Source organism: Genypterus blacodes, unplaced genomic scaffold, assembly GCF_046128005.1.
Source record: "Genypterus blacodes isolate CSIRO-AG114 ecotype Tasmania unplaced genomic scaffold, CSIRO-AGI_Gbla_v1 ptg000214l_1, whole genome shotgun sequence".
In the NCBI taxonomy this organism is placed as follows: domain Eukaryota; kingdom Metazoa; phylum Chordata; class Actinopteri; order Ophidiiformes; family Ophidiidae; genus Genypterus; species Genypterus blacodes.
In genome coordinates, this window is record NW_027467013.1 from 1,660,724 (window position 1) to 2,227,014 (window position 566,291).

General features: G+C 42.9%; 43 protein-coding genes and 1 long non-coding RNA gene across 63 annotated transcripts; 15 read left to right on the plus strand and 29 right to left on the minus strand.

Annotated features, from left to right (window-relative positions):
• Positions 1-371: 371 nt before the first annotated feature.
• hat1 (histone acetyltransferase 1) lies at positions 372-11,604 on the minus strand. Its single transcript, XM_076170102.1, has 11 exons — positions 11,513-11,604; positions 10,997-11,068; positions 10,382-10,457; positions 9,347-9,467; positions 4,514-4,690; positions 4,252-4,373; positions 3,583-3,687; positions 3,123-3,229; positions 2,330-2,481; positions 2,103-2,219; positions 372-953 (listed from the first exon to the last, which is right to left on the minus strand). Exons 1-11 carry the CDS (start codon positions 11,517-11,519, stop codon positions 783-785), a joined length of 1,227 nt encoding a protein of 408 aa, XP_076026217.1. The 5' UTR covers positions 11,520-11,604; the 3' UTR covers positions 372-782.
• A 1,286-nt stretch (positions 11,605-12,890) lies between these two features.
• Positions 12,891-29,537, plus strand: LOC143015775 (electrogenic aspartate/glutamate antiporter SLC25A12, mitochondrial-like). The gene is made up of 18 exons (XM_076169840.1): positions 12,891-13,348; positions 13,814-13,867; positions 15,618-15,760; positions 16,451-16,566; positions 17,362-17,501; positions 19,271-19,417; positions 19,613-19,751; positions 21,034-21,127; positions 21,662-21,746; positions 22,936-23,017; positions 24,040-24,198; positions 25,147-25,199; positions 25,364-25,444; positions 27,128-27,268; positions 28,007-28,145; positions 28,464-28,622; positions 28,751-28,841; positions 28,932-29,537. Exons 1-18 carry the CDS (start codon positions 13,337-13,339, stop codon positions 29,137-29,139), a joined length of 2,043 nt encoding a protein of 680 aa, XP_076025955.1. The 5' UTR covers positions 12,891-13,336; the 3' UTR covers positions 29,140-29,537.
• On the minus strand, positions 29,488-45,190 carry dync1i2a (dynein, cytoplasmic 1, intermediate chain 2a). The gene is made up of 16 exons (XM_076169841.1): positions 45,089-45,190; positions 44,151-44,295; positions 43,606-43,717; positions 42,746-42,833; positions 41,218-41,333; positions 36,092-36,181; positions 35,740-35,902; positions 35,548-35,647; positions 34,632-34,757; positions 33,453-33,599; positions 33,262-33,375; positions 32,690-32,823; positions 31,247-31,391; positions 30,968-31,108; positions 30,705-30,830; positions 29,488-30,516 (listed from the first exon to the last, which is right to left on the minus strand). Exons 2-16 carry the CDS (start codon positions 44,283-44,285, stop codon positions 30,403-30,405), a joined length of 1,851 nt encoding a protein of 616 aa, XP_076025956.1. The 5' UTR covers positions 44,286-44,295; positions 45,089-45,190; the 3' UTR covers positions 29,488-30,402.
• A 325-nt stretch (positions 45,191-45,515) lies between these two features.
• cybrd1 (cytochrome b reductase 1) lies at positions 45,516-48,040 on the minus strand. Its single transcript, XM_076169822.1, has 4 exons — positions 47,757-48,040; positions 47,072-47,280; positions 46,440-46,594; positions 45,516-46,346 (listed from the first exon to the last, which is right to left on the minus strand). Exons 1-4 carry the CDS (start codon positions 47,941-47,943, stop codon positions 46,067-46,069), a joined length of 831 nt encoding a protein of 276 aa, XP_076025937.1. The 5' UTR covers positions 47,944-48,040; the 3' UTR covers positions 45,516-46,066.
• Positions 48,041-48,524: 484 nt separating this feature from the next.
• Positions 48,525-52,372, minus strand: dcaf17 (ddb1 and cul4 associated factor 17). Of its 2 annotated transcripts, none has more exons than XM_076169818.1 (14): positions 51,831-52,372; positions 51,640-51,743; positions 51,394-51,446; positions 51,172-51,308; positions 50,986-51,064; positions 50,806-50,895; positions 50,614-50,721; positions 50,431-50,533; positions 50,181-50,323; positions 49,671-49,780; positions 49,497-49,581; positions 49,265-49,348; positions 48,916-49,071; positions 48,525-48,819 (listed from the first exon to the last, which is right to left on the minus strand). In XM_076169818.1, exons 2-14 carry the CDS (start codon positions 51,680-51,682, stop codon positions 48,691-48,693), a joined length of 1,320 nt encoding a protein of 439 aa, XP_076025933.1. In that variant the 5' UTR covers positions 51,683-51,743; positions 51,831-52,372; the 3' UTR covers positions 48,525-48,690. The 2 variants fall into 2 exon arrangements, with proteins under 2 accessions (XP_076025933.1, XP_076025932.1); XM_076169817.1 differs by having other exon boundaries at positions 51,394-51,484.
• mettl8 (methyltransferase 8, methylcytidine) lies at positions 51,966-56,265 on the plus strand. The gene is made up of 10 exons (XM_076169821.1): positions 51,966-52,017; positions 52,828-52,989; positions 53,222-53,313; positions 53,408-53,727; positions 53,928-53,977; positions 54,482-54,542; positions 54,798-54,937; positions 55,345-55,451; positions 55,533-55,598; positions 55,678-56,265. The coding sequence occupies exons 2-10, from the start codon at positions 52,841-52,843 to the stop codon at positions 55,827-55,829; spliced, it is 1,137 nt and encodes a 378-aa protein (XP_076025936.1). The 5' UTR covers positions 51,966-52,017; positions 52,828-52,840; the 3' UTR covers positions 55,830-56,265.
• Positions 56,266-56,786: 521 nt separating this feature from the next.
• Positions 56,787-66,266, plus strand: tlk1a (tousled-like kinase 1a). The gene is given in 24 exon segments (XM_076169816.1): positions 56,787-56,843; positions 56,845-56,871; positions 56,873-56,921; positions 60,658-60,779; positions 60,873-60,944; positions 61,108-61,146; positions 61,396-61,471; positions 61,579-61,622; positions 61,836-61,931; positions 62,032-62,118; positions 62,224-62,316; positions 62,533-62,643; positions 62,755-62,891; positions 63,256-63,444; positions 63,581-63,647; positions 63,957-64,054; positions 64,254-64,335; positions 64,426-64,517; positions 64,749-64,838; positions 64,938-65,107; positions 65,219-65,354; positions 65,442-65,553; positions 65,683-65,790; positions 65,871-66,266. Coding segments are annotated over 24 exon segments (2,310 nt in total). The 5' UTR covers positions 56,787-56,801; the 3' UTR covers positions 66,042-66,266.
• A 268-nt stretch (positions 66,267-66,534) lies between these two features.
• On the minus strand, positions 66,535-70,988 carry LOC143015762 (Golgi reassembly-stacking protein 2-like). The gene is made up of 10 exons (XM_076169819.1): positions 70,818-70,988; positions 69,612-69,692; positions 69,322-69,525; positions 69,115-69,201; positions 68,886-69,016; positions 68,666-68,798; positions 68,423-68,540; positions 68,194-68,277; positions 67,977-68,093; positions 66,535-67,837 (listed from the first exon to the last, which is right to left on the minus strand). Exons 1-10 carry the CDS (start codon positions 70,878-70,880, stop codon positions 67,641-67,643), a joined length of 1,215 nt encoding a protein of 404 aa, XP_076025934.1. The 5' UTR covers positions 70,881-70,988; the 3' UTR covers positions 66,535-67,640.
• A 7,085-nt stretch (positions 70,989-78,073) lies between these two features.
• Positions 78,074-88,209, minus strand: LOC143015818 (glutamate decarboxylase 1-like). The gene is made up of 16 exons (XM_076169920.1): positions 88,107-88,209; positions 86,467-86,529; positions 85,344-85,505; positions 84,191-84,433; positions 83,929-84,019; positions 80,954-81,066; positions 80,762-80,877; positions 80,560-80,639; positions 80,419-80,473; positions 79,894-80,010; positions 79,728-79,792; positions 79,303-79,381; positions 79,042-79,191; positions 78,828-78,935; positions 78,459-78,548; positions 78,074-78,254 (listed from the first exon to the last, which is right to left on the minus strand). The coding sequence occupies exons 1-16, from the start codon at positions 88,174-88,176 to the stop codon at positions 78,081-78,083; spliced, it is 1,776 nt and encodes a 591-aa protein (XP_076026035.1). The 5' UTR covers positions 88,177-88,209; the 3' UTR covers positions 78,074-78,080.
• A 4,583-nt stretch (positions 88,210-92,792) lies between these two features.
• LOC143015766 (uncharacterized) lies at positions 92,793-95,394 on the minus strand. Of its 2 annotated transcripts, none has more exons than XM_076169825.1 (2): positions 94,606-95,394; positions 92,793-94,329 (listed from the first exon to the last, which is right to left on the minus strand). In XM_076169825.1, exons 1-2 carry the CDS (start codon positions 94,784-94,786, stop codon positions 93,467-93,469), a joined length of 1,044 nt encoding a protein of 347 aa, XP_076025940.1. In that variant the 5' UTR covers positions 94,787-95,394; the 3' UTR covers positions 92,793-93,466. The 2 variants fall into 2 exon arrangements, with proteins under 2 accessions (XP_076025940.1, XP_076025939.1); XM_076169824.1 differs by having other exon boundaries at positions 92,793-94,350.
• A 70-nt stretch (positions 95,395-95,464) lies between these two features.
• On the minus strand, positions 95,465-108,337 carry sp5a (Sp5 transcription factor a). The gene is made up of 6 exons (XM_076169805.1): positions 108,167-108,337; positions 106,727-107,802; positions 101,369-101,574; positions 99,556-100,803; positions 97,962-98,195; positions 95,465-97,786 (listed from the first exon to the last, which is right to left on the minus strand). Exons 1-6 carry the CDS (start codon positions 108,215-108,217, stop codon positions 96,357-96,359), a joined length of 4,245 nt encoding a protein of 1,414 aa, XP_076025920.1. The 5' UTR covers positions 108,218-108,337; the 3' UTR covers positions 95,465-96,356.
• Positions 108,338-111,001: 2,664 nt separating this feature from the next.
• myo3b (myosin IIIB) lies at positions 111,002-165,632 on the minus strand. Its single transcript, XM_076169937.1, has 37 exons — positions 165,566-165,632; positions 165,233-165,269; positions 160,635-160,818; positions 159,654-159,788; positions 158,855-158,959; positions 158,508-158,607; positions 157,811-157,887; positions 157,079-157,224; positions 151,226-151,291; positions 149,152-149,307; positions 147,377-147,461; positions 147,171-147,287; positions 146,951-147,055; positions 146,648-146,731; positions 146,357-146,559; positions 146,184-146,282; positions 145,979-146,093; positions 145,768-145,894; positions 145,402-145,612; positions 144,490-144,637; positions 142,738-142,891; positions 142,363-142,451; positions 141,922-142,051; positions 135,668-135,747; positions 134,900-134,920; positions 133,930-134,007; positions 133,581-133,786; positions 131,364-131,475; positions 131,100-131,262; positions 130,604-130,684; positions 129,096-129,192; positions 127,437-127,491; positions 126,421-126,544; positions 118,137-118,237; positions 117,713-117,759; positions 117,141-117,293; positions 111,002-111,590 (listed from the first exon to the last, which is right to left on the minus strand). Exons 1-36 carry the CDS (start codon positions 165,630-165,632, stop codon positions 117,176-117,178), a joined length of 4,023 nt encoding a protein of 1,340 aa, XP_076026052.1. The 3' UTR covers positions 111,002-111,590; positions 117,141-117,175.
• Positions 165,633-167,556: 1,924 nt separating this feature from the next.
• ubr3 (ubiquitin protein ligase E3 component n-recognin 3) lies at positions 167,557-199,290 on the minus strand. The gene is made up of 39 exons (XM_076169849.1): positions 198,808-199,290; positions 197,307-197,446; positions 196,737-196,889; positions 196,244-196,390; positions 195,741-195,781; positions 195,524-195,590; positions 195,304-195,434; positions 194,974-195,202; positions 194,595-194,774; positions 194,009-194,142; positions 193,820-193,906; positions 193,658-193,723; positions 193,478-193,567; positions 193,251-193,379; positions 193,096-193,148; positions 192,868-193,001; positions 192,465-192,550; positions 192,229-192,370; positions 191,434-191,530; positions 190,121-190,262; positions 189,606-189,710; positions 189,341-189,511; positions 187,278-187,723; positions 185,685-185,773; positions 183,223-183,372; positions 182,412-182,545; positions 181,205-181,315; positions 180,841-181,041; positions 180,588-180,724; positions 178,666-178,751; positions 176,145-176,250; positions 174,681-174,781; positions 173,257-173,381; positions 171,664-171,771; positions 171,304-171,429; positions 170,904-171,083; positions 169,874-170,083; positions 169,604-169,743; positions 167,557-169,379 (listed from the first exon to the last, which is right to left on the minus strand). Exons 1-39 carry the CDS (start codon positions 199,239-199,241, stop codon positions 169,262-169,264), a joined length of 5,526 nt encoding a protein of 1,841 aa, XP_076025964.1. The 5' UTR covers positions 199,242-199,290; the 3' UTR covers positions 167,557-169,261.
• Positions 199,291-201,695: 2,405 nt separating this feature from the next.
• Positions 201,696-203,582, plus strand: mettl5 (methyltransferase 5, N6-adenosine). Its single transcript, XM_076169946.1, has 7 exons — positions 201,696-201,918; positions 201,994-202,108; positions 202,467-202,651; positions 202,728-202,810; positions 202,931-202,982; positions 203,069-203,118; positions 203,481-203,582. The coding sequence occupies exons 1-7, from the start codon at positions 201,819-201,821 to the stop codon at positions 203,520-203,522; spliced, it is 627 nt and encodes a 208-aa protein (XP_076026061.1). The 5' UTR covers positions 201,696-201,818; the 3' UTR covers positions 203,523-203,582.
• ssb (small RNA binding exonuclease protection factor La) lies at positions 203,228-206,774 on the minus strand. Its single transcript, XM_076169945.1, has 12 exons — positions 206,650-206,774; positions 206,001-206,067; positions 205,819-205,922; positions 205,360-205,534; positions 205,049-205,156; positions 204,855-204,958; positions 204,625-204,696; positions 204,500-204,542; positions 204,278-204,418; positions 204,001-204,187; positions 203,799-203,924; positions 203,228-203,706 (listed from the first exon to the last, which is right to left on the minus strand). Exons 2-12 carry the CDS (start codon positions 206,058-206,060, stop codon positions 203,621-203,623), a joined length of 1,206 nt encoding a protein of 401 aa, XP_076026060.1. The 5' UTR covers positions 206,061-206,067; positions 206,650-206,774; the 3' UTR covers positions 203,228-203,620.
• A 198-nt stretch (positions 206,775-206,972) lies between these two features.
• Positions 206,973-209,627, minus strand: klhl23 (kelch-like family member 23). The gene is made up of 4 exons (XM_076169965.1): positions 209,480-209,627; positions 207,914-209,140; positions 207,592-207,744; positions 206,973-207,495 (listed from the first exon to the last, which is right to left on the minus strand). The coding sequence occupies exons 2-4, from the start codon at positions 209,133-209,135 to the stop codon at positions 207,185-207,187; spliced, it is 1,686 nt and encodes a 561-aa protein (XP_076026080.1). The 5' UTR covers positions 209,136-209,140; positions 209,480-209,627; the 3' UTR covers positions 206,973-207,184.
• A 1,030-nt stretch (positions 209,628-210,657) lies between these two features.
• Positions 210,658-216,057, minus strand: phgdh (phosphoglycerate dehydrogenase). Its single transcript, XM_076170029.1, has 12 exons — positions 215,850-216,057; positions 215,010-215,161; positions 214,851-214,916; positions 214,682-214,736; positions 214,405-214,503; positions 214,194-214,326; positions 213,824-213,972; positions 213,520-213,672; positions 212,186-212,324; positions 211,954-212,081; positions 211,634-211,856; positions 210,658-211,028 (listed from the first exon to the last, which is right to left on the minus strand). The coding sequence occupies exons 1-12, from the start codon at positions 215,985-215,987 to the stop codon at positions 210,874-210,876; spliced, it is 1,590 nt and encodes a 529-aa protein (XP_076026144.1). The 5' UTR covers positions 215,988-216,057; the 3' UTR covers positions 210,658-210,873.
• A 1,205-nt stretch (positions 216,058-217,262) lies between these two features.
• LOC143015847 (cilia- and flagella- associated protein 210-like) lies at positions 217,263-220,718 on the plus strand. Its single transcript, XM_076169955.1, has 9 exons — positions 217,263-218,112; positions 218,276-218,475; positions 218,576-218,749; positions 218,833-219,038; positions 219,121-219,280; positions 219,360-219,499; positions 219,630-219,822; positions 219,891-220,055; positions 220,133-220,718. The coding sequence occupies exons 1-9, from the start codon at positions 218,076-218,078 to the stop codon at positions 220,499-220,501; spliced, it is 1,644 nt and encodes a 547-aa protein (XP_076026070.1). The 5' UTR covers positions 217,263-218,075; the 3' UTR covers positions 220,502-220,718.
• A 379-nt stretch (positions 220,719-221,097) lies between these two features.
• Positions 221,098-223,706, plus strand: LOC143015797 (cilia- and flagella- associated protein 210-like). The gene is made up of 9 exons (XM_076169884.1): positions 221,098-221,149; positions 221,360-221,568; positions 221,657-221,830; positions 221,915-222,120; positions 222,199-222,355; positions 222,444-222,583; positions 222,696-222,888; positions 223,044-223,208; positions 223,292-223,706. The coding sequence occupies exons 1-9, from the start codon at positions 221,098-221,100 to the stop codon at positions 223,643-223,645; spliced, it is 1,650 nt and encodes a 549-aa protein (XP_076025999.1). The 3' UTR covers positions 223,646-223,706.
• A 383-nt stretch (positions 223,707-224,089) lies between these two features.
• Positions 224,090-229,552, minus strand: ppig (peptidylprolyl isomerase G (cyclophilin G)). Its single transcript, XM_076169886.1, has 13 exons — positions 229,417-229,552; positions 228,739-228,828; positions 228,567-228,641; positions 228,369-228,476; positions 228,163-228,207; positions 227,986-228,073; positions 227,844-227,873; positions 227,595-227,734; positions 227,317-227,494; positions 227,046-227,234; positions 226,875-226,956; positions 226,589-226,728; positions 224,090-225,969 (listed from the first exon to the last, which is right to left on the minus strand). The coding sequence occupies exons 2-13, from the start codon at positions 228,797-228,799 to the stop codon at positions 225,045-225,047; spliced, it is 2,061 nt and encodes a 686-aa protein (XP_076026001.1). The 5' UTR covers positions 228,800-228,828; positions 229,417-229,552; the 3' UTR covers positions 224,090-225,044.
• Positions 229,553-229,855: 303 nt separating this feature from the next.
• On the plus strand, positions 229,856-234,454 carry fastkd1 (FAST kinase domains 1). Its single transcript, XM_076169885.1, has 15 exons — positions 229,856-230,156; positions 230,241-230,720; positions 230,808-230,876; positions 230,961-231,086; positions 231,174-231,572; positions 231,670-231,780; positions 231,869-232,000; positions 232,176-232,662; positions 232,815-232,929; positions 233,011-233,139; positions 233,225-233,356; positions 233,461-233,574; positions 233,650-233,797; positions 233,886-234,000; positions 234,134-234,454. Exons 2-15 carry the CDS (start codon positions 230,386-230,388, stop codon positions 234,227-234,229), a joined length of 2,508 nt encoding a protein of 835 aa, XP_076026000.1. The 5' UTR covers positions 229,856-230,156; positions 230,241-230,385; the 3' UTR covers positions 234,230-234,454.
• Positions 234,455-234,912: 458 nt separating this feature from the next.
• Positions 234,913-237,505, minus strand: klhl41a (kelch-like family member 41a). Its single transcript, XM_076169953.1, has 6 exons — positions 236,408-237,505; positions 236,153-236,310; positions 235,950-236,057; positions 235,662-235,847; positions 235,325-235,471; positions 234,913-235,232 (listed from the first exon to the last, which is right to left on the minus strand). The coding sequence occupies exons 1-6, from the start codon at positions 237,488-237,490 to the stop codon at positions 235,121-235,123; spliced, it is 1,794 nt and encodes a 597-aa protein (XP_076026068.1). The 5' UTR covers positions 237,491-237,505; the 3' UTR covers positions 234,913-235,120.
• A 712-nt stretch (positions 237,506-238,217) lies between these two features.
• Positions 238,218-240,922, minus strand: bbs5 (Bardet-Biedl syndrome 5). Its single transcript, XM_076169947.1, has 12 exons — positions 240,801-240,922; positions 240,610-240,692; positions 240,437-240,502; positions 240,217-240,266; positions 239,806-239,933; positions 239,579-239,714; positions 239,408-239,503; positions 239,229-239,291; positions 239,005-239,139; positions 238,810-238,893; positions 238,530-238,553; positions 238,218-238,436 (listed from the first exon to the last, which is right to left on the minus strand). Exons 1-12 carry the CDS (start codon positions 240,857-240,859, stop codon positions 238,335-238,337), a joined length of 1,026 nt encoding a protein of 341 aa, XP_076026062.1. The 5' UTR covers positions 240,860-240,922; the 3' UTR covers positions 238,218-238,334.
• Positions 240,923-242,066: 1,144 nt separating this feature from the next.
• Positions 242,067-254,878, minus strand: col28a2a (collagen, type XXVIII, alpha 2a). Its single transcript, XM_076169806.1, has 35 exons — positions 254,743-254,878; positions 253,892-254,466; positions 253,649-253,669; positions 253,477-253,536; positions 252,319-252,372; positions 252,134-252,178; positions 252,020-252,046; positions 251,890-251,934; positions 251,724-251,768; positions 251,481-251,534; positions 250,059-250,127; positions 249,909-249,977; positions 249,537-249,605; positions 248,140-248,208; positions 247,223-247,291; positions 246,874-246,942; positions 246,568-246,636; positions 246,287-246,358; positions 246,107-246,175; positions 245,941-246,012; positions 245,748-245,816; positions 245,525-245,593; positions 245,355-245,423; positions 245,180-245,248; positions 245,023-245,091; positions 244,765-244,833; positions 244,514-244,582; positions 244,351-244,431; positions 243,984-244,019; positions 243,863-243,899; positions 243,146-243,703; positions 242,770-243,065; positions 242,432-242,669; positions 242,155-242,346; positions 242,067-242,074 (listed from the first exon to the last, which is right to left on the minus strand). Exons 1-35 carry the CDS (start codon positions 254,876-254,878, stop codon positions 242,067-242,069), a joined length of 3,687 nt encoding a protein of 1,228 aa, XP_076025921.1.
• Positions 254,879-258,771: 3,893 nt separating this feature from the next.
• Positions 258,772-297,371, plus strand: lrp2a (low density lipoprotein receptor-related protein 2a). The gene is given in 82 exon segments (XM_076169874.1): positions 258,772-258,877; positions 258,880-258,947; positions 258,949-259,033; positions 263,490-263,597; positions 263,745-263,867; positions 263,991-264,107; positions 264,473-264,583; positions 264,667-264,780; positions 264,914-265,030; positions 265,588-265,731; positions 265,851-265,970; positions 266,199-266,327; positions 266,744-266,913; positions 267,836-268,059; positions 268,465-268,671; positions 268,788-268,990; positions 269,200-269,340; positions 269,579-269,782; positions 270,328-270,520; positions 270,813-270,938; positions 271,081-271,211; positions 271,394-271,531; positions 271,638-271,919; positions 272,065-272,304; positions 272,382-272,501; positions 272,636-272,752; positions 272,841-273,221; positions 273,517-273,531; positions 273,855-274,103; positions 274,753-274,964; positions 275,070-275,254; positions 275,348-275,576; positions 275,744-275,921; positions 276,155-276,283; positions 277,035-277,201; positions 277,496-277,639; positions 277,804-277,913; positions 278,362-278,539; positions 278,638-278,851; positions 278,952-279,191; positions 279,335-279,523; positions 279,785-280,705; positions 280,816-280,981; positions 281,057-281,215; positions 281,305-281,594; positions 281,692-281,907; positions 282,168-282,230; positions 282,342-282,584; positions 282,699-282,824; positions 283,010-283,129; positions 283,723-283,854; positions 284,453-284,654; positions 284,751-285,046; positions 285,166-285,832; positions 285,920-286,090; positions 286,179-286,402; positions 286,577-286,754; positions 286,871-287,067; positions 287,183-287,428; positions 287,532-287,660; positions 290,162-290,281; positions 291,182-291,298; positions 291,583-291,699; positions 291,793-291,930; positions 292,066-292,188; positions 292,333-292,461; positions 292,577-292,708; positions 292,803-292,934; positions 293,032-293,175; positions 293,268-293,433; positions 293,521-293,649; positions 293,755-293,975; positions 294,072-294,251; positions 294,364-294,483; positions 294,636-294,726; positions 294,882-294,949; positions 295,515-295,632; positions 295,732-295,852; positions 296,039-296,149; positions 296,302-296,421; positions 296,515-296,586; positions 296,685-297,371. Coding segments are annotated over 82 exon segments (14,244 nt in total). The 3' UTR covers positions 296,856-297,371.
• A 445-nt stretch (positions 297,372-297,816) lies between these two features.
• Positions 297,817-301,566, minus strand: rdh1 (retinol dehydrogenase 1). The gene is made up of 6 exons (XM_076169875.1): positions 301,476-301,566; positions 300,833-300,868; positions 299,741-300,071; positions 298,599-298,857; positions 298,308-298,471; positions 297,817-298,178 (listed from the first exon to the last, which is right to left on the minus strand). Exons 1-6 carry the CDS (start codon positions 301,476-301,478, stop codon positions 297,964-297,966), a joined length of 1,008 nt encoding a protein of 335 aa, XP_076025990.1. The 5' UTR covers positions 301,479-301,566; the 3' UTR covers positions 297,817-297,963.
• LOC143015792 (retinol dehydrogenase 7-like) lies at positions 299,878-304,633 on the minus strand. Of its 2 annotated transcripts, XM_076169876.1 has the most exons (7): positions 304,477-304,633; positions 303,084-303,403; positions 302,620-302,878; positions 302,375-302,538; positions 301,476-302,070; positions 300,833-300,868; positions 299,878-299,997 (listed from the first exon to the last, which is right to left on the minus strand). In XM_076169876.1, the coding sequence occupies exons 2-5, from the start codon at positions 303,394-303,396 to the stop codon at positions 301,853-301,855; spliced, it is 954 nt and encodes a 317-aa protein (XP_076025991.1). In that variant the 5' UTR covers positions 303,397-303,403; positions 304,477-304,633; the 3' UTR covers positions 299,878-299,997; positions 300,833-300,868; positions 301,476-301,852. The 2 variants fall into 2 exon arrangements, with proteins under 2 accessions (XP_076025991.1, XP_076025992.1); XM_076169877.1 differs by lacking the exons at positions 299,878-299,997; positions 300,833-300,868; positions 304,477-304,633 and adding an exon at positions 303,876-304,029 and having other exon boundaries at positions 301,853-302,070.
• Positions 304,634-305,022: 389 nt separating this feature from the next.
• On the minus strand, positions 305,023-308,544 carry LOC143015903 (retinol dehydrogenase 7-like). 3 transcript variants are annotated; one of them, XM_076170043.1, is made up of 5 exons: positions 308,509-308,544; positions 307,062-307,381; positions 306,415-306,673; positions 306,170-306,333; positions 305,023-305,921 (listed from the first exon to the last, which is right to left on the minus strand). In XM_076170043.1, exons 2-5 carry the CDS (start codon positions 307,372-307,374, stop codon positions 305,698-305,700), a joined length of 960 nt encoding a protein of 319 aa, XP_076026158.1. In that variant the 5' UTR covers positions 307,375-307,381; positions 308,509-308,544; the 3' UTR covers positions 305,023-305,697. The 3 variants fall into 3 exon arrangements, with proteins under 3 accessions (XP_076026158.1, XP_076026159.1, XP_076026157.1); XM_076170044.1 differs by lacking the exon at positions 308,509-308,544 and adding an exon at positions 308,475-308,493; XM_076170042.1 differs by lacking the exon at positions 308,509-308,544 and adding an exon at positions 307,740-307,864.
• A 1,107-nt stretch (positions 308,545-309,651) lies between these two features.
• Positions 309,652-312,919, minus strand: LOC143015920 (retinol dehydrogenase 16-like). 2 transcript variants are annotated; one of them, XM_076170072.1, is made up of 6 exons: positions 312,797-312,919; positions 312,012-312,055; positions 311,597-311,916; positions 310,941-311,199; positions 310,696-310,859; positions 309,652-310,515 (listed from the first exon to the last, which is right to left on the minus strand). In XM_076170072.1, the coding sequence occupies exons 2-6, from the start codon at positions 312,041-312,043 to the stop codon at positions 310,292-310,294; spliced, it is 999 nt and encodes a 332-aa protein (XP_076026187.1). In that variant the 5' UTR covers positions 312,044-312,055; positions 312,797-312,919; the 3' UTR covers positions 309,652-310,291. The 2 variants fall into 2 exon arrangements, with proteins under 2 accessions (XP_076026187.1, XP_076026188.1); XM_076170073.1 differs by having other exon boundaries at positions 312,012-312,300; positions 312,797-312,903.
• A 1,739-nt stretch (positions 312,920-314,658) lies between these two features.
• abcb11a (ATP-binding cassette, sub-family B (MDR/TAP), member 11a) lies at positions 314,659-320,875 on the plus strand. Its single transcript, XM_076169807.1, has 24 exons — positions 314,659-314,841; positions 314,979-315,044; positions 315,150-315,283; positions 315,381-315,552; positions 315,664-315,788; positions 315,871-316,045; positions 316,145-316,258; positions 316,398-316,508; positions 316,588-316,713; positions 316,799-317,002; positions 317,098-317,268; positions 317,349-317,538; positions 317,701-317,788; positions 317,880-317,988; positions 318,086-318,250; positions 318,337-318,441; positions 318,549-318,710; positions 318,803-319,006; positions 319,103-319,344; positions 319,462-319,618; positions 319,727-319,924; positions 320,028-320,234; positions 320,388-320,534; positions 320,675-320,875. The coding sequence occupies exons 1-24, from the start codon at positions 314,659-314,661 to the stop codon at positions 320,873-320,875; spliced, it is 3,756 nt and encodes a 1,251-aa protein (XP_076025922.1).
• A 786-nt stretch (positions 320,876-321,661) lies between these two features.
• spc25 (SPC25 component of NDC80 kinetochore complex) lies at positions 321,662-323,710 on the plus strand. The gene is made up of 7 exons (XM_076170127.1): positions 321,662-321,761; positions 321,891-322,059; positions 322,488-322,553; positions 322,652-322,783; positions 322,874-322,978; positions 323,123-323,221; positions 323,391-323,710. Exons 2-7 carry the CDS (start codon positions 321,909-321,911, stop codon positions 323,519-323,521), a joined length of 684 nt encoding a protein of 227 aa, XP_076026242.1. The 5' UTR covers positions 321,662-321,761; positions 321,891-321,908; the 3' UTR covers positions 323,522-323,710.
• Positions 323,711-323,746: 36 nt separating this feature from the next.
• Positions 323,747-329,165, minus strand: nostrin (nitric oxide synthase trafficking). Its single transcript, XM_076170126.1, has 16 exons — positions 329,086-329,165; positions 328,791-328,876; positions 328,467-328,550; positions 328,208-328,270; positions 328,023-328,104; positions 327,878-327,940; positions 326,881-326,979; positions 326,614-326,739; positions 326,173-326,271; positions 325,945-326,070; positions 325,563-325,671; positions 325,355-325,443; positions 325,135-325,260; positions 324,704-324,971; positions 324,509-324,598; positions 323,747-324,430 (listed from the first exon to the last, which is right to left on the minus strand). Exons 1-16 carry the CDS (start codon positions 329,110-329,112, stop codon positions 324,291-324,293), a joined length of 1,677 nt encoding a protein of 558 aa, XP_076026241.1. The 5' UTR covers positions 329,113-329,165; the 3' UTR covers positions 323,747-324,290.
• Positions 329,166-329,406: 241 nt separating this feature from the next.
• On the minus strand, positions 329,407-341,760 carry cers6 (ceramide synthase 6). The gene is made up of 11 exons (XM_076170103.1): positions 341,366-341,760; positions 340,648-340,753; positions 340,316-340,446; positions 336,615-336,672; positions 335,561-335,611; positions 335,355-335,447; positions 332,899-333,027; positions 332,584-332,690; positions 331,087-331,243; positions 330,889-330,912; positions 329,407-330,419 (listed from the first exon to the last, which is right to left on the minus strand). The coding sequence occupies exons 1-11, from the start codon at positions 341,533-341,535 to the stop codon at positions 330,261-330,263; spliced, it is 1,185 nt and encodes a 394-aa protein (XP_076026218.1). The 5' UTR covers positions 341,536-341,760; the 3' UTR covers positions 329,407-330,260.
• Positions 341,761-342,928: 1,168 nt separating this feature from the next.
• On the plus strand, positions 342,929-360,210 carry stk39 (serine threonine kinase 39). Of its 4 annotated transcripts, none has more exons than XM_076169972.1 (19): positions 342,929-343,269; positions 344,757-344,869; positions 345,168-345,276; positions 345,622-345,760; positions 346,134-346,189; positions 346,996-347,105; positions 347,515-347,616; positions 347,759-347,892; positions 348,036-348,084; positions 348,489-348,554; positions 350,582-350,653; positions 351,352-351,474; positions 352,116-352,145; positions 352,492-352,548; positions 353,142-353,203; positions 357,988-358,040; positions 358,201-358,269; positions 358,400-358,464; positions 359,885-360,210. In XM_076169972.1, exons 1-19 carry the CDS (start codon positions 343,164-343,166, stop codon positions 359,957-359,959), a joined length of 1,590 nt encoding a protein of 529 aa, XP_076026087.1. In that variant the 5' UTR covers positions 342,929-343,163; the 3' UTR covers positions 359,960-360,210. The 4 variants fall into 4 exon arrangements, with proteins under 4 accessions (XP_076026087.1, XP_076026088.1, XP_076026089.1 ...); XM_076169975.1 differs by lacking the exon at positions 342,929-343,269 and adding an exon at positions 343,450-343,548 and having other exon boundaries at positions 344,761-344,869; XM_076169973.1 differs by lacking the exon at positions 352,492-352,548 and having other exon boundaries at positions 342,930-343,269.
• A 9,347-nt stretch (positions 360,211-369,557) lies between these two features.
• Positions 369,558-370,544, minus strand: b3galt1b (UDP-Gal:betaGlcNAc beta 1,3-galactosyltransferase, polypeptide 1b). Its single transcript, XM_076170036.1, has one exon. The coding sequence runs from the start codon at positions 370,542-370,544 to the stop codon at positions 369,558-369,560; it is 987 nt and encodes a 328-aa protein (XP_076026151.1).
• A 31,833-nt stretch (positions 370,545-402,377) lies between these two features.
• xirp2b (xin actin binding repeat containing 2b) lies at positions 402,378-415,347 on the minus strand. The gene is made up of 8 exons (XM_076170051.1): positions 415,297-415,347; positions 414,252-414,380; positions 413,577-413,666; positions 413,414-413,471; positions 413,095-413,183; positions 406,447-412,862; positions 403,250-406,386; positions 402,378-402,469 (listed from the first exon to the last, which is right to left on the minus strand). Exons 1-8 carry the CDS (start codon positions 415,345-415,347, stop codon positions 402,378-402,380), a joined length of 10,062 nt encoding a protein of 3,353 aa, XP_076026166.1.
• Positions 415,348-448,302: 32,955 nt separating this feature from the next.
• Positions 448,303-453,148, plus strand: csrnp3 (cysteine-serine-rich nuclear protein 3). Its single transcript, XM_076170050.1, has 4 exons — positions 448,303-448,465; positions 451,142-451,401; positions 451,581-451,877; positions 452,042-453,148. Exons 1-4 carry the CDS (start codon positions 448,303-448,305, stop codon positions 453,146-453,148), a joined length of 1,827 nt encoding a protein of 608 aa, XP_076026165.1.
• Positions 453,149-455,663: 2,515 nt separating this feature from the next.
• On the minus strand, positions 455,664-464,544 carry galnt3 (UDP-N-acetyl-alpha-D-galactosamine:polypeptide N-acetylgalactosaminyltransferase 3 (GalNAc-T3)). Of its 3 annotated transcripts, none has more exons than XM_076170068.1 (12): positions 464,358-464,544; positions 463,492-463,795; positions 462,683-463,206; positions 460,859-461,031; positions 460,301-460,450; positions 459,916-460,147; positions 459,478-459,595; positions 459,185-459,385; positions 458,100-458,231; positions 457,740-457,841; positions 457,499-457,651; positions 455,664-457,387 (listed from the first exon to the last, which is right to left on the minus strand). In XM_076170068.1, the coding sequence occupies exons 2-12, from the start codon at positions 463,492-463,494 to the stop codon at positions 457,274-457,276; spliced, it is 1,902 nt and encodes a 633-aa protein (XP_076026183.1). In that variant the 5' UTR covers positions 463,495-463,795; positions 464,358-464,544; the 3' UTR covers positions 455,664-457,273. The 3 variants fall into 3 exon arrangements, with proteins under 3 accessions (XP_076026183.1, XP_076026182.1, XP_076026186.1); XM_076170067.1 differs by having other exon boundaries at positions 462,683-463,209; XM_076170071.1 differs by lacking the exons at positions 463,492-463,795; positions 464,358-464,544 and having other exon boundaries at positions 462,683-462,970; positions 463,117-463,206.
• Positions 464,545-464,728: 184 nt separating this feature from the next.
• ttc21b (tetratricopeptide repeat domain 21B) lies at positions 464,729-474,150 on the minus strand. The gene is made up of 29 exons (XM_076169915.1): positions 473,957-474,150; positions 473,589-473,718; positions 473,394-473,504; positions 473,138-473,304; positions 472,901-473,023; positions 472,503-472,660; positions 472,117-472,201; positions 471,925-472,023; positions 471,625-471,817; positions 471,439-471,536; positions 471,144-471,344; positions 470,765-470,894; positions 470,499-470,656; positions 469,902-470,126; positions 469,583-469,821; positions 469,281-469,353; positions 468,922-469,032; positions 468,701-468,839; positions 468,385-468,491; positions 468,058-468,246; positions 467,677-467,787; positions 467,507-467,588; positions 467,230-467,380; positions 466,979-467,140; positions 466,694-466,889; positions 465,728-465,952; positions 465,446-465,566; positions 465,290-465,357; positions 464,729-465,200 (listed from the first exon to the last, which is right to left on the minus strand). Exons 1-29 carry the CDS (start codon positions 473,978-473,980, stop codon positions 465,123-465,125), a joined length of 3,954 nt encoding a protein of 1,317 aa, XP_076026030.1. The 5' UTR covers positions 473,981-474,150; the 3' UTR covers positions 464,729-465,122.
• Positions 474,151-480,762: 6,612 nt separating this feature from the next.
• Positions 480,763-496,560, minus strand: scn1laa (sodium channel, voltage-gated, type I-like, alpha). Of its 4 annotated transcripts, none has more exons than XM_076169914.1 (26): positions 496,270-496,560; positions 495,507-495,625; positions 495,186-495,275; positions 494,966-495,094; positions 494,409-494,500; positions 493,838-494,071; positions 493,521-493,584; positions 493,291-493,432; positions 492,254-492,460; positions 491,662-491,925; positions 490,621-490,992; positions 490,272-490,404; positions 489,924-490,162; positions 489,662-489,835; positions 489,207-489,563; positions 488,630-489,106; positions 485,417-485,549; positions 484,933-485,087; positions 484,650-484,823; positions 484,386-484,508; positions 483,231-483,497; positions 483,055-483,120; positions 482,697-482,826; positions 482,421-482,521; positions 482,040-482,310; positions 480,763-481,949 (listed from the first exon to the last, which is right to left on the minus strand). In XM_076169914.1, the coding sequence occupies exons 1-26, from the start codon at positions 496,531-496,533 to the stop codon at positions 480,763-480,765; spliced, it is 5,964 nt and encodes a 1,987-aa protein (XP_076026029.1). In that variant the 5' UTR covers positions 496,534-496,560. The 4 variants fall into 4 exon arrangements, with proteins under 4 accessions (XP_076026029.1, XP_076026028.1, XP_076026027.1 ...); XM_076169913.1 differs by having other exon boundaries at positions 490,272-490,403; positions 490,704-490,992; positions 496,270-496,533; XM_076169912.1 differs by having other exon boundaries at positions 490,654-490,992; positions 496,270-496,533.
• Positions 496,561-500,961: 4,401 nt separating this feature from the next.
• slc38a11 (solute carrier family 38 member 11) lies at positions 500,962-505,432 on the plus strand. The gene is made up of 12 exons (XM_076169808.1): positions 500,962-500,973; positions 501,051-501,171; positions 502,229-502,303; positions 502,392-502,526; positions 502,692-502,757; positions 502,879-502,985; positions 503,062-503,141; positions 503,241-503,311; positions 504,339-504,500; positions 504,604-504,716; positions 504,913-505,044; positions 505,193-505,432. Exons 1-12 carry the CDS (start codon positions 500,962-500,964, stop codon positions 505,430-505,432), a joined length of 1,314 nt encoding a protein of 437 aa, XP_076025923.1.
• An 800-nt stretch (positions 505,433-506,232) lies between these two features.
• On the plus strand, positions 506,233-525,054 carry cobll1b (cordon-bleu WH2 repeat protein-like 1b). Of its 4 annotated transcripts, XM_076169832.1 has the most exons (14): positions 506,233-506,457; positions 506,691-506,771; positions 517,951-518,139; positions 519,138-519,342; positions 519,431-519,656; positions 519,753-519,797; positions 519,887-519,981; positions 520,188-520,430; positions 520,512-520,641; positions 521,798-522,047; positions 522,168-522,256; positions 522,552-524,008; positions 524,306-524,449; positions 524,567-525,054. In XM_076169832.1, the coding sequence occupies exons 2-13, from the start codon at positions 506,713-506,715 to the stop codon at positions 524,411-524,413; spliced, it is 3,096 nt and encodes a 1,031-aa protein (XP_076025947.1). In that variant the 5' UTR covers positions 506,233-506,457; positions 506,691-506,712; the 3' UTR covers positions 524,414-524,449; positions 524,567-525,054. The 4 variants fall into 4 exon arrangements, with proteins under 4 accessions (XP_076025947.1, XP_076025946.1, XP_076025948.1 ...); XM_076169831.1 differs by lacking the exon at positions 506,233-506,457 and having other exon boundaries at positions 506,626-506,771; XM_076169833.1 differs by lacking the exons at positions 506,233-506,457; positions 506,691-506,771 and adding an exon at positions 513,074-513,218.
• On the minus strand, positions 508,782-512,869 carry LOC143015771 (uncharacterized). The gene is made up of 3 exons (XR_012965471.1): positions 512,450-512,869; positions 510,196-510,282; positions 508,782-509,771 (listed from the first exon to the last, which is right to left on the minus strand). It is a non-coding gene; the product is annotated as an uncharacterized LOC143015771 (long non-coding RNA).
• A 198-nt stretch (positions 525,055-525,252) lies between the features above and the next one.
• Positions 525,253-546,717, plus strand: grb14 (growth factor receptor-bound protein 14). 3 transcript variants are annotated; one of them, XM_076169979.1, is made up of 15 exons: positions 525,253-525,554; positions 528,428-528,642; positions 530,358-530,487; positions 539,455-539,611; positions 540,490-540,611; positions 540,694-540,768; positions 540,866-541,003; positions 542,619-542,729; positions 542,840-542,935; positions 543,515-543,577; positions 544,585-544,701; positions 545,084-545,153; positions 545,251-545,338; positions 545,868-545,961; positions 546,078-546,717. In XM_076169979.1, the coding sequence occupies exons 2-15, from the start codon at positions 528,455-528,457 to the stop codon at positions 546,222-546,224; spliced, it is 1,596 nt and encodes a 531-aa protein (XP_076026094.1). In that variant the 5' UTR covers positions 525,253-525,554; positions 528,428-528,454; the 3' UTR covers positions 546,225-546,717. The 3 variants fall into 3 exon arrangements, with proteins under 3 accessions (XP_076026094.1, XP_076026096.1, XP_076026095.1); XM_076169981.1 differs by lacking the exons at positions 525,253-525,554; positions 528,428-528,642; positions 530,358-530,487 and adding an exon at positions 535,911-535,988; XM_076169980.1 differs by lacking the exons at positions 525,253-525,554; positions 528,428-528,642; positions 530,358-530,487 and adding an exon at positions 539,030-539,217.
• The last annotated feature ends 19,574 nt before the right edge of the window (positions 546,718-566,291 follow it).

Genomic DNA, 566,291 nt, shown 5'->3' on the forward strand with positions numbered 1-566,291 from the left:
ATGCTCATTAGGCCGACACTCCACATGGATGGCAATCAAAAGTTGCATTAGCCAGCAGAGTGCCTGGACAAAATTGCATATCTAAAATGGCTATTACAGTAACACACACACACACACACACACACAGAGAGAGAGATGCAGGAGTCAGACTATGAGCTCTATATGCAGCATGAAGCACGACAACCTACACAAGCGTTCCATCCAAACTGCACTGGGGAGCAAAGACACACTGGGGAGCAACGACACACTGCTGAACACACACACACACAGACTATGGGGAGAGTTTGAAGTCGATTAAAAAGCTCTAATTTAAAGATTCTGTCCGGCTCTGTAATGTTTTGTACATGAATGAACATTACCACAGTTTCAGGAATGTACAAATCTTTTTTTTATTTTCAATACGAAGTGCTTCAAAACAGACATCCATCATTTGTTTTCTGACAAAATATCTTAAAAAATGTCTACAATGGAGAAGAAGCGTTTTCTCTGCGGGGTGGCCGAGCTCACGCCACCCCTGATCCTCGTCATAACACTGAATCTCACACACCATGAAATTAACACGAGACAAACGGGACGTCCCTGTCCCCGGCCGTGACCTTCTCGCCCTCTTACCTGCTGGTAAACCTGACTTAGCTACTAGAGACGCCGACAATACTCCTCACTTTAAACCGTGACTAGATACATCAGAGGTTCGTGGTTGAAACCGAAGCCTGCGGCCGCGTGGGCTTTGAGCAGACGCACCACCTCTCCGTGGGGCCGGCGGCCTCTCAGGGGGGCTTTGATCAGGCTTGAGCCGCCAGCCTCTCGATGATCCTCCTGTACTCCCCCACCACCACCTGGTAGCTCTTCTCCAGCTCCTCATGCTGCATCTGAGTGTCCAGCTGACTGATGTGGGACACCAGCTCCTCCGGCCGCAAGCACTTCCTCATCTTCGTCATCTCCCTCTGATTCTTCTGCACGGGGGAAAAGCACAATAGGACAAAAAAAACAGTGAGTTTAGTTTCAATCTAAAAGTAAAGACACCTGCTGTCTAACAGAGATGAGGGATCAGAACACTTTACAATTAACAGTGTGATCAGTGTGTGGAGGCTCAAAGATGCTGGAGGTGGACAAAGTAAACAACCATACAGTCCAGGCCAATCATGGTCACTGGGGGGTTGGGGGTTGAGCAGACATGTTTAATCCCCCAAACTTTCACAGAGCAGCGGCCTCTCCTCAGGGAAGGAGAAATGGTCTCCATCTGGCCACCAGATCTTTCCCCGCTCGCTCTCTCTCTCTCTCTCTCTCTCCCTCCCTCTCTCTCTCTCTCTCCCAGGCCATTCCTGCTTCCTCTTTCGGCCCGTTCCCCGTCACATACTGCTTTCTCTGAGACGTCACACTGCTGACAGCTAATTCTCTAATGGTACACAGAGTTTTAGCTGTGGCTCAAATGTAAAAATGGCAGAAGCAAACAGGATATAGGGCACCAATCTTCCCACAATGCACCACTCACATCTGGTGAACCTCAATCAATGAAAGAAACGGTTATGAGAACGATTCTTCTTCAAGTTTCTTTTACAAAAAAAAAACATGAAATATGAGGAAATAACTTCCACCCGAAAAGTAATTGAAGTGTTTTCTTGATTAAAAAGCGGCGACGTCGACACAACACAGGTGCCAAAAGTACCAACTTTGACAAAATGCAAACACTCAATTCAAACTTACTTCTGACAAAGAAATGCTAATCCAGACTAATGACATTTGGCTGAATGGAGAAAGCTCCGGCAGCAGCAGACACCTGGTGTGTCCCATTGTGGCTCCATCAATAAAGCCTTGGTATTCTACCAGTGTTCCGGCTGAAGATAACATTTTTTTTCTGACTGTTTTGATCCGTAACACAATAAACCGAGACAATAAAGAGCTGTAAGCAGATTAAGTGTTTCACACGAGCCGTTTAGCTTCCTACACGGCAGAGCTGCGACACCGCGCCGGCACAAAAGGTGGAACGCTGTGAGACGGTTTATTGTTAGGCAGCAGCACACAGACGTGGTGTTGTATTAGAGAGTGCGTCGAGAAATCACGTTCGCCTCACGTGTCGGCGGTAAACTCAGAGCGACAAGCACCTTGTACGGGCCGAAAAGTCTCCTCTTCACCTCCAGGCGGTACTGGCGTGATTGTTCTTCGTTGCTCATGTCCGTCGCTCTCAGACGCAGGATTTCGTAAACTCGCCTGGCGTGTTTCTGCAGAGGGAAGAGAGATTTTGGTTAAACTGGAGGAAAACACTGGTTGGTGTGTCTGATGTGTCATGGAGTGACATGACAGTGAGGTTCACATGTTGGCTGTGAGGCACCTTGTTGATTTTCAGCGTCTCCTGAGCTTCTGTGACCATGTCGGGGGAGAAGCCCAGGCTCAGCTTGTCTTTAGCGAAGGATGCCAGGCCTTGACAAAGCTTGACCAGCACATAATCCCTCAGCTTCACGTAGTTCTCTGAGGGGTCTTCAGCTGAAAGCAAACGGCACGACACACAATTACAATCAGGTTATAAAGTAACGACGCTGTTGAGCTTCTGCTTATCAAATGAGTCACAAAGCTTTGAGTCTCTGTGAAGTTGTGTCGGCGTGTGTGAGGAGATCAAAGAGAGGAGGGGTGCATGTGTGGGTGAGTAAGGAAAGATTCCTCAGCCTACAAATATGGGAAAAGTCGACTTCTTGTCCGTCTACGTTCTTTAAAAAGATTTCTCTTCTAAACAACAACGAGGCAAACTTAATGAAGGTCACAGAGCCGTCATAGCAGGAGCTCATTTCACATTCAACTGCTAAATGCAAAGTGGAACCCGAGCGTAGAAAGGGGCTCCTCTGTGAAAAGGAAAAACCGGGATGCCTCTTTAGTATTCAGCGCCGCCTCTGTGCAGAGCAACTTTTTGATCCAACTAGTTTCAATAGAGCATTAGCACATTCTGGTATACATGCCAGTCTTGCAAATTAATTCCCCCTAGGAGGCAGCAATTACAGCATAAAGGCTGCGGGCTGTTAAAAAATAAGAAACAACCAGGAAACATGTTAATGGATCACAGAGAGAACTTGGATGGAATGTTTACACTGGCGGCACATGCAATTAAAAGAAAATCAAAGCCTGGCGTTCACCTGTAATGTCTTGCACTTTGGGCAGCGTGCAGTAGAACCTGTGCACCGCCTCCAGAAGCTGAGCTCCGTGTCCCTCGCCCTGGAACGGCGGCAGGATCAGCATTTGGCTGGCGAGTTAAAGGGCAGAGACACGCGTGCATGAATACACAACCCGTGGGAATCAAAAAGGGAGTCTGTGTGTAGGATCTGCACAGAAACGCACTTTCTTTAAGCCAAAGCCCTGAAATAAAATAAGGGATCGGTCGCACAGATCCCGTCAATGCAACAAATCAAATTAAACCAAAGTTGTTTTCGGCTACAAATCACTTTGGTTTGGTAATGAAACGGCGTCTGGTTGAATGGTTGGTTATATAAGCCGGTAATTTGGGCTCTTTTGGAAGAGGATAAAGAAATGTATAATTTTCCTCTCTTTTTTTTCCACACAAAAGAATGGGAAGGCACGTGCTGCCCCAGCAATTACCTTACACGTGGTCGGGTTTTGTCTGGATACACGTAGTAATTATAAACTGTCATGTAGCCAACAGTTGCGTAGAGAGTCTCCCCATCTTTATTGTACTTTTCAAATCTGCGGAGAAAACACAAAGGCAAACAGGTCAATTACAGGCACACTCCCATGCAGTGTCCATTTTGAGCCCCTCTCTTTCGCCCTCCAACCCCCCCCTCCATGTCAGCATGCTAGAGCAGCCAGGCCTGATTGGTACACCTGCTGCAACCTGAATACATTATGCACTTAATTGGAGTACTGCAACTTAGAGCAGGAGAAGGGGTTTGAGGAGGGACTGAGCTCCTCACAATCACTTCAGCCCATTTTGCCCATTGTCCGTATTAATAGGTGCCACAGTAAAGAAAACACTGGCAGAGGCTCTTTTTACTGTTTAGACATTGTTCAGTGTTTCAAAAGACAACAGTATTCAATTCAGCTCTTGCCCCTGGAAAAAATGAAAAGGGCTCCGGGGCACAAAGGAAGCTCTTGCCTGATCAACAATTCTCCTATGGGGGGAAATATAATCAAACTGGCTCGGTAATTGGCCACAAGAGCCTCAAAGGGGGCTTTGTTTTTCAATGACACAATAAAGGCTTTAGGCTATATGTGTGGGGGGGTATGATGTCAATTAAGGAGGGCACTCACACATGAAAGAAGTCCCAACGATCGTCGTCTGCGTCTATGAAGCTGGCCGTCTCTATGAACCACATGAGGAAGGTCTGCAGGCGCTCGTGGTACTCTTGGAATCCCGGGCAAGTCATGTCCACCTTCGGGGAGAGGCGGACAAAACAGACGTGAGGTGACGCTCCGGGTTAGTTAAGTTTAGCGCTCGTCTCTTTCTTTTGCTTATCAACAAGTACAAAAGATTTTAAAAGGCAGCGCCGAAACACAGACAAACGTGTTCTACCTTGTGAATTTGGTAGGTGAGCTCTCCCGCCTCTTCGTTGTGGACGCTGTACGTGTGAAGCAGCGTGCCAAAGGGCTTGAAATTAGCCTCCTTCTCCAGCAGTGAGATGAAGTCATCTGTGTTGCAGGTGAAGCCAGCAGGAATGATTTCTCGGAGCTTTCCCTCCACGTCGTCAGGCTACAGAATAAAATGTAGAGTTCAGTCATCTGGCTAGAATACAACATGAAGGCTGCAAAGAGTCGCTTTCAAAAACAGAAACATTACAATGAAGATAGCCTCCTTGGTTCTCAGAGCTCTTAAACTGGGCTCATGTTCAGTCACATCGTTCTGTCCACCATCCTACTTAAACAAAGGTCATTCAGTTTTTATTGAATCTTGCAGTTTGACAGTTTTTAACCCATCATCTTCAGTCATGGTTAGGGGGTTTAGGTTTATGCAGTGTGGGAGGTTAGAACATCACAGCTGACCAAGACGTCACCAATCCAACAATGTGTTCCTCTGTAGCTTGATTCTTTCATAGTTCTAACTGGTAAACGTCATGAAACACAACTCTGAGCTATAATACAAGATGAAGCAAGAATAGAAATCTTAATATATGGTTGAGAGCTCAGAATGAAAGGTGGAGAATAACATTAAAGAAGAAGAATCAATGAAAACAGCTCATAAATGTTTCCAATTCCCTGTTATAGATTCAGGTTCAGTCAGGAGCATCCATCTGAAACTCAAACACTAAGGTGGACGCACACACGGTTTTGTGCGTCGGCTTTAAAAAGAAAAACCATTAGGCTGTTCAGACTGTCAGCTGAGCGCCCCTCCCCCTGGCTGAAAGAACACTTAAATCAGTACATTTACTACTTATGTTAAACCATGAATATGTGATGAAGTTGCCACAATGATGCATTTCTGCTTCACACTGGGCAATAAAATCTTATGAATTGATCTCAAGTTAACAAACCCTGGGCATCTATAATGGAGGCCTCTCCTCTAATCCTGCCAAGTGAACCCAATCAAATGAATTTGGCCCCAGCGTTTTCAAAGGGCCGGGGAGACAAAAAGGCCCGATCCTTGGGACTTTTTACTCGGTGCGACGTGTGGTTAGTTCAGCTGTAATGTTTGCATTGTATCCATTTCCACAAGGATTGACATGAGAACACTTTGCTAAGCAGCCCTTTCACACCATTTACATGTGTGATGGGCATTATTTCTGTATAGAGACCCTTGCTGCTCGCCATTGAGAACTGGGAAATGAAGAAGGTCTGACTAAAATGCACTACAAAAGGCTAATACAACATACTGCTAATTCCCCCCTTTCAGACATCAGCTAATATCCAACTGGAAGTAATGCACCTGCAGCTGAATACCACTTAACTATTATAATTGTTCAACCACATTTCTAAGGAACGAGGACCGTACTTAAAAGGCCACGGACAAACGAGTCCCATTGTCCCGGCCACTCTCCCGCATACTAGATACTAAATTGCACAACCCCCGGAGAATAGACGCCTCAGTTCCGTATGAATATAACTTAACAATATACCTTTGGAACATTTGGCTAATGTCTTTGATTTCTAACAATTCACACAAAGGGAGCAGAAACTATCTAATTTGTTGCGTCGGCGAGGTTTAGGAAGGAAAAATCTCCTGCATCCACGGCAAAAAAAGCGCTGCTGGATTTAAAGAGAAGGGGGAGAGGAGAGGAGGAAAAAGGCAAATATTTTACCAACAATTACTTGTAATGCGATCATAACGTCAATTTTGACAGCTCTGACAGTGTATTATAAATAATTACACGTTATAACTACTACGGGCATTCAGACAGTCAACAGCAGCTCGTAGGCAAACCGGGCCTGGCACCAAATCAGCGGCGCCGCCTGCGAGGGGTCCGGCAGCAGCGGCGGTGACGTTTTCGGGGGCTGATTTAAAGGCGAAAGGTGGGTTTTTGATGAGTCTCGTGTCCAAGTGGCAGCTGCATGAACTCTATCTCTCCCGCCCCTCCTCTCGTCTCTCACCAGCTGCACTGCACCCCGGCGGCACCGCGCGCACTCAGAGACAAACAACTCTTCAGATGCGGCCTGAACTCTCGCCGCTCGCCTCGCCCTCTACCTCTACACCAGCTGCACTCAAACCCTTAACGAGGTGAACACTCAGGGGTCAACGCCGAGCGCTAAAGTAGCGACGCACGCACGCACGCACACACACACACACACAGAGACAGTGTAAGCCAGCCATCACGTTAGCAGGCTGAATGTCGGGCCGTCGGGTGACTCTTCAAGCTATGTCCCTGAAAAAAAAAAAGTGTAATGGCTGCCTTTTATTTTCAAATATGGGGGAATCGGTTGCCATGGCATTTCTCAGTTTGTGGAAGTAATGGCTCCCCGCTGTATGGGGTTATTTAGAATTGGAGTACTTCCACAGAAACACCCATGTTGTGACCCGCTACTGCCACTCCGGCGTCACGTCGACCCTGCCCCTCCAGATTGGACAGATGTCCCATATAAGGTCACGACACACACATGTTTGTCTGCAGAAGAAGTCGTTTACATGGATGGAAACATTTAGACTCGTTTGCTGCATTGACACGACTTGTTCACCGCTCTTAGAAGAACCGTGATGTGTTGCGTAATGAAAATCTTGATCTTATTGTTGTGACATTTGAAAAGTGTTTGTTTGTTTACCGTCCAACACTCTGATTCTTTCATCTGTCCTGCCTGTTTGCAGCACTGACACCTACAAGAACATTTGTTATTGCTGTCTGAAGGAAGAAGAGACGAGGACAAGCCGTTTGATGTTAGATGAATAACAAACATCACCAATTAAGCAAAGTTTAGAGTTCTGCAGTGTCAGAATAAAATCAAAGCTCTTTCTCAGAGACAATAACTGAGTAACAGACTGATGAAGAAATGAGTCACCATCATCAAACGGTCGCCGCCTTTGATATTTCCAACGCACACTCACCGGGGATCAGTTTACAGATATTCAACTGAGAAACACACGACTGTCGATTACTTTTTAAATCATTTCACTCCTAGAAATGTATTTACCAGACACCCAACAGGGTCACATTCCACTTCCTGCTGATTCAATCACAGAAAAAGAAAAACCCAAATCAATGCATGATGTTAGACCCCTGGTACAGACCTTTAAAATCCCTCTCTCCTGACAGGGAGGAGCAGGATTAGTGTACTAGCACAGGGGCCCTCAGCAGGCTGAGATTAGTCAAACAAAACAGGAGATCTCTTACTGCAATAAGGTCACCACCCAGAGAGTGGCTCACACTCACTCCAGTCAGTCAGGAAAATCATCAAGGCACAAAGAAACAGCCCACAGAGCAGGCGGCCCTTTGTCGCCATACAAGCTTGGATTAAGTTGTAATAAATATTAGAGTTTTAGGTCGTTTGGCTCAAACCTTTTCAAGTCAGATGATGAGAAAGCTACACAAGGCCCTGAAGCTTTAGTTGCACTGATGTAAAAGTAGAAGGTCCCTCATAAGGAAAGTCTTTGCTGTCTGGCTCAGAGTCGTTGGTTTGGTCATACATTCAGTTATTAATGCTAGGTGTATATCTGTTGTGTGCAAATGACCTTTTGATTGACCTATTTGGCCACAGCCTGACCAGTATTAGTAGTAAACACAGAGTAAAACATACAGTATACTTGGACAGATGTCAAGCCTGTAAGAGCAGACACAGTGAAGTGAACCAACCCACACAGATTGAACAAATAGCTTCCAAAAGCAGGAAGAGGAAGGAAACACAGTGAGCTACTATAGTACAAGGAACACTGGGAAATATACAGCATCAACAACAACGATTCTGTAAGTTGTCTTTTAAATCATTTGCTACACATCTAAACTTCAGTTTCTCCTTGGTTTCTGTCCGTTTAGCCTTTACGCTTGGGATTCTATTCAACATTTGGTACAAAACATCTGGCGGAGTGGCTCACACGCAAAATCCTCACCCCGCTGAACCGCAGGCAGACTCAATTTCAGACCAATAGGATAGTTTGCAAAACTGCGGTAACATCACCGCTGTCTGAACAGACCTGCAATAACCAATGACAGAAAAATGAACTGGGAGGAGGAAAGGAGGGGAGCTGTTGAAAAGGCAACCGCCAAGAGACAACAGGCTGGAGCACGCTAGCGGTTTGACTGACAGCCGTGCTGGAGGAAAGGCTGGTGAGAATGTGGCCAGAAGTGCCTGCGTCAACATCTCTTCAAGCGCATATCATAACCATATGGATAAACAGAGGAGATGAAGAGAAGGCGCTCATCGAAGAAGACACAGAAAGACAAAGAAGAACATAATCTGATCCCGTCCATAGCCGACAGCGTCTCACGTTTCTATTTACGACGACGCAGACAAACACCCGTCTTGAAGGGTTTCTACGCCTCTATCAACATGTAATCAATCAAGCGCTTCAATCTGAGCGTTCGCAGCTTCGTGTCAGATGCAGTCATCTCATTACCAATCCCAGTCACCGTGTTCCAATGTGTTTGGTATAAACATTGGGCAGCTGATTGGACAGCTGGGCTAATCAAGATGCGCCGGGCGAGTTACGGCCCAAACATCCTGTGACGGGCTGCAGATGATCAGAAGCATGCAAAGAAAACGGACCGTTGTGTTCCGTCTAAATCAACACTTAAGACATATGGACATTTATCCAACAGGTGTGTAAAATTGCCATTTATAGTAAAAGCTACTTTGGGTAATAATGAATCAATAAATCAATCAATAGAGGAAGACGGTATTCCAACACATCAGATCAACCCACAAAATCCTATTCAAGACCCAGCTTCTGTATCTCTTCTACATCAAAGCACAAGAATGTCAATCTTACCTCCACACAATCAAATTTCTCATTGACTTTTGAAGAATATTTCACTTTGAAGAGGGTGCTTAGGTTTCCAGCCGTGTAGAAGAGCTGCATCTGTAGGCCCATGTATCCAAACGCCACCTCGCTGGGGACACAAGACGGAGAATTGACAATTTTAAGAAAGAAATAGAGAAAATATCTGTGTGTGTTGTTGAGCTCTGATTCCCAAAAAGGGGCCTTGATATGAATCAGATATTAGCAAATCGACTCTTCAATCTTCGATAGTTGAAATGTCTTAATTGGCAAGTGTAGCTTGTGACAAACTTGATTTTATCATTATGCAACTGTGTGATGGAGCTGCACTGGCAATTAGACTCAGTGAAATAATTAATGTGCCTATTACTGAGTTCCCTTTGAGCTGATTGCTGCCAGCGCAAAAATAACTAATCCAAGTTCTGAATTTTGGAAATGCAATTACGAGCGAGAGATACTGTAATCTGTATGTTAGATAACTAACACACACACACACACACACACACACACACACACACACACACACACACACACACACACACACACACACACACACGCGTCACTGTAACATGATCTAGCTCAAGTCAAACATCACACAGAATCTTGTGAGCCTAAATTCTACAATGTTCTCCAATAGACTGGTTGTGTATGGCAGCTTGGAGGTCTGAACATAAAGATCTACATGCATGTGTGTGTGTGAAGCTTGCACTTCTTAAGTACAGACCTGCTGAGCAAACATTCTATAAAATATATAGATAATTCATTTATCTATATAGGCAGTGGCTCAGTGGGTAGAGCTTCCGCTTTGGAACCGGAGGGTTGCCGGTTCGAGCCCCTGCCAAGGTGCCCCTGAGCAAGGCACCGAACCCTCAATTGCTCCCCCCGCTGCGAAGGGTGGTAACTGTAATGTAAGTCGCTTTGGATAAAAGCGTCTGCCAAATGATCGTAATGTAATGTAATGTAATTTAGTGGTAGGCACATTCTTGTAACATGCACTGCAAAATAACAGCAGGAAATTGGACTCACTCGTCTCCAAATACTTGGTGGCTGTACTCGGGGTGAAACGTGGTGCCGTCATCTTCAAAGTCCTCTGGAAAGCGAACTGGAACAAAGAGGACAGGGTGGAAACATAAAAAAACTGAAATCAGCAACCAAGTTCATGAAACAGCACTATATTAATATGACCTCTGCTTGTGTGTCTGCTTGGTTTTGTGAAAGTAAACCCTCTCAACTCCATCTCTACAGCCCTGTATCACACACACAATGACTCACAAGGCTTTACAGGCACACATTTCATCCACATCATCACATCAAGAACATTTCAACTTAGCAACTGTAACTCCATTTAAATGTGCAAATATCAAGTTTGAATGCAACATTAAAATTTGATAGCTTTATCCAATAAAAGGTGGAAATGTGGCACACAGTGGATACAAATGTTCTCACTTCATCTGTGAATTAAAAACGTCTATGATTTTAAATGAGCTCGCTACATGGCCACAATTCCTTTTATGTATATAGATCCAGAATCAGTGAGAGGTTGAACTTTATTTCATCGTGTGTAAACTTCCTCAGTGCTTTGTAGTTACTTAATAGTTCTCATTGCACACCCACAAGACAAACGTGACAAAGTGAACATACCGAGCTTCAAACATATCGCTTCGTTGGTGTCGCACTTGTACTCGGCCAATTTCTTCTCCATGGTATTCACAGCTACACAAAGACAGAAACGACAAACAAACATTATTGAAAACGTACAGCTGCTGATTCCATTATCTGAATCTTTAGGCCCAGTTTGTTCATTATCATTCCTCGCTTTGACACAAGGGTGAGCCGCTCCAGTTGCCTAGTAACTAACTGTCCAAGGCTCTGCTGTATAGCTTGAGGAGACATGAAACATCACCTGGATACGAGGACAACACAGCCTAGCACGCAACAGGCCTGGTTCTGCTGTATTGTTAGCTCGTGTTGCTAGTTAGCTTAGCTCGTGCTAGCTGTGTTTTGGAACAGAGTTAGCAGCAGCAGTTTGGCCGCGCGCTCTTTCCGCTAGCGTCACCGCTGTAACGACGCCATTAAAACACGACAAAACGACGAAACGAGTCAGCAGCGAGTAAACGTCAGGACGAACGCGTTGACCGAGCGTGTTGAGCCGCTTACCCGCCATGTCTGCACACTGTCTGTGTTGTTGTTGCGGTGCCAAAGAGCAAAAGACCCGCGGAAATTAGGAGAACTTCCGGGTCCGTCTTCTTCCGCCCAAAAGCGGAAATAGTTATTTTTTTAACTACGAAAAACGCTTCTTAGTTTAATATGACAACATTTACGTTTCCAATTTACTACCTGTTTACGCCGTAATGTCTGTAAAATTGGATGAACAGTTGATGAATGCTCAGGGGGAATTCAGCCGTGAAAGGAAGGCCGCTGAGCTTGTTTACGTTTTAAACACGAAAAGGAAAAATAATGATTTCACGTTGCTCGCGTGGATTTGTTGGGATAGAGACGTGATGATTTGTTGTTTTTTCTGAGACTTTTTATTTTTCAAAACTCTGCGTTGTACCTATAAACATGGGTTTAAAAGATTAGTAACTACACACGCGTTAAATTGCCATCATCACAAATGTAATGAAAATGTGCGTTGAATATTGGACAAGTCAGTCAAACCAAATGTGTTTTTACTCCAGTGATTGTCATTCGCAAAGCAATGTCATTTACAATAGTGACATCACGGTGAAATAAACTGAAATTGGCTCTCCAGGGGGAAAATGTAATATCTGAGCATCCCATGATCTGGTGTGATGCTGCTGTGCTATCATCCCAGCCTCAGCTATTCTGTCCTGCAGGTGCACCAATGAATGACCTGCCCAGTCATGTTTAAAGCATTATATATTTCACCGCCTCTACACTGTCAGCACTAGATTATCCCTTTCCTCAACAATACCATAGTTTTTACAAGCCTTAGGTGGCAAATTGTGTCTGCATGGAGGCAATACACACTGCTTGATCTCTGAACTTCAATCTACAGTAGTTGAGGCATCTAACATTGCAGTATTGAACTGTAGTGGTATACAGCCCATTCTAGATAGAAATGTTCAACCAATTACAACAATGTTTCTCCAAATAATGAATACTACAGGCATGTAAGCAGGATAAGGAAGTGAGTCAGTGATGTGCAGGGCAATCAAGTGTTGCAAACTTCTCTTTTTATCTGTCTTGTGTATTTACGATGTGGACTGTATGTTAGATAATGTTTGCATTTTATACATTTTAGTTTAGTTAGACAGGTTGCTTTGCAGACAAACTCAGGACAAACAAAGTCACAGACAGTAATAACATTTATGAAATAATATTTATTCAACCTTAGTATGGACACATGAGGCACTTCTAAAGGAGAAACAAAGGAGAAAGTACTATCTTATTTTGATTGAAACCATTCTAGTCCCAAATACATTGGATGTAAATGGTAAGATTGAGTATTTACTCTGAAATTAGATTGGAGGGTACTCCTACTAATAATAAGGATAATAATAATCATAATTTTTTTAAATGTAGCTCTCCTATGCGAATATGTGGTATTTTAAGGGTTAATAGAGCATACACTAAGCTAACGGTTTCCTTATTAAACACGCATTCATGTTTTAGCTTGTTTGCTTTACAGTGAACCACCTGAGTATCCCTCGTTTCGAAGGATAAATAAACCCACAGCAGAGCTCCGTGTCCTCGTATGACCCACAGAGACAGGAAACGCTGAGGTCTGCTGACCAGGATTGTCCCGCACGGAACCCGTCCGCCCGCAGCCCGTCCGCCAGCCTCCCCTTGCACCCTGTACGTCCGTCCCGCCACATCGACCACGACGTCTGACGGGATCAACAACATCCCCCACGTGAACGCATCTCAAGACGCTGTCAGCTCCGTCCTGTCATGCCCGCTGTCATCCCGATGCCCAGCGCCTGCGCCGGTCTACTGTAGCTGACGTCACACCCCAGCATGGCGGTCAAGGTGACTCCGGCAACATTTCTTTATCAAGATATTAATTTTTAAGGCCGTGTCGTGGATGTGGGTTACCATTATCGGACGCGGATGACAGCGTGCGGGCGCGGACGTGTAGAAAGCAGCGGAATGTCCCTTTATCTCTGCATCTTTGCATTGGCGCATCTCCCCCGGCCTCAGACAGGGGAAGTGTCAATGTGTCTCCCCCGTACACAGAGAGGACGTCCCGGGCGGTTTGCTCGGGGCTCTGTTCGGGGTCTGGATCGCGGTTATTTTTCACATGCATGGAGACTTTTGGAATTGCTCGTTACAGTCGCCTGCGATCGATCCTGTTGAGAGAGAGAGAAAGAAACAAATCAAAGCTTAACAGTGACAGAACAAACTTCACTTTAATTGCTCCGCTGATTGGAAAGAGTCAAACCCTCAACTTGTGTTATTATAACTCTCTCATCGCTTCACTTTTGTGTGTTATAGGTGCAAACCACAAAAAGAGCCGATCCCCATGACTTGAAGAGCATTTTCCTGCAGGTAAGACACAATCCACATTCACCTGCTGTGGAATGGTCACAAACACACTAAACAACACAACAATACTACTGAGACATTGTTACAACAAGTTAACCAATGTGTGGGAGTTAGTGTGTAGTATGTGTGAGAGCTGTTCAGTGCGATACATAGTTCAGAAAAGGTCACACAAATGCTTCGACTAATTTTGGATTTGCTTCAAGAGAGAATGTCGCCTTGTTTGACTTCATGGGCTTCGATCTTCACAGTATGTCGTTACATTTACACTTACACTCCCTCCTCTGCCCTTCAAATCCACAAATCTCTGCGTTTGCCGTGTATGTTTGTTTAGTCGACACGTCCTGTTTGGAGTATAAACCTGTGACACAGTACACAGTCTGTGTGTGTGTGTGTGTGTGTGTGTGTGGCTGTATGGCTCCTTTGATGGCTCATGCCTGCTGTGTTATATGTGCTGCAAATTCAGGTGGAAAGCTTCATTACTGGAGACAAGTTCTGACCTGATCGGTCTTATTTGATTAAGCTGCTCGATGCCTACTGTGAGGGCAAATGGACGCATTATAACACCGTGGACACATGCGGAAACTGAGTGGATACTTTCACTTTAAACCACAGAACAGGAGAGTTCACTGAGTTATGGTGTTAACACTCTGCGTGAAGGTCTCCTCCTTCTCTCTCTCCCTCTCTCTCTGTTTATCTCCGGCTCTGTTTAGCTGTCCTATCTGAGCTTGGCAGCCTCCATGAGCCTGGCCTTTCTGTTGCCAGTTCATGCAGTGCTTGTGTTTCCAGATCTATCTCTGTTCCAAGTTGAAACCCAATCCAAACTCTAAAAATGACCTTACATCTTAAAGCCTGGAGCAGTGCAGCACAGCACGCTGACCGTGTGTGTATTCTGTTTCATCAGCTGGAGTAAAACACAGTCAGTGGTGTTTGTAAAGAGAATGATATATAATATAATAGATGTTTATATACACACAGGCTATTTTATTTAGCTATTATAATGCATCAATACTTTTCTACAGGGGCACTAAAGCAATTTTCACATCAGAACCTCTGTATTGTTTCTGGGAAGAACTATGAGAAAACAAACATAAAGGCTTTCTTTGGCTGTAGAGGGCATTCTGCAAATTTAGGGCTGCTTCCTGTTGATGCTGTAGAGCTTTGTAACCAGACTACAGACTAAGTCTCTCCTAGACTCTCCTTTAATGAATTAAATGTACTCTAGTTTTACAAGTAGCTATTAGTCTATAGAAAGGTCATTAGGTCATCTCCTGCCACAAAAGCCTTATTGTCTTTATAGATGCTGAATAGTGCTCACACACAATTAGGTATGTGTGAGAGGCGTTGGAGAGGGAGAAGAAGAGGAGGAATTTGGTGTGAGAGGAGTGCTGTGACTTGAAAAGCGCCTCAGAGTATTGCATTAATAGAAAACGTGATGTTGGACCAGGAAATCAAAAATCAATTGTGCAGACGGGTATAGAAAAGTCTGCATCAGGTTGTCAGAGCAAATCCCACATTGTCACAAACAAAAGAGGCACAAACGGAGCGACCTGCAGCCGAGACTGACTTGTTGATTGCTGTCAACACATGCTTGTTTTGTTTTGCTTTGGGGGGAGGGGGGGAGGGGGGTGACATTGGACTAGAAATCATTTTTCCCTTTGTACAAAATGGAGTTTCTGTGGTATTGATTCTTAATATAAATCCTCAGGACGTGTTGTTCGGCTTTTGTTGTCCATGTTTTGTGTTTCCTCTGCAGTTTGCCAGCGTGTTGGAGGATGGGGAGCATTACATGACTCCCAGGGACTTTGTCCAGAGTTACCTGGGTCTACAAACACAACCTCAGTTCAATCCAAAAACTGTGGAGCTCATTGCAGGAGTCGCTGACACCACTAAAGACGGGTGAGCAACGGAAGCTTTACTGCTGATACGTGTTCATAGACTGAAAGATAATGCCTGGGTGTGCTTCCAGCGTGTGTCAACTTATTTATCCTTCCTTTAAGTTTTGTGTCACAATTTTTGCTATTGTCTTCGCACTTCTGTAGCAGTAGTGTGAGCTTTGTTGAGGGCTGTGAGTGTTGCTATAGGAAGGAAGGGGGAATCGTGCTTTTCATAGTTTGTCGCCCTCAGTCAGCCCAGTGTCAGAGTCAGAGTCAGAGTCAGAGTCAGAGTCTAAGTCAGAGTCAGGTGAAACTGGAATATGCTGAAAATGTGTCCTTTTGACTCAAATCCATTACCGACCTCACAAATGTAGCTTTTACATGTAGAAAGTATGAAGCGACTGTTAATGATTCATCTCAGTGATGTTTACAGAGTCAATAGTCGTTTTTTATCAGGCAGTTTTACACCCTTGGCTGATTTGGTGAAAAACGGACGATAAGATAAGGTGAGGTAAAGCTGCAGCAGCCTGTTGGAGCTGCATGTCATCACCTCTCACATCAGCTGTGAACAGAGTAGTAAAGTCAGAGATGCAGAATTACCTTAATTACAAGCAGAGTATTTGCTATGTAATCGTTTTGAGTAAGAATAAAGTGAGGATTGTGTCTTTTTAAGATTCGGCAATTTGACGTTCTTTCTCTCTCGTCCAAACAGACTGATCTCTTTCCAGGAGTTTTTGGCCTTTGAATCAGTTCTATGCGCCCCGGACGCCCTGTTCATTGTTGCCTTTCAGTTGTTTGACAAGACTGGGACAGGGGACATCTCGTTCGGTATGTACACATGGAATTCAGATGTATGACAAGCACGCTGGTGTGGGAGTGGACCGTCTGCTTTGTACAGGAGACAGAGACAATGTTAATGTTCTATACATGCATCACAATATCTTAATATTAGATAATGTTGAATGTTTGTAGGTCATAAAGACATCAAGGGGCTTCTACTTTAACTTTACTTGTAGTATGGAATTGATGAAGATGATGGTGGCCAAAAACTATGGCAAAACTACTAAAGGCACGCTCAAGGTGTGTGTGTGTGTTTGAGTGAGTATAACATTGAAAAATTGAGGGCGTCAGGTGCTAGTTCTACTGAAGCATGTGCAGTCAATGAACGCTGCAGTAGCCGTGTTTCTCTTTGCCGGGCTTCTGCAGCTTTGTGGAGTATTACAGATGCCAGCTGCTTGTATTCTTAAGGTCTCATCTCAGGGCAGCGCAGCCGGCGAGCTGTGGCGAACTCACATTATAACCGCTTCCATCTGACAAGAAGCGAAATGAATCCAGTATGTCACGAAGCAAAGGATGCAGAGTCTTACAAAGAGCTGCGTCCGTGCTCTTTATGTGGAATGGGCCTCCATAAAAGAGACTGAAATTGAAAGCAGTGCTTATACAGAGAATTTCCTGCATTGACTCACAACCCTGACAAAAGAAAAAGAGTGGGTCTGTCAAACAGTCTATTCAGCCTCTCAGACCAGATTATTTCTGTTAAAGTTTCTGACAAATGAGTGCATCTCTGCATGTTTTCCTCTTCTGCCTGTTGTTGTCGCTCACTGCCTGTCTCACTTTACCAAGAGAATGTACGCGACATCTTCAGCCAGACCACCGTCCATCACCACATCCCCTTCAACTGGGAGTGTGAGTTTATCAGGCTACACTTTGGCCACGAGAGGAGCAAGCGCCTCAGCTACACGGAGTTCACCCAGTTCCTGCAGGTATCTGCACACGCACACCTACATTTATATTTCCCTCTATCCAGCACCATCTCCCTCTTACAGTTACAGCAGAAACAGGGCCCATTGTTGCGTAATAAACTTCCGCCCAGTGACACAATCTTGAAGCACAATTGTCACCATTATGTGTTTGACTGTGAAAATGTGTTTTCCAGGCATGAAATGTTTTTCCAAAGCGATGTACATTTTGTAAAAGTCATGGAAACATTTAATAATGGTTGTACCTGTGGAAATGTTTGTTTTTTTAGGTTTTCTGCAAGTTCGTCTTAGGACATCTTAGGAACTCAGCCACTGATGGTTGCTATGAGACGCTGTCTCGTGATTTCCTGTTCTGGCAGGATTACTGATATTGCCAATGTTTGCTAGACCAGAGCCAGTTGGCAGCGACTCCTGTCAGTGTTACACAATGCCAGACGATTGTGGTGGTGGTGGTTTTAATAACTCCTGGTTCTCTGCTGAAAAATACAAAATATGAAATCAGTTGATGTGCTTTGTGTATGTTGATTTGAACAGATTTTTACACACATTACACTCAAGACAAGAGTTTTGTTTTACTGTCATGGAAAAGTGTCGTAATTTATTGGCAAATAAGTGTAGGATCCCTTTATATGAACCCTCTAAAGTCAGATGTGTTCCAACAAAGGCCTACACATAACCACTAAGAGAGAAAACTATGCTGAGAGTATGTGAAACACATTTGTCTGTGTTTTCCAGATGATTGTACCATGAAGCGATCATGTTAAGTACATCATCAGTATCATCAGTGTTTTGTCACATTTGAAGGACGGCTTTCAGACTCTTTGTGGTCTCCCAGTATGACACTTCCTGTATTGGTTGTTTCCTGTGTGTTCCTTAGATTCCTTTGCTGTTAAAGCAGCAGCAGCAGCAGTGAGGCCATGGAGGGACCTGCTGTGGAGCTGGGTGGTCCGAGTGTCAGACAGGCTGTAGCTCCACAGCAGTGTGTGATTCCTCACAGCACTTAGCGGTTTATCATGCTTGACTCGGAGCTTCCCAATTCTGCACTACAGACCCTGACATTTGCAGGATTTAATTTACTTCTGTTTCTTTGTTATTGTTGTCTTGTGTCTCTGTCACGGCCAAGCACATTTACTTTTTTTTAACCTTTTATGACTGAAGTGATTGTTACTGAAACAGACTTTGCTCTGCCACCTAGTGGTTGTTGCTTTATGTGGGCGGGATTTGTGTGAATCCCGAGTGTGTACAGACAAGGAAGAACATCTGTAAACAAGGAAGTATAACGTTATGTGACAGGGATAAAGTATCTATATTGCGAGAGTTAATCATCTGCAACAACTGGGTGATGAAGTTGATAAAGACGGAGACACTGACGATGGTCTCTGCCCCTCAGGTTAAATGTGATGGGCCCTGACAGCAGGTCTGACCCGGGTCAGTCTCCCCTGTATCCCCCCTGATTGCATGGTTGTCACAGTGAATCATCTTCCTGTGGACACACCTGCCGGCCCGGGCTCTGCTCTGCTCTAGGATCAGGCTTCATTGGACCTGGTTTCCATTAGTCTCCAGAGAGACACTGGTGATTACAAAAGCCAGTGTCTAACACTGTCACGTCTGATGACTTTCACATCTGCAAACCGATGTCCAACACTGATATCATTATGCTCCGTTCCTCCAAACCTCTATTTCAGCACTGACTTGTAATGCGATGCTCCTCATCACAGGAACCCTCTCTTCTTTTGTCAGCTAACAGCTTGACCTTTTCTCTCTTGCTGCAGGAGCTGCAGTTGGAGCATGCCCGCCAGGCTTTCGCACAAAAAGACAAGAACAAAAGTGGCACCATTACTGCCTTGGACTTCAGCGACATCATGGCCACCATCAGACACCACATGCTGACCCCATTTGTAGAGGAGAACTTAGTCTCAGTGAGTTTTGGAAAGAGGTCTATGCCCATTGTTAAAGTTTAGGACAAGAAAGGCATTTTGTCTAAAGATAGTGTTAAGCTCCGCAGCTACCTGGGACGTCAATGTGAGTCATTTGCATTTGAAGAATGAGGGGAGAAAGAAACATATTAAGATCCAGTTCTAGGCAAAGAAGTGACGGTTTGATTGTTTCTCCAGGCTGCGGGCGGCAGCACCTCCCACATGGTGAGCTTCTCCTACTTCAATGCCTTCAACTCCCTCCTCAACAACATGGAGCTGGTCCGCAAGATCTACAGCACCCTGGCCGGCACGTACAAAGACACGCTGGTCACCAAAGGTACTACAGAGCGTCGCCACGGCTCAAACCAACCACGTGTACATTTCATATAACATATGAAATGTATTTGTTCGATCATCTATCAACTTTCTTGGCAGAATGCCGTCAGGGATCACACAGGGAACATTTACCGTAGCACTAAATTACTAAGGTAAATGAAATTATTAACATGGTAATCAGTTCACTCCCTACATGTAGAGCTGTGTAATTGGTCGTCACGTCAGTCACATCTGCTCCTAATTGTGCTTCCCATTTAGATGCATACTGTAGGCTTTTCCTGTACTGTGTCTCCATGCTTGTCCTCCTGTAGAAAAAAAAAAGCTTCAGTGGAAAAGTAGCCCAAAGCTTTTTTTTGTCAGAATAGCAAGTGGGTGGGTTTGACTTTCTCACACCAGGTGTCAGAGACGTAAAGGTGCAGGGCTGCAGCACACAGGAATACATTTACTCTGCAGGTATCCATGCTCACTGATGATTTTTTGTGCTTTTGTTTACTTTCTGCGGAAATAGTGAGTAGATTAAGTTGTTTATGAGATACAGCGCTTTTTGAAGAATTAGCCACGCCCACTTCAAGTCTATATCTTATGGTGCAAAAGCTGTAAGAGGAAACGTAAGTTTGTGTGGTGTTTACGGCGCCACCATCAGGCTGGGTTCTTATGTATTATGTCCAGCCTGCCCAACAAATTTCCTGAAAATCAGTTTTTTGATCCCTATCAGGTTTGTTTCTGTATATGACTGTGGGCCAAAATGAATCCTGAGTGTGTGTGTGTGTGTGTGTGTGTGTGTGTGTGTGTGTGTGTGTGTGTGTGTGTGTGAGCGAACAATCATCAGAATGGGCTGGCTTGTACCTGCAGGTGTAAATGTAGAGACAGAAATCAGGCCTGTGAAAGCTGCGATCCTGTGTGTGGAAAGTGAATCTCTGCCTCTCTTTGCTTCCTCCTAAACTACCACTGGGTTGACTTTGAGCAAGGCAGCCCAAAGTTAATAGAGCTCCAGCAGCCAACAGCAGAGGCCTGTTGTACCAGGCCGAGGTGAATATGAAATGCATGTACAAAAGCCAAGCAGGTTATTAAAGAGTAAAAGAGTAAAAACAAATTAAGACATATTTGACATTGAATGACTTGCTTTGACATCAGACATCAACAATAAGCAGTAAACGTACGAGCTGACACGCCTGAGCCGCACGCTGCCTCCTGTTGGTGCAGAGATGAAAGCACCGAGGCCTCCGCTGGGCGATGTTGCCGTTTGCATGATTCCATTTCCTCTTCTCTCTCCCTTTCTTCAGAGGAGTTTGTTCACGCCGCCAATAAATTTGGCCAGATCACTCCGATGGAGATCGACATCCTGTACCAGCTGTCTGGCCTCCACTCTCACTCTGGGTAAGACTCAGCACACGTTAAGTCACGGCGCTGTGTGTTCTCCCTTACGTTCACCCACGCGGTCGTCCAGGTAAGACGAGCTGCCCTCTCCCACCTCTGCACCCATTCATATAAAACACTGTTATTTTGGATCGCACCAGGAGTGGAATGAAAAATGTTACAGCCTTGTTTATTGGATGTTAAAATTCAAGTTATTGCTCATTCAGTTAAACAACAATGGCTCCACCGCTTGATTAAGCAGACAAACATAAAACAGGGATGCAGACTTTATGATGCATCAGGCCAGTGGGAAATATTTGTGTCTCACCCATTTACTAACAAAATAGTTTCCTTTCCTTGTAGAGTGCTGGGCACTTATCCAGCCCTGTTTGTCTGTTGTTTATATAAGCTTGAATTAAAGTTGCAGTAAGTAGAAGTTATAAGCCAGTAAAAACCCTGTGGAAAATCTTACATCACTTTCTGCTGCTTTGGATGGATGCAGGTCTGTTTTTTTCCTGGCCTAACTCCCTCTCTCCCCTGCTGTTGTGTGTTAAGGCGGCTGAACCATGCAGACATCGAGAGGATAGCCCCCTTGGAGGAAGGAGCCATGCCATTCCACCTAGCTGAGGCCCAGAGACAGGTAGTCTGATTTGACTCCTCTAATGCCCCTCACATCCTGCTGCCTTTTATCAAAGCCTTTTCCCCTTTTCCCTCTACTTCCTTCTCAGAAAGGAGTGAAAAGGGAAAATGTTCAGCGACTGAATTAGCAGAGTGCTCGTGTTTTTCTTCCCTTGTGAAGTGCATTACTAAAAGTCCCAGATAAAAGTACACCAATTATAGTTATAGAAGAGGAATGGATTGTTGCGTTGCAAGTCTCCATGAAAGGCTCACCCCCATTTTATTCAGTCTAGCTGCACATACACATCAGGTGCAATCACACATCTGAGAAGCTAATAGCAGGCTTTTATCAGTGTGGTTCTTGAGGATTTAGGGAGCCTTTAGCAAAGTCTGTTAATAGTGGAACAGTGGGGGTTGAGGTGGATTTGGGTGAAAGATATGGTTTCTGCCTTTACCGGATAACACGGCTCTATATCAGGCTGTGGTCAGAGCTTTCAGGCCACTCATGCTCCTGGGACTTCTGCTCAGAGGTCTGGAATTTGATTCCGTGGGGGGAATGCTGCAATTCTCAGGCCTGCCCTTAGTGGAAGTAGGCTAATTGTTTAAACCCTTTGATCAAGACCTCGATCTTGTTAGCATGCAACCCTCAGTGAAAGCATCTGGGACCGGGGGAAAAGTCTGATCTGCTCTCCTCCCTCCCCGTCTGATCTGGGAGAAGTTACTCACGGCCTCAGACTCAGATCTCACTTGGACTGTGTGATATTCATGTAGATGCTTATCTGTACATGGAAAAGGCTTGTGGGGCTAATCTGTTCGCCTGCAACGGAGTGAAAACAAAGGGGCTCCGCTTTCAAACATCAAGCACCAACACAGAGATCCAGCAGATAAAGAGAGAAGTTACACTTTGTTGCAAAAATAAAGGACGGACCTTTCACAAGTTGCCTCCCACTGGTGACATCTTGTGGAAAACTGCGTCTCACAGTGTCTCAGTGACATACAGTATAATCCTGGGTGATGAATCGGACGTTATACCCTGACATGTCCACATTCCACCGCCTTCCTCTGTCGTTGTGCACTCCTTGGCATTTTTCTTTCCTCAATGTATCTGGTTCGCTGTAGTTTAATAGCCCGACGACTCATGCTCACTGTTCCGATCCCCCGTCTTTCTCCAGATTCATTTGACCGCTGGTGTCTTTTCCCCCCTTGTACAGCACGCTCACGAAGCGTCTCGGCCCATCTGGCTCCAGGCTGCAGAGTCTGCCTACAGGTTTGCTCTGGGCTCAATCGCTGGAGGTGAGTGACATGTCTGCGGCCCGGGGAGGGGTAACCTTAGCCGGGCAGACTGCCGAGCCGAGGCCCCCGAGGCTGGCCATTGTGCTGTGGGGAGAGGGGCTCTGATGTGAGGCTCCGGCATTGTGCTGCTGTGCCACTGGTGGCTCCAGGCTGTCTTTGGAGTCGGAGCTTTGGAATGACACAAATCTTCCGGAACCGCACTCTCTGGAATCTCCGTCTAATTACACTGGAAGGAACTGATACAAGGAACCTCTGACATAACTGCCCCTGAGATAGGAACAGACCGACTCTGTGTGTGCAGGCGTGCGTGTCTATGTGTGCGTGCATGTGTGTGTGTGTACACGTGTGCTGTCCCCATGCATTCCCTGACCATGCACACATACAGACAAATAGGTGTCCTTCCTTATACACCAGTGGCCAACTCCTGCAGGTATGGAGAGATATCATGAGGCACAGACGAGCCACCACGTCTTTGCGGCGATAATGAGCCATTTCTCACCCTCTGTGCTGATGAAGGCAGCCAGAGGTGTTTTCCTGTTTGAGAGCGGAGCCATTACAGCATCCTTTGATGTCGGGCAAGACATGGCAAGCTTCGCTCAGAGCAAGATTTAGTGAAACTTGCTGCAAACAAACTACCAAAAGCATTTTCCCACAGTTACCAGACATCCTATACTCTGTTTGAGATTAATAATTGGCTCCTTCTAGTTTATGTGCACACACACGGACACACACACGCGCACACACACACACACATGCACACACACAACCCCCACCTTACATATTTGCTGAGTGACTGTTATGGTACAAATCAAGACACTTACAGAGCTTTGGGGCCCATATGTGTCTGCTACTCTCTTTATGTTTGGATGATGTATATAAGATCTTCAGTGTTGTGCATGAATGTTAGGAAGTAAATACAAATTTATAGGTGTTAAATTATTTGAAATGCCATGTAATTGTTCTGATGTGGATTTTGGGCCATTATCTGTTGTCTGATACGAGACAAATGTGTGTGTTTGCAGCCACGGGTGCGACGGCTGTGTACCCCATCGACCTGGTGAAGACGCGCATGCAGAACCAGCGCTCCACAGGTTCCTTCGTAGGGGAGCTGATGTACAAGAGCAGTTTTGACTGTGCCAAGAAAGTGCTCCGTTATGAGGGCTTCTTTGGATTCTACAGAGGTAACACTCTACAGCTTACGTAAAAGGAACAGAAATCTGTGTCTGTGCGTGTGTGTGTGTGTGTGTGTCTGTGTGTGTGTAGGTCTCTTGTGTAAAACAAAATGATGGGAACGCATCAGGAGGTGCCAGATTGCTAATAACAGCAGCACGGTTTGCTAATTGACAACAGAAACCTTTGGTCTTTCACTGAATGAGGCGTTTTCATTATCTTGATATGTGGGAGAGCTCCCAGAGGAAAATGGCCAGCAGATTTCAGGTTGTAGCTGCGTCTGATCTACCCCTGCCTGTGCACTGATAGCAACGCTGAAGGCTACGTGATATCCCAACGCTCCCACCCTGAGGAAGTCAAGACTGCCATCTACTGCTGCCTCCACCACTGCAGCTCTTTGTTGCTCTGCTCTGCTCTGCTCTGCTCTGCGCCCCACCCCTCCGTGTCTCTTCCACGCGATGAGACGGTGATTGACTCGGAGACAGACACGCTCGGCTGTTTTCTGGCCGCATACCAGCAGCGGTCACTCAGCGGCTCCTTCAGAAGTTTATCTGGCTCGATGAAGGACAGACGGGGGAAACAGTACGGTGGTTATCGCCCGCCGTAGCGCCCAGACTCCCCCGGCTCTTGTCCGTGACCACACAGCTCTCTCTGTTCCCCGCCACACTAGGATCAGGCCTCCGCCGTGCTGATCCCATACACACCAGCAGTGTCATATTTTGTACTTTTGTTCATTATTGAATGGGACCTTTGTGTCTGGGTGCATCAGTCAGTATCAGCCACATCTGTAAATATTTATGGGTTTGTTTTACATGAGGGGGATCCCTGCAGCTTGTGTTGCCGTGTCTGTCCATAGATGGATTTATCCAACAAAAATAAAAAATGTGCCTTCAAATTCAAGCCAGAGTTTATCTCCCTGGCTGAGGTATTCTAATAGTATCTATGAATAATATTTGCAGGTCTGGTCCCGCAGCTCATCGGCGTTGCCCCGGAGAAAGCTATCAAACTCACGGCAAGTCATTCCACCGCTGCAGCTCACAGTGTGCGAGAAGTTGTGCTGTTTGTGATTGAGTCTGAATGAGGATCATACATAGTGATGTGTAAGACGTGGCTGCATGTTAACACGGACGTATAGGCTGTGTCTCATCTGCCTTCTTCCTGATGTCTTTGTTTCAGATGAATGATTTTGTCAGGGACAAGTTCACCACAGAAGACGGCACCCTCCCTCTGCCCGCTGAGATTGTAGCTGGTGCCTGTGTAAGCATTACGTAGGCTTTACATTCAGTATGAACAACGGGGAAACAAGAGTATATAATAGGATGTAATATCATAAAATATATTGTTATTAATGTGGGGAACGATTTTATTCAGGGAAAGTTTGTTTGAAATTTGTACCTACACACTGAATATTGGTACAATCTGAGTGCCACACACATAAATACACACACACACACACATTACACACACACACACACACACACATTCAAATGATATTTAAAGTCTCAGGTACATTGTGCTGAGTTATGATTTATCGGTCACATTACATTTTACCTGCATTTAAGGAGATTTGATGACCTGCAGAAAATGTATTTCGTCCATTATGTTTAAATTTCATTCATTGCTCTCATTTAAAGTTTATCAATTAATTTATCAGTTTGAGCTTTTCACCCTAACAACCATTTACTTTCTGACTTTGCTACCTGAATACCAGCTAACTTGCCCCCCCTGCAACATTTTCTGACTCAAAAGCAGCATTATTGTCACATCCATTCATCTAAGAAATATATGTTACAAATATTCAAGACGTAAAGGTAAGAAAATGAAAAATGTTGAAGTTGTGAGTGGTTTGTGCACAAAGTGGATTAAAGCTTTACTTCCTTGGCTGCGGTGTGATGGAGTGAAGCAGGCAGGCCATGGAGCAGAGCCTGCAGGTTGCTCACAGAGGAGCAAGGCCAGCGGGGTCGTGACCCCTGTCAGGGTGTAATTGGAGGAAGAGGCCCTGGAGGGTCCTGGGTGAAGCTGGATGTAGCTCAGTGTGATTGAGTTTGACAGTGCTGTGCATACCTGAGGTCCTGTCAGCTACGAGCTCACAGATTCACGACAATACAACTACAGGAACAATATGCAGGCGAGAGGAAAAGGGATCCGTCCCGTCTGCGGTCGGCCCCGTTTGCCCCGTGTGACCCCTACAAAGGTCACTATTCTCTCTGAGTGCATCATCATCAAAATCTGCTTAATCTGATGGGGACGACCTGTTAGATTATCTCCCCCAAACAAATCAAGATAAAGGAGTGGAGGCATGCATCAGTCTTCAGAGGAGCGGATATTCCCCCTCCTCTCTGAAATTGACTGAACGTGCTGCAGCTTTTTTTAGCCCTTTGCTCGGATGTTTACAGATAAGACCCCTGCCCCTGAGTGTCACCAGCAGCCATCCTGGGGCCGGATTAGACTGGGGCGGGTGATAAATGCGCCCGAGTCAGAGGGTGCCATGCCTCGGGGAGGGCGTCACTCGCCTGGACCCCGAGCCGCCCGGGTGATTCAGCGGCGCTCCCCTGGGAACGCTGGTGAATTGGGGAAGTGTGTGGGGTGACGCCGGGCTGGGCTCCACAGGAGATGCCTCAGGGGAAGGGAGGGGGGCAGAGGGCCGGTGCCAGGGTCAGAGCCTCCCAACCATGAGCCAGGGCCTCTGCTCACCCGACGCCTGCACTCGCCTGACCTCTGTTGTTCTTCTATCAATGCCTGCTTTTTCCTCCTCCTGTCAAGGCCATTTTCTGACTAAACGAGGGGAGAAAAGACTCCATTATGCTGCGGGTGAAATGCTTACACATCACATTACCGTCTTCACCCAAAGTGCACTCATCAGAAACTCACTTAATTGCCAGAATCCCAACTGTTAGCAGTGGCTCACAAACGTCTCCTCTGTCGTTTCCTTTTTCTCAGGCCGGAGCTTCCCAAGTGATTTTCACCAACCCTCTGGAGATTGTAAAGATTCGCCTGCAGGTGGCTGGAGAGATCACCACAGGCCCCCGGGTCAGCGCCCTGAATGTTGTGAGAGACCTGGGCTTCTTTGGCCTCTACAAGGTAGGTCAGCACCTCCATGCACTCTATTAACTCTCAAGGGCAGTGAAAGGTGCCCCACCTAAAACAACAGGAGTTTATTGTCCATTTGAGTGTGTGGCAAACGCCAAGTAAACAATATGATTTAGGCTTTTTATACCCAGCACAGATTAGAATGTTTTTCTACGTGAACAAACATGCAAATTAGATCCGATTCAGATTTCTTCCCCCTAAAGCAGCGTTTCAAAATATATGAAAGGAGCTGCGGCCAAAAAACCAACTGCAAATTAGTGAAGGATTATGCTTTGCTACTGCTCCTTTCCAGGTCCTTGTGGGTTTACTTACATGTCGAGTCATGTGTTCATCGTCCATATTTTAATGAGTAGCAGACATTGTGTGGCTTGTTAAAAAAGCTAAAGGAAGCCAGCATGCCGGGCCCGTGGCCATACTCTCTGTCTGTGTGTGTGTTTGTGTGTGATGGATCTGTCTCTGGAGGCGCTACCGTCACCATTACTGCCTCTGGTAGGTTATCTAAGGCAGCTCTGGGTCAGGACACATAATCCTCGGGGCAAACCGCTCCAGCTCTGTCCTCGTGTACATTTATATAGATTTCTTATTTTAAGCGAGATACAGAGAAGTCATTACCACTCTACGACTCATATTCCCTCTCCCCCGTACAGTGTGTGGGAGTGCTGTTTTTACTTTAATTGTACCGTATGTGGTTGCACAACACAAAGGATCTTGTTTTCTTCCCCCCGTTAGGGAGCGAAAGCCTGCTTCCTGCGTGACATCCCTTTCTCCGCCATCTACTTCCCTGTATATGCCCACACCAAGCTGATGCTGACAGATGAGGACGGAAGGCTGGGAGCACTGCAATTACTCTCTGCTGGAGCCATCGCAGGTAAATAGAACATCTGGACAGCTCAGGGTCTATGGACATCGATATTTATACGGCTTGACTTTGGGAGCTTATCTCACGACGGATCAAACACCTTGAGATTTACTTCTCCAAGAAATGCATTTTGCCTTTTTGTTTGTGTTCTATATCCATCTGATCCGGCATTATCCTGGCTGTATATACGGTGCTTGTGTGGGATCATACTATATAGCTATAATCATTTCAAGCCCGGCGTGATACTGCAGCAGGGATGTCAGAATCCGAGGCCATCTGTGCATAGTGAAAGCGATTCATTATGTCTGTTGTCGAACGTCTCCTAAGGTGTGCCGGCTGCTTCTCTGGTGACCCCTGCTGATGTCATCAAGACCAGGCTCCAGGTGGCGGCCCGAGCAGGCCAGACGTCATACAACGGCGTCATCGACTGCTTCAGGAAGATCCTCAAGGAGGAAGGCTTCAGGGCATTTTGGAAGGGCGCAGGAGGTACACGCACACAAAGTCCCACACGTGGTTTCATGCCTGGAGAATGAGGCTCATTGTGATCACTGTGAATGTGCAGAAGCAACCAGAGAAAGATCAATTGTTGTTTTTCTACTCTCATCGTCCTTTAGCTCGTGTCTTCAGATCTTCACCACAGTTCGCCGTCACCCTGCTAACCTATGAGCTCTTACAGAGATGGTTCTACGTTGACTTTGGAGGACAGTAAGTTCACCGACCTTCACGCCGTTACACAAGTGTCACATACATCAGATCCACCTGCCTGTGTTAACCCTGATCTGAACTTCTCCTCAGTCGCCCTACTGGTTCTGAACCGACCCCCAAGTCCAGGATCGCAGACCTTCCTTCTGTGACCGCAGACCACATGGGCGGCTATCGTCTGGCTGCTGCCACCTTTGCCGGTGTGGAGAGCAAGTTCGGTCTACACCTGCCAAAGTTCAAGCCTTCTGGAGAGGCGACAATCAAACTAGCCGAGCCCAAAAAGGAGTCGCCGCCCTCGTAAAGAGCCACTCCTCATCAGGACTGTGAGGGCTGCATGCCCCTCCAGTCCCAAATGCTTCTTTCCTCCCCTCATCATTTGAAGATGATTGTATCGGGGAGGGACACAGTTGTCTTACTTTAAATGCTGCATGCGTGTGGCTTTTGGCTATTTCTTTGCGTAGCTTGCACATTTTTCTCGTACACATTGCACTTCTCCAAAGAGGGACATTATGGCTTTGTGGAGGATTGTTATTGCATTCTAGTGTACTAAAGCTTTGGTGTGCATGTGTGGCAGTTACATTTGGACAAGAGGATGTACAGACGTTTTCAAAGTGTTTATTTTGAAATCAGAGCCGGGGGTCTATGGAAATAATTTAAATGTATTTGTTGTATTTTATTGAAATAAATAATTCAAACTGTTTTGTTTCTACCATGTGAAAAGTACATTCTCAAATTTGACACAGGATTGAGAGATTCTGAAAAACAGCAATCGTTTCTATTCACATACTGTAGCTGTCACACACCTGACAGCTCGGGACATCACTGAGTAGATACAGCAGAATTATCATTTCTTTAGGTATTAAAGATCTTCCCCCTATCTAAAATCTATCCAGCAGCCCTGATTATAAAGAAAACAAAACAACAAACAAAAGTACAAAGATGTTTCATTTCAGGAGCCTGTAGTATTTTACCAACAGGAGGGTGTTTGGATCATCTAGACTAAAGAAACAGAAAGGAAATAAGGCGAGCAGCGCTGCAGTTATGAGATGTTTTCATTCCAGGATATATCAAGAACATGATTGCTTTCCTACAACTTGGGAAATGGAGTACAGCTACGAGTGTTGTTCATGGACTGCAAATGAATGTGAAGTGGAGCACTTGACAAAATGGCTGGAAAAACAACTTTGAATTAATCCTCATGGAGAGACTTAGAGAGGATTTCTTCATCAGGTTTCAAAATGAACCTTTAAGGCATCTGGTTAAACAAAGAACAACTGTTTTTTATTTGCGAGTATGGCTTCATACTTAGTGTTTGGCGTCGGTAGCTCTGTCGCTCGTCTTAACCGAAGGGAAGGCTGGTGTCGGTCCATCGGAGAAGGCAGATTTGTCCAAATAAGACAGGCGTAAGAAATCAAGTGTCCGTATTTCTAATCATTGGTGCAAAATCTCATTCTTTCCTACTGTCATCACGTAACAAGATCTTTTCCTTCACCCAGAAGGGGGCTGATATTTACAGGCACGCACGCCTCTGGTCCCTAAAAATGTCAAATCCATGGCAACTACATCAGGCAGCCAGACGCTGAGCCGCCAGCTCCTCTGCGTCGTCCCGGTTCTCGTTGATCTCGGCAAGCGTGCGAACGAAGCGCGTCCACTCGTCGTTCTTAGGGACGGCGATTTGCTAGAAGGAGAAGAAGAAATAAAGATATAACACTCAGATTCCCAAATAAAGCTTCAGGGGCTCACAATAGAACCCATTACAAAATCTCACTGATCAGAACATTACAAACCACAGTCCAGGTGAATAAAATAACATTTTGTAACAACATGAATATTAAACAAGAGACTGAAAGGTAAAAAGTTTCCTACCTCTCCAACCTCGTACACAAGAACCTGTCCGTCAGAATCTCCCACTGCGATCTCTCTGCCAGAATGAGCCCACCTGACCCTGTTGAGCGCTGGGTTGCCCTCTACAGTGGCGCTGGCAGTCGGGACCTAACACATTAACACAATAACACAGGGATTTAAATGACGGTGATCTTCAATGAACTCAGTAAACTCCTCTGTGTCTCCTTGGCATTTTAATGTGATTCTCGAGACTTATTTCTACAAGATGTTTGCCTGTGTTGTACCTCGGTGTCATTGTTGAGGTTCCACAGGTCCAGATGACCGACTCCATCCACACAAGCAAACAGAGCAGGGTGGGTGGGAGACCACATGACATCATAGACGTAGTCCGAGTTATCTTCAAATGAGTACAGCGGCTTGTTGTTCTGTAGAAGAAATCGGGTCAAAAAGAGATGAAGAAGATGTTTGACATCAGAATCCACTCAAGAGAGCCGACCTCTTCTATGTACAAACACTGGATACAAACTCCATCATGTCACCTCTGATAGGCTGCTAGTTCTTACCTTGGTGCTCCACAGCTTGACGGTCCAGTCGAAGGAGGAGGTGACAAACAGGTGGGAGAAGTCCAGCGGCCCTGGAGACGTGTGGCAGTGGATCCCTGTGATGGGCCCATGGTGGCCCTCAAACATCTCACTGATGCCTGCTTTGCTGTGGAGCACAGATGGCCAAGACAACGTGTTATCATCATGTAAATATGGGAGGAGGATTTTTGTCATACATATTGAGCATAGGGACATTTAAAATACAGTATATCAACAAACAATACGTTATAAAATAGTTAATTTAGTCAAGTACAGGCGATACTGTCCATGGAAGAGATTACCCAGAAGACACCCTGAGATCACCCTGAACCGGACACCAGAGTCCTGAATGTGACACTAACCAGATTGGACCGTTCATGAACCAGACGGCAGCACAGAGGCAGGAATTGCACTACGACCTTTAATTAGATTTACACTACATCTTAGCAGTTTTCACAAAATTGTGTGTGTGTGTGTGTGTGTGTGCGCCTATGCCCTCATTTAGACCGCCCCTAAAATAAAATAAAATATAAATTAAAAAATCATACTAATAATAGTCTATAGGCGTCAGAAGGAGCCTGAGATGAGCCTGAATGGAAGCTCCAGGCATTAACAGACCTCTGCTGAACGCGTTCACATTCATCATTTACTTATATAATGTGATTATCAGCAGGGTGGGAAAAGTGCAGCAGCCCCTCAGCCACATGTTGCAGAGCTGTTACCCGACTAAAGCACTGATAATTAACACAGAGAGGTAAATACTCAGCATGAGTGACGCTTATGCGTTATTAACTGCGATGAGAGTATCATACCATTGTAAATGAGGTGGAAAATTATTCCCCCAATTACAGAGGTGATTCGGCTATGCAAAACCTCCACAACTATGCCCTCTCTGCGGCGCCGGGGCACACTGAGGGACATTAGCATTTAGTCTTAGAGCTGCCAGCCGGTAGCAGGTTTAGCTTGACTGCAGCCATTTCTCTCTGCTGCCTTGCCCGTGGACCCTGGGCCCACATGTTACAGTCGAGCCCCCGGTCTGTAAAATGAGAACATTGTGCGACCGGCATCAGTTTGAATTCTCCCCGGGACAACTGGCTGTAAACAAACTCGCTCAACCAGAGAAACATACTAAGGAGAGAAAAAAAAAGTTGGGGAAAAAATGATTTGTTTCCCCTGCATGTGTGCCCTGTTTATGTTGAGCGACCTTTACAAACACAACTGACAAGCGGAAAAGAAAAACAGGATGACTGGGCAGGAGTGAAACCTCAAACAGCAGGAGATCAAGTGTTGGATTTGCGTTGCACTGGGAAGTGAGTGGGCTATATTTATTTGACACACAGTCCTAGGTGGGCCGAACCAGCCGCCTCAGTTTCCTGGCAGCGGCCGGTGTGGACTCTGGGGACTGCGGTCGCTTTATGAACACACCTTCCATGACGACATGACATGTAGACAGAGCCGTCCTCGCTGCCCACCACAAAGTTGTTGACATCGCCGAGGGGGAAAGACATGGAGGTGACGGCTACGGCTTTGGACTGTTTGAACACCAGCTCCATGCTGTCCTGTGGAGGGGCGGCAACATGGAACAACATGCATAACAAGCTCCCTTTAAAGCTTCACACACACGGCCACCATGCCGGGTGAGGCCTCATAAAAAAATCACATGACAGTTTATTAATGTGTAATCTAAATTCAACCAGCACTTTATAAAATGTGATTGTTCGGTGCTGAGGTCAGATGAAATGGCGCAGCTAGCAAAGTCAATTACCTCGAAATTGAAAACTGAGCTGTGCCAAAAAAATAAAAGGATGTTGCTTAGGAAACCAAATTGGAAACTGAAACTACAATCGGGTCAAAATGGTGGATTAAGCATGAATGAGAGAAACAGGAAGTGAAGAGACTTTCAAAGTAACAAGGAAACTAAAGGCTTTTAGACACTAAGACAGATTATATAACCATAACTCTTCAAATTATTATATATTTATTTATCCTTATGTTACCTGTGGTTGAGAGAGCATGTCCAGGCTCCAGGAGCACATCTTGCCATCGGTGGAGATGCTGATCAGGTTGTGTGCGTTCTGGGTGCCGACCACATTGACGCAGTAGACCGGGTGCTGTAGAGAGAGCGAGCAGACATTTAACCTCTGTGCTACGTCACTACTCAGACGCCGTGCGGTGCAGTTTACTGTACCGTGTGTGCGGCTGCAGACAGGGGGGTCCTCTGCACCGGGGTCCTCTTGTTGCTCCGGTTGTCCCACAGCACGATCTGCCCGGAGTACGTTCCCCCCACCACCACGTTGGGGTGGAATTTGGCGAAGGCGGCGGACATAACAGCAGACTGTGGGGCAGAGGGGACGAGAAGAAGAAGCGACGTCGTGATGAAAACACACATTTAGAGTGAGACAGACGGGCGACAGGCCTCTTCTAACGTGCCACCGTGTCATTTCCAATCAAAGGACGCTGCAGGCAGGAGCCCACCATTTCCAGCTCGCCGCAAACAGCCAAGTGTACAGAGGGGTCGCCATGACGATGCAGCTATATGCCAGGCTGCGCTGTTTTCGTTTAGCTTTAACAATCTGGTGTTTTCCATGACTCATGCCTGAGTGCTAACCGTGTAAGCAGAACAAGTTTGGATGCTCGACAAAATATAGATAGAGATGAAGCTTAGGCTGTCAGAAATCATTTCATTTATTTTTACTATTATTATTGGGGGGGTTTTCTTTATGTGTCCACTCCCGCTGCTTCACTCATCTCAGTCTGGGCTAGACTTGGGCTTTCAGTCATCTTTTCCTCGCCAACAATTATGATACGCCGATGAGGAAAATCTCATTCCCAGTCCACTTGGAGGCATTGGAGAAAATTGCGTTCACACTTCTGTTCAGTTGCATTCATGTGAGCAATATGCCTGCGACTACATCCGCTCGGGAGGCAACGACATGTGGTTTTACTCAACTTGTCCCGGTCCCGGACCCTCAGCCTGGGGGCAGGCAGCGTAACGAGGCTGGGCCAGCGGAGGAGCTCTACTGCTCTCTCTGCTAGTTTGTCTTAACACAGAGCCCTTGTTTAGATGCACACGATAACCATCCCCGGCGCTGCACACTTAATCCTCGCCGAGTGCTCGGATTCCAGTCAACTGCTGCGCCACAGGTCATCTCCGGCGCCTGACTAACATGTGTTTGTGGATAGATGTGGTAGCGGCGGATGCCAGCCCACTGAACTCGCAATGTGGGCTGAAGGCAGCAGGCGGAGGTGTTTGGGAGGGAGGGAGGGAGGGAAGGTTGGCGGCGTTCCGTGCTCGTCATGAATAAAGCGGCGCATGAGGACCAGGGTGAGAGAAGTGTGAAGGGGCTCTGCTTTGCTTTGGACGTACCTGACAGTGGAAGACGTACTCCGGCGTGGACTTCTTGTACTTCATGTTCCACACTAAGGCCACGCCGTCTGGCTCGTGCGGCGCTTCCTCATTGTTGTTGTATGAGGCAAGCAGCAGTTCAGGATACTGGTGACAGAAAAATCAGCTCAAATGAATGTCAAGTGGAGGCAGACATGCCCCCCAGGCCTGGCTCCATGGGAACAAGCCAGGCCTTCACTGTGTGGTGGGGCTGAATACCTTGCAGAGCGAGTAAGCACCCAAGATTTATGGCTGGTTAAGTTCCCCTAAGAACCTTTAGCAATTTTTACAGCTCTAAAAACACACAGTAGGAGAGTTAAACAAAGCGAGCCATTGAGCGGTGTTTTAAAGTGAATACATGAAACCAGAGAATGAGCAGAGAAGCCCGACACGGCAGATATAAATAAACCATTAACCCCTGCTGCTTCTAATATTTGATCCGAGATTTACACTTAGTAAATGTACGATTCCTAATCAACCAGCGTCCGGGTTTCGCTCCAAGCAAGCAAATATTGTAAACAAAAGGGTTGGTGTTCAATCACTGTCAAAAGTCATTGTCCAATCATGCATTAAATGACCTTGGACACCGGAGGAAACAAATCATTACGGCCTGGACTAAGTGACAATTTGTGTGTGACATAAGCTACTTTTTCCTGAGGGACTTGTGGCCAAAAGTAAATCCTGTCAAAGTCAAGCTATGTAATCATAAAGCATTACGGCTGGGTGAGAGTAAGTTATTTCAACAGCCAATTAGCAGCACTTATACACACGCTGCAGCAATATTTGCAGGAAATGGCGACAGGAATACGCTTGGCTTTAGCAACGAGGGTTCCGTTAATAGCGGAAACATTCCTCCCTGCTGCTCTGCTGCTCGGTGTGATAGATGGGGGATGTGTACCTGTGTGGACCAGTCCAGGCAGGTAACAACACGATGCTTGGACCAGCGTTCGTCTAGGAACTGCCTGTTGAGGGACAACTTTGCTCCGGCCTGGATCTCACTGGAGGAACACAAGGCACCGGCAATCATTAAGGGCAATTCTCCATATATATCGCTTTGCAAATTCCGTCGAGACAGATTTTTCCGCATTACCCCTCCTTCTCCTCCAGGTCGCGGCCGCTGTAGTCGAAGAAGATGTTGACGTGCTCCGATATGGCCCGCTCAATGATGCGAGTGCTGTGGTCGAAGAAGGTCATGAACTCCTCAGAGTGCAGGACCTGGAGCTTCTCCTCCTCGGTCAGCTCGTGAGGGGGAGCTACGCAGACAAACACACACACACACACACACCGAGGTCTGAATGTTAACGACCCTGCAGTGCAACAGAAATCCTCAAACCAAGCATAACATTTCAGTGGGAATATTTGCTCTTTTCATGTTTATTGTTGTTGGACTGGAGGTGAACTGAAGCCTTCAGTCTGCCATAAATCTACATCACCACTGGTACCTTCCTCCTCCTCTTTCTGGTCTGGTTTCTCTGGTGGAGTCTCCACTGCAACCTCAGGTGGAGCAATTTCTTCCTCCTCTTCTTCCTCGGCTGATGAAAAAGAGACTTTTATTCATTAATACAGAAAAAATTGTTGTTCACAATAGATTGTGTCTGATAATCCCCCTTATCCCCAGTCTGCATGTAATGATAAATAAATATATAAATCCCATTCTGCTGGGTTAAATGTCACATGTAGACATGGATTAAAATCAAATCCTGTCTTCCACAGAGAAGGACGTTGACAAAAGGACCAGACGTTTCGCACTTTTTGGTCAATGTCTCTTTAAAAAACAAAAAAGCAACGCTCCCCAGTGACCACCGCTGCGGTAATAGATTGATTTTGTTTGGTTTGTCAGCACAATGTCGCCTTTCAAAAGGAACCTGCACCTCTACAGTGTGGAACTTTGTCATTTGTGTTAAAAGGGAGAGGGAGCAGCGGGTGTCTTCTTGTTGCAGGCACCCCTGTTTTCCCAAACGTTTAATGAGACTCCAGCCATTGAAAAGACTGTGAAGCTGTCAGTGTGTCCGTCTCTTCCGTGTCCTACTAACAAGTTGCCCCCTTTTAGGCCAGGGGGCAACAGATCAGAGGGTGCGGAGCAGCTGCCCGGCTCAATCCCATTGGTCCGGCCAGATGACGGCACGGTGCAAAAGCAGATGGCGGTGCTGGGGATTGTCTTGCTCTCTTCAGCGGTGGCATGGGGATGGCACAGGGGTTTTCCGCCTGGCTACCCCCAGACAAGCCTCCCCCCCTGAATGGCAAGCCCGTGCAATTACCATCTCAGCAGGAGGTCCTTCCACTGCTATTCAACTTCAGAGAATGTACAACAAAATACAGCTTGTAGGCAAGACCAGCTGGCAAACAGCACACTGCGTCCACCTAAAGGAGGATGAACACGCTCCTTTTTTTCAAAACATATATCCTCACCACCACTTACACGCTAGGCTTTCAGATGTAACAATATAAGCTGTGCAGGGACTAAACAGATTCACAAGTAGAAGGGAAATATTTGCCTGGTTCCTTCCGGCGTTGGATCTCTGCATGAGCCTTATAGTTAATCTACGACGACAGCACTGCATGCCAGCGTTTCCTTCCTACTGAGATAATCTAAATGATAATGTCATCTGTCACTTTGTCCATAAAGTGTTTCATCCTCTCTTTCAGACGGTGGTTTGGGGAGGAAGGTTAGCGGGTGCACTGATGAGTTTACAGAACTGTGCTGACGACACGAGCCATTTCAATGTACGGCCATACTCTGCAACCAACAGGAGAAGGTTAAAATCTTTCCTTTCAAGGGCCTCAATCAGGCTTAAAGGAAAACAGTAATCACTGTCTTTCAGCAAGTCCCAACCGTGCTCGTCAGCCTTCTCCCTGGTGAGGCAGCCAGAGCAATCAACCTGCCAGGCATTAGGAGCGGATAGACAATCTGAAAATAAAGGGTATAATGCACCTGCCAGCCAAAATGGCCATTTGGAGAAAAGCTAGTGATCCTGGTGACCCTGCTGGGGAAGTGTGTGTGTGCGGGGCTCGTGGCGCGTAAGGTGGGTGGGTGGAGGTGGGGGTGCATTTAACAGAATTCACCCGGATCACCGATGTCCCATACACTGACACCTCCTCTCAAAGCAGCCCCAATTATGGCTTTTGTACCACTTAAGAAATAAAAGCTTTTTTGGGGGGGTGGGGTGAGCCAGGATGGGGAGCGGGTGTGTGTCTGTGTGTGTGTCTGTGTGTGGTGGTGGTGGTGGGGGGGTTGGTAATCACAGGTCTTTGTCTGTGGACAATATATTAACGCAAACACGACGTGCGGCCGGCGATGCAAAAGTCTCAAACTAAATGACCTCTGACTGCTGCAGGTGTCTTCCCTCACACACACACACACACACACACACATCCAGACTGGACACGGGTGTGAGCTGCATCCACACACAGACACAACAGCCTTCTTCGCTACCATATGTCAGCCAATATAGAAACACACACACAAGATTTATACCACATTTATACCAGTTTGTTGTTCCTTCAAATTGTACAAAACAGACGATATCTACAATTCATAATAACTCATCTCTGTTATGATGATTTAAATGTGCAGTTCTGTGTTTCTTCATTGGCGTGAATGTATAGGTGAAGAGGAAGCATGTGGCAGTCCAGCGACGCACAAAACTAAGAGATTTAGTGCACGAATGAAAGGTGGTGACAATATAATGTAAGCCCTTCACAACAAGAATTTATTTTCCTCACTTTTAAGCTCAAATGGTTCAACGTCAACATTTGAGGTCGGGGTAAATATTTGTACTTTAACGCAAACTTTTTTTCAGATTCATAGCATACGCAAGGCAAAAGCACACACACACACACACCTCAGTGGCCTGTGTGTCAGGTTTGGTCATCTGTAGCCAGCAGCTGTTAACATGGTCAGACGCCTGTGCTGCCTTCATTTACATCAATATATCATTTACACACACCGCACAGAGTCACGGGTGAGAAACAGGGGACCAGATTATAAAAGTGTAATTGTGGAAATGGTCCGCACGTCCGTGACGCGAAGGAAAGGTTGAGAACGGTCCATGGATTTCTCAGCTCGGCGTGTTGAGCTACTGTATGACAGACGGGATACAATAGATATTTAACAGTCCTAATCAAGTGCAGGAAATGTGACCACAATTACAAGTGGCACTTCAAACGGGGGGGGGGGGGGGGGGGGGGGGATCCGGGCATTAAGGGCTTTTGTGATTAAAAGTTTTGACCTGCCTTTGAATTCGGAGTGATTAAAACAATCAGATTTAATTGAATATTGGATTTACTAAACTGCTCTACATACTCTCAGATTCCCCACGAGCCTTTTTCAAATAAATGCTACAGCGGGCCGAGCACTCTACACCCCCGCCCTCCATCAATATCTTACTCCATAATTACTGCCGCTTGTTGAGGAGTGCATACTGACGCTGCACATTACCTACTAGTGCAGCCCGGAGCGGTGCATGTCGTGCTGCTGAGGCTGAGGCTGAGGCTGAGGCTGAGGCTGAAACGCACCAATCTGCTGATGCATGAGGAACATCAGTGCCTTGGTGTCGTGATCGCCCCGTGGAGGTTTATTTTAAGTGACAATACTTCCATTCCGATTATTCCATGACCACTTACTAAAGAGCTGAATAAGTCCCTCTGTATAATTATTTAAAAATGACTTTATTTTCCATTTACATCTGAGCTCCCGCTTAGCCTGGCCTAGCGACGCCATCGCTACGTAAGCACAGGCGGGAGAGTGGCGAGAGAGAGAGAGAGAAAGAGAGAGAGGTTTCTCTTTGGGTCAGTAGGGCAGCTGACATCAAATCCCAAATCTACGAGACACCCCGGAAACCCTGCGGGGGTCTGTGGCAACCGCGAGGGGCACAGCGGCGGCTCCCTCGCACGCCCAGCCGCCCGCTGACCTTGAGAGTGCTGCGCCGCCGCTTCCTCTTGACAACATGATAAATCGCTCAATCAGAGAACGGGGGCCCCGACGCCACCCTACACATCAAATATGCGCTGAGGGGGAGCCGAACCGGGGAAGGGGATGCCGTCTCATCGAGTGCCAGACGTGATGGTGTGAAAATGCACAATGTCACTGAGTGTGTTTTGTTATGTGTCTGTTCGGTGAAGGGAGAAGACAGGGAAGCGAGCAAGTTGATGAAATGATTACATAGTGGCAGAGAGGGGAAGGGGGCCTAGTGTTGAACAGCCGGCAGAAACCACCGTTGTTTAACACAGTTTTTACAATGCCCAGTAGAGTCTGTGTGCGCCTCCGGGAGCAGAGGAGAGGAGAGGCATGCTCTTCATCCTTCAATAGTTCTGCTCAGAGTTTTCCACAAAATCACACAATTTCCTCATACTCAACTCAACAAGCAACCCTAGAAATGTCTCCGCATTACGCAGGTACTTCCCACAGCACCACTGCTGCTGTGTATTGTGTCAAATGTTTAGAAACGAGTGCCAATATGATTGATTTATAGGGACAGGTATCAAAATAATATTAAGTTGGAAATATTACAAAAAGAAAGAAAAAAAGGTCTTTATGCTGTCTGAGATGAATGAAATCTGTCGGTTCTTTAGTCTGAACTTCAAAAAATATATTTGTTTGCTTTGATCCGCAGTCCAACAGAGGACAAAAACTAATTTCCTGTATGCTGCTGCGTTCAGGACTCTAACCAGGCTTTCAAGGACACTTAAGAGGATGTGATAGCTGATGCACATAAACCGAGCAACTCAAGCTGAAAAGACCAGGAAAGACAGACAGACGTGACACACTGGGAGGTAACGCACTGTGGCTAAAAGTAAAAAAAGGTGAATTCCTATCACGACGTCTGTCTGCCACACGCAAACCCACTGAGAACAAGCAGCAGCAGCAGCAACAACAACAACAACAACAACAACTAGGCGCTGGAGAAGGCTGCATGTTTTAGCCAACATGTGCTGGACATGTGGATGTTGGTAGCAGCCCAAACACTCTCTCTGGTCCACCACATGAAAGCGGCGGTTGCAGCAATTACATACATATCGTCATGCCTCAGATGCGGGAGGCAGTCGTACGGACGTGCGGCGCTCGCTATCTTGCCTCCTCATCTCCTTTCTCCTTCCTGTCACTGTTTTTCTCATCCCGCTCATTAATTACACCAAAGTGCAGTCGGTGTGGAGCCGCATGTGGGGCTCAGGAGCGGAGTATGTGTGTGTGTGCGTGTGTGGGGTGGGGGTGGGGTCAGGGCTTGTCTGAATTTAATCTCTCCTCTGACTTCTTATGTTTCCCCGGCCTCTGCAATTTTCCTTTACTTTCATCTCAGCGCTCGCACAAAAAAAAAAATCAGATTTATTCCACTTGTTCACCTCTGGGTAAGTAGGCGTACACACAGTTACAACAACCAATGTGTGCAAACACATCGCCCAACTTCATCTGCCAGCACATGGAGGTATTATTGAAATTAGGGGGGGCAAATAAATTTAACTACAATGCACAGAAATGCTTCTAAATATTATATTTGGGAGCAAAGAGCTGCCGGATTATTGAGCACTTTATATATGTTTACACTGTATTTCAACATTACAGGAGCATCACCTTCTTTCTGCAGGGTCACCGTGGGCGTCTGGGTCTCTTTGGTGTAGGACACAGTTTCACGTGGAGGGAAGTCCACATGGAAGACTTTGGCCATTCCCAGTTTAGGAGCCGGGCGCCTAAAAGCACAAATGGACTCAGACGATGCACAAACGACTCAACAAAGAGATTCTAACAGGACGGTAAAAAACAAAACAGAGGAAACAGTCCTGCATTAAGCACTCTCACCTTCTTGCAACTTGAATGGAGACAGTGATAATAGATTAATTATGTAGTAAATATGTTTTTCATGGGATGACACGCATGCATGACTTAATCTTACTGGACTGCATTAAATCAACAATGACTGTGAAAGCCATAACCATGCCTTAGATTGAGAGAAGGGAAAATGACCAGGAAAGGAGAGAAGAGAGTGTCCAGTACCCCAGCTCAGAATCAGAATGAAGTTGAAGAGTGGACGGGTCAGAGTCCCAGTGCAGAGTCCTGGTTAGTGTCACGGCAACAAGGCGGCATTAGTGAGAGAGACAGGCGAGCAAAAATGAGCAGAGGAAAGGAGTTAGCATTTTTGGCAGCCAACATGCTGATTGGCTCCTAGGTCACAAAGCACTTGATCTCACACGTAATCAACACACGCTCAGACGGGATCATTTGATATTTTGCATTTCAAACCCAGCCTGTATCTGCTTACACAACACCCACTGTTGTAAGGAAAGTGTCTGCTTGAAATGCATGGACACACAGAGCCAGTGAGCAGGATGACACAGGGGTGCAATGTGCCGCCTGAGGGGCTGATACAGCCTGAACTGTGTCACACCAAAGGCTGCCAGTGTTGTGTAGACAGGGAGGGAGGGAGAGCCAGAACCCTCGGGGAGAAAACATGACCTCCATGTGTGTAGGAAATGGCCATGCTGGTGAGGGAAATGAGTCAACACGTAGGGGGAAGAGCTCCCTGAGCCTGATGGGACACTGGGGGAGCTTGAGTTTCAGCCCAGGGAAGGGGCTCTAATTAGGGGTTAAGAAGTCCCCCAGGCATCACAGCAGCCTGCTCTTTTATACTTAATTTAAGATCCTCCTAATTCAACGGCACACAGATTAAATAAACATGTACGCAGTTGGGAAACACTTGTCATCATTCACTGTAACATATAAGACTTTGTTAAACGTTCGCTCGCTCGTACTGCAGTGCTGATTAGAACATTTGTGGCCTTCGTCCATGCTGAAGGATGATGCAAAGCACACAATGCTTAAGTGATTAAAGCAGCTGGAACAAAGCCCTGACAGCATTCACTTTCTTACTGCTTAGTCTTACTGTTGCTGCTGAGACCTTTTTGAGAATAAAGTGTTAAACTAAACATTTAAACTCAGCAAGACATTTAGCCTCAGGTGTAGAAACAATCCTTAATTCTTACAACAAATTAAAACCTGGGTATGGTTTCCACACTTACAGCGACATGCTGCTGTGCTGTGCTGTTTACCTTTTCTGGCAGCAGAAGAAGCTGATTAAGACGTTTGCTAAGAGGTGTGAGTGTACCTGGGTCCCGCGGCGCCATCAGAGTCCTGGCTTCCGGCCTCGCTTGGTGTGCCCACCGATTTTGAAGTTGGAGACAGGGGAGCAGGGACTACACGGAGAGACAGACAGTAATCGTCGGTTACAGTGTGAAGATGCTCTGCTGTTTACATTGGATGGCATGGATGCAACAGTGCTTCAGATGTTACAAGAGTCCAAAATAAGAAGGGGACTTTCTAACAGCTTCAACATCAAGGAGCATAGTATACAAGACAAACCATGGATATTAATCACTGCTGATAGTATAAACTAATTACTGAGAAAATTAGCATTAAAATAAGTGATGAGCTTGAAAAACAACTTCGATAACTCTCAGAGCAGAGAGAACATTAGTGTAAGATGTAAGATAAACATTCAGAAATTATTTTCAGTCTAGCAGCAATCCTGTGTCTTGTTTACATTGGGTGAGACATAAAAAACTGTTTTATGGATCTCTTCTGCCACCTGCTGGTGAAAAGTAGACAATGCTCTAACAGACTGATCCCACAAAACAACTGTTACTCTAAAAGGAATAAACATTTGATTGATTAGGCATTTCTACAAGTCAGCTGATTCTGCACAACCAAACTCATTTCAGTGTCTATTGACATAATTTACAACTATTTCATTACTTTATAAATTATTTAACTTGTAGGTGTCACAATGAATCAACTAGTCAACTGGAAACACTGTGACTCATCTTTATCCAAACTCAGTGACACAACTTGCGATGACAAATTAAAGACATCCCATCATGTGTCACTCTATCAGGACATTACCTCACACCTCTCTTTTGTCTTCCAGAGAATATGAAACAAATCTTTATGAAGAAGGATGAAACATACCAGCAGGAGCTTCTGAGGTGATACCCATGCTTTGTAGGAGGGCCTCAGCTTCACGCCTCTTTTTCTCCAGGTCATCATCTTGGTGAGGCGCTGCATCATTCAGCTGGTCCACCTGGAAACATCAACATTTGTCACATATTACATCCACATCCAAACATCTCAAAACACCTACAAGTGGACCCAGAAATTGTCAAAATTAACAATTGTTATTAAGAAACAAAACTCGGTAAAAACACACTTTAATGTATGTGCTTTTTGCAATAACAGTAAAAGTGGAAAAATAAACTTAACTTTCAAAATCGCCCGCGCTATATTTAAATGACAGCAATACAAACTTTTAAATACGATTTAAATAGAATCTATTCTATTCTACATGTCTATTGGTGCCGCTATTTCTCTCTTTCACCAGTAGATGGCAGCAGAAACTAAGAAACTTAACACGCAACCTCCAAACCAAAGAGTCCAATTATAATATTACATATAAGCAGATATGCATGTTTCAGAGGTCATCTTTGTTGTTTTCGGAAAGAAATGTTACACATTACATCTTTCTTCTTGCGCTCCTCCTCCTTCTTTTTCCTCTCTCGCTCCTCTTCCTTCCTCCTCTTCTCCTCTCGGATCTGAGCCAGTCGCTGCTTCTTCCTCTCCAGCTCCGCTTTCAGTTCACTTTTGTCAGACATGATGCCAAAGCTGCGTAAAAATAAAACATTTTTATTTACCTCCATGCCTCACTTAAACCAAATCAAGAAAAGAAAATCAAAAAAACGGGAAAGTAGCGTTTGTCTATGTAGCGTAACACCTGACAGCACCACGACAACAACCGTCACAAGCCACGCAGACATTAACTCTCGGCCACCATAGCAACAGTAAAGAATTACTCTCTAAACTGTTACTTTGTAGAAAGATTTATTAATGTTTTATAACTCATTTAGCTGAATGTGCAGCTCGATAAGCTAACGGTGCCCCACCCTGAAGTTCATACATGTTAACTTAACATTATGTCACTGTTTTAGTGCACATTAATGTCCACTGTCATTTAAATATCGTCAACTTTATGTACACTTTACAATAATAACACAACAAGAACACAGCTTTCATTTAGTTTCATAGAAAACACTATTAGCATCAAGCCGGCCTGTGCTAGATAGCTAAACTGTTAGCTTAGCCATCCTTCGTGTTAGATGTGATTTGGAGGGTTTGAGCATTTTCAGATCACAAAACACTGATTTATTTCAGTTCAATGTAGCATTTCTAGCGAGAGATGCACTGGTTGACATCGCTAATTAAAGTTCTATCTTATCTCCTCTCTTATCTAATGATGTCATTTAGCGGAACAGTCAGTAGAGCTGTCAGGCGCCTTCATTTGTACTCAGCGTAACCGATTCTAAGCCAGTTGGACCAGAACAACACAGCGGTTAATGCACAAAATGTCACCAATGCACCATCCCGGCGTCAACAATACAACGATCTGAAGTGAACAAACCTTAAAATAAGTTTCAGACCTGCTACAAAACGTCTATGGCCGACACACAGCCAAAACAACAAACGAGCTAACAGCGCTAGAAGCTACTACAGGTGCTGAGGGGGGTCAAAAAGGAGTGAATGAGCTCGGACGTGGCTGCGCGCTGCTGGGCTTTGAGGTTTTACTGCCATCTAGGGGCAGAAACACGCAATTCCCAATTTAGTGCAAAATATTTCGATGTAATTCAGACTCCATAGATTTAGGGATAATAACTTTCCCTGCCCCACTCAGTATAACTGTCTCAATGATTAGCCTTTAATCCACATCAATAACTGGTGTGCATTCTGCTCCATAGATCTCAGACTGATAAAACTAATCCTGTGCAATGATTGCGGAAACAGCAAGTCCCTTGAAGTTTCTGCTGAAAAAATAACCAGGAATAGAGCAATTTTCAAAATTGCTTATTTATTTACCAGGTAACCTTCAGCAGCTTATTACAACATAGTCAGTCACAGGAACAAAGGACAAAGGGGTAAGTTCACCCCTACACACCTTCTTGCTAAGGAAGTAATCCTACCTAATAAGGCCACAGAGAGTTGTGGGGGAGACTCTGTTCAGAGTCAACTCAAATAAAGAATGATCAAGCTACTCTTCCTTTGATACTGACTTGTCCAAATCAGACAGTAATGACCCTTCTGGGGACTATAGGATCAATCCTTGACTATTCATGTGCGAGAGGTTTAGAGCAGAAAGATAGCATTTGCTACTGGGTGAATGAGTTTAATGCTCATCATTGTAGAACTGTGATAATGCTAAGCATGAGACCATGAGAAACAAGTAAATCACATAAGGTTATCTTGATGTCCTTACAATGCCAGAGTTAAGAAACTCATGAAAGTGCAAGAGAGAAAGTCATACATGGAAAGATCAGCATGATTAGACTTCCTCTGAACAGTGTAATCTGAATATACAAGCATTGAAGACTGAAGACAGAATCAGTCAGTTGGGCTCTTCCTCCAATTTAAAACTCCTCTTTCTGAAATCCCCAGAGGTGCCGGTGTCCATTCCATCAGATCGCTGAGGCACGTTTGGGCCAACTTTGCTGTTGTCCTCACCTCCCCCGTTGGTATGCAGAGAGAGCGAGGCATGGTCACTGGGGCGACGCCAAGATGTTCGAGTGGCAATCCAGAGGATCAGACCTCCGAAAACCACAAGAAGAACTCCAAGAATGTTGACAAAAATTGCCTCTGGAGGTGAGTCCTTATACTTTGGGTTGTTCCTTGGTGATAAAGTACAAGAAAACCTTTTAGTCAAATGAACCAAACAAAAAACCCATTTACACTTCATATAATGTCCTACTTTACATACTCACAGGCCAAAAATTAGTTTCTCAGTGATGCCCATGAGTGCCACGGCTATAACACTGCCAAAGAGTAAAAGACCACTGTAGACATGGATGGGCATGAACATTCCTCTCCAGGATGGAGGTGTAACAGGTATCAAGTACATACCAACCCCCACAACAAACTGCTCATTGAGGGAGAAAAGAAAAAAGATTCATTAGAAAAATAACGTAATACAATCTACTATCTAGTGTCTGCCAAATACATGTAATGAGAATCTGTCTCATCATCCACAATCTCTGACGTCACAACTCTATGAAAGATTAGAAAAGGTGCAGATTGATGTGTATTTTTCAACATAATCTCATTTCAACATAACACACTTCTTCCAGTGATGCTGACAGGAATTGATCATTTTCTTGGCTGACCCCAAAAAACCACCCCCTGCAACTGATATGACATAATTATCTGAGAAAGGCTGACTTCCTTTTGCATTGGGCTTAGAATTTATCAATCACCATCTATTATTACCCTGGCATTAAAACAATTCAGAATGAACCTGATCAGGTGGGTGTAGCTCGCTTCTGTGTAAATTAGTACTAGTTAACACCTCAATCTTTGTCTGTCATTGTAAATTAGTGTTAGAGAATAGAGCTTGTACCTGTAAAGCATACAATATTACAGCTGCCAGGCCCAGCCAGCTGTGCAGGCTGTACATGTTGGGGATTTTGGCAGCATTGTGGAAGTCAAAAACTGCCACCATGGCGATAACGGCAAAAATGAAGGCCAGTAAGTTAAGTCCTGCGTGGGCAAACTTCATCACCAACTTGCTGCACCGCCACGTCCAAGGGAGTCTGTACACAATAATGGCTGGAAGAGGAAAACATTCAGTGTCACTCCACCGTCTCTTTGTACAACGGTGATGTAGTGGTAAAGGTTCATTCAACAAGTTTGTTACTTTAACACACAAAGCACGTTTTAGGGTTGATATGCATGAAAGTAGGTTTAATTTAAATCAGATTGAGGTCATCATTTTTTTCAGACCTTTATATATTCTTATCCAACTTTATTATTATTAATTTCTGTTGTTTTCCTGTTCGACGCCATTGTTACCCAACGATACAACTGTAACTCTACGGTTGGGAAATCTTCCATTGATCTGCAGCGTCACACTTTAATGACAAAGTTTGCCACTCTGGCCGTTGGTTGACCGCAGAGTGACTACTTTATTCTAACTACAGCTGAGTCCTCACGGGTGAGCAGAGGAGTAACTTGGTCTTAAGTATTATTTTATCTCAAGATTATAAAACTACACACCAAACAACACAGAGCGCAGTTTCTCTCACCGAATCCTTGCAAGAAAATAAACCCGCAGACGACTAGAACCGGATGCCAGTTAAACTCCGCCGGTCCTCCTTCCCAGTCTAAGCCTTCTTTAAAGTGCAGCACCCAGACCAGCACCAGTGTGATGCAGGCGAGGCCGACCACGGCGGCCGCAGAGAGAGCCAACACGAACGGCTTCTGCCTCTCCATCGCCGTCGGTGTGCAGCTCCGGGCAGAGCGGGACTCGAGTGCAGAAGCAGCAGCTGTTGACAAACTAAAAGAATGTCGAGTAGAGGGGAAGGATCGGAGTCACGTGACCACCAGAGCCGAGGAACTGGGGATGTTTACAACTGTTTGGTGACTTTGGCCTGATGCAGGAATGAGTCAGGACAACTGACGTGAAGCATGACACATTCAGACGGAAGTGTAGTAGGAGGTTTGTAATGGACATGCAGCACGATTCTCGATTTTGATGGTTGAAAAACGTTTAATTCAATGATTTTATTGGGCAACAGAGAGGATTTAGTGCAGAAAATGACGTGTAGGCTGTAGTTTCCTGATGAAGCCAAGTAAGATTCTGTGAATTGACAAAGGCCTCATCCAGGAACTGAAGCTACATTTGTTTACGCACTTATTTTCAATACAAAATCCTCTGTGTTACACTTGGAGCACCGTGTGTCAGAACTGTCATGTCCATGGATTTCCTCCAAAAGTCTGAAAGTTATGTTCTGTAGATTAGAGTAATGGTACACTTTAAAGTTAGCTGCACTAGATGAATAACAGGAGAAAAATAAGGTTTTATTTTCTTTAAAAACCACTAATCAAACATATTAACAATTATAATTTAGTACAAAAACTTACAGAAAAATCAAGACATAAGAAACGAGCTCAATACTGTATATCAAAGTTCAACTTGATTGAATTTGAAATGTCCTTTAAATCACAGTTGAGCTGGATTCACTCAGGAGCCTCTTCTTCTTCTTCTCTGACAGCCTGGAGTTTGTACACATGGCAGCAGAAGTGATTGTTCTTTTGTTCAATATGAACCATTGTCTCTTTGTCAAAGCACAACTCGTGTCGATACGTCTGAAACGAGACAGAAGAGCACACGTGAAACCACACACACAACACACACACACACGCTTAAGCTTAACTGTTGGCACGCTGCCGTCAGTCACTCACCTCATCCCAAGGTTCCGCCAGCTCAACTGTCCGTAGTAACTCTCCGCTCTGGTTGTCGTGCAGCTGGACGTGAACGCTTCCTTCGCCTTCCTCACCATTTGTCACAACTACTGCCAGGAGGTCCAGCTCGTCTTCATACTCCACCATACGGAAAGTCTGGTAAATTACAGAGTGATCATTCAGATGTTTTTCCATCTAAATGGGGCTTTTGAATTTGAAGATGACATGATTATAGGCAACGAATAGCTTGTGTCAACATTAAATAATAACTTCCATTAGAGCAGCACATACACAGTATCTCGTTTGTGGAGCTACAGAATGAACAATGTAAAATTGAACATTTCAGTACCTCATGATCTGGGTCATCGTCCAGATTATGAAATCTTTTCTTCACTGTGCGGCCTGAAGATGTGACACTGACTTGGGACGCAGCCTACAGCAAATGAAGAGCAGAAGCATGAATGGAAATAGAAATGACACGTCCACAGGTCAGAGATAAGTGTGATTCTGTCAGATGCATAATAAGGTATTCCTTGAGATTTCCCATTAATGTCTGTAAAGTAAGTATGAACTACACTCACGTTGTTTCGATGCGTTGTCATTGTGAAATCCTGATCTACCTGAGATGGTAAATTGGTGTTCAGGTCACTGCGGATTCTGAGGATACTGTGGGAAAAATATAGCAAAAACATCCTATAGTAACGTCTTTAGAATCTTTGTTTGCCACATTGTCTTGAGTGTTGTGTTGTGCTCACTTTATGGTGGTTGGTCCCACATGAATGATTCTTCCTGAGTCATCGGGGTGGAAGGAGAGCCAATCAGTCTCCAGAGAGCAGCAGTTCATATTTTGTATTCCATTTGTGGCCTAAATCCAAAGAATGTAGAATTTATTTAGTTTGAATATAACTGCGGATTTTATCTGTGATATTTAAGTGGATTTGTCACTCCACTTAACAGAGAAAGAATATTGAAATGCGGCTGATTTCATTTAAGCAGATTCAGATCTACACAGAGCTCGTCAGGCCCTTTTGAGGGATCTACTTTGGTTTCCTGCTGCTCAGCCCAGCAGCTGAACACAAAGACTGTCACATCCATCTGTGGCCTGGCTTATCCTGACATGTTCAATAGGCTCTAAACAGCGTACAGGCTCTACATGCTATCTTACAACAGCATAGCTGGCGTTTAGTATTAATGCGACACATTCTAGATGTTATACTCGATATTAAACCAGTCTTCATCATGGTAGAGTGTGTAGTAACAGATACCATAGTGCTGTCCTTGAGTGAGCAGATGTGGTGAGTCCCTTTGTGTCGTTTATGAGGAGGTGTGTAGATGTAATGCCATGGGTAACCTCCGATCTGGACACTGTTGTCAGAACACGACACCTCGAACAGCACCGGAGGGCAATCTGGGCATGAGAGAGGATAGAAGCACAGAGGGGCCAATGTGGTCTTAGACTCAAATCAGAAGTTATACTGCTAATATGCTACTTTACTGATTCAATTATTGTCCCACCTGTGATGTGGATATTGACCGGGATACCAAAAGGACTTTCTCCCACTGTCATGCCCCCATGGGCTGAACTCTGCTTTCCGAGTGATAATTTCTCTGTCATGTACTAAACACAAAAGCAGTTGAAATACTCAGCAAAGACCACATTAGATATAAAAAGGAAAAAAGGACTCATCCCTTTTTTACCTCATTCACAATGTGCTCAAAGCTGTACAGCTTCACCAGCTTTGTGCTGTAGGAGACAGCGAGGACACCTTGAGACAGAACCACATCAGCAACACTGTTCCCAAACACCTGAAACATTGAGTTGAATACTTTAAATGTCACATAAGCCTCATGAACCCAGTAACAATGTGCCACATACAGGAAGCTGCAAACCTCTTTGTTAATCTCAAGGATGCCCACGATTTGCAGCGGGAAAACATGAAAGATGGCAAGATGCATGAGTGTGTTCTGACTGATGCCTGCCTGTGGAGGGACAAACACAGATGGTTGAGTATTTAAACTAGATGTTCCATGCTTTATGAATTTAAGAGCTTTACCTTAAATGTCCCTTACCTGCCGTGCTAAAGGTGTTCCTTTGTTTTGTGTTGATTTAATAAAAAATGTCTCTTGAGAAACGTCCCAGCCAAGGTACCTAACAGAAACGATAACAGGAACGCATGATTACAATGTTTATACGATAAATATATAATGAATAATTAATATTTAAGATACGCTCAGGAAACTCAAAGCCTCAGATACCTGAACTTGTGTCGTGGAGAGAGATAAACCCTCTGCAGCTCCTCTCCTGTCTCAGCTGAGAGGCGATACAGCCAGTTATTGGCCGTCAAAGCCAAGAGGCAAGATTTCTGATCCGGGCCAGAGGCCAGAGCTTTGTCCTGTCAGCACAAACGCACCAAACATCAGCCTGATACACTCCTGATCACATGGAGTAATTTAAGATATTGATTTAATTTCACTTACAAGTGGGCTCTGACACAGCAAGGCATCTTCAATTTTCTCCAATTTGGTCCGATCTGGAAGTTTGTAGAGAATTTGAGGTAGAGCATGAAGGCTGAAAGCAGAAAGTAAATCCATTCATTTTGTTTTATTAACTTTTATCAGCTTCACTCGAGGTTAAGGTCAGGATTAAGGTCAGTGCATTCTCCTGTATGGTGTGTGTGATGCAGCATGGCACACACACACTCCTGATGGCTCCTTCATACTCACCAGCTGTAGCAGCTCTGGTAATTGTCAAAGTAGACCTTTCCATTCTCGTATGTTATTGAGGATTTTGAGGTTTTGCTCCACACTTTGAGGAAATGTCTGTTATCCTACATTTACAACAATAAAGGGAGATATTATTATATCTAATGAAACATTACATCACCCCGGTGACAGTAAAGGCTTCGTCCCGTCACCTGCAGGATGATCCCCCGCAGCAGCTTCAGGTTCTGTCTGATCAGCGTTCCTGCATCTCGGACGCCTCTGCTCCTCCGGCTCAGAAGCTCGGCGGCGTTGCGGTTTCTCCGGGACAGCGCCATCTACAGGCGGCTCCTGGATCAGACAGCGTTACAAGCCGCAACAACTCGGAGCGACCGCAGACCGGTGAGGCCTCTTAGTTCTTCTCCCAGACTGAAGCAGCGATGACGCTCGCGCCGTCTGCAACCTTCACCGAACCGCATCTCTCCTCCGCCATTACGGCTCAAAAAGTTCACGAGTAAACTTGACGTTGCTAAGCTAATTTAGCGGACATTGATGTCGCCAAAGGTTGTTCCTCACTGGTTACAATCATTGACAGGAACGTCGCGTAGTTTGCTAGCCGATGATGAGTTATCGGTAGTTAAACCTTTGTGTTAAGCTTTGTTTTTTAATCGGTCCAATGTTTGTAGCAAGTAGCTGTTAGCCACTGTCCCGCTCCAACGTTTGTAGTATTAATTGTTGTTTCCGGGTCCGTGGGAGATTTCCGGTTGTAATATAGAAGAAGTCCAGCGGAAATATTAATGAATTAAAGTGGTGTTTTTAATGTCTATACCAATATTTGATATCTTGTAAGTTTTTTTTAACCAAGGATAACCGTATAATTTTAACAATTATCTTTCTATTTTGATTAATTTTTAATTAAGGGTATAAAATGTGAAGGGGTTACTAGAATTACTTTTATTTCAATTTATTGTCGTGTAGTTATTTTCACGTATTTGGGCAAATCTGAAAATGTGCAAGTTTATGGCTTTTTATTGATTGTTGAGATCCAACAATGAATTCATGAAATACATAAAACATACAAGATGTGTCTGGAATTGACCTTAAAGAAAAGACTCCATGTTGTACAATCAGTCTGTCTGTCAGCCGTTTGTCATTATTTGGAGAATAATTTGCTGTATATTATATCTGGACTCATTTCATCCCTTCATGCAGTTTCACAGAGTAAATGCAGACGTCATGGATCCTGTGTTTCACCAGCGTGGCTAAAGTTCTCAGCAGATTGTCCATGAGACTAAAGAGCACTGGAAGACCTTCAGCTCCTTTGGGATCAAGAATTCTGACTGACCGTGATGACGTCTTTAAGCATAACATGTGGTCAGTGTTGTAGCTGAATATTGCAGCAAATATATTATTCTAATTCTGTTTCCAGTCATCCAGAGTTTCTGTGCATTCTGTATAGACATACAGTATGCTGTATATTATGTATAAATGCAACCTATTTAGATGTGACATCTCTAATTCGCACATTGCAGAGTTATTAAGCCTGATTAGTATGAGATGCATGTACAGTTGTGCACGTTACCACCTGATGTGCTTTTTGTTTTAGGGATCATGTACAATGGACAGAAGAAGACAAAGAAAATGCTCGTCAGAAGGCTGAAGATAACTCCTGTGTACGAATTCCTGTTACTGAACAAGGCAAGAGAGTATTTATTACAATTATTGGAAGTTCCCAGATTGGGACTACATTGCAAAAAAATACTGAAAATGTTCTAAAATCCATTCTGTACAGGGAAATATAACACAGGAGCCGGCCAATACTGGGATTCATTTTACGAGACGCACCAGGATAAGTTCTTCAAAAATCGCACATGGCTGTTCCTAGAATTCCCAGAGCTGCTTCCTTTGGGAGCACACAGCTCAGATGCAAATGGGCGTCAGAGTGGCGAGCCTCCATCTTGTGGCTTCAGCAGTGATGCAGAAACCAGAGGCCATCAACACAGCAGCATCACTGAACAGCACAGAAATGGAGACACAGCTGACTGCCAACAGGAAGATTCCACACAGACTGTAACCTTCCCCGGACAACATGCACCTTTCAGGATCTTGGAGGTTTAAGAAAAATAAATGAGATCACTTACATTTGAATTGATTTCATACTAACTGTCATAATTGGCCACTGAACCATTGAGATCATGTAGGTTGTAATGTGCACAGCTGCTTTGGTTCAGCACGTCTCTACCTGAAATGAGAGCTCATGTTCCTTTGTTCAGTAGGTAGAATTATCAATGAATTATATTTTGTCTTCATAGGTTGGATGTGGGGTGGGGAACAGCGTATTTCCCATTGTTAAGTCAATCAAGTGAGTAAATGTTTTTACATATTGCATATACAGTATGTATAAGACGGCGTCCCGGGTGCTATTTTGGACATTGTGTCAGTGTGTCAGTTATAGCTATGCATTAGTGTATATTCATGCTCAGAACCCTGCTTGAGTAGATTGGTTGGACTTCTCTGAGTCATAATTGGCATGGTATTATTAGAAAACATAATAATTAGTCGCTTAATTCATCAATTAATCATTTAAGCTCAATTAATGATGCTTAATTCATTTCCTTATTTGGACAGCTGGCAAGATGCTGGCACTCAAATCTGTGCAGGTTGAGAAATTACTCAATTTGTTCTTTTTGTTAATTGGTACTTACTGTGTATTTGTTTCTCCAGCCTGGCAGTCACTGTCTGAGTGGAACAGTAAATGTATACCCAGCATAATTGTAGCAATGAGCAAACCCAATTTATGTTATTGCCACAGTTTACCTCTGCATTGCTGGTTTGTGTTGATTGTGTCGGTTGTTTTGTTTCACAGAGAAACAGGCACGTATCTGTACTGTTGTGACTTTTCCCCTCGTGCCATTCAGATGGTCAAGGTAAGCATCAAAGTAGTCATTCTTCCTATTGTAAAGTTATAATTCATTTAAACCAGTGATACATTCAGCAAATGTCATAATTTCTTCTTTTTGAGCTACGACTCTAACATGATTCATTTTAATTGTAGATTCTTGGTCGTTCTCTCAAATGGACACATAAAGCAGACCTGTGTTGAATGCTGAATTATTGTATAACTACATTGTGTCAATGAAATAGTTTTGAGTTTAGTTGACAACATGTTTTGCCTCACACAGGAGCATCCAGACTACGATCGCTCTGTGTGTCACGCCTTTGTCCATGATCTCTGTGAGGAGATGGCTTCCTTCCCCTTTCCTCCTCAGAGCCTGGATGTTATTCTGGCAGTCTTTGTGCTCTCCTCCATTCATCCGGAGCGGTAGGTGGATGTTACAAGCTAAAAATAGGGGAACCCGACGTCGTTCATCACCTGCCTCCCCATCCCCCAAAACCTACCTTCACTTTCCCAGAAGGCTTTGTCATTACTAAACCCAGCCCTGTATAAGAAAATACATACTGCACTGCGTCTGAGTAAAGGTCTGAGCGTCAATGTTGTACAAGGCTACAATGCATTTACATTGGCACATTAATGGGAAGTGGATATTGTTCTTGATATTAATTTAATCTTGGAATCATTTGCTTATCCTCAAGAATTGTGTTTTGTGGCCTATGTATATATATTTTCATCAGTACAATATTGTCCATAGTTGTCCTGTATTTCTGCTCGTATAAGTATTTCAATTCTATCATGGAACGTCACTGTGACTTTAAAACTATTATTGACAGAATGCAAGAAGTTGTGAACCGACTATCTGCATACCTGAAACACGGAGGAACATTGCTCTTTCGTGATTATGGCAGATATGACTTCTCGCAACTGAGATTTAAGAAAGGTGAGTCTTTATGACCCTAGAGTAATTGTTTTTACATTGTTGAATATTTTCTGATAATGACTTTCCGACGTTTCCTATCAGGTCGGTGCTTATCAGAAAACTTCTACGCACGAGGAGATGGAACTTGTGTTTATTTTTTCACTAAAGGTATTTCTTAACTTTAAGGTTTGCAATGTTTGTGCTTGGAGTAAAACTGTTGGTTTCTGACTATGTTTTCTTTTTGCAGAGGAGGTTCATACTTTATTTACAAATGCTGGATTGGAAGAAATTCAGAATTTGGAGGACAGACGACTACAAGTGAACAGAGGGAAGAAAGTTGCAATGCAGCGGGTGTGGATGCAGAGCAAATACAGGAAACCATGTCCACTTCCATCGTAACAGCTGATGCAACTGGCACAGCCCCCATCACTTCTGTGCCATTTGGAACTACTGTATATTCAGTCGTGGACTCTTAGATTAGACGTGAACTTGAGTTACATATTTGCTAATTTGAGACTCAACAAAGACTTGCAACTCAAATTTGACATCACTGACGTATCTGAAAACGCATTTTCAAAAGCAAATTTTGTAAATACAGATTAACCTGGTTAACTTTTGTATATAATGCTTGGTGACTTGTTTAGTACTCAAAACTCTGGACTTTGGGACTTGACTTGGACTGGTCAGTTTTTGCTTTTGCCTGTCTTGGGGATAAATTGTGGCTTGTTGCTGTTCTTGTTGTGGTTCTGTTTTGCTTTTTAACATTGAAGTTGATTTTCATATGATGTATATTTATACTCAATGTCATTACATTAAAGTGGTCTCTGGTTTTATCTAGGTCATTATAATCCTGGGTCATGACTGAAAGTAACGGGAGAACACAGTAAACAAAAGAAATAGGGTTTAATGGTGGAAAATGACACTGAACACCTTTTACTTATATGTCTCTGCACAATACGTTTCCTCTTATTTTAGACTACAATCTGAAACATGTGACGCAATAATGCACATATGAAGCGTGTGTTGTGTTTGCTGTGTGTGTGTGTAAGTGAGGATTGGAGCAGCTGATCGTTCTCCGGGTCTTGATTGACTTGTGAGAAGAAGAATCCATCACCTCGCGATACTAAAATGTTTGCACACGCCGCGTGACGTTTCGTGCCACTTGAAGACAGAAGGTGGCCCAGGAGCCGGGACGCGCTGCCGAGGTGTGAAGAGGTTTGTGCCCGAAAAACACTCACAAGTCTCATTTCCACACAACCGCAGTCGCCGTACTCGTGTCAACGCGTCCGTGTCGCGTCACTCAACGAAATTCACAGTCCGTGGACATATTTATCACGCGCGCCGCTCTACACAAACACGAAAAGTAGCTTGATGAGTGTCCAAAGTAGTGGAAGTTTGGAGGGGACGCCATCTTTGGTCCCAGCTCTCCACGTCCCCAACACGGATTGTGTTTTCAGCAACATATCGCAGCGGAGGTGGAGGCTCGGGAAGGTAACCGTGGAACATTTTTGAAGCGAGTGTTTTCGTCTCGTTCGCCCGGGGTGTTGGTGTTTGCGCCCGGCGAGAGAGAGGGGGGAATTGTGTCGGAATTGACGGAGCGAGGCTACTGGGTGAAATCTGCCAGCTAGCTAACGATACAGTAACTAGTCTGCTCCAAAGTCCATGGAGGTTGTTTGGCTAGCTAGTAGCGCCGAAGACACGGGCTCGTCTTATGTGCTCAGGCCGGGGCAATAACCTAAACACAATTACGGCCATTATGGCGACATATAAACCTTTACGAACGCGGCGGAGAGGCTGCCGCTATACGCCGTGTGCATCCTCCGCCATGCCCTCCGCGGGGCTCTAACATTAGATGGAGAAACTGTTAGAAAACACGAAGTATCTAATTAAACCGTATCTGGTGATGGTTGACGTTATTTCGCAGTATTTGGTGGCTAGCGACCTGAACGACATGGCTTTGCTTTGCGTTACGTGGCTTGTTATAGTCGTTACGTTTGCGACCTGATGTGGTGTTGCCCTGCCAACTACGTTCGGAATCGGGTTTGTAGCTGACGTTTGATCACGAACAGCATGAACGTTTCTCTGGTTGGGGTCGCGACTGTAAACACGACATAGTGACCCTCACGTCATGTTATGTGGGCATTAGCCATCTTTGAAATGGCCTGTTTGCCGGTGCTGTCGTTAATGGAAAAGTAGCCGTCCGGCGTATCGATTTTGGACTTTCTGTAGTGACAATGAATGAAGAGCAAATCGGAGTGTACATGCTCCGTAAAACGTATAAAAAGTGAAGTGAAACACCCGGGACACGCGGTGATCAGTGTGTGTAGTGTCTTTGTGTAGCTTGTATGCATACCGTCACTATCCATACATCCATATTGCTCAATGGATCGCCTCCCTCCATATCTATATTGTTTTTTGATGGTATTATTGTGCCGGTTAAAACAGTTGATTGACGTTGAGGAACAGATAAAGTCCTTCCATTTCTTGGAATTGTTACACTCATGTATTGATTGAGATTTATGCTTATTTGTGTACATCAGAATTAAGCTTAAATGAATACCAGATGTGTCTAAATTGGGAGCGTGGTGGGGGTTTTTTTAGTATGCAAAGTCAGTGAGATGAGTATTGTGCAGTCGAGTAAAGCTGGAGTGTGAATGTGCTGACTTATGCCTGGGATTGTAATGACTAAGTGTCTGCCATAAACAGGTGGTCACTCTGCTGAGCAGCATGGAGTTAAAATGACATCCACAGCAAGAGTGCTAAGGGTTCAACCGCATGCTTCTGCAGGGGCTTTGAATATAGATAATAGTTGTGCACTGAGGCCTTCATGCCTGAAACAAAGGCAGATCCTCGCAGGAGCTCTGGACCTGATTCATGTGTTCACGTGAAGCTGACTAACAGAGATGTGCTTGGCTCCAGTCCCAACTGTACTGAATACAGCCACAGACAAGTTAAGAGTGTAGACTTTCATAAAGATGAAGGTGTTATACTGTAACTTAACCCGCCTGGACCCTTCTCTGATTCTGCTGTGCTTATTTTAAAGGAAAGCGCTGAATACACACCTCCTTCAATCATCATGTGTGCTGTGACTGTCTGTCAGACTAAAAGCTTTGTGACGTATAATCATTTTCACATATTTGCTTGGTCTGGAAGTTAAGTTGTAAACCTGCCACTGCATGTCTTGGCCTTACAGGAGTTATTGATTTGTATATATTGTTTGCCAATAGGTGTGGCAGATATCGGGGAAAATGTAAATATAAAGTTTTTTCACATTTTTCATCACGTTAATGTCTATCAAACTATATTTTTTTAGCCCCTAAAATGTAACATTTGGCTTAAATGTAATATAGATGTAATGACTTTGAACAGCAAATCTAACAATATGCTGGTCCTTTATAAATGTAAGCAGAAAACGGACATCGTCAGTCGTATCAACATTAATGCTTTGCTTTTAAGCTGGTTATACATTCACTTAAATAAATAAGCAAAGGAAGGTTGTGCTTTCACAAAAACTATTCAGTATTTATAAATGCACAATATTCCAGTTTCAATGGATGACATGACGACTAAACTAGAGCAGCAGCAGGAAACGTGAATGTATGTAGTAGGGAAACCCTACATTCATGTTGTTGCATGTTTCTGAGCATACAGTACATAGATATGATGGAACTCATGAATATATTTAAGTGAGTAGTCTTGCTGGTTATACAAATTCCATTGAAGCCCTGTCAGCACCACGCATGTTTTATGTTGACTCGTCTGCAACGGCGTTGTCTCCTCTGGGTGTGTTGTCCCTCTCTTATGTCATAAGTGCGTCTCGGTCACACACCGCACACACGCGTAAAAGACCTTAAGTAAATGTGATTCCTCTTATTGTCGTCGGCTGACCTGCCTAAGTAGCTAATTGTCAAATGTATAAATGAGTTGTTGGTGCGTTGGTCTGCAGATTCAGGGCAGATGGGCCGTCTAACCTCTGTAGCAGACATCAGTGTATGTTCATCTTGGCTGCATCCATATGATCATATTGGGTGGATTATTAAGTGAATGGTATACTGCATATTTGATTAGAAGTAAGATGCCTGTATGAATGTTAGTGACCACAGCTGACACCTGAAATGGAAGCACTGTTTAGTAAGTTACTGGTCATTGTGTAAGAGGAGCAGTCGTCCAGTGAGCGATGCCAGTGTGACACACCGGGGTGAAGTCTCACTCCAGATATAACTTTGAAACAGACATGTGATCGTGGAAGTTTACATCACCAAAGCGTTCAGACGAACCTGTTCTCCATTTTAAATTCTCTTCTTAGTCTTTCTGTCCTTATCTGGTGCGTCAGTGTCCCCCAGAGCTGCTGGACTGCATTGACAACCCCCCACCTCCCCCATTAGCTACAGTCACATTCATCTTTGCGGTATGAGATGGTGTCCTCTCGTCCTCGCCTGCATTTTCCAACTGGCGGGGTTGTTTTGGTCTGTAGTCGTCTGATTCAGCAGGAAAAGTTTGGCAGGAATAAATAGCTGCGTCTGCTGCCGTCACAGTCGACGGGTTTGTGGTCCAAAACGAAGCGGCTGTTAACTGAAATAGGTTTGTCAGTAAGAGTTGTGTGCAGAGGCGTTGTTTAAATTTGTCCCGTATTGCGTCTTCCTGATTTTTATTCTTTCTTGGGTGATTGTGCTCCACCCTGAAGCAGAGGGAGTCGCTGTAACTCTCCCATAGGAGCACGGCGCTGATCATTGCCGAGCAGTTGAGGCGTTGCTCCTGGCATCAGTCTCCATGATAATCCGGTGTTTGTGGCACTGAGATGACTTTTACTTATCAACTCAACTTCTCCCTCTCGCCTTTGGAATTTCAACATCATATTTCGGTCAATATCTATAGAGTTTCTAGAGAGACGGGTGTTTACATTCTGCACATTCATCTCCTCACCCGCTGTTCGTCTTTGTCCATGTGTGGAGGAGGCGATGTGTACATACAGCAGCATACTCCTTATTCTTGCATCACAGTACAGCAAAAATATCATAAATATTTGACTGTGCTGGTACGGAGGTGGTAACAGGACTAAACTGAAGCCCTGTAATGATTGGAGATTGTATTTAAAGAGTCTCTTTATATAACGCTGTAGTTACTGCCGTGCCAGCTGCTCTCAAGTGGACAAACGCTGCAGCTAAGCTAGGCCGTCTAACACTCACACATAACGGGATTTTTCTGTGTTTTTCTCTGACCCACCCAGGCGCCATGGAAGAGCTGCACAGTCTGGACCCCCGGAGACAGGAACTGTTGGAGGCCCGTTTCATGGGTGGGGTCTGCAGCAGCACAGGGGGCAGCACTGGCAGTGCGAGCGGGGGAACCAAAGTGAGTGATTGAGTGCACATTAACTGGCCCCAAGAACAGATTTTGGTCTCCACGTTAAGGTTTGACTAAAGCTCCCGCTCTCTTCTTTTACAGGGATTGGTCAATAACGAATGTTCAAATCACAGTTTTGGAAGCCTAGGATCCTCAAGCGACAAGGAATCGGAGGTACACGTCCAAATGTTCGGCTTCACTTAGAAACCGCAGACGCTCTGATCTAATGCAGCTCGGTGTTCAATGTACAGGCCTGTAAACAGACAATGTAGCTCCACCAGAATGTAGCTTGGTCATGTGTTTAGACTAAAACCTTGTCCCGTCTCTCCCTTCATAGGGGTCAGATGTGAAGAGAGGCAGCTCTCCGGCTTATTCGGTCAGTATCTCCCGCTCTGGAGATGGTTGGGCTGTGGAATAATCACAAGCTTAGGCGTCTTTATTATGATTTGAAAATATTGTGGTAGTGGAGTTTTATTGTAGTTTAGCTCTATATTGTAAATATAGTGCAGTGGATAGAAATAATTTGGTTTCCATTGTATAAGAGCAGTAGGCCTCTGCTGGCATTACACTTCAAATATGACTGTAGAATAGTATGGATTAATATTTTATTACGCTTTTCTTTCAGACACCAGAGAAGAAACAGTCAGAAACGACCCGAGGCCGAAAGAGGAAACCTGACAACCAATCAGAGAGCAGCCAAGGTACGCCTGTGTTTGAATGTTAAGATGGTTGAACTTTGACATTTCTCTGATTGCAAACACTTTCTAGAGGATCTATAGTGACCAATGCTCTTTGTTTCTCTTTGCAGGAAAGTCAATCGTGCGAGGACCCAAAATTAGTGATTATTTTGATGTAAGTGTTCCATGTTGTGTCAAATGTTTTGTATATTTAAAGGAAGCAGTAGGTTGTTGTTGTCATTTTCGGTGCACTCCGTCGCCTCAAAGCAACATAGTGGAGAAGCTCTGTAAACTAACAGCTCTGCCAAGTGGAAAGAGCCGATGATGTTTGTGTCGTTGCCAAGCGGTAGCCAGCGATGTCACTCATCTCCCTTTCTATCCTTCTTAGTTCCAGGGAGGAAATGGCTCCAGTCCTGTGAGAGGTCTCCCCCCTGTGATCCGCTCACCTCAGAACTCACATTCCCACTCTGCTCAGGGCACCACTGTAAGTCTCACCCTCGCCTCTTAGACTCTCAATGTGTTTTGCTGCTACTGCATTCACTTCAACCTCACACACACCCCCCTCACCCACCCCTCTGTTGCAGATCAGTCAAAATAGCTCATCTCCTACTAGTCTGTCTTTTGGGGACCACATGACGCAGCCAAAGCAACTAGCAGTCAGATGTGTTCAGGTGAGGCTCAGCACTCAGGAACGCTGTCATCTGCCATTCCATGCATTTGACATATCTGAGGACGTTTTTTTTATGTTGCAAACTTTTTGTCTTTTTCCCCACCAGACTGACCTTACTGTGTTGAAACTGGCTGCCCTTGAAAGCACCAAGAATCTAGACCTTGAGAAGAAGGAGGGCAGGATAGATGATTTGCTAAGGGTAAGAACGAATGTCTCAACCTGTTCACCGCCCGCTCAGCTGCCAGGTGCCGCTGTGGCGTAGAGTGGAGTGTATAAGATTAATTCGTGTAATTAGTGATAATACAGTTTCTATGTGCTCTCTGTCTGTGTGTGTGTGTGTGTGACTGTGACATTGATTGGATATTGTTATGATGAGCTTTCTGTGGTTGACGTGTTTATTTTCTCTGGTTTACAGACAAACTGTGATCTCAGGAGACAGATAGACGAACAACAAAAATTACTTGAAAAGTACAAGGAACGCTTGAATAAATGCATCACCATGAGCAAGAAGCTGCTCATAGAGAAGGTAAAAGGAATTTGATTCTTAATACACACATTCACAAAAAGCGTTTTGTTTTAACGTTCTGTAACGTAGCGACACAATGCTGAACGAGATTTTGCGCCTCGTGTCCCTCAGAGCACCCAGGAGAAGCAGGCGTGCCGGGAGAAGAGCATGCAGGACAGACTCCGCTTAGGCCACTTCACTACTGTCAGACACGGAGCCTCGTTCACAGAGCAGTGGACCGACGGCTTTGCCTTCCAGAACCTCGTCAAGTGAGTAGCTTTGATGCCATCGAGTAGGTTTCCTGGTTGTTATTGATAAAAGTGATTTCAAATGTTTGACCGTTTTTGCAAGTTCAATTTACTGACAAAGACTTGAGTGACCTGATGAAGGGAACCAGACTCCACAGGCAGGTCGTCTCACACTATAAATAGTTCGTAATGGAGAATCCTCTGTGGTGCTAATGTTTCTGTCTCCTCTCCAGCTTCTCAAAATTGCAAAACATCTTAAACAGTTTGAGATTGAATGCCTGAGCGCTGACCACAGGGGGGGAAACACACACACACACACACACACACACACACACACACACACACACAGACATAATGACCCAAACACCTTTTGTGTCGTGTGCAGACAGCAGGAGTGGATAAACCAGCAGAGGGAGGAAATGGAGAGGCAGAGGAAACTTCTAGCCAAGAGGAAACCGCCATCGTCCAGCAACGCCCAATCACCAAACACCAACCCTGAGCCAAAGCAACGTAAAACCAAGGCAGTGAACGGAGCAGAAAGTGATCCTTTTCTAAAACCCAGCCTACCTCAGCTGTAAGTGCACCGAGGCAAAACACTCCGGATCTCCTTCACCAAAGTCTCGACCCTTCACCTGTCCGCTCACCCGTCGTGATGACGATAGAAGAATAAGAGCGATTGATTTGTTTTTGTTTCCTCTCTCTGTGGACAGGCTAACACTAGCAGAGTACCACGAACAGGAAGAGATCTTCAAACTGCGACTTGGACATCTCAAGAAGGTTGGTCAAGCTCTCCTAGATGGCACCGAAGACATATAACCTGATTTATCCTGTTTGCTTAGCTGAACCAGTGTGTGGTTGTGCGATTCACTCTCAGGATTGTGTTTGTGTAGAAAGTATTCATTGTTTTCCCAGTGAATAAGCAACCCCAGCAGCCTTTGACACGTCGTACCAAGTCAACTGTTAATATTTAATACTTGTGTGCTGCGTAGAGGTTTGATCTCCACGAGCCCCCCACTCTCCTTGTAGCCGCCGATCTGATATTCCGTCTGTGCTTCTGTGTTTGCCGTGTTCCTGAATCATTTATAGGAAGAAGCTGAGATCCAGGCGGAGCTGGAGCGTCTGGAGAGGGTGCGCAACCTTCACATTCGGGAACTGAAGAGAATAAATAACGAAGACAGTTCACAGTGAGTGTCAGCGTCTTTTGAAGGTGGTTGGATGTCACAGGAGGCCAGTGTCCGTCGCCCCGTAGGGATCATGTCCAGCAACGCAAATCTTACAGGATTTGTCCTTGGTTAACTTGCAAAAGTAGAAAAAGTAATCGTTAACTTTTTGTTAGTTTGTTTTCTGGGCTCATTTTGCTTCTCCTTCCTTTTTCATCCACAGATTTAAAGATCACCCAACGTTGAATGAGCGATATCTGCTTCTACACCTTCTGGGGAGAGGCGGCTTTAGTGAAGTTTACAAGGTGTGTGTGAGAGAGAGAGAGAGAGAGAAACGCTTCACTGGGCAAGAACTGCTCTCTGAGGCTCACTCCGTTTCTGTTTGTGCTCCACAGGCGTTTGACTTGATCGAGCAACGATACGCTGCCGTGAAAATCCACCAGCTGAACAAGAACTGGAGAGAAGAGAAAAAGGAGAACTATCACAAGTATGTGGACCCATAACTTGAGCCGTTTAGCCTCACCTGTTCATTAACTGTGCTTAATCGGTGTCTGTGTAGTGTTGTGATGTAAGCAGACACACTAGGCTGTGCTGTATTCCCGACACACTCTTCCTCTGCTGCATTGTTATTCCTCCCATCAGTGCTCCTTGGCACACAGCACCTGAAGGTTCCTGCTGTGGTTGCTAATGGAAGCATAATTAACCCTCTTCCCCACAGACATGCATGTCGAGAGTACAGAATACACAAGGAGCTGGACCATCCCAGAATCGTGAAACTTTATGACTACTTCTCACTGGACACAGACACGTGAGTCCCCTCCTGCCTTCTTCTTCCTGCCTTCACACTCTTCAGTTGTTCTTGTGTCGGCTGCTTTGCTTACTAAGTCCTCCTCTCCCCCCTCCATAGGTTTTGCACCGTTATGGAGTACTGCGAAGGCAATGACTTGGATTTTTACTTGAAACAGCACAAGCTAATGTCTGAGAAGGAAGCACGATCCATAGTCATGCAGATTGTGAACGCACTGAAATACCTGAACGACATCAAGCCGCCCATCATTCATTACGACCTCAAGCCTGGTAAACGCCATCATCACATCCCCCGATTCGTTTTCGAGTCTTAGATTATCCCAAATCAGTGCCACTAATGTTTGTACTGCGGTGCTGACTGATCCTTCTTTGATTTGAAAGGTAACATTTTGTTGGTGGATGGAACCGCCTGTGGGGAAATCAAAATCACCGACTTTGGTTTGTCCAAAATCATGGACGATGACAACTATGACGTAGATGGAATGGACCTGACATCACAGGGTGCAGGGACCTACTGGTGAGAGGAAATTTATAATGCCGTCTTGTCACAAACGAGGGCACAAACATGCAGCTAGATAGGTAACAAAATGTCTCCCCTCATCAGGTACTTGCCCCCTGAATGTTTTGTGGTGGGCAAAGAACCACCAAAGATCTCCAACAAGGTGGACGTTTGGTCTGTGGGAGTCATCTTCTTCCAGTGTTTGTACGGTCGTAAGGTAAGGAGGGCCTGTCGTCAATTTAAAGGTGCTAATGGCCAAATATAGGCATGACGTTGGAGGTCATTGTGCAAAGCTGCAGAAATTTCCATTTTTGATTTATAGAAAACCCTTTCCTCTATTTTGCAGCCTTTTGGCCACAATCAGTCACAACAGGACATCCTGCAGGAGAACACCATCCTCAAAGCCACTGATGTTCAGTTCCCTGTCAAGCCCGTTTCCAGCAATGAAGCGAAGGTGAGTGAACGTGTGCAGGTAAAGGCTGCAGAACGATTCATCTGACTGTTCTAGATGGTTAATTCTTCCTCTTCCTCCAGGCCTTCATCAGGAGGTGTCTAGCATACAGGAAGGAGGACCGGATTGGCGTTCACCAGTTGGGAAGCGACCCCTACCTGCTTCCTCACATTCGGAGGTCAAGCTCCTCTGGAAATCTGCAGATGAGTGCTGCCGTCTCAGGACCAGCCTCCTCCAGCATCATCTCATACTGACAGACTTGACAGGCTGTGACAGAATGGCAAACTGACCAAGTTGCTCCTCATGCCTGCGGAGCTCATCAGCGGCTCAGGCATGCGGAACAAAGGAACGGCCATCGTGTGGCGACTGGTGTGTGTGTGTGGGGCGGGGGGGCAGCAGGCCGGATGTGCCATCTCACCTGGCCTCTGCCGGCCCGTGCCACGATTCTGCTTGTTTACCAGGGCTCGGCCATTTGAAGGTCCGGCTAAAAAAAGCACTGAAACTGACGACGTACTCTTGAAGAAAAATGTGACTGGACACTGTTTGCTTGATTTGCAGATAAAAGCCTTAAAGGGCCGAAGGGAAACCTGGCAGCCCACTGTGTAGAGTAATTAACATGGTCCTGCTAGGGTGCAAATGATTCAGCTGCTAGAAGTTAGTTTACTGTACGGAGAAGACGGTCATCGTTTGTGTAGAACGATCATGATTTCACGATTTGGCTGTGTTCTTATTTCGGAGATTTTAGGCTTTAATTTTGAGCTCTTCTTAGCCATGAGAATGTATTGTGTAGCATACAAGTGGCATCTAGTGACACGTAGGTCCAGGCAGCATAATGTTAATGCACAAAGTAACCAAATGTAGAAAAATGAAAATGTACAAAATCCTATGCAGGAAAATTAACAGAAATGGATAAGTGTATATGCTGTACAGGAGAATTTACAAACTTTGAATTGCAGCAGTAACATAATGTACAAAAGGTAAAATTTCCCCTTATAAAGTGAGTTTCCTGGAGTGTTGAATTTTGCTGCTTTAATGTTGCTCTTGTTGAAGGGCTGTAAAATCCACTTTGGGTAGAAACTGTACAGTTCTGCTGAGAGTGAATAATAAACACCTGGAATAATTGTTTTTTTTTTTCTTTCAATGAATGTTATTGTACAATAAATTATCTTGATCATTCTTAAGTTTTCTATCACCTGGTAACGCACACTCACATTCAAGGTCGCAGCCAGATTCACATTCTTGAGCTTATACTGTCCCCTTGTGGCTGCGTTGGGTATTACATTGTTACAGACCGTCAACAAGTTGCCGTTTGGACATTTGAGGGGCAGATTAGAGAAAATACACATTTAATCACAACAGTGTTTGACTTTACAAGATCATTTCTGTACAAAACAAAGTCCAACAGATTTAAAGTCTACAGTGCACCAGCAAGCAAACCTGCTGTTCTAAAATAACCGTGACTGCGGATCTGGACCCCCACAATGAGAGATGTTATGCTATTATTACATACTTCTGTTTGACAGCCAGTCCAACAGACACACCCGCAGATGGGTTTAAGATGACAGGAAAAACTTGAGTATGAAGCATAAAACAGGTTATTCTGTTTCCCGGCACACTCCCGTGATCCACATACCTCATCCTGCCATGTGTCTGTGAAGGCAGAGACACTGAACAGGCGTTACATTGATTATGGATCAAGGTGACGGGTTCATTGTGGCTCAGTTGCATTTTTTGACAATCAGTCAGCGTAGTAGCTTCTAAAGAACAAGTATAACTTGCCAACTATGGGCTGAATTACTTAAGAGCAAGGTGTGTCTAGTAGACTGGCTATACTGTGTGTAGGCGGTGTTCCCCTAGGATGACTCTAAAGACACCACCACTTCTGCTGATTGAGGCGTGACCACAGACGACGGGGTGGGACTTTGTGTCAGTGCGCTGTTAATCTGGATAGTGGTGTCCCGCGTGGTTTTGATTGGTGGAAGAACAAAGTCAGCTGGAGGCAGAGTAACACCAGGGATCCCTCTGGGCAGGTTTAGAGGAGGAAGAGCACCTGCAGAGCAGAACAGAGCACTGTGATGACATAGCTGCTCTTTCAACTGTTTCTATGTTGCCCTTTAACCAAGTTGCTCCAGGCTTTTAGTAATGAAGAAGGAAAATCTACATTACTTTGAACAATACATAGAGCGTACCTGTGGCTTGTAATCCTCCAGCTTCAGATGGTAATACTTGTCCGACGCCAGGCAGGGTGATATTTAAATAGGGTAGATTAGGTAAAGGTGGAAGACCTCTAGGTAAGGGCATCATGCCTGTGCAGGAAATTACATCAATGTGATCATGTAGCAAAGGAACGACTCGCAAGTTTGAATGGAATAGAGACTCGACTCGGAAACTCTCAGTTCTACCAACCTGGCAACGTGGCAGCAGGGTTGATGTGCGGTGGGGCCGTCTGTGAGGGGGCGACCTGGTCAGGCACCGGGGCAATCGGAGCTCCTGAAACGGTCACAGAACAGTTCTGATCAATGCTACATGGGCTCTCGTCACAGTCCTGTCAAACCTTCAATCACAAACTAATTTCCCTGCTTTCTCCACCTCATCAGTGCAGACTGTATGTATATTGTGTTTCAGGGTTGTGTACCTTTCTGCAGTGTGTTGAGAGCAGGGGGAGGGTTTGCGCTGATTGACAAGTCAGAGAGACTGTGTTCTAATTCAGCAGGAGGAACTGGAACGGTGGGAACGACGGCAGAGAGGTGGACCTGGCAACCAGAATGACTTTAACTCAGTACAATGTAAACAGGATGTCTTCCAGGTGACACATGAGAAGGGAAGCTACTTACTGCTCTTCTCATAGAGACGCATAGAGAGAATATGTTGCGTTTACCTCTGTGAAGCCGTCTGTGGGGGGAGGAGCCTGTTCGCTGGGAGTGTGTGCGGGGAAGCTGAGCTTCTTGCCCTCTGCAAACGTGAGTGTAGGGATCCTGTGCAGGTAGCCAAAGCCAATGCCACACCCTAGACTGAGGAGCAGAGTACATCTGTATTTACACATTCTAAATGTATTGACGGCCCTGATTAGACTTCTAAAACGAAGATTTATGTCCTACCTGCCCTCTCCGCCCCAGTCAGAGTTGGGAGTGATGATGACCTCTCGGCAGTTGTCCGTGTCAGTGTTGTACACATACAGCTTCAGCTCCTTTCCTTCATACGTCTCAACCAGCGAGAAGAGATCTTCACTCTGTGGATCAAAGGCACAAACACAGACGTTAGTTTAGACCGAGTAGCACATTTTATGCCAAACTAACAACAACAACAACAACATGAACAAGAGGGCACCTCATTCATGGCGGTGTCGGCTCCTATAATGTAGTCGTTGTGCGCTCTCAAACCCCCAAGAGCAGCTGGAGAGTTCGGTTCAACTTCCTGGACAACAGCAAAAACATTTCAGGTTATAGTTGGAGTCTTTCTTCCTAACTGACTCGGGAGCCATTAGATCTCTGTAACATTCGAGTAAAATGTCAACACAAATTGCAGATCACTCACCAGTACGTGCCAGACATTTTCATTGGCTCCCTCAAAGCTGCAGAAGCGAATGCTGACACCCAGAAGCCCCTGGCCGCCCCACATGTTACTGGGCGTGACCGTGGCCTCCCTCACGGTCAGCGTCTTACTGCTGTAGAGCTCCATGATGACGGGCTTCTCCACGTTCAGCTTCAGCATCTCCTTCAAGGTGTCATTGTCTTTGTTCTATCAGAGATCAACATCAACATTAGCATACATTTCCTCTCAAAATAACACACGGATGAATCCACAGTTATTGAATCAGCACCTACCAATCGAGTGTCACCGATGGAAATGATGAAATCAAAGAACGGCTCCAGTCCGGCCCGGTGACCGGGAGAATTCTCCTGCACCTGCGAAACCAAATCATACAGAGACGAATAAGGAAAATGGAGAGAAACTCAGAAGAGAAGCTACAAACAGATGAACTCACGAGGCAGCAATTTATGCCAAAGGGACATCATGTCCACTCCACCATGTACACACATCAACATGACAGAGGGAGCGTGGATTTCCTTTATTTAACTCAAATGTTCATATAAACCGTATGATGGGAAAGCCAGAGTTATTTTACTAAATGGAGACGGTTGATTCAACTCTAAGATCAAGTAACAATGGTGTTAGACTGGTTTATATTTACACAATGCTAATGTCTGGTCCTTATACTGGAGGGCCAATAAGACCTGGGGGGCCTGAACAAAAGAGTACGTGGCCTTTCCTCTAACAAAAGACGGTGTTGGTATTCAAGGCAAATGGCCACACATCAGCCCTGAATGCAACACAACACCACTGCTGCAGCCTGAGACACAGACACACACACCTAAATCAACATGTGCATGACATCTGCAATAAACATAAACATGATCATCTACATCATCATACATAATGTGATGAAGATCAGCTGAAGACCACTGCAGCATTCTATACAGGTTTGGTCTGACGCCAACACTAGGATGTACCACACCCCTCTACACAAAGCAGAAGTGTACCGTACACTCACTGCCTACACACACTGCCTCGAGTGGGAGTGTGCGTGTCCTTAGTAGCCACACCGGTTAGTTTTGTAGAGCCTCAACATCACCATCATGCCAACCTGTGGAGCTGATGGAGACGCTAGTGCGCATGCTCACACGATTCACTTCCACAGTCATGCAGCTCCATCGTTCCCATGAATATGACAAATAGAAATGACACGACAGCGAACACACAACACGGACGCGAGCGCACACACACACACACACACACAAACGGACACGCGCGCGCAGGTGCTCCACTAGCCTTTAAGCTATCAAACAAACGTATTGGAAGCACCTCACTTGTCCTCTCCTCTATCGAATAAATCGTGTATAAATATGAATATTCAGACATTTGAAACCTCCGCTGTGCGTCTCTGTACGATTCTACTTGTGTCGTCACCTGCAGCAGCACAAACACAAACACTGCGCTGCGGGGCTCCGGTACGTGAACGCGTCTCTTACTCTGAGGACGTGGTATCCTTCGGTTCCTCCGCCGGGTATCTCGACGCTCTGGAATCCCCCCATGCTTCCCGGGATGTCAGACGCAGGCTGGCCGGGCTGGGCTGCGTGTCAGGCGGCTCTCACGCAGTTCATGTCCGCGCACATCAGCCCCTTCCTGCTCCGCTTCCTGGTTCGCGGGACTTCCGGGATGGAGCAGCCTCACCTGGCACACGGATGGATCCATGACGAGGATTATGTGGAGTAATTTATCCATTTGTATTATTTTTGTAGTCATTTTACAAAGCAGTTTTATTGATACAATGTAACACTGGTAATACACTGACCAGATTAGACATTATGCATAAGACAACCGAAAGAAAGAGAGTAAAGGTGCAACAAAAAAGGGCCATGAAATTAAAAAGGCTATCACGTAAACCTGATGTATTATTGATATATTTATTTTTATTTGACCTGTCCTTCCTTTAATCACTGGGTTTCCCTAACACAGCCTTCCTCTCTACCCTATTTGTTGTTTTTGTTGTTTTTGCTGCCCAACAGCCCCATCCCCCACACACATACACACACACTAGTACTAATAATATTTGCTCAAGGGACAGGTTTTACAATCGAGTACAGGCATTTACAATTCTCCCTTCTTGCTGTTGAATTTATTACAGAATATTTTGCAGATCAGCTGATTGAGGCTCCCTACGCCAAAGGAATGCCAATGAGGTATTTTGCAGCATACAAACACAATGCCTTACTTGTTTGAAGGTGAGTAATGAGCCTCTTAACCACAACTGGGCAACGTGAGTGAAAACACTGCATATTTATTTGTCTTTCATTTACGTCTCAGGTTTTGGTTTGACTTAATAATCCGGTTTGAGCAGGAATGAGAGCTTTGGTCGATGGGAGACAATGAAGTCATTCGTGTGATAAAATGGTGATAATGCAGGATATCATCAAAGTTATAAGGAACACAGACTCAAAGAGTAGATTAGCGTACAGGTAACTGGGTATCTTTGTAGTGCAGCAGGTCTTATCAAATAATTTGAAACACACATGCTCAGGATTGTGATTGTCCTCATCAATCATCAGCCGTCCTGTCAGTCTGCGTGTCTGTCCACTGCTGCTGTTGAACGCTGGGATATGGAATACAAGAGTGTGGTGAGATGGAAGTGTTTACGTTTTGATATTGTGGTCAAATCCAGATTACTGTTTTATGTGAAGAACCCGGGTCCGGACCCAGAAGCCGTCCCATATGGACCCGAACCTACAGCAAATTAGCATCCAGGCTGCAATGGCATCAATTGGTGTGAATTTGGGGCAAATCTGAGAATATTGACAAAATTCTGAAAAAGTTGACCCCACGGTCATCGTTTTGTAAAACTAGAGAAAACCAGAAAAGCCCATATCTTGGACATGGAAGGAGTGAGAGAGCTAAAATTTCAGACGCAGCATCCAGGCTGCAATGGCATCAATTTGTGTGAATTTGGGGCAAATTGGGGAATATTGACAAAATTCGGGAAAAGTTGACCCCGCCATCATCGCTTTGTAAACCTCGAAAACCTGAAAAGCCTATATGAAATTGGTATAACTAAATAATAATTTAAAATTAAAAAAATATTTAAAAAATATCTTATCAACCACAAATTTCGCGACCCCCCGCAGTACCTCCGCGGACGCCCTAGGGGTTGCGGACCCCCTGTTTAAGACCTCTGGTCTATGGTTTAAAAGATGGTGCTCTTCTATTATGACCGGCTCCGCCGGACCTCTTTAGATATTAGTTAAATACCCCTGTGATAGGGCCTCCATCTACAACATAATGGGAACACAAAATGAAAAGAATTCAAATTGTGTGGTAAGTTTCAATGGAAGCCGTACAACAGAAACTCCTATATAAGTGTCAGTCAATTAGAAAACATTAGAAAAAATACATATCAATGTTCAAACTCACTTAGTTTCAAAGTGAACAAATTCAAAATAGTCTGTAAATTAAAGCTACAGTGTGAAGGTTTTGTCTCTGTAGCGCCCCCTACTGTCCTTATCTGATTTGAGACAAATAATTCCTTATTTAGAGAAATTTTAAAGGGTTTAAGGGGTTAATACATTTGCAGTACATCCTGTATTTTGCCAAAGGTTCTCAACTTAAATAATTTACAATATATTTGTAGTACATAAACTAAAGAGGATCTCTGTTATTGTCACATAGGATGGATGACATGAACCCTGCTTGAGTTAGCTTTATGTTTCTTCATTCCTGTGATGGATCATGATATACCGTATATACCACACAGTTGTTCAAGAGTGAAATCATTCATTGTTTCTCAGCTCTTATCAGATCTTCTTTGCTGTTTTTTATGATCAGGGAGAAATATACTTTCTGTGTTGACTCCTGCTCCTCCGTGGAGCAAATAAATAAACTCAGCAGCTTGCTGACGCCTTAAAACTCTACGATTGCTACTTCTCTCCTCTCAGCCCAATACTAGATAGCTCTCTCAGATTTATACTCCACTTCTCAAAGGAATTTACAGCTGAGGCCTCAAAGAAATGCTGTCTATACTTTGTATGAGCACATTTAAATCTGTAGCACAGATATTTAGTCTAGTAGAGGAGGCGAAGAAGATATCAACAAGGAATATTCGGGAATTAGATGCTGCATAATTTGATAAATATCAAAGCCCTTTAGCCTTCTGAACCTCACTCACTTGCTCGCCCGCCTGCTTGACAGTAAACAGCCACGTTTAGAACTGTAATGAGTTGTTATTGTCAGGGTTAGTGACTTAACGCCACGGGCCCTGTGTGAGGTCATTTGTTGCGAGATGAAAGGCTTGTGTAATAAATACAGCCTGTGTGCTGACATAGTGCCGCGCTGGGAGGCAGAGATAAAAACGCTGAAAGAATGAATGAATGTGAAAGGCCTGTGTTAAGATGACAGCACAGCAGGGCCAAACACTGGTACCAGCGCTTATCGTGCCATTATTGTTGTTTATCATTTTAATTTCTTCAACAACAGACACATGTTCCCTTTCCTGCCCTGCCCTACAATTTCCTACCCAGGAAACAAAACATGACTGTCACTCATGTAGAATAACAGTAGCCCATACTCCACTGCTTTAACAGGCCGTATTACGGTCATGTTCTGGGGCTTGCTTGTTCATTTAGCATGCATGATAGCAATCTCCACGCTCAGGATTGGTTAGCAGCAGCGTAATTGCCTCTGGCTTAATGTTTATTCCTTTAGAAAATGTCTGTGTTGGACATTTTCTCGCAACTTTAACAAGCATCGCATTAGGCTTACACACCCGTGTGTTGGAGACGGGCAAGTTGCACCACCTGGACCATTAATCTCCTGTGTAAAATGTACTTTCTGTCAAGATTAATCAAGCTCTGGATGCGCAGTCAATAAGAGGAGGCTATTTAGATAATTGTAAGCCATTATAATTACTTTAGGAGTCAGAGCCCTTAAGGTGTAACAACTGATGCTTTTATTGCATTGTTTACATCAGGCCAGCTTGCCGTCTGGGATTGTAGGGAAGAATAAATCACAGAAGACGTAATTATCGACTATAGGCGCTAATACGATACCTGTGGTGAAGTTATATTAAAAAGATTAAATGTTAAAATAATTGTTTGTGGGCCGTATTGTGCCGAGAGCTGCAGCGTGTGGGTATGTGCTTTGTGTGTGTCTGCCCATGCGTGATGCAGGCGGGGGCGGGGGCGGGGGGGGAGGGTGGGAGGGGTGGCAAGCAGCCCGCAGTCAATATCATCATCATCATCATCATCATCACCATCATCATCATCATTTCATTAGACTTGCCTTACACAATGGGAATGTCAGTATCTATCAGGAAGCTAATGTGGCAGTGATTCCCAGGGGTGGGAGATATATTCGGCACATCAGGGAAGCAATGATAAGATTCCAAGATACATAGGAGAGAGGAGTAGCACAGCTGAGTGGGGGTGGATGGGCGGATGGGTGAGCGGCTATTGTGTGTGAAGAGCCTGGGAGCTGTCAGTGCAGAGAGAGAGAGAGGGAGAGAGGCTGAATAGAAAGTTTGGCACCACGTTTGCAAATAAAGTGTGTCTGTCGTGTGAGGATGATGGATGCAAAGTGGAAAGGCAATGAAGGTTTCTGTCACATTTGCATATTAAAGTGAGCTCTGAATTCTCCCCCTCTCCCTCTCTCTCTCTCTCTTCGTGAATGTGTGTGTGAGTGCAGGTGTGCAATGGAGGGAGTCCAGACTAGCTCAGAGACAGACATTAGGTATTTCACAGTCTGCTGTTCAGCGGCCGGCCCACCCCCAGAGACAGAGGCTAATGCAGAGACAGAACTGCTCCTGCTTTATTATTTTTTCCTCTTCTGGCCTCGCCTCTGCTGTTTAATTATGCTTGTAATTAGAATTAATGAAGATCCTGATTGCTGAGTAAAGCCACGAACCCCATGAAATACCAGCAAATATTGATTTTTATCATCTATATCAGGCAGCAGGGTCAGACTACAAATCTCATACGGACACACACACACAATATGAATCACTGCATGAAGCGTTTTGCATTACAACCCACACACACGCACCCACACGCGCGCACACACACACGCACACGCACCCGCACACACACACACACACACCCTAATGACTAATATTTGTGTCACTGCTGAAGTCATGATGTAACTCACCTTCATTCATGTACTGAGTTACCAGACTGTGACAAACTACAGCAGCTGATCCATTAGCATTCAATCTCTGTAAGCTTCTGCTACACCTGCTTCCAAATTAGCCACGTGATTACGCTTTGGCACATTTAACTTTTGATGAAACGTCCTTACAGCGACAAACACAAACAAAAAGACACTCTCAGGGTTATGATTTCTACCCGCCCATTAAAAAGAGGTTATTTCTGTAATCTTCTGTTCCCTGTAACTTTGCAAAGCAGCCGGCGACATCAGATCTGTAATGACTGCTGCACTGAAGCATGAAACAAAGAAGCAGCGTCTGGTGGAGGATGGGAGGGGGAGCCGCTGAGAGTCCCTGCACGGCCGTGTTGAAATAAAATGCAGCCAGGCAGAGCGTTGGAATTGGCCCTTTAGAAAAAAAAGTGTTAAGAGAGCACAGTCTGATGCTTTTTATGATAAATATCTTAAAAGTGTGAGTAATGAGAGGAGTGGAGGTGTGGCTGGGTGGGGGGTTGGGGGGTGGGGGGGCTCGTGAAATCTCAGCGATGCGATGATCAGCTAATAAAATGTCCCTCTAGGGTGATTAATCTGAGCAGTGGTTAGTGACAGCCAGGTGGACTGCAAAGATTTAACCAGAATAAAAAGAGAGAGGACATAGAAAAACCCCAAACCACTCCTTGTCTTTCACTGGAACGTTGCCAGTAAATACCACATGTATAAGGTTCTCAGGTCTTCAGGTAAATGAGCCGAGATCCATTCATGTCGGTGCTATGTCTGTCTGTTACTCATGTTTCATGGAGGAATGTTGGGCCGTGACGCAGGATTCTGCAGATGCTTTGAAATGCATTTTGCTATATCATCGTCAAAACTAATACACAAATCTTAATGAAGGTGACATCTGATTGTTGGTGTGTAGAGTTTCTCCATGTTCTCCTGATGCTCACAGCTAAGATGCATCAAAGCAGAGGAAGCGTCTCACCGCAGGAGAGTGGGATCAATGATCAATGGGGGGGGGTGGCTCTAAAAAATGTTCTGCAGTCTCATTTGATCACATTTGAAAGTGGCAGCATATCATATTTGCTCACATCTTGTATAACTCCAACAAATAATGTATCTTCATTTATTACACATGAAAGACAAAACTGTGTACTGTGATGAAGTAAAAGATAAGTAGATGATCCCGAGTCAGAAACGTGTTAAAGCTCATGTCTTTATTAGCACTGGATACAACAGTAACACTTTGCAAACGATGGCATGAGGTTAAAGTGCCAACACTATATTTGGACGTTTTCTCCCACTCATTCAGGAATGTACAGTAGGTCCAATAAATCTTATTGTGGTAGCAAACAGTGTGCATTGCATTGTTCTGATAACTAATGTTGGTTCATCACATTATGCTGTTTCTCAAGATAAAAGTGTGCATATACTGAGCGAGAAGAAAGTTCTGCATATTATACTTTTAGCACATATAATACAAACAATCATACGTCCATAGAGTAAAAGCTGCCCCAGTCCAGGGTTTAGCATTGTGCTTTTTATCATTAACAATAGACCAGCAGTTAGTCCCGCCCTCCTCTATCTATATACTGTATTTGTCTCTACAACATTCAGTCAGTGATTCACGAGTACAGAGCACAGTTACACGACATAGATTGCACTAAGGTTAAGGGCGATAACGTGTACGTATTCTTATATAAATATCTTATTCCATCCATAAATTTGAATAAGGGCACAAAAAAAATCTAACTCAACCCTTCTTTGGTTCACAAATACACGAAAAGACTTCAATGTCCGTCAAAACATTTGGTTAATGTACAGCAGAGGTCCCAGATATGGTGACGAGGTTTTTACGCTACAAATGGAACAGAGTAGAAGTTGACCTATTCACAATTATAATCTCTTGATATGATAAATAAAGTGATTACATATGATTGGCTTTACATATAGGATTTGCTTACACGTTTGGCACAGAGGCAAGGTAACAATACTATACACACTCTACACCAATTTCCTTTTATGTCTAAAAACACAGCCATCGTGTACAGGACCTGTTTCATGTTCCCACCTAGCTAATTTCAAAGGGAAACCACAGCTATAGGATACAATGTGATGGTGCAATCATTACATAGACGACATGGAGCACCAACAGTCAATACATCATCATATATGTTTACATTAATATTATGTTGTGTCAATGCTGGAGGGGTTTTTCTTCCATTGTGCTCTTACTTCTGACAAAAAATATCTTTATTGTTCTGGTTGTAATTACTTTCTTCATATTGTACAAGCTTTCTTTGTTATCCACATATTCTTATTCTAAATGATATGTGTGTGTGTGAAAAGGTGATTCACTCAGTGTGCTTTGCCTCAATTCTCTCATCTTTGACTTTTGTGGTTTTTCCTCAGACATCCAGGATGAAAGGAAGGTGCACGGACATGTAAAGTTAAATATACGCTGCCACTGCTAAAGACAGAACGGACAGAGAGACACTGACGGGACGGACAACTGTGCGTTTGCCAGAAAAGACCTGCAAGCTAAAATCTATACGTCTGTGTGAGATAGCGAGGACGTGTGTGTGTCACATTTTGGGCGGGGGGGGTTGGTCTTACAAGTCGTGCCCCAGTCGCTCGATCTCGTCGATCAGGAAGTCGATGTCTGACCTGGTAGCCGCAGGGTTAGAGATGACCATGCGGAAGAAGTTGACCTTGTTTCCTTGCGGCTGGTAACCAACCATCGTAGTCCCAGACTCCATCATCATCGCTTTGATCTTCGGGGCCACCTGTTAAAGGGGGGGAACACACACAGACATGTATACACACATGTAGTATGAACCCAGCTATGTAGGGCTTTACTGCCTGCATGCGTCTCTAAAAGCACAGGAGCCAATCTGAGAGGGAGTGAAAATGGAAGCCGAGGAGGAGAATGGTGGAAATTGGAAACTGGAAATGAAGCATAGAGAGCCTGCGGGCTGATGGGTCGTTACCTTGTGCAGCCTCTCCCTCCTCTCCTCGCCCTCAGGCAGGCAGAGGATGCTCGGTGGAATGTACCAGAAGCAGACGTTAGTGTGCTGTGGCTGAAAACAGAGAGAAGGAGAGAGACGATGAGCTGCGAGACAAGACAATCCTAAAAAGATGATGAATGTTGATTTATCATAAAAGATAGAGAAAAGGTTGTTAAAGCAGCAAATGTTTAGGGACGGAACAGATGCTTTTCAATTGGCTGCTGCAGCTGGTCACTCTGATTGGCTGGTTAATGAGTTCTGATTTATATTCATACGATGATTCGATGCTTTGACATTTCATTACCTCGCTCATTTGAAAAGAGATTTGCCGTCTGTAAGTGTTAATCTCACCTCTCCGTCAAACACCATCTGGTAGCCCTCTCGGTTTTTTATCTTATCGTAGAGATACGCAGACAGATCCAGGCACCTGTCAATATGCTGTTCAAAGCCCACGGTTCCCTGTTGGGTGGATTTTAAAAAAGACAACATGGTGCAAAGGCAAGAAGTCAGTTTACAGAGCAATCTAGAAATGGCAGCAGACGAGCGGAAGAAGCCGCATCATCACCTTCGCCTTCCACATGAGCCAGAACTTGAAGATGTCCACGTGTCTCCCGCACTGGATGGCCTTGTCGCCCGTGTCATAGGTCACGTCATACTGTTTGTCCGGTTGGAAGAGGTAACCGGCACACATGGAGTTGCAGCCTTGTAATAATCCCTGAAACGGACAAAATCACAGGTCAATGCACACAAGCAAACAGCGTGCATGTTATTTTTGTATATGGATGCATGTGTTTGTGTGTGTGCAGTAAAACACAGACACACTCACCCGCTCTCTGACCAGAATTGCAGAGCACTGCAGTGGGACTCCCATCATCTTATGAGGGTTCCAGGTGACTGAGTTAGCCCTGCACAGATATTGAAACAGTAAACACAGCTCTCCCCCTCTCTCTCTCTCTCTCTCTCTCTCGCCCTAGTCGAGGGGATGGGGGTTGGCAGGTGGGGTGTGTGTGTGTGTGTAAAAGCACAACCCATTAAACTTCTTTGATCCAGATCCTGAGTTGCAGCAGACGTGGGGAACATGTAACTTGTCCATTTTCACCAAAACCAATCCAACATTCCAAACCAAATTCAGAAAATAAGGCCTGTGTATCCCCTGATAGATATCAATATGTATAATTCACAAACATACAGATCTAGGTTCTTATCTTCTTTTCATCATCTCTCTTATTTTCATTTGTTGCATCGTTTTACCTCTCGATTCCACTCAGCTTGTGCCTGTGTTTCCTGGACATCAGCAGTCCACCTCCCCATGCTCCCTGCACCGCACAGAAAGCACAACAAGTATGTAAGAAAGCTCAGGGCCATCACAGCTCAGGCTGCCGTCTGTTGTGCTGTAGCTGATCAAGCGTTCTCTTACATCCACGTGAAGCCACATGTTGTACTTCTCACAGATGTCTGCAATCTCGTTGATGGGATCGAAGGCTCCGTAGACCGTGGAGCCGGCGGTGGCGCTCACAAACATCGGGACGTAGCCCTGCAAATGGAAAGCGTCAGAGACAGAAGCTGGCTACAGTTCTGGGCAGGATTCAAGCTGAGCTGTTGTGTTTCTCCCTGTGATTGCCGACATCATAGGGAAGGGCGAGAACACATCACAGCTAATGCTCTGTGTCTGTTTGCAGCCATTGTGGGGCAAAATTGCATTCCTGTTTCTTCCCGTGTCAACATCATTTTGCCTTCAGAGAATCACATCTTGAAAATGTGTTTTCGTATAGAGCAGGGCAACATCACGTGTGAGCAAACATTAGCCTTATTGAAATGACCTCACTGCCCTTGCACACATGACGGCTACAAGAAGACTCAGTGGTTCATATGGAAGGTTTCCACTGTATGGATTCTGACAGCAAAACAGAAATTTTGATATCATATTGTGATAGAAATTCACCTTATTCTTGACTTCTATTACTTTGGCTTCCAAATCCGCAGGAATGACTCTCCCTCTGCAGGAGAGGACGACACAGTAAGTCACACACACTTGATATTCATGTGTTTTAACAGCTCGTCTGCACGTCTTTACAAAGCAAACCTCTCATCCGTTTTCAGAAGGATCAGGTTCTCGGTTCCAAAGCCCAGGGTTGCGCTGGCTTTCTTAATGGAATAGTGACTCTGAAAGGGCACATATGGATTATTGGTCATCATTCAGTGGGTGAGACACCGATTCTTAATTCTTATTGAAAAGCTCCAAGCAGTGTAACAACAAACAGTGAGGTGAGGCCGTGTGGACTAACGTGCTCTGAGGTGAAGAGGATCAGTCTGGGCGCCGCCGTCATGCCTTTGGTCTTTACTTCAGGGAAGAATTTGTATCTGGCGATCATCACGCTGTACATGTTGGATATCGCTCCTCCTGCAAAAATCAAACACTATCCTTCAGAATCAGAAGCTAGAAGTCAAAGCACCAACAGCATCGTTTGTGTTCTTACCGGGAGAAAATATCCCATCGCCCTCTGTTTCCGGCCAGCCAATGATCTCTCTCATCTTTTTCAGTGTTAGCTGCTCCATGAGGACGAAGACAGGGGCAATCTCGTAGGTGAACCTGCAAATCATTCAGTAAAAGTCAGGTTAACCCCAAAGGGCTTTACTAATGAATGATTAGTAAAGCGGCTCTGCTTTCATAATAAGAATGGAAGCCCGCTTGTGTACAGTCACGCTCGAATGACATCACTGTCCTGTGTGAGTAATTGGCTTTTTCTCTACAATGAAAGAACCTGAATAGAAATGCAGATGCTGTTCACCATATGAAAAGTCAATTTGTTTTACATTTGCATTTATAAAGGACCTCAGGTGAAGGTGAAGGATTTGGCAAGTAACTGTCACCAATCAGAGGCACATAGTGTGGCTTAGACACAGTGTAGTGGTCTCCTCCTTCATTAGCAGAGCATGAATGGGAGAAGGAACGTAGACCTGAAGGAGAGATTTCAGGAAGGTGCATCTACTTCTTGCCTTTGTAGTGTTGCATCACATCAAATTCTACTGGAGACCAATGGAGAGAGATGAGAACCGTGTGCTCTTTTGGCTCATTGAAGACCCAATGAGCTGACAAGTTCTGGATCATTTGTTGATGTTTCAGTGCACATGCCGGCAGACCTGCTACTAAGGCATCGTGGTAGTCAAGGCATGAAATAAGTGCCTGTACAAGGAGACAGGCAGCACACACAGATAGGTGAGGTCTAATCATCCCGATGCTCTGTAGAGCAAATCGACATGATAGAGAAACAGATGAAGCGTGATCAGTGGAGTTGGATGTGTCTTGCATGCTTTGTTAGAAGGAGCAGAGAGGAACGAAGCTTGACACTGATTGGATGTTGTATTGTATGGCTGACCTGAATGACAAGGAGCTCATTGTAAGAATTGATGGTTGCATTTGCTCATGGAACGATAAGTAAAGTTGAGTATCATCAGCATAGCAATATTTGAGAAGCCATGTCAGGAATGTCACCTAATGAGGAGGAGCTATACAGTATATTGGGAGGAGACGGGGTCCAAGCATGGACCCTTGAGGTACCCCACAGGCCAAGCAGTGCCTCTGAGAGACATGTGGGGACAATCTGAATGGTTGCCTTGAGAGGTAGTAGTGAAAGAGGCAAAGAGAGCTTAGTTCAGTGAGTGTGGATGAGAGGATTTGGTCGTTTACTGTGTTACAGTCTACTGACAAGTCCAGCAAAATGAGCACCAATCACTGAACAGCAGCTCTTGCTGACTGCAGCATTTCCACTCCAGACAAGAGGGCAGCTTCAATGGAATGACAACTCCTAAAGCCAGACTATATGTCAACCAGATAATTCTCTGTGGGAAAATCAGCAACTTGTTTGTGGGCTCAGAGAAAAACAAGCGATGCCCGTCTGCAGCTTTTGAGCAGACCTTAATCTGCACCTGCTAAAATGTGGTTTATGTGTAAGTGATGAAATGATTCCATCTGTGGCTTTGCAGATTAGAGTGTGTGTGATGACTGGTTGGAGGGTATGGGGAACTAGAGGACTGGTTGTGGCTCAGTGGTTCAGCAAAAGGATATGATTATTGATTGACTGGAGTTTGGAGGAATATCTTATGTCCTTTGTCTCTGTGTTACCAACCAGAACAAGCAGGTTCATCTATCTTCTATTCTAATTATATAACCTTCTGCGCATCCATGCAGTGAAACTAAGTGAAGCGCTGCATCCTTACAGTACGTTGGGTTGTGCCCCACAGCGCCAACGCTTTAAGTGCTCTTCCTTATTATACACAGTAAGTACACAGAAGGACAAAAATAAACAAGTCAGATGCCAGATCGCAGATGTCGCATGTTAATTTGTCCCTATTCACTGATCCTGACAGCACTCACACATTATGTAAGACCTCGGAGTGATTGTCAGTGTATTAGTGTCAGTCAATATCTGCCAGGGGTAATTAGAGTTGATGGTGTAATTAATAAAGGTAATTTACAAGTATGTAAGCAACCTCCACTCTCTGGTCCAAGTCACAAGACACAAGCCAACTACTGTAATTGCATCTGGAAGTCAGATTGTAAGCAGCGACAAAAAACAGAACATGGAAATCCTGTCTGAAGACTTTAATGTAAATGTTTAGGTTTGTGTAAAACCTAATGTAGCTTAGTTACAACATCCTGTTCGGAATTTTAAAAATCTGAAGGTCGTAACACGAGGAGGGAAATTTGCACTTAGAGCAATTTTGAAATCTCTAAAGCCTTTTAACGTCTCTGCACATGAAATCATCGGAGAGATATGAATGTTGCCAGGAACATAATTGTGCCTCTACATGTTGTTTACTGTACAAGTTGGTTAGATCGAACAGGCCTCTGATTGTTCTGACCCATAATTATCTCTTTTCTTCATCCTTCTTCTTTCTCTCTGGCTTCACAAAGTAACATCAATGCCTAATCCCTGTGATGGTTGTTCATATTGTTCCACGGTCTCAGGGCAGGTGCTCTTTTCTTTCCCCCAGCATTGTTATGTCACAGGGACCCGCACTGCATGAAACAAAGACGCCATGTAAACTCTGAATGTGAATCAATACGCAATTTAGCCTGCCTGTGGGCTGTATTATGTAGCTACAGCCACGGCGCCGGTCAACATTGACAGTATTGGGGCGGGGGTGGGCGGGGCGGAGGCTGGAGAAATCTCTTCTTTTGTGCTTTTGCCATTTCGTGATTTTCTCACTTGATTGGCAGCCTGCATGTAACAGCCTTATTTAGATAGAAAAAAAGATCCTATTTAAGCTCCTTTTCTCCACTGGCCATTTACAAAATAAAGTTAGAATAATGGACCCAATCATTTTCCAAACTGTATCACATTTGGTTCACATTTTTCATCATTATCTGCCTGATTATATTTAGGAGCTGCAGGGATAATGTTCAGATGATTTTATTGCACTTATATTGTCAATGGATCACGTCACTCACATATTGGTGTTGGCTGTAGATGTGAGCCACTCTCCTGCCAACCCAACGATGTCTAATCCAGTGGACAGTTGGTTAAAGAACCTGGGGTGACCTGGGAATGATGAAGAGACAAAGCAATGCACATTACAGAGAACGATTAATCATACGAGAAACAGAATGAAAGAGGCTTATCTGTAATCATTAACACTGGCATGTCAGATAATGAGAGTTATTGATCTCGTCATCTGCCCCATTGCCATGTCTTCAGCGTCTTTGTTCTCACCTGTTCTCACACCATATTTCAGAGTGTCCCTGCAGTCCACCAGGATCTGCTCCAGGGACTCCGGCTGGTCAGCCAGCTCCAGGTTGAAGCCCTCCATGCCCTCCAGCAGCTGGTGGGGGTGGTGGAAGTCCAGGACCTTGGTTGATCTGTCAAAGGTCTTCCGGACATAGTTTGTGAGAATGTCCACAAGCTCCAGTAAAAACTGCAGAGTCGCTTCCTCTCCATTTTTGGCAGGCAATAAATCTACAGGGACAAATGAAGTCCAGTGAGTTGATGTTTGTATCTAACCTGCTTTGTTGATTTTCTTAAAACAAAAATACAAACTCTGCCATTCCAATGCTGGAATGTTGGGATTTTTTACAGCTAATTTTCACAATAAAGCGTTGAATTTCCCAGCCAGTTGTTAAAGACTCAATTGGTTGAGTGAAAATCTTCCATGAGTTTCAACAAATTGTGAATCATGTTTATAGCAGACAACATCAGAGCTTCAAGTATAAACACACTGTAAGCACACATATAAGGTTTATCAGAAATTTGCTAAATGTTGTTCTAAATTGAATTTATGTTGAATGTGAGCTATACAGCAAACACAACTGTACACTGCCATTATATTCAATTGATATAAATAATATGGCTGTTCTCTGCATTTTCCTTCAGAATACATCCACAAACATTCTGGTTTTGCAAGCATTTTTATGACTAATATCAATATATCAATGGCTCTTGACTTTCTGCAGCAGCAAATACAAACTGATCGAAGTGACTGACATGACCCTTGAGCCATGCAGTCAAAGGTACTGTGTGAAATATTATTTGTGTGAGGGTGGGGGGTTAAAGGTGAAATTACTGAGAGGACAAAGAGAAGTGATGGTGATCAAACCTGCAGGGGTTTCAAAAGAGGTTCAAAGCTGAGAATACATGTTTGCATTGTAACACACAAAAAGGCTCTATTCTTATTTACATCATAGGTTCAGTTGGTGTGTCTCATCAACCCTGCTGTATAGTGTGTACGGTTAATATGTAGAAGTAACTGTATCAAAAGTTACTCTTGTGCTTGTGTCAGAATATATTGACTAACATTTTCCTCATTATTACCAACAAATAATATAAAATATTTTCCACAGCAGAGCTCGGAGTCATGTGGAGCTCTTACCTCTGGCGAACAGGTTGGAGAAGTCGGTCTCGGTGCGTGTGAATCGAGCGTCTTTGCTGTCGCTGTTATCGCAGGAGAGGTGAAGGTTCTTGGCTGCTCGCTCCTTCAGGGAGCTCATGGCCCTGCTGCGCTCCTCCAGGCTGTTGTTCTTCTGCAGGAACCCTGCGAGGTGACACGAGGCGGACGAGTTCTGTGGGAGACTGCACTTCCCGAACATGTTGTGACAGCAGCAGGTCCACTATAATTTTATAACCACTCCACTGTGTTGACTTTGATCTCTCTCTCTCTCTCTCTCTCTCTCTCTCTCTCTCTCTCTCTCTCTCTCTCATTTCCCTTTTTCCTCCCCTGATGAGTGAAGCGTCCCAATCTCGTCCAGGAATGAGGGAGGGAGGGAGGCTGAGATCGGTGACATCAGCACCGAACTCCATGCAGCCAAGCAAATACAAATCGCTGTCATGTAGTGGCTGTAAATTCTTATTAAGCTCCTTCGACACACTGCACTCCAGTAGGCAGGGAGCCGATAACATTAGAGCCCAGAGGGACATTTAATAGTCAGATAATGATATATGGCGATCTATCAATAATCCACAACTATCTCTTAGAAATCCCATTATTCTCTATAGAGAGAATTAAATTATTTAAATTCCCCAGAGTCTGATCTGCTGTATCACTCCGTCTGGGATTATTTCGAAAAGCATTTTTGGTTTTTATCTTTTTTTTTAATGCACATAGATTATTCTGGGTAATTAAATAGCATAATGAAACCAGTAGAACGTGTCGGTCAAAAATACCAGAAATTTGTCCTGAGCGTTGGTGCGTGACGTTCACCATAATAGTAGATGTCACTCCGACCTTGGTTCATATATTACGGGATTATAAAAAATACCGATATCAAAAAGAATCAATCTGTCAATCTATCCTGCGTGATTCTCTCTTTAATTTCATTTATCCCAGCTGTTAAATAAATTGGTTTGTTTTTACAGTTTAAATAATTTAGTTCCAGGATTCTGCTTTGTTTCTAATGGCTCCGTTGATAATCCAGGCCACATTAGGTGAGCATTTATATGCTAAACTAATAATTTTTTTATATATATATACAGAATTCTATTAAATGCCGACTTACCACATATCTTCATTCCTAATTTTCTGGTACAGCCGTGAGCAACTCCACACCATGCGTCATAACCTGGAACCGTTTTTAGATTTAGAAAAAAGCAACAATTAGAGGCCCCAGCAGATGATGTCAGCATGACTTTCTTATCAACGATACCAAGGGAAAGAACATGGAGCAATGGAGCTGGGATGGTTTCATGCGTGTGAGTCTATTTTCAGTGTGTGTTACCCCTCATGACCCAGGCGAGGACTTCAAAATTAATTAGCCGTTTGGATCCACGCCAGCCTTAAGATCTAATTGAGTGAAAATATGCTGGTTTCAATCTGCGCGTCAGTGGCTAGGAGGCGGCTGGACGGTGACAGATACAGAATTAGGCTGTTATCAAGGGCTCCCAGCCACACAGGGAGGGGGCAGCCCGGAGAGGCCAAATCCTCAAAAGCAGCACACTTGAAGGTGTGTGTGTGTGTGTGTGTGTGTGTGTGTGTGTGTGGAGGGGGGGGGGGGGGGGGGTCCAGTCCCATTCCATGCCAATTTAACCCCTTGCTTTGGATCATTAGATAAATCATTGCCCTGCTCAGCTCATTGGCCGCACTTTAACTCAGCCCTCTCTGTGATTCTTCTTCTTTTCCTCCAGCCAGGGGAAATGAGATGAGCAACAAAGGAACGACCAAAAAAAAAAAAACAGAGAAGGGGAGAAAAGAAAGGATCGGCTGTGCTGACAAATAGGATCCAGGGCGGACTTGATAGGCTTCAGTTTGCCTGTATGCAGCAGAGTGGAGCCGGAGCTTATTGCTGCATCGGCCTGACAATGTAATCACTGCTTTAGGCGTTTCACAGGGACAAATGAACGTAATGATGTAACAACAGAATCGATTTGAAGGATTCATATTTGTAGTATTTAAAAATATAAATATGTCTCGCCTTATTTATAAACCAAACAGGTGAAGAACACATAAAGGCTGTAAGGTTGTGTGTGTTTGTTCTATTCAGGGGGAGAATATTGCTTCTTTTATCCTCAGCAGCTGACAGGGAGAGGCTGTGCAGTTGTGTTTCTAAGAGCCCCTGCACAATACAATTCTTAAGCAAGCCATTAGGAGCCATTTAAAATGCCTGAATTAACAGCCACTCCGGGGGTCATTTCCATTTTTCCACACAAGCACTTTGTTGAAACAGTATAGACAATAATAGCTACACCAGCCCCCCCACAACAAAACAAGAATCAGTATATACACGGATAAAATTAAATAAAATTAAATAAAATTAAATACAATTAAATAAAATTAAATAAAATAAATATATATTTATTATTAATATTTATTTATTATAATTATTATGATAATAGTTATACTAAGGCTGTTGGAGTTTGCCTCAGGCTTGCTGCTGTCTGGGCTAATTGTCTGGCTGTAGCGTTGGAGGATCATGTGGTGACAGCAGGCTTTGGTGCCGGGAGGTCCGTGTATGTATGCTGGCTGAAATGCAGCGGTGATTTGTGGCAGAGGAAGCCTCCTCAAATGGCAGCGGACCCCCCACCCATCCACCCCCACCCCCCTCTACCCCCCCCCCCCTCGATGAAAATGATTAATGGCGTTGCCCACAAAGTAAATAGCACAAGTGAAATAGCATTTTATCTGCAATGGACCTACTTGAGCCCGGGGGTCGTAAATTAGTCGAGTTGGGATCCGGATCGCCGGCAGAGGAGGAGGGTGCAGACGCCGCCATCACTCCAGAGACCCTGTGCCCAAGTGCCTTAAAGCTCGGTCACTTACCCCCCCACCCAAAAAAAGATACATTATCCTTAACATTCACACTCAGTATGCAGAGATAATCAGTCCAGGAGAGCGCAGCAGCATGTGTCATTTAAATACGTCCTTCTCTGTCTCATACAGTGATACAGATGCTCAACTTGGTGACACGGACCTGTAGAGGACAAGGACAGACTGTCTCATAAATTGAGATTCACTTAGCCAATGTAAGATCAAGCCAAAGGAAAAGACATCGGAGACAAGTTGTAACTTCAGCCCTCCCTTCCTAATGTCGTCCTGAGGCGTCTATCAGAGCAGCACAGGTGGATCAACACCGAATCACTGTGACGAATTTACAATATACACCCGTAATTAATTCAATCAATGCTGTGGAAAAAGCCCAGGCAGACAGTCTGGAGTCTGGACTTCAGCTTTTATCAAACATCTTTGACACGTGAAAATATTTAGTGAAGGTGAATCCGGCTCAGTAAATATGTAAATAAAACCCCCATAAAACAGCTGATTGATTGATGGTCAGATGGTCTAAATCACCGGGAAGCACAATTGTCTGACACACAACAGTCCAAGGTGATTATTTGAACCATCATCGCGGCGCTGCTCAATGTCACCTAATGACAAAGAGGACAATTAAATTCTTAAACAAAGCCACAGCAATTCATCTGCAAGACATTTTCAATCAAATCTGAATCCCCCCTCCCTCCCTCCCTCCCCTAAAAACAAACAAACATCGGTGCAAAAAAAGCTTAAAACACCTGTTAGAGCATCTCCAATGACTTCGAGGGGATTCGATCGAGCCATTAAATCCTTTAAAGAAGAAATCACTTACGGTGCTGGTGAGGTTCTCCAGGTGAACAGGTGCAGTCCCCCAAAAAATGAAAGTGGATTTTCTGGAGGAGAGACTGCTGGGGGGTGTAAACACTCCCAGGAATAAAACCAAAAAAAACAGAGAGCCGAGCTTCCGATTCCCGCTGGTTCTCCACGAAAAACAGGAGGACGTTGGTTTTTATTGGAGTATTTACTGATATTTAAAGCCTGTAACGCTCATCCTGCACGCAAATGACTCACGGCGAAGACCTCCACCGGCGCTGCATGCTTCTCCCAATATTGAGCAAAACCCGTCCGCAGTCCGCAGATTTGCCCACTGAATGAATGGCGTCGCTTTCTAGGTCCTCAAGTGGGACTTTATCTCTTTTTTTTGGGAAGTGGTTGATTGTCTATTCGGGTCCGTATCGCGCCGTTTTTGGACCCTGATCACGAACGAGGACTTGGAAGTTTGATGCTGTGAGCAACACATGACGTGAGGAGCGGAGAGGATGGAGGGGGAGGGAGGGGGGAGTCGGGGGAGAGAGGGGCGGGAGGGGGGGGGGGGGGGGGGGTCGATGTGTGTTTTTTTTGTTCGTGCGTGGACAGAAATCTGGAGGACAACAGTGATGGAAGAAAGATCCACAATCACAAGTGTACACGTCCGATTGATTTCTTATATTTATCTTTTATCTTCACAAATAATTCCAGGGATCATTTTGTCAAGTGGGGATAAGTAACACATCCTTTCATATATTCATATTAAAGAGAGATAAGTAGCTACCATAAACATTTATATCACAATCTCCGCACAGATACAATGGGCAAGGATGAAAACGCAGTGTGGTAATTGTCACACTGAGGGCGAACATGGAGGCCACAAGGTGGCAGTGAGAAACCAAGAATGACTCAAGCAGCAGCAGCAGGAAACAAATGGGCCACTACAGAAATACTTCACGGAGCTAATTATAAGCCGAGCTATAAATCTGGAACACGTAACGACAACGACACGAATGCAGTGACACGAGTGGACAAAGTGGACAGACAAATGGAGATCACACACTGTTAGAGTCACGTGGAGATGGATGAGCGTGGATGGGACTGAAGTTGGTGTCGTGAGATTGTCGTCACATTGTTAATGGTCACAAACGTGAAAAGTGTACTGGTTTCAGCACCGGACAGCTCCTGGTGTACTGACGTGCTTTGACCTTCAAAATAAAATGCTGCTCAGGCTCCTGTCAACACACTCATCATAACACACCTGCTTTTATTCTCATCCTGACCACAATCGAGGTCTCGCTTGACTTCTGCATCGTCCTGTTTCTCACACACTATACAAATGAGTGATAGGGTTAAAATAAAAGAAAGAAGGATGGAAAATGGAGGAAAGGGAGAAGAGAGGCTAGGGTTTGATTTACAGAGGTAGCTGTGTCCACAAGGTGGGGCAGTATCCAAATGCAGAGGGTGTGTGTGTGTGACAGAGGGACAGAATTGAAATATGTGCATGATAAGCTTGTGTAATCACAAACAACAAGCAACTTAAAATATCTGGTTGTCTGAAAATAAGCCAGTAAAAGTGTCCACAATGGGCGATGAAGCTGTCACGGAATTCCCCTCTGATTCCTTTTTTTGTATTCTTTATAATGTGCTTTAGAGTAAAGAAGCAGCCAGTAGACCAAATAGTCCCATTTAAGGATGTGCTTATATAATTTAGTTAAAGTAATGATTCACACGGCACAGATGAATTAGTTTGCACCACTCAAACAATGTAAGCCTGATTAAAGTTGTAATCCAAAATCAACACACAACCCTGACCCTCCATGCAGACAGCAGGCACCTGCTGAGAGAGGATCTGTGCTGGTGTCATTCAAATGTTCACCTCAGAGCTCAGCACTGAAGATGAGGGATCAAATGGATTCACATCCCGCCGTGTGAGAACCTGTTTGAGCCTGTTAACGCAGGCCAAGCAGTGATGACATCAATCATCTGATCGGGAGGACACGTTAATAGTCTGGGCTGTTATGATGTAAGAATAATGTTTGATTTTATAGAAATAAGGATTGTTTTGTTCTGTTTTTAACGTAAATTGTCTGTTTTATGTAGGCTTCATGTATTTGGAATAAGGGTTGTGCTACAAAACAGCAAAGCTGTAAAGCTATGCAAGTAGTTATCTGCATCTATACATAGTATTTGATAAGGAAACAGAAATCTGCTTCGAAGGAAATCCCATGCTTTAATTACATTTTCATCATGTACTGATGTATCAGCGGGACTCTGCTGACCCCTCCAAAGACATTTCTGTTCAAGAGCCCTCATTTTCACTAAAACTGGCATGAAATTTCCTCTTTATCATAACACTTTTATATGTCCAAGATAGAACAAGTCAAAGTTAAAATCCAATTTACCAATTTTTCATGCTTAAAATACCCAATACCCTTTTTCCTTAAAAGGCAATTAACATATGCAAAAGCTCAGTCATTTAATCTTCTCATAAAAATGTAAATTACTCAAAGTGGTGAACAAAAATCAGTGGAGTTATTAAAAAACTGTATAATAAATTTGAATTTCTCAATGAAGCTATAGAGCAAAGACGCCCTTAAGAACAGGACAGTGCTGCGACACCATCATAATGGATGTTAAATCTCGTATGTTATGCCTTTTTACTATTAAATACACAATGTTTTCATGCCACGGTTTCTCAAAGCATCTTTACAACCACACTCAACATTTCAGACACTTGTCTTTGTAAATTAACCCATGTCAATACTTGACAAACATGTTCTTGTTTTCTTTTTCATTCCATTGTGCTTTGAAGCTAGGACCAGAGGGGATATGAGGTCATCTTGATTACACAGCAATACAAGCTTTAAGCAAGGTTTTAGACCCAGCATCGTCCAAACCACTGGGTGTAGTTTTTAGTTGTAGATCTCCAGTGAGCCCTGCAGACTTCCATCACCCTCTCACAGCGCTGAGCTCGTCTGTGATAAACACACAAGAGACGAGCTTCAGTCTGTGCTATATGGTGCACTTTAAGAGTATCTGTGCTGTCGTAGAACAGCCGTCTTATTGATTCCTGCCCAGGTAAGTCCAGTCATTGGCAGAAGGCCACTCTCCCAATTAATAGGCCCCTACTGAACCAGCAAAAAAAAAAGACTTATCCCATAAAAGCACAATCCAACATGCTGTATCCAACATGTTTCCGCTTGTTTACCACAATCCACTGAGACTAACTCAACACAAACAAACCCAGCCGGCAGAGGGAAACCCAAAACTTGATCTGACTTGAGTTCTGAACAAGTAAATCCATAATTATTCGTGACCAAGTGACAATGATTTATTGTATTTGTTTTGATTTGTAAATTCACATAAATGCATCAGGAAAGGCCGTATGTAAAGACTGAAATGATGCACAGATAAAAGGGGCGCAAAGATGCCACTCAGCCATAGACTGGCCTCTGAACATAAATCAATATTAATTTATCAAATGCCCAACCAAACTACTTTCACCTCACTGAACGTAGCATCAGCTGCAAAATCAGTCATATTATTTTCAAACACCACCACTGGACTGAAGTAGGATCATGTCAGGTGAAAGAGTCTGGAGTCTGATACAGATGACTGAACCTTAGCTTCACTGTGAAAAATGTAATCTTGGATTTGTGGGTCCACACCTCTGAAATGAAAGCACTGATTCATACAATCAATGTACAGTAGCGCTACATAAGTCTGTTTTGCTGTGAAATATATTTTATTGAAGACAGCGTTGGGTGGCATAACAATCAGCAAGAAAATAAACAAAGGATAATACCTAATATGTGGTCATGAACACATGGAGAAGGAAGAAAACGTAAACAAAATAAAAGCCTTTGCAAGTTCTTTTGAAATGATAACAACCCTAGTTAGTGCTAGGTTAGGGGACATCAACAATATCAGCCTTTTTGTTTTTGCGTGTGCATAGCTTTGGCAGGGACTCTGGAAATAAACAGAGATGCTACAGTTCATGAGGGAAAGAGGTTGATCATCACCAGGCTTAGATCAGGTAATTCAAAACTCAACCAACATTTCATGAAGGCTTAACACTTTATGTCAGTTCCCGAAGCATCGCCACTATCGACATTTCAGACCCGTCTTTGTCTCATATCAATACTCTTGACAAACATGTTCATATTTTTGATAAACTCATAACTTCACTGTGGCAATCACTGTTGTTGATATCATTACTGTAAGTTTGCTAGACGACATCATGATCCATTCAGTATATTCATTAAAGCAAGTGTAAGGTGGCCCGGAAAGGAGCATGCAGTTCTACACATCATGAGTCTCCTCCTCCCCAACAACAGGAGACAACATCGACAAAACACAACATGCACACAACAAGCACCAGCAGGCATGAAAAACAAATTCAGATAATGTTTTGTGTAAAGGTTTTCTAGGATTCTGAACAACTACAGATTCTCCCTAGTGTGGATTCTCATGTGTTTCTTCATGTTTCCATTTAAGGTGAACTTTTTCCTACAAACTGTGCAACCAAATGGCTTCTCTCCTGTGTGATTTCTCGTGTGTTTCCTCAGGTGTGAATTTGTACAAACATGTTTACCACAAACTGAGCATCTAAATGGTTTCTCACCTGTGTGGATTCTCATGTGGACCTTCAGGTCTCCCTTTTGAGTGAAGTTCTTAGCACAAACTGAGCAACCAAATGGCTTCTCTCCTGTGTGGATTCTGATGTGTCTCTTCAGGTTTCCTTTTATGGTGAAGATTTTACCACAGACTGAGCAACTGAAAGGCTTCTCTCCTGTGTGGATTCTCCTATGGACCTTCAGGCTTTCAAGTCGAGTGAAAGTTTTACGACAAACTGAGCAATGATGCGACTTCCCTCCTGTATGGATTCTCATGTGCGTCTTTAGATTGCTATTTTGACTGAAGTTTTGTCCACAAACTGAGCAAACAAATGGCTTCTCTCCTGAATGGACTGTAATATGTCTCTTCAGGTGTGCAGGTCGAGCAAAGTCTTTACCACAGAAAGTGCAACTATATGGCGTCTTTCCTGTGTGGATTCTCTTGTGGATCTTCGGGTCTGCATAATTAGTTGAGATGCTGGATGGAGGTTCTACCTCTATGTTCTCATCACTTTGACTTTGATGAAGCTGTGAGGACTGAACTTTCACTTCATCCTCTTCATTCTTCACAGACTCCATCAGACCATGAAGCTGCTCTACCTCCTGACTGATCCACAGTGCCTCCTGTTCCTCTTTAATATGTGGGTGATCTGGTTCCTCCTGGTCCAGACTGGGACTCCACCTTTGTTCTATAAACAGCTGCTGGATGGCTGGAGGCAATGTGGAAACACACACATTTTAAAAAGGAAAGTTTTTGTTGTGTTCTTTTTTTGTTTGTCTACATGTGTACTGTCTGAGAGTTATGTATTACTTAATAATTTCATCTATAACTTCTTTAACTGTGTTTTTTAAAATACATGACTACACGCTCATTGTTATGTCAAAAAATAACGGTAAGAAAATAAGTGTCGTATATGTTATATACAATGTTATATATGTAATAAAATATTCAAAAGTGAACAAACCTATCCTGTGTAACTGAACTTCCGGGTTGAGGGCGTCAATCAGTCGTTTTCGTAGTCCGTCGTTCTCCTGCCGTGCCTTGGACAATTCCACCTCTAAAGCTTTTATCTCTCCTAGGAGCTCTTCCGCAGCCGCAGTTTGTCGCTGTCCCCCCAGTGATCTCAGCATTTGGACTCTAGACATTTTTTGAACCTTTTCTTCACACAAACTCAATAAAACTCAGTCCCTTGTCCTCCGTTCACTCAGCGTTGTGCTACCAGGCTAACATAACTTCATTTTGTGTCAGCTTAGCTTAAATAGAAGTTAGCTAAACTTTAACAGGCTACCGGGGGACGAAAAGGTGGACAAATGTGAGCAGGAGCATCCACTCACACACGTTTGACACATGTACGAACTCATTATAACAGACAGTTTGGTATGTCTTATCCTGACTCGCTCTGTGTTGTGTCACTCTTTGTTTATATCTACACAGCGAGCGGTGAAGTGGTCGTAGCTCTGATAGCAGTTAACCGAGCTTAGACAAACTATCGCGAGATGAGATGCTGCTAAACATGAAACCCTCCCGTGTATTAATACACATTTATCCGCAAACACGGAGGATCTAACGCTTCTTACTGTCGCATGAGGAGAGGAACGAGATTCACTAGAGAGACATCGAGTTTCAAAACAACGACACGTTAGCCGCAATTCGGAATCTCACTTCCGGGTCTTCATCTTCTACTTCTCTTTATTACCTCCATCTACTGAACTGGAGGGTGAGCTCAGATTCCAGAAATCTTCAATCATCACTAACGCCCTGACTATGGAAAACAGCAAGTGTTGACCTCAATCTTCACCAGAAAATAAACACAACAAAATGGATGATAATTGATCCTCTTAGTTTATTACTGGACTTGTTTATATTATCAGTCTAACATTTTATGTCAGATCCCAATGCATCTGCACTATCAACATTTCAACCCCGCCTTTGTCTTTGTAAAGTAACTGACGTCAATGCTCTTCACAAACATGTTCACCTTATTTTGAAGGGCCACCGCAGGACCGAAGTAGGATCATGTCAGATGAAAGAGTCTGGAGTCTGATACGGATGACTGAACCTTAGCTCCACTGTGAAAAATGTAATCTCCCATACAATCAATGTACAGGAAGACTACATACATCTGTTTTACTATGAAATCTATTTGATTAAAGACTGCACTAGGTGGCATAAATATTAGCATGGGGTATTGAATATATTTGATATAATATTTTGTTTGTTTATTTTCTAAACAAATGATAATAAGTAATATGTAGTCATATACATGGCAAAGGAAGTAATGTAAACAAGATAAAAGCCTTTGCCAATAGTGTGACCATGCTAGTTTAGGTGACATCACTGTTTGTTACATGATATCATTACTGTAAATTTGCTAGAAGATATTATTATCCAGTGCAGAGTATATTCATTGAATATTAATCATTGAAACAACAACATCAACAAAAGACAACATGCACACAACAAGCACCAGCAAACACGAAGAAAAAATTCAAATAATGGTTTGTGTAAATGTTTTCCCAGGATTCTGAACAACTACAGTTTCAGCCCACTACAGCCATCGAGTAGGCATCATTCTGTTGGTTGCGAATGTAGTCCCGACTCCGGAGCCACAATTATTACTGGCTATCAAAGTTGTATGATAAGTTTTGAAACATTTAGTAGGAGATCATGATTTGTACATTTCCTTTGAAAAGGAGATTGTGGATATCTTCAAGATCAATCACATCGCCCATCCGGTGAGCAACAATGCAGGGTTTCTTCAGTGTGATTTCTCATGTGTTTCTTCAGGTGTGAATTTGTTGAAAGTTTTTTACCACAAACTGAGCATCTAAATGGTTTCTCACCTGTGTGGATTCTCATGTGTTTCTTCAGGTCGCTGTTTTGAGTGAAATTATTTCCACAAACTGAGCATCTAAATGGTTTTTTTCCTGTGTGGATTCTCATGTGGACCTTCAGGGATCCACGTTGAGTGAAGTTTTTACCACAAACTGAGCATCCAAATGGCTTCTCTCCAGTGTGGATTCTCATGTGTGTCTTCAAATTTCCATTTATGATGAAGGTTTTACCACATATTGAGCAACTATGTGGCTTCTCTCCTGTGTGTATCCTCATGTGAATCTTTAGGTCTCCATGTTGAGTGAAATTTTTTCCACAGAACGTGCAACTAAATGGTTTCTCTCCTGTGTGGATCCTCACGTGAACCTTCAGGTCTCCATGTTCAGAGAAACTTTTACCACAAAATGAGCAACTGAATGGCTTCTCCCCTGTATGAATTCTCATGTGTCTTTTCAGCTTTGCATTTACGGTGAAGATTTTACCACAAATTGAACAACTATACGACTTCTCTTCTTTATGAGTTTTAATGTGACCCTTCAGATCTTCATGTTGAGCAAAGATTTCACAACAAAAAGAGCAAGTAAATAGTTTTTTCTCTGAGAGGGTTCTCATGTGTTTTTTCAGGTGTGAATTTGTAGAGAAGTTTTTACCACAAACTGAGCATGGAAATGGCTTCTCTCCTGTATGGACCCTCATGTGTTTTTTCAGGTCTCCATTTGTAGAGAAGTTTTTACCACAAACTGAGCAACCACATGGCTTCTCTCCTGTGTGGATTCTCATGTGGACCTTCAGGTTTCCATTTATGATAAAGCTTTTACCACAAACTGGGCAACTATGTGGCTTCTCTCCTGTGTGGATGTTCATGTGTTGCTTCATGGTGCAACTTTGAGTGAATTTTTTTCCGCAAACTGAGCAACAAAATGGCTTCTCTCCTGTATGGGTTTTCAGGTGTCTCTTCAGGTTTTTATTCTGTCTGAAGACTTTTCCACAAACTGAGCAACTATGCAGCTTCTTTCCTGTGTGGATTTCCATGTGGATCTTCAAGTCTCCATTCCTAGTTGAGCTGCTGGATGGAGGCTCTGCCTCTGTGTCTGCATCACTTTGACTTTGATGAAGCTGTGACGACTGAACTTTCACTTCATTGTCTTCATTCTTCACAGACTCCTTCAGACCATGAAGATGCTCTCCCTCCTGACTGATCCACAGTGCCTCCTGTTCCTCTTTCATATGTGGGTGATCTGGATCCTCCTGGTCCAGACTGGGACTCCACTTCTGCTGCACAAACAGCTGCTGGATGTCTGGAGGCAATGCTGAAAAACAAAAGAAAAAGACAAAAGAAAAGCTATGACATTATTTTTGTTTGTGTTTATTTTCTGCCTTATTGTAGACTGTTTGAGGATTACGAATGACTTCTTAATATTATTCACATCTCTTTCTATGTTTACTTTGCTATGTGTGTAATAAAATATTAAAAAGTGGACAAACCTATTCTGTGTAACTGAACTTCCGGGTTAAGGGCGTCAATCAGTTGTTTTCGTAGTCCGTCGTTCTCCTGCTGTGTCTGGGACAATTCCTCTTTTAAAGCTTCTATCTCTCCTAGGAGCACTTCCACAGCCGCAGTTGGTCGCTGTCCCTCCAGTGATCTCAGCATTTGGACTCTAGACATTTTTTGAACCTCTTCTCGACACACAATAAAACTCAGACCCCTGTCGTCCGTTCACTCAGCGTTGTGCTACCAGGCTAACATAACTTCACTGGTGTCAGCTTAGCTTAAATAGAAGTTAGCTTGACTTGGCTACCAGCGGGTGAAAAGGTGGAAAATGTGAGCAGCAGCGCCCAGTCACACACATGTATGACACACGTATGATGTCCTTACAAGAGATAGTTTTGTGTCTCTTATCCTGACTCGCCCTGTGTTTGTCACTCTGTTTATATCGACACAGCGAGCGAAGAAGTGACGTAGCTCTGATAACAGTTAGCCGAGCTTAGACAACCTACCGCGAGCTGAGATGCTGATAAACATGAAACCCTCCCGTTTGAACGCACACATTTATCCGCAAACACGGAGGATCTAACGCTTCTTACTGTCGCATGAGGAGAGGAACGGGACTTAGGTGAGAGACACAGAGAATCAAAACAACGACACGTAAGTAGAAACTCGGAAACTCACTTCCGGGTCTTCTTCTTCTTCTACTTTGGCTTCATCACCATCATTCACCTCCATCTACTGAACTGGAGGGCGAGTTTGGATTATAGAATTGTTTTCTCCCACTAAATGCGACTCTCACATGGAGAAATTAAAAGTAAAGAAGGTGAACACCATCCTTTGCATTTGATGACACGAAGCAGACACTTATATATAATAAAGTTCCTGAAATAAGGAAGTTATCATCACCAGGCTTAGATCAGCTCATTCAATATAATTTATTAAAGGCAGCATTGAGTGGCGTAACAATGAGCACATGATTATTGAAGATTTTCAATATTATTTTTACAGCTGAAGAAAATAAATAATTATAACTAATATGTTGTCATACACAAGTAGAAATGTAAACAAAATAAAAGCCTTTTCCAATTCTGGTGACATTGCTGTATCCGTGCTAGTTTAGGTGACATCCCTGTTGTTTGTTACATTATATCTTTACTGTGAGTTTGATAGATGACATCATCACCCATTCTAGAGTATATTCACTGAAACAAGTGTCAGGTGGCTACAGGAGTATGCAGTTCTACACATCATGAGACTCCTTCTCCCCAACAATGGAGAGGGAAGGAAAACAACAACAACAAAACACGACATCACACAACAAGCACCAGCAGGCATGAAGAACAAATTCAAATAATGTTTAGTGTAAATGTTTTCCAGGATTCTGAACACCTACAGTTTCCACAGACATCAAGAAGGAAATTATTCAGTTAGTTTGTGAACGTAGCCTGCATGCACAATTGTGATTGACCATTTTTTATTAGTTTTATATTAAGTTTGGAAACATTTAGTAGAACACAAAAGCCCACGATTTAAACAATTCCTTTAAAATGTAGATTGTGGACATCTTCAAGATCGGTCATGATATAAAATCTTCAGATTGTCCACCAGGTGAGCAACTGTGTAATTTTTCTGCTGTGTGGTTTCTCATGTGTTTCTTCAAGTGTGAATTTGTAGAGAATTTTTTGCTACAAACTGAGCATCTAAACGGTTTCTCTCCTGTGTGGCTTCTCATGTGTTTCTTCAGGTCACCTTTTTGAGTGAAATTATTTCCACAAACTGAGCATCTAAATGGTTTTTCACCTGTATGGATTCTCATGTGGACCTTCAGGGCTCCACGTTGAGTGAATTTTTTACTACAAACTGAGCAACCAAATGGCTTCTCTCCTGTGTGGATTCTCATGTGTCTCTTCAGATTTCCATTTATGGTGAAGATTTTACCACATATTGAGCAACTATGTGGCTTCTCTCCTGTGTGGATTCTCATGTGAACCTTCAGATCTCCCGGTTGAGTGAAGCTTTTTCCACAGAATGAGCAACTATGCGGCTTCTCTCCTCTGTGGAATCTCATGTGAACCTTCAGGTCTCCAGGTTGAGTGAAGCTTTTTCCGCAGACTGAGCAACTATGTGGCTTCTCTGCTGTGTGGATTCTCATGTGAACCTTCAGGTCTTGATGTTGAGTGAACTTTTTACCACAAACTGAGCAACTAAATGGCTTCTCTCCTGTATGGATTCTCATGTGTCTCTTCAGCTTTCCATTTAAGGTGAATTTTTTGCCACAAACTGAGCAATGATGCGACTTCTCTCCTGTGTGGATTCTCATGTGGACCTTCAGGTCTCCCTTTTGAGTGAAGTTCTTATCACAAACTGAGCAACCAAATGGCTTCTCTCCAGTGTGGATTCTGATGTGTCTCTTCAGGTTTCCACTTATGGTGAAGATTTTATTACAAACTGAGCAACTAAATGGCTTTTCTCCTGTATGGATTTTCACGTGTCTCTTCAGCTTTCCATTTTGAGTGAAGTTTTTTCCACAGATTGAGCAAGTAAATGGCTTTTCTTCTGTGTGGATTCTCATGTGGATCTTCAGGTCATCATTTGCAGTTGAGCTGCTGGATGAAGGCTCTGCCTCTCTATTCTCATCACTTTGACTTTGATGAAGCTGTGAGAACTGAACTTTCACTTCATCCTCTTCATTCTTCACAGACTCCTTCAGACCATGAAGGTGCTCTCTCTCCTGACTGATCCACAGTGCCTCCTGTTCCTCTTTAATATGTGGGTGATCTGGCTCCTCCTGGTCCAGGCTGGGACTCCACTTCTGCTGCACATCCAGCTGCTGGATGTCTGGAGGCAATGTTGAAAGAAAGAAAAATATACTTTTTTTGTGTTTCATTTGTTTTGTCTCGTCACATGTACTGTCAGAGTGTTACATAATACTTAATATTTACTCTCTCTATTTACCATATAAGCAGAACCGCAAGCTCATTGTTATGTCATCTGATACTGTGTTCAATATAGACAGTTGAAAAAAGATGATATTTGACCAAGCTTGTAGGGGTAAAATAGTTGAGAGAGGTTAGAGTTCAGTATGGGATCACGGTTAGAGTCACGGTGTTGTGATAAAAAGTTTTTTTTTATTGAGGTAGAGAAAATAAAATGCGCAATATGGGAACTCATGATAAGTTCTAGCATAAATGGTAACCATTATTATCTTACTTTACAAATCTCCAGGTTGTGCCTGACTTAAGTTTTTGTTTGTTTTTTCTCAACACAATATAAGTGATAGTGGAAGTGTTAATACTTAATAACCTGGAGCAATCAATGTTTGTTATAATGGAGTTAGTCAGAAGTTAAATTGCAGTGTATATGTTATTTATATATGTAATAAAATATTCAAAAGTGAACAAACCTATCCTGTGTAACTGAACTTCCGGGTTGAGGGCGTCAATCAGTCGTTTTCGTAGTCCGTCGTTCTCCTGCTGTGTCTGGGACAATTCCTCTTCTAAAGCTTCTATCGCTCCTAGGAGCTTTTCCACAGCCGCAGTTGGTCGCTGTCCCTCAGGCGCTCTCAGCATTTGGACTCTAGACATTTTTTTAACCTTTTCTTCACACAAACTCAATAGAATTCAGTCCCCTGTCCTCCGTTCACTCAGCGTTGTGCTACCAGGCTGACAGTTCACTGGATGTCAACTTAGCTCCAGGAGAAGTTAGCTTGACTTTAACAGGCTACCGGGGGACGAAAAGGTGGAAAATGTGAGCAGCAGCATCCAGTCACACACATCTATGACACATGTATGATCTCCTTATAAGAGATAGTATGGTGTCTCTTATCCTGACTCGCTCTGTGTTGTGTCACTCTTTATTTATATCGACACAGCGAGCGGAGACGTGATCGTAGCTTCGATAGCAGTTAGCCGAGCTTAGACAAACTATCGCGAGATGTAAGGCTGATAAACATGAAACGCTCTAACCGTCTAGTCGCACTCATTTATCCGCACACACGGAGGATCTGGCGCGTCTTACTGTTACAAGAGGAGAGGAACGGGACTCCCGAAGGAGTGGGACACCTTATTTCAAAGCAACGACACGTTAGGAGCGAGTATTCTTCTTCTTCTTTTTCTTGTTTTACGACGGACTGCATTCGTTGGCTCTTGCGCCATCTACTGTACTGGAGAATGCAGACACGTTTCCTACGCTCTATTAACCTACAATGTGTGGAAACTATTGTTGTAACTACCTCGACATATAACCCGAATATTGACAGTAAACATTTGTAATTCCTCAGATTCGATCACATCACTGTGTATGTTGGTTATGAACCAGTGAGTGCTGAAGGTCATGGTCTGAGGAAGCCAACAGGACCACATCATCTGCAAAAAGCAGAGAAGCGATTATGGGGTCCCCAAACGGACCCTCGCCTTACTTCAGTTGCACCTTGATATCCTGTCAATGACTTAAACTGGACCGGTGCACCCACTGAAAACGTGTTCGAATTTATGCTGAGGATGCGGACTCAGCTCTCATTTAGGTTAGGCTTGTATCACCGGCCCCAGTATGTCATAATCCCGCAATGTCCCCCACAAGATTATCTAGGGAACACGGTTGAAAGCCTCCTCCAAGTCTACAAAACACATGTAGACTGGATGGGCAAACTGCCATGACCCCTCCAACAACCTTGCAAGGGTAACGAGCTGGTCTACTGTTTCACACACAGGGCAGAATGTGCATCTGAATCTGCCCTCTTCCAGGTTTCTCTATTGTCGGCCATGTGAGCATTGAGGCCCCCCAGTAAAACTATGGAGTCCCCAGACAAAACCCTTTTCAGGATGCCACCCAGGGACTCCAAGAAGGCACGACACTCCAAACTGCTGTTTGGTGCATAGGCATACACAAAAGTCAGGGTCTTACCCCAGTGACTTTAAGAGACATAGTGGCGACCCTCTTGTTCCCCTGGGAGAACCTTTGTTGTTCTGTCTTCCAGGAGTTTTCCTGATTAAGAATATACGTCTGCACTCAGCCCTCCCCTCTCACCCTGGGCAACTTCAGAAGTTTGATTCCAGAGCCACTGCTGTGTGTAGAGGTGAGCCTAACCATGAAGTTGGTACCACTCCATCTCCCGCACAGGCTCAGGTTCCTGCCCCGCCAGAAAGGTCACATTTCACATCCCAAGAACCAGTGTGCGATGCCAGGAATCAGTATTCCCAGGTCCTACCTTTGCCTGCTACTCGGTCTGCATAGCACCCAACTAGTAAGGCTGCAGGATCCTTGGTAAGGGTAACAATTTGGTTCTTATACTAAATGTCTATCTTACATGGAGACAGCATATTGACGAAACTAAAAGGAAATGCACAAGCAGCATCCTTTGCTGAATAATAATGGGGAGCAAGAAGATACTTGCTGTTTAAAATATACTGGGCCTTTGGTAGAACAGTTCTAGACTGGGTGTTAAGCATATATTTTAACAGCCAGAACCAACCTCAAACAACTTAATGTAGAAGCACAGGTATTGTGAATATGCAGCGACTTTTTCCAGATGGCAGCTCCCATCCCACCACAAGCTTCCAAAGACCTAACTTTATTTTCTGCTGCTGTTATGGTTTGTAATCTGTGATTGACAATTTTTGAAAATTATTTGTAATGTAAATCTTTTCCCACATTCTGGAAAACTAAAATTTCTCTCCAGAATGGATCTCATTTCATCACACACACATCCTCAAAGCATCTCTGCCATCACACTCAACATTTCAGAACCTTGTCATGAAAACTCATTGACAAACATGTTCACTATGAATAATCTTCAGAACAACAGAGGTTTTTGTGTTGCTTTTATTTCCATTGTGCTTTGCAACTAGGACGAGATGGGATATGATGTCATCATGATTACACAGCAATACAAGGTTTATTGTCTTTGACTGAATGAGACCCAGCATTGTCCGAACCATTGGGTGAAGCTTGAACATGAAACCCCCTCACAGCTCTGAGCCTGTCTGTGACAAACATGAGACGAGCTTCAGTCTCTGGTATATGGTGCACTTTAAGAGTGTCTGTGCTGTCGCGGAACATCGTCTTATTGATTCCTGCCCAGGTAAGTCCAGTCTTTGGCAGAAGGCCACTCTCCCAATAAATAGGCCCCTACTGAACCAGCAAACAGATGGTTTTCTGCACATAAGCAAGTCCTTATTAGTGACAAAGTGACATCATGACCAATTGTACTTGGTTTGAACTGAAAGTTGACTCAGAAATTGACTCTTGAATTTATACTTGAATCTATCTATCTATCTCTATCTCGCTCTCGCTCTCTCTCTAATTATGTCATGTACTGTATATGGACACTAGTTTAAATCTTAATCTTTCTAAACCCTTGGTTCAACTTGGGAAACTATTATGAATTGTTAATGATGCCCATCTATTGTCCTAAAGCACAGTGACTCTTTCATAATGAAGCCAAATCAAAATGTAAATTGGTTTTGTAAGGAGCCAGTATAGTTCATTGAGCATATTCATCCTTAAAAATCATTATATGGAAGATCATGAAATTCGGACAAAGACCTTATATCTAATCTTACAGCTCTTTCTTTCTGGTCGCCCTTTTTATGATGAATACGTGGTACTATTCATAACGATGGCTGGTTTTTAGTAAAACTGGGTACAACTCTGCTGGTACCAGTTTAACACATTAAGGACATTCTATTCAAACTTTCATTAAGGTAGATGCCAAAGCCACAGTAGACCTGATAGAATATCGATATTTTGTTTTTTTTCAAGTTCCAGAGAAAAATATTGAGGTGATTATGCATAGAAAATGTCGAAGCACATGAAAGGAATACAAATGAAAATATTATATTTATTATTCTTCTGCCCATATCAGTTGGTATTTCTCCAACGCTGGGTCCAGTTACAAAAGAGGGCGCTGTTGAGGCAGAAACCTGACAGTTGCAAATCCCAATGAATGGCAGCAGTTGTTCTCCATCTACTGGCATGTTCAGTGATCCCACACTGTGCTGCATTTGACAGACAGGACAGCCTCTCATTCATTCACACTTACATCCTTTAACTCACATTAATGACTTAAAAGGTCAGAGAATCAACCAGAGGGTCGACATTTAAAATCCTCAATCTGCACGGTAGTGATTGGCAGAGGTCAACACTCTGCTCCCCAAAACTGTTCTGAATAAGTTAAAACTAAGCAACCTGGGCTACAAATGCAAGAATCTACCCACTGTGCTCAGTGTAACAAAGACGATTTGTCTGGTGCCGCGAACTTGACTTTCAACAGTTGTCCATTAAGGTACTAAGTAAGTAGGTTAGTCACCATCAGAAAGGTAAGACAGAAGTACTCAAGTAAGAATATACTCACGGAACATCTCTGTGTCATGTGAATCCAATGATATTCAAGCTAAAAGGCCGAGTGTTTCTCTTAATGGATCTCATTTGAGGATATGGGTCTTGCCGAAATCACCTCTGAGGTAAATGTTACGCGTAGCAGGTAAAACAGAAACCCAAGCACCCTGGCACAGGAATAAAACCTCTGTTAGGGGTCATGAAACCCAATGTCGAAAAGTAGACCAGCTGTTAGTGTGCAGAGTATTTAATTGTATCTGTTCTTCTCTGAAAAGTACCAACAATTTGCCAGCTCCTCAAAAAAAATCCTCATCACATCATTTGCTTCAGTCACGACCACGAAATGAAAATACACTTTGCAAAGTATCCGAAAGTTGCCGGACATTGTGTTTCAAATTACTAGACAGTATCATCACCTGTGCAGCGTTAACAGTTTTGAGGTGCTGTAGTTTACTGAACCCCTCAGCTACTTCACAGCTGATTCTACTGAGCTGGCGGCCAATATCTTGTGAATTACAGAACTCGCTCAGGTAGATTTCACATTTGCTTAACATTCTTAATCCATTTTAGACAGACAGTGTGTGCATATTTCCCCTTTTGACAATGGGAATTTTTTTAAACACATTTCTTATTGTAATAAAATAGGACAGGAATTTTACTTAAGGTTAAACTGATGACATTAGAAGAGTGATTGTGGATTTTAAAAACAGCAATGAAACTATTTCCAAGTTATAATTCCTTCCTGATCGGCTCAAATCACTTGATCTTAAGATTTCTCTAAGCAAAAGAATGAGGCGAACCGCTGGGATTTACTGTTCTTCAACTCTGACCTGTTACTCAGATTGATGTGAACAAAGTGCAGCTGGGCAGCAGCAGAGAGCTGAGCACTGAGGCACAAACACACCATTCCACCTACATAACACACACACACACAACCTCGGGCTGTCTGCTCGCCAAAATCACTAAAAGTTTCAATGAATTCTGCTGAGATGAGGGAAAATGTTATAATCTTTATTCTCACACAGTTTTTTGGGTCATATCAACAATAGTGTATCTTTTCAAGAGCATGCTAAGAACGCCCCATATGGAGCAAAGAACGGACACTTTCATTCAACAAAAGCTATTAAATATAATTTACAAGGGAGTGAAATCTTCCACCGAAGACAATGATCAAAGCACAAGCTGAAACCTTGTCTTCCTTGATATGATATAGACAGTGTGTTCAAACTCATGAGCTGTAAATTCTCCACAGGCCCAGATTAATTTATGAAACTGCGTATATACAGAAATGTGCTACACATACCGGCAATGTTAGAAACTACTTCAACCCAGGAAATCAACTAAATATCCAAGTGCACCTTGTTGACTGTATTGCACTAGTAATGAATCCTTCCTTCCAAACTCACTGTAGGCTTGTGTGTGTTACAACATAGTCCTGGTGTCCTCCCTCTTCACATGATCAAGTGTCTTTTCCTGGCACTTGCTCTTTTTGTTCTGGTGAGTTTTGACATGTTTGGCCAAATGGTCACTCCTCATGAACCTCTTGCAGCAGTCCGGGCAAACAAATCTTTTCTCCCCTGTGTGAGTCCTCAGGTGTCTCTGCAGCTCATCCGACCTGGTGAAACTCTTGCCACAAAACAGCCAGTTGCACACAAAGGGTCTCTCCCCCGAGTGCCACCTCAGGTGAGCTTTGAGGTGAGAAGTTTTCCCGTAAACTTTCCCGCATCCCGGTATGTGACAGATGTGCTGCTTCTTCTTCCCGGGCTCGTCGCTGGAGTTGGAGGACTGGCAGTTGGGACACCTGCACCTCCGGCACCGCCGCGCTGTGGCGAGGGGGGACTTGGTGTGCAGCAGAGCGGCGATCTGCGTCTGATACTGCGCGAAGTCCGTGTGTCCTAAAACCAAACTCCTCTGCAGCTGGAAGCGATGGGGGCCGAGGGAGGAAGTGTGGCTGACGTGGTGGTTCCCCTGTTGGAGGCTCCACCACGGGATCTCTTCTCCGGGGTTCGGGGACAACTGTCTCTGCTGCTGGTGCACAAGGCCGGAGGGTCCCGTGACAAACCCGGGCATAGCGGGCGGGATGGGGGTCTGGGCTTGGTAGCTGACGGCGGGGACGTAGGTGGGAGGGCAGGTGGACTGCAGGGACTGCATGGAGCAAGGCAGCATCTTAACGGGGGAGAAGTCATAAGGGTACGAGGGGTCCGCCGGTGGAGTGAGGGGCAGTTCGTGGTGGGAGCTGAAGGAGCCCGGGAGGTGCGCGGACAGCTGGGGCTTGGAGGATAGTCCGAAAGAAGAGTTCCCGACCAGGGAGCTCTGAGGGGTCCCTTCGCTAGTCCACGGGTGGAACAACCGCGAAGGGGAGCTGAGGCTCGGGTCGTATTGGACCTGGAGGAAATCTGTGTGGTTCGATCCGTGGTGATGCCCGATCCGGTTACAAGTGGCCGCCAGGAGAGCCAGCGGAGAGTGTTTGCAGTTCTCTGGAGAGGAGTTCGGAGTGCGATCCTGAATAACCGAGACACAGAGTTTTAATATATTTAACATCATTTACGCTTCAGTCTGATCCAGCTTTGCCTCCGAGAAAGAAACAAGGAGTTTGCGTGAGTATAACTTTTAATTCCACCTGCACCAAAAATAAACACCACAAAAAAAATTCATAACGATAAAAGTTCAGTCATAAACGCGCAATTAACATCAGCCATTAAATTCTACGAGCGCCATCGATCAAAGTAGCAGGACGTTCATATGCGTTACACGTCACGCAGATAGGCGCTTTATCGCTTTGCGTTAAAAAAGCCCCAAAATCCACAAAAGTGAACGCGGCGGAGTTCATAAAGTCATCAGAGTGAAGAGAAACTTTGGCACAAACCTGCAGAAAAGCCTGGAGTGTTTCATTCCGCAGTACGGCCACTGCTGCCATGGCAAACGTCCTCCTCCCTCTCGACGCAAAACTAATCAAAAATAAAATAAAAAACGCGCTTATGTGGATGAAAAACGTGTGACTTTGGTGGTGAAACGTGCGGTGCGGTGCGGTGCGGTGGCTCCTCTCCCGCCGATATCCCCAGACTATCTGAAGAGTGAAGGATCACTTCTTAGAATTTGATAAGGACTTTGGTGGGCCGCCAGCCAGTCAGAAATAAGATTTATTACTTTGAAGTTTGCCGCTGCCCAATCATCAAAGAATAGCGGCTCTTTGAGAGGGAAAGCAAATCCTTTGAATCCACAAAGCTCCTATGGTGTGTTTGTTGGTCTGGATAAAGGAGCTGATTATTAGGGGGGATGGGAAGGGAGGAGATAAAGGCGGGACAATTAATGAAGTAATCACTATGTGGGAAATGTATATACACAAATAATTGGATTTTCTTGATCAAAGACCCCCATGCCGCCTGGAGACCCCGGTATTGGATGCTGTAGTCATCTGATCCTCTTTTTGTAATTAAGGATTTGTAGCAGAAACCCTATGTGACAATGTGACTTTGTTATCTCTGGAGATCTGCAAGCACGTTCGCCCCATTTTGATGGAGGAGAGACTGAAGCAAGTGACTCAACACAAAGTTCCTCATCTATGAAGAATTGTCGTCTTTTTTACATTTCTAATTTAAATTAAATGTCTTTGTTGTGCCTTTGAACCGCATCGCTGCATTAAACACTTCATTATGCCATCTCTGAATTATTTAACACGTCCCTCCCTCCTCTTTGGTTCATCCAGACTCTTGCTCGGAATTTAGATTTGTGTTTCTTTTTGATTAGAGTTTAAAATTTACACACTTTTACAAAAATCTGTCAAAAATCCGTCTCCTTCTACGGCAGCTTCATCTAATCTAACATGGCACCTTTTCATTTAAGGGGGCAAAGGCAGGACTTGACATAGCTGATGTGTCAATTAGAATTCCTTCAAAAGTTGTCATGTTAGGTGAGGAAGAGCTGACAAACAGGATCTGCAACCTGTGCACGTCGCTGAGATTGTGACTTTTGTTCTCCGCCGTTATGATGAACTCGTTTCAAAGAACAAAATTCAGATTTCATCATAATTTCCTGTAACTTCTGCAGCCCAAGTGGCGTTGCAGTTCTTGTTGTCGTTCTCTGTATCGACTGTATGATCTTTATCTGCTTTCCCCCTGCAGAAACAATCACTGTCCTCTCAGCTAGTTTGGAGCGGTAGATTCTGAATTAGATCTGTTCCTTTGAAGGGATTAATGTTCCCAGTCCTCTCCCACGGCTTTACACACAGTCATGAGGGAAAGGGAGAGGAGGGGGGGGGGGGGTCCTGCTGGGCTGCACTGGAGCCATGGTGAACTACAAAACACTTGGCTGGAGGAGCAGTTGTAGTCACACCGCTGTCAGATAGAGAAGCAGAGCAGATTAACCTTGTTTACAGACAGTTATGGCAGAGGTGGGTGACGAGGGAAGTAAACATACAGAGCTTATACACGCAACAGACAGATTTGAATCCTGAGCCAAACTGTAATAAATTGTTGCACTCCTACTGTGATGTGTACATGTGTGTGTGTGTAGTAACTCATGCCTGAGCCGGAAAATCGACTTACAGCAGAGGTCACCTTCCAAAATTTGTGGTGACCTTTGAGTGTGGATGGAGACGTTTCATGAAGGAACATGTGACCCTACAGCTTTATAATGTATAACAGTTCATTAGTGTATAAATGAAACCAGAACAGGTGGAAAGATCATTTTAAAGCTCAGTTTTAAGTATTACCAGCAGTTCTTATCACTCCGTCATAGAGCCTATAGGGGGAAGAGGAGGTGTATAGATTCTTTACATTTACAGCAAACTGGTGTCAGTATTATAGTATCAGAGATTTGAGCTCGTAGGTTTACGTGTCAGATGAGTTTCAACTGTGTGTCATCTTTGTCTCTGATGATTCATGAAGATTCAAAGACAACAAGAGACAGATGGGAGACTAAATATAGACACAAACCAATTGTACAGATGTGGTTTCTGTCTCCCTAACTCTAGAACTGATTTGGTATTTTTATAGAAAACATAGATTCTCGGTGCTTTAAACCTCAGCAGATATTCATTCTGATTTGAGTTTGATTTTCACTTTAAATGAGCTTTCATGCCGTTCACGGTGAATCTGGGCCATAATTGACCGCTGCATGAATTTCGTGAACTATCAGCATCGCTAAATTATCGCTATCTGCCTTTGAGAAATGTGATTCGTCCTCAAACTCAACTTCCTACATTTTAATGCATCTCAGTAGGACTCCGGCTCAGAGATGGATTTAGCTGTGCAGGACTTTAATATATTGTAGTTTGTACGAAATTCACCACTGTGTGCTTGACACCAAGTCCAGTCATTTACTTTCACCAAACCTTTGCCTTCTTACAGCCATGCCTCAGGTTTACAGGGACGTCTGGGCAGTGGTGTTGCTAAGGGACATTTTCCGCAGCACTTGATGGGAAAGTTAACTTTAAGAATCTCCACTGCAAACAGCTTTATGTATTGAAAGCCAAAGGTTAGAATGTGTATTTCATAAATAACATTACCAAAGCAATAAGAGGAGAAGTCCATCATGCAGCTGCAGTAACATGAGAACACACACAGTCTCTACAGAGTGAGGCTGTATTTAGAGATTTGCAGAGTGACATAAAGGAAGTCTGGCTACAAAACACACACAGCAGTTTTTATGTAAGTTGTTAGAAAATGACATAACATGACGAGCTGATGTGAACTTATCAAACCAAGAGACTGAGCAGATATCTTTCTAATCTTCCTTGCATCCATGGAAGTAAAAGAAAACAAGTCCGTATCCGGAGTTTAACCTCAAACAGGGTTTACATTCACAAATCTGACTTTTGAGAGTTTATAACAGAATGAACCAGATTGTTAAACTTCAACAGGTCACTCAGTCCATACAAAGGTATTCAGAAAGTTTCATTCTCAAAGATTTGTCATTTTCATGTATTTATGTCAATGTGCATGTAAGCATGTGCTCACACAGAAATATAGTTTTGTCCCTCTGTTGACACACACATTAAGCTAACACACCAAATGTTGAACAAATCTAAAACGGAACTAAAAATATATCAAAAACATTCAGAGCATTCAGCAGGATGCATTACATGACATGTTTCAGTCTGGAGTATTTTTGGAATGGATGTGAGGAGTAAATAACTTCAAAAACTAAAATGATATTAAAACTCTGCATTAGAAGCACATTTATTTTACTTATTTAAACAAAAATTCATTAGAAATACAGAACATTTGAAGTGTTTGACTGAGGTGCAGTGCATTTGGGTTCAGGTCTGGTTCAAAGTTGAAGAAGGCGATCTGTAAAAAAGAGGAGACAAGAGTCATGAAGACATTTGGCATCATCCTCATTATACCAGATTAGTCAAATTTCAACATTGATCCGACAATTTGAAATTATTTTCAATTACCAGCCCATCATGTGAGACAGTGGAGCTGCACACACTTCTGATCTGGAAAGTTTCAGAGGCGACAGTGAAAATTGTAGATTTGACAGTGTGTGTGTGTGTGTGTGTGTGTTTGAGGGGGGGGGGCAACTCCACAGCATGAAGTCTTTTTAACTTTTTCATATTCTCTGGATAGTTGGAAAGAAAACAGGTTCCACATCTGTCTCATACAAGACATATCAGAGACTGGGGAGCCGGGGAGAGGGGAGGAGGGGGGGCTACATGTGTGAGCCTGAGAGCGAGAGTGTGTGGGAGAAAGAGAGAGAGGTGCTCGAGGCTACTGGGTACTTGAGCCGCTATAATGGTGTCTCGTATGAGAAAACATCTGTGAATTTCCTCAGTGATCTACAACAAAGTATAACTCAGAGCAGTCACTCAGTAGACCTTTTGAAGTTGCTTTCTGACAGAAAGCTGCCATTGTTCACAGCCCCCAACACACAGAAACTCCAACTTTGCTCCCACTAATTTCCCCTGCAATGCGATACAATTCTTTTTTTCTTCCAAGCCTATGAAGCAGGGGATCTCTGCATATTCAAGAGCAAAGAGCAAAGCTTTGGCAATGTGCGCGTTGGCCCGGGGTCACGTAGGGCGGGACAGGTCATCTTACCTTCCCTCAGCCCACCCTGGATGTGTTAATCCCGCCTTTTAGGGGAACCCCCCCCCCTCATAATAACACACAGAGTTACAGCCTGCAGTGCTTCATCATCTCTAAATATAATAGCTGCAATACAAAGGAAACAACATCACACATTCATATGATGTCACATATCATCACGTTAACAGCTTCATTCATCCTAAACGGCAATAAGTCTTCTGTTTACTCAGACTAACAAATCGAGATCTTGCAAATGTGAGTCAATGTACTGAAGCTTGAAAGTGATCCACAAGTTTACAACCTACAAGCCCAAATAAACAAAGAGTCATCGCATATTTAGCAAATTATGTTCACTAACTATTGACGGCCTTTCTACACTCAATAACCCATTTCCAAAACTTTGCCAAGACTGTTTTACATGGTGAACAGTAACAATTACAACCACTGAAAACTATTGTTAACTCAAATCATTGAAACTTTGCAACAGTCAGGTTTTCTTACCTAAAACTTTTCCTGTTGGATCTCTTCCCTCTCCTCTCTAAGATCAATTCATCAAAGCTGTGATCATTATTTAACATTTCTTCCATTACTTTTCCAAAACCATAGAGATATTTTTCTAACTCTTTCCCCGGACTGTAGAAGCCTGGTATTCACTCCGTCCTAGCATGCGTCTTAAAATAGATGTGTGACCTCAATCTAAAGGTGATTGTGTTGAACACCAGGTGATTCGTCCCCGTTGCTCCTGGCGGTGAGCGAAAAGACAAAAGCTTTGTGTAATACATCCCAAACTGAAACAAGGCCGTGCCGACTGTCACACTGTTACCCGTCCAGCGATTATTCAACGGCAGCTGGTCCCTCCATCTGGGGAAGCGGAGTCGGGGGCAAAACAGAACAGGTTACACCTTTTGGCCGTGCCAAGTCTGCTTGTGCCCCGCTCAGTCTACAAACTGAGAGAGGCTAATCACAATTTCACGCTCTGATTTGTCAAATCCTATTCCAGCACCGGAGGCACCAGGAAAAAGTTTTAAGTAAACAAATTTCATGGCACACAGGATAACAGCTTTTTCGTAGTGTGTCTATTGTTTCTATGTGAGCCCTTTGCTCGCTTTATCCCCTTTTTACACGGGTAAGGCTAAATGAATGGTGTCGCGCTTCCTTTGCAGTTGAAGAGGGAGCTGTGTTTGGTCACTGTTAACATTAGAGGGAGGAAACTCTATCCCCTCATGCATGCGTGTTATATTCATGCAAATGTGAACAACTCAACAGCGCATAAAACGCCCTCAACAAACTGCAGGTGTGAGGAAGCTGAAACAAAAGCCACTGTAAGCCTAATGGCATCCCCTGTCATTAAGAGACCTTTGATGTATGTACTCAACAGACTCTTTTATCTCCTTCTTCCTCCATGCCTCTCTTGCTCTCTCTGTCTCCCCGCCCGGCTCGACCGGTTTCTTTATTACGGCAATCTTTTGGGGGGGGAAACGCTCTTTTGCTCAGAGCCCTCAACACATCTGACATCTGGCTGACGCTCATGCATGTCCTTTTCTTTGACATCCATCATTAGCTGGCAAAGAGCCCCACGATTGCTAAGGTTGAAGTTATTCTAGGCATCTGTTTGCCCACCCCTCCTCTTCCTCCTCCTCGTCCCGTCTACAAACATGTGACAAAGACACAAAGTTGCAAAACACAAACTACTACCTCCAATTAAAACATGCAGTAATTCTTCACCTATGGAAAGACTTTGCTATGCTGTCCTGGTATATTCTGGTGAGACATCCGATATCAAAAGCATGTAAACTGCACTAAAACAGAGTTTGAAAAGGCTGCACATGAAATACTGGTATTCAAACTCTCTCTTTGAACTCGGAGGATATAGAAACAGGACAATGTTGGCCTAATCACGCTCTCCCTTTGAAGTTAGACATCACTATTAGGTGAAAAGGTAAGCATGCTTCTTTAGAAAATAAAAGCTTTTCATCATTTGTTAAGGCTGCAGCTAGAGCGATTTTCATAAAGGTGGTTTGAAACTTTGGATAAGAATGTCTCAGGCTGCCACGGACGTCGCTGTAATGAAAGCGAGGCGCGCGAAGCAAACAGCTAAAACGGCAAGAATAACACCGGCAGCAATGCAAACCACATTAAAGGAGTCGTCTCTCTCTCTCTCCCACCAGATGTAGGGGAGTTTAATGAGGAAAAACATTGACAGAGTTGGATTTACGGAGAGGTATTAAAGAAAACACAGGTGTCGGGCCTCCAAAGACGACTTCACGCCGTCTCTGCTCGGACAGCGTGAGAGGAAAACAGAAGCCTCAGTTCATTAGGTCGCCACGTCTCGTAAGCGACTGATGACAGTATTTCGTAACGTTTTCCATCCCGACGCATAATCAGCTAACCAAGCCAATTACACGTACACCTCCACTCACCTCCTCTCATATGCCAGAGCAGGCAATCAGCCAGGGAGTTAATTTGGCAGAGAAAAACAAGGAAAAGAAACACCCACTCTGGCACCATATGTCACCACAGTCCAACCTTGTTATTCAAACTAGCGAGCCTATTTGAAATTCCTCTCCGTGGTAAAACAGGGCCAAAATAATCAAGGGAGCATGATCACACTTAATTGATTCAGTGTACTTTTAAGATGCACTACAGGGTGCTGGGGTGACCTATTTCAGACTGCTCTTCAGAGGAACCAACTATCCCAGCAAGGGAGTAATGCACAACCAGTATTCTAATTACTGCAGGGTCTGTGGATACAAGCAGAGGTGAAAAGCTTTTGAACTAAGTGTGACGCCACATTATAACAGCGCCAGCAGTCTTGGGTATTTAATATGATGATAAACGCACGCATCTATACATGACAGGAGCTTTGTTATTAATGCACTTTAATTATGTGAGCTAATTATATAACAGAAACCAAGAGGGCCGGACCCTGATGATCAAGGAGTCAAACACTCCTTAGACTGAGACTACAAAATTATTATTCAGGTTTGTTTTTAATTATATTATGGACAACACACTCATTTAATATTGTGTAACCTATTCTTGTTAATGCAAACATTATTACTAGAATATTGGAATACTTGTGGAAGAACTACAAATACTCAAAGCCTTAAAATTGTACAACAAACCACACACACTTGAATACTGTAGTTATGAATTTGGCATAAAACAAAGAAATGCAAGTAACAGACCTAGATTTTGTGTGATTTTATGTTTCATGTATATTAGGAGACCCGCATCCTATCAAATCCCTTCCCTTACGCAGTACAAACTAATAACTTTATAACCAAAGTTACACAAATGTCTTCACTTTCACTTCTTAGACCGTTTTTCATAAGAGGTAAGTACAATTCAGAGAAGGAGGCTTTTACAGAAATGGAAATAGAATAACATTCCGTATGATGAAAGGAGAGGGGCGCTCATTAGTGCAAAGTGTTGTGACTAAATGTGTAACGAGTCCATTCTAAGTGTCTTAATCGGACTCCCAGCACTACCCCGGGTCTCTTTAAAACCACCAGGATTCCAGTGAACCTGAACCCAACGGAAACTGGTCTCACTATCAAGGCAGACTTCTAATGTTTTTCCCCGCTGAGTATAAGGAGGATGAGCTCTTCAGTCATACCACCCTACTCTTCCTATTAAGATCAAAATCTTCTCTCGGGCCCTGGGGTGTCAACAAAGGGAGATGCAGTAAATGATATGCAAATTGAACAGGAAAAAAAAACCCCTTGCAAATCAACTCGCCGGCCCCACATTTCCGACATTTCCCATCTTAAAAGAAAATTCCAGTATTTAGGGTGAAATTCAAAGTGAGTCTCGGCTTTTTCCACCCTGTGTGTGCGGAGACGCCGACACACAGACGGCACAAAGCCTCTCTAACCACAGACAGCTCTCTGCGGGGGGAACTCGTAGGGATAGACGTTGGGCTTTCAGAAGGATTTGTTTCTGGATCCATCTTAGACAACAGACATAATGCTCCAAAACAGGTAGATGTTTTCAAGTCAAGTTAACACCACTGAGCTCAGAGACTGAACTGACAGCGAGATAAGCCCGTCAGTGGTAAGGTGATTAAATTATTGCAAAATCAATCAATGGGTTGATTATTAGTGAAATCACCAATGAAAGTTTCAATAGCCAAAGTAAAACTACATTTAAAAAGAAGCCTACTTTAATTTCACTTCATCATCGTCAGAAACTACTATTATAACATCAATTTCAACAGGAATGTTTCATAATTTTTTTAAACATAATATTGACAAATACGTATTATTATTAAACATATTTATTGATATAACAATATGAATGTGTTTCGCTGCTAATTCTGAAAAGGTTCTTTGTTAATCTAATTACGCCCCCCCATCCAAGCACACCACACGATGTAAAGCAATTGATGTGTGTGTGTAATGTGTACATTGTCAGTCATTTTATTTATTGATACAACATCTGTTCCATCAATTTGTAAAACATCCACTGTTCTTTGTCATAGTGTAGCAGTCACTCACTATGTAATGTCATGTAAACATCACCATTTGATTGAAATGGACATAAATTAAAGCAATCATACTGAAGACTTCTTGAAGATCTTCCCACAGAATCTACAGAAGCATAAAGGACTATAAGGAAAAATGTTGATGAATGGTTGATGAGTAAGTTGTGATCTGATGCATCCTACTCATGTCTGATTGAACAGTAGAGGGTTTGCTCTGTACGGGATGCTTATTCTATATACTTCTGTACAGTAATGTTATTCTGCAGGATATTCTTGGATATTCTTTGGAGTGTCTGTCTTTGTGTCTGGTGCATCTGTCTTACCGGTTGACATGCTTGTGAGGCTCAGCTCTGATTGACTAGAGGCCCACTGGAAAGGGCGGGAGGGGGGCAGTCTGATACTCTTCCTCTGGGATCGACTCCACGGTTGACAGTAATTTGTAGTACTCGTCTTCTCCGTCCAGCACTTTGATTTGACTGTTGTGTGGAGGGAGTCGGGGAAAGTGGTGAGAGAGTTTCACAGCCATACAAAGTTTTCTTCAGAGAATAATGCGGATATTCATAATACAAAGCAATATTTGCACATAAGTAAGGAGGAGTAGTAGAAGTAGTAGAAGTAGGAAGGGATTCAGGCTTTCTCCAGCAAGTTTGCTGAGCCAGGTTGTCATTTATAGTACAAATACAAGTCAGACCTTCAACAATTAAAACTAGCATGCTGACAAAGCCTTAATATGTGACTTCCTCTCTAATGACGCGGAGCTACTGCTCCTATAAAGCCGTTATTTTTGGAAATCCATTTACATTATAAGAAAACAACTCCATTTCTGGATCCTCTTCTATTCCACAAAGGACCTGCTCTGTTTAGAGTTGCTGTAAGTAGGAAAGCAGTTATTTACCCAAGTTTTCTCGGCTTCCTCTTGCTCCCCTGGTAATCCAGAGTTCTCTGAGGAAAGGGCCAAGAGCACACAGTCAAAAGATGAGCTGAGAGTCATTAATTTTTAATTCAAAGTGATTTTGTGTTGAATGCGAGCAGATGCTGATAATATCAGAAGTCACAGCATAATTTTTTCTGATCAAAGGGCTCAAGTGAGTCTGATGAAGCATGCATCTTGCTCAGCTTTGATAAACCACATCAATTATTCACCGTGAAGGCAGACATCCTGACATGAAAGCAACAGATAAAGAGCATAAGCACATGTTCAAGACAAGAGGCAGAGAAGCGTGGGGGTGGGGCTCCAGGGTCTGGCACAGGTAGGTTTAATTGTATTATCATGTGGAACCAAAGTCAGACAAAGGCCTTTATCGGCACTTTGAACTCACATTTAGCTGGTTGTAGTACAGGCTGTCTTCAGGGCTGTTTAGCAGCTTGGGCTGCTGGCCCCTGCGGCGAGGTGTCCTCTGCTGCAGCTTCATCACTGGACCTGCAACAGAGGAAAACCAGGGCGGTGGTCCAAGTGAGAAAAACAAAAACAAAGTACCATCACCAACACCATACTGACGGCGACAAAAGCAGGAAATGGGATTCTGCTGTCGACTTATTACATCTTCATCCTTCATGTGCACAAAGTGAGGGGGTGGGTAACAGAAAGATGCTTTAAATTCTCTGAGGTATGATTCAGTAATTTTATGATCTTATGCAATAATGTTACATTTACATAAACATATCAAGATTAATAACATGGTTTACATTTCTCTTAAGACATAAAGAGCAGGCTTTGTTCAATCTGATGAACAACAGAAATGAATGCTGGTAAATGCTAAATTGGCAAAATTGTGGCAACACCTCATATTTAGGATTTTTACTGCCTGTGCCTAAAGGTTATTTCACAGAAAATTTGAAAGTAATTCCTTAATTCTACTGTGTGAGGCAATAAACAGATTCATTAATGCCAATAAACACCATAATTAGATTGAAAAAAATACATTAATTGATATTGTATCTTCGATTACACATTTTAAATCAATTTAGCCAAGTATGTAAACATACCGTTTCCTCACCTGCTTCCTTCCTAAGCAATTAGTTTTATTTCATTGAAGAACTGACTCTGATAACTTCCTGTGTATATATTTATTGCGTAACATTTTTTGTATTAATCACAGCATTTGTTTTTATTTTAATCTTGCATCCCATGGTCAAAAGATTTGATGAGGTAACAAATTTAGGCAATCAGATAAGACTTGAACTTCCTCTGCTTTGATTGATAACAGATCTATCTACTGGATGTGTTTTTAATCTATATTAGCAAAACATTTTGATAAAGATGCTTAGTTTGACACATGGGTGAAAAATGCATGTGTCATGGAGGCTAGAGAAGCTTCAGGTTCTCCTCCTTCTGAGAGGAGGAGTCAGGCGGTGGATTCAGCTGTAGGAGGGCTTGTTTGGAATGAAAGCCCTCCGTGGCACATGCTCTGACACCTGTGCTGATTATGCCCCACCTGTGTTACAACATGGAGGATGTGGCCTTATACTGTAGCTGTAAGTTCAGGCTAAGCAGCCCTACAGCCTAATCCTAATGATAACCCTAACCCAAAAAATATACACATGCTAAGGACTTCTTTTCCTCCAATTTATTTGATCTGACTAGACTTTGTTCTTCAGTGTTCTTCCATATTGCCAATAGACTAAAGCTTGGGTGGAAGCTTCTCCATATACATGTAATGGATTTACCATCTCCTGGTCTCTGCACTGAGGCCTGCTGTAGCTGCTCTCAATGTAGATTTTTTTTTTTACCAGGCTGCGGTGCTGACACTGAATGATGAGGTCGGTGTGTTTCCATTAGCCTGTGTTTGCCGCAATTCCAAGTTGGAAATTGAAAACTGTGTAATGGGGGAAAAAAAACTAAAATATTGCAAAAAGTGCTTGCTTCAGGTGGATTTTGTGGCAAGACGTTAAAGAATGTTACAAAGGCCATGACATCAAGTGTTTTAGTTTCCAGTGGGGTGTGGCGGATGTTTGCAGAAGCACGACATGTTTGGAGTGATTCATTGTTGTCTGACTGGTGTCACCCTAAACCTAACAAATGTCGTTTGTTAGGTTGGCTAACAGCCCAAGTGTTTGGTCAGGGAGATGCACTAATATTGCGGAACTCTTTTTCAAAATTCGCAAAACTGCCAATGATACTGATAAACACCTGATATCAGATAGTAGTCAGATCTAGGACCAAATGTGTGTGTATGTAGTCACACATGGTGTACTTTAACATGAACACGGTAAGTAGCTCGTAAACATCACAGCATTCCACGCACACCTCCAAACAATCATAAAAATCAGGCTATACGATCGACAGGGCTCTGGATAAAGATGTTCACTCTCTTGGTCATATAATTTGAGTGGAGGATAATCTGGCAAACGCGTTAAGAAGCAATTAGCACACTCACAGCCACCCATAAAACAACAAACCCTCACTTTCTCCCTCCTCTCTCTCTGCTGCTGCTGCTGCTCTCCGGGCAGATGATGCTATCTTTGACAGCCCAAACTTGTTTTCCCTGATTGTTCAAAGCAATGAGGGTGCGGAACAATGAATTATTCATCACGCCACAGAAAGTGAAACATTATTGACGGCTTTCACTAAAGATGAGCTTTGTGTAAACCTGATTACTCAAACATAAGACAATTACAGAGGCTTGGTACATTATTCACCAACACAGTGTCTCTGGGCTCCAAACATAAGGGTTAAAATGTGTTTGAATGTCTGAATTTAATGACAGATAACGTTTCATCTTCTTTGCCCGCGTTAAGGGTGAGACAGGACATTTCTTCATCATCTCTTGCTACTCCCGCATCTCTACCTTGACTAAAGCTGCATTTGCTTTCCTCATCTTAACGCTACTTTGTGCTCACTTTGAACAGACCTCATCACATCTCAATCCCATACATCAAAGAGCAGACCCCCTTACTCTAACATTCTCCCTTCACCTTTCTTAATGTTATTCAAGCCAGCAAAGATTTACAGAATTCCCACTTTCTAAATGTTCAGAAAGCTCCTGTCAGGTCTTAGCTAACTCATTTCTTGCCACAGAGGTGCTACCATCTGCTTTAACATTCCTTGTTAGGCCTTAAAAGAAATTATGTAAGATATGATTAATTGTGAAAAATAATCACACTGAAATAACATCATTGTCCTCAAACCCAGTGGATATAGCTAGTTAGCCAACTAGCACATGCTGTTGCTGGCTAGCATTAATGCTCTCTAGCTGGCTGATTTGAGTGAATGATACTGAGACTCATTGCAAGCATACAGCTGATTGTATATTTGTCATTTGTAAGAGCTCCTAAATCTCTACAGCATGCTAAAACAAAGACACAACACCTGAAATAAAGCAGTTATCAATACAAATAGTTGTGCCCTGAGAAATTTGAGTAATGTAAATATGTAGGACATTGTTCAGCTAATGATGCCTGAAATGGTTTTAATAAGCAAATTTCATATTCCCCAGAAACTGCATCAAAGCCTGGATCACTGATAATGAATTCTGAAGACCCTGACCTAAGTTTTAAATGGGATCACATTGTAAAATAGAATAAGCACAGAACGGCAGTTGCTGTTTATGTATGTTGGATAAACCTTGAGGTATTGTTCTTTAATCCATTCAAAGTGTATTCAAGTTACTATGTAACATACCAACTAAAAAATAACAACAATAACGGCATTACAAGCTATACCATCGAAGCTTCCTGTTTGGTTCCGAGGCTCCAGTAAGGCTAAAAGAGGACTTCTAAGTTGGCACCACCACAAACCAACACAACACATGGGCTCCAACATCACCATTTATTCATCCTGACCTGCAGCTATTAGAGTGTGTAGCAGATCAGAGGATGGGTCAGGCTTCCCATCTCTGAGCCTCTGTTTGGGAAATCACTGCCATTTGATCCAGGCCTGCCCCAGAGGAATGCTGCTCCTGCAGATATATTACAACGTTGCCAAAGTAGCTTCTGGCAAGGGAGCCCTGCTTGGACGTGGACTGGAAGATCTGGGAAGAGGTCAGACAGTGGCTCACACTGGGGCTGCTAAATGATCGCGGGTAATGTCTGCTGTTTAGGGTGGGGAGGAATAATGGTCAGGTGGGAATACAGATGCAGAGGAGTTCATACAATATTGATTCCTCCATATCAAAAGAAAGCCCAGCAGAGTTTGCTCTTTACGGCGAGAGACTTACATATTGTACATGTTTGCTTCTTGAGATAAAAGGCTTGGGAATTCTTTTTGAGATACGTATTTCTTTCATTTTCAAAGAGCGGCATATGACTCGTATTACATCTCTAAATACCACTTTGAAATCCCTTGAAAATCAGAATGCTACACAGAAACAACATAAAAGAGCTGCTAAAAGGGATTTTAGTGGAATAAATTAGAGATGTATTGATTTACTTTCTAAATCAAGTGTGGTGATCACCTGACTTCTCCCAGACCACAGCAAACCACTTGGGCTTTGTTTATTCAGATGGAGGGACCAGAGGCACCAAAAGGCATGGATTATAAGGAAAAATCATCAGCAGGGGCCTTTGATGTCTAAATGAGGCATGTGCAATCCAGACCCCTCTCTTTACCTCACAACCCCCACTGCTCTCACACACACACACTCACACACACGCACGCACGCGAGCGCACATAAACTCAAGCACATGCGCAAAAACACGCATGCACGTGCACACATGAGAGCACACACAGAGTTCGCCGGTTACAAACAAAGACCCCAAAGAAAAATCTGAAGTCAAGGTTAAAGAGAATTTCCAGAGCATTGCAGGACTCCTGAGATTTATTACCACTGTCTTCATTTGGGACATCATAGTTAAATGCTAACTCATGTGCTTTGAATTATAGGACACACTGGTCAAATCACAAAGCTGTGCCGATAATTCTCCAATGGGAAGTTCCTGCATCTGTTTTCACTAATGCACATAGAGGATGTTGTTACTTACAACCAATTCTTCACACTGAAATCAATCATTTCTGACAGCAGATTGGGATCTTTGACTTCAAAACAAAAAAAATCGGCAACAATATCTACATCCATCTTCCCATCTGAAGTGTTTCAAATCTGATGTTCCTTCCACAGTGAAGAATCCAAATCTGACCTTTCCCTATCATAGGTTATTTTATTCATACCCAATCTTAAAGAGCACTAAGTGACAGGTTAACGAGTTTCCCAAAGCAAAGAGCCATAACCATCACTGTAAAGCATTAAGGCTTTGTGCATGAAAAACCTCTTCTTGACTCTTGAAGTTCACACATGCAATAAGACAGAGAATTTACAGCATCTTCCCCTACCTTGACTTTTTACGTGTGGGGAGATTATTCTGTTGAAACTGTGATGATGAGCAGTTGGGAAATACATCCTGTTAACTACTCCCACTGACATTAAGAGGATTACGTAGGTAGCGTCAGACAGAGGCAACTCCTTCCGTAAAGTTGAGTCCTTCCTATCCCTTTCAAATCTCTGCTGCCGCTACGCAGAGCCTGTAATTTGCCTTAAAAATGAAGGCATCCGGTTGAGACAGACATAAATCAAAAGGCATGGGAGACAGCGAGAGGGAGGGAGAGTATTTGTCTAGAGAACACGAAGAGGGTGGATCATTTGTCTGGCAGATGTAGTGTATGTTGATATGGTGTTGTTGCTTCTGTTGATGGTGGTGGTGGTAGTGGAAGTGGAGGTTGGCTAAGCAGCGCCTGGTGGCTTCAAAACTCTTGTGGGAGGACATGTGGGAAGACATGTCAGAGCTGTTGGTAATGATGGAAAGTGAGATATATTGGTGTGTGCGGTTTGACCTCAGACTGGTAAATTCTGTGCTCTACATCCACTTTTCCAGTGAACTCTCCCAGATGTAGCTGTACAGCACACAAACACATACAATCCACCACGTTACACTCTTAAGTAATAAATAAATCAACATTAACACAAAACTATTTTCCCCCCCTTTCATCCTCCTCTTCTTGCCTTTGCCTCGTGTCTTCAGAGGAGCAGGTTAACGACGGCATGTATCCTCCGAGTCGCAGAGGTAATTGGACTCTGTGTTGCAGCTCCACTTTATCACTGTCTCTCTCTCTCTCTCTTGACATGTATGTTTACCACAACTATAATCTTCAAAAAGCCTGTTAACATAAGTAGCTCAGCTTTCATAAACCATAAAGTCAGCTCTGACTGATCCTCGGCACCATCCTGTTTACCACGCTGAGCGGCATAAGCGGCGCTCTGATCATATCGCGGGCTTTCTTTCTGCACATGCCTCTCTGACACGTCCTCACAAACATATTCATATTGTATTAATATTCAGCCTCGGAAGACAGGTGAGGAGAGGTGACAGCGTCTGAGTGCGCGGCTTACACAACTATGCTGTGTAAATCTAACTTTTTCAGTGACAAAACACGGGAAATCAAAGGTTGGCACTGCAGACATCTGAGAGCGCCTGGAGTACAAAGTGCTTTAATGCTGTCTTCCCAGCATAAAATGCAGCACTGCGGGTATTCAGCTACAGAGTGAGAATAGTCCCACAGCCTGGTGTCAAATATAGAAGTGAAACAGAAACCTTGCCAACTGTAGGACAGCTCTCACTGGTGTGTTTGTTTCATACATGAAAGGGGGGAAAAAAGGACCCAGCGTCCATCAGACACCGAGAAAGGTTCCAGGTCACGCCCCAGTGTTTTGCCATTAATGGGAGAAGGGTGTAGAGTGTGTGTGCGAGTGTGTGTCTTGGGGGATGTGGGGTAATTCAATTTCCACGGCTAATTTTCTAGTTTTTCTCCACTGGTGTCCTAAAACACTCCAGGTTGAGCTCCAGCCCAAGAAGCGAAGCCATCACCAGAGGCGACAGCAGGATGAGACACAGGAAGCAGCCTGGTCTCCAAACATCTGGCAGGGCAAAGGCTTCCATGACTTGCTCAACCTCAGGATAAAAAAAGGCTCTTAGATCTGCAGGGATCAAAGTGTGCCCTGGGTGCCTGGGCCACTGTGGCCTCCCTCATATTCAAATGGGGTTTCCTGAAAGCATTCGGAGCCACAAGCAGACCTCTGAACATAAACGAGGAAGAGGGGCAATGATGAATGCCTGGCAATCTGTGTGCTCTCCACGGCAAATAACCTAAGCATTAAACCCCACGGAGGAAGGAGAAGAAGATATTTTAGTGCTTTTAAGTGGAGTATCACTGAACTGTCAGATAGGAAATGTTATTCATACATCCAGCCAGCCTTTCTGTTCATCTTATAGTCAAATCAGTTATGCACTTACTATGTTATGGTTCAAGTACTCAGATTTTCCTGTCTGTACTGTGATTACAGGTAAGATGAGAGAGGACGTATACATGCACAGAATTCTTGGATCCTGGCATACATGATATGTTGCGCAATGTATGAGGAGAGTCCACTAGGTGAGGAAATGCATGGAGAGGTGGCTTACTCCAACTTTAATGTTCATGTACCTGAGAATCGCTTTATAATCCTATAATGAAGGTCTTTAACTCTGGGTGAGCATATAAAGATTTATGCATATTTCAGTCCATATATGGTGTTAACATGATGCTTAAATAAAATTGATTCATTTAACTTATTTAAGTTTTAACGTATATGGAATCAGTAATTTCCTGAAGCATAAGGATTGACGATTCCTTGAGTTAATAAATGTGGCTTTCAATTATCAGGACGATAAACCCTAATATACTGAATTTGGGAGCGAGTAGATAGATGGCAAGCAGCATAACAGTAACAAATACAAAAGAATATGTTAAGTCAATGATTTCAAAGCTGTGTGAGCTCCAGTGACAAACACATTGGAGCAAAATACCCCCGGACCAGTATTGATTGTAATATTTCCTTCGATAATCACACTGGTATTATAAATTCATCAAACACTGCCTCCCGTCAGTAATGCCTGGGAGTGGCAGGTCACCTGTATGCAGCATTACCGAATTAGCCGCTATCTAACTCAGACCTGCTGTGGCGTGCTGACACTAATCCCAGGCCCGGTGAAGAGCCCTGTCTGTGTTACATTATCATGTCTAATCCCAGTAATCTCCCAGCCGTACTGCTAAACGCCATTCCACCTCTGTCTCTTACCTCATACCCTTTTAAAACATTAATGAAGGGCCAGGCCCCCCATTACCAAGGCTACCCAAGTGGTGGGCTGGGTGACGGCCATAATCTGAGGCCCCCTGCACAGCCACCCACTCAGCCTTCCAGGCAGCCAGAATTAATGTAATTCATCGCCTGGGGCAAAAAGTAAACCAAACATATGTTCAACAAATCGGAGTTTGTGTATTTTCTTGTCACCATTACTATGCGGGTCTATTTGAGTCATTGATGAGATCCTTAGTGAAGGGCTCACCGTGTGGGAGAATGAAAGCTTTGAAGTGCTCGTGCCACTTCCAAAAGCCCCCCTACTTGCCACCAAACGTTTATGATGAGCTGACCTGGGTTATTAAAATACCACAGAAATGAGCACTCATAATGCTCCCTCTTTTTGTTGTCAACAAAGAATGGCAGGAGAGGATTGGCTGGGATGAAAGGTTGAAAAGGGCCCTGTATTAAAAATGGCACTTGATCCATTAAAGCAGGATTCCTCCTGTCTCTTTGTGTAATTACCTGCACCCGCCAGCTCTGTGCCCGGGCTTACCTTGTTTACACTGCACGTCTCGCAGTCTGGCTGTCTCCCTGCGAGGCTTCGTTACACTGTCTTCTGCTCTGCCTTTGTCTCTCCTTGAGTCTTTCACTTGTCTGTCTTGGCTGCTGGGGCAAACCTTGAAAGAGGAGGCACCCAGAAGAGCAATGTGAATGAGAGCACACAGGATAAATAGACACAAGTAATGCGAGCTGCATAATGTTTTCTGTTTTTATTTAGTCATGTAGAGGCTGTATTCATTTATTTACAATTTACAATTTGGCACTCGTGTAACGCAAACCCATTAATGTGCTTTGCAATGTTAATCAAATGCTAATGCAATTGCATATCTCCCTTTAGAAACCCTACCTCCTAGCAAACAGCACCACACTGACTTAATTGTGATGGTAAAAAAACAGCACATACAGACTTCCTCTCATATTTAATTTTATCTTTGAATAAAAGAGCTATAGGAAAGTATTAATCTGCTTAACATTCCTAAGTACATCCTCCAAAGGATTTTGCTTTTTTAATCTTACATATGCTCAGCAGAGTTACTGGCAAAAACTGTACATTTTCCTCATTTCATCCTTTCAACATCAAATGGTGAGCAGCAAAAATTGGATCAGACTTCAAAGACTGTGATGTGCTCCAAGTCACGGAGTGGCTCTTCTATTTCACATATTGAATCCGAGCAGGATATCAAAGTGCTACCAAAGAACCTCAGGTCTTTACTAAAAAAGGGGTCTAACATCTGTAGAAAGAGAAGCGCAAAGACAAATCACCTCGGGGAAGAGCGAGCATTTATTCTCAGACGTGAATTTCCAGCCTTTTGATTCTCTAGTTCCTGTACCACCCTGTCTCTCCGCTGAGATGGAGGTTGGAGCAAGAGAACTCTTTTGTCTCAAGGACTCAGAAATTTCCCAGTGAATAATCTGCATTAAAGCCCCTCTGTAGCGGTGTAGCATTACAAATACATAACAGAATTCAGGCACAAAAAATGCTAATTTCTTTGATATTCTGTTACTTACATTTCCTCTACATATCTCATCTGCTTGTTCCTGCCTGTCCGTTGGGCTATTAGACCTGTGGAAATATAAAGCATTTATTAATCTACATGAATATGCAGCACAAAGTGTTATACATTAATGTCAATAACTTATTATACATAAGAGAAGTGTAATGGGAAAAAAACAGCTCTGATTCATGGTTTTCGCAATTTGTGGACGTTTCATGGTTGCATTATTGCAAAGTAACACCTGCAAACATAATGCATGTGTCAATCCTAGTCTAGAGAAAAAGAACAAACGGTGATGCAACTGGAGGTTTAGGCGTTGGACACAAACCCAGAGAGGATGGAAAACCAAAAAGGAAAATAACAGCATAAAGGTGAGAACATAGATGTACAGGAGGAAAATGGGCCAGATCATGTCAAAATAAATCTATATGGAGAGAATCCAACGCTGATTAAACAGAATTGTTAAGTGGAGGTTTGAAGTTTCTTCTCACCAAGGAATATGATTGTAAACACAGAGAGAAAAATCCCAGATGAGGCTCTGCGCCGGCTGAGTACACAACAAGCATAACACTTTCAGATGTGTGGTGGAGTTTCTGAGCGTGGTGAGAGAGATTCACAACCTTGATCAGGAGTCAACCAAGGTCTAACTGAGTAACGGCTCTCATGCAGGTGTGGACTGGTGAACAGGACAGTCAGTATGTTTACATGCACACACACTATAGTCTGATACTGTGATTAAGGCACAAATGCAGAGTGAGCCATATACAGGGAATTCATTTATGGAATTCCCTCGTTTTGCTGAATATGAGCGACTTGTAAAATGGGGAAGAGGGAAAGTACACAATTGCATAATCTGGGTCTGTTACTTGAAGTACATGTCAATTTATGCAGATTGTTCTTCTGTTTATTGCCTCAACAGAATAGAAGTTTACACACACAAAATGTACTGACTAACGTGCATTAGCAGGCAAACTAGTTGTAAATCACACTTGCCATTTACAAATCTTCTCCGTATATTACAAATTATATAAGGAGAGGCCTTTTTCGTTTAAGTTTTTTGTTGTTTACCAGCTGGGCAAAATGTGCAACTTCTTATTAACAGCAGGAGCTTTAGTCCAGATGAGAAATGTGTGAATTGCAGTGAGTCTAGAGCTAAACGCTGCCATCGGCCCAACACCATGCTTGCTGCTGTTCTGTCGGTGGCTGCTCTCCCGCTTAGCGCATACTTTCTTAATGACTGGCCTGCCCATATGCTGAATAAACACAAACACTTTAGCTCATACATCTGGAGACCAGCGCAGCACCCAACCCCATTTGTGGTCAGACAAGTGTGCTATCTTGGTGGAAAGATATTTATTACGTTTCCAGAACTTAAAGAGGCGGTGCGCAGGGCGGAGCTTTATCTTGTGGTGGAAGCATTACAGGGGAAAGAAAGTCTGTCCAACAGAGCAGAAGATGAGTGACAGGTATGTGAGTCCTCTTGCTGAATAACACCTCTCTGATGGTGGTCTCTTTTTCTGTCATATTCAACCAGGAAGGAGTTTCAAATCAAATCTTGTTGAAGCATTTAGATATTTTCAACAATAAAGAGGCAATAATAATCATGCAGCATAAGACAGTGTTGTTCCTGTTCAACCGATATATGGACTCTGAAGAACAAAGAGGCTCTCACCCTGCATGCTCCTCCTTGGTGGTCTTCCCCAGAGCTTCAAGGTCAGAGCTGCGCCTCTGGGATGCATGTTCCTGACGCACCCGATGACCTCTGTAAACTGCAGAGAGAACAAATGATGAACATTATGTAGGTCATCAAACCAAATAACATACATGGTGTCATTAACAGCATTGGGGCAGATATCACATTTAATTGTGACCATTTGAATTCAATTTAGAAGCACTGAAATGGAAGACTAAAACTAAAAACATTGATTTTGGCAGAAAGTAAAATGTGTTTCATAGAATTCTGCAGTGGTACGACACTGTGTCATTATAGACCCATACTGGGCTCAGATGGATGGTAAACGAAGCCTGCTGCGTTACTCCATCAACGGGCTTTGTGTTTTTCTTGTAAGATTATATGCAGAGGAAAAGAAGGCTCAAGTACATTGTTGAGCCATGGTTCTATTTTGCATGGTCTAATCTGATCGATGGTGAGCATGTCCCTCAGGCCCTGCTGAGATCTGAGAAGCCACCAGGCTCATGCATTTGAAAGGCATCTGTTTATTTTCAGAATGCAAATGCGGCCCACCTCAAAGGCTATAAGCTGCAGAGAACACACAATGTGAATGTGCTGGAGTGCTCCGCCGGGGGGCTGAGGCCCCACTTATGTCAGGTTCAGGTTCCTGCTGAACCCCGGTGCCCACACACAAACACACTTCCCTGAAGAGAAAGGCAGGGGCCGCAGAGAGGCTTTTCTCACACCGAAACTCTGTTTACCCATTCTGCAGCAGTATTTACAAGGGTTTTAATGGAGGACATTTACACAAGGTGTGCAGGCGACTGAGATGCTCCATGTGCCAGATGAGGGCAGCCCTTAGGAGCGCCAAGGGAAACAATGCCAAATCTCCTCCCCCTGCCCTCCTCTCTCCTGCCCCTTTTGGCACCCTCTCTTGTCCTCCAGTGAGAGGCGCAGAGGAGGGGGCCGGAGGGTGGAGGGGGGGGATTGGTGGGGGACCCGGGAAGGTTAATGTGCCCACTTTGATCTTCGTCAAGGCACACTGAGTAAGAATTAATTTACATTTCAGATGAAAAGGTTGACAGTATAAAAAGGCATCTTGTTTCTGGTATGTGGGAGCTGTGTAATAGGCCAGGAATTTGAGAGAGGAAGTTGTGAGGAAACAGAAGGGATAAGCCCCTCTCTTGCCTTTACTGGGAAAGAGATGAAAGGAAAAGAGCGATCTCTGTATGCACTGTTCTTCTGAAACATGGGGACCAAATGCTGCCCAAACTTTCAAAAGCCCTTCCTTTATGCATTATTAATTAATTATTACTGTTTCGTAGGCCACTCCTTGAGATCAAAAAGGTGTTTCACAAAGATTCAAAGTTTTCAGGCCTTTATCCATTTTGCTCTTGAAAAGGTATGAAAAAGTGCAAGGGCGATTTCCACTGCACTTTATGGAAATACCAAAGATCTGCACTCGAGTGTGTGAGGAACTTCAGAGGAAAACGTGAACAATTCTTCACCTGACTGTATGCGGACTGCAGCCTCTTCCCGCTCCTTCTTTATTTGCTTGAGGTTTTGTCGAGCAACGTGGCCCCTCCAGGCTAGAGAAAGACAGAGACATTAAAGACGGAAATAAGAATCACTCCTGCCGACCTACCTCTGTGAAACAAATAGACTGCACACACTACACAGGATCCCACTTCAAAACACCGCTAAACCAGGTGGCGGTGGGATGGATCCCTTTGAACTCTCTGAGGTCTTATTGTCTGCTCTGAAGCATTGCTCTTAACCCCCGTAGGTCAAGCTGTGGTTATCAAACTCATCTCTTTTATGAAGACTTGTCAGTGCATAATGGACTAGAGGTCATTAAGGACTCAGAGGTTAGATCCTCCACGTATTTGCACCTGTTTCATCAATGCACTTCAAAAGAATCCGCCACGATTCGGCCTTCATTTGCATTTTACCTTAAAGTTTGTATAGTTCTTTCCCTGTGTGTTCTGTGTAACATCGCCGTACCTGACTGGATGATAACGGCCCCACGGTTTCTTCTGTCTTTCTCTTTTCGGTAACGTCGGGCCCCGAGCCAGCCTTTGGTGTAAGCCTGTATCACCACCACCCTCGCTATCACCTCCCTCAGCAGCAGGTTCAGCTGCTCCATATGGTAATATTTGAGAAAAACCTGATGGGAGGTTTATTTAAATTAAACACTACAAACACTACAACACATACATTACAATTTTGGGTCTTGCATTGGCTTCTTTTATGAAATAATCACAACACCTTAGTCCTCCCTATCACCCACTTCTCCAGTTTGGCTCGCTCCAATATGGCAACAGCATTCTCTTTGGTAGTTTCAGGCATCTGATGAGCCCGAAATGCAAGATAGTAATATCTACAAGAGAAGGAAGAAGAAAAAAATGGATTGAATTGATTTATTAGCTGTTGCAGAATCTGATTTTAGCTTTGAAAAAGATTTTCTAATGTGATCATCAAAACACTTATTGCAATCAGCCCATTTGAAATGACCTTTTTGTTCATCCTGACATTTGTAAATGTACATATTTGAGTTATCAGTTTCAATTTTGTATGGATGGTTTATAATAAATAAACGATCAATTTAATCTTTTCTTTCTCCACACAACTACTGAAAATCATTTCAAAGCCTCATATTAGACTTGGAAAAAAAGTCTGGGCAGAAAAAATAAACCTGACTTGAGACCTCAGTCTAACAGAGCTCTTTTGTTTGAGCTCTTTTGTATGGACGTCGGTCTCTTATTTCAGTGACCACAGAAGATGCCCATCAGCCAGGGCCTATCAGTGTGCATCAGCTCCACGGCATGTTGAGCCCTCATACTCTGGGACGTTCACTCGCTATAGTTTACAAAATACCAGCATAGGACAAAGTGGCTCTAACTGTTTGCACAGGGACATCAAGGCTCCACAACTACTGGTTCATCTCTTGTGTTCTGGCATTGGTCATAAAGACGAACAACAACAGGAAGAAAAACTTCTTTGAACTCCCCTCCCCACCTCAGTCTACAGCCTTTCATTCTAATTCCTGTTGATACCTGTTATTTCTTTGATGGTAAATACAAAGCACTGCTTGGCAACATCAGACGAGCCTTTGATATGAAAGCACAAATTTAAATCAGTTTTCACTAAAGGTGGGGTTTAGCCATTCGGTCCCAGTAATTATTACTGCCTGGCTCAGGTAGGATGCACAAGTTAACATGTGGTGAGAAGTTGAAACGCATTAAGAGACCCTCTAGATCTCACACAATGCCCCCGTGCTGCTGACATAACAGTGAATCAGGTCATGTGATTTATTCATTTCCAATTGTAGAATATAATCAACACAGTGATTGTATTCTGATTAAAGCAATAAATAGATTTTGTTTTAAATATCATGTATACAGAATAATATGACTGAAAGCTGAATTAATTTATACTCACAGAATCTTATTAATTATGTCTGTGCACATACACACATTTGACCTTAATCACAGACAAATAATATAGTATTGAGTCCATGTAAGGAAACACCATGCGTCATTCAGAGGTTTACTTGACCAGAATCAATGGCAATTATAAAAGCTTCCATTACATTACATTACGATCATTTGGCAGACGCTTTTATCCAAAGCGACTTACATTACATTACCACCCTTCGCAGAGGGGGGAGCACTTGAGGGTTCGGTGCCTTGCTCAGAGGCACCTCGGCAGAGGCTCGAGCCGGCGACCCTCCGGTTCCCAAGCGGAAGCACTACCCACTGAGCCACTGCTTCCCTACAGCAAAGCGACTAACCAGCCATCGAAAAGTTCACATCAGAAGTAAAAGCTAATTAAATATTTTTATCTTAAAGCCTCCACATTAGAGGTGGGTAGATTATTTTTCAAAAGAAATTTGATCAAAAAGTTTCTGTGTTCTGTGTTTTGTTTGCCTCTATTTGAATAAAATGCTGTTGGGTGATCAGGTGGGCATTGTACTGTTGTTCTGCACCTTTAAAGAGTTACACATCTTGTCCTGCATTTTAAAAACAAAAATAAAAACAAAAATAATATCCTCAACTATAGAACTCCCTGTGATGAAATCTTGTTGTTAACTGTGGTCTATGTGATGCTAATGGGACAAGGAGACGACTAGTTGTGCTTTTCCAGGTCACAGAGTACGAGAACAAACTCTTAATGAACAGTAAGAGCAAATCCATTAAAATGCATCACCCTCATAAGCACAGATCCTCCCTGTTTGAATTTAGTCTCATTTTCCATACTGAAGTATCCCCTCAGTAAGAGGAGCGGTACGATTTTAGTCTCGCACTATCACTAATGACTGCCAATTAGTCAGCCTCTTGCTCTGTTCACGTTTTACCCTGATCTAATTAACAAAGCCGTGTTTTTGTGTGATGAGGGGCATGCCTCACTTGTTCCAGACCGTCTCTCGGGTTGTGCCGGCGCTCAACACTGCTGAGTGGAAGTGGTGCCTGGCTGTGCTCTCACCTGTTGACAAACTCTTCAAACAGGATGCGGTGGGAGTATCCTTGTCTACGGATGTTCACCGTCTCCAGGATTCCGGTGTAGCGTAGCTGCACCATCACTCTCTCCTTGAAGAAGCAAAGTGCCTTCCTGTCATCATTGGGTTTGATGCAGCGCACAAAGTGTGGCTGACCCACCACCATCTTGGACAACAGGTCCATCAGGGAGTACTACACACATACAAAAACACAACAGCAACCAGTTAACCCATTGTTGTTATTCTGCAGTGGCCTTGTTTAAGTAGCACATTTACATTATTATGAAATGTGACAAAGTGTATGGGATGTCATTGGGGTTGATGTAGAACACCTACACGGAAGTAAGAGGCCACAGTCTGTCTCCTCATGTTGGTGGTTTCCTCGGGGTGACGCATCATCTCCAGGGTGTCAACCTGAACACAAGCATTAACAAGTGAAACACAAATAGGCCGCAGTGATTCCGGGAGCATTAGTGCAAATGCCACAGATTCAATTTAGCTGCTGTTTTTTGCAACCCCATGTCCTCAGTGAGCTCCGTAGAGATAAAGGTATTATTACAGCATGCCTACTTCCTTTAAATGGGCCAGTTGGGAATACACAGCTGTACTAACTGAGCCGTCTGTATAACATAGCACTATAAACACTTAAAGCTAACAATCTAGCGAATAATTCTGCACTGCTGTGGGGCATGGGAAAATTGCAGAGCACTCTGAATAATGAGACTAGCCGTCACCGAGCAGATAGTCGTCCCAACGAAGGATTAATGAGGACACAATATAAGCTTTCTAATGGCCCTCGCAGTTCATGGCTTCATCAAAATTAATGATGCAACTGATATTTTATGGTAAATCTACGTAGCAAAGTGCATATGTTAATACTTTATGTTGTCCTGAAACACTGAGAAAAGTACGTCAGACGTGTTCTAAGGAGCTTGGCACTTTGTTATTCTTTGAGCAGATCACTTGTTCACCAGTCACTTGTTCTGTTGTATCAACGATGTTCACAGCACTTTAATCTGTTTGAACTGGTAACTTTTCGTTAGCGTCAGTTTCTGTTAACTTTTCCCCATCTTGACGGTATACATATTACATCAGTCAGACTACCAGGTGATTGATGAAATACGTAAGGAAATCTCTATGTGGATGTTAAACAATCACAAGTCTGTATACTTCATAAAGTGAATCAATACTATATTGATTGATTTGGATGCAAAAAGATCAACACAAGTTCACAGTTATGAGCTGATCTGTGATTTTGAAATGATACTTAAGTTCATAAACATGTGTTAGTTAATAGAAGTCTTACCTTCAAAAGGTATTTGGGAGACTGAGTACAACGCATGCCGGCCAATAACGTGGAGATAAAGGAAGAGAGAAGTGGAAAGAGAGGAAAGAGAATCGGAAATTAACTTTTAAGGGGTTTAACACTGTAAATCATAATGTGAGACACAGACCAACATAAATCTGCGGTTACAAGAGCAGCTTATGGACATTATGATTTCACCAAATGCTTCCCCTTAAATGAGGTCAAAGTACAGAGGGTGACTATTTTCTTAAGTGAGAGGGTTTAAGAGATGTTTGACTGATGCTGTGTAATGTGTGTGATCCACCTACAAAATGCTACGACAAGGGATTCTGGAAGATATCAAAGTGATAAATTGACATTAATGTATAATGACAATGTCAATGTCTTCCTCCCTGAGTTCTCTGACAGTGAAGAAGAATCATTATGGGATGTCATGAAAGTATCTTAATATAGTTTGACTGAAAGGATCTGAAGATGTGAAAGGAAAAGAACAAACTACATTTCACAATTCTTTTATGTGCACTAACAATGGAAAACAACAATGTCAGTGATCTACTTTTATGCAGCAGACACCAAAATGCCAGATGGCAAAGTTTCATCACCACAAGCAAGAGAACAACGATAACAGGCTAGTCAATTAAGGTTTCTATGCTCTGCAGCACACATTTTTTCTACTCTGCTGCTTATGGTGTGATGCCTGTGAGCAACAAATAAAAAGCATTATGCTCATGGATGCTGCGATACGCACTAGAGGAGAACACAGCCCACCTTTGTGCGCCCTGAACCAAGCTGTGGTGGCAGGGATCTGGAGGCAGCAGTGACCCTGGCCCTGGAAGTTGCCAGATTTCCTGTTGAAAACAGAAAACCACACCATCCGTAAAGAGCAAGTCATACTTGACGCATGAAATGGCAGAAGGTAAAGGAGGTACAGTAAATACTTTGGGCTGATATTATTTTTCTTAACACAAAATATAAAGGTGAAATACACCGGAGTTCAACAGCACGTTCATAGTGCAGCCCAGTCTAACAACAGTTCAGAAGAGCCTGAGCCGAGTCTCATGGATTTAGGAGTACAGCTGCCTGAAAAGCAGTCCAACAGCCCCCACACACACATACACACGCACATACGCACACACACACAGAGCGGAAAGGATATGAACACAGCATATGCAAGACAGTCTGAACATTTCAAAGTTTCAGCACAAGATGTCCAAATGTTTTCTCTGGCTATATCTTCAGAGGCTAAACTGTGATTAATAGCAGTGAAAGAAGCCTTTGAAGCAGGATTGGTGACATCAAAGTCCTAATCCATGGGTGGCAGGATTTTTATAATGAGTGGGAAGTATCTTAACACATTTCAAAGGGTTTACTCCATGAATAAACAATAGCTGCACAGATGTGCCACACACACCTTTAGAAAAATACGTCTGCAGACACAGGAGGCAGCCTTACCCGAGCAGTCGCGTACAGCGAGGAGGAAAACCTTTGTAATTTTTTAAAGATTAAACCGAATTGACAGGCCAGCAATTGTTCTATATTTTCTGTCGCACACAGCTGAACTTCTAAAATGCAAATAGGTAGTCAGCTTTTGCACAATAATCTCCAGAGTTGAGTCATTTGTGTAGACACGGTCTGACGAGCCAAAAACTTAAAGACAGGATCAGTTTTTCCTCCGCTCAAAGATTTTGGATGACCAAGTATGTATTACGTTTCTGCCTCTGCAGAGATCAATATCGCATTATGATGGATTAATTAAAAGCCCGACGACTTCAAGCCAGACTTCAGATCAAGAGCATTCAACTTGTGCCAAAGTTGAGCAAAGGAAATGTCTTGTCTCATGGCACAAACAGACACACACCAACATTAACGCATATACATACACGCACGCATGCGCACGCACACAGACACACACTCTGTTGTAGTCAAAACAACCCACAACATATGATGTGAGACACATCAAAAGGATTCAGTCCTTCAAGCCAGCCATCATCACACTGCTTTTAACGTCTGAGATGTCTGTTTACTTATCTCATCGCTCATTCTGCCATGCATTATAATATTAATCCATTTTCGCATTTAGAGCGCCGAGAACTAACAAAACTGAGATACCATGTTGCCTTAAATACCACACTTCTTATTCTTATTGATAGTGTAATCAAAGAAAGCTGAGGGAGAAGAAAAAATGTAAAACATCATAACATGGACACATGAGCAGTTCAATGATTATTTTGCAGGAGAGAATCAGAGAGACACATTCTGTAACCCCAGGCTCCCCTTCTGCAGAGTCTACACAAACCCCACAAAAGTACGATGTTTGAGAACAGGAGCCATTAAAGTGTGTCGGGTATATTACCAGCGCACAGGCAGGGAGGGCCCCGCTCCAATTAGCCCAGAGTAAAGCTGGATGGATTAATTGGAGTGGGTCTTGTGCAAATGAAGTGCGCGCTCTCCTCTCCCCATTAGTGCTGCTGGGCCAGATCATCTGAGCACATTTGTCATGATGAATTAGAGGCTGCGAGTGGAACGGGCTCGTGGAGTGTCACTGCGCTTTCACGCCTCTCACTTCCGTGACACCATCAAGGAGAGATGAAGGCGCTGCGCCGCGACGGGGAGAAACTCTGACAGTTGTACCTAAGCCTCGCAAACGGACACTCGCTGCTTTCTTCATCTATTCCTTGGCGGGTTGTGTTAATTCATTCTCCTTGCAGTTTCATATTCCCTCCAGACTAGATGATTAGAGTAGGGGTTAATAGTCAGTATCCTCAAAGATTTCCCCCTCCTGAGACATGAAACTAACTGAACACCTGTGATGTCCGGCCTGAAAGAAATCCCTCTAATTTAGATACAGCATGGGACTTGTCTAATGATGTGGCTGATAATTATTCAAATAGAGAAATGAGCGAGAATAAGGCAGGTTTGTTCTTTGACAGCAGATTCTGTGTTTTTCCTCACTACTGGGAGCAGCTCCTCTTATTCTCGGCGCTCTCAACTTTGTCAGATGATCAAAATAAAGTCGGGAAGAGCAAGAATATTCATACAAACGGTTAATAATTAAAAGGCTAATGCGATGAGGAGGGCAGGTGGGGGGAGCATTTCCCATCAGGCCGTTCTGTGTTGAGGAACAGGCGGTGGAGGTGCGTCCTACTGATCTCTTGTGCTTCACGCGCATTGCTCTTTGAGGACAAACGCGGGGAGAAGCTGGGTTAGGGGGGTGGGGGTGATGGAGAAACAGGCTTCCTTGGCATCTGTGCGTTCACTTTGAAAATTAAGCCCAGCAAGAATCCTGCAGCAAAAAAAAAAAAAAAAATTCAAGCTGGCAGTTGTATTGGGGTTCTATTGACAAGAATAGTCAATGTGCTCGGGATTATAAAGCAATCCCACGTTCAATATGACACCTCCCTACACGCTTTCATGAGTGCCAGTGTGCGCCTTGTACTTCAGAAGCTGCGGATCGAGCTGTCGACATGGGGTGACAATCAAAGTTGTAAGGGAGAGCAGCCTCGCCGAGCTGAGTGAGCAGAGGCTCGCTGGATATCTCTGCCGCTCGCCCCGCTCTCTTTTTTGAAGCGCGCGTGATCTAGAAACTCAACTCAGCAACCAAGCAAATGAGATTAAAGCACCCATAACCCTCCCCACCCTCCCATAACCACCGTTTATGCCTAGAGATGGCTCCAGGGGCTGTTGATTTAAATGCCATCCACTACTGTCAGAGCAGATCAATCATAAAAAGCATGGTGTAATTGGCTTTTAGTGACACAACACTGTGTTGCATTTATCAAAGGATGTTGTACCATGTGACTTAGGGGAGCCCGCTTCTTGGTGTTGAAGCACAGAGCTGTCAAAATCCTGCTGCTGACTCAAAACATTCTCCAATACCACGATTAGGGGAGAAACTGAACCAAAGTATTACTGGGTAAGTGTGTCTGGGTTAGACAGTGCACGGACGCCCCGGTGAAGAACTGCTGGTGTCTGCTCGCTACAATGAAAAGCTTTCTACTGGGGGAGAACAAAAGGCCAAACGTGTCATATCTCTGCACCAAACCTGTCATTTCTATACAGGAGAGGGAGAGAGAGGGAGAGGGGGGGAGAGAGAGATGGTAAATACAGAGATAGAATGAAAGAAAGATGCAAAAGTGTCTATATGTAAGATTTGAATTTAGAATATATAACTCACAATTATTGGCTTTAACGGAAACTCAAGCCTACTTCAGGTGGAAAAGATCAAACAAATAAATACAGAATAAATCCATACATCTATTGGCAAGTTTCCTTCCTTGATGAGAAAGATTGAAGTCTTGGTTATCAGCTTTCTGTAGATTCTAAGTCATTTTAAACACTGATCAATTAGAATCTGATAACATTTAGAATTCTGAATTGCTTCATAAGATGTTAAAAGAAGTCATCACAAAGAGCCAAAAATCTGAATTATGTGTACATTGCGTTGAATCCTGCACAATTCTTACATGTGTAGTAAATAATATATTTCTGTATCTGCAGCTTTACATATATTTTGTGAGTGCCTAAGTTAAACCACATGAATATTTTAAATGTTTAGCCAGCCTGCTCACTTTGCATATCTTCACCAGTAAACCTGGGTTGACTAAAATTTTACAATGACAACAAATTACACCAGAGCATCGCAGGTCTCACTGGTGTTGTTGGCTTTTCCTACAGCAGCGTAGATGACATAGTGATAACCCTGACAAAGATAAACAGCACGACAACAATCAGAGAGCACGCAGGAAAAAATGTGTCTGTATAGTTCACTGTCTGTAAATTGTAACGCCTGACAGAGGAACACACACACACACACACACACACACACACACACACACACACACACACACACACACACACACACACACACACACACACACACACACACACACACACACACACACACACACACACACACACTGTGGAGGGCCTTCATTTGCATTGTGCTCTGACAACGGGCTGGCAGTCTGGATGTGCCGCGTGTGTGTGCGTGCAGATGTGCTGTGTTTAAAGCAGCGAGACCAGGCGGCCCAAGGCAACACACAAAGAGCACACACGCACGCTCGCACACACAATACTGTTCAAGCCCTGGTCAACCCAATACTGAGCCGAGCCAATTCAAACAGAGTGCTCGCCTGATGTGGGAAAGGCCGAGGCTTGGAGGAATTTGTCCATGCAAATTCATCCCATTTCCTCTGACAAAACACCACCACATGTCCACCAAGCCTCAAGGACCCACATTCTGCAGGGCTGAAGTAGCCTCGGTATTCATCCTCTGGGAGCTTTCTAGGGCCTTGTTTCATACAGTCCCTCAGACACAAACTGCAACAATTCCCAGACCAATAAATTCCCAACACGAGATCTGATATGAACGTCAAGTTTCCTGAAATATCACATATTTTGACTTCATAGAAAATATTCAGTGATCAGAGATTTAGAGGAAATGTTTGTCTTTGAACATTTGGCGTGTTTATCTAAGTCACAGCCAGAAACATTGATATTCTGTGCATGCATGTGTTGTTTGACATCCTACATGCTGTACTTTGCCTGCCTCAAAATGTCAAGCTGCAGGTCGCCAAGAGTGTCCCCTAGTGGTGACATTGTGTGCCTTTAAGTGAGGAGGAGGCAGCGGATGTGAAACCACCCTGGTTAAACAGATTTCCATCAGATCTCCCAGATAATGGTAATTTCACAGATAACAGCAAATCTATGACGTTGGAGCAAAATGCAAATTAAATCCCCCCGCAAAATTTCACCCTGAAGAAGAGATTTATAATTCTCTTATGTTACATTCCATCTTTTCCAGATTGATAAGCTGGAGCAAAGTGTTTCATAGCTTTTTATCTGATGAGATGATCCTCACTTTCACAAACTGGAACACGGAAGAAGAAGAAAAAAAGTGACTGTGAAAACTGAGCTTTCCCTTTAGATGATAAATAATTTTTGCATTTAATGGGAACTACTTTAAGATTCGTGAAAGATTTTAGGAGAAGGAAGTAAAAAATAAATAACAAAGCAACAGTTTGTTTTTATGACTCATCACATTAAATTGATCCGGCAGTCTAAATGGCAGGGCAGCAAAAAGTGCAGTGAAACAAAGGAAATAAAGAGGCTTTTAGATTTAATTGACAGTGTCAGCAGCAGTAAACATTACGGCACATCTTCGTTTCTGTTCAGTGCTTTTGTGCACTAAAGCGCAGTGTTCACTGGATGTGCTTTTATGGAGTGTATTCCTCTGAAGCCATTAATAGCAGAAATGAAGTGGCTGAAGGCTCCCTGTGCACAACCTGCAATTTAAGTTTACAGACACATCACATGGGCTCCTACTGGAGACTCAGCTGAGGTGTCTATTGTGAGCTGAAGCTCCTCTAATGCTGCTGGAAGCGACAGGAGGCATTTACAGGTTCCCAGAAAGGAAGTCAATCACATAATATGGCTTAACTTAAATCAAGAAGGAAGTGGGGATCTGATAATTGAACACATCCATTAGCATTTCGGCTAAGTCAAGTGACCAGGCAGGCCTCAGCCATGGCTAATGATGAGCACATTACTACCTTCATTTAACCAGCAGAAAAGAGGTGGGAAGAGTTGCTTTTGTGTTCTCTAAATACTGTTTCTTCATCCCCTGGGTATTTAGAAACCTTATCATAAAAATATCCCACTGCACCCACAATCTGTAGATAGCATTGAGCAGAGGGTACCCAAGAGGGACAGCTTAGTGAAAATAAAAACAGAGCGCCGCCATGCAGAGAGCTGAGCCTCTCAGCAGATAATGGGGACTGCAGACTTATGCGAGCAGGGCGCATAAAGGCTCAGAGTGAAGGGGGGGCCAAGAGATGCCTGGAAAGCCGCGTCTTTGAGAAACCCACTTACCTGAACACACACAACATGAGACACAAGCGCGATTCAAAGAGTACTACAGAAAGAACCCTGGATGGTTAACAATAGTTTGCCTCATGGAAAACTTTCCATAAATTATGGCTCGGCAGTGAAATAATGTTCCCATTATTCCCGGCTGTGGTTACCTGTTTTAGTTAAAGGGTTTGAAAACAGCTGCTGCAAAAGTTTGTTCTCTGATGTTCTCAGCACGACAACGATGTCTGCAGGAAGAGTGTCTCTGTTTTTCTCCAAAAATCCATTCACACTGTACATGACCTGCAAGCGTGACACAAAAACATGGCTTCATTACACCAGTGTCAGACAATCAGAGTTTTCATTAGTAGTGCTGACAGGTGACATCTGTTTAAGCATTGAGACAACTTATGCTGTAAAAACAAACCACATGACAATTTTGTAAATGTTCAATCATCTCAAATGTTACATATATTTAAGTGTTAGCCTCCAATCATCCAATCACCATGAGTGGCATGTGTGACACACTTTAACAGGTTGAATTATTTAGTTTAGACATAATCCACACTAATCAGCAGTAATACTGATCATAGATACAATAACACACCTCATACCTTTCCTGCATAATGCTGGATTCCAAAACAAAGCTCCACACGCTTTGGTATCCAGAAATACTTGCAGCGCAAATTGTCCTGAAATTTATCTGTAGGAGGAAAAAAAACAACTTAAAACTCAAAAACAAAACTGACAATTTCCTAAACTAATACACCAACCCTTTATCTCATGACAGATTATCAATATGTGCAATGATCCATATCAAGACACATTTATTTAAACTGCAACAAATAAAGCAAATCCTATTGTTATCCCTCCACTTGTATATTTCTCTTTAGGCCATGTTACTGTATGATTAGCATGAGATACATTTTGGTGGAGGTATAAGCGTGGGCATCCATACAGAACACTGCGCTGTGGTGTCAGTGTCTTACCCACTAAGGTCTGGTCTGTGGCCTGAGGGAAGCGGCTCTCCTCGTCCAGCAGGGAGAGCAGACCCATGGGTTTCTGCAGGAACATGTCCAGGATGGGCCTGTTGTCCTCATACTCCACCAGGCTTGCATCCACTCCCTCGCTCTGGTACTCCATCTAATTAGAGACAGTGAATGTAGCACAATCTAGTTACTGGTTTCTCTAAATGACCCAATTAAACAATCTGGGATAAATATGATTTGTGTATGTTTGGGGGGAGAAAGAGTTTCTCATCAACAACACCAAACAACCATGCTCTGTTTTTGTGAAGTCTTTGACTGAATGCATAAAACAGAGCAGCTCTGACTGAACAAATGCAGTCACTTACTAATTCATAATTTTGTTCAATTAGCAAATAACCCAGAGTCATATCATATTGTGGCATCTATTTAATTTAGATCAAAAACTTATTTCAAACAATATTTTACTAATAAAATACAACCAATGGATCTCAATGATACTCATGTTTAAGTCATTAACTTTGAATAATTAGTTTCTGTGAACTGTTAGATTAAAGACACACTGTATAAAAAAACATTAGCTTCTCCATGAACACACCGGGCCTACACCAGTGGCGTCTCATGTTTCTTTATACTATAAATAACTTTTCAGGACCAAGAACTCATCACAGCTGCTTCAGAACAGCCCAATGTTCTACTCATTCAATCTTGGGTTTTTGGGGGTGTAAATATGACATCATTATCCTACTGCAGGTCCCATGATCAACAAAGGAGACACAATTGTCACTGAGCTGTACGTTTTACTCTAAAATAACATGCTAGTCTTCTGATTTCACGGTGGCTTGTACAGATTCAAGGTACAGATTCAGTGCCAGGGGCAGCAAAGCAACGCCAAAACATCACTGAGCCCCCTCCAGATATGGAGTGTGTGTGTTTGTTCTTCTTCTTAACAGCAAGGTTTTGTGGGGGTTTTCTTCTGCCATTTTCATTCAGAGAGGGAAAGATGTTGTGATTTGAAACTGTGGACCAATGAGCTTTAAATTTAGCTTTTTTGTTTCCTATGTTTTTTCTTAACCCTATGATCAATCCTTCCCTTCAATCTTGGGTCATTTCCCCTCTTGCGGTCCATAGATGTTGGGTACAGTCTAATAAGCTTCTTGATATTACAGTGTACATTATATTGTAATTATTTCTTATACCTTCTAAAATGTTGTATAGGCAATATTAGAATATACCTGATTAAAAGTTCTATTGACCAAGTCTAAAAATATTCTTGTTATTAATGTGTTCTGGCTAAATGGACCTGGAGAGAGTCCTGTGAAATGTAAATAAATGTGCAGCGACTGTTATCTTATGCTGACAGGAATGCAGCATCCATAAATGATTACACTTTTATTATTCCTTTCAGAAGGACCGCTGCAAAGTAAACACATATTAAATGGCATTATGGCAAAACACTTCTTGATTAATGTCTATTCATTGCCATCAAGGAAAATAAAGACTTCTCCCACTTCGGGTAAACAATTTCATTAAATCAATTAAGAGAGTAATTTGGTAGTACACCACAGAATAAACAATCCTTTACACATCACAGCCTTGCCACAAGCACACAGGACATCTCTGCTCAGATGGATGTGTATGTATGTAAATATTATTACAATTACTCATTTCCATAACTAGGAATCTATTCTGTGCAATATGGTTTGTTGCAGACGCTATAGTGTAAGCCGTGTCAATTACAGCAAAAAATCTCACCTGTTCAAGAGCAAATATGTGCTGGTTGAAGTAAAACTGGATCTGCTCATTTGCAATGTTGATGCACAATTGTTCAAAAGAGTTCCGCTTGAAGTTTTCAAATCCAAAGATGTCCAGGATTCCAACGTTCATGCCGCTCTCTGCAGCACTTCAAAGGAGAAAAGGGGGACAAACAAAGTTATTCTTCTATGCAACGGAACCAGCAAATCCCCTGCAACCACATTAACTGATAAAACTTTAATGATTATCCAAGTTCAACCCAAATACTAAAAACTGGTCTGGGTGCTCTGATGAGAAACGATAAACATCAGTCAGAACATGTGAAATGGTTTTACCTCAGCCTTCAGCGATTTCACCTTGAGTCATTTCCAAGACGAGCACAACAAAACAAATTTCTACAGTACAGCATCAAGAGTGAACACTGTGAAATTCATATTCAACGCGTGCAGCTACTTTCCCTGATCGGTCATTACCCGCTGCATGTGGAGGTCACCTTTAGTCTGTGCTGCCCAGTTATTAATGGCAATAAGGAAAAAAACCAAAGATGACTGAGGTGCAGACAGGAAGTTGTGCTTTTGTACATCTCTGAGCCATGACAGGACTCATATTTATGAAGGAACTCTTCTGGATCAATGAATAGCCCCGTCTCAGTCTCTCTGAAGTCTTTTTAATCATCAGAATATTATTTTCTCTGCACGCAACTCTGTATCAAAAATTTATTAAAACATTTTTTTGCTCCCCTTTTGGTTGTCTTGTGCTTGCACATTGATATTCTCCTCTACGTGTTTGGATCTATCTCTATAGCTCCGTAAAGGTCACTAGAGCTTTTATAGAAACTGTGTGAGATTATCAGAGACAGGAGAGAAGGAGAGAAGACGTCCGGACAGATGCGCATCACTAACGCACACTCACCAGATATTCATGTCAGGCTGCAGCAGGGAGTTGATGCGGTTGACTATCCAGCTGAAGAGACGTCCGTACAAGGCTTTGGACATGGCATCTCGGACATCGGCCGCTTTGTCCACAGTGTTGGTGCGGATGATAGTCTCGCCCCTGGTTACCACACAGTGGGAGGTCAGCGCCTCCTGGAGCTCCTCGGGTCCAATGCTGAGAAGTGCTGCAGCTGAGAGACAGGTTTTTGCAGTCCAATCAGTGCAGTGACGAATTTACTGAACAATCCTTTACTGTGGATGACTGCATATTACCGGTTTACTGCCTCTTGTGTTTTCCAGGTAACAAGGTGAAATAACAGGAACATTTTTGCAGAATGCATCTCACCATTTTCTAAGGCCTCCGGGTTCGGCACTTCACTCTTATCAGTCTGGTGCTGAGTTGTGATGGAAGCAAATTCAATATTGCCGGTGTTCAAAATGGCAGAAAGGATTCTGTAAACAGAAGTAACCTCCTACAAGCAGAGGAGAAAAGGGGGGAAATATTACAGCACAGATCTGCTTTGAGACAGAATATTCTCCACTCGGGGAAGCGTTACCTCTTCAGTAAAGCCGATGTTTCGGAAACATTCCTGAATGGCGTCAAACTGCTCTTTGTACAGTTTGCTGGAGACGATGTCTTGCATCACTTTGTTGTGGTGACTATCAATGTATCTACAGAAACAAAGTATAACTATTCATGTTAGATGCAAGATTAATAAACAACACATGGGGCTGCTGTTCAAAACGAGCTCCACAGCTAACCTGGGGGGTTTCCTGTCTGGTAACCTGTAGGTCTTCAGCTTATCTTCGTGATAAAGCCCAGCATATATGTAATAGAATATGTGGAAGTTTTTCTCTCCCCTACAGGAAAACAAACACAAGTCAGTCACACAGCAAATACATGACTAATGAAACCAAGTATGAGCTGCACATACACGGCCTGTTTGATGACCCTCGACTTCTCCAGGAGATACTCTGATATCTTGGCCCCAATGACAGCTCCTGTAGGTGTGAACTTCATCTCCAGGTACTTTCCAAAGCGACTGGAGTTGTCGTTGATTGCTGTACACGCATTTCCAAAGGCCTCCACAAGAGGGTTGACCTGCAAGATCTTCTCTCGCAGTGTCCGATTGTTTGCCTAAGAGAACGACATGTATCTTGAGAAATCTTCTAGAGATGTTTGCAAAGAACAGATCTACATCAGACTGGCTGCACTGCTACTATACCTTTCCCAAAAAGGTAAGATGTTGAACAATCAAGTGAGCGCTCTCTGTTTTGCCAGCACCGCTCTCCCCGCTGATGATGATGCACTACAACAAAAGAAATAGGTTACACAATTAATTTCTTTTGAAGCATGAAATACCTGTAACAGTAATCATTTATGATTCCTAGCATCATGTTTACGGCCCAAAAAGCCTGCTCTGATTGGCCAGTCTGGCTAGCTACCCTCGTAATGCATGGGTAGATGACATGACCGTGATTTACTGTACACATCCAGAATGCAAGGCTGGGTATTTCCACTATAATACCTGGTCTTTGCAGAAGGTCACCATGCCTTGGTAAGCTGCGTCTGCAGTAGCAAAGATGTGGGGTGGGTTGTCAGCACGCTTTGCGCCATGATACAGCTTTGAGAACTGCGAAGGGAAGCACACATATAGTGACTATGACAGCATCGATGGGATCATTGATATGCAATCATTCATCATACCAATTATGTCTGGAGCAACCACTTGGAAAACATAAACTGACCTGGGGAGAGTAGATGCTGAGATTCTGGAAAGGATTGAGAGCGATGAGGATGTCGCCCACATACGTGTAGATCTGTAACTCATCATAGCGCTTCTGCAGACGGCTGATGATTATCTCCTGCAGGGAAAGCAAACGGCCTGGATGCAGCAAATGCATTGCACCGCAAAGCAATCAATGCACGATGAGGTAAACGTGTTAAATCTTACCTCATCTAAGAACTCCAGGTTTACCAGATCATCATCAGGACAGCGTGCTATTATGAGGGTTTTACGAGTATTGATCCGCTCGTGCCTGTATGAAGCCAAGGACATGATAATGCCTCAGAAAGCTTTAACGTGACCATCAAATGAATAACTAGAGTTTGATGCAAGACTGTATGTGTGTGTGTGTGTGTGTGTGTGTGTGTGTGTGTGTGTGTGTGTGTGTGTGTGTGTATGAGGCCCTGAAGGTCTTCCCTGGGGAGGCCACTCCCATTATCACAGGCTATGATTGCTCTTCATCTGTGTTTTGACCTATCACTTTGGAAAGAGACCCAGTGGGCAGGGGTCAACACAGACACAGCTGGCTCAATGCAAGTATAGCAAACCTCAGGGGACACAGCAGAGTGTGAAAGAGACAAGCAGAGACAGAAAGAATGGGGGCAAATATTTGTAAAATAAATATAAATAAAATAATAAGATGAGAGATGAGAAATGAATAGATAAAATAAAATTGCATGTATTCCTATACATACGTGACTGTAGAGTGCAGTTGAAAAGCAGCAATTTCCGTCAAAGTTGATCACACAACACCGAGATCACTTCCCTTTGTTCCAAATGCAAAAATTAATTATCAAAAGGTATCTGTAATTTATAATAGATATACCATCTATATATCTATTAAAATAAATAATCAATCTTATCTTGGGGATGGAAATATTCAAGTTTAGTTTAAGAATAATTTCCTCATCTGCATTTCTATTTATTTTGAATATAGTCTCAATGCAGCAGAAAAGTGCATTGTATGCAGTGACATATGTTTGTCTTCTAGAGCCCTTCAGACTTGTAGGCTTTACCTTGATTGCTTAAAAAGGAGCTGCAAGCAGTTACTTTCAAGTCGTCTACGACTTTATTTTTTATCTGAAGTCATTGTGTGGTGCTGAACTGTGGCATGACAGACTGGGCGAACCCGGTTCTCGCCCTACAAGCTCCTAATCCCATTATCCACTTTCACTGTGGACGGAATTCAGGATCAGGCTCAGGCACAGACTACAAACACACACACACCCACACGCACACACACACACACACACACACACACACCCACACACCCACACAAGCTCTCTCTCTCTCTCTCAGGGGTAAACAGAGCTGGCACAACATCAAGAGTCTCTGTCAAGGGCAGGTTCAGCAAACTCCTTTATAATGAAGATCAAGCATTTCTTAAGTCTGAATTTCTTTAGCAAAAAACAGGATAATGCCCTTTTTTTCCCTTTAATTATCACAATCCTGGGTGACAAACGTGCCTCATTCACAATCCTCATTAGCTCATTCACAAAGAAGACGGTACAGGGGAAACAGCAGTCAATCATGGAAATAATATTTACCTCCTCATTAGTTTAATCACACGGGTGCTTTAAGCTAAAGACGCCTCAGCATAGTTTCATCTTCTGGCCCAAATGTCATTTATTAAGCTAAGGTTAGCACAATCGATCCTGCTGAATTAGTCACAGTCCCCTAACTACTCTTTAATCACACACTGTAATGTCCATTCCACTGGCTCATCTTCATTTGATGCTGGTGTATAAACAGATGAGACCCTGCCCCCTACTGGACAGGAAAAATATCTCCGCTCCTCTGCTGCCACAATGATCACCAGTAACAACAGTAACAACGCATGAATGAATGAATGATTGAAGCCAAGATCTGCACATCTCAGCTAACTATTTTTGCCTACAATGATACATTTAGCACAAAAAGTCAAATTCTGTGTGGAGACTCACCTAGTTTTGGTTCTGCAGCCCAAATCGTGTTGCTCCTGGGTGAGTGCAGCCACCTGCTGACTGAGTGCAACGTCCTTCCCATGGGCCTGATGGATGAAGGGATGCTCCAGGAGGTGGGTCACAGATGGACGGGCCTCAAAATCCTTTATCAGACACCTTACAAGCACAAATCACGCACAGTTACCGAAAGTACAGAGAACATTTGCGACACTTCAGAAAGGTGAGGCGTATAGATAACCTGCAAAAAAAACAAGCAATCACCTGAGCATCTCGACCAGATACACACACACGCCAGCCGAGAATGTTTCTGTCTGTGTCACCGAGCTGTCTGCACTTTCAGAGAACCGCACGGCCGCTATCACCATGGCCCCCGCGAGTCCAAACAAGCCTTGCCTTGACACAGCAGTGAGTCCTATCTGTGATTTGCAGTGTTTGCAAGTGGGTGATGCCATTATATGATACTGGCCAGTGGCAACACATCGGCATTAATTAGAGGACACACTTTCAAAACAACACACACTACCTGAGCTCAAGAACACATCTGAGCATCAATCAACACTGTTCATCTGTTAAAGACTAAACTGTCTGAATGTGTGTAAGCACTACAACACGGACAGTCGAGATAGGGGGAGAAGAAAAACAAGAATCTAATTCCTACTGTCTAATCTACACTGAAATACTGTTTGTGTTATCAGTTTGTTCAGCTCCTGAGTTAATTCCATGAATTCATTAGCGTCAGGACATAAAGCAGAGGTTGCTGCTATTAGTGGGTCTGTGCTGCCGTGATGCTGTGCTTCAGGCCACTCTGTCACCAAACTCTGTGGCGGCACAAGTGCAGAGACCGGTGACGCATTTAGTATTCTGAAAAACACCCCCACGTTTAAACACACACAGTGTGAAAGGGGAAAAGGACAGAGGGGATAGGGAATGGTAAAATAGCAAAGGCACGACAGAGGGGAAAGAGGAAGGAGCAAAAACTAAATCAAAGGGGAAAATGTAAAGGAGAAGGAAAAAAGGGAAACACAGTGAAAAGGATAAAGTGATGGAAAAAAGAACACACACACACACACATACGCACGCACGCACAGAGGCAGCCGAGCCAGTAAAGGCTTCACAAACAGCCTGCAAAGCTTGATAACATTGTCCAGCCTCCTCACATTGCACCCTGCTGGGCTTTGTTTGGGGAGATTAATTCTGATATCATATCAAACAATCCATTAATTCAAATTATAAAGAGCGCAATGCAAAAAGTATGCAATGAGCGACAGCCATATTAACACTATAAAGCAGTGTGTTGGCTGCTCCAGGGGCGGATGTGCCTGGAGTATACAGTAGGTTTTACTGTTTTGACCCATCACAGTAGGTTAGGTGAAAGCTTCTGGATGGACTATTTATTTTCCAAATGGCTCCTTTTCATTTATTCAATGCAAACATCCAGGCTAACATAAATGTAAACTGGAAACCATGTCCCCACAAACAATTCAGCAAACAAATTGAATGTTATTTTCTCATTATTGTTGAGGCCCACACATCTCGTGTTGTAGATATTAAGGTTGTATATTGTGAGCAGCCATTACAGGCCACCGCTGATGTTATTAGCTGTGCACGCTGCAGGAAATGATAAATGATCCGGACCACAGATAGAGCTGATAATTCAGGTGAATTAGTTTGTTCCTCTGTGGCAGATTTACACAAATGAACACAAACACAAGAGGGGTTGATAGAATCGGGCCATAAAATATCAATTTCGATCCCTCTCTGCGTTTAAACACATGTTCCTGCTTTATGACAGGGTGCTGTTGTGTTGTATTGTCCAGCTGATCCTGCTGATCCTGATTATAAAGAGCATTATTGCCATTTAAGTACTGTTTCTTCCCATTCTTGCGCTTTTACAGTTGGAGGGGCTGCATGTCCTCTGTAGTAAACAGTAGGACAGCTTTGATGTGAAAAAAACATTCAAAGGCAGTAGGAAAATTAAAGGGTTCCTGTACAACTATGGTTCATATTGTAAACACAACTTGTGTACCACTAAAATGCTTTTGGGAAACTGTAGAAAAAGCAGCAGGGCACTTACTGGCCAATGAAGTGGATGAAACTTCTGCTCCATTGTTCTGGATTTCGTAACGTGGGGGAAGGATTTCTGCAACAAAAAGCACAAACACAGGTGCAGAGGACAGGATCAATATCTTAGAAAAAAAAAGTGATTAATAAACTGCCTTCTAATGACATCATCATGGCTGGAAGCTGAAGCGCATGTCGTGGATCAGCTGATGAACGATACCGAGCAGAGTGCGAGCATCATCACACTCCTGTGAGAGTTGCACAGGGAGTTTTTCGGTCCGGGGGATTGAGCTGGTAGGGGGCCAGGACCGTGGCAGCCCGGGAAAAAAGTGACAAATGATTACAGCTCCACCAGTGTCTGGCAGGAGGCATCTGCTATTGATAGCCAAAAGTTATGGGATCTACTTATCCCTCTGTCAGCAGCATTTATGGAGGCCATCCATAATGAGGCTAACACTTTTCAAGCGCTCTTGTGTGCACGGTGACAGGTAGCAGGACTGTACGAAGAACCCGGGCAGTCTTCTTCACCGGCAGCCGCAAGCCACTTGTTCGTGTGCTGCCGCTTCTCTTGTTGTCACCCTTCGCTTTGTTGGTGTTGTATCCATGTAACCATGTGATTTGTAAGCGTCCACACTAAGGACACTTAATGCAGCCTGGGACAATCAGATCTCCCAAAACATTACACATCCAGCCTTTGACAGCTGGAGTACACTGGCATTAATTAGTTCCCACATTATGTCAGACAGTTGGAATCTCAGTAAAAAGACAAAATTTGTTGGAATGAATTTGGTTTACTACTACTAACAAAACACACCCAGAGTTAAGCTACATGTATTTACGTCACACTTATTTACCATTTTTTGGGGAGGAGCGTGGTTTTGGGTACAAAATCTGTTATTGTCTGCATGAGTAAGTTAGTGGAGTCTTTGATGAGCATTCAGACAGGCAATCCCTCTCAAAGTGCAGATCAAAGGCAGCGACTGAATGCTTGAATGCGACCTCTAATATGAGCCTGGAGACACGTTCCTGCCTTGCCTTGATGTTGTACCATACACATGCTTATACGATACAAAGTCAATACAGCGCCACATTGCAGATAACACTGTCAAGTGTGCTCATTGTGCTCAGCCGATTCAGGCAATTTTTTTTCTTTTGGTATTTGCACAAGTGCTGGTTCATATTGTAAACACAAACGGCTTATTCAAATGTAGGTCCAGGCGGCGCTCACACTGTCACATGTTCCTCAGAGCGGATTTGAAGGCTGTAACTAAGCCATGATGACAGACAAAAATCAGACCAATGCAATATCTGAATATGTAATGCAGAATTTAGAATTCCTCCATTTCCCGTAAGACTTAACAAAGTCATATTTTTTTAAGCTTTAGGTTGACTGCACTCAATTTAACATCATCACTGCTAACTGAGGAGTTACACACAGCTCTGTGATTTTAATGGACCTTAGATAATTCAGACCAATAACACTTTAAGACAACATAGCTTCCCCTTAGTTATTAAAGTCAGAAGTGTGAAGTGGGTGGAATCATGGAGTACTTTCACCCCCGCCTTGTATTTACACAACTCCTCCCATCAGACATGATTGACAACTGAGGTAGCGCTTCCCCTTGTGGTAGCTTGTGGTATATTTTGGTTTTCCTAAAAGATACAGATTCTTATCAGGATTTTCGCAAATTCTACCAAAAAGTTAGTGTTGCTTTAATGAGTCACCATAAAAAAAGAAAACCACGATCCTTTGCCAGGTTTCTGCAATTACAGACCACTAGACCAAATGACACAAAGTCCTTGGAGATGTGTGTGTGTGTTTATGACTCACAAAATGGCCAAACCACAGACGTCAATGTTGAGTCATTCCACTTCAGCAACGTTACGCAGGCTAAAAATAACAGATATAAGCAGTGTAAATACGAGGTCACTAAAGCAGCACATAGATCTACAAACACGCGCACACAAAACGCTTCATGTCCTAATAAGACATGTTGTTTCTGTATCTGGCTTGAAGATAACAGAACAACTACAATAAACACAAAAGCAACAATGTCCAAGCTCATCCAGTATGTTTAGTCCACCAATAGTATTTATGCTGTATTGTATACTATCATAATATTGAGATTGGTGTTTTACCTTAGAAGAAACTGGCAAAATATCCTGTCTCATAATGTTACAAAATCATTTTTAAAATGAAGAGGTGGCGACTGGAATAAAGACTTTTTCAGCGAATGGTCCATCCACTTAAAAATTTCAGCTCATCCATCAATGTAGCCGGAGCACTAGCAGTTCCTTGTGCACACATGAATGAACACGGAGAACTCCTACTACATTTATCATGTCCTCAAACTCTGCGACTACATCACCAAACACTACAGCGCCCGGATACCACACACAAATCCCTATAAGAAATGCAGCGCACACACCCACACAGACTTTCAACCTATGATTGCAAAAGTCACCCAAGCAGTCGTCGATCTCCTGCCAGGGGTCGAAACCAAAACCATCTCTAATAAAGAGCAGTCAGTGACATTAAGATATACCTTTGCTTCAGTCTACACACTAGATACCGAATGCAAAAAAGAATATTCTGGTGCTCTCTTCTCATGGAACAAAAATTTTAAATTGCAGTACTAACAACCGATGACCTGTTATGGTAATGGTAATAGTCTATAATAAGTATACATTCACAAGAGAGCAGCAAATGAATGCTCAGTGTTAAATCCATCATATTCTTGGAAGGCACTCAGCAGTAAAACAATAATTCTAATTACACTTAATGCTTTCCCCGATTTTAGATGAGGGTCATTAAAGAGAAATATCCGAAAACCTTGTGAAATGTAGAATTTTAAGTTAGTGATGCTGTTCATCGTGTGTGGCTGTCAAATTATTGACTTTTAGCAGGAGCGCTTCTGGAAAAACAGAACCCCTATTGTTAATCATGTCTCATGTTCTCAGGTGGAAGCTGTATACTTGTGTGTAAAAGCGTCCTTTAATGCTGTAGGACCCCAATAGTCCTGCCCTACATTCATATTCATATACAGTATGAAGTATGCACTCAGCATTATTCATATTCAGATGTGTTTCTAGTTCACTCAGCCAGTAGAATCTGTGTTTACGTCCCTCTCCCTTGGTTGTTCTGTGCCACAGACTTTAATTGGAGCTTTTCACAGAAACGCTGCTGTCACTCAGCAGCACACCGGTCTGGGTTTCTCTCCCCGAGCCCAGGATTTGATTATCCTTTGTTGCTTCTGACAAGCCATCATTTACTTCTATCATCCCGCTCGTTCTACTCTGCGCTCAGACAGACACAAGTACTGTTAAATATGTGCCTGATATCTGCAGGGATCTGCTCGAATAAACGCAACCTTGGACGTCTTTGCCAATTGTCTCTAACCTTTACAACAAATTTTACACCAGCTTTGGTTTGACTTTACATCTAAGGTTATACAGTGCAGAGAGCATCGCCTCAACTAATAAACCTTTCCACGTATTGAACATTAGAGACCATCTTTGTCTTGAGTTTCCGTAATTAATTTTGCAGTTGATGATTTTACAACTTTACCCTCTGACATGCTCCATTACCTCCATGGTTACCGTGGTCGTCACATATCTGTCATGCACACTGTAAAACACTCAATTACTTTTAATCATGTGACAGGGCACACGCTGGTGGAAAACCTTGTAGAAATATACGGTCTAGGATTGAAATGAAAGAGGAGATGGACAAAACAGCACAATAGTATCTGCTACTATTTGGGATTAAGTGTATTTAACCAAGACCACATAGAAATATGAAATCTGTCTCAGCTCATTAACTATCAAATACGTCGGAAGCACAAACAGATGAAGCAGCAAGGTGACCCTTACTCAGGGAGCTCATCAGCGTCCTCTCTGACAGATATACCCTTATCATTTACAGCCTGCGGGGAATAGAATAATGTTCACCTGTGCAGGTTCCTTAGCACAATGAAAACAGTTACATAATGGCTGTGATACCCTTGTGCCGCCAGTCCCTGATGTCAAACGTAGTGATAGCAGCAGATTATTATTCGATCCTCACACCGAGTCACTAAATCTCCCGGTTGATCGAAAAGATTGTCCAGTGTGTGCTAACAAGTGTTAACTCAGATATGTTCGACCTGAAGCAAGCCTGCGCTGTGTTTTCAAGTGTTTGGTCATGCAGATGTGTTCCGAAGAGGACTGCCGATGATTCTTGCAAGATATACTGTGTGCCGGCGAATCCTGTGGGCTGGGAATACATAACTGCATGCATCTGTAAAATATCATAATGACAAAAATGCCTACTGCATGTCTGAGAGCCTGTATGGATTTCATAAGCCGTTATACTACCCAAGGACAATACACTGGCAGCAGCTTGTGACATATTCAAATGAAAAAGCACAACAGGAAAAAACCAAATCGAGAACTTTGAATCGTCAAAACCTCTAAGATGAATCTGTCTCATTTCTGTGTCCGTCACCGTGCATCACTCTTACTGTCGCTGATGGCTCACACACACACACACACACACACACACACACACACACACACACATACACACACACACACACACACACACACACACACACACACACACACACACACACACACACACACACACACACACACACACACACACACACACACACACACACACAGGTGAATCACATTTCCCTATTTAGAAAAGTAATTCGTAGGGGAGGAAATAATTCACAGCACCTGTCCCTGTGATTTTGTCTGCTGGCTGCATTGATGAGAAAATATATTTGAGATAAATGACATGTTAACAGAATCATTTCATGGCTCAACACATTTACTGTGATTGATACAGGAACCGGTACAGCAGAGGTTCTGACTCATACCAGGGCCAGATATCAATTTTGATTTGAAAAGGGGACAGAGGAATATCCGTTCATGATATGTGTGTAAATCTACTTAAACATGTATGCCATTCTCCCCCTTAGTCCTTAAAGTAAAGGTGGTGAAATAAACTGGGTAAAATGGGATAAATCGGCAAAAATGCATGTTTTTTTCACATTTCTATTGTATTCTGTTCTCCCACACATAAATGCGACACCGCTGCTGTATCTACTCTATTTGAAAAGGAGGTGAGAATAACCTTATTTAAGATCCTTTGAATTGGTAACATCCATTTTACCAAGGAATCTCCATCTCAGCCTTCTCCCCATCTTGTAATTGTTGTGATCTATTTTCCTGTTCTGATTGAATTTGTGGTGACGGTGTCTCCCATAATTCCTCTCCAGACGAGGCACGCATGTTACTCCTTTGGCTTGGTGGGGAGGAGATAACATTGTGATGGGGAGGTGGTGACAGCCTCATCTCAATGTGAATGGAGCTAATCGCCGATGCAAATTGCAATCAGAAGGGCGCATCTTTATCTAACTGGGAGATAATTGCGTGATTGTGCCGATAACAAAAGGTCAACTGCACCAAAGCCTCAGACGATCATCAGACATAAACCATCTCCAGCAGAGAGCATTTTCAGACCAAATCAGAGAATTAATTTCAATACTACCATATTTTGGATGATGCAGATTCCAATTTCTGATTATTCAGCAGATGTTGCCTTCAGATGGGAACCATGAAATGCATATTCAATGCATTTCATGAATATTGGAAAGAAGACACTGATCCTTATATACATTTGATTTCAGAATTTTAAAATAAACTGCATTGATATATTGAATGAATATTTCTTTTCCTCTTCACTGCCTCCATGTTGCCATTGTCAAATTCACATTGTTATTGTCCTGACAGAATGAATATCAGTGCAGAGCATGAGTGTCCCTGTGCGAGCTGCCTCCATCTGTGTAGTAGGAGCGCCCTCCAGTGGTCTTACCGAGGGATCTTGAAGAGGGCTTTAACTGGATGCATCTCTGATAGTGGGGGGTCTCCGTCTGCCAGCTCGATGGCTGTGATGCCAAGAGACCAAACATCACAGCGGGCATCGTACGAGTAGTCGTACTGCTGTTCACAAGCTATGACCTGAAGCCACAGAGAGCAGAATGAGAACACGGTGACCATCTGAACAACTCTGTCAGCCTGAAAGCTACTCTGAGAATCCAGATTATACCAAAGTACAACATAAGTGAATCTAGCACTTGTTTACAGAGCCTGCCAATTTCGCCTGTCCTGGAAATAAATCAAAACTAAATTAAAGATAAATGTCCCTTGCTTGTTATGGCACTCTTACATACTGAATATCTGTCAGCCTCACAGACAGTTCCATTCCCTGAACATGGAGAGGCAGGTCAGCTCTCTTCTCCACAGTCAATAATTATTACTGACACTACATTTTACTGCCGAGTTTATTCTAATTGCCCCAGAGGTCCTTTCCTAACAGCCCAATCACTACACCTCATTTCTGCCACAGAGTAAGGCTGGGGGGCCACGGACTCGCAGCTATTAACCTTGAGGCGACCTCAAGCGCCTGGCCCATGGAGAGGAATACACAATGACACCGGAGAGAGTCACAGAGTCTCTATCTCTCCCTGTAACACACTCACAGATTTCTGACTTTGCTGGTTTTCAGTAAGCACGTTATTGTGAGTTAAATTAAGGTGTTGCTGACCTCAGGAGCCATCCAGAACGGAGTCCCAACTGATGTGTTTCTCCTCAAACGTGCACTTGTCAACTGAGCTGAGACACCTTAAAAAAAACAGAAAACAAATCAAATTCAAAGTCTATTTATAAAAGCTAATCTCACAGTGTTTATGAATGTGAATGAAAATCAAATTTATAACACAGACAACGTGTCGGAATTAATCTGTAAATTCTGCTGTATAATTTAGTGTGGCAACCTGCCAAGCAGCAATAACAGAGGGCCGTAATCATTTCAAATTATGTAGGACAGATTTTTATCAGCATGAGTCCACTTCATCTCTGCGACACAGAGGACATAAACATGCCTGGGGGTGGCTCAAAGTCATTTGCCATAACAGCTTTCTTTTAATATGCAAAGGATCAAATAATGCAATTTAAATGAGCAATAATAGCCTTGGGTTAAGGCTCCGCTCCATGAAATAAAAATATGTTATGGTGAGCATGGGACTTAAGTGTGCGGCCCTTTCAATGATTTATCCCCAGTTTGTGTTCCTCTTTTTTTTTAACAAACACACACTTCCCATTCATCAGTCAACATCCAAAATGAGTCATTTATCTAAAAAACACACTTTGGAGAAAAGACAATGGTGATCATTGGGGACATTGATGCATGATTCTCTCTCTGCAGCCCATAAACCTCCTCAATTGCGAACAAAGCTTGTTACCAAAGTCAACCAGTTTGACTCCTCCCTCGTTTGTCAGGAGGATGTTGTTGCCCTTGACGTCACGATGGATAATCCGATTGTTGTGTAAATGCTGGAGACCCTGGTAAATCAGAAGACAGGAAACACAATGTTCCCACCATTAGTCATGTATGAGCAGTATGTTTATTAGAATACAAACTGGCAAAGCCCCAACCGTACTGCATGGAAGAACCCCTCCAGACATTCACGAGGAAATCCATTACGCCTGCTACATCACGCCTGCCTAAACAAGTCCTTAGCGCACACTGTGCATGTTCACATCCCACCTACTCCCTGCCATTTAGCCACGTTGCAGAGGGCCACCTTACCAAGAGGGCGCTGTACAAGATGTATGCGATAACGGGCTCCTGCAGACGCTGGCCCCGCATGAGCAGGCCTTTGATGAGCTCTGTGACGGAGCCGCCATTGCACAGCTGGCGACGGAGAGAGAGGGCGACAGAGACACAGAGAGAGAAAGAGAGAGAGAAACAACAGTGACTCCTCCATCACTCACAGCACTAGATCATGATTCACGTAGAGAGAGAGAGAGAGAGCCCACACACAGTGTCGGTACATCCACATGGGGTTTGCTGTGACAAAGTAAGATCTATCTTAATATGCAATGTTTTACACTTAGTTAGTGGTTTGGCTCATATGTACAAACGTGTGTGTAAATTGTGCTTCTGTTGAAAACCCCTGTATGATCAGAGTTATGAGTTCTTTATCATTGTACTGTTCTGTTAAAACATTCATTGTATTCTATATTGCATAGCAGCCTACTTGTTGCCTATATAGATATTTTCTATGATACATAATACTACTCTACTACTCTATTAGCTCAAACAGTGATACGTGTACCAGCTGTAGCACTTATAGTCGCAATATGTAGTTGCCTCGCTCCCACTAAGAAAACAGACTGTCTAGTTGAATGTGTGTAGCGTTCATACAGTTATAATGAATAAGCGTTAAGATGTTGATGTTTTTCTTATGGATAATTGACTTATTTATATTTGTGCTTTTTGCTGGCATTGTTTCCGCGTCTGACTTTATGTCAAACTCATTATGGACCTTTAATAACAACAGGAAGTGTGACCCTGACCCTGACAGTAGACGTTAGGATGAGCTCACCTCCAGCACCAGCCAAAGCTGCCCGCCTGATAAGTTGTCCGTCTTGTAGAACATTCCATAATACTTGACCACGTTCGGATGGTTGGACAGGGACCTCAGGATGTTGTATTCTGCCTCTATCTCCTCATCCACGTCCTATCAGAGATATCGGAAAACAAATAAAAAAAATGCATCACAGATTGGTTTCACTCAGACTGAGAAAAAGCTCCAGTTCATCCCAAACATTGAATAAGACTGATTGTTTAATTTTAAAGGCAATTCATAATAAAAGACAGCAGAAAAGCTAATAAGAAAGCTCAAATTAGAAGCTGGGCTGGGGCTGTAAACTTGATAAAAGGAGCTGAGGAAGAGGTTTTCTATCAAAGTAAATCTCAGAGGGAAGGAAGAGCAACAGTCAGGGAGTGAAAATTTCTCTTCCTGGATGTCTGAGTGATAGTGTCAGCAGTCTAATCAGGGAGAGGGATGGGAGAGGAGGCAGCTTCATCTTCCCGGCCATCAGGGGGGCGTCACGCTGCCAGGACGGGGATTGTTCCATTGACACAATCACAAGTACGCCTCAGACCAAGTCTCACTGGCACTCAACCAAAAAGCAGGATCTACACATTGTCCTTATCGCACACACAGACCAATGAATGGAAAATCAGAAAGGATACAGTCAATGCAGGAGCGAGGCTTTCTTCTGAGAGCGCGTGAGACTTAACATGACAGGAAGTAAATGAGTAGGACCAGACGTTGATGTATATTGTCACGAGAACGTACGACGGGGGGGGGGGGGGGGGGGGTACTGGCAACTTACTCTGTTTGAGTGGTGGGAATGCTGTGACAAGACCCAGAGCAGAGAAGACAAACAAAATCGTTTTAATCTGTTTTTGTCTTTGCAGTCAAGAGAGCAAGTGTCAAAAAAACCAAATGGTTCCGCGCCAATATTCACAACAAATACCTACAGCTGGGAGAGGGGGAGGCACACACACTCTGACTTACGTTGATGGGGTCCAGCACCTTCACCGCGGCCTGACTCCCGTCCTTCTTGTTGGTCACTCGGTACACTTTGCCATAGGTCCCTTTCCCGATGGTTTCCACTATGTCCCAGTTGCTTGATGGATCCCCCAGGTTCTCAAGTCCAATCATGCTGGACTTGCAGGTGTAGAGTCCATACAGGGACCTCCTACGGGATAAACACAATCCCCGATCAATACATCGGCGGATATTCAGCCTTCACACAAAACGTTAATCCTTTCTAACGCTTGATAGTTTGTCCCACGATCTGAAAGCCTCATGTGATGTTACACTGTTACAAAAAGGCAGCAGAACACGGTGATACATTGCCTCCTGGTTTAATATCGCAGCCTGACGTGTTACTGTATCTGTGCAGGTATGCAACAGAAGAGTGCATTTGTTCCCAAAGGACAAACGTTCAGCTGAGTGGATTGATCATATACGCCAAGGGAGCCATTTAAGGGGTTTAAAGCGGGAGAAATGGGAAGTAAAATCAAAGCAGATGGCTGTAGGTGGAGACAGCAGCACTCTACTTACATGTCGAGCGTTATTTTCTTCTCACTCATCAGGGCTGGGGAAAAATTACAACTAAAGAGCCTCAAGTGATCATGATAAAACAACACCAACGGCAAACTGGAAAGGCTTTCCCAAGAGGACGGCTAAACGAGTGGCTTTTCTCACAGAGACACTGAGTTAGATCTGTCCACAGGGAGCGTCCCTGCCCACTAAGCAGGGCAATCTGCTCAAGATCAATTGGATTGTACAGGGATTAGGTTGATGAGTGCAGGCGTAAAGTGAGCGGCGAATGATGACCTGAGGGGAGCCGGAGATGTTGACATTTTAAAACGCAAGCTTAAAACCTACACAGTGTACACTTCAGGCAACTTGTACATGCATTTTTTTCTACATCCTTATTTCTTATTTTCCTATTATTTTCCTATTTTTCTGTCTGCTATTTTATTTTTGTAATTAATTTACTGACTCATTCAATGTTTTTACCAAATTAAACTTCTTATTTCCCAGGCTTTTATTGAATTGGCCTATTATTTTCATTATATTCCCTGATTTCTTCCAATTTCTTTTAATTAATTCTATCCATTATTCATGTCTTCATTATTCTTAACCAAAATGAAATTACTTGCCACATTTCATTAATTTTAGGTTGGTTTATTTTATTAAATATTTTCTACTCCTGCACTTTGAGGGAAATGTGCTACACAAACAGAACTTGACTGACTGAACGATTGATTGATTGACTGATCGATATAACTTGTCGCCAGCCTATGCAAGACCAAGATGCATCTCATGAAGAACTAATGACCAGCAATGAAGCCATCAATCATGTGTAGGTCTACCAGTGATGTCACCGTGATCAAACTCACCTAAGATCAACCATCCAAAGCACAAAGTGTCAAAACAACCGAGAGCTGTAGTTTGAAAAATCGGATGGTTTGGGGAAATGATGATTCTGCGGCGGGATACATGCATCCCACTTTTGGAATGTGACATATCTCCCTAATAAACATGATAGAGTGGAATGTTTGTGTATAATCTCACAGCTGCCCCGCTTGTCATAAATGTGTTATGCATCACAGAGGCCGTGTGACCCTGAGGGGTGAGGGGGAAAGTCATTTAGGAGAGAGTTAGGCAGACTGATGGGAGATACATGAATGATGTTTAACCGCGGATGGGCTGAGGGAACTCGCACGTGCGGAGAGATTTATGAAATGTTGTACATGTAGGGTTGAGCGATGTCATCAGAGTAGATACGAGATGGATATACAGCTATTCTATGGAGACTTTCACGCGTGCGGCGCCAAGATACAACTGATATCCTTCACTGTGTCCTTCAACAGGCAGCACGCCGTATCAGAAGTTATAAATGCACATTTATAACTGTGTGTTGGTGTGACACACTGTTAAATAAGGATTATGAAATTGTACATGAGGTTGACTGGAAATGACAATCAATTAAAATTCTGTTACTGAAGCAAATAAGTCACAGATAAAGCAGGTTTCATTAAGGATTTGATTAATGCCAAGCTTAATTATTATTGTTTTGTTTTAATAAAGAATTAGCTGTTTGTTGCAAAGAGCCCAGCTCATCATACATGAACATGCACATGATGCATTACTCTTACATGTGGGCGTAACACGCTCAGACACACACAGCAGCTTTTTATCTACGATGACACAAGCATAAAAGACACAAACTATACAACACACAACCTCAGAAACAAAGGTTTACACCACAAAATGGAGCTGAAGATGGATCACCGCACACTTCTTATCAGTTATCAGCCACACAACCCTCTCATTCCACAATACTGATCTCAATAATAAAGCAAAAACTAGACCATTTTTCCACATTTTCATCTTTCATTCTTAATTTGAGGCGATCACAGAGCCAATAATCTCACATCCCAGCCAGCAACTCCATCAACGTCCACCATTACATGCATTTACACGTTGTTACCCATCATTATTCATCCCTCAGCATATTTTAAAACATGACTGAAGCGAGGAAGTCCTTACATACCTGTTTCCCACTGCTGATATTTTGCCTAACCGTCCCTGAAAGTGTTTGCGTGTCTCTTGATTACACCAAAACGCCCCAGGCAAAATCATGCAAATGTGTGTGAATGAATAATTCAGGAGTAATCTGCAACTTGATCGTGTTTTAAATATTCAGGCGGCAGATGTATCCACTCATAATGGTGGCTGATATGAAGCGTCTCAGGTTGCACACAGGTCACCAGGAAGTGGGTGATGGTTGCTAAGTCACATGACGTGTGTGGGTGTCCCCTCTGTAAATAACACACACACACACACACACACACACACACACACACACACACACACACACACACACACACACACACACACACACACACACACACACACACACACACACAGAGAGGTAACTTTTGATGTCTCAGTCTCTGCTGTGTTGTTAAGATGTTGTCCGAGGCACGACTGCACGTTATCATGAAACTCATTGTAAACACAGCTCAGAGTAAAACTGCATTCCGCCGATGTGTCTCACTGTGCAAGCTTATAACTTAGCCTGTGGAGGAGTCCAAACATAAGCAACATGCTGAGTGACACCAGTTAAAAACAAGGCGTTGTTCCACATGAGAAGCCACAACACGAGCTATTAGGTTGCCATGAAGTCAAAACCCCGGGGAGTGAAAGAGCGCAAGTGGAAAGGAACATCAGTGTAACGTATTTCCTTATGGACACATATAAACACCAATTGCTGCCCGACGCGTTCGCCTTATCAAACACCCAAAGGCTGCAGTTTTAAATGGAGAGGAGATAACAGCGTTACTGCCATAGAAACAGGACACCGCCGCGGCCAGATAGCAACGCTCAGGTTTCCCCTTTGTCTGCCAAAAAAAAAAGGCATGATCTGTTTGGTGCTCAAGATGCTTGACAGAGCCGGTCTGAGAACATACAGGAGACGGATGGACACAGAACAAAGAAGTTTCCGAGGAGGCATCAGTGTTGCTCAAAAACTGGCCCCGAAACAATGAAACTACACAAGCGGAGTCCACACCGCTAGTAAATAAACACTTCCAATATCATATCATACAACAGATGATACACAAGACCTTCTACAGCTTTCTGTGGAGAATCTGGCTTTCTTTAACGAATCGCTCCATGCGTTTGGAAGTCAGTTTTGTAGACAAATACAATTAATAACAATAAAATATGGACATGATTACATGCTGCCTATATTGCTAATAAATATTAAATATCATCCTTTATGATCAAAGACATATGTCACTCTTTCTGCAGTCTTCGTCACCAGCAGCAACAGTGCAAAGCAAAAGTGAGTAATCCCTGTGTTTTCTTCAATCTCAAACACACACACACCCACACACACACACACTATCCCAGCCTCTGTGTTAAGCCTTACGTGAACTCTGGTGTGTAAACCCTATGGTAAGTCTGTGGAGGAAAAATAACTCTAATCTCTTTATGTGGGGATACGGAGGAGCTTAGCAGTGAACCACCATGAGCCTGGAGCCAAAGCCTGAAGCATCTCGCCTTTGCTGACTAACCAAACCTTTCTTCAGACTTTAAAGCCCCAAATTTGACCAATAAACAAGATCGATCAATAACCTCATCCCCAACGTCTCATACACAGATCTACTCTAAGTGACAAAGAGCCCCATACACACAGCTTTGATGGAAAGTATTAGAAATCAACTTGAATGTATTTTTAATGCAGTTCATTTATATTCATAAATGAATTAACCACTATTAACCACAGTCACTATTAATGAGCCCCTCATTACCTGTTGATATCTAGTTAAGATAATGAGGTAGAGTTACCATTTTGTTAGGTACACCTACATAATCTATTCCAATACATCCAAGTCAGGTCTACATTCATTTATGAAGAGAGAGTAGTTGTGGTTTTGTTAAACTGGACAGTAGAATCTAACACAAAGGCCCTGCACACGTTTGTACCTAATAATGTGGTCACTGCAACGACCACAGCAGAGCCAGCAGGATAAGATGGATGTAAACATGTCACCTACACACACATTAAGGTGAGTCAACAGGTCTCCTACCTTAACTTCGACGCCTCCATGCTTTCATCTCCAGCGTCTACAAAATAGGGAATAGAGACATCAGTTCATTCTTTGCCACGGAGCCTCGTTCAGCTAACTTCAGCACAGCATAGCGTCCATAGCAACATATGAGAAGTGATTTCCTGTTTCCTAGTTAAGGCTTTGAATTATTAACAGTAAGCTGACAGACACTTTAGCTGTGAAGCATCCGCTCTTCAACTGAGCAAACAGGCTGTGATGTGGGAGCTATAACTGCCCATTATCACTTTATAGAAGTTGAAATGGTCTATTCATCAGTCTGATAAGAGGCTGTATGTGTGTGTGTGTGCTTACCTGAGCTGTGAGCCATCGAGGAAATGCTCAGTGATGCTTGTTGCTGCTCAGCCTGCAACAGCAACATCGCAGCTGAATCTCAGTGTTGTGCCCCGGACACAATCCCTCCACCCGTATTTACAGCCGATTTTTGTCTTAATTGGCACGAGACAGAGGCTCTGTGTGTGTGTGTGCCGTGGTCATTACCCAGAGGGCCTCACTTCTTTTCGAAACTTCAACCTAATTATGCTCCAATGCACAGTCACACAGCACAGTCACATCTCTGTCAGAGCACCAAGCTGCAGCAGCTAAAGCACAGCAAACGTATTGCTTTATCAAACAACCAAATCAGTTTTACACCAAATTTAGTTATAAAATAATAAGACTCCACTGTGACACCACATGGCACGTTTGAGTGACCTACTTGTCTCAGGTTAGGTTGGATTCCCGCACTGCCCTGTCTGATACAAATTTGCATCTGAGTAAATAACTGATTCCACTGAAATAAATACAATAAAATTCAACAGTCATAAATGTGGATGCATTTTTAATCTCTTTGGAAAGCAAATCACCCATACAGTAGTTAAGCTCTGCACACTGTGAGTCCTATTTCCAACAGTGTGTTAATGTATTTGGAGTAAGACCAAGAATTGGAATGGACCACATGCTTAAATATTTAAGCCGTTATTAGCTGCAAAACCAGTTAAATCTATTTAGCAACTAAAACAATAAAATAATTTTGGACGGATGCCCCCTCAGAGGTTAAACCTGTTAAAGCTCTATGAAGGTGGTTTTCTAGTCACTGCATGTAGGGAGAATGTTAATTTTAATACATCAAATTAATCCCAATCGCAAATCCGTTTAAATAAATTGAAGGTCGTTCATTCTTAGAGCACTTTCCCCTCAAAATCTTACAGCTAAAAAGTTAACCTTGACGGGGAGACTCAATAATAATTCTGTTCTTTTAATTTAAATGCTCTGCGTCTATGAGGAGCGCCATCACTCCCATATGACTGAACAGCGCCCCACAGAGGTTGCAGTTGGAAGTGGAACACAAATTTCATGCGTGCATGTTTTGCTGCGGTTTCCCAACTCCGCAGCCCGTTTAAGTTGATTTAACTTAATAAAAAGTTGTGTTACAACCTTTGTCAGGTACAAAGTCACAGGGGGAAGCAGCTGGTAAGCAAGTTTGAAACAGACAACAAGAGACGCACTGCTCAGCTAAGTTAGCAAGAGACACATAGTAAAGATAGGCGCACTGCCAGTCAAGCTAGCACATCAACGAATGAAACATCAAACTAAGAGCGAAAACAACTTTACCTGACTATTGTTCCCATAATTCACTCTCGTCGTGTTTTTTTTTCCTCTTTTGGTGACCGGAAGCATAGTTCGGCTTCATCCTCTCATGGAAGTTGTTAACATTGATAGCCGCTCGTGCAGGAGAGGGGGGCGGGGCCCTTGCGAATTTTGCGGGGACCTACGCAACTGGCGTAACCTGCATAAATATGCGCAGGGAATAGGAAACATTACATCACATTACGATCATTTGGCAGACGCTTTTATCCAAAGCGACTTACATTACATTATATTACCACCCTTCGCAGAGGGGGGAGCAATTGAGGATTCGGTGCCTTGCACAGGGGCACCTCGGCAGGGATTCGAACCGGCAACCCTCCGGGTCTCAAGCGGAAGCTCTACCCACTCGACTACTGCATCACACACCGAAACCGATCTTGCTCAATGGTTCTCAAAGTTAACAACAATAATAAAAATAATAATTCATAGCGCTCAAAAAATAAAAAGGAAGACACAAACCGGTGTGTTTATATTTTATTCACATATGTTACATTTTGCATTAAATGTCAAAGTCATACTTCCTGGTCAAACTCAGAAAGTTTGAGTCAGCACCTACAGTAATGTACTGTATTCTCTCTTAATTCAAACAGGAGAACACACAAGAGCTTTCAGTTACATTTACACCCAGTACTCATTGGCTATTTTGGTTGCGGTCATTTACAAAGTGGGTACTGCAAAAGAAAAGAGATGGGAACTCAGTAAACAGATAAGCAGCATGCATGAGGAGGTTATTCAAGTGTTAACGTGTTCCTCATTGATTCCTCAGAGGAGCACGGTGTGGCCCAGCAATTCAAAACCACAGATGATGGATGTCAGGTAGAGTGATTAAAAAAAATGAGCAGGCACAAATGGATAAAACTCCTCTCTCCCAGAAAGATGGTAATCAGAAAGTTAAGCAGCTAGGACACTAAAATAATGGTGACTAAAGGATGTCATACACAGTGTACAGGTGGTGCTGTCTGATAAGGTGGTAGTATTGGAACGCAACAATCACTCACAACTAGATTAATCATACAACTAAGGGGTGTATGTGAATGTTCTGCAGTCGTGATTCAACCGTTGAAACATAAAGGGAACATTCTCTAGCATAGTTGCCTCAATCACATCACACAGACTTGTAGCACTGCAACAGAAAACCTCATCAGTGTGTTTACATGCACATTAAACTTTGATTATACTGCGATTAAGAAAATTCGTCAAGTTTTACATGTAGACACCAGAATGCGATTGATATTTGCATAAAATGTATCAGACCTACATTTTGCGATTGGAAATCAATTCATTCAGGTATGTAAGTATAATACCTGGAGGAAGCATCTGCACATCCTTTTTCTCACCTGATGTTTGTTTTGATGGCAGAATGCAATCAATTCGGCCCTCTTAGTGGTACTATTGCCTTTATCGCAGTATAGACAAATAAACGGAGTACTGAGTGCATGTAAACCTACCGACTGTCAAACATAAGGTCTTCTTTGCCTGGACCATAGCTTAGTCTGATTCTGACCTGGTGATACATTAGCTGTGTTGCGTTAAACATCCGAGTCGAACCAAAGGGTGCACACTGAGGGGGGACAGGAGTCATATAGACGTGACCGCAAACCTGCTTAAACATTGAAGTGAAACATTCCCAGCCATCTATCATAAAGTCAAAGCACATCCTTAGAAAAAAAAAAATCTTCACAAAAGTTAAAATTACTTGAACAATGAGCAGCAGCATTTATTTAAATATCTAAAAATGTATTTAAACAGCAAAAAGAAAAAATTCCTGAGGATGGATTGCAACTAGACCCATGAAAAGAGTCTCCGCTTGTTTGCAAAAGAAAACTCTAGTGTTGATCGGTTGACTTGTCCTGCCCGACGTCACGTCAGCAGACACCGAGCGCACATTGCAATAACATCGCCACACTCATCGAGAACTTGAAACTCATGCCAGCACAGCAGAGCAACATTTTGATAAATAAAAAGGGATATGCATCAAGAAACGGCGCAACAAATAATCAAACTCTGTGGGGACATTCAGCAGGTGACATCTTAACCCAAATAAATATAACTGGCTTCAAAAGCCGATTCCAAATCCGTTAATTTCTGGGCAGAGTTGTGCTTTCACTTATCAATCCAAATTCTGCTTTTGTGCTATTGAAAACCACACAATGAACCACTTAAACACTCACACACACGCACACACACACGTGTTAGTCTTGAGGGATGATTGTACACCAAACTTCATATAAACCAAGGCTGTGGCAGCAGTACCCTCACTGCATGTCTGTGTATATCACATAAAGAGTCCCCAAATATGTTAAGCCAATAAAAACTCTTCTCCATCGGGGGCCTGTGGTTTTCGCTGGACTTTGGAGGAGCTTAGAGTCCATTGTAATGAGGCCCCCAGCGCTTATTGATGTGGTCGAAGGTGTGTGAGACCCACTGCTGCTCCAACACTCGATACCTCTCTTCACATAAGAAGAGAGGTTTACCCCGGCTGGAGAGAGGACAGAGAGATTAAAGATATGAGCTTTGTTTCGTCTTTGCAGAGCACGTTGCAGAAGGTGAAGATGTGTGTGCAGAGGACATTGGTACTGGGAAATGCTCACATGAAACTCAGACTAAGGGGCAATAGAAACTGTTAACTGTTGACCGTATAAAGCTCGTTGAGAAATAATCATGCGTCCCTTAGTGTGCTTCCATGTGTGTGATGCATCATACCGCAGGTCACGGTCCTCCTCTCCGTGGGCGTCCAGGTAAACAGAACCCCACAGGCAGAAACGATGTCCACGGATAATGATGATGACGGAGGCATTTATCAGCAGAAAGATGCCTGTAGCTGCACCACAGTGTTGGGAGTGCTAGTGGGGACAGACGACAAGTAAACAACCCCGTCTGACCCCGACGCTGTTAAACGGCTACATATTCTGCATTAGTCACAAACTAGCGCTGACCTTCACGCCAACAGACAAGACACTTGGGGAAACTTACCAAAACACACTCGCAGATACCCTGCTGTTTGCAGCACTGCCCTTTGAGACAAACAAAAGCTCCACACACGAGGCAGAGTGCAGGGTCCTTTGGCACCTTTTTGCAGACAGTGCAGGCCTTCCTGTGATAGTATTGGAAGATGATATTGTAGTTGCCGGGTAGCTGGAGCAGGCGGGGAGCAGCCCACTGAGGCTCCCGAACAAGCAAGGTCTGTAGAGGGCAGAGGAGACGGAACTACTTTAACAACACATTCAGGACACAGGTTTATTGTGGGCAATGAAATGAAATGTACATATTGAACTCTAGAAGTAATACACATCGATGTTTAAGTCATCCTTCAATTCTAGGATGAAAGACGAGCACTGCACTATGATGAGGATTATGTATAAACTGCTTAACGGCATAGAAGGCACTGAGGTTTTCATGAAATGATGTACACCATCCGAGATTAACATAGTGCCGAAAGACGAGGGGAAGAGACACAAGGCTCGCTGTGCAATCACTCTCCTGAGACACGGAGACACCAACAGCCATGGTCCTTGTCAACCAAGGTTGAAACTCATTTCAAAATGTCAGCAGCACTTTAGTTTGATGAATCACGTGCGGGACAAGTTCGAAATATCTGGTTGAAACTTTTCATTTCAGAGACAGAATTGAGCCTGTCCTCGGAAACTTGGCTCCAAAGGCTCCAATGGCAATTACAAGAGAAACAATCGATGTTTTCTGCTGCTTTCTGACTTTGAATCTATCCTGCGGCAAACAATCCAGTGTGACTGCAAGCTTTGACATCTGTTTAGACCTAGAGGCAACTTTGAAACAACCTCAATTGGAAGTTGTATGCCTGCTGCCTGTGTATTTCACTCTTAATCTCCCCGGTCAATGTCAAAAATACTTTCATTGCAGAGACAGAACTGAAACTTTTAAGTATATTTCAAACACCTATCCTCCTCCATGAGCCCATCAAGAGATGATAATGTTTTTTTTTGTGACTGTGAATAGTGTGCATATAGACATGAGTGCACACACGCACCAGTGATTGGTCAGGCTGTGTGACTGATAGCTCTGTGACCTCTGTGCACCACTGTGACACCAAGTCAAACGCGTTGGCCGCCCACTCCAGACACGAGGCGCTGTGCACGGAGCTGGGAGGCTGGGCCGCTGAGGGAAAGAGCCCCAGACACACCGCCAAGGATGAGAACTCCTCCTCCTCCTGAAAAACACACACACAGACACACAATACATAAGCGAAGAGTTCAGCAGCAGTGTGTAATAGAGTCTAAACTTCACTTTGGGGCCAGAATGAGCCGCCAGCTGTGAATATGAACATAAACTTCAGCGAGATGAGCAGATTGACCTCCTGCTTTGTACTGCAATGATCTGATGTGATATGAGGAAGAGGATGACAGTCGTGATAGCGTGTGGTGTCTTACCGTGCAGCCTGACAAGTTATCGCCGTAGAGATGATGCTGCAGAAGACAGGAGAGTCGAAGGAAGGGCAGGCAGAACTGCTGGAGGCTGAACTCTATGGACTGTGGGGACCACACACTGGAGCTCAGCTGGCAGGGGGAAATCACATTAACACCTGATCAATAAGCGACCATAAGCTCGCTGGTAAATGCTGTGATGTATATCCCGCTTGGAGATTAGTGGAGGTATGAGACCACTCTTTGTCAGGGTAATGGTCAATTCATTGTTGAGCAGAAAATGAAACAGAGCGGAACAAAGTAGTCACAGCAGCGAGGGGCACATCCTGTCTGCAGTAATGTTCCAAAGTTATTTTGGCGCCTCACCATTGACGTTTCTTCACTTTTCACCTTGTAGATACTGTTGTCCTTGGAGAGTTTACCGATGACGTGACTGAGTAGAGCTTCAAAGGACTTTTCAGCATTTGCAGCATTCTGTAACAGAGGAAAGATTTCAAACACGTAAGCAAATACTAAAAGGTCAGTGTATGATTTACTATTTATTTATTTTTACATTTTTTGGGGCAATTTTGACGTCATTGGGACAAATATAATGTCTTATATCAGCTAGACTTTGCCTGCGTCATTCCAATTCTTGTCCTTTGTCTGGAGTGTGTGCCGCAGAGAGGAATATGGTGGCTTATGCAGAGTGAGCAGAGAACAATAATTCTTTTCTTACAATAAAATATCTGATAAACGGTGCGGACATTACTGAATGTGTGTTCTGATAAAAATTCAACGGCTCGGGCTAATACTTTATATAGAGGAAAAGCTGGGAGCATTTATCAAGCTGAAGGTGGTGGAATATAAAGTAGTGGCTGTCTTATCTCGTCTGCTGTCCTCTGTCGTGGATTTATAGGGGAGGAATATCAAGCCCATGGATTTCTTCCCCCCCTGGGTTCTCATCTTTGTTTGGACTGCATCCTTCTTTATCAACTTCCATTTAATTACCATCGCACTCGAATGCGGATGTCTTTCTTGTTAAATATTTGAAATGTGTCATGGAGGTAGCTTGTGTGTGTGTGCGTGTGTGTGTGTGATCACTGCGCGGCTGGAAAGGGGAGGGGTTCTGCTGTTTATCTATTGACATTCAAGCCAGCCACTCACTAATACAGATTTAATAGACTGAAGACGGACAGATAATTAATGATGCAGTCTCCAGGAACCAGCTTTCCAGATAATGAAGATCAATAATGTCCACAAGTGGAAACCAAATGAGTGAAATCGGAACGGGCTTAATTTATCTCAATACTGGCTCATACGCAATGATTTACAATCAATGTAAATTGGCTCTAAGGAACAATCAACTAATGCAAAAGGCAGTAGACGCATTTGGTCTTCAGGCGTTTCTAAAAAAGCCTTCAAAGACGTTTCCTTGCCAAGGCCAAAATAGCCTGGACGAATATAAACACAGTGAGGGTGATCACATGGAACGGCAGAGCCCAGAACAAATTTGCTCGTGGGGACAAATGAAACGCATCTCTTCTTCTTCTTCTTCTTCTTCTATCTTAATACAATGCAATTGACTACACAGCCGTTCCACTGGCAGAGCTGCGAGTCGCTCAATGAGGGCAAGAGCCATTTCTGTCAAATTAATAAGCAATAGTATCATATTCCATTTCATACTGCTACCCATCCGAAGCTTTACGCAAACTTAATGCAACACTAAACATTTCATTGGCAGTGTTCATCTCCCTTTCCCTGCCACACACACAGACAGAGGCACACATACACTGAAATGGGGTCTTTATTATCCAATTGATCGGGTTAAAGCTGCTGACACGCCAGCATTTAGTCATATAATGTGTCTGAATGTGACAAAGTCGCTCTGCATCCATTTTGATCTTTGGCATTGTTTTAAAAGGAGGAGTTGAGCCGAGGTTGTGTCTGTAAATCAGATTTTTCCCCTTTAATCTTTACCTTCTTGATTGCGCCGGATGTGTTCCAGGCCTGCCGTTCCTCCGGGCTGAACTTGGTTGAGAGTGCGGCCAGAGCTTGGGTGTACTGCAGGTTGTACAGCATCTTCACTAGACAGCTGAAGTGCTCTAGACGGCGGCAAAACATTACACAAATTAGACACAGTCGCAACAGCTGTACCTTAGAGGTGATTCAATGAGTGCATTCAGCACATTACATGAGTGAGTCTGGACTGAAAGTAAAGGGCCAAACTAATGAGGTTTCTAGGTAGTCACATGGTTTTGCTCCTCATTTCTGCTCAGGGAGCCTGGGTGGATAATTAGCAGAGAGTTTCAGGTGGACAATGCAATTTAAAGGACATCTGATATTAGAACTAACCTCACAGTCACCTGGGCAGTAGAGCGAAGGGTATTTATCTACACGTAGAATATATATTATACTTTTTACAGCAAACATGAGATTCATCACGCCCATTACACTGCTGTGTGGCTAGAACAGATGAAAAGGTAACAAAAGTGAGAGAATTGTACTGAAATCTTTAAAACCAAACTGGTGCTTTTCCTACGTAGTATTAGAGGTGCTGATGGAAGGCCAACTTGACGCTCTTGTGACTAAAGGCAGCCTGAGATGAAATTTGATTCCAGGGTGACACATCTCTCTCTGCATCGCGCTACAATTCACCCGACACCGTACAGATTAACACAGATGCACATCTCAGAGAGTGTGACATGGAAGGAATTTGTCAGATTGGCGTCACTGCAGATGAAGTGTTAGTTAAAGTTTCTCTTCCTGCTGTTATAAAAAAAAATATTTATGGTCTCTGTGATTGGTTTTGGCTTTTATCACTTTGGAATTAAAAAGACACAAAAAGAGCCTCTAAAAGTTAATCAGAAAATGAGTGTTATTTCCTCCAAGGCAAAGTGTGCTTGGAGGAGGCGTCACTGATAGTAAAAATTAACTCCTATACATTAAGTTTGCATTTTAACTGTTACAACTACATTTCTCACTACGTTCTACTTTTCCATGTTCCAAATGTCCTGTCTGTGTGTGTGTGTAAGCACTCGACCTAGTTCATCCTGTGACATTACTCCCATTATACACGAGTGCAGCCTGCAGCGGGGAGGAGGGGGTGGGGGGGGTCCAGGTCTTTAGATGCCTCCCTCAAACCCCCCCTCCTTCACCTCCTGTGACAAGCTCGAGATGAAGGGCAAACGAAGGAGGCGCGGCCCCCCCAATCACCCGGGCTGTACCTTTCTGGTCCTCGCAGCCAAACAACAGCAACGGGAGCAAAGATAAGTGCCTCTTCCCAGCACTCAGGCCTGATTACCACTGATAATGGAGTCGTCCGCGTCAGGCAGCCACCCTGAAACCCCCCACCCACCCCAGGCTCTCTTGTAGCCCCCGTGATGCAGACGCAGGAGTGGTACCTTTCCGCAGAGGCTGGGGCATGGTCAAGACGAAGATAATCAGCAGGGACGGCACATCTCGAAAGAGCATGGGCACCTCTGGTCTCCCCTCATCAAAGCCACTGCAAGACAAGTAGAGAGGCTTTGATCAGACGTTACGTTTCAGGCCCAAAGTTACTGGGATGAAAAGAAATGCAGAAGAAAAACATTTCACATCAAGATGTCCATGCAAAGATAGGAATTAAATTACCATTACAAACAAGGTAGATATGCCTATGTTCCACTAAAAGGATGAGAACAAAGCCGGTGTTGCATCATTCTGCTTTTATAAATCCTCCACTTGGACGGGAAAAGGCTCATTTCTTTGTTTTCGCAGACCTAGCATCCTACACCCTAGTTACATATTTGTATTGTCTGCCGTCTCCATTTAAATGTCTTCCTTTCTGTTACCAATTCATTGAAGTCCCAGTGTGCTCTCTGGAAAGGCCTTAGGGGATTTGGAATGAAAGGAGCTGCACTTACGAATAATACCTTCCATTATCAAAGCACTCACCAGTTAATTCTTGCTGTGCACTGGAGGAAAACCTTACAGGATGGTACCTTCAACTCTCTCTGTAAGTCCACAGTGTATAAGCTACACTGGCATAAGGCGAGATCTTAATATGTTCCTCTGTATTTAGCCAATATAAGGAATGTCACGGGAAGAACAATGTTTTTGCGTGGAGGTAAAAACATCTCTGTCCTACTTAAACAGTCTAGTTCAGGTTGAGCGCCTAAGGGTGTCAATGACAGTGCTGCCTCCTGAATCTCTAACAAAGTATTTTTAAACTCCAAATGGCTCCTGTGAGGATACGGCGCGGCTGCCAGCACTTCAACAGCAACAGATGTAAAAGCTGTCTTACAACACTAACAGGGAGGAAAGGTTATTAAAGCTCATTGTCTATTGTTAAGTGCTGGGTGAGGGATTTCTGTGACTGCCCATCCCTGACAACCATACTCATTTGATGATCAAACGGTATGTTCTGACAGCGATTTAAGACAGGAAAACAGTGCGTAAAATAGTGTTTTCTTGTATTAAATACGGGTTTCTGTTGAGGCTAGTGGGACGGCGGACGATTGAGACGCTGTGCTGCTCCACTGTGCTGCTCCGCTACGGCGTCGGTGTGGCTCAGTCGTTGTCAGTACAGTCATTTTGACAGGGTCATTCTGCTCTCTGTAGAGTGCCCAGTAATTTGCCAGATGCAGCAATTATTGGTATCTATGGCAACCACTGGTGGTCCCTTTTCTGTTTTTAGCTCTTCTTTGTGTGGAGCGAAAAACTGGTGGGGGCAGGAGGGCGGCGAGCGTGACGTTTGAAGAAAAAAACAGGACAAAGTGGTGCTTTGAGTATATGCTTATAAATATGACAGCGTGGGGTCAAAGCCAGGCTGTATAGATAAATGTATAGGTTTACCAGAGGAAAATGTACTTAAGAAAGTCACTTACTCCTCCTCTCCGCTTTGCACGACGTCCGTCAGCTTAGTCCAGGGGTTGTAGGCTGAATCGATGCTGTACAAGCGCATGTGCATGGCCAACACGTGAAACAGCTGGTCTGAAAGAGAAAACACACACACCGGCACCACTGTTAGGGTCGCAGAGAACAAAAACACCACTTAGGGAGGAACAAAGGCAAGTTGGGTAAGTGTTCAGTTCGCCCTCACTGTCCATTGTCCAGACCCCGGCAGCAAATCGGTGTGAATCAAGTAATAAAAGCACTTGACTTGAAATAACTACAGAGCAGTGGTTTGGTCAGAGCAGATGGATACATGGCGGCGCTCGTTAGCCCCGGGCAACTGTTTGGTGAGGTCACACCTGCTCACTGTGGAGCTAATGGAACATGAAGCCAGGCCGTTCTCTCTCCCTCTCACACAAACACATACACATGCTTTTAATACTCATACTAATACTTTTACTACCATTTCTTCAACTAATATTAATTTACCCGTCATGAATTAATATGTGTAGGCAAGAGCAACAGATTCAGCACATGTATGAAGCATTACTGAGGAATACACAGTTCTGTCTGGCGTTAAAGGTGGAGGCAAACACCTTCAGAGAGAAACACACACGCCTGATTTGGGCAACAAGCAACACTGATCCCATCTGATTTTTGTTTCCAGATAATTGGAACGCTGTAATGCAGCTTCACATCGTACTTAATGCAACAAACACCTGCAATTCCATGTGTGTGAACTGTCCATACCTAGACCAACACTGCCCTCCGCAGGTGAGGACAGACAAAGCATGGGTACGATCTACAGTACAGCTCGTTTCCTCTCCTTTCTCATTACCACTTGCCTCTTAGCAGGAAGTGAGTTCATTGTGTTATGTTGGAGATCTAAATCTTCTCCTGCTACCGTCATTAAATCTTAAGTTGATCACAAATCAACTGACCATAATACAAAATTCAAGTCCTATTAGCCACAGTTCATTACTCCATCTTTCTCACCCAGAGGATGTATCACAAACATAAAGCTGTGTTCTGTTCAACAGCAGAAACCCTCGCGTAGTTACTGGTAATAAAATGCGACCTTTGGCTTTGGTAGATTAACAATAACTTCCATTAAGATGTTATTTCCCAAATAATCAGGCATCAGATATTTGAAGATCAATTATATAATTATTAAACAAAAGGTTAAATGCTGAAGTTCCATTTAACACAGCAAATGTTGTGAATCCCCTTAAAAAGAAGAGTTTTTAATACACACGACTGGGTTTAAAACACATTTCAGAGCATTTGCTTCATTCTAGGACATACCCTAACACAATAGACTACTTGGAACAACAGTCATCTATCTGCTGTTAAGAAGCTGGGGGACACAACTTTCCACATAACTGCACATAATTAAGGTCAACCTAATTTACCTGCAAATGCAGCGTGGCAGCAATGTAGACACCTACACTTAAACCATTACTACTTCAAACATTACCAATTAAATAAAACAAGGACAATCAACTTGGGAGGACTATTGACGTAAATCAGCCTATCGTAACGGAACTCCGTTAAAGTCAGGAAGTGCCTTGTGGTGTAGACTAGGCTTAGGAAACCCCCGGGAACTGGCTGTTAGCACATGCCTGGCATGTTCCATCAAATCCATTTCCCTAAGAAGAGTGAACGCTAATGTACTACAGCCGAGTAAATGTGGCTGTCAGCGCGGCTATACGCTTAATGTAACTCCAAAATGGCAAACCTCCAGAGTGAAATCTCTTTTCAGCAACTCAAGGTTGACAGGCCTTTTATTGCTACAGCCAGTAGCCACAACTTTGAGCTCATGTTACTTAACAAACTAATTAGACAGAGAGAAGACAGGAGGTAGCCAGCTGTAGCATTTTAAATGAGTTGTATTTGTCTTACAGTTTTGATTTCGTAGACCTGCACAGACATGAGGCCTCCAATCTTAGATCTGGATGCATCGTGACAAAGGCTTTACATCTGAGACTGAGCTTAGACCACAGGGTTCATCCTCCTCACACCAATGCCCTCGTCAGTTCTGACACAATCAATTAAAACAGCACTTGAGCGATTGTCTGCTTCATTAACTGGATTGTTGGAGCCCACATCAGCTCACCTGAGAGAGATCTGTCCTTGCTTGCCATTGCTAATCAACCTTTTCTAATGAATCAACAGTTACATTGACCAATGGCTTTGATCTCACTTCATACACACACATAGACCTCCCCAAACCCCACCAGCAACAGCATTCATATCGCAGTAAAGACCTTCATGTATAACCAACAAAACACCCAATTAGGCACCGCCGTTTTAGTCAAAGATTAGTGCCATTTTTCAAAAATAGTAGTATGTATATTTGTACTTTTTCATCCATCTCCTGTAAGGCAATAAACATGAATATTTTCCCAATTATAACACATGCAGAGTTGGCGGTCTTGTGAAGGTTGCTGATTGCATTTGCCTGAGAAATCACAAAGCACATGTAAAGCAGCAGATATAGGCGTAACTACTCACTGAGACAGGAGCGTTTGGCAGCTGCACTGGCCCCTCCAGAACACAGGTTTCCTCCCCGGTGAACAAGTTCCAACTCCAGATTGGACCTAAAGAGACATTCAACATTAATGTTTACTAATGTGCAGCAGGTACATGCATGAATGGTCCGTGTTCTCCATAGCTGTACACACACACAATCATACACAAAGACCACAACATATCCTAAACCTAGCAGTTAAGGATTGCTCTTTAATAGTTCTACACCAAACAAATGAACATTGGTCTATTACTCGATCAAATATCCCCAGATTACAATCAATATCAGAATGTGTCCATAAATAGAATAGATACTAGGCAGTTAAGCAGTGTGAGAGGTTTCACCATTCATCCAAAAGGCTTCCTCAGTTAGATCAATGAGGGAAATGGATTTGGTATTTCACCGGGCCGACCCACCCATCACTGAGACAGATCCACCCACTGTGAAAGTGATTGAGAACCAATTTCCACAACGTCTGCATCATCACCGCCCTCACCCGCCCAGACAGGGGGCGTGTTGGGTTGTTGTCGCCAGCGGTCAGATACCAGAGCGCAATTGTAAACGTCAGACAAATAGTGCCTCAATCCACCTCCCCCGTTAAGAGAAGGTTTCTCCAATTTCAAATAAACGGCCCCTTTGACTCCTCCCTCATATTACAGCATAGATTTTTATAACTGCTATAACGCGATGTCAGAATGTGTCTAAACAACTAATGGGAAACACGCGGTGCGTAATCAGCACTGACATTTACCTTGTGGATCCAGCACTGCTTTGTACCCGTGTGTGTGTGTGAGAGAGGTTGTAGCTGTATAAACTGTTGAGTATACTGATTTTGATAAGGTGGGCTGCTTTTTTTAAAAATCCATTTTGATTAGCGAGATGAAAGATGCTGCCTAGTCAAATCATTTCCTATTAAATGCTCCTGTTTTGCATCAGCAGTTTCGTATCAAATAAATGACAGCGTTCTAAGACAGATTTTGCATAAGCAAATCCATTACCATAAAAGCTCTGCCAACCACAGTTTGCATGCATAATGTGCATTTTCTATGCATAGCCAAACAAAATTCTCTCTGAATTATAATTCCCTTTACCAAAAATCTGTGGAACAAACCCTTAAACCTTACAAAGAAAGTACATAGATGGTGAAACAGATAGGCGTTGCTAAAATAACACTGAGCCGAGCGTGTTCTCATCCTGCACTGGCCATTTCTTTCTTCGGGCCAATGAGGTGAAGGCAAATCCTTGGGTTTCCTGGGAGAAAAAGCAATTTCACATAGATAATGCAACCACGGTGAAGCTCCATCTGGCTTCTGCTGATAAGAGTGCCCCTGTGACAGAGGAATTTTCCACTCCTCAGGCAATTTGCGCTGTTCATTGAACTTCAGAGAGCTAACAGGCACCCAGACACACTCAGGGGATCTTTCTTTATAGGGTGGAGGGCTGAGGGGAGCAGGACTGGGTGAGAGAAAGGTCTGGAGGGTTAAGGCCTAGGGAGGGCATTTTGTACATTTTTTTGGAATGGGAATGGTGAGGAGCTGCAGACCCTGAGATGAACTGAAGCCAGTTATTTCTATGACCTGTGACCAGCCCATTGAGATCACACCTCATTTTAGATTTCCACCCTTCACTAAGATCACAGTAACATTTACCGTGTGATGAAGGGAATCAAAGGGGCTGGCTATAAACTGTACTCATACTATGGGACAGGTGGTGAAACAACTCCATATACATCCATTCAGTGAAATGAAACCCTAACATAGAACAACATCCATACCATCCTGTTATCAGGTCCAACAATAATTATTTCACAGTGAATTTCATGGGTGTGTGTGGGATTTGGGTAGGTGAATATTCGCTGTGAAGTAGGACAGACCGACATCCTTTCCCAGCATGCATCTGCTCTCACCTAGCCACCGAGTACATGAAGAGGAAATCATTATCAGGGGAGCCGGGGTTCTTTCCGTAGTCCATGTATTTCTTCTGCGTGGTGTTCTTGATGTCCTTGATAACCAATTCCATCTCTTTACTCAAGTTGGATTCCATCTTGAGGATATAAGAAGACAGTGAAATCTTTCAGTATATCTTGCAGTATAGGTATGCAGACCTGTACGTACAGTGCTTCACTTGTGGGTTTAAGGTGAACTTATGTTGAAACTTACAGGGAAAAGGCCAAGTTTCTCCTGAAGATCTTCCACCTCCTTCACCAGTACACACGTCTTCTTGTTTGTGGACGAGTACCAGGCACCCGCCTCTGTGCCCCGCCCGGGGCGACAGGGAAGGACACTATTGGCGAATTGTCGACACAGTGGACAGGTAAATTCACCCTTATCTACAGAGAAACCCTGTAGGACCTGGTCGTTCTGAGAAATACAGACCAAATGTCAAAAGATCGCAAGAAACAAAAACACATCTCAGCAGAATATCTTTGAACATGACATGTAATCTACATTAACATAAACACTGTTGCTTAACTTTTCACAAATATAATTGTATAGGATGCAGGGCAGAACTAGAGTGTCTTACCCTCAGAGATTCCATGTATGACTTGTGGCAATCTATATGCAAAGTGTGTCCACAGGTCTGCACGTAGACGCCTCCATCCCATCCTATAGACACGGACTGCAGACAAGAGCTCTGCACAATTTAGAAAAAACAGAAGGCATAGTAAGACCATGATAAGATCCCATCCATACAAAGTCTCCAGACGGCGTTCCATTTCATGAATGTTCTCTTGCGATAAGACAGCATGAGTTTTATTGAGTGATACTAGTCAAGTTAGTAAACTAGTAAACTGGATTTTACTAGGAAACCGGCCCATTTCTGCCCATGTATGCATTTTTACAGTGCCGTTTGTCAAACCTCATTATGTCTTAAAAGTTGTCTTCCATGACAACCACTAGCTGGCTGATGAATGCCAGTACCACAAATATTTAAGACCTGCAGAGTTCAACAAGGGCCTTGTAAAATCCTCTAGTCTCTCAGTGTTTTACGATTTCCGCAGACTTTGATGCTTACGTGGCTGTCCTAAAGACAAAACGTCTTATAAATGGAAAGAGATTGGTTTGTAAGAAAGTGGGGCAAAGTAAATATAATGAGCTGCACGAGTCGGCTGTGTGGGAAATATACTGTCGACCAACCATCAGTTCTCTGAGCCAAGGCCAATATGCCAACATTCACTTCACAGATTTGGTAACTTGTGATGGTGAAACTGCACACATTTATCAGGTTGATGAATTTGTAACAATACACTAAAACTGTTCATATTAATCTACAATCTTATGTCATTCCTCTGTTGCCGTGTAAGGACTTTAACTTCACATGGTGGCTGTATAATTTGGGGAAGGACCGTTTTATCTCTATAAGCGTTTCATCCTGGCTTTTTATTGCACTTTATGTCGCCATCACACTCTGTGCTTCCGATATAGACATTCTCAAAATAAAGGAGAAGATGTTTGTTTTCAGCACTATAAAGTTACACGCTGTCAGCAGAATATTCTTAACACACCCACATCAGAGAGCGACAGACACACTCACACACACGCCCGCAGCATTATCGATTGTTTGCACTGGTTTGCTGCCATTTATCCAGGAGGGTATTTGATTTGCTGAAGCGGTTATTTTTTACACAGGCAAATACAAATCCCTTCTGGTGCTTAAAAATGAATACACCGTTCTCTCTTCCATGCAGAGCATTTATTCCCCCCCCCCCCGCCCCCCCAGGGAGGCTTACATCTTTGAAGAACTGTTGCATGAGGGTGAGTCTGACATCATGAGCCGCCCCACATGTGTCTGCAGGGTAGATGTGCTCCTCGTCAGTTGTTGGCAACTTCTTGGCCTCTTTGTTTTTGCACCGATGTCCGAGCACTGAAAGACATTCAGAGCAGAAAACCGGTTAGTGACAATCATGAATTTTTCATGCTGATCCCATTTTTAGCTGCATAATTATGCTTCGCGAACAATGGCAGTTAACTTCTGGTACATATTCTTGGAAATCGACTGCAATGAAATCACAGCAGATAGAGTTTATGGTCATTAAAAAGGGCAGTGTGGTTTACAGACACAGTCTTCCGAGGAAAAAGGTTTTATGAGACGCTCCTTTGACCTTGGGGGCGGGGTTTCTGTCAGCCATATTACAATGTGACTAATTACTAATCAAACATGTAATTTATTGGGATGACAGTGAATGATCCTCCTCTGTCCAAACACGACGCACTATGTGAAAGTAAGCAAAGATCAACATCGATGACAAATGAGCCAATTAAAACAACAGCGACCCCAGCTATTACTACCAGATTTCCAATATGGTGGAGCCGAGCCGTCATGAATAACTGTTTTGGTTTAAAGAGACAAGGCTGGTTATATGGCAGCAGAATGTCAGCTTTGTGAAATACACCTCCAGTTAATCCGAACTATTCAGGCTGCAATTCCATTCGCAGGATGTTTAAAATTGTACTACAAATCAAGTCGGCCATGAAACAAATCAGTGCTGTATAGGCTATTAATTTCAGAGGGGAGGGGTTGGTTGCCGGGTAACGTGGTACCTGAGGACGCCTGGAGCAGAACTACCAGGCCTATGGGTCTGTCCTCGGTGGAAGGTCCGCTCTGGCCACAGATCACACAGTCGTAAAGAACTTCAGACTCCATCACCTCAGATGCTCCCAGATCCATGGCTGCCTCCGTGTCTGGAGATTCTGTCAGGACAAATGCGACAAAACACAATGATGAGGAAATGACCTCAGGCAAACCAAAATTACATTTCTGCTTCGCTTCAGTATCTACACTCGGACAATGGACTCCTTCTAATTGTGCGCATTGTACTTAATCACATTTTTGCTTTGAAATGCAGTAATCAGTGCGTGTCATCGTGCTGAATGAGAAGAGCAATGACATTCTCTTAAATCAGATTGTACCAAGTAATAAATGAACTCAAGTTAGGTTAGGAGTACTTGTAACATCATTCTGAAAAGAAAGAAAATATGTCATTGCACTCTGATGCAATACATTTGCAATTAAGCAATAGACTGTAACAGATTTATATCAATACTTGAAACAAGTAAATCCGTTCTGTGACCTCTACGCGATGGGTGTAGCAGTAAATACTAATTACTGATATGAAATTAGTTTTAAATGTTACGGGCCATGTTCAATCTGAACATTAAATATTGCGAAGAAATGTCAAGCTGTGTTAGAAATTGATTTATTTCTTTTTGGAGGAATATGTTCTCAGGAGAGGTCAGCGTGTTCCTGGGGAAATGAAAGCGGTTTGCATTAGATGTCAATGGCACAGCGTAGCCCCGGGCCATCTATGTACATCGAGTCGACGCTGTACGTGCACACACACACACACAAAAGGTAACATGCCAAGGACAAATAAGATGTCGTTCTCCTGCTGCTATATGCTTCATGCTGCATAAGTGTATTGAACTGTGTGCGCATAACAGATTAAGACATTTTCAAATGTTAACGGCTAGTCCCAACAATAAATGTTTAAACCATAAGGCAAAAGCTACAGCACAAGATGATTACAATCGGCAATTTAGGCAATAAATAGATGTTTTAAATTGTCTAGTATACACCATAAGACCATTGAAACTGGCTTGAAAGGAAGAATGTTCACTCTGAGTAACACACTTGGGTTATGTGACTGTAAATGGATTTATTCTGGTATGTCAATCAGAGTGAGCCATCTCCCCAAGCGTTTCCTCAACAGACACTTTCATTCCGACGACCACGGAGCAATCCTGCTTCTTCCTTCCAAATATACATCTCACTCACATATTTGCCAGTGTAGAAAAAGCAGTGTGAGAAGTGAGTGCATGTAAATGGAGCCACTGTATTGTACAGCAGGTGATGCAAAGCCTGCATCAGTGATCTTGAGGGAAAACAACAAGAGTTGCTGCTCAGCAGGACATCTGCAGAGGGAGGTCAGAACATCGGCCTGAAAGCTCCATCTGATCACAAACGCCATTATTCATCCTCTAACCATGCTGTGTCAGGGTGAGCCCTGGGAATCTGGCCCACTATTAGTGCTTTGATCCTGCGTGCCCTCGACCAGCACCCGTCCACCCTCCCAGAGGAGCACTCTCCTCTCAATTTATCCTAAATGGCCTGCAGAGACCACAGTGCCGACAAGGCCCACTGTCACCTTGCCCCAGTGCAAAAGGCATTACAGTGATGGCTTTATTTCAGGCAGGAAGAAAGCTAGCAAGATGTCCTTCAAACTAACAAGCACAAATATGTTGCAGGCTGTTATGAGTTCTAACCATGTCAGAACAGACCACATTACATCACGTTGGCTGGATCAACCCTGAACATGAAGCAGTGCCTATGCATAATGCAAACCCATAATGTTCCCCAGAGACAGTCACTCTGATAACAATGTGAATTTATATTTCTGGAATACAGTCAATTCCAATCTGCCTTTGCGAACACAAAAAAGTTTAGAACGTGTGTAGAATGAAGAAGGAGAGACAGAATCTGATGAGAATTATGTTGTAAAGTAACCCTGCAGGCTCAGCAAGAAACGGAGTGCAACTGTTACAAAACAGATTGAAAAGGCACTGAAAAGGCAAAGAACCGAGAGGGAAAAGAAACAAATTTGGGGGAAATAGTTGTGAGATGGATTTGGGAAACAACTGTAAACTCTGCTGAGCTGAAGGAACGGAGCTGAAAAGCAGCCAACAGTGAAACAGGGACGGTCTGCACTAAAACCTGATTCTGGCTGGACCGTTTAGCTGTCCAGCTGAAAAGATTAGAGTTAGGGTAGATCAAACAACATTCTGATTTACAGCTATTTCTCAGTGGATAAGCCAATCAAAGTGTTTTGGCAAAGGTTCCACCCCAGACCGCTGCTGAGTTTCTGATGCTGTATTCTTGCCTATTTGACAGTTTCAGCACATCGCCTGCAACTTACAGCGTCCAGCTTTGAGCAACCAACTCAGCAGTCTTCCCACGTTATATTGAGGGCACATATTAGTCTTCAGTAAACATAGTGTCTTCTTACCAACATCCATGGCTGTTTCCATGAAGCTCTTCTGCCTGGAGGCAAATTCAGCAAGGAGCTTCTGCTGTCTCTCTCTGGCTCTCTGTCGCCTGAAACAAGGAACAAGTGAAATAAAGCCCAGTGTACAATGAGCCAGTGTTCAACTTGACTGAAAAAAACAATTCTTAGTGTGTGTATGTAGGAAACAATGGATGATAATCTATAGTATGTGTGACAGATTTCACACCCGAAAGTGTTATGAGCGCAGCAGGTGTCTCATTTCCAAGTTTTGTTGTGGGAGTTGAAAGGGTTGGTTACTATGGAGGGCTGAGTCCCCATCCTCCAGCCTCACAGGGTGCAGAGCTGACTGTAAATTAGGTCCCTAATAAGAGGACATAAACAAATGCTGACAGGAATCTCACAGCTCAATAATTTTCAGTGATGGCTTCAGGGGCGCCGACAACCAGCCTGAGGAATGGGCAACAGCTTCTCACTGCTCACTGCCACTGACCGCACTGCTGCCTGACGGTTGTCTTGGAAACAGCCCTAGTTCACATGAATGGGCGAGGTGCTACCTCTGTCTTTGTGGGGTAAAGCCAGCCCCAAACGCAGGCCATTATCAAGTGGTTATAGTCCATTCCATCATCATTACAGGTGGGAAATGGGAGACATGAACTAGTGGGGGAATGTGAGGTAAAAGCCAAATTCCACATGACATGACTTTAATTTAGTGGCGGCCCAGGCAGTGCAACAGCGCCACTACCTTCCTGACCTTTATGTGAGCCACATGATCACTGGCTTTTAAGTACAAATGGGGAAAGAGGTGCAGCTAGTTGGATGTTTGGAGCAAATAAAGTAACAAAGTGTGATGTGGCTTTTTCTTTCGTTTTCATTCCCAAGTTAATGTTGATAACTTTGTTTCTACCAGCCAGCACAAATTAACTGCACAATGGAAACGTTTGACAATTACACAATCATTTAAACAAACAAACATTCGGCACTGGGCTATACAGTATATTGACTGATGGCAGCATCTTCCATCCACAGCAGTGTGTAGTTTCTACGATTGCCTTTCCTTCACTTAATTTAATCCTTACAACCGTCTACAGGCAGCAGCATGTTTGTGTTCCATCTGCAGGCTCTAATTTGGAGAAAGTGCTGCATGCATATTAAAAGCTAATATGCACACTGATCCATTGTGGATACATGGACTGAGCAGTGTGCAGCCAGCACCAGGCTGTATCTGACAGAGCTACACGCATCAGTGCAAATCATTGCAGGGGGACGATTGTGACGCTGTGTGCCATTTCCACACATGTAAATTTAATGTTAAGAGGCAACATATGCATTTGGCTGCATGTGTGAAGCTGTTTGTCTTGTGAGCATCCAGACAACAGCACTACTTAGCTACTTCATACCTCCTTCTGCTTCATCTGTGAGTTGCTTGCTGATATTATAGCTCATTCATTCATTGCAAAATTTGTCAAACGTGTATGTACTGTATGTGCTACCACTGCAGATGAAATGTTGAACATGCTGTATATGGGGCACTGCAAATGAAAATACCTGATGGCCAACATGATAAAGAAGACAAACTGTGCACTGGTATGTTACCTCTCTTCTTTATCCATGGCTTTCTTATCAGTGGGGGTGTTCTTCTTTGGTGGCACTGGGGGAGACACTCGTCCACAGATCTCCTGGATGCTCCGCTTGATTTGGCAGCTGCGTGTGGCTGCTTTGGTGAGGATCCTCTCAATGGCGGTGATGCCGTCTCCGTGAGCGTGTCGGCTCGTGTCCATGTCCTCCAGAAAAGAAGCCGACAACGAATTCTGCTTGGACGACAGCTTCTGGTGGAGCTTGATGAGGAGGGACAGCATGCTCTCCCGGATCTCCAGGATCTCCGTCACCAGCTGGGGAGGGGTTCCTGGTGGGACCCAGCGTGCCGAGGAGCCCTTTGGCCTGACAACTTGTGTGGCTTCAGTGTTGCTGCGGTTGATTATCTCCTGGAACTTGCGCCTTCGCTCGGCCACAAGGCTAAACACCTGAGCTTCACGCAGATTCTAAGACAATAAAGAAAAGGAAACAAGTTGCATATTTACAAGTTGATCCACACGGCAATGACAGTTTGAAACAAGTGTTGATGTCATAGTCTAAGAATTCAGCTTTACAGAGCCAATGTGAACACACATTAACACGGGTGTGCAGGTAGAGGAAAAACAAAACGGGAAAAGCTCTTAGGCCAATATTCCATCAAACTCCACAGCATCTTGCAAGAAACACTATCTGTTTGAAATGTCAACATCACTGACAGCCTGGCGGAGTGTGATGGATTGGCAGGTTGCTGCACAGCACCAATAAAAATCTGATTAAATGGCCAATATAAAATTCCAGCTGACGTTTCAAGAAAACCTTTTCGGACCATGTTCCTGAGGAAAATTCTAATCATCCTTAAAAAAAAACAAACACGGGCCATCTGAAGGATTGCCATGACCTGCCCTGACAAAAAGGACCTGAGCTGCACCGTTAAATAAACATACATCATACAGCCCAGTCACGGCAACATCAATCATACTGACGTGCGGTTAAAAAGCGTTTACCCAAACCTGCATTACACACGTAATTAGTTTCAGCAGACCGGAGGGAGGAAACTACTGAAGCACAGCATTACACAAACACACACTCACACACATAACATATCACACCAAGGCAGACCTACTTTGAAATATACAAAAAACAAACAAGCACAAAAGTTTTTTCCTTTAGACAAACTGACAAATGCAGTTGCTAATGACAGTGAAGGCCGTCAGTCCGTTAATGGATCGAAGCGGCGCAAACAGCTACCTCTCTCCAATTCCCTGAAAGACGCCTTGAATTCTGTGGAGCAAGTAAAGCAACATGAAATAGCAAAAATAACGAAAGATGAAATATTAAAAAAGATGTTTCTGTTAGAGCAAACTTAAGTGTTATCATAATTAGTTGCAGTATAGTGAGACTCTAGGTCAGGGGGATCATTACTGTTGCTCTTGTAGATTTTAGAGTAGAAGTAGAAACTAACCAAACCAGTGTGAATTTGAGATGTGATTGTCAACAGGATCCTTGTGAAAAGGACATACGGGTGTTGTTAAGGGAAAGCTCTAGCTTCAGCACTAGTTGCCATAGCCTACATAACATTAATCTGATATTTGGATCAGAAAATCTCTGATAGATACAAACAATTAACAGGATCCTGACCAGCTACATCTCTGTGCTATGGCAGCTGCAATTTCCATGAGCACATGATGAATACAGTCCATCGCTGGCAAAGACCTACTGGCAGCGACCACCCCAGCCCTCCTGTATAAACTGGTCAGCCTGCAGCACTCTGGCATGGGGCACCAGAGCACCAAAGCACAGACTATTAAACTCTACTAAATATTGCTGCTGATATTTTACAATCTCAATTGTGCATAGTGTTTTTAGTGCTTGTTCATAGCTGAACAAGCCGGCAACAATTTCACTATAAAAGCACCCAAGCTTCATCATGTGTAGTGAAGACATCAGAGAGTAAATGAGACCTTTCACACCAGAACCCCATCTTTTCTTAATACTGCTCATCTTTTAAATGTATGCCTTTGTGTTTCCCTTAAGCAACACACGTAGCAGTAAGCAAACCAGCCTTTAGCAGAGCAATCCTGTACCTGGCCAAAGTTGGAGGCTTCAGCGCTGGTGCTAGGAGGGGGCTCCCGCTTCACTTCAGGTGCAGTCTCAGGAACCCGGACCCTCACAAAGTTGATAACATGGTGCAGATTGGAGAGGAGGTTGGTGCCAGGGAACCAGCTGTCGTGGCAGTGCTCCTCAATGCAAGGCTCCTGCAGGCATCAGATACACACTCTGTCAGAGTCTGTCAGGCAGTCTACACAGGGAGCAGATGGCCCTGCTTAAGAGATGACCCTCATATCTCACCTCATCCTGCTTGTTGTCTTGAACCTGGTTGTCCAATCCCAGCTCAATGAGGTACAGCACCATGCACAGCACGTGCTCAGACATGTTCTGATGATCCATCCATATCTGTAACAAATCATACCAAATTAACTGTGAATTGCATATTTAGTAGCCTGTTACAGTTGAATGATGTGGATTGTGACGTTATAATACCAAAGTAACAAACATCCAATACCTCCAATCATTACTAATGATGACCAAACATACCACTGCTTCCATACTAGAAGACTGATATCAATGCATTTCTTAGATTTAGTCGGTAGTTCTTTGCGTGTTCATCATCTACGTTATACAGTATTAGCTGTGAAGGACCGACTTTCATTCATCAACAGATTATTGTCTCATTATCTTGCAAACGGTCAATCGATCTACAAGTCATAATCCCTGAGCAACAAAAGGGTTTCTAAATGAATCCAATGAATAAATGGAGATGCATGGGCAGCATTATAGAGCGTGGATGCTGTTGAAAGGCTCACCTTGTACAGGAGGGTGAATATCACAATGTGCAATGTCTTGCAGTGCAAAAGCTTGACAAGGCCTTTATAACACGGGTGCAGGGGAGTCCTCTCTTTGTAAGGAGGCCAGGGATTCCCAGTGTGGATGCCAGACTGTTTCAAACTAGGAAACACAATCATTCAAGAACAAAGGGAAACAATGATTTAGAACACGGTATTTGACTATAAGGATGTTCTAGCTAAAGGCAATAACAGCTGAGTCACCAGTCAAAGCAAGACAATAAGAGAAATGTGTGTTTGATGATGTGATGGTTACTGTGAAAATTCACCAAACAGAAATCTTATATCTATGCAACAGAACAGCCGGCTACAAAGTCTGACTCTATTAATGATGAAGGGATCACAGTTATATTACACTGGGGCCCGTCTGACAGGCAATCCATCATATTCAAACAGAGCGAATGAGGAACATAAGCTTGGTACCACAGACTGAAGGTGGGCGATGGCAGATTCAATATGCTTCAAGGAGAAATACACACGGCGGCGACTTCATTAGATACAGCACAACCCAATAGAGCATCCCTGCTAAATCCCGTACCTTTGTGAAGCTGATAATGTTCAGTTTTTGTAGACATTGTTCTCTTTTATACCTTGCAATGTCTGACTATCATCTGGGTTTAAACAGTAAAAACTGGCAAATGCTGTAGGAGTCTTTCTGGAAGGTTAACTGACTCACACACACACACACACACAATAAAATACATTGTGATGTAATGTCATGGACAACAAAGGTATGGCAATGCCACCCAGAAATCTCAGTATTAACACCTTCCCTACCACTCTTTCAAGCAAGGAGGCACAGATATCAGCACCCCTTAGTATAATTGGTAACTTCTAGTGATCTGAAAAATTACTATCTCCAGAGTATCACCTTCAACTCTACACACACATTTGTCCTCTGTATCGCAATCAAACAAGACAGATTTGCTCAATTCTATTACCGTTTGGCTTGAATTATTGATTTTCCTCGACGGCTACTCTAATTGCAAGTTAGTCTAGCACTGTGTTGTCCTGACCCTTCTTATCATGTACCTCCATGAGCAGGTGGAAGAGGTTACACTACAACACTGAACACAGCATGATGCAGGTCAGGGGTTCAAGGTGATTTAACATGTACAACCCGCCCAAAAACAATGGAGTCATGTCAAGTAATCAGTAATAAATGTGATAAGTGACAGAAGACGTGGAAATGAGCATCACTGTTGTTTCCATACCTAGATGACGTGCACATTTAAGACATTTATTTTGGAAAAACTGAAGCAGTGTTAACTTACAAGGCAGAGTATCTGTCCAATGCTGACTGGATATCACGCCGATAGACTGTTCTGAGAACAACCATGATGGGGTCAAACTCCTTCTCCCACACGTCCACTGGGGAGGAAGTGAGAGAGATCAGCTTTCTAAGAGCTCCCACAAAGTGACATTGACTTTCCCAGTCTCTCTGTTAGTGGTATAAGCCTGCCCCCAAGTGGCCAGTTGAGGAAAGACTCAGACGTACTACTCCACAGACTTGCCACACTTTTGTGGAGCAGAGCCTTTTCAAGCTTTGAATCAACCTCTTTCCTCCATTTCCACAAACAAATAACAATTTAAATTACTGGGCTAGCCTGAAAATCAAGGCTCTAGATAAAATGACACAAGAAAAGCTTAAAAAGGATGACATTTTGCCTTTCTCAGCAGGTTTGTTTGTAGATATGCATGACTAAGCATTAAGCAAAATATGATCAATAACAAAATAAATGTAATGTAATTTAGGGTTCAAGTGATGTGTAGATTCTTGTCCATTGCCAAAAACGCTAAATGCTTGTATGATTCCTCTACCGGAGACAATGTCCTATATTTAGAAACAGGGACAAAGGGCTTGACGCAACTGCCCTATTTCATACATGATGATGGTATAAATCTCCAAAGAGCTCCTTTTTAATCTAAAACGATTCATGTATCAAGGTTAGAGTGTGGGTTCCATTTAAAAAGGCACAACAACTTTGATCAAATTAGACACAATGATGCCCGGTACTTTCCCATATCCTGTTGTAAGGTAGGTTAGTTTTGACAGTGCTCTGCCTTACTTTTAGTTGTGTACATGCCCTGCTGCATGGAGCCTCCAGGCTCAAACACTGGCGCTTTGAAGTCAGCCACAGCCGAGAGCATTTCCTCAAAGCTGCAGGCCCCTGGTACAATGCCACTCTTTGGGTTGGGATTCTCGGGAATCTGAAAATGCATTCTTAAGGAAAAAAATTGCCATGGATGACTTGATATACTTGCTGGGTTATACATCCTTTGTTGGATAAGTAGTGAAGGATACAAGGTCTAATAGCGCACTGTGTGTACGGTCATTCATGCACAACTGAGAGACCATCTCAGCTCGTAGGATCTCATCGTCTGTCATGCCTGTACATGAGCAGAAGAGAAGGTGGGGACATACACAACATACGTGAATTTATGCAACAGGAATTAGGCAAAGCAACAGAAACCAAAAGACTATTCATGGTGATATTGTTACATACAGTAATGGGCTACCATCTTTATTTGCATGGGGATTCATTCAAATATTTTTGTTTGCTTAACTCATCTGTGTCCTTTGTGTTACTTGTCACAGTCATATGTTTTATCAGTCTAGTGGATATTTATTTTACTGTAATATAGGGTGACTGGTCTTTTGCACACTCTCCCAGTAAGAAGTATGAAACTTGACTTTGCCACCTTACCCAAATGAATGCGAAGACTTGTTAGTATGACCAAGAAACTCAGTGCTCCTTCCAGCATTGGTCTCTCCTGCTCAGAGTCCAGTACAGCGTTCTGGTGCCGAGACGCCATGGTCAACAGGTCGACCACTTTGAACCTGTGAGGGAGAGAAGACCAGATATGGAATGAGCTGAGTGACACTACTTTGGCTGAAATTAAAAATGTGATGTAAACAATATCAATGTGCTTACCTCTCAAAAACACTAGAGATAAAGTAGTCTGGATCTAACCTTGATGCACAAACCTGTTTAAAAAAATAGATGCAGGAGGAACGGAATATAAATAAGGACGATTATAACAAATACATGTAAATGAACCAAAGCCTGGTCTGTGAGTCAGTTGTAACCTGGAGCAGATAGATGTCTGGGTCAATCATGGAGTTGCAAAAGTGAGACTGCACGTAGGTCATGGCCTGTCCTTTGATCTGCAGGCCATTCCGGACCCACATGTTGCTGTGGATCTCCGACAGACTCGCCTGTAGTCACACAGAGAAATGTTGGAATTAACACAGGACTCAAGGACAGAAGATTGGCGGGTGAAAGAGAGAATGTGTTGGTGGTGGGCGTCCAGTACTTGGATTTGGAGAGGATGCACCATGATCTTCATCAGCATCTCCTGGTCAGGGAGGAGGCTGTCGAGGTCCAGCCCCTGGCATTTCACAGCCTAAGAGTGAGAACCAAACCATGACATGTCCACAAACACTGTGCATGTGGAATAGTAATAATTTCGTCCTCTGAAGATCTTCTTACGTACCTTACTGAGGAACATGGCATAGTAGCGGTGGAGTGGCAGATGAAAAGTGACTTGGTTTGGAGCAGGCTATGAGAGAAATGAATTGTTAATAATAGAAATGGAGATCTACAAGCACATCATGCAGCCTGTGTGTCAACATTCAAGTGTGCTTTGTGATCTTACCTCATCAATAAATCCAATGGCATCAAACCAGATCTGGAGCGTCTCCAAGCAGTAGCGTACCACAGTTTTAGTATATTCCTGTGTCTCCTGGGCACAGACAGAACAGCGTCATCAACATACACGTTGCATCAATATATAATGCTCACCAAGAATGCACCTGAAGCTGTAAGAAACAGTGATGGGACTTACTTTGACTTTACAGTGAGTCAAGAGACCCCACATTGGTTGTGCGCAGGCCTCAAGCTCTGCTGCAAATGCTGCATAGTATGTCTGAGACTCGAATTCCACATGTTCATTCAACTCCCGCTTATTCAGGTTCATACCTATCAGAGAAGGAAGCAGTTTCAGTGTCACTTACCATGTTACATGGAATCTAAAGCCTTATACACAAAGAAAAAAAGCAAGATGCAAGGCACTGTACTGTCTACATGCACTGTATGTGTATATAGTAAAGTATAGTAACACTTGTAACTTTGGAAAAGTCACATGAATGTCAAGGAAGAAGATTACAACCAAGAGAAGTGCAGCAGACTTGGTTACAAAGTTAATGACACTTTGCACATAACATCAGTAAGAGGATACTGAAGCCCACTGTGCAAGGGTTAGCTTTATTTTTAGGTTTGTGGCAGAGTCCACGAGACAAGTGAGCAGTAAATCTACAATTCTAAGACAAATAGTCACACACATCATACTACTTACTTTTAATCATTCACTGTGAAAATGCTTCACAATCAATATGTCAATTCAGTGATCATCAATGAGAAGGCAACTTTACCTTGGAAAAATGAGACGAAGCTCATCCACAGCATCAACAGCGAGTGGTCCTCAAGGAACTTTTTTGCAACACTTTGGTGTGAGAGGATGTTAATGAAGTCACTCACTAAAGGCCAGTAAGTGTTGTTCTTCAACAGAGCCTCGCCACAGTTCACCACAACATGGCGACTGTTTTCTTCATCTACAAGACAACCAGGACACAGAGGAATCACATGCAAATTGTTTCAAATGTATATTGGAGAGTAAGACACCAAATCCAACTTGTTTCTAAAGCAATTGAGGTAACGCTCTACGAGTCTTTTGAGAGGTCATCACATCAATTAAAGTCTCTTAAACACTGCTTTACCATCAGGTGAGTTCATATATATTGGATTTCTTACCCTGAAGTTCACTTTTGATAAGGCAACTCTCCATCATATAGAGGAGGACGGTGACCATGATGTCCAGCAGCTGGCACTCCTCAGTGACGTGACGTGCCAACTCCTCGTTGCTGAACAGCTGCACACTGATATGTACAATGCGGTTGGACATGGTATCCGACTCGTGGCTCTTCATCAGTGTTTTCATGATGAATGCATAATGCTGAACGAACGTTTTTGTGAAAGTGATCTGTCAGAGCGGACAGAGGGAGAGAGAGAGAGAGAATCCTGTCATACAAACAATGTTAAAAATGCATCTGGAAACAGTCAACAGCTGGAAAAGGAAAATACCTTGTAGTCTTGATCTGGCAACATGTTTAGTAAGAAGGTGACCATCTTCTGAGGGAACTCATATTTGATAGTCCAAAACAGCAACTCCTCCAAGAAGCATTTATGTTTCAGAGATTCTATAATACATGGGTCTGAGAGAGGAGGAGGCATGAGATAAGATCAGCAGTTCATAAATATATTCCATTCAATTTGTATTAGGGTGTTAAAGAATGACATTTACCTTTGGTGCTGCTGCTCAACTTTACACGCTTTCTCTGGCCGACAGACTGCCCTCCATCTTGATCCTCCTGGATGAGGAAAGGAGGGAAAAAAAGGGGGGGGGGTTGACAATGTTGAAATGGCTGAAATGGATTAATTTAATAAATCATTAGATTAATATATAATGAAATTTATTTTTATATCTGAGTATTATGCTACAGGCCAGGCAAGTGCTGTACCTCTTTAACAGACTCATCTGGGCTTCCTGGTGCAGCAGTTCCTGGGGAAAAAGACAAAAAAAACACAAGAAATCCATAAGTATCAATTAGTAGAATAGGCCATTAGCAGCATGGTGAATGGCTCAAACACATAAATCACAGAGCTGTAACAGTCAGCAAATTTACCAAATGTTCCCATGACAGTATTAGATAGCACAGCCAAATGTGATAGCATTTTAGATGTTTAATATGCCAAGCAATAAGTATTTGGATCGGCATTGTTTTTGATATCAAACGTGTGTGTCTTACTCAACATGAGATACTCAGCAACATTGCCTGGGCAAAGCAGAGTCAGCGTGCCAATGTCATTGTTTTAGTATGAATAATTAAGGATTCTGCCCTACAATATGTTCACAAGTTATAGCAGAGAAGCCAAAGACATTGTTCTGAATTCTGTGTGGCTTGGACCTCTTAAGAAACGGGTGCAGATAATCATTTGAGCCTAAGTGTACAGATGATCTTACCTAATAAGGCCAGTGCCTGCGCACCACCTTCAGCTCCATCAGCAGAAGCACCTTGGGCTTTCTCCTCCACAGACACCAGACCAGAATTCTTCAGTGCTGATAAATATTTGTCATAGTTTTTTTTCGCAAACGCGTTCTCTTCTTGACCTGCAACGGAAGCGAAAATGCGAAATGACAAGACAATCAGAAGTAAATGGGTTCCGGGGGGAAACTTATATTAGGTTTTCTGATGCAGACTGCACGGGTCCGCAGGCCAAAAAGATATCAATATTTAACTCAATAGAAGATTTATTTATCCCCTCCGAGTTTTGTTCATTTCTACAGGTGCTGCAGAAAATGAGGGGAAATGCGATCCTATGAAGAGCTGCAATCACACTGCCACTGCTAAATTAAATACAACACTACAGTTTATTCATATTATCGATAACGTCCAGGACAAAAATCCCCTAAAACATTCTAACAGAAGCTCTCGGGGCCCAGTGTAGATAGTTACCCATGCTCAAGTCTTTATATTTCTGCTGATTGGTCAGGATCTTTGTCAGCACAGTGCGCATTGCCCCTCCCATCTTTGTGAGCTCCTCCAAGAAGGAGATCTGAGGCTCCAGCTGCTGCAGGACTTTCTGTAGATCTCGTTCAGTCGAGGTGTCTGTCAGAGTCAGATAAGAGATATAAGCATGATATAGGGCGAGTTGGAAACATGTTCTGTGAGGTAGAAAGCATACAAACACTGACATCCAGCTAGAAGCACACAGACAGTTACTTAGCCAGTCTGACATTGGACTTTAAAAGGCAACAAGAGAGTTCATGATCACACCAGATCATTAGAGGATGTGATATGTGGACTGAATGGGAAAATGTGTTTAATTTGACAATGCCAACTTGGTATTCCTTTGAGGGTTGCTGCTCTATAACGTTTACACATCTGAGCAATTCTAAAATTGTGCTATGCCTCGTTCCTTAGGAGAATACGTCAGCACTTAATGTAATTTCCTATTGTTCAACTTTTGTTAAACCTGGCAAGTGGAACAAAGAATAAAAAAACTGTTATCATTTGTGTTTTCACCTGGTTCAGTGTAGCCATCCCTCAGGTACTGTATGACACAAAGGATAAAGCGAGGAAGAATCATCTCAGACATCACCAGAAGATCCTGAGGTACTGAGGGAATATTTTCCCCTGTTCTTAACCGGTGCCGTCTGCAAAACCTGTAATGGAAACCACATTGACTTTAACAGTTCACAGAAATACAAGCAAATATTTCTCTGGTGGTTTCTAATTGACCTCTGACTAAATGTTTGATTTGTATTTTTTCCAAAATGTTAACGATTAAGGCAAACCGGTTGAACCAGAAACTATGCTTGATACAGAAGTTCAGAAGCTATGAATGACTGTCAAAATGTCAGGCTGGGATTGGGCATAAGAATAAAACAGTTATGATTAGATCTCGAGACATTAACGATCAGCATATAGTGGAAAATGGTAATTGAAATAGTAATTTTGCCTCAACTATTGTGGGCACACCATCTTGTTCATATTACTTAAACATCAATTTTACTGATATGGAAAAGGTTGGCAACAAATTGAAAGCAGCAACAACAGCTAAGGAGAGATGAAATCCTGTCTTTTCGGAAATAATGAACAAATTAATAGATGGGGACAATAAGAAATCCCCACCACAAGATAAATAATGTGTGGCCTTGACATGTAAAAGCAAATGTAATAAAGCTGCACCAGTTGCCCCCCAGACTGGACTCCCAGACAGGCAGCGTCCTGGCACTACTAGAGTACGTGCATCAGTCTGTAGGTCTCTGTCTCTGGCTTACAGGTGTTACGTCAATGATTACTTGTCCAAGCCACCTTTAACATGAGATGGAAACTTGTCGTTGTTGTTCCCTAAGCCAATATGAGCTCAGTGATTTCATTACTGTAATAGACAGGAGGAGGAAACCCTGCCCTTGGGTCAGGTGCAGCCATTAGCTGTGCATGAAGACCACACCTTACTGCAAGTTGTTTGTGGCCAAAACTCACAACTAGTGTTTTATTAGAGCAGAATGATGCTTCAGATAATGAGATGATGAAGATGATGTGTGAGCTGTGGCTTGGGAGGGGTGCAGTCAGGTGGTCGGCAGAGGTCTGATCATTCATCTACTCAAAACATGAACCACCTGCATGTACTGCAGGCGTCCACACGTTGAAAAAAAACTACTGGTGTTACACAATTACATACACGGCAATGATAAATTAATAATTGATGTATTCTTGTATCAGGATATCGACTTCGAACAGCTTTAACTGCCGTCTCTGCTGGCTAACTACTTGCTAACCCTCCAAGCAGAGCTGCTATGTCCATGATTTCGTGAGAAATTAGAGCGGCGTCGAAGTATTTCTCCGTGTATCCGAGTAACAGACTACAGGCGGGCTGGGCTGAAGCTCACACTGACTCTGCAGATTAGAAAGGGTAGCTAAGCACAGTGAGTCATGTTAGCTCACTTCCAAAAGAGACCTGTCAAAACGAAGCGTTAGCATTAGCGTAGCATAGCTGGGCTAGCGGCTAGCTTGGACTTACCCACTCTCTCGCATGACATTACCGTCTCCACAGTCACAGGCCCCACCAGCTTGGCTCCGGAACATGTTGAAGTCATGGCCTGTGTGGTCTCCGTTATTAAAACACTCCGCACACAATGACATGCACGGAGAAATGCCACAGGTCCGGCATCGATACGCCACGAAATTCGCTGTCCAAACCAAGCCGCACAGAGTCGCGTTATCATAGGAGCGGACCGTTTTGCAGAACTCCTCGAATCCCTCCCCACCTGCAATCAGGCATTTACACCAGTCAAGAGCGTCTGTGTCCGCCGCTGGTTTTTCTGGATCCAGCACAGCATCGAGCAGCTCCTGTAGATGCCGGACTCCGGAGCTATTGTCAGTCCGGTTTACGTCTGCTTTTAGGTGAGCAGCAGTTGCTTTCTTGTCCAGGCGCAGCAGCGACGCCGCCATCATGCACTCTGGCTTGTTGTTCACAATTTATTTTTGTTGTCTTGTTTCCATGTTCTCGGGCCTTCTCGCGATACTATTCCAGTGCGTCGTTGTCGTAGGCTGATGGGATTCTAGAAGTAAGTTACGCTACTTACGCTATAATACTTAGTCAAATGACCAACGAACGAAACACAGTTGTGTACACTTTATGTGGTCGTTGAAATAATAATAATAATAATAATAATAATAATAATAATAATAATATAATAATAATAATAATAATAATAATAATAATAATAATAATAATAATAATAATATATTTTCTTCACTGTGTTAATCTAATTAATTAGGAGGCATCAGTGTATTTAGGGCTGTATTGTCTTTCTCCGTTTATTATAAGCAGTGACTATATGCAAAATATTTCTAAACCCGTAAAGATGATGCAGTGTACTGAAACGTTGAAAGTCTGGACGTAGACGCGAGTTTGCGCATATGTGGTCCAAATCCAGTCTGACGCCATAGTGCGGCGCGTGGTCCAAATCGGCTCGCCACAAGGTTGCGCTCACTTCTACTGAAGTTAAACTGACATCCAGGGAAGTTATGCGGGTGAACGGAGGACAAGGAACAGAGTTTAAATGAGTTTGTGTGGAGAAAAGATCCAAAAAATGTCTAAAGTCCAAAAGCTGAGCTCACTGGAGGGACAGCGACCAACTGCGGCTGTGGAAAAGCTCCTAGGAGAGATAGAAGCTTTAGAAGAGGAATTTTCCCAGTCACAGCAGGAGAACGACAGACTACGAAAACGACTGATTGACCCTCTCAACCCAGAAGTTCAGTTACACAGGATAGGTTTGTTCACTTTTGAATATGTTCTTACAAAAAATAAATACCACATGCACTAATGTCACACCCGGGCATCAGTGCACACACACATCTCCATGACAACAGGATTTCCACCCCACCATCCATTTTGAGGAGGAGGAGACTTTGTTAATTCCTCAACAATTTGTCAGGGCTGTGCCAGATGAACCACACCACTGCCTTTTTAGATTTTAGATTTAAAAGACTATCCTCTTTCTCCAGCACTCCTCCTGACTAACGACTTCTCTACTATTGTACCCCTACACGCATGTGCAGATAAATTCTTCATATCTTCTTCATGTTTTATTTGTGTTTCTACATTGCCTCCAGACATTCAGCAGCTGTTTGTGCAGCAGAAGTGTAGTCCGTAGTCTGGACCAGGAGGAGCCAGATCACCCACATATTAAAGAGGAACAGGAGTCACTGTGTATCAGTCTGAAGGATTCTGTGAAGAGTGATGGGGAACTGATGCAACACATGACAATACACACAGGAGAGAAGCCTTTTAATGTCTCAGTTTGTGAGACAAACTTAACTACAAATGGTGAAATGGAGGGTCAACCCACACAAACACACAAACCCACACAGAAGAGAAGCCATTGAGTTGCTCTATTTGTGGAAAGAAATTCTACAGAAAGTCTAACCTGAGGAAACACACAAAAATCCACACAGGAGAGAAGCCGTTTGGTTGCTCAGTTTGTGGTAATAAATTTGTCAGGAGTACCTGAAGATTCACATGAGAAGCCACACAGGAGAGAGGCCGTATAGTTGCTCAGTTTGTGGGAGAACATTCATCAGAAGTGGACACGTGAGCAGCCACATGAAAGTCCACACGAGAGAGAAGTTATTTAACTGCTCCGTTTGTGGGAAAGACTTCAGTAGAAACTACACCCTGAAGAAACACATGAAGATCCACACGAGAGAGAAGCCTTTTAGCTGCTGTGTGTGTGGGAAACATTCATAGGCAACGAAGCCCTGAAGAGCCACATGAGAGTCAGCACTGTGGGCCCCTGAGCACAGGGCTTCAGTTGGCAGTAATGTTCTAGAAGCTATCCTGGAAGTGAGATAGATGTACAATGTATCCGCTTACCAAAAGTTTGCAATTGAATAGAATAAACAGATAAGAATGAATGGAAATTGTATTCTTTTGATCTTGGATATGCGGAGGAGAGATGTTGATATGAAGATTTGTTGTGCCAGATCAAGATAAGGAATCTCCATACTTCAAATAACAAATGATTGTACATCAAATAATAAAAAGGCAAAGAACGCAGATGTCAAATAAGTCAATCATATAATAAGAAAACTCCAGGTCAATTAAACCACACACATTTTATATCCCTCCCAAGGATGAGGGAGACGGGAAGAGAATGGAACCTAGAGGGAATACTGTGAACAAATGGAGATGAAGTAAGGAAGCTCTAGCAGCGTTTTAAAAGGATACACAGCGATTTGACAGAATCTAGTATATTATATTTATGTTTGGTGTCAATATACGGGTTATATGTCCAGGTTATTATCATTTTCCACACATTAATTGAATCTAAGTAACATGTCTGCATACTCCGGTACAGCAGGGGGCGGTATGCAACTTCTAAGACAAAGATCGGAACTCTTGAAACGAAAAGAAGAAGGTGGAGGAGGAGGAAGTGTTTACAGCAATGTGTTCAGCAACGCGATGGGCGACTCCTTCGTCTTGTAACAGAAATAAATAAGAAACGTGTTAAGGTCATTGTCGTAGTAATGAAACTTAAAAAACTTGAGAGTGTTCTTCAGCAAGTGGACGGGTTTGAGAAGCCCAAACTCCTCCTGGAGCAGTATCCAACCAGCCCTCACATAGCAGGTAAGGAAGGGACATGTTTATGTTTGGATCCACTCATGACACACACACGGTTCTCATCGAGCTTCTCCTCCCCAGCGTGCATGCTGTACACAATCCACAACACGTTTGGTGACATTGAGGGGAAACTCGTCGCAGATCTCGGATGTGGTTGTGGAGTTCTTAGTATCGGGGCAGCGATGCTCGACGCAGGGTGAGAACCTTAAAGACCAACCAAGCATTATGTTGCATGTTGACAAATCTAATGTACATATGGGGGACGCATTCATTATGAGAGCAACATACAGTGTCTTAGTGAAGTGTTGGACCAGTACGAGCCTGCAGATCAGCCTCAGTATAGCGGTGAACATGTCTCTGGATCGAATCCTCACTTGTTTTGGTGCTGATGGAGACAGAGTGTTGTGTTGGGTTGAATGACTGTGAACGTCACACCAGGATAGCAAGAACAAGGGTCCATCTGGTCCAAGACCCTACCTAAGACACTAGATGGTGGCTTTTGCTTTGTTGTGAAACTTGAGTTCTCATTATCTCACACTTCATTCTCTGTTTAGATTGTGTGTTGGCTTTGATATAGACGATGATGCGTTGGACATATTCAGAAGGAACGCAGAGGAGTTTGAGATCCCTAACATTGACCTGGTCCAGTGTGACCTCTGTGCTCTGGAAGCAGAAGCTTACGCCAAAAAGTTCGACACCGTTATTATGAATCCACCATTTGGGACGAAACATAATCAAGGTCAGTATAGTTTACATCAATAAGACAGGCGTGTGTTCAGTCTGCTTTTAATAATTTTGCTCGTGTTGTGTTCAAGGCATGGACATGAAGTTCCTGAAAGCTGCGTTAACAATGGCAAAGACAGCAGTGTATTCACTTCATAAAACATCAACAAGAGAGGTAAAGTTTAGTGTCATCTGCTGCATTACAATCCAGGTGTTTACATCAACATGTGTACAGCTGTGAAGGTACAGAGGCAGAATAGAGGGTTGTGTTCACGATGTAATTCTTCATTCACAGCACATACAAAAGAAAGCCAATGACTGGGGTGTGAAGATTGAAGTCATTGCAGGTGAGAAAGAAACCATGTTTAGAAAAAATGCAGGTTTGAAACATGGAGTCCATCCCCAACCTGACTGACCTTTAATTTTTTCACAGAGTTAAGATACGACTTGCCGGCATCTTACAAGTTCCACAAAAAGAAATCGGTAAGGTTCTGTGAGATCAGAGCAGAATACAGTACGTGTTTAAGTCTCAATATTAAAGGAAGCAGAATCTTCTTCCTTGTTTTTGCCTCCATTGACAACAATCACATCCTCGGTTTTTGTTTCTTTTATTTACATATGCAAACTTAAAAAGAATGAGCAAAGCAAACATTTTCAGCGAGTATACACTCGTCGGAAATCGACAAAAAGATCATGCGAGCCTTACAAAACCAACTAAAATGTTCTGGGGTAGTTAAATGACAGAACAAATTTAAATACAATGAAATCTAAAGAGAAGAAACAAAGAAACATGTAGGAGGCACGTTATCGAATGTGGAAACTGATGTCGTTCATTTGCTCTCTAGGTCGACATCCAAGTGGACTTCCTACGATTTTCCCAAGTGTGAAGGTTTTTACTGGAATGATGGATTCACGTTGTCTTTGAATTTCCTGGGTTTCTAATAAATGTTTCTCAAAAAAAAAATCTCTGCCTTGGCATTGTGTCTTAAGATCCGTTTTCGGTTTTGATGGCCTTTGCAGCCGGAGCGTCGCCGGCGTCTTCTGCTTCTCGTTTGATTTTGGGTGCAGGTTCTGCAGATAAAGGAGTGAAAGAGATGTGATGAGTGTGTGTGTTGTCGTAATAGCCAAAGCGCCAAAGAGTGTGTGACGGCACGCAGACTCACTTTCATCCTCATCGTCGCTGTCGAATTTTGTCTTCTTGCCTTGGTAATGACTTCTGCTGTGATCTCTGCCACCCCTTCCTCCTCTACGGCCTCCTCTTCCTCTGCCGCCTCCTCGTCCTCTGCCCCCTTTTTCAACCAGACAATCTCGATGAGCGCCTGAACTAAACCATTTCAAATCTGCGTGGTGTTAAACTAAACTGACCTCTGCCTCTGGATCTGCTCAAGGTTTCCTGTTGGGCGTCGATCATCTTCTTCATCACCTCTTTCTCCACGTCGCCCTCCAGCACCTCCCACGTAACAACGTTCTCCTTCAGTTTCAACTCCCCTCCGCTCGCCTCTGTCACCTTATCCAACGCCTCCTTTGCGTTCCCGGAGAAGAGGAGGGTGCCCTGGTTTGGAAGTTGATGACACCAGCTTAGCGAAACCTCAACGCTTCATTGACCGTCATGAGTGGTGGCGTGATTGCAGGGCGTCTTTACCTCTTTGGCGCCTCTCGTGAAGTCCACCCACTTAATTTTGCCGTGCCCGGAGAACAACTGATGGAAGTCCTCCCTGGAAACGTCTTTGAGCTCTCCGGAGAACTTCAGCAAGCAACCCGTCTGCTCGTCCAGGAGCAGACCCTGCGAGACAAAGCACCAGCGTCAACACTCCCTCCACGGATGAGCTCATCACACTGGCAGACTAGTTTGTAATCATCTCACCATTTCTTTGTCTTCTGTATGTTTCTGTTTGTCTTCCTTATCCCTGTAAGACATTACAGCAAGAGGGGTCAGACATTTCTTACGCACACACTCTACAGTAGTGGGACAAAGACGAGTGTACTCACTGTCTGGCTTTTGCTTTCGTCTCTGCTTTTGAATGTTTTCTCTCCTCTGATTTCTTGGCGTGGTAGTCTACCCTGGGATCAAAACAACAAAGACATCAACATCATACATCTGACCTTTTACTCCTTTATCCTAACCTGCATCCCCATAAACATGTACATGCATAGTGCCAATCTAATCGTTTAGAAATGTGTTGTCTTTAACATGATGAGCTTGTGGTTCCTGCCCATACCTGGATAACACCAGCAGCTCGTTGTTTTTGTATGATTTTATGTCTGTCAGTTGTAGAAACTTCTTCGATGTTTCTTCCGAGTCGAAACAGATGAACACCGATCCCTAGAAGAATAATAAGAATAAGAAATAATTGGTAAAGTATCCAACAAACGTTAATATATCACCGTAACATACTAAATACAAAAGCATTACCTTGAATTCCCTTTGCATGGTTTTCCTCATTTGAATGTTTTCGATGGGGCCTTTCCCTTTCAACCATTCCTCGATCTCATCCAGGGTCGTTTCGAGAGGAAAGCCTTTCTGGTTGAGAAATTGACATACGACTCATCAGCGCTCCTTATGGGTACATTATAAATGTTGAGGCATCAGAACAAAGTAGCATAAATCCACAAACGCAAAACAAATGAAACAGCAAACCATTAATATTTCATGATCAGATAAAAGTACATCTACTAATCCATAGATCCTGATTCTTAACCGGTGTGGGGAATTATAAAACTTACAATGTACACAGATTTATGTACAAGGGCCTCTTTGTAGTCCTCTCTCATTTCAGGTAAAGGTTTCTCTGCACATCTCCTGATCTTAGTCTTGTCTTCGCTCATTTCCAAGAGGCCCGATTTGGATTTCTGCAGGGCCGCGACGATGACCTCAGCGTCTGTTGTTAGGGACTTCAATCTGCAAAAGGAAGTCATGAGGTCATGAGATACGTTGGAGGGTAAGACAAAGCACAGGTCGACTCTCAGGGCATGTACACAGCACTGATCTAAAGGCAGATAGTGTAACTGTCTGCAAACACTGTCATACCAGGTCATAACCACTAGGGGGAAGACTTAGTTCTTGTTTTGAGTTTGATGATTTTAAGTTGACGTTATTCATTGTGGAAACCACTTAATTCATCAATGACATGAGGTCTAAAACTATACTTAACTACTCTATAAAGTTGAGTTTAACATACAAACCTGTTGAACTTCAGCATGGTCTCCAAAGTCACCCAGCCATCATCCAGCTGGAGCTGCTCTTTGAGGAACTTGTCTCTGGGTAGATTGTGATCGCCGAAGTAGTACTGAAGACACAGGGGAAGATGTTAAGAGATTTATATTCAAACATTGACGATATTAAGATGCATCAAAATGGCACTTACCTCTACTTGCTGTGCCACTTTCTTTTCCACTGGAGACATTTCTACTTTAATTTCTGCCATGATTGTTCTGTCATGATGAAGATAAACACAAAGTACGATTGAAGTGGATTGCAAATGAGGTCAACAACACGAATCTGTGTTTCTGTAGGCGTGACACAGCTGCTGCCTGATTGATTTCATACAAAGTTAAGAGACAACATGGTAACACAGGCCTTCACGTGTAAAACAGCTCAAACCAGGACGGACCAGTGTGTTGTGGAAGTCTCACTCACACCAAAGTGTGTGAGAGGTGGTTTCACTAATGAGTAGTTAAGTTTCGTCATGTATCCGGGTGCCGTGCTGCTGCAGCTAACCTAGCCTAGCATACAAACGCCGGCCATGCTGTTTGTAACGATTACAGCCCAACCACGACAGTTACACTGCTACGAGAAACAACAAATAATCTAATTTACTATTCTACCAAAACAGTTTAATTGTACAGGAAGAGTCTTTATGTTCTCTGACTTAAGTAGTTAGTGGATTCCTTTAAAGCATGCTAGCTGAAGGCGGCGTTGTGCCCTTTCAAGACGACATGGATAACTTTACTTCACTGGCGGCGACAATAAAGAACTACAAAGACTATTTTACACCACTATTAAAGTATACTTACGCTGTGTGTCGCCTAGAATAAGCTTGAGCTCTACAAATCAAACCCTTCGCCTCTTTGCTGACTGGCACGTTGTGGAAGTTGCAACTGCGTGTTACGGGTCACGGTGAGGATCATCCAGAAACTGAAACGAGATTTTCCGTCTCGGCACTAGCGCCCCCCAACGGCGACCAGCGGTACATGCAGGGTCAAGGAAGTCACAGCTGCTCGGCGCTAATATTGTGCTGATCTAAACAGAGATGTTACCAAATAATATGTAATAATGTAACTGTTTTGGATTTATTTTTATTTTTTATCATGGCACATCATCAAATCTGTAATGAGACATGAAGAATTAGACACACTGTATCAGTAAATACAAGCATACATTTAAAAGCTTTCAAAAAAATAACAATAATTAAAAACATAAATAATTAATTTATAATGATAAAGAGTCTAAAAATGATAGTCAAGAAGCCCTGAGGTATTTGTCACTTGGGTTATCTTCTAATTTCTTTGTGATATCATACTGTGATTGGCAAAAAGGTATTGATTGACATTAAACACTGTAAACACAAACACATCCATGTGATCTTGATGGGCCAGGAAGAGTCCCTACAATCTCCCAGGAGTCCAACTCGGGGTCGTATTTCTCAATGCTCTCCAGATACGCCCCTTTTGCGTGGGAGTAGCCCCCGGTTACGTAGATGCATCCATTTACGGCCACAGCCCCACACTCCATTCTCATCTCCTTCAACATTGATATCGGTCCCCATTCATTTCTCTCTGAGTCATAGCAGACTGCAGTGGTCGTCTGTCCACCAACTACATACAGCTTGTTGTGGAGAGACACAGAAACCAGCCCGTACTCTGAAAACAGAATATTTTACATTAGAAAACATAATATGATTCAACATACTGTATACCCATGTAGCTATTCTATCCTGTATGGATCTGTGCTTCTACCTGGATGAGGACTTGTTGTAATAATAGTCCATTCATTGACATCTGGACTGTATTGCTGGATGTTTTCATAGGAGATGGTTCCTTTATACCCGTAGTGATCTCCAGTCACATAGATCTTACCTCTCATTCCACAAGCCGTGGCATTTCCTACACCTTCAAAGAAAACAGAAGACAGATTTGACATAGTTAGAAAGGAACAATCTCAGTTCTATGGTATTTCTCGCAAACCGATTGGATAAAAGTATGTATAAAGAACAAACTGTAGGTAAAGGTTGACCTCCAATTACTATTATTACTATTATTCACCTGCTCATTTGCATACCTTGTATCATGTCGGCCACAGGAAACCATTTCTTCTTCAGAGGATCATAAAATTCAGCTTCTTTCTCTGGAGTTGTTTTTCGATAGCCTCCCATAGCGTAAACACAGCCGTGCAACGTAACAGAGCAATGGTAGTACCTGGCTGTAATCATGGGGCAACCCTCTGTCCATTCATCAGAGTCACAGTTATAAATAGAAACCGTATCTAAAGCCTCAACAGTGTTTGTACTGAACCCTCCAGTCACATAGATATCTGCCCCCAGTACAGTGACACAGTAGCTCTCTCTTGTATTGTCTGGCATATCTTTCCCCTGCACCCACGTGTTGCTTGTCAGATCCCATATGTGAACTTCACAAAGTGGGTGCCAGTAGTATCCTCCAATGATGTAGATGCTTGAAGACTGTTTTCTATTTGCCGGCATCTCCCTGCAGCTTGGCTTCACTGCCTGAATGATCACAGATTTCAATGTCCCTTCCCTGTCCAATAAGCACTCTCTATGCCCCTCCAAAGCAGCTTTGAAGTAGTTCCCATCCAGGTCGAGGTGGATGGAATGCAGCAGGTCTGTAGCATAGTAAATGCGATTATCCAAGTCATGAGTTATCCATTTGGCCACAGCATCTATTAGTACTTCATCCCTCAGTACGCTGAGGAAGTGTGCAGCCAAAACACATCTCATTCTATCATGATCCAGCTCTAAGAACTCTTCCTGCTCAATGAGCCCTGTGAAATTATTCAACATCATCCTGCGGGCTTCCCTCTCCAGACGGGGGCAGAGGTGCAGCTGTGCAAAAGCCTGCATACCGAGGCAGTTGTCTACGTCCAGGAGGCGAACGAGAAACTCCTCGCACGCTTGTTTCACCGTGGAGAACTGCAGAAGGTCAGCAGCCTCCAGCAGGCTTTGGACGTTTCTCTCATCGATGCAGACCTGAGCCGTGTACACGTAGTTCACCAGAGCACCCAGAACAGAGCCGTCAATCCCTGTCATGTTAATAACGCTGGTCGACTTCTCCCTCATGTCAGCTGTAAACATGACTTTGAAGTAGGAACTCCGGGCGGACAGCACCGCCTTGTGACAGTGGAACTCCTGTCCGGACTGGGCGCATTGTAGGGTTACATCTGTAAACACACCGCTGATGTAGAAGTGTCTCAAAGCATCCAGCAGCTCTGATGGATGCTCTGTATCACAGAAGTCATATGTGTAGATCTCTTCTTTATGTGACATGGTATCTGTGGGAAAATGTGGATAAGTCAAACCTTCAAATGGATCAGGGCTCTCTGATCCGGTCCGACCAGAGCCAGAATCCAGCAGGTTATCTATCCTGCCTTTACATTAATTGCCTGTTCATGGTATACCAAGTACCTGGGAACACACCTGAGAATTTGGAATACAAGGCGCAGGCAATTAATGTAACGGCAGGATAGAAAGCCTGCTCTGGGTAGCAGCCCTGTGCCAGACTGGGTTAGAGAGTCCTAGAATAGATGCATTAACCCAGCACATTTGTTGTCATATTCATCTGTGTACCCTAACACCAAATCCATAATGTAACAATTTAACAAGACGTTTACCTCCCACTCGTCTCTCCGGTTGTTCCACACAGACGCCTGCCAGTGTCCTTTGTGCGGCAGACAACGTTCCACTCCCGAATGAACCTCTATTTAGCTCCTCTCAGGACGGTCGCAGGCAGCTCTATCCTATTTTGGTATGTGTATAGAGCTTGAGAGGCGCCATCCCCCTCCTCCTCCTCTTCCCCCTCCTCCCCCTCCTCTGCTGCACCACAATCAACACTCCAACATGCAGCTCCTCCATAAAAGCCAAGGAGCCAGTCAGAGGAATCATCCAGTGTGTTTCTCTGCTGGTAGACAAACTGTACCTCAGCGGAGCCATGAGGCTTAGAGGCATCAGGAAAGGAATACAAATCTTATACAAATCAGACTGTGACATCGCCCCCACTGCCTCAGAAGAAGCCATCACCCTGTTCAACCACTCATGCTTTCCCCCCCTCTTGCGTTGCCATGGCACTTTGAACCCATTTCCCGTGTAGACAAAAGCTTTGCCTCACACACACACACACACACACAGCACTCACCCTCTCAGTCCCACTTTGCACTGATTTGAGAGAAAAAGTCTTTCAATACAGCACAGCAGTTCAATGCTTGTGGTAAAAGCATTATTCTTATACTGACATACTCAACTCAAGCAATCAAAGTTCCCTTCATAGTTGATTACATCTTAAGTATTAAAGCTCATTAATTAGCTGTGTATATATTATTACTATTTTAATGTTGTTTGTGTTCCATTAGGGTAAAACAAATTCTCAACAAGTTTTCAAGCTGTGGTACTTGTTTCACTGGTGGTACATGAAGTGCTTCCTGTTCTGTTCTATTAATGACACAAATTATGACCTATAAAAGAGTCCAGCAGCCATTTGTTCGTTCCGTAGTTTCAGTAGTGAAGAAGCTGCTTCCTTTTCAGTTTTGTTTCATGTAGAAACGACACACACACACACACACACACACACACACACACACACACACACACACACACACACACACACACACACACACACACACACACACACACACACACACACACACACACACACACACACACACACACACACACACACACACACACACACACACACACACACACACACACACACACACACACACACACACACACACACACACACACACACACACACACACACACACACACACACACACACACACAGTCTCATTGACATTGACAGTTTTATTTAGTTTTACTTCGAAAACATATGTAAACATCTACACATTGATCATATGTCACTCAGTGAACATACTCGGCATTCAACTTCTAATCAGGTTGTCAGTTGTAAAAAGCAAACACTAAGACTGAGATGAACGTATCCATTTATATTTGACTCCCTTGAAATTACTTTTAGATGTTGGGTGTTACTCTTCTGTGCTGCTGTCATTTAGACGGTGAGCTGTGCTGCCTCCTTGACCAGAGGCTTCAAGGCAGCGAGGCTTCCCAGGGGAGCGGACACGCCCACATAGTACCACTGGTCGCCCTCTCCGCCTGCAGGAGCGATGAAGGACTCGATCTCCACTCCCTCTGTGGCCAGACATCCTGCAGGAACGACAATGGAGAAGAGATGAGCCAAACAATGCAAACACGCAGGGTCGCAATTTATATGCCTGTGATTGTAACGTTTAGCTCTGCCAGAAACATTCCAACCATAGCTCCCTCATTATTCCCCACCGTTTACCACCTAAACCATAATTACTCGCACATTCACCTTTGTGTAGCTCCAAAACACTGTACAACGGTTTAAATCACACTCTATACATTCTGCGTCTCCTTCTTCCACTGTGGCTATATCACACATTACACAGTCTGTCGCCAAATGTGTGTTAACCCCTTCCATTCACATTTCTTTGCGTTGTAGTCCATGGAAACATCAATAAAACTCAACTCTGCAGGTTTTCCAGCACTTTTTTCCACACAGCGTTAGTTTGTTCCTAAGGGTTTAAGGTTAATGACATCATGTGGCTCCTCTTAGCAGCTGTGAGGCGAGCCAGAGTAGATTAGAGTAGAAGTACGGGGTCGACCCTGTTCTCCCAGACTACTGTTAACTCCAATCTCCAACACTTGAGATCGGTATTAACCATCAGAATTAAAATTTGTCTTATTTGTGTTTTTGTGCTCCTTCTTTCTCATCTGATCCTTCTTACCTGCTACAGAGGTCAAGAGCTGGGGACTGGCTGAGGCCTTGAAGAAGAGCAGATTCCCGGTGAGAGAGACCGGCTGTCTGAACACACTGCCGTCCAGCTCCATCAAAATCGGCACGCCACCTAGAACTGAACTGCTGGCTTTGTACCTTGCGCCGTTAGCAAAGACCTCCACGTTGCACACACCTTGAGCGTCTCCGTCAGACGGGCTGTGGCTTTGGTTGACCTGCAGAGGCATTATACATGTAAGACTACACCGTTTTGGAAGACAACTTATTATTGTTGTCGTCATGTGTCATTGTCAGACTGTATTGATTTGTTACCGTGATTCCAGACTCCTTGGCTAGGCTCAATACATTGATTAGGTTTGGGCAACCGTTGGATTTGTGACTGAGCAGTCCAATCAATACAGCTGAAGGCATGTAGCCAGTGGAGGACTTCATGCAATCCCCTGTTTGAAGGACATACATGCAGTGTTAAGCTAATAGGGTAGCATGTGAATGTTGTTAATATGCTGGTAACAGAGGAACTCTTATTGGTCTATGTTCCTGTTACCTTGCATGGTGATGTGGACCTGGTTGAACGCTTGCTTCGAGGCGGTGCATGACTGCAGCACAGCTCCAACTGCCTGCCCAAGTTTAATCCACTGTTGAGATTCCTGGGAAAACGTGCTGGACAGAACCTGAGCGTTTACCTGCACGGAGGGAACAAGACAACCAAATATAGTCACAATGTTTATTTGTCTCTAACACACACACACACACACACTCACACACCAACAAACAATCCCAACTTGACCTTTAGAAGACTTTTTTTTCCCCAGATGAGTTTTTTTCAACTACATTAACATTTCATTCTGCCACTTACACCTTTATTGGATGCTGTTCCTCACTTATGCGATTAAGAGTATATTCCAAGCTTGTTCTAATGTTTAACTCCTCCAATGACAGCGGCATCCACTGCAAGGAGCTCCAAGCTGAGGCTCATTTCCCTGACAAATATGCTACTGCACCAAACAAATACACCAGTTTGTGTCCTTTTAAAAAGGAATCTCCTAAAGAATGAAATGCAGAGGCAATACAGACTTGAACTCCAACTAATGACACCTGGTTCCTTTAACCGCCTCAGGAGGAGCCCGACACATTCAGGTATTTGGTTTGAACTTGCAGTAACGTGTTGCGTTTTGCCAACACATAACCCCGGCCATTGCACCACATGGTTACCTGCTCCCAAATGATGGGGCAATGCAGACAACAGGATTTGATGTTGGACTCCAATCAAAGCGTACAGCTAAAAGACTTTCAACTAGATGTGGATACACAGCGACTAAAGCAAATACAAAACAGATGCATTACTCTTCCTCCAAGTCCATGGCTGTTGTCTTGTTTACCAGAAAGCATGTAAAACCTGTTTTACTAGCTTCGGTTGCGAGTCCTGTGCACACTTATTGTGCATGCGGGTGTATCCTAGGAGAGCTGAACCTTCCTTTGCATTTGTTTATATTAGCTTGAGTTACTTGAATTAATTATCCAGCATTTGCAGCTCTTGCCTGGTTTTGATACAAACACTATGGACTGCTATGATGTAATATGGTCTTATTTTCGTCTTCTACTCAAATATGTAGATATATCTCAGGTTTTGGCGCTCAATCACAGCATTGTCATATCTTTGGCATCATAGATAACAGGTTAACTGATGGTTTCCCTGTATAAACTTTGGCACATGTGCAGCTGATGCTTTTCAAGGATACAAACCAATGCAAACTATTAAATGAGTGTAAACAGGACAGGCAAATAATCCTGAAGCTCATACAACAGGTTTTGCACAATGTCTGGTAAATTTAAAGATAAGTATTTAGAAAAGGTATTAGTCCATTGAGTAGAACGTACTGTTCCAACCAGGTTCTTGCCCTTCACCATGTCCACCATCTGCAGGGCGATGTCCTGTGCACAGCGCACCTGTGCCTCCTTGGTACTGGCACCCTGGTGAGGACAGCTGATGACATTGGGGTGGTTCACCAGAGAGCGATCTGTAGGTGGCTCCTGTGGAAATACAGCAACGTCAATGTTGATACTGAGCTCAAAGGACATAGTATAAAGAAATAAATGACCCTTGCGAAAGGTAATTTATTTATTTTTATCCCTGAGGGGAGCTACACACAGTAACTGCAATTTGCATATCTGCACCTCTAACCTCAACAAAAACATCAAGTCCAGCTCCTCCACACTGGCCAGACTCCAGAGCTCTGAGGAGAGCCGACTCATCAATGATGCCTCCTCGTGCACAGTTCACAACCCTCACTCCTTTCTTGCATTTAGCAAATGTTTCATCATTAAGAAGACCTTGGGGAAAATAATGCAAACACATGAAAGTCAAGTTGATAAGCTTATCTGATGCAACAGTGAAAACAGTTTCGGATTTTTTTTCTACGTTGGAGCATAATGTCTGTCTGTGGGCTTAGAAAAAGTGCCAGTCTAAAGTCCTGCGTCACACTGAGCCAAAGCAGAATGTGTGTTTTATTAGTAATGTAGTTGTGTAAGGAGGAGCCCTCAGTAACACTCACCAACAGTAGAGGGCATTAGGGGAGTGTGGACAGTAATGAAGTCGCATTGGGGCCAGAGTGCTTCCAGATCCATCTGATCCACTCCCCAGCTGGCTGAAACCTCCCTGGGAGTGATTGGATCATAGCCAATAGTCTGATGAAACAATAAGAATAAATAAATATTACGAAGAAACTGAGCAGTGAGCCATGTGCTGACGGTCTCCTCACCTACCTTCATACCAAATGACTGCATTCTAGAAGCAACTTCCTTTCCTATTCTTCCAAGTCCAACTATTCCAAGTGTTTTGCCATAAAGCTCCGATCCCATGAACTGCAAAAAAAACATAGTGACCCTGATTAGGAAACTGTAGACTCAAGTGTCACATGCAATTAGTGATGAGTGGACGAACAAAAGGGAGCAGACCATGCAGCAGTAAGCAGTCTGTGTGCCGACTGCACGGCCATTCAAAGAGCTCACTGGGCCGGAACTGGGCCAGAACTGGGCTTACCTTCTTACGATCCCAGTTACCGGCTTTCATAGACATCACTGCTTGAGGCACGTTTCTGAACACGAGTAAGATATGAGTAGAGTAAGATATGAATCAGACTCCTTCTCCAAGAACATTTAATACACTGTAGATTATGTTGCCAACTGCACTTTAAAATCAATGATCTTACCTGGAGAGGCTGATCACCAGAGCACAGGTCAGCTCTGCAGCACTAATAGTGTTACCGCTTGGAGTGCTGGATAGAGACAATAGATAGTTACTGACAGGCCAGAGAAACTACAGATAGGGCTTCATACACACTTGCACAGACCACAGCCCACACACTTACTTCATAACAATAATGCCCTTCTTGGTGGCAGCGTCAACATCCACATTGTCAACACCAGTCCCCGCTCTTCCAATGATTTTCAGATTAGTCCCAGCATTGATCACATCAGCTGTCACCTTCGTTGCAGATCGAACCACCAAACCATCATAATCCTAAAACAAAACAAAAAATGTGCATGATAAGCATAATGTTTGTTAGTGTTGTTTACATTGGTAAGTATGGACGGATCATATTAGAATAAGCCTATAAATCTTGGAGAATCCCCTTTAACCTGTATGCACAATGTCATGTACAATATCTGCTTCAATAAAAACAAATTGCAAAAAAATAATAATAATCTTGGAGAATATTGAGATTTAAAGCATCTGTCGTCTTTGTGTGCATTAGTGAGGCGTTACAGCAAGGTTACTGTTCCGTGGCGGCACATAGTTTGCGCAGCATGTGGCAGTGAGGCAGACTGATGGAAGACACAGGCTCAGTGAGTTGCATCAGCTTCTAGGGTGGGCGGAAGTACACCGGTGAACAATTGCCACAACTCCGCCTGCCGGCCACCAAACCGCCCAACTCACACACGGGGATCAGTCACAGCGAGGCCGGGCACCACGCAGCAAACACCGCCGTATTAAACTCATCTTATTGGGGAAACGTATAGAAGAAGAGGACATCAGCGGCGTAGTTTACTTCCTGCACCGCCCCATCACGCGTTTGTTTCATCGGCATCATCACGACATCGGTGATGATGCCGATGAAACAAACGCACCTTCCGCCTAAACCGGTGAATAAACTGTCAACAAAATGAGACATAAAGCTGCAGTGTTCCGTATCCGCTCCTTTCCGTACCTTGATCTCCGCGATCAAATCCTCCTTTTTCATATTCTGTTTCTCTGTGACCTGGATTCCATTTTCCTCCAGGATCTCCCGGCAGCGAGGATTCACACTTTCGCTGATTAAAACACTCTTAATAGTCACAGGAGCCATCTTGGAGCCTTTTTGGCGAGCGGTGCTGGTGGATGATGAAGCCTGGATGGCGTGATGGACACGAGGGCAGCGGCGGTGGTTCCCTCAGCCGGTTTTGAATGGTTGTCCCGGACTAGAGACGCCCCCCTTTACCGCACTAACCCGCCCATCCTACGTGTCATACGGTCGCAGCCACCTATTACTCACACAACTCTAATCATAACTGTTTAGATTAGGATATGAGACATAGACGGGAATCCCCCAGAAAGCAGTGGCAGGAAGATGATGGCGGTGAGAAGATAAGAGGTGGTGTGGACGAAGGTGTGACGTAATCGCTTCAAATATAGACAATTGGAGTTATGATTATATATGTAATAGTAAGTTTCTTTGAGGGAGAACGCGGATCATTTTAATTTCCAACATTGCAGTATTTTTGCGCTCTTCTACTTAACAATTAGGAAAGTAATCGTTTGAGCGTGATTTTCTTTTTTAATTGATCAGACACTGTCGATCATCTGACTCAGCAGACTGCACATGACATGGGTTTTTGCAAATCTCAGTGCGGTGCAGTGATGATGTAATTTCTGTTGTGTAAAGCAGTTTGTGGATTTGAAGTCACTGACCACAGTGAGGGTTTGTCAATATGAATCAATGAGCATGAGGCTTACAGAGTGTTTCCTAACCTGCTATCTGTCTGACATTACCACACTAAGAACTGCCTAATGAGTGTTATTGAACAGGTCTGTGTGGTAAAGAGGAGATGTTAGATCAAGGTCTCTGTAGAAGGAAGAATACCTCAGTCATTGTGACAAAACACAACAAATACAGAAAGTGAAAGAGTGAAAAAACATAAAACATCAAGAAGCATCGCCATTTAAATCCTGATGAGACATGACAATTGTTCCAAGGCATTAAACTGAGCAATGACAGAGAAAAGAAATGTCCATGATGTAGAGACTTGGGTGGGGTCGGTGGCAGTGAATCAGCCTTCTGGCCTGGGGTGTAGAAACTGTAACCTGGAAGTTGTTGAGCCTTGGAGTCATGCATTTCACACTCCTGTGCAGGCAAGAGTGTGTAGACGTGGTGTGTGTGTGTTCTGTGTGTGTTCTGTGTGTGTGGATGGGGGGGGGGGGGGGGGGCTTGATGGTGCTGTGGGCCCCTCTGAGGAATGAGGCCCATTCCTGCAGACATGGGGGGGCGTTCCGGGGATGTTCTGGGCTGACCTGATCACTCACCACTTATTGTCATTATCAAATAATGACACTGAAAATATAAAATACAAGACAAATCTGTGTGTGTGTGTGTGTGTGTTTGTGTGTCAGGGCTTTGGATGTTTTATGGCAAAGGAAAAGTAAGTTTCTGTCTGCGTGTGTGTGTGTAAAACGGTGTAATCTTGCATCATTCAGTGGTACACTAACAGCAATTTAACGACGGCGCCCCCTGCTGTGGAGAAAACAGCAGTTCTCCGTTGAGCCATGTGGCCGTTCTTACAGCAAACCTTTAAAGTTTAAACTGTAGGGGGACACCTGGTGGTACAATGACGTATTGCAGCTCGAGCCACAGACACCCGGCGGCTCCGTCCTGCTTTACACTGTATGATGACATAATTCCTGCCTAGCGTTCACTCGGAACCGTGATGTCATATCCTCCGCATGGTATCATATCCGGTCAGACTGCACATAATCCAAGAGCAAATAGATGGCTGGTACTAACAAAAAGTATCTCAATATGCTTCAGAGAAAAAAAGCCAGAGTCAACAGTAATTAATATTAATTGATAACAGGGTTTCCATGTTGAAAAAAAGGCAGAGTCATCTTCTTTCTCTTCTTCTGTGCCTGAACAGCATGGCGGTGTACAGAAGCAGTAACATCCTGCAGCTCCGGTTCAGCGGCCTAACTGAGTTCTTCATGGTTTCATGCACGACAGGCTCTCCTCCACATAGACTCCAGGGACCCTAGTTATATTCTGATGCCATGATGATGACATCATTCCTGCCAGGTTTCCTTTCAGGACCAAGATGTCATATCGTCCGTGTCCTCACACATCTCCAAGCGCTCGGATCAAGTCTATATTAATGAAATCATTATTGGACTTCACCAGTAGAAAGAAATGGAGGTGCAGCACGGACAAGATAGGAGTAAGAAAGGTCAGAGAGCAAAGGTCACGGATTTGGGTCAAACTAGAGTCTCTCAAAAACGTCACATCACTTAATAATGCTGGTTGTGTAACGAAATCCCACCTTGTTTACAATGATCTTGTATGAGTTTATACATTCGTTGACTCCATGACATGAATCGTTTGCTTTTCAGTTGCAGAAGCGAGCAGGAGGAACCAATCGGCAGGTCTCAAAGATGTGGCTGTCCTACCCAAGAGCAAGTGGCTCAGGATCCAGGATGAAGTAAACCACATCAATAGAGATGCGGAGAGAATTCGAGAGGCAACAAATCGGAGAAAGGCCCTACATCAGCTATCAAAGGACATGGTGAAGCTGTGGCCCGACACTATAGTTGTAAGTGAAGCATACGGGGCGATTATGTGCTGTAATTACATCGTGTATGATTGTAAGGTTGCAAAACTCTTAATTAACTTGTGCATCCTACATTTTTGAGGCGCAAAGGAAAAAGAGGTTGGAAGCAAAGACGTTACGGGAGGAGAATGAAGAGGAGGAGAAGAGATTAATTGATCTTGAAGAGGCCAACTATCAGGAACAAAAGAGGAGGGAGCTCATGGAGAGGGCCAAGACTCAACTCAGTTATCAGACTGATCGTGTCAGAGGTTTACACGTATGTATCCCTTATGAAAGCAGACGCCATCGTGGGAGCTGTGTGTTGTTTGTAGGTCACTCATGGCTGTGACTCTTTCACAGAGAGCGCTGATGATGACCGAGGTGCTGAAGGAGAGGGAGGAACAGATTGAAGTCAAGAAAAAAATGCAGAGTTCCTGTAAAAATGCGGAAAAAGAATTATTGGAAATGATGAAGTGCAGACACGAAGAAGCTTTGAGGAAAGACAAAGAGAAAGAAATGAAGAAGAAGCTGAAGACGCTGGCTGTTGCAGAGGAGCTGAAAAAGCAGTAAGTCACACACACTGAACAGCCTCCAGTCTCAACATCTCAAAGGCAAATTTGCTGCAAATATGTAATCGATTTTCTTCAGGATAGACGACAATGAGCTGAAAAGGTTGCAGCTGAAACGAGATAAGAGGAAAGAGGGAGAAGAACTCCAGCATTGGCTGGTGGACGACACGCAGCAGCAGAGACAAATGGAGTACGAGAAAGTAGTGCACAGGAGAAGACTTCTTATGCAAGATCACATGGTAGGATGTTTAAAGGACAGATTATGAAGTATTGGTCAGCACTTGTATAATGTGAACTAATCTACACTCACATTTACAGGAGGATCTTGCCAATATAGACAACATGAGAGAGGCCGTAATGGATAAACTGGAGGAAGAGGAGGAGAGACGAGAGCTTTTTGTTGCTGCAAAAGACCAATCGGTAAAATCATGGAAAGAAAGAAAAGCGGACTTGTTTATGTGAGTAACATTGCAAGAATGAATGTTGAATGTCAAAGCACAGGGCAGGAACATGAGAACATCAGAATCTCCTTCCTCTTACGATAGATTGGTTATCATGCTCATAGTTGTGTGTGATGTCATTCTTCAGGGAGGGTCAGCTGATCAGAGAAGTTGTCGCGGACAAACTATCCCTCACGCAAAATGGGACACTGGCCCTTGAGGAGGAGAGACATGTCCGGGCCATAGCCGAAGCAGACGCAAAAGAGGCACAGCGGCAGAAGCTGAAAGAGGAGAAGAAGGCCGCTGAGCTGAAGTCTATCGCTGCACACAGAGAAGCTGTGGTAACATGTCGACTAGTCTCACAACAGCATGATAACCTTTCACACCTGTAACAGCTTTGTCTCAACAGATTCAGGAGAAGAAGCGGAGGGAACGGATGGCGCATCAGAGCGAGCTGGAGGTCGGTGAGGCGGACAAAGAGGCGAACAGAATGTATACTGTGGACGAGAAAGGCAAAGCTGACAAGAGCAGACAGAAGAGAATCGCTTCATTAGACTACTGTGCTAATCTACGGGTAAAGTTAAACCAATTATGTTGGTTATGTTATTAGATGAGCTTGTTTGACGGTCATCCTCTGTCTTTCACGAACAGGCGGAAAAATCTGCAGGACGCGAGCACCTGAGGAAAACGGACCGTGACTTAAGCATGCAGCATGCAGAGCTCCTTGTGTTCGAGGAGAACGCCTTCGACAAGTATTCGAGGCAGATCATCAAAACAGCCGAAGATGCCGAGCAGAACGTATTTCCACTTTGCAAAGCTGCGTTTGAGGGGACGGGAGGAGGTCTGGGTCCTCTCATTGGAGGCGTGAGGCCCAGCTACCTTGAGCAGGATGATATTGGTGCTCAGCTCCTCAGAGATGCTCGTGAAACATCCCAGAATATAAAAGAGCCGGATGAGGTTGAAGATATTGAAAAAACAAGGAAACAAGTTAGATTTATACTTGATAACAAACCTCTGTAGATGAGACAAATTCAATCACACTGAGAGCAACAAAAGGTAAATCTGTATAAACAAGAAGAAATGGGAGTTTGTTGTCATGGTGACCAGTTGGCATCACACGAAAACAACAGATTGAGCTTAAAAGGCTGTGGTAATTCCTTAATGAATTGCCATAGCAACCCCCTACCTCTGATGTAGCAACAGCAGCGCTTTCATGTCAAATGCACTCTAAATAAAGCTGGATATGATTTCACTTCATCTGCAACATCCAAGTTGTGTTCAGGGTCATACTGTATCTTGTTGATCAGATATCTACAAATATCTCTATCAAACACATCTTATCAGTGTTTATCTACCCAAAGGTCCCTCGTCCTTTTATTCTAAGTCATGCAGCCACATTTTCCTCACGGTCTTTTCTACTTTTCAACGGAGACGTCGCCCCCTGCTGTCCAGCCGCGGAAACGCATCTGATTGAATGGAGGCGATGCGTTGCTAGGATTCGATACAACAAATGGCGGAGCTGGGATACGGGAGAAGTTTCCGTGCGACCGCGGTTGTTTGACGGTTTACTGGGGTCAAACTTGAAAGTAACTCATTATTGAACATATCCAGGAGAAATGGCAGAGATGGAGGTGAAGTACGGACGACGGAGGGGATCCAGCAAGAAAGGTCAGAGAGCAAAGGGCATGGAATTGGGTTAAATGTTTGTGATTATTGGTAATAATAATAATTCCCACCTTCCAAACAATGATAAAGCATGTGAAACACTGTTCTCAAGTATCACTGCAGCAGTTTATACATTCTAGAACTCTCAAAAGACTCCATTACCTGAATTATGTGCAGCAGCAGTGTGTGAGCTCAGCCATTTGCTTCTTACAGACTCCTCAGCTGAAGAAGCCAGCAGGAGGATCCAGTCAGCAGCTCTCAGACAGGTGGCTGTCCTACCCAAGGCCAAGTGGCTCAGGATCCAGGAGGAATTAAACCACGTCAATAAAGATGAGGAGAGAATTCGAGAGGCAGCAAATCAGAGAAAGGCCCTGCATCAGCAATCAAAGGACATGGTGAAGCTGTGGTCCAACACTTTAGCTGTAAGTGAAGCACACAGGGAGACAATGTGCTTTAATAACATAAGGTAAGGTTGCAAAGAAGACAATTTCTCCTTTATTTTCGTCAAAGGGGCAAAGGCAAAAGAGGCTGGAGGCAAAGAAGATACGGGAGGAGATTGAAGAGGAGGAGAGGAAACAAACTGATATAGAAGAGGCCAAGTATCGGGAACAAAAGAGGAAGGAGGCCATCGGGCGAGCCAAGGCTCAGCTGTATTATCAGACTGACCGTGTCAGAGGTTTACACGTATGTATCCCTTATGGAAGCAGACTCCAGTGTGGGAGCTGTGTGTTGTTTGTGTGTTCACTCATGGCTGTAACACTTTCCCAGAGTGCACTGCTGCTGACCGAAGTGCTGAAGGAGAGAGAGGCACAGATTGACCTGAAGCAACAAATGCAAACTTCTTCTAAAGATGTGGACAAGGAATTTGTGGATTTGATGAAGTGCAGACACGAAGAAGCTTTGAGGAAAGACAAAGAGAAAGGAGTGCAGAAGAAGCTGGAGACACTGGCTGTTGCAGAGGAGCAGAGGAAGCAGTGAGTCACACTGAACAGCCTCCAGTCTCAACATCTCACACGCCAGTTTGCTGCTAATTTATCATCCATTCTCTTCAGGATAGACGACAATGAGCTGAAAAAGGTGCAGCTGAAAATAGAAGACAAGAAAGAGGGAGAAGAGATCCAGCAGTGTCTGGAGATTTACCTGCAACAGCAAAGACTGGAAGAGGAAAGACAAGTTAACCAGAGGAGACTACTGATGCACGATCACTTGGTAGGATGGTTAAAGGACAGATGATGAAGTATTGGTTTTATGACACAGCTATTGTATAATGTAAACTAATCTTTAGTTATATTTGCAGGAGAATCTGGCCAAGAGAGACGCGATTAGAGCAGCAGGCGTACAAAAGCAGGAACAGGAGGAGGAGCAACGAAAACGCTTTCTTGCTGCGAAACAGAAAATGTTGAAGTTAAGGAAAGAAAAAGAAACTGAGTTGTTTATGTGAGTAACACTGAGAGAATAACTGTTGAATGTAAAAGCACATCAGAATCTCCTACCTCTTGCAGATTAAGTCACAAAAATATCATGCTTGTCGGTTATCATGCTTCCTTAGGGAGGGTCAGAGGATCAGAGACAGGATCGCAGACAAACTAACAGTCAAGCAGCAGACGCAGACGGTTCGAGAGGAGGAGAGGATCGCTCAGGCCGTGGCTGAACGAGACGCAAAAGAGGCACATGAGCAGAGAGTTAAAGAGGAGAAGATGGCTGCAGAGCTGAAGTCTATCACTGCACACAGAGAAGCTGTGGTAACATGTTCACATATTACACATGATCCATTCAAAGATCTCATTGGCGCTTTAAATGTTTGTGATTAAACTTATGAACACTTAAATCCTTTCATCTGCAGTGAAATCAACTTCCTGAAAGTATCACAATTGTAACCGCAGCTGTGTTTCTTCAGATGCAGGAGAAGAAGCAGAGGGATAAGATTGCGCAACAGGCTGAGCAGGACACGGCTCAGGCCAGGAAAGAGGCTGACGGGATATTCTCTGAGAAACAGAAACTCAAGGCTGAGAAGATCAGACAGGATGGAAAAGCTTCACTTGACTACTGCGTCACACAAATGGTAACGTTGGAGCAACTCTCTGGAATCTCTATCAAGAAGTAGACCAGCTTGTTTGACTTTCATCTTCCCTATTTCATATGCAGGTTGCGAAATTAGCCCGAAGTGATGGTTTGAAAAGAGAGGATCGTGAGCTGAAAGCAATGAACGCAGAGCTCCTGGCTGAGGAGGAGACGGAGTTCCAACAGTATTCAAGGCAGGTGATCAACGCAGCCTTGGACGCTGAGAGAAACATAGTCCCGCTGTTCAAAGCTGCAAAGGAGGGGATGGGAGGAGGCGCGGGTCCCATCTGTGGAGGAGTGAGGCCCAGCTACCTGGTGCAGGACGGCAGCGGGGCTCAGATGCCCAGGTACGTCTCTGATCTGACACAGAATGTGAAGGAGCTGAACGAGACGGCAGATATTCAGAAAGCAAAGAGGCGGCTTGGGTTCACATGGTGATGAGAAAGGTGTGTTTATATACCAAACAAAAAGGTTTAAAAGATTTGATTTTTACGGTGATTTTATCAACATCTACTTTGATCAATATCCTCAAAATCTAATGACATCATTGGGAACTGAACAAATAAAAGGAAAATTGATCAGTTAAACATTATTTTAAATTTGTTCTGTTTTCAAAGAAGTCAGTTATAGAGAATTTCCAAATCAGCTTTCTGTTCTGTGGCGTTTTGAACAGATTCTAAACGTTAGATAATGTGGACACCAACTGTATGGAACTTTATGTAATGTTACCTCAATCAATGAATAATAAAGTGTTTGTCAGTGTGTAATCTGATCTCTGATGCCTCACTATGTCTAACATCCTGCATTTAAAATCAAACCATTGAACCTCTAAGACAGAAACATCATGAACATGTAGCTGAATCACAAACACAGACCCAAACCTCTGATATCACTGTTTATTATTGTAAAGTTTGGCGCTAATGATGGTCGGTCAGTTTAAAAAAATAATGCAGTTTGACAAAAACAAAAAAAACTAGTCGAAACAAAACGTTATACAAACTTGATATGGTACCTACAGGATACAGCGTGACCTTTAACCTCACATGTAAACTATAGGTGACGCAATATGGTTTATAGAAAAAAGCATTAGGTCAACAGGAATCAGCTCGGGATCGCTCGTTTTTTTTTTTGTTTTTTTTTTTGATATCAGGGAAAACATGCAAGAAAAGAAAAAGACAACTGTTCCTCACTGACGCACTAAAAGGTCCGACTCCAGCTGAACCAAATCACTTGTTCATCCCATAACCGACTGGAAATGCATTAAATAACATGAAATCATAGTACAGTAGAAAAGAACACTTTAAAAATGATCTGTTTACCTTTCTTTTCTTTTCTTTTTTTTTTTTAAAACAAATTTTAAATGCGATTTCAACTATTGAAGCAAAAACGTTTGCAGGAGAACTTGGGAGACGCTCTCGACTGTAAACCGTCAGAGCGTCCTTCGCTGTTCATGGACGATTGAGTAGTTTTGTCATTTCCTAAGTCGCATGTCGAGTCTATTTCATACTCGCCGTCTTCGTCTTCATCTATTTACCGTTTTCTCTACTGGGCATGAAACTTCAGCGAGCTACTCTGCAGTCAAATCATCTGTCTGAATGATTCACTAGTAAATCTGTATTTCTATTAGGTTGCTAAATTAAAATGGACCTGATTGTAATTCCTCACATATGTCTTCTGCTTTCCAACAGTCAGGTGTTTGTGATGTGTATTTGCTCTGAGGGGCTTTAGCAGCTGAAGCAACATGTCCAGTATGAAGAAACCTCACCTCCACCGTGTGCGGCGAGTACAAAATAGACGCAGGAAACGCCTCTCTACTGCTTCAGGACTCTAAAGGGGCTCAGTCGCTGTCGGAGCTGGAGCTGGAGCTGGACTCATACCTCTTGCTGTCGTTCCTTTTCTTGTTTTTCGTGCTATCTGCTCTCGGGCTCCTTCTGTCTTTGGATCTGGAGGTACTGCGCGCTCGTCTCCGTCTGGAATCGGGGCTCCTTTGTCTGCGTTTCCCGTCTCTGTCGCTGGAGGAGCTGCTGTCGCGCCTGCTCTTGGACCTCTTCCTGTGCCTGGAGTCTCGGTCTTCGTCTTTTCTGTGGTCCCTAGCGCTCTTGCTTCTGGAGCGCCTGCTTCGCTGCGACTCTCTAGTCTTGTTTCTATCGGGGCTCCTGGTGTCGTGGCCTTTACTCTTGGACGTCCCTCGCTTCTTATCCTCCCTTTCACTGTGGTGCCGTCGGTCTGGACTCCTACTGTGTCCCCGGGCCCTGTCCCTGTCTTTTTCTCGTCTCTCCTCTTTGTCCCGGTCCTGTCTGTCCCTGTTCCTACTATTCGATCTGTGCCCGTCCTTCCTTTCCTTGCTTGGTGACTTTGTGACTCCCTCACCGTTTCGTCCTTTAGCGTCGTCTTTAATCTTCTCGTTGGAATCACTGCGCTTACTTTTTTCTTTGCCTTGATCAGATTGTTCCTTTTCCTTTTCTTTCTTATTGGTGTCTCTGTCTTTGCTCTTTGAGCGACCTCGTTTGTCCTCGCCTGTGGACTTGTGTTCCTTCCCTCTGCTTTTGGACCTGCTCTTCTCCTTGCTCTGTGATCGGGCTCGTTTCTTGGCCTTGTGTTTGCTATGCTTCTCCTCTTTCTCTGACGCGTCCTTGTCTTTGCTCTTGGATCTGCGAGACGGAGTTTTCTTGTCTCTTTTGCTCTCGGCTGTGTGTTCATGCTTTGATTTGGAGGCCAGTTTCTCTCTTCCTGCCGCTTTGTTGTCGTCATCCACATCACCTCTGCAAAACAAGGCAGAGAAAATGTCTACAGACGACCGACATCACAGATGGGGAGAGAACGTTTACATACAGGGAGTCGTCGATTACATCAGCAACTGTATTCAATTATTTAAATAATGCTCTCCTTCCTGTTCACACACACACACACACACACACACACACACACACACACACACACACACACACACACACACACACACACACACACACACACACACACACACACACACACACACACACACACACACACACACACACACACACACACACACACACACAGCGTTCAAATGTTCTTGTTTAACCAACATTACTGTGCTCTGCGTTCCACACAAATCAGTCATCACACGTGTGGCCTCTTTGAATGACAGAGCGTCAGCTACAAATAACCAAGGCCGCAGTCCAGCAGGTGTGTGTGTGTGTGTGTGTGTGTGTGTGTGTGTGGGGAGTGGAAACTATTTGCAACCCAACAGGTTTGCTTTAATGCTACCAGGGGATGATGAGTGATGACATAAAGGTGGATCTGAACCAACAGAGTGCTTTGGTAGGTGACTGTATGTCTGACACAGGATTCAGTTAGAAGCATTCACATTATCTTTAAAAAAGGAGAAACATCTCCTACCTGTCTCCTTTAATCCACCGCTCTCCAGTGATGGCCCTCATCCTCTGACGCTGCATCTCCTGACGCCAGTGTGGCGGCGTGTCGCTGCGCCTGAAGCGATCTCTGGACCGTGAGCGAGACCGCGATGGGGTCCGATAGCGCTGGAGGAGAGAAATGACCCAAGATTACTCAGTGACTCGCTTCTTTTCTTTGCTTTACACACACACACACACGCACGCACGCACGCACGCACGCACGCACGCACGCACGCACGCACGCACGCACGCACGCCAAGAGTTCCACTCACCCTTGGTCCTCTGCCTTTGATCTTCCTGCCTGATCTCGTCATTTCTGGCCTCCTGTAATATCTGGACTGTGAGTTATATTTCCTGGGTGGGGCAGAAACAAAAGATGACATTTGAAAAACTAAGAAGAAAAAGGAGAAATGAGGTAATAGACAGTATTTCACCAGACTGACCTCTCCCGGGGTTTGTCCTCTCTGCTCCTCTGATCCTTCCCGGCGTCCTCTTTGGGAGTGTCGGCCAGCTGAGGACTTCTCCTCATGAGGAAACGATTCTCAGGGATGGGGGGAATCTCCTCAGGACGTACCAGAGGTTTACCCAACTCCTCGTCTTCTTCCTTTTCCTCCACGCTCTCAGCCTCTGACCTAAGGAGACATCGTGGCTCAGCATGGAGACACTCGTGGCTGTTTACATAACAGATTATATGTTTATGAGAGAACATGTCACCTTTTCTTCTCCTTCTTCTTCTGTTTCTTCTTTTGCTTTTTCATCTTCTTTTTCTGCTTCTTTGATTCTTTATCTGACTCTTCTGAATCGGAGGAGGATTCTGTCGAGCTCTCAGACTCGCTGGAGTTGCTGCTGGATCCAGAGGACGCACGTTCCTTCTTCTTTTCAATTTTCTTTGCTGCAAACATTTGATTTGGTTACTGGCTCAGCTTTGAACGGCAGCAAATGAAGCAGATCGAAGCCTGAAATTCATGTAGGAAATAATAAAAAAAACAAACCTTTAGACTTTGGGATGAGCTCGCCACAGTTCAGAACCTTCACGTCCGCATACGGTTTACTGTTATGATCCGTTTTCTGGTTCTCCATGGTTTGAACGTACTCTTGGCCGGAGATCACGTGACCAAACACAACATGGGCACTGGAAAGGTACAGTGGAGATGAGCGACACACACACACAACACACACAAGGCCAGCAAGCAAACAGAATGAGTGAATCAGAGGTGTAGGTGTAGTGGAGCGATACGTACCCGTCCAGATGGGGCGAAGGCTTTGTTGTTCTGAAGCATCAGAGCGAAAGGTTCAAGAAAAAGAAGACAAAATGCAATTTAACAGAAAGCTTAAGACACAACAGAGCCAATGATTCATATACCAAAGAGACCACACACTTACATGAAAAACTGTGATCCGTTTGTATCTTTGCCCCTGTTTGCCATGGACAGCAGATACTCCTTGTTGTGTTTGACAGCAAAGCTTTCATCTGGGGGGAAAGGAGAAGAGTGTACTGCCATCTTGAAGCCAACGTTGGCGCGGATTTACAACTGACAGCTCTGACGGTCGCCTCTTTACCTTCAAAAAAGCCTCCATAGATGGATTCACCTCCTCGTCCATTTCCTGTCATAGAACAGAGCGGATTTAAGCATGCCACACTTAGAAATCAGTGATTATACTGTGCCACGGTCGTTATGTTGTTCTAAAAACAAAGACATCCACAGACTAGAGAGTCCAAACAATAAAGAAAAGTTAATCATCAACCTTTACACACACACACACACCTTCACTGAAGTCTCCTCCCTGGATCATGAAATCCTTTACAATCCGATGGAAGAGGCATCCTTTGTAATGCAGAGGCTTCATTGTTCCCTTCCCCATGCCTCTCTCACCTGGTTAACACAACAACAGCACTTTAGAACAAACACAACATAACATGGCAGCAGTCTTTAGGTCACAGGTGAAGGCTCTTCTCATCTCACCTGTACAGAGGCAGCGGAAGTTCTCACAGGTTTTGGGACAAACATCTGTAAACAACTCCACCACAACCCGGCCAACTGTGAAGACAAACGGAAGTGTTTTGGTTAGACAGTTGGACTCGGATCGCATAGTGATCGTCCACAGCAATAATAGAGTTTTAGGTTTCATTCTTACCAAGAACATTACTGATCCCAATGTCAAGGAAGCACCGAGGGCGCGGAGCCTTGATCCCCATGATCTGAGCTGAGTCGGCGGACCACTTGACTGAAGAGAGAGAGACAATATGAAGTTAACCGAGAGGTGTTCACATCCAGTAACCGCGTCATTCGTCAGTGAGCTGCGCGTTTTGGCGGAATATTGGCTAACAGCCCCGCGTGGCAGAGCGCGTGCCTCTCTACATTAAAACTGAGCGCTCATAACGAAACACTGATATTGAATAGAGAAAGCTGGTATCAGCTCTGGTTCCCTGCTGCACACTGAGAGACAACACGGAAACTTCACCGACAAGGTTAACGCCGCCACGGCTAAGAGGCGGCGGCTAGTTAGCTTAGTTTGTTGTTGACTCAAAACCAAACACCCGGGTTGGCTAGGTCGCGACAACAATATAGTTCCACGTGTTTAGCTCGATATCTCCCACGATAAAAACAACAAATACACTAACAAATGCGCTTTATTATCGTATTTTCCTGCGCCTCCAGTCTCCATCTGAGCCTCACACTCGGCCTGATGTTGGCGCTAGCATGGTCACGTTAGCATACATTTACACGGATTCTCCCAACAACACGTGAACACAACGTCGGTATATTAGCTACACGCTCGTCGCCACGAGATAAGACTATGTAATGAACTCACCCGTAGAACGAAATGGTTAAACCCACGCAGCGAACAGATCTCACAAACAACAAATATGAAGTTTCATTCAGGCTCCAGATGTATTTTCTAAAGATGGCGCGGCAGGGACGTCGACGTATGTGAAGTCGCGTGCGTGCGTACGCAAGGGAACGAGGCACGCCGGCAAGTACCCGGAAGTTGTCCTGCCCTGAGTTTTGTCTTTTAGGGTGTATCTACTCAAGTTATGGCTGTTATAGCGTTTGTGTCTGTTTAGTAGCTCATCGCCACATAAATAAAGACATTATTACCCGAATATTTAAGTCAAGTTGACACACGATTGGCGTTACTAATGTTACAGTTTATTACAGTTGTTTACTGTGTATTACCAATATATATATTTATATACCAATATATATCTAATTTCCATTTATTATTATTATGAACACTGGCAATGTCATAACTTTTTGACGCCAATTTAACATATTTTTCCATCAAACTTAATATAGAACATATCGTGTTTAAATCAAAAGCAGTAGAACGTGCTCCTTATAGACTTACACGGGGGCAAATAACCCTCATTCTACGTGACCGCTTAGGGAAGTCAATGTTGTAAGCGCACATGCTAGGTAGCGCCGACTTTACAAGAGTGGTTTTACTGTCATCTTATATGTAATGGCGAGATATGAACTCAACAAATGTATGATAGATTAAATGAAAGAAGTTGTCTGCAAGCGGAGTGTGTTGCTGTCAGCGTGTCTGAGGTAACTGCTCTGCTCATCCACGTGAGTACACACACATTTAACCTGAACTCAGCTGTGACATCACTGTTTGTCTTCATTCATCAGAGATCCAAAAGGAATCTGCTCCCTCTCAGCTCTGGATGTGATCCAAGTTGGTTGAGCTTGATTGCTGGTGTGACTTTGAGAGGTCAGTGACCAGAATGAGGACCTCAGTGAGCACTTGAAGGAGCTCACAGGAGATCTTGTGGTGATGTTTCGGCTTCGCTGTGCCAACTCCTGCATCCGGAGGCTGTTTCATGGCACGGCCGTGAACCGAGACCAGGTCCTGGAGCAGCTGCAGGTCTGCTCAGCTGAAGATCAGGTGTTTGAGCTGGTGGGCAGGAACAAGGCCAAGCTGACAGTGGAGCATGTGGGCTGTGCTGTCAAGATGCTGTGGCACTTTCAGAAATACAAACCACAGATACTCCGGACTGTTGACTTCACCAGGAGCCACCCAGAGTTCCTGACCCTCCGTGTGTTGGCAGAGAACAAAATCGGCAACATGGATGATTCTGTGTTGGTCGACACACTGTACAACTTCCTCAGGTACACTAAAACACAATGTTTTTAAATGATATATTTTAAATAATGAGATATATATATGAAATATGAAAATGCATTATTGTGGTTTAGGCTTCACATGGAGCCTCACGACTCTCTTGTTCAGCAGTTGGTTTCAGAAGCCTGGCAAAGATTGGACAGGTATGACAGATGACTGGATGATGTTTGTTTGTGTGTGACTTTCCTGGTTGCTATGGAGACGTTACAGACTCATGTGTTTTGCAGATTCTCCATGGCGTCCTTATCAAAGTTTGCCGTCTGTATCCACGATCAATACCTCCAGTTCAGTCCTCTCATGGGCCAGATCACCAATATCCTGTCTCGAAAACTATCTACTATTGATGACGCAATGTAGGTGATCAGATTAATGCCATCAAATATCCGACAAAGCTTGAATCTATTACGTTGACGATTTCTCCTCTGTCTTTGTGGGAACAGGATCCTAACTGTACTGATGGTTAACGTGGCACCCCTGGTTTCTCTTCGTCTACGGGACGCCCTCCTCAGCAGAGTCGGCCATCTTTTGGACACCATGGAGCCCTCGGATTACAACAACGCTCGGCGGGTGGTCCAGTTCCTGTGCAGCATGAAGTTCAGCCACTGGCCTCTGCTGGAGAAATGCAACCAAATCCTGGTCTGCAACGTTCCCAGAATGGATGCAGAAACCATTAACTTGGTCCTCAGTCTCTCTCAGTCTCTGCAATTCAACAGATGCGACTTCAGACTGGCTGCCAAGCGAAGGCTAACAGAACTGATCGATTCGTCCACTGATTGTATTTCCTTCACTAAACTGTTTGCCGCACTGGCTCCCATGGCCAGCGTGGAAACGAGAGAAGGGTTTGTTCTCTTAGTTGCGTCTATACGTTGTGGAAATCAAAACTAATCCAATTCTTGAAAGTCTCACGAATCTACCATGTGGTTTCATTCCTCTTAGGTTGGAGAACACAGCTCTCCTGCTGGCAGATGAGTTAAACGCACAGCAGGCCCTGGCTGTAGCCGAAATACTGGAGGAGATAAAGTGTAGGAATCTTATTTTAATTCGCAAGTGAGTTCTTGTCTCTTTTCATTGGCGTGTGGAAGCTAGAACGCTCAAATATTGTATGAATTGTCACCATCTTTAAATTGCTTTCTAGAATTTCATCAGTCGTCCAAAGAAACATCCATGTCTACAGGCCAGTGGAGGTGGCCAGAATCACCCAGGCCTTCACTCTCCTGCACTACCAGGTCCCTGAACTCCTCACGGAACTCAGACACATTTTGGTCAAGTAAGTGTTTACATTTGAGCCACCAAAGGTTCTCTGAATGCTTTGTTTTGAGTTGCTCCTAGAAAGACTGTGTGTGTGTGTGTGTGTGTGTGTGTGTGTGTGTGTGTGTGTGTGTGTGTGTGTGTGTGTGTGTGTGTGTGTGTGTGTGTGCGCGTGTGCGTGTGCGTGTGTGTAGGTTTTTGCAAGGCAGTTTCATCCCCTACGAAGTGACCATGCTGACCCGCGTCCTCTCCATGCTGCCGTGTCCCCGGCTGGACGAGAAGGCGACCTCTCGGTTAGATGCGGTGGTGCCCCAGTGCAATCTCAACGACCTGAGCGCCATCGCCTTGGTCGTCGCCAAGGGGGTGCGCAACGACCCCTCCTACCGCCACAGCACCCCCAGCAAGTATGTGCATCTGCTGCAGGCTCTGAACCGAAGCGGGCACGACAGACTGCAGAAAGCCGACCGGCTGGACTTTGTGCTGGACGAGGTGAAGTTTATCGCCGGGGAGTGGTTTGATGAAATGCTGGTGGAAGAGGTGATCATCACACTGCAGAGGTTGATGGACCAAATAAACTGGACCAACGTCTCTGAGTTGGCCCTCTTCCTAACCAAGATCAACCACCTCTGCCCTCCTTTGATGGACCGAATAGCAAGTGTTGCCATCCAGGACATTGACAAGGTGCTGAAAGAGACGGCGCAACACGTTCAGTCTCAAACAACACACACACACACACACACACACACACACACACACACACACACACACACACACACACACAAATACATGCATCATATGTATATCAATTGCATTTTTCTTTCATCATGGGTCAGATTCACCACTCGGCGACTTATAATACCCTGCTGCCGTTTGCTATCCTGAATTATGACGCTCCAAGTGCAGATGAGATGTTTGATGTTTTCATTGACCGCCTCACTCCTCAGATCAGTAAGTCAAAAGGCAGTTTCTGTGTGTGTATATGTGTGTGTTAAAGGTCACACTAACTCCTTTCTCTCTCTGTATTTGCAGGTTCCTCTGACCCTCATCTGCTCGTGTTCCTGGCGTACACCTTTGCAGTGGTCGACCGCTTTCCTGAGGAATTAGTCAGAGAAATTTTCAGCATAGACTTTTTGGGAAAGCTGGATACCCAATTAGAAAGTATGTCATCAAACAGCATAGAAGTGTATCCAAAGATTCAAAAGTTTCTTATTATGCATCACTGCTTTCACTCTATACTTTACAGCCGTATCTGATAGCCTCAACATGCGAATCCGGCTGCGTCTTATGGAGCTCAATCGCGCCGTTTGTCTGGAGTGTCCCGAGTTTCAGATCCCCTGGTTCCATGACCAATACTGCCTGCAACTGCAGAAAAAAGGTAAACGTCCGAGTCCCAACATTCCCAGTACTTAAAGACGTACTGGTTTAGGGAAGAATTCAAATGAATGCAGGAATTAACTCCTTGTTGGAAACATTCTCCAGGGAACGGCTCCATCAATCCTGTACTGCAGCAAATCCACAAAATGCTGGGGGAGATTCTGGGCGGTATGAAATTCGTCCGAGCAGCAGTCGTCACTCCATATTTTTATACTATAGGTGAGTAAGATCTGGTTCATTTCATAGTAAAGAAAACGGAGCACAGACCTGAAGCATCTTTCTTTGTCCTTCCAGACTTTGAATGCATATTGGACAAACACCATCAACCAGTGGCCTACAGCGAACTGAGCACACTCAAGATCCAGAACAGAGGAAAGGTTGAGTGGACAAGCAGCTCACCGGAAAACGACCAGGATGAGCCGCCGCCGCCTGGAGCACAGCGGTAGGGATCCACCAAAACAAAACATCAATAACCAGGCCACATGGAAGTGAATGACGTTTTCCCAATTGTGTTTCTGCTTCAATCTCAGCGTTGCGGTGGATTTCCTCGATTTCAAGTCCTTCTGCAAACATTCTCATCACGTAAGAGGCGAACCCGTGATGCAAAAGAGACACCTTGAAATTCTGGGATATCGTGTTGTGCAGGTGAGGGTTTAGACACCAAGGTGACACGATCTGAGTATCTACATGTCTTCTACTGGATTGCAGCAAAAGTCTGTGATTTAAAAAACAAACAAACCCAAAGAACTGCACTCAAACATGAATTCATTTTTTCCAGATCCCTCATTTTGAGCTGAACTCCATGGAGCTTTCCACTCAAGATGCCTGGAAGGAATATCTGAAGAAGAAAATATTTGGAGAGCTTTCATCTTGAGGGCTGTTATTTATTGACCTTAATATGTAATAATTATTGTTGTTACATTTCAGTCTTGAGCTCTGCGCTCAGTTCTTGGAATTATGCGATGTCCTCATATACTTAATCATATTAAGTGCTCTTTTTTATCCAAAGAGCTTAAAGTCTCATTCATGTTCATGTGGAACCGTCTTATGCTTTTGTATTAAGATAACTTTCTAAATAAATGAACTTTTCTGCTTTCTACATTCTGGTATTCTTTATAAAGTCACTTTTCAGCAGGCTCAAGCTAAACTAGTGTGGAATTTCTTTGTTTTGGGCCTCTAATGACCTCCAAATACACATTTAATGTTGGCAGGTAAGGATAGAGGTCGTCCACTGGTGAAAGGATGTATGGTTTGGTGTTGAATGAGATAATGTGGGATTGCTGGTTATGTGTGAACATTGGTTGCAGTCAGATGAGTCTCAGCTCAGGCTAAGGTTCAGAGTCGGTACCACCATGTCACTGTTCAGGTATTGAACAAACGTACTCGCTGCCCTTCAACCAGTGTGACTGTGAATATTACCAGACATTCTGCCAAGAGTAACTGTTGGCCTCACTTGTTTTAAATCTGACATATGACTAATGAATGGAAAAATGACCAAACTGACAAAAGGAAAACTGAATTTCTTTACAAACCTTTTTACTCGTTCCAGTTATAATCTCACATTTAAGGGGAGGAAGTGCAGATCCTTAACAGAGGTGTGTGTGACAGCAAATCAGAAGCAATAGAAAAAGTCACTGTTCTATTTTAGGTCCTGATGACCCAAAACTAAGCCAGTTAAAAATATGATTTAAAAAACCCACAACTACTAATGAGCACATGTCCGATATAACTGTGAGCCATCAGTCAAACCAATGGGACTGAGCCGTTACAGTTTGGGCATCCTGGCAGCATTCAGGCGCATGGACACACACGACGCTCCGGCTGCGTAGCGCATCTCTTTGATCATCCCACTCCACTGCTTTTTGTCATCTTCATACCTGGTGAGAGAGTTGTAATAGGGTTGAGAACCACTGCCCGATTTAGAACTGACCGCTTCTGTTATAAAAAGTCAATACAAATCATCACTTACTGCCAGATGTCAATCATTTCACTGGGTGCACACTCCTTGTCCTCATTCTCCATCAGAGCAAAGCCTCCCACTGCATACAGCAGCCCCCCACAGCTCACCAAGCTGATTGAACTCCTCTCCTGGGGAAAATCTGTGAACTGTGACCACCTGGAACAAACGAGAGGGGACATTATTCATTTATATATTCAATGTATCACTTCATGTTTTTGTTTTCTAGCCCTACAAAATCACTTTCATCGAACATCTGGACCGTTTTGACATTGAAGGTGAATACGGCCATGTTGTGTATGTAACTCTGTAACTAATGTGCTCAAAGATAGATGATAGAAGTTCATACTTGTTGGTTCCAAAGTCGTAGGCCTCACATGCAGCTGTGAGTCCGTCTTCATTCACTCCTCCTGCCACAATAATCTTCCCGTTGTGAATAACGGCTCCAAACATGGACCTGGGCGTCTTCATGGAAGCCACCTCCTTCCACTCTGACTTCTTGTGGTTGTATGTGAACATCTTATTGGTTGTTTTGCTTTTAATGAAAACAACAGACAACAGAATGTCCAAATAGGTTCATCCAATGATAAGAACATTGACTTAAGAAACACATCTATGTTCTAGCTTGTGTTCTTACTCATCATCCATTTTTCCTCCGATGGAATACACCAGCCCGTTCTCAGAGACGACGCAGTGGCCGTGGATTTTCAGAGGCAACTTCTTTGCTTCACTCCACTTCATTTTTCTAGAGGGCAGATGAGGAAGCAGAGAAACCTCCTGAAGCTTCTGATAGCAATACAATGACCCAACATCAGCAAAGGGTTGATGCAGGGAACTTACTCTGTGTCATAGCACAAAACAGAGTCATGAGACTCATCGGACTGTAAATCCTTTCCGGCCACAGCAAAGATGAGTTTGTCAAATTCCCCCATAGCAAACAGACATCTAGGCGAGGGCAAGGGTGGCAGAGCGAACCACGTGCTGGTCAGGCTGTCCAGCTGAAAAACAGAAGGTTAGATCAGTCTGTCGTGTGAGGAACTGAGGACATCTGAAACTTAAAAGAAAGAATGAGTGAGCATGAACAAGCTCCTCTACCTGATAGAAGTAACACTGCAGGGGACTTTCCTTCTCCTCTTCATCTATGAACAATCCTCCCAAAACATACATCTTATTGGACTTTGAAATCATACTGACGTGGTTTCGGGGAATCTGCTCCGTTATGGCGGCGAGAAAGCATTCGTTTTCCTCGCCATCATAAGCCACAGCAGCTTTGTCGTTAATCATCAGCAGCATGTCTCTGGCGTACATGCCAAATCTGCGGTTATCGTTCAGGTAACCAGGCAACGGGCTCTCCTCTCCCTCGCCATCTTCTTCCTTCTTCCTCTCAGGGAGTTTCCCTGCAAAAGCTTCCTTGATGGCTTTGATTTTCTTGAGGATCTCAGGATCAGACTTGGTGAGCTCGTCCTTCTCTACCTTTTCCTTGAAATACTTCTCTGGGAGTAAACGGAAACGAATGCAGTCAAAGGCCTCGTTTAAGGTTTTCCCGCGGTTCTCCTTGTCTTTCCTGATCCATTTCATGAGGGACTCGAACACAACCTCCTCTTTTTCTATATTCAGTGCATCCGCTCCGATAATAGCAAAGACTTCGTGTGGGGAGAGATCTAAGAAATCCTCCTCCTTGGCTAGGGTTTCAAACCGATCTGCGATGTAATCTCGAGCTGCGACCGCCAGTCTGTGGCAGTTGGTCGTCACCCCCAGTCTGTAGAGGGCAAGGCAGTTCTTCTGCGACAGCTTCTTCTGGAGATAATTCACACAAACCGTGAAGACCGAGGGGATCTGGAGGCGATTAGCCACAGCCAAAACCTCCTGCACGTTATCATCTGTGATCTCCATCTCTGCTGTGTACATGTACTTAATAATCATCTCCATAACGCTGGGATCCATATTCTCCAGAACCACTTCCTTCTTGTCCTCTTCCTTGCCATCGTCAAAGAAGAAAAGCTCACGGAAATAAGGGCTGCATGCTGCCAGGATGAGTTTATGGCAGGGGAAGCTTCTGTCTCCAACCTTCAGTATACTGTCAATGAACTTGTTCTCATTCAGAAGCTCCTTCAGGCCGTCCTGTAGCAAAGTGGTCTGAAATAGACGGAAATCTTCTCTCAAACTTTGGGGATCCATTCTGAGCGGCAGGGAACGAAGAGGCTCCAGATCACAATTGTCTGTCCCGACGGGTGAAGAGAGAGAACTATAGGCAGGCAGGTCTGAGGCCACTTCAATATAACCAAGCCCCTCTAAAAATAGCAAACCACCCAATCCGTGAAGCATTCCGGATGTCCAAAGCGGAGAGCTGCCGGCATCACCCAGCTGTCATCCTACAAAAACAACTGTGGCGCTTGGTAACCCTGGTGATTAGTAACAATATTGTTAGATAATCACACAGGAATAACCGGTGATGATTTCCTCTGCTCATATATTAGGATTATAAAGAAAACCGGCTAACAAGACGTCTAATTTAATCTTTTAAAATGATCAAATCCACCTGTTTGCCCCTTGTCTGACCTCATACGTTCAGAGCTCTGGTTGACATTTACTACTACAAGCGCGTGTATTCTAGAGACTTCTGCATGTAAAGTGAGTAAGGCACTGACACACAGACCGGATCCAACAGTGTGGCTCATTGAGATGATTTAAGTGTGTGAGTACGGTTCATCCTCAGGGGAATGACCTCAGTAGCAGACCGGATCAGTGAACAGCTGGGGTGGTGACACTTTGTTCTCTTTGGCCATTTTTAAAATACTACAGCTCCTCTTGCTGTTGTGTGTTGACCCTGAGATCAGTGTGTTCCCTCAATATGAGACTAACTAAAGAAACAATGCAGTCGGTATGTAGGTTAATCTATTTATTCAACTTTAAACAATTCAAAATGCATTATATTTCACATGTTTTAGTACAAATAAAATCTATGAATGCACAGATTATGGTCTATGAATAAATACTATATGTACAGTATATACATGTTTCTTCAGCCCATAACCTCCCACAGGCCTTGAAGTGTGAAGCCATCCTTCAGCTTTTCCACAGCGAGGCCGAGTTCCTCTGAGAAAACCGGCTCACGGTCTTGTTGCTTTGGGACGACAGTAAGAGACAAGAAAGTCACCATAAGCCTTCCAGTATCACCGCTGCACGTAAAAAACAAAGCTGAGTGGTGAGATTTTACCTTATTTCCATCAGCAAAGTAGGCCTGTAAGCAAGAAAACACAAAAAGACACAAGTCAGACATTTGAGCAAAGCAATCTGAGTATTCTCTGTAGTAGTTCTCTGTAATAACTGTCGATTGTTGCGTAACTCTCTACACAAACTCAGCACCAGGCAACATCAAATAATGTTTGTTCCTTATTTTGTTGAAGGGCATTAGTAAGCAGCTATTCTGAGAGTGTGAAAACCAAACTGTAGCCCCCCCCAGAGGAAAGCCTGAGTGCGTCAGTGGCCCCACTCACAGTGAAGGCGTCCGTCTGCTCGTCAGGCTCGATCTCCACATCATCCAAGGGCTGATCCACCGTGATCTCCTCCAACGCCTGAGGCTGCAATCAGTGTTAGGAGAAACAAAGCTATGACAACAACATCGACAACACAGAGGAGTCACAGGTGTGTTTCAGGGTCGGCTCGTCTAATCCGGAGTATGTGTTCCCAACCTTTTCCTCCATCTCATAGTCCACTCCAAAAATGGGATTGGCAGAATAGACCTTATGGAGCGAGTTGATCTCTTTGAGGGCATCTTGGAGTTTGTCCACCGGGTCGATTTTGAACCCGAGCACGTAGCCTCCAGTCTAAAACCAGGAACACAATGCGTGTGTGTGAGTATCATATTGGAGCAACAGCTTGCTGTAATATGGCCTCTTGGTTGTTGGTCAGTTACCTGCTGTGAGCTCTCTATTACCAAAGCCAAGCCGAACTTTGAGTCTCTTATTCTGATGGAACGCTTTGGGGAAAAAAGATAGAAAATTAGAAACATATATAAAATTCTAACTTCACATGTGATATTAGGATGTACAAATCGGTTTAAACAAGCAGGATGGATCACACAATGGGACTTACGATCTGGAGATAAGGAATGCTGACGTTGAAGCTTTCGTTCATGTTGGCGTGCCACACAATCCGAACATTTGTGATGAAGAACGTTCCAAGATTACCCTAAAGGAGAGAGAAAGGCCAAACAGGGTTAACGCACACACTCAGCACATACCTCAGTGATAGAACTTCCATTACCTGATCACTGGATAAGTTCCAAACTCCATTAATCTTATCGAACACTTGCTCCCGAGGCAACAGTCTGAGCTGCTTGTTTTGAATGAGAGCAGCACGCAATTTCAGGTCCCGGTACATTTTTGAGGTCTCATAAGCTCTGTAACAAAACAACAGACGATTTAATCAGGAATGTGTTCTATATGGCATGAAATCAAAGATAAGTATGTGTTCCATCAGCGTTGTCACACCTGTGCACAGAGATGACAGAGGTAAAAAGTCGAGGACTTCCTGGAACCACATTTGTGAAGATGAACTCGAATCGTGTGTTGTTGGACTTTGTCAAGATGTAAAGTGCTTCTGTTTGTCCTCTTAGTTTCTGGAAGAGAGCGTTCAATTCTTCATTTAACGTCTATTTCAATTCATTCATTTTAATTTGCACATATGAAGAAATGGATCCTCGTAAAAAGCGACAGACTGAGCTGCAGATACAAAGACGACACGTGAGAACTAAACTAGTTTTAGACCGAAATGTGAGATCATTAACATCTTATTCCCATAAAAGCTGTATTCTGTAAGTGATGCATATAAAAAGATGTAGATTTCATTACAAATACCGTAGATTTTTTGGAGAAATACAAATAAAATAAAGGTTTACTTACTGAGTTAGCGATCCTTGTTGTGATATTAATGATGGAATTGTAACCCACAGCTGAAAAGAAAAGACATCAATATAATTCAGGCGTCTTCTGTATGTTTCTCCCCACATTGCTCCTTTCATAAAGATGGTAAACGCAGTACATAAGACAAGAAAATGGTAATAATAAAACATCTGTAACCGCCAAATTCTGCCCATTAGCGATGCACAGAAAACACACTCACACAGGTTGACTCTCGGCAGGGCCAGAGAATGCCAGATGATCCGCAGGTTTGTGACCAATAATCTTCCTGCAACATAAAGCGGACAGAGATCATCAGCTAGTCACTGGTGAGCAGGCGGGGATGAAGATGATGATGATGTTGTCCAGGTAGGACTAAATTGTAAAACAGCTCACCCCGATCTCCGTTGTTCCCCTTCGTGTCCTCTATAGAGTCCAGACAGTCAATCAAGACCTCACCTGGGCGAGTCTTCACCTGTCTGTGTGCGGGGCAGATCGAGAGGATCAGCGTCAATGTTAGTGATTATAACAGTTAGGATTATTGTTTAGATTTAGCTAAGCGAAGTGGATGCAGCGAGGTAACTTACTGTGCTGTTATGTCGAATCTAACATCTCTGTCCTCCCACAAAGCGTCTAAAACCGACATTTCTTCTTAACCGTAGCCAGCTAACAGCGGCGTAGTGGCTAATCGAGCTGCTAATCTGCCAGAGTGCTTTACAGTCACTATGGAAACCGACGGAAAGCCAGCAGGACAAACAGCACGTGGTTAGCAGGATACGACTACGCGATGGTCAAGGCGTTTATTTTACTTTATTTCTTTATTTGTTTTTAGCTTTAGCCAGCAGTGTAAGAATATAAATAAATAATTCAGTTAATGGATCAATTACAGATATTGAACCTACACGAGAAGTCTTTATTTGAGTTTGGCAAGGAGTGTTTACCTTTAATAGTTCACTTCTCCTTCACGCTTCAGGGGTTTGATGCTGTGATGATGGTGGATTTGTTTGTGTTAAAAGAGAAACAGACACAAATCTTTATTTTTTATATTTTTTTATTAAAAAACACTCGGATTTACGCACAATTCCTGAAAAGGCCGTAATAGAGGTATAGAAAGCATTAATGATCATTCACCACTAGAGGGCGTTGTTACCCACACAGATCCGGCCCTCTGTTACAGCTGCTCGTTATGACTCAAATGGACACAGTGGCATAAAAATGAAACATAAACACAAACAAAAATATTCAGAGCATATCATTCATATTTCATCAAATCATCCATGAACACAAGGTAAACACAGATCTCACTCCTGCTGTCTTGCTAGAAATATTCAGTGTATGAGCACATGGCACAGAAACATATATGAACAGATACAATATAAGAATTATTATATTTTCTAAGGTTATTGCGTGTCTGCTCATAGGTCAGTCATGTCCCGTGTCTAAAGCAACCCAAAGAATGTCAATTTATCATGGGCCATTTAAATTCAACACAGCCAAACCATTAATATATCATTTCTCCAGAAGCGTTGAGTGCAATACAGTTCACTTTCAGTCATAAAGTAAGTAAGTAAGTCAGTCATCTACGCAGTGGGATGGAGAAACAATACATCAGCATTCAATGTGATTAATAATGGGTTTCTGTACCGTTGTTTAAACAAAACTGTTTATGCATGACCTAAATGAATACAAACAGAGAGGTGTTAAGATGCCTGGAAGGTTCCCTGGTATTTTCTGAACACATCTGACAGAATCAAGATAACCAACTGAACGCAGTCAGGACAGAGATCAAAGAGTCCACTTCATTTTGGCTGTTTTCAAAATCTTGCTCAGTTGACAGCCAACATTGTTCTTGTTTAAGCAGCTGGAGACAAGAAAACATGAAATTTATTCAGAAACAAATGTAAAAAGCTGTATTTTCTGTCAGTCATGTGTGAAATGTACCTGTTCTTGAGTGAACACAAGTCTTCTTGCATTCATCTTCTGTCTCATAACGGTTGTCATTTCCACCACAGCCTCCATACCAGAACTGTGCACAGGCATTTGCTTGCTTGTCATAGTACCAACGGATGATATAGGTTCGACATGTGCCTTGGTCCAAGGCAAGGTTACAGCGGGGATCAACCAGATAGGGTTCTGACAAAGACATGGTGTGTAAGACGCATGACTTCAAAAGAGTATTCACTTAGACACTACAAAAGAACACAACTGCATTACTCACCTTCAGTGATGGCAGGAAAAACTGCAGTCTCCACCTGATTCAAGGTTGAAGATGAATCTGAATCCAGTGTTGACGACAGTGTGACAGATGAGGATGAAGCTGGCAGGTCAGGCTCACTGGAGTACGAGCTTTCTCTCACAGGCAATGAAGATGATGTTTGGTTAATGACAGCCACAGAGTTTCCTCCCCGCACATGGGTACTGAAGTCTAAATCTTCACCTTCATCCTCTTCTTCCTCCTAGGGTAAAACAAACATGTCAGTGTTGACAGAAATTTTGTAATTTGCATGGCATTGTAATAACTAAGTACTAAACTAAGTAGAAAAAAAGATTTCAAACCAGAAAAGGGAGGGGATCAGCACTGATGGGCAGAGCAAAAGTGTCTCCACGGCCTCGGCTGCTGGTTCTTCTCTGATTGGTCTCCTCTTGGTAGACCACATAATCATTGTTTCCATGACTATTACTTCCATACCCAGTATTTCCGAGATTATTGTATGCGTTGTCCTTCCCTCCGTATCCATTGTTACCGTGCCCATGGCCATTGTTGCCGTTCCGATGTCCGTTGGTAATGTGGTTGTAGATGAGGGCGCCATTTTCATCTTCACAAAATTGGCTGACCAGTTTAGATTCCAGAGCTGGAAAAAAAATTATAATTAGGCCAACCTCTACATTATAACTACATATTGATCTCACAAAATATGAATAGAATGATCACCTGGTAAAGTGTTAAAGTCATCAATAAGGTACATGTGTTCACTGTCTGGGTCAGATGCAATGAGATTGAGTTCTCGTAGGAACTCGGCCTGTGTAGGATCAGTAGAATTCACAATCCCCAGAGCGTACATCTCAATGTTTGCTGCGTGAGCTTCCCGAACAGCCATGTCAAGTTTGACCGGTTCTCGTTTGTCGGTCTGACCATCAGTAATGACGATGGCTACTTTTCTGACTCCAGTGCGGGCGCTGAAGAAAGCCTCCTGAGTCGCCTTCCTGATGGCCGTGCCGGTGTAGGTGCCCTCACCCATGTAAAGCATTTTCCTGATTGCCTGTTTCACATCTTGTTTGGTCATGTAGCGAGCCAAATTGAACTCTAATTGGACATCCAGACTGTAGAGGACCAGTCCAATTCTCGTGGCGTTGCGTCCAACTGTAGTCCGGTCCACCAACCTTGTGACAAAGTCCTTTATGATTTCAAAGTTCTCTGGACCAACACTCTCTGAGCTGTCGATGACAAATACAAGTTCCATTGGCCTTTCCTTGCATTTGATGCCACAGCCTGAGAACAACAAAATGGCCCAGGTTAAGCATTTTTATTGCACATTTGTATTGTTGAGACTGATTGTTGTCTGATTGTTGTCTGACCCCTGGAGGAGAGCTGCTTATGTAAGGGTTGTACTAATAAACTAGATTTGATAGATCGTGTTTGTCGTCTTACCACAGATTTCTTTGATCAGCTTAATGATGTCTTCTCTCTGTGAAAGATGTCAGCAGTCACATTAGTAGAACAAACACACTTTGACTGAATGGTCATAATTTAGTTGAACTGATGAATTTACCGTGAGGCCTTGATCTCCTTTTGTTCCTGGCCTGCCCTGGAATTTGAGAAACAGTTCAAAACAAAATTACATTTTCTTGAGTTATGAAGGTCAGTTGCTGATTCTCAGTCTCATAGGATGCTCATGTTATTATCCTCCAAACTGATAATGTAATACACTCAACCCAATCACATTGGTGTCCTAAGTTAGATCATATTCCTGCTGTATTAATGATGACTTGCTGTTTAACACTGAACTTATGTCGGTAATATGTGCATCCAATATTTAAGTAAAAACAGCTGTATGATCATGTATATTTATTTGACCCAGAATTTGATAGTTTGATTATTTCCACAAAGAATTGAAAAATAAGGTTTACTTTACTTACAGCTTCACCTGGAATTCCAGTGTCCCCAATGTCTCCTTTAAAACCTTTCATGCCCCTCTCACCCTGTAATCCACGGTCACCCTGAATTGAGAGCACAGTAAGTCAACAGTCAGAGAGAAGTTAATCATGAAAACATGTTTAACTCATACAACTACACTTTTACCTTAGCCCCAGCAAATCCCTCTCCAGCAAGCCCTCTAGGTCCGGTCATACCCTGAGATCCTGGCTCACCCTGTAATTACAATAGGAGTCATACAGTTACATTTTAAACTTGTGGTAGATACAAAAGCAGGAATCAGATATGTGTAGTTCAGCACCAATGACAATAAGATGATGAAACACTTGCTAACTGCTTGACAAACTATCTAAGTGTGAATCCAACAGGCATTTAAGAAGTAGAGTGGTAATGTGTACCTTTGAGCCTTGAATACCTTCTCCTGAAGGTCCAGCTGGACCAGTAGGTCCGGATCTCCCCACGTTACCCTTAAAAAATGATTAAAATAATGACAAGCAATCTACAAACTCATGAGTAATTGCTCATATATATTAATGTATGTTGTATAACCACTAACCCTAGACATTGCCTAATATTGATGTTATTTACTGACTATTATTGAAATTGGATCATTAAATAGATCCTTGTATATAGATCACACAGGTTGTCTTTCTTACAGGTGGTCCTTGTAGACCCTCTCCAGGTGGGCCAGGCAAACCTGGCAGTCCTCTGAAGCCAACGTCACCCTAGAATAGGAACATTATCAAATAACTGTAAGCATCCCCATGTACACACTCACACGTGTTAAAAATTATAATGCATGTAAATTCAAACCTTTGGACCAGGAATTCCTATCCCTTCTTGGCCTTGCTCTCCCGGCAGGCCTGGCAGGCCAGGAGGACCCTGTAAGAATGACACTCATTCATTGAAACAGTCAGCCTGCACATGGCTTAGAATCAGGGATTTGCAAAACCTAGAGATGTCTGATTTGTGGATTGATAATACAAACCAGAGGGCCTGTAGTGCCTTCGCCTTTTGGACCAACTGGACCATGTAAACCAGGATGGCCACGATCACCCTGTTAAGACAATAATCGGCATTGAGGTTTCAAGACATAATGACATCAGGGCCTGATGTTCACCAAAAACACTAAAATCATTCAAACATGCTAATGTTTACCTTTGGCCCAGGTAGCCCATGACCTGTTTCCCCAATGGGCCCAGAAGGACCGGGAGGGCCTCCATCACCCTGGAAACCAAGGAGACCAAATCAGTGATGTAATACAAAGCTTATCAGCAACAATGGTGTGATGTATTACATTGCAGCAGTCTCTATCTGTCTGCTTGCTACTTGTTGACCTGTCAAGACACAGAGTGATAATAAATAATAGACATATTTTTACCTTTGCACCTGCTACAGCTCGTCCTGGGTGCCCTGGCATGCCCAGTCGGCCGGGTATCCCAGGTTCTCCCTGGAAGGCAAGAGGTGGCGGAAGAGTTAAAATCCAATTTCTGCTCCTTTTGGCAGGAATGTCGAATCATAAAATACATGGTACAGAGTAAAATAAAATGTTCCACTGTTGTAATAAGTCTTACCTTTGATCCTGAGGGTCCTGATATACCGGAGGGCCCATGTAGGCCACGGATGCCCCTGGGACCCTGGTCACCCTGCGAGGGTTTGGAGCACACATCATCCCATTTACATTTTCTGTGATTTAAAATGGAATAAACAATTGTGCAGCATATATAATATGTACTATACCTTCTCCCCTTGGATGCCAATTCCTGGAGCTCCCTCTGAACCTCTTGAACCAGCTAAACCAGACTCACCCTAAACAAGGAATGCCAGACGAGATACAAAAAGCTCATTCTAATCACACTCTTAATAAAATCAGCATAAGCCAAACGTTATTTTAGAAGGGAGAGAGCAAATAAGCTGTACCTTCTGTCCTGGAGCCCCATCCTCTCCAGGAAGTCCAGGCAGGCCACCCAAACCAGCTGCTCCTGGATCACCCTGTAAACATTAATTAATTGGTATAAGTTAATGGCACCCATAAGTTCAAAAGTTAAGGATTCCTTGGCTCCATCTGCATCCATTCATACACACCACACCCTTTTGCACATAACTATATTTGACATTACTAGATCAATTGTCACAAAACTTAATATGTAGAATATTCTTCATGTATTTGAATATGATTGGGAACAGTGAGAGCAGCTTACCTTTGGACCTGGCTCACCAATGCCTCTATCTCCTGTAGCTCCTTGCTCACCTGGTAAACCTTGATCTCCCTACGTATCCAAAAAGACAGATGTCGTCATGGTGTTTTATTTGTCATGATTATGTTTATTGAATTGCACATTCAAAATTACACCTGCACCTCTTGACTTGGCCATCCTCATCGAGGGTGAGAGTGTAAGAGTGCAGCCCCGTAAGGGCCTGAAATCTTTCTCAGAACCGAGAAGTGTTTGTGTAAGCTTGTAGCACTAAACACACAGCCAGTGCATTTCATAGTTGGTTAAACAAACCTTGGGTCCATGAAGGCCTTCTCCTTGAACTCCTCTGATTCCTGGTGGACCTCTTGGACCTTCAACACCCTAAATAACAGAAAGAATTAGAAGGCTGTGTACACTGAACAGTATAGTGCCCATTATTAACCAGAGCCGGGCAGCCCAATTCTCTCACTACTCGAGTTGCTTTGCAGACAGCAAACAGTTTTAAAGGAGGGAGGATTGAAGTGGGAGCACTGGAGTGCCAGGTGTGACTGTGTGGAAATGACAACAGGTAAGAGGGCCCCGTAGCAGAATTTAGCTTGGAGCCCCAGGAAGGTGAACACTGGCTCTTTTACTAACTTTTACATTAAGATATTCAGCTGACCTTCTCTCCCTGTATTCCCGCTCCTGTTTGTCCAGTTGGTCCAGGAAAACCTAGAGGTCCAAGTTCACCCTGGAAATAACAGTAGGGTTAGGATAAATCACTTCATGTTCCTTCATATCTTCAACTGGGTAGATTAAAGAACAGAAATAGACAAGTGTGGCTTTGTCAGGTGTAACCAATCTGTGTGTGTGTTTCTTCCTGCTGAAACCAAGAGAACGTACACAACAAAACTGCTTATTTAACTAATGGTACAAGACAGATTCTTAAAAATGTTGTAGACGGTCATGAGTTATGAAAAATCACAAGGTCTCCAAAATCAAAATGCTTCATCCTGCTTGGGGCTTACATTTTCCCAGCCAATGCATGCTTTACTTCAGTACATTAGTTTTTTCACTCCGGTTCTCTACCAATGACTGCTTGCATTCAATTTGAACTACTATTTCTAACTTCAAAATGGTCTTGAACCCTAAAATCTTCCCTCTCCCTCTCAGGTCCTCTGACACTGGCCTACTTTCTGTTCCCCACACCTCCCTGTCCTCTATGGGAGCCAGGTCATTTCGTGCTGCTGCTCCCAAACTGTGGAATGCACTACCCACTCAACTCAAGCGAGCGACTCAATGAAAATGAAAATTCCACTCACCTTTTCATTCAACAATTTCATACTCCCCACCCACTGTGCCTGACTTTACTTCTTGTGAAAGAGAAGCTAAGCGGAACCCCAATTTACATAGTTTCTTAAGCCCCCATTAGTAAATAGAGCTTTGACTGTGTCTCTACCTTCACTTATGCACACTGTATGTGATATACATGACCTTGATGCCCAATCATGCATTGGCTTCTTTATTGATTTCATCAGTTCATTGTGAGTGTGTATGTGTTGCTATGCAGTACAATAGCTAACAAATCTTCAAACACACCTTTTCTCCTTTGATTCCTAAACCAGTCTGTCCCCTTGATCCTCTCAGTCCTGGGAGCCCCCGATCCCCCTGTGGAACAAAAATAAGGTTTTCTCTATATATCACAACACAGCCTACTCCATTTGGGTCCCAGCCAAATCTGTGTTGTTCTCAGTCAGGAGATTGTGGAAGAAGAGCATGTTGGCTCTTGTTACCCTCTTGTGATTGATACAAAATGAGCCCATGCTCTAGGAATGGCATTGCACTCTTCACTACATCATCCCATCCTGAGAGGGTTCTTTACCCATAACTCGTACTTTGAAGTGAGGGGGCTGCTGGATTAGGAGCAATCAGTGTAATGAAATGCAGAAATGTGGACTGATAATATTATGTTGCCTGTTTATGTGTACATCCTTTAAAACAAGTACTCTGATCCTGTTTTGCCGGAGGTAGACCTAGTGGAGGAGGAAGAGAGCCAGTAATTCCCTCACAGGTCAAACAGATGTGTGCTTGCTTGAGGATATTTTCAGCGTTCTTCTTCCAACTGTCATTAACAAATAAAAGTGTGCTTAGATCAAACAGAGAAACTCCTACAACCACATAAATATTCTCCTCCACCTGTCAGATTTACCCACATGTTCCGTCTTGAATTGCAATAGATGCTGCTTATACCTAGAACATCTAGAATCTTAGTTATTAGATGTGTCTGTTGCAGTAAATCTTAGGTCTAAAATGTGCTCAAGTACATGAGCATCAACATGTATATTTTGTACTCTATTGCTCCCGTTGCCTCATAACCCCTGCATGCCCTATTTGAATGGCAGATTGGCAAAACCTGTGCAGATATTTTACAATACATGTCAAATAGTACAACATGTTGCTGCATGGGGCGAACATTGTTTTTACAAGCTCATCCTTCTACAACAGAGTAGGTAGGACACTTGAGTGAGCACTTGAATTGTGAGTCAATGAGTTGGAACAGAGCACAATCTGGTTTTGACACATGTAGTCCATGTGTTGAAGAATGGCCCAGTGACATAAAATAAGATGAGATTCACTCTCAAAAATCACAATGAACATCAAGAAGGAAACTATGTGTGTTAGCAATAGCTGCCATAGACATTCTGTTGATGGTATTTCATAACATTTTAGTACTCAAAGGATGTGGAGTGGAGGTGATTATTATGGACAGCAAAATCTGTCCCACATTTCATAAATGTTAAACAATATTCCCACCTAACTGCACATACAATCATCTAATCGAATCTAAACACTAGTCAATAATGTACAAATGATGCAATAATAAAACAATCTCCTTTTTCTTTTTTGTGCTCTATCTTTTGCGAACAATCTTTGACACATTTTTTTTTAACCTTGACAATTCTAATGCTGGTTAGATGACTTTATCCATGACAGACCTTTGATCCAGGGAATCCCTCGCCATGGGGTCCTTTTTCCCCTTGAACGCCTTGTGGTCCTTGAGGCCCCTGTAAACAAAGTCAAAGGGCACTTTAAACAGTGCTCAGATAAAAGGGTCTTGGGTTTCCTCAACACCTCACACTTCCGATCAGTGTCTGCTAGTCAATAAAGGCCTCCCCTCCAGGGAAGCTGTAGAAACTTGAAGAAGAAACTCAAATGAGTGACATGTGTGCTAAATGGATGCTTCAAAGGTTGTGTGTGTATAATATTGCCCATCAGCTGCCACTGTTCTACTTTAAATTGTCAAAGAGTACAGATGCGTTCATTGCAGACACAAACAATGTAATATTTAACAGTTGACGAGGTCTTACTGTGAGGCCATGTTCACCCAAACCAGGAGGGCCTGGAGGACCTGCTCGTCCCTGGAATCCCATATCACCCTGCAGAGTAATAAAAACGTTGGTCAAGAAATGAAAGGACACGAAAAAACAACCACGTTTCAGAATTAATTATGTATTTACCTTTGGTCCAGCAAGTCCAAGTCCAGTTTCTCCCTGAATTCCTGAAGGGCCAGCTGGACCACGTTCACCCTGTAAACACAAACATTACATAATCAATACGCCAATACTAAGACTCCTGAGCAAGTGGGGACTTAAACTTGAGATGTTAATTTGTCATTTATTTCGTTCAGGCCAAAAATGATTCATAATTGCTGAGGTTTATACTGATGTATACGATTCATCTACCAACCTGCAACTGCTTCTTTGTAGCTGTGTGTGTGCAATGGGTTTAAATGACACAACACACTGAAGCACTGGAGCATTACTGGACTAATTAGGTTAATCAGAATCTGTGATATAAAAGCAGGTTTAGTGTCATTGTTAACTTATCTTTCTTTCTGCAATACTTTAATCGCCTCATTATAACTTGAGCTGACATCATGTTGCACTATACTGACACTAAATACTTAAAAATTAAAGCATTCATTCGATTGTTTATAATAATGTGCACACACACGGATGGTGCTTTGTGACACAAAATCCTGCTGCAAATTCTAAACTGCATGTACTCTAAATGGAGTAGTGGGCTTGATATTTGATCTCTTCCTGCAAGTCAGGACAAATTCAGACTAAAGTCTTTTCATCCCCAGTGCTTTGACAAAGAAACAAACCTTCAGATTGAAAGGTTTTAAGACAATTGAGTCTTTCCTGTTCGGTTTTTTTTGCATTTCTTTCTGCATACAAAATTGTAAAATCCACCCAAGTGACTCATTGAAGTTCATAATTCAGGAAGATGAGACATTGATAAGCTTGTTCATATAATTATACACATTAGTAGTAATAGTAATAGTGGTTTCCTTTATGCAATTAGTCTGGCTTGTGAAACTCTTTAGAGGACATGTAATTGTATAAAAATAGATCAAACGCTACATTTTCAAATATAGTGTAATAAAGGTTGTACTGGTGTCAGTTTCAAAGAAAGAAGGTACATTTCACTACAATGAGACCGCCGTCACATTGATTGATCCTTTAAATTCTGCCTGCAGGTCCTCACATGATGAGACAGACAATATAAGGCATCTTACTTTCCATATATGTTATTTACAACGGGCCTGCGTGGGGAAACTGACAATGCTGTAGACACTTCCCAGTCTGTATTTAGAAACAGGATACAAGCCATTAAGAGAAGCTCTAGTGCAACTTTCTTTGCTTATGGCAAAACCCTATGCTGGTGGATTATAGTAATGATAGGGAAGACACTGGCTCATTGCCAACTGTTCACACAGGTGTATATTATTATAGACAAACAGGCCCCTGTGCTTCATGGTTAAGACTGGGGTGGTGAAGCTCCAACCCCTGTTTATGGAAATAATAAAAGGATATGTAAAGGTCACAGCAGATGTGCATGATGACGTGACCAGGACTTGTTGAAAAGGCACTAACCTGCTTTCCCTGAGGGCCCTCTGGTCCTATGTCTCCATGTGGTCCTGGCATCCCCTGGAAAAGAAGAGTATACATTAATAATATGCTGTGTGTGTGGCTGTGTGTGCATGTGCGCTTGTGTGTCATGAGGGGAAAATGCCATGACATTAGCACATTTGTTATAGCTCTATTTTATCTTTCGTGGAACACACAAAATGTCTTTCAAATCGGAACAGCAAGTTTAATTTGTGCACTGTTGCTGACCTGCAGACCTCTAGTTCCTCTTGTACCAACTGGACCCTCAGGACCCTGATACACAGAGGAGAAGTAGCATACTATTAAACAGTACGCATGCATGCACAAGAAATGAAAACAATAAAACTGGAATCATTAAAATGAAATAAACATGTTGTGGATAGTGCTGCCATACCTTGTCTCCTTTGATTCCTGGCGTGCCGCACTCACCCCTCTCCCCCTGTTAAGGTTAGAAAGATGTACTGCACAGGTTCAACTGTTTCCAAAACAAGCCTTCGTAATTGCAATTTTTCTGAATTAAATACCTTTTCTCCTTTGTAACCTGGTTTTCCCTGAAAGTAAAAATAATAAGATGCTGCGTTTCATTAAGGAGTAACAAATAGATTTTCTTTGTATTGCTCATAAATATTAGCAATTACCTCAGCACCCTCCCGCCCAGGAAATCCACTGAGTCCTGCTTCTCCCTAAAAATGACAGGATTGCATGGGTTCATTACTAAACTTAGAAACACAAATACCGAAGTAAAGAAATGACATCAAGTATTACATAACTTTACAAAAAAGGCCTGAAATTTCAGTTCATAAATCCATCAAAAGGCAAGCACCTTATGACCTTTAGACCCTGTGGCTCCGTCGTCTCCAGGGCGACCTTTCTTTCCCTGTAGAATGAAACAAAAGCACATATGTTTTTCTCTGGGTTTGTTACTTATGGCTGAATAAAAGCTATAATTTTGACCATGTAAAATGTTTAAAGTGAAAGTCTAAGTTTTTTCCTCCAGGCAAACATTGTTTGAATAGCGAGACAAGCAAAGTGGGAAAAGGTCACCAGGTTGATGGATGTGTGTGTCTGTAAGGTTGAAGCCAGCTACAGGTAGGCATGAAATGTCTTGTCTACAAGGTCAGAGGTCACTGTCTTGAGCAGCACCTGGATAGCATTTCTAAGTTGCTATCCACCAGAAATTGCTGGTGTATACCCATTAAACTAATGAGAGCACTCATGAGAGTCTTTCCGTCTATCTGTAAGAATGTGAAGAATCCCTCTGAGGAGAAAGCACCTGGGTAATGATCATGCAGCTGTCTGTCAGCAGCAGGACTATAAGTCAGTTTGCTTAAGACCTTTACAGTACCTGAGCTGCCAGCTGTGTGGTTAGGTGAGGGGGTTGTCTCTGTATGTGTGAGTGGGGGTGTTGGTCCATCACCTGGTATCACACACTAATGACACACAGTCTAGCACTAAACTCTGTGATCGACATCACTCCCTTTATCCTTGTGTAACTGAGGCTGGCAGTAGTATGTGCGATTTATGATGGACAAAGGTCCAGTTTTATTGAAAGTAGAGCACTAAGCGTGGTGCCTCTGGTTTCCATGGTGGGCATCTTATGCTGGACAAGAAATGCACAATAACTTGCTGAGACGGGTCTCACACAGTAGCACCAAATATACTTCTCTAGGGTTAGCAGACAACAGTCTCTGTTTTCCTTCTTTTTGTTGCCATAGGATAAGTTTCAGAATGTGGGACAGGACCACCTATCCTCTCACATTGTTTGTACAAAAGCCTGCAAGCTACAGCTAGAAAAAGCAAACAATTATCCTGATTATTCAAAACTGAACAATTAACATTCCTGAAATATCAAGGCCATGTCAGACGTCCCTATGTAAGCTTTTAGGACTCCATCGTTTTGACAACCAAACCTGTGACACATCAAAGGAACACCGTTCTTAGCTTTGAGGGTATTTTGAAATGTCAGAGGATAAATACTCACTGCCGGCCCACTTGGTCCTCTCTCCCCTTTGTCACAAGCACATCTCTGAGCCAGGGGGCACTGCAACAGAAGAGACATGTTGTCTGAGCTGTCAGGAATGTAATTCTATATCACACTTACATTATTATGTCACAAGAGTAAATATGTGTAATGTAATTACAACAATACCTACCCCTTCATCTGCCAGTTCAGCCTGTTAAAAGGAAAGAAAGCATAAAAAAAATAATAAATATCTGACTGAATGAAAGCTGCAGAAAAGCCACAGCTGTCATAGACATTGTTTCATTTGTTTCTTCAGAGCATTGACATCATTCCATTGCCATTAACTATTACCCTACAAAAGATCAGTTGGTCAAAAATCAGTTGTTTAAAACAAGTACAGCACTTAAGCATAGTATTATAGTTGTATACTCACAATTTCCTTTATGATTGTTTTAACTATGTCCTCATCCTGTAAATTATGCAGGAAGCGAGAGGCGGGGGAGCTGGCAAGCACACGCAGTTGGGCCACATTGGCTTGCTCATTAGCTGCCCGGGTGATTCCCAGACTGAAGAATTTGATACCCTGGTTCTTAGCATCAGCAACAGCAGAGAAAATGTCTGGGTTCCTGGGGTGTGAAACCCCATCTGTAAGCAGCACAGCTATTCTGATGCTGCCAGGGTTGGATTCGTCCAGGTAGATCTTGGTCATGTTGGTGATGGCGTAGGTGGTGTATGTACCATGGCCAATGTAGACGATGGGTGCGATGCGGGTCTTGAAGTGCTCGGTGCCCCTCCAGTCTTTGAAGGTTTGCTCTGTGATAACATGACTGCTGTACTGCAACAGAGCCACCTTCCAGCTAAAGCTGCGGCCGGTCTGCAGGCGTACACCCTGAAGTCCATCCACCACATTCATAGCAAACTGCTTTTCCTGCTCATGATTGTCCTTGGCACTCTCAGAGCTGTCCAACAGGAAGGAGAGCTCCAAGCTACAGTCCTCATCTAGGATAGCTGTGTGCACACATAACATGAGGGGACTCATTGCCAGTATCACAGTTTAGATGGTTCAGAGATTTCACATGTTAATCCACTGTAAATCGTACTGCAATCTTATTTTCCCAAAAGTCACAACTTTGTCTGTATTGCAATTTGAGTATATAACATATTTAATTAAATTATGAAAATTTGAAGTGTGTCATGATTGCAATGCACTGTTATTGTAACTTTAAACACTAATGCTGACCATCTTTCTAATACGTAGAACATTTTCATTAGTTATTTTCTTACCTTGTCCATCATGAATGTTTGCAGCCACAGGTTTGGCCCTGAATTTCCTGTTGTTTTTTCTGTCCACATATTGTTCTTGGGCCCAGACACTGGTAAGTGCTGTAAGCAACAGCGCCAACCTAATGGAGGGCAACATCCTCACCCCACCTACAGCGATTAAAAAGGCAACAACAGTTCAAAATGAATCAGTGGTAACAGAGTAAAGATTTTCAAAAATAGAACGACATCAGAATGGAAAAAATGTGTATCCATATTACATTTCAAGGCAGTTTGAGGTTAAAAACATCAATGACAATATTTGAATAATATTTGCTCTGCAATTAGACTGAATATTAAAATGACTCACAATCCAGTGTCCTTTGGAAATGCTGTTAATTTTAGTATTTCAAAATCCTATTCCGAATGAAGTTCAGAATGCAGAGTGTCCAGTGGGATCCGGTCATTGGTTCTGGAAAGGCAGCAGTGTCTGCTTTTCTGGGGAGCAAAAGACAGTGAGACCCTGAAACCTCCACGCCTCCTTTATAAGCAAGGAGGAACCAATACATCAAGTTCCGTGGAGCCTTGTCAAGACTCCTGTTCTGCCCTCAGGGAAGGGGAAGGTGGGCACATTTCTAGACTTAAGCAATGATACAGATTTGTGTTTTTGCTGAAATTACTATAAAAGAACAGAACTACAGTACAATATTTTCTTTTTCTCATTTTATGAACTAATTTACATAATTTGCAAATAGTAATAAATGATAATGTACACTATTTGACATAACTTCTAACATAACTGTAACTTGTAGCAATTGGATTTTTGTGACCTTGGCACAGACCCTGACACATATCAATTTATTTTTAGAGTAACATGCACTGTGAATGGTAAGAGGTTGTTACAAGAAAAAACAGTCAATAAAGTAAACAAAGCTGGCAGTAAAAACATCACATATGAATTATAGTAAAGGTACAAAAGCATTGTTTACCAATTCCATATAAAGTGTTTTAAGATGTGATTTAAAAGTAATGTTGACTTTGCCGGCACACTACATTCCTCAGGTAGGGGGCTTTAAAATTTAGGGCCCCTATGAAAAAAAGACCAGTCACCTTTGCTCTCTAGCGTAACCTCGCAATGGACAGACACAATTACCCTGCCTGAGGAGAATAGCTGCAAAGATCTGAGATAAACCAAATTAATTCAAAGATGACCAATCAACAAAGAACTGCAATATGATCCTATTTCTTGGAGAATAAATGATCACTGATCAATTAAATATAAAAATGGCAAAATATACCAAATGAAAAATGAATGAAATCCTGAGTAGAAGTCTGATGAAACACTCAAAGCAACTACTAAATACACAAGTGCTACTTTACACTACTGTCATACACATTCAACAAAGTGACTGGACTAGGAGCTGATAATTGAATGTATTGTGCTCTATCAAAGGATTGAGGTAATTAGGAGAACACTTCATTGTCTAGCTGTCCCAGACACAAGGCACCAGAGTCACTTCAAAAGATTTGGATGTGAAGGTGCACAAAGCTTACAAATGGGACAAAGAAAATTACTTTGTACATTGTTGTGAACTGACAAATGATCCTTTTTCAGAGGAAGACTTAGAAGTAAGGTATGTGGTGTGCAATATTTCCAAATAAATCAATAACTTAGGGCTGCAGGTGGTACTTCACCTTCCAGACCCCTGTGGCTGACCATCTGACCATCCACTAGCGGGGGTGACCTTCCGGCATACTCCTGCTATGATTAGAATTACGGGGGCAAGTCATGTGCAGACTGGCTGAGGATTCATAGAGCTTTTTGTCTGCTGTGCTGAAGGTGAGGAGGCTTTGTATTCCAAAGCTCCAGGCAAGGAATAATGAGAGGAGAATTTCTGACACAAAGGAATGTTGCACTGAATGATGGCCTGGCAAAATCTGCTCTATAGCTTCTTTGCTTTGTGTTGAATGACATCTTCTGCACATATATACACTATATACTAGCCCCACATTTTTATGTTGCATAAGAAAGTGCAAATGTGGATACTCCTTTGTTACAACAAGTAAGTTATTATAACAAAATTAGCTGCAGTAATTATAGTACTTAATAATAATCATTGAGTTTATGAGACTTAGAAAGATATAAACAAACCAACCAAGAAGGGAATGCTATGGTGTCGACTTATCTTCATTACAGTTGTGGCAGCAGCAGTAGCAGGGTGGTTGAATAGTTAAATCACAGTCATACTAAATTGAAATAAGTGCAACATCTCGCAAGATAACAACAGACCTTAGCAGCAGTAATAGCGTGTTGTTCTGATAGGGCTTGCTTGCTTGCACTGCCCTCCTGTGGTAACTGACCTGTTAGGATCACCGATTCCTGCATGCCAGGTGGGTCAGGCCTCAATTCCTCCATCAAGTGTTTTCATTAATTTGGGATTAAGCCTTTCACCAGTACATCTGAAATTGAATCTCTGCCATGGCTTTGTATTTTCAAGGTCAATGATCTTTCCTGAAGAAGCACAGAAGATACATCACTGTTCAAATGTTATCAGTTGTAAGTGTGCAACACAATATGGGCAAGCCTATCACGAAATCTCTTTACCAAGCTGACTTTGACTTAAGGTCTATATCAGTTACTTAAAATAATCTTCCCTCCATCTTAAGAAAACTTTACTTTTGAAATATAGTTACTGTTGTCATAGGAGCAGTCTGTCAATGTTATTACTATTGCGTTTTTGGCTGAAAATAAAACACTTTATGTAGCATTCCCTTCGCCAGCAGCTGCAATTCCTCATCTTTACTCTAATTGTAACTTACTTCATTCTGTTGTGAGTTGTCATTTAGAGAGGAAAACTAATACTAACCTGCATTACCTTTCATCTGTCGATGGAGCAGATTCTTATACAATATCATATTCTCACTTGATTCCATTATGTTGTCCCTGTGTTTTGGGCATCACTTTAACAATGAACCGGCGACTAGCAACTAACAAGCTCTAAATTCGAAAAGTTATATATTGGAACCATCTGCATTTGCAAGCCACTTAGGGTGTACGTAACTTGGAAGGATTTAATAGTTCTTAAATATATTAATTGGGGGGTCTTTAACATATTAATTAGAAGATCATTTAAGTAAAAGCAAAATTAAAAACAAAGTCACGAGACAACCAAGTTAAGCTAACTAGCTACCAGTCAGTAATGAACGTACAGTGCTCACAAATATTAAACCACTTAATCTCCTAATGTTTGTCAGAAAACATAGTTTATCCTTAATTAGTCTGTGGTGATGTGCACAAATAAAATAACTTAAACGGAAGACGTCGTCATTTCTTTGCCGCCGGCTGTCAGCCATTGCTTGATTGTTAATGGCAAACGTCTCGCGCTGTCCACCTGAGTTCAGCAGCAGGTCGGGATGTTAGTATCGTTGTGTGCCCACGTGGTGGCGGTGTTGTGCCTCTTATCGGCACAGATAAAGCTGTGGCATGGTCCTGTTATGCGTGTGATGCAGCCCTGTCTTTCTGCTGTTGGGCCTTGAATTCATTTTTATCCATCTTGATATCGTGTTTGACTGCAGCCTTTCGCTGCTTTTAATTTGGAGAGAAAATAGTAACACATTGAGCTTTAAGAATGAATGCACTCAAGGCTGTGATAGTATTCCTTTGTTATTATTAGTTAAAGCTTTTTAACAGCTTTTGGTTCTCTTATTTGAATCAATATCTTCCCATTACTCTGTATCTTGTCCCCAAATTTTCGATTGACTTCATGTTTTACACTTGTAGTTAATGTCATGTTTACCGCTGTCTTATTGAATCGTTATTGATGTTCTCTTGTTTTTTAATTCCTGCCTAAGCTGTTATTATCATTATCATTATCATTATCATTATTCTATATATTTTTACTATCGCCAGTAATAGTAGTAGTAGTAGTAGTAGTAGTAGTAGTAGTAGTAATGTCAGCCTGGCCCCTTGTTTTTCTCCAAAGTGTCTGAGGGTGTCAGTGAGTGAGTGAAACGAGTCTGTGGGTGTAAAAAAACAAAAAGCAGTTGGGCAGCATGGCATTATCCAGGTTCCAGGGCAGCAGGGATTTCGCTCTGGGTTGGGGGAGCGGCTGTTCCGACTTTTGTTCACGCCCCTTTTCATCAACTAGCGGGACAAGAAAGCCGGAGGGGGGAAAGCAACAGCATCCCACAGCTCCTCCATCTGCAGAGCGGAGCTGGACGGACCGGCCGGGATCCAGCAGCACCATGTGCAGAGCACTGCTAGTTCAGCTCTTTCTCCTGCTTATATACTGTGTTAGTTGGTGCCACTCTGAAGGTAAGGAGTGAGATATTTTCCCAAACTCTTTTCATGGTCCTCAGGCTGTCAGATGAATGATTTATTAAGGAGCGGCAGAGTTGTTGTGCTGCTACTGACCAGGGCACTTGTTGCTCATCAAAACAAACCAACTCATGTGGAGGGAAATTGGAATTCTGGCTTTATTGGTTAAAATACTGATATATATTTGTAAGAGACCAATACATTTTCAGTGAAACAAGTAACTGTGAGGTGGATAACTGATTGTAGATCAAACCAAATAACCTAATTGTGGCTTTATTAGAATTGCACTAGCTGTGCCAAGTGTTCTTTGGGAAAAATAATGTCTCCGGAGCAAATTGTTTTCCAGAGTATTACATTAAATGTTGAGCACAAAGCCGTCCTCAGACAGATTGGAAGTTCTCTTGAGGAACTTTTGCCTGAGCTTTACTGTTGCTAGGTAACAGAAAAGAGCATGTGACTTACAGGCAATCTGTGGACTGAGAGCTACTGGTACAAATCTCATTGAGTCGAGCAGGTCTTTCGCTGCAAATCTTTGATTCCAACTTGAATTCGGCACGTTGAGGGAATTTATTTTTCAAAAGTCATAGTTAGGAGGAAAATGGCTGAGGCATTGCTGCATGTACTGTACGTGTCAGTCCTGTGTTTGTCTCATATGGTTGTAACCCTGCTAGATCCTACTTCTCAAATTGTAATCTGCTTTCTTTTTGCTCAACACTTAGTACGTAAGCTCCTTAGTGTGAATCAAGCAACTAATTACACTGCAGCTGCTATAGAAAGGGGCCATTGCTACACAAGGAGCAGTTTTGACATAAGGAAAAGGGTTCTTACAGCAAGGGGAAAGTTTTGGAAACCTGTTTGAATACAACATCGTCGTATGTTTACATCCCAGCCATACTCATATATATCAGTTCATACTGTACAAGCTTACATGACGCCATAACATTTTGATTTTGCATTTCCTTTGAAATACAACAGCCACAATGCTTTAACCCGGGATTTATAACTGTTGGCTTGATCGATAACAATACAATCTGAGAAGTGGTCCTTCTTTTAGCAAGTTAATAGTATACTAGAGATCAGTAATGATGAGAAAATGTAAAGATCCCTTGCTTGATCCTCCCCAGAAGCTGCCTGTTTTCCTGCAAGTGCTTCATTCTTGACCTTATGTGAAACATTATCTTGTTGGTGTTGCAGAATGCTGACGTTGTCATTAATAGCTAATATGGCCGTTTGAAGTGGTAGTGCTGGTTTGATAATTATCTCTTGTTATTTGTTGTTAAAAGCGTTTGTAAGTTTGTTTCTCCGTTAATCATTTGCCAGTGAAATGTGTGATAACTCATTAGGTGCACACTCCCGAACTTTTCTGGTGTTATTAGTGGTGGGCAAGGCAGTTTTGATTTACTCAAACCAATTTCTAGTTTGTATTTAAAGGCATTGTTCAAAGGGTTATTTGTGTTCAAACTAGTCAAGATTCAGAAACCTGGCCAGCACGTGCACGTTAAACCTCACTTATGTGAGGTCTTTTCCGGTGTAGAAGCCTAAATCCTTGTGCAACAGTAACACTGCGGTAGAAATGGGAACACAGTTGGCACAAATACAGGGTAAATCCTTTCTTTTCCTGTAGCTCCCTCAGTCTAGGTTACAGAAACAGTGGATAAAGCTCAGTCTCCATCCAAGAGCTTGTGTGCTCTGACTCAATGTAGAGGAATATAAGAAATGCACTGGCTGTCCAATCACAGTGTGACAACTTAATTTATGATTCTTTTGACACTTGCTTTTTCAAGGCATGTGCAGAAATTTCAATTCTTTCAATGGACAAATTCCCACTGGTGCAAGTCTTTATTCATCTCTCCATTCCGCTGCTCTTTCTATGCCTGCGATCACTAGCAGAGCCCCTTGGGTTTCTCTGTTTTATGTGAGCAGCAAGAGCCAAAGTCACTTGTTTTGCAATTGACTGCGTTCGGTCGCATTGATTTCCATATGAAATAGGCAGCAGCACTTCGCTGTGACAGCATGGACAGGTCCAGCGCTTCATGCTGCCAGCAGCCGCTTTCTCAACACACATTCACTGAGTGAGGAGGGCTGCACCAAAACAAGACTATTGATGAAAGAGTGAAGACATCTTTCAGGGGCCCCACGTGACGAGCGAGAGATGTTTTTGCGGGTTGTGGACAGGTGTTTTTCTTAAAGTGTGGGTGTGAGAGGGGCCCTGAGTTTGACTTTTGCTTCTCCTTCTCACAGGAAATCATTCCGACTGTACTCTGCTTTCTCTTTTCTGTCTCCTCATTGACTTGTTTTTGGGGTGATACTCCCAGTTATGAGTTTGATTCCCTACTGGCTCCTCTTTTGTGCCATTGTAATTTCACAGTGGGGTTTAAGGCACTGGGGGGCTTCATTCTAATGAAAATTCCTCTCTTGTGCGTCTTTGTTTGGCAGTAGTAGGGTGTCCTTATCTTCTTCCATGGATAGTGCAGTCCTCTCGCCTGCTGTGGGTTTAAGTTCTCTAATTAGAAAAGACAAGACCAGAGAGAAGCGTAAAAGAAAACACAGAATTACACAAAACACACCCAACAAAGACACTAACTTACTCCGTCTTCACATTCTTAATAGCAGATTTGCACTATTCAAGTCACCCTTCCCTTTACATGTTCCTAATATTGACTGACAGCCAAATTGCACCTTTGTCAGGACGAAGACATGGACATCTCAGGATTAAGGAAGTTACAAAGAAGACTTTTCAGAATGTAAGAAGAGCCCACACATAAAGTAGTGTTGTTCAGGTTCAGCCTCAGTGTGCCTGTCACCTTTCGCGGGGTTACGCTGTCAGGAAACACTTATTGCATTTGAGACCTGAGCGAATAGGATTAAATTTTACTTAAATGCTTATTTAGTTGTTAACGTCCTGCAGGTCTCTGTTTATATCATCTATGAATGAAATAGTAAATGAAATAACAAATAATATTTCAGGAGTTTTTAATCAATTATAGCATTGTTTTCACAGAAGAATAACATGATAACATATGATTATTTATTTTATATTTATAGTTTCGCAGTTTTAAAGGGTTAGGGTTAAGACTGTTTTAAAACTTAATTATCCACTCTATTCACAAATTAGTTTTGTCTAGACATTCAATACTTTAATGTGTTCAAGTGATTTTCATTAAGTGGAAGAAGACGGAAGATTTCTTATTTGTGTAACTGAGCACATCCATGTGCCTCTGGTATACTGTATGCTGTATCTCTTGTCCTACCTGCCATGGCACAGATGATGCTGGAACGCCTGGGATGACTGCCCTGTAACAAAGGCTCCCTTTGAGCAGATCTAGAGCAATTTTATCATTAGTAAACTGAGCAGGAAAAAAGGTTTGCCTCCCAGATAGCAGCTGAAAGGGTTAATATATGCAGCCAGTTTGGCTCCGGTGATGGTGAAGCTGTGTGGTTCGCTGGCTAATTAATCTGAGGCAGCAAGAAGTCGTGATATGAGCATATGCTTCAAGGCTTTGAGTGCAGTAACACTGGCACTGACCCTGCAACTGTAGTGGAAGTGATCTATCTTAAAAAGAGTAGGCAGCATTACAGAAAGGCGATGATAAATCTCTGACACTAAATACAGTCATCACACACACAGCATCGATCAAGAAATCTTATTTGTCTGTTTTCACTAGTTTTCTTGTCACATTTAAAGTTTTTACACATGAAATAAGTACTTTGACCTTATACCTACTGTTTCTAATAATTCCTTACGCTTGCAGATGTTCATTTTGTTTGCTGCACAGAAGTTATAATTTTATTTTTATTGACCAACAATATTTGGAGGAGTCCTCGTATTTCAGTGATGTAGAAGGAGAATGGGAAATTGTTGATTAAGAGAGTGTAGGCATAGACCCCCCCCAACCCCTTACCTCTCTTCTCAGTGAAGAATTTGGGTTGAAAGGGTTGCGGTACCACCCAGTACCACTATTTATCCCAATTACATTTCAGACCAGGAGCAGCATGCACCATAAATCAGGTTGTCAGAGAGACAATCAGAATGGAACATTCCAATTTGGACGGGCCTGATGGAGTACGCTGCCACTGAACTATGCTGCCCGAGTCAATCTCTCCTGGAAAATGTCAGGGAAGGTAGAGTGGTGGTACCTTATCTCCACAGATGCCACTCAGTTAGAACATCAAAAGGAGGCTCAGGATGAGTGCAGTGAAGGTTGTGTAACTGTCTCGGGGGTTGGCTGGCACGCTTGTCTCCAAGGCTTGTCAATGTTGTTAACAGCATGCTTCATCAATGGAAGTCACATTCTCTTCTTTGATTTATAATTTGACGATGTTATTTTAGAATCAATTTAGGAATAAGTCACCAAAATCAAAGAGTTAAAGCTGAAATACATACAATATAGAAGAAGCTTGAAATCAATCAGTGATCTATGAACAATTATAATCCTAGTTTTGTTGTGTGCAGGATGTGAATTTGGGCAGTTCCAGTGTGGGACAGGCCGATGTATCCCAGGGGACTGGCACTGTGATGGGACATCGGATTGTGTAGATGACTCTGATGAACAGGACTGCCGTGAGTAACTAACTATGTATAGACTACTGTATAATGGTCTGAATAATATGTGGCACATAGTTCTTGTATTTATGTTATACAAGTCCAATATCAGAATCACTCCATCCTCTGACGGTGATGCATTGTGTGTGTTCTCACTTTCTACAGCTCAAATATCATGTGATGATAGTCATTTCCAGTGTTTGAGTGATGGTGAGTGTATCCCAGATGTGTGGGTGTGTGACGATGAGGAAGACTGTGAAGATGGCTCTGATGAGAGACAACACTGTCGTAAGTTTTTACCCAAAATACCCACAACAGATGCTTTCTCATATTTTCCCAAAATCTAGCAGCACTTAAAAATGTAAGTAAAATCTTTCTGCCTTTTATTCATTTTTCCTAATTTGTTCTTAGCTGGGAGGACGTGCAGCAGTGGCCAGTTTAGCTGCAGTAACGGGGCCTGCATCCCTCAAGAATACCGATGTGACCGTCTAGCAGACTGCTCAGATGGCTCTGATGAGAGAAGCTGCCGTAAGTTTCCAAAAAAAATTAAACCTCAGGCTCCTGTGGCATTTTAATCAATTTGTCAAGATTAAGAGGCTCGCTGACTGACAGAAAAAGGCCACAATATACTTCTTGTTGTCAGAAGTTGATTGCAGATTCTTTGGTGGATTAGTCAAGCTGAAGTTCAGCTGCTGTTCCATTATTGTACTGACATGGTAGACTCACCGCACTACACACTGTGGTAATCTCACAACTGCATAATGAATGCTATGGCTGTTTGTGGTGTTATGGTGGCGGTGTTACAGTTTTGTCTCTTATCCTTCTCATTAGTGTCTCACATTTCTAAACAGAGAAGAAGCCAGTGGTCACTCAATGATGATTTACTTTTCCAGATTACCCCGAGTGTACTCAGCTGAGGTGTGCTAATGGAGCCTGCTACAACCGGACCCAGCGATGTGACCAGATACTCGATTGCCGTGACGGCTCTGATGAGTCAAATTGCAGTAAGAAGACAATCAATTTTAGTCACAAACATTTGAAGTGGTTATGGAAGTGGAAGTAGTTTCATGTGCAATACCATCCACAGCACAGCGCTGCAACACAGGCCTGTTCCCATGTCGGAACGGAGAGTGTGTTCCTCAACGCTACGTCTGCGACCATGATGATGACTGTGGAGACCGAAGTGATGAGCTCAACTGCAGTATGTACCCTCTCTGTTTCTCCTGCTTGTTCTCCCGTCTCTTCTCTTTTACCTTCACTCAGTTAAAAAGCATTCCTAACTTGATCTCTCCCTGATCTTTTCTGTCTGTTAATTTTCTCTCCTTCTCCTGCAGCGTATCCTACTTGTAGAGGGAACTACTTCACCTGCCCCAGTGGCCGTTGCATCCACCAAGTTTGGCTTTGTGACGGAGAGGATGACTGTGAAGACAATGCAGATGAAAAAGGCTGTGGTATGGATATCCAAATCACTTAAATACATTTATCCGGTTAATTTTTCACTATTAGGCCAAGGGGCCTTAGACATTTGGCTGGATCTGGGGAGGAACACTAGAAGTGGCAACAACTTGAGCTTTCAGCGCGAACCTGATTCCTCTGCAGTCTCCATGGTTGGTAGGGCTAGCAAGACGCAATGCCTGTGCTCCTTAAAGTGTGTTATTCAAATGCCTCTTTGTGGCACAAGACTGCACAGCCTGCCAAAGGGCTTTAGAATTCCTCCACACTGCTGTGAAGAGTGTGTTTTTAGAGGATGGGCTGCAGAAGCCCTCTGAGCCCCCATGTGACCCCCTCAAAGCTCCGCTCGCCTGCATCGATTTAAAGTGACAGTAATGTTTTAGACAATGAGGAGTAAGACACAGTTCTCTAATGTTCAGCACTATATTCCCTTAGAGACAGAGGCCCCCTCACATCCACCAGGGCGACTTGTAAAACTGTGTTCCCGGCTCATTTTCTGTTTTTATGTATCGTTGCGGCCTTCCAGACTCTTATGATTGTTTTGTTTTCTCTATAGAAAATGTACCACGGGAGTGTTACCCAGGAGAGTGGCCATGTCCATCCTCTGGGCTTTGTATCCCTATGGATCAGCTGTGTGATGGGATAGCTCACTGTCCCGAAGGAGAGGATGAAACTAACAGCACTGCTGGGCGCAATTGCAGTTAATAGCAACACAAATCATATTCAGTTCACATTAGGACATTTCTTTATGTCCTATTACAGTTATTTGATGCTTAACCTGTATTCATTCACTTCTCCTGTGGTTTCCTTGTTGGTCAGGTATTTGGAGATGTGCCTCACTGAGTTGTGAACATCGCTGTCATGCTTCCCCAGAGGGAGGAACCTGTTCCTGTCCGTCTGGATACATCGTCAACACCAACAATAGTCGCTCATGCATAGGTACACACACTTAATTAAGAAACAGCTTAATCCAAACAATAAATAATGCATTCAGGTAGTACAACCAGGTACTAATTATAAAAGCATTAGTCATATCCAAACTATAGTATGTCAGCATGATGTAGGGATGCAGAGAAACTAATGGTGTGGACCCAGAAGTTCAATATGTCCTCGTATAACGAATCAGTAGTTGATCCTTGTCTGCTGTGTTTTCATTTTTATTTCAAGACTTCGATGACTGTTCAATGTGGGGCGTCTGTGACCAACTGTGTGAGGACCGGATAGGCAGTCATCGCTGTGGCTGTCGGGAGGGCTACACCTTGGAGCAGCACAGATATTGCAGAGCTAACGTCTCCAGTGAGTGTCGGCCCTCCTTCGGATTGAAGGGATTGTCTCAGATGTGAACGGTGTGATTGACCCAACCAAAGTCAGTCCATTAGCAGAGCCGTCTGTCCCGTCTGCCAACCTCTCTTGCTGCCCCGCCTTCCGTCTGATGCAGTGTTCAGAGTTGTTTTAGCTCAGTCTCTTGCCTTTGTGGAGCCACTGAGAGAGGCTTGGCAGAAAGGCTGAGCCGCGCTGCCTTTAGTGTCTTGCCCAGAAATCTGAAAAAAATGCTTCCCAAAAGAGAAAAAGAAAATTTCAAACCAACCAAACAGATCTGTTTGGTTGAGTATGTGGATCCATTGCTTGTTTACAGCATATGCTTACACACTGGGGGGGAAAGAATTTTTCATGTGTGTTTTGTAACTCAGTGTAGATTCTGTCCCCTGTAGCTGGAGCTCCTTCTTTGGTGTTCTCCAATGGCAGAGACCTGCTCATAGGTGACATCCATGGCAACAGCGTACAAACTTTGGTCCATTCACAGAACAGAGGGGTGGCAGTGGGAGTTGACTTTCACTACAGTCTCCATAGGATCTTTTGGACAGATACCATTCAAAATAAGGTAATTTTTGCTCTTTTCTTTGCCAATTTACTGCCGCATTTGGAGCATTTTCTACTATTGTCTTACATATGTTTAAGCCTTTCCAACTATAATGGGCTCTGTATTATCTCGTTAACAACTGAATAGAGTAGAAGACCAGTTTCTTCTTTGAAAAAAGGAAAAATTGAGTTGTAAAGCTGGCCAAGGCAGAGTTATCCTTTAAATTATCAGCACTGTTGATACTATAATGAAGGGATAGATGTGGCTCACTCATAATGAAGGGGAAGTAGACATGGAAAGGAATCCAAATGGCCTAATCTTGAAACCTGTCTGATATACTGGTATGATGTTCACATACCGGTGTGTAATTTTGGCTACTTGATCTTGTCCAGAGTAATCATGCCGTATTTGTTTTCAGTGGGACCATCCTATTATATACATTCTTTGGCCAGCTAAGATACTTTGTTCAGCTTAATAGTTTGAACTGCAGCCACTGAGTTGAAATGCTAGGATGCAGCTCTGACTGGGCATCTGTGCATATCTGCCACCTCAATGGCGGCATGTCAGCAGATTAAAACTAGAGCGAGCACAAACAGGGCATGTGAATGGACCCAGAAAGGTTAAACTACCAGGCTTTTTCCACATCTACAGTTTCTCTTTAAACAGGTCAGTTGAATATCCTGCCTTTTAGACGTCTGGATTGTGTTTCAAAAGAACAGCATAACCTTATCTAGCTACACGGTGCCAAAGCTTCCACTCTGAGAAAACAGTGCCATCTTAGTATCCGTACAGTTTTAGTTATCCGTACTTTTACATTCATGCCTATCAATGTGTATTAGAATCTCTTAAGCCATCCTCTATCTTAATGTCTTCCTATTATCTCTGTTCACACTTACCACCAAACGGATAATTTCCTGACAACAATGCTTGCTTTTGTGGACAGGTGTTTTCTGTGGATATGGACGGTTCCAACATGCAGGTGGTTTTAAACGTATCAGTTGACTACCCTGAGAACTTGGCAGTCGACTGGGTGAACAATAAACTGTATGTGGTGGAGGCCAGCGTCAACCGGATTGATATGGTGGACTTTGATGGAAATAACCGGGTCACGCTCATCACTGAAAACCTGGGAAACCCTAGAGGAATGGCAGTAGACCCCACTGTCGGGTAAGCACGTCTCCCAATATCTACCAGTCCATCCACCCATTCCCAATCCCCGCAATAGGCTATCTGTGCTGTGCTTCGTTGGAGTGGAATAATGGGTGTGTGTGTGTGAGATTAGCAGATTGTCCTGGGTGGATTAGTGAGGAGTAATGTAAGTGATGACCGTCATTGTAATCCAATAGTGTAGTTCAAGGGGGTAGGAGTGCCAGGTGGCCACAGATAAATTACTCAGTGGCAATTAATGTTCCGTTTTTTGGTAAAATGCACAGTGCGGTCGTGGATTGTAGACTTAATTAAAAAAGTTGCCCACTTGTGTCTTATCTGCTGCACAGGCTATCATGTTATTTCTATAGTCTCATCTAACATAATGAGCCTCACTTATAGAGACATTGTCCCTTTCTTGTACAGCTTTATGTTCTTCTCAGATTGGGAGGCTCTGAATGGTGAGCCAGGTCTGGAGCGGGCCTTTATGGACGGCACCAACCGGTATGGGATCGTTAAAAGCAAACTAGGCTGGCCGGCTGGTATCACACTGGACATCGAGGCCAAGCGTGTTTACTGGGTTGATAGTCGCTATGACTACATTGAAACGGCAACATACGACGGCCTTCATAGGTAAACAGAGCGCAATGTGTTCTGTAGAATTTGTAGAAAAGCAAAACCCCCTAAAATTCTGAGGGACACATGCATTATATCTGTGTTCTAAAGCAATGTTCTCACCATTTCCTAAGAAAAACAGTGGTTCATGGGGGCAACGTGATCCCACACCCATTTGGGATCAGTCTCTTTGAGCACAACGTCTATTTCACGGACTGGACCAAGATGGCGGTGATGAAAGCAAACAAGTTCACTGACAGAAATCCTCAGGTGGTTTACACGACATCCCAGACCCCACATGGTGTCGCAGTGATACATCAGCTAAAGCAGCCATATGGTAAGACCTGAATGAGGCACGTTCCTGCTCAGACTGGTGTTATGCTAATGCAGCTCAGCTTTATATACATGTGGACGAGGTCACAGAGTTTGGATTTAATAGTCAACTATGATGACTTTAGATGGCTATACTCATTTAAACTGTATGGAATGAATTAACCGCTAATTTATTTTGATTTGACCATTACTTTCTGTTGTTGTTGTCTCTAGTCTCAAACCCTTGTGGTGTAGACAGGGGGGGTTGTGAGCAGATCTGTGTTCTGAGTCACAGGAGTGACAATGGAGGACTGGGTTACCGCTGCAAATGTCGAATGGGCTATGACTTACATAGTGATGGCAAACGATGCGTGGGTAAGACAATCTAAGCAACAATTGACCTTTAAATTGTTGGAATTTATCAATTCCACACACCTTATTGTGTGACCTGGTTAAAAGTTACGTAACAGCCTGAGATTCATGGATCAACCCAAGCTCACTAAGTGGTTTCATGTTTTCTACCTGATTCTTTGTATTGCAGTCTTAGCATTAGTGTTTTGTGTGGTATGAGAGACTGTCCTGATTCTTATTGTCTTCTGTTTCCTGTCCTCAGCTGTAAGGAAGTTCTTGCTGTTCTCCAGCCAGCTCGCAGTGAGAGGAATCCCCTTTAACCTCTCCTCCCAGGAAGACATCATCTTGCCCGTCACTGGATCGCCGTCTTATTTTGTCGGGGTGGATTTCAGCGCTGAGGACGACTCCATCTTTTTCTCAGACACGGCCAAAGACATAATCTATAAGCAGAAAGTAGACGGGACTGGTGAGAATCTATATTGTTTCAGCTCAAGCGATACGTCTACAAGATCTAAATTTATAGTATGTATTTCCAGCGTCTCTCCCATGTGTACATCCTTGGGTAATTTCCCACCCAGCCGAGCTCTACCATGTGATCCAGCCAGGCTTATAGAGGGAGTTAAGGGAGTGCCTGATGGGGCCGACTGGTACTATGGGGGAGGGAGTGGACAGGAGTATGGACAGCAGAAAATGGATCACGTAATCAGCCAAGAGCTCAAAATAATGCCTTAGAAATGACGAGAACAAACTAATCACAAATGTTTGACCAGGGAGTTTTAGGTGATAGCTTGTAACATCCCACTTAATCGTGTTGTGAAATCCGTTGTGAATGTGATAATCAATGATCACACGGTAAGAAACACCACTGTTCTGATCTTAGATGTTGTTTTTGGAGAGACTTTGGCTTTTTCTCCCTCTGCTTCGCGTTGTGAAAATGTCAGCTTGTTATTTAAACGTGTTCCTCTTTCATCTCTGAGTTAAACGGTGGTCTGACTGCTTTGATCTGCACAGGCAGGGAGGTACTGGCAGCCAATAGGGTGGACGGAGTGGAGGACCTGGCTTATGACTGGATTTCAAAGAACCTCTATTGGACTGACCCACGCTACAGGAGCATATCTGTCATGAAGCTAGCTGATAAGTCCAGGAGGGCCATCATACGTAACCTCAACAACCCCAGATCCGTTGTGGTGCATCCTGTCATCGGGTAAATTGACATAAGATCATTATAGAACATATTTCAGCATATTTCCTTTATATCATATTAGTTTGTCAGCCCTAAGTGTGCACTGATGTGATTAATTCAGTGTAACGGCCTCTATGATGGCCGACAGTAAGACGCTGGCTTAAACGGAAAAGCTCCATAATCCGGAAATTTCTAAAATAGAATGTAAATATTTTGCATAGTTTTTAACAGGTTTGTCACCCATATCCATGTATCAAAGGTCAAGTGTTTGATTGAAATATGTCCATGAAACTTATTTGTGTTGCTTTCATAGGTATATCTTCTGGACTGACTGGTACCGGCCAGCAAAGATCATGAGGGCTTGGGGTGACGGGTCACATGCCCTGTCTATTGTAAACACCACCCTTGGGTGGCCAAATGGACTCGCTATTGACTGGAGGTGAGCCAAGGATCTTAAGCAATATACCAAGACCTCAAATCACAACATGACATTAGATTTGCAACATTTAAAAGCTTAAGGATTGACATATTTGATGTGTATATCCTGTGTTTGCCTGACTGTATTTATTTTGAACTCCCAGCTCGATGCGTCTGTATTGGGTGGATGCATTCTTTGATAAAATCGAGTACAGCAATTTTGATGGACAGAACAGGATTTCTTTGGACCGCATCACTCAGATCTCTCATCCATTTGGCCTCACTATTTTTGAAGGTAATAAATAGCTTTTCGTTATTTATTCCCTTGTCAGGTGCTGGATGTTTTATAGCCAGAGACTTTCTGATGAGCTTTGTCTTGCTTCATGGCGACCATGTCAGAAGAGCGATTTTTTTTACGAGGAGGTGATGAGAGATGAAGGTACTGAGGTTGTTCCCTGTTGCTCCTGTTTCATACAGGCTATGCGTATTTCACTGACTGGCGTCTGGGTGGCATTGTACGTGTGCGGAAGACTGATGGAGGGGAGATGGTCATTATCAGGAGAGGAATAAGCCACATCATGCATGTCAAGTCTTTCAACTCTAACTCGCAGACTGGTCAGTAGCTTCATTCAATGCTCTCCGCACTGCACTATTCACACATAGCTGCAGCTCTCACTTGTCCATCATGTTCCTTGTAATTACAGTCCACTCCCCCTCTCAGGTTCCAACCTCTGCAACAGGCAGGCCAATCCTAATGCGGACTGCAGCCATTTCTGCTTCCCAGTCCCAGACTCTCAGAGGGTATGTGGATGTCCTTACGGCATGAAGCTGTCACCCAACCAGCAGACGTGTGTGGCGGATCCTTCCAACGAGCCCCCCACGCTGCAGTGTGGCATCAACTCCTTCTCCTGCAGCAATGGCAAATGTATCCCCAACAGCTACAGATGTGACGGCCAGGATGATTGCCATGACAACAGCGACGAAGTCAACTGTGGAATTAACAGTAATGCATTTGGTTTTTGTCAATCTGGTTGATTAGAGTGATTACATCTGAGCAGAACAGGGTACTTCAACAAAATGCAAGTTGTGAATTTAAACAAAATCTGTATTAAAATGTGAATTGAAAACATAATTTCCACTTTTTTCAGACACCACCTGCTCCCCCTCTGCATTCACCTGTGCCAATCAGCACTGTATACCTGCCAGATGGCGCTGTGACGGGCATAATGACTGTTTCGATAGCAGTGATGAGTCCAACTGCCCTACCCAGGTGCCTGGAACATGCCCTGCCAATCAGTTTACCTGTGCCAACCAGCGCTGCATCCCGCATACGTGGCGTTGTGACACCGATAATGACTGCGGCGATGGTTCAGATGAAGCTGACTGCCGTGAGTTTCAGCTTTGGTTGGGCTGGCAGATTTTGTCGGGCTCCTGTTGTCTGACTTTAGGCTGTTTGTGTTGACAGATCTGACCAGCACATGCCATCCGGGCCAGTTCCAGTGCCCAGACCACCGCTGTATAGACCCCAGCTATGTGTGTGACGGGGACAGGGACTGTGCAAACGGAGCAGATGAGCAGAGCTGCAGTGAGTGTCTTCCTTCATTACAGTTTCTTTAAGCCTCTTTGATCATCGATCGCATTACCTGTGTTGCACAACAATATATCTCATTATTGATAACTGCAGACTGTAACCTTGTCATGCTGAATTGACTCTTCCAGTCTACAACTGCACTGCGACTGAATTCAAGTGTTCAAACCGTCATCAGTGTATCAACTCTTACTACCGATGCGATGGCGTCTTTGACTGCAATGATCGGTCAGATGAGCGCGGGTGTCGTAAGTATTTAACGAGGATTGTTTATTTGAGTAATCTATGTTTTCCTGCTCAGCTAACATATTTGTGTTGTTTGCTAATGTGTCCCAGCTACCAGGCCCCCCGGGATGTGCCACCACGAGACTGAGTTCCAGTGCCAGTCCGACGGTAACTGTGTCCCTGCCACCTGGGAGTGTGACGGACATCCGGATTGTGAAGATGGCTCTGATGAACACCACGCCTGTCCACCCCGCACGTGCCCGTCCGCTCTATTCCGCTGTGACAATGGAAACTGCGTGGTTCGTGGTTGGCTGTGTGATGGGGACAACGACTGCAGGGACATGAGTGATGAACGAGATTGTCCCACACCACCCTTCCGGTGTCCAAGCTGGCAGTGGCAATGCCCAGGACACAGTGTGTGCATCAATCTCACCAGGGTTTGTGACAACACCCCCGACTGCCCCAATGGTGCTGACGAGTCTCCGCTCTGCAGTAAGTCTGTTCTATAGTTTTTAACATTGAGGATACAGTATGTTACTTGGCTTGTAGAACAAAATGATTGTTTAACAATTGCCAAGTCTGCTGGCCTCTTCAAATTAAATCAGTTTTAACATCAACAAACATGATCAAACTCTGTGATTGTATTATAATTCTATGTTTAATTTCACAAAAATCTGTGTTGAATGTTTGTGTCTTTGTGTTTAGATCATGCATGTGTGTGATTTGACCTGCATTAATCTGAAAATGATTTGTGATTTTCCTTTCTTGCTTTCCTCACAACTTTCAGATGAGCCTTTGCCAGGTATGAACAGATTCTCAATCATTGGTAGAACTACAGCAAGTAGTCGATTAATTTCTACAAAAACAGCGTAACTGTTGTCTGTTTTGATGCTCGGATTTTGTTTCTAAACATAATTGGAGGAATCGTGTCCCATAAAAATACAGGGAAATAGTTTGACACAGATGAAGAACTCTGAAGACATTTTTTCGCATACTGTTTGTCGCGATTATGATATGCGTATGATTCATTTGCTACACTTCTTACTTCTCTAATTTATCATTTACACATATAAAAGATTGTTATTATTATTTTTGTATCAGCATTTTTATATGTTCTTAACCCAGATCAGGAGAGCTGCTCAGACAACAACGCTGGTTGTACCCATGGTTGCATCCAAGGGCCATTTGGGGCCCAGTGCTCATGTCCTATGGGTTATCAACTGAGCAATGACTCCAAGACATGTGAGGACATTGATGAGTGTAATCCCCCTGGACTGTGTAGCCAGCACTGCTTTAATGAGAGAGGCTCTTTCCGCTGTCATTGCCAGGACGGTTACACTCTTGAAGCAGACCAACGAACATGCAAGGCCTCAGGTAAGGAAGGATACTTACAATATTTAAGAGAGCTCCATAAAGAGATATACAGTATACAGTTTCACATCCAGAACATCATTTTGTTTTAGACTTGGAACCTAGTTTTGGGTTGCAAAATGGCCATTTGTTACCAGTTAATTAGATTATATTCATTAAATTAGAAAGTAGGCATATTATTAATGTAATATGAATGCTGCTGCTGCCAATGTAATTGGCCTTATTGGCCTCAGTTTGCTTCTCGTGCCGGCCAGTGGGCAGGAATGCGCTGTCATTTCGGGGGAGCTTGGCCCCCACACAGCACGACTGACTCATTATCTTTCTTCTCCCCTCTCTCTCCTAGCTGCTCTGATTTCTATAGATAAGACAAATAACATATATGTCACTCACTGGCCATCACGGGGGTAATTAGGACATAATCACCAACAAGGGGGTATTTATGGGGAGCGTGCCTGACATGAAGCCCTCTTCCACACAGATAACCTGCTGAAAGGCTTTGTAACACAATAGGCCTTTATTTGGACAGAAGTACATTCCCCAAGCAGTGCAATTTGAGTAGGGTCTGTTTATCAGTCCGGTTGTATAGTTTTGCCAGACAGTGAAACCTGATGAGTGCTCTCATAGGTGACGGAGAATTAATGTCTCTTCACAGATTCTCGGGAGGCCTTCTTGTTTGTTGCCAGTCGAAATCAGATTGTGCAAGATGAGATAACCGCTCAGCCCAACGTGATCCGCTCGCTGGTTCGAGATGGACGCAACATTGTGGCCCTTGACTTTGATTCTGTCACTGACCGTGTGTACTGGTCTGATACCAGCCAGGACAGAATCTGGAGCGTCCACAAGAATGGCAGTGACAGGACTGTGGTGAGTTTGGTTTGTGTCATTGTCTTCACAGAAAATAATTATTGATTCATGCAAACTGTTCATCATCAGTTCATCATTTTACTAAGAATACTTTTTCATGGGCAGATATTTGACAGTGGAGTGACTGTGACAGAGAGTCTTGCTGTGGACTGGGTGGGCAGGAATCTGTACTGGACTGACTACGTCCTGGAGACTGTTGAAGTGTCTAAGCTGGATGGCACCCACCGCACTGTATTAGTCAGTGTTAATGTCACTAATCCTCGAGCCCTGGTTCTGGACCCAAGGGACAGGTCGGTGACGTTATGTGTAGGAATGTAATGAACGTCATTTTTTCTACTTTCAGTTGTTTCTAGTTGTTAAAATGCGAGGAATTGTTTTTGCAGTGTTCATCTGATGTTCTGGACTGACTGGGGGAGGAACCCTCGCATTGAGAGGGCCAGCATGGATGGGAATTTGAGGACAACCATCATAAGCAATAAGCTGTACTGGCCTAATGGTCTTACCATAGACTATCCCAACAATCTGTTGTACTTTGCTGATGCCTACCTGGACTTTATTGACTACTGTGATTATAATGGCAACAACAGGAAACAAGTTCTGGCCAGCGATCTGGTGAGTGCATTAGAATGCAGACTCTTCTTGTTTTGACTTATCTGTAAAGATCATTATATTCTGTATGTGTGTGACTGCATATTAACATCTAAAAGTGAACGCTGCACCATTTGTATTGATAGTATGTGTAAGATACACTTTTTTCTTTTGCTATTCTCTGTGAAAAGGTACTGCAACATCCGCACGCAATTACCATTTTTGAGGATTTTGTGTATTGGACTGACAGATACATCAACCGTGTGATCCGAGCTCATAAGTGGCATGGGCAGAACCAGACAGTGATGTTATACAACCTCCCTCAGCCAATGGGTCTGGTGGCAGTGCACCCAGCCAGACAGCCAGCAGGTATGAGACAATATCAATAAAACAGTCTGGGTTGCATTAATGTTGTTTCATGTTTCCTGTTCAGACTGATCAGACCAGCTTGTTGGTCGTCTTGACAGTGATGTTGTGTCACTATGCAGCAGTTATATAGGTTTTGACATTTCATAGTAATTCCAGATAACGATTGACTCTTCTGTATGAATGTGTGCATCTGCATTTGTTCACTCATGTATATGTGCTTTGACAATGTGTAGGTGAAAATCACTGCTTGAGGAGCACATGTAGCCATATCTGCCTACTTTCAGCCGTGGGGCCGAGTTTCTACTCCTGTGCTTGCCCCTCAGGCTGGATGCTGGCAAATGATCATATCACCTGCACCAGAGGTATGCATCCTGCCAGATAGAGGGAAACTTTCATCACTTAGCTTGATGAGAAAGGAAGTGAGGTCAGATGCAGTTGATAAATTGATGAATGTGTCATTTATGTACCTTAGCAGTGGATCTTAGTGTAATGTAATGTTATAATAGTTTTAATAATGGCAATACATAACGTAAAAGTGTTAGTTCTTGTGTGGTTTATTTGTGGCCACCCCTGTGTTAATACGTCTCATATTTTAAAGAGATCCAAGGACTTGTCAACAGTCTCCCATTTAGATACTCTTGTACAATCCTGTTATACTCGTAAATATGAAGAATCATATGAGCGTATCTTCCAAGGTCTTATGGAGACAAGGGACCTTTAATTCAAAGTCCAAGGAATCCTCTTCGGGTCGGCAGCTTAACTCATCTCAGGTTTCAGCCAATTCAAGTCAAGCAGAACGCATTCAACCCCTGAGGCCAACGATTATCCAAGAATGAAAATGCCCCACAACCATTCACTGATGTTAATCTCTGATGACAAAGCAAATCAGATCGTGGAACAAACTTTCACCAGTCAATCCTCTTTGTAGATAAGGGCTGCTTTCCAGTAATCAGTTAATTTGAGAAGCAAGGCAACTTTTTGTTTTATATTGCTGTCGGCCAACTTCACAGTCTGGAAATCTTAGATGTTGTGTTTCATTATAGACACGGGTGAATGCATTTATATGTTTTGTTGTCTTTTCTTCACCGTCTATCTTTTCTCTTGTACCCGCAGTTGAGGATCCTTTCCTGGTGGTTGTCAGGGACAGTATAATCTATGGCATTTCCCTGAACCCAGAGGACAAGACTAATGATGCTATGGTCCCTGTTGCTGGACTGCAGAACGGCTATGATGTTGACTTTGATGACAGTGAACAGACCATCTACTGGGTGGAGCATCCTGTATGTATAACCACTGTGCCATGTGCATGTGTTCTGAGTCTGAACCTGGCCTGTGTTTCCCTGAGAGTTAAGACGTGGTTACATAACAGCATTTTGGAAGATCACTCACAAGAAATTTAAGTCAGCAAACACTTTGATTGACAATAACAATGAACGATCACATTGCTCATTTCAAGTACTGGTGGCTTTAAGAGCTCTTTGTAATCACAGTAATAGTTCACAGGAAAACACAAGAGATACCAAACTGAACATGACTGAATGGCTGAGATTGTGCTGCTTCCCTTTGTTCCCCAGGGTGAGATCCACAGGGTGAAGTCGGATGGGACCAACAGAACAGAGTTTGCCCCTGCGGCCATCTTGGGCTCTCCTGTTGGCCTGGCTCTCGATTGGATGACAGAGAATCTGTACTATACCAACCCAGCTACACAGTCTATAGAGGTGAGATCAATAATTATCTCTCCTATTGTTGTTTTGCCTTCATAATGGCTCTATGTGTCTGATTTTTGTCATAATTGGATGTAAGCTAAACAATTCCTGTGTCACAATAAAACCATTCAGTCCTTCAATCACTTTATTTCCTGTTTGTGTTTGTGCTTGACCAGGTTTTGAAGCTGAGAGGGGAGGTACAGTACCGTAAAACTCTGATCACAAATAACGGCTCCCCAACTGGCGCTGGCAGCCCTGTTGGCATTGCAGTAGACCCAGCACGTGGGTAAGCCCCATTTAACACAGTCCTGGCACAGACACTCATCCCCACAGTCACTGAGCCCTATCAGCCGCCTCATTGCCATCTGCTCGGCCCCCAGAGAGATCAACCCGTGTTACTGAATACAACGCCACACACTCCAACTCTAGTACAAAAGTGTAGAATCCATTTCCATGCCGTTATTCCTCACCCTGCTGAGACAGGTTGCAATATTGAATTTGGTGAGATGCTTGATAACGATACTGCAGGTGTTGCCGTAGGTCTCTGTGGGTTGAGATCATACTGAATACCTTTGAAACCCACCAGATATAAACAGAAAGTCGGCTGACAAATAAGGTTCCTTTTTACAACAGCAAAAACTGATGTATTCTGTTGCCTATTATGCAACAGAGGGAAAACTACAAATGCCTGAAACACAAACTATGACGACTACATGCTTCTTTGTTTTGTTAAGGAAACTGTACTGGACAGACCAGGGCACAGAGAGCGGCATCCCTGCCAAGGTGGCTTCTGCAGACATGGATGGCCAAAACCCTGTCACCCTGTTTACCAACAACTTGGACCATATTGAGTTTCTCACTGTGGACATCAGAGAAAACAAGTTGTACTGGGCTGTTACAAGCACCGGCATGGTCTGTGCTACATTTTGAGTTCACACAAATGTTTCTAATTCTACAAAAAGCAAATGCAGAGCTACATGCATCTTTGTCTGCATTTCTTTGGAACTCAGATTGAGCGAGGGGATCCAGATGGGAGTAACCGTATCACCATAGTGACAGGCCTGTCTCACCCCTGGGGTGTGGCTGTCCATGAAAACTTCCTCTACTTCACCGATCGCGACTTTGAGGTTATAGAACGTGTGGATAAAGCCACCGGAGCCAACAGGATTGTTCTGCGAGACAATGTGTCTGGTCTCAGAGTACTCAAAGTTCACCACAGACAGAGTGAGTGTTGCACTGAGGCACTGCACATATTTGACCTTCATTCTTTGTGATGTGGAGTGTTTCTTCCGTTTGTCACATTGTGTTCTCTTCTCAAATGTAGCATCTGCAGGTACCTCTACTGGCTGCAGTAACAATCCGGGGGCGTGCGAGCAGCTCTGCTTCCCTCGGCCCGGGGGTCTGTTCACGTGTGCGTGTGCCACAGGCTTTAAGCTCAATGCTGACAACAGGACCTGCGCTCCCTATCAGTCCTTTGTGGTCATCTCCACTCTGTCTGCTATCAAAGGCTTCAGTCTGGAAGGGACGGACCACTCTGAGGCCATGGTGCCTGTGGCAGGGAGAGGTCAGAGATTCTCATATATTTCTAATTACACTTTATGTGGTACATTTCTGTCATGTCTAAAATACTCCACAAGTGAAAACTGGGTGAGTTGAGTTGAGCCATTTGATGTAGTAGCAGCTAATCACTTTGTTTTGTTCTTGCAGGCCGTAATGCTTTACACATTGACGTACATATGGCTTCTGGGTTTATCTACTGGTGTGACTTCAGTAGCACTGTGGCGTCACAGAATGCGGTTAAACGGATCAAGCCAGACGGATCTGCATTACGTAGCATAGTTACATCTGGGATAGGACGTAATGGGATCCGAGGGATTGCTGTGGACTGGGCTGCAGGTATGTGTTTGCTTCAGATACGTCCTTTGTGTATATTTTTTACATTAACGAAATACTGCAAAAGGAACTGTCACTGCTTATCAATTTCACTGCTGTTTTTGTGATTTTTAAGTGAACCCAGAAAATAGAACCTAAGTAATTAAGTTAAGAGGATTTTAAGTAAAACAGCAGCTTACAGAAAAGTAGTAGTACCACTTCTTGTATGACTCTCAATGTGCATATACAGGATATGATGTCAACCTTACTGCTTTCTACCCTCAGGCAACCTGTATTTCACCAACGCCTTCCTGGCTGAGACATACGTGGAGGTGCTTCGCCTAAATACCTCTTTCCGCAGGGTACTGCTGAAAACTGAAGTAGACATGCCACGCCACATTGTGGTGGACCCCAGAAACAGATACTTGTTTTGGGCCGATTATGGTCAGAACCCCAAAATTGAGCGATCTCTCTTGGATGGAACGAACAGAACAGTTCTGGTGTCATCAGGAATTATTACTCCACGAGGTCTAGCTCTGGACTGGGAGACTGGCTATGTCTACTGGGTAGATGACTCTCTGGATATGATTGCCAGGGTAAACCCTAATGGAGGGGAGACTGAGATAATCAGGTATGGCACCCGCTACCCAACTCCCTATGGGATCACTGTGTTTGAGAACAGTATTATTTGGGTAGACAGGAACCTCAAAAAGGTGTTTCAAGCCAGTAAAGAGCCGAGCAACACGGAACAGCCTACTGTCATTAGAGACAACATCAACATGCTGAGGGATGTCGCCGTCTTTGACCAGCATACACAACCCAGCACTGCTCAGGAGCTTAACAACAACCCATGCATGGAAAGCAATGGAGGCTGTGCCCACTTTTGCTTTGCCGTCCCAGGCACTCAGAATAAGAAATGCAGCTGCGCATTTGGGAATCTTGCAGCAGACGGGGAGAGCTGCTTGGTGTCAAGGGACGATTATCTCATCTACACTACTGAGAGCACGGTGCGGAGCTTGCGCCTGGATCCAGAGGACCACGCTCTGCCTTTCCCTGTGGTGAATGTACCACGTACCTCTGTGGCATTGGATTTTGACCACAGTGACAGGAGGATCTACTTCACACAGAGCACAGGCGCAGGAGTGAGCAAGATCAGCTACATCAGCCTGTCCGCCCCCACCTCGCCTCCGGTGGTGGTCGCGTCAGGCAAGTGTTGTGCTCACACTACAACATGGACGTTTTGTGTTACTGTCATTGATAAGAGTTCTCTCTTAAACAGACATCTTACAGTTGTATTTGTGCTTGTGTTTGAACAGATTTAGGGGCTCCTGATGGTATCGCTTTTGACTGGATAAACAGGAGAATTTATTACAGCGACTATGTCAACCAGAGTATCAGCTCCATGGCAGTGGACGGCTCTCAGAGGACAATTGTTGCCCAGGTGGCCAGGCCAAGGGCCATCATGCTGGATCCGTGCAGAGGGTAAGACAAACGCAACACACTCTTTTTCACTATGCTAAACTGGCATCTGGATATGAATCCTTCCTTGCTCCACAGATACATGTACTGGACAGACTGGGGAACCAATGCAAAGATTGAACGGGCCACTGTAGGCGGTAACTTCAGGACCGAGATTGTGAACAGCAGTCTTGTTTGGCCCAACGGACTCACGCTGGACTATGAAGAACAGAGGCTTTACTGGGCAGACGCCAGCTTGTAAGATCATAAAAAGACTCTTTAACATCATTTTGTCCACCGCACAGTCCCGTTCATCTGCTGGCGTCTTGGTTTTGCTCTGCTTTCAGACAGAAGATTGAGCGATCCTCCCTCACAGGGAACAATCGGGAGGTCATCGTCAGCACGGCCATCTACCCCTTTGCCATGGCCATGTTCGGTCAGTTCATCTATTGGACCGACTGGAACACACGCAGCATCTACCGGGCCAACAAACACGACGGTTCCGATCAGACGGTGATGATTCAAAACCTTCCATCCCGGCCCATGGACGTGCATGTTCTGGCGAGCAGGAAGCAGCAGCAGTGTGACAGCCCCTGCCAGCAGTTTAATGGAGGCTGCAGCCACATCTGCTCTGCTGGTACACTAAAGCTTTCACAACACCATTGCTTTGTTGCAGTTATGACAGATCGTTGTTGTGAAAAATGCGTTTGTTCCGTGCAATTTGATCTTTTCAGGACCAAATGGTGTTGAGTGTCAGTGTCCATCAGAGGGACGCTGGTACCTGGCAGACAACAAGCACTGCATCCCTGACAATGGAACGCGGTGCCAGGCCGGACAGTTCACCTGTATGAACGGTCGCTGTATCCGTGCCCAATGGAAATGCGATAATGACAACGACTGTGGAGACGGCAGTGATGAGCTGGAGAGAGTGTGTGGTAGGCTGTCCTCACACACTACAAGGACCTTTCTGTCCATTCTACTGCTGATTTACTTTTCACCTTCTGCTTTTCCTTCATGAAGCTTTGCATGATCTTTTCTCTAACCCTAACCCTAATACTAACAACTTCTCTCTATGTCGCAACAATCATTTTTCTCAGGGAACAAGACTGAATCCCCCCCTCCCGGTGTGTAAGCTTGCACATGATGACTCAAATTCTGTTTACATGCTCCTGTTCTTTGACTAATAACACAAATTAACTCTAAAAACTGAATCAGTTTCTTTATATCTTGCATGCAGTCCCTCAATTGCTGTCATCCTTTATTGCCTTGTCAGGTAACATCAACTTCCACTGTGTTTGTGTGTGTGTTCGGTGTGTGTGTGTGTGTGTGTGTATCTCAGTCACCTGTGTTCACTTCCTATCTTGTCCTTTACTGTAATCGGCAGCTTTCCACACGTGTGAACCTACAGTGTTTACCTGTGGGAATGGGCGATGTGTGCCCTACCACTACCGCTGCGATCACTACGACGACTGTGGGGACAACAGTGACGAGGTGGGCTGCCTGTTCAGACCCTGTGACCTCAGCACAGAGTTCACCTGCAACAACGGCCGCTGTATTAGCAAGGACTACCTTTGCAATGGCATCAACAACTGCTATGACAACGGAACCTCTGATGAGCAAAACTGCCGTAAGACAAAATCCCCCAGAATCTTTGACAGAACTTAAACAGAGACAAATATATATAACATTTATATTCAAGTATTTGTGCTTATTGTAATTATGTTCTTCCTTTTAATCTCAGCGGAGAGAACTTGCCAGCCAGAACAAACAAAGTGCCAGTCTACTAACATTTGCATTCCACGTTCCTACCTGTGTGATGGAGACAATGACTGTGGGGATATGAGCGATGAGAGCCCGACACATTGTGGTGAGTTTATCAAGCAAGGACTGAAGAACGTTTCCCATTCCAATACTATTTCAACTAGAGTCAAGACAGAGCAAAGTTGATAGCTGCATCATTTTCCCACACCCTCGTCAGCACGTTGTCACTCACACCCTCACACCCTCACAAGTGATTTCACGGCTTTCTCCACGTCTTCCCCCTACGCACAGCCACGTCCACATGTTCCCAGACTGAGTTCCGTTGCTCTAGCGGTCGCTGCATCCCCTCTCACTGGTACTGTGATGGAGGGGCCGACTGTGCCGACGGCTCTGATGAACCCTTCTCCTGCAGTGAGTGCCACACCATCACCCACCCCCTATTATGGGCCTTTTTTGGCTTTGTGTGTGTGTGTGTGTGTGCCTCCCCTTTATCAGCTGCTTGGCTTTTTTGTGTTGGTGTCTGTCGGCCAGTCTGTGTCTGTGTGCATGTGTGAGAGAGTGACTTGAGTGATGCGGCAGAGAGTGTGAGTCACTGGTGTATTTCTTTGTCAGGGATGTGGTCAGTCAGGCCTCCTATTGTCTGCTGCATTCCTCTGTGGTGACGCCCCTCAGTGTCCTCTGACAAACAGCACCTCCCCCTCCTTTTGTCCACCAGGGGTTACTGAGCCTCACTTTGGCTTTTGTTTAGATAGCTCACCATGCATGGGAATGTGGAGTTGCCATGACTATTTGGAAAGCCTGGCTAGTGTTGTATTGTGCCTCTCTTATTAGCTGATAACCACTGAAGGAAACACCTACAGTATATAATAACAGTTCATTAAAAATTAACAAAAGTGCATAAAAATGTGTTTTATACCTCTATAGTTGATCTCATAAGACCTTAAGTCACACTGATATATTTATTCTATGTGTTTCAATGTTATGAAAAGCTTTGTGTCCCTCAGCCACACAGGTCAGAACCTGCAACACCGATCAGTTCCGCTGTGATGACGGCAGGTGCATCGCCTCATCCTGGATCTGCGATGGTGACAACGACTGCGGTGACATGAGCGACGAAGATCAGAGGCACAACTGCGGTATGCATCCTTCCACCCTCCGTTTCTCCTCTCTTCATCCTTGTCACAGCTCTTTCTTATCTCCTCCCCTTCTTGGACATCACCTCGTTCCCTACCTCTTCTCCACTCTGCTCCCTACTGTTTGCCCTATTCCTCTCCTCATTCAGGACACTGATGGATTAGGGTGTATACTGGTGGGGGAGACACTGAGGGCTGTCAGTGCCAAACATCTAAGGCTCCTGTTGAAGTTCTCCAGTCTTAGGATATGACATTCCTGATTTCTCCTGCCTCACTAGTTACTTTGTGCACGTCTCCTTCCCCTGGCTTCCTGGCTCAGGGTGGATCAAGACGCTTATGTCATGTCTCACCAATGTGGCATCCAACAATAAGATGCCTTGAGCTAAAGACATCTGCGCTCCCTGAGTCTCTGCGGGAGACTCACTTCCAACAATGTGGATCAATCACAGCAGAAAGATAAAGAAGCAAGCAGTGTTTCTTGTTGAAAAACAGTTTGGAATGTCTGGATTGCCAAAAATCCATTGTGACATCAGCTCATCATAATTGTCAGTATTTAAGTTAAGTTAATAATAAATCCCTCAACTCTCTTTTGTTTTTGCAGGCAATCGCTCATGTTCAGGTACAGAGTTCACCTGTGTTAACAACCAGCCACCTCAGAGGAAATGCATCCCTCATGACTGGGTGTGTGATGGAGACGCAGATTGTGCAGATGCATTAGACGAGCATCAAAACTGCACCCGGAGATCGTGTGGCGTCAATGAGTTCGGCTGTAGCAACGGCCTTTGCGTACGCAGCTCTTACAGGTGAGAAAGTCTCAACAGTATAAAAGTCTATAAAAGAATAATAAATCACAGAAAGGTTGTTGTTAATCTTTTTACTCGCTTATCCTTCAAAATTAGATGCGATCGCCGTAACGACTGTGGAGACAGCAGTGACGAGCAGGGCTGCACTTACCAGCCGTGCCAGCAGCACCAGTTCACCTGCCAGAATGGACGCTGTGTGTCGCATGACTTTGTCTGCGACGGGGACAACGACTGTGGGGACGAGTCAGATGAGCTGGAGCACATGTGTCACACACCACCATCCACCTGCCCCCCGGGACAGTTCAGGTGTGACAACGGACACTGTATCTCCCTGACCATGGTGTGTGACAGGAACGACGACTGCTCTGACAACAGCGACGAGAAAGGATGCGGTGAGTGTGTCGTCACTGTCTTGTTGGAGAAAATGTTTGTCCCATTTTATGCAGGCGTAAACGGAGACACTCAGTATGTTTGTAACCTTTTGTAATCGTTGCCTCTTCTATGACTGCAGGCGTTAATGAATGCACAGATCCGTCCATCCACCACTGCGATCACAATTGCACCGACACACCCACCAGCTTCATCTGCACCTGTCGCCCCGGTTACCGCCTCATGTCCGACAACAAAACGTGCGACGACATAAACGAGTGCGCGGAGACGCCGAGCGTGTGCAGCCAGGTGTGTGAGAACATTGTTGGCTCCTACGTGTGTAAGTGCGCCCCGGGATTCCTTCGAGAGCCGGACGGACACAGCTGCCGTCAAAACAGCAACATCTCACCCTACCTCATCTTCAGCAACCGATATTACCTAAGAAACCTGTCAACAGACGGCCAGGCCTACTCTCTGATCCTGCAGGGGCTCAGCAGCGTGGTAGCCATGGACTTTGATCGAGTCGACAAGCGTTTTTACTGGATTGACGTGAGCCGCAGGGTGATAGAGAGGATGTCCTTCAACGGCAGCAACAAGGAGGTGGTGGTGAATGGAGTGCTGCACGGCGAGGGTCTCGCTGTTGACTGGATAGGCAGGAAGCTCTACTGGGTGGACAGCTTCTTGGATTGTCTCAAAGTGTGTGAACTGGACGGTCGATTTATGAAGAAGCTGGCTGAACACTGCGTGGATGCCAATAACACCTACTGCTTTGAGAATCCCAGAGGCATCGTGTTGCATCCAAAATACGGGTGAGTTGGAGGCATTTGGGCCCACACGGGAGTAAATCCAGTTTCAACTCTTGTATATCTAACATGTTACTGTTTTATCCCTGTTAGATATGTATACTGGACAGACTGGGGAGACAAAGCTTTTATAGGCCGTGTTGGAATGGATGGAACAAACAAAACAGCCATCATCACCACTAAGTTAGAGTGGCCCAATGGGATCACCATCGACTACACTAACGACATGCTGTACTGGTCTGACGCACACCTCAATTACATCGAGTGAGTACATTTGTCGGAGGATGACGTCATTCCTACAGATGAACAACGAGACACTAAACCTTTCGCCCTTTTGTGTTTGTTTTCCCAGGTACTCAGACTTGGACGGTCGACACAGGCACACGGTGTATGACGGCACGTTGCCTCATCCCTTCGCCCTGACTGTGTTTGAGGACACCGTGTACTGGACCGACTGGAACACACGCACGGTGGAGAAGGGGAACAAATACGACGGCTCCGGTCGACAGGCGCTGGTTAACACCACGCACAGGCCCTTTGATATCCACGTGTGCCATCCTTACAGGCAGCCCATCGGTGAGCCGCAAATCACGCAATCCCCCTCTGTAACCAGACTCTTGTTTACACTTCATGCCTTTTAAGTCAGTTTAAGGGGCGGTATTAACTGTCATCCAAACAATACCTGGCCTGTATTCAGCCAGCTGCGCTTCATTTACATTGTTTGACCCTGGGTGGCGTTTCCTCTCGCAGTGACTAATCCCTGTGCGGTGAACAATGGAGGCTGCTCTCACCTATGCCTGATCCGTCACGGAGGGCGGGAACACACCTGCGAGTGCCCCGATCACTTCCTGACTGCCCAAATAGGAGGTGTGACCAGATGCCTTCCCATGTGCACCAGCACCCAGTACAGATGTGCGAACAATGAACGGTGTGTGAAGAAGCCTTGTGATGCTATTATGGGATGTGGAGCAGTTTTAATGAGCAGTATATCATCTGCAAATTAACTGTGATATATTCCTTGTATACACTTTGTTAAATCCTCAGTTGCATTCCTATCTGGTGGAAGTGCGATGGTCAGAGGGACTGCAGAGACGGCTCGGACGAGGCCTCCACCTGCCCACTTCGCCACTGTAGACTCGGACAGTTTCAGTGCAACGACGGAAACTGCACCAGTCCTCATTTCCTATGCAACAGCCACCAGGACTGCCCTGATGGCTCTGACGAAGACCCCGTCCTGTGTGGTAAGTTATTGTGTAAAGTGTTATTAATTTCTCTCAGACCTCATCCTTTGTTTGTCACATATTTGCCCGTCCTTCTTCTTTTGAAATCTCTGGACGATCTTGCCTTCACATTTAGCTACACACCAGTGCGAAACCCATCAGTGGCAGTGTGCAAATAAGCGCTGCATCCCTGAGTCGTGGCAGTGCGACGGTGAAGACGACTGCGGCGATGGCTCCGATGAAGACGCCACCCACTGCTCCAGCAGGACCTGCCGCCCCGGACAGTTCAAGTGTGGCAACGGACGCTGCATCCCGCAAAGCTGGAAATGCGACGTTGACGATGACTGTGGCGACAACACGGATGAACCCCTAGAGGAGTGCAGTAAGTAACACACACTTCACTGCAGGGCTTAACCACCCACAGAATTTGATCTATAACAAGCGTTTCTATGATTGACTCATCATTCACGTTGTGTTCTCCACAGTGGGCCCGGCCTATCGATGTGACAACCACACAGAATTCGACTGCAAGACCAACTACCGCTGTGTGCCGCTGTGGTCCGTATGTAACGGCCAGAATGACTGCAGGGACAACAGTGACGAGCAGGGCTGCGGTGAGTCTTCAACAAACCGAGCTCCACACAGAAACGAGGCCCTGCCAAGTGAAATGAAAATGAATTTATGTGAGGAAGTCGTAATTTTAAATCTTGGCTGTTGGTTAGACAGCGGTGGTGCTAAACGTTATCAGGAAGCACAACTCTGTGTTGTAGGGTGGAGCTCATTAAAAGGAATGTGTGGGTCGTCCAGGTAGCAGAAATAGACACAATGCCCCTCCCACCCCAGGATTCCAAATACTCCATATCAATTTAAATGAAGTCAGGTGGTATGAGTGCCTTATCTAATGGGATGAGGTATGAGATGACTTACCAGAACTCATATTTATCAAAAACTGGTACCGGTAAGATCTAGTTTACATCTTATTTGGTTTTGCAAAAGCTGATATCAGGCCTGAGTCACATGTGTGTGTTTCCGGATCCAGTGATAGTACGAATAACATATAACATTATAAGACTAATTACACGGAACAGCCAAGGCCAATATGTTTGATTTCACTTCAGCAGTCAATACAGCAAGGTGACAATCTACAATCTAATAATAAAGACATTTCTCTGTTATGCTTTCTGTTCACAGAGGCTGAATTCACTTGTCACAAATTTGATTATACTCCAATTTAGGCAATTTACTTACATTTTTCAGACTTATTTATTAACATTTAGCTTTAATTACAATACAGATCAAAACGGTGTAAACTTAGTGAGGAAAAGTTCAATTCCACTGCAAATAAGGAAGTAATGACATCATTGTAAATTGATTTATCCAGGCCTGAAACATCTTAATCGTTTCTATACCTACTGCGTTTACTCAACCTGTCAGAGTGAAAGACTCCTCCTGATTCCATGCATGTATACAGCTTAATCGCATTTTGTTTGCGTTTTTCCTTTCTATACACACACTCCTCAAATAATGGGAGTTTGGCAGGTGGCTGAGACAGGTGGTAACTGCTCAAAGTTGCTCACTCTCAACAGAATGTTGCAGAGTCACAGTGTGAACTACTGCCTGCCTGGGAAATCCTACAGAAACAATGTTATTGGCTGATTCTGATCAGTCGCCACCATCAAACTAGCAGCCTTAATGTGAAAACAAGGGTTATTCACTATTATTGAGACTTAAGAGGAATCTAGTGATCTTGGAAGATGATGAAAACAAGTCTGTGTTTTTGTGGAGTGAGTGAAGGGCAATTAGCCAACACCTCTACCTCCTGTGGAACATTACAGAGTGAGGTGGTGGGAGGTGCTGATGGAGAGGGTCTCATCGCTCTCCCTCCCCCACCACTCGCCTCTCCCTGAGAGTACTACAGATTTATTAGCTGTCTGGTTGTATGGGCCTACGTGTGTGTGTGTGTGTGTGTGTGTGTGTGTAGGCTGCTCTGTCCTTGCGTGGGGGCAGGGTTCACACAAGTCTCTTTGTACTTTGCTACGATCCAAACACGCTCGCCATGGCCCTCCCGTCTCTTATCAGGGGCCCTCACTCCATTAGTGCCATGCCCGCGCAGGAGGGGAGATCCGTGCTAATCTGCCTGTAAGAATGCAGCAGATGGGCCAGGTGGAGGGCTAGGAGGGCAGGACTGGCTAACACGGCGCTATCTCTGACCCCCAGCACTGTGTGGTAGAGATGGCTCAGACCAGCTCTCCTCCTCTCCGCTCCCTTCCTCGCTTCTCATCTGCTACAATCTTATCCTCCAAAGACACAGACTGGCATGGAGAGAGCTCGCCCATCTGTCTGACTGCATTCCTCCCTGTGCGTTGTTTGCAGTTTTAATTAAAAAATGGAAATAGATGCTTACCATTTCCAAGTGACATCCTCAGAAAGGCCTGAAGAAGAGTTGTAAATCTAACGATCTTGTGTAATTGCTGCACTTTTGGAATATCTTCATTTCACCATCCTGTCTCTTCATCGGAGATCTTCATCACAGCATCATGAGGCCTCCCACCTACTTTTACTTTGTCCTAACATCTCAATGTCGATGTGCTTCTGCACCCAATGCTCTGCTTGTCTGTACTGTGATTAAGGGAAAAATGGAAGTGAAAGTATGGATGGATGCAATAAATAGGGCTCTGCTATTCTCAGATGTTATAACACATTACATCATCTGAGTATGAGAGCTGTTGTGTACCTGTCCTGGCATATGAGCAGAATAATTCATGTTGTGTGTGTGTGTGACACACATCGTACCCCGACGGCAACGTTGATGAGTCCCACTTGATCTTAAAATTGAAGCTGTGTTCTAGTCAAGTGGTGATTTGCGTAAGGAAAGGCCCACAAAAAAATCCATTAAAGGCAGCACATTTTAAGGCGGTATGCAAAATAACAAGTTGAAGTGAAGCAGTTATTGAGAGTGGATGGATGATAAAGTCAAGTTGCCAAGTCAAGAAGAACTTAACACTAACACTAAACACAGGGTAATTTAGATATTCAGGTATTCAGGTAGACTCCTAAAAGGATCCTGTTAGACTCTATCTGGTTTACAGATTCCTCTCCATTCTTCTTTCCCCAGATGAATTGACCTGTGATCCAAGCGGAGACTTCCGCTGCGACAACCACAAGTGCGTCCCGCTGAGATGGAAGTGTGACGGCGATGACGACTGTGGGGACAACTCGGACGAACACACCTGCAGTGAGTGTTTCCTCCCGCTGTCGCTTACAAATCAACAGAGATACGTCAAAGGTTTTATGAGCGCCGGCGCCGAGAGTGTGAGGATGAAGATTTCATCATAATTTGCGTGCCAGTGGCCCTTCATCCTTAGAGATTACTGTAATCTTTGTAATAGCACAACAGTCGAAAGCAGACAACATTGTTTTAATATCAACTAAGTATCTGCTAAGTAGATTTAGTGTGGGATTTTATCAGGCTCAATGAAACGTCCAGATGAGGTAGGGGTGTTGATGTCCTTCTATCAGTTTATCAGATAACAGGGAGTTTTTGTAAGAGGCTCGGCACTTCTGTCCACAGTGGAGCGCTGAGAGAGTCCGTCTTATCAGCCGCCGGAGAAACAGGCTGTCCTCAATGTGTCAGAGAGAGGGAGTGAGGGAGGCCGTCACCCTTTGACCCGGGGAATTTAAACATGTCTGAGAACATCCAAGCTAACGAGGATAATGGAGCTTCTCAAAGGAGAAACTGTGTCTGCGCTTAAATCGCTGTGTTGCGCGATGAAACAGCCGCGCCGTGCCTCTTTGTGGCCGCGCTGCTCGTGCCAAGAGTGTGACTCCTGTGGATTGTTGGGAGTCTGCGTGGTGCTTTGGTGTTTTATGTCGCATAAAGGAAATAAATAATGTAAAGTAATTGAAATCTGGTGTACATATTACCTAGAATTAAATTAGTTGTGTATCAGATGAATCCATGTAATGAGGTTTAGAGTACAACATCTATCCCCTCCTGTGGCAAAGTTACCAGAGTGTGTTCACCGTGTCCCATCTGGTAAACCTCTCCATATCGGTGAAGCTTGCCACAACAAAACAAAAATCTCTAACAATTCGATTCTCCTCTGTGAAATCTCTTCTCCGTGTTCTCCTCCAGCTCCACGTGTGTGCACAGAGAGCGAGTTTCGTTGTGATAATCTGCGCTGCATTCCCGACCGTTGGGTCTGTGACCATGACAACGACTGCGAGGACAGCTCGGATGAAAGGGACTGTGGTAAGTGGAGGCTCTTTGTTTTGGCCCGGGGTCTGGCTATTTGTGAGTAACTGAGGGCTGCACTAAACAAAGAATCAATAAAACTTCAACTTCTGATGCTCACTATGGACAGAAAGGACCACCAACAGTCATTTGTTCAACTTGGCAAATTACGAAGAGCTGTCTGACCATGTGTCCACACTGTGTAGTCATCAAGGCTAAGATGGTGGCCCCTGTTCGGATGAATGCAGTACATTTTAATGTGAGGTAATAGTGCATTGTGCGCTGGTTTGTTTATGTTGCAGAGTTGCGGACTTGTCACCCCGGCAACTTCCAGTGTGGCAGCGGACACTGTATTGCTGAGCGTTTCAAATGTGATGGCAATGCTGACTGCCTGGACTACACAGATGAGATGTCCTGTCGTGAGTGTCCTGCTAATGATCGTCTCTGTCGCGAAAGAAGCTACTTCGAGTGTGTCAGAGACTTTTTACAGGTTGTGTTCTTCTTCATTTCAGCAACACGTTTTCCCAACGGCACATACTGCCCCCCCTTCCTGTTTGAGTGCAAGAACCACGTTTGTGTCCAGCCTCACTGGAAATGTGATGGAGACAATGACTGCGGAGACAATTCAGATGAAGAGCTTCACCTCTGCTGTAAGAAGACACCAAAGTCCAAGACAGATCACATTTCTTGCCACATTTTCCCACACAGAACAATTGTACTGAAATAACCTCCCATTAGCTCACTATTGGTTTGTGAATTTGTACATTGTCCTCCCTTCCACATAGTGGATGTCCAGTGTGAGCCTCCATTCCGTTTCCGTTGTGACAACAACCGCTGCATCTACAGCCATGAACTGTGTAACTCAGTTGATGACTGTGGCGATGGCACCGATGAGAAACAGGAAAACTGTAAGCATGAAACTTTAACTCACTCCTTCATTATATAGCAAATGCAGAAAGGCGTAAGTTTGAAATAACTGTCATAGTCTTCTCTCGCCAAAAATTTTTAATAACCTAATACAATTTTAATACTCTCTTCATATTCATATTCAGGTCAAAGCCCCACACATGGACCGTGTACAGACGATGAGTACAAATGCAGTAATGGACAGTGTATCCCTCTGCAGTATGCCTGTGATGAGTATGATGACTGTGGAGACCAATCAGACGAGCTGGGCTGCCGTAAGTTCACTAACGATATAGAATCCTAAATTGAATATATCATAAAACTGAGCGCATTTGTCTTCATGAGTGTCGACTTTGACATTGAGTGTGTTGTTGTATGTGCTTGGGTCAGACCAAAGCAGCAGCCACTCCTGCAGTGCCAACATCTGTGAACACAACTGTACTGACCTGACGGGCGGAGGCTTCCTCTGCTCCTGTAGGTCGGGCTACAAACCCAAATCCACAGAGAAGCACACCTGTGAAGGTAAAGGACAAACCCCTTTATTAACTATTATCTTCTTTCTGGATTTTCTAATTGTTCAGTACTTCTGATCTGGCTGCCTTTGCTTTTGAAACAGATGTGAATGAGTGTGAAGTCTATGGTTCGTGTCACCAGGAGTGTCAGAACACAAAGGGCAGCTATGAGTGTTTCTGCGCTCAGGGCTTTGTCCCGTTCGGTGAGCCACGTGGCTCTGAGTGTGCTGCCCAGGGTGAGAACTTGACAATCCCTCACATTCCTCATCAATGTTTGTTTTAATTTTGCATTGTAATCGTAACAATATTCAACACAACCCTTTTCCCTTAAAGGAAACCCACCGGTGCTGCTTCTGCCTGACAATGTTCGCATCCGTCGTTTCAACATGTCCTCTGAGCAATATTCAGATTATGTGGACAACGCCGAGCACATCCAGGCTTTGGACTACCTGTGGGATCCGGAGGGAGTCGGCCTCAGTAAGATCGCCATTCCAGAGCTTTTAATGATGTGTGACCATGGTGATAATAACAGCACCATGACCGATAACCTTTTCCCCGTTGTGCCTTAGGTATTGTGTACTGGACAGTTCTGAGTCGTGGATCTCAGTTTGGCTCTATCAAACGGGCCTATATGACCACATTCAACGATCATGGCAACAACCCAGTAAAAGATGTGGACCTGAACTTACGATATATCTCTAATCCTGATGGCATCGCTGTGGACTGGGTTGGAGGGTAATTTGGCAAGCACAGCACTTGACCTTTGCAGAGGCTGCTGGAAACATTATTCACTCACCTCAGTGTTCCCTTGTCACCTTTCAGGCATATTTACTGGACAGATTCAGGCACCAATCGCATTGAAGTGGCCAAACTAGACGGACGGTACAGGAGGTGGTTGATCCACACTCAGCTTGACCAGCCTGCAGCTATTGTTGTCAATCCAGCACTTGGGTATGAGCCTCCTGCGCTTTAGTTTAGTTGTTTTTAAGGCCTTCATGCAGCAAAATGATTTATATTCCACAGTATTTGAGTGTTTCTGTAATCTCATTTTGACAGAATGATGTACTGGTCAGACTGGGGGAGGAAACCCAAAATAGAATCAGCGTGGATGGATGGTCAGCACAGGCAGGTTCTATTGGAGGAGGACCTGGGCTGGCCCACTGGTCTGTCTCTGGACTATCTGAATGGAAATAGAATCTACTGGTGTGACTCGAAAGAAAACATCATTGAGTCCATGAAGCCTGATGGCACAGACAGGAAAGTCCTCATCTCAGGAGGTCAGAACATACTGTATCTATCAAATGCTGGATTCAGACAATAATAGAAGTGATGAGAGAATGAGTGTGTTGATGGTGTATTTATCCTTGTTGCAGACATCGGTAATCCATACAGTCTGGATGTGTTTGAGGGACATGTGTACTGGACCACAAAGGAGAGAGGGGAAGTGTGGAAGGCTGATAAGTTTGGGAAAGGACATAAAGTCAAGGTTCTAACCATCAACCCCTGGCTCACTCAAGTACGGATCTACCAGGAGCACCGACACAACCAGTCAGGTCAGAATGTAAAGTGATCAGTCTGAACAAACAGATCATTAGTTTCCCTGATAAAAACTATTTTGCATGTTTATCAACAATATCTAACAGTATTCCCTGTTCTCTTCTCCAGTGCCTAACCCCTGTAAAAACGTGTGCAGTCATCTCTGTCTGCTCCGGCCGGGTGGATATTCCTGCGCCTGCCCACAAGGCTCCTCTGTGATGGATTTCAACACCAACCAATGTGATGCAGGTACACTCAGTGACATCATCAGCCCTGACTGTTTTGTTTGGCTGTAATGTTGGAATTGCATTCTCCATACATGCCTGGCTGCTCCTGTGTGGATTTGTGGATTTTGTGGTGTTGTTGTTGATTCTGTGTATGCCTGGCTTTTGCTCCTGCAGCCATTGAGTCACCAGTTGCAATGCCCCTTGCATGTAGATGCATGAATGGTGGAACCTGCTACACTGATGAGGGGGGTCTGCCCAAGTGCAAGTGAGTTTAGCAGCAGGTGCTATTTACACCAGCCAAGGATCTGCCTGTCAGTCATATCATATCAGTTTTTGGCATTAATGTTGGCAATACTTGTTATATAAACCATATGCACTCAGATTTAAAGAGGAAATTATGTTTTTCATGACTTTGTGTAGATGTCCATCTGGCTATGCAGGCAGTTACTGTGAGATGGGGAAGTCACGTGGTGCTCCAGCAGGAACAGGTACTGCAACTCACCCATGATCTCACCTTTTATTGATTTAACAAACACGTTTTCCTTCTTATTTGCATGGTTTTAAATCGTGAGTTGGGTATTTGCTTCTTTTTCTATTGGAATATTCGGTCACCAACAAACAACAAATCATAGTATGTTGTAATCACTGCAGTTTCCCATATGTCCATCCTTTCCTGTGTAGAATTGGATTTTATACAGCAATATTCAAACAGTAGGGGTCAATAGGTATGAACATACTGCATGTGTCCCAGCTTGCACCTACAATCTGATGGCACAGCGGTCTGAATCTGTTACTGAACAACTTCACAACAAACACAGTGGAGTCATGCTTAGTAATCACTTAGAAAACAGTCGGCTCAGCAAATAATGAAGATGTTTTCCAGTACAAATTACTAGTGTCCTTAATAAATAGCCCAGTCATATTACTCCCCATTACTGTGTAACTTCTCCTAATGGACTTGTCAGCAAGATAAGCATCTTTTTCAGTAAACACTTCACTGAAAACAACAACATAACAGACAAATGCATATTTTCTGTGTTCTGTGTTCTAAAGCTGTGGCCATTCTTCTGGTGGTCATAATCATCCTGGTTTCTGGGGCTTTGGCTACTGGGGTTTTCCTCAACTACAAAAGAACAGGGACCCTCCTCCCCTCCATGCCCAAGCTGCCCAGGTACTTGGTGCACATGTGCTGATAAATTATATACGGTGTGGGGCACAACAGCAGCTTTGGATCACAGTTCAAGCTGGAGTGTTTTTGTGTTTTTGTCAGCCTGAGCAGCCTGGTGAAGTCGGGTGACACTGGGAACGGGGTAACGTTTCGCTCCGGTGATAATGTGGATCTTGGACCTTCGCACATTGGCGTGTCATTCATTGACACGGCAATGCAGATGGTGAGTTTTGAAAGGATCTCTTTGAGTGCTTAATAGGGTCACAAGTTGCTGAATGTCTCCCATCAGCATTTTTGACAAACAAGAAGTCATATGCGGTTAATATTAACTATTTTACTTAACATCACAGTTCATGCTGGGTCACTATGGGTCCTATTCAGAGTTGTTTTTAAATTGTTTTCATTATAGGATGATAATTTTGCCTTGGAAGCTGGGAGGCAGCCAATCACATTTGAGAACCCTCTATACGCCACAGCTGCTGGAATGTCCACTGACCCTGCTGTCATTCACGCCACTCAGGTACACGTTTACTTCCTTTAGAGAGTATAGGAACTTTTTCCCATATAAACAGTAAACTTAACGAATTTGTCAGATTTCAGTGATTTTTAGTGAAGCCACTTGAGGTTATCTACATGAACGTTTACAATTATTTCCTTGTTTTTACTTTTCAGGTTACTGTTAATGTGAGTGGTGAACAGATAGAAAACAACTTTGTGAATCCAGCGTATCGAGTAGAGCAGCAGGGCGTGGGCGTCATGAACACGTCGTCTGTCAACACAACACCTATGCAGGTGAGACTCTTACTCACTTTAAAGCCACATAAAGCTCAGTAATATGAATGAATTTATTGTGAGACCATCTCATTGTTTGTTGCTTATTTTCAGGAGTCAAAGTGGAGCTTATTCAAACGGAAACTAAAGCCCAGTACCACGTTTGAAAACCCTTCATACTCAGAGGTAAGTTTGGTGAAGTAACACTTTTAGGAAATCAGAAAACAGAAAGAAAGCACATTCGCACCGTTCTTCCTTTATTTACCTTCTGAACTGTTTTTCAGATGAAGGATGACAAAGCGGCAGGAAACGGTGGAGACGCTTCAACCGCTGAGCCCTCTCCATTTGTTCCCCCCGCCAAATCTCAGAAGAGGGATCGTCCCAGCACCTTTTCGCCAACCGAGGACAGTTTCCAAGACACGGCCAACCTCGTTAAAGAGGACAGTGACGTATAACCCTTCTCTCACGGGCGGGAAATGAAAAAAAAGAAACACGCTTTGCACAGAATATATTTTTTTATGCAGCCTGTGGACAAAACTCAAATTGATATACATTTCTATAGAATGATGAAAAACGTCTCCTGTGACTATGCCTTCTGACATTTCTTATGCCAATTCTTGCGTCAATGATTTTGTTTTTTTTCCTTTATTCTGATGTACAATATGTATATCTTTGCACTGAAGCTGCTCATAGAAATGTTAATATGTTGTATATTTGTAAATTTGAACAGTAAAATTTTGTCGAAAATACGTTCAGGCTGTTTGAAATAGATTGTATGAATAGTGCGACATAAACACAATAACACATTTAAAAGATGAGCGGCACTGTGAATGTGCTGCTGTCATCATCATCAGAAGTGATTAGAGAAACGTGTTTGTTCTATTTTTGCCACTGAACAAAACAGAAGATGTATTTACTTCATCTTTTATGTTTATATACCTCATTTCAGGGCTGGAAAATAAACAAAAAAGCAAGACCGAATCAATTGGATAAAAATTCATGACATCAATGTGCTTCAGTCTGAATGAACACGAACACGTCAACACTATCAAAGTCATCTCTACTTTACGTTCCCTGACTTTGTGCTATTTGAATCAATATGATCACGTTTGAATAATGACAATGTAACAATGGCCTCTTTTTGAAATTGTGTGGAAAAATACTTGAATGCGCCGTGTTTGCTGCATGGAAATGAGTTGATGTAGTCGATTAGAGCAACATATCTGACATACATGTGTGACCTGAGAATGAAGGTGGACATTTTCTAAACACAGACAGTAAATTCTTTACTTACAGAATGATTGGTTGTTGTTTTTTTTATCATAATGAGGATAAATAAAAACTGTATTGGTGATCATCTCAAACATGCCCATATGTTTTTATATATGGAAAGAAATTGATGCTGCTGAGACATGAATGAATAAATTTCTTATTTTGTAACACAGATGTGGCATTTGTTTTATTTGATCACTTCCCTTTCATGTGCAGACATATTGTACAGTACATTGCTGGCATCACTGCTGTGTGAGGGCATGTGTTGTTTCTGTCCACCTGCTTGTTCCTTTAAGCTTTAGGCGAAGGAAGGAGCGCGTTGACCACAAAGTCGGAAACAAATGAAGGGAGGTAGGACAGAGGAATCCAGAGTAACTTGGCATCCCAACCAGCTCCATAGCGAGTGCGTGGGAAACGAGCTGTCAGCGCGTGCTCCATGCACCAGGTCACCTTGGAGATATCTGGACTGCACAAGATGCCCATGGAGAAGCTCTGAGCTTTCACATCTGCGGGTCAATGTGTAAATAAAACAGATACTAATTAAGGGGAAAGGGGCAGTTTTCCCTAATTACAGCACTGTTTAGGGGGAACACATGCTCAGTTCCCTCTACCACTGAACAAATCCCTTTACTCACATTCATCAAAGAATGAAGGTCCATACGAGTCTCTAGTATCTTGAGGGAGTCGGTTCCACAGCCTCCTCAGATCAGCTTCAATAAGGTCGAGCCTGGTCACGGCTGTCTTGAAGAATCCTGGTTCAATGATGCTCACTCTGATACCAAAGTGCTGCATGTCCCTCCTGGGCAGAAGATGCACAGATTTAACTTATAAACCTTATAAACTTAGACATAATAAGTCTACATCTCTATACAATTTCTAAAGTTTTAATCTATTCTCATCTAGATATGTGAGTGAGTTTCCACTACCTGAAGCTGTCAGAGAAGGCCTCCACTCCCCATTTGGAAATGCAGTAGCCTCCACCAGTAAGAGAGAGTCGACCCAGGATGCTGGCCACATTTACCACCCTGCCCTGAGATTTCTTCAGCAGTGGCAGGAAGTGGAGGGTCACATCAATGACACCAGTCAGATTCACATCCAAAACCTTTTTGAAATCCTCCAACTGCATCCATTCTGGGGGGCCGATAGGCACAGACCTCCCTGCGTTATTCACTAACCCCCAAAGACCTGCAGACAAACACACACAGGTATCCATGTGTCCTTTATGTATTTTATGACAGAGGTGAATTATTTGCACAGTAGCTGCTGTGATCTACTCATAAGGGCATTGTGACTCTTCTTTGATGTTTGGAGATGGACTTGTGTTCTGTGATTTTATTAGATGGATGGATGAGACATTAATGTGTGACTGACAAAAGGAAGTTTTACATCACAGGACTCGAGTAGGGATATGGAAAAGGGAATGGATGAAAGTGCCGGGGGATCTACTTTACACTCTACTCTCCCTTGCTGCTGAATTGCTGTGCACACTGAGTGGAAACAGCAAAGCTTCTCTGGTTAGCTTCATGTTACATGTTGTTGTTACATGTTGAATGTTGACATAAAGGAGCATAAGTCAGTTCAAGATCTACTGATGTGCTTACTGCATTCCTATAGACATGAAAGTAACTAATGCTCCCTCTAATGCTACTATAGTATAAAAAATAAGTAAAACAACAAAACCATACATGTCCTCTTTAAAGAAAGCCTCTGGGCCTCTTGGTTACCAGCCTCCTTAGTTCTGTATGAAGTTGCTTTAAAAGACCATAATTGAACTGACAGCTGAAATAAATTTAAATGTCTGCATGAAATCTCTTCAAGGATTTAAGGATTGAAGAAGCTTTACTTTGTTCCTAAATAGAGCTGTTAAACTGTAACCTACCGGCATAAAGACTTTCTTCCTCCTTTTTCAGAAAAAAGGGTTAAATATATATATATATATATATATATATATATATATATATATCAGTAGGAGGAGGATGTGGTTTTCCAGGTTGCCTTTATCTCTTCCAGTGCTTCACTCTGACTGGCACCCTATCTGTCGGTACCCGCCGCTGTCCGCCCAGCTCACCTCGATCTCCGACCTCTGCGCTTACAAACTCCACCGCCCTCTTGATGCTTGCGCTGTCTGTAACATTGAGCAGGAGGGTTCTGAGTCTGGGGGAGGCCACAGATGTCAAATCCTCAGCACCTTTTTCCGTGAGACACGCAGCTATTACATGGAAACCTTTTCGATCCAGCTGCCGGGCGAGCAGATTGCCAAAGCCGCTGTCACAGCCTGTGATGAACACATGCTTCAGGTTGAAGCGGTCAACTTTGTAAGAATCTCTGATGTACCAGGCGATGGCAGAGAAGGTGGCAAAAAGGAAAGCACAGGTCAAGGCCAGATGTGCCAGGAGGACCTAAAACATACAATTCACAGCTAAAATTAGCCTTAGAAACAACAATTTATTATTGATTACTGATAAAGCATCACTGATTTCTGATTTACTCTTTGTAACGCAGCACCGCAATCAAGATACAACAGCTTTGTCACCTGGGACCATCACAAAAAACAGAAATGCCTGAGTGACCATTAGACGTCTAATGGTCCCCCGAAAATATGCACATTCATCATGTTCAAGAGCTCATTGTCACTATATCGCTTGCAACTGTTCAGTACATGAATAAAAGTACACAAAACATGGATACATAGAACTTCATTATTTCATTCATTACATAAATTCAGGATGCACTGACTCATCCTCAACCTCCTGAGTTCCACCAGTCACACCATGGTATTGTGCTTATATACAAAGACCAGTGTTCTCTTTATGCTGTCTTTGAAACTGTTGGGTTTCCACATTGTTTCCACCATGCAGACCACATTAGGCACTGTATGTGTTTCCCTCATCTGACTGACTGTTCTTCTGCTTGTGGTTTCCCGTGGCTCTTTCTCGCTCCCTAACGGGCGTCAATAGCACGTACAGGAAACAAGAAACAATTCCTTCAAAGTAATGTTAATCATAAGGAGCCAAACTAATGCTGACAAGTAGTCCAGCAGCCAGAACATGAAAATGTCAGTGATGTCAGCAAACTAATTATAATTATTTTTTCCACAATTTACCTTATGGTTGAATTCAATATCAGGAATACAAATTTAATATATTTTGTCTAATCTTACCTCTGAAAAACCGATCAACAGGTTATCGGTGGACACCTGAGTGAAAAAAGGGAGATTTCAGCAGATTTAATAATTTGGTTATTTTTAATGGGGGACGCATTACCCACAGTTCTGAAGTTGCTCTCTTTCTCTTGGCTCCAATGGTAAAAGCTCCGGGCGTTACACGGAGGCTAGGACACAAATTTTAGCTGGCGAAATTTAGAGCTTTTTCAAATTCGGTGTATAAGCTACATATTTGAGAATGTAAAACTCACAACCATAATACATGAAAATGAAAATGTTCATTTCCGTATAATGTTGTGTCAAAGCCGCAGAGGAGCCGCAGGTTGCCGCCCCCTGATCAAGGTGAACGCACGCGCTGAATGATTAGGAGTATTGTTGTGTTACACTGCCACCTACAGGCATAAAGTGTCATTGGAAGGAAGAGAATAAATCCAAGCTTTCATGTCCAGATTCAAAACAACAAAAAGAGTCGTAAAGTCATTGAAATGAAATGTACCATACATTTACATGCACTGTAAAATGAAATGGAGCAACTTGATTTTTTTTTTAAATCAAATGTTTTTATATATCCATACTACGTGAGTATCATATCCTAAGCAGTACATATATACGGTATATCATGCATACAATTCAGACATACCATTCCTACAGTGCAGAGAGTTTGGTTATATCCTCCTCAATATAGAAATCCTTGTTATATCCTTGCTCCTTCAAACGAGGTAAGTTTGTTACCGAGGCTTCAGTTTGATTGTGGAGTCAAGGTCCAAACATTTCACAAACTGGAATTGTGTAACACACTGCCGCCGTTTATATGACCCATGGATTCCCCTTTTACCTCAAATGCATTTGACCTCAACCCTTTTACTCCTATTACCTCAAAGGCTTACAGCGCAAAAGTTTCAGACTACAGAATATTTGTTTTTCAAACTGATTACAAACCAATGTTAAAGTCAACCACTGATAACTAAAAAAACATCAACGAAACACATGCGGCAAAGTCCACAGAGGACAATGGGTTTACAAGTTGAAAGAGGTGATGGCATCTTTGAGGAGAATCCTTTCTGAGATGCAGGTTGGCAAGTAGGACAAAGGCAACCAGAAGAGCTTTGCATCCCATCCAGCAGAGTATCTGGTTCGAGGATGAACAGCTGAGATGGCGTGCTCCATGCAGCTGACGACCTTCATCAGGTCTGTGTCCACCAACTTCACCATCCTCTCATTCAGAGCTTCCAGGGCTGAAAGGGGAACAAAGGAAACAGATGCGGGGAATAATCAGCAAAAAATTACTATTAAAAATATAGTTTTTGGAACGTATGTTGCATTATAATTATCACATTATTGTATTGTTCAATATCAAAGTAATACAAATCACTATCCAGAATTCTGGAATTTTGTGCCTAGTTTTCCCTTCAAGTTCAATTTTGCCAACTAGCTGCAACAACAAAAACACAACACTGAGGAGCTTAAAAGGTCACCTAGTGCTGGTTTAATTATAAAACATTTTTTTGGCATCAACTGGCATTAGAAATGGAAACATACACTTGTCCAAGAATGTGGGTCCATATTGGTCTTTCACATCCTGAGGTAATCTGTCCCACAGTATCTTCAGGTTTTTTGTCAACATTTGTGTATTGGTCACATTTGTCTTGAAGAAACCAGGTTCAATGCACAAGACCTTCACTCCAAATGGTGCCATGTTTAAGCTGCAACACAAGAGGGTTGTTGTAAGTGAAGAAGATCATCATTGGAGTAACATATATGCACAGATGTCAACTCTGTCTCACCGCAGACTGTCATTGAAGGATTCCACTCCATACTTGGACACACAGTAGGGTCCACCAATTGGACTGATTCGTCCAAATACGCTGGAAACATTCACCACTCTGCCTTTGGCCTTCTTGATTAGAGGAAGAACACTCAGGGTTACATCAATCACCCCGAGCAGATTGACGGCTAACATAGACTTGTAATCTTCTATGGTGAGCCAGTCAGTGGGACCAGACGGCACAGAGACCCCAGCGTTGTTCACAACAGCCCACAGCCCTGAAACGTCACAAACACACAGAGGTTCATGTGTATTTTGTTAATGAGCATTGGAAGGGAATGCATGCATGGACGTACTTAGTTGGAGTCTTAATATATTAATACATTTTAATGCATCAATCAAACTTATTTGTGGCATGTTAGTGATCAACCCTGATATGAACATGGAAGTTATTAAACTTATAATGTGACCCAGTATACTTACCCTTCTCTCCCACCTGGGCTTTGATGAAAGCAGCAGTGTTGGTCACATTTTCATGGTCGGTGACATCCAGGTGAAGGGTGGTCAGTCTGTCAGAGCAGCTCTTCCTCAGCTCATCCTCACCCTTCTCACTGTAGCAGCCTGCTATCACACTGAAGCCCAGCTTGTCCAGGTGTCTCGCAAGGAGATTCCCAAACCCAGAGTCACAGCCAGTGATGTAAACATGTTTATCCCCCTTGTTGGAAACTCTTTGGCTTTCTCTGTACCAGTGATAGACGTACAGCAGAACTGCCACACCAAACAAATACAGGAACATGTCTACTCTAAGAAGAAAAGAAGAAAGCAGCCATGATGAAGATCACACACTCATAACTTAATGGATTGATGAGTATGAAAAACTGTTATCATCAAAGCTGTAACAAATATCACCTTATACGTATACAAGATGCTCAGAATAAATAAAAAATGATCTTGCTCAATTATATGATAATCCTCATCTGTACCTGTACCTGCATAGCAGACTGCTGCAGTGAGAAAGTTCACATAGTTTTGTATACATGAATGAACCTGCCCAAAGATGCAGCAAAGCTCTTTAACAGGGCACAAAGCAGCTCACAGCAATTCTAACATACTTACATTTATACTTCTAACATTTTGCACTGACCCTATTACCATATTACATTATTTACATAAGGTGTGACCCAGCTGCAGACTTGTGAGCTTTGTGTGCTGGTTGACTGCACTGAAGTTCACAGCTGTTAAACACTTGAAAGCATAAAACACAGAAACACTTACTTTTAAATAATACCAACGAAAAAAGCAGTTCCACCTTTTAGTATCACTATTACAGACTTGCTGGTCGTGCAACGCACAGCTGTGGTGATGTGGCAACAAGATATACATTTTTGTCTTATGACTGTTTCCTCTAACTTCCGGGGGGCCGGCAATCGTCCCTATCTGACCGATCATGTACACACAAACGGTGTATGTGGCAGGGCGACATCTGTTGGTCAGTATGTCTTTGTATAAATGCAAAATATAGCACACAAAATGGAAACACCATGCAAAGTACCTCAAAGTAGGACTTACTGTATGTATAGTGCTAAGATTACATACTTTCATGGTCAGTGTTGTAGGGAAAACTAAATTAGAAATAGTTTCTTGTGGCAAGTTGTAGAGAATACATTTTCATCACTCAATAAAGTAATTTGTCCAGAGATAAATTGATAAGTCAGTATACAAACTCCAGGAGAGAAACATCCCTTAGTGTCTCACACTAACATGAAGGTGTGACCCAGCTGCAGCCCTGTGAGCCTTCTGTGCTCTTTAACAGACCAAACTACACTGAATTCACAGCTGATAAACACTTTGAAAGCATAGAAATAGAAACACTTACTTGTAAATAACACCAGCATGAAAAGAAGTTCCACTTTTTGAGTTCACTGTTGCAGACTGGCTGGTTGTGTGGTGATGTGGCAACAAGATAGTTTGTTTTCCTGTATCGTCCGGAGGCTGGCAGTTGTCCTTATCTAACCCTACCGTCTACACACGAATGGTGTATGAGGGAGGGCGATATCTGCTGGCCTGTTCATCATAGTTGAATTGCGAAATTAAGATGATTTCTTTGTAAAAATGTAGCTCAATCAAAATCATTTTCTTGGGGCATGATTTATATAATACATTTTCATAACATAAAGGCCAAAGATGTGAGCAGAAATCACAGAACAATTTCCCCTTCAGATATTTATTCACAGACACTCAACACTATAACTACTCATCTCATCGACATTAACACAGAACAGTAACAGAAGATGACTGGAGAAACACACACACACACACACACACACACACACACACACTGGTTATAATGCATTGAAGGCATAAGTGACGAGGAATTAGGAATCAAATAACTGAGTCCATTTACAGCCAAGTTATAGCTTGCAGAGCTAGAAGAGGTCATTGTCATTTATTAATTGAGTGGTGTTAAATCCCAAGCCTCCTTAATTGGATCTAATATTGTTTTCCAGAATATGTACAGACTTTAATTGAGCCTCCTGGGAAAGCCACTCCCAGGGAGTTACATCAACTACACCCAGATGCTGTGTCAGATCCCTTCCTACATGCCTTGCCCCAAACACAGCGTCACCACAGACAAAGAAACCAAGAAAGAGATAAGCAAGCAGGTTTATAGATTCTTTAGTGACTTAAATTTTACTTCATTTGTTTAATGTTTAAGACCTTTAAGTACTTCACCGACTGATTTATTGTATTTTATAATAGAGCTTCTGAGTTACTTCCCTTTGTCAATCTCATGGATGCATTCATTGAAGTAAGAATAATTACCTGATTTTCCTTTCTGATCACATCCTTGTTAACAATTAGTGGCATGATCTGTAACACTTTGATATTTTTCATGTTTGTACAGATAGAATCATCCATATCTTTTGTTTAAACGCTTCAAAGTCTCTGAACAGCACTGGGATCATTATGTTTTAATGTGCATCCCATCTCAGATGTCCTATGAATCTACAGCTAACATGAGAGTTTTTTCAACCTCATTAGCGCTGATTGATTAACAAATTAAAAGCGTTTCATCAACTGACTTGACATAGAGAAATCAGAGCATGGATACCTTTGGCCTGACACTATCATTGAGGAAGAGCTTGTCTGAGATACAGGTTGGCATGTAGGACAAAGGCAACCAGAAGAACTTTGCGTCCCATCCAGGAGAGTATCGAGTACGAGGATGGACAGCTGAGACGGCGTGCTCCATGCAGCCGACCACCTTCATCAGGTCTGCGTCCACCAAGCCATTAAACCTCTCATTAAGTTTGTCAGTGGCTGAAAGAGAAACGAGATCACAAGAAAACAGCCAAAGATGAAAATATTGTTTTTGAAAACAGAATGAGAAATAACAATAATAATTAAATATGGAAAAAATAAGAAACACTCATGTCATCTCATGATAGATGTTATAAGGTTAAAAGTTCTATTTGAATTCAGAATTCAATGATTCATTAGCTTTAGATACTGTATAGAGCTGCACACTGTTTAAAAATGACAGCATGGCAACAGATATCGAAACGTACCCTTCTTCAGGAAATCGCGTCCGTAATCTTCTTGCACATCCTGAGGTAATCTGTCCCACAGCATCTTCAGGTTATTTCTCAGTAATTGTGTATTGGTCACATTTGTCTTGAAAAAACCAGGTTCAATGCACAAGACCTTCACTCCAAATGGTGCCATGTTTATGCTGCAACACAAAAGGGTTGTTGTAAGTGAAGAAGATGCTTAATGAAGTAACATGTATGCACAGATGTCATCTCTGTCTCACCGCAGACTGTCATTGAAGGATTCCACTCCATACTTGGACACACAGTAGGGTCCGCCGAAAGGACTGATTCGTCCAAACACGCTGGCCACATTCACCACTCTGCCTTTGGCCTTCTTGATTAGAGGAAGAACACTCAGGGTTACATCAATCACCCCGAGCAGATTGACATCTAACATAGACTTGTAATCGTCTATGTTTAGCCAGTCAGTGGGAGCAGACGGCACAGAGACCCCAGCGTTGTTCACAACAGCCCACAGCCCTGAAAGGTCACAAACACACAGAGGCTCATGTGTATTTTGTTGATGAGCTTGTTGATTAGAAGTGATTACATGCATGGACGTACTTAGTTTGGAGTCTGAATATATAAATCTATAAACCTCTGCAAAACTTGCTAATAATTAACAGCACTATCTGCTTATTTACCAACCAGTTGGACAGGAAACACTCAAATCCTGTACTAAAGTAAAAGCTCTCATACAGATTAACTGTAACAATAATGGGAAAATCCTCTTAACTCTACAAGTAAGTAAAGTTTACATCTACCTCATTCATCTGTGCCAGATACATTTTAATGCATCAATCAAACCTACAGTATTTGTGCCATGTTAGTGAGCAACCCTGATCCTTTTGTGACCCAGTAGACTCACCATTTGCTCCCACGTGGGCATTGATGAAAGCAGCAGCATTGGTCACATTATCATGGTCAGTGACATCCAGGTGAAGGGTGGTCAGTCTGTCAGAGCAGCTCTTCCTCAGCTCATCTGCACCCTTCTCACTGTAGCAGCCTGCTATCACACTGAAGCCCAGCTTGTCCAGATATGTTGCAAGGAGATTCCCAAACCCAGAGTCACAGCCAGTGATGTAAACATGTTTATCCTCCTTGTTGGAAACTCTTTGGCTTTCTCTGTACCAGTGATAGACGTACAGGAGAACCGCCACACCAAACAAATACAGGAACATTTCTGCTCTAAAAGGAAAAGAAGACAGATGAATATCACACACTCATAACTTAATAGTTTGATGCGTATGAAAAGCTGTTATCATCAAAGCCATGACAAATATCACCTTATATATAAGATAAATAAAATAAATAAATCTGATTTGATCTTGGTCAGTTAGTTTGGTTTGAAACTTTAACAACTTCATCCTCATCTGTCACATAGTTATGTCAACATGAACCAACCTGCCCAAAGCTGCAGCAAACATCTTTAACGGAGCACGCCTCACATTTATAACACTATATTACATAACACTTTGCACTGACCTCAGAACTCAAAGCTACACTGAAGTTCGCATTTAGAAAGCATAAATATAGAAAGACTAACTTTTAAATAACACCAACGTGAAATGTAGGTCCACCTTTCGATTGCACTGTTATAGACTCGCTGGTCGTGCAAAGTACAACAACGGGTATGTATGTGGCAACGAGATTAACCCTTTTTTGCCTGAATGTCTGTGTTCCTCTAACTTCCGGGGGCAGACCGTTGTCCTTATGTGCCTCACTGTACACACAGATATTGCATGTGTGAGGGCGACATCTGCTGGTTTAAGTATGTGACTTACATTCGTTTTTCTTGAATCGCAAAATTAATAGTATTTCTATGTAAAACAAACTTGATTATAGCACAAAATGGAAGCGCCCGTGTACCTTAAAGTAGCACTTATGTTTAGTACTTAAATAAACATACTTGTGTCATGTTTGTGGCCATCCCTGATACATGCAGACATGAAAGCCATCAGCACGACTGACTCTTCCCTGCCTGGGTTTTAGTGAGCAGCAGCTTTGTAGACACTTTCAAGGTCAGTGATGTAGAAAAAAACTCAATAAAAAATAGTTTCTTGTTACATAATGTAGAGAATAAAATTTCACAACTCAATAAAATAATTTGTCCAGTGAGATAAAGTGTCAAAACCTAGTGTACAAACTAGTGACTCACACTAACATGAAGGTGTGACCCAGCTGCAGACCTGTGAGCCTTCTGTGCTCTTTAACAGACCAAACTACACTGAAGTTCACGGCTGTTAAACCCCTTTAAAAGCATAAAAAGAGAAACGCTTACTTTGAAATAACACCAGCGTGAAATGTAGTTGCACCTTTTGAGTTCCCTGTTGCAGACTGGTTGGTTCTGTGGTGATGTCGCAGCGAGAAAATATTTTTTTTGGCTTAATGTTTGATTTCCTCAGGCTGTTTATACATCATACATTCATTCATCATGTGTTCACCTGATGTGTCATGTACACACAAATGATGCTTGAGGGAGGATGATATCTGCTCGCCAATATTTGATTACTGTTCATAATAGTTAAATTAATAAATGAAGACTATTTCTTTGTAAAAATGTTGCTTAGTTACATTTTTTTTCGGGACAACGTCATTGGATCGGACCATGAAGTGCTTTGTGTTGTTTCTGTTCCTCTGCCCTCTAATGTTGTTTATATGCTGATTCCTTTGGTATACTCCTTGAAGGATGCTACAACCTGACTGAAATGTATTGGTCTTGTTTTTAGATCTTCTCTGTTGTATTGAGAATCTTTGTATCTAATACAGTATATTTATGTGTTCAGGGAGAGATTCCCCCTTGAGGATAGCTAACTTCTTCAGCACACACCAGCCACGCCCTCATTATTTCAAAAGTACATGTTATTTTGTGGTTTCCTTGATTGTTTGATCTCCACTTGTGTGCAGTGTGTGTTAACTTAACCTGACAATCTAAAAAAACATTGATTAAGTTTGAAGTAACAGTAAGACCAATTTATCTGTGTAAGAGTGAAATTGTATTTGCTACGTTCTGTTGTAAGTCTTTTAAGGTCATATTATAAGGACAGTTCTTAATTCCCCGGCCCAGTTCCTGTTTTGTCCCTGGTGTTTATCGTTGTTGGACTGGACAAACACAACAGTATTGCATGAGTCTTCTGCTTTATTAGAATTACATTTTTATATCAATTGCTATACTTCACATAGTACTGGACTAGAGCCTCTTGAAGAACACATGCCTCATATCAGTAACAATTTCCAAGCAAATTGACCAATCACACGCATCAGAATCCTAACATATAACACATGTGGATATTTTTTGCAGATTATCCTCAGTATGACATCATGAAGGGCATCATCATCCCTAATATGACTATTATTACTCAATGCAATAATTTAAAACTTCACAAGATGGCATCTTCGCACATACAATGAGTACAAAAAATATGGGTCAACTCTATTTTGTTACATTTTTAGAAAAAATCTGATAAAAGTCAATCGCCTTAAGCCAGGTGTTAATTCTGCCCTTAATGAAAATCAAACAAATAGACATTATCTCACACGAAATACAGATCATATCACAGAACACAATTCAAACATACCATGGATAGTTTCCCTTAAGTTTGTTACTGCGGCTTCAGTTTGAATATCTGGTCCTTACTGGAGACAAGCATTTCACAGGAGTGGCGTCCTTTTTTTTATTTCTTTTACCTTTTAATAAACTGAAAATATGCTCCAATTCTGCATTATCAGCCATCAGCACAAAGGTTTCAGACTAGAGTGTTTTCATACTGATTACAGATCAACAACTGTACTGCAAATGTAAAAAACAACAACATTTCAGTAACACATTATCAAATCCACTGAGGACAAAGGGCTTCTAAGCTGAAACAAGTAAAGCCAAGAAATGGGTGACTTGCCAAATATAAACTTATCTTTCACTTGGGCAAGGCTGAGGTCAAAGGTCACTGTCTGAACGATACCGTCATGGGTGAAAATGTGGAAACATGGACAAGACGTGTTCACGTTTAGTCCATACCAACAGTGAAATTAAGTGGCACTGACTTGATCATCATATAAAAGCATCATTTCCACAGATTAGTTAACTGAATTGACAACAAATCAGAGCACGGATGCTTCAGGCCTGACACTATCTATGAGGAGAAGCCAGTCAGCAATGCAGCTTGGCAAGTAGGACAAAGGCAACCAGATGAGCATTGCGTCCCATCCAGCAGAGTATCGAGTGTGAGGGTGAACAGCGGAGATGGCGTGTTCCATAGAGCCGACCACCTTCATCAGGTCTGAATCCACCAAGCCACTAAATCTTGTGTTAAGTTTTTCAATGGCTGAAAGAGAGACAACGGTCACAAGAAGCAGATTCACATTTGATACCAACAAAAACAAACAGACAAGAGCCAACAAAATTTAAATACCCTTTTTGGAAAACAGAGCAGTATTATGGAAAAGTATATAGACCAATTTTTTCACCATTATAAAAACGACTGGCATCAGATATAGAAACATACCCCTCTTCATGTAACTAGGTCCATAATCTTCTTTCATATCCTTAGGTAGTCTATCCCACAGCATCTGCAGGTTATTAGACAAAATGTGTGTATTGGTCACATTTGTCTTGAAGAAACCAGGTTCAATGCATGAGACCTTCACTCCAAAGTGCGCCATGGCTAAGCTGAAACACAAAAGGGTTGTTGTTAGTGAAGAAGATGCTTAATGGAGTAACATGTATGCACAGATGTCATCTCTGTCTTACCGCAGACTGTCACTGAAGGATTCCACTCCATACTTGGACACACAGTAGGGTCCACCGAAAGGACTGATTCGTCCAAATACGCTGGCCACATTCACCACTCTGCCTTTGGCCTTCTTGATTAGAGGAAGAACACTCAGGGTTACATCAATCACCCCGAGCAGATTGACAGCTAACATAGGCTTGTAATCATCTATGGTGAGCCAGTCAGTGGGACAAGATGGTAAAGAGACGCCAGCGTTGTTCACAACAGCCCACAGCCCTGAAACGCCACACACACACAGATTCAAGAGTTTAATATATAAACTTCCTATTCAGTCAATCAATCAATCAATCAATCAATCAATGGTTCGGGGCTTACAGGTGAAACTTTTTTAGTCAAAATGTCTGGATTTTTGCACTTAAGTGTGCGTGTGTGTGTGTGTAAGTAAATCTGGATTTACATGCCAATGTACACTTGAATAGATTCTCCCAAAACATTTTTCTTTATAAAACTCTTGGGATAATGTCTGAATGTCTTTATGCCACCGAGCTACAACAAGGCTGAGATACAAGGATTTCAAAGGACAAAAGCAATATTTCATAGCCGTGTCTCATGACATCATCCCTGATACATGCCAACATTGAAGACAATAAATTTATAATGTCCGTATACTTACCCTTCTCTCCCACCCGGGTGCTGATGAGAGCGGCAGCATTGGCCACAATATCATGGTCGGTGACATCCAGGTGAAGGGTGGTCAGTCTGTCAGAGCAGCTCTTCCTCAGCTCATCCTCACCCTTCTCACTGTAGCAGCCTGCTATCACACTGAAGCCCAGCTTGTCCAGGTGTCTCGCAAGGAGATTCCCAAACCCAGTGTCACAGCCAGTGATGTAAACATGTTTATCCCCCTTGTTGGAAACTCTTCGGCTTTCTTTGTAGCAGCGATAGACGTACCAGAGAGCCATGGGACCAAACGTATACAGAAGCATTTCTGCTCTAAAAAGAAAGAAAGATCACACACTCATAAATTAATCATACAGTGATATTGGTCAGTCAGATTTGATATGAAATGATCAAAAGGAACTGCAAACCTGTGATTCCACATGTGCCACAGCCTGGACATCTCTCCTGCAGCCTACTGTGGGGAATGTCAGAGATTCAGAGAGAATCAAGCATGAACTTTTCTGCTTTTGCTCTGTAGAGGTTTGTGTAGGTTATGTCAGCCCACCAGAGCAGTTCCGGTTAACTTTGGCGTAGTCTAACAAGTCTAACACCATTCCTCGAAAAGATGATCTCCTCTGTCATGCGTGAATGAGGCTGTCCACCACTTTACCTCCCATCAGTGTTCACATTTGCTGAGATCTGGTGATTGCAAAGGCCCTGGTACATAAACTACATTGTTTACAAACTCAAATATTACTTTGAGCATATACTACTCAGAAAAATAAATTAAACTTTAATTTAACTAGGTCAGCCAAACACCTATCCTGTTCGAAAAATGTTCTTAAATGTGTGATTTAGTAACAGGCTAGTGATCTAGCAGGAGTCCTCCGCCCCTTTATCAGGTTCATCACCTGGTGGACCTGCTTATCCTGTCTCGAAGTTTCGTTAAAGAATGAAAGACCCGCCGAAAGTGACAGGAAAGAAGCTCAGAGGCGAACATAAAGTACCCGACACCAATTCAAACAAAGCCGCATTTTACTTTTTTCTGCTTAAATTAAATTTCTATACTTAAACGTTTTATATTATCACAAAATAAAGGTCCGAGTCAGATTACAGACGGGTGAACCTTGAGCACTGATTGGCAGACGGACAAACTGAAGTGTACAACAACATTAAACACATTAAAAACGGCATAAAAGTAACGAAACAGTACCTTTTTGAGCTAAATCTTTCGGGCTTGCAGGTCGCGAAACGCCCTTAGACATGCGGCGGTGCGGCGACGTGAAACTCTACAGGAATATAACCGGTTTTCTAATTTCCGGGGAAGTCAGCTGTTCGGACACGGAATCTCAATTTCACCCACTACACACGAATCGGATTGTTTATGTCAGAGGGCGACATCTACCGGTAGTTTTTGGTAATGTTAGAGATAGACCAACAGATGGACAAAGATGAATCTACACAACTGCGTTATACTGTACAGCTTTAGAGCTTTAAATCAAGAAAATGTTTGTAACTCACTTCGAAATACAGAAAAACGGCAAGAAACATATGAATATACATCATAAAAATATATGTTTAGTCATTCTTCATTTGATTTACACACTGTACTTCCAGTGGCACGTTATTGCCTCACTCGCCACACCCTTTGTATCGTGGGTGAGTCTCTCCCTCACAGGACTTGCAGGATGTTTTCATTGACAGAGGCCCCCGCCCTCCTGTGGAATTATCAATCACCTCTATGGTGTCTAATAACCGGCTGTAAAGAAGGAACTCCTAATCTAGGCCTCAAATGCCCCAGGGGTCATCAACCCCACAGTATTGTTTATCTAAACACCTTAGTATCCTACTATGATTTGCATAAATGTGCTGAAAATAAAAGTCACAGAACAGTTTTAGACAATTCTACGTTCAATAACTGTTATTATATAAACAAACTAATAATAATAATTCTAATTTAATAACTGACAGCTAAGCATGGGGAGAAAGAGATTGATCATTACATGTATTTTTCTTGACAGACAGTAGTTTCATTCTATTATATATCTTACTACTTAGACTTAGTCCAAGAGATATCATTCCCATTTTGAGTAAAGCAATATGATCAATACTTAGCTTTAACTGGGTTTAGTGAGAGTTAGCTGCTTTATGATATAGGATCTAGGCATGTGTAGAATGCTGACACAATCCTTATCAGTCTAATGGAAACGTAGATAATGGGAGAAGAGAGGCAGAGGTTAGCTGAATATAAGATAGGATTCCATACAAAGAGCCTCAGTAGTGTTGGTGGATTTGAAGGAAAGCAGAGATTCAGAGAGGAGTGTGGTGTGTGTGTGTGTGTGTGTGTTCTAGGTACAGTATGTCTGACTTTTCTTCTTCCACAAATTCATTTTCCTAAGCGTTTGCTCTTGTCATCTCTTATATAATCGAATGATGAGTTGTCCAAAGCGAGGGAGGAGTTGCTTTTGCATTTTTTAAACCTTAAATTGAATTACATCTGACATCCATGCCTCTTGAATCATGTCAATTATGCTGATGATTAAATGCTTTATTTTATAATTTATTTTTGAACAGTGACAGATGAAAAGTTGTGTTCTGTTATTGACAGACCTGTGAGTCAGGCTGAGAAACATGAAGAAACCTTCAACACCAGATGAAGATAAAGGAAGTGAGTGATCGTTCTCTAATACACAAGACTCACACAGTTAATAATGACAGCTAACTTTAAATATAATTGTCCTTTTTAATCTTCTTTTTTACTAGGCAAGGGGGATGGGTAAGTTTGTTAGGCATGACTGAAAATACATTCAGTTCTTTGCCCGAAATGGGATGCAGTTTTATTTCGAATGATCTGTTTTCCAGAGATGGGGAGAAAAAGGAGAACACTCTGAGGGTTGGATACTTTCAGCTGGTAAATATGTCTTTGTTAATGTTCTTCATGGCGTTCTCTCAACTTCCACACGCTGAAACTGTACTTTTCTTTTCATGATAGGAAAGGGTGCAATTAAAAGTCAAACCTCTTCCGTTCCCTTCTCGTTCCAGTTCAGATTTGCCACCTGTAAAGATGTGGTAATGATGGTGGTAGGGGGTCTGTGTGCTCTCATAAACGGCGCTGCTTCTCCTCTCATGCTTTTGGTGTACAGCATGATGACTGACACATTTGTAGCGTTTGAGCTTGAGATCCAAGAGCTGAAGAATCCAAATAAGACCTGCATCAACAACACCATCTTTTGGAAAAATGAATCTATACATGAAACTGCAGAAAACACCACCATCCGCTGTGGGTGAGTCATTGTTTATTGTCAATGTGTTTTTATTATTGTGATGAGACTTTGAGTCTATTAGTAACTGTTGACCCCAATTTCTTCCTTGGCAGTGTGGATATTGAAGCTCAGATGACCATGTTTGCATATTATTATATTGGAATTGGATTAGGAGTTTTGTTTGTTAGTTACTTTCAAGTAAGTAGACTTATATCTTATATTGTATGTAATCAGAGTTGAAATCAGTGTTTTGGTTATCAAAGTGAATCATGTGTTATCATTCATTATGTCCATATTGTGTAGATTGTCTTCTGGGTGACATCGGCTGCCAGACAGATTCAGAGAATCCGGCAGACTTATTTTCGAAAAGTCATGCGAATGGAGATCGGATGGTTTGACTGCAACTCTGTTGGCGAACTGAACACCAGGATATCTGAGTGAGTTGCTTCTCTATCTGCAGATCAGGCTGTTATCAGTGTGTGACTGAGACAATGTTTGACACGGTGTATCTGCTGTGTTCCATCCCCCTCGCAGTGATATCAACAAGATTAACAATGCGATTGCTGACCAGGTGTCTATCTTCATTGAGAGGCTCTCCACTTTTGTGTTTGGCTTCATGGTTGGATTCATAGGGGGGTGGAAGCTGACTTTGGTGGTCATAGCAGTGAGTCCACTGATTGGTATGGCTGCTGGACTGATGGCTATGGTGAGACGCAACTTGATTTGTTTGTGGTTTGTGCCCATTACATACCCGTCAATTCATTTGACTGCTATATTTCAGCACCCATAAAATGATGTCATGTTTGTGTTGCTGCAGGCTGTGGGCAGGCTGACAGGACAGGAGCTGCAGGCCTATGCAAAGGCAGGGGCGGTGGCTGATGAGGTCCTGTCAGCCATCAGAACAGTAGCAGCCTTTGGCGGGGAGGATAAAGAAGCTGAAAGGTAGTTTGTTTGTCTTTCAAATGATGAGGTGGCTGAAATTATTCGTACTGACACTAATGCTGGGATGTAAATATTTGATCAGGTATGACAGAAACCTTGTGGAAGCTCAGAACTGGGGTGTGAAAAAGGGCACCATCATCGGAGTGTTTCAGGGTTACCTGTGGTGCATCATCTTCCTCTGTTACGCTTTGGCCTTTTGGTACGGATCTCAAATGGTCATTGACACCAAAGAGTTGTCTCCTGGTAGTCTTATTCAGGTATGCAGAAACATTAAAAGCATTCAGCTCCTGTCTTAATAAGGTGTTTGGAAGAGGTTCACCTTTGCTTGTCGGTGTGGCTGCTGTGTTTGTCTGCAGGTGTTCTTTGGTGTGCTCATGGCAGCTTTTAACCTCGGCCAGGCCTCGCCGTGCCTGGAGGCCTTTGTATCAGGCCGTGCAGCAGCAAAGAGCATCTTTGACACTATTGACAGGGTAAAAAAAGCATGCAACTAAAGGCTGAACAATAACATTTACTCCAGAGATGTTCTTTAGATGTACTGTTTACTCTCAACAGACTCAATAAGAATCTATCCTGTACAGAGTATAAGGTTCTTTCTTGTTACTTCCACAGAAATCAGAAATTGATTGTTTCTCTGAAGAGGGTCACAAATTAGACAAAGTAAAAGGTGATATTGAATTCCATAATGTCACATTTTACTACCCATCTCGGCCTGAAGTCAAGGTATCGTTCTTCACCCTTTAAGCCACTTTAAGCATTTTTCTTATTTCCTGAATGAATAACAGTTAATTTGTGTTTTCAGATTTTAGATGATTTGAGTGTGCAGATCAAACCTGGACAAACCACGGCTTTTGTTGGACCAAGTGGATCTGGAAAGAGTACAACGGTCCAGCTCATCCAGAGGTTTTATGACCCAGAGGAAGGAAAGGTACTGGAACAGCATCTTTACAGACTCATATGACATCATCTTGGGCTTCATGTACTCTGGTTTCACACCGTAATCCCTCTCTCAGGTCACTTTGGACGGCCATGACATCCGCAGTCTGAACATCCAGTGGCTCCGCTCGCTCATTGGCATTGTGGAGCAGGAGCCTGTGCTGTTCGCCACAACCATCGCAGAGAACATCCGATATGGCCGACCCGGTGTGAGCATTGAAGACATTATCCAAGCGACAAAAGCAGCAAACGCCTACAACTTTATCATGGAGCTGCCACAGGTATATTTAAATGGATGAAGCTGTCTGGTATTTAACGGTGAAACTGCTTTGATTACACAAACGATCACAGGAGTATTTTGCAATCTTTTCTCGAGAAATTTGATACCATGGTGGGCGAAGGTGGGGGCCAGATGAGTGGAGGACAGAAGCAGAGGATTGCTATTGCCAGAGCTCTGATCCGAAATCCCAAAATCCTGCTGCTGGATATGGCAACATCTGCCCTCGACAACGAGAGTGAGGCTGTTGTTCAAGAGGCACTTGATAAGGTGGGACTCTCTCTGTCATTACATGGCCATTAGATGTACTACAATGTAAAATGACACACTAATATCTGCTTCATCTGCAGGTGCGTGTGGGAAGGACAACCATCTCCATCGCCCACCGCCTTTCCACCATTAGAAATGCGGATGTGATTGTTGGTTTTGAACACGGACAGGCTGTGGAAAGAGGAACACACAGTGAGCTGCTCCAGAGGCAGGGGATCTACTTCACCCTGGTGACCCTTCAGAACCAAAGCACACCCAAAACAATAAATGGTAGGAGTATGAAAACACTTGTGGTTCTAATTTGCTCAGATTGTCTAACAAACTCTGTGGGCTTGTCTGTTTAGTTTGCAATCGCTTCTACTTCCTCCTACTCATAAATGGCTGCCATGTGAAACCATATGTGTTATTGATTTTTCTCTTTTTTTCTGTAAGATGCTGATATTGACACAATTGAAGAGGATATAGATCCACAACTGAGGATCTTTAGTCAGGGAAGCACCAGATCCAGATCCGGTAAAAGGTCAGCTACCGGACATTTCTTCTGATAATACAAACTGAATATCATCAATACCATGGGATTAATGTGATGTTTCCCCCTATGACCTCTGTAGGAGTTCTCGTCGACTGCGATCTCAGAGCCATTTATCAAATGACTTTGTCCCTGACGCAATATCTGGCAGTCTCAGAATCCGTTCGGATAATAAGATGACATCAGTAAATGTACTGAGGTTCTTCTTTGCCTGTACCTTCAACCAGGCAGAATCTTATTCCTGACAAGCTCTGTTAAATAGCTCTAACGTTACATATCTCTCAACAGGACTACGAGGACGATCCAGATGAACATGTAGAACCTGCTCCTGTGGCACGGATCTTAAAGTACAACAAGCCAGAATGGCCCCACATGCTGGTTGGCTCTGTTGGAGCTGCTGTAAACGGCTCCTTCAATCCCATTTATGCAATCCTTTTCAGCCAAATTCTTGGGGTGAGAGCTACTGTATGTGTTACTTACTGTATTACTGCGTGACTTGGTTTCAACTGAATGCTTTACACGTTGTTTCCATTTTGCAGACGTTTGCCATTCAAGACTTGGACAAACAGAGGAAGGAGATCAATGGGATCTGTGTTCTGTTTTGCATCGTGGCTGTGACCAGTTTCTTTTCACAGTTTTTACAGGTTTGCATCAACAGTTAGTACGTAAATTCCCCGTTCATATAGGACTGCGTGCCATCTCATTAGCCAAGACTGACGTGTAAAATGTAGTTTCACTTGAACTTTTACAGGGCTATGCTTTTGCTAAGTCTGGGGAGCTTCTGACCCGCCGCCTGAGGAAAGTAGGCTTCCAGGCCATGATGAAGCAGGAGATCGGCTGGTTTGATGAGCCCAGAAACAGCCCGGGAGCTCTGACTACTAGACTGGCTACTGATGCATCCATGGTCAAAGGGGTGAGTGACGGTTGCTCCAACTATAAATCACCCGGCTGTATGTGAAGCTGTGTTATTAAAATGTTTAAATGTGGCCGGTGTCACCTCTGCAGGCAACAGGATCTCAGATTGGCATGATTGTTAACTCGCTGACCAACATCGGAGCGTCTTTCATCATTGCCTTCTACTTTAGCTGGAAGTTAAGTTTGGTAATAATGTGCTTCTTGCCACTCATTGGGTTGTCTGGAGTCTTCCAAGCCAAAATGCTGACAGGCTTTGCAAATGAGGACAACAAGGCCATGGAAGCAGCAGGTCAGGTAAGATCCACTCCTCTGACATCATTCTAAAACAGGATATTATAGCATTCCCTCATATTTCCTTAACGCCCATTCACTTCCTGTGTCCTCCCACAGGTCTCCAGCGAGGCTCTGGCTAACATCAGGACCATTGCAGGCCTGGCTAAAGAGAAAACATTTGTGGAATCATATGAAGAGAAACTTGTGTCTCCATATAAATCTGCTAAGAAGAAAGCCAACATCTACGGCCTTTGTTTTGGCTTTTCCCAATGTGTCATCTTCATGGCGTATGCTGCTTCGTTTAGATACGGAGGCTACCTAGTTAGCTCTGAGGGGCTTCCATACATGCTAGTGTTCAGGTTTGTCTGATATAGATTCATGCTTAATGTCTTACTCGTCGTATTTTAAATATATTGTTTTGAGTTCTGCGTGATTACAAGGCAGCAGTCTCCTGCTCCTGTGTGTTGTTCCTGCAGAGTGATTTCAGCCATAGTCATCAGTGGCACAGCACTCGGCCGAGCTTCCTCCTACACTCCAGATTACGCCAAAGCCAAGACCGCTGCTGCTCGGTTTTTCAAACTACTGGATCGAATCCCTAAAATCAGCATGAGCCACACAGATGGAGAGAAATGGGTCGGTGCACTGAAAAGACAAATAATGACTGAATCAATACTAAAAATATCTTACTTTGGCTTTACATTAAGTACATTTATATCTTTAAACATTGTCGCTCATCTTTAGGACAAGTTCAGAGGTGAAATAGAGTTCCAGAATTGCAAGTTCACCTATCCAACAAGGCCGGATACGCAAGTGTTGAAGGGCCTGGAAGTGTCGGTGAAGCCCGGTCAGACTTTGGCCTTTGTGGGGAGCAGCGGCTGTGGGAAGAGCACCAGTGTTCAACTGTTGGAAAGGTTCTATGACCCTGATGAAGGATACGTGGTGTGTAGTCTTGTCCACATTCATTAAGCCAAATGTAGAATTTTGTGTCTCTGTGCCAAAACTCCATCAACCTGATCGTAATGACATCATCTTTCTTTTTCAGTTGATTGATGGCCACAGGTCTCACAGGGTGAATGTTCCGTTCCTAAGAGCTCAGATTGGCATCGTGTCCCAGGAGCCGGTTCTGTTTGACTGCAGCGTAGCAGAGAATATACAGTATGGAGATAACACACGGCTTGTCACCATGGAGGAGGTGGTTGAAGCTGCAAAGAAAGCCTTCCTTCATGACTTTGTGATGTCCCTGCCTGATGTAAGTTGGCATTCAAGAGAAATAAATTACAAAATAACCTTCAAAGGCTCTGTTATTTCCAGTTTTTATCCAGTGCAAGAATATAATTAAATGACAAGCAATTTTTGACCTCATGACCTTTTACTCTCTCCCCTTGCACTCTTGTACTGGTAGAAATATGAGACTCAGGTTGGTGCCCAGGGCTCACAGCTGTCCAGAGGACAAAAGCAACGCATCGCCATCGCTCGAGCCATCGTGAGGAACCCCAAGATCCTGCTGCTTGATGAGGCCACATCTGCCCTCGACACAGAGAGTGAAAAGGTAACTCCATCTACTGAGCAGCCTTTAATTGGGACATTCTGGTACATAAAAGTATTAAACCAAATGCTTACCTGACAAACCAAGAGATGCTGAAAGTGTGAGATCTTGAGTTGATAACAGAAAAACCTGTTTTCCTGCAGACTGTCCAGGCGGCTCTGGACGAGGCCAGGAAAGGACGCACCTGCATAGTCATCGCTCACCGACTGTCCACCATTGAGACCGCAGACATCATAGCAGTGATGTCTCAAGGAGTTGTCATCGAACAGGGATCCCATGACACACTCATGGCCAAGAAGGGCGCCTATTACAAACTGGTTACAACAGGCGCTCCTATCAGCTAGAAGCCTGCAGGCCATGTATGTCATGTGTCATGTGCACATGCTGCACATGACTTTTGTATGAGATGAGCATTTAAAAACAATGTGCTGTTGTCTCATGGTATTCTAGTGAGAAAGTTACCAACCTTATATGATGACAGGCTTATTCAAAGAAGAATAATAATAATAGAAAAGAATTTGGCTTCAGTTTCTGGTTTGGCAGATGGTTTAATGCACTGATCACAAATACAATGTACTTGTTCCTGAGTATTTCACATTGTAAACGATTGATGTAAATGATTTTACATGCATCAAGTTTATATCATTGTAGTTGTGGAATTTGAAATATATATCATGTAAGGTGTAGAATGAATTTTCTTAATAAAAACGTATTTGTCTTGAGTAATTATTGCAGTTTTCTCAAGAAGAGTTCATTTCTAATACAGATAACTTTCTTTTATTTCAAAGTAAAGCGTATTCTCTTCTCTCAAAACATCTTCATGCACAAAACAACACTCATACATTCAGAAGTGGTTTGGCGTTGTAATCTTATTGCGAAGGTGAAGTTCCTAAAACCAACCACGAGGAGGCAGAAAACCGCAACGAACAAAGAGACAAGCTGCAATATGGGAAGCTTTATTTTTCTGTTTAAAGTTTTAGAAATGACTCACGGGATCAAATGGAATCGCACATTTAATCCACAGACCTCAAAGATAAACACACACACACACATCCTGGAATGCAAATCAGTTACAAAGAGGAAAGGGGCGAAACATATAACGCAATATCCGGTGATTAGGCCCCGCCCACTGCGCGCCGACCGGGAGTTTTTGAAAATAACGACCGACTGAACGGAGGAAAATACGAGCGACATCCCGAGGAGCTTTGATCAGGCACCCAAATAACACATGTAAGCGCTAAACGAGCCGATCGGTTGTTTACTTTCATATCTGTTACTGATTTCATATCGCAAACGGGTGACGTCTTGTCCGTTGCTATGCTACCTAGCTGCAGAAATGATTGTTCTGTTTCATTGCAGATCTCCTATTAGGGAAACATGGCGTCCGTTGCCGACCCAGACATGCACATTATGTTCACCAAAACAATCGAGGAGATCCACAGTAAACACCTGCAGGCTTATGAGGAGATCGTGGACGCAACGACGGACTTGTGTCAATCTCACGAGGAGATCCTGAGAGCTGCTGTTGGTATGGTTACAATATGTACTTTTTGTTATTGTGTTCTTTCGGACTCATTCACACACACCTCCACTTAGATTGTTTATGTCCTTGCAATGTTATTAACTTATATAATACAGTCAGTCAAGTTTGTAAGTTTCAGTGCAGAGGTTAAAATTATGCACACAATTCTCTTGATTCTCAAATAGAACTGTGTTGTGCTAAAATGACGGTGACACCTCGTACAGCGAATTTTCTTTGGGTGCTAAGTTTCCTTACAGTAACCTGCTTTTGTATCTCAGCAACATTCTCTCTGCTACTGCTATTAAACACATATTTCAGGTTTAAATGTCACGGGAAAACACTCTCTGGGGCAACAGTCAACATATTTAGATCTCATCAAAAGTAAATACGTGTGATGTGAATACTTGTTGATGTTCTTTGTTTCTTTCTTGCAGCTTCGTGTGCTCAGAAGTGTAAGGATAATGAGATGCTGTTTGAGACAGTACACACATACAAAAGAGGTGAGCTTCTTCTATCTGTTCTATCTTCCTTTCTAGTGACAGCAGCTTATCTGTTTAACTGTGCAGCAAGCAGGACTGACTGAGCCTTTGTCCTTCAGACCTTGAACATAAAAACATGTCGCTGAAGGAGAAACGTCAAGCCAAATCTGAGATTCAACCAGACACACGGAGAGACGACATGATTCAGAAGATAGAGAAGCTCAGGAATGAGCAAGACGTGATGAGAGACGGTAAGAAGTTCATTTCTGCATGTAGATTACTGTGGTTTGGTTTCTTAACGTATATTCATACCTGCACCTGTCTGTCTCTCCTCTCCTCAGTAATTGTCTCTCAAAACAAAGCGAACAAAAAGCGGATAAAGGTTCTCCAGCAAGCCAGAGAAATCTTCCAGGATGCTTTGGGGTTGGAGATCAGAAAAATCCAAGGTAACACTTTGTTTGATTGAAGACATGATATCAACCGGTGGTGTTATTATATCTGTCAATCACTGGTTTGTCCTCAACAGGTAAACAACAGCCAGGGCCACTGATTTAGGAATTCATGGACTGTTTTTCCTTCTTTTATTAAAGGTGAACTGGTGCAGTTCATCTTCAAACACATCAACCCTGTGGATGACGACAGCGTCTACATCATCACAATTGGAATCAAAGAAGACGGCTTGTACCAGAGTAAGACCAGCACACAGACACACACACACACACACACACACACACACACACACACACACACACACACACACACACACACACACACACACACACACACACACACACACACACACACACACACACACACACACACACACACATATTTACTGAAGTCTTTTATTCCCTGCAGTTGTGTCAAGCGACCCCCCTCTGGAGTGTGTGCCTGCTTTGGAGAGGAGACTGAAGGAGACCAATAACTTGCCAGCTTTTCTCGCAAATGTCAGGAAGGGATTCATCACACAGGCCAAAACTGTGAAATAGGAACTGGAGAGAGAAATGAGCAAGCAGCTGTTGCTTGTGTACAGACTGAAATAAGAAAGAGGAAGTTAATGATCACGACAGAGATTTGTTCTTCTTCCATTTAATCACTTGTAAATACGCACAGTTTTCAACCTGCATCTAATACACACCAAACTTATAATTAAATATGGATTGTCAGTAACATGATGGTTTAAACCTGTGATGATAGAATATAGAGGTCACCTGCTGTTTGTGTGTTCAGTGTGTCACGTTTGGCCTTGAGAAAGCAGGAGGTCTGGAACCGCTTTTTGTATATAGAATTTTTTTTAATTTTCTTCTGTATCTTAAATATGCTTCTGTAATAAAACACCTGGTCTGCCACAGGAAGTCCCAGGCTGTATAAACTCACAGCAGAACAACGTCTAGACTCAAGAAAGAACATTGACGGATGCTTTAAATGAAATGTCAGCATGATGGCACATATTTTTAAGAACTCAAAATGAAATGTCACAATGGGTCGGTTAGAGAATGAGATGAGTGGCAGCATGGAGCGAGCAGGAAGGCTGTTCATTCCGTTTCATACTTGGTCTTAGCTGTGTTCAGGAGTGAACAGCTGTGATCCACAATATTTCTCTCTCTCTCTCTCTCTCTCTCTCTCTCTCTCTCTCTCTCTCTCTCTCTCTCTCTCTCTCTCTCTCTCTCTCTCTCTCTCTCTCTCTCTCTCTCTCTCTCTCTCTCTCTCTCTCTCTCTCTCTCTCTCTCTCTCTCTCTCTCTCTCTCTCTCTCTCTCTCATTGTGTGTGAGCTGGTTCCACACACACAGGCACAGGCAGCTCCTCGACATAGGTGGAGGGGAAGTGGCCCGTCTGCCCACTCAGCGCCCCAAACCACCAACCGTTCTCTTCCCTCTGGTAGACGTCTAGAAGATCTCCTGTCGAACCCAAATCCAGTTTGAAAACTATCAACCTCTAATAGTTCTACTAAATGTTCTCATGACTTGACAACTCACCTATTTTCAAATTCAGCTCGTCTTCATGTTCAGATGTGTAATCATACAGGACTTTGCATTTTCCGATACTGCTCAACTCCGCCCTTTGACCTGTTCAGGGTTTAAATTCATTAATGCTTTCATTTAATGATAGAATTCTCAATTACAGTACGTTTAGCTGTCAATCTTTGTCTTGGCACTCAGCAGATACGTCACCTTGTCCTTTGTCATCAGTTTGTTGTCCTTTGTCATCAGTTTGAGGCGGGGCCACTTTAACGCCGCCGCCCCCGTCTACAGCCACGGTTTGTTGCAATGAAGCCGAGGAGGCGATGTGTTCAGTGGTGCCTGATGAAGGCTCCACAGCCACGTGGGCCTGAACCGGTCCTTTGTAAATGATGGAAGCCCGCAGCGACAGTCTGGATCTGAATGGTGTTTTCTTGATTTTGACCGGGCGAGCCAGTTGAACGAGGCTGTGCTCACAGTCCTTAGAAAGAAACGGTTCAGATTATGTTTGAACCGCATCGTATGACATAAATACTGTGTGGGTGACTCCAGTAGAGAACTTATTGCCCTGGTAAACCTGCCCTGTCACACTCATCCAGCAATAATTCAGTTTATTGTAGAATAGATTGTACACGTGTTCCTACCTTATCTTTCCATTTCATTATGCTGTCACTGAAGCGATGAAAGGACTTGGGTGTTCCCTGTAGTTCAGACAGTGACATGGACAGTTTGTAGTACGTGGCTTCCAGGAGGTCCAGTTTCAGGGAACTCTACAGGTAACAGTGCACAGTTAGTGATCGCTGATAATGTGCCGATCTGTTTGTATGATGGAATGCAGATCCTTACACACTGAGGAGCGTTTACCTCATCAAGGTGCTGTTCAGTTTCCTCTGTGTTCTTTCGGTTTGAAAAGGATGGATTTTCAGAGTACGTCTTCATCAGTTTCTCAGTTCCTGGAATCAGAATGTCAAATTAATTAGAAACTAAATGCCAGTGTCTGCTTCTGTCCGTAAAGAATCAGTGAGTAAAACTGTATAACTGAAAAACACGAGGTATTGCATCATGATCTTGCCTTCACAGTCTTTCCTTGTCTTTTTAATACTGTCCTCCAGGCGCTGGAGTTTGACTTTGATGGCTTCTCTTCTTCTGTCTTTGTCCATCAGTGACTTGCTGTCCTCCTCCTGATGGACATTTGACATATGACATCAGTAACCGGAAGATACTCAGAGAGGCTGAGTAGTAGTAGTAATTGTTACTGCGTCTCTCAGTGAGCAAACTACTGGACTACCAGGTTACAAAGTTAGTGACCACGTGTTCATGAGAGCAAGTTTTGTAGAGTCCAACCTGCTCAACTTTGGCAGCCTGTTATGGCAAAACGATGAGGACTATAAAGAAAATCAAACTTTTGCCCGACAGAATTTGCTGCCAAACTAAAAGCAAAGTTGCAGACTTACAAAATAATCAGCCATCAAAAACTCTGCTTTGTTTTCTCCGGTTGTGATGTTGTTCTCCTCTGACAAGCTTTGCAGGTCTTTCTCCACGTCCACCCTCTGGACCGCCTGTTCTATTTGTCTTTGACCCTGAAAGCAGCATCACCACACACACACACAAAACTGATGTGACACATTATCGACAAGTGCTTTAGTTGACCTGTGAGTGTGACTGAGGCGGGGCTGTCTTACATGAGTGAGCGTTTGCCCAAAGCTGGACATATGGAGGTTGTATCTGTTCAGAACATTGCACAGCAGTTCAATCCGCTGTTTCTCCAACTCCTGGAGGATCTGAATAGACAGATTTTTGTTCTGATACTTTCTGCAGTAATATGTTCAGTGCTGGTGAGGGAGATTGTGTCCTATACAGGTTTTGATTGCTGGCTGCATACTGAACAAATTATAGCACAACATAAACGACTATGCAGGCCTGTGTAACTCACAATTGGGTGCTTGTGTGGTAGGTTGACCTTTTTTCTGTGAGAAATATTGTCTTTTCAACACTTATGAATAATGAAGTGTCATCTAGCAACACACCCAACCCCCCCACGTGCTCACACATGGAAACACACTCTGCACAAGAGCTCAGCTAAATGTGGAAAATAGGGAAAGTAGGAACCCATTTGTCTGCACCTGGTAGCAGTGTTTCAGTGTGTTTTCCCACTTGAGTCTCATGTGATGACCCTCTATGTTGATATTAAAGTACTCTTCATCCACCCGCGCCTGCATCTCTGCGGACTTAGTCAGCCTGTTAAGCATCTGTAGTGAGTAATGGGAAACATTCTTTAGCAAAGGAGCTGACGGCGTCTTCAGGAGTGTGTTTACACAGGTGATGGATCTACATGGCACACACACATACAGTATGTGCTGGGGGGGGGGAATCAGGGGGTCACAGCTCACCTTCTGTTTTTCTTTCTCCGTGCAAATGTGCTTGTTATTCTCCACAAAGTTGAAAAGGGCCTCGTGCTCTTTTGTTATTCCCGACAATTTCTTTTTCATCTGTTTCAGGAGACATTAAGAACAAAATCTATATTAATCATATTAACTGCTAAACAAAATGGCAGACACGGTACACGATTGTTTAAAGTGTTGTTTGGCAAAGGTTACCTTGGTAACACTTTCAATGAGGCCCGTATCTATCATGCATAATAAACTCCAGTCAGCAGTTTGTTTAATGTAACAGCCCCTGTAATAAAGCCAATCTCTGTGAAGCCTTTAATGGGCGCTTAAGAGTCTTCACAGGCTATAAAACGGTCCAGGACTTCATTAGCTTCGAAAGTTCATCCTCAAAAGTCACCATAGAGCTGAATCGGTGTACAACAAAATCCAAGACAAGACAAAAGTCGTAAGAGTTTAGATGGAGGGACAAAACTTTAAATCCCTGAATCTCAAAACAAGTCTGAGGTCAGATAGAATCCTATAATACTAAGGACACGATTATTGCTGTAAAGTTGTACTCTATTGTGCTCAATTGTACAGTAAGGATGCATTCACGGTGCAGTTTGCTGTAAGCCATCATAAGGCATCGTTATATTTTACAACAACAGTTATTATAGTCTTATTTAAGTATTATAGTCCACTGCCTCATGACCCCTCTACCCATTTTATACCAGACAGTCATGGTGCTTTAGTTAACTATAATTGACTAACAATTTTTCATAGCTTGTCAAAATGCGTTCATAATTATAAAACATTATAAGGTTTCATGTAAAATTGATGGAAGGAACTTGAAGGAACTTGTAAGTATTATGATAACAGTTATGGGGTTCACAAAAAGGGCTGCCATAACTTAATAGTAGACATTCGCCTCCATGGATTCATAATGTCATATGTTTCTGGAGCTACATGTCTCTGGAGCTACACGTTCTTCATCACAGCATCTGATTCTTCACTTTACCTTGAGCTGCTCACTGCAGTTAGTTGTAACAAGTTTTCCACTTCTCTCGATGACACCGTCAAGCTGTGGGGATGCAGATCAGGTTAGAGTCACTTCAATGCAAGAATAACACAGAGAGGGATGGAGATTAAGATTACGAGCATACAGGCCTCTTCCTCCTGTTGTGCTCATCTAAGGTTTGACGTAATTCCAGGATTGCATCTTGCTGAAATGCGTTTCCCAGCGTTCTGAAAAGAGAACATTGCACCGTATTTACTTCAAGCCAGCTATTCTAAAAATCACTCTCACATCTGTGGACAGGTACAATTATGTGTTGGAGTTGAAAACTACCTGTGGGCGTCTGCTCTCGAGTACATCTCATCTGACATATGACACCATGCGTTGTAGGTGGAACTGAGTGGGGAGGCGGCATGGAAAAGTTAGAGCTGTGGGATAATTAGTCTGACATCTGCTTCTGTTTTGATCACATCTATCTCACTGCATGCTATTTCCCATATGATTATCACTGTGAGTTACTGTGCAGTTAGACCCAGCAAGAGGGAACATACACACACACACACAACACAAAGCTCTGAGCCAGGTCCCTTACTTGTCTGTCATTTCTTTGGATGCCTTGATGAGTTTGCCAGCCAGTTTTTGTAGACCTTTAGAATAAGTGTGTTCCAGCTCAGCCCTAAAACAGGGAAGGGTTGCATCAAGAAGCACAGACCCAGTCAAACAATAACTCTGTGGTCATTAAAATTCATTCTAAAGGCGAGTCAGAGTTTTGTCTGCGGCACAGAGGGACGTATTAAAAGTGTGAGGATACTTTATACTTTAAAAAGTGTTGTACAGTGTATAACACTAACACAGGGCAGATATTAAACACTGCTGAAGTGTGTGTAGATTGTAAAGCCTCTCAAACTCGACCTACCTTTGTTGAAAAACTGCCATGAGCTCCTTGCAGAAGTGCTCCCCAGTTTTTGAAAACCGTTTCCCATTTTGATATAAGTGGTTATACTGAAATATAATGGGTAAGAGACCTCATGAGACTTTACATCCAACGGCTCCAAAGCAACCACAACAGCTACAAAGCAAGTCCTTTAGTTTAACATTCTACTGTAACCACGAGTAAACTCTGATCTATATTCTAAACTGTGTAATGCAACCGTACCATATTATACTTTGAAAATAAACATTGCAATCTCTTAGTTTAAAAGAATTCTCACCGAGCAGGCGCTGATTAGATCCTTCATCTCTAAGCTGTGGCCGTTTGTTGACTTTGCACAGAGAACTTTGACCGCCTCCTCCCAAAGCCTCTCATGCGGAAATCACCTGAACTCTCAGTTATGCGACACTAAGGAAAATTCCAGTGGACAAATAGACAATCTAGGCCGGAGCGGGAATATTTAAACCAGAGGGTCACTCATTAGAATGCATACCTCTGTCAGGGCTGAACAAGCCTGGGCAGAATGTGTGTTCTAATAACACACAGGCCTAAAAAGAAGAAGAAGTTGCAGCGAGATTATAATGAAACAAATCCAAACATATTTCTGTGATCTTCATATTTTTTATTGAATAATTCAAACAACTCATGTCTGCCTCTCAACACGGCAAATGACCTTTTAATGAAATCGTTTTTTTTTTTGTTTTTTTTTACCAGAAGTGTACCAGAATACCCAACAAAATGCTTCAGTAAGGGAATACAGCGTCTAGCCATATCTTTTGCACACACACATAATACTGTTATTGACATCTCGTACACAGTTTGAGTGGAGAATGACTGTACGTTTCAAAATGTGAGTAAACTTCACACATTACAATCCGTTGGGTGAGTGAAGACAAACTCGCTCATCGTTTTGGCATATCTTTGGGGGTGTAGCATTGAAAGTAAACCCAGATCTTCAGCATTTTGCAAACACCATGATGCGCCGTGTGGAAAACTGCTGTGTTCATTTCATCCTTAACACTTGACACAAAGGTACATTAGACATCTGACCATCATCTGCAAAACACATCTATAAAAATAAATAACATAGAAAGACACAAACGTAAGAAAAACACCCCCCGTATGCCAGACTACTGGATGTTTGAGTAGCATGCTTACACCATAACGTGGAATGCTTTCATTGATTGATTGGTTTGTTTGTTTGTACCGATAGAGGAGTGCTGTGATATTTGAGTGCAGTTCAATGCAAATATATAGATGAACAGAAGAAATCGCAAGAGGAAAATTAGTTCAGAATAAAATCCGATGACAAAACTGCATTCACGTAATCTATGAAGAACTTCCAGTACCAGACAGGCAATGTTATTCATGTCCCCATCACACACACTCATACACACACACACAAAGATGGATGGTGTCTGTAGCATGGCTCCTGTGGTACGTATTTCAGCTTGGTCAGTGTTCGTCTGGACACATGGCTCCTGCCAGGTAGCCGTTGGTCCCGTGGCTTTTGTTGGTGCCGTTGGTGGCGCTGCTGTGGTGCTTCTGATTGGACGAAGGACTGTCATCCTCGTCGGAGCTGGACTCGATGTCGCTGCGGTCGTCTTTAGAAACCTGCAGAAGTAAATGGATCGTCGTACATCACTGCCATTTTCCACGACAGTTATGCATCACAGTGTAACAAATGAGCTTGAGTGAGTCATCTAGGGAGGTAATCTGCCAATCAATGCTCAGCAAAAAAGCTATAATTACCATTAAAATCTATTTGCAAACTCAAGCGCTGCCAAGTGTATAGACACATAAATTAGATGCCGTGTGAAGATTAATCCAAATAGCTTCTTTACGTGTGTGTGTGTTTAATCATCCGCATTTCCTCTTTCAGTGTAAGAAAAATTAAAGAAAGTATTCACGTTTTTACAAATACAGCGACTGTATTGAAAAGACGGAACAGATGGCAAGACGAGATGAAAGATAAAATGAGACGCTTCGGGGAAAAATGTGGCGATACTAAAAGTGACAGTGTGACATGAGCTCATGCTGAGCACACAGTTAGGCTGAGCTGATGCACGTGAATGTTACTTACATGTAAAGGATTCCATTTTCCAACCTTGGTGATTAACACAGGGGACAGAAAAGGGAAAATCAGAGGTGAAAACAGCACAGGACTCTACAGTGCTATGACACACACGCCTCATCTGTCACCTAGAATGTGACATCGTCTTGAAATGATCTATTCTCACACCATCACTGATTTTTCAAACATTTCTCTTTTCAGCCTCACCTTTCCTTTGGAGATGGCTCGGCACGCTGTCTTCACTATGAGGTAGGACCAGAAGGAGTGAAGAAGCTGCAGCAGGATGAGGAGCAGGTTGAACACCCACCAGGACGGGTAAGGCCCCACGATCTCCCAACTCTCAAACAAGGTGGTGTTTAAAATCCTGAAGGACGGAGAGATTTTGTGAATTGAAACATTGCAGGCAAATCTGAGAGCAAAAGAACATTTTCTGCCCCATTAGTTACTATGGGGCAATTTAATTGACATATGCAGTATTATCAGTCAAATTGCCGTTAAACTATCAAGGGACAAATATAGCAGCTATTCTTCCTATTGAGATTGTACCAAATCATTTCCAAACATATTATTTGAATTAATTAGTGGGTTCTTCCCTGAGCTTTACCAGATTTCAGCTAAACCGGTCGTAACACTGAGTAATAAAACAAAGTGGGCTCATCTCCACCTCTTCATTTGTCACAGACTGCCTGATCCAGGTCTCTAGCACTTATAAATATGGTACATCAGGCATTTGTTCACCTTTTAATATGATTAGCAGCAAGTTTATAATGTATTCTAATTAATATGGCTAATGAGAGAGAAGTGCTTTGGGAGTAAAAAAAGCTTATTCAGCTCCACTTCACATCCCATATAATCAACATTTTGAATTTCTGTTAAATTTATCTCTGGGCCAATTATCACAAATGATTCTGAATCACCCTGCAGATACTGAAACCATGGCAACAGCTTTACAGTAGCGACAACTTTATTACTGTCGTGGTTGGGGCCAAATAAAATGTACTGTAGAGTCGTCACTAATGTGTGTGTGACAACAAAAGCAGAGGACTGAGGGGCTGCTGGCTCTGGAATTCCAAAACAACCTTAAATTGCTGAAGCGGGCAAATGAAAGAACCTACAGTATGTATGTCCCTGAATGCATGTCGGTATATAGAGAGTTCATCTGCACCCTGATAATTAATAACCCCAAACACTGATGAGACGCCAGCAGACACCAGCAGCTGCCTCACTGGAAAACTACACTCCAATCTCTGGTAATGCAGGTTATAAAAGCCAAAAAGCAACATTAAAAGCCAATAAATGATAAAAAAAGATACCCATAACGAGAAACCACTTTGATATTTTAACAATCGGATAAAACTAAAGCAGTGACAACAACAATATGCACTTTTCATTTGTTCTGGGGTTCCTTGCAGAGGCTTAAGCTGCTGTATCCATAGTAACTATAACTTAGCAACAAAATCCATAGCAATGTGCCTAAAATGAAAGCTGGAGAAAGTATGACAAAAGAGCTGAGATGCTTTGACGTGTATTTTTCAATGACCGCCTGTCAAAATATGCAGAGTGACTCAGGCAGCAGCTGCTTCTGGAGTCGTTAAAGTGTTGGACTGAAGTTCATTCAATGACACGCCAACGCCGCTGCAGTGAGGTTAAATCCTATCAGAGAGATGTTATCAGTGTTACACAGTAAAGCTGAGTGGAACCTACCAGACAGGGTAAACTCCCAGCCTGGAACTTATGAAGAGAAGTGCAAACATGGCAAAGAGGAGGTTACACAGCGTCTGACACTTGGCATAGTTGGCCATCTTGGCAGCCTAAGCAAAGGAAATAAAGACTTTACTTCAATATGGAGCCAGAAATCTGTTTGAAAATGGGATGGGGAAAACTGTAAAAACACAAATCCAATATGCAATAGGTACAGTATATGATCCATTGTGATATAATGTATATATTTAAGATAGGACAGCTAATACACAAAATCCACAGTATTTAATTCTACAATCATCGTCCCGCTGTCCTCACCTCCATCAGCACATCGGCGGCGTCGTGGAGACACATAACCAGAGTTCCTACCCGAGCCATGTTGTTCACATAAGAGAAGGTAATGAGGGAGATTGTTGCCAGGTGGTGCAGGAACATGATCAGAAAATCCTGAGGAAACAGTGACCGGAGAAATGAGAAAACGTTTTAAAACTGGCTACCAGATCATTCTCGTCTTGTGCAGAATGGAAGGGCTCCTCATTTTGACTACAATGAACACAGGGAGCTATTATGCAACATAATGGGCCCCATTTTGTGTTGTGTCATATCTGCAAGAAGCACTGAGACATACAGTGTTGGCATGTTCCTGACCTTGAAATGTGCATTGTTTGTTTAGCACTTTTCTTGCCCTGCACAGTGAGCAAGGCACACAGATGAGGGAGGAGGTGCAATGAGAAGTGACACACATGCAAATGCAGTATTAGGATGGGAGCAGTCGGGTGTTGATGTTGCACTAAACAGTCTCATCAGTGGGGATTTGGTGACTGCACAGCAAATTAAAACAAACAAACAAATAAATCTTCCATCTTATGTACGTAACAAAACGTGACTCTGCTCTCGACATCACCGAATATCTTCACAATGACCTAATTTCACTGATCCGCAACCGAACGACAGCAACAGCGGCGTGACTCATCTATTCATTCTTAACTGCAACACCGTGTCGCACAGAATCCGCCGCCTGAATAGTGGGATTATTATGAGGAGCTGTCATCTTTTGGAGTTATGTACATGAATTCAATGCTCCATTTGTTCCATTCAGCTAAGGCGCATTAGGGTCGCATGTAAACAAAATCAAATCTACAGTACGTAAATACAATCATAGGTAAAACAATAAACATTTTACACCTGCAAATAAAGCAACACAGTCAATCATTGTTTTATCTTCTTGTTATGCGTCTACGGTGCCTGTGCGACTCTGCATCCCATTTTCCTCGCGTGCTACTGTGAGTGACAGAGCTGTTCACAAAAGGTAAGAGAAAGTGCTATAATGATAGTAATTGATCAACGTAACATCTGATTTATATTCCATTTCACTCAGCCTTTTCTGGGCAAAGCATTCTGCCCTTTTAGCAATCATTTGTACTTGGATAGATCCTCGCCTGTGATTATGTACTTTGTGCTGGTCAGAGTGACAGCCATGTTCAAATTGTACCCTATTTGTTGCTATAATGCATTTCATGTGTTTGCTTATAATCATTTTGGAATTGGATTCTGTCTGTGTGTCAAAATGTGCAAATGTGAGCTCTAGGTTTTGTGAGACTATGTAACAGCATGGATCTGGGCCAGCCTCTGTGTTTAGCCGGTACATTTGGGTGGCCTGGATGAGAGCTCCAGGTGAATACAGCTGCAGAGAGGCGGTATGTGGGAGCATTCCTCTAACCCTTAAACTAGTCCAATGTCTCAGGGATGGCAGTCCAAAAATGGGCAGAAAATGAAAAAGGAAGAATGAGAAGGAAGATGCTGCAAGATATAGAATGAAAGCAAGGCAAGAGTGTGCAGGGAGAACATACTGGAATTGGCAGGGGATGCAGAGGACCTCCTCAGTGTAGTACTGTGCATGAAAAAACTGAAAGGAGAAACAAAAACAGACAACACGCCAACAGTCAACAAAGAGATGACAGAGTGAAGGCATACACAGCATGGCATCATGGGGTGGCTGTGAGTGCAGTGAGTGTGTGGTGGGTACGGGGGGGGGGGGGGGGGGGGGGGGGGGGGGGGATCAGGGGATGGGGTGGAGACAGAAATAAGACCATGGCTGGGAGGCATGCAAATTAATATTAAATGAACCAAAACCAGTATAGTATAGTATAGTATAGTCAGTTTCAAGTCAGACAGAGTGAGAATGACAGTGGGCTCCAGTGGGTCGGTGCCCACTGAGGATGCTTGGATGGAGTGAAACTGATATTTCAGCATAAATCACACAAACACTGACCGAGTCTGACATTTGAAGGCTACACCTGCCAGAACCGTCCATAGAATGGAGACCTAAATTGACTGTCTGGCTCTTAATAACTCATGATCATAAACTGGATGACACCTAGAGAGGATGGAATATTACATCAACGAAGGCCACATGTCAATACTGTGTATGTAGTTTGCTGTGCGTCACAATAGCTTAGTTTACAAAAGGAAATGTGCATTTATGTTGCATGGATTCTTGAAGTTGTTGAAGTAATTTGCCCTTATTTATTAGTTTATTGTATTTAATTCCAACAGAACAAATCACATTTATTTTGCAGATTAGAGAATTTGCCAACTTGACTGCACTAGATGTTTGTTTGTCTATTTCCATATAGGAGTTACTGTATGTTCATCTAATTTCGCGTCTCTGTTGTTCTGTTATTTGCATTAACCTACAGAGGTAAACACACTATGTAGTCTAGCATCAATGTTATAAGAAATGCCAGGTTAATGAGTGTTTCATTCCATCTTACCTTCCTCCTGATGTCTGTGAATTGGGAAAAAAGTAAGGACAGGTAGAAAGAAAGTTCCAGAATGTAGTAATAATGGATGTCCACAGTCAGAGGCTGCAGAAACACACAAGGCACCAAGGTTAAGTCAGATATTTGAGCGGTATTATCTACGGCTATGGCTGAATGGAGCTGTTATTAAGGATTATGAAGGAAGAGGGAGTGTTTACCTGGTATGGGTAGTTGTACCAGCACTCTTTAGTGTTCCATAGCCACGGGGTCTTCAGGAGAGGAAAACAGTGATTAATTATTCACAACTTAAGATGCAATGAAACTGTGAACAGTATAATATTAGTGGTGTTGACTTGTTAAATAACCAAGTTAGTTAAAGGAAAAATGGGTTAAATGGACAATTATAGTTTCAAGCATCTTGTTTGGTAAAAGAAATGACTTCCCCCTCCCTCGTTCATTTCTTAGCTATGATGTAATATGTTATAAAACGGAGATATAAAGAGACTGATTGTGTTGCGATAGAGTTCAGACTGTATGATTGAATACACAGCGTAGTGAAACTGGATCACATAGCCACACAAATCCACCAGATTCATTTTTAAAAGCTTTCAATGAAAAAAAAAGCACAGGCACTACTGCAGTATCAGTGCAGCGTTACGCAACTTCATATTCCTGTAGTAACCTGGATCTCCAAAAAAAACAGCCACTTTCTCCTTATTTAAGATCGAACGCATGTAAATCAAAAGTGGCCGCTGACATTTAATGGATTGTGGCTGGAGTCGGAGTGGTGTGTGAGTGTGTGAGATCCTTGCGGTGTTGTTATAATGGGTTTGGAGATCAGACTGGACTTAATGTGCTACACAGGCAAACACTGACTTATCACTGACTTTACTCTCTCCGCCTCCTGCTATTAATAATCCCCCCGGGGACTTGGACCTGACGAAGGCTTTGCCGGCGAATGAACTCATTTCGCAGAGTGCTTCGTCATGCAACTTGTTTCTCTGGGAGATTTCCCTCCACTGTTTCTGTCTCCAATTAAGATTATATTAATCAGGTTTCAGATAAAATGGCTTCACTCTCCTCAGGACACAGAGGTATTAGAAGATAAAGCAGATCCACGGAGCTATTCTGGTTGTGTTTTGCAGCATAGGAGGAGTGGTTTTTGCTCAAAGGGAACTACAGACTCCTTCCTTTTCATTCTTCCCTAAACGCCTCGGTGACTCATGCCGAAACTGCAAACACACACGGGACACCTTCACATTTAGAACTTACCTTTTTAAGAAAACGCACTCCGTAGGTAAATATGTACAGGTAGAAAGTAAATCTCCACCTGAAAGACAAGAAAAGGGAGACACTGAATGAAAATACAAAGTAAACACTGGCATATCGTCGCCTTGGACCAATTTAAACTCGAGGTTACAGAGAGCCCAGGAACTTTGTTTAACCACACACACACACACACACACACACACACACACACACACACACACACACACACACACACACACACACACACACACACACACACACACACACACACACACACACACACACACACACACACACACACACACACACACACACACACACACACACACACACACACACACACACACACACACACACACACACATCACAGCCTGGAATATTCAAACATCACAGGCTGGAAAGAGAAATGAAAGAGAAATATGTAAGTTATATAAGACAGTGGGTAGTTCTTTGATATTAACCCTGAGTTTTAAAAGGAAACTCAACACAATCTGGCATCTGTCACTATGGAAGAGAATCCTGGTGAATCCATCCAACATATTTTCAACTTTGAAGCAGCGCAGTTCCATGCATCACAGCACGCCGTTTGCTGTGTATCGACGTTTGATCATTTGCTGCCGTTTAATGAGCCCCAGAGATAACATCGGCACGCAGCACATGGCCCCTGGATGCTATTAACCGCTCCGTCTTTGATTAACTGTACGGTAAAACCAAACAAACCGGACAACTCAACTTGGCACCGTGTAAAGACTGTTGCATGGCAACTGGTTCATCAATCTTGCAACAGTCTGTTTCAAGTGCTTTTGAATCACTGCGATACAACGTACGTACGTCCAATCACGATGACTCACAACTGCTTTCCCTGAATAGATTCTGACTGAAGTCGAGCACAAAGAGGATTTTTCTCACTTTTGCAGTTACAAACGACGCAGCAGCAGCAGCTCGTCAATTATTCTTTTAATCAATTAGTGTTGGGTGGTAACCGCGGCTAACGGAACTATGCTGCCGTCTTGTGAAACTGCCCGGTGAACAACCTATTAATCATGCTTAAAATAAGCCTGGTGCCATGTTTTATGACGCACAGCAAACATGAGCGTTTTATATTTAGTTTATTGTGCATTAATAAAACATTTACATTTGATGAGGGAGGAGGAATCCAGGGCATAAATAACTTGTCATAAATCCACTAATGAGGCTGTTTTTGCAGCAACCAGCTTTGGAATACAGTCATAAAAACACGCTCAGGTTGATTCATCACTGATTGAGTTTTGTCACGTTTCCGGGTGGCGAGCAGCAGCTGGTTTGCATTCAAACGGTTGACAAGGCACAGACAAGTTGATCAGTCGTGCCTCTGTTACTCTCCAGCCAATAATGCAGACTGCTTACATCTACATTGTGCGTTTGTATGATTTGGTTTGAATCCCAGACACGGTTTGCAGCTGCTTTATGGGGAATGTGTGTGTGTGTGTGTGTATGTGTGTGTTTGTTCTCTGTAAAGACCACAAATGAACTGAATTATTCCTCAGCTGTTCTTCACAAACATCCTAATTAGCTGCTGTTGTTGTTGTTGTCGCGTGTCGACGGGGCTGTTTGCTTGCTGATATGAAAATCAATCACACCTACAGAGAAGAGGCATAATTGGGATAAAATCTAAAAATAGGTTTGAACGCACTCAACTGTTAAAATGCAAGAACTTAATGCGGAATAACAAAATGAGAAATTGAAATGTTAGAACATCAACTGTTGTTTTTATGGACATATGATGTTTAACGTGTTAGTTAAGTCTGAAATTCTATCAAACTATGATGTGAGGCTTAATTGCAGTGAAATCTCCAACATTTGCGTCGTCTTTGTGTCGATTAAAAAGCTTTGGGTGATTTCTTTGTGTTTGTGTCTGACAGAAGAAGAAGAAGAAGAGAGGGCGAGGAGGAAGATGAGATCAGACGTGAGCACTTTGAAGGACAACAAAGCAGGTGTCTCCTTCTGCCTGCTCGGCCCATCCAGCGCTGATTAGTGAAGGGACTCAAGCCTAAGTGTGTTTGAATGTGTGTGTGTGTGTGTGTGTGTGTGTACTATTTAAAGAACAATGGAGAATCTGGACGCACTTCATTGTCACACAGGTATTTGTGTTTGCTGTCAACCTCAGTGTGTGTGGGGGAGGTAAAAAAAGCACAGATTCCCCTCGTTTCTATGGCGACTGTGTTGTTGCGTCCACGTGCTTTCCCCCCCTTTGCATCACTAACAAGGACAGCTTCACCCTTCACACTAATATCACAATTAAAGTCATACAGTTTCCAACAAAATCAATATTTGTTTTTCAACTTGAACAAATTCAGGAAATACAGTCTATCCAAAGATATTTAATATCTTTTCAAATTCTTCTCCAGGAGTTTCTGAAGCGTAGACACCCTGCAGTAAAGTCATATATAAATTTACTTAAACTGAATCTACGAGTCTGTACGATCTGGCAGCGACAACAGCTGGAGAATAAACTCTGAGCTGATTCTTCATTATGAGCGCACCAAACGTGTCGGCGGCGTGCGGCTCTTTGTTTGCACAGAGAAAAGAAGAAGAAAGACAGATCCGCCATCCTGATGTCTGAAACACAATGTAGTTCAGTCAGTCTCCTACAGGGGCACGTGAGGACACAATCGCTGCTGGATGGACCGTAGCTGGGGGAATTGCACCTTCAGCACCAGGACAGACGGCCGGTGTGATCTGCAGCCACTCGCACGTTTGCAGACGAGAGCTTTGGTGCGTTAGATTCAACAGAACAAACGGCGTCTGAGCATGTTGGAGAAGCCCGCAGATACTGTGGAAGACTTCCATCCATTGCCAAGATCCGGTTTCATGTCTACCAGAGAGCGTTTGAGTCTTTTGCAGCGCCCTCTCCTCTCTCCTCGCCTGCACTGGGAGTCTAATCAGCTGACGGAGTTCTCCAGAGTGAACAGCAGCCTCAGGGTGATCAGAAGCTGTGAGGCTCCCTGTGTGTCCCACTGCCAGATTGGCTCGGCTGGTGTCAGACATGACTGCTCTGACAGTCACACTTGCTCGTTGGCCTTTATAACATCACACTGTTAAGTAACTACAACCTCCCTGATGGCAAACACTCCACTCTGCAGATTAGCCAGTCTTTGTTCCGGCCTGCGTGGTTGTGCTGTTTTGAAAGCGGGACAGAACTTCACTCTTCTCTTACAGTCCAGCCAACATTCACATCAGCATCTTCTATGGAAATACCACTATTTACACTTTTACAAAAAGACCAAACATGCATTTCTGATCTTACCCCGCTATTTCCAACAAATTATGTACATTTTAAAATACTTCCAGCTGTTTTCCAAAGTACACTACGGAGCTTTGAATGTGTTTCCTTACTGTACAGGCGGCCCCGAGTTTCCATTCATTACCCTAAAGTATGAAAATCAACATGACAAGCTTAAACAAGGTTTCCTGAGCAAAGCAAACCACGGTGAACATTGTGTCTGTTTTTATTACAGCCGAAGCCCAACAACACGGTGCAGAGCCTCTATACCTAACGCAACAACAACGCAACTCTGACAACAGCAGAAGCAGAGATTAAGTCCACCCTGATTGGAATACCTCAGCCAAGCAAGTCACACATCTCTGTTTGTGTTTGTGCTTTGTAATGCTTAGCAGTGGTATTAAGAAATCAGTGTGCGTGTGTGTGTGTGTGTGCCCCTTACATGCTTTCACAGAAGCGGGCCAGAGTGCTTGGCTTCTCCTGGTTGCGGCGTTGTCGGAACCAGCGCTGGATGGTGCGCACGTCCCAGTCCAGCTGCTTGGACAGACCCTCCAGCCTCTTCTCATCTGGATGCTGGTGAGACAAGGTGGGAACACTTAACAGGAATGTGGGAAGAGCAGCATTCCAAACATCCTCTTCCACTAAATACACTTTCCAGTACAATGCTACGATCAAACAATGAGCATTATCAGCTTTACAAAAGGTAGGACCGTATCTAATGAAGTGGCACCTGAGTGTATTCTGCAGTAATGAAGACGTGTGTGTGTGTGTTACCTTGGTGATAGCAGTGAAAACCTTCTCCAGGATAGCATTGGGTTGTGCTTTCTGTGGCCCATTTGTTTGGATCTTCAGGCCCATGGCACATGGTCTGGCAATAAACCTGCAAATGAAACATTTATCACAACAACAAGCAGATTAATACACACATGCAGACACGTGGAGGAAGAACAAACACAGAGAAACTGATCATTTATAAATAGCACAGATCAAACTTCACTTATTTTAACACTGAACACCACAGAATGATATTTGAAAAGGGGGCAAAGGCCTTCAAAATGGCCATGGCACCTGTCCCACATGTGCCTGGTTGGAAACATTGATTGTACAAATGGTGCCAAGTAAGTATGATGCAAAATGCACCGTGTAACAAACGGGACAGAGAGAGAGACAGAGAGACAGAGAGAGAGGGGGTTCAGTCTGCAATCAGCGTGGCAGAGAAGAGACGAGATAGAACAATAAGTGGCCAGGTAATGTTGGATTCTGCATCTTGCCACTGGCTGCAATATGCGAGCACTGATCAATTCATAAAGAAAAGGCAGGCAGGCATCGCGCAGTGCTGCAGGCCCGCAGAGAGAAAGGTGATTATCCCCGCTGATCTGTGAGCGATCCAGATAAGATGCCATTGTTTGGGTAACTGACAAGCCAGACGAGCCGCGGCGGACTACGGCGAAATCATCGCCATTGCTGTGTGGTCGGGGATTCTATAACCCACCTTTCGAAAACAAGCCGTATCATAAAGATGCAGAAGGCTAAAGGACACGCCAGATACAGATCCTCTGCCTGCGGGAACGTCGCCTCCTCTGTGTTCTTTAAGTCTGCCCAGGTTACGTTGTGAGGCAGCCAGAACCTCTCGTTCCAGAACCACGCCAGGATACCGGCCATCTCTGTGGAGCCGAGCGCCGTGAGCGAGGGGGTAGACAGAGACGGAGAGAGACAGACAGAGAGCGAGAGAGACAGATCCCGAGTGGCCCGGTGTTCCTGAAGAGCTCCGTGAGGCTGATGGTGCGATATCGGTGCTAGATCGGCCGTCTGTTTCCCCCCCTTCAGATCATCCACTGTGGGGAAGTGGACTCCATCAGCTCCGCCGCCACTGATTGGTGCGTTGAAATGTCATGCAAGACGCAGACACGCAGTCACCGCACGTTATACGGACTGCATCACGGCGCAATCAATGGGCAAACTGTGAGCTGTGTGTGTGCGCGCCTGTGTGGAAACGTGAACCTAAACGCACCACAGAGAAGTGAAAATGTTCTCGCTGAAATCAACAGTACGCACCATTGAAGCTTTCTAATTTTTATTTGTTTGTTTGTTTGTTTGTTTCTGCTTTTCGTATTAGTTGCTGCCGTGACGAGTGAGGTGACACACAATAATTACCCCCAAACACACAGGTATGCCGTGTGTAAGTGTTTGTCAGACTCAAACATTCTAAAACAATGAAGTAGAAACATGGAAACACTTCAGTCAGGGGCATCGAGGTGTTTGACCGCCACCTACTGGCAGCTTTGTGCCGTCGTCAGTAGCACAACGTGTTCAGTTTGACCTAAATACTGGATCGTCTTCATTTTTTCTGCATATCGTAAATAAAACAAAATGTGGAAGAAGAAAAACAACCACCCGAATGTTCATTTGAAGAAAATATTCGCAAAAACAAATAAAGCTGCTTAAAAAAAGAGAAAGAAACAAGTAATACACAATTAAAATATATACTGTTTCACCTGAAAGACACAATAAAAAACACATATCATTATTATCTATTTATTACATTATTTACAAAAACAACAACATTGCTTTAAAAAAAGAAAAAAAAAAAGTTATTAAGCGTTAAACCACACACGCATGAATACGTGATTGAACTGTTCAATGTTTCACCTCAGACAGATTAACGGTACAAAAGCGCCCTCTAGTGGTTGAAGATATCACTCACGTTATTGCATTGCAGTTCCCGTTGCATGTGACACACAGTATCTGCAACCACATGCTGCTGCCTAACAGAACCTTAACGTAGTTTTCAATACAAAACACGACTTAAATTTACGCAGGGGAATATAAATATACTACGACTAGATTAAAAAAAATACATGATGCCGAATTAATTTAAATTAGATGATAATAGTTCAAAGCAGAGGCTCGCAGGTTGATATGTTTGTAGAATGCAGCATCCTGAGAAAAATGTATTTTCGGTTTTTACTGCGTTTTACATGTGTTTCCGTGTATCCTCCACTTTAAACCAGTGTGCACGGGGTTGCACGCTGTAGCGTGTGTGTGCGCGCGCGTGCGCGTGTGTGTCGTGTGTGTGCGGTCCGTTATTTTCCGGGTTGCTCTCATCGCTGGCAGCAGGCGGTCGTTGCTCTGCGGCAGCTGCCAGTTGACACTTGTAGGCAGGAGGTGAGGTCAAATCCGCCCGTCTGTCTGTCAGCCTCTTCTATCTGCCTGTCTGTCTCTCCTGCCTGTCTATCCCTGTGTGAGAGGTTGCTAACTAGCGCCGCATCATCATCATCATCATCATCATCATGGCGGAGCAAGGCGAATCTCCGGCTCCGGTCCACCAGCCGCAACCGGCGCTGACACCCAGCTGGCCGATCACCCGGGAGTCTTACGAGCTGCAGGAAGTCATAGGTTAGTACACTGCGGTTAGATAGACGCGGCGGCTCGGCACGGAGCGGCTCGGTAAGACGGCGTATCAGCTGTGGATGACGACCAGGGCCTACCGGCGTTTTAGTGTGTAGGAGCGTCCTGTAATGCTTTGCAATGCGGATGTTAACAGGCACGTTTACACTAGCGGCGCGTGTGTGTGTCTGAGTGTGTGTGTGTGTGATCGTGCTGAAACGCCGTGACTCGCTCATTACCGCGCGTGTCATGACAGACAGAGATTAGCGTGATGTCCCGTTATGGCACGTGCCCAAATTTATAAACCGGTAATAAAATCATAGATGCCTGCTTCCATGACAACGAGCACAGTCAGCAGTTAAATCTGTGATGGTGTAAAACTTGAAAGAACTTCTAACATCTCATTATTATTATTATTATTATTATTATTATTATGGTTGATGTTGTTGTTGTTTATGGAAGTCCAGGCCCATAGTTGCAGTGTGTGTGGTAATGAGGACAAATGTTCCCAGTTGTGCCATAAATAAAAAGTCACAGGCTAATTTCTGGAAGGGTCAAGTAGAAGTGTCCTTGACAAAGACACTGAACCTGCTCACTCACTGTTAGGCAGTAAATACCTGATAAAATGGCCTGTTTGTCAATCATCATTATAATGTCATATTTATAAGGTGATAGACATTGCAGTTCATGGAAACATATAATATAATGTGCAACTTTCTTTTTTGAGGACTTTTATAATTCAACTTTTATTTTGTCTTTAATCAACACTGAAAACTATAACTGTGTGTTATGTAAAATGGAATATATGACTTTTAAAGTTCAAATCATAATATAACATGATTTTACAAACACCTAGGCAATATAAAGTAAATAAATGTTATTGCTGATATGTTGTTAAAATAAATGACAACAATAACAATCGTAACATTGCTCTAAAAGCAGCAAAAAGGAGTGGCTGAAATGTTTTTGACCAAGGCCTTTTTTTGGTTTGGCAGATGAGCTGACAGCTTAAGGTAGAGTCATATTATCACTGATAAGAGAAGTGTAGTACAGCTGTTTCCTTCTAACTGTGACTGGCCCTGTGCTGTGCTCTGGTAATCAGCTGGTAAGCAGTCAGATCTCCTCTGTCCTCTACCTCTGGTTATCTGACACTAACAGTTGACAAGCAATATGCTCTGTGTCACAGCTTCTTAGTGTGAATAACTTCTCTAGTCCAGCGTGGCCTGATTTGTGATGAGCTTGTAAAACATGTTAACAACCCCATTGTGTTCTAAAAGGAAGTGCTTGGCTTTAATTCAACTCAAATCATTGGCTGCCTTTCCAACCACTGCATGTGAAATATGGATACTGTAATGTAAACTGATAAACTGCTGAGCAATAGGACAGAGACGCCACCAAGGAGTGCGGAAATTCAGTAAAATGTCATCTGGGTGTAAGGGATTAGTGTCTTTGGTCCCGTCTTCTTTTTCATCGCTGTTTTGTGGCTGTGATTCCAGGCAGCGGGGCCACAGCTGTGGTGCAGGCTGCCCTCTGTACCCCCAGACTGGAGCGTGTGGCCATCAAGAGAATCAACCTGGAGAAATGCCAGACCAGCATGGATGAGCTGCTGGTGAGTACAAAATAATATGCTCCATTTTCTCAGCCTGTGTCTGCAGTGTTTTGGTCTTTCCCTTTGATACACATCACCATTTTTACGAGTTAATGGATTATATTGTGATATTTATTAAACCTTTCCAAACGTCATAACAAATAATAATACAAAGGTTATTCACCACTGCTGATTTCATGATTTTAAATGGCTTAATATGACGAAACACAATTTACGAGTAAACAGTAATCCATTATGTTTTGACAGTGGAGCAAAATGTGACATTTCTTATCTTGTTTTTGTTTCCCTGTCACTATAGAAAGAGATCCAAGCAATGAGCCAGTGCAACCATCCCAATGTGGTCACCTACTACACCTCCTTTGTTGTGAAGGATGAACTTTGGTTAGTCATGAAGCTCCTGAGTGGTGGTAAGCGTCACCGGCCAGGATACATGAAAACAAAAACCCCTTCCTGTCTCAGTAATACACACACACTCACTGAATGCAGCAGGGCTACAATGTGAATGTGTGTTTTGATATGCTAATTAGGCTGTGATTATCAAATTAAGAAACAGAAGAGTGTGCCTGTGTGAGAGAAGCATCATAATATACGGCCTATCATGTTTTAGTGAGTCAAAGAACAACAGGAAATTAAAATGCACTGATATTCTGCTCTTAGTCGTACATATTGATTATGTAATAACCCAGAGGAACAGAAAGATCGAAGACTGTTGGACATTAATATATGAATATTTTGTTGATGTGGCTTTTCAGGATCTATGCTGGATATTATTAAGCACACAAGCAAAGAAGAGGACAGAAATCGAGCTCTAGATGAGCCTATTATTGCCACCATATTAAAAGAGGTTCTAGAAGGGCTGGACTACCTGCACAGAAACGGACAGATCCACCGGTAACTTTCTATTCACTTCTCTTCAAAATTGATCAAGTCCTGTGGAGAATGCATTCACAATTTTCAATAGTTGATTAATAAGACTTGAAAATGTGTTTTGAAAGATAAAAGATTGCATGTCATCTGGATAAGCGGATCAACTCATTGGCTTAGGTTTAATCGCTTCAATACAGTCAATATGTAATTCTCATTGAGCTCCAGTGCAGTTGTGGATAATTTCCTGTATTTGAAGGTCAGTGAAAGGCAGACTAAGAGCTCTATCCGCCCCGTGGGCAGTGATCCACACTGTGGTGGGCTGCAGACTCACTTTTCATGAATGGACAATCGATACGGTTGCTGTTGTGTGACTGTGTTTATGTTTTGTTGACCTCAGGGACGTCAAAGCTGGGAACATTCTGCTGGGAGAAGATGGCTCTGTTCAGATTGCAGGTGAGTCTTTTTTAGCTTTAAACAAACACCAGATCTTAATGCAACTCAGAAGCACATAGAGCAGGGATATCATCATGTTGTATCAAGCAAATCCCTGAATATAAATTATATCATTTTATACACAAACCCCCTAAATTTCAACCTGACATATTTGGTTCCTTTGTAGATTCAAGAATCTTGACTGGAATTATAAATGAAATCCTAACGAAGTTGACCTACTGATAGGTCAAGAGAGATGAAAAGATGAGAAAAGTGTTTATTTCCTTTGATCTAAGCCGGTATTCTTACAACGTTTACCTTGTGGAATATTCCTTACTTCTTTTTGAAGGGAAACAAACACAACAACACATTTTTTGATATGCCAGGTCTACCTGATAAAGACATTATATCAAAAGTTGTGTTGAATTATGAGTTTATGAGCATCAGTCTACTCTAATGTTTGCCGTCTTGGAGAAGGAATGTCTGTTTGAGTTTGAGTCACAGGTTGATTCATGTGAGGTGCACGGCTCTTTGGATGATACATTAATGAATTGTTGTCTAGATAAATGAGAATCAATGGCCATCTTAATACAGAAGCAGAGAGGCCTTAACTCTTATTAACAGTAGCCATCGACACCCAGGCCATGAGACGTAAACATTCACATGCAGACAACCTAAGCAGTGCTCTGTTCTACACTGTTTCACACAGTATTAGTACACAATGCTTGGTTTTGATTAGCTCAAATGTCTTGGCTATAGCTACGTCCATTGCAACATGAAACATACACACATGTTCTCTATCATTCTTACATTTGTTTATTTTGAAGACTTTGGAGTTAGTGCTTTCCTTGCCACGGGTGGAGATATGACGAGAAACAAAGTACGCAAGACCTTTGTGGGCACACCATGCTGGATGGCTCCAGAGGTGATGGAGCAGGTGAGCTGAACTCATATCCACACACACACAGGCAGGAAACACCAGGATTTGACTTGTCCTTGTGAATTTGTTGCATGTGGAAACCTTTTCATGTGTGTGTGTCTGTAGATTGTTTGGGTTCAAAGTTAGCAGGAGAGACTCTATGAATTAAAAACAATAATTTCTTAACATTTCAAGATGGATGTTTTCTATATGTATATTAATTTCTTCAAACATTATTAAACCAATTTCAACACCCCATGAAACACTATAAATTGATCGAATTGGGTCTGGATCTAGATCTGACCCAATCTAGATCTAGATCTGGATCACTACTCAGAAACCACACAGACCATAATCTGAAGTCAGACCTCCCAGATTGGACTCAAACATATTCCTGTGATAATATGTATTAATGTAAATCCTGCAGGTACGAGGCTATGATTTCAAAGCAGACATATGGAGTTTTGGGATCACGGCCATCGAGTTAGCAACAGGATCTGCTCCGTATCACCGCTACCCCCCCATGAAGGTGAGAGACCCGCCGCTTTCAATCTCTGCACCATTTCCTCTATAAACTGCTACCTGGTTGGAGTTTGTTTTTCGCTATCGGCTACAATTTTGCCCCCTTCTGTTATTGATCGGTGTGGACCATGTTCCTCTGTCTCTTTCAGGTTTTAATGCTTACCCTACAGAATGATCCCCCCACCCTGGAGACGGGGGTGGAGGACAAGGAAGTACTGAAGAAATATGGGAAATCGTTCAGAAAGCTAATAACTATGTGCCTTCAGAAAGATCCAGCCAAAAGGTTGGCTTCATTTTCCGTATATCAACCAAATGCTTCAAGGGAGAGGGAGGGATGACGCAACGTGCGATCGATAAAATGGATTTAATTAACATTCACTGAGCGTTGTGTTATTTTCTAACGATTGTGTTTTTTTTTATCTCCAGGCCGACAGCCGCTGAGCTTTTGAAGTGTAAATTCTTCCAAAAGGCCAAGGTATTAGGGTTATCGCACACTTTCCATCTTTGTTGTTGTTTCCTGCCTGTGGTCTCATGTGCCTTTCTAGCCATGGATCTGCTTTGTATGTTGATGCTTTTTACATGCATGAATTGATAATGGTGGAGTAGATTAAGTCAAACACAAAGCCAGTCTATAATGGGACTGCATTCACCGTGATGACTATATAAATACAGATCTGTTTCATCTTAACCTGATTCAACTCATGCATAATAGCCATATAATATGTGTCATTATCAAAATGCACGATTAGCAAAGCTACAGAATATTAAGTAGTATAGTAAGAAAATTCGTTTTTGCAGCCTCAGTGTGAACTTATGATTTTTTTATCTTTTCATTTTTTTCACTAATATTTGTAGCTCACAGTTGATTTTCTCTTACAGAACAAAGAGTATCTGGTTGAAAGGCTTTTGTATCAGGCGCCAAAGATTTCCCAGAGAGCGAAGAAGGTAATTCTACACACACACACACACACACACACACACACACACACACACACACACACACATTCCCTGTAAAGCTCAAACCCAAACATGAAGCAGTGATGGCAGTGTGTTGGGGTGTGACTGAACTTTCTCTCCCTCAACACTTTGCATTTACAGTCAACACAAGCAGTCCACACTGACAATTTGTGCCCAGTGTTGTGTAGATTATGTGCAAATACGGGCGAAGGACCCATATGTGTCAAACAGAATACATGACATGCGTGACCATGGTCTCCACGGTGACCTCGGCCATGCACTGTAGCTTTAAATGAATTATCAGCATCAGGTGACAGAAAGATGGACATTATTGCTTGTTTTGCTCACTCAGATGTCCGTTGGTCACAGTTTAGTATGTGTAAGTGTAGTATTCAGGCTCAGCTCATATTGGTTTCCCATAACACTCCAGCTGGATGGACTGCAATAGGTTAGAAATGGGAACAGAGGGCCTTCGCCTGGAGGTAGAGCGGCTGTGTGTGTGTATGTGTGTGTGTGTGTGAGGGGTGGAAATTCACTGACTTGTCCGGGGGTAAATGGAGGGCATGTTGGAGTGGAGGTGGTGTATGACGTCACCGCTACGCACAGACAGAGCGGGTGTCAATAAACAGAGAGATGGTTATGGTGGAAGGGATTCTGCTTTATTGATAGTTAATGTGGCAACCACAGGCATCCTGAGCAGTTACAGTCACGGGAACCGTTATGTTTCATTATTTAAGTGTTCCATTTCAGTAATACAGTGTATTACTGCCCCACATTTCCCATTTTCTCTGTATTTACAATCAACCCTGGAGCAAAGTGTCTGAAGCTGAGATTTAAATATGAGCTATCCGGGATTTTCACACTCTTATATCACCCAAATGATTTACACTGCAGCAGATTAAAATACTTGCTAGTATTTTCTAAAGTACTTACAAGAACTCTTTATTGAACATTTTATGCACATGTTTGACTTTCATATCCCGAGGGTTAAAGGTTTAAAACAGACAGCGTGCAGATCCAGAATTGATGGCCAACTTCTGATGCAGTGTCCTTGTTGTTGTTCTGTGCTGATTTGACCTATAGAGTTCTCTGCATTACACACTGAGCAAACAAGGCAAACCTGCAGAGACAAGCAATGTTGCAGCAACACATCTCAGGATACTGTGACCTCTGCATTCTAGGCACCGACTACTCTGGGCTGTCTTTATTCTTTCGTCCTTCTCTTTGGCTGTTTTGTAATCTCAGTAAAGGCGTACAACCCAGTGGAAAACAGGCACCGTAGGGGTCAAAAGAGGTCAAAACAGCCAGACAGCTAGAAAATAGTCCCATACTTTCTTATAAAAATGGGACCTCATTTTGTCGAAAAATACACCAGAGAATGAGAGAGATAAAGATCATGACGTCATCTGTCAACAACCAAGTAATATCCGACGAAAACGCCATCTAATAACTGTAGTGAATGAAAGCATGGAGGAGGTAAAGGAAGCAAGAACATAGCAGACGGAAGGGTTATAAAACGGACAAAGACTGGGATTACTCTGAATTCCTCATATTGGCTGTGGTTGAAAATTCATTGAAGAACCAAAAACATACATGTGCTGAGTGTTTACAGAGTGTTGAGCTGAATCACCAGCAGAGGGCGCCCTCACACACTCACAGAGGCAGAACTGGTGGCAGTATTGGTCAAAGATAACGCACAAGATTTCAAGTCAAAAGGGCCATTGATCTGTTACATAATGAAAAGTGGGAAAATTAATATTGACTTCCCGCCTGTGTTCCACTTCACAGGAGATGATACAGCTGGGATTGATTCTACATGGAGGCTTTCAGAGGCCCAAATTTAAAAAATACAGAGCATTTTACCCAAATATGTCCTTGCTTGCATTCAAACACGCTTTCCACTTTAACCATTCTGCTTTGTTAGTTACAGGTTTTGAATTTTTAACGTGTTTCTGCATGTGTGTGAGTACAAGTGGCGTTCAGACTGGATTGATGTTGTGTCTGTTTTGCTCAAGGACCCTGAGCAGAATTGGGCGAGCGTGGGTTCGATGTCAGGTTCAGAGAGAGAACCTGACACCAGCAGAAGGGTAGTGCTCCTTTCACTTTGCCCTCGTCTAGATGTGGAGCCCTTATGTGACCCTGGTGTTAGTGGCTTCCAGTCTTGTGTGCTCTTATTTGTTTTTTAACGCTTCCTCAGCGCAACTTCACACTACTAGAGCTGTCTGTTAGGCATCTTTCACCTTCTTCTAGATCGTAGAACGTCAAACAAGATTTACCCAAATAGTAGCCAATCCCTTTTAACACTATTGCTATATAAAAGGGGGGCGTCCCACTTCATCAGTTTCACTTTTTTGGTCTTGCGGTGCACTATTTAGCACGTGAAAACAACTATTATTCCCTGTTACTCAACTGCTAGAACATAGTCTTTAGCACCAACAGGAGGAAAACTGGGTCATTTTCCCAGACTGTGCACAGCGCCCTCTACTGTTGGTTTCACGTGAATAGTGCTTCACCTGCCAAACGAACTGAATTTGACGTGTTAAATCAGTGATGTAGCCTTAGTGAATGATGGATTTTTGCTTTATCTAAGTCACATCTTCTATGCTGATATACTAATGGCATCTATAGCTTTTCTGTTGGAATAACGAGCAGTTGTGTTTGTCTTTTTGTCTGTCTCCAGTGTTGTAATAACGTCCATACCTGTAGTTGTAGGAAATGTGCCTCCTAGACGAAAGGAGAATGTACAATGTGAACTGAGTGATGTCTGTGTGTTGTCATGGTCCAGGTCAGGAGAGTCCCAGGCTCCAGTGGCCACCTGCACAAGACAGAGGACGGAGACTGGGAGTGGAGTGATGACGAGCTGGATGAGGGCAGTGAAGAGGGTCAGGCAGCAGTGAATCAGGGCAGGGTAGGTGAGCGTGCAGAGGCCGGCCTCAGTCACACACACATCCTCTCTCTCTCTCTCTCTCTCTCTCTCTCTCTGAAGCCATGGGATCCTTCTAACATCTCGTATGGATTTTAGAAAATCATATGTGGATGTATCAAAGTGTCAGACTTTGCATGTATGTAACCTTTAAACAGTAGCTTTTGAACTTCCCCTCTGCCTCACACCTTGTACGTTCCCTCTCCCTCATCAGTGAGCATTTAACTGACAGCAGATGGTTTATCTAAGATAGACGCTGTCATGAATGATCTGTAATGAGTTTTGCAAATAGCTGCGAGGCTTTGAGGCAGGAGGATGTTAGACAGCAACGCTCACACATCAGAAACCATCCTGACAGAGATACCTGAAGTAAATGTATGATTCACTAAATCATTCCTATCCAAACTAACCAAGATAAAAGTATTTACTGTCATTGTTTTTCCAATCGCTGTTTGTTTATGAGCCTCAGGCCTGTTGGTTTTTGTTGTGCTGTTCTTTTTAGTTTATGATAAAAACAAATAATTTGCAGATGCACGAATGCATATAAAAAGCTTTTACCAAAACATAAAAGCTGCTATGTTTTATTCGATTGACGAAAATGACCTGTTCTTCATATTTCTTTCCAGTCACGAAGGGTCAAAGATGAGGCCAAAGATGTAAGTTAGCTCCTCTTGTTCTATACACAATTGAACCAAAATGAAATGGAAGTCATTCAAGTATTTTCGGGATTTTGATGAGGAGACAAATTGCCTCCTTGGGCAGAAACCATGAACCTGCATGAACCATGTATACATCCCGACCCAAGGTTTCTCAGGTTTTATACAATTTAATCCAAACAACCCAGGACGCAGGTTTAAAACTGTCGCTGGCAAATTGTTCCTCACAGATTGATTGGAACTGACTATTGTTCTTATGTTCTCTTTATTAGATGACACTTGATTTGACATTTACCAAAGGTGTAATAACATTTACACAATTATGCCTCTCATTTTTTAATTTTAGAATGATGTGAATGCCAACAATGTCCCAATTGAAGGGCTGTCTATTCAGCATCCCCAGGTGAGGGATGCAGCAGCAGCAGCACTAATTTGTCATGATTGAATGCCCTTGATGCCCCGCTGAGTGTATTTGTGGGTTTGTGTACATCTGTGCTTGTGCGTACATGTGCACGTGTGTGTGTAGTATGTGAATGTGAGTCTCCTGCAGGGATGCTCTCGGCAGTAATAACTCAAAGTAAATGGCTGTCTGGCTGACAGTGCCAGCTCTGTGGCTGGGTGTAGCTCATCTACAGGCCTCACTGCCATTTTAGCCCATTTTCCAAGGCTATTGTCATCTTGAAAATGAGCCAAAGCAGTTTGAGGTGTATTCTTGTCTCTGACAGTGATGAAGAAGTGCCACTGCCCCCGAGCTGGAGACAGGAAACGGCCCTAACAGCTACTCAGCGGCCATTTCTGACATGTAATCATCAGTCTTTACCACGAAAAGGAGACATTTAGAATTTGTCTTTGACACTGGGGACAGAGCCTCACACCTTTATCCATCCCTCAGATTCAATCCTTTTCTTCTCCCTTCTCCCGCAACTTCCTGCTTTGTTTTTCCAGATTGTCTCAGTTATGTCTGTGCTCAACATAACACAAGCCTTTGTCCTGCAGGTTGAACCGTATGAAAACACTCCCTACATTAAAGGTGCTGTGAACATGGTGCTGCGGCTAAGGTGAGACACGTTTCCTCCACTTCACTTGGTCTCTCACACTCCAGAGATGAACTTAAGTACCATGAAATGACTAGGGACTTGTATTTTGACTGATATCTTTAATTTTTTTGCTTTTATTTTCCTTTTCTCATTGCAAAAGTATTGAGGCGTGAAAGCAGTGTGATTGTAATCATTGTAAACACTTCTTTGTGCCCGTCTGGCTGAAATCTGCACAGATATGCAAATTCACTGTCAGCTGGCTGAGAAAAGAGGTTTTCACAACTTGATATTCACTCAATCAATCCACTGATCCTAGACCTCAAGAAAATATGAATCAGGATCACTCAGTGGTAGCGTGGCGTCGGAGAGCAGATACGTTTTCTGTGTATGCAGAAGACGCAACAAGGCTTTGGGAACAATCACTAATTAGAGCTGCTGGATTCATCATGGTTTCAACGCAGGTTTCCAATAGACCTGATGATCTTTGGCTGCCTAAGGGAAGAACTGGCACCGCCGTCGTCCCTTTCATGGCGCTTTGTCTCACCGGTCGTGTCGCAGGGAGGAGAGAGTCACACTCCATTGGTTCTCTTTTGGCCGTCTTCCACAATCTGCCCTCCTCCTTTTCACCATAAAAGCTTGTGCTACAGCCTCATTATGATTTCTGTTGATGTAAATTATTCTTTCTCAGTATGCAAACACATACAATAGGAGAATGACACAGTTTCTTGGACGCAGCTTGTTTAATACACGGATGAGGCGTGTTTGGACCGTTGAGCGTTTGCCTTTAGCCTCCTGAGCTGATTGCAGAGCAGACTCTGGGCCGATGAGATAACAGGCTTCAGAAGGTTCCTCCCCGGGCACACAGCATAGCACACAAAGACGCCTCTCTTTCTCTGCTTCCTCACAGAGCAGTGGAGAAGATGCAGCGGGAGGTGGCTGGCTGTTTTCGTGGCTGTCATACAGTAAAGTTTATAAATCGCTCATTTAAATAAAACGCGCTGTTCGGTTCAATTTGGCTTTTCCTAGTTTAGTTTGACAATTTATCCACGATCGCTCAGTGTTTGTTTGATCTGTCTGGATTTCAGGACTTGGGTTTGAAAGAAATGAGTCTTGTTGCCGTTAGAGACAGTGTTGCATCATGTGCTTTCATGTTTTGTGCCGATTGGGTGGGAACATATTTTTTTGCTGGAAAGTGTGAGTTTGGAGGAGAATCTGTTTGCTGTGTGTTCCAGTTTAGTGCTGTGATGTGATGTAATGGCACAGATGCCTTATGTCATCCCTGGATAAGGCATTCAAGTATTCTAACAGTCCTTCTCTGGTGGATTATCAAAACTCTCTGAGCTAAAGTACCTCAGTGTGTGTGTGTGACTAACTGAGCTCACCAAACATTTCTCAAGACGTTTTTTGATTCAATTGTATTCGCAAAAATCCAGCAAACCCACAGCTCTCTAATAGGTTTGCAAGCGGAATCTGTTTTGACATTCTCTTTGGAAAAATATGAAGTGGGCGTGTATTAATGAGAGGATTTCTGTGTAAGTATTACTTATCTTCGATCCCCCAGCGAGGGACCTTTTTAAAAGCCACACAGCATTATTCAGCTTTAGCAGCTTTTGATTGTGCTCCCACTTCCACGGTGCTTTAATAACGATCCCACACCATAAATCCAACGCCTCCAAGGTTTGATACTGTGTCGCACAATGCAAAGTACACGATAGGCCCTCTTTGTGTACCGCTCATTCTCCAGATCCTCTCTCTGATACCGCCGGTATAAGCGTCTCCATCTGAACAGGAGAGATATCGTCGAGGCTGAGACTTCCTTAAGACTTGGGAAGTAAAGCCTTCTTTTTTATCTGGCTGGCATATGTTGAATAGGTTGCATTGCTTTAGGGGTGAAGTCTGAACTAAAGGCTGAGGAACAGATGCTGCTGTAACATTGTGTGGTATTTGCCCACAAACCCAGCAGGGAGCCACACCCTGCTGATAAAGTAGCTATGTGATTATAGTATCTTTAGAATGACTTTCATTATGATATAAATTTGATTCAGGGATAAGAGAGATAAGAAATAATTAACCCTTGACCTCAGCATCAGTGTTTTTTGTTTGACAGCCTGATAAGAAGCCATAAACTGAGTTAAATATCACTATAAGGCCTCATGCTGATGAAATCCGTTTAAGCCTAAAAATTACCTTTACCCAAGTAGAATCGCTCCCTCAGTTGTCAATCAATTCATGCGATACATTCAGCAGGTTACATTACACACATTTTTGCTGTCTGGATGCTGGACCTTCTGTTTAATTTATATTGCGTAGGTATGATCGATTACCTGGGCTCTGCTGTGTGTAAGTGCATTCCTCCCTGTGCTCACGGACGCTCTCTGTTTCCCTGCACAGCGGTGTGGAGTCTGCCTTGACCTGTATTGACTGTGGCTGTCAGCATGTGCAAAACAACAAACTCCCCTCCTGTCAGACTAATGTAAAAATTCCAAATGAAGCTCTGGAGCCTCAACACAGCAGGCAATCTCTGCTGGCCTTGGCCTAAAATATTGTCTAATATTATCCACAGTTTGCTCACTAAAAATGGCCGTCAGCTCATCTGTGACAGTCGGCGATGTTGTGACAAACGTCACCCGCCGTACCTGCGGGAGACGCCAGGGAACGCTGACATTTTGTGATGCATTGTTTTTCCTTTGCTGTAACTGCCCTCAGTGTTCACCAGGGAGATATCTATTAAATCACAACTTTTCTTTTTTTTAACCAATAGTTCACCGTTGGATTACATTGGATGATTTGGTACATAATGTGTCCAAATCCTTCCATTGTCCCTTGGGATTATACATCATCTCATAGCGAGGCCATTATCATTTTACTGCTGCTGAGCTGTAGAAAGGAGACAGAATGTTGTTTTAATGGGTAATTCTCACATTTCATGACTGTTCAGCCACAGTATATAACTAATGCTAACAGGTCCTTGAACCTCCTGCTCTGCTTTTTCCCCTTCTAAATCTGTAGCATTCAAAAAGTCAACTGTTAAGTGATGGTGCTTAAAAACTCATTGCGATGTGTCTTTGCTTATGCATTTAGATTTATTGCTTTAATCTAATGGAATAACTGTTAGAACGTGGCGAGACAACAGGGTTTGTGAGTGTGCGTCCATCTCCACTACAAACTGAATGAATCCATCGTTCCCCCGGTTCCTTTGGGTGCCATGTCCTCCTTTTATCCGCTCCTCTGTCACCCGCAGATATGAAAACCACTCTCCGATGCAGAGAGGTTCATGTTGCAAAGCAGCATGGTGTCAGTGTGATGCACAGATGGGACGCTGCGTCTGAAACGTCTCTACCGTGTTCGTAGCAGGGGATTCAATATTTAAATACTGTGTGCTGATGTGCTGCGGCACCTGATTCCGGATCACATTTAGCTATCAAACGAGCGTCTGCGGCGCTTGATGTAGTTTGGACGGCAGAATTATTTTCCTCGCCTCTTTTGGGCTCTGCAGCTCAGTGGATGCAGCAGGTGTGATGCAGGAAGCGACTCCACAGCTGTTTACTTCCCACTGCTCTTTGCGTGGAAATACAAAACTACTGAGACATGTCCTCTGCACATTTTAAAGGCAGTCCATATTCTACCACAGCACACTGAGCACCTCACTGCTGTGCTCCTTTAGGCATTTTCTGGCTCTGCTTCATTTGTTTTAATGGTGACTTATCCTCCATGTGTGACGCTCTTCAAATGCAAGGAAACTTCCGTCCACCACAGCGTAATGCTGCTCATGTTTCCGTGACGATGTAGTTGACTCGGTTGATCAGCGTAGTCATAGCGTGATGTCATGGTTGGTAGTGTCCTATTGGCAAACAGGTTGTGGGTTTGAATCCAGTTGAGGCGTTTCTGCGTGTGTTTGCCTTTAAGCAGCTTGTTTGTTCTTTGCAAATATGATTAAATGTCAATGTAAACCTTTTGCAAACAGGCTTTGTAATGAATGCACTTCTGCAGGGTAAACAGTGTAACAACAACATGGAATGTAAACAAAATGACACAAGTTAAGAAAACATGAACTGTGTGTTTCGAAATCAACTGAACAAATACATAAATGTAACATTCAACCATTTCAAAGATTCTTCTGAAGACTTCATATCCCACACCTGAAATGACGTGTTGACAGATTGATCGTGCCTGACACAGATTGCAATTCTTTTTCTTCTAAAACCTCCAATGTTGCCAAACCTTTGATTTGTAAATGCTGGATGGTGCATCACACACGTCAGGCTCCTGCATAGTAACTGACAGGCACAGGCAATCAGAGACAGAGAGCTTTGCACTGCACCGAGACCGATTCACATGTCAGCAACGATGCATTCACTTCTCCATCCAAACTTCAATCCAGTGTAAGCTTTTTGGATCGGTGCAGGTGCTGGGTGAATATGAGTGTATCCCTCCGTGCGTGTGATGGACTGATGTCTTATTTGTACAGAGAATGGATGATGAATGTTTACGTTTGATGTTGTATTTATGTTATATTCAGTGGTGTTAATGTATCGTTTTAACACCCTCAGTTGCAATTCACAGCAGTCTTGTACACATATTCATCTATGATTGAAAAGCTGTGGGGCCAAAGTGTCGGCACACCAGCTGGGCTGTTTCTGCACCTCATCGTCACTGAGCTTTTTTTATCTCTTACACACTTCTACTTGCCCCTTTAATGCACTGCAGCTCCTGCTTCCTTTAAGTGGTGCTTCATGTTTTGTTGCCAGAGCTATTGGAACATTTCGACAAATCCATACCTGTCATTTGCTTTTCTCTCCACCCAGGAACTCTAGAAAGGAATTGAATGACATTCGGTTCGAATTTACTCCCGGACGAGGTAAGAACTCACACATTTTACAGCTACTGTAGAATACTCTGTGTTATAGCTAATGGAAGTGTTTGTGAACGGAAGTGTTTTTGCTTTTATTGAATTCAGTCTCTCTCTGCCTGCTGCTGCTTATTTGCATTGCAATATTTGTCTTGTTATTCCTCAACAGACACTGCTGATGGTGTTTCCCAGGAGTTGGTCTCAGCAGGTCTGGTCAGCGGGCTCGATGTTGTTATTGGTAATGTTGATGTTTATTCTGTGAAATTGAATGTTTTAATTGCTACTAGACTGCAAAACACCCAGAACAGAGCATGAAGTCTTTACTACAGACTGTACTGACATGTATAATAATGCTATGATTTTTACAGTTGCTGCTAATCTTCAGAAGATCGTAGATGATCCAACTACCTACAAAGTATTAACATTTAAACTGGTGAGTCTCTTCATTTAGTACTTTGTCAAATAAGACGGAACAATGTTCTGTGTGGGAAGAAGCTACACCTCATTTATTCTTTATTAATGTATTGTTTTGCTGTCATGTAGGTGAACAGGATTTAAGACATTACATCATATACTGTATATGTTGTGAAATGTACAATCCCATCCTTTGTATATTGACACTATTATTCTGTCTTACAATTGATAATGGATACTTTTATTTAGATTCAACATAAAACTGCTTAAAACTTTTTATTCAAGATCATATATACATTTTATTATGTCAAAGTAGATACAGTGTTGTAGTATGTTTATTTATAGATACAATACTGTACCAAAGACATGACATGGGGCGTTCTCCTGAAAGCCACCTCTGTACCAACTCAATATGCAAATGATGCCGTTTAGGAAAAAACTATGAAAGCTATTAGGTCAATCCTGCTGGGATTGAAAAAATAAATCACTCACGCTTTATCGGCATTTTTGAAGTTGTGGGGAAACAACATCTGTGCATCGGGTCACAGTGCTTTACAAAGTGACCTCTCTGCCATATTTGCTATGTCAGCAGCTAGTGTGCATTGCAGGTAGAATGCCCAGGAGAGTGTGTTGGCTACTTTGGGGTGAGGCGGTGCTATCAGCGTGCCTCCATTCTCAATCTGTAAACACTGCTTCACTGCAGGCTGGGTCAAGATCCTCACTGTGCCACCACAAAATGTTATGACTGCAGTGTCCAGACTCAGGCTGTGCAGTCACAGTAATCAGGCTCATTGCTTGTCACACATGCACGCTGGGTTTCTGTGCCGGCCTGTTCACTATCAGCTTTGTGGCGTAGGACCAATACCATTTTTGATTAATGGAAGAGGATTTTTTTCACGTTTCTATCATGATCCCCATCTTTCCTATGCAACAAGAAATCATACAGGTAATCTAAGTCCCTCCATATGCAGATAGGTAATATTAACAGTACTTAATGCTGGGACTGGATTCTGTCTGCACTGTGATCTGCTGCTGGGCCACTAAGCTGTTAAATACTGTTCACTGCTCCAGGGGAAAGATTTCTCCATTAAAAAAAGAACTCGTAACTTTTTTTGGACTTAAAAACACTCATGGGCACTGTAGGGCCGAGCAGACAAATCAGATTTTATAGTTCTTTTACTATGACCTCGTTGAGCTTCAGAGATGTTTCTCTCACTGTCTCTAAGACAAAGCTGCCTTTTGTATCAAACTTGTGACCTGATTTATGATCTGTCCGCCTTCATTTGGGACTTAAATTGACTTATCTGTCTCGACCTGACTTGAGATTTGCAGCCCCCCAAAATAATCACTTTGTATCCTGAGATTAGGTTTGATGATGGAAATGACGCGTGAATGTGACTTCACCCTGTTTACCTTACTGATGTCTCCTCCTCCCACAGGCATCCGGCTGTGATGAGACGGAGATCCCGGACGAGGTGAAGCTGATTGGCTTTGCTCAGCTGAGTGTTAGCTGATGCTCTCTTCATGGTTGAAGTAGGTGCAACCGGGGGAGACAGTTCAGGGCAGACAGACTGAGGAACACAACGCCACCTCCTGCACAATCGCCCCCACCGCCGCTTCCCCTACGACTGGCCCTCCTCCTCCCTCTCTTTTCCCTGCCCCGAGGATAAGCCCCGCCTCCTTAGCCACGCCTCCACCACCTTAGCTTACCCTGCTCACTGACACTCGACCCCAAAACCTTAACAACATTCCACCGCCCAGCGCAAGGACCGGGATCAGGATAAAGTCCAGGAATCTAAAGATGTCTCAGGTGGTGAAAGCAGGTGTTTAAGATGTAGCTTTGGGATGTTTTATTTAAAATTGTTTTAATTTTGATTTTGCGTATTATTTCCTCTGTCTCTTCAAATCTCATTATTTATTTAAAGGAAAAGAGGTCATTTGTATTTTCCTCACGATCTTTTGTTGCCACAGTGAAAACAAATTTGCTTTGATTTGCATTTAGCACACACACACACACTCATTCATGACGTTCCCCTCAGGTCGGTGTCTCATTGTCAGATTTTAATCATTCATGGAAAAAGCACATTTTCATAAAGTAATGAATTGTCTAAAAATAGAATGAAGCATCCTACTGTGTTAAGACCTGTATTCCAGTGATAAGGAGAGATCCATTTGCTTGAGTGTGCAGGTAAATTGAGACCTGGATGCTACTGTGCATAATTTGCTGTTCATTCCGACAGTGTTAATGCTTTGAAATGCTAGAGGTGCCTTGTTCATTTTTCTGTGCCTAAGAAAGACGTTAATGAGAGACCACACAAAGAGCAGAACCTGCTAATTAACCATTTCACTGATATATTATTCCAGCAATGACCCAATTCAAGTGAAGTATTTTATCCTAATGTGACTTCTGCAATGCACTTTTGGGCTGAGTGTGTGCACCTGACGAGCAGGCGCTTCAGCCCTTCCAGACAATTTCACTTGTCGCTTTTGTCTTCTGACAAATGTCGTCCAAAACATAAGAGAACCTGCAGTCATGTAATCCGCTCTGGTTGATCACAACACTTTCATTTCTGTGCTCTGTCCTGCTGCACTACAAAAGTTTTGTTCCCAGAAATATAGAAGTAACACTATGTACTGTACGACAATGCATCTAAAGATGAAAACCAAAAGGCAACTATTGAAAAGTTGACGAGCCATTTGTTTGTCCAAACGTAGTCTAGTACGTCTAAATTATTTTATAAGTATTGAAGTAGTAAATAATAACTTGTACCAAATTCTTTATTTTAAGAAGTAATTTATTTTGTTTTCTATGTACAGTATGTGTACCATTTCAGCATATTACCCCCTTCCCTCTCTGTAATCAGCTGATGTCAAATTTCTGCACAGAAACGGCAAATAAAAATTGCTATTATTTATGAAAGTGCACAGTTTTTGAGTACTTGTTTTTTTCTGTACTAATTACAATGGCAGAACGTTCTTGCACCTGTGTTGGAGTGAAGTTGAAGAAGCGCTAGAACTTTGACTTCACACAAATATTCACATTTTCAACCCCAAAAAAACAAATTTTCACTTTTATAATGAAAAATAAATTCACACCAATAAGTTTGTTCTCATCAATTTTAGTGTTAAAAAGTGTTAAGACGCACGAGGGAAGACTTCTGACTCAGCAACTCAATCTCACGCACAAGACATAAAAGGTTGGTAATCACCGATCTGACTCATAAGGGGGCACTTAAACCCAGCAGTGGTACACAAACTGCAGATTAAGAACCACTGGACTGATTTACACCTTTTCACTCTTTTCTCCAATATGGTGACATATCGTCAATAGTTACAGATTTGACACGAGCAATGTGACTCTGTATGAACCCTCTTTTGGTTTGCACCTGTTTGGCAAGGTCAGCGCTGCCTTGCTCCAGGACATTTCAGCTCGGCAGAAGTTTGGATTGGAAGTTGGGAAACTGAACCCGAGGTCATCTGGTTGAAAACATCAACCCACCTGCCTGCACAGAAAGTGACTTAATGTATAAAGATGATCATTTAAGCTGGAACAAAATTACTTTGAATAACATCACATTTCAGTTAATGCATGAGAGTACGTGCTTTACAAGCCTCATGCGGGTCTTTAACAATCATGAGGTGTAATCTGCAGAATCGGACATTAAATGTGGGTACTGCGGAGGTTAATGAAAACATCCGTCATGAAAAACAGCCCTACTGGGCTTCGGGGCAGAAGGTGGCAACCCAACGCATGCCCATCATGGTCTTTAGGGTGAGGTTGTGGTAAGAATCAATGAAGTCCTCCACCACAATGTCATGGAAAATCTGGCTCTCCTGCTCCACCATCTGGTTAAGGACAGGGTCTGTGTTCTTGCCCAGCAGAAAGACGGTGATGACGTGGATGTCGTTCAAGGTGCTCTCGTCCCCCCACGTCTCCCGGATGGCTTGACGTGCGTCGAACTCCCTGTGCGTGGTGCTGATGAGGATGACCAGGAAGGGAGCGGCACTTTCGCACTTCTTCACTACAAATTCATAGTTGTGTGGATCGAGGGGGCGGGTACGGATGTTGCTGAACTTGACACATTAGCATAGAACATGTCTGGTAACAGCAGACAAACACATTTTAGCAAGTCACGAAAAGGACCAGTCTGGTTCCATAATCCAATATACAGGAATGCATCTGAAACCATTGCCAGTGCACCACACTGCACTCATTACATGTTGAATTTTTTTTCAGGAATATTTGGCTTGATTGGGTGAAATAGTGAAACATTATTGCACGCAAATTTCAATCATTATTTTGGTATCTAAAAAAAAAAATTTCTTGATGTAATTATCATAAATAAAAGGAAAACAATTTTTTCGGAAATATTATTATTTGTATCATTGTTATTCTTATTTGTCTTATGTCAATTTTAAGATACATTTATTTAAATATGTACTTTATGATGAGATATTTTATTTTGATTTCATTTTATTATTTTATGTTGAGCTTAATGCAAGGCAACACAGAATATACACAAAAAATAGATCAGATTTGATGAGACACATTTACTAATTGTCACGGTCTGTCTTGTGTACTTCCGGTTTTAATTTGAAACTCTGTCTTGGCCATGTTTCTGGTGTCTTTATTTCCTGCCCACGTGTTTCCCATCATTGTGATTACCTGTCTTCCCTAATGTGACTCACCTGTGTCTCTTTGTCTCCTTCCCTGTCTGCTGTGTATATGTACCCTGTGTTACATGTGTCTTTTGTCGGATCGTTGCTTATCGTACCTGATGTTACGGCTGCTTTCGGTTACCTGTGTACTTCTGTTGCCGTTCCTGTTTCTCGTTTCCTTGTGTCCTCCGTGGCAGTATCTCCCTCTCGCGTTCCTAGTGGTTTTCCCGTGCGCTCGACCTCGGACTTCCGTCTGTACCTGACTCCATCTTATGTCTCCCGTCCCTGTGCATCGATTTTGCTGCGGGTCTCCAGGCCTCTGACCGACGCCGCCTCTTGTCCGCTCCACTGGACACTTTTGCCTGTCTTAATAAAGACTTGTATTATCTAGGAATCTGCACTTGGGTCCTCTGTTCCGCATAACGTGACATTAATACAATACCTGCTACTGAGAACGCCATGAACAACATCAGTGCTCAATTATTTCATTATTGTAAATCTTGTTACAGGCCAACACCCTCCTCAGGTCTAAGGTATAGATTCTAAATCTTAACTAAAACAAAAGAAGTGAAAGCATTCAGTGAGTGATTTATTACACACTGTAGATTATTTGACATTACAAGCATAAACAAATGTCTCTTTTTAAGGAAGACCAAAGGCAAACCGGTTGTGAAGGCTCCTTGCTCTATGGTTCAAAACAGCTTGGTGTTTGGCAGCATTTGCATGACAGAGTAATATGGTGTCACAAAAGGAACACCGTGTCTTGATAAGATTCTCCCCCGGGTGATTGTTCTCCCTTCCTGGTGTGGTGCTGCCCAGTCTGCTTGTTACTGAGTTGACAGAAATTTGGCATGTCCATTTTCAAGGGTTTTTGACCATTTATTCTGCTGTGAGGCACTGAAATGGCACAAAGCCATTTGTTTGTGCTTTTGCGCAGGTGGCTGAGCATGTGGCCCCTAAAGCTCTCCCTGACTTTGTCTTTTCATTCAGGGAAAGCAGCGGGCAGTTGGACTTCACGGGAGACTATTTATACATACAATATACTGTATATACAGTACAACAACAAGATTGAGCTACTGAAACTCCAACTGAGCGGCCAAATGCAGCCCTACCACCAAATAACTTACACTCATTTAACAACATAGTGCCATTACCCTTAGTGAACCGCATATTATATTATTATATTAACAAAGAATAATAAAAAATAAGAACAAATTGTGTGCCTACCTCAACCAAGACTGCGGGTTGGACTTCACTCCTCTTTGCCACAGCCTGTGATGCGATTTGTACTAGCCTACATTGCTGTTTGACATCATCCTGTAAAAACTGTATTTACCCTATGAGATCATCGCAATTTCAATCTACTTGTATTCTACTTATAAAGTATAAAGTTAAACAATAGTAATAGTACAACCTTCTTTCATTTTATCTCTCTCTTCTTTTCCCCCTCTTTCTGTATAAAAAGTGATCTCCAAAATATCCTATAATTGTATACGCAATGTCATGTTAAATGTTTGCTTCAATAAAAGCAAATAGCAAAATACAACAGTTACAATACAGTTGAATAATAATATTGCTGTTTGTCATCATCCTGTAAAAACTGTTTTTACTCTATGAGATCATCGCATCAACATCACTGATGTCATCCTGTACTCTGCGCCCACACTGCTGTGCCATGTTCTCACAACCTCCAGCGGCAGTGGCCTCCGGCTCTTTCAATTTCAGTCTTCTTGTACCTCATATTGCCTATTCTACCTCAGGGTCTACGTATAAAGTTTAACAACAATAGTAATAATAATAATAATACAACCTTCCTTCCTTCTCTCTCTCTCTCTCTCTCTCTCTCTCTCTCTCTCTCTCTCTCTCTCCCTCTCTCTCTCTCTCTCTCTCTCTCCTTTCCCCCCTCCCACCAAACCTTAATGGGATCTACTGTATATTGAGTCATGCCCCACTTTAATAGTCCTGCTAACACACAAACAAAACAAACAAACGTGGACAAATGACATCTTTGCAAAGGTCACGCCATCATCTCTCACATGAATTATATAATATCCAACCACTTGCAGCTTTGATAAAAGCTTTTGTTTGTTTGTTGTCATTTCCAGAGTGGATTTTCGGGGCAGCAGACACAAACAGTGTTATTTCTATTATTCATTTTGTACAGAACTCCCCAGAGTCTCTCAGTAAAACTCTGCAGCTGACAGTATTTACTCACAGTAACCGACCTCTTTTGTTATAAATCTTCTGTGAGAAGCAGAGACAAAACAAAGCCACAACAAAATAAAAATTTAAACATGTGACAGTTAATTGAATTGCCAATTTGTGAAAACACCTTTCTAATTGCAAAATGGACCAGTCAATGTTATCACACACATCCGAGTCTGAGAACCTCTTGTTATGTGTTAATGATTAATGCAATTTCTGCCATCACTGTACATTTGTCCACCAGTCTGACGTTAACGATCCTACAAGCCTGAAATGATGAAGCTTTGTGTTCTGCTGCCCGTCATTGAGCAACACTTCCCTAAGACTCTTGATTGGGTCATCTGGCAGGCATGTGATTATTCAACTCTGCTCTAAAAATCTATGACCTCTCAAAATGTGTGTGGGACATTTATAGCATCTAAATAATAAATTCCTTTAGGAGTGAATGGATCATAAATACAACAGGACCGATGGAATTAGGCATCCACAGAAGAGTGCTTTATCTCAGCGCTGTTCATCGCCGTATAATTACTAAACAGGTTTGCAATTCTTATCAGAACGCATTTGTCAGCCAGTAAAATTCTTAAAATCATTTTTCTCATTATCTCCATGCCAGTTGAGGTCTTAAGGGAAATTATGAAAAACAGAGCTCCTCTTAATTGTTCACACAAGCGTTTCAGTTTCAGACCTTGTAAATGCCTTAGTGGAAGCCTCATATACGTTGTTATTATTGGCAGTCAGAACATTGCTGGGCTGTTACTCCAATCCGTCTCCATAATACTGGGTGTCACACTGACAAGCATAAAGTCTCAGCGTGACCAGAATGAGGTGGTGACCGCAGAAAGGAGAACAGTAAAATGTTAAAAGGTTTTTAAGATTTTTAAGGGTAGTAAAAAATAAATAATTATTTCTTACATTGGTTTGAACAGTCTATTTCAAGAGTGTGTACTCATATCAGTGTATTTGATAAGGTTGCAGTGAATATGGAGTCTTCTGAGACGGATTAGTGCACAAGGACTTTTGGACTTATCTGTCTTGACCTGAGTTGAGATTTGCAGCCCTCCAAAATAATCACTTTATCCCGACTCCCAACTTCTGATGATGGAAATAACGTGTGAATGTGACTTCACCCTGTTCACCTTACTGATGTCTCCTCCTCCCACAGGCATCCGGCTGTGATGAGACGGAGATCCCGGACGAGGTGAAGCTGATTGGCTTTGCTCAGCTGAGTGTTAGCTGATGCTCTCTTCATGGTTGAAGTAGGTGAAACCGGGGAAGACCAGGGAAGTTCAGGGCAGACAGACTGAGGAACACAACGCCATTTAGCACAGACACACACTGATTCATGACGTTCCCCTCAGGTCGGTGTCTCTTTGTCAGATTTTGATTATTCATTGAAAAAACACATTTTCAAAAAGTAATAAATTGTCTAAAAATAGAATGAAGCATCCTACTGTGTTAAGACCTGTATTCCAGTGATACGGAGAGATCCATTTGCTTGAGTGTGCAGGTAAATTGAGACCTGGATGCTACTGTGCATAATTTGCCGTTCATTCCGACAGTGTTAATGCTTTAGAATGCTAGAGGCTCCTTGTTCATTTTTCTGTGCCTAAGAAAGACATTAATGAGAGACCACACAAAGAGCGGAACCTGCTAATTAACCATTTCACTGATATATTATTCCAGCAATGACCCAATTCAAGTGAAGCATTTTATCCTAATGTGACTACTGCAATGAACTTGTCCCGCCTCGGACTCGGAAGTCCCGTCCTTGGTCCAACGACGGCAGCCAATAGTAGCGGGGAAGGCGGGTCGAATCTCCAGACTCGGCAATGTGTCACCTGTTCTTATTGAGGCACATTCAGGTAGTTTAACTCTCCTGGTGTGGAATTCTGTATCATATAGGAGCACTGAACTCTCTGCCTTCTGGTTACAGCGCAGCAAACGGGGACATTCAGGTGACATTTGTGTCACAATGTTCTGTGTGACCGGGTGACAGGGTGTGCTGCTCGCAGTGGGTGCTCATTTGGTTCAGGTGACAAACTAAATGATGTTCAGGGTTGTTGTTACACAGCTTCAGGTTAGGAGCACTTTAACTCATTCCCAAGGCGGATCAACTGTTTAAAAAGAACACAGAATTTAAATTAAATGAATTTCCGTCTCTGTTCCAGTAACTGATATCTGTGGAATGGACTTGATTTACTTTTAAAGATTCAAACTGTATTTGCTCCACATGTTATCAACACATTTGACAGATACGCCCATGAGTCAGATTATTTATTGAAAGATTTTATCTGTTCTTCTACACGTTTTATTTTCCTGGCACTATTTTCAACACAGTCTCCTCCTCCAGTTTCACAGTTTTTGGCACTCCATATGTTTTCTTGTTGCTTTTGATACCACATCGGTTCCATCTTGCAGTATTCCTGCCAAACTGTTAAGAACTTGTCATCCTTACCTTAAAATACAGATTTTTTTAAAGCTGAGAATTTAGCTTTTCTCTGCCAATAGGACATCTGCTTTGACACCAAAGTCAGCAGTAAATGAAATATGTTGCAGCTCATTAGCGAGCCGATTTCCATTGCCGTTTCCCTGGGTCACATGTTAAAACTGGGTGATGGGATACAAGGGTGCTAACTGAAGCAACAGAAGTGTCTGAGGGAGAACAAAGCACACAAACTCTCAATACTTAACTGTAAACTTCACTGGGTAAACAGATCGAATTAGATTTCCATGAATTATTTTGCTCCAAGTAAATTATATTTTGGATTTTGTTTGGTCATCAAATTTTATAGTACAACTTCATTTTAATGCCCCCTTGTTAGTGTGCAGGGTTTATGTATACAATCTTATTCAGATAAGCATTTGTGTATGTAACTGTATGAAGGCAACACTTTTAAGCAGTATTATAACTTTAATTATTCAAATATTTGTTTTATAATATAAAAAACATACAATATGTAACAACAACCCCTTTTGGGATAGATGCTTTCACAGTAAATGTCACATTGGCTTGTAATGCTATAAAATTGAAAAAAACATTACAACTGAAAATCGTATAATGAAAGGCATTCATGTTCCGTGTCACCAGCACTCCTCCTGTAAGTTTGATATACCACGTACATATACAACCACTCTAATCTCGTAAATCTTACTGGCACAAATTGATGGCGTCCACGTGTGGCGCATACATTTGCAGGAGCAGCGTTTGGAATAATGACAAGCTGGTAGCTGAGACAGATAATGACCTCAAAAGTCAAAAAAGGAAAACATCATCTAAAAACCAAAAGATGTGTGACACTTTGATCAAGTAGAGGCAGCAAGATAATGGCAGCATGTAAACAAAAACATCAGGAGGATTCATAATAAAACAGCATCCGGCAATTCTGTGTGGGTTTTTGCCAATGTTTTCTGCCGTTCTTCTTTATAGAAGAATGGAATCATGAGCAGTAAAGGATTCCTCCTGCCACCTGGCCTGTCTGCAGATTGTAAGTCACCCTAATGCAGCTTTGTGTCTGTATCTGTGCACATAAGAGAGCATGTTTCCCCAACAGATGACCTGGTTTGTTTGTTTTCTGATTAGACCCGCTGATTCTCAAACTTTGTGAACCAAGAAGCACCTTCAAGTGAACAAAACCTCTCAGTTACAAGTCATCAACCATCAACAGCAGAATCACAGTAACACCTCACGTGTGCTGCAGTGAAGTTGAAGAAGCGCTAGAACTTTGACTTTGAATGTTCAAATTTTCAACCCTAAAAAAACTCACTTTCACTTAAATAATGAAAAATAAATTCACACCAATAAGTTTGTTCTCATCAATTTTAGGAGAAGCGTTAAGACGCACGAGGGAAGACTTCTGACTCAGCGGCTCAATCTCACGCACAAGACATGAGGTCATCTGGATGAGAACATCAACCCACCTGTCTGCACAGAAAGTGACTTAATGTATAAAGATGATCATATAAGCTGGAATACATGAACAAAATTACTTTGAATAACATCACATTTCAGTTAATGCATGAGAGTACGTGCTTTACAAGCCTCATGCGGGTCTTTCACAATCATGAGGTGTAATCTGCAGAATCGGACATTAAATGTGGGTACTGCGGAGGCTAATGAAAACATCCGTCATGAAAAAGAGACGCGCAGCAGCAGCCCTCGCTGTTTTTACAATATTCAGTGTAACTGGTGAGATTTGAGAAAAGGAAAAAAAAAGGCAAAGTTGTTGTTCCATTGTTTTAAAGTCCTTAACATCTCAGGTGCTTCTTACTGGACATGTCATTCCAGATACGGTGCATCTCCTCTGGGGAGATCTGGTGGACGGTGATAACCCGCCTGTACCTGCAGAGACTGTAGGCCATTTTCCAGTGATTGAAGCCACTGTTCTGATAAGGATGTATACCGATCTTTCGCAAACACAGACCCACGTACACATCTTCCAGGTGCAACAGTCTAGTGTGTAAGGAAGTCTTGTAAATTAACTCGGCGACGTCTGATGAAAACACATAGCCAGTTCCCGAACAGAATGGGGGGTATTTAGTGTCAGGATACAGGTCCCTGGACATGTACCACTTACTGCGCATGTCCCTGATGGGGCCCCCGTTTATCACATAGCCGGTGAAATATCTCCTTCTTGGCTTGGTGTTGGGCTTTAGCAGCTTGTAGATCAGATTGTCCATGTTGACAAAGATGTCACTGTCGGTCTTCATGACATACTGGGCTTTGGGGCAGAAGGTGGCAACCCAACGCATGCCCATCATGGTCTTTAGGGTGAGGTTGTGGTAAGAATCAATGAAGTCCTCCACCACAATGTCATGGAAAATCTGGCTCTCCTGCTCCACCATCTGGTTGAGGACAGGGTCTGTGTTCTTGCCCAGCAGAAAGACGGTGATGACGTGGATGTCGTTCAAGGTGCTCTCGTCCCCCCACGTCTCCCGGATGGCTTGACGTGCGTCGAACTCCCTGTGCGTGGTGCTGATGAGGATGACCAGGAAGGGAGCGGCACTTTCGCACTTCTTCGGTTCATTAATGACAAATTCATAGTTGTGTGGATTGAGGGGGCGGGTACGGATGTTGCTGAAATTGATGTTTTTGGGCGGTTTCACAACCTTCCGTATGGGGATAGACATGTGACCGACATCAGACGATGTTGGGCGAGATAAACTCAGGTACCACAGCGCACTTGCCCAGCAGAGCACTGTCAGCAGGTAAAAACATGAGACTTTTGAAGGCATTATGCTACATTTAGGTGTATGTTAATGAGTTGGATCTTATAAGGCTTTCTTTCCATTAGCAATGTTCCTCCTAGCACGGCAGCATTAAGCTGCTCCAGCATGCAGTCTGACATTAATTGCCAGTAATGGATGTCTTCAGAGAAAAGTGATGCTGTTTCCTTTTTAATGCCAAGCAGTGTAAATGTGTAAGGATGTTCAATTTCTCCTCGTGGTACTCCCACTTCTGGATTTACATCTGCGAAAGAGAGAGGGAGAGAAGGCACATTAGCATAGAACATGTCTGGTAACAGCAGACAAACACATCAAGTCACGAAAAGGACCAGTCTGGTTCCGAAATCCAATATACAGGCTGTTGAAATGCAAATGCCAAAAAAGTTGCAGCATGAATTTGAAACCATTGCCAGTGCATCACACTCCTTCATTACATGTTGAATTTTTTCACAGGAATACTTTGCTTGATTGGGTGAAATAGTGAAACATTACAAATTTCAATTATTATTTTGGTATCTAAAAAAAAAAAAAAAATCTTATTTTCCTTTACATTTATGATGCATTATCGTTAAAACAAATTTGAGCCAAATTTTTTCAGAAATATTATATTTATTATTGATATTCTTATTATTATTTTAAGATACATTTATTGAAGAATGTACTCCATGATGAGCGATATTTTATTTGGATTTTATTCTTAATGGCAACACAAAATATACACAAAAAATAGATCAGATTTGATGAGACAAATTTACTAATCCAATACCTGCTACTGAGAACGCCATGAATAACATCAGTGCTCAATTATCTCATTATTGTAAATCTTAATATGTGCCCACACCCTCCTCAGGTCTAAGGTATAGATTCTGAATCTTAACTCAAACAAAAGAAGTGAAAGCATTCAGTGAGTGATTATTGCAGTGAAATATGGAGTCAGTTTAGTTGGTGGACTACATCTCCCATCATGCACTGCTGATGTTTAAGGAAGTGAGAGGTGAGCTGTTGTAAAAAGAGAAGAGATAAACTCATCAGAGCAAACTTCCGCACAATCAGCCAGTCGAAACAGAACGAAAAAACAACCTGAATGAAAAACAAATAATTAGCTTAAATAACAGGCGGAGGCTCTATTTATCATGATTTAATGTATAGTGAAGGGTAAACCGGTGTGGGGGAACACAGCACAAAGACAGTCATTCATCAGGACGAGGCATGCCTGTCTGCAAGCCTCTGGGTTCAGGGTTTGGCAGGCTGGTTCCTAAAAAGGCTTATTATGCTCTCCTGTGTGTGCACCACAAAAACATATTTGATTCATGGCCCCCTGACTGTCTGCAGACAAGTTTCTAAAGCATTTCTCCAATAACAACGGCTCTCAGCTAACACACTGCCGGATTGAATTCATACACAATTCACACACAGCTGGGTTATTGGTGTCCGCCAGCGCCAGAACCTTAGATTGATTACCTCTGAATTAATTTGAATTAAATATCGGAATATCTGTGGTTATTGTTTTAATCACACAACGGACAGGAGAACATTAGAGACAACAATAACGACAACAACATGAAGAGGCTGAAGAAGACAACATTAAAACATACATACACACATTTTTTACACTATTCAACTGTTGGCTTTGACACAATATCCATGTTCCATTTAAACTGAATTTCGACAATACCCTTTTGCCTGTAGCATGTTTTTAAAAGTTATATATGTATATTTCAAAAAGAACAAACTTCTCCTTTGAAATCCTGGTGATGCAGCTGTCTGACAGATCTGTGAGGTGTGAAAAACCATGAGAGAATTGCCTGAGTGTAGCGCAGTGTGAGGTATGAGTTAATCTCTGTGCCCGGCATTATTTCGCTGTACGCCACATTTGTGAGCTTGGTCGGCCTTGAAGAACAAAGAGGAGTGAACACGCACACGTTTTCAGAGCTATCGCAAGATGTGTTTCACTACATTTATTTCAACACGTCTATTTTTACAGAAAGCATAAATCAAACGAAAAAGTGAAGTCAAAAAACACATTTTCTTTCAATTATAGAAGCAGATCCCTTAAAGACGAATGAGTCTGTAAAGTGTTTTTCATCTGCCCGCCTCTATCAATGTTCCAGAAAGACTGTTTACTGCAAGATCTGTCATTCTGGGAACACAGAGGGCTTTCGAATATCCAACTGAGAAAGCACAGATCTCACAATACCTCTGATCTTTTAATGTGACTGAGCACATTCCTGACTACTGTGTTTACAATCTTTCATACTTTCCTCCCCATATTCTCATTTTGTGCTACAACACTGTATACTGTGTTGATGTACACATACAACAGACGTACATCTTCTTTCGAACAGTACTGGCTAAATCCGCGGTTCTCAACATGTGGTACGCACCCCCTGATGGTACAGCACATGGCTGCGTAAATCAAAACAATTGAAATCAATGGGGCCGACCATTCGTGATTAAAATTTCTTTGATGAAGAAATTCTTCTTTGAAGTTTTAATAATTATTCTCTCTTAATTAAGAATTAATGTCCTGATGGCACACTATCCCACGCCGGGCTCTGTTTAGGGGCCGTTTTCCACGCTTCTACCAAGTTTAATCAAAAACCCTTCAGAACTTTTTGATTAATCCCGCTAACAAACCAAACAATAAGTCTAACCTCCTTAGCGGTGAGAATAATAGTTCAAACTTCATCACTGTGTCACCTGCACACATTAAGACAGAGACACTGAAATAAGAACAAAAGAAACACACTCATATTCTGCAACACATACTCCTCCATTTGGGGAATATGATAATTGACGTATTTTATGCTTAGGGTTTGATTTATAATGTTCTCTCCTGTTACAGAGAGAGAAACACAAGAGGATCACCTGTACAGGCAATTAAATCAGTGAAGCTACATTAAGCTGAATGAAAAGTTTGGATAGAGGATGAAAATAATGGTGTTTATGTATTCTATAGAGAGACATAAAGGCTCATTTCTTCAAGAAAATTAAAACACTTAGAACATTTCCATTCAAAGTACAGCATTGGTTTATTAAATGCCTGATCAGATTAGTAGGGTGTTTGTTTCTTGTGCTTATGTACGAAGCATTAAGGAGCCGAAGGGTTTAACACAATAATGTGAGGGGTGTTTGTTCAGGTGTCATTAGCCTGCACACACAATGATGCTTCAAATGAAAAGGGATTGGTTTGTTTCTGTTGTGTGTGTGTGTGTGTGTGTGTGTTTGGCTCATTGCATTGCAGGACATCGCCGTGCCATATTTTGAATAACAGTTGCTTCCCAGTTCCAGATTATTTAACTGTTCTAAACATATATTTGTTCCCTGCAACCTCCATATTAGGGCGATTCTACTGTGCTGATTAACCGGCATCACAGAGATGTGCACTTTTCAAAGAGATCCCACCATTAGCTGGCAAATCTCTGATCCTAAGCCTCAGCCAGCAGAGTCTGTAAATACATTTTTAGCGGCATCTGAGACAACGAGATTAATTTTGGGCTTACACTGGGAGATGACAGGCAGGTAGGCGCTAGTTAGGCGGTGCAGTCATGGTGACAAGGGAATGAGAGGAGGGATAAGAGAGGAGTTAAAGATCTTGACTCCATGATGTGTGTGCTGCTCTGGAGCATTAGTGCTCAGACAGTGTGTGTGCTTGATGCTTTCAGAGAAGAGCTGCACAACCCAGACACACAGGAGGCCGAATGGGATGAAGCCGACATAATGATTCTGACCAGATGCTGCTCAGTGTCCACTAATCCTGTGGTCTCTCCACAAAAGCATACTGCTGCATGCATGCAGAATATAAATGCTCACCTTAATCCTAGTAAAGGCCACAATTATATAAATATTGTCAAATAAATCCACCTCCTTTCTTCAACATGATAAAGTACTCCTCCAGCTTTCAGAGACCTACTTTAGAAACACACTTCTCCCCTTAACAACTTCTAGGTTCTTTTTCAGGCTGTGCAACACCGCATAGATATATGAAATATGAAAATGCAAATTTAATTCATTATTACCGCCGTTGCCAAGTTGTCCTCAGCCTAGATCCTGCAGGGAACATGTGCACTGAAATGTATTCCTCGGTTCCTTATTGTCCTTAAGCAAAAAGGTCTGTTCGTATTTAATTTAGGGTTCTATTTGAAAAATGTGCAATGCTTCAGTGTGCAACAAATGCCTCAAATTTCAACCATCAAACAACCAGACCATTTTACAAACTGCCTGTTCTGCTTGGATTGGACATCTCCAGTGTGTGAAGCCTGAGCCTGTGAAACATGGAAGCCAGCTGAACACCTGGTGGGCGTGTCTAAGCAGTTGTGTCGGCAGGTAAATTCAAGTTGATGTAAAGGACCAATCAAAAATGAAGCTTTCAGGGCAGTTTAGAAAGTCCAGGTTTGTCTTATTGGATGCATCTCTATGGACATGCAACTCAGGTTTTTGAGAGAAACATTATACATGCTTAGTAATTGTCGATAACGGTACTTTATATAATTAACATGCAATAAAGAAGCTAGTGGATGATATCTTTAATGCTATTATCACTCATTAAGCAGTCTGTAGCCTCATATTAAAGATACAGTAATGTGGAATAATTACATCAAAGGGAAATATACTAAACACTATGAACACCATGATTGTGTTTTGGTAATAATTAATTAGTAATTTGTTTACTTATGGAGAATCCCACATAAAACATTGGTGTCCAGCTGTGTCACGTCTATTTCTGGGTGTTATGTCCTAAATAAAATCAGGCAACCGCATCCTCATTAGTGAGGACAAGACATAAAGCTGCACAGGACAAGCCAACCCTCAAATCCCCTTGAAGGCCCTTAAAGCCACACAACAATGATGGCCAACACCAACTGCAGTAACTATGGGACTCCAAAGTTCATGAAGGAGTTAATAAGTATATAGGTCTTATTCTCAGCTGAGTTGGTGTATGGATGACATGAATAATAGGAAGTATACACGATGAACTGCTTTATTCTAGAGCTGTGATTTCCCCCAAGGGCTGCAGACTCAGTGGTAAATATGGACAGTAACATTTTCTGGGATACATAATTGCAGCAAAAACCATCCCTGAAAAAGTAGAGGCGATACTATTATTATTAAAGAAAGAAAGCAGGAACAGATTTTGTAAGGTCTTTGGTCCAATATTCAAGGATAATTTGTTTAAAAAGGGCAAAAAAGGTTCATACAACAACAATTCCCACACACAAGCCCAAAGCTCTCTGAGAAGAAAAGAACAAACTGCTTAAAAACATCATACTGGGGAGAAAACTGAAGAAACTGCAGAATATCCGCTCCTCTCAAATGGCCAGATGTGTAATAGAATAAGAATGATGATGTTTGTGCAATCACTGGTGCAGCATCAGCGACTACGCCCCCTGTTGGCTTGCTACCCACGGCTGCATCACATCCACTGAGATGATTTCCTGCAGGGAAAGATGGCCTCGTCTCCCTCTGCTGCCCTCGCTCGCCTGTCTTATCGTGGTGGCTGGTCCTGTTCCATCTGTTCCACTTGCCTGAGCTCTGGCTGTCTGGACTGCGGGAGGTTTTCTTTCCATTCGCAAAGATCGTCAGTCCAAAGATCTTAGCGGTGACGGCGACTGAGCTCTATGTTTCTGCTGTAGGTTGGTCACAATGAGCCGGCCGGCGGGGTCGACCTCCTCTAGCTTCTGTTCAACCAAGGATGATCGTGCGTGTCAGCTTTTGCCTCGTGTCTGTTTGGTTTAAGTGAGGAAATCTTGTCTAATTGCTCTGTCATAAACAGCAGAGTGAAGCCACGTGAAATGTTTGCTTGTCCTTCTGTTCCGCTGTTCAGACATCCAGCTAATTTTCCTCAAGACAGCACTGTTGACAGCAGGAAGTTAAGCAAAATAAATGACTCTGACTCTGTTGTGTTTGGAGTGAACCTGTCCTCTGTCACTAATCAACATATGTCAACCTATGTCCTTTCACATTTAGGATAGTGCAATGTAATCCTTTCTCCCCTCCACTGTGAGGTAGACGCTTACAGCAGCTGCTCTTCTGTTTTGCCTGTCAGACCCTTGTTGAACGGATGTCTGATGGATTAGACTGCACAGGTGGTACAACTCTGACAATGGCTGCCTCAACAACCTTCTTTGCTGAAATATGATTGGAAGAAAACAGCTGCTTGACGGCGCCATTTACACCTATTTCCTTTTGTTTGTGTCCTGATGCAAAACACACCTTTTCCAGGTTCCTGTTCACCTCCTGTGGTTGTCTGTGGTTCATGCACACAGACATTCAGATGTTGTGATCCTGACTCAGCTAAATTAGTTCTTTATGTGAGCAAATAAATGAAAAATCGGTTACTGTTATTCTCAATGCGGACCTAAACATCTGATATATAGACCGACAAATCAGTTTTGAAGGCCTACTGGCAGACTGTGTATGTTTTTGGAAAATGTCCAAACTAAAATTAATAAATCAACCAAATTGTATTCCATTACTATGCAGGTCTTAAAATACAGTATAGTTGTTTAATGTGTTCAGACATCACATAACCCCAAATGTATTAAAGCAGGGCCATCCTAATTATGCATGGTTGTGCAATACTTCAATTTGAGGAATGAAACCACAGATCCACAAGGGGACAAAACCCAAATTGTCCTCAGTTTGCACTAAACATTAAAACGTCTTCCAGTTTGTCAGCATTTTACTTGATGATCCAAACTGGAATGAGACTGCAGCTTCAGAGACGGAGCTCAATTAGCTCCCCTTCCACACTTTTCCAGACATTTTCCTGGTTGTCACTGCCACTTGTTCTGTCATTCCACTTCTCCCGCTATTTCATCTAGTGAACGCATCCCATTATTTTTGAGGACTTGCACAACAATTGCTTCAAACAAATGCAGAACAAAGGCAAATCTATACAGTATATCTCAGGCCAGGGATGTACTGTATGATCCCTCCAGTGTATTCTGGGTCCTCCTGGTCTCCATCCTGTTGGACTTTCATGCAAAACATCCACAGGGAGAATCACCTTCTCTGGCTCCTTTCAATGCGTAGGAGCAGCAGTTCTACTCCCCGCGTCTCTCCTCACCTCTGTCCTGAGGCTCTGCAGAGGAAACGGTGCCAGTGCCCAGAACTTATGACCGCTGGACAGGGATTGTAGATCAACTGTCTTGACCACAACAGTACAGAACAGATTCCTCATCACCGCTGACGCTGCACAAATCTACCTATTGATCTCTTGCACCATCCTACCTTCACTCGTGACCTCAAAACCCCAACATGCTTTCTCTCCTTTATTCGTATTTGCAACTCACTCCCCACTCCAAGGCAACAATACACTGTTGTTGGTTTTTACTGCATATCAAGAGAAAATACTGAACCTCCCTCCTCCCCATCCTTGTAGGAGGGAGGAACAGTGTCTGTCTTTCTTCTTGTTGAGGTGCGATAGTGCTGCTCATGTGTCATTACTCGAGCAGAGCTGCATAGAAACGCCGGGACTTAATGAGAGGATGTTTTCTATGGAGCCTATCCAGCCAGCCGTGGCATATCACAGAGCAACCAGGTAGTCATTAGAAGGACAGATGGTGCTGTGCCTGATTGCGCTCTCTGCTGACCTATTTCAAGGTGTTTCTCCTCATCATGCCTTTACTCTGAAGTAGCAAGGACTACAGCTCAAACAAAGACAGAGGGGCAAAGTACACTTCAGTCATGTTTGTGAGCTTGTTCAGTGTGTTTTGATGTGGAAAACACCCCAAAGACTAGAGGTATCTGCTGCAACAGTAATGAGAAAAAGCACAAAATGTTTGTGATTATCAAAAGTAAGTGCATGAATCCTGAGTGAACAGACGGAAGACGTTGCAGAAATACTACAACCGCATTCAAATGAAATTGAATTGAAAGTCGTGATGAATTTATCCATTATCCATAGTCTGCACAAGAATGTGAGGAATGAAACATAAAATATTGAGAAAATGTGGAGGCCACTTCATTATCTGAGCCGTGGTGAGTTAGACCCTTCTCTCTTATCTCCCTAACAACCAGATCAAAGGGAAAGTCTGTAACGACCCAATGCCAAAATCTCTTTCAGAAAGACCGTTGATGCATCCAGACTGAAAACTCACATTCATGACCATACATTTTTGCAAAATATGTTCAACAGGACAGAATTTGTTAGCTACTGCAGGAACAATGAAGCAAAGACGGAGGAAAGGGTCACTTCTGTGGGGTCTCTACGTCAGGGAGCCGAGTGGGAGGAAGAACCTTCCTCACTGAGGCTCCATCCTCAGTGAGGATGTAAATGAAGTGAAGCACAGAGATAACCTTAAACTCCGCTTTTGAATTTGAGCTCAAGCTGTTTGACTTTGAGTGATTTTGAGTGAGAAAATACTGCATTGGTTCCGTTTAACCAAAAATCGTTCAAGGCACGGTTCATATGATTGTTGACGTCAGTGTTTGATGCAGTCATGGCTGCCTCAGGCTGAGTAACAGGCTCAGTAACAGGACAGGCTCAGTAACAGGCTCTACTATAACAGCCTCTAAGGCACTGCTTGTACCGTTGCTTCTGCTGAGGACGTTATCTTCAGTAGGATGTGACTCATTTTCACTTTTTGTATGTCTCAGACCACCTTGGCTAACACCTCTGGAGCCAAACTAACATGACAGCGAGGCCGCAACCCTGACAGCTCATTACCCAGGGTGCACTGTGAAACCAAGTCCATCACATACTTTAGAGAGGAGTAGCAGAGGCTTATGAGACGTGCCGGAACATGAACCAATCTTGTTACTATAAAGTGTAAAATATAGAAGTGCCGGTGCTGCATACAAGACTGAATGCATTCTTCCTACAGTTTTACAGTAATGTCTTACATTTATATATAATGTCTGAGCAGCAACACCAGGGTCAAAGCACTGCAATGTTCTCCACAGGTACATCCATCTGTAACATATGGTATCTATATTTCATCCTGTAGCCGGAGGGTTAGTGCACCACAGAGTATTTTCACCAAGCACAGTACATTTTACCAGCTATTTATCCAGATGGTGTGTGAGGTGCTGAGCGACCTGTACAGTCTCTGCTCGGGTGGCAGAATACACACAGCCGATGACACATATGTGCCGCCAGCAGACTGCAACAGTGCCCACATGAAAAGGTCACGCAGAGCTCAGCACCTTAGGAGTCGGGCCGGAATGCTTCAAACACACTTGAAGATGAGCAGATGCTTCCTGTCACGGCGCTTGAACTCAGGCTGCCCACTCGTCGGGTAAACAAAGGCTTCCAGACAAAAGCACGTTTCAGTATTGCAAGTTGAAACAATAGGGGATACTTTGTCAGTAAACTCAAGGGAAATCAAATAATAATTGCTAATTGACTTAACTTACAAACAAACAAAGATAAATCAGCAGAAATGAATGAATAAAAATTGGGAAATCCATGTTAAAGTATACAGATTAATAATTTCATATCCTTTACGCACATCTGCCTACATGTACACAGAGAAGAGTCAGTCTATCTTATCTTATCTTATCTAAGGTAAGTCACTCTGTGTGCTGACATAATGTAATACAGACACGTCAGCAGGTTAGGCTGTAAAAAGGCAGTGTAACGTTTTCCTCCTGTGCCTGGTTTGTTTTTAATCTTTAATATGGTGAACATCAGGGATTATTTAAACAAAAGCTTGTTGATTTATTTGACTGTGCACATTGGCAAACCAAGCAAGATCCTAATGAGGTTCTTATCTGCAGGTTAATAGAGGTTGGTTAATGTGTGGTTTATGAAGCCGGGCATTGATGTATTGATAGAGTAAATGGAGCTGTGGGACCTTCACGTGACAGGAAGTAATTAGGGTTCCATTACACAGAGGTACTCATCTCTGCACGCTGTTAATGCACTCCAAAGATTTCCCCCCCCTTAGACGCCACGCGCTCAGTCTTAATGTCAACACCCGGGCGTGACCCTGCAGTCACCCTCTCTCTTCTGTGATCGGAACACCGGCATGGATGACAAAGCATTACGCAGCAGCATCTGTTCTTTTCCTGTCATTACGTGACATTTGGGCAGCAGCAGCTCCTCCATCGGACGCTTTATGTCAGAAATCTCTGTTTCCTTCAGCCCCGAGGAACAAATCTGTGTTTCCTTCAGCCCCGAGGAACTGAGAGGAGGATTAACAAATACTTTGGTCTGTGACATGCAACATAACCTGTGACCTGCTGAGGTTGTTTCCACATGCTTAATAAAGAAATGAAATGCACTGTGAATACAAACCTCCATGACATACTACACACCCACCCAGTCACCCACACACTCCACACACTCCACACTTGAAGGTGGGCCTTATTAAAGATTATGAGTTGCGGATCAATTAAACTAAATGCCTGAGGAAGAAATGTCAAAGGACTATTTTGGGTTTAGTTTGATATTTAGAGAGAAGCTCAGGATTGTTGGACTCCCTCAAGGTTCCTTTTGTTCCTATCGTCCTTGTCTTTTGTGTCTCCTGTGACCTTACAGCAACACAGTTATCCTTCAATTAGAATACGGAAACCTATTTGACTTAACTGTGACAAAATCCCTCCTGCAGCCACAAACATACAGTGGGTGGGGCCTATTGTATTTCATCGCCATAGGCTCTGATTACATGAGCCTGTCCTGGTAAAGGGAGGCGGAGTTAAGCCTGCAAACACATCTTATCACTTGTACCTCCCCCCGTCTGCCCCCCTCCCTCTGGTTCTCTGCTCTTAAGTCCCTCACTCCCACTGCTCTGTCATAAAATATGCATTCCCATTCGATATCTATCGGGACAAAGAGTCAAAACGCTGAGCGGAACAAATGGCTCCTTCCTGTGCCAATCCCAGTAGTGAAACCTACCGCCCTTTCTCATCGGCACACTGCTCTCTATCATATTCCATTCAAGTTAAAGCTGCGAGGGGCGAAGACAATAACGGGCTGACCGCCGAGAGTCACGCTGTCACAGGCTGCATTCATCACCAGGCAGACATTTCAATGTACTGTATTTCCAGCTCATATCATGTCTAAGTATAGTGAACTGAGGCTCTCGTACTGGGTTTACTTGTATTCTTATAAAGCTCAACTTTACACTTTTTACAGAGCACTTTGCCAAACAAGCAGCAGGAACTCTGTAGCTGATTTTCTTGCAGACGGATCTTTATCGGACTGTAGTCTGGATTTTGGGGCAGCACAGTGGTTCGGTGGTTAGCAATGTCAACTCACAGCAAGAAGGTGGATTGGAAACTAAATTGCCAGTAGACGTAAACGGAAGTATGATTGAGTTGCCTGTCTGTGTGTGTTAGCTCTGACACGGACCGGCGGCGCGAGCTGGGCGGGGCCTGCGTCTCACCCGGTGACAGCTGGGACAGACGCTCGTAAATAGGATGGATGTGGATGTTCATGTGCGTTTTGTTTACTTCAGCTGAAATTTGGACATTGTTCTGTCAAATATCCCTCAAAGACTGTAAGCTTCCCAGGCCACAAACAAAGCAAAATGGCCCTAAACCAAGATGATCTCTCCATCATCGCTTCACAGCCAGGATGAGTTTTTGGCCAGTCATAGCATTTTACATTCCTGCCAAAAAAAGAGGCAACTTCTTCTCATCTGCCCACAGAATATTGTCGCCGTATCCACGTCCAAGTTTTCCAAGTATTCATCAGTGTCTCCAATGTGAGACACTGATGAATACGCAAGGTCTTTACAAATGTGCCGGGTTCATGCATTTCTACAATCCTGCTTCAGAACTCATCTCAAATGTATTTTCATCAAACAGACACAAACAGAAGAGTGTGTGGTGTCGGTAATCAGATGTGTGTATGTGTGTGTTTTTGTTTTGTCTTCTATAAAGCAGGGCACCTCTGCCACCCACATCTCCATTTCCATCACACTGATTTGAAAACATAACTCTGTTTGGAGAAGTGATTAGTCCGAGTTCACATACTTCTGTATGGACAGAGAATGTTTCTAAAGAATAAATGACAGAATAACAATAACATAAAGTCAGTAGCATATCAGGTAAAGAGATGACAACTAAATACTTGGGAAAGTGCTGTAAATGGATGCAGTGTGTGTGAAATTTTGCTCACAATTACTGTGCTTGCAAAATGAGACTTACTGAGCAAACAGTATCTTCATACATACACACATCTCTTCTCTAAAGGCAGATGGCTCTCGCTCTTGCCAGTTTTGCAACAGAAATACATGCACTGCAGTCGGTCACCTGCTGCCCCCCCCCCCCCCCCCCCCCTTCCCTGCAGAAACATAATGGACATCTGACATTTAAACTAATTTGTCGGGACAAGCGTTCTGACAAATGATTTACAGTCTTAAAATGTAAAATTGGGCATTTCCAGAGATCATTTGAAAGATGTTGCTCGCAAAAAGAAAAACAACGCTCCAGACTACAAAAATTGAGTGAGATCAATACTATCTTCATTCTGTGTGTTGCAGTGACAAAGTGATTTATGTTCACATCATCAGAGAAAGCTTGCACTGTCTGAAGTGTTGTTCAAGGCAATGTATTCAGCTCAGTGGGCACAGTAGTCTAAGATGATGAATGAAAAGGAAAGTGGAGACAGACGTGGTAAATGTTGCACCAAATCCATGCGCTCTTGTCCATTTTGCTTCACCTGAAGAACCAAGATGCAATTTTCAAAGACTTTACCTTAGATTAAAAGTGACTGGGCCCGTGGTAATCAGCTGACGGGCGTAGATGCTGGAGGCCTGCGTGCTTTTGTTGGGTTTGGTACTTGTTTGCTACTGTGAGGCTGGTCGACGTATAAAAACTCCCACACCCTCTTGATTCTATGCTTTCATTTGTTAGGACATAAAGACAGAGGTGTGTAAACAGAAGAACTATATGCACTATTTAAAGCCAACAACGAACGTGAATTATAAGCCGTCACAAAGGAGATGATGTTTGGATTTCCACGCCCTATTAAAGTCTTACTTCATACCAACATCTCCATCTTTTTAAACCTTTTTTTTGCATACAAATGTGGAAATGATGTGACCTGACCAGATCTCAATCCATCCAAGTCTAAGAAAGCCTAATTTTTCAGTGGGGATCACTGCTTAAGAGGAAAAATATGCAAAACAGAAAACAAGGCTGCAATTCATCAGACATGAATGCTTGAGGTCCACAGAGAATCCAAGTATTAAATCAGAGAAGAAAGGCAGCGCTGCCTGTTTGTGTGGTGGAGGGAGAGAGCAAAGAACACACAGACACAGAAACACACAGCTGTGTCCTCATGGTGGCAGGATATCAAGCCACTGTTTAACCATGTAAGAGATAAAAAAGGTTTAACAATAGAATGGATCTTTGAAACATTTGTAGCAGTTGCCGTTTGTTTCCTGTTAGCATTTTTGGCTGTGCAGCTTCAGTTTGGCCACAGGAATCACAAAGACGCACTTCCAGACGCACGTGTCGCACTATTTAGGCAACATTCAGCTGACGATTATGTGACATTGCCATGTGTACTCCCCCCCACCCCCACCCGCCCACACTTTTAATAAATTAATTCTGGCTCCAAATTGCTCTACAAAGACAAAGTATGGACGTGCAAATGAAACCCACTTATCAGGATCAGAATATTTAAAAGCACTTATGCATCCAGAAATGAGCATATTGAGCAAATGGAACTTTTAGCCCCGGTGAAAGGAAATCCACATTCCATATTAAAATGAGCTTTACTGGCAGACACTGCAGCTGTACTTGTTGTTGCTGTGAGATGTGTTATGTAACTTGACGTTTTTTGTGGTTAGTGCCAGGTTTGTGAATTCTCTCTTTATAGTGCAGCAAAACACATTCTGTACTCAAATGTTGTGACTGAGTGCTTTGAAAAATGTTAGATTGTACACATGAGGCCAGGAAGTATCTATAGAACAACGCATGCAGCTTTTGTTTAGGATCATACATTGTGTTTTATTCATTCAACCTTTGCTTGAGCTGCAGAGCAATCAGCTGTGTGGGAGGAGCTTAAATTATCTACATATGCTGAGCCTGTTTTTCCTTGCGGGCGACTCATGCTCTGACAGTTTGTCGGCAGGGAAACGTTACACTAATGGATCATCTGAATTTACGACTTTACAACCAGCGGAGTGCAGGAATCTCCCTCGCTTGAATAAATACACAAGATCTTTCAAATGACCATCAGTCCAAATAAACATCAACAGTGATTTAAGGATGGATGTAGATTGCGGTCAGGCACATGGCCAGTTACTGTCTATGTAGAGCCAATTATGTTCAAAACTTAGTTTGGTTTTCTCATTTCTGTTCCACATAATTGGTATTTTTCATCACATTACTTTTGTTTTGGTCATTTGGAGGCGGTCCTAGGGGAGATCAGCATAATTCATCTTTTTGATACTGATGGACTTTTGGGTTGTTGTTGGTTCTAAGATGATTGCAGAATGTGATGGCTTTTTAGTTTTTTTAAATATTATATTATACATGAATATTTAAAGCATCCAAACATCCCAACAGACTCCTGCATAATAGTAGATGGTGACAAAGTCAAATTGGAGTGAAACAAGTAAGGCAAGACTGATCATCATCATCATCATCCTCATCAAATGAGTCAGAACTATCAAAACTAGATGAAATAAGTCATGCCATCGTATCTTCTTAGATAATGAAAGTATATTGGAATCGGAATTGCAACCACAACAGTGTGATATTCATGCTGCTGCTCTGTGATTCAGACCTGAAACGATTAAATCACAATGTGGTCAATTGTAAAGATCATTTACTCAGTGGGCTGTAATCTTTTACCTGAGGCTCCTGAGAAAGGAGGTCAGTCACAGGCACTTTCAGTCTACAGTTTCATGCTGACTGGGACAGTTTAGCGCTGACGATGAGTTCAATGGATATCAGTGGAGTTTTTTCTTGTAAAGTCACAATCCTTCATTTCTTCTGACTATGCACATTTCTACTATTTTCAAATCATATTTAACGTTTGTTATCAATCTCTGTTTCATGTCGCTGTTAACTTGTTTTCCTTCTGCTGAGCTTACAAGCGTTATTGATTGAATGACAAAAGCATCAAGAGAGAACATGAAGATGAATACAAAGAAGCACAACATTCATATGATACAAACTCTTCCTCTTCCTAAAATTTGCATCTCAGCTCAAATGCCTGCAAGGTCTAGAACCAAAATTGAGGCATCAGGCTCTAGCAGGTGTCCAGCTCTCTACCGCTGAGTGTGTTATTCTTGCCCGCAGCTCAAACTGAAAGGGGCATCGTGTGTCATTTTGCAATGCTCCAGACATGCTGATTCAGGCTCTATAGGGGTTCTTTGGTCCCCAAGGCTGCATTTCCTCTCCACTTCTGATACCTCCCCTGGATATAATTGGTCCAAAATATCACATGGCTGAGAGAGAGAGAGAGAGAGAGAGAGAGAGAGAGAGAGAGAGAGAGAGAGAGAGAGAGAGAGAGAGCTCAGACTTTTGTTGTGGTTCATTCATTCAGATATAAATATGTGGACACACATTCAAAGACTTGGAATGAGCAGAAATGATTGATATTAGGAATCAACCGTCAGGACATCAGGCAGCTGGAGACATTCTGCACCACCTACGGCAAAGAGTGCAGTGGTATTTGAGGACGCGTTCACCAGCCTGAGCTTTCATTATTTAGACAATTCTCACCATCGTATGGGAAAAATCCCCCTCATATCAGAGCTCTGTACACCCTCAGAGACGCTGAAGAGGGATAGACTACAAAGTGCTCACGTAAGAGCCAAAACTCAAGCCTCATAAGCCTGACAAACAATGGAATAACAGGTAGCAGAGAAGCAGACATGCCCCACAAAATAAGTTTGAGTCAGGAATCAATATTACCTTGAGAATGGCGTATAAATGTCAATACAAACATGACTCCATCTAATTTAAAACTAAAACGTAAATCCTTGTCAAAACAAACTGCTGCTGCTGACAGACAGATGTTTAACAAGTCAGAAGTTCATCACAAACAGTCGCCGGCTATGAGATCGATCTTTACTTTACTGTAATTCCTTTTTTGTGGAGTGATTGTGGAGGTTTAATGTGTTGGGGAAATTCCTTCAAAAAGAAAGTGACACCTAAAGGCAAAGCTGTCAAAGGCTTTCTACGGAGCTTTGAGGTGTTTACAATGGAGTGGAACAGGCAATGACAGATTCATTAGCAGGAGAGTTTGAAAGAGCTTGTAATATGCTCATAAATGAAATGTGTTGTAGAATTTGACTCAGAGTAAACCCCAAGCCCAGATTTGATCAGTTATTTTTGACAGAGCAGACATGAGCTGACAAAAGATTTCCACACTAAGCTATAATTCCAAAGCCGGGGAATTTATGTGTTCCTAAGCACAGTTCTACATTTTCCATAAAAGTGTCTCATTATGCAGATATTAATTGGTGCTGACAGTCAATGACTAGTGAAATAGAACTTGCAGAGTAATTACAGGAATAGATCCATCATAGTTACTGTCTGTGATTATGTCTCGGCAATTTTGCTGTAATGCAGTAATGAGACAAATCACTGGTGTATAGGGAGGAGAGCGGAATGTTCAAGGGGGCACAGAAACGCAATCCGAAACAAACGCTGAACCTGATCTCATGCTCTGTGCAATGTGATCCCGTGAGCACACTTCCTGGTGGAGACAGATATTGGATACCGATATGTGGGTATTAATAAAATGAGGATTTTTGAACAATAGGTCTCTGTGTGTTCCCAAACAGCTCTGAACTCATCGGATAGCAGCAGTTCAGAATTCCAAAACTCAACAAGGTGCAGCTAAAAAACTTGTTTTGCAATCTCGACTCTGAATTATATAAATGACGACATTCAGACAGGGGGTCTCAGATGTTATCACGCCATCTGCCAGGCACAATGTTTAGGGTGAATGCTCATTCCCACAATCTGTCCTCACTGCCAGGCTACAATTGAGTCAAATACAACCTGAAGATCTGGGGGAGCAGCTGTCACCACGCAGTACATCCATGAATACGGCCTGAAACGAGGCGAGGTAGCGGGATATAACCGGTTGCAAGTCTAAAACAAAACTCCTCAAAGCAGAAACAGTGATCAGCGGGGTTGCGGCCTCAGCGGTTCCCACTTGTCCACCTCGTATCCCACCCTGTGTGAGTGCTGAGGCCGGCTGCAGGCTGTCTACAGTCGGTCTGAGCAGTTAAGAGTCTGTTATAGGCGCACAGTATTTTGATCACGTCTTAAAGAAACAAATTACAGTCCAATCTTGAAGGCATTTATGCAGCAACACAATCAGGCTAAGTTATGCTCAAATGTGTCATTTTCATAAGCAAACCAGAGCTGGAGGCTTATTGCTAAATTTGATTTTCTAATTGTGTTTTGTGTTCTGTGTGTCGAGTTCAAATAAAACAAACTGACAGTAAAAGCACATTTCACGAGTGTCTGCAGCTTCGTTTCCATGAGATGAAGCCTTTGTTGTCCACCTTTAACCCTGGGAGATGATAAATGATAAATAGAAAAAAAATGATTAACCTCCGATAATTAATAATCCTTGTTAGTTCAATTACTGAAGAAGCAGGAAAAATATTTGGCGACCTTGTTAGAAGAAATCCTTTTACACCGACGCTATAACAGGCACAACAAAACATTCATTATCTATACTTGGTCCTGAAATGCAGCTCCGTTACGAGGTAATTATAGAAGGAAATGTGGAGCTGCAGATACTATTTTAGAATTCAGAGGACATCACTGCCCACCAAGGATTTTTAGGACTTTGAGCGCAGGGATACACAGTGATTAACCTCTATCTTTCAACCTGGTCCTGTCAGACATCATTAGTGAGCAAATGCTGGTTAAAACGATGACATAAGACAATTGGGGACATTATGTATGTTCAACCTGTCCGTTTTGAGTTTAACTTCAGACAAATCCATACAATGTCTGCAAGGACAGCCACATCGGAATGCTGTTCAGAATGCAGAGTCAAAGATAATAGAGAGTCATATAGGGAAAGGTTTTGGCACATTTTTATGTATATTTGGCTTTTTCTGGCTTTTATCTATAACATTTTCTGTTCGTATATACATCTAAAGTCATATATACTGTAATGGAGTGTGACTGCTGCTCTACCTTTCACCCAGAAGCCTGCACAGATGGATGAAAATGTGATGACTCGTGTCGTTTTGTGCAGACTCACATTCCTCCCCTGTTGTCATAGTGATGTGATTGTACTTGTGCGTATGGTTTGCAGGAAGCATACGTTAATTCCGCTTCAAAAATGTTTCTTTTAGAGCAGAAAATAAGTAGTGGTCAATATATGATCACTCTCAAATATCACTGAGTCCCACAAATCCAGCCGTGTCGTGTTAGCAGCTGTGATACACTCAAGTTTGATTCCTTTGTGTCACTGAGCCGCACCATCGTTACAATGCTGCCCCTCACAGAGCTCCAGGGAAAAAACAGGAGAATAACTTTAGAAACACTAAGAGTGTTTTCTTAAACACAATTGTCACTCCAGCTCAGACTGAAGGACGAAACAGTTCAGGAAAACTTTAATGCCCTCATTGATTTGGCTTAATTTAAAGGAGGATGGTTTCTCCCTGGAGTTCCTTCCACTGAAAAGCTTCTCAGTTTGGAGTGACCTCCAGGCAATCTTGTCATGACCTCTCATCACCTGGTGTGACTCCATCGTCTCATGGGCTTCTAGAGCAGTGCTGTCCTAATGAGGAAGCTGAAGCAGCTGAATACAGAAGCAACTTTGCCTCCCAGGCACTGTGGAGTATTGGAGTGTGCTTATTAGAGACGCCCCGGCTAGACCTTCAGCCATCTACACAAAGCACATTCTAGAATACACACCCAGTCCTTAGACGGTAACAGACAGACCTCTAGCCCGATGCTCACACTGACACACATATAAACACACACATGTGGCAATGGGCTCAAAATGAGAATTGTATCAGACAACGACTGGACTCATAAGTAGCCTAGTTGATACATAATGCAAGGTATCCTCCATCTCCTATAGATTGCCAATGCAGATGAATATTCTATCAGCAGTGTGCATGAATATCAGCCGTCATTTAGCCGTCCGCACAGCATCCCAGCAACATATGACATCCATCATTGATTGCAAGTCATTCCTTATTCAAACCCTTCAGCCCAGCTGCTCCTCAAAAAGACAACACACACCCACGCTGAGTCACACTGCAGAAGATGTACATTCACTTCATTAAAGTCAAAACTCCGGACTTTGCTTGCTCGACCGTGACATTGTGCAAAGTAAGCTTGGTGGTGTTTCCAATTCAGAATGGGGCAGCAGCACGTATACACATTAACCACACACAGGAGGGGTGGGGGGGAGGGGGGGGCTGTCCAGAATTATAAATACTTTGGAGTCTGAGTCACCCTGATGATAATTACATTTATATAATTAGAAGGACACTCATTAAAGCACATTCAGTACAGACAGGGCTCAACAAGCTCAAAGTAGTCCTGCCCTGATGATACACTGGCCTTCATAAAAGAAAGAAACAACTAAAGAACTATTTTCGTGGCCTCTAATCTTACTCTGTCTCCTTCTTACAGCTTCAGCCTACTCAGTGCACATAGCTAAAAGCTGTTCGTTGCCCTCTGACTCTTCTGTCTTTATGGTGAGAAACTCTTGCTGAAGGTTGCGCTGCACTTCTGGAAACCTTCTGTAAAGCACAGGACACACTGCATACTGCAAACAACAAGGTTTCATCATCTGCTTTAATCGGAACTGGCAATTATTGTTACAAGCTGTTGATGTCAGTATTATTGCAGTTGTTAGTCCTTGTTGTCTATGTAACCATATGCTGCTGTTTTGGAAGTTGTATTGGCATGATGTCAGTGATGTTGTCATTGAACCTGAGCTACGCAGTATTAAAAATGTAAACACTATTTTCTATTTGTTTTGGATTGTTCTTCGAAGCCTCTGATGGTTTTTCTGTATCTTTTCTTTGACTGGTTATTTTCTAGTTGTCCTTGTAAAATAGAATTCCACACAAGATGGATTTTGAAGTGCAGAAAATGCTACAGTCAGCTTTTAATGACTAATTCTTTGATCTGTCAAAGCTGTTTTCAGTAACAATAGGGAGGCGGGTCAGACTGACCTGTTTTCTCCTTTACAAAAATCCCATTTATTCTACAAAGAAAACTTTTCAATTGGCTTGGGACATCTAAGCTTGACATAGAAAAATATATTAATTTATGTATTAGTTTCAAACCATTCTGTCAAATCTTTCTATTCACTCCTGACAAACACTCCCCCAAATCAGCCAATAGTAATAAAGCATGAGAAAGGGCCGTTAATCTTGGGTTGATACTTCTGCTAATGGACCCAGGGAAACATTTATCTTCTCCTCTGAAATGCCTCCATCCTCTCATTGTTGTGGATTTTGTTCAATGCTGTTATTTTTTTTATCATAATTAATTGAAGCAATTATTGGCTGACTGACAAGGAATTAGTTTTAGTGGCGATGCTGATATCAAACTGTAAATATAGCAGTCAGCAGTGCACAGAATAGGCAGACTGCAATGTTTGTCTGTTCTGAAATTGAAGGCAGACACATAGAGAAAGTGAGCTGAAGTCACATGAGAGGAAGTAACAAAGTGCCAGGGGAGGAAATGCATGCAGAGTGCCTACAGTGTGCTGGTTGTCAGTCAGTGGACGGATTGATCTCTTACTTTCACCATACACGTACTGAGTGATAAGCAAATAAGCAAGATACTGGTTTTTATTAGTTTTCTAGAGTTCTTTTTCTCTTACTTATTGTCTATATGAATTTATAGAAACTGGAACTTCATGATAAGAAAGACCAAACACTGTTTCTCACACCGCTCAAATAGCAAATTCAGTCTCCCTGACAACCCAATAGCATTGTGGTCTCAGTTGATTTCAATCAAGTGTCTGATTAAACAGTTCTAACCGTAGGACAAAATACAGACGACACTTCTTTTTATCATTTTGGTAAGGCAGAACGGATTACATCCTGGTGATGTTTGAAATATCAAAGCTGCCTATGAATGTTCCCTCCAGGGTGTCATTACAATCATCCTACTAAATGATATTGTCTAAAGTTTCTAGGTCGGTGCAGCAGCGTTTAAAAAGACAATGAAATGCAACTAAAGCCAGTTAAGATAAGATTTCCACAGGCAATAAGGTGTAAAATAGAAAGAGTAACTTTCACTACAACTATGCCAAAAAGTTCCATTTCAATCAGTCCTGGCATGTCACAGGGATGAAGAACTTGTTATCCTTCTGAGCCACACTGAGAACATTTTTCTGCAGTCAGCACCAAGTCTCCACTTCAACAACTAGCAGGGGATTTTGAGGGTATATATCAGTCCCGAACAGGATGTGCGTTGCTTTGTACAGTGTCACCTTTACAGGGTGTCCCGTTGCTTTGTGTCCCTGTGAGGAAGGGACTGATCCCAGGCATCTGATCACATATTCTGTGATCGCTGTGCAGGCTCAAATGAAAGGGCTCCCAAAATGTCTCTGACTTAATCTGGTCATGATTTATCATCACAACCCGTATGAGACTGTTGACCAGGGACAGGCTGGGAATGAAAAGAGCTCTGATCTGATTGAGATCTTGCAACATTTTCTGCTTCAAAAGCATCAATCCTGCATTGCACATCTTTTCTGTCATGTCCCAGTTCCAATCAACCGAGTAATGTTCTTTTGCACAGAGGTAATTTATTCCATGACTAAATATCCCACCAACCGAATTAGATGAGAATCTGCCAAGCATCAGCCAAGTAAATATATAAATTCTCCATAAACACATTAAATACTGAGCAAAATATCAAGGAACAAGCTTCGTATCTACTTTCAAATTGATAAAAGGGGCTGAAATATATTTGTGTGATAGCTGGTGCTGAGAATACGTGCAGCACAATACAATTAACTGTAGGTTGCAGCCGCATATGAAAATGAAAATGAAACTATTTTCATTCCCACGCTATCTGTGCACCTCAAGCTTATTTTAGGAGAGAAAAGTTATTTAAATACGACTCTCCCACAACATCTGTCCCAGAAAGCTATTAATTCAAGCCACTGCATGTTCTTAAACACAAAGTTTGGCGTGGCAGCTCAAGCCCATCTAGGGTCACTGTGGAATTGTTTGTTTGTAAAATGGATTTTGCAGAACAGATTTGCATTATCCCATTTTTCTCTACAAAGCAATCTGTTATCTCAGACTGGTATGAGATGGCTCAGGAGGCAATAAAAACGGTAGAAGTGGGATGAGAGGTAGAATAAATCAGAATGGCGCTTGAAGACTGTTAGATGACGCCCGGCTGACTGAGACGGATTGTCAGTCACAGAGAATCTCCTTTGAAAAGGATTACAGCAGGGCTCTGTTACGGTGAAATAGAGAGACTTAGAAGCTCTACTGGTTGAAGACTTTAATACTTTCCAAAAAAATACATTAAGCAGTTCTACTAGTATTACCACTTATACAAGTAGCACAACACTTCTGCTGCAGCCAGAGTTAGTCCAGCTACTCACTGCTCCAAACTGTACAGCTATAGCACTGATGACGCTACTACTACCACTACTACTACTACAAGTAGCAATACTACTACTATGAGCACCACTACTACTTGCACTATTGGCACTTTTGCTGCTACTAGTTCTGTACAACATCAACGGGTCACTTTTCCAAAAACTAGCAATCACAAAGACAAATGTTTAAGAACCCTACGGAGCCAAACACACTTCTAAAAGCTTTATAATGTCTTGGCATCTTCTTCAAACACACAACAAAGGACCTCTTGTATGAATGTGCTGCTCTTCTTTAGCAACAAACACTGCCTGCTGTACGCTTCAACATAAATGCTTTTACTTAATAAATGATATAATCTCAGGAGCTGCCCGGCTGTTGGACTTTTTCTTTTTCTTTTCTATTTGAGGGTCAAGGCTTCTACACGACTTGTCTGAGGTGTTTTTCCAATACAGCTGGTTTGGTCCGGTCACAGGGGAAATCAAGTCAAACTTCAGCAGGGCCCAGTCATCTAATAACGGAGCTAGAAGTCAGTCATGGGCTGGGACTGTTGCTCACAGTCTAATGCATTTCCTCACCTTCTTATTCTGTAGACGGTGGCCACTAAACACAAGACACAGTGACACAAACTGCCCACAGCTGTGTGATTATCGTGATGGCCTTGTCATTTCTAAATGGGCTATATTGATTCTGACATTCATTTCTGACTTGCTAAATGAATCTGAACACACACAAATCTATGAACACAGAATTGATTGGGTGGCACAAAATGACAACTTCTTTCATTTGTCAATACTTCCTTTTGTTTACACCAAACTAAACATAACATTGAATCAAATTTAGAAGGGCTAGATATCCTTTATCTGTCTATTTTGCGAACTACTTTACAAGTATTAATATAGTGCAAACAAAGGCATCGAATGAGAGGTCAAGGCAGGACTATCTGTGCAGGCACATCTGATGTTTCTGTGTGTGTATAAACAAGCCCACACATGAATGTTCCTTGCCAAGCCTAAGACAAGAAAAAGGCACTTATGGGAAAAGAGTAGTAATGTGAACAATCAACCAGCTTGCAGCCATAAACTAAAAAGAAGAAGAACTCATCTCATATCACAATGTACTGTATGTGGTGATGGTTTCTATAATAACTTGAAATGCAGGCTCATGTGCAAGTAAAGGTTTGTTTTGCTACACCTGAAGCTGAATTAGGTCAAACATACTGCATTAACCCTTTATATTGTGAAAAAAACATGCACAGAACAGCAAAATATAAAAAAATATTTAAATTTAAATTTAAATTTAAATGAGAAAAAGTGACAGGGCAAACAATGTGTATGTTTAGGGTCTTGAATATCGACAAATAAAATACAATATATACAGGTTGGTATACCGTATATATATAATGTATTGTTCACTTCCAGCTGTGCTGACACAGTATATGCTTCACTGAAAGCCATTCACTGTGGGTTCAAGTGTTGCCTTACTTCACACACTGTGCCAAATACTGCTGATGAGCAGTCATAAGAGTCGTAAAACAGCTGATGTGTGTATAACGAGGAAAAAGTAAGGCATGATTTTGATGATGATGAATCATTTGGGAATTACATGTAAGATGAACTCAACCAGCCAAGCTGACCTCAACCACTTTCTTTAATTTCCTTCTTTTTCATGTTACAGTGCAGAAAAGTGTAACAGCAAACAAAGCTGATTACTGTATTCCTGTTTTTCATCCGCCATGTTTGTTTACGCTGAAGTCGCGCTTAATCCAGGGTTGATCTCAAGAGGTACGGTAAGATTGCTGATTGTGACTGAGAGGCTGGGATGTGAATGGAATCTGTTGTGAGTAAATAGTTTGTGTTCGTCACACACCAGAGGAACAAAGCTGTGAAATGATGGTGGGGTGTCTTTTGTTCATCATCTGCTGTACTGTAGTGAGAATACAGCCTTAGTTTCATTCTTATCAGTTGGCCTTCATGTGGTTTCAATTTGTTAGAGGTTATGACTAGGGCTCTTATTGTACTTTAGTGGAAGCTTTTCCTGAGTAAATCATTTCGTCAAGTGAGGATGACTCTCTCACTTCACACAGCACTGTCTCTCCATTGCCACTTCTGTAGGGAAAGAAGAATGTCCTCCCATATGACAGCCTGAAGAATGTCAAGAAACTATGCAAAAATCATGACATTATACTGCGCCAAAGTCTCAAAATACTGATCAAATCTACAGGCTGTGTCAGACTAATGACTGGGAACCTGAACCCCACAGTCCCTGCACACCCACACAGGTGTTTTCAGTTATTGGGGCTTATTCCACTGCTGCTCAGGTTGAAGGAGGGTGGAGTCATGTTTGCTGTCTACTGAGGTCACCAAACTCCATAAGACTAAAATATTCATAAAGGTGAAACAAAGCAGTACAGTATCAGTACAGTCAGGCATGTGCCAATCAAGGACAGTCTGTAGACGCCCGCACAGTCCTGAGAAGAGGTCAAATGAGACGAATATACACAGTAGAAGGTTACATACTGGTAAAGAGCATTACTGTTGTCCAATTATATATTAACAAGATTGTGCTCCTAACACAGCAGTGTGATTTCAGTTTTTGTGTTGATTATGGATCCTTTTATGGGAAAGACTCCCCATCAATCTCTTAGATTACAATCTGCCTCTTGTATTTTCCAGATGTCTTTACCCGGCCTCTTAAATTCGCAGACAATTTATTATTCAATCTTAACTATTCTCACTAATGGCACATTTATTTTCATACAACAAATTGTCTACAAAATGAACTTTAAAAGATGGCTTACTTATTATTCAAGACTCGTGGGGAACGAGTCGCACATTCATATTCAGCGCTCTCTCTTTGCAACAGCTGGATGCAATTTGCCACCTTTCCTTAATCGTAGTTAATGAAGAAATATGTCAACACTTACAAGCTTGTTATTACTTTGCATTATAATCATATTTCTATGTGTTTAGCGTTGCCAGTGCTGCGGTTTACATTAAGCACTTATTGTGACAGGATTGCTTGGTGTTATGTGGTAAAGCCCGTGCAAAAATTGACGAGACAGAATTTCTGTAATGATTGCTTTGGTAAAACGGGGATCCAGTGTTATGAGCCTATTACTGCTCCTGCCAACGTTGTTTCTGCATCGATGAATACAGTGTAGCACATTAAGGATCATGAAGAAGAAAGTGATCTCCGAAATATATGCACCTTTCTGGTATTTAGTTTCTTACCTACTTACTGCAGGTACAAATGCATCATCACTTTCATTCACTGGGCCAGATCTTACATGTTTGTAATGTGTGGAAGTTCCAATTCCATTGCAGTAACATGTTTAGAGTGGAGACATCTGTGTGGAAATAATAACAGCCATGATTTTGTATACACTCAGTCAGAAGCTCTAAAGGTCATGCCCACAGTGGTCCCACCAAAGTTTTCCCCTAAGAATGAAACCACAGAGAAAACTCATTTAGGCTGCAGCTTCACCACTCTGTCAGGCAACCACTTCAAAATTAATTGCTCTAGGGTGGAGAACACAAAATAACTTCGCTCTGGCAATGTTGCTGTTTTGGTTTAAAAAAAATTACAATACTGCTGAATTACAGTGTAGCATTTGTCTTCTTGGAGCGAGGTATTGAGCATTAAGTGGCCAAATGTGAAAATTAAGGAAGGCTTTAAAAATGAGTCAGTTCTAATGCATTCAAATTCATTTGTTCTACCGGACGGAGCAGAGCAGAGTTAAAGCCACTTTCACTGATTTAATGCAGGAAAGCATTTTGAATGCGGATGAAAGATGTAACGTTAACATATTAACCTTATCCATGTTTTTACAACTACTTAACCTTAAACATATATTTTAATTATAATATGTGTAACTGCCTGTAGGCTTTTATTTTGACGTTGCCAGTCACTAAGTAGACAAATCCAATTATACTGTATATACTGAATGTTGCTTTGTACCTTTAATCTCAAACATGAATCAACAGTCAACAGTCTGTCCCTTTGTTCTGTTAGGGTGGAGAATGAGTGGAGTGGAGCTCTGCACATGTAAACCTATTATAATAATAATGCTCAAATAAGGAAAAGTGTTATGCTCCCACAGGCCAAGGCTATGGAATAGACAAATACCTCATAACACACACACACACAGATTAGCAGGAAACACTCCTATCTCTGCAGCTATACTCAGAATATAAATTACTTTCGACGCAAATATGAGCTGGACTATAAATACAGAGCTGTCCTCCATGGCAGCACCAAGCACCATGAATTAAAATAAAGCAAATGTTCACTTTTTCACTTGCAGGTGACCTTGAATATCTGCCAAACCAGCGCTGACAGAGCAAATATCCAGTACACTTCAATAACAGATTAAGGCTTTAGATTTGCCGGGACTAATCACCAGCTGGTAGAAATGTGATTGGTGAAAGTGGAGTCAGTGGAGACACACACACACACACACACACATGGGGAGATACAGTGTCAAAGCAAAGTCTCTCAGCTAATAAAACAAACACAAAGCTCCTCACAGAAAGTACAGCGCAGACAGGCAGATGGACATGTAATGGAAACCGAGCTGTGGTAGAATCACTAAGAGGATTAGCATTTAGTCCAGATAATGATCTAAAAAGTCCTGGAAGCAGAAAGGTTCACGCCTCTGTCTTTATTTACTTATTTACTTTTATGCCTATTTGTCTATTTGAATACAGCACATGATTAAAAATGGCCAACTAACTCCTTCTTTCATGTAGGGAGGCAGTGGCTCAGTGGGTAGAGCTTCCGCTTGGGAACCGGAGGGTCGCCGGTTCGAGCCCCTGCCGAGGTGCCCCTGAGCAAGGCACCGAACCCTCAATTGCTCCCCCCTCTGCGAAGGGTGGTAATGTAATGTAAGTCGCTTTGGATAAAAGCGTCTGCCAAATGATCGTAATGTAATGTAATGTAACGAACTATCTTCTCTACCGTCTCTAATCTTGAAGTTAACCTACTGAACTTTGATGCCTGGAATGACTGCTGGTGTTTGTAGTGGAATGCTGTCCTCCCGTAAGGACAGCGCCAATGACATCATCACACTGGCAACACTGATTTCATTTCAGTCCCCACGGTTACATGGTGTTGACATTTCAACATGTAGTATCTTTGCTGGCTGTGGTTGGTTGCTGTCACTGTTTGTTGTCTCTTTGCCTTGATTCACATGAACATCACACATCCTTGCTCCCTCCATCATTTCTGTTCTCTTCTTTTATCCTTTGTGTCTTGTTCTCTTTTCGTCCCTTCTTTATGTATAAATAATCTCAAAAATGTTAAAAAAGCAAACTCCAAACCCTCAAAATGCCGAACTTTGTGCTTTGAAATTTCCACATAGCATGGAATGACTCCTTCATCTGTCTTCATCAATGGACAAGGTCAGATAGTTTCATTGCCATTTCTCAATAATACTGACAAATAAATCTAAATCTCTAAGAGAACGAGCACCAATAAAGATTATTCATTATTAGGAGGCAAGACATATTTCCTTTCACCTTCAAAATCATTTTTCTTCTCTTCAGTTTGTATCATTCTACACAACTATCTCTCCAGAGGACCACACTCCTCTTTACACACACCTCTAATTCAATCATTATCATGTGCAGAATGATTAATTTAACAATAACAATCACAGAGGTATTCAAATAAGTTTGGCAGAAAGAGACATGTTGGGACAGGGAGGGGGAAAACTCCCATTAAAAATAAAATGGACCCATGGGTTAAAGTTTGATAGGCTACAGTGTAACTTGCCCACCTGCACGTCCTGGGCAGCCTGCGTCTTTTTATCCAGGAGAGGAGAGGTGACACCCTTTACTGCACGGAGCCCGGGTGTGTGCTCAGCAGGGAGTGAGCCCGGGATCCGCATTACCACAGCCGCACACCGGACTAACGGATGTATCAGATTACCAGGGGATATCCGAAAAGCAGTACAGAAGGCGATGAGGCGTAATGGTCCCGAGGTTGAATCCACTAGGATGGCTGGCAGCGAATGGAAAGAAGTAGAAACCACGCATATTCTGATGTAAAGCGACGAAGCTGAACGAAAGCACGCAGGGGTTATGGAAGCGGGCAGAAAGCGGCGGCGGCGGCGTTGTTGTGCATACCTTCCTCCGCGTCTCCATCCCACTCAGACCCGTGGTCCTGATGATACGCTTCTGCCCGCTCCAGCATCCTAACGCTCTGTTATCTGACCGGGGGAAGCGTGATGGGAGCGCAACGGGGAGTGACGCGTCGCTTAACGGGTGTACAGCCGACCAATCAGAGAGCAAAGCGGTGGGCTCCGAGCCTATCAGAGCCCGGCGGAGGACTCCACGCAGGGTAGCAAGGTAGGTTGAGGCTGTGGGAGAATTTACAGACAACTCCTGGCAAACTATTTGACATTAAAGAGAAGACATTTGCACATAAAAGGCAACTTGTCTGTTTGATTGCAGTGATAAGAGATACACACACACACACATACACACACACACACAGTTGAGTTAACAAAGGGATCAAGCCTGGTTAACCAAGACCAGGGCGTGTATGTCAATTGTGTAGGTTTTATTCTACAGAAATCAGACTTTAATACAGTTCAGACAAATGGTTCTCGCATGGTGATTTGAAAAATAGGATTTCATTTTAAGATTGAGGATTCAATATTTTTTAACTATCCCACTTAACTTGTACTCTAGCTCATTATGTTGAAGTATTAGCTGATTGGATAAGATATGATTTGATAAATCCTTCCCATTTTGTCAAATTTGTCTCAAGCTCAGTGTTGCATGGACAGAAAACACAATCACTTACATACTAGTCTCATATAAACACACATATCATTTTAAGGGAGCTTATTTCACTATAGTTTCCTACTGCACTACTCTGCTCATAAAACTTCTCAACAGACGGATTCAGAACCATAATCAGAACCATAAAACACTCTTGTATATAACTGATGTAAAGCAACACTAATATTTGATGATAACATTCAGAATAAACACCTCAGCTCCTGCCTTAAAGGCTGCACAGGCATATGTAGGTTAAGCTCATATGCGTTCACTGTGGATCTATATGCTGAGACAGGTAGGGGAGGGGTAAGAGGATGACTAGCCACATTTGGTCATAAGCCTATTTTGGTCCGGCTGTAACATTCACTGAAGACATATGCTATCCATGCTGATGTAGGACACTGCATGTGTTCCAATCCCATCACTTAATCTTCAGTTTTCATAAATGGAAATAGCTGTTTGGGCCTCTGTGGGCTCAGCTGCAGGCTGAGCATTAAATCCCCTGAGGAAGGAGATAGTTTGAAAAGGAGATTATAATGAAAGTGGGAAAGAGATCCCCTGACCTGATCCAGTCTACTGTTCCCTGCCTGTATCAGCTACACACACACCGTACAGCTTGTGAGCACACATCCTGCCTGTGTGTCTGCGCTCTGTAGATATAGAAAGAGATTTATATTATCAACTAGGAACTCCTCCCTGTCTGTGTCAAACTAAAAATACAGCCGATATGTTTGTCAACCCAATTTCACAGAGACAAATGAGACACTTAAATTCAATATTTTATTGCCTTTGGATCAGCAATAAATGAAGTAAACCAGCCTGACAGCGTGACAGAATCAGGAATTTACTTGTACAAAGGAAGTTAGCCGTATATTCATCTAATCTAAAAAATATATTCTCCATTGCAAAATATTTGCTGTTCAAAATAGGATAAAAATGTCCAAAACAAACATGATTTTACCAATTAATTGTTGATAGTATATACTTTATATATTATAAATAAAATAACCCCAAATAGGTTGCACACCAGGTGCTTAAAAAAACGCAAATGTAAAAATGTTTGTATATTGAAAGATAAAAGCCCAGAGAAAATAATACAATTGTCGTTCTCAGAGTGGAACTCTCCATGAACTGATGCACAGCAGCAAGAAACAAATTCAATTTTACAATAAACCAATTCATCTCAGAAAGACAGAAAATGACCTCGAAGAAAATGGGTCAAATACTATCTGCGAATACATTTCATGGTGTTTGAGAGTAGTTTGATACAGAGAGGTGAGATTCACCACACTGAGACTTCGCTAAAACTAAAGGTGACTGAATGTCTTTCACTTCATTTTCTCTTTTCAGAACTCTATTTCAAAGCCGTTGATGATGTGCAAATAGTATTTGACCCCATCCCCATTGCTTTGTAAAATAAGGTCCACAAAGCAAATACATACTCCTTACAGCAATTGAAGGTCGGATCATTTGTGGTAAACCACCTTGTGTCATAAAGGGGAATAAGACAAATAAAATAAAAACCAGATGCAGTGAAAGAAAAACACAAGATTCAATTCAATTCTAGGCGTACTGTTTCCTTCTTCATACACTTTCCACTTCCTCTACTTCCTTCCCTACTGTACTTACTTACACAACCTGCTTTTTCACTCGCACGCCATTTACAAATATATACACTGCACATTTCCCTTCCTTTATAACCATATCTACCTACGTACTCACTTCTCAGGTTTCCTTTCATATCACTTAGCTTTCTGCCTTTCAAGACTCAAGACTACCTTGAGTTTACCTACAGGATGCTTCTTTGCTAGTATTATAGTAGAGAACACAATTCCCTTATTTTAATTTGGATTTGTTGGAGTAAACTATGTTGTTGGACATTTCAAAGGACACTTCTAGGAACAGCTTTTCTGTGTTGTTGTGAAGGGGACATGGGGCTGTGGTCTGGAGGAGGCCACTGGGGTTTAGTCAGCTGGATGTCCTCCTCCAACTGAAAGGGTTTCTTTGGGGCGTCTGTATGCGGGGGCCAAACTACAGATATTTTGTTGCCGATTGGTTTGTTTTCATCAAACATTTTAATAATTGCTTTGTCTACAGTATTTGTTTTGTCCTTATCTATTGAACTGCCCATGGAATATCTCCGTTTCTCATTAGGGGGGATGAGTCCACTGCTTTCTGTGGGGGGTTTCTGCCCAAGTCCATCATCGTAGTTCCCTTTGGACTTAAGGAGTTGTTTGTAATGGTGTAGACAGTAGAAATGTCCATGGAGAGAAACATAATTTCCTAAGCTGAAAGAAAGAAGAACATTGTACACTTAGGAGCTGCACAACATGAAATTATTTATTTTATATTATTATTATTATTATTATTATTATTATTATTATTTTATTTATTAATTTTTTAAATATTATATTTATTTAACAATCAGAGCACGCTCAAAATGCAATGCATTAATTGATGGTTAACTGCACTGAACTGCAGTTTCTACTTGAAATATTTAAGCACATAGTGACAATTTGAATGCAGGATACATTTACCTGAGTTTACTGCTGCAGTGCTGACAGCAGAAACAGGATTTATGGTACTTTTTTCTGTCCACTATTACAGCATCCATCGGATAAGTCCTCCTCCGACAAACTGTGCAAAGCTCCGACCTTGGAACATGACTCTGTTGAAAGGAATAAAATGCTAAGTGTTAAGTATTGTTAATTTGATGACTGTAGCATTGAAACTTTATTTATTAGTACTGTATGTTAAATATAAACCATTCAGCGACAAACACATTAAATGCATTAAAAACGCCTTTGGTTAGAAGGTTATGAGTATGAAGAGTATGAATCACTGTGTTTACAAACACACAGATGACACATTGAAAAACCAACATAAAAAGTCATCAGCAGTCCCTGTATGCTTCGCTTTGAACACGATCACTGGAACATGGTGTTCCCTTCCTCCACACTCTTAATGCTGAATTTTCCTTTGTCACCTGAACTTGCATGTACTCTCTCACACGCACCATTGCATTCACAGTATATCAGTGTATTTTGCTCAGCTGCCCTTTAAGCAGAGCTGGTGAGTACTATGGATGAATTGCCAGCCTGAGAACAGGCTCACAGCCAGCATATGTCCCTTCTCCTATTCGCCTTTGTGCTCAAACCAGGGATGTTAAGCCTGCATACCGCGTCTTGATAATCTAGGCCCGACCACCATGTTACTCATGACCAATCAGACTTACTGGGCCACAGAACGACATCAAGATCATCACGATCAACATAAAACAATATTGTTTTCAACCAGCGATCACAGAATGCTGATAATGCAAACATAACAGTTCACACACAGAAATTCTTGAAATGCGATGGTTGCTTTTGACTTTCAATGAAAATCAATCTGTGCACAATCCATGCTGTTAGTTTCTCAGCTCTCATCATGCTGTGCATTTCTTTACCGGATGAGAAAGACGTCATTTGATGTGACACAGCTTGTGAGGTTGTCTCCTCTGAGATACTGTAGCCAAGATTCTTGAAGACTGTCTCGCTCTCTGTCCATGTTTTGTGGAAATCGCTGAGCAGTTTCTCCGTGGCAGCTTCGTCGTAGGTCTGTGTACGACTCACTGATGCAGCTTTTCTTTTCACTGCATCAGCATAGGAAAAGGGAGCCGGCTGTGTTGACACACTCTCAGATTGCTCTGTGACAGTTGTCCTTGTTCCAGTGACCTTGTTGCCAAAATCATCCACATCGGAGAAATGTTCTGTGATTGATTTGGTCTCACAGTGGCCTGATGGTTTTGCTGGCACAGTCTCTACCACGTCTTTCTGTGAGGGGAGGGGGGTGCTCTGCCGTGAGCTCTCGTTTTTCTCTCGAGGACTACCCTGCTTTGAAGTGTCTGCTGTTGCTTCACTGAAGCTTGACATGGGCTCCTCTGGATCCACTTTCTCTTCCTTGAAAGGCGATGTTTGTTCTCCCCATTCAAAGACATTCTTAATAGCCTGGATGTCAAAAGTTGACATGTCCTTTTCGAAGATGTCCACTTCTTCTTTGTGACTGTGTGTAATTTTAGCCTCATTCTGAAGCCGCTCTGCCAGTGGGATGAGCTCTTTTCTGATATATAATTTCTCATCTAATGATTCAAACTTGTTTACAAGACTTGGCATGTCCGCCCTGGGAAGCTCATCCTTTTCATTCTCCTTTTCTGTATCAGACTCTTCCATGTCTGAGCCCAGTCGCTCTGGGATATCAATGGGATCCTTTCTCACATACATCTTATTTATTTCAGCTTTACGAGCCCCTTCAAAAAACTCTCTCTTTTCTCTTACAGATGCAGACAGAACTGATAACTCTGACAGGTCTTCATCCAGATCTGTGTCCTTCTGATACAATATCGGATGGCTGTCAGCTGGTGACTCTGACTTATTTTGTATCTCATTTGCATCCACACGCTCTGGAATATCCGCTGGATCCTTTTGTGCATGTGCAACATCAACCTGGATGTCAAGTAAATTTTTCTTTAAACTTTCTGATGTGCTTAAAACAAATTCTGAGGCGTCCACCGACTGGGACTCAATTTTGATTTGCCGATGGAATGATGCAGGGGATTCCAGAATCTCTGATTTCTTCTCTGTGATTGGTTGGGGAGAGAGCACTGGTGGTGGGGTGACTCCACGGGAGAGTTTGGCTGTTGTGTCTTTCAGTCGAGCCAAATTTTCTGCCCGGTCAAAAGTGGGAGAAGGAGTGATTCTAGTGAGGCGTGATGTCGGGGTGTCACACCTGCGTGGGGGTGGCGTTGGAGGCGTTGGTGGCCTGTGGAGCAGGGTGGGCGATGGCGTTACTCTCTGGGGCGAGTCAGTTCTTCGTGTTGATTCGATGGTGATAAATGTTGGTGAGGGGGAACGCATTTTGAGTAATGGCGAGGGAGACCTGAGGTCCGTAATCCTGCACTGACTCACTTCCTCTTTCCTTCTCTCCTGAGTGGTCTTCTTAGTTTGACTCTCGACTTTTGCAGAACCAATACAGATCTTGGATATTCTTGCCGTCGCCACACCAGAGACAACCTTTTCAGAAACGGCCTCACAATCCTGCTTCTCCATCGTCTCATTACTTTCCAGATTCATGAGTTTACTTTCTGCTAATTTCTTCACATGTGACAGAATCTCTTCAAAGCTGTATACATCATCCTCAGTTGTAGATCCCTCCAGTTCACGTTTTCTTTCTGCACTCATGAGCCATTCTGGAACTGTATCGAGCAGAGTCTTCACAGATTTAGAACCAGTCCTTTCTGAAACTCTTTGTAGCTCTGTGATGTGAGAGATTAACACTTGGACCTCTTGCCGCTGAGAATCTTCCGGCCTCTCTGTTGTGAACTTTATCAGTTGGTATTTCTCTGACGTTCCTGACACTGTAATAGGTTCGCCTGTGTTCAGCTGAATAACTGCCACCCCTCTTTTCTCTTGAGATTCCCTCTCAGCCTTTTGAACCACTTGTACAACTTGTTGCACTTCTTGTTTCTGGAAATTATGTTTCTCTTTGCTTTCTGTGACAATGACCTCTGTCTGAACTTGGATTTGCTCTTCCTTTACAATTTCATGAACTTGACCACTTGCGGTTATCTCCTGTTTCTGAGGTGCCTTTTCAGGCGAAGTGTCCGTCCTTGATTGAGTTTGACCTCCCTGTGCCCCACCTTTGGCCTTTTTGGACTTCTTTTTCCTCTTTGGAGGGGTCGGACTTGCCAGTTTGTTGTCATCTATGCTAACAGGGCTAACGATAACAGCAGCAGCAGAAGAGGAGTCGACTTTCATCACCTCCTGCTTTATTTCCGTCCTCTCTTCTTTCTGCTCAGTGATCACTTTGACTTCCTTAGCTTCCTTCACCTTCACCTGTACATCTTGGGAAACAGCTTCCTTCTCACTCACACCAGACTTTATCGTCTCTACTTGTTCTTCTTGTTTCTGGTTCTTTTTCGCCTTTTGCGTTGTTTTTCCATTCGTAGCAGGAACTGCAGTCTCTGTGTGCGTTGGTTGATTGGCGTCTTTCTTCTGGTTTTCGGTGTTAGCATCACCTTTCTTCTTTTTGCTGTCGCGCGGTGGTGATTTGCCTGATTTGACATTTTTGTCTGTGGCCCCATTTCCTTTTTTTGTGGGCTGATTGTGAACATCACTGGGGACTTCTGTGGCTTTATTATCTTTTGTTTTACTGTCCTCAGGTTGAGATTCACTTGAATTTAGATTCTCAACAGTTGTGACAGTTTCAGCTGTGATTTTCTTATTATCCTGAGATTTCTTGGAGCCCTTTGTTTCAAGATTTTTGAATACTTTCTTGCTATCAGCAGTTATATTTTCTATTTGAGCAACATCACCGGTTAAGGTCTGGACTGTGTCAGTGACAACAGAATGAGCAGACTGTTTGGAGGTAACAGAAACCATTTTCTCAGTCGTTGTACGCGTCTGTTGCCTAACAGCTAAGACAGATGAGGTCTTTTGAATACAGGCACCCGTGGAACTTTCATTAGAGATAATTTGCTGTTGTGCAGAAGATACAAGCACAGAATCAGCATGGTGTTCCTCAGGATTAGCACTGACTGGGGCATTGCTTTCAGTTGTACCTGAAACTACAACATGCATGGAAGAATCAGTCAATATGGAGTCAGACTGAGGAATGACTGGTTTTTCAGCTTTCTCCTGAGTATTGTCTGATATTCTGTGGAGTGCCTGATCAAGCTCTTTGGTGGAGATCATTTCAAAAGCTGCTGTCACCGACTCATGCATATAGGTTGGAGTTGGTGTTCGTGGGGGGGTTTGAAGCTTGCGGAATTTTTCCTCTGCTTTTATTAACGGGGTGTTGAATCTACTCATCTTCCCTCTCATAGACGGAGGAGGGGAAGGTGGAGGTGTGAATCTTACAGGAGAGATGCAAACTCTCCTCAGAGGCCGTGGTGATTCAGGTGGTGGTGGAAATTCACACGAAATCGTTTTTGATGAGTCTGTTATTGTTTTAGATTGGCTTTGGCTCATCTCTACCACAGAGGTTTTGTTAGTGGTCACTGTTGAGGATGTTACCTCCAGTTGCTGTGTTTTACTGAACTGCACTTTAGGCTCCAGCTTGGGTACGGGATTGAAATTGGGAGCTTTCACTTTTTTGACAGTCATCCTCTTCGCTTTGGCAGGTGAAGGATGAACCGGCATGCTCTCCAGTTCCTGCTGAGACGGGGGAGGAGGGAGAAAGTCCTGCTCACTGGTTAGAGGTGGCGGGGGAGGCGGGAGGTGATCAATGTCAGAATCAACCGATGGTGGAGGGGGAGTTGGCGGAGGAGGAAGGTCAATATCTACGACAGGTGGAGTCGGAGGTGGAGGTGGGAGAGGTAGTAGCTCAGGCTCTGTAGTTTGTTGTTTTGGGAAATAAACATCAGTTTTCACTTTGGTTTTATCTGCTTTCACTCCTTTTTGGTTAGATCTCAGATTGCGGAAGTCTGTCTTTAATGTTTTGATGCCGTGGCTTTGGGTGATGGTTTTGTGTTCCACCACTGTCTTCGTTTGCTGAGTAGATTGCTGCACAGAACACTTTTTCTTTGTAACAATTTCAGTTTCATTGCAGTGGGAGTGATTTTCATGAGATGTTTCTGTTTCTGTTACATTAGCGGTTTTTATCTTCTGTATGTTCCTCTGTGCATCCAGGTTTTTAATTGGTGGGCTCTGTTTTACTCTGACCCGTCTGTGTGCTCCAGCTTTGACTTTGGGAGTTTCACGCTTTGCAGTCTCCAACAATGACTTAATTGTGCCTTTAACATCCCCCTTTATCACTTCCTCTCTCTCCAACTGGGTTTGCTCCTGTGTCTCGTATAGTGACTTGATCGACATCTTGACGTCACCCTTCACATCATCCTCCAGGCTCGCTCTCCTTTGCATTCTAGGTGAAGATGGAGACTCGAGAAAGAGCTGCATCGTTCCCCTGACATCTCCCTGGACATCTATTTCCTGTTGACACGTTCTCTTTTCACTGGAGGCCTCTTGTAGGCCCTGCATTGCTGTGAGGATGTCTCCTCTTATGATTTCCGTCTTTTCAACGTCCCTCACTGCTTGCTTTGCCAGCTCAAGCGACTTTAAGGTGGCTTTAACGTCCCCGGAAACTAAATCCTCAATGACAGCTTCAACCTTAGAAGTTGTTGATTTCTCGAGCGATCTCAGGGCCCCTTTAATATTGCCTGGTATAATATCTGGCTTTTCCACCTCCTTATACCCTTTCTGGGCCTTCTCCAGGCACTGCAGAGCTTTTGGTATATTGCCTTTAACCACCTCCTCCTTCTCCACAACAACTGTCTGATTCACAGATACAGATAATGAATTCAAAGCAGCTCTTAAATCCCCTCTGACGATCTCCTCCTTATTGAGTCCTTCCGATGAAATAGTTGGTTCCGTCATGAAAACTTTCACTGTATTGTGAACATCGCCGGGTATGACGTCCTCTACTGTGCGCTCAATTTGTGTTTGATTACGGCCCAGGATGAGTTTTGTGCCCTTTATGTCACCGCCAACAATCTTTTCTTTTTCTACCCTGTCAGATTGAGTCTCATCAGGTTCCACATGGAGTTCTTTAAGGTAATCAAGAGCCCCAGATTCAATACATGTGGAGTAAAAGTTAACATTTCCTTTTTCAGTGTCATCTACCTTTATCTTTAATTTCTCATCCAGGTCGTCTGGGTTTGACAGTTTTTGAAGAGCTGTCTTTATATCCCCTTTTACGATATGTTCTTTTTCAACCATAACATTTTCTTCTTTATTCAGAAGAGAATAAATTGTCATCCGAACATCGCCTTTCTCATCTTCCTGAATAAGAATTCCATGCTTAGCTGATCCGCCTTCGTCGAAAAGGTTGTTTATAGCTTCCTGAATGTCACCTCGTAATATTTCTTCTCTTTCAACGCTGCTTTCTCTCTCTTGGTTGAATAACTGGTGAACTGTTGAACTGATGTTCCCCTTCTCTTCTGAATCAATCACTACCTGCCTCTCATTTCTTTCTTGTGTGTTCAGTAGGTTCATCATGATAGTTTGCAGATCTCCCCTGATCACTTCCTCTCTTTGAATCTCTGGAGCCTGCTTGTGCATTAGTTGGTATTTTGCCATTCTAACATCGCCAATTTCATCTGCTTCAATCAGTACTCCCTTTGAATTCACCATTTTCTGAGTGTAAAGCTCCTCCAGAGTTCCCTTGATACTCTTGCCGAGGATTTCTGTCTTCTCCATTTTTGACTCATTAAAGTCATCAAACGGTGTTGTTTCAAAGCGCCATGTTGCCGTCTTTACATCTGCTTTGGGAATTTCCTCATGAGTGATCGTTGTGGTTTCATCCTCATCTGCCTCTTTAATGTGGTCTAGAGGGTTTTTCTCAAAGAGCCAAACAGACTGTTTAACATCTCCCCTGGCAACCTCCTCCTTTTTAACAGTCTCAATTAGATTCTCAGAGCTCATGCTTCGGATTTTGTCAATGGATTGAGTTTCAAATCTCCATTTTGCTGTCCTAACATCCCCTCTTTGTATTTCACTCACATTGACTGTTCGGACGGAATTCTCTGATAGGTTATCTGACTCAAAACGATGCTTATTCATTCTAACATTGCCTCCTTGAATATCATCCACAGTTTTCATTAATGTCTTCATCTCATCAGCAATCCTATCAAGAGGTTGTGTTTCAAATTTCCACTTGGCTGAAGTTACATCTCCTTTTTGCACGTCCTCTTGTGTGACAGATTTGATGACATAAACCTCATCCATGTCCCTGATGGAATCTATGGGCTTTGTTTCAAACAACCATCGGGTTCCAACTACATCTCCCCGAAGAACCTCCTCACTTGTAACAGTGGTGACCTCGTGGTAATGGCCTTCTTTATCTTGAATGGCATAAAGGGGTTGAGTTTCAAACATCATGGTGTAATTACTCACATCCCCCTTCTCATCCTCATCACGGAAAATTCTTTGGATTTTCCTCAGGTCTGTCTCAGAGGACTCTTCCTTAATTTGATCCAGGGAGCAGGTCTCAAAAATGAAACGGCCCTTATCGACATCACCTCCTTGTACATCATTCACAGTGCGGTTGCTAATGGATTCCTCCTGGCTGTCATGTATGGTATCTATGGTCTGGTTTTCAAAGAGCCACTTGCAGTTCCCCACGTTGCCTTTTTGTATGTCCTCCGACTGAACAATCTTCAGCTTATGCATCGCCTCGCCAGATGTGGAGGTCATTATATCTGATGTTTGGTTTTCAAAAATGTACTTCATCCTCGACACATCACCAGAAGCTATGTCGATCTCAGTGACTCTCTTGAAGGAGCCGCTTTCTTCCCCGATGAGGTTTTCAAGTTTCTCTGTCTCAAAGAGAAAACAAGCCGTTCTTACATCTTTTCCTCTTATGTCCTCTTGATTCACAGTGCATGGTTTCAGAACAGTCTCTGTCTCATTGTGGATATTATCTAATGCCTGTGTTTCAAAAAGCCAGGTGCAGGTTTTCACATCCCCCTTAGGAATTTCTTGAGACACATTTTCACCATTTAATTCCCCTCTTTCACACAGTATGTCCATTGGTTTTGTCTCAAAAAGCCACTTGCAGGTTTTCACATCACCTTTCACAACTTCAATATTGTTACTCTGCCCAACACTTTCTTCATCTTCAATATTGCTGAAGTACTTAATAGCATCAAGAGGTTGTGTTTCAAACAACCACTTTGCAGTTGTAACATCACCTGATTCTATTTCCTGTTTCGATATGCCCTTGATAATTTGATATTTATCAATACTTTCATCAAATTGATCAATTGGTCGCGTTTCAAACATCCATTTGCACGTTGTTACATCTCCTTTCACAACCTCTTCTCTGCGTACGGTCTTTACCTCATGGAAGTGTCCTGAGCTGTCTTGCATGGCGTAGAGTTGAGATGACTCAAACAGATTTGTATTGGATTTCACAGAGCCTGAGGTTACACCCTCGATTACAATCTTTTGAGATTCATCCCATGTGTTCACCTCTGTGGTTTCAAAGATTCGCTTGTAGTTTGACACATCCACCTTGTCCATTTCTTCAACATCTATTGTTCGGATGATTTCTTTCTTTTCTTCCCTGATCTCTTCTAGAGGTTGGCTCTCAAATCGCCATTTCTGATGCCGAACATCACCCCTCTCTTCATCCAGTGCTGCTGTTTTTTTCAGTTTGCCCACCTCTGCCAGCTCCTTCACTTCCTCATTTGGAATTGTTTCAAAATAGTGTCGTGCTGATCTGACATTACCTGCAATAATGTCCTCTTTTGACAAGAGTCGAGTATTTGAGTCATCTTTTAAAGTATCCATTGGCTGTGTCTCAAACACCCAGCAGTTCTTACGGACATCGGCCCTGCAACTGGATCCATCCTCCTGTGTGAGCTCTTCCTCGACATTGACGGTACGAATAACCTCTTTCTTCTCCTCTCTTATGTGCTCTAGCGGTTGACTCTCAAATCGCCACTTTTGGTGTCTAACGTCACCTTTCATGTCTTCTTCTGCTTCTTTCATTTTCAGTTTTCCAACATCAGGCCCACTCTTCCTTGCAATCTGTGGGCTGCTTTCAAAAAAGTTCCTTGCAGATCTAACATTTCCCCCAATAATTTCTTCTTTGGAATTGGTTTCATCCTTCAGACAATCTGAATCTGTCTGAGTCTCAAACACCAAGCAGTGTTTACGCACATCACTTCCTGTGGTCTCTTTCTTCTCTATGTTGGAACCCTCCCACTCACTGAGCGAATTTAAGGTTTTAATCTCAAACAACCACCTCCCCCAGTCTCCCTTAGTGCTGTCCTCCATTGAAAGACTACACACAAGTCTCAACGGGGTGAATTCTCCATTTGTCATGTCCAGTGGTTGAGTATCGAAAAGCCAACGTGAAGCAATGGAATTCTCCAATTCAGTTTCTATTTTCCGCACAGACTTGATCTCCAGCATCTGGCTTGATTGTCCCATAATGATGCACTTAAACTGAGTGTCAAAAGTGCTTGTTACAGTTTTCACTTCTCCATTAATTTCCTCTAAAACTGACCTCAGACTCAGCAGGTGGCTCTCATCAATAGTCTCAGTGTGCCCGAGGGTTCCCATGTACTTATCGTCAATCATGTAAATGGTGGCGTTTCCATCCTCCTCTGTGAACACAATTTCTTTGGTTAAATCTTCCTCCACATGCATTTTATTTAAACTGTCCATGGTTTGAGTTTCAAACAACCAAGCTGCAGCACGGACGTCTCCTTTGTCAAATTTGTTGAATTTGTTCTTATATTCAGTTGAGCTGATATTGTGAGAACCCAGAGCATCCATGGGCTTTGTCTCAAACATCCATGCGGTGCGTCTCACATCTTTTCCAAGTATTATTTCCTGCTGACTTATTTTTCTGTGGTCGTCATCTTCATCTATAGCCTCATCTTTGATGGTGTCCAGTGGCTTGTTTTCAAACCTCCAACGCAATTCCTGTACCTCTCCCTGGAGAACTTCATCCCATTCAATGTAGTCTTGATCTGGACTCATGCTGATGTCATTGGGACTGCCACCATCATCCTCATATGAGAACTCTTGGCTTTCAAAATGGTTGTTCTCTATTTCAACTCCATTACTGCAGTATTCTTTTTCGATATTTTTACGAACCTCGGGATGAATGTGCTTGTAAAGACGTTTCAGCTCAGACATATTCCTCTGCTTAAAGAAAGCTCCTCTGTTGGCTGGGTATTTGGAGAGGCTGGCTGGTTCTGGTTCTGGTTCTAGTTCTGGTTCAACTTCTAGTTCTGGTTCAAGTTCAAGTTCTGGTTCTGGTTCTGGGGGCTCAGGTGTGTAACAGCACTCCATAATGTTTTCACTGTCTGGTGGCATTGGTAGTAAATCTGGAGGTGGGGGTGGAAGATCATCAGAATCCTCCATAGGTGGGGGAGGAAAGTCATCATAATCCGTCACTGAATCCACTAAGCACTCTATGGCGTGAATGCCTGTTGCTTCATACACCTTGCTAATTGTAGCCTTTTGTGTCACATTTGAAGACCACTTTGATCGATTGATGTCACGTCCAATCTTTTTGAGGAGCAAAAATGACATTTGTGGATTAACAATTATTCATCACAGATTGGAACATTATGCCAGAGTGAAATTACAGTGTGAAGTCTTTCTTTGTTAGTGCTACTGTCTGAGTAAACAACTTTCACTTTACCCCACTGCAGTAAAACCACTAATGAGCTCCGGATTATAGTCAGTGTCTGCAATTACAGTTAACTTCTCCTTTCATTGCATTCTTAGACATGTATACCTTCATTTGTTTGTTTGGAGCAGCTTCTCCTATGGTCCTTTCAAAGTGATCCCTCAGTTCTTTAGTAGTGTACCGTGGAAATTCTTCTTCTGGAAGACAGCACAGACACGGATGTAAAAGATTTGCTCACATTTGTTAGGCATCATGGCTGTCTACAAGTCAAACTTACAAGCTGGTTACATAGTATCAGACTGATTAATTGTGAAATGTGACATCCTTTAAGCTTCTGATGTCTTCATGTTGAGTAATGAAAAAGAAGGCAACGCAGCATGTATAATGTGAGAATATATTTTTAAAAGAACTCTATGCAGCGTCTTACCTGTTTCGTTGTTATGGTTTTCATAACTGGATGCCAAGTTATTGCCACTGTGTGACTCCTACATGAGTTCAAAATGAGAAATGGGGGGAAAGGATTTGATGAGTAAGAAAAGAAAAGCACCTCACCACCTGCAGCAACATGTGGACAGAACACAGATGCGTACCATCGTTTCTTGGTTGAAATCCAGCTGCTGACTGCTCGGGAGGACCTGCCTGGCACTGCTTGACACTGTCACCTCAGAGTTTGACATTTCCTGTAAAGGGAAAGCGAGTGATTGCCACATGTGGTGAATCATACATGTTTCATTGCCACAGACCTGAGAAGCTGCAGCAGTTAGAGCTCAGGTGAGCACAAGTGAGTAACGTGCAGGGAAGAGGCTTGATTTGTTCCTTCATTGCAGTGTGAAAGGATTTATCACAGAAAGAGGACAAAGGAGCATTCATTTCTTCAGCATTCAGCTGTTTGTGAGTATTCAAAGCCACCACATAGAGAGAAGAAATAGTTTTCCAATGCTTTGTTGGTTTCCTGTCTGCCAAAGGGACACATACTGTTAAGTATGTTATGAATGTACCCTGAAACACATAATGATGACTGTTAGAAATGTATGTGTCATATGTGTCTTTAGTCCACATGCTTTGCTCTGATATTGCTATAACAATGAACTGAACAGTAATGTAGATTAAAGGATTCCTCTCACTCTACAAATAGACCACAGCTCTGATCTGAATATTTGTGTCAGCTGACCACAATGCAGCCGCGGCTCTTTCATGCTCACAGTTTCAGCCTGGCACAGGAACACGCGTGTGTTTACCTGCATGCATACATTTCATATGTGTACCTGCACAGTTCTGTGTTGAAAATGGAACTGGGTTACATTGTGTGCAGTTGCCGTTTCCTGGGTCTCAAATAGTTTCCTCACACTGGCAAGTCCCCCAGGCAGGGAACAGACCTCCGACTCCTCCATGACCTAATGAAGCAGGAAATATCATTAGCTGCCTCGACTTCTACGAGGCCTGAAATCAGACTGATGCCTAATAGGGCTGTTGTGTGTAGAAAGCACTGCAGGCTGCTGTCATGAAAACACGGCGCAACTAATGCTATGTGTTGAAACGCATACACACAAACACTCTCACAACAGATTTTGCTCATGTAATAGCTTCAGACTCAGACATGAATTGGGAACCTGAGCGCTGTTGCAAAGTAAAGCCCATATGTGAGTTTTCTGCGACTTGATTCTATATTCTGCCCAGTAACTGTTGTCTCATGTTTCCCCTCAACCTTTACAGCTTATGTATATGCAGGCTACTGACCTCCTCCCCATCCACAACTGTCATTACTTCCACTAATACTGCATGACAAGACCAAGACCAATGGTGATAATACCAGAAGAATGCCACACTGAATGATCTGCAGTAGCAAAGGTGAAAATGTGCAATGCCAAGGCAAAGAGGCCAAACACTACATGTAGAATAGGCTTAACGTCGGCTCTGATTTTGAAAAGTATTCTTTGCAAAGGCCCCTGTATACTTCAGATGAAGCCTGCTGACACTTCCCCATGATGCAATCAATATTTGGATCAATTTAAGACCCGGAGAGGTATCAGAATTAGAAACGATCCAACTTAGAACACCAGAATCATTACATCATGAGCTTCACCTCGACATCTTTGTGCCCTGATAGTTCTACTTTATATGAAGTATACTGCTGGAGCTGTAGATGCATTGGAAAGCGTGGTATTGTAGAATATGATATTAAGTTAGGTTCAAATTTCACAGGTGTGTATTTCTGCAAATGTATCATTTCAGGCAGCTCTTGCAGAAAGATACATGCTGTGGCTGAAAGCTGAAACAATAAGCCGTCCATGCAGAAAGTCATTGTTGTACCCCGCTGGGGAAGGTGTTGTCCGCTCGCTTGGAGACAGGGGCCTGGTACATGGCCATGCAGTTGGTCAGTGGGATGACCTCTGAGTCCTCAGAGTGAATCCGGTTCCTCTGGTTTTATTCTTTCAGGTAATCCTGCCCTGGTTAAACCTGCGCTGCCAGCAGCTAGAGCACAAACAGCCAATACAGACTGTTTAGACTCTGGACATGTTACCACAGAACTGTGTTGGTGGTCACTGAGAAATACATTTTCACAACAGAATATCCATGAGAATGCTTGTGTTGAGAGTGCAGATGGTGCTCTTTTGAATAATGCATTCACAATGTTCACCAGGGACATTATTTACATCCATTTCAATCTATTACACACATCCAGTTACTCACAGGGTGTACAGGATGTTAGAGGGACATAAAAACCTCTACATACCCAGAGTGATGTTAGGTAGAAAGAGTAATCATCCCAGATCTCATCCTAGATTTGAATCATTTATTTGGACACCATCTTGTCTTTGAATGTGTCAGTTAAAATAAATCTCAAATTAATAATCAGATTATTGTTATTGTTATCTTTCTCTCACTGGACAAGCACTCAACTCACTCACTGGGCCCTACATGTTTAATCAAGATGGACATGCATTGTGGGATTTAGATTCATCTTAAGCACGACTGGAGTTCTTATCTGGAATTACATAGGCCAACAACACGGAACCAAATTGAAAGTTGTTGTTTCTCTGTGAAGTGCTAAATATGTATGAACTGAGGCAGAGGCAGTGGCTCAGTGGGTAGTGCCTCCGCTTGGGAACCGGAGGGTCGCCGGTTCGAGCCCCTGCCGAGGTGCCCCTGAGCAAGGCACCGAACCCTCAATTGCTCCCCCCTCTGCGAAGGGTGGTAATGTAATGTAAGTCGCTTTGGATAAAAGCGGCTGCCAAATGATCGTAATGCAATGCAACTGTTGTTGACAATAAAAGGGTAAACTGTGGATGGGGCTCGTGGAAAATATGCAGCATAAAAATCAAACATCATCTATTGCTTTGCAGACTAACAGCATCAAGGCAAATCTTTGTGTTCTATAGGGAATTAGCATCATTTCAAGCCACGTTTTAATTTAACTCAGAGTTATACCAATAACAGTGTCAGCAAAACCTGCCAGTCTGGCAACGTGAGCTGATATTTCATTCTGTTATATGATTTCTGGCAGCAAAGCACAGATTTAATCACTTCATATCCTACTTGAAAGGACTGAAAATTCACAGCACTGGGTCAATGAAACACGTCAAATTAGATTCAAGCACACAAAGACGTTTTTTTGAATCAGTCCTTTTAGTCACAGATGACGGTGAGATGCTGCTCAAGAGTCAGAGGAGATAAACTAGGAGCCTTTGGCAAATGTAAGCTATGACTTTTGGTTTCTAAATATGGACAGATGTTTAAATAAAGCTCCTGATCCTGAGTTAAATGCCTGGTGAGGTGTTTTATTTTGGAATATTTCATTATTTTACTTGCATGTTAGTCTTGTACTTTGTTGCTTGCTGTTGGACTCTGATGATCTATTTTAGACGGTGATGCTTGTGTGAGTCATTCCGTCAGACAGGTTACAGGTAACGATAGAGAAACCTTTTGATTCATTTTGCTTCCTCTAAAATGAATCCTGACTTTCATATCTAAAATTCCTCACTGAAGATGTCCTACAGACATAAACCTTGTAAAATGGAATTCAAATTTGCAGCCAACAAATGTGTCAACAGTCAAAGACTATCTCATGACACCGTTCGCTCGGGTTCAGAGCTCAAATAACAAGAAAGTGAAGTAATCTAGGCGCCAAGTCCTTGCAAAAATAAATCCAGCCTATTTTAAACTTTACCATGAAGGGTCGTGTTTCTCTGTGAAACATACAGGAAAGCTGCGAGGTCAAGGCTTTCGTTTAAGCTAGCAACACATTCCAAACTCTCTCATGCTGTTTTGATAACCTTGAGTTTGGTGAGTTTATTTGTAATTACTTCCTTAGGGCTCATTTTTTGTCTCGCCTTTCCTCGGGATGTTGAAATAGCATAATGACATAAGACATTTAGTTACTGGCCTTGGTTCAAACAGATCAGCAGCTCAGAAGTCTGTAAATTTAGAATTAGTTGGGGAGAGAATAAATCCAAACTCACACAAAATTGCAAAACATTCTAGAGCTGACTTAATATTTTAGTCTCAGACTCTTTGTCTAAAGTTCAGACGTATGATTTATCTTTTGGCCCTGTATTTTGCATTTTCAGTGCAAAGGGCACCAAGCATGGGAACAATGTTAATGGATTTAAGAGAACAACAAATACATTCTTATCATATTATCATACTTTCTTTTCTGCCTGCACACATGAGATTGTATCCTAACTACACAAAACTAAACAAACAAAAGAGAATACATTTACAAAAAGCTATATATATATATATATATTACCCACACACACACATACACACATGCACATCTAGAGACTTCTGCACCTACCAGGCGGGGGGGGATAGTAAGTATAAAAAAATATAAACTCAAGAGGTAGAATCCCACAGAATGACCAATGCAGCCCTGGCCTGCAGGGTCTATCCAAGCCAAAGGCAAATCCCAGTCAGCGTTGGAGACCAGCTCCCGTAGTATGTGTTCACTTCTGTCCGACGAGTAGACAGTGACAGCTGATTTTATTTTAGACTCCCCGCCCACTTGTAAAAGACGGGCTCCTGGTGTTTTTTTTTAGAGAGTGAGGTCTTCATGCCTCCCATGTCAAGTCGCCCCAAAAATCCAGACTCCTCTGCAGACCCCTGTGCACTAATAAACCAGGTCACTTTGGTTTCATCATCGTAGCTTCACACACGCAGCTGTTACCGCCTGTCATGATTTGCCAGATTATACACACACAAATCCACAACAAATACTCCAACACTCCTGTCAGTGAGCCTTAGAATTCCCATGGTGGTGTTAAGTGTAAAGTGGATGTCACACAGGTGCGTGTGTGAGTGAGAATAAATGGTGGTGAAACATGTTTGCCATGCGGTCTGAAATGGGGTCAGTGATGTAATGCTATTTGGTGAGTGGGGTTAAGGCGGCAGTATATCTGACAAGAGACATGTCTGAGTGTTGAGGGTTCGCCAGCTCGTCTGATTTGGCCCAGTTGGAGGCAGAGGCGCCAGTCTGACTCTGGTATCTCCTGGAAGATGAGCTAGTGTTTGGAGACATGGCAGGTATCTCCGTTCATACACAACGTGTGTAACTCATACCTGCCATGGCACAGATCACCTGCTGTAAAATGATTCCTCTTCCTGCCAAACTACACCGTGGACAGAAATGTAGAAGATCCTCTTCACCATAGGATCCTGATCATACAATGGGTTAATAAGATCCAGGGTTTTACTCTGTAAAAGGAGCATTTCAGTCATTTTAGATACTTTCAGCAAAGTAATCCACAGCATTAATGCAGTAAGAGCAAACGCAAGATCTTTCGTTTACATCCAACCACAAGCACATGTACACAGATGGGAAACACACACACATACACACACACTGGGAGCAATAAAGAGGAAGAAGGCCATATGGCAAACAAAACTATGCCAGCATACTTTCACTTCAAAACAACATCATGTAAAGATATCTTGACTATGGGGTGTGTGTGTAATCAAAGATGGGGTTTATTTATGTTCAATCTGCCCTCTCTGGATCTAGATCCATCAAAAGATAAACAGACCGCCTTGTAGTTGATTCAGAACTAGTTTAGATCATGTTCCAGTGTGATTGCTGTGTTCAGAGCTGCTTAAATGAGCCACACCGGGGGACAGACCTTGTTGCTTGAGAAATGATGCAGTGCTGCAGCAAGCCTGGGTCATGCATCACAAGATCACAATGAAGTCCTTCCATCACCTAACAGCACCTCTAAAGATCCTCTAAATATCCGCTACCAAAACACAATTTACACAACAAATATCTGCAACGATCTGTGTCATAATTATTTGCTTGCTTCATGATGAATGCAAGCAATTATGAAGCAATTTCCCTTCATTCTGCCTCTGTTTATTTTGACGGCAAAATTGATCCCCGCTAGCAAAAACATATTACTTTGTTTAATGAATTAGCATTCCCAATGAATGCTAATGTTATACAAACATCAATTTAAATGGAGGCGTTCACCTCTGCAGTTCTTCTTGGTACTTAATTTATCTTTGACATATTCAGATTTTTTGTTAATTACAGCCACAATAATGATTATAATCGACATTAACATGAAATTGTGACAGTGATTGAACACCTCTGTCTAATGTGATGCACTCTCTCTGCTGTGATAGTAATGTCAGAGAAGTGGACTAGAATTTCTTTTCAGCTTGGATAAAATGGAAGGCAAATGTTACCCTCTCCTTTAAAACCTGTACTGCCAACAGTATTGTCATTTTGATCCTCGCCCCAGAAGGGGCTTGGCGTAACTCACATCAGTGAGCACTGCATGCAGACCAGAGGCAGAGAGCACCATGGGGTGCATGACAATGAGCCACATCCCCGCCAGATGCCATTAGAGGTGAGGGGATGAATCACAAGCATTCACACCCTTGCATACAGAAGCTTTTTATTTGGAATCAGGTTTTATGGCTTTTATCATTTTACTAGATTACAATTTAGAGTGGCCGATCTCCTCAAACCTGGAATAATCAAACAACATCTCATAAGTGCCCCAGTTAGGGAGGCCCTCCTGATTCATTTCTCCATTTGGCATTTGGTCAATTAATTTCAATCCCCTCACCTGGTTAAGTGTGATACTTCATGCATGTCTGAGATGAGGAATGGAAATTTAATATCCAACAAGCCAAACAGATGATGTCAGGTGTGAGAGGCTCATGAAATGTAGTATTTTAAGGAACGGTATGAGGCAGCTCACTGTCTCCACAGAGTGTGTGTGTGTGTGGCTGTCTGCTGCACACAGAGTATCACTATGTGTGGTTGAACACAGGCCACCCTGTAGTACTGAGGGCAGCAACACACTGGACCAACCACTGCCAGCAAGAAGAAGGTTTATCAGGGTGGAACTTTAATAACTTCAAATGAAATGTGGAGTAGAGTGGCTTATAAAATAAATGAAAGGAAAGACTACTCTCTTAATCAGGATTATTCTGAACATGTTAAAACCTCAACTGCACATTTTAAGAGCACAATGAGAACTAGATGGATGTTCAGGACCAAATGTGTCTTACTCAAAAAATATTCTGGCAGCAGCTATATAAATATTACAACTTGATTGCTTTTTTTTTGTCATAAAAAGCAACAGTTGAGAAAGCAACAAGGTTTAAATGGATTCAGACCCAAACCAAATTGCACCTATTGATCATCTCTGATGGAGTAACAACGCTTGAATTTTTTCGAAAATCACTAGAGTGCACAAGAACAAAATGCAACAAATAAATAGATTTTGTAATCTCTAGAAATCTTGGCTCCATCCCCAGACTTTTCAGAAATCCTGCAATCAAACAAACCAATAAAAAATAACCCAAACAAAACAAACGTTACCTCCACGCCAGAGATAATAAAGCATAAATGTGGATGAAGCTTTGATGTTTGATACCGGCTTTATTTTTTTAGATCTTTCATTAATCTCTTTGGTCTCCTGTATTCCCCAGAAATCATTAAAGGAGCTGTTTGACAAAAGCACACATGGCATCTTCCTGCCTGCTGCTTTGTGTTTGTCTCTAGAGAGTCACTGTGGAACATACAGAGCAGAGAACATAAAACATCTTTCTCTCAGCATAATAATAAGCTACTACCATTACTGTTAGCATCTCTGTTACAAGAAATGAAAGAGGAAAAACGTCCCTGCATGGAAGTGGGGAATCCTGAAGTCATGGACACTTCGCTGATTAGTGACACCATTGCTAATAATATGCTTACGCCTTTCTTATTATTTATGTAAAAGATGGCCGGGGCCAGTGGGGAGACGGGTGGGGATATACAGCCTGGCTGCTAATCGGCGCCGCAGGGCACAGTAACACCTCTCCTTTGCCTTTCAAATTGTTTGCAAATTAAATAAACCCCTGAAGGAGTTGCCCCACCAGCCTCTCTGGGGAGCGACGTGGTGCGAGGAAACTTCTCACAGCTCAACGCTCACATCACACGATTCAAAGACTTAGATGAGGGAGAAAAAAAGGAAAATCTTGCAAAGTTGCAATCCGAGAGACAAGAGGCAGATCTGAAGGCAGACCTGCCCAGGAGACTTCTCCCACTGCATCAAATTATCACTTTTCTTTCTTCAGGATAGCTACAACATCCGTCGTTGCAGAATGACGCTGTTATCTCATATCCTCTCTGCTGCTGCTGACAGGAAATAACACAGGTTGGCATTTTGTTGTTGCTGGGGGCATAAAGACGAAAAATGTGTTGTGATGCTGGTATTAGTATTTTTTTCATTTGAGTGCTGATGTGGACAGATATGATGTTCATTTGAGGCTGGAGGTAGTTTGCAGCATTTGGAGGGGCAGATAAAGTCTGAGCTGGGCAGTTAAAGGCTGGGAGGCAGAAGCTTCCCGACTCTATGTTTGTCCCGGATATATTTAGGGTGGTGTTGGGTCACAGGTTACTGTAGGAAGGTGGTTTCCAACATGACCACTATATCTGAATACAAACACACACACATATATATACACACAGTCAAAAATGGAAAAACTCACTCCAAAGGTTCACTTACTGGAAACTGACTGCTCCACTTATACATAAAACTACTAATGACTGATGTGGACAGCTTGAGGTATTTACACCTGACCTGCAAGACCACACACACATGTGGTCAGATGCAGTTAGGAGACAAAAATGTTAACAAAGTTATTTTGAATGGGAGTGAACACGGACAGTGACAACCGGGTGGAATCCAGATAACGAGCCTGTTTTCCAATGCCAGGCCCAAGTGCAGGTCTTGACATCAGACAGTCGTTATCCAGATAAGCACGCACAGATAGACCCCAGCGTAGGTTCAATCATATGCCCCGCCCCCTGCCGCCGCGCCCTGAGACAGCAAAAGAGACTTTATCAGATTTTCAATTGCACCATCCCACCCGCACACACACACACACACACACACACACACACACACACACACACACACACACCTCCCAAACATGTCCTTTTCTCAGTGTGCCCCCAAGAAAGACAGCACATTGACCTGCAGATAAAGAACTTGTAAAAGAACATTTTATGAATGTCACTGTGTGTTGCAGTCGTTTGGATTGAAGTGCCACTTAAAACAAAGTGACGTCTACTGTGTAAAACAATGCCAGCGCTGTGTCTCAGGCTGTAGATGCAGAGGAGTACACAGCTCCACTAAAGACAGGTTTAAAACAAGCGCTCATGTTATAAAACCAGAGAAACATCACAACAAGTTGACACTGCAAAGACATCTTAAATTATATATTCTCAAATTAAATCTAAATGACAACAAAGCAAAATATCAAATGCAATGCCATCACAGTGACACAGACTGTACCGGCAAAAACACCCAAATCACTGAGGTCTTGCCAAGCTTTAAGTCATACAGTGACAGCTGAGTTCCATCTTTGCAGTTGTCATTGGTTACTGGTTACAGCGCTGACTGACATGAAAGCAGTGTCTCGGAATGCTTTTGAGCCCCGTAAGGGACTAAAGAAAGAGGATTTGGTGTCAAGGCTTCAATCTCTCACTGCCAGCAGCCTTAAGGAAAACTGATCCACAGCACAGAGGCTGCACATGTGAGACTAGAAAAATGAATGAATGAATGCTCTCTCTCTCTCTCTCTCTCTCTCTCTCTCTCTCTCTCCCCCTCTCTCCCTCTCTCTCTGTTTCATGCACTCATCGTTTCACGCATAATTACCTCTTTGTGCATAACAGACCTGCTCCTGCAGTGATCTCTCTGTCTCTTTGCCCTCAAATAGATATTACATTTCTAACAAAAGCACAGTTTCATATATCCCAAAATTCAAGATGATTGTCCTATAAATGATAAGAAGACTAACTGTTATCAGGCGAGAAAGCACTCCCCCCAATGTTCCACAGACTATGAGAGAAACAGTAGATTGGAGTAGAGAACATGATTTGTTGTTGTTGGTATTTTCTCTCCAATGCTGCTGTTGGTCAATTAAGAATTCTGTTTCGATGTCACAGTATCACACAAATAATAGGAACAAGTTATAAAACAGAACGCTACGATCCTGTGAAGCACTGGCTGTATATGTATGAACAGACAAACTCTGTCCTCTGGAGCTAAAATCAATCCGTCTTGTTGTAACATAACCACACGCTGTACAGGCACTTTGTGCTTTTAAGCCTCCAGCCAACTGGTAAGAACAAAGCACTTTGTTTCAGATACTCTTCATGGCGTGTGTGTGTCTCTCTCTGTGCGTGCGTGTGTGTTTGTGTGTGTGTATGTGTCGTGGTGATTAGATTCATAACAACAAAGCTAGTATGGCTAATCTTTCCTTGTGGAGGAACAAATGAGCGGCCAGCACATGAAAAGCTCTGAGTGCAACACAAAGGCCCACACACACATGAAGCCATGAAATAATTAACACATCCAAACACACAATTTCATACACAGAGAAACAAAGAAGTACACAATACTGCACTGCAAGCTGTTGGGGTTTTTGCAAAGGCTGAAGCATGTGAATGTACAGTTTGTGTTCAGGAGACATCTAGACTGTAATTGTAACTTGATGACTGACAATCAATCGAGGCACTTGTAGGCACAAGTAAGAGTTGGTTTGTATATTTGTATAACCGGAGATCACACACACTGTCTCATGACTGGCCCATTAAACACGCTGTTCCCATGTAGAAACTCCTAACAAACCTCTGAACATGTGTGGAGAAAGGGGAGAAACCTTGGAAGAGGCAACTCAAGGAGTCAATGCAGCGTTTCAGAAAGTGAAGGAAGTCAAAGATGTGGAGAAAGAGCAGGTCGGACATGCAAAGTGTTCACACAATTATAAATAACCAACACTTACTGTGAACATTGTTATTTCAATCACACGATTTCACTCAAGTGATGAATTGCCGCTGTTAAGTCCTTTCACATTTATTCTGCACAGATCAGTTCTTTGTGCATTGCCATGGCAACAAAATCTGTGGCCATGACAAGGGCAATCTTGACCCCGCGTTGAATCAAGTGAAGTTAACAAAACGCTGCTTCTCAGAAATTCTTTCACTGTGAGCGCTGAGCAAAGCAGAATGACTCAAACGCATTACAGTATTAAAATCCTCCTCTGCAGAAAGTGTTCAACCGCTCTCCCTTTCCTCATTGTCCATGTTGCCATAGTGTAAACACCTCTTAAAAACAAGTAACAGCAGACCAGAGCAGGAGGGGAAGGAGTGTGGACCAATAATTAAGTGAAGTGTGAATAAATTCTCACCTTAATTAGATCTGTGGGATCCAAAAGAGGATTATAAAGCATTAACAATTAAGTGACCTGGTTTCTTTGGAGGATTAAGCTTCAGAATGATTAAAATGTCTCTGTGTTGCAGTGACTCAGGCCGCTCAGCTTTTTCCTGCTCCCTTCACGCTGCTCTGCACAGCCCACCATCCCCAAATTTGAGGGGAAACTAATATCATAACCTCTCTGCATCTGAGTCACTCTACCTGTGGAGCCACGTCATTAAAATGGAATGACAGGTATGTGTTTCCTATAATCATCATGTTGGACTGACTGATGCATGGCGTCTGACAGCAACCACCCACCGCTGTCCGTCAATTAGGGTGTCAGATTTCTGTAAAATAATCACCCCTACACTTTTTGCCCTGAGCTCACTCAACTTTGTTTCTCAATTTGTGGGGCCCCGAGTAAGATGATGGCACCTTTGGATCATAACACCTCCTGATTCTGTCAAAGCCTTTCTGATGCAAAAGGCAAAAGAAGCCTACTATTGACATAGGGACACACAGTATAGGATGGTAACACAGCTGAAAAGTGATCGGTGGAGATCCCCAATATAGAGATCCCCTTTCATGAGCTACATTACATAATAGGACAGTGACCAAAGAGTCAATGACACAATCATTTCAGAAGAAAACACACAACATCGCCCACATTCATAGCAACAGAGCATATATTTAGCTCCTGCTTGTCCTATGACATAGTCATGCCTGACACCTAATCTCGGCACCAAAAGACACGATGGAAATGCGAAAAGAACCTAAAAATAACTGTCTCAAGTGACAAAAGACTGAGAGCAACGACTCAAAGAGGAGTGCCCTACATTACTACTGTCAATAAAAAACGATCAGTGCGGTCAACTGCATTCTAATGAATAAATTGCCCGCATTGAAACAAGTCTCTCCATTCAGCACCGGGGCAATAGATACACTCTGATACACTGCTGATGAATAAGCTACATTCAGTTATGAGGAGAGTAACTTCTACCTTTAAACTTTACAATTACTATTTATATGTCCTTAGGGTCATTTATCATTTTAATGTTTTAACACGTCGTCTCCACAGAGGAGGATGCGTTTTCAGCCATAAACAGCTGGACACTTGGTGGAACTCATCACATGTTGGTCTCATTAAATGATTTCTTAACATTGCAACATGTATGAAACTATTTCTCACTCGATCTCAATGAAAAGATCTGTCATATTAATGCAACAATAGACTATCAATTAACTTCTTTCCCTTTAGGCCAGTGTTGCAGTAGAACAAGTGCCATTTTTTCCCGGCTTGTTTGGCCTTGGCATAGTTACAGTGTGAGCTCTAATGATTCACTGGCTCTTTATATCCCTAAATCTACAAAAGCACTTGTAATTAGTTTGTTGTTGTTGTTTATTACTTACACTACAGAAGTCTGAAAGTTGGCTACTGTGGCTTCTGAAGTGTCACCAAAGGGTTTGACTGACAGTTGAACAACTCTGTCTGAAACTACATTTACAGCAGAACACCCAGAGTTCTTCAGACCAGGTGACTCACGTCTTTGAAAAAAAGATTATTTTATTAGTTAAGGCGGATTAGGCTCATACACCAGGGCACATTTCTTTACTTGTGATTAATTATGTGTTACCCATTAAGAAGAGTGTGTGTGATCCCCTCCATCTGATGCCAAGCACTTTGCTGCAGCACCATTACTCATCATTTGAATGGAATGACATCAACTGTTATCTGTGAGTTTAATCAGAATCCCCTGATCTTCATCTGCTGATTATCTAATCAATGACAAGCATTTATCATTAGACTAAAATGTTGTTAACTCTTTATCAAAGATTTTGTGACGATAAGCTTTCAAAGGCATAATGGGGTGTGATGTCGTACAAGTGGGAGACATCAGGGTGGATTAATGCTGAGACGTGCTTCTAATGCTTAACACTATTAGAGTTATCTTACAAAAGCAATTCATTTAAAATGATTATTAAGATATTTGAGACAAGCTAAATGATCAATTGCCAGCCATGTTTCACTGTTTAATGTATAGAAATAAACAAATAACGCTTTCTAATGCATCCAGAAGCCAAAGAAATCACAATAAACTCCCACCAGCTGCAAACATTAATCAGCTGGAACTGTTTTCATATGTGCATAACAACTAAACATTCAATAATGCTGCATGCAGTCATGAGAGACTCTATATCATTGAACAACATTTAACAATAGAACAACACCAGTATAATACATGAAGCAGAGTTCTTATGAGTAGTGGAGCGTGAAGGCAGGCGGCTGTTCTGTTGTGTGGTTTGGGCAAACTGGAAAAAAGAGTAAATTCCCACTGGATGAATTCTCCACACACATTAATTACCGGACCGCCCACAGTGATTTCTGTCAACACACAAATTGTTCACTAAACAAAACTGGCCATTATGTAAAATGTCTCCAGCTTCATTAATCAGTTCTAAAGTGAAGGTGTCTTGCGGTTGAGCGTTTTTAAATCACATGTTGACATGAACTAAGGTTGAAACATGAGTGAATATCAGATCAGGTGTTCAGTGATGTAGCCATGAATTCACTGAAACATCATACTGACAGTGTAAATTGATGTTTTATTGGTATGTTGACGTATCTACATATATAGGAACCGTTTAGTAGCAGTAGCAAATCTCACTTTGTGATTTTGTTCCACTTTTCCTACTGCAGTCATTTCAATATAATTCATTATGTTTGTCCGGGAGTAAAGTCCTTTCTCACAGGGACGTCCAGCCATCTTGTGGTCAAACGCAGTCACTACAAGATTCAAATAGCCTACAATATTCTCTGTAAGAACATATGAGGGATAGAAACATTTTCCTCCACCTGTTTAATCCATCACGGGATCACAGGTGGGTGGTAGTGACCCTGTGTGTGTGTGTGTGTGTGTGTGTGTGTGTGTGTGGGTGTTTCCTCTGGGTGCCCCTCCATCTTCCCACAGCCCAAACACATGCAGGTTATGTAAATTGTGAACTCTAAGTTGCCAAGAAGGTATGAATGTAATGAAAAAGTCATGGCCTTTCCCTGCATCCTCTTTAAGGCAACAACACATTTGCATTGGAAGTCCATTACCGGGCTACCAGAGAGACAAACATATGGCCAACATGGAGTTTCCAATCATCTGACGTGAATGTATTTATATTGAACCATATGGTAGAAACACCACAAGCCTCCTTCCCTCACAGTAATATGAATGCTCTCTCACGTTGATGTTCTACGCTCTCAGTTAATGGTGTTATGTTAACCACACGTCAGGTTACACGCTAATACAAAAGGGAATTCTTCCTACCTTGTAACCTGTCATGTCTCACGCCTGTTGCTCTCGGATACTTCAGTCGAAATGAACATCGAGCATAACAAGCGAGTGTGCTGACGGGGCGCAGAGGTCTGTCACTGTGAATTCATGTCAACTCAGGGAGCTAATAAGCTACACGGCCCATTTCACACACACACGCCAGTTCTTTCAAACTAAATGAACGTGCGCTAAAGGCCGATTGTAACAGTTGTCATGGAGACCCCGTCATTCAAACCCATCAGCAATTCACCTCGCTGGAACGGGACAATGATGGGCCCCCGACTCACGACAACTCATGCATTTCTCTACGCTGCCAAAGTGGCTTCTTCAATTAAAATCATCCATGTGAGACGGCTCATTGTTCCCAACTCGGTGTAAATGTCTGCCAACAACAGCACAGAGGATAAACTGTACCACTCTGGAAACAAGAAATACACGCTCGGTGAAAGTTGGAGTAGGAGGAGATTTGATGCACGTTCACCTCCGATCCAGGTAGAATTCAATAGAACGTCCTGTTATTGAGGACAATAACATCTTGGAAAGCTTATTTTGAAAAGGTGGATGAGTCAGACTTACATTTTCTATCAGTAATGGAAAGTGAAACAAAGCCTAATTCAATTCAAGGTCAATGTTACCGGCACAATTTAATCCAATTGTGGGTTTTAACAGTGCAATAGCTTTGCATTTGACTCAATGGACATTATTATTAGTGCACAGCCTGGAAGCATTTTACTCCATGAAGCTTTGAATCATTTTTATACCAAACCGTGAATGTAACTGACCTGTCACCAACTTCTGCACCGGCACAAACGCAAAAGGCACAAACTGAACAACCAAAAGTACTCACAGTCCATAACAGTGACGCCGATGTCAACCATCATCCAATATGAAAGCCTCTTCAGTCCAGATGTATGGATAGCTCCGCCGTGGATGGATTGATCGATAAGCAGCAGAGCCGGAGAGAGGGAGAGAGGGAGATGAGAACAGTTCGCTAGTCATTCCAGTCCATCTCTTGATTGAATTTCCATGGTGGTGCAATTGTATCACTAGGTACGCAGACTGCAGGTGGGGGGGGGGGGGGGGGAGGTCACCGCACTCCACAGGGTTCCACTTTCTGTGAAGCCTGAGGGCCTCTATCAGCGCCTGTATACAGCCAGAGAATTGACAGTCTCCGTAGAGACGTTCCCTAAAGAGACAATTAATTATGCTGCTGCAAGGCACACACAAAGACACACACACACACAGACACACACACAGTCACAGTCATTTCCCTAAAGAGCATTATTTACATTGACTTTAAATAGCTCCCCTGTTTGTTAAACGGTCCCTAAAGGTCTCTGTAGCTCCTCTGGGGAAATTAATGATATTTAAAATAAAAATAAATGTAAAAATGTATATTAAATTTGTAGACTTTTCAGAGTAAAGCATTCCATGAAGGACACCGGATACACTTCGTTAACCTGAGAGGAATGCATAATTCAGACCGGGCTGGAGCCGAGTGTCACGTATAGCTGCTCCTTTATCCGTTTACAGCCATCAGGTTACGCAGCACAGGGTCAGCTGACACAGGCCACTTTCCTCACAGTAATCCACTGCATTTCAAGAACACATCCTAATTCTTAGTAGTGATAGAGGGAAACATGGGATGGCATAGTTCCGGCAAGTATGCATATTTTCCAGGTAGAATGTGAGACAGATCAATGAGGAGGAGTTTGAGTCTGATGCTGTCCTGTCAAACAAGAGTGACACTGACTAATATCAAAGAGCAGTGAAGCATTCTAATGGATCTGGAAAGAAAGGAAAGTGCTGTCACCTCTTCTAAATGACAAGAATAAAGTATCCTCATCCATTCTCTTGACAAGTGTTCCAATACAGGCTGATGTTTCAGCTAATAATCATTATGTGGTTCTGGTGTGGCTCTGTAAAAGTATCTGATTATATATATTTCTAAATAAAAACAGATGCTTTTTCCATGTAAATATGTGTTGTGCGTGTTTGTTTATACCCCGTCCATGAAGCCCTTGGGTTGATTTACACCAGACATGGATTCTTTTGATTATTGCGACTGGTGCTGCAATTTCTGGCCTCAAGATTGCCTTCTATTCCCATGGACCATTAAGAGAGCCAAACTGTGCTCAACACCCCGCTTTCTGTCACTAGTGCATTCTGGTTCATACTTAAATGTCACTCGACTGAATGATTATCGAATTAATAACACTGCTATCGTGGTTCTGCAGCATTTTGTGCACGACAATACAAATGTTGTTTCTGTTTTCCTATACAGCAGAACAATTACTGTCCCACTGTTGGAGGAAAATAATTGAACTGCACAATGTTCTGCAGAAGGAACATTTTAGCATCATCTGCTGTTCTTTACGAGAAGTACAGGCACTCTTTTGAGTCAGGTGTCAGGGTATGGATGGGTGAATGTGAGGTCATTGTAAAGCCCTTAGGAGAAAAGGGTAACATAAATACAGTCCATCTACCAGAGGTGATTATTTAACTATAAATCCAAACTGCAATGACGGTGGTGTAATGTGTTCTTTCACGACTGACGCCAACATTTTAGGGGCCCTGAAAATTATTACTTAAATGAATAAATATTTAAAATGTGTATCACAAAATAAGGGATCGACTCCATTAATTCAAAATATACATTATAAGGTGTTTTCTTGTGAGGCCTGCCTGTTGTTTGCATTGTTGACATTACAGCACCAGAGGCTCGTTGTCGTTTATGCTCATTATTGCAAAAGTCACAAACAATCTTCCAATATATTCTGAATTGTTTAAAGTATTCACCCGTGAGTGAATGGGTTAGGGTTAGGGTCAGGGTTGAAAAATAAGATTGAGTGGTTTGAATGCTTTTAAGTAAATAGTTGAGAGGGTTTTTGACCCCGTGAACTACCTTTAGGGGCCCCGAGCAGCTGCTTATGTCACTTAATATGTAGGGTCGGCATTGTGTTCAGGCCCGGAATGTCACTCGTGGGATTGGCTGGGAAAATGTGGGCAAGGAAGGTTAAATACTTGAGCAAGGCACCAAACTCTCCCTGTGATCAGAGTCAACAGATCACTTGAATACTTGTGACAGTTCTGAGTTTAAGGTAGAAACTAAAAAAACACTAAAACACTAAGAAAGTATTGAGAATAATACATTTTATGATAATATTAACAAGGCACCTGATAGATTTGCCTGTCTGAAATATTAACATTTTAACAAGTCTATATTCCGCAGTTCACAAAATGACCACGTGATGTCGCCGTGGTTCACGAAAACATCTCGTTTGCCACCGGCTGAACTCTCGACCCTGAAAGCAGAATAGTGGAGTTTCTGTTCAATATTTCATTTCCACTATCACGAACACAGAATTACAACTCTGCCACAACCGCCATGTCCGTGGGGAGACTTTTCACATGTGCCATCTGTAGCTACAAACCCAGCTCCACAACGCCGAATAACACTAATTAAATGTAATACCTAAAGCATTTTAATAACTACATTTGTTCCATTTGCCGCTTGTGCCATTTTAGTCAAACCTACCTGAATTCTTAAGGTAGCGACTTCGTTAAGCCAGAATGCTACGCGAATGACACAGCAGGAGCGCAAAGTGAGGAAAGGAGAGGAAATGAATAGTAACAGTCATGAATAATCCCGGTGAGGTTTGCGTTCAGGTTCTAATTAAAGCCACCTTCCGCTCGCACATGATGCTCTGTGTGCCTCTGCTGTGCGCCTGATGACTCCCGCTCCGCCGCGCTCTGATTGGTCAGCCTTAGGTCACGTGGTGCCGGAGCTGTCAGTCAGTGTTGATGCTGCACCATTGTTCCTGAGCAGCAGCAGCAGCAGCGAACCAAGCGTCTGTGTGTGTGTGTGTGTGTATGCGACAATTGTGCCGGTGAAACGCCGCTCGGGAATCGAACCCCGGTGTTACCGATCTGAAACGGTGGAACCTGTCTGTGACATTTTTGTCCAGGATGAAATGAGAGGGAGCGTCACTGACTGAACCCTGGCTGCTTGCTGATAGTAACGAAATGAATGGTGAGTAATGATGTAAGCCTGAATATTAACACGTGCAAAGAATCAATGAAAAACGTCTCATTTGCATTTCTCAGATCTGTTGTGCATGAAATAAGAGGGTTGTGATTTTTGGTCTTGGCACCAGCATATAATGGTTCTCAAACTGTGGTATGTGGACACCAGTAAGGACACTTGCATCCCAAGTTAAAACTTTGTTTATATTACAATGGAGGCATTTAATTTGAATTTTTTCAAATGCCACGTAAACATCAGAATCAAATTGAAATCAAACTCTATCTTACCTGGATTGTGATTGTAAACCAATTTACTCAAGCATGTCAATGAGCCATTGTCTTATAATCGGAGCAAGCAGCTTCTTTATGAATTCACCTGGCGTACATGAGCAAACTCACTATGAACTGTAAGTTTGGTGAACAACACAATTCTAATAATCTTATTCTGTGTTAATTGTATAATCATGTGCTTGAGTACCTGAAGTGCCCCCTGCTGGTCTGCCAAGTGACTCAGAGAGAGTCCGAAGAGAATCAATACAACATAAATAACACCTCAGTACATTTTTTATTTTATTTAAAAGATTGGATGTCAAAGAATTTGCACACATACTTCAGTTATATGCGGCTGTTATCAGCTCGTAGGTTTTAATTTCAGCACTCAGCACCGGTGAGGTTTTTCTCATGAGTTTTCTAAAGGTAATATTCTTTTGGCAAGGTTGTACTCAGACATTTTGGTGGAACTATTCAGAGTCGCTACTTGGTTCAGTAAGTTTTTAGAATCCCTGCTGTAATTCATTGGGTCCTGGGGAACTGTATTGATGCAGGAGTGGATGAGACAGAGTGAGTCACAAGAACCACGCATGTTCCAGCGCCTTTGTACAATCAGACGTATTGAAGGCACACGTGTGCGTCACTGTAGTTACTGCAGGCCAGCTGACTAGCCGCCCATGCAGACCTGAGAGTGGAGAATCTGAGTGGCTGTTCCCACTTCTGTTTCCCCTGGGAAACCCCCCCATTATGAAAGATAGAGAGTCTAACAAAGGAATAAATCTCTGTCAGTCATATAGCAATGCTGATATGACAAAGTCACAGTATGTTTCCCTGACAAAGCCTCTAGACTTCTGCTGTGATAACAATATAATGACTGCATGCCGTATCAGTGTCTCTATCGCGCTCCAGCTGATAAACATAACAAACACACATGATGTATAATTTCCTAAAGTCACATTATGAATGATTTCTTATGATTGGAAAGAGAAGAGTTGTGACATGCTAAACTGCTTCCTGAAGGAAATAGCATGTGACATTTATATTTCTCTTTATTCTTTACAGAAGACAAGCGGCTTGTTGCAGAGTAATATATTCTACTTCAGGTAAGACCACATCCTCACTCAGCCCGAAATATCTTTGAAAGACATGGATGATGCCTCAGATGAAAAAGATGTGATTTCAGGATAAAGACGACAGTGTAGTCACGCAGTTTCAAGGGATTATTGTCTTTGATATCAGTCATCATATCTCTGTATGTGGGACTCTTACAAGCCTGATCTGATCTCATCAACCATTCTAAATGAACACTGATTATTTAATCTCCCTTATAAATTGTTGATAATAATAATCATCATAATAATCACAATAATAATGCATATGGTGATGCATGTAAATATTATTGAGCACATATCTAATGAGAATAATGAGTACATATGGACGAATGATATGGTCATCTTCTTACAACAATACAGTCAGTAATCTGTCTATAAATCTTGTATTTTTGAAAGCATAAATCAACACCTGTCTTATTAATCTGGTCATTAGCGCACAGTTGTGTAATTTCATGTCAGCCTTTGCTTTGAGCAGAGATCCACGCTGCGTCGGCGCTGTGGTAATATCAGGCTTGAATATGGCAGTGTGTCTCATTATCCGGCTCTGCCTTCTTTGTTGTTTCTCCTCCGGCCTCTTTTGTGAGGAAAGAAGGAGGCACCAACAGTCCTGTGCTGCCTGCAAGCGCGCACCCATGCACTCCAACATGCAACTGTGCATACACGCTCACACACCACACCATCTTTGTGATTGAGATTTGTGAGGTGAGGGTGGGCGGTGTGTGTGTGTTTGTGTGTATCTGTGTGTGTGTGTGTGTGTGTGTGTGTGTGTGTGTGCGCGCGTGTGTGTGTGTGTGGAGGGGGTCTCCTCTCTTCCGTGTATTTTCCCCCCTCAATCCATCTGTTTCTTCGATCTTGCTTCAAGCAGTCCTCATAGGATCGGAGCAGAATTTAATTAATACACGCGGCTTGCATTTAAAGGACATAGCAACATTAAATAGATACATTCACTTGTGCAAAGTAGCGTCTTTAAGCTGCCTTATTTGAATAAGAGAATGTGCCACGCTTTGGTATTACATGCTTTAGCACAGATGGCTGAAGCTTGATAACATTGAATGTGATCCATTAAAGATTCACGGGAAAGGTGTTATAGCTTACCAGCACTAAGATGAGTCCCTCTGTATGTCTCTGCTGGAGTGGGTGATCCGTCCCCACACACACATTCACAATCACAGCTAAATCAATTTGGCTTGCTTTTATGTGGAAGCAACAAGAATTCACTGTCAGTGTCAGGCTAAAGGTCAAATTGTCAGTTGCTGTGTGTGTGTGTGTGTGTGGGGGGGGGGGGGGGATACATTAACATTGTGCTTTACATCGTACATTTGTCAAACAAGGTCCCAAATAATCTGCTGGAGTTTATTTTGCTATCAATCCCTGCTTGACACGCTGCTAACTGTCCTAAGTGAGATATATACACAATAATTATGGATTATTCTCTTTTTATCCTCTGTGGAATCCTGTGCTTTAATATACAGCATTTACCCTGGAAATCAAACAGCATATGCCCCAGTCGGCTTCTCAGCATTCCACATTCCACATTCCACGTGCTCTTCAATAAATCCCTTTGTGCGCAGAGTTTCCCTTTCGCAGATACTGAATTAAAATCATTAAGATGAAACATACAGCGGGAATGCCGTGTGAATTAATATCCACCTTTTGGATGACGGAGCAACTTTGTGTGTCTCAGCAGGGTTCCTGTTCCCAATTTAGAAGCTTTTGAAGTGACTCTTTTTGTGTGTTTGGCTCCTTCCTGTCGGAGCTCGGAGCTTTCATGCTTCAGGATTGCGCTCTCTTGAGATGTTGCCATGACACCTATTTGAAATCTTTTGTCTGTTGCCAGCTAATGAATTGTTCAGAAAAAGTAGCCCACATGTAGTTTATTTTTTTAAATCTTAATGGGTTTTACTTCTGAGGGCTTACTGGGGTGTCTACTACCTTTACAAATGGTTTTACTCAGCCTTCTTTTATTGTTTGAAGTGGTTACATTTTCACCAGCTTTTCTGTTCATTTGATTTGCAAATGTGTGCAAATTGGGATATTTCATTGTATTATAGAGTGTATTTGTCGCGTATAGAGCTTTAACCCAGGGAAAGCTCTTGAAAAATGACAAAACAAGAGATATTTCAAATTAAATCATCATCATCAACATGAGTTATTACCATTGACCTCTTCACCGTCGATGTTAGGCAGACAGATAATATAAAACAATATTTTCTTTCATTTAATAAACTTCAAAGTGAAAATTGAAGAAGTCTTGTGTTTGGGTTCTGTTTTATCTGTTTTGATGAGACATTAGAGGGTTTAGTTCAATGTGCAGTTTTCCAATTTTCTACAGGCAAATCTGTGCTGAAACTGCAAACTGCTCTCCCCGTGAATACATTGTTCATTTAATCCCTCGCAGGTTATTAAATCAAGAAAAAGACTCGGAAAGAAGTGCGGCCCGTAATTGAAAAGCAATATTGTTGAGTTCAATAACATTTTTCGTCAAGATATTAATGATTTTGGCAAAGATGCTGCATATATTTAAGCGTCCCAAGAATTAACATAGTTTTGCAACATGATGGTTGAATTCAATGTCAGAATTCCAAAACAGTGTTAAAACTGCCAATTGGATTTATTAATTAACTGCTCATTAGTCATTCTTCTGTTATTGTTATCGTTGTTGCTGCTGTGCCTCTCTGTGTGTCTTCCTCCCCCCCCCCCCCCCCCCCCCCCCCCCCCCTCTTCTCTCTCTCCTCTCTCTCCTCTCTCTCTACCGGTCAAGGCAGATGGCCGCCCACCTAGAGCCAGGTTCTGCTTGAGGTTTCTTCCCATTAAAGGAAGTTTTTCCTTGCCTCTATAGCCAACTGCTTGCTCATGTGGGAATGTTGGGTCTCTATAAATGTTCTATGTGAAAATTGCTTTGAGATTACTTTTCGATTTGGCGTTTTACAAATATAGTTCAGTTTTAGTTCAGAATAGTATAGTATAGTATAGAATAGAGTATTATAACCTGGTGTTACATATTTACATTAACATTCATTTTAAATGAGCAACATTTCACTCCATTTTCCCATTCCCTGCTAACTTTGTTGCCAATTGGAATTACACCGTTTATGTCCTTGAATTCCCTCCCATATAATGTATATTGAGAAACACCATTCACTCTGATTTGTGTGAATGTTTATGTCATTTTATCTCCCTGGCATTCTCCTCACAGTCACATATAACTGGCCTACTTCACGAATTTCCTCAGATAATAGTTGTAATGTTCTTGCATATGATTTTGTTTTAAGATCTCAGCAAATACTGACTGTATATATAAATGATAAGGCACGTCTGCAGAATATGAGCCCCACATTGCACAGCTTTCCCAGCCTGTGCGAGAGATGAAAGCGGTCTCGGCTCTATGAAATGCTTTTGCAGCTCTGTTTCTGCCAGCAAACTGGCTTTTGCGAATTTTCAGGTGGCATGGGAAAATATAGTCATAAATAAAATATGGAGGCATGAATAATTCAGGTGAGCATTGTGATTGACACGAGGTGAAAGTACCTGATTATGCCTCCAGAGTGTGTGAGTTGAATTAGAGCAGATCAAACTATCAGTCTGAATGTGGAGCTGCTTCCGTTCTATATGTGCAGCATGTGTTTTGATTACAGCTTACGAACGCTGTGTAAAAGGGCGGCTCCACTGATTCTGTGTGTGTGTGTGTGTGTATGTGTGTTTGTGTGTGTGTGTTTGTGTGTGTGTCGCTGTCTAAAACATCATTAGGGTAAAGTCTAAATCACAAGACTACTGGTAGGGTGGGTGGAACGTGTCATCTTCAGCACAAACAGATAGTAACCTTTGTGCTGTAAGCCTGGGTCAGTTTTCCTGACAGCGCCCCCTGCTGGCCCTGAGCTCTTCTCTGTTGTATTCCGATGCTGATCAGTAATTCAAAAAACAGTTCAATGTGTAAAATTAGTGGAGTCCCCGTTCAAAAGAGAGAGAGAGATGCTTAAGAATGAAGCTAAGTTAGTTTCCGCTGAAGACTTTAAGCTCAATAGGAAGCTAAAGCCGGTTGAATAGTGTGAAAGAATCAAAGAACACTATCATGTCAGGAGTCAAACAAGCCCAGAAGCTCAGTACTGCTCATAAATTGTTTCCAATTCATTCCTATTCAAGTGATTTCTCACAACATTATACCATGATATTCCCACCTGGATGCTGTGTGAAACCAGTGATACTGTTGGATCTACCGTGGATGGAAACGGTTAATAGGGAGCCGTGGTGCCTCCATTGTTCTATGAGGAGGAAGCAGAGATCAATGATTCCAGCACTAGGCTGTACTGTAGCCGCAGGAGGGAGGCTGCAGCTCCTCCGTGTGCTGAGTGCTGAGCAGTGGGCTGAACCCCCTTCCCTCCACCACCACCACCACCACCACCACCACCCAGCCCTCCACCCCCGCTACTCCCCTCCCTCCCCTTCCTTTCATGTGTGTGTGGAGCAGATCTGTCTGCAGCCCGAGGCGAGAGCAAGTTAACAAATGTACAGAGTGCATGTGAAGCCTCGTTTGCATAAATCTGTGCGTGTCGCTACATTTCCTTAAATGAATTCCTTTGTGTTTAATTGTGGGATGTTTTCTCGGATGCTATTTATTTGTCCATATTATCTTTATTCGACAGTGCGGCGGGAAATGATTCTAAACCAATGTTAGAATTAATTGTAAAGAGTCTTGCTCACTGGTCTGTACGTGATTATAATAAATATATATCATAGATAAAGAATGAAAGGACAATTCTGAATTTGGCAAGGATTCGTGTGTGCTAGTAAATAATTAAAACATGCTGTAGCCTTGTAGCATATTGTGTACGTCAAAGTTTGATAACAGGATGATCTATGAGGGTAAAGCCATGTGCTATGTTCTGCTGCTGCTTTCCTGTAGTCTAATCAAATATCTCATCATATGCATTTATAATTCATTCATTCATTCAACCTTGATTTACACTCTATTTTACAGGAATCACAGCAGAGAAATGAGATGAATCAGATCATATGCATAAATACACAGACAGAAAAAGGCTGTAATATAAGCAGGGGGAGAGTATTAATCAATAATTGTCTATATAAACAATTACAATCAAGTGTGATCATGACCTTAATGAGTATGACGCTTTAAAAAGAGTAGCGATTGATTCCAAGATGCTTCAGAGGCAAAAGGCTCACCAATTCCCTTTGATTTAAATGTTTTTGATACACAGTGTGTGGCCGTCGTCACCAGGGACATAATGATGCAAATGATATTGGTTTATCTCCTAACATAATGATAGAACATACAGACTCGGAGAGAGAGTGGATGCTCCAGCGAATGCCCCCCTGACCTCTCATTCCACTGTGGCCTTTTTATCTATAATTTAGGAATCTCTCGACGAAAACAGCATCAATGAATACGTGAGCAGCGTGTTTGTGTTCTCTCAGTGTGGCAGGGATCCTCCACTGACATCATCTGTAGCTGTGTAATCATCCAGGCCACAGCCTCTCCTCAGGGGAGCCCAGCTGAGACCTAGCCTTTCTCTCTCTCTCTCTCTCTCTGTCTCTCTCTCTCTCTCACTCTCTCTCTCTCTTTCTCTCTCTCCCTCTCTCTCTCTCTCTCTCTCTCTCTGTCTCTCTCCCTCTCTCTCTCTCTCTCTCTCTCTCTGCCTAGCTTTCTCTCCCACTCAAGGTTGCCGTTTATGGCAGTGTGTGACACTAGTGATGGATGAGCTTGAACGCAAACCTCAGACTGCCTGCATGGCCCGGGGATCATTTGTGGTTTCAGGGTTTTGTCTTAGCTGTTTGATCCCGTTCGCTTCGTTCGACTGGAATGCACCCACAGTCGCTCAGACAGTCTGGGTGCACTTGTAACAAAAAAAAAACGTTTCTCACAATAAAAAAATAGAAATAATAAAAAGATCTGCCAAGCCATCTGGGTTGCATAAATTGCGATTCCTCACTGTGGAAACACTAGTAGTGGTTGGAGCAGCAGCCATATTGAGTGGCATTGGCATTTGGCTACAGATACAGATAGAGTGCAAGTCACTAAAAGATGAGTCTGATGCTTCTCCTCAGGGCTCATTTCAATCCTGGAGCCACTGTTTTATTGCAATTTACCACAGCATTGGTAAAGAAAGATGGATGGTATGTCTGGGTGGCTAATCTCTTCTTTCCACGCTCCTGATTGTTTTTTGCAGCTTTCAGGAGGTCTTGTTCCTCTTACTTTTATATCTATTGATGAGAACGATCTCTGTAGGACCAGAGATTTGGAGCTAAATTAGGAACTACTTTACCTAGTAGTATCCACAGTAGGAACTATGTGGTTCCCTCAGCCAGCTCCTTGATTAAACCCCAATTAAAGCAGTGTAGAGATTATGGAAATTAGATCAAGTGATGGCAACAGTGCTACATTTGGATACTTTCTTAGCATTGGTGATAATTCCTCATCCTGTCTAATATTGTCAGCTAATACATTGCAGAGTCTCTCTACAACAGTACAGGAACATGATGGTTAGAGTGCCAGAATAGCATCCATTGTGTCGCAGTCTGTCGGAGATTTGTTTCATTATTTCATTTTTCTCAGCTCTGTTTCACAGCTTGTTCTCCTCCTTCTAATGTCCAGGTGCCTGCTCGCCAGCTTGTATTAGAGAGCAGTGTGTCTGCTTTGAGACTGACTACATGGCAGCTGCTGTTTTAATGATAATGCTGGCAAAGCAGGTAATATTTACTTATGGTTGTATGCTGATATCGTTGCATCAGTTTTCCAGCTGATGTACTGCTGGTTATAGGTTTCTGTGTATCTGATCCAGGCAGAACATAGCTGAATTTGAGGACGGAGTTCCTTTTGTTTTGTTTTTATCCGTAGCTTTATGTTAAAAAATGAACAACAAATGAACTCTTGACTTGAGTGTAAAATCACACTGGCTGATGTCATTGTGTTTTTCTTTGTCATTGTACTTTGTCAAACCTAAAACAAACCTGAAGTGCTTGGCCGCTTAAGGGTTAAAGCCAGTGAATGTTTGAATGCTTCTGGAAATTAATCAAGGCTGAACAGGAGATTTCCCTCTGAATGTGCATTGATCACATTATTCTCTTCATACTGTTGTTCATTCATGGACATGAAAGGAATCTTGGTCTTGGACTTAAACGTATACCGTATATGTTGGAGAACCTGCCATCTGTTGTGCCTTGAATTAGAACATCAGACAGCAGGTTTTGGATGATGAGATGGTAATTGGTGTGATGAAAGATGCTGAACAGTGTAGGAGCAATGACACATCTTTGTGTCACCCCCGTTTTGACAGTTAACTGTTTCCGATTCACTGCCACTGCGGCTGAAAACAGTTACTTACTTATGGACATATGGTCCTGAAAAATATGAGTATTCTGATGAATGTCTGAGACCGCATAGTTTTGACAGTCATCCATCCAACCGTTCATGCAGTCAAATGCTAAAACACTGTAAATTAAATGTGAAGGCTACATATAATGGTGATTTTTTTTCTTCACTTTTACGCAATAGAAGGACACACATCTACAGACTAGGGCACCGACGCTAGGAGCCGGGGAAAAGCTATTACAGGAAATGCAGAGCTTTTGATAAAGGAGGATGTGTGTCAGAGTTAAAGCTTGGAGGATAGAAGCTAGGAGCTATTAAACGACACATCTCTGCCTTTCACTTTGTTCGTGCTCTCGAAAGAGAACAGTTAAAGTGGTGAATCTCTGCATCATGTTCTTTGAAATGTGTTTCATAAAATGCACCTACTGCCAGAGCAGGAATAGGTACAAGTGGTCTTAGTGCTTTAAACAACTGGACACGTTCTTTGGAGATGCAACGAAAAAAAACAGACTTCAGAATTTACTAAGATTTGCTCTTACATTAGGAGTAAACATGAAAGAAAATCACAGCCTGGCCTCATAAATGAGTGAACTATAAAGCATTTGTTTGCTTATTCCCTCGCCTGCTATATGTCTAATTAACTTCATTGAATAAGAAAGCTTCATGAAAGTCACAGCAAATATGTCAGCTACTGGCACATTGATAATCTGTTGTCCATTTGGGCCACACATTTTTGTGTAGGCCTCATAAATGATTCATATGATTCTAATGGAGGAATCATACAGTTTGAGGTCCTCAAGTAATACAACAGATTCAATTAAAGATTTGAGTACAAATTTACTGTTTAGAGTTGTGTATGTAAACAAAGTAGCTTGTACTTAAGTATGTAGAAGTAATAGGTAGTTTGGATTCTAAAACATAATTACTTCGCTACTAGCTGTAGTTAGCTGAGTTAAACGTTGCGTATAAGACTGTAACATTCGCAATAGCTAGCTGACATCCTCTACATGTTATGCACAAACTGTTTTGGCATCCAAATATTCAAAAATACTCAAAGCCTTTAAAAACATCTTGTATGGTGTTCCAGGCTAGCACTACACTCTTATCTCCCCTTGTCTAATGCTAGCTCACACAGCAATCACAGTAGTAGGTCATCATAAGTCTGTTGCTAAAGACGGAGTGTGTGTAAGAGAAACAAAGAGTGTGACAACACTAAAATTGTATCTTAGAAAAGACCAAACTAGGTCACTGACATTGTTCTTTTGTAAGCTGAAGGATTTTTGAGAAAATTTGCAGTCACCTACAAGGATACCAGGATAGTAGACTCTCAGTACATAGAATGGACCCTGCAGAACATGGAACACAATGGAAAGCCTCTAAAAGCTTCTCTACATCAATTTATGAGCAATTTATGAGCTGAGTTTGATACAAATATATATATAATATATAATATCCTGTGACACAAAGGAAAAATAGCACCTAAAGAAAACTAGTTTGACACAGCGTTTATGTCAGTGTAGCATAACAAGTCTATTTGAGAATGTGAAAGACATATTTGCCTTCTGTTGTGATGTGCAAAAGTTCAATCTTTGCGCTGTTGAAGAAATAGTGACCTTACTTGCCGTTGTATGACTGTAAAAGGTGGAACTCACACTGTCTCATAACATATTCACTTCTTAAAACTATTAAATGCGTTACATGACTTCATTTGATCTCTCTTACTGACATAATACAAGTAATAATGGCTGTTTTACTATGCAGATGTCACTATGTATTTATGTAACTGAGCACAAAGCCCTTTGACTGCAGTTGTATTATACAGCCATTTCCATCTGAACCCCCTCACTGTGCCTCTAGTCTGTGTCTGGTCAGATGTAACTGATGAAGGCTGGAAACACACCAAAAAGCAGCTCAGCGTGAATCCAAAGTTACTGTTTTTATCTGCTGTCACTTAGATACTCAAACTGCAAGTAAACAGTATGTACTATCCTAAGCCGATTGTGAAGTCATGTCTAAACAAAACATCTGGTCTAGTCAAAAGTGTTGATTACTTTAAATAATTAACTTTTCACAGTCTAATTGTCTTTGTGATGCTGGGGCTGAATTATTCCACGATGCCTGTAGATTTAGCACCATATTAACCATCATTTTATCACATTAGTTGTAACAGAAATATCAATCTGCTGGATTTGTCATATACTGTATATTGTGTATTCATTTGATTCGACTGAGAGATTTAATTTGGATACAATCCAGTGTGATTATTTGCACTATTATCCAGATTGTAGTAACCCCCTGCGGTGGCTCCCCTCTTTCCATTTTCCCCTTCCCACTGAGGCCACCACACGACTTCCCACAATTCCCTTTTTGAAATAATCAAAAATTGTAAATGATATATATTCAAACCCACATAACGTGTTCATGGCAAACAGTTTAAAACATAAATCCAGGCCATTGCAGCCTGTTTCCACCCACTGTTTGGTTCTGCACTATCCCATATGGAGTAATGTGATTTCATATACAGTATATGCTTTTACTTACATACAGTATATCTTAGTTTAGTGTCCTCTTAGACCACATGGGACAGACTAACAATGATATGGAATTAGATTGACAGTGACAGGAGAGTCAGTGACAGTCAAAATGAGATGCCATCTTATCCATATTGAGGTCTCTCTCTATATACTAGCTATGATTTTACAGTGATGTTTGCTTGGTTTGGAGTGGTGCGAGTGTTTCAGGGGCAGGAGACGGTGTGATGGAGTGCAGTATTGTCAAGCCCAGGTTAAATGAGGACACTGGTAGCTGAAAGCACAAGCTGTTCTCAATGCTGCATCACAGACACCATTCAAAGCCTGTCAATAAAAGTTGCTTTTGCAATAACAGAACCACCTGCAGTAGTTCACCCACATGATTCCTCTCTTAGATTATTATTCTAATGCTTATGCAGAAATGAGATACAGGCTATATAGATTAGATATGGGAATCCTAGAATAAAGATGCAACAGAAAAATGTTATTACATGTGAGAAATGAACAATTTCATTCAATTCTCTGAGGCTATGATTGCATTAGATAGCAGATATTGTTCACATTGTTTTCAATATTAATTTGTCTTCTTTATTGCTCAATACCTTAATAGTTTCCTGAAAATAAAGAACAGAATCCAGGAAATATTCGTACAACTCTTAACTTTGACATCATAAAGATTAATGTCTTATTGATTTCAATTCATTTAAAAAATGGTAGGTCCCAGAAACATTTGTTCCCTGAGACAGACTGTTATATTGTGGTATTTGCCTCGTCAGCTTCTAGAAAAATTTAATCCCCTCTCTTCAGTGCAAAGTTACTATGCTGCTGGTTCAGAGTAATTTAGTTTTTAAATGAGCAACATATAACATTCCCTTGTTATATTTGAATCCTGTTAAATTAAACACAATCCTATTTTCTGTGCCTAGAACCTACAGTATATCCTATAAGTCACTGAGACATTTATTTTCTGGTTTTATGCTGCAAGTCATTACAGGCCCATTGTGTTGTTCTTGGCATCAAATGCTCCTCTCTTTCCTTTTCCTTGCCCCGTTCTCTATGCTCTCTGTTTCCTTGCTCTCTCTCACCCCACCTCTTCCTCATTACCCCCTCCCCTCTTCTAGTCCCCTCCTCTCTGCATCTCTCTTGTACCCCCCCCTTCTTTCCCCCTGCACTGCATCTCCCATACCCAATATTCTGCCTTTCTCTCTTTCTGACCCCTCATACCTCTGCCTCCTCCTCTCTACTCGTCCCCCCTCTCCCTTGCTCATGTTGGTAAAAATATCTGCAGACAGCAGGAGCAGAGGCACGCCTGACTCCCTCTCCCTCTCCCTCTCCCTCTCTCTCTCTCTCTCTCTCTCTCTCTTTCTCTCTCTCTCTCTCTCTCTCTCTCTCTCTCTCTCTCTCTCTCTCTCTCTCTCTCTCTCTCTCTCTCGCTTGCTCTCTCTCCCTCTCTCTCTCTCTCTCTCCCCCCCTCTCTCCCTCTCTTTCTCTCTCTGTCTCTCTCTCTCTCTCCCTCTCTGGCTTGCTCTCTCTCCCTCTCTCAGACATCCCACCCATGTGATCTCACAGGCTGCCTCTGCTCTGCTCCAGTCAGGCTCCTGCCTTTCAGCCGGCTGCAGCTAATGAGCCTTTGTGTGGCCACAGAGACAGAGAAAGAGAGAGAGGGAGAGAGAGATAGAGAGAGAGGGAGAGAGAGATAGAGAGAGAGAGGGAAATAGAGAGAAAGGGAAACAGAGAGGCAGAGAGGCAGAGGGGGATTTAAAGTGAGAAAGACTGTCTTCTTGCAACAATAAAGCATATGGTACTGGCAGTGCAGTCAGAGCAGGAAAGTCTCCCACACTCCTGCACCCTTTTTTCTCATGCCCCTGGACCACAGGGGTCGCTGCAAGTCAGTGGAGTGAAACAAAATGGGAACCTTTTCATTCATCATGTTTCACCTTTTTTGAATAGCCACATTTATTACTGTTTGCCCGTGCTGCTGTGAGAAGAGGTGAAAGGAGTCACAATCGGCCACTGGATACAGGTCAGTTGTTCCTGTAAGGCCGGCACAGAGAAGTGTGATGTATTCATTGAAGGACTGATGTGTCATGACTTGCTCCACATGCCATAGGCTTGTTGGCATCACTTGAAATGAGTGCTCGAGTGTTGTGTTGTCACATCAGTTTATTGTGATTGTGGGAGCCACATGAATGACTGGGGGGAAATAATTGGATTCAGATTGCAAGTGTATGAGAGAGTGCTGTGAATGCTGTTGATTAGTGAGAGAGTTGGTTTCTACTGTGCATGTGTGTGCTCAGACAAGCAAACACAGGGAGGGGCTTTCCAAGCAGGCTTTTGCTGCATTATTTTCCCTAGGATTTTCTCCCTTGCACCATAGTGTGTGCTGCCCAGCCATGGTTAGTGGGAAGGCAACGTTGGAGACAAAGAAAGAGTTGATGGAGAGGCTGAACCCGGCTCTGATCTCTGGCTCAAATGTAGCCATGGCGATAAAAGTTAAGCCTACAGTACCCACAGGTCTGCTGCACATGATGTCATGCCCATGCAATGTCAGGATTTGAACTTTTCAGTCACTGGTACAACTGAATTGAAGTGAACTAGTAATGCATTAATTGTCTCTTATTTAGACAAAACAAAAATACACACAAATTGTTGTTTATGGTCCATAAAATGACTTAATTTACTGTAAAATCGGTGGATTAGTAGGAGTCTTCATCGGTACGTAACATTGGAAACACTGTCAGATGGGAAAGCACTAGTTGTGTGACAGTACATTAGAATCTCCATGGAAACCACTTGGATATCAAAGCCTAGTACAGCATCTGCTGAGGTCTGAGCATATGAATGGTTTCCAACAATAGTATCTAATTAGGACCCTCACGAGGAAATGTACTGAAATTGCACAGGTCGTTTCCATCAAACAGCCCTGTTTGGATGGGAAAATGAATCTATTTATGTATGCAAAGATCTTAGATAATAAGCTTTGTTGATGGTCATTTAATTCTTGGTTGATAAATTTAATAAAGCTTATAGATAGTAGATATACCAGTTCTTTTGTTATTGAATGTCATGATATGTTTTCATAATAAAACATTTGATAGATACATGAGATGCAGCTCAGGCTCTGAAAGCTGTCAGCTGTGTCTCTGGATAAAGGCTGCTGGACTCATTTTAATGCAAAGGGCTTTATAGTGTTGTCCTGACTGACTTCTCTCTCTTCTCTCGCACGGTGGATGCCTCACATTCTGTAGTTGTAGGTCGAGCTGTTGACTCTGGAGGATCTCCAAGTGCCTTGCGGTGCCATGTCACTGCACCGCACAAGCACATCCTCCTGGGAACAATGCCCCTGTTGCTGGCAGCGTCAGTCCTCCCTGGGTTCCACCTCTTTCTGTCAGGCAAGCATTTGCATCTGTAATGACTCGATAGCAGAGCCCAGATGAAACGGCTGTGCAGTCTCTGAATGGAACTCCCCCACAAGCTGCTCTGGCATATAGACAGACTGGGACGGGTTGAAGCTGCATGCTGTCTTTCTTAGTTCCAGCTTGCAAAAGAAAAAGGAATGAAAGAAAAGCTTCTAGTCATATTACTGTTTGCTCCACGCTGGTTATGGATTTATTTTAAAATGTGCTGTGATGTTCCAACTGCTGCTGATAAAGGATGGAACAAAGGCTGTGGCTTTAGCAGACATGAACTAAATACACTTAAAGAGATATCAATTCAGTAATGATTAAGATCAAAATAAGTTACAAACCTTTTCACCCTGAAGAAGAATGCCAGAGAAATTAAAATATTAAAAAACACAACACACATTTTGACTTAGATTCAGTTGCAGTGTGTAGCGGTGATTCATTTCAGAGTAGTTGACTGATGAGCGTGTTCTTGTGTATTTGTCTAATTGCATCATTAGTCAGATTGAGTTAATGGCCTCTGCAGTGGTCTGTAACACTTATGGTACAAAAGCTCCAGTTGTGCCTGTGCAGCCAGGGAAGGTTAGCTTTTGATTTATTTTCCAGGACCGTGTTATTATTGCAATGTCAGCGCTGGATTAGTCGAATTTTGTATCTATTACTTTAACAACCTTTACAATACTTGTTTATTGACTGCATTTGGAACAGATTGTATCAGTCAACTGGCCGTATTATAACCACTCACAGTATAGATTTTCTTTGTACAGTGGTCTGCACTAATAGTAGCAGCTTTCACCTGAGGCCTTTTGTTATTCTCTGTGGGAGGTTTGTGACCCTTTCACTCTTCCAGAAGCTCTTTACGGACATGCAGGACGCCACAGTGGCAAATGTAGTGGAACAGATTTGGAAAATGGAGGATTTAGGAGGGATATCTTTTATATGTTTGGGTTTGATTGAAAGAAATGCACAAACTCTGATGCCTTCATGTGCACATATAACGTATGTGTCACACAAATACTATGCATCTGTCTGAATTCATTGCTACCTTAAGAAAAAGATGCAGATTGTCTCCTTTTCTTAAAATCACCCTCAATGGATTTTGAAGACTGTGGATATTTCAGTAATTGTTTGATATGTGACAGTCTGTAATTAAGTGAAATCACAGCATTGCTTTATTTCATACTGAGTGATGTAATCCGGTTACAGGTCAGGTTTTTTTTCACCGTATGAAATACAAGTTGCTGAAGCCTCCTTTTTCTTCAGCCTCTCAATCAAACGCAGTGGCATGAACTTCCTGTGAGGCAGATGTAGTATGCAATTAGCAGCTTTCTCCTTCCATCTCAGCTCCTTTGTGCCAAGGTGATCAATTGCCCAGGGAACGCTTGGGAGCTGGGATGGCGGCAGTAGAGACTGTGTGTGTGTGTGTGTGTGTGTGTGTGTGTGTGTGTGTGTGTGTGTGTGTGTGTGTGTGTCTGTGTGTCTGTGTGTCTGTGTGTGTCTGTGCGTATGAAAAGGGAGGGGGAGTCTGGGTCTCACAACTAATTGAGTGTGTTGGGGATTATGAAGGCCCTAAACTGGATATTAGATAATGTGTAGCCCCTTTGCTGTCTCTCTGTTCCAGGTGCAGATGCAGAGGGCCATGAGCGGAATACTGAAGAGGAAGTTTGAGGAGGTGGAAGCCTCCTCCTCCCCGTGCTCTTCTTTGCGGGAGTCTGATGATGAGGTCTCCTGCAGCGAGAGTGGGGATAGCAGTGACAGTGTCAACCCCTCTGCCTCAGGCCCCTTCACCCGTGAGTGCCTGTCTCTCAAATGCACAATGCACATTGTTGTCATACCCTGACTCACAGTCAAAGCCGGTTACAGGTAAAATATAAAAAAAACAAACATGCACGTATGCTGATGGAGGAGTGTGATGCGAGTTAACAGTTGTGGTTGTGAGAGGAGAAGGCAGGCAGAGTGAGAGTGGAGTGCTGTAATAAAGAGGAAAGATGCTGGCAGCCTCTCTCATTAGGAGCAGCATCAGCATACAGGCGCAGCCAGATGAATGAGCTGATGCAGTCTCAAGCTGTGTGTGTGCAACACTGCCTGTACTGTACATGCACCATGTAACCACATGCTTCATTTGTGTCTGCCTGCACTGTGTTGCTCTTTTTTTATGTAGCTCTACATATGCTGAAGCCATGTTTTCAATGTTTTATCCTCATATCTTAGTCATGACGAGTAACACAATGAAACATAGGAACATGATAACAGCTACTTAAAGATGCAGGAAATAATGATTATATAAAGTGCACAAGGAAAAAGGCTGCAGCATAGATCTTAGAGTTAGGGAGTCGGGCAGGTGATCAACATGTTTTTGTGCGTGTATATAGACATTTAACAATAATACGTCTCCATAAGCAACAATTTAATAAAGAGTTTTATTCAACAGTCCTTTCTTAGAGATAAGAGCTTTGAGACAGAGACACAATTGACAAAGATGAAGTAACACCAGCAGATCCACAGAGCCACATGGGAAAATCAACAGTTTTGGTTCATTTAGATAAGGTCACACAGCTGACAGTCTGCTTTTTAATCTATAAATGCCTGAGAAATTGCCGTTCATCCGAGAGATTTCGCAGCAGTTTCTGACTTGAACCGACTCAGTATGAAGGAAGGTATTCTAATTTGGAGATAAACCAACAACAAAAGAATTGTCTCCTTTGCAGGTTCAAAGGGACTCTGGTTTCATCTTTAAGGAATAATGCAGCGCCGTGCACGTGGGAATCTTACCCCCATAAGAGACGAGACACAAATCTGGTCACATAGATTAGAGAAGGGTTGTTTATTAATCCCTTGGGGGGAATTTGAAGGCATCCAGGGAGTTGATGCCAAAAAAACTCACTAATGGGATTCTTCTAGAACAAAAGAAATGACTCAGTGTACAACATGTGTGTGTGTGTGTGTGTGTGTGTGTGTGTGAGTGTGTGTACTGGGCACAATTTGGCTTTTTGAATTTTGGAATGTTTGTTAGTAAATGTAAATATCTAAATTAAATACATAAATGATTTGAATAAATACATACAGATAAAGTGGAAGGGTTTGTATCTGAGTGTATACCTACGCCAAGCCTGAAAAAGCCTGAAATTATCTAAAATAAAATAAAATAAAATAAAATAAAATAAAATAAAATAAAATAAAATAAAATAAAATAAAATAAAATAAAATAAAATAATATTTATCATTTATCAAATTCAGCCATCCAGCCGTCCACCAAGATAAATGAATATATAATTAGAAACAGACCATGGGTTATTGGTGAAAGCCAGGTCAACACAGCACAAATTTGTGTTTTTGATGATATTTTTTTTTGTCAGTGTGAATGATAGCAATTGGGAGACAGGGCCCCCTCCTTGTTGAGAGGGGGCTTGAAGACATAAGTAGGGAGCTGCGTCCCTCGGGGGCCGAGCTTGGCCTCTGTGTCAGCCGCAGCTGCTGGTAGCTGGGGGCTGGGGCCTAATAGGGACAAGAGGAGTGTGCACTGAGCAGGCTGCTCTCCAGTGAAATGACACACACTGTGATTGACTGTCATGGCAGGTAAAATGAAAAAAAATGGAGCCGTGAGTGGAATTCCTCTCTATGCTTATGTGTCAGGGAGAGAAACAATCAGCTCAGAGTGTCAAGATGAAATTACTTTGCTAATAATAGTTGGAAACAAAGAGCCTGGGAAACACCATGGAGACGCTGTCTTTCTTAAAGGCTTCAATATTAGATGTGATAAAAAAAGGGGAAAGAAATCATCAACAGAAGCTGATGTATGGAACATAACAGCTGATGGCTGTTTTCCATTTCCTTTGTGGCTAACAGTACTCAGCTCCATATCCTCCGTCTGACATCTACATGTGTCTAATGAAATGCATTGTCCGTGTTGCGTGGGGCGGAGAGATGTTGGAAGCAGATGGTTTCTATTTGTCCTGTCTGTCTGAATCGAGGTGAATGCTGGGAACACTGCGCCTGTGAACCAACACTGTACAGTACATCTCCGGCCAGGCAGGAGATTATTTATGCTCCACCACTGCCCCACTATCCCTCCACCCCTCCCATCCCCACCCGCCCTCCCTCACATAGAACCGTCCTTAGAAAGACACACAGAGGACTTCCTCACTCCAAATCTGTCTCTGTGAAGCTGTGTAATGTTGGAGATATGTGGTGTGTGACTGGCATGAGAGAAGATCCACATAATATTGGAAGAATCTGTTCATAAATACATCACTTATCTTCTCAAGCGTTATCTGCTCAGAAAACATGGACTGACCCCATACTGGAAAACATTCTGATGTATGCACCATTAATCAGAACATTTTATTGATGCGCTGATCTGCACATTTTATAGAAATTTAATGAGTACACATTTCTCTGTGTTTGCCGGTTAACCCCTGATCGAAGCGTTTCCATGTCTAACACCCCCGCGGCTGTTTTCTTTGCAGCAGACTCAATATTAAAGAGGGAGAAACGCCTGCGGACAAGGAGGGTGCATTTCGAGAATGTGACGGTCTACTACTTCGGCCGGCGGCAGGGCTTCACCAGCGTGCCCAGCCAGGGAGGCAGCACTCTGGGCATGTCCGGCAGGCACAGCTGGGTCAGACAGTACTCGCTGGGAGAATTTGCCGTGGAACAGGAGAGGATCCACAGAGACATGCTGAGAGACCACCTGAAGGAGGAGAAACTCAACTCAATCAGGCTCAAGGTAACTGCTTTGTAAACACTATCTGACCAAAAAGCGCTCTTTGATAGAAGAGTTTAGATGAAAAATTTAGTAAATACGAAATATTAAACTGAAACGCTGCTGTTCTTTGTGTCAGTGACTAATTCCCCATCAGTCTCAGCTCTTGGCTTCCTTTTGAAAGTGCTTTGATGTGATTTCAGCTGACTAAGAACGGCACGGTGGAGTCGGAGGAGGCCAACACGCTCACGGCAGAGGACATTTCGGATGACGACATCGATCTGGACAACACAGAGGTGGACGAGTACTTCTTCCTGCAGCCGCTCACCACCAAGAAGCGCCGAGCTCTGCTGCGCTCCTCCGGGGTGAAGAAGATCGACGTGGAGGAGAAGCACGAGCTGCGAGCCATCCGGATGTCCAGGGAGGACTGTGGCTGTGATTGCAGAGTGTTCTGTGACCCTGAGACCTGCGCCTGCAGCATCGCAGGAATCAAGTGCCAGGTAAACCCCACGACATGTGGACCGGTGTTATGATGATCTGTCCGCCTCCTCGTAAACAGAGGGTAACAGAGAGAGGAGGGACAAGGATCATTTTTGTGTTTATTTTATTGTTTTGCTTGTATCCAGTAAGATTGTGTGTCATTAAAGTATTTTGTTGTCTTCAGGTGGATCGCATGTCGTTCCCGTGCGGCTGTACGAAGGAGGGCTGCACCAATGCAACAGGAAGAGTGGAGTTCAATCCCATCCGCGTTCGGACCCACTTCCTGCACACCATAATGAAGCTGGAGCTGGAGAAGAGTCGCGAGCAGCAGCAGGCCTCCCCCACCGGCGGTTACCACGGCGAAAACAACGAGCTCGGCAGCGCCAACGCACTGGTTCAATCGCAGCACAGGCTGGACTACTCCCGCCCTGACAGCGTGCCGCAGGCCGCCACCATGCACCTGCAGGCCGCCGAGGAAATGGGGGAGCCGTTCGACTACGAAGACGAGGAAGAGGACGACGACGAGGAGGAAAATGACGACAGCGACGAGGACAGCAGCAGTGTTTGCAGCGCGCTCTCCGACTCCAGCACGCAGAGCTTAGCCAACAGTGACTCTGAGGAGGAGGACGAAGAAGAGGACGAGGAGAAGTCGGAGAGCTTTGAGGATGAAGGCCCATCTGTGTCCCATACTGAGGTGGTGCCTCTGTCGTCTGTGCTGGGTTACACTGACAGCACTGTAGCACATGAAAGCCACGTGAATGGAAACGCTTATTTAATTAACCCTTCAGCTGAGTACTATCAGTTGGAGAGCTCCAGCGCCGCCTCAGCCAGCGGCTCCTCCAGCCAGCCCTGCGAGCCCTACAGGGAGGCTCTAGCATTCCAAGATCCAGTCGGTGCCACCAACGCCGTCCTGCCGCAGGGACCGTTCGGCGTGGCTGCCGAGCGCTACACAGACTTCCCCAACCAGGCCAAGGAGCGGTACGCGGCCAATCGCCATTTCGCTCTGGCCAACGGTGGCACGCCGGCCGCCACCCCGCCGTCTGGCTGCGAGCCCGAGCAGGAGAAGCCGCGGCCCGAGCCACAGAACCAGAGCCAGAACCAAACACAGTTTCAGAACTACCTGAACAATAACACCCAGGGGTCGTACAGCAGCCATAGCTCCTGTTTGACGGCAGAGCAGCCGCAGCAGGAGTCCGACGTTCCCACGGAGCATTCTGACTTACCCTCACTAGGAAGCAGCACCAAGAAGCTGCCATTATCAGACCATTGCCCCGAGGTTACTGCAGTTTAGTGGCCCTGCGCTTCTCTTTCATTATGGTGTCTTTACTCCAGAACACGCCTGGCAAAGTGGCATTTTAAGGGAACATATTCATTGCCTTTTACATTATCTGCCCCTTAAACTGCAACGCAACCACAGTACACTTTCATCTGTAACTGTAAAGCCATGATGGAGTTTTTTTTAAAAAGGGAAATATCTACTGGCGAGGTTTCTCTCCTCAAACGGTCAAACGGTTTAACTGCAAAGACGAAAGATCAGAAAGATTTAAAAAAAAAAAAACATCACAGTCGTCACGCCGTGCAATGTATCCAGTAATTTCAGATGTAAAGTTCTAGTTTGAAGCAGATATTGTACTGTAGAGGAAACTTTTCTATGTTTACTGTATGTGTCAAACGTGCAAAAAGGTTTATCGTCCGTTTATTTATTGTTTTGGAAATCCGTGTATACTTATACTATAATGTAAATGTTTTGATAAAAATATGCATGCTGTTTTTTTGGGAGATCTCAGTGGATTTGAAGATGAAATGCCATTGTTTCATAGAAGAATCCGTTGTATACATAATGTACATTTCACTTCTTCCCTTTGTCACTAATTTACAACCACTTTTTATGGTTTTGGAAAAACGGCGAAACAGCCTGAATTTTATGTGCATTTGGAATTCAGCACCGATGGTTTCGGCCGTGTTCAAATCAATTCACAGCCTTTTGCACTTTGGTGTGGAGGTCCAGTGGCATGTAGTTGTTTTTAGCTGATGCATACTTGAATGGTAGAAGTCAGTCGTGTGGCCCCCCCTCATGTGCTTAGTACCTCCGCCAAGGCTGAACAAGCCCCTGATGAAATGAGTCTCTTGTTTTGATGATATACTCGCGTAAAGAGAAACAAACAGCTGTCTTAATGCGACTTAATTCCTTAATTTGCTAGTAGTTTTCTTGGATCTGGCACGTATTGCACTTATTGATCGTCTATCATGAAGTGAATATTGAGATTGATGTGTAAGCTTAGAAGGAATTGACAAAAGAGTTAAGAAATCGTTGGCATGATTCATCCCTGGATCTGGATTTAGGTCTAAATGCGATGGGTTCATCTCAACGTGGAGGGCTGAGAAACAAACACAGCGTCCTTGGCGGGGGTCAAGGGTCACCGCAAACCAGGATCTAATCTATGAAGCATCATTGATACAGGGATATTAGTAAAGTAGCACTTTGACATATCTCCAAATGTATGAGATTCTATGTGATCCATCAGTGAAACACCAGGAAAGAATCTTTACCATCAGCAGCAAATTGAATTTGAATAAATAATGCGTCTGTTCCTTTAGCTGCATTTGAATGTAGAATCAGACACATGCCACTCAAGACTGTCTAAGAATGAAGATGTTTATTTATGTGGCTCCAGTAAAGACGTTGATTTGTGCTAATTCAAGTGTTCCGTGCAATAGTTTCAGGGTTATTCCATCTTTATTCTCCTGAGCTGGGAATCTTTTAGTAAGCAGATTGAAATTGCTTTTTAGATAATCTGTTATTTGACTGAAATATTGTACGCAAAGCAACACCAGGTTGAATGATCTACAGTTTGAGTATTTATCCACGGGGGACAATGTTCAAGGTTGACAATCAAAGCTGGAGATGATTCATCGGTAATTGAACGATACGACCGCGTCCTAGAAAATGTCTCAATACATTTCAAATTTGCTCGACTTACCAAAAATGTGTAAATAAGCCGACAAACAGGAAACCGAAAGGACTCTTCAATAGTGAGACTTGCATTAATGGAGTGGATCTTCAGTATTTACCACTTTAACATCTTGCTTCAAAGTTCTCTGCCTTGAGCTCTTGATGCTCCTGCATGAATCATGGAAAAATTGTCCCCGCTCAAGCTTGCAAATATGAAATATCTTGGTAATTTCTGGAGATTTTGGCGGTTGTGTGTGATCATTGAGTACTGTACTGTATGTGGGACCTCTTACACTAAAACAGACTGCTTTCAGGCAATCAGCATGGCCTCCAGTACAGAACAATAGTGCCAAAGCAGACGAGAAGGCGAGATACAGCGACACTGCATCGGTTTAAGATTTGATTTTTCAGTATTTATTATGAATGATATATTGAAATGTGTATTTATTGTGGTTTACTAAAACTGTCTGTATTGAGTAAAAAAGCTTCACTACCTTAATATGGTCTTTAGTTTCATGCTGGTTGTGAGTTGTAAAGCTTCATGTGCCTGATTTCTTTCATTTCCTACTCTGTGAAGACGCAGACATTTTGCACAAAAATGGTATCAATGTTTCAATGTGTTTGGTTCCCAAATGTAGATAAAGCCAACTTCATTCTGAGTCGTTCCATTTTTAACATGATTTTAAAATAAATTTTATTAAAATCGCTGTTTTGATTGTAATGACTGATATTCTTCTCTTTATACACCTCATGGCTAAACTTAAAGGCCATCACAGACACACACAGACACACACACAGCTGAGTCACTTCTTGGTGTGCGGCGCCCTCTACAGACTACAGTGAGAAGTGAAAGTGGCATAAATGAAAATTTAATCAGTTGAAAACAATTACATCTCTCACAGGATGAAAACACTGGAAGGTTCCGGTCGGAGGCAGACGCGCACACACACTTAAGATCCGTATCTCACCAAGCCACAAACATAAAGCGACAGTCTCACTGCCATCTAAACACTAGTGCCTGCACCAGACATTCACAACTGGAGGGAGGAATTCAGTCACTGGTGAAATGCATGTTTCGCATTAATAACATTTGTCTTTTAAAGATTTAAATCAACTCAAACTGCCTCTGGATTCTGTCCGCTATAAAAGCATTTAACTTTCCAACATTATGTTCAGGTTGTGTTGTAGCATTACACAGAAAATGCAGTTTGAGACCACGTGGAGATTCGGGTCCAGCTGGATTTGCCTCGCTTGCTCTCTTACGCCTGCTCGGATTTTACGCAGCGTACGCATGAAAAGTGCATGGCAGCTTTTGGCGCTGCAGAGGGAGACGTGTGGAGGAGGTCTGGAAAGATTACCTCCATCATGATGTCATGACGGGCTCTGCATGGGCGCCAAAGGCCACAGGCGTGAGAGAACGTGTGTGTGTGTGTGTGTGTGTGGTGGGAGAGAAATGAAGCACCCCCCTAACACACACTGAAATGTTATTGATTCATACAGATGTTTCCTCAGTGAAAGCACTGGAATGGAGGTCACTTTTCCAGACTTTACACAGAAACAAATAACTTAATACAGCCGCTCTCACATCAGGAATTGGTCTTTTCCAAGACCGCTAACACAAATGTATAAAATCCGTGTCCTCCTTTGACTTCTGCCATTTGCATATTAAAGTGTAAAAGTTTGAAATGTTTTTCTGCACTGCTTGAAATGAGAGTTATCGACTCCATGGCAACCACAATCCACTATCCTGCAGAGACCTGTACCCCCCCCCACGCCTCCCCATGGCAACCAGAATTCCAAGGCACCGGACAGTACAAAAAAAAAAAAAGAGAAAGACATCCCAAATGTGAAGTTCAGCGTTATAAAACCTGTCTCTACGATGCCCGTCGCACGTTTCAGGCTCTTTGGTGCACATTTGAGATTTCCTCCTCCGTGACATCTTGCACCTCGTGTTCACAATTAACATCTGATGATCGGTTGCTATTTGTTTTAGATTTGTCCATTGTTTGTCTCACCAACCGACCGACCGACCGACCGACCAGCCAAAGTACTGGGTGTTTACTTTATGTAATTAATACTGCATGTTTTGGTTGAGCGGACTATAAACACAGGAGAGGCACAGGTCACCTGGAGTGCATCTCCACTGAGCTCAAAGTTTCATTTCACAGGCTGACTTGGGAGGAATCCAGACGTGAAAAAAAAGAAAAATCCCCCCCTATTTGTCTCTGAGGGTTCCTTCTTGCAGCGTCACGCCGCCTCGTCTCCCTCGCTCCAAACCTCTCCAGGCAGCATCAGCAGATCACTTCTTCTACGTATAAAAATAAATTAAAAACTCAATGTGGTCGATCTACAAAAAAAAAAAAAGACAAAAAAAAGACAATCCTGCTTGTTAACTGCATGAAGTGTACGCTGGCTCTAGTATGTCTATGCACAGAGTTGCTAGTGTGTGGAGTTGTTGGTGTGTCAGATGAAGGACCAGAGCTGGAATCTGTCAGCGGGGTTGCAGAGGGTGAGAGACGGATGCTCCTGACGGGCACTCAGGCACAAGTTCCACATCGGAATGTAGAATAACTGGTTCTGTATGAAAGAGAGGAGCGGCGATGATAATCCACACAAAACACAAATCATACCAAAGTGTCTGAACACACACTCGCATGCACACACACGCACGCACGCACGCACGCTCACCTCCTTTAGCTCCCATTTCTGATCCGCCGGCACAGCCGTGTTCCTGCCTTTGTACTGGCACTCCTGCAGCTTCACGCCGCCCTCCGCCCCGTCCAAACACAGCTCCTTCCCGATGTTGTGTCTGATCTCGTGATGGGTGGAATACTCAAAATACTGCAACGAAGCGGGAGGACAAGAAAATTAACACCGTTCATGCTTTAATCGATAAAAAGATAGGAAGCGGCGCCGTTGTCCAACTGACCTGGTTTCCTCCCAGGCCGTGGCACGGGTACATGATCAGCTTTTTCCCTCCCTCATTGTTCTCTCCGGCATCCAGGCACGAGTCTTTACCCACGTTTTTCACCTACAAGGAGGGAAGAAAGGGAAAGAGCGGGCGGTGAGAGGAAACAAAAAAAGAAAAAATAACATCCAGTGCAAGCTGTTCAAACAGCGCCGGTCCCTCGGGCGTTCTCACCGGTGTCAAATTGGAGCTGCTCACTGCCCTCTGGAGAGCCGAAGTGGAAACCCACAGCGGCTAGACGGGCCTGAGGTTTTTTTTTTTTTTTTTTTTTGTGAGAGGCGAGGCGGCTAAGCGTTGAGCGAGGGCCGCGTGCGATCTTACCGAGCCAAAGCTGAGTGGGTTGAGATCAGGCATGAAGGCTTCTGGATAGACGTTCTTCAAATACCAGGTGAAGTTCTTGCACTGCAGCTGCGCCCGGAGGTCCAAGCGTTTGGAGATGTCGCCAAAGGCCCTCTGTTGAGACAATGCCAGCCAGCCGTTAGCGCTTCCAAACCACCGACGGGGGCGGAGGCCAAAGCAAACGTCTTCACCGCCACTTTGGTTTGCAAAAAATTGGAAAATATCACTTTGAAATACACGTTTCCTACTGAACCCGGAATTGACCTTTTTTAACCGGTTAGTTATCGTAATTAGAACAATGACACAAATCTAAAGGACAGAACATTCCACACTACTCAACTTCGACCAGCTGCCATCATTACTTCAGCCTTCTGACGGCCGTGAACACATTCCAGCACTCGCACGTCTTTGTGGAGGAGATAAATGAATGCTAACGCCGACTCAGGAGTTCAGCCGCTCGTTTCCCCTTAAACAACAAGGTGCAGCACATTTGAGAGGCTCGGCTTGAATAATGGGAACACTTAATATAATGATGAGACGCCGCTCAGGGTGGTGAACGCCGGCTGAAGTGGATACCAAATCTGTGAGGTATGGCCCCGAGGGAAGCTGTTTATGGCTCCTAGGAGACCACGTGTTGAGAAACGCTGCGAACCCGTGTCATTTACCAGAGCTCACTTCCTTTAGGCCCCTTTCTCGCTGTGGGTTAACAGCTTTCAGCCCCTAATAGCCTCGAGCGGAGACTCCAGTCAATAACGTGGCTCTGGTTTCTAAGAATTCCTCTCGTTTGCACAGGTTTGGCGCTTTAAGTGTCAGAACGGAGCGCCACAGGTTCTTCTTCTTCTTGCTTCCTCCCCTGCAGGATGTGTTCCTACATGTGACCTAAGCGCTGATGGGATATAACTCAGAGACACGCGAGGGGGGGATTTGCTCAAACTTGTCTTAGGAGGGGGATAATGGGGGGTCTTTAAAACACAGGCTGTGTGACCGGGAGTGGGAGAGGTGAAGGATGACAAGGCAGAGGAGAAATCAATCAAACTGCGCGTTTTAAACGGCTCCCGTCTACGTACGTCTCGAGCAATCTGCCCGGCCTGCTGGTTTCGCCGGTAGAAGATCTCCTTGAAGTCATCCATCCAGACCTCGGCCAGTCGCACCTGGTTGCGGGCGATCACCTGCGTGCCCTTGGGGAAGGTATGGGGGCTCTTGGTGCGGAAGACGTGGCCCACGATGGAGCAAGGAATGATCTCCAGCTGTCCGCCGCACTGCCACACCTGCGGTTTACAGGTAAAGACGCGTAAAGGTGGGGCCGACACGCAGTCAACTGAATCGTCGGGGATACACAAAAGCGAGTTGTTGCTCTTACCCGGAACGACATCTCAATATTCTCTCCACCCCAGATTTCCATTTGCTCGTCGTAGCTTCCAACATGGTAGAAATAGTCTTTGGAGATGGAGAAGAGCCCACCGGCAAACGTGGGGGTCCTGTGGAAGAAGAAGAAGAAGAAGAAGAAGAAGAAGAAGAAGAAGAAGAAGAAGAAGAAGAAGAAGAAGAAGAAGAAGAAGAAGAAGAAGAAGAAGAAGAAGAAGAAGAAGAAGAAGAAGAAGAAGAAGAAGAAGAAGAAGAAGAAGAAGAAGAAGAAGAAGAAGAAGAAGAAGAAGAAGAAGAAGAAGAAGAAGAAGAAGAAGAAGAAGAAGAAGAAGAAGAAGAAGAAGAAGAAGAAGAAGAAGAAGAAGAAGAAGAAGAAGGACAAGATGAATAACAAAACTCCAAATGTATACGTTTCCATTCCAAGTCTCCTTACTTGATGGGGTACGTTTCATCTCGCCTCCTCTGCTTCTCGTGATCGGGTAAACCCTCCCAGCCAAACGACAGCCCCCAGTCAAAGTTGCCCCGGTTGTTCTGGCCGTAGGGGGACGGCTTCATGAACTCAAAGGTGTTGAGGTCTATGGTGGTGATATCAGGACTGACCACCACCGTGCTGTTCTCCGCTATCCGGGCCAGCAGAGGCTCCAGCCAGCCTTGGTAACACTCGCCTGTCAACACAACGGACGGATGAAATTACACAATGACTTCCCATAATTGGCCAATTTAGGATCGCGCGATGTCGGCGGTGGCTTAAGAAGGGCGTGCATTGTGTAAGGGAGCTGTGAGAAATGGGTGCGTCTGGGTGTGCGGTGTTGACTAACAGTGGGCATCCAGGAAGGTGAGTGTGTCACCCGTGGCCACGGAGGCGCCCAGCAGCCGGGCGGTGATGAGGCCTTTCCTCTCTCGCTGGCGGACCACCTGCACAATTTTCAAGCTTTTCAAATACTCGTCCAGCTCATCCTTCAACGTGTCTGAAAGCAGAGGACATCCATTACACACACACACACACACACATAGACACACACACACTATGAATGGGAAGCAGTGTACGGCACATTACAATGAAAGACAAGATGAAGTTACTTGAGGTTAAAGTTTGATGTGAGAAGAGATCAAATGACAAATCTAATCAGAAAACATGAGTGAATGTTGAAAATACTAAAGGCTTACAGGGGGAAATACACAAAACCTGCACAGTCGTCAGATTTTGTGTGTGCAGATTAGAGGAGGAAATCTCTCTGCCTTCCACCTTCAACATGAGAACTTTACACCCCACAAATCAAATCCTGCATCAACTCTGACTCATTTCTACACACACACACACTGATCCGTCTTTGCACAGCCTTTCCCAGCAGCCCCTCGCTTCCTGAGCTTTTTACCGTCCATGCTGGCGTCGTCCACCAGGATGATCTCCTTGAGGAGGATGGCCGGGGAGGTGTGCAGGACGCTGTAGACCGTCCTCAGCAGAGTGCTCCACGCCTCGTTGTGGAACACGATGATCACGCTGGTGGTGGGCAGGGGGGGGCAGCGTCTGAAGGTTTGCTCGATACATCTGCAGCAGGAGGGGAGCACAAAGATCTTAGTGTCCTTTAGAGCTCCTGAGTGGCACAATAGAGTAGTTATTACCTCTGTGGACCCTCCCCTGTGGGGTGTCCGTTTCAGCTCCGACAATGTGTGTGTGTGTGTGTGTGTGTGTGTGTGTGTGTGTGTGTGTGTGTGTGTGTGTGTGTGTGTGTGTGTGTGTGTGTGTGTGTGTGTGTGTGTGTGTGTGTGTGTGTACGGGCCTCTGTGAATCGTCAGCCATATCAGAGTGGGAGAATCTACTGGGACGCAGATACAGACTTCAATGATTAGCCAAACATAACTCTTCTTTTTTTCCTGAAGCGGCCGCATTAACTGGGCAGACGTGCTGAAACAATGTCTCCAGTCTGCACAATTAGCCCTGAGATTTTTCCCCTGGCGGAAGCGTGCAGGTTTGCATTAACGTGTCTATGTTGTAGGAGCGTCTGTGGTTTTGCAGTGTGTGTGACTTCAGCTTGGATTTTGGGCCAATAGAATAGAATAGAATAGAATAGAATAGCTTTTATTGTCATTGTATATGATAATACAACAAAATGCATTTGTGCTGTGCCTGAATCTTTGAACAGTAACAAATAACAGCAATAAACTATTCCCCATATGACATCACATGTCCCATTAGACATTACATGACATCATAGCTGAAGATGCCCAATGTGTCCCAATATTGCAATTGACTTTTGGGGTACTAATTTGTCTTTTTGATTTTGTTTAGCTCACTTATGGCCTTTACGCATGGAGTTGAAAGAAGTAAGTGGAGCATTTCATGTGGAGCCATAAGGCTGAATGTACAACCACTAGGTGGCGCAATGAGATGATGTTTCTCAAAATCAGACATTTAAGCATGAATTGGCCAAATATGGTGATTTTCTGACACACACCTGTACGGTTAAGAACTGTGTGTCGGCCAGACCAGTGCCTGATTCCCAGAACACCAAACACTTCCTTTTTATCTTTTCATTTTATTCTACATCGCAGGCGGGCCAGGACAGGGTTGTGTGTCTGTGGGGTTGTGTTGGGTTTCTGGGTGGGATGTCCTCTCTTTGTTTTTGCTTGTTCCTCTCTTCTCTCCTTCTCTTTACCACAGCCTATGATGCCACTTGTTCTAGCCTACATTGCTGTATGACATCATCCTGTAAAAACTGTATGTACCCTATGACATCATTGCAATTTTTATCTACTTGAATTCTACCTCAGGGTCTGCGTATAAAGTTTAACAACAACAATAGTAATAATAATACAACCTTCCTTCTTTCTCTCTCTCTCTCTCCTCTTCTCCCTCTTTCTGTATAAACAATGATCTCCAAAATCTCCTATGCGCAATGTCATGTAAAATGTTGGCTTCAATAAAAACAAATAGTAAACTAAAGAGCTCTGTGTGGCTTGTATTGCTCACTTGTTGTTGGCAGAGTCACACAGGTGTTGAGTGTTGGTGTGTGTGTGTGAGGCTGAAAGGTGTGCTGGTGTTGTGCTGAGGTGTGTTTTGCATATTCTGCTGCCCTCTTGTATGCAAATGAGGGTGGAGGGGAATATTACATCTCTCAGGATAATACAGGCCAGACATTTGTGAAAACTTGACTTGAAGCCGTTAAGCAAAAGCAGAAAGGTTTGAGCAGGTCACATACTCTGGAGGTCTGGTGTCGGGGCCCAGGTCTCTGCTGAGGGAGATGCGGTCGCTGGCGTACAGGTTGAAGCAGTGTTTCTCTTCCCCTCTCTCCTTCTCCTTCTGCTCCGTGGGGCTGAGGGAGTCAGTGTGGAAGGGTTTCCCAGCAGCTCCGGGGGCCAGCGGGTCCTGCGGCGGGCGCTTCAGTGCCGGCCTGAGCTCGTAGTGACCCTGCAGACAGCCCGACGCCCCGTCTGCACTATCCTGCTGACGGACGGGGGCTCGGATCTGCATCTTTGGCATCACTTCCCTGAAATTATTCACAGCTCCCATCACCATTCCCAGCATGGTATCCCGCTTCACCACCATCTCCTTCAGCCACGGGTCGTCCTGCGGGCTCTCCACCTCCCATTGTATGAAGAACACAAATGTGACAAAAACAAGGGCCACAATCACCAGCTTCAGCGGGTGCAGTCGCCTCCTGAACAGTCTGCGCAGAGCTGTCATTCTGCTGGAGAACACGCAGGCCACTTCAAAGCTGACTCTCTGCTGCAACACACAAATCAGTTTTTAATTATGATTACAAGCCACAAACAAAGAATGTGTAAACACGAACGCACCAGTAAATCCAAACTAAATACTTTCACAATGAGACATCACACGCATTATGTCGCAATATGTCATTTCTGTTCTTGATCATCTTATATTAGGTTTTATTGACTTGATTACTTACTTACTTGGTGATACCGTCGAACCGCTACCTCTAGTCTAGTGTGTAATCAAATGATCAAACCGCAGCAGAGGGTTCCGCTATTATAAAAGGTCACGTACCATGAATCGCAGCCCTATAAGTGACGGCAGAAGAGGCCCCACACTCCACTGCGCTCTGATCCGAAGGAGGACATCCTGCTTTCTCCCGACACGCTCCTGTTCGGATTCGCGAATTCCAAAGGAACTCCACAGATTTCCGTAGAGACGCAAATCTCTTCGGTCCACACTGTCACTCCGCCTTTCTCAAGTCGGCAGACACAAAACTTCCGTCTACTTGGAGCCAGGTGCGCTCCTCTCAGGTAGAGGGAGGAGACCTGCTGCTGCGCATGCGCACACGGGACCATTGCGTGTCACAAATCCATACCTGAGAGGAAGAGAAGAGCAGAGTTCAACCAAGAAAACGCTGAGGATCCTGTTTGTTATGAATTTTATTTTCATTGAACAAAAACAGATCAAAGCCGATTTAAAGATTTTTAGTTCACATATACGAACACAAAAGTCTTTCAAACTGCTCTTCAGTCATTCTTGAGTGCTTTTTAAAGATGCTGTTCTCCACTGAGTCCCTCTCATTCAATAAGAGCGCCGTTAATAGGATTTGTTCAACTAAGCATTGAGCGGGACAGTTGCCGGGATACAAATAAGAGAGGAACGCGCTTTGCCCCACACAGCACAACCGCATCCAATCAGCTTCCCACACACACGCCACATTTTTACACTTAAAAACCAAAAAAATCCGACCTGATCTTCAAAGTAATGAGCAAGAGCACTTAGTAAAAAAAAAAAAAAAAAAAAGAAGAAGAAGAAAATAACAGCTGAGCAGAGCAGCAGGAGACACTTAACGTGTTTTCGAAAGGATTCTTTAGCGGACAAATACAAGAATTAGGAATATTAAACACATCTGCGTTTGAAAGTCTGAAAACACTCACCGACTGGAGCTACGGTGCAGTTTGAGGACGTGAATGAGAGCAGGGGGGAGACGGTGTGGATGAAGCGTTAGAGACGTGGAGACCATGCGGAGGATCCGGCTCCGCTGCTGCCCACTTTGAGCTCTCTGTGCCTTTCACTTCCACTGTGACTCCAGGGTTTCCTCTCCATGGCTCTGCTCAGTGCTCACACTCTCTCTGTGTGTGTGTGTGTGTGTTCAAACGTGCTCTGTGTGTGCTGGACTTTAGCCCCAGCCTCCTCTGGAAGTGGCTGCAAATGTGGATGTTGTTTGCACGGATGAGTGTGTCTCCATGTCTGCAGTGTTTAACGTGGGGAAGAGACGAGCGATGAATCACATGGAGACAGTGAAGAAGTTTAATTAGAGAGGCGAATGTTTTACATGAATAATCACAACATGGTGAAGTAGAATGTGGATTGAAATTTAAAATAGGGGTGATATTCTTAAATCTTTCTTAACTTAGAAACATAATGCGTACTTTTCACAAAAAACATCTTTTTCTTCAGGATGGATACAAAACGATATCTATATACAATAATGACATGATAGAAGAGAGGGTTTTATTAAAAAATACAAAACAAGTGTACATTCTTTTCACGTTTTAAATATGTTCTTATTAATTAACATTTAAAAACAAAATAAACTCAATCTGAAATATAAAGACATTATATTGCATTACAGGTTTCCTTCTTTCTTGCTCAGTCTCTCTCTCTCTCTCACACACACACTCACACTCACACACACTGCTCTAAGATCTTAGGGCAGCACGGGCTTTGTCCAGGATGTCCTTTCTGATCCTTGGATAGTTGGGATGAGCGTCCAGCACCTGCAGACACACACACACAGAAAGATGATGTGTGACATGGAAATCCATCAAATCTCTCACACTTCCTCCCTCCTTCCAAAGCTTCTCACCTTATGACACACGTCTATGGCGTCAACGTGCCTCTTTGCTTTTAAATAGTTAAAAGCAAGCTTGTATCCTGAAATAGGAACACATCACATGTTAGATATTATTAATCCTCCTAATTGTTTTCATATTTCTGCACACGTGACTTCAGAGGATCGTACCAATAGTCGGGTTCGTTTGATTTCCATATTTCCAGGCCAGTTCATAGTTGAATGCTGCATCACGGAATGCCTGCTCTTTTTCCATTATGTAGCCCAGATACTCATACGCTTTACAGCATGACTGGAAGAAAAGAGCAAATATTATCACAACAAGCTTAAACACAAAACACCGTCTCTGCACCTTAAATACATACGGATCAGCACAACAGGGAGAAACGTGCAGCTTTGAATTGTGCTGCCATGTGAGCTGTAGAGCATCAGAGCAGCAGAGCAGCGGCTGACCTTGTTGTGTCGGAGGCACCTTTTCAGAAGATCCCCGGCCATGTCGTACTTCCCTGACTGGATGTAGATGTCTGCCAGGAGCAGCCAGCTCTTCTCAAACTCATCGGCGTCCACGATGCTCCAGTTCATCTTAGCTATGCGCTTCAGCTGGTTCCTGGCTCGGGGAGTTTGTTTGAGGATCATGTAAGCTGTTGCCATGGCGAGTAGAGCTGGCACGTGGTCTTTCTGGATTCAGCCAAAGGAACTCTGGTTAGACAATTATCCAAATACAGCAATACAGTTTATAAAGTTAAAGGGGGGGATCCACTGATTTTACACACGACATTCAGATCACTCTGGTACGATGCAGCACGAGGGCCAATGTGATATGATGATCACGGTGGCAAAAAGAAAGAGAACAGGAACAATGTTGCAATATTTGAGATAAAGTACTCCTTTTTTGAGAAGCAGAAGTGAACTGAACTTCCTTCACTCTGACACACACACACACACACACACACACACACACACACACACACACACACACACACACACACACACACACACACACACACACACACACACACACACACACACACACACACACACACCTCTCTCCTGTTTGCTCATAATACCCACAATTTCCACTATTTTCTCTAGATATTATGATTTTATCCTCTGTTTATTCTCACAATATTATGCTTTTATTCTTGAAATCTGTCTGCTAATATATGTTTTCCAGCAGTGGCCTTCCTGCGTCACTGTCTTCAGGTTTCACAGGTTGTGATCAGAAACAGATCTGTGGAAAGCTTCTCATGGATGTGCAAAAAAAAGGAAAGCAACATCACCTAGGTTACTTTGTGTTGACACTGAAGGCTGCGATGTTCAAACCCAAACTAAGTTGCACATTAAGGCAGGTTCTGCTCGCTGCCGTTGTTGCTGAAGCGTGGGATGTGAACTCACGTGCGTCCTCTGGAGTTTACTTACCTCCGTGTTTGCGATCTCAGTGAAAACAGCCAGGGCTTTCTCCACGTTGGCTTTCTGTTTAGTAGGCAGAAAGCAGTAGTTCTCCAAGATGCGACGCTGCATATGTCCACCTGGTGTCTGAGGCTTTAACTCTTTCAGCAGCTTCTCAGCCGTTCTCACCGCCAGCTGCTCCGACTCCTGCTTCTCTGTGGAGTTCCTGATCGGAGACAAACACGACGCACCTAGGCATTACAAAACATTTCCTATACTGCTACTATACATAAGACGCATCTCACGTCCACTCACCCAATGTCCCCATCTAAATTCTCAAACACCTCTCCTCCCATGGTGTCATTGTCTGGATTGAGGCAGATCTCTATCATGTTGTACACAGCGTTTTGGCCCCAGACGTTGTCTTTGCGTGCCTTGTTAAAGTGACGCAGAGCATCGTTGGGTTCCCCCGTGTACCTGAGATGGAAGCACAAGTTGAATCTGATAATAAATACTAACCTGAACTTGAAACAGATGTCAGCACAATCTTGAGGAATCAGGTTTACCAAAGATGAAGTCCTTTGCAGTAGTTGAACCCCGGGTCAAACTTGGCCCTGGGACAATGTTTCTCTGCCATTTCGAGGAATCTGGGAACTTCTTCCAACTTCCCCGCCCTCCTCAACAAGTCAATAAGACGTGACAGGGTTGGGTAGTTGTCTGAAAACAACAGATGGGAGGTATTATACTTTCCACATTTACATTCACAGCACATTTCTTTGGATTTTCTGTGGGAAGGTAGCAGACGGTATTAACGTCTTGAAAGCAACGTGGCCCGGTTTGCACCTGGTTTGCGCTCCAGGAGTTGTTGGAAGTGGAACACAGCCTGCTCATAGTCTTGCTTTCTGAACATCAAGTCAGCCATCATCTACAGACAAACACACGGAAAGGAATCAGCTCCACAAAAATCACTTCCAGTAAGACGACGTTTCCCCTTAAAGTCCGACGGCACAAACCAGCGTTGCATCTTCGTTAAATTGGTCGTTCTTCAGAATGATGCTGCATTGGTCCTGGCAGGCGTCCACCTCGTCTAGTGTCAGGTACACACGGGCCAACTCCAACATCACCTAGAGACAGAGGGGGGCATTCATGTGAAGAAAAGGTTGTTACGACACTCTTAACACAATAATGTACGGTGGCACGTCAGTCTCTGTTTGTATTCTGTGTCATGTGCTTGACTCCCAAGTTAAGCTACGCTGTTTTTAGTCAGGTTGGACCGTTTATCTAAATAAATGACCAAGGAGTGAAATTGTAAAAACACAGGGATGAGGCCAGGATGTGTCAGCCACAGCTGCAGCGAGCACACACACAGGACGTTTTGATTGGGCCACACTGACCTTGCGATCGCTCTCACAATACACAAGAGCTTCTTTGTAGAACTTGACTGCTCTCTCGTAGCCGCGGTGACTTGTGTAGTGTTTAGCGATCTCGGCGCAGATCTCGGCGGCGAGCTGCTTCTGCATGGGGATGGCGTCGGGCTGCTCCATCTGCACCCGCTTCAGCACCTTGGCCTGCACGTCCCGGGCCTACGCACAGCAGCACGCCGCAGTTATTTAGGAATAGTGTAATCAAAGCCCCCGTTGAGGAGTGGCGGGAAATAACCCTGCAATGTTTTTCACACAGAAATTGTGAACAGATGAGTGGAAGAAACTGGAAGCACTTACTTTCTGGAGCGAAAGTAAAGCTTCTTCGTTTTTCTCGACCTTATTTTGGACTTTGGCCAGAAGGACCAGATAACGGCAGTCGTCTGTGAGTGCTGGCAGTTCGTTCACTGTCAAGAGAAATCAGAAAATAAAGCACGGGACAAATGGATGATTTGCATAAACGTGCAGAGAAACCGTCATCATCATCACTCAGTTTCTGGATTCTGTTACTGTTGTTATTATGTATTTTTAGTATTACTGTATTGCCAAAGATGAAGTCAGGAAGCCACGGCAAAATTTACTTGGGAGATCAACGAGCTAGAAAGCGCCACGGTACCGGGTTCATGGGCCAACGCGTCCTGCAGGACTCTCTCACAGCGCTCGTGCTGCTTCATCTTCATCAGCAGCTCAGCCAGGTCGTAGCGCAGGAAGTTCTGCTGCCCGGTCTTCAGGGCAGCTTCGTAGTAATTGATGGCCTGTGTGTAACAGCCGCAAGTCCATGTGAGCGCTTGTTTGAGTGTAAGTCACGTCGCTCTTGCACAAGCGTCGGACACAAACCTTGACGTAGTTGTGAGTCTTGACGAGGGCTTTTCCGATCTTGCTGGCCAAGGCTCCATCTTTGGGGGTTTTCTTAAGAGCGTGCTCGTAAACCTCAATGGCTTTCTCCGGCTACGGATAAACACATGTTACGGTAAACAGCAAGTGCTCTGGTTTCCTGCGTATGAAGATGATGTCATCGTTGTTGATGAATTGGTTTTGTAAATATTATTCTGGCAAATCCATTTGATCATTTACACACACAATCATCTTATCACTTTATAAAGCTGCTGCATGATTCAAACAACATCCGCCCCGGGACATTAAGAACTAATCTCCCGTCTTAAGTGTCTCTTAAGAATCCCTGTGTTCCCACTTACTTCCTGAATGTTCATGTAAGCGTCACCAAGTAAGAGATACGTGTGAGGACTGGGCAGCTTCTCCACAAGTTCCCTGAGAAGACAAAGATACATTGATCCTTTTAGAGACAGGGGCAGACGAGTATCAGTACAGCTGAATTACACCTTTCATGTAATTAACTGCATCACTTAAGGCGTTATTGATCACAAGAAACATTTATTATGCATTAGGTTTCAAACTAATCATAATATCAGCCCTAATGTTCAGTAGAAACCCAGGATGTGCTTTTTCCTCCGGTGGAGCCAAAGTTTCTGCTGCCCACCTGTAGCAGCTCGCGTAGAGTCGTTTCTCTTTCCGGTGGTTCAGATAGATATCCGCCATTTTCTCTTTGGCCTGGATGTAGTAGGGCTGTTCGGGGGTGATGTTTCGGAGCATGCTCAGTGCCAGCTCCGGGTCGCCGCGCATCAGGGCCAGGTCGGCGTTGGCAATAGTGACGCGGAGCTCCTCAGGCGTGCCCGAGAACTCGTTGATGGCGTCCTGCATCACCTTGGCGGCTTCATGCTGGAATGTTAAATCCATATGTTAACAAAATGATGCAGGTTTTCTTTCAAGGCCAGATATACGCTGACACGTGACTTTACCTGGTCTCCGTTGAGCCACAGGGCCTCAGCTAACTCCAAGAAGACAGAGACGCAGTCGGCAGGGCTCAGCTCTATCTTCTTGCTCTTGGACTTGAGTGAGGCTCCCATCTTGTGGACCCCTGGGAGGCTCATGGCCATCTGCAGAGTCTGAATGGCCCCGGACAGCTCGCCCATTTTCTTCTGGGCCTGAGCTTTGATCAGGTGGTATATGGGGTGCTCTCGAATCTGGAACGGACAAGTCATGATCTAGTAGGTCACAGCACTTATGAGTCCAACCTCAACCAGTTCAGCTCCTGTGGTCTCTGTATGAACCTGACCCAAACTCACACAGCTATATTATTTAATGAGCCCCCCACAAAAAAGCTCTTAGCTCAGCACATTTATTGTCACTATGTGGCCAAAATCCTCCTGTATAAGTTAATATACCTGAACCTTGTTAATTGATTTTGATGAGTGTGTGTCCATTTGCTGAGTTAATGTACCTGAGGGAGGGTTGTGTGGATACATGCACACTTTAAACTCAACGGAGCATTTCATGTATTGTGAGTCCGGGCAGAAAAATACAAACGCACAGAAATCCAACACAATGAATCTCACCTCAAAGTTTTCACTGAGGCAGTCTTCAAGCGACTGGGAGCACAACCTGAAGTTCCCCTGCAGCAGGTGGATCTGAGCCATCAGCAGATGAGCGTCGGCATGAGAGGAAGACTGTGCCAGGCAGTGATGAAGGCCACTCTGAGCCGCTTCGATATCACCTGAGCCGGGACGGAGGAAGAAGCAAACCAGTTACAAAAAAATAAAAAAGTAAGAGAAGGTATTTGTGGTATGTAGATAAGAAGTGTAAGAAGTGTTTTAATGCTCACCAGACAGGAATCTGACTTTGGCGAGCAGGAAGACCCCCTGAAGGAGACCTGGCACAGTCTTGACCACCGTGTCCAACAGAGAGGCACAGTGGTGGAGCAGAGGAGCGGGGGGCTGGCCCGGGCCCGGGGGCTACAACACACACACACACACACACACACACACACACACACACACACACACACACACACACACACACACACACACACACACACACACACACACACACACACACACACACACACACACACACACACACACACAGAGCTGACTCACTCTTTAATGGAGGAGTGGGATAAGTATTCACCCAACATCCCTTATCATGTCCAGCACACACAGTACAGTGTGTGAGACATTACTAGGACATTAAACGTTGTGTACCTTAGCGGGACACAGTGCTAGATACACTTTAACGATCTCCAACAGGAAGTCAGGGTTGAGCTTCTCAAAGTACTCCACTCCCAGAGGCAAACCCTGCAGTGCCGAGAAGTGTGTGTCCACGGCGTCGTTCAGCAGGTTGGCCACCTCCTCCTGGGGCCGCCGCTTCTTCATCGCCAGCACGGCCCGCAGGTACAGGAGCTCCTAAAAGGGCGAGAGAGAGGAGATGTGTTTAATGCAGGGGGGAAAGGGGAGAGATCTGAAAAGCAGGCACATTTATATAAGTAAAGGACATTACCCCAGATTTTCCAATAGATTGTTGGATCTCTGTGAGAAATTCCAACTGTTGCTCAGCATCTTCAAGGTGGCTTTCAATCAGCTGGCAATGAATGATGCCTACAAGAAATCACAAAGGACAGAAAGAGTGTGTGGATATGGAGTGTCATGTAGAAGGTTTTATAGTGATTGTAACATGTTCATGTACCTATCAAAGCTGAAACACTCGTCTCATCCAGAGTCATGGCGGTCTTGTACCACTTCATGGCCTCCTTGATTCTGCACTGAAGCACCATCTGGTGGCCCAACTCAGTGGCCAGGTCAGAGTCCCCTGATGCTACAGAAAAGGCTTTCTCCACCATTCTGTGGGTTTGCTCGATCACCTTCTCATTCCGTCCACACTGGGGGGGAAGAGAGACGTGTGTGAAAAGTTGAGAACCTCTCCGATATGAAGAAGCTTACAAGCACAGCGTTAAGAATGTAGAAATAGAAGTGGAAGTCATCTTACAACACGAGTGAAGGCAAGAGACATCCTGTAGAAAAGCTCGGGACTGCGAGGTTCCAGCATGTCCAAGCTGCTGATGAGGTTGGAAAGCTGCTTTACTGACTAACAAACAAAAACAATCACCTGTCAATCATAGCATTTTATTCTTCTTCTGCTGAAAGTATGCATTGAAGTTGTGTGCAGTGTGAACTTTACCTCAGTAACGTCTCCGTCTCTACATAAGGAATGCAGAACCAGCATCCTGAGAGCCTCTGGGTTATTCTTATCCCTTTGTAAGAGCCTGAAACATGACACAAAGTCCACTGAATGAACTGGATCTCATACCAGGTTGGATTGATAGTGATATACTACACTTCAGGGGTACTAGATTAAGTTCAGAGACAAATAAGATTAAAAGGAACACACTCCATTATCTACTCAGCTGGTCAAGGGCAGCAGAGGGTTACAGCACACGGCTCCCGACGCCCAACATCCCAGTGAGGGTCTGGCTCAAACCTGCGTGATCCCTCGTTCTCCTCTCCAACAAGAAGGATGTGTGTTCCTACTGAGTATGATTTGAAATAAAACCTCCTGTCAATCACCTCACTGCTGCGTCTGTGGTCTGCTCCCAGTCCTGGAGGCTCAGCAACAGCTTCATCTTCTTGATGAGGGCGGGCAAGAATCCAGGGAAACTAACGATGACCTGGTTAACCAGCTCCAGCGCTCCAGAGTAGTTCTGACGATACTCACAGTATTGTGCCTTGGACCGAGAAAATACCAATGATTGTGGAAAGCCTGACATTAAATCTGAGTGTAAACAACAACTTTAAATGCAGCATACTACAGATATTGAATGTATTTGTACTGAAACACAACAAATACCACAAAAAGCATAGGGCATTATATGAAATAATGAAACCATACTACTACTAAATACACCAAACTCTTATTCTGTGGTTATGAAACACTAATCAGAATGGATCTGTGTTTCCCATCTTACCTTTCCCATTAGGGCAAAAATATCCGCTTTCTCTTTCAGCCCCTCATCAAAGTATTTTCCAGCCTTTTTGGCGTACGCGTCTTTCCCAGATGTCAGGTCGATCCAGGCTTTCAGGATTATGCCCTGAGTGACACACATCACACATCACACACACAGCCACCTGATCATGGCTGGCTCATCATGCCAGACACACGCCTGGGCTTTGAAAATGCAAAACAACACAGATAAGTCCCTCACCTCTCGAGAGCCACTGGAGAGTTTGATCATTCTGTCTGTGTACTCTCTGGCTTTATCGTTGCGACCTAAAAGCCACAGGAACACCCCGGCGTGATAAAGAGCTTTGGGAGAAGCACTTTTACGATCTTCTTTGACTTTAGCGTCGAGTTCCTGCACGATTTCCCGATCTGTCAACACAGAGGCAATCAGAGAATCTCTAATAGAGGTGAAGAGCCTTTCAAAATGTCCGTGCATGAAGAACATCTTGATAGTTTACCTGGATTTGGTCTTTTTCTCTCAGCATAGACGAGAGCCATCAGGGTGCAGAGAGACAAATCTCCACTGTCTCTTATTGAGTCCAACTCTACTATGGCTTCTTGGATTTTATCTTTAGCAAACAAGGACACAAACACAGGTTAAGACACGCTTGCCTATTTGGATGTAGCTTGTTTTAAAGTATTAATGTCCTTACCTTGCATTAAGTTGCCATACGCGTGGAAAAAGCTGTAGATTGGAAGGTTGCCGAATTTCCTCTGAGCTCCTGCTGCAGTGTTTACAGCATGATTGTAATACTTTTCGTAGCAGTAGTACCTGATCAAACTCTGAGGGAAAAACACGGACAAGACACTGTTTATGACTTTATGATTGGATATAAACCATTAGAGAATAACTAGGTAGTTGTGTAGATGGGTGACATATTAAACAGACGACAATATGTTCATTATACCGCTCTACATTATTCATTTAACTTATTATCTTACTGAACTAATGCGATTTAGTCTGGATTTCCAGGTCCTCCGGTACACTTAAGTAAACAGTAAACTAGAAACGTTAGCCTACCAACGCTGTCTCTTCGTCCTCCATGTTGTCAAAAGACGCTTTTAGCTGTTGACACTACTGGTGTAAAACTGACTGCTTTGCTGTTTTGTTCCCACTTAATGTCGAACTATTCAATTGAACCCGCGTTTGTTATTGGCTACAGCTAACAGGACTCGACAGATAACGCTGCAGTTGTCTATCGCCATTTTGCACAAACTCTTGAGCGTTGCCTGGTGATATGGTGTAACGTATCAAAGAGTGACCATGTCAACTGGTGACTATCCCTGAAAGCGCAGTGGTTGCTTGTGTTCATAAGAGACCGCGTAGCTGTCCCCGCATATGCCTTTTGAAAAATAAATACTGTTAAATTCTATCATAAAACGGGGTATCAGATTTACTGTAAGTGTCACCAAATGCACACCTAGCTACATTCACTTTTGTTTTTAATCCAAATAGAGGAAGTCATTCGACGAAATGCGAATGAGTGCTGTGACACGGTTTTGGCTCCAAACGATGCATGGGTGGCGTTGAACTTTCATAGAAATTGCACAACAAAAAGGCATTTCCGAGGACAGCTAAATTATTTCTCATCGCGTATTCGCTGTCAAGTCACGATTTAACACGGTCATCAGTTAATCCACTACACCAATAACGAACTATTTTTTTCCATCCTTTTTCTTCTTCTTCAGGGTGATTGGCATTCAAAATATCCCCCCGATCCTCAAAAAAGTAGTTATTATAAATATATGCATTTAATTATTAAGATCTTGCTCAGGTCGTTTTTCTGAGAGTCATTTCCCCATTGCATCTCCAGGTGGCACAGTAATCCTTTGACAAAAGTACTACTACTACTACTACTACTACTACTACTACTAATAATAATAATAATAATAATAATAATAATAATAATAATAATAATTATAATAATAATAATAATAATACCTTATATGATATTTTAGTAAGCAGACAGACACATTGTAAATAATATACACAGCAAATCGATTAAGCAAAGTTAATTCAGTGTTGTTTGTGTATTCCTCCTGCTATTACATCATAAAGGGTGGCAGGTTGAGCCTCATTCCGAGAAAATCACTCCATGTGCAAATGAGGTTAGCCTACTTTGAATGTATGGAAATGATGCGAGCCAGCTCAGCGGGTATACGCTTCAAAGAGGCTGGATTAATGTGTGCAGCAGTGTTGGACCTGTACATTGTAACACCAGTTTGACTTCAATATGTATAAAAGAATCACAAGGGTTTGTTCAGCTGATTCCAAACACAACTTTGCACAAACTCTCACTTCCTTTAGCTTTATTCATCATGTGCTTGTGCTGCGGAAACATATTTCCATCCATCCAATGATGTCTGCTGGACCAGTGTTATATAACACGACGCATCAATATGTATATGAACTCTGAAGTCTACAGTGCAGAGCAGCTTTGAGCCTATGGCAGGGTCGGCCATTGTCCAGCATGGATGCAACTGTTCCAAGAGAGACCTTTCCATGCCTTGTCAGATACTATTTAGCACAAAGTCTGGCACATAATCATTACTCTCTGCAGCAAACATCAATGGAAGCGTAAATCAGGTTGGTATTGAGCTCTGAGCATGTGTGGCAATGGGCAACGTCTGTGCGCTGTATCACACACTTCAGCTCCAAATTTATTTGAACCTATATTGATGGCAGTTAATTCATCTAAATCAATCCAAATGGTAAATCAGCTCATGACTGTAATCCAAAGAATTTAACTCTCATTAATTCATTAGTTGACGGGATGACACAATCAATAATGAGAGCTGGCTATATTTCGAAGTCACACATACATGATAGATCACAGAGGTGTTGTACTTAGCACAGAGCAATAAATACTGCATGTGTTGTTGCACTCACAAAGAAGGCATCTGAAAACCTATTAGAGGAAAGACTGTGGAATATGTACCCTCTGGGATATACTGCTGTAGCATTCTAATGGCTGGATCCATTGTGGTTTCTACAGACTTGTATTGATCAAAGCGTCAAGTTCAATAATACAAGCAGCTCACTTGCTGATGTGCGTCTTTATTTCTTTTTCCACATGTATTGCAGAAAAATATTTCAATTTGATGGCTTTACACTTTAATACCCAGATGACATGTCTGCGATAATGTACTCTTGAATCTGAGATTTGTCTGTGGCTAATGTCTGTGTTGCTTCTTTGCAAAGTAAACTGTTGTACTATCCAATGTCTTATGGAACATCTATAGAAAATACTGATTAATCTGTGAACTCATCAGTTCAAAGGAGTTTATGTTTGACAATTTTTGCTTTCCTCGCCTGAGAATTGCATGCACTTGAAATTGTGTGTGTGTCTGTCTGTCTATTAACACACTGGGAAGGTAAAAGGGAACTCACCACGATCTAATCTAATGGGATACTCTTCCCATCCATCTGCAGCAAATAAAATTACTGTTATGGATGGCATTCTCAGATTTCTGTATGAATTGTTTTTTTCTCACTACACCGCCTGAATACCAGTGGCAGGAGTCTGGGCCACCAAAGGAGAAACATTTCTGACATATATCACGTTTACATATTGCTGCCCAGCTTTGGAAGATGCATGGGAAGGAGAGGAGAGGGGAAGGCGGAGCGACTTCTGACCCTACAACCTGTTACTGGGATGCAGTCATCGGTGGAGCTTGATGTCATGTTGCTGGGCAACTGGCAATAAGAATTTGCAGAATCATTCTTGATTTACTGCTCGTTAAAATCTGTATCCCCACCTGTTGCCACCACTGGGTCTGTGTAAAGGGCTGTATTTCATTGTGGAGTTGCCCTCATTACATCAGCAGGCGAAAAATGCATTTCGCAGAATGCATTTTTTTGGTCATTTTCAGATAAACAATTTAATTGAGTTAGAATATCGTGAGCACATGCTAGGAAGCAGGAAGCGCAATCCTTCTACTTGCGCCTGTCAGGAAAACAACACGTGAGCCATAAAATACTGTGAGTGGGTCTGATAATCACATCATCACTGTGAGACAAAATGGCAGGAATAATCAGCACTTTGCCATCAGTCTCTTGTTTACTGCCCTCAAGATTCAGCAGCCACACTAGGTAAAAGCGATGCTGGACTGTGATGAATGTTTCGATTGTTATTAATAATTGATAAAAATGTTCCACCCACTTAAGATGGTAATAGCTTCTGGCAGGAGCCACAAAGTACACTCAGAAAACAGATTATTGCCTCTTTTAGAGATGTTTGCTGATAGACACTCCAGATAATTAGAAATATTCCAAACCAGTGCATGTTTCCCATTCTAAAGCACACTTCTTGGCTAATATTGGCCTCAAAATAATGTCAAACCAATGTAGTTCAGAAATGTCTTCACACCAGGCGTTGACAATTCTGCTACATACAGTATTGTCATTCAAGATAACTAGCTTTAAGTCATGCAGTCATAAGTGCTTTCAATATCCCAAGAGATTTGGGAGTGAGAGATCAATATCTGTTGAAGCATTTACAGTGTGAGTGCTCATTACAGCTGGCTGGACACAGATTTTCAACTTTTTCAAGTTCTGAGATGACACTAATGCAGATTGTGGTTTGATAGTGATCAGAATTGTAAAAGTCATAAAGCTTATAACTGTAAACCCTGATGCTTAATGCCTTGACAATTATCAGTGTGGTTAGCATTGTGGAACCATGTGAAATCCTCTTCCTCATGCTTAAAGCCACCACAGAGAGAATGATACGTACATGAAGATCCGATCATGATTCATTGTTTGACTAAAGACAAAGGGATGTAGAAGGAGGATGCTGGCTTGTAAATATCAATTAGATAAATATTGTTAAAATTAATTACAAAATAAGAACAAATGTTTCAGGGGTCTGCTGTCATTGTGAAGGTACGCTCTCATGTCCAAAGTGAATTAGAAGATTCACAATCATTGCACATCCCACACAGAAGCTTTTGAAATGTCTAATTAAACCATTTCCTGTTCTCCTACATTGGTTTGGTGAGCAGCAACACGTCAAGACATTGGGGTTTTCTTAAGCTGAGAGAGTTTAGCTGTGATGGTGTTTGCTTATTCTCACCAAGAAATGACCACAGAAGTAAACAATCTTGAGCCATTGAGCCATGTTGTGGCGACCACATGTGCTGCTGTTCATTAGCAGAGAGTAAAGAAGGGCTTTTGAGTAAAGAGGGTGGTGATTGGTTGATGCTTCGTAGGCAGATATTGGAAGAAAGGTCAGAGAGACTGGGAGCTGACAAGTAGGACATTCTGCTGAATTCTGCACAATTCCGTATCTGGGAGACTCATCTCACCAGGGGTTAATCTTCCCTGATATTATGCAGAAGATGTTAGTGAGGCACGCCGCGATCTGTGCTGGGATCAAGGAAACATAAGGCAGGAAGGATAAGTAGAGCTGAGAATCATCAGTCGGTAGAATCTCACACATACACACACACTCACACACACTGACAGATGTATGTCCTTTGTAAACATTTGTTTCACTTGTGTTGTGTTCGTGTATCATTTGACTGAGAATACAGCTGCCCTATGAGTGACAAAACATATTTCCATCCACAAGTCATGAAACCAAAATCAAATTCCGATGCAAAAACATGCAAATATCACATACAGAAACAAATCACTTGATTTGTGCCTCTCAAGATAAAAAGAATCAGACTGGTAACAATTAAATGTAACATTTATATAATTAGTTTTTACTGCAATTTATATAACAGCTTTCAGGGCAGTGATATAGACTGTAAGTGTTTATTAGAATACCATGTTATATACATTTTTCAACAGGCATGCTGAAAATAAATGAATGTTTTAGGCATATTTGAGGTACACATCATCTTTATTCTTTTGGCTTTTCAGTGAAATGGGTTATAGCAGTGTGTGACATGCAGTTAGTTTATACACTACAAGCATTATGCATATGAATGATGGGAGCTGCTAAATTCTAAGTAATCAAAACATTCTTTGTTTATGTATAAAGCATAAGTACATGTATTGAACATGTTAATTACATGCTAAATATACTTACGTAAATGGAATTATACATCATGACTACGAAACAACAGATGTAGTTGTGACACAATTTAGAATGAATTTCATACTAATGGAAGATCCAACAAATGTTAACACAGCTACTAACTACAAAATGTAAACAGAAGCAGGAAACAGCAAAGGGCACAGAAAATGTGCGACGCCGCATCCTTGAGACGGTCATTTGACATTCATATATATCTTTCATCCATTTTAGATATTTAGTATGATAAAGATTGAGAGGTAAACTATGAGCACAGCTTACAAAGCACACACATATGCAAATCCATGAAAATGAACTTCTGCCTCCCCCCTGACATTACCAGGAATGTTTATGAATAAAAATACACATTTTGATGTATGAATAAAAACAGTGTCTTTGGTGACTGCATGGTCATGTACAATCAGTGATCACTAACACAGGGCTTTGCTTTAAAGGAAAACAACCACTATGGGACATTTAGATTTTTTTCAAAGTAAACTCTCAGCTCTTATTGGATGCATCATGTCTTCCTGCATACATCAGCACACAATATATTTGGTTTTATATCATATATAATAAATATAAACTACTCCATAATTTCCATCACTTAATGTATTATAGAATATACACCAACATTCATCAAAACGTATCAGAGAAAGGGACGCAACATATCTTGGAGATGTCAGTGGATTTTGAGAACTGATGCTGAATTCAGAAAAGGATTACTCTCCACTCAGAGCCAACTGCAGCCGACATAGTCATTCACAGATAAGAGGTTTATGGTTAACTGAGGTAAACTTTAACAGGATAAATTACAATATGCAAGCAACATTGGCCACCGCTTGACTTTCATGCTTTGAAAGACAAAACCTGTGTGCAGGAAACATGATAAAAGCTGTGCATAGCAATAAGGTAACTAGTGAAGTTTAATTGTATACCTAAATACTGTATATACTGTTGACACGACAAAGGTAGCGCACAGCAATTTGAGATGTAGCATTTGCATAATTCAGATAAATCAACAAAACTGAATGCTCGTGGTGTTTCTGCTGAGAGCCTGACAGGTCCGTAGGCTTAGGTCACGTTCCTGTAACATGTAGAAAACACCCATGTCACGACTGTCACGTCATGCAGGACGGACAGGGCGACGGGCCGGATGACATTTGAACACGCTTGCATGCATAAGAGAGGCATTCATGCAGGCCTTTATCGAAGTTAGTCACAGCAACTCCCATTGTCCCCTGGATTTGTCAAGTTAAGTGCTACCAGTAAGCAAGACTCGCCTTGATGAAACGCTTCTTTTCAAGATCGGCCCTGAAAGAATATCTTCTTTGAAGAGTAAAACAAAAAAGTATCAAAAGTCAATTAAACCAAGCTTTTCATTCTCATTCCATTGTTTTTTTCTCTCCAGCTTGGAAAATAAGAAGGTGAAGTAATACAAGAGTCAGTGATATAACAATAATTCAAGACACTGAATAGCAGAACTAGCTGCAAGAGAAGTTAAAGCATGTACTTGTGTGTCTTCCATCAGAATACTCGGAGTGTTACTCATCCTCACACACAACCAGAAGGCTTTCTTGTTCCTCAACACCAGCAAAATGAAACGGTCCCAAAACAGCCTGAATGTGAGTCATATTTGTCATTTGAGGCACCAACCGTGGGACGCAAGAGAGCATGGTGAGTTTGGCAGAGATATCCATACTAAGAAATGGAGTCCAATGGACGCATTGGTCTCTTTCAAAGGTTGTAAACATGTTGTCATTCATTCATTCATAAATGTCTTTGTTGCATCGCCAACATTCTTTTACTTGTCTTCCTCTCTGACATCTTTACCGGTAACCTCCTTTTCACTCTTATCCGTTTCATATTTGTTAATTCCAACTGATGTCAGGCTGTTACACGGCGAAGGCGAAGAGGCCGTTGAAGGTATTAGGTCATTTTTATCTGTACTAGAAATTTCACTGAATTTGTCTTTGACAACTTCCCCTTTGTCATTGAGTGTTTCCTCCTTCTGAACGCTCACGTCAGAGGGATTCATGGCAGCACATTTCTTTGCATATTGTCTAAACGCTCTCTGAATGATAACAGCAGCCATGTCCTCCTGCTTGCGGCGGAGAGTGGTGGTGATGGGCTCGTAGGACACTTTGGAAGGATTGGATGCCATGAAGCGCTCCTCCATCTGCCCCCTTAGCATGTCCATCTCCCCACCCTCACCCAGGACGCGTTTGGTGAATGCAAACAGGATGTCCAGGCAGTGAATGCGTTCGCCGCTCACCATGGGGAGGTCCATAGAGATGAGTTGCATCTTGTTGGGTTTGGCTATACGCAACGGTGGATCCAGGGAATCTGCAAAATCCGACAGCTTGTAGTACTCCATGAACTGGCTGGCATGAGGATCAAACTTCTCCCAGACCTCATAGAACATTTCAAAATCATCCTCACTTAGTGGCTCTGCACTTTCCTCAGTAGCAACGCCAAAGTTTTCCAGGATCACCGCAATGTACATATTCACCACGATAAGGAAGCAGATGATGATGTAGCTGACGAAGAAGGTGATCCCCACAGTAGCATTTCCACAGTCTCCCTTAACAAGACTGCCAGGATGCTCTGTCTCACTGTCACAGTCAGGGCTACGTTTATTGAGAATGGGAGCTAACAGACCATCCCACCCTGCTGAGGTGGTGATCTGGAACAAACAGATCATGCTGTTGCCAAACGTCTCGAAATTGAAAAGGTCATCAATACCCGACTCCTTCTTGACGTAGGCAAAGTTTGACATGGCGAAAATGGCATAGATAAACATGACCAGGAAGAGCAGGAGACCAATGTTGAACAAGGCAGGAAGTGACATCATCAAGGCAAACAAGAGAGTGCGGATTCCTTTGGCACCTTTGATGAGGCGGAGGACCCGGCCAATCCGAGCCAATCGGATCACGCGGAACAGGGTCGGTGAAACAAAGTACGACTCAATAATATCGGAGAGGAACATACCTACGAAGGAAAGGAAAACACATGAAGCAAACTGTAACAAATAACAACAGACAAATAACAACATAGTTCAAAACAAGAGAAGGGTCCTACCAATGATTGACAGAATGACTACGATGAAATCAAACACATTCCAGCCAAGGGTGAAATAGTAATGGCGGAGCGAGATCATCTTCAACAAACACTCGCCCGTGAAGACAACGATGAAGGCGAAATTAATCTGGTAGAGAGTGTTTTCCACCGCTGGCGACTGGTCAGCAGTTTCCACCATCATGGCCACCATATTAAGGCAAATGAGAACCATTATTACAATATCGAAGGCTTGTTTTGTGGTGAAGTCAAAGATCCATCCTTGAATCTTGTTCTGAAACAGACAGAAGATAGAGACACTATAAATGTTTGATGCTGCAAAACAAAATTAGATTTGCAATAAAGAGGAGATGCTTTAATAATTCAATGTATTTGTTTACATACTGATGGTCTAGGAATAGGCTTTTGTGGTTTCTTTGACCCCAGCTTTTTCATGGCATTGTAGTATTTCTTCTGTTCCTCAGTCATAAAGATGTCTTGTCCTCCTAAGTGAAAAGAGATGAAATGCATGTTAATACATTTCATTTTCCGAGTGGAAACCTTCATATGTTTATGCTTTACTCTTAATAATTTATTGAACAGATTTGCAAAATGAAGGACGCAACACACAACACCCACTTCAATGGACTTTGTCACTTTGTAAGAAATCCGATTTGATACTCATCTTTTTCTTTTGCTGATTGAAGTTGTCGATGATGACGCCAATAAAGAGATTGAGCGTGAAGAATGCTCCGAATATGATGAAAACAACAAAAAAGCCATACATCTTCAGGTTGTTCTCATAAAGAGGCTGTTCTTCAGGCTGGAATATGAACACAAAAGAAGGAGTCATATCAAAGCTTTTAGGCAGACTTCAACATTTATTAAAGGAACATTTTCTTACACCGATTGTGTGATGTCATTTACATACATGTGCATTGTATATTGTCAGTTTATCTTAATTGAACTGTTTAAAACTGTAAGCCAAATTTTAATCCGAAAATTAGAAAAAGATGTTGTTGTAGCGAGTGAGCTCTACTTTAATTACCTTACTTCGAGAGTCCACAGCAGCATACATAATGTCCATCCAGCCCTTGAATGTAGCCTGTATGAGATAGAGGTATGTCAACAAAGAGTTCAGAGTTCACAGTAACTAAACCCACATCCTTGAATCTGCACAAATCAAACGCACTGTAGGATTCCAAAAGGACTTACCACTTGCAGCAGTGCAAGGTAGCCAAAGCCAACGTTGTCAAAGTTGATTTTAACGTTCTTCCAGTGATAATTGTTCCCCTTACACTCTGACCTGTTGTTCACCTCTGATGGAGGGTACTTCAGACCCGACGTTACGTTGATACAGTGGTAGAACTTTCCGGCAAACAGGTTCACTCCCATGATGCTGAAGATGAGCCAAAAGATGAGGCATACCAGCAGCACATTGAAGATTGAAGGGATGGCACCCAGCAGGGCATTGACAACCACCTGCCCCCCCCAACACACAAACAGCAGCCCACGGTTACAGCGGGTAGAAGGGGACACACAGCGGTGGGACATGACAGACAACACAGCAATCTTTGGTGACGGTGGGAACAGGAAGGCACAAAAGTGAATGTTGCCTGCAACGTTCAAATGTGGGGAAAGAATTTGGAGAAGAGAGATGATATAATTGATGTATCTTAAGGCTTTTAGCTGGATAACGACTACATTTTAGTGAAATGTTGAAAGAGCCTTGTAGAGGCAGGAGGAAGGCACATTTCTTTCTGACTTGAGCGAAAACGTTTAAGTACAACATGAAAAACAAAATCCCGTTGAAGGAACCCAACGAAAAGTGCAATTGCAAGTGGGGCATGCAAACGAGGGCGGATGTGAGGGGAACACTGTCCTCGTCATAGCAGTGCTGCAAATATACAGTAGAGCGCCACAACAGGCAGCCATGTAATCAATACAAGCAATGTCGATTTCAGCAGCGGACAGCCCTCCCCCTCCATTACATAACAAGTTATCACCCTTTGTTTTGACGGGATGCACAAAAGGTTGTCGCCGTATGAGAGGTACCATTAAATTAACCTACTGCATCACTGGTCTTCATTCACCATCAAGTCACATAATCAATGATACACTTTAACTCAGCTCTAGGGACAAATAACAGGTGGAGAAGGAGGATTAGGGAAGGATGGGCATGCCTCATTTACATGCAGTAAGTGATTTGAATGTCTCCTCTCTTGGTCTTGCAAAGCCTTCGGTAGACTGCAAGCCTGTCGATCCTCGAAAGCAGGGATGTGAGCTGGTGGTAGACAGTCATGTTGGTAAAATATTGTAATCGCACGTGAAGTGGGGGGGAAGGGGGTGAGGGGCTCCACTGACTCTTACCCGCATGCCTTCAAACCGAGACAGGGCTCTCAGTGGCCTCAGAGCTCGCAGGGTTCTCAGGGACTTGATGGCACCTAGTTCAGCACATCCCATAGCATTGGCCACCAAACTGACAAGTGAGACCTGGAACACACATGACATCATCTGTGAAGGCATATCTCAGTCGCAGAGACAGTTGGGAAGGGGATGCAACCTAATAACAAAAAAACATTTGTAGGACAGTTTCTTTGTAAGAGAAAAGAGGAGTTTCAGGGGAGAACCTACATCAACAATGAGGAAGTCCAGCCAGCACCAGGCATTTGTGAAATATTTGGCAAATCCATACGCCACCCACTTCAGCAACATCTCCAGAATGAAGATATAGGTGAAGATTTTGTCAGCAAACTCCAGCATGGTTTTGATGGTCTTCCTCTTCTCAATGTAGATGTCTTCAAATGCCTGGATGAGAATGCAGTGAGAGTCAGGAATAAACTTGTAATTAAATAGAATTACTACAATAGAACTCAAGCAATATTCAGTGATGCCATGTGGACATAGTGAGACATACCAGGGCTCCACTGCTTAGCAGGATCATGAAGATGATGAAAGTCTCAAACCAGTTGTGTTCCACTATCTGGTAACAGGTCTTCCTCAGCGTCCACCACACTTTCCACAAACCCGTGTCAACATTTACCTGACAACACTGGAACTTTTGCACACAGCCTGAGCAGAGACAAACGGTTGATAGTATTTGAGCCATGTGCAATGATACAACAAACACCTATTGAGATTCTGAAATTCTCTTTGTGTGTGTGTGTAATCATACATTATAATGCTGTAGTAATATTTAAATTTGTAGAATCTAATGGGATTTCTGAATTGGTGACCCCCCAACAACCTACTGTATGTTAGGGGGTCCACTCAGCAGTGGAAGCGTTCCTTTTTTATGCTGTAGTTGATAATGGTTTTATTTGCTTACATCTGCTCTCTCTTTGTCATTCTGGAAAGAGATAGTAGAGTTAGCTGGTGGCAGTGATCTTACAAGTGGTCACCTTCAGTGAAGCAGGCATCAGGATCCATAGACTCCTCCAGTTCAAAGTCCAGAGACTCTCCTCCTTCTCTCGGTACTCTGATGTCTATTGTGCTGCCCTCAGAGGAACTGTACAGATCATCATCATCATCCATCTGCAGGTCAATTCATGTAAAACTTGTGTCAGATGGCCAAATAAAACTAATAGGACATGGTAGAGAACAGTGTTACATTCAAGCATTTGCTGGTTTTTCAGAATGAGTATTCAAATATTTGCCACCAAAACCATTACATTCATCACTAATACTATTACATGTACACATTCTGTTTATGTTTCTCTGTCCTGGTAACGACGAGCTGCAAACACATCAGTCACATGGGGATTGTAGCCAATTTTGTCATTTCCAACAAAGCACTTGCTGCCCTGGAGGCATACACATAGAGAAAATTGAATGGAGGATTTCTCCTAATTGTGTGGCTGCTACATGAAATAAAGAGTAATCTAAAACATTTAGACTGATTTGTAATGATTAAAATGCTTCAGTCACAGGATTGAAGAAAAATAAGTGCATGAATCTTGAACGTCTCATTTCCGCTGTAGTTTCTCCTGGATGCCTTGAGCCATGCAGTGACTGGACGCAACATGGATGAGCAACAGTTAACTATGCATTAAACTTGGCTACGAGTTACACAATATTTAGGATTTCTGCATACTTCTCCACAAAAATGACTCTGAATGGTCGTTGTGTACTTAAGTAGCAACATAACACAGTGAGTATTTGAATACTCAAACAGTAGGAACCAGCCCTTATGAACATCTATCTCCATATTCATTTCATGCAAAGACAGTCAATATTACCAAGAGACCAATACCACAAGACATGTTTTGTTTCATTGCCTTTGGAATCAATAGTTGTGTCTTGCTAAAGGCTGTTGGCAAGAATGACCTCACATGTCATGCGTTCAGTCCCATGTGTGAATCTATTATGTGATGGCTACAATAAAGAACATGTATGGTTCCGTATTTTCATGTCCAGCACATTTGGATAAAAGATATTGAATCAGTTGTTTAAATACTGACTTTAAAACACACTCCTCTAATGATAACAATTGATCATCACAAACATTGCGGTTTAAGTAGAAAAGCTTTCTGCGTTCTTGACCACAGAAGGCATCGTTGAGGAGGCTACATTACAGCTCCTCCTGTTGTCTAGTCTCCTCATCAACTCCTCTCAGAGTGGGAGTGGAAATTTGACTCTCACTGAAAACCTGGGAGGTTATTGTATTAGAGTAAGGGTGAGACACTACACTTACTTCCTATGAGGCTTTAAATGAAACATTTATGAGCCTTAATGAAGCATGAAACCTTTCCATTGGAATTAACACAATGCCTATGATTGCATAGGCAAGACTATAGAAACTAATACATACTACATACAAATGTCCCACATCATCCTGTAAAATGCTCAGTTATTAGAGACAAATGCTGGTCTTTTGAAGCCAGTCCTGAGATATATGGCAATTAATTATACATGATAGGGCTAAAATGTAAAAATTGTCAAAGATTCTAAAAGCCTGGGTTATTGTACCGTAGCAACATGGCCTCTCGCTCTGTGTTTTGCTGTGTGTCTTTCTACAGGGTGTGTCTCATAACAGCGAGAAGATGAGAAAGGCCTGAATGCCTTCCTGGTGAATGCAGGAGCATTTGGTTGTCCTGGGAGCAGCTAATGCAGTGCAGACAATGATGTAAGCATGTTACTGCCAATCACTGTGCGCACTGAATTCAACATGCCCGACTGGAAGATTAACAGCAAATAACTATTATTCTTTTATTCTTTTTCTGTCCGATATGTGAGCTAAAATCAGACTATTACTATGTCTCATTTGGTGAGAGGACACAATGTATAATGTGCTGGATTTAGAAAATGTCATACACATGAAACACCAAAGTGATGTCATCACCCAATTATTGCTGTTAATTTGGAACTGAATATGCTGTGTTTGGGCAATGCATCGCTTGTCACAATGGAGGAACCATTGCTCAGTGGGTGTGTACAGGATGAGTTATGTGAGAACTTTCACAGTATAACCACCATACAAAACTAAACATTCTCTCTAATTGCAATATAAATGCAATGTAAGTTTGTTTGCGGTACAACACAGCTACAACTAAAATGGCATCTCATTACGACACATACCTCCACCAAGGCATGCACAAATGTGTCCTGTTCTAATGATATACTGTCCGTACTACTGGATACTGCACTGAAGCAGATAATAACAACAATAATAATAATAATATTTCATCAAAGACTGATCAGTTTTAAAACGTAAAATTGTTCAAGTATCCAGATCTGTACTGAACTGCACCTAATCATAGTCTATCCTGAGACAGAAACCCAAATCTCACCTCTGCCTTCCACTAAGTTTTGTCAAAATACCGTGAGTCAGTAATACTATAGTGAGTAATACTGCTAACAAACAAGCAATGCAGCAATCCCACAGAACAATGAGGAACATTAAGGTGAATGAGGTAACCGCAAAAACATGGACGAGCCACTGGTTATGTTACTGGATGGATAATATAAATGGGGCAGGCAATCTTAATGGTGGGTGCAATGTACAAGAAAGTGTTCTTACAAGTCTTAAAACTTTGAGAGGATCTGTGAAGCAGCAGCAGCAGCAAATAACAGTTCACATAAAATGTTAACACATAACACTAGTTAAAAGAAATACACAAAAAAAGGAATTGACCCTGTAACAACCTAAACCAAACAGAGACGGTGGCATCATACAATTCCGACAGCTGTGTGTTTGTGGTGCTTTTTTCTCCTTGTGCAGAAAAGAGCTTTTCTCCATCACAAACAGCCCCCTTAAGAGCAGGATTCAGCTCGGCAGCACTCAGACGTAAATGGCACATAATGTAATCTGCGCGCTGGTATTTTCCTGCTCGTGTAGCCTCTCCTCATTAAAGGGTTGTGGTATATGGGATCTTCAGGGTAAACTTGACGTCATTTGCTCATACCTCATGGCCTTATTGCCTCAGTGTGACCACTGCAATGAAACATCCTGAAATCCTTTGTCAAGCCAATGGATATCACCCACATTAATCTCCCTACAACTCACTTCTGGCCTTGCGATATAGCGGATGAGGCTTGGTTTGACAGGGACATTATCCCAGTCATCTCTGGCAGTACACTTGAACTAGCAGACCGCTGCATGAAAGCATCCTTACCGCTTTTGCACCGTCGGAGGAGCTGCTGAAGTCGTCTGTGTTGAGATTTTCAAAGTCTGACTCTCCCACAGCGATAGGAACAATGACAGTCAAACTAGGATTGTTGATGAAAGACATTATAGAATCATCACTCCGGCTGCTGACTATGTACTTGTCTCCATTTTTGTCCACTCCGGTAACATCCCCATTGCCACTTTTAGAAAAGTCCTTGATAGTATGATTGGGAAGAGAATTCTGCCCAAAAGGTTTGTGGAGCTCATCCAGGGATTTTTCCTCACCCATGCTGTTCTTTCTTCTCTTTTTCGTGAGACACACACTACTGCAGGCTTGTCGTACCAGAGACTTCATGAAGGCTATGCCGTTTCGGATTCGTCCGATGGCAATCTGCAAGTTGTTCGTGTCACTGTCGTCTTCTGTCGTTTTCAGGTTTTCAGCACTGAACGAACTGAGCAGCAGGGCCAGGAACAGGTTCAGCACCTATCAGATAATGATGAACGAATGCATTATCTGGGGAAACATAGAGGATGTACAACAGTCCGACCTTTTCATGGTATTGATCATTCCAGGTGATGCTTACCACAAGGTTTCCAATGACCATGACCATCATGTAGACCACGATGCACATTGTCTGTCCAGCCACCTCCATACAGTCCCACATGGTCTCTATCCACTCCCCACAAAGCACTCGAAACACGATGAGGAATGAATGGAAGAAGTCGTTCATGTGCCAGCGGGGGAGAACACAATCTTTAGAGATTTTACACACACAGTCCAAGTACTTCTTCCCAAACAGCTGCATGCCCACCACAGCAAATATAAAGACGATAATGGCCAACACCAAAGTCAGGTTGCCCAGAGCCCCCACAGAGTTGCCAATGATTTTGATCAGTGTGTTAAGCGTGGGCCACGATTTAGCCAGTTTGAATACCCTCAGCTGTAAAATGAACACACACACACAAAACATCATCAGTCAATCATTTCAAAATCATCATGAGCTTCAGGAAATTCACAAATGTTTATGTTCACACTTACCAATCTGAATGACCTCAGAAAAGACACACCAAGGATATTTGCCAAAAAAGACTCCATCAAGCTTAAAGAGACGATTATTCCATCAAATATGTTCCATCCCTCCTGAAAGTAATAGTACGGGTCCAAAGCAATGATCTTGAGAACCATTTCAGCCGTGAAGATGCCAGTGAAAACCTTTATGAGACACAAACATTGAGCATTAGTAGACCTGCAACACATATTTGCAGTGCTCAAAATGTCCCGCAACTCACAGTCCACTCACCCAATTCCCCACCGCCAACATAGTACTGAAAGTCTTGTGCATTGGGTAATGCTCGATTGCCATAAACAGTGTGTTGAGTACAATACAGATGGTGATGAGTAGGTCCACAAAGGGATCCATTACAATTAGGTTGACCATCTTCTTGATCTTCATCCATGTCGGAGAGCAGTCCCAGATGAGGAATCTAAGGGCAAACTTGTTCCAGCATGGAGGACATTTCTGCCTTGAGTCTTCATACTCTGAGGGGAACCCAACACATTATCTCAGTGTGATAACATTCCCATTCTCTCTTTCCTATACAAAATGCGATGTGGATGAGTTGATCATGCTATACTGGAGTGTACCTACCCTCCATTGTGCTGGTTTTAGCACTTGCTACACTAAATGCTCTTTGTCTGATCTCTGGGCCCTCAAGGAAGTCCATAGATTCCTGGCAGGATCCACACCCAGGCTGTTTGTACTCTGTGTCAGTGGTATCATCCTGGATACAAATAAAAGTGGGTGTTACAGACAAGAGGGCACTTATTAGCAGAATTGTGCAATAGAGAAGACATAGCAACAAGCATGGATAAATGTCAACCTGAAGACATTTGCAGGGAGGAAGTCCAACACGTTGTGCATGCGGTGGAAAGTGTGTAGTTTGTAAAATTTGTTGTCAGTGTGTAAAAACAACCACAGCTGGACAATGTGTCCTTACATTGTCTCCAGTGGAGACCATATCTACTGTCACTGAAGGCAGAAGCTGCTCCACAGGCGATGATGGGAGTGAACCCCCACCCATCAAAGACACGACCCCATTGCAGTCTACTGAGCTGTGCCTCATCCCATTGGGTTGAAGCAGGAGATGTGACAAGAAGCTGCACTGGCTCATGTTGCTGCTGCGTCGGTCGTAACTTCGGGGGATAAACAGAGATCCCCTTCGGCTGAAGTTGTCCTCAAAAATGCTGTGCTCGTCATCAGCAAACTCATTTTCTGAGCCAATGTCTTGAACCTGGCCCCGAAAACTGAAAAGGCTGGCCCTGCTGTTCCGTCTGGAGAAGAACAGGGGTCCATGGAAACTCAGAAAAGACTAGAAGAGAAAGATATTCTTCAGTGGCTGGTAATGACACATGATGAATGTGAAGAAGAAGGAATGATGCTGCTCATATTAAAAGATAAGTAGACCAAATATTCCAGGATCAGATGAAAATATGGGCTGAAAACAAGCCAGCACAGGTCTAAATGATGAGGATCATTTTTATGACAGGTAGCAAAAAATTAAAACTTAAGATTGCATCTTGATGATGATGGCAAGAATTAAAACGATGCTGCTGCTGCTGATGAACATTGCAAGGAAAGATAGCAAAAATGCTAAATAAAAATGCATCGTAATGATGATGATTGACAATGACAAGATGATAATGAAGAAGATAAAGATGATGATAAAGATGATGATGATGATGATGATGATGATGATGATGATGATGATGATAATGATGATGATGAGGATGACCAATGAACATGAGCTTGAAAGCCATTCTGCGGGACACTTGTTGGATTTATAATTCATTAAATTAATATTTCATAATTCTATTCTGGCTGTGATGCTGCTAATCTATTCATCTATACTTTGAGTCTCTTTGCATTCATGCACAACAAAAGTCATAAACATCAAATGTTATTGGTTATTTCACAGTAAAACTGACATAAACTGTTTGTCTATAGCACAGTGAAATCATTCTATCAGACCACACGGAACCTGATGTGTAGACGAGCATTTCATGTCATAGGAAAGCAGGTTAGCATCCGTAGGGAAGCGGCAGCGAGGCTTCTTGATACTTTCATCAGACTCAGAGTGAGGTAACTTCTCATTTGTCCCTTTGCCCTTCTCCTCTTTTCTTTTCCAACGCCTGTTGCGTCTTTCTTTGGCACTTTTGGAGCTGAGTTTGGACGTATCAGAGGAGCTTTCAGTGCCACCGTGTTTGTCATTCACCTCCCCACTCCCAGCAGCAGCAGCTGCAGCCTGGAAGAGAGAAGAGAAGAGGGACAAGAACAGGTGAAGGTGCAGAAAATGAGTGTAATGTGACACACAATCATTGTTTTATGGCAAGAGCATCAATTTTGTAAAAATTATATAACCTTCCATCACCCTCAAACTTTATTCCCACGTACATGTACATCTAATATGGAGATTAAAGTAAATTAGCATGCAGTATTTATCAAGACAACATTATTTTTTTTGTAATGTTTCTGGAATATTAACACTAAACAAATTCATTTTAATTTCAGGGAGTAACACTAAACATATCGTGGGGATATCGCAGTTGAAACACGTGGAAATTGTCCGGTACCTGAAGATCCTCTTGGTGCTGTTTCAACTGCTCTGACATGGCCTGAAACTCCTCCTCCTTCTGCCTCTCCTCCAAATAGGTGGCCTGGTTCTGCTCGTCATAAGCCATTGCTACTACAGCCAAGATAAGGTTGACCAGGTAGAAGGAGCCAAGAAATATCACCAACACAAAGAAGATCATGTAGGGCTTTCCAGATGCTCGCAGCGTCTGGAAAGAACACAAAATCAGCACAAGTCACCTCACCCAGAACTGAAGAGAGGTGATACATCTTCAAGACAAAACAGTCCAAGAAGTCCACTTTCCATGAATGTCAACAGCTACATATATAATATACATCATAATTATTAATGTTGTTCTTTTCTCCGCAAATGAGCAAAACTGAGCAATAGGATCTTCCCTTGGTGAAGCCCCCACACTTTCATTTAAAGCAGTTATTAGGCAACTTCTGAGTAACCCTGGTAACAAACCATATATAACCTACATAATGGAGGTAAAAAAAGAGTAACTATAACTATTATAACATTACCAAGAGGAGAGCTTATTGTAGATCACAACAATTACCCAACTACACACTACGCTAAAGAGATTCTTTCCTGAATGATTTGTTGGACCATCGTTTGCTCTACTTGCTTGGATTACGATGTTAAGCGGAGTTCTATTCATGTCTATTCCCGTTCCCGTTTTAGGAGCTATTCACGTTGTGTTTGCCTGAGTCACAGGCGGACATCACCTTTGTTCCCGCTGTCCAAAATGCACCTGCACTTCATAAAGAACTTTGTTTGAACAGGATGCACCAAATATTATCTTTCATAGTAATATTGTAATGAGAGAATGCATAGTGCTGGGCGGAGCTTCTTCATAGCACAACAAACAGTCTGGCTGTGTATTTAGCCAGGGAGATGACACAAAGAGCGCAACTAAACTGAACCACTACGAGCTCAAATAGTTCATCAACCATGGCCTCTCAGCGTATGTGTGTGTGTGTGCGTTTATGTGTGGGTGAGGGGGAGGGGGGTGTACCTTCCCGGGTTACCTACCTGCTGGTAAAGGTTTTCCCAGTAATCCTGAGTCATCAGTCGAAACAGGGAGAGGAAGGCCCAACCAAATGAGTCAAAGCTGGTGTAACCATAGTCTGGGTTCCTTCCCACTTTGATGCATGAGTAGCCCTCTGGACACTGCCTACAACAAATGGACAGCCTATGAAGCTAAGGCATACCCCCCATCTCCCCTCTTTCCATGGAGAAAGGCTGTTTGGGATTAGACTTACCCAGCTACAGTGCCATTTCCACAGAGCAAAGGATCCCGCTTGCCTGGGAGAAAATACTGATTCCCTGGTTTGGACATGAATTAGGTCATTGTTATTCTGTCTTGGTAATGGTTAAGAATGACTGTAAGCACCGATTACACACAGTTTATTACAACATAAGCAATATTTGCTATGTGATGAAGCATTAAAATACGTTAAGTTAAATATTTGGGTTAATAATACCAGTAAGCCAAAGAAACTATTGATTATGTGACACATAGTCACACATAGCAATACACAAATCAATACTGTAGAGCTGAGGAAAATGTAACACTCACTCTCATCACTCGTCCACAGAGTCCAGTTGAAGGAGCTTGACGCGTTTTCTATCGTGGGCACTGCATCGCCTGTGAGATTCAATGGTTTCATCCATATGCACTTTTGCTTTAAATGGCCCATGAACAACTGCAACCCTATGAGAGCAAAGACGCTCAGGCAGAAGACAGTGAGGATCATCACATCTGAGAGCTTCTTCACTGACTGGAATAAGGCGCCAACAATGGTCTTCAGTCCTGTCAGATACAGGCATCATTTGTCATTTTAAGAGTAAACATAAGGGTCATTGCTCATAGAAAAACAAACTAAGCGAAAGCAAATTAGGAGCAATAGCATAGGAGAAAGGGGAATATAGTTTGTTTAAAAGCAAGAAACCATTTTATTGTGCCTTTACATACACACTGAGAGATGGTCTAACTATTCACATATTTGGGTTCGGTTGTGTCACATACAGACAGTATGCAAAGCAATAGGAAACCATAGTGGAAGGGGGCGGGGGAGGGGTTAAGAGGTGGTTAGGAGAAACTCACACGAGCGGTTCAGTAACATGTGGCTGCTGCTGCTTCTGCTTACCTGGAATAACTGAAATAGCTTTAAAAGCTCTCAGCACCCTGAAAGTGCGAAGAGCTGAGAAATTGCCCAAGTCTATAAACTCAGTAACATACCTGCAGAGAAAACACAATTACTTTCACATGTTGACTAAAGATATTAACAACTTTTGATGCTTTTACTGCCGAACAAAATGATGCACCTTTACTAGAAGTTAGTGGTTCTCAAGCTATAGAACATGTACTTGGTACTTGAAAGTCATATATTAGATGACTCTCACAATTTCTGCAGACTTAAAAATGTTAAAATCCCTGGAAATTCTGTCATTGAGGCAAATGAATCATAAATAACACGGGTTTGTGAAGAAATACAATCGAATTATCATCATTATCATTATTAATCTCTTGTAATTAATGAATATACTGTACTATGCCCTTCCTGCCATCAAACTCTTTTTACACAGAGGTGGTGCATGGTTCAATCAGTTTGAGACCCACTGATGAAGACGGATCAATATATTTTGACGTAAACACACAACACAACTATCATCTTAAGTGGTGGGAAGTGTGGCGAATACTTACGCCATGACAATGACAGAGAAATCCAACCAGTTCCAAGGATCTCTGAGAAAAGTGAACTTCCCTATACAGAATCCTCGGGCTAGAATTTTAACGAGGGATTCAAACGTATAGATTCCAGTAAATGCGTACCTGTTGGAAACAAAATGTATCTGTTACTCTCTATGTCTACTTTCACTCCTGTGCTAATTCCTGATAAATGTATGATATGTGAATAACTTACTCCACATTCTTTCCCCAGTCTGGTACTTTACTCATCACCATAAATGCACAGTTGGCAATGATAGTGCACATGATGAAGATGCTGAACAATGTGCAGGCAGTGGTCAAGGAGGCCAATTAGATAAGAGTGACATCAACATTTATGATAAGTGACTCAATCAAAACTCATAATTGTTCAAACTGGCCACAGATATTGTAACAAATGCATCAGCACTGGCAGAAGACCAGCAGATAGGATATCAACCACAGATTTCACGTGGGCTCAATATAATAGACTCTATACAACTGACTCATGTATCAGTTACACGTGATGAAAGGATATGAGTGTACCAAAATCTTAATTGATATTCTTCTAAGAGGGTTAAATGAACTTAGGAGGTACAGGGCTGGAGCGGCGTTGAAGCGGAAGATGAACTTTCCTTTGTTTAATACTATGAAAGTCTGAGAGAAAGAGAGAGAGAGAGAGAGAGAGAGAGAGAGAGAGAGAGAAAGAGAGATTAATTCTGATTCTGATTAACAGCACCAAATGACGTTTACGATGTAAAAATCGCAAATCATATCCTGTAGGCTGCTGACCTCACATTAATCACTATTATTGTGCTTGACTTCCTGTCATCAGAGTAACAAAGCTAGCTGAACACTCTAACACATCTTAGAAGCCGCATCATCTCCGCTGCATTCACTATGTCTGTGTCAAGTGTGTATCATTCTTCAATTAAAAATAATACACACTTCTTCACAGGTTCACTGCAACGTACCACATTTATACTGTCCACATACTTCTTGTGCGCTGGGGCTCCTTCTGGCAGTCAGCATCTCACTTAATACATTTTTTTCCCGCAGAAGTAAATGAATCCGGAGTAGAGCACATCACTTATTGGCGATCTCTCATGTAGCCTGTGAAGCCTTATTTCTCTGTAAAGGGTGCTTGCTACTCCACTAAAGGAGGCGTGCAGAGGGAGGGAGGGACATTATCTGGGTAAAGACAGTAGCTACCGCCCATCATATCCCTTCAATTTGCAAGAGGACAGTCTTGTTTATGGTTTAAAAAATGACTTTCTTTTCATATTCTAGTTTGAACCTACCTTCTCATTGCTGTAGTAGGGATCCAGGTCCTCCAGCGGTGTCATCACCATTCCTTTGGGAATCTCCCCATATATGAGCGGAAGCGATTTCCCCGCCTCCAGGTCGCTTTTGGGTTTAAGCTCATTCTCATCTTTGCGCTTCCTCTTCTCATCCTTGGATTTCTTTGCATTCTCCTCAGCAATCCGCCTCTCAATGGCAAGAAGGGACTCGCGACTGAAGCGACGAAAGCTGGCTGGTCCTGGTGGTCCAAGCAGCTGTGCCATCTTTTCATCCTGCACCTTCAGAGTGAAAAGCAAGCCTCCGAGATGAGAAAGGCCTGTGGGGTCGGAGGAGATGAGGCACTCTGATGAGTTTCTTCCTTACGAGAGAGGAATAATGAATGACCGGATCCTAATAGACTTCTGATTAATCACCTGTCTTCCTGGCTGGCAGTTAATTTCTAATTGCTTTAAAGTCAGACGTCAGTGGGTGTAGTTCAGTCGTTTTTGTCAGACATCAACTCAACAAGCTATATATAAAGATAAGATGTTACGTGATAATGATGCTTCCCATGTTAGCCTTGCTCTTTGATTCTGTCCCTTAAAATGCTTCCCTCATACCTGACAGAGCAGAGAGGATTCACCCCGCTCCTCTGTGTGAGGGGCACAATGTGTCAGACAGACCTTTGCAGTGTTAAACATGACGGCACTGCATCTCTGTATGTGCTCGCCACTCTTTTTTCCTGATCTGAATGTTGGAGTGTAATAGAATACTTCCACACTTTCAGCTGTGATGCAAGAAATCAATGGCAAACACACTGCACAATCAATACTTCACACAACTAGGCTGTGCATGTTTGACGTAATGTCAACAACAAAAAGAGACGGAAAGCCTTACAATTTAGAGAAAGAGACGTCCTGACTTTCTATTATAGTGCACACGAGGTTTACATAATGTGATGCATATACTGAGTATGCATCGATTAAGCATCATGGATACAAGATGATAAATATTGTATCTGTGTTAAAGTGTAAATAATGACCATCAATCAATTCAATCCAGCATAAAACTGCAATATGAACAACTAGTCTTAGTGTTCCGTCTTGGTATTTGTGTTGTTTTGTGTACACACAGATATATATGTAATGGTACAACAATGCCCAATAGAGAGAATAAAAGAAATACAGCTTGGCTTATTTTTTACATAATCAAGGTCAAACTACAGTGACCAACCTCGACACACATCAGCACCCGACTCATTACAAACAACTCCAGATATGAGCGGCCACTTTTGAAGCTTCAGATAGGCCCACTTCAATTTATCTGCAACCTGTCTGCATCATGACCTTGTGCTGACTGACCTAAAAAGGATACATTTGTTTGCCCCATCTCTCACTGGCCTAGAATATCAACGCATTTGTTTGGCGTTTGTCATGCACCGTACAGCTGACCTGAGCTGTGCTGATCAACATAAAGTGATGACTGGCCCTCGCCTCAGGCCACCTGATTCACCTACAAGTATCAAAGGGAAGCTGTGTCAGATGTTTCTAGAGATGAATGGAACTTGTGACACCAGAGTAAATATACCACAAAGTAATACAAATACAGAGGAATACAAAGAGATGATTTATATTCCAAATTTTGGTTTGGCCATTATAGCTTGAGAGAAGAATAAACTTAAGAAGTGTGCTTGGTCACATAATGCCCACAACACTGTTGATTTGCAATACGATCTCATCCGGGTCCTCCACCGTCACTTCACTCCACATTAGGACATTTATTAATTTGAGGACGCCTTGGAAACCTCCACAATTTCACACGTCAAATCAAATGTAATGGTCATTGGGGAGCACAACAGAAAACTGCAAAAACTAAGAACTTAAAAGCCACCAAATCCACTCTGAAAATTTTTATAGGAAATTCACCTCCCCACACACACACACTCACACACACAGGTCCACGCACTTGCACACACACACAACCGCGAGGAGTGGCTCCTGTGATGTCGCAGAAGACAGTTTCCCTGGCACAAGCTTGCCGTGTTCTCACAAGATGACTGGTGACATTCATGACAACTGAAGTGAAATTTCTGTATCTTATTTCCAAAAGTGACATTCAGCCTCCCACAGCATCATGCAGATATGAATGATTAAAGGTTCACAAATTATGGCCCATATCCAGCTGCAGTCCATGGTCCTGAAAAGTAAACATTCTATATCAAAATGGTAAAATAAGAGCAGTTCCAGGGGCGAGGTTACACTGGAGGACTTGTGTTTGTTAACTACAGGTTGTCGGTCAAAGAGGTAAGATGCTACTTTGTAAACATCAATATAAAGCTTAGATTAACCTCTGCTGTTCTGCTGACTAACCCAGTAGGCCTAAGACAAATAGAATGCTTCTATTCTTCATGAATTTTGTAGTGGACTTGACAAATCATCCCATTTTCACGGGGTTCTAGAGGGTGATCACTGTTCAGTTTCTGTGGGCTCCCGTGGGACTGACACACACTCACGGCTCATAAGTGCTCACAACTAATGCTCCTGCTGCCTCTTACAGACTACTGGATTGGATTTTGCTCATGCAGGGCGTTGGCAAAACAGCATATGATGAGAAGCTTCCAGCGTGATCCTTGGATGCAGATTCATGATCTTCTCCTAGACTACAGCGTGTGTATTCTGCCACAAAAACAGACACAACTGCAGAGTCTGATCCCTAATTGACATCAGTCTGATAATGATGTTAACGTTTATGTGAACAGGAAGTCTTCCAAGCAGGAAGACTTCTGATAATTGCTGCCATGCCCATTAACTACATGATTTGCACTCTGGTCTTTGTCCACATATCAAACAGGAGCAGAAACGTTTTGTGTAAGCGTTTCAAAACTGATCTTTTTTTTTTTATCTAAAGGCATTTTAAATAAATATAAATATGTAAATATGTTATATGATCTATGATAGCTACAACCTAGAGTCAAGAGTACAGTGTGTTTCTACATCTAATAAACGGACGACCAGCCTATTTCCATGTATAACCTCTTAACTTTCTAAATGATTTACAATTACACATTTGGATGGACATTTATGATTCCTGATATACTTAAATAAATAGAAATACACAACTAAAATATGAATGAAAGGAACAAACAGTCTCTAAAGCAAATGTCTAGTGTTTTAAATAGTAAATTAAATGGTTGATACTATGACAAAACGTATTTTCAGCTTAACTCTTGACACAACTTTCAGTTGCTTTTATAACTAAAGCAGAATGAACAGGCAACAACTCACCATCAGTTTTCTATCCTCGCCAGGTGATCAACACGCGAGGGGGGAAATGGCGTGGAGACGTTTAGTGCGCAAAAAGTAAATAAAAGAGAAGATCGTTGAGGTTTGGCGCTTGTCTTTGAAGGAGAAGGAGTAATTTTCCAGGATAAAACGTGGGGAAGAAAGCACCGGAGCGTGATCGTGGAGTTTCATCCGCCCCTCTGTACCGCACAGAGCTGCTCTGCTGAGCTTCCGGATGTTCCTGGTACCAAACACAGTGAGGGTAGAGCCAAAGGTGGCACAGCGGCACCTCAGATCAGACTGAGGCGGACATCACCGTGCGTAAAAGTCACAAATGAGATGGAGTTGGAAGACGAGAGCATCACTTACTGATGTAATAGAAGAGAAAGACGCATCTGCAGCTAAATCAGGATCTGTTCTAAAAATGTTACAAGTGTGTGTGCGTCTGTGTGAGTGTGTGCGGGAGGGGGTGGAGGGTGCATACATTCAGCATGTTGCTTCAAACTTGTGATAAGCTTGACGCCAGACAAACATTCACTGACTCCACTGTGGCCCGACGTGTCCTTCATCAGCACCGCAGAGACAACGAGGAGACAACAAGGAGACAACAAGGAGACGTGTCAGCGAGCTGCAGCTGCACCGCATCCCGTCATTACAACAAACTTCACCCTGGAAGAAAATTGATCAAAATCGAGAGCTGGACTGACGGTGATCTAGGAGAGTATATGTGAGTGTAGCGCCACCTGCTGGGTGCAGCAAATGGAAACTGTTTCCAAAACACATGTTACACACGAGTCAAGCTGCTGCAGGGGAAACTACTTTCAGTACAATAAGAGCATTATGTATCCGTTATTCTTTATGTATTCATGTGTTCATTTGAACAAAAACCCATTGAGTCCAACAACATGATTTTAAACATTGTTAATTTGTTAATGAATAAATATATATAAATGTATATAATATCGATATTACTGGGAATGTACCATGAAAACAATTTACATTGTAATGTTTTAAATGTAAATATCTTTAATGTAATATCTTTTAATGTAATATGTGCCGTATTTGACAACAGCATGACATACTTTATAATTTACAAACATACTGTTAGAGATAAAACGTGGTTTTCATCTTGAAATAATATTAAACATGAATAGCAATAATATCGAAATGATTTGTTTCTATATCGTTATTCCAAAGATTCATTCTTTTATCGAAAGAGTCAACTTTCCCTGCATTCCCTGAATCACGTCTCTGCAGCTCCTATAGAGGGCGCTGTTGCGACGTTTTTTAAGTGACCATGAGGCTTACACTCACATACTTTTTGCGAAGACTAATTCATTTTCACGGCAGATATATGAGAGTTAGCAGCCAACACGGTGAACTGTAGCATTAACAAAGAGGATCTGGTTAAGTGACCAGCGGCTGCTCACCATGGCTGATCGGGTAGGTATGATGGGATGTTTATGAAAAAGAGAGTGAAGAGTTTGTGTTGTCTTTTGTATCACTGTTTTCTTCTTCAGGTGATCAGTGAAGAAGGGACCACACTGATTCCTTCACATAAACGTGCTGCACAGTCAAGATGGTCAATACTATCAGCTTCTTTCAATTTCATCAACTCCATCATTGGATCTGGAATAATAGGTAAGGTTAAACATGACCTACTCGAGTTAAAGTTATCAAAAATTGCCTAAACTGAGCAAATTGTGTTGGCTTCAGATGGAAACTGATTTAAACTCTAAATGTGTAGGTAACTCTGTTAAATACTTGCTCTATGGTTACGATGCCTTCATCTCAGCCCTGCAGTAGCATAAACCCTTTTCATCATATGACTAGCGCCTGTTGACCCCATCCCCCCTTTTAACCCTTTCATCCTCAAAAACCACAAGTCTTTTTTCAGTTTGTTTTTTTGTTCCCACAGCAGTAAAAGGATTGTCACAGTTTTTGTATTTTGCATGATTCTGTTATACACAAGGTCCTTTTGACCAACCAAACCTATTAGGTAGCAGTACTAATAGTAAAAGTGCCACTTTTCTTATACTTATGCATACCAAGGACTGTTTTAAGATTGGTATAGAATAAGACTACTGTATTTAAGTTGAAAAGTCACTATTAAAACAATGTAATTTTACAAAATCTGACAGTTTTAGCACTCTGATGCAAACTGTATTGCATTGTGATTGTATTAGTACTATGTGAAATCAAAATAAAATCCAATCCAATCCAATGTCACTAATCAAATCTAAATCGATAAACATTTGATTGTTAAGGTGACATATTTCAGACACGCACATAAATGTATTAAGCAAAAAATCATTTCATAGCTAATATCGATTTCCTAATTTGTTGCTACAGAGACAACAAATCTGTATTTCTGTCATCTTTATTTGATTATATAAAAGAATATTGCATGAAGTAAAGGTCAGGCCGTGCTACAGGCCTCCTCAGTCCACCCTGATTCTTATATGTCAGCATTTGCACAACAACCCTTTGTTGTTTTCACATCACTCCATGGAAAGTATTCTGTATATAAGAGTCAACGACAAAGAAAATGTGAGCATACAAATTAGAAAAGGTCAGGGTCTCTAAACGATGGGCTTCACTATTGTAGTCGTATGTTTAGTCTACTTTAAAAGATGGATTAGCAGATTTCTTGTTCATATCCTTTTTTTCCTTCTTCTTTCAATACCTTTTACTGCAGGTTTACCATTTGCACTGAACCAAGCAGGGCTTCCCCTTGGTCTTCTGCTTTTGATCACTGTAGCTTTTATCACAGGTGAGTATATTGGAGCAGAAATGATAAGAGAGGACACATGATTCCATACAATAACCACAAAAAAATAACACTTTATTCACATTGGTAGATTACTCCATCATCTTATTAATAAAAGGAGGAAACCTGTCAGGGACAAACAGTTATCAGTCACTGGTCCGTAGCACATTCGGCCTCCCTGGATTCTTGATGTTGTCGGCACTGCAGTTCCTTTACCCTTTTATTGGTAAGTGAAGTATGCAAGTAGTCCAAACCCAACGTTAAATATTGCAGTATCCAATATTAGGTTTTTTGATTTGCACGGGCTTTAGTTTAGCTTAACACATGTTTTGTAATAACAATATGCTGTACATAATAGTTTATTATATTAATTGCTTGTTGTCCTCATCAGCGATGATAAGCTACAACATCATCACTGGTGATACACTGACCAAAGTATTCCAGAGATTAGCAGGAGGTGAGCTACATAAACTGTTTATTGTTCCATCTCAGGTGAAAGACAGAGTTATAGTTAAAATTATTGTATTCTTATAAGTAATCTCTGTGTGCTATTGACTTGTTTATATTCTATTCTGCAGTTGGCCCAGATCACATATTTGTAGAGCGTCACTTTGTGATTGTTGTATCGACAGTACTCTTCACGCTGCCTCTCTCTCTCTATCGCAACATCGAAAAGCTGGCAAAGGTAAGTCGGCTGATTATACAGTGTCATGCCATGTCTGCTCAATGAGGCCTGTAAAACACCTCATGTGTGTTATTAGGTGTCCTTGGTGTCCATGGTGTTGACAGTGGCCATCCTTATCATTGTAATCATCAGAGCTGCTACCCTTGGACCACAAATGTATGAAAGTGTCTACTTACCTATTCAAATGACACAATACAAACATCATGGATAAATCAGGCTGATCAGCATTTTTTCTGTGGATTCTCGTTACTCTAGTCTCCCTACAGCAAATGCATGGACATTTGCAAAGTGGAATGCAATTCAGGCAGTTGGTGTAATGTCCTTTGGTGAGTTTGTCTCATTATAATGATGCTGCTACAAATAACAGAAGACCTGAATGTTATAATGATATAGTGTGTTTGTTTATGTGTATCCAAAAAGGCTGAACTGTGGCCAACATGGGTGAGAACCATGCAACAAGCCAAGATAATTGGCCAAGTACTGTATATATGAAACAAAACAGCATGTGTCTTGCCAGAATAAATGAATAAAAGAATAGGGTTAACAAAGTCTCCTTCTCTAAGTGCTAAACTAGGTCAGATGAAGGATCAGAAACTCCTCATGGATGATGTCTGAGCCCGTATTAGTGCAAGTGTCATTAAACAGCCCAGAGCGTCCATGTGCTGTCTGCAGTACAGGGCTTGATGTATGTGTTAAAGCCACAGCTCTAAAGCCACCTGGGCAATGACTCCCAAGCGCCCCGAAGCGTGAGATTTCTCGACACTTTGGTAATTCTTTCCACAACATCTCAAAGAATGTATGTGGTCACTGTTTTGAGTGAGACTCTGCTCGTGAGTCTCAGTGGGAGCAGAGATCTGAGTCCTCTTCAGTCCTCTGAGACCTCTGCGCGCATTGTTGTGAGAAGTATGGCCTTGAATCAAGTGCATTGTGGGTAATGCTAGAGCTAGGAAAGAGGCCACTTAGGGCTTGATCCAGCTGCATTCTCTGGTGAACACACAGTGCTGTGCAAACAACTGAGACACACATATTTGCTACCACATCAAGCTTTGAGGGCTGATATGATCAATATTAATGTTCCATCAAATCCACTCTATGTCAAGGAATGAGACCATCTGAGTGCAGACAGGAGATAGCAATATGAATGTGTATATTAATACATATTAATGTATGAATAATTAATATCAATATTCTTTTTAACACTGGCACAGTGTTTACTGCCTAAAGGAGCAAGCAAAGTTTCAGCTCAAGCAAATAAGGGGAATGTATTAAATTGTGATTAGATATTTCATATAAAGGTGAGGTGTTCAATGTTTAGATTCTGCATAATTCTGATCTGATCTGTTCTGTCTGTAGCCTTTATATGTCACCACAATAGCTTTCTGATTTATGGCTCTCTGGTGCAGCCCACACTGGCTACCTGGACTCGAGTCACCCACACGTCTGTCAGCTTGGCACTCATAATCAGTGCTGTGTTTGCTGTCGCTGGTTATTCCACCTTTACTGGCTACACACAAGGTATAAATTGACAATATATTGATTGCAATGTTATCAGAATTATTGATACAGATACTGGCATAAGATACATCAGTTTTATTGTCTTATCTTTTCATTTTTTTAGGAAATATATTTGAGAATTACTGCAGAGATGATAATCTGGCAACATTTGGTCGCTTCTGTTTTGGCCTCAGTATAATAACCACATTTCCACTTGAGTGCTTTGTTACACGGGAGGTAAGTCACACTCTTATATACTCTCTTCCACTTAAGGATTTATCAGTTAAACATTTCCACATTAGTTAAAGTGGTATTCTGAGGTTTAGAGAACTAAACCAGCAAGCTGAAGGTTGACTTGCACCTCTAGGTACAATGTGAGAATTGTATTTCTTGTGGAAAATACATAGTATTCATTGTCATTTTCTATTCTCAGGTATTATCCAATGTCATTTGCAGCAGAGACCTTTCAAAAGCTGAACATGTGTGGATGACCCTGCTTATAGTTTCAGCATGCACAGCAATATCTTTGGCTTTTGACTGTCTGGGAGTTGTTTTGTCACTGAATGTAAGTCATGTGTGCATTTGTTGTTATTTGTGATGTCTAAGGCAGTGCAAGAAGCCCTTTTGAGTTATAATGGTTCATGTGCTTTAATGATTATCTGCTCATTTCAGTTTTGTTTTAATAGTGTTCTTCTAACTCTTCAACCATGCAGGGTGTTCTGAGTGCCACGCCACTGATCTTCATCATTCCATCTGCCTGTTTTCTCAAACTCTCCCCCGGCCGTTGGTACCAGAGTGAAAACATTTTGCCCTCCTTATTAATAATAGTTGGTTTGTTTGTCATGGTAACGGGTTTGACCATGACTGGACTTTACCCCCAAGACTGCTCACACGGGATCGAGATGTTCTACTGTCCAGATGCTAATGTGTCAGGCACTGTACCGCCTGTATGAATGGAACACCGGCCCAAATGTTGTGTCTTTATCATGCCAGTTTTTGAACAGTGTTTATGGGCTTAAAATAAAAAATAAAATGAAGTATGGCCTTTAAAACTAGCCACATTATGTCACTGTAGGAATAAAAACATTTAAAAAAAAGGATACTTTTCAATACAGAATACAATACAATACAATACAATAAAGTTTTATTTTTTAAATATTTTTATTTCAAGCCATGATTGCAGTCTGTTTGTATGTGATTTGTATATTGTAGACAAAAGGTGTGCTCTGAGTCATTAATCAGGATGCTGGGAGGTGAAGTGGATCTTTGATAAGAACAAATAATGCACAAAGGTGATTTCTCCATTCATTTAGGAGTTAATTGAGTCGGTAAAACCATCCCAAATGTTATGTTGCATATCACTAAGTCACATCTTAGTTATAGGGAAATAGAGAGAACAATACCTTTTTTACTTAGGGTTAGGATTACTTTTTTACTAGTTATAATGTCATCCACTCCTTTTTTCAGCATTATTTCTCTTTAATTGGTAAATATTCAAACACATTTAGTGTTTTATTGTTTTCACCTTTTGTTTTTGAATATCTTTTTAATTTTTACAATGTTTTAGTTATGTCATCTAATTGTGTCTGTTGGTGCTCAATAAAGATAACCGAGAACTTGTGTGTTGTAATTCCGGAAGTCACCACGAGGGGTCCTTGCTGATCCAGCAGGGTCGTTGTCTCCCTCCAGCAGCATCACGCACGCGGATCTCCACCGTTTATTTACTTTAAAATGTCAGCGGAGTTGCGTCCGGCAGCGGGACTTAAATCCTCCAGACATGTCACATAGACCCGCACACAGGGGGGAGGAAACTAACTGCGACACACTGGACTATTTGGCCTAACATAGCTGGAAAACACGGAACTCCAAAGCGGAAATATGGATGTTAAAACAGTTAGAAGCCCGTTTATAGCGGTTTGCAACTTGTAACGTTCCAGTTTTTTAAAGACATCTGCGCCGAAAAATAACGACATTCATGGTAAGACGCGCCTAGACAAGCTGTTTTTAAATGGAACTATTTTTTCTGTGAAACGATCCCAAAAAAAGCTTCTTGTGAGTGATTTAAACTGATGACCTCATATGGGATTCGCCCATATTTCCACGAATTCGTCCATTTGCATCACTTGAAAGCAGCAGGTTAGGGCTCTGTAGCGTTTAGCAAGCTACACCAGATGAGAAAATGAATTGTGTTCTTTGTTTGTGTTTGTCTAGTCGGAGGGATTTTGTTAAACCCATGAGTTTAGTCATGGATGATCATGGACCCCACAACCATCGACGTCGCTCTGGGACGAGGTATGTAGGCTCTATCACTCCAGGCTGTGTGTGTAACGTGCATATGTGTGTGTCAGTGATAGGCTATAGCCATCAGAACTGATCTAACTCCATATAGAATGCAATAGAAGTGCAACACACAGCTATTCAACACAACTCTCTCATTTGACAGAGCAGCAGTCGAGCAGCATTAGATTAGTCTGCAACAACAAAACCCCCATTCATCAACAATAACAACAATAACAATACAATCAGATTGGATGCCACGAGAGTTCAACACAACAAGAGATCACATCAGATATTAAACACGAGCACAACAACAGTGAAGTGATACCAGGGAGCTCAGATTTAAGACTTTAGTCGTTCGGTTGCATTCTTCCGGTTGTAATTGGTAGAATATGGAGCATGTGGAATCTATTTTGTAAACTCACACTGTTAGTATTCCAGGTAGGGAGGGTGCAGGCTCATTTAGTTTTGTAAGGGAATAAATATAAATAGCTATAGAAAGAGATCCCTGGTAAGCAAAGTGAAAGGTTTCAGACAAAAGCATAATTCTATCAGATAAGAAAAATCTGCTGAACCAACTTTAAACATTCCTTTCACTCCATAGGTCTCAGTGAGTGAAGTCACAGTTGTAGACGTTGCAACCTTTGAACTCTACTCATTTCCTGCTCTCAAAGTTTTACTGAGAAATTGCCTTGACCATATGTAGAGGTCATGGGAAACATTCTGCAGGCAAAACATTCCGCATCCTCTGTCACTCTGATGAGTCTGACGATAGAGAGTCGTCTCTGCTTGTGGAGATCAAGCATACATTGTGCTGGGGTCTGATATTTTATTCAGTCAAAGCTGATGACTGAAATAGAGCTGTGACTAGATGACATGATGGAATTTCCCATCAGTGTTAGTTTGGGGACTTGGAGATGATGTCAGCTGCTTGCATTTCAGTGGTTGGAATCATTAAAAATTGGGGAGTAAGTTTTCCAGAGCCTTTTCACAGTCACTCCTCATTTCTATGGCATTCATAGGCAATATGCTGAGTTTTTGTGATTTTAAGAGGAGGTAAAATGGAGCATTGCTTTTATAGCAATTCATGACTTTCTAATCTGGTGCTTGACCACAACTGTACGGTTCCCAATCCTACATAGCACACTGTAAATCCACAGTCATAAAAATAGATTTCATGCACATGCATATCCAGTTTTCTGGAGGAAAAAAAACAACCTTTGGTATGAGTGCTCTTCATATTTCATAGTTATTGTGTAATCTGGGAGCACAGCCACACTCTCTGGCAAAGGAGAGTAGCAGACAGACTTAATCTCTCTGTGGTTTGACTATTATTGGGGAGAGCAAACCTCCCTGTGCCATAAGCTGTAGTGCTGGGTAAGAAAGCACGCTCTTTATCTTATTTGTGGCTTCTTATATTTGGAGCCCATAATCTGTTGCCGCTGTGTCACCAGTCACCTTTTAAATGCGGTCACACTGAATGTAAAAGCTTCATGTGACCCCTGATGCTATGCTACAATAGGGATCCAAACTACAGACCTTGCCAGAAACACAGGGCTGGCTGCTCTCCAAGTGTAGTAGTTGTCATCTCATGGAGATATATTATTCAACATGAGGTCATCTAAACAAAATCAAAGCAGGACAGTTTCTTTCTTTCGGTCGGCTCTGATCTGTGCTCATAATATCTGGCATGCGGCGCCGCACCAATCTTCCCTTCCAAACGATGCGTGTGTCATCAAGTAATTCGTGTATTCACACTCCATGTAGAAATGCACCGCTCGGAGCTGGCCCTGATAATTGGACACACCTAAAACCATGATCTCACATGGCTGGCTCTCCTCAAGGCAGAATGTGGAATTAGTTAAGGCATTGAGAATCCCAGCTGTTTCCATGCAGGCGATCCAAGGGCACAGCTGCTCGCATGAATCCAGCGATGGAAATTATGGCTAGTAGTCCTGGCCAAACTTACTACAGGTGAAGATAATGGCACTTGAAGCAACAGGCCGCACCGAGTTGAAGCCCTTCATGTGATAGTCACTTGTTTTTTAAAGCAACTAAACTAGCTATGAAACTAAACGCTTTAAGGCTTTGAGACTGTTGACACTACAGAAGACCTCAGAGACAACAAGACCGTATTCATCCAGGAACAGACCTGCTGTGTGCCTCCCAGAAAACCCACTCACATCTTCTCCACTCAAAAATGCCTGATAAATGGTGTCATTGAGAGATACCCACCCACTAGATGTAGTAAAGAAAGGAAAAATCAGCATCAAGGGCCGGCAAGATTGCGCTGCGAGTGTGAGCTGGCGTGTCTTTGAATGCAGGCACTTTGTATCTCATGGATGCTGCGCTTTCTGCCTCACAGGGCTGAAACAGACCGAGCGAGTGGCTAACATCCAGAGAGCGGAGAATAATGGGATGTCTTTGTTACCACACTCAAGCCAACGCAATGACCGTAAATACCAATGAATACTGTGTGGTTATGAACCATATGAGAGACAGTCGGTCAATGTATACACAGCAGCCTCGTTAAGTGTGTATACTTTCTCAATAATGATGTTTTAGAACTGTTTTTAGACACGTGTACTGTACATGGATGTGCTGGATAAACCCTGAGTGGACACTACTGTAGTTAGACACAGTGGAAGTGGTGGCCCCCCTCTTTGTTTCTGCTATGCGTTTGTCCAGGACAGAACAGTTGGACGCCTCCCACCCCTCAGCCTTTGTAACATTTGGAATGGCCCAACATGAAGTAGTTCTTTGTACGCTCTCAGTAGGAAACTGGGCTTATCTGCAATAACATGCAGACGTTTTATGTGAACCGAGGAACAATTTGCTTTGATTTGCTTGACCTTTATTATCAGTGTTTGCCTTGAGTTGGATGGGGATCATTGTAGAGTTTGGCGTTGGTTAAGTTTCCCACTGGTTCTGTTGAGCACGTCTGCTAGCGTTTACATTCAGCTTTAGAAGTCCGGTCAGATGTCATCGCTCACAAATCTTCATGGAAACTGTAAGCTAAGATTGAGGCGGAAAACGGGACACAAAACTGCATTGATATGGTGTTCTGCTCCATTCTCTGTGCGTGTGTTCATACCCCCCTGTATCCTTTTATGACTCGTCTATACTGAGTCAAACTAGTAATGAGCTCGTCACCTATTCCGTACACACACACTGCGGTGAGTGAGTTTAATAGCAGTCTGTAGCTTCAATGGAAATGACCACAGTAAGCACATTTACAGACAAGATCAAACTTTGATCATACTCTGACTAAGGCAATAAATTGTTGCTTTTCCGTGAATAAAATGAAATTAAATAGGTTTTCTCATGCATGTAAAAGTCACAACATTTGGGGGTATTCAACCTCCTCCACATGTACGTCCTCACTGGGCAGACTGTCCTCCACATTTATACGTCTTACTCACATTTGTGTCTCAAACACAGTAGAGAGGATATCAGATTCATCTTGAAACTTCTTTGCATGTCTCCAGGCTGTGCAATTCCTGTCAGAGCTCTCCTGCCACAACAGCTTCAGAGTCGGACAGACAGATTAAGACACGTCTCAGTATAGAAATTCCTTAAACGTCTCACTACAACCTGATTTCTTGACAATGACATTGAATGGTCAAAGAGGTTGAACATGCCCTTGCCTCGTGTTTGTTTACTTTCTTCATGTTTGGATTGGATGAGACCATCGTAACCTTTTTGCATGTCGTGCTTATTCGTGGCTTAATATTATCAAGTAGTTGTGTGTTTACTGAATGTGAACCGCTGTGTCTGTGGTGACTAAACAAACCTCAGTTCATGTGACCGTCAAAATAAGGGAAGCATGTGGCCGTGCCTTTGAAAGATGCCCCACTGCAGACAACGTGCCATTGTTCCAGCAGAAAGGCCACAGTGTGATGAGTCGTAATTAAAGAGGGACGCTTGCTCTCTTACCAAGTTATCTTATGTAAATGTTGGTTTCACTTTAAAGGCCGACGGGGTTACCTTCTCTTTCCTGTACATGTCAGTCTATTGGTAGCAAAACAGGAAGAATGATGCCTGTCATTGTGACTGTAGATATAAACCGACACCTCCATTTAACACGTTTGAAACACAAAGTTGTGTAACAGGGTACAGCATAGTTTACAGACCAGGATGACCTCTGCTGGGTCATCTTAGTCTGTAAGGGTTCGGGTCATCCCTGTGTAACAGACCCACTGACCTGCCCTCAGTTGATTTGATATTTATTACGATATACATTTAAAGTAGTATGAATTATGATTAAGCATCTTCTAGTTGTTAGAATACAAACACAGCGGTCCCTTAAGACTGGACTTAAGTGTGGGAAAAAGCCTTTGTTGTGCCTGTAATAATAAACCATGCCCATAGGAAGATCTCATCGGGTCCCGGTCCTTTCTTTCTCCCTAATCTCCCTCCATCCCACACAGCTCATGGAGTAATGGCCTTTCCAGACCTCCTCTTTAAACAGCTTGTGTTTACTGTGAGCGACCTCTCACCAAATTACCAGCTGCAGCTCTGGCCCTGTGTTGTGTCTTTCCTCAGGGATCACCTCATTCCGCGGAACTTCTTAACTCCGCCCCCTCCGCCCGGCTCCCACCACCTTAACCCCCGCCCCCCTTATCATCTCAGTACTTGGCGGAGGTGTCGGAGAGTACGGCGCACATTTTTTCAGTGAAAATGCCGGGCTGCTGATACGCCGCTGTGATGAAGGGCGCCTGGCACTGACCGCTTATTAGGAGATGAAAAGGCAAATTTGTTGTTTCCACACCACTTCACATGAATGGGTTGAAATGCTGCACCGTAGAGCAGCACAACCAAGAGACCCTTTGTTGGGTTAATTTCCTGTCATTGTAACAAGTAATGAAGGAAAGTCACATTAATAGGCTGCGTTTATTTCTACAAGCCTGCTTCACAGCTTCCTGCTTTGGGTTGCAAACATTCTGATGTCTTGCTTGTGTGTTTCCTACTGATCAAAGGGCTTAGCAGAGTCAGGGCGGGGGTGGGACTCCATCATGATCAGGCATTTGTCAACATACTAAGAGGTGATACGTGCGTTTCCCCACCTGGGACTGGAGTGCTTTGTGATTAAATGAATAATGCAGACAGCAGAGACCTAAGTGAAGTAAACGCTGTCCTTGGCTCCTCTGTTAGAGTGCAAGGTGACGACAGTCTCTTCTGACAGTTCTAATCAATAACGGCACCGCCCCATCTGCCTGTCTGCCTGTATGTGTGTTGACTTTAGAATATTGTGTTAGTCACAGCTTTCCATATGTGTTTATGTAAGCTAAACCCTGTTATCTTAAATTATAATGTGTAAATAGAAAGACGCTCACCAGAGCTCAAACCTCTGCCAAGGCCCAAGACCAAATGTGTCTAATATACTGAATATACTTCTGAATTTTTATTAGACTTATTGTTGATTATAGGATAAATAGGCCAAGTTTTCCATGGAGTTTGCTACATTACTTTAAATAATTTGACAAAAATATGGAGAAATATCCTATCACATCATTTTTTAAAGGTTGTAAAAAGTCCCCAGGATCTTGAGTCACACCAGAATGTAATGAGTTCCGCCCTGACCTCCTACAATGTGACATCACAATCAGTTTAGGACCTTTACAGTAACCCTACAAACAAACAGACCGGCAGTCACGGATGAAAACATATTTTAGTCTGTAGTTTAACCTTACTTGAGTGATTCATGCCATCATTGTAGTGAAGAAAAACAAATAGAACCATCAAAGTCCAGTTGTGCAGCTCTTGTTGGAATAGAGACGGAGAAACTGCTTACATATTCTTATGAAATATGCAGTGTGTTGCTCCATGCCTTCATCTGTCGTTATGTTCAACCACCAGGCCTTCAACATGGTTTAGGAGAGAGCCAGTTCTCAGAAATAAGGTGTGGTTATGAAAAAGTTGGCAATCCTTTTGATAACGAAAAGCAAATCCAGGCAAACAGCCTGATGGCATTAGAGACTGGGGAGGATTCCATTTTAAACCTGTGAGAAGACAATAATGGAGGTGGGATGCCTTTTGGCTTTCGCTCCTTCAATTGCTTCACTGGTTTGTTTAACATTCAGCCTCACGTATGACTGATTATGCAAAGTCAGTGTATGTGTTGGGACATGGGAGTGTTGAGTCCACATGCTGCAGTCAGAGGAGTGTGTGCTCTTCCTCTGGCCCTGCCCACAGGTTCATGTCTGCACAGGGAGCCGCTTACCTTTCTGCTCAGAGCCGACTGCAGGGGGAGCGCTGCTTTACTGATACGGCGCCGTGCGGGGGCCTCAGCCACAGGGGGGTTTAGGTACAGGAGGCAGATGTCTGATGTCATGGCCGGGGCGTGGCATTAAGGTAGGCCGTCTGCAGCTGGACTGATCGATCTGACTCTATCTGACTACTCATGGGGCCAGACGCCACAGTATGGAAGTTATGTAAAAGGAGCGTACCGTAGGCAGAGAGGTAAGGCCATGAAGCAAGAAGCAGTGTTGGCAGTGAGAGAGGAAGAGCAGGTCTGCTGGAGACACACCTGCCTCACAAATGTTTGCTCTTATTATGTCTCTATGTCGTTTTGTCTTAGAGCAACATGGCAAAGCTGTGTCAGGGTTCTAAAAGCTAGAGAAGCTTGAGAAATGTTTTTGTGTTTTGATTCCAAGTTGTGTTTTCACTTAAAGTGGTGTGTGTGTGTGTGTGTGTGTGTGTGTGTGTGTGTGTGTGGGTTTGACTTATTGCACTGTGGCATGTTTGAGCCTGCACAGCTGACTGCGCTCTAGGAGAGAGGAGCGGTGGTGTGTGTGCGATCATTAGTCCTGTGCATCGTTGCTTTTGTTTCTGAAAATACTGTGTGTGTGTCTGAGAGGCCGGTTGACCTCTTTGAAACCTCGCCTGCTACTCTCGTACTCGAAGCCACCGTTCCTCAAGGGGCCGTACTGCTACACACAGCAGCTGCTAACATACCACAGTTGCCATTATCGCTAATCCTCAGTCTCCTCAGGAACTGCGAGCAGAGAAAAGTCAGATTCCTGCCGGTGGTTTGCTTTGGCGTCTCCTCCGGCTCTGCTCCCACCTGTTCATTGTTATATTTATTCCCACATTTTTATTGATTGGGTGGAAAGATGACAGGAGCGCTTCAAAAGTTTCTTGTTAAAGTGCGGCCAGCTGGAACAGTGGGGAATGGAATGTGGGGAATTTGGATATTCCTTTTCTTCAGCTGTTTGGCTCCTTTTTGTTATTTTGATTATTTTTTTACTTCCTATTGCTCATAACAGAATTCACTATTGACTGTTTTTTCTCCTCGCTGTCTCTTGCCTGCTGTCTTACTCACACACGCAAGCATTCCAAATATTTTTCCTGACATCAGACAAAACACTTCGGCGTGAAACAAAGCCGTCATAATCCCTAAATTGTCACTGTGAGTCGTCTCAGTTGACGTTCGTAGAGTTAACTTGTAAATAGCTTTTTTGTGTTTTCCTGTCTGCAGCTGTTTTGCATGATGTCGTCAGGTGTGAGACATATGGCTTCTGTAGGTGCAACTCTGCCAATCGCACATCTGTCTCACAGTTCACCTCAAAAATCAGCCGATGTGCGGTGAGACAGACAGATCGAGAGTTCCTGCTCCGCACAAAATGACGCAGGGAGTTTGTATTCGTCACGGCGTGTTTGTTTACCTGCCGTTTATGGAATTATCAAATGATGAATCAACATGGCACGGTGACAACAGGCCTGTTTCTTCCTGGTTGCCCGCGATCCTGTCTGTCTAGCGTGTTCGGTGGTTTTGAATGGGCTTGTTTGTGAGCGTTGGCCTTCGCAGAGCAACTCGGTGAATGAGGCACCAGTCCAGTCAAGCTTCAACACGTTCCCCTGTCTTTCAGCGCCACATCCTGGACTCCAGAGACAACAAAAGGCTGGGATGGCGAAAACAAAACGGCCTGTGTCTCGGCGCCTGTCACCTGCTCGAGGTGTCTCTGTAAAAATCACTGATGACACAGCTGTGCACGCTGGGAAACACGCAGGAGAACTCTGCCAGTGCCGTAAATCTGACGAAAAAGCCTTCAACTCAGCTGGAACAGGAGAAGTTAGAGAAAGAGAGAGAGCATTCTAAGGTTTTAATCCATTTGACAAACAGCCCAAGGAAAGAAATAAGGACTTTGTCCCCAGCATAGACCACAGTGTGTGTTTGTTTTTGCTACATTTGTTTACAGGCCTTACATGTCCTTGTTGATCACCTCACATTCCCTCTCAGGCCAAAACCTCCAGCTTCCAAACTCCAAATTGCGATTATTGCAACACGGACTGCGATTGCAATTTGAACTGCAATTAGTTTGTCGTACTGTGTGTGTGTGTGGGGGGTGGTGCTGGGTATGCATGAATACACACGTGGAATTGGTGCGAATGTGTAAATTATTGCTTGCTCCATATCAGCAGAGATGAGAGGAAAACAGCGTAATAACAGTGATTAAAAGGATCCGACTGTCTAATGTAAAACAAACTTGTGTGCAGTGCGTTTGTCCTGCAGCCTGACGCACTGCATTGTGGAGCGACTCACTTCCTCCTCAGCAGACCCCTCAGGCGAGCTGCTGGATCACCTTAATTACCCCAGCATGCCCAAGACTTAGGAACTGCATGAGGCCAAATGGCTGTTTGAATTTGAATTTGATGAAGTGTGCAGCTCGACTTGATCCCCAGTAAACCATCAGACATCCATTATAACTGAATAAAAATGAGTGCCACTGGAATTACATACAAAGCTCATACAAGGCTTCTGTTCATCTGTGGACTTGGACATCACAATCCATGTCCCAGTCATGTAGACTATAATGTAGCTTGTAGTTTGTAATTATGTCCTCAGTCTAATGTGGGTCTGGAGGGAGATGTGGAGCTGAGGATGCCACTAGTGTCACTTCTGAAGTTAGTGACTGTCAGAGGTTGTGTAGTAGTAGAGTAGCTGTACTGTGGGTGGATCTATACTTGCATATTCATCCATTCTGACATTCCCATAGAGGCAGAGTAGATGTGTGTTTCAACCCCTCTCAGTACTTTAGTGAGCATTCTGTATAAAACCCATTTTCAACTCAATCTGAATCATCAGTTGTTGTTTTGACACGACTGGAGGGGATCTTTTTAATTCTATCCCCTACAGTCAGCACCTGCTCTTGGCCCGGCTGGCTGCTGATCGACAGGATCAAACCTGTTCCTCTCTCTGCTCTCTCTCCCACAGAGTATATCTGCAAACCGAGAGCTCGTATTTGCTCACGAGATGTGTTGTGGTGTCTGGAGAGGAGAAGTGGTCATGTGAAAAGTGCTTCCCTAACGTTTCCAGACGTGTGTGAAGGGAGCAGTGTCTGGGAGAGTTCTTTGCACTTCAGCAGAGAGAGGACATGTCATCGCACGATCACAGACATTGTTTGCTATTTCTTTTACAAACTGTATTGTCTGACGGTGTGAATGGTGTGAGTAATTTCATGTGCAGCCTGAGAGGTGTGTGTAAGCTACCGGCGGTGGTGTCGCTGCGCTAAAAGCTACCTTGGTCCAGGAGCAGCTGGGCTGGGAAACAATCAGCACTTTGAAGCTTCACACCCTCACAGGGAGTCTAAGCTTCTCTGTTCCAGCTTGTACTTTTCACTGCCAAGTCGGGTTACTTGGGGTATACTCTCAGACATTCCACTGCTTAGACTCTAACAGGGGTTCCACAAATTGAAAAGAATAAGGCACAAAACCCACAGATGAAGGCTTTGTTTCCTATTAGCATGTTGGTGTCCCTGTGATGCATAGGGGAATCTTGGATCATGGATCTTGGATCTTGCCCCTGCAGGCTTGGGTGTTTCCTCGTTGTTTCTGCTTTGCTTCGCATTAATTTTATGCCGCCTTAACTGCGCTGACATTCCTTTTTATGTGTCTGTTTAGACGTGGACACGCTCGTACTTGAACCTGTTGAAGTAGGAGTGACAGTGCGAGTTCATGACCAAATATTTTGATCTCATTATTCAGAGCGGGAACTGTTAGATGGATTATTTATGGAAATGCATTGGATTCAAATGACTTTCGACACAGAAATCCCTTTGGCTGAATCAAGTGTTTACACCTTGTGAGGCCGGTGTGTGTGTGTGTGTTGTGGTTTTGCACTATCCCAACATAAATGTGCATCAGTGTGTTTGTCTCCATGTCTGAGGTAGTGTTTAAGAGCAGCAGCCCCCATAGATAGACCAATAATGCCTGGCTAGACCTGCCTCCCTTTGACATTGCTCAGATTCCTGTGTGAATAAGTAGAGGCCCCACATGGGGATTTATGGGCTGTAATTCAGGGATCCTGGTCTGTAGGGCCAAACACCGTCAGCTGTGTTTATGTTGACAAAATGAATTTGGTGTTTGAATCATCCTGACGTTCTTTCTCTGAGATGCTTTCTGCTGAGTGTGCAGTGTGTGTGTCCGCTGCTTCTTCTCTCTTAACTGCTGCAGTTTTCCGTTTCACGCGAATAGAACACAAACAAAATGCACCAAAGCCACACTTTGATCTCTATAATGACGACCCTGATCACATCCAAGTACAGGTTTTGTTGACAGACCACAGATTCCCATTGTTCTCCCACCTCTCAGAGAGTAAAGAGTAAAGGTATCATTATCTGAAAGTGTGGACTCCCTCACAGATATCTTAAGTATGACTAACACACTGACAGAAACCTAATCAGAGATATACAGAAGTTACATAATTGCTCCGAGATAAGAGCTGTTTGTAGTCCGCCTGTGATTATCACATGACTTTCACCGACGTCTCCGTACTGCGATGACGCGATTAGCAGGAATGTTAAGGCAAGACAAACATTCAACAAAATGCATATCAGGAAGGAACCTGAGGTCTCTTCCTTGTGCCTTATTCGTCAGCCTCACATGTCTTTCCATTCGCAGCCTCTCCTCGGGCCCAATGAGTAAATCTGCTCAGTTGTGTGTCTTGTGACTTGTTTGCAAAGTGGACCTGAGCTCTTTCATGCAACAGTCTTGTTGCTAAGACTTGAGGAAGAAAAGACTCCTTTCATGCTGTCTGCTGTGGTTTTAGTTTCATCCAGATAGTTACAGCTGAAACCTTTTAGATGATGCGTGTAGAAAATGCCCTCTTTAAAACCCTTTTAAACATTGTTCACTTCACTTGTCTGCATAACGATCATAATAAGTCGTCTCTCACACTTCTGTCTCACAACAGGGTGTCAACCAAGAGCAAAGCCCCGTCTCCCCCGGGATTAAAGGACGTGGATCCCCCCGGCTTCTCCCAGTGGTGCCCGGGACATTTTCATTTAAGCATGGAGCAGAAGGAGAACCTTATTGATAAAGAATTCTCCCTGGCTGTGGTTCTGCCGGGCGGAGTGGAAAAGATTACCACAGTCCATGGCAGGTAACGTTAGAGCTCTGAGCAGAGATCAAGATCTCCTCCTGCGTCTCACACACAGAACTATTCCATTGTTGAATCATGTGATGAAAACCCATATGTGATCTTTAAGACAAAATCTGTGTTAAATGTTTAGCTTCAGAGGGAATTCATGTTTAAAAAGTGAAGATTCTGAGAGAGGCAGTGAACTGATGTCATATTAGCTCATCAGGCTAAATTCAGATTGAGTCAGAGAGGTGGAGCAGCTAAACTTTTGGTTTTGGTTAACGATGCGTCCTCGCTGCCAAACAAAAGATGGTGTGCTTTCTTCATGTGCACACGCAGTAACACAAATAAGCATGAATGCATCAGTTATTGTCAGATTTCACAGATTATCTTATGATTTCCTCATCCTCCGGCTCCAGGGTGGGGTTGTTGGAATCTTTGATACTGAGCCTAAAACCACGCGATCACTTCTACGTTTGTCAATATGTGCGACCTCTGCAGGTCTCTGTGCCCTCTGCTGATTCTCCTCTCTCACACAGCTCAGACTTTCCATCAGCCAGGTTTACTTAAGATATCATAATCTTTCTCACAATGCACACATTTAACAGTATCTGATGGCTGCCACCAATGAAAGGCTTAAGCATTGAATTCTTCACCTTCTTTTCTCCGTCTAAACTTTTACTAAGTGCCACCCCTTCCTCCCACACACACACACACACAGTGAGCACATTATCACAGAGATTAATTATATGGCGTTATATTTGAATGGCGTGTCAGTGTTTAGACAGCAGGGCAGAGTCACACAGCTGCTGCAGCCTACTGAACATGCTTTATATGAGCAAGCACATGTGCTACAAATCAATTTGAAATGTACAAATCATGCAAATAAGATGGCAGGACAAATTAACTTAAATGCAAAGAATAGAATGGATAAGTAAATCAGGGATGCTTCACATCCGTTTGTCACTGTCTCTCAGTTGCCGGATGACTTTTCCAATGTTCCCCTCTGTCTCTTCCAGTAAACCCCTGATGGATCTCTTGGTGATGCTCTGCGCCAAGTATCACCTGAACCCATCCAGCTATACCCTCGAACCCGTCACCGCCAACAGAAACCACATCAAGTTCAAGCCCAATACTCTGATAGGAACTTTGGAAGCAGAGAAGATCATACTGAAAGCTAAAGGAGGAGAGGATGAAGGCAAGAAAGCGCCTCGGATGCCTGAGGTACATTCCGCTCACGAGACACCATGCTGGCACACACACGCCATTGTTTGCTACGAATGTTGATGTTTTTCCATTATGTATTCTCCAGGCAACAGTTCGGATGATGATAAACTACAAAAACACTCAGAAAACAATACTGCGAGTCAACCCACGAGTTCCTCTGGCTGAACTCTTACCAGCCATCTGTGAAAAATGTGAATTTGATGTGGAGACAACAGTTCTGCTGAGAGATGTTCAATCATTGGCCCCGTTGGACTTATCCTGTTCCCTTAATGATTACGCCATAAGGGAGGTTTATGCAAGAGACACAAGAGGTAAGCGATTCACTCGTGGATTTAAAAGAATCCTGCTTCTGTTTGCTGTATCTGCCTCTCGCTCTGATCTTAATCTCACACATGTTGACTCTGCAGGCCAGCCGGCTGCTTTTGTGTTCCCAGCCTCACCGACACATGCAGGTACTTCACTTCACTGTGCACCGTACCATCTACATCACAACATAGCATGTCATAGCTGGGACGTCCCCTGACTCAAATGCTTTTTGCAGGAACGGTTACGCCAGACAAAGGTGAATATCAGAGGGAGCAGGAAAACAAAGGCCGCTTTACCAAGTTTAAGAAAAGCAAGAAGAAATCTGAGCAGGTAAATGTTTGTTTTCCTGTCATGCATTCATGTTTAATAGTTGCAAATGTCGTTTTATTCCTTGTAAATGAATGTCGATGTGGGAGATGCAGCTCCTTTGTGCAGAGGGAGGCTTGTTGACTTAGGTTTGCCATTGGTTGACGTTCACTTTGTTTTCTGGGAACAGAGCTGTTATCATGTTCTGATTGGATGTTTGTCCTTTAAAGGCAGTAACAGCCAGCGCCCCAGCTTCCCCAGTGCTCGTGAGCAAGCCTCGACCGCTCAGCATGGCTTTGCCCAGCACCAATTCTTCTCCGCTCCACTCACCCTCATCCCCCTTCGACGGGCCAAAGAAGAGACGCGCGCCCCTGCCACCCGGCCTCGTGTCCCAGGGCCTTGGCACCCCGTTGGACCTTAGCACTCGCAGGAGACTCCATTCTGAACCCGACGCCCTTCTGGACGGTGACCAGGTGGGTGAAACTATTCCTGGCAAGACCCGGACGCCCTGACCTTCAATGATGAATGATATCGCTTTATTCAATGTTTTTTAGGCGCCTCGTCTAAGTCGTGGCTCCTCGACAGATTCTTCACTGAAGAGAACCAAACGCAAGGCTCCGCCCCCTCCTTCATCCCTGAGTCTCGCTGTCCAGGACAACGTTTTTCTTGATGAAAATTCACAAGGTTTGTCTTGATTTATATTTGTCTTCCCCAGTGTTTTACAGTCTTTTTCCTGATATAACAGCTGAGTAGTTTTGATGGTGATACACGGCCTCCTGACATTTCCACTGTGTGATGTTTTGACATGTGTACTTTGGCCCCAGTGTCAACAGCTCCACTCCACAGCTAAACCCAGGTCCCTTCAGAGGAGGGAAGCTTTCAGTTTATTTGACTCTTGCACCTCCTAGTGGTCATCAGTTAACAGTGACATGAATGGAAACTAATGGGAACTGGTGGCCATAATGAGAGAAATGCGAATGTGTATGTAGTACTGTTAATATAAAATAGTTTTCTCAACTCTATCAACACACATTGACTTTGCAGCGTCTCATCACCTTTCAGACACAGACATCTAAGTGGAAATCAAGTTATCCTTATATTGATGCTCATTAGTGTGTAATGATCAAAAGCTCTCCTTTAAGTCTTATTTGTATAGTACCTGACCTGTTTGTGAGTGATATCCTTGCCTTTCCGTGATTCATTATTTCTCCAGATCATGTGACTCATTTTGCGTGGGTGGAGTTCATTCCAATTCTTCCATATGTATTCTTTGAAGCTCAGTGTAGTGAACTCTCTCTCTACACACTTCCTATGTGCTAACCCCACCCATCCTTAACAGGTTCTTGACATTTTCAGTTCTGTTACAGCGGCGTTGCATCATACAGAGAATCTCACAGTTCCTCTCTTACCTTCAAAGACCCTTCACGCTCAACATGTCACTCATGATCTCTTGAATAAAATGTCATCATAGAAATTGCGAGCCTGCTGTCTGCATGTATACACTCTAATTTCCTTCCGCTCCTTTCAGCTAGCAGGTTCAGAGAGAAGGATTGCTGCCTGTGGCGCTCCTTCAACAATACAAAGCAGCCCAGTTGGTTTAGATATCACAGGCTGAGAGTACTGAAGAGCTTTGTTGTGTTTTCCTTCCTCTGCTTTCTGCTCCTCTGTGCTGCACCGTGTAAAGTTATGGATTAAAGATTGAACAGGGAAGTGAGATATAAAAGATGTCTGTATAGGATTGAATACAATGCTAGATTCTTGAGCGATAACCCAGCAACAGTTAACCTTAAATGAATGGAGCCTGCCCTCGTGTGACCGTCGTCATGATGTTGTTTCGCAGGGGGTGCAGCTACTAACACACTGGAGGAGATTATGGAGAAAGAGGAGACGGCTGCCTCTGTAATCTCCGCAACTGCGAGTGAAACCCAGGGAGATGACGGCAAACTTGAAATCCCAGCTGATGGGGATGTAACCCAGAATGCAGAATGTGAGGAATCTAATCCCCCACCTGCAGAGGCTGAGATGCTGAGCGTGCAGCCGGTTGATGAGAGTGGGGAAGATCAGTCCCCTGATCTGTCCTCAGATGGCAAGTACGAACTCTAGTAATAAACTTCTCAAGGTTCAGCAATTATTCTACTATACGTATACATTATTATCATACTACTATTGGCAGCAGTGCCCTTTTAATTCTGTTTGTTTCATTTCTGTAGTCACATGCAGAGCACAGTAAATGATTCTGCAACGCACAAAGATCTGAAGACAACTACTGACACCCACACACCAGGAGTGGCAGATACTGGTGGGTTGAGCACTTTAACGGTACAGCAAGTTACCTGTTTGTTCGGCAAACTCAAGTACAACAAGTTAGTATAACAGAGTTCAGAGTTAATCCTCCCTTTGTGAAGGTTGTGCTGTATTAGGTTTTGTTGACATTGCATCACAGAGGTGTTAATTCACACACAATGGGAACACAGTTTTGTTTATCTGCATTGCACACACAGTACATTTAGCAAAGGCTTGGACTTAGCCTTAATATGCCTCCAGGAGAGACAAAGCACATCTGTCTGAAACGTCTAATGCTTTGTTCTCTGCAGAAAGCGGTCCATGCCAAGATGACAATGTGTGCCAACAGACCGTTTGTGAAGAGTTTACGGCTGAGAGTGTCAAAGATGAAAGCCAAACTGAATGCAGTAGCCCTCCCTCACTGCCCCAGCCTGCAGTGCAGAACGCAGAAGCACAGGCCTCCGTTCAGGCATACATTAATACCCTCCGGGAGGAGACGGGCAGGTTGGAGAGCTCGGTGGACACCAGCATGTCACGCCCCATTAGAGAGGATGCTCAGGTGCAAACAGATTTCACAGCAGAGCCTGTGCCTCCGCAACAACACAGGGACGGACTCCCCTCCTCAGCTAATGCACCTGGCTTTGATTCGGCAGAGAAGAAAGCTATGACTACTTCAATGGAGGAGATGAACCCTCCTGACCTCAAACCTGCCTTAGCCCTCACGTCGGAAACCTCAGATCCAACGCCGTCTCCCGCTGTCGCAACAAAGGCTGCCATAGACTCCATGCCACCGCCCAAGCCTTCCAACGAGCTGACAAGGGACTACATTCCCAAGGTGGGGATGACCACGTATACCATCGTGCCTCAGAAGTATACGGAGAAACTGAGATATTACGAAGTTGAGCTGACATTGGAGTCCCCATCTGTGGCTTCAGAAAAGGGAAACAATGCTGGTTCTGGTTCTGTTCAGCCAGAGGAGTGCACGGCTCAGAGGGGACAGACAGAGGGCGCAGTGGAACGACAGGAGATGCTCTCCACTTTACCCAGGGAAGACTTTCAAACGTCCAAACAGACTACTACTACGCAAACCACCGTGAATGGAACTCTACCGGAACCCATTCAGTCCCCGTCAATACCAACGACTTCACCGGGAGCTGAGAACCATTTCTCATCCTTTGCTAATAGGGCATCCCAAGATGATTTACCAGCAGAAGTCAAGGAGATGAAAATTCCACCCGCAACTAAACCCAAGCCTGGCTCTTTCCGCTTGGCACAGCACAAAAGAACATCTGGGTATTATGTAACCTCAGCAGCAGGGAAGAGTCCTCCTCCTGTAACTCCTGGATCTGGCCAGAGGGAGGCTCACCTAAGTTTAGAGAGAGAGAATTTGCCACCCCCACCTCCTCCACCTACCGAGCAGTGTGAAGAGGATTCAACAGGGGCCACTAAAGTTGAGCTCAGCTCCAAAGAGGATGACGACAAGAATACACCCATTCTGCGATTGACAAGGCAATGTAGTTTGCCAACTAAGGAACGGAGCGCTGGGTTAAGCTTGGAAAAATTGAGGAGCTTTGCAGCTCCTCGACCATATTCTCCCTTCACCCCATCCCGCTTTGCCCAGGCTGTGTCCTCTGCTGTGAAAAGGTCCCACTCCTTATCCCACGGTCCAAAGTCCCCTCAGTCACCTCAGTCACCAGTGTCACCGGTCCTCTCTCCAGTCCGAGGCCACTCTTCAATCCCACACTTAAAGGAATTGTCTAAATCCGAGGTGAGTTCTTAAAGCCTTCTGTCTCATATGAGCACAGGACTTTATAAAGGGTTTATGGATGCTTGCATGCAACAGCTGTTTTGAAAAACTGTGCAATTCATCTGAGGCTGCTTGCTTTAAATGTTTAATCTCCTTGCCTTAGTGGTAGGAAATTCCGTCTATTGATGTCTTTTATAGTGGCTGTGATGTATTGATCTCTGTTTGTGCGTCCTGGCTTTTCTTTTCTCTGCCTCTTCATGGCCACTGGGACATTATGTCCTCATAATTGCTGATGTTGTCTCTTCTCTAACATCATAGGAAAGTGACACCACAAAGCTGGATGGTGGCGGAGGCTCGGCTCCACAGGGAGCAGCTGGTGAACCATCCTTTATTGACATTGCTCCTAAAGAAGCCAGCAGTCCATAGCAGTGCCTTAATCCTTCTGACAATAAATCATCTACTGTAAGCAAACCCTCACACCTTGTTGAACGCTGCGATGTGACAGCACTAATGTGATATGTTAATATACAAACACACAACACACAGTATGAGCCATGATTGTATCTTTTGTCTTTCCAGGAGGAGCCTATTCTGTCCAGAGCCCATTAGGTGGTGACAGACATGCACACACACCCTTGTTTTACCTCCTTTGGTAGCATCCAACAGTACATAAAGATCTGGGTTTATAATTATTAATTGATGTACTTAATATGATGTCATTGAATACTCTCTGTTTCTGACCTGCATATTTTAATGCTTCTATTTTATTTCATTTGGAGTGATGTTGCATTTAATGCATTACTGATGTTAATGAATAAGCCATGTTAAATAAGAACCCTTCTATAAATTATTAGTCTGGTTACCAGAGTTCTAATATTGCTGAGTTTATTCAGAGAACCTAACAGTAGATAAGTGAGGCGGACCTGGTCTGACCCATGGTACTTCATGTTCTTTAGATTATAAAATCTATTTTCAAATGCCACAGGAGTGTGTAGACATACACACATACTGTACGTTCAGCTGCCCTGTAAAGCAGTGTTGTTCTGAATAAAGCCTTTATCTTTGAACTTGTCTTCATTAAAGTCACACTCATTGATTTCAGAGGGTGCATTGTGTTCATACACTCTGTTTCTGCATTAGCTGCGGAAACCGGAGCCCTCGGTGTTGTAACCTGCTGAATAGTTTAGTAGTCTCAGCGCGGTACCGGTAAAACGTGTACTGAGTGACGTCAGGCGCGGAGCTACAGTTGACTATAATAACACCTGCGCTGCATGCGTGGATCAGGAGAGTTCAGCCCCTCTGGAACAGAGATGAAGACCAGGGTGCGAGGCGCTAAGACGCGTTTCCATCTGAAGAGGCTGAAGCTGAGAAGCACGCACTTATCACGCGTCAAACTTAACGAATGGCTGGCACATCGAGGCAGAAAGTGTTTTGCATAACTTTGGCACCGTATTTCTCCACTGTTTGCGCAAAAGGCGTGTGTAATGCAAATAGTTTAGACGGGAACAGGTTGAGACGCATTGGATGCTCTCAAACACCTTTCTTAAATTCCACCGGTAACGTTAAGGTAAGGATGTTTCATTTCTAAGATCAAATTAGAGATAAATGAAGAGTATCAGTAATGTGTACAGCTTGTATAGTGAGGACATGGATGAGCTGCAGCCTCTGGAAGGATTCTACCCGATTAGAAATGAGCAATTCAAACATATCTTAAATTGACAATGTCAGCTCTCTTCTGCAGTCTACTTGAGTATAATAATGTTATGGTCAAAATAGTTTTCCGTCATGTTTATGTTTGGAGAAATGTTTTTTAAATGCCATGACAAGCAGCTGAAGATGGAGAAGATGGTTCCAGAGGAGCAAATGAGAAATTCAGCACACTACTTGCGGAATTGATTCAATAATAATAGATAATATAGTGAGTTTACTTAAACTGACAAATATATTCACATTATTCTAGCACCAGTGACTAAATTGTAAACTCAGTGATAATTAGTTTCTGTTTGTAATTCATTCTCTGCACCAAAATACACAATCATGACCGCTGATTGCGTTAAACGCCATTAGAGCTGATTTTATTTCCCAGTAGCAACAACTAATGAGCTGGAATAATGTGTAAAAGGTTCATGCTGATATGATGCATAATGTTGGTATACTGAAGTTGTCATTTAAGTGTGTATGCTGCTGTTTTATCCTACATACATGCAGCAAGGTTTGTGATTCTAGGTCAATAATGAAATGTATTTGGCATTCTTTGAATTTTTTTTTAAACTTTATTTGTATTAAAATATTCTAGACTCAGACGGTGCACAGTATGTACACTGGAACATGGTGTGTATGCCTATAAGTCATCCCTGAATGCATAATTAATCACTTTATACATTAGATTTGTTTTTATATATCAATAACGTTTGTCATTATATTATATTATATTATTTTGTGTTGGTGCATTAATTAGAAGTGTTGCCTGAGAGCCCAAAGGTCCTGGATTCAAACTCACAGCCGATCCTAATCCTTCTGTGTAAAGTTTGCAAAGTAGTTATGATCAGTCAAATGCAGAGGAAGAATTTCCCAACACAATTAAGACAGATTTGCCTTCCTTGGTTTCCAAAACACGTTAATATAAGACAAAATAAGATCGACTATGCAAATGAGATGACAGCCATGATCTTTGCCTTAATATGAACCTGCTGTGCAACACTTCCCATCCATTTGGACACAGGAATAGGACGTCCCCGGTGGGTTGTACAGTTTTAGGGCCGTCATTGTGGTATCGTCATTTGAGACTCTGTAGCATTAAGTTCCTAAAATACATTTGGCTTTCATCCTACACTAATGTAATTAGCATTTTCATTGACTGATACCATAAGAATGTGTTCCAGGCTGGGTGCTATTTCTGGAGCTCTAATGCTGCCCACTTTTCTTGTCCTTGTATCAGTCTATGTGTTGGACCATTTGTCTGCCCTGTTCTGCATGCTGCCGTCCCTTTAAGAATACAACACTTACAGTCCTGGTTTTACTTCTTAAAGCCATACAGTGAGTTTCACACACTGTCAGGATTTTCAGGTCATTTATGTCCAAACCAGGTTGCTAACAATTTTGTCTTTATTTCGGATGTTTGACATATTTTGTAAGAAGTCATCTGGAGATATTTGCCACATGCTTACCAGGTCTGTTGACCTTTGATTGGAAATTTATGGATCCACAGAAGGCTCCATGACGTGAGGTAGCGGAGAGCATATTGCAGAGGTTTACATGCAGGGCGATGTAGGGAAGATTAATACATGATACATTTAGCTTCTATTGTGTTTAAGAAATAGCAACATGGATCCATAGAGCTCCAATCAAAGTACTACAGACAAAACAATGTAGTGAAATATTTTGGCAATTGTTTGAGCCGTTCTTTTCCTCAGCTGGGCCATACACAGATTTGTCTGAGTTGAACTGTTTGTTGCATCATAAATGCATTGGTTAAAAGCAAATCTGTCTTTTGAAAGTAAACACAGCTGAGGTTTGACCAGTGTGGCTGGTTTGACCAATATTTGTCATATTTACCAAGCAGGAAAGTTAGTCATGGAGATAAGCTGATGCTGTCATCTGTTAATGTAGACAGATATTGCCTCAACCCCATGCTGCTTGCCACACCATATCTCCAGTAACCTGTCAGCCCCTGGTCAGACTCTGTTACACATTACCTCTCAGATAGATGTTATCAGGCTCCCCCATCCCCCACATGGAGCCTGTCACTGAATGACACAGCCCACAACGCAACCAATCTGCCTGGCCTGGCTCCTCTGCACAGCCCCATGCCTTCCACAGAGGACTAAGTTTAAAGTGCAATTTGGATCAAAGTGCAAAGTCCATGACAAAGGAACAGTTGGTTTTATAGTGCGAGCTGGCCGTCCTCCACAGGCTTATTATTTCACTAAGTTGCAAACAGTGCCAACAAAGACACAGCTTTTGTGTAAGTGTTCTTTGTGTGCACATTTCCTGCCTTCTAGGTTGCAAGGGGAACAATATCTAAAAGCATAATGTCAAAATAAAGCAGCAACAATAAAAAAAAAAGCAGCTTTGCAGATGTATAAAAACCTAACGCGGTCGAACAAACTGTAGATTATTAACACAGCAGCGTTTCAGAGCGAGCAGAGCTGTTTTGCGAGTCATTGCATTAAAAATATCTTTATTGTGGTGGATCATGTTTGGGTAGGAGGGATCATTTTGCCCCACTGGGCCAGGCTTGTAGGCAGCAGATGAGCTGGAGAGGCATGTGTGTGTGTGTGTGTGTGTGTGTGTGTATATGTGTGTGCATATGCATGTGTGTGTGTGTGTATGTGTGTGTGTGAGCAGAGGAGCAGCCAGCCAGCCAGCCAGCTTGCTCTAACTCCAGTCTGCACACACTCCAGTCCAACAGCTCGTCTCCTCTCTCTCTGACTACTCCAGATGATGCCTTGGATTTAGCCGGCCCACATGAGTGATATGAATAACACGCTGGACGAAATACACACTTCAGGAAGCCTCGGAGAGAAAGCGGAGATTTTTCAGAGTGGCAGGGGTAATGTGAGTGGCTATTCCAGCCCAGCCCTCATCCCTCTGCGTGCTCCTTCACTACCGCCAAATGCCCAGAAGACCGGGACTGCACTCTGCAAGGGGAACAGGTAGGACTTTTGGAGGGGGGCTTGGATGACAGCAGTGTGTTTATCTGATCTGATTAAGTAGACCTTAAACAAGGGTGTGTGCGGACAGAGTGTACTGTATGTCAGTGAAGTGTAATGCATTAGTTTAACAGCAGAGTTAGAGACCTGGGATCAAAGGGAGCACCTGTTAGTTTGTCTTAAATTATTAGTAGGAGAAAAATGTGAATAGCAGAGATCCTCTAGTCTGCAAGTGTGTTTGAGTTAAAACCTTACGCCAACAATTTCTTACCTTATTACAGTAATATGAGGGTTACTTAGACTATCAGAAGGTGTGATTAGGTCTGGATCTGATCCGGACCTGGTGGGCAAACAAAATCTGCTTCAACATGGAACACATAAGAGTAAAAAAGGGGGCAGAAACATTTAACAACCACGAGTGTGTGAGGATCCTGATTCAGTCGCATTTAAACGGTTGACCATTAAAGAAAAAGATCCATACAAATGTTATAATCTTTTTAGTTATTTCTTTCTATTCAGGCTAGTATAGTTAGTTGAGGCTCCTTCAGCCTTGGTGGAGGCATGAACCCTGAAGAGAACAGAACATCCATCATGGTCGATCCTAACGACTCAACAAAGAGTAAACACTCCATCCCTTTGTGGTCGTGCAGGGCAGACACGTCCTACTTTATGATGGGATGCTGCTTAACTCTCTGCCGGCCCTCAGCCCACAGCCTGCTGGTCGCTCAGCTACAGGAGTGAGTGCAGCTCTCGTGCATTATGTACGGTATCATCTCATCAAACGTGCGTGCGTGTGTGCGTGTGTGTGTGTGGTGAGCGGGGTGTGTCTGGTAGCTGAGCAGGAGGGGCCGAGCTGAGACGTCTCTGTGTCGCTGTCAGGTCTTTGTTTATCACCTGCTGCGTTTATAGGACTCCCTCCATCCCCCTGTGCATAGTTTCTCTGCAACAAAAGCACGGGCGATGTGCTGCAGCCGCTCTCCTGCCGCCGCTCTCCTGCTCCCTCTGAAATCTGAAGACTCTTGCTTGACTTCAGATCCCATGACTTGCTGCAGGCCCTCAGCTGCACATAGTCCAGTCATAAATCTAATTCTGTTCATTCTAACAATAATGCGTAAAGCAAGATCAGAAAACAGAGCTTTTATTGTCTCTATTAACCCCTTCAAGGCTTGATTTCCTCTGATATCTCTTTCTTTTCTTCAAACCTCGAAAAACAACTCTTATTTCATGCTGTCTGCTCATATCTGCTTCATACTAAATGATGCTTAGAGTCTCAAATAACCGACAGTTTTTCCATAAATCTATCCTGATACTGTGGAAAACTTTGGGCTACAATTTAAAAATATACTTTTGTGGGTTTGAGTAACTTTAGTTTCTATCAAGGTCGCTCGCCTTAGTTCGAAAGAAATGACAATAAAAAAGCTCATGTTTTTTTATCTTTCCCTGTAACTACCAAAGATACGGTCCAAGCAGATACTCTCTGTCCTCCCACCTGATCCTTATCAGACACAGACCAGACTTGTATCTATTGAATTTTCTTGTTTGGTGTAATAGTCTTAAAGAAATTGACAAAAATAGGCCACATTTTTTATGCGATCCTGCTTACAAACAAACATGAGGCAGAAGGAAACACATTGTCTTTGGCTGAAATAAGATGAGTCTCTCTCTCTCTCTCTCTCTCTCTCTCTCTCTCTCTCTCTCTGTCTGTTTTTGTCCCATAGGAGCAATAAAGAGGAAGAGGACTCACTGGCTTCCCCCGTTCCAAACCCTTTCCCCGAACTTATTTCCTCGACCGTCTCCCCCCTCGTCTCTGAGTGTTTATTACCCTGGACCAAAAGTAGTGCACATCAGGTGAGTGTTTAGTGTATTTATGTGAGGCTGTTTTGGACATAAAGAGGCATAGTGTTCATGAAACAAAGCATCTGTTGTATCTGTTTTCCATATGCAACCGCAGAAATACTCACGCAAGCTTTAATTGGAACAAGAGCTTGAAAAACAACTGCAGGACACGAGGAAATCTAAAGGCACGCAGAGCCACATTATGTTTGCCTTATGATTTGTCTGAAACTTCAGGGCATGTGCAGGGGGAAACCGGTTTAGTGAGTATGGAAATGAAGTGAGACGACTTGGTGAAAATGCTGCGTCAGCAAACTCATACAGTCCTGAGTACTGTGTGTACCTGCACACTAATACTAACTGCAAACTAAAAACAATAACAAACAGGTCTGCAACCACCTGATGTTACAATCCAAACCTCTTACTATTCTGACTTTCTCTCTTACAGACAGTGTGAAGTATTTTGTCGTTCTTGTATCTTTGCTTTACCACAACATTTACATGCACTTCCAAATATTATGTAAGCACCGTAATTGAAATTGAAATCCCATTGAAATTGAGTACAAATGTCAATCACGAGTTTTAAGTTGATTAAGCAACAAGACCTGTATTCAATCAATGAATCCTCTTCCCTTCATGGCTTCTCCCCGTCACGTAACCTCTGCACAGACACACATGGGAGTAAAGGTGTCTATGGAAATAGCAAAACAATATTTAACCAGTTCTCATCATTCTTCTTTCATATAATTCATGTTTCCTCTTGCAGGAGGAACAGAATGAAAGAAAAATGAAGCTTGGGTGTTGTTCTCTTGTGCCATCCCTTTATGCTGCTGATGATGTCACTTTTCTAGTATGGCCTGGTGTGTGTGTGTGTGTGTGTGTGTGTGTGTGTGTGTGTGTGTGTGTGTGTGTGTGTGTGTGTGTGTGTGTGTGTGTGTGGGGTAGCATCAGGGGGCAGCGCAAAGCTATGACTCATATGAAAGCTGGAAATGAAAGAGCTCAGCAGTCACCAAGGACTAACAGCAGAATTCGACCTCTCGTGCTTTCAGACTGAGAGAGAGAAAAACACCCTCAAAGTTTAAGTTTACATTTATTACCTATAGGGTGTGATTCACATTGGAGGATATTCAAGCTGGTATTAGTTCTTCTGTATGACAAATGAACCCTCCTTCTTCTTCTCCATGTCCTCCAGCGTAATTCAGCATTTACAACGGAAAATTACCGACTGATTACCAATTCTGTTCTATTGTGGTGACGGGTCAGAGATTTTGCACAGATGTGGCCTTTTCTTTCAAAGGTGTGAGAAGACTCCTCAAGTTTCTCAGCGGAGAGGCAAAATGACACCTAGGTGACCTCAGGCTCGAACAATGCGGCGTCCTCGTTAGCAGATCTTAACCAGATCCCTGCGTATCTCACTGATGAGGCCTGTGCACGCACGTTTCAGCCCTGACAGCCTCTCACTCAGCCTTTTCACCAGCGCTATCCAGCAGACAAAGGGAATATGTCAGACTGAACAGCTGTTTTTGTGTCACAATCCTCATGTCACAGGGTTACGACCTCCTTTCAGTGGTACTCAAGAAAGCAATGACATCATTGTTCCAGCCTCGCAGCACCCATCCCTCCCCTCACCCACCCCTCAGCCCTTCAGTCCTCTCTGGAGATACAACTTGTCTATTGACTCTCCTGCTGTGTTTCTCCACGGTACTTTTCCCATCAGTTTCACCTTAAGGGCTCAGCTAAAATGTGTAATTATCTGAAAATAGCTGAATTTACTCTCCATAAATAATGTCAACTAAGACAAATATCAGTGGCGTCTCCTTTAATCACACAAGTCAATATCTGACCAGGTTTGAGTTCTTCAGGGTTGATTTGAATGCCCGAGAGGCCCGGTTGCCTGACACGACTTTGTTTCAAACTGGTTTTAAAGCCACCGGCGAGAAGCCAGTTTGTTTGAGTCTCCTGTCAGCCGCACGTTTGCAGTCTCGTGGCCCATTTCCATAACAAAACTGCTGAGTCACGACTGCCTCATTATGTCAGAGAGCAAAGTGAACCCAGATTTGGTGTCAGCAACAGCAGCTTCACTCTCTCCCATCTTAAGAAACACTTTTATACTCAACTATCACGGTCTCATCAACTGTTAGATCAGCTTAAGGAAAGTAACTGATGAATTGTCTGTAACCATGGCTACAGATGGTTCTCTCTGGTGATGAAGTGGTTGGAATGGGTGGGAAATGATTCTTGCTCACCTGGCAGTTCAAGGAGAGGGAATCTCTCTTTGAATGGCATAATTGAATAAATTTGACATGACTTGACTGACAAACTGTAGCTTGATGAGATTTTCTGTCCTTGCGTGTGAATGGGACTCAGACAGACGTGTGTGTGCTGCAGCTCCAGCTGAGCAAAGGAAGGAGAGGAGGGTTCTACATTTACTGTTTATAGGTCAACTTTACATCCAGCTGCAGTACTACTGTATCTCCAGTTTGTTTCATTTGTAATTGTTCAGACAGATACTTTATACTACATCAGCTGTTTCAGACATTTGAGATGACGTTGTGGAATAGAATCCCTCTGCGAGCAAGTGTGACCTCAGAAAAAGATCCTGTGTGCAAATCCAAGCCTCTGCAGCTCTGATGAGCGTTTGTAAGATACAGAAACCTTTGGTGCTGCCAGGTCGCCGTTGTCCAGACGATGCTTTGTTTAATGTAGCAGCAGCAGAGTGGACAAGGTTATATCAGGCAGCCCAGGGGGGTTCTGGACATAGAAGTCCCAGTTACTGCTTGTTGGAGCTTTTCCAGCCTTCAGACAGACTGTCCCTGTTGCATCATCCTTATAAATCATGACACACTGTACTAGATGAAAAAAGTCAAAGGTGAAATATCTGTGCACCTATAAACTTTAATCCCAGAGTGCATTGTGGTAAGAATTCTCGCTCACAACGCGTCCAATGTGTCAAACCTGCTGAATAGAGGCCTGGCAGTTTGTGCATTTATACGTGTGTGTGTGTGTGCTTTAATCGCATATTCTTCCAGTCTTCATTTTCATTCATTCTATCTTTGTGCTGAAGAAGTATTACTCTGGTGCCTCCTGTTCTCAGGTTGTTATGGTAATAATACGACACAGACACCTGAACGTGACGTCATTCTGCACTGCTGAAATTTCAGACCACCAGCCGCCACTAATGTGTTCCATTACTCCCCGAGCTCAAAGGCCCTGAGCACTGATTGGAAATACAGAATGATTTGAAAAGCCAGAGCCTGAACTAGATCTCCCAGATTTGTTTGTTTGATTTGACCATCATGTTCACCTTTCTGAAGAATCCACAATCTACAGCACAGGGGAGCACAGGGAGGGAGGGTGAGCTGAGGTGCATGGATACGCCTGAGTAGCCTACGAATTAGGTGGCCTATAAATGGACTAATAATGAATTATGGAGTTTTATAATTCCTCCCCCACAGTGTCTTAAAGCAGGCGCCTGCAAAGGTGCGTTGATCAAATCAATCCAGTCAAGGACGGCGTGTCTGGAGCTGGCTTTGTTATGGGAGTTGTGGAGCCGGTGTTATCGTTCTGGCTCCATTAATTCCAATTCATTTTTGGCGTGTGATAACTAACTGTGCTCTCACAAGTCAGTGTGCTGCCAGATAAACACCAGGCATGTTATGGGAGGTGCTTGTTTGTTCTCAGGAGTTGAAACAGAGGGCAGCGTCGGATGCTAAACCTCAGCATTCAGCACAGGAAAGGAGGCAATTCATAGCTTAGATGTTCAAACTGTGGTATATTCAACTTCAGCGATTATAAGAGGAACTTTTGCAATAACTGTGTACTACATAGCTTTATTCATATATTTATACACACATGCCTCCACACACACACACACACACACACACACACACACACACACACACACTCACACACAAACAGTATTCTGTATGCAATATCAATAAAGCATACTATAATATATCATACTATATTATACATAATGTAAGAGTAAGATCAGACAACTTCCAAACTAATATATAGTTTGAACTACTGTACATTAAGAAGGCTTTTTGTCATCTGAATCAGATGTATCAGGCATATAGTGGAGTAAATGTATACATTTGTGTCCCTCATCAGACGGCACATTTTATGCTTCCTGTGGTCTGTGGCTTTTTCTTCCTTCTAAATGCATGAATGGCTTTTATGAAAGGGCTTCTGTCCCTCACATAGCATGAGCCATGTTGTCCGTTCCTGCGCCGCTCATAAACTCACAGTCATTTGTGAAACTGTGACTGTAAGTGGATCCAAACTGTATTGTTCCATGCAGCTGTGCATTGTCACAGTGGAACGTTAGATACATACTGATACACACACTCACACACGTGCAGTTTAAAAGCATATTTGACTTGTGTTATATTTGCAAACTCTTAAAGTAGTTTCATTTGACTTTGGTTTCTTGCCTTGAACACTCATGATGTCCATAACGAGTGGAGCTTTAAAATAGGCGAGTCCCATAAAGATGGCACACATTCAAAAGGGCTCTTTGTCTGCTCGTACAGTAAAACACGTGTGAGCTGTGAATTGTGGCAGTTGAGGCTGTGAGAGCCCGGACTCCATTCTCCCTCTGTCTCTCTCTCTCTCTATCTGTATGTCTGTGTCTCTGTCTCGCTCTGTCTGTCTCTGTCTTTCTCTCTCTCTTTGTCATGCTCGCACTGTTTCTGTCCCTTTTTTGCTCTTTAACTAGCTCTCTCTCTCTCTCTCTCTCTCTCTCTCTCTCTCTCTCTCTTTCTCTTTCTCTCTCTCTCTCTCTCTCTCTTGCACCCCAACATGCAGGCACACATTTCCAACACCTTTATTTGCATTCAAATACAAGAACACAAGTACTGAGTGATGCAAATAGCATTTTAAATGGACTGACACCTGTCTGCTATTTCCATCTACAATAACAACATCTGGCGTATTAGCTGTTGTGACGTTACTAATGTTAGTAGAAAAAAATTAACATAGGAGAGAGAGAGAGGGAGAGATAATACTACCAAAATAATCTATTAGTGGGACAGAACTAGCGAATCTTTGTAGATTATCACCAGGCAGGAACCATCGACCTTGATTCCAAGTGTTTCTGCTCTCTGTGGCCTTGTCTATTTTAAATCTGTTCACCATGAGAAAATCTTTTTTCTACTTTTATTTATTGGGAGTGTTTTTCTAAGAAGGACAGAATAGGAAACAGCTTTTACTTTTCCGAGGATAAAGGAGGAGTTTGTGTTGTGGGGGACCAGCATGCTTCAGTTTCCCACACTTTGATTGTGTTCCATCTTTCTTTAACAGGATAGCTGCAACTCAGAACAACATTCTCTGCGGAAATAGTAAAATATCATAATTTATTCCGCATAAGTAGAAGGATTTCTAGATTATCATTTCTAGGTAAAGTTCATGGATAGTTTTTACTTTATTCATTGTGCACAGAAGGCAAAAGCATGAATTTCCATGCCAGACGAGTCACCTTGCCGGCCATCACACCTCTTTGTCTGCAGAAGCGGGTAAGAAATGACTTTCTTTTACATGTAATGGCTGTTTTTTCCGTCTGTATTGCTGAAGTACTGACTGATGTACAGACGGCTCTTGTTTGCTGGCAATTCCAAACCATTTCAGATAAAGCTGGATCGAGTCTGAAAATGTTGTCCTATAATTCAGCACGTCCTCACTGAACTCATGTAACAATGGAAATACACTGACTGACTGACTGACTGACTGACTAACGGTGTAAAAACCTTAGAACTTTCTCTGTTTCATCTTTTTCTACCTTTTCCGTCAGTCTTTCTGTCCTCCTTTGACTTGCAAGGGCTGTTGAATTTTATTCCACACTCGCATTGAAAATTCAGTGATCTGGAATATGTGTGTGTGACGGAGTGTAAATGTTAATGTTCATGAAGCACAATAGAAGTATAAGACAAACATTACTCTTTGGCCTTATTTTAAGACATTATATTGCAAGTAATATTAAACAAATGAGAAGGAATATTCCATAATTCACTTAAATCTAATTTCAAACTGACTTCAAGTAGTAGAATGATTACTAAACTGTCGGGTTGAGTCTCAGTGCATCTGTGGATTAGTATATGGTGATTATATTATTATAGTGGGTACATGTTTGACTTGCATTTATGCTGAAGAGCCCACATATCAGTGTGTTGGGCTTGTTAGTGGAGTGTGTGCAGGTCCAGTATGGAGCCTGGTCTTAAGAACAACTCACTACTCCACTACAAACTCTCAATTCATGGAGTTTTGCTGCAGTGAGAATCTTGGAGGAAGTTTCTCAGGCAGACAAAGCCAGAGGCCACCACACTACCTCTCTGCCTCACTGATAGAGCTGCAGCTGTGGGAGTGTAGTTCAAGATAAAAGCAAAGATGTCTAATTGGCAAAATGGCTCACACAGTCCTGTCCTTGAGATAAGAAGGACTTATAGAGGAGTTTACGGTCTACCGGGCTATATTTAGTGCTACATACTCAATTTCTGTTTCCTCTGCCTTGTTCTGGCTGTTTTTGCAGTTCATTGAAGGGTCTTAGTAACACAGAACAGCGTGTTCTGTCTCCTGATCCCTTACTTCCTGCCATCACCTTGGAGTGTGATAACATGTCCAGTTAGGATCATGATAGTTAGGATCAGCGCGCTTTGCAGATATTCCATATACTGGTAGTACTGGCTTCCATTATGGACGACGGCGGCAAATGGAGAAGAGTGTGTGAGGCGACACACACCAGCCTGGATACTTTAGAATACTCAGTTTATGTGTGAAAACGTTCTTCATCCATGCTCTTGTGTTTAATGCCTCCAAGCCTTCCATCAAACGTTACACCATGCAAGTTACACCATGCAAGTTATGTTGCAAGCTAAGTGTGTTCGATTGGCACAGCGTCAGGGGTTCATGGAGGTTTTGAAGGGAAATGGTGTGGTGTTTGGATCGGGTCTACTTGCTGATGAATGCAGCTCTTTGTGTAGGCTGATAAAGACGCGTTGCCTTGCCTGGCCATTCATTAGAAACACTTCACAAATGATTAACAGCGCTGTCAATTAACCTGGAGTCATGCCTGCAACACCTGAGTGTGCGTGCACAGTGTATGTGTGTGTTGTGTTACATGCTTTAATTATGATTGTAATTATCATACTGTACAGTTTAATTTGATGAGAATATCAGCAGGGATGTCAGCAGTTCTGGAGATATTGGGGATTTTTAGGCGTCGTCATTGGTGCAGATTTTCTGATTTTGTTTTGTATCTTTGGCTTTAGTGAAGTAGTTATTATAAATGGTGTCTGCATGCAGTTTACAGGCTTTGGTCTGTGTGTTTAATGGATTATTTCCGTCATTTCTCCTTCACTGGTCACTGGGCGTTTATTGTTCATGTGCATCTCTTACACACGCAAATTAAACCTGGCGCGGGAAATGTATTCTCACTCCTTTTATGCTGAGTAATGTAAACATATCTGCAACACTAATGCACCAAAAAGGCTCTGACAAACCTGAGCCTGTGTCTGGTGAAACATGATGCCGGAATGATTTGATTTAACCAATAAACCTCAGGAAGATGGTTTGTTACAGCAGAGCAAGACAGATTCAGCACAGACAAGCTTCTCTGCATCCAGCTTTGCTTATTTGAAATGAATAAGAGTTTGCATGAAATATCTGCATTTTTAAAGCAAGATTTTTATTTATAATGCATGCAAATTTAACAAAATATATACAGAAAAGTACTTCAGATGATGAGTATGTGGGAACACGGCACATCAGGACACCTGCTGTTGCTATCATCTGCATAATAAAGGTATTTGTCTTTGTTAGGCCTCTTTGTTTAGGTATCTTTGCCTCGTGAATCTCCTTGTGTGCGTGATCTTGTGTGAGTGGCCGCTAAACGGTTTACTCCACTATGAGGTGATGTCATGGCCGTAGGCTCCCATTGGCTGATGGCTCCTGGAGGGCTCAAACCTCAGCCCTGTCGGAGTGCTCTGACCTCCTTTATTCCACAAAAGAAGTCAGCCTTGTCCAGCCTGGCTTTAACTACCAACAGAGCTCACCCAGAGAAAAGAGACAGCTATTTGGTCTTTACTGTGTCTCCCTCCCTCCCTCCCTGCCACCCCACCCCACAGTCCCCACCCACCTCTGTCAGCTTTAGACAGAGTTGACCCAACCAGCATTACATTTAACCAGCACCTTTGTAATTGCACTCTTGGCTCTTGCGGGGCATTATGCTGGGAGCTGTGCTTGCCATGGGTGTGTGAATGTGAATAGAGAGGGGGGTTGGAGCCTCTCTCGCTCTCTCTCTCTCTCTCTCTCTCTCTCTCTCTCTCTCTCTCTCTCTCTCTCTCTCTCTCTCTCTCTCTCTCTCTCTGAATGGAGCAGGGTGATCACTGGCTTCTTGACTCTTGCTTGTGTGGAGAAAGGTAGCAGGTGATTTGGTCTGGAGCCCCAGTGAAGCAGATCTGTGGAGTCAGGAAAAACTGTGTGCAGAGAGGCGCCGTCACCTTATTACTTCGTTTCAGCTCCAGTGCAGCACAGCACAGGAGAGCGAGAGGGCGAGAGAGAGAGAGAGACGGAGAGAGAGAGAGAGGGAGAGAGAGAAAAAGAGGTAGAGAGAGAGCTCCTTGCTTCCTGGCTCACACACTCTGTGCTGTCTGATGCATGTTTCTATGTTTTACAATGCTGTGTGCTCAGCCCTACATTGGCTGCCGAGCTTACCCAAACTCAGAACTCTGCTTGGCAACAAACAGGGGGGTAAGTTCTACTTTCAGGTGTGTGTGATGTCTCAGCGTGTTCTTGCAATATAACTGTAGCTCCTTTGTTTTCCCTCACCGGCTCAAGTTAGATTTTGTGTTACTTCCTGGGCCTTTCCTTCACTCTGGTTATTTGATTGCAGTCTCCCGTCGCTCAGGCTGCCTCAGGATGGCGATCAAACTTTGCCACACTTTTCATGCTATTGAAATTCAAATTCTGCGTTCTTTGTCGTTGCAGGTAATTAAAGTGTATAATGAAGATAACACCAGCAGAGCAGTAGAGGTTCCCAGTGACATCACTGCCCGGGACATTTGCCAACTGTTTGTCTTGAAGAACCACTGTGTGGACGATCACAGCTGGACACTTTTTGAACATCTGTCCCATCTTGGCATAGGTAAGATTCAGCCATCATAATGAAACCTCACAATCTGTTGAATTCCATGTGCGTTTGATGAATAAGTCATGAGCAGCCAGTTTATATTATTGATCCCTTTTTCAAACCTTAGAGTCATATCAGGGTTCCACCTTTTGCTTCTCTTTGGTCTGGTTGCTTTTCATGTTGCATGAAAGAAAGTACAGCCAACTGTTTGTCGTGGGTGTTAGCTGACTGCTCAGGCCTACCAGCGCGTTCATTTATTCATTCCACCGCATGTTCACTGTGTTGTGGCGTCCAGAAAAAGCATGGCAAAGCATGTCAAAAATTGGCATTGGTCTTGAAAATAAAACTCTTACACAATTTCTTGATCAGCAGACATTCGGGCGACTCAGTAGATGCGGCTGCAGAAATGTGGCGATACTGATCCCCACTTATTCAGATTAATTCAATAAATGTTATAATTGATACTAAATTATTTCAGAATTAAAATAAATTAATGAATGAAATAAATAAATTTAGAGATGAATTTAAATGGGAATTTTTCAACACTCCGCCCACTCTCTGACACTCAGGTCACACTAATTAAAGTTAATTATCAAACTTCATGCCCTGAACTAATACTCAGGCTCAGGAAATTCTCATATTTTTAAAAATATTTAAAGTAATTCTTTAATTGTGCTTTTTGCAGTATTGTGCCATTTTAAAGGTAATCATGGTAAACATCATGTAAACAGCTCTGAACTGTGAACATGAAGTTAGTAAAGTGTCCCTGGCCATTTCAATCATGCTTTGAAAGGTGTAGTTGCTATGGTTACTGCACCTGGATCTATATTTATCTGTATTTTTTTTTTTCATATGGTAAAGCAATCGATCTGCTTCCCTCTCACTCCCACTAGAAAGAACCATCGAAGACCACGAGTCTGTCATGGAGGTGCTGTCAGCCTGGGGCCTGGACACTGACAGCCGCTTGTGTTTTAGGAAGAACTATGCTAAATATGAATTCTTCAAGAAACCCCTGGTGAGTTCACTCTTCGGCGGTGAGGGTTAATTGAGGAAGTTCAGGGTGTTGTTCGAACTCATGTTGCCTCATATGTTGGCAGGACTTTTTCCCGGATCACATGGTGTCTGTATCCAGTGAGACCAACGGGTTGATGAATCACTCTGAACTCATACAGGTATCAGGTTCTGTGTGTTTACAGTGCACTCCGAGGTTCTTGCATTTGTGTTCCTACAATAATCTGCCGTTCACACCCATTTCTTTGCCCAACGCAGACCTTTCTAAACTCCAGCACCTGCCCAGAGATTCATGGACACCTCCATGCCAAAGAGCAAGGCAAGAAGTACTGGAAGAGGTTCTACTTTGTCTTGCGGAGGTCAGGGCTTTATTTCTCCAACAAGGGAACTTCCAAGGTCAGTCCATGGAAACTGAAGTGGTAGAAAATGTATTTGGGGAAAATACGTCCCGACTTTATCGCTGACATTGTGTTTTTTTTGTGAGTTGGAGCATTTTTGGCAAGATTCGACCTTTACAGTGGATACAGAGTCACAGATCATGGACTAAGGGACATGCGGAAAAGCCTCTGAACCCCATCTACATAAAGTTATACTTTTAGTTAGATACTGATATGTTCGCTGGAGCCTTAGAATGAGCTTTCCAATAACAATAAACCCTGAAATGAGAGTATTTTTCCTGCATTCCTATCACATATAATTACTTCCTGTTGCTAAGCGGTGATCAGTTTGGTGCTCGTGTGATGTCGCCCCATAACATCAAGTAGCTGAGATGTACATGCAGGAAAATAGAACCCAAGTAATCTTTTTTTCACAATTCTATTCGAGAATACACAAGATACATTCACATTTCATTGTTGCCTCTGTGAGTGAGGCTAAATATTGCAAAATATTTCCAATTTCCAAAAAACACATAATATCAGTGACCTAGTTTGGATGTTATTTCCTCCACATCATTAAATTCAGCAAAATACCAATTTAAGCACACCCTGTGATCCCCTGTGTTTATTTGGTGCACAGTGGATCCAAAATGCACGGTCACCTTATGTAAAAGAGAGACATATAGACCTCCATACTTCCTAGATAAATCCCAGTCATCTGTTTTAACAGTAAGCAGGGTCATCAGTTCATCCACTGTAAATATCTCTGTCATGTTATGAGAGGGGAGTGGAACAGGTTGAGCTTGATTTTCCTTAGGTCAGCATGCCAGCCAAGCAGAAAGAGCGCTCTGTATGCTGCTGACAGGTGAAGCTTATACCTGGGCACCAGCCATGCCAAGGCAACCGCTTCTCAACCGCTTTCATTCCGCCCGTAACAGAAAAGCTTTTGTTTAAAGTGCACAGGGAGGTTTTGGTGTGCGGCCAAGTTTTACTCTTTGCTTTACCATTCATCTGCGGTCCTGGTCAGACACTGGCTGCTGCGCCATTACTTTAAATAAGGAAGTGGGAACATTGTGTCACATGAAAGCAGAACAATGGCCGTCTTTGTGCCGTAGCGTTGGGGGAAGTTTATCTTCGGCAGTGGCTGTTGATGTTTTCAGCGCTGCCCCTATCAGCTTGTCACACACTATTGTCCTTATCTCTGTTTCATTACCTTTATAAATGAAGCACACCCACAGCATGATTGATAGAAGTGACATTTCAAGATTAATTTTTATTTATTGACTGAAAGTGTGCCAACTTCCACCTTTATCCTTACTGACATGTGCTTTCATATTCCTTCTGGAAAAGGGAGTGTTTGATTCTCACACGGGTGGCATTTATCAGCAGGGTTTTTGTGTTTTATTACCTACTGTACATTTCCTATTTATTTCCTTTATTTCTCTTTTCCATGTTACACTGTCTGAGTTACCGCCCGCTCTTGTGTTCCTCATAAAGCTGACAGAACACCATCTGCTCCTCACACAACCTTACATCTCCATACCACACGATTCGTAGATATGAGCAGATATATGTGTATGTGTATGTGTATGCAGGCGTATTGGTAGTATATAAAACATGTGTGTGATTGACAGGAACCAAGGCATCTTCAGTTTATTGCTGACTTCAGTGACAGTGATGTGTTCACGCTACTGGCAGAAAAAAAGCTGCATGGAGCTCCCACAGATTATGGCTTCTGTATTAAGGTACCACTCCAATGCATGAGGATTGTGTTTATTGAAAAGTAACAATAGTATACTACACTACATCCCATACGTACTACATCATGCTGACTCCTTCTGACATTTTTCTACAGTCTGCAAAGTGTAATTCAGCGAGGGACTTGACGCTGCTTTGTGCGGATGATGAGCAGACCAGGACCTGTTGGATCACAGCCATCCGCCTGCTAAAGGTTGCTTGATGATCTTATGTTTATCACTAATCTGGATTGATGTGTAAGAGGTAGGGCTGGCCCAGAGTACTGATTTAAGATTTGGAATATGTCCTTTTGTTTCCAAACGAGTATTCGAATATTTCGCCACCAAAATTAATACGTTATGATTGATGCAGTTCCCAGTGTGGCCAACAGGTGGCAGTATTTCCCCAACCGACTTTTAGAAAAAACTAAAATGTTAACCAATGAACAGTGACGATATGTAACAGTGCGACAATATTCAGCACCTTCAAATAACGATCGTCTCAAAACTACAAGCCCTGAGCGAACAGTGTGTCACGCTGTCAACTGTCAGTGCTGATGTCTTGGCTTTAGTGTCCACAAGACTAAGTTACATAGTTTTTATTGCCTCTACATACTTTGACGCCCTTTTTGCACACACAAGCAGCAGGGGCCAGCACTACTAAGAGGAGAGTTCACTTCTAACTAAACTATTCTACGTTCTTCTGTAAAATGGTTTTGGGCTGTAATTGATTTGTGTCTTTTGTTTAATTTCCTCGTCATCCCTACAACACTTTGTTTGTTGCTGTGTTTCAGTACGGCATGCAACTGTTCCAAAACTTCATTCATCCACACCAGAGACAGAAATCCTCACCAATGGTAGGCTCAAGCTCCTGTTCATTTTCCGTCTTGTAACTTTGTTGAAAGTGTGTTGAATGGTTCCATTATCACTTAATCACAGAGAGATTTTTGTGTTGACAAGATGCCGAGCAGCAGTTTAGCTCAGTAACATAATAGCAAAGGACAGATGAGGCACACATGATTTGTTGATGCCGGTTTCACGTCTCAGAATAGACTCTGACTGTGCTTGGTGAACTCAATCTATTTCTGGGTTTCAGACATGTACACGAACCCTCTGCTTTCTAAAAATACACCATGATCAGCTGCTCTCAGATTTACCAACTCATCACCTCTCCTCTGCTGTTAGAGGGACACATGTGACCAACAGCCTTTCCGAGGGGATTATAGAGAGCGTACCAATCCGCCCACAGCAGGTTCAGACTGCTGAATCTTTCACGCTCCACCCCGAGCATACGGCTCTCAAAAATCACAGCGGAATGTAAATGAAAGCCAAATTCAGACACAGTGCCGAGTAACTCTTAAGCAAATCATCTCTTGACATCGTTTGAATGGGAGTAGAGTGGATAAGAGGGACTGGAATGTCTGTGTCCTCAAAGTAAACACTACTCACTTGGTTAGAAAGACTCCTCTCTCTACATAAGCACAGTAGCTTTAGGTAGAGGAATGAATGTGGATATTTCAAAGCTTCCTGTAATCCTGATAAGAATTGTGATTGTAAGTGTTTAGATCTGTTAACTTGCACAGCAGCTTCCTGGGCTAAAATGTGTCATTCCTTTCAAAGCCTCACTAATCCCTTTTCAATGTAATACATTCTGTCGGGAATCATGGAGAAATAATGATGGTGATGGTGGAATCGTCTTAGACACTAGATGGCAATACAATACCACAGCACGCCCCAAACTCCTTTACAACCAAAGAGAGAAGCAAGTGGCTGTGTTTATATGTACAGTTTCCTCCACCTCCATCATCATCACATCGCTTCGTCATCGTCAACATTTCACTTTGTGATGACCGTGTCTTTCCAGAGAAGCATCTCAGAGAACTCACTGGTGGCCATGGACTTCTCTGGCCAAAAGAGCCGCGTGATTGAGAACCCGTCTGAGGTGCTGTCTGTGGCTGTAGAGGAAGGGCTGTCATGGAGGGTGAGTCAGGAGTCAGGAGACGCTCTTTACCCCAAGGTTACATGCACGTGAACGCTTCCATTACACTGCAGTTAAATCAGAAATCAGTTGTTTCCATCATGTAAACACTGTAATGTGATTGAAATTGAACTGTTTAATAGATTGATAGATGGACAGATGGATAGATTGCCGTGGTTCTGTTCACACCACATTTAGTTTACTTTATTTATTTAAAAGGAACAAATAATAATATAACAATTTACATCATATTCATGCATAAAAAAAATTAACTATAAGGATGACAATTAAACACTGACAAACTAAACCCTTTAGAATTGTCCAAGTCATACAGCAGAATTAACGTTAAAAGTCAAATTGTGATAATAACTTCTTTCTGCCTCAGAGGAAGAGCTGTCACCGCCTGAGCTCCCATGGGAGCCCGTCCACATCACAGAGCTCAATTCCAAACTTAGGTTTGTAACATTCACCTCCATATTCTGGGTGGTTTGATGTACTGTAAGTGTAAAGATGAGTGTTACTCTCTAACATGATGCTCTGTGTCTGCTGCAGCGCTCCACTTGGCTCAGCCCTGGTTCCACAGCAAACTGTCTCGGGATGAAGCTCAACGTCTAATCACCCAGCAGGGTCTGATTGACAGGTGAACAGCTACACTATACTCACATATCTGGGTTAACATTCTGTCATTTAAGATATTTGTTATAATTATTGTAATTTATTTGACTTTAAACCTGTATATTATTAGAACAAGGCACATTTTGCACAGGTTTGTCTGGGTTTATCAGAGACGTTTATCTGGATCTGTGCCAAATTATATTTAATATGTCCTGAAATAAATATGTCACGTTTTTAAAAAAATGAATATAGTGTGTTATTCTTATGGAAATTGTAAATATATTGAAACTCATTTATCTCAAATCCTTAAAAAATTCCTGGATTTGTCCCAGAATCTGGATCTGCAAGATCATTTCATGTTTTTTTCCACCATCATCCTACAAAACTAAAATCAAACAGCCAGCCAAGACACGTGTGAAAGTCTAACCTAAAGCTGCTGGCTTTCAAAATGCCCTTTTAAAAAATATGTTTTGGTTGTATCACTTTATATTTTCAAGAAATCTTAAACTGTGAGGGTTTTGGCCTGCAGTGAAGAGCTTCCCTTTTGTTTTCAGTGTCTTTCTGCTGAGGGACAGCCAAAGCAACCCCAAAACGTTTGTACTGTCACTGTGCCACATGCAGAGAATCAAACACTTTCAGATCTTGACTGTGAGTACATTCAGCTCCAGTTTGCCATTCATGCCAAAGAAAGCACCTGCCTCAGTCATTCACCTGTCTCTTTATCTATGTTATGTGTGTGTGTGTGTGTGTGTATGACAATGTAGGTGGATGATGCAGGGGACATGCACTACAGCCTGGATGATGGTCACACACGATTCACTGACTTGATCCAGCTGGTGGAGTTTTACCAGCTAAACCGTGGGGTCCTGCCCTGCAAGCTCAAACACCACTGTGCCCGGATCGCCCTGTGAACAAAAGACGTACGCCATCGTTTCGGGGGCCCCCGTCTGGACAAAAATACTCCCTGTTGTTCTCGTGCCTTGAAGATGGATACACAGACTAACTCAAGCCACTGTTATCATCCACCAGTGTCCACTTCTGGAAAAGAAACGGGAAAGAGGAGAGATTGTTAATTGACCAACCTCAGGAGATGTGCATTTTGTGTGTATTGCAGCCTGTTCTAGTGATCATTATTCATTAGCTCTGTTAACATGGGAGAATGTACAAGCTCCTGTGGTGCAATGTCCATGGGCTTGAGTACAGTATGTATCATAGAGCTTTACAACACGCCGACTGTGCTATGTAAACCTCTGTCTGTATGGGTATTGCTTGTCAAAGATGGTGGTTTTAATCCCATCATGCCATGCTGGGAATTTTAGTACACACACTTATATCCCGAGTAAAACTAAGCTATCTTTTTAATTGTCAATGTAGTGGGGTTTTTTTTTCTTTTTTTTTTTCTTTTTTAAAGAAAATGATTGTTCATGTTTTCTATTGTAGAGATAAAAAGACCTCTGAGGAATATCACTGTGTAAGCCCTCTAACTGTAGACTGCTGTACCCTGCACTGTGCATTCTGATGAAATGTACTGTATGTATTACATTGACATAGTTGTGAGCAATGATGTTGAAATACTATTTGACTAATTTCACATTGAAGCCATTAAGTTGAAAAGCTGAAGTAAAACTGATTTTGACCGGATCTGAAATCATTCTCCATCATAATTCACCTTTTATACATTTTAGAGGTTTAGGTTAAAAAAAACAGAATGTCATGGACTGCGTAGTTTTTTTTTCGAAACTTTTTTGTAATGTATGATTTCTTTTGTATTCTTAATAGTTTTTGTTAAATTTTGCATTAAGGTCTACACACTGTTAGACACAACCTCCCTGCAGTACAGTGATGAGTACAGCTTCAATACTGCCAGCGATGTCATAGACAGAGACTGTGAGTGTGTTTGGACAATAAACTCTGCCATTATTAACATATCTAAAATAATAATGATTTAATCAGACTAATTTAAAATACATTAATATATACTTAAAGAAATTTACATTAAATGCAGATTTTATACACACATACACACGATACATATGAGTGTGTGTAATGATTTGATATTTGATTTTCTAATAAGGTTTCTAGATAATAGCACCAAACTAACGTCTTAAACCTCATGGTCATCTATTATGGACTCAGCTCACTGGGTATATATAAGTTAACATGTATCTATACTGAAGTATGTGCTTGATATGTTCACTCTTACTTAGTGTACTTTTTGACCACTAGATGGCACTAGAAGCATTTTGCTTCTCTCTTGTTTTCCATTTGAAATCATATCGGACACAATGCAATTTAAATTACATAATAGTCATATTAAGTGTATCATAGAAACTATTTAGGTTCATGATACTTTTCAGTTCCAACTATAACAGAAAATCAGCGTTATTATTAAAAATTGTCCTGCCGAGAAATCAGTTTATGAGTTGGAATTATAGTGCAACAAATTTTCAGAGATTACACAAAGAAACAAGGCTCCAAAAAAAGTATGTGACTGAACACGCAATAGATACTCTGCGTCTCTGTAAATTGCTTTTATAGGTGCAGGTAATAAACTGAATGGCGTCACGTTTGTTTTTATCTGCGACTGACATCAGTCTGCCCAATGTTTCAGCAGAATTTGTTACCATAAATATTATGACTGACTGATAATTGAAAACACAGTGGTTATCCAAATGTCAGAATGTCTTGTCTTGAAGCGTCTGTGTTAACCAATTGTCTGTGTTGTGATACAAACACATCGCCCCATACCTCCCTTACTCTACTTCAACAGCACACTTTGAAACAGTGCTCACATCCAGGGGAGACGCGCACACACAGAGCAGTCTTAAATGCACCCCTGCTTCCGAGGTCTTGTGCTAAATGTTGTTTTGGATGTATTCCTGCCATTGATCGGAGTCTGGCTGCAGGGAGAGCGATGGCAGCTGGGAGAGACTGCGCTTCCTTTAATGAATTCATCCAGCTCTATCCAGCCCAAACGGCCTGTGGATACAGCAGTGAAGAAAGGCTCTCTCTGCTCTGTCTTTGGCCCTCATGGACACCCAGCACTGTTCCTTCACACACTACATTGGATTTACTCCTGCCTGCACTCTCATTCTTATTTCTCCAGGTTTTGCACTCAAGGGTTGTCAACTCCACTCTGTTCTTAAATGTCCCTCTTGTATTCCCCTAGTCTGTATTCAATTATCTTCCTCTGCTGTCCTCAGCCAATTACTGATTATCTGCGATGAAGGGAAGACCTTGCTGTTTGCTCTCCCCTTGATCCACTAAAGGCTCCATCTAGGCTACGGTATGAGTCTAGGCAGGCTCTATGAGTAAACACTTTGTTTAGGGGTTGTACTGTTGTTTAGCTTTGAAGATCCAACTGTTCTTAGCAAAGGGCTGCTCCGTCAGGACAAACTGTAGCTGGGAGCAACAGCTCTTTACTGCAGCTCCAGTGGTCACAGTGGACCAGAGCCAACATAATTATGTGCTGATTCAAAGAAATAACCAAATGCGTGGAATTTATTCCTCTGTTTTTCTATATTACATACGGAATACTTCACACACAAATACGTGGATACATGCAAAAATGTTAAATAAATGTCAAGCAACTGTGAACAAATTATTTACGCTCTCACATTGTCAGTGAACATTGCTTCTCTTTGTAAAAGCTTTATTTTTAAGCGTGCAGGTCATGCACACTGATCTAAAGTGTGAACTAGGAGGGCAGCTCATACTCCAGCAAAGACTACATCCTTAACTTCTCTTATTATACTGGCCTAAAGAGAAAGAATGAGTATAATGAACACATATTTCTGGATCTTTCTCTGTCATCGCGGCTGCATATTAGCTGTTGTTCTCGCTCTGTTACTCTGACCTCTTGCCCCAGCTATTAGTCTTTGTTGCTGCACCAGTGACTCCTACTGGTCACTCAGGGTTCCTGCAGGAGGCGTTAGTGTGAGCCTCATGTGTGTTGCACCGCATCCACACATGCTGCAAATGACATTGTTAATGAATTACCAGCAGCAGCACGTTCCCTAATGTGAAAACAGGGACGTTTGGCACCTCAATGTTTGACTCTGTGATCCTCTGCAGTCCCCAACACTGCATTCAATCAAGGTAGCTAGCTAACATAGGCTATTCAACACCCTGCAGCCTCTTTTATTATTGACACGTTTCATATATTAAGAAACAATAACATGCATCTGTAATAAGCACTAAATGTAATTTACAGTCTAACATACCAGACTGTGCTAGTTTGGGAGAGAACGTGCTGTGTGAAGGAGACGTTCTTGGTGCATTGAGCATCTTTTGTCATGTATTGTGTCTCAGATAATTGCACAGACAGTGGTTGCTCTTTAAGTCACCTTTCTAACCTCTGATATATTCTTCTGGGGGTCCTGGAGCTGGCAAACAGTAAGTGCCAAGCATTGTTAATTACAAGGATAACACATGCACTCATCAAATAATGGATGTGGTTTGCAATTTCAAGTTTTAATAATCAATTACTGGCAGTAATTCTCTGTGGAGTCACAGGAGAGTCATTAAATCTCAAAAGGCGAGACACGCGTAATGTAGGTTTTTCTAAAGCCCTATTTTTAAATACATAAGGGAACAAGGTCTGCTTTAATCCTATACATTTTGTTGCCTTATTGCAATGCAAAGTAGCTCAATTAGACCTCAGCAGTACAGCTTGTAGGATAACTATTTAAGACACTGAGTAATGAATGACGGTATAAATGCTTGTTTCTGCAGGAACTGAGCCAACAAGGACACACAGCAGCGTGTGTGTGATGAGTTACAGGTTCTGTTGGGTAGAGAGAGATGGGGTCTGAGAGATCTGACTGCAGAAAGGAGAAGAAGAGGAAGGTTCTTTTGCTGTACAGCAGGGTTCCTGTTATTGTGTTTTCAGTCCACCTTCAAAGCTAAAACATTGAGGAGGATCTTCTTGACCTTGAGAAATTAACATGGGAAGTCTGGCTTTGCTCTGAGGGAGTCCTGCAGAGGCCATGTCCTCTCCTAATCCCAGCTGAAAGGCAAACCTCCACTGCTGAGAGGAGAGCCGGCCAGCTGTTTACAAGAAATCAACCAATATTATCACATACAGTATCTAACTGCATATTACCAGAGTGAGTACAGAGTATAGATGTAAAGGAAATGCATAGGAAAAGTGATCATGCTGCATATTTTACATACTTAGAAGGATTTTAAGTTCAGCTTTACAGGTTCATTCTGTGATAGATATAGATTGTGACAGTGTAGTATGTGCAATAATATACCCCAAGTACTCTGTGAGTGTGTGTGTGTGTGAGGCAGAGGGCGGACGACATAGAGAGAAAGAGAGAGAGCGAGAGAGGAGTGAGCTCGACCCTGTACAGATGAACAAACAGTGAATCTGAAGTGCAGCACCCTGTGTGGCTGCCCACCAACTGAAGAACATTAAGGCAGTCCTCCATGTAAAACCTGCTCACTTCTCGCACAAACACTCGAGCTGGGCAAACGGGCAGCAGCGCAGCAGGGGTGGAGCTCTCACTGGAAGGCAGACAGTGAGCTATGGACAGCAGGGAGACACAAACCACAGCTTCTGGTGGTGATGGACTGATGTTTTAGGTGATCAAAAGGATGGATAAGAAAGGGAAAACGACAGGGGTAAAAACAGGAGGGGGTCTTAGAGAGGAAAACATTTTGGACTTTAAAGGCGGAGAGACATGAAAAGCAAAGTAAACCTGAAATGTTTGACAGTGCGGTACTCCGGGTAGACGCTGTATTATGGCACATACACTGTGTGAGGAAGTAGGGCCCAACTCTCTCCCATTCACTTCTCGGTGTTCACTATCATTCATACGGTAACATGTAGTCCAGCAAAGCAGAGTAGAGAGGCTTCAAAACAGCATGATATATATCATGGGGTAATTTACTTCAAGGTTACAGAGCAGAACTTACACATGATATATTGTCCTTGCATTTTTCTGCAAAATAGGTCAGAAATGTTCACAGTGGCACACACGGATACACACACAGATACACGTGTGCGCATGTGCACAGGCACATTTACCCACGTATTGGATCAATTTACATTCCTGCCTACTTTCTCCTCTCATTTACATGGTGTGCGAGTGACTCTGAGCAGGGTAGGGAGCCTCGTGGAAGAAGTAGGAAACGGTCCATTCCTCAGAACGCGATGGAAGAGAAGCAGAGCAGCATATGTTGGGATTTGAATGGTCAATCGATGAATAACCCAGAGCGGTGTTTTTCTGGACAGATTGGCAGGAATTGTGCGGTGATATTTGTGTGTGTGTGTGTGTGTGGAAGTGAGGGCGAGAGAGAGTGAGAGAGAGAGAGAGAGAGTGAGAGAGACAGAGATGGGGGCATGGAGGAGTGGGGATTCATCCTTCCCCAAAGTATTACGCGGTAGTCTAAAATATTTGCAATGCCAGGGGGTATTTTGAAAAATATTCGAAAAAATTCAATACCACGCTGACCTTTTGCTGGGCATTTGTGAACACATTCTTCCCCCATCTCATCTCGCCCAGAGTCATGGAGGATCTGTATTACTGTATCATGTGGTTGATTCTAAATTATGTTAATTTATTCTGCTTTTATATTTACTTTGATGTCTTCATTGAATTGTTTTTAAATTGTGGGTTTAATACGGCACACAATACATTTAGAAAAGACAATTGTTGCTGACATTCTGCTGATTAAAAATACATTCCATAAAACGCATTGTTAGCTTTATAATAGATGAGGAAATACACTCGATGGGATTTTGTTCCATTTAAATTTTACTGATTTCGATCATATAAAAGGCCTGATGGCAAAATGTGTAAAGCTGCAGGCTGCACAGCTTGATGTTCACCTCTATGCTATATTTATTGGAAATGCCTTTAATTCTGCATCATTACTGATGAAGATGTGACATCTAGCTCATTCTGCACTGTGGCACCACAAGAGGGCAGAAAATATCCAAACAGTAAAACTCCATTATGATGAAGCCAGACTGAAGTGTGATGTTATTACAGTCTGTCATGCAGGCATGGATAAAGATCTAAGCGTTCTGTTGGAGTATAAAGATGACAATAAGTGACCGTTTATCAGATTAGATTTCAAGATGTTGTACAGTGCAGGGTTTGATTGATAAGTTCTAAGCCTGGGCAGTTTTTTTTGTGTATGTGTAATGATTTTTTTTTTTTGGACATCAGCTGCATCCATTTGACCCAAGTGCTTTTATCACACACACATTCCAAGGGTCTGTTTTAGTTGTACAACATGGACCAAATAAGCCAAACATGATTATGTACTTCCTGGCTGCTAAGCATGAGTGCTGCTTGTTCAGCACAGTTTCCACTTAGTTTGTCCCCCTCAGACTTTCACCTCCTCCCAAACATGCAAAATACTTAACACGCTTTTACATCAGCTGTGGAGGAGCATCGGACCTAACACGGTTAACAGAAATATGTTAAGGTGGAAAGAGAACGTGTAAACAAATGATAACTGTTCTAAAGAACGTCTCTTTACTCGTAGTAGTTGAGTAAACTTGTAGTAGTTTAGTGTCGGCTGTGTCTCATCATGTAACCTAATGAATGACAAACAACTGGGATTAAACTCAAATATAATATGTGAATTTATCTTTTAATATATATATATAATATTAGAAAAGAATATTTCAGCGAATTATGCAGAAGTCTACATCTTTAATAGTGATGACAGCAGTTATGACTCCTGTTACTTAAGTTGAGGCATAAACATACGGTGGCACTACACAGGCTCCCGTCTGCACTGTGGCAGGCTGAGACACTGCTGAATAATCAGCCCTCTGATGGTGATGGATGATGGCCGGGTTGGATGCCATCCCACAAGCTCTACAGCAAAATGGAAGAATAGAATATAAACACACAGCACGTGTGACAAATACAGTATTGGTTAAGTGTTATTGTCCTCCTAGTGAAATACTAAAGACACTGTCCAACCAGAACACAAGCGCTGACACTTCCCCTGTAAATTAGCAGAGTTCTATTACATTTCACAAGTTATTATTCATATCAAATTGCTTAAAAAGTGATTCCCAGATGACAGTGTGTTTGCATCGCTGTGTGTGTTTGGGTAGCAGCAGAGTTTATAGTGGATGTACGTCTCCTGCAAATGACCAGCGACAGAACAACAAGACTAATATATGCTGCCACGCTGTAGGGAAACAGATTGTGAAAAGTGCAGTGAAGTGAAACATAAAAGGTTCTCGTCAGGCTCTGACACTGTGTCATTCAGCAACACAGATAAAAGCCCATTTATCACTCAAACTTATTTTCTGCAAAGATCTATGAAAACACATCGACAACTACGTGAAGCATGGAGACCTTGATCAGTGTTTGTCCACATTGTGATTATAACAAAAGTAACCAAATCAACTACAAGAGGACATTCAAACTGATAGTACACACACACACACTACATACTGTCTACATACATGATCGCTCATCCAATGCAGGATGTAATCTCTGCTCTTGTTATTAAATGCCTCATATGGTCTGATGTTGTTCTGTATTTCTTTGCAAATATTACATAAACCCTTAAGAAAACAGGCATTTTTGTTGAATGCGCTTGTGGAATGTAAACAGCATAACAAAAATGTGGAATGTAAACAAAAAGACAAGAATAAATGTGTTGTGCTTCCTGTGTTACTTACTGTATTACAGCCCAGTGATGCAGCCTGATGTTTCATTGGAATTGGTCTATTACGTTTGACGAAATTGAAAATACATCATAAAAATAAGACATCTCTCAATGTTTAGGAATCCCAATTAGTCCCAAATTTGAATAGGTTCTTCTTTGGGTCATGCTCCGCCCGTCCACTAACTTTTGTCCAAATCGGTTCAGAGCATTTTTAAATAATCCTGTTACCAGCAAACAGATGCTGCTTTATTATCCTTGGTGATAAAAAAAAGGAAAAAGTTAAGATAACAAAGCAAATACTATGAATGTAAACAAAGAATTTTCAAAATAAGATATGGTCTTTTATTGTTGAAATTACCACTTGTCCCTCCACTGTCCCCTATTGCTATCTATCATTGCCCGGAGGCTTTTGTCTCCCTTCAGATGGAGGGCAATATGAGATACAGTTTGTCCTTCTAAGAGATTTACAGCACAGCTCACACACGTATTCAATTCATCAGGAATACACAACGCATGCACAGCTCAGCACCCAGCCTGTAGATTAGACCGTAAAGCCTTAATTATGTATAAACTTCTTCTGGACCCAAAAAAAATAGCTTTGCTTCCATGACAGAGCGCCATTGGTTACACGGAGAACGTTTTGAGAACATGCTATTTATTTACCTCCCTCTTCCTTTCATGCTGAGGTTGAATGGAGGCTAACGTCAGTCATGCCTCTGGACCTTAGTTGTGCACCACTAACTCCCAGTCTTTGCCCCTTATTATTGGGCGAGTTAATTGAATCCGAGTCCAGTATCTGAGTCCAGATGCTTCTGTGTGTGTAAGGTACAAAAGCAATGGAGCAGGTGTAGCGATATTTGCACTTAGAGTATTTCTGCTGAATATCCGTTTGCTCTGGTCAGACGTTTAAGAGAATGGTTGTAGCTTTGTAAATGCCTTTCATTTAGTACCGGGCAGTACTGCTATCTTCCTGTTTTCAAAAGACTCCTCTTTGACCCACATATACCAACAACAGAGAAAAAGACCTCAGTCTCAGCTGCAACACGGTTTGCTTGGCTTACTAAAGATACACCACCAAATAGGATATGGGCAAAATGACCATGACCTCAGTAACCACAACACGCTAAAAGGAAAGAAATCCATCTTTGTCCATAACGGAATGTTGAACACAGGGATCACAACATATTTATGTGTAATGGTTTGTAGAGGTGGTCAACTCATACAGTGGTGGAGTAATTGCGGTCATATTTCTCCGACGACGGAAACACGGCAATAAGAATTTACTGGCTGTGGTGTGTGCATGTACCTGTGTGGACACTTTGTGTGTTTGCACATACATACTGCTCAGATCTGTTTACACATTGACAATGCTGACTATTATGTTCTTAAACACCTCAGCAACGTTTTTTCTAGCTGATGTTGTGTTGATTATTATAGGAGCCTGGGCGAGCCTCCTGTGGACTTTGCCTCTGTGGGGCTGGGTGGTGTGAGGCGCAGCTGTAATCTGAGCAGGATTGTGTGGTCGAAACCCACAACCACATGTTACAAACACACAGCTCTCATTGCTTTGGTGTGAAAACAAAGTAAGACGAGTATCACTATCATAAATAATCACAAAAACGTTGCCTTGGTGGCCTTGACACCAGATCATAAATTTGGCTGTGTTGATATTAGAATCACAGACTTCAAGATCCTCTCTCCCTATTGGCTCACATTTGACCCTATGCTGATGATGCGGTACATATTTACAATTTACACTCTTACACCTAATGTTTAAATGTTGCATTTCTGTGGCTTTTTTTATAGATTACTCTCCCAGTTATTCCACATTTAATGCATAACAAATGTGCATTAACTTACATCATCCTCTTGACTGTCACTTCAAAAACAGCCAATTTTGTCCGAGCATTGAAGAGGCCTGTCATGTGTCACAGGAAGTGAAATTACAATGTATTGACATCATTTTTACAAAACAGGCCATTCCTGGTATCTGTGAAGCAGTACTTGAGATAAGGATAGTACAATTTCAGCAGGACTGGCAGAGAACCGTTTCCCCTTAAGTAGTCTACAACCGTGCAATTCCCTTACCGGCAGACTGACTCTGTATGGTGCTGAGCACAGGTTTCTGGTTGCTCAGAGGCTCTTTGTCATCTTCATCGGTCTACATTCTTCAGCAAGTTTCTCTTCCAAGCAGCAATCACCACAGTTGCATATCAAAATCATTGCACGGCTGCGCTGGATTTGTAGAATATAACAAAACAAAAACCCAGTTCCTGTAATGCATTTTATGTCTTGGTGGCAATTTTGGAAAAAAGGATATTAAGTGCTAAAGAAAAGTAAAATTGCGGGTGTGTTTGCCTTAATTAACAGGTCTCTCTGGCTGTCACACTGAGCTGTGGTGGTTGCCACCTGCTCACCCAATCACTTTGTCAAAATTTGGATTTTTCTGGCTACAGGAACTAACAAAGATAGCGGCCAGGTGAATCCAGGCTCCAGGCTTGGCCATCATTTGTCGCTGCTGTGTACAAGCATGAATATTCATCAGCAGTGCACGCAGTCATTCCTATGCAAAGTACTTATAATCAAGGATGGGTGGATTGTAAGTGCAGAATTATTTTCTTAAGTAAATAAGACAGTGTGTGCTACATGTTCTCTATGTTCTGTGTATTAAGAACCCGATTATTAATACTTATCAGTCCTGTACGTTAATGCTGTACTGTACTATGCTGACGTCTTCTGAGAGTCTGCATTCTCTCCACGTCTGTCAGCCTAAATGCAGAGCGTGTTTAGATGAGGAGAAACAGTGACAGATCACTTCAGTTAAAACCTCTTGTACTTTTATTTGAGCTCGCAAAATCTCCTGCTCTCAACACACACTGCAAGAATATGATGCAATGGAATGGAAAAGTAAGAAGGAACAGTGAAGGATTACATTGTCAAGATTCAGTTCTAACCTTCCATCTCACAAGAAAAAGGATTTACTCAACTTAAACTATTACCACTTTATTCTCAAAATTGTTGTCATTTGCTTCGGCCTTAATACTCCATCAAGGTTTTGACAAAAGAAGTGGAGTAATAGTGTATATTTTATTTTGATTAAATTACGATTATACTTTTATATTCAACCTGAAACATGACTCATGTGTTGTTGCAGATTAACATACATCATCATACATCAGGACCTCCACATTGACAACACAGTCTAATCTCTCTGTAAAGTGAAAACTTTTATTTTGAAGGGGGGATGAGAGGGGGGGGGCAGTTGGCCTTTTGGGTTAATTTTATAGTATGAGGTGTGCTGCACTTGTCAGCTCTATAATATTGACACAGAAGTGTCTGTCTTCAGAGAATAACACTGTCAGTGTTATTCTCAGTGTGCTGCCTGGACCTGCTATTTGTTCTTGATCACATTTGATGAAGATCAATGACAATTTTGCCAGGAGAACACTACTGCTCTGACACAAACACTGAACACTGAAAACAGACTGAATACAGCGGCACTGTAGCTTCATGTCACCAGCTTCAAGCTTATAGTAAAGTATAGATTTACTGTTATATAAATAATAATACTATACACCTAAATACATTCAAGTCATGATATTTCTTTATCCAGTAAAATACATCACAAGTCTCGATGCTTGTAGTTGAAATTAGGACAAAATGCAACCAGATACCATTGATTATGTTAGAAACAGAGATGTTAGTGAAGCAGTCTGACCCTGAACAGTTACTTGTCCACTTTCACACGTAAACCTGTCCAAAAATCATTCTCCTGATTTACATTTTTAACACATTTTAATCTTTAATTTGATGTGTGACAAAGAGAATAAACAAGTGATCCTGACTCCCAGAATATTAATTTTTAAATACATGTTATGTCTATTTTAAACTGCATTTGAATCCATGCAGAGCTGAGCGCTTTGGACTTCACTCATGTCAGATTTGAAAAGTTTAATACGTGAAATCCAGCAAGGATTGTCATTGCAAATATTTGAGTTATTCCTGATTACATTCCAAATTGGCAACTTTATATAGAAGTGTGGCATGCATGAGGTGAATGAATAGTCCATATGGATGTAGGTCCACGGGATAATGATACCCAGGACTTGGTCATGCAGTCCACTCCTCGTATGGACGATCCCAGGTGTCGCACTCAGGGGCTCCTAGACTGAGGAAGTACGTATACATACAGTCAGGATTCAACGCACATCGTCCCTGTGATATAAATTCAGGACTATAGAGGTGAATGAGCAAGACCATTAATGAAACTTCTGCACTCTGCCTTTAAAACTTAGCAAAACGCAACACAGTATCAGCGGTTCTCAGCCTGTGTGGCAACAAAGCTGATTGTGTCTACATTGGGGTATTTTCAATAAATGACATAAACTGAAACTACTTCCCTGGGATAATGTTAACATTGTGTGAGTGAATGCACATCATCAGTTAGATAAGAGCCCATAAGTGCAATCAGTGCTTTTGAAATAAAGGTGACAAACCCACAGGAAAACACAGAACATTGATTATCTCACAAAAATGCCTTTGGCAGTACAGCCGGCCGCTGTAATCGACAGCTCTGTATTTGGTATTCAGTAAAATATTCCGTTTAAAAAAACATAACCTTATCTGCTATTCCCTCTTTGTGCCTAAATGGAAGATATGAGCTTTCATTTTTCTACTCAGGGCTGTGCTGCTCTATTTTGATCAGGAGTTTTGGGATAAAGGCGGATTTGATCTGCCCGTAAGACAGAAAGGAAACAGACAGTGCAGCCACACACTGACTGGATTTCCTATTTGCCTATCAGCATTGGTAGATGTAATTGGAAATGTCTGATATACACGTCAATAGAAATACATTGGCCCTACAGAAACTCACTGTAATGGATGGAGGCATTCACTCTGCTGAGGTCGTTATGTCTTCACTTCTGTCTGTTTGTTAGCAGAGTGATCCCACAAGTTATGACTTCATTTTGACACAGCTTGGTGGAGTAGGGAGGTACGGCCCAGGGAGAAACACATTCAATGTTCCATAGCTTTATCAATAACTCCTCAACATTATGCCTTTTTTTTATAGATGCAATTTGGTTTGAATCTGGATTAGGATCCTGATCTGCTGGACTCAATAAGTGCTTATGACAGGGTGCACGTTTGTGGAAATGCTGTTCAGTAATCAATGCTGCCCAAACATCTAACACCTGTGAATATGAGGCTGAGATGAGGCAAATTTGGTAGCACATGAATAACTAAAGCGATAGATCCAGAACAATATGATCTCTATTGTTTTGTGGCATTTCCTCTCTCTTTGGATCAGTTTATCATTAGTATCAACACTCTAATTAGTGTCCTTCTAGCTATGATGTCAGAGATGCATTGACATGACATTGCTTTCCTCTCCGTAAAAAATATAATTCTAACTTTCCTTCCATAGTGGACATGGTTACCGTCCAAATGTGAGACCCTCTTATTTGAGCATGAATAGTCCTTTCCTCTGGAGCCTTACAGTGTTATTGTACAGAATGGCCTTATTCCTGTTAAAGGCCCAGAGCCCAAGCTGGGACATCTCTTCTTTAAATCAGCTTTGGGATCTCATAGACTCCACTGATTTCCTTGTAGGCCTTTGTGCTCTTAAGAAGCGATCACCTTCCTTCAATGCCCTGTGGATTAAACAGGGCATGCTGGTTCACTCCTCGCTCACTCTACTCTACCTTTGTAGCCAATAAAAGACTAACTAGAAAAGAATGAAGCGATGGGAGAATCAATCTACTGGAAGCCTCCCCACAGTTTTCTCATCATTTCTTGTGTCGTATGTCATCTTGGATTGTAACACAAAAAGCTAAACTCAGTAAGAGGGATGGTTTCTCAGCTCTTCAGTGTTCAGGGAAGCGAAGAAGCGAGCGATTTTTGATTCGGCACAAGTGTGACATATAGTAAGTTGTGTGTTTAGGAGTAAAGTGGAATGTGTTTGTTTAGGACTCCTATGTATCTATCTAGAGTCCACAGCTGGAGGAGATTAGCATATTTACTAAACTGTGTGTGTGTTGGTGTTTATTCTGGAGGGCATGTTTGGGAAATAACAATATGTGTTATTGATTTTTCAAGCACACACAACACATGTGCTGCATTTGTGCTATAGGTGTATAGACCTGCGGTAGTCATATAGAATACATGTTGGACTCACCTGATGTATGTAATTTGTTGAATGGGTCGATCTAATGAAGGAGAAATTATTATATGATTTGTTAAATTGTCTTTCTTGACTATTGTGCCATATTTTATTGTGAAAATATTTGTACCAAGGTATTTGCTCCATATAGGTGAATGTGCTTGTGTATTTCATTGTGTTTGACATAAAATAGGTGTAAAAACAGTGTTAAAACATTTATTTAGTCACATTTTTAAACATTGATTCATTACCACAGCTGAGCTACACACACTTCTGCTCCTGTCAGCTTCTATCAGTGATGCAGCACAATCCTTTGTCACCGGTATGAATGAATGAAGTCATCAGTTAGTTATACGCTTAGACTTAATATTACTTCATTTGTATTCACATAACTATGTCTGTAAAAAAACAATAACTGTCTGAAGTGTTTGTTATTCAGACGGAGCTGCTTAGATTTGACAGATAAAGCATTTGTGAATAAATCTAGACTTTGATTTCCAAAAGTCTCTGAGGCAAAATAACGATTCGTCTATTTTTCCCTGTGACATCATGTTTAACTACTTGAATGTATTGGAAGTATTGCAGTATTAAAAGCATAATTTTGAATTATTTTCCATGTGATTGTTACAGTAAAGTACTATTGTATTTCCTTTGGTCTGCCCCGGCTCTACTGTGTGACTACTCTATATCAGGGGATGAAGCTGTCTGTTCAGGTGATTGACACAAGCCCACATTAAGAGGTGGTTTTGGAAATTAGTCCGTGGAGACCCTTTGGAGCTGAGCCGGAGAAGGAGAGCTGTCTCTGAGAGGAGCCGTGCCTTTTTAACCCCACTCATTGGTATGCCGATGCGCGAGTGGCAAGCTGCTCTCTAAATGGCTGAGGCATCCTGGCTGGTAGCCCCTCGACACGTTCCTGCACAGACAGACCCCGTGGAGAGCTGCCAACAATATGCAGCCCAGAATCCTCAAATTACAATGGGCCCAATTAATAATCACATAGTTAGTTCATATTTTATATCTTATAGGGAGCTCAGCGGAACAAAGTTAGCTTCAGAAATCGAGGGAGTTTTTTTTCCCGAACATGACCAAGCTTTACCTCAACACTGCTAACTTTGTGTTTTATTTTCCTGAATAGTTGAATTGTAGATATTTTAATGATGCACTGGCTTGACCATTCTTTCACCCTCCTTTTAATTCACTATTATGGGCAGATGTGTAAAAAATACATAATAATGGGACCACTAAGGGTTGGTCATGAAATTTTAAATGAGTCTGTCTTGGAGGAATACACTTGGAAAAAAAATGGGTAAAGAATTGCTTTATCCAAATGGTTCCTCTGCCCGGATCACTGCACATATACTGGGTCGCACATATACGGGTATTATTCAGTGCAGCTGGAGGAGGTGGGAGATGAAGGGGTTTACGCCGATAGGTTATCATTTTAAAATCCGGGTTCAAAAAACGTGTCTAGACAAAGCATGTATTATCCATTACATCCTTCCTGTATTCACGATGCTGCTCATTTGTCCTTGAGCAAGACACAAAACCTTCAACTCTTAACAACACTCCTCTGTCTTCAGTGTGCACAACAGCAAACGCACAACTACTACCATGTTTCCATCCGTTCCCCCCTTAGCACGAGTCTAATCACAGATTGTGTTAAGCGTTTAGTTACATTGCAGTTTATGAAACAGAATCTGCACGGCTCCGTCTGTGGCAATGATGGACAATTTTCCGATTTTGACATGTTCATTTAAAGCAGTTTAATCAGATGTAAATATGCAAAGCACCTTCCCGTGGGCTCCCTTTGAAATGCAAATATGGAGTGCAAACAAAGGTGGAGTGGATATACGTAGGTTCTGATGCAGCAAAATCACGGAGGTGTAATACCGCTCCATTAAAATATGAAGGACGTCAGCGATGTTCTCTCAACCTTTTATTAGTTAGACTTTTCATTTATTCATTTTTTGGTTCGATGTGAAATTTGGCATTTTTGGTGTGTGTTTCCTACACTAAAACACAGGTACAAGACACTCCAATCTGTGTGTGTGTCCATCTGTCTGTCAGTATATAATTGAACTGCATGTGTGGGGAAGAATGTCCTGCACTCTGTTAGATGTTAGATGCTGTAATAATGTGACGTATGAGAAGAGCTGCAGTGGATGCCAGGAGAGTTTTGATCATTGATTGATTAGTTATTGAGCATTAAGGTAACACATTTCTTATATTGTTGTGTGTTTTTTGCATTTATTTCAGTCCACAAGATCCAAACTCCACCTATTACAGCCGTAGCTTGGTTCATTTCATTGAGATTGGTTTATTACCTTTAAAGAAATTGAAAATATTAAAAAACATGACATTACACATGTTAAGAAGTCAATTTGTTTAAACTCCAGGATCCGGATGTGAAGCTCTGGGTTGATGCCTTTAAAAACGTGTTAATCTGAACAGCGACACATTTGAACTCGCACACACACCTGTTCAGAAACACCTCACACACGTATGAGGCTAACGAGGCTTCTGTTCAGTCAGCCAGGCCTTATGCACTGTTTATGGTCTTTGCAAGGGACATTAAAGTGCCAGGGCCAAAAAAAAAAAATCCCATGTTTTCACTCAGTGAGCACACCCATGGTGCAGCAAGGAGGGCCAGAGTGATTTTTTGGCACAACAAAACATGTTTCTTAATTGAAAAAATAATTAATTGGAAAAGAAAAAGGCTTAGAACCTTAAAGGACCTGCAGCCTAAAGGTTAATTGAAATATAATACCGCCCCTGAACCCTGTCACATGGCAAAATAAACCCAAACATGTCCTGATGACAGCAGCGGCAAATTAGAGAGGCTTTAACTGAGGGATCCATCTCATAGAAAATTGAGCTGCACGCTGTGTTTAACATGTAGGGAGGTTCTGGGCTGGACAGGAATATGCGTGCAGTCTCTGGTCAGCCAAAAGCTTGTTGACGATTTTCATCACACTCTCATGTCTACACATTTCCAATTTCAGGAGGCAAATTGGGATTTCTGAGTGTCTGAAGTACCATTTTCTAACTCTATGGAGTGGAAAATAGGATTCAATTCCTGTTCAACACTTCTTCATTAACTAACCACCAAATGGCGACCACAAAAAGTGCTGCTATCAAAGAACTTTGATAACTACATTTGCATGCTTCTTAAAACATTTTGAGTCATTTCACAGATGTTTTAATGCTTTGTAAAACGTGCACTGAAACACTAGAGAAGAGGAGTTTTGTAGAACTGTTTCGTTGTGCTTTTGTGCAGCCTGGTGAATTAAATTTAGTTCAAACAGTGCAGCCCTGACCAATCCCTCTGGAGAGCCGTTTCAGCTCCCGGTGTGTACAGCCACTTAACCAGACTCACAGACATTAGCCACCCATGACTTTACTGCCAATCCAGATTCAACACTCACCGTACTCCCTATTAAAATTTTACAGGTCAAAAATTTAAAAGGCAGTTAAAGAAATGTTCTTTTTCATTAGATGTGACAAAAAAAAAGAGTAGGTCAGCCTGTGGCATAATGACACTGTAATTAGAGCTGTGTGGCTTGATATAGTGTGACTGTAAATCAATGTAAGACTAATTAATCAATATTTTAATTATTAGACCTGTTAACGTGTGGTTTGTTGAATTCCCTGAGACCCCCGCTGCCATATTGGCCCCCTCTGTCATCATTAGTAAGTACAATGAGCTTTTTACTGCCCACTGTGCAATCATCTCACAATGTTTAGTGACAATAAAGAGCTTTCATACTTGGGGAGAGTTCAAGCTTCAGATGGAAATCTTGATCCTCCAGAATCCATTTTCTGACCTGGTAATGTGTATCATTGTGATTTTCCCTTTTTCCGTACTACCTGTTCTTAAATCAGCTCTTCCTCTAGTTTATTTATAGATATAGATAAAGCTAATGCAGTGAACCTGTCAGGTTGAGAAAAATACAGCAGAACATGTTGGATAGAAACTCTGCCTGTACGTGAGATGGACTGAAATTTGTTATTGTGTTGTAGTTTAAGGCGGACAGACAGACTGCACTGAATCCAATCATGTGTGTGTGATTCTTTAACGTATAAACATCTTTTTATACAGCATTATTGCCAGAAAAAAGGGAGTATTTACAAGTTTGACACCATATGATAAATTCCACCACATTAAATCTGTTGGTTCTTCTAAAAGTTTGATGCCGAAATTTTGCCAAGCTGCATTTTTGATATTGAAAGAGAATCAAAGGACCCCCTGTAATGTGAACGACATGTGAGTGGAGACAATTCCTCTGAGAATTCACTCCTAATTCAGCATCTCTGTGTGGTTTTCAACCACTTTTTTTTCAGTTACCCAGGCTGCCAAAACTGAAACAATGCAGGGTCGTATAAAACAGGGGGCCACCTGATACTGGCACACACACTCGCACAAGCCAATTGTCCATTACTTGCCCAGCGTGAAACAGCAGAGAGCCGAAGTAAACAAGTGACTGGTGAGGAAAGTCGAAGCAAGCCAAAGACGGGCAGATATTGGAGTTGGTTAAGGAAAGAGTTCTGGGTGTCATCAGCAGTTTCACCCCCACTCACATTAAGAAAATCGTTCCTCTCACTTTTATGATTCAGACATGACGAGCGCAAACCTTTTTAGGCAACAATCTCAAAAAGTTTAGTGTTACTTGTCTCAACAGTTGCTTGAAATCTGCAGTTTTGGATCTCTCATCCCCCATCAACAGCATGTATCAAATCAAACACATTGATTGAATATTAGAGGAAAAGAGGTGATCTGGTTATACAGCCACATATAGATTTAATGGCAAGACAGAAGTGATTCATTCTCATCAGAGCACTCACATCTCACTCGTAGTTGCTATAGTTACTAACAGATAAGACATGTTGTTTTGCGTGGGGGTTACTTTGCAAGTTACTGGTTTGGCCTGAAGCCAACTGAATTGATCAGTTGATCAAGTTGGACTTTGGCATTTCCTTGTGTTGAAATGTTGCATCATGGTGAAATCAGTGACAGACTTTATTTAAATACAAATATTGTAGATGAATTATGTAATTTAATTGATTGATTGATGATTGAATAACACTTTAAATCAGTGCTAGAGAGGATATTGTCAGTCACGTAGAGTAACATGGCCTCGGTGATGATGATGACGATGGCAACAACAATGACAGGTATGACAGGTTACTAAATAATTTCCATAAATCTCACAGTTTTTGTGTTTTGGCTGAGGTTGGCCTGTTCATTTTGCAATTATGGCCTCATTCCCCTTGGTTATTCAAGGGGATTCAGAGTCTTCTCAGAGTAGGAGGGGTCATATTAGCAGGGCTATGAAGTGGAAGAACAAGCAAGGTTAATGAGCAGGAGTATTGCAAGCAGTGCTGACACTGGTGAAAAAACAGAGGTGAAGAGGGGATGCCTTTGTTTGGTGATTGGAGATGAGATAAGGTTTAACTGATGTGCTGTGCTCAAACAAAAATACAGAGTCACAAATTCACCCGTGCTGCATGTCGTTAACATTTGAGGAATTCTGATTTGTGGGATGTGCCTCTCTAAACGGGATTATACAAGTGATTGTGGCCAGTGAGTGTCGGCTACATCTTAAACACAACTGACAAAACTGTGTGGAGCTCATCTCCAGTGAGGCAGAACTAAAATGTGGAAATAATCAGCAAGTGGGGAACACGAGAAATTCTCCAGAAAACACTTTAACACCACTGGAGCCCACTGCTCCTCAAGATTGGATTCAGGTACCTAATCCCAGGCGGCAGCTGCCCCCCTCCCCCTCACATTTCTTTCATATGGTGGAGCAGAGCAGCCATGGGGTGTCAAAGGGGGCAGAGAGACTGCTGTGGCTGACACCTGCTGGGCGCTATAAATATAAAAAACTGGAGCTGCCATTGTTAGTTTGTAGTTCTCTCTCCCAGGCCACTCTCTCTCTTAGGCGGGTGTGTATTTTAATACAGGCTGAAGGCTTCTGCCATCACCATTACTGTTAGATAAGCCAGGAATCCTAAAGATCTCATCTCAGATCAGGAGGGAAAGCTGTCTCTGTGATCGCTGCTCCACAAGTCACAGGAAACTGACACATCTGATCAGTCTGCCACCAAACACTTTTATACCTGCCTTTATTCTCTCAATCGCTATTTCAATCAGAAGGACATTTATCAG

Coding starts and splice junctions, on each gene's coding strand:
- hat1 (XM_076170102.1), bottom strand. Junction 4,691..9,346: donor AGAAATTTGATTGTGTGGAG/GTAAGATTGACA, acceptor TTTATTCTGTAG/CCTGACGACGTGGAGGGAAA. Junction 3,230..3,582: donor AAAACCCGACCACGTGTAAG/GTAATTGCTGGG, acceptor TTAACTCGCCAG/CCAAATGCTGATCCTGCCGC.
- LOC143015775 (XM_076169840.1), top strand. Junction 13,868..15,617: donor TGAAGAGCATTTTCCTGCAG/GTAAGACACAAT, acceptor TTTCCTCTGCAG/TTTGCCAGCGTGTTGGAGGA. Junction 19,752..21,033: donor AGACACGCTGGTCACCAAAG/GTACTACAGAGC, acceptor CCCTTTCTTCAG/AGGAGTTTGTTCACGCCGCC.
- dync1i2a (XM_076169841.1), bottom strand. CDS start 44,285: ATGTCTGACAAAAGTGAACTGAAAGCGGAGCTGGAGAGGAAGAAGCAG. Junction 41,334..42,745: donor GATGGCGCCGCGGGACCCAG/GTACACTCACAC, acceptor TTGTGCTTTTAG/GCGCCCGGCTCCTAAACTGG. Junction 31,392..32,689: donor ATGTCATGTCGTCATGGAAG/GTGTGTTCATAA, acceptor TGTGCTCCACAG/CAAAGCAGGCATCAGTGAGA.
- cybrd1 (XM_076169822.1), bottom strand. CDS start 47,943: ATGGAGAGGCAGAAGCCGTTCGTGTTGGCTCTCTCTGCGGCCGCCGTG. Junction 47,281..47,756: donor TATTTTCTTGCAAGGATTCG/GTGAGAGAAACT, acceptor TTCCTCTTCCAG/CCATTATTGTGTACAGACTC. Junction 46,347..46,439: donor GAGAAACTAATTTTTGGCCT/GTGAGTATGTAA, acceptor TTTATCACCAAG/GAACAACCCAAAGTATAAGG.
- dcaf17 (XM_076169817.1), bottom strand. CDS start 51,953: ATGGCGCTGTCCCGGAGAAACCGCAACGCCGCCGAGCTTCTGAGCCGG. Junction 51,744..51,830: donor TGCGGGGGATCATCCTGCAG/GTGACGGGACGA, acceptor TTGTAAATGTAG/GATAACAGACATTTCCTCAA. Junction 51,485..51,639: donor TACCAGAGCTGCTACAGCTG/GTGAGTATGAAG, acceptor TTCTGCTTTCAG/CCTTCATGCTCTACCTCAAA.
- mettl8 (XM_076169821.1), top strand. CDS start 52,841: ATGCAGACGTCATGGATCCTGTGTTTCACCAGCGTGGCTAAAGTTCTC. Junction 52,990..53,221: donor GTCTTTAAGCATAACATGTG/GTCAGTGTTGTA, acceptor TTTTTGTTTTAG/GGATCATGTACAATGGACAG. Junction 53,978..54,481: donor CCCATTGTTAAGTCAATCAA/GTGAGTAAATGT, acceptor TTTGTTTCACAG/AGAAACAGGCACGTATCTGT.
- LOC143015762 (XM_076169819.1), bottom strand. CDS start 70,880: ATGGGGGGATTCCAGAGCGTCGAGATACCCGGCGGAGGAACCGAAGGA. Junction 69,693..70,817: donor AAGGATACCACGTCCTCAGA/GTAAGAGACGCG, acceptor TTGGTTTCGCAG/GTGCAGGAGAATTCTCCCGG. Junction 68,278..68,422: donor TCTCAACACACTGCAGAAAG/GTACACAACCCT, acceptor TGACCGTTTCAG/GAGCTCCGATTGCCCCGGTG.
- LOC143015818 (XM_076169920.1), bottom strand. CDS start 88,176: ATGGCGGCGTCTGCACCCTCCTCCTCTGCCGGCGATCCGGATCCCAAC. Junction 79,793..79,893: donor ACATGTGGCTTCACGTGGAT/GTAAGAGAACGC, acceptor TGTGCGGTGCAG/GGAGCATGGGGAGGTGGACT. Junction 79,382..79,727: donor AAGCTGAGTGGAATCGAGAG/GTAAAACGATGC, acceptor ATATCTGTGCAG/GGCTAACTCAGTCACCTGGA.
- LOC143015766 (XM_076169824.1), bottom strand. CDS start 94,786: ATGTCTAGAGTCCAAATGCTGAGATCACTGGGGGGACAGCGACAAACT. Junction 94,351..94,605: donor AGTTCAGTTACACAGGATAG/GTTTGTTCACTT, acceptor CATTGCCTCCAG/CCATCCAGCAGCTGTTTATA.
- sp5a (XM_076169805.1), bottom strand. CDS start 108,217: ATGGCAGCAGTGGCCGTACTGCGGAATGAAACACTCCAGGCTTTTCTG. Junction 101,575..106,726: donor GAGGACACCAGGACTATGTT/GTAACACACACA, acceptor AATTCTATTGAG/TTTGTGTGAAGAAAAGGTTA. Junction 97,787..97,961: donor AGTTCAGTTACACAGAATAG/GTTTGTCCACTT, acceptor TTTGTTTTTCAG/CATTGCCTCCAGACATCCAG.
- myo3b (XM_076169937.1), bottom strand. CDS start 165,632: ATGTTGCTGTTGCAGGCTGAGCAGCAACAAGCATCACTGAGCATTTCC. Junction 157,225..157,810: donor CGTTCTGGATGGCTCCTGAG/GTCAGCAACACC, acceptor CTGTGGCTTCAG/GTCATAGCTTGTGAACAGCA. Junction 131,263..131,363: donor GGGTGATAGGGAGGACTAAG/GTGTTGTGATTA, acceptor ACCTCCCATCAG/GTTTTTCTCAAATATTACCA.
- ubr3 (XM_076169849.1), bottom strand. CDS start 199,241: ATGATGGCGGCGTCGCTGCTGCGCCTGGACAAGAAAGCAACTGCTGCT. Junction 195,782..196,243: donor GCAGGCACTGGCCTTATTAG/GTAAGATCATCT, acceptor CTTTTTCCCCAG/GAACTGCTGCACCAGGAAGC. Junction 181,316..182,411: donor TGCAACAGTTCTTCAAAGAT/GTAAGCCTCCCT, acceptor TAAATTGTGCAG/AGCTCTTGTCTGCAGTCCGT.
- mettl5 (XM_076169946.1), top strand. CDS start 201,819: ATGAAACTTAAAAAACTTGAGAGTGTTCTTCAGCAAGTGGACGGGTTT. Junction 202,652..202,727: donor TGGGACGAAACATAATCAAG/GTCAGTATAGTT, acceptor GTTGTGTTCAAG/GCATGGACATGAAGTTCCTG. Junction 203,119..203,480: donor AGTTCCACAAAAAGAAATCG/GTAAGGTTCTGT, acceptor TTTGCTCTCTAG/GTCGACATCCAAGTGGACTT.
- ssb (XM_076169945.1), bottom strand. CDS start 206,060: ATGGCAGAAATTAAAGTAGAAATGTCTCCAGTGGAAAAGAAAGTGGCA. Junction 205,535..205,818: donor ACCATGCTGAAGTTCAACAG/GTTTGTATGTTA, acceptor TTCCTTTTGCAG/ATTGAAGTCCCTAACAACAG. Junction 204,543..204,624: donor ACGAAAGCAAAAGCCAGACA/GTGAGTACACTC, acceptor AATGTCTTACAG/GGATAAGGAAGACAAACAGA.
- klhl23 (XM_076169965.1), bottom strand. CDS start 209,135: ATGTCACATAAAGAAGAGATCTACACATATGACTTCTGTGATACAGAG. Junction 207,745..207,913: donor TGTGGCCGACATGATACAAG/GTATGCAAATGA, acceptor TTTTCTTTGAAG/GTGTAGGAAATGCCACGGCT. Junction 207,496..207,591: donor TACAACAAGTCCTCATCCAG/GTAGAAGCACAG, acceptor TTCTGTTTTCAG/AGTACGGGCTGGTTTCTGTG.
- phgdh (XM_076170029.1), bottom strand. CDS start 215,987: ATGGCTCCTGTGACTATTAAGAGTGTTTTAATCAGCGAAAGTGTGAAT. Junction 214,504..214,681: donor GTAACTGGGATCGTAAGAAG/GTAAGCCCAGTT, acceptor TTTTTTTTGCAG/TTCATGGGATCGGAGCTTTA. Junction 211,029..211,633: donor GCTCTTGACCTCTGTAGCAG/GTAAGAAGGATC, acceptor TCGTTCCTGCAG/GATGTCTGGCCACAGAGGGA.
- LOC143015847 (XM_076169955.1), top strand. CDS start 218,076: ATGGAGGTGCAGCACGGACAAGATAGGAGTAAGAAAG. Junction 219,281..219,359: donor TTCTTATGCAAGATCACATG/GTAGGATGTTTA, acceptor TCACATTTACAG/GAGGATCTTGCCAATATAGA. Junction 219,823..219,890: donor CTGCACACAGAGAAGCTGTG/GTAACATGTCGA, acceptor TTGTCTCAACAG/ATTCAGGAGAAGAAGCGGAG.
- LOC143015797 (XM_076169884.1), top strand. CDS start 221,098: ATGGCAGAGATGGAGGTGAAGTACGGACGACGGAGGGGATCCAGCAAG. Junction 221,831..221,914: donor ACCGTGTCAGAGGTTTACAC/GTATGTATCCCT, acceptor ACACTTTCCCAG/AGTGCACTGCTGCTGACCGA. Junction 223,209..223,291: donor ACTACTGCGTCACACAAATG/GTAACGTTGGAG, acceptor TTTCATATGCAG/GTTGCGAAATTAGCCCGAAG.
- ppig (XM_076169886.1), bottom strand. CDS start 228,799: ATGGGGATCAAGGCTCCGCGCCCTCGGTGCTTCCTTGACATTGGGATC. Junction 227,735..227,843: donor CCTTCGCCCCATCTGGACGG/GTACGTATCGCT, acceptor GTACCTTTCCAG/TGCCCATGTTGTGTTTGGTC. Junction 227,495..227,594: donor GCTCATCCCAAAGTCTAAAG/GTTTGTTTTTTT, acceptor AAATGTTTGCAG/CAAAGAAAATTGAAAAGAAG.
- fastkd1 (XM_076169885.1), top strand. CDS start 230,386: ATGTTTCGGCTTCGCTGTGCCAACTCCTGCATCCGGAGGCTGTTTCAT. Junction 232,001..232,175: donor CTCAGACACATTTTGGTCAA/GTAAGTGTTTAC, acceptor GCGTGTGTGTAG/GTTTTTGCAAGGCAGTTTCA. Junction 232,930..233,010: donor CCGCCTCACTCCTCAGATCA/GTAAGTCAAAAG, acceptor CTGTATTTGCAG/GTTCCTCTGACCCTCATCTG.
- klhl41a (XM_076169953.1), bottom strand. CDS start 237,490: ATGGATCCCCAAAGTTTGAGAGAAGATTTCCGTCTATTTCAGACCACT. Junction 236,311..236,407: donor TGCAGTGTTACTTCTATCAG/GTAGAGGAGCTT, acceptor TCTGTTTTTCAG/CTGGACAGCCTGACCAGCAC. Junction 235,233..235,324: donor GAAATGATTGACATCTGGCA/GTAAGTGATGAT, acceptor CTCTCTCACCAG/GTATGAAGATGACAAAAAGC.
- bbs5 (XM_076169947.1), bottom strand. CDS start 240,859: ATGTCGGTTTTAGACGCTTTGTGGGAGGACAGAGATGTTAGATTCGAC. Junction 240,503..240,609: donor GGGGAACAACGGAGATCGGG/GTGAGCTGTTTT, acceptor TTTATGTTGCAG/GAAGATTATTGGTCACAAAC. Junction 239,715..239,805: donor TCTGTCATCTCTGTGCACAG/GTGTGACAACGC, acceptor GTTTTGTTACAG/AGCTTATGAGACCTCAAAAA.
- col28a2a (XM_076169806.1), bottom strand. CDS start 254,878: ATGTTGCCCTCCATTAGGTTGGCGCTGTTGCTTACAGCACTTACCAGT. Junction 253,670..253,891: donor AAACAATCATAAAGGAAATT/GTGAGTATACAA, acceptor TCCTTTTAACAG/GCTGAACTGGCAGATGAAGG. Junction 245,249..245,354: donor AAGGCACTACAGGCCCTCTG/GTTTGTATTATC, acceptor TCATTCTTACAG/GGTCCTCCTGGCCTGCCAGG.
- rdh1 (XM_076169875.1), bottom strand. Junction 298,858..299,740: donor CGCAGAGGTCGGAGATCGAG/GTGAGCTGGGCG, acceptor GTTTGTCTGCAG/GTCTTTGGGGGTTAGTGAAT. Junction 298,472..298,598: donor GCCTTCTCTGACAGCTTCAG/GTAGTGGAAACT, acceptor TCTTCTGCCCAG/GAGGGACATGCAGCACTTTG.
- LOC143015792 (XM_076169876.1), bottom strand. CDS start 303,396: ATGTTCCTGTATTTGTTTGGTGTGGCAGTTCTGCTGTACGTCTATCAC. Junction 302,879..303,083: donor AGCCCAGGTGGGAGAGAAGG/GTAAGTATACTG, acceptor GTGACGTTTCAG/GGCTGTGGGCTGTTGTGAAC. Junction 302,071..302,374: donor ACCCACATTCTTGGACAAGT/GTATGTTTCCAT, acceptor TTCCCCTTTCAG/CCCTGGAAGCTCTGAATGAG.
- LOC143015903 (XM_076170043.1), bottom strand. CDS start 307,374: ATGTTCCTGTATTTGTTTGGTGTGGCGGTTCTCCTGTACGTCTATCAC. Junction 306,674..307,061: donor TGCCCACGTGGGAGCAAATG/GTGAGTCTACTG, acceptor GTGACCTTTCAG/GGCTGTGGGCTGTTGTGAAC. Junction 306,334..306,414: donor TCCTTCAATGACAGTCTGCG/GTGAGACAGAGA, acceptor TTTGTGTTGCAG/CATAAACATGGCACCATTTG.
- LOC143015920 (XM_076170072.1), bottom strand. CDS start 312,043: ATGTCCAGGCTGTGGCACATGTGGAATCACAG. Junction 311,917..312,011: donor TGGCACATGTGGAATCACAG/GTTTGCAGTTCC, acceptor CTTTCTTTTTAG/AGCAGAAATGCTTCTGTATA. Junction 311,200..311,596: donor CACCCGGGTGGGAGAGAAGG/GTAAGTATACGG, acceptor GTGGCGTTTCAG/GGCTGTGGGCTGTTGTGAAC.
- abcb11a (XM_076169807.1), top strand. CDS start 314,659: ATGGTGGTAGGGGGTCTGTGTGCTCTCATAAACGGCGCTGCTTCTCCT. Junction 315,789..315,870: donor GAGGATAAAGAAGCTGAAAG/GTAGTTTGTTTG, acceptor ATATTTGATCAG/GTATGACAGAAACCTTGTGG. Junction 318,442..318,548: donor TCTTTTCACAGTTTTTACAG/GTTTGCATCAAC, acceptor GAACTTTTACAG/GGCTATGCTTTTGCTAAGTC.
- spc25 (XM_076170127.1), top strand. CDS start 321,909: ATGGCGTCCGTTGCCGACCCAGACATGCACATTATGTTCACCAAAACA. Junction 322,784..322,873: donor GCAAGACGTGATGAGAGACG/GTAAGAAGTTCA, acceptor TCCTCTCCTCAG/TAATTGTCTCTCAAAACAAA. Junction 323,222..323,390: donor AGAAGACGGCTTGTACCAGA/GTAAGACCAGCA, acceptor TATTCCCTGCAG/TTGTGTCAAGCGACCCCCCT.
- nostrin (XM_076170126.1), bottom strand. CDS start 329,112: ATGAAGGATCTAATCAGCGCCTGCTCG. Junction 326,980..327,877: donor ACTGCAGTGAGCAGCTCAAG/GTAAAGTGAAGA, acceptor CTCCTGAAACAG/ATGAAAAAGAAATTGTCGGG. Junction 325,444..325,562: donor GACAAGGAAAGACTGTGAAG/GCAAGATCATGA, acceptor TTCTGATTCCAG/GAACTGAGAAACTGATGAAG.
- cers6 (XM_076170103.1), bottom strand. CDS start 341,535: ATGGCCGGTATCCTGGCGTGGTTCTGGAACGAGAGGTTCTGGCTGCCT. Junction 340,754..341,365: donor ATACGGCTTGTTTTCGAAAG/GTGGGTTATAGA, acceptor TTTCATTTGCAG/GTTTATTGCCAGACCATGTG. Junction 333,028..335,354: donor TCACAGACATCAGGAGGAAG/GTAAGATGGAAT, acceptor CTGTTTCCTCAG/GATTTTCTGATCATGTTCCT.
- stk39 (XM_076169972.1), top strand. CDS start 343,164: ATGGCGGAGCAAGGCGAATCTCCGGCTCCGGTCCACCAGCCGCAACCG. Junction 352,549..353,141: donor TGTCTATTCAGCATCCCCAG/GTGAGGGATGCA, acceptor TTTGTCCTGCAG/GTTGAACCGTATGAAAACAC. Junction 358,041..358,200: donor CGAATTTACTCCCGGACGAG/GTAAGAACTCAC, acceptor ATTCCTCAACAG/ACACTGCTGATGGTGTTTCC.
- b3galt1b (XM_076170036.1), bottom strand. CDS start 370,544: ATGCCTTCAAAAGTCTCATGTTTTTACCTGCTGACAGTGCTCTGCTGG.
- xirp2b (XM_076170051.1), bottom strand. CDS start 415,347: ATGTACCAGGCCCCTGTCTCCAAGCGAGCGGACAACACCTTCCCCAGC. Junction 413,472..413,576: donor ATTTCAACCAAGAAACGATG/GTACGCATCTGT, acceptor GAACTCATGTAG/GAGTCACACAGTGGCAATAA. Junction 413,184..413,413: donor AAACCATAACAACGAAACAG/GTAAGACGCTGC, acceptor GCTGTCTTCCAG/AAGAAGAATTTCCACGGTAC.
- csrnp3 (XM_076170050.1), top strand. CDS start 448,303: ATGCAGAGGGCCATGAGCGGAATACTGAAGAGGAAGTTTGAGGAGGTG. Junction 448,466..451,141: donor TGCCTCAGGCCCCTTCACCC/GTGAGTGCCTGT, acceptor TTTTCTTTGCAG/CAGACTCAATATTAAAGAGG. Junction 451,878..452,041: donor TCGCAGGAATCAAGTGCCAG/GTAAACCCCACG, acceptor TGTTGTCTTCAG/GTGGATCGCATGTCGTTCCC.
- galnt3 (XM_076170067.1), bottom strand. Junction 461,032..462,682: donor CCCGACACCAGACCTCCAGA/GTATGTGACCTG, acceptor CTCCTGCTGCAG/ATGTATCGAGCAAACCTTCA. Junction 460,148..460,300: donor CACCTTCCTGGATGCCCACT/GTTAGTCAACAC, acceptor TTGTGTTGACAG/GCGAGTGTTACCAAGGCTGG.
- ttc21b (XM_076169915.1), bottom strand. CDS start 473,980: ATGGAGGACGAAGAGACAGCGTTG. Junction 469,822..469,901: donor TGTGGCTCAACGGAGACCAG/GTAAAGTCACGT, acceptor TTAACATTCCAG/CATGAAGCCGCCAAGGTGAT. Junction 467,141..467,229: donor TGCAAAGGACTTCATCTTTG/GTAAACCTGATT, acceptor CTTCCATCTCAG/GTACACGGGGGAACCCAACG.
- scn1laa (XM_076169914.1), bottom strand. CDS start 496,533: ATGGCACAGCTGCTTGGACCACCAGGACCAGCCAGCTTTCGTCGCTTC. Junction 489,836..489,923: donor TGTTGGCGGTGGGGAATTGG/GTGAGTGGACTG, acceptor TGTCTCATAAAG/GTTTTCACTGGCATCTTCAC. Junction 484,509..484,649: donor TGGACTTCCTCATTGTTGAT/GTAGGTTCTCCC, acceptor TGTGTGTTCCAG/GTCTCACTTGTCAGTTTGGT.
- slc38a11 (XM_076169808.1), top strand. Junction 502,527..502,691: donor GTTCCTTTACCCTTTTATTG/GTAAGTGAAGTA, acceptor TGTCCTCATCAG/CGATGATAAGCTACAACATC. Junction 504,501..504,603: donor CTTTACTGGCTACACACAAG/GTATAAATTGAC, acceptor TCATTTTTTTAG/GAAATATATTTGAGAATTAC.
- cobll1b (XM_076169831.1), top strand. CDS start 506,659: ATGAATTGTGTTCTTTGTTTGTGTTTGTCTAGTCGGAGGGATTTTGTT. Junction 519,343..519,430: donor AAGCGCCTCGGATGCCTGAG/GTACATTCCGCT, acceptor TGTATTCTCCAG/GCAACAGTTCGGATGATGAT. Junction 522,048..522,167: donor GATCTGTCCTCAGATGGCAA/GTACGAACTCTA, acceptor TCATTTCTGTAG/TCACATGCAGAGCACAGTAA.
- grb14 (XM_076169979.1), top strand. CDS start 528,455: ATGAGTGATATGAATAACACGCTGGACGAAATACACACTTCAGGAAGC. Junction 539,612..540,489: donor TCTGTCCCATCTTGGCATAG/GTAAGATTCAGC, acceptor CACTCCCACTAG/AAAGAACCATCGAAGACCAC. Junction 540,612..540,693: donor AATTCTTCAAGAAACCCCTG/GTGAGTTCACTC, acceptor ATATGTTGGCAG/GACTTTTTCCCGGATCACAT.